Here is a 566,184-nt window from a genome sequence, read left to right as displayed (position 1 = left end):
GATCCATTTTGATTTAATTTTTGCGACGTGTGTAAGGTTTGTGTCTAGATTTATTTTTTTGCATGTTGATGTCCAGTTTTGGCACGATTTGCTGAAAAGACAATTTCTGCTGCATTATATTGTCCTTACTCCATTTTTAAAGATCAGTTGGCCATTTTTGTGTGGGTCTGTTTCAGGCCCTCGGTTCTGTTTCACTGATGTTATATTGATGTATTTGCCTTTTCCTTCACTAATTACCACCCTGTCTTATTGCTGTACCTTTATAGTAAGTCTTGAAGTCAGATAATACCATCAAGCTTTGTTCTTCACTGTTGTGTTGGCTGTTCTGGGCCTTTTGCCTCTCCACATAAACTTTAGAACTCATTTGTCAATATCTACAAACTAGCTGTGATTTTGATTGGGATTACTTTGAATCTATAAATTAACTTGAGAAGAACTGACATTAACAGGATATATTTTCATGATTGCATTTATCTGGCTAGTTTATTCACAGAATGATAATGGAATTAAGGGATGCTCAGAATCCCTGAGTATTTTTGTCTTATATGGATAATCAGAGTTTATCCAGGTGGATGGATGGACAGAATAATTACAACCACTCTTCCAGCCATTCAAATAAAATGATGTAAATGTAGGGTTGGTTTGTTTTCATTGTTTGAAGAGGTCCTCTTTTCTCCATTCCTGTTTTCAGGTTAAGGAAATATCATTGTTGTCTTATCATGTTATATAGTCCATTTTCCCTCAGTATTCTTCTGGGCATCATTGGAAATTAGGAGAGTCAGTTACTACACTGGCTCTGTAGGGGTCCACAATCTGGGAAGGGAAATGATGGTGTAAATACCTGCAATAAAAGTTTTCCTCTTTCCTCAGCTTGTCAGCTTAGGTCCAGCACTAGCAGCACCAGCTCCCATTCTCCACCCCAACCATAGACTGAATTTACTTGGTGCCCTAAACAAACAAACAAACAATGTCAAGAGTAGCATCCCACAACACTGACCCATTTGTTTTGTTTGGAAATATAGCTCACACTAAAAACCACCATCCAGCTTGTGGTGATCACCCAGCATTTCACTCTAGACAGGTTGTAACCTCATTTACTCTGTCCCTCCCCACACTCCCCATGTTGCCTTTCATGCCTTCCTGAGCACTTACCACTCATACAGCTCACATCACCTGGGGCCTCCTTGTCGTGTATTTCCTCATCTATCTCAGGACTCCTGGAGAGAAGGGGTTTTGACTCATATTTGTTCCCAAAGAGTACTAGTCATGCCTTTCTCTGCACCTCTTCCTGACACCCAACACCTAGTTGAAGAACTATGACCACTTTTCTTGTCCTACCATAGTGACACAGCTGCTCTTCAAATGCTAATCTGTAGTATCAGTAAGAAAGGCTCTTAAGTAAAACTGGAAATATTTGGTTCAAATAAAAAGCAAGGTCTTTTCCAACTTTTCAGAGCTTTTCATATACTTTTCCCAAATTTATTTGACCAAGACAGTTTTCTTTTGAGATGCCAGAATTAACATTTCCTTATCACTGAAATCTTTTCAGAAATGCAGGTCTAAATCACAGCATGGAAATGCCTTTTTTTAAAGCTAAGGAATTCCTCTTCTACGTATAATTAATGATAGTTTTAAAAAATGTAGAGTGACATCAGGAAAATGGTGGAGTAGACAGCTCCATACACTCACACCTCCAGATTTTCAGAAGTACCAGAAACTGTCAGAACTAACTTTGTCAGAACTGGGAAACGAGAGTTTACAGCAACCAAGTGAACACTGTATTAAGAAAAAAGAAATGTAAAAACAGTAAGAAAGCATTGTGGCATTTTACTTGCCCTTGCCAAATCCTTCTCCTAACTTGGCAGCAGTCTTAAAGACAGGAGCTCACATTCTGTGTGTGATCCTGGTCCCTAGTTCCAGGGGGAGAACAGAGTAGACTTAGTCACAAATTATCTGTTTGTCTGTCTGCCCTTACCTGTCTGTGGGCCATCCTGAAGGACTAATGTAAGGTGCTTATCTCTGGTTTGCCTATTTTGTAACTTAGGGTGGAGAAGCAGCAGGCATTGCTTGAAAACATGTTAAGGAAATAATTTTTAAAAAGTGAGACAACCTGGGGCAACAGATTACACTTGAGACCTACAATAGATTGCTTAAAACCTGCGAAGAAAAGTGAGGGAGAGGGTTTCTTTGGGATATTAGGGCATTCAAAAGCATGTGGAAAGCCACATGCATGCCTAGCACAGGAAATATCAGAAAAGATCTGAGAAGACCCCACACTTTCACCACTCGCTGATCTGTAGACTTGGGTGCAAGCAGGAAGTGAAGGCTGAGACAGAATTGTCAATAGTCTAAGTGTTAAGAGTGTCCCAGCACAGAGCCAGTCCGTAAAGACTGGGACAGGTGTTTTTTGTTTGTTTTTTAAAGATCCTGGCATTCAAAGAAATCTTTGTTAAAATACTGGCTGCAAACAGCGAAGTCTTCAATAATTAAGAAGTACAAACCTTGGGGAAGAGGGAGATTCTGATTTCCAGATTTATGCTGGAATATTCAAATGTTTAGTTTTCAACAACAAAAATCACAAAGCATACAAAGAAAGTGCAAAGTATGGCCCATTCAAAAGAAAGTTAAATTTATAGAAACCATCCCAAGAAAGTCCAGACACTGCACTTCTTAGAGACTCTAAACCAGCTGCCTTAAATATACTCGAGGTAAAGCAAACCAGTAAGACAACGAATAAAACAAAAATATCAGAAGATATTATTAAAAAGGAACCACATAAAAATTCTGGAGCTGAAGATTATAGTAACTGAAGTGCAAAATACACCAGAGGAATTCAACAGATTTGAGTAGGCAGGGGGAAAAAAAGGTGAACTTGAAGATAGAATAGTTGAAATCTAGTTTGAAGAGCAGAAAGAAAAGTGAACAGCCTAAAGGACTTGTGAGACCATCAAGCTCACCAGCATATGGATTATGGGAGTTCCAGAAGAAGAGAAAAAGGAACAGAATTGATATTTAAGCAATAATGGCTAAACTCCTTCCATATCTGAAATATATGAATCTACACATCCAAGAAGCTCAACAAATTCCAAACACAATAAAGGGATTCACACTGAGACACATAGTCAAGTTGTTTAACAGTAGAGACAATAATGAAAGCAGAAGAGAAGCAACTCCTCATGTAAAAGGGGCGCTTCAATAAAATTAACAGCTAATTTCTCATCACAAACCATGGAAGTGAGAGGCAGTGGGATGACCTATTTAAGGTACTGAAAGAAAAAACTCAATGAAGAATTACATATCCAGCAAAACTATCCCTTGAGAATGAAAGAGAAAGTAAGGTATTCCCTGATAATGGGAGTCCTTCAGGCTGAAATGAAAGGACAATAGACAATAACTTAAAGCCATATGAATAAAGAACACCAGTAAAGGTAACCACATTCAAAATAAAAGCCAGCATTATACTTTTGGTTTGTAACTCTTCTTTTTTTTGCATGAGTTAAAGGCAAATACGTACAAAGTAATTATAAATCCATATTAATGGGCACACAATGTATAGAGATGTAAGCTGTGACAATAACAATATAAAAAGGGACAAATATATTCAGAAGTGCAGTTTTTGTATACTATTGAAATGTAATAGGTATTATTCAAGCTAGATTGTTATGATCTAGTTTTTCAATCTAGTTTTAATCACAATTGTTATACTGTGATTGCAAAAATAACTACTAAGAATATACCTAATACAGAAAAATATAAAGGAAATAAAAATCATACAGTACAAAATTTCAGTTATGAAAAAAGGAATTGAACTACATATATAGAAAACATATAAACAGGAGAAGTCCATTATGAGTAATTAAATGTAAATTCTCCAACTAAAAGGCAGAAATTGGGAGGACAGATAAAAAACATCACCTGTATGCTGACTCGTTTTAGATACAAAGGCACAAAAGGTTGGAAGAAATGGAGGAGGTGCCAAGAAGATGGAGGATTCTAAGTGCAACCTATCCAAGTCAGTAAACCAGACAGCAATTTGAAGACTGGCAGAACAAACTCCATAACTAAATGTAGAGAAGAAGCTGCATTAGGCTAGGAAGGGCAGAAATGGTTGGGAGTTGCCGCCAGTGCAGAGGGAACTATAGTCATGGAGAGGAGAAAGCACCAGTGAGCCCACACAAGGAAAACAAATCCCCATAACATCCGGCCTTGAAAACCAGAGGGACTGAATTCCATGCGTTTGGAGTGTGACTTGGAACTTTAAAAGTCAGCCAACTCAGCCTGGGGCAAGCTGGGAGAGCGAATAATAGTTGGGTACCAGCCCTTAAAGACAGAACAGCCTGACAAGAGGCAACAGAGAAGCAATAGATTACACAATGAAGAGTGAGCTCTTTTATATTGATTTTGGAGTGTGTTAGATTTGACAAAATAGACTTTAAAAAGATGAAAGGCACCTGGTGACTCATTTGGTTAAGTGTATTAAGTGTATGACTCTAGATTTTGGCTCAGGTCATGATCTCACAGTTGTGGGATCAAGCCCCACATCAGGCTCCATGCTCAGCAAGGAGTCATACCATGCATCTTTTCTGACCACAATGCTATGAAATTAGAAATCACCACAAGAAAGAATCTAGAAAAACCACAAATACATGGATATTGAATAACATGCTACTAAACAATGACTGGATCAACTGAGAAATTGAAGAAGAAATCAGAAAGTACATGAAAACAAAAGTGAAAACACAATGGTCCAAAACCTTTGGGATGCAGCAAAAGTGGTTTTAGAGGGAAGTCTATAGTAATACAGGACTACCTCAAAAGCAGGAACAAAGCTCAAGTAAACAAACTTACCTTGCACCCAAAGGAGCTAGAAAAGAATAAACAAAGAATAAACACCCCAAATCAGCAGAAAGAAGGAAATAATAAAGATTAGAGCAGAAATAAGTGATACAGAAACTAAAAAGACAAGATCAATGAAACCAGGAGCTGGTTATTTGAAAAGATCAACAAAAAATGATAAACCTGAAGCCAGATTCATCCAAACAAAAAGAAAGGAGACTCGAATGAACAAAATCACCAATGAAAGAGGAGAAATAACAACCAACACTACAGAAATACAAACAATTGTAAAAGAATATTATGAAAACCTATATGCCAACAAATTAGACAACCTTGAAGGAATGGATAAATTTCTACAAACATAAAACCTCCCAAAACAGAAACAGGAAGAAATAGACGATTCAAACAGATCAGTTACAAACAATGAAGTTGATTCAGTAATCAAAAAACTCCCAACAAACAAAGCCAGGACCAGACAGCTTCATAGGCAAATAGTACCAAACATTTAAAGAAGAATTAATACCTATTCTACTCAAACTATTCCCCAAAATTGCCTCACTCTATGAGGCAAGTATTGCCCTGATACTAAAACCAGATGAAGACCCCACAGAAAAGGAGAACTACAGGCCAATAACCCTTATGAACACGAATGTGAAAATTCTCTGTAAAATGCTAGCAAACCAAATCCAGCAAAACATTTCACCACCATCAAGTGGGATTTATTCTCGGGATGCAAGAATGGTTCAATATTTGCAAATCAATGTGATACATCATGTCATTAAGAGGATAAAAACCATATGATCATTTCAATAGTTGGAGAAAAACAATTTGACAAAGTATAACATCCATTCATGATAAAAGCCCTCAACACAGTGGGGTATGAAAAACCCACAGCAAACATCATACTCAATGGGGACAAACAGAGCTTTCCCCCTAAGGTCAGGTACAAGACAAGAATGTCCACCCTCACCACTTTTACTGAAGATAGTGCTGGAAGTCCAAGCCACAGCAATTAGACAACAAAAAGCAATAAAATGTGTCTAAGTGGTAAGGAAAAAGTAAAATTTTCACTATTTGCAAATGACATGATACTATATATAGTAAAACCTAAAGACTCCACAAAAAAAACTACTAGAACTGATAAATGAATTTAGTAAAGTCACAGAATATAAAATTAATGTGCAGAAGTCTGTTGCATTTCTATAACAATGAGGCAGCAGAAAAAGAAATTGAGAAAACAATCCCATTTATAATTGCACCAAATGAGTGAAAGACTTGTACTCTGAAAATGATAAAACACTGATGAAAGAAACTGAAGATGACACAAAGAAATAGACAGTCCATGCTTATGGAATTGGAAGAACAAATATTGTTAAAATGTCTATACTACTGAAAGCAATCTACAGATTTAATGCAATCCTATCAAAATACCAACAGTGGGACACTGGGGTGGCTCAGTCAGTTGTGCATCTGACTCTTGACTCAGGTCATGATCGCAGGGTCATGGGATTGGATTTTGCATCAGGCTCTGTGCTGAGCATGGAGACTGCTTAAGATTCTCTCCCTCCCGTCCTCTTCCCCACCCCTCCCTCTCTCTCTTTCTCTCTAAAAGTAAGATAGAAATACTACCAGTATTTTTCAGAGACCCATAACAAAAAATCCTAAAATTTACATGGAACAACAAAAGACCATAAATAGCCAATTCCAGACTTCAAGTTATATTACAAAGCTGTGGTAATCAGAACAGTATGGTGCGGGCACAAAAACAGACACATAGATCAATGGAACTGAATAGAAAACCCAGAAATAAACCCACAATTATATGATCAGTCTTCAACAAAGGAGGAAAGAATATCCAATGGGGAAAAGACAATCTCTTCAACAAATGGTTTTGGGAAAACTGGACAGCTACATGCAAAACAATGAAACTGGATCACTTTCATTATACACAAAAATAAACTCAAAATTGATTAAAGAACTAAATGTGAAACCATAAAAATCCTAGAAGAGAGCATAGGCAGTAATTTCTCTGACATCAGACATAACATTTTTCTAGATGTATCTCCTGAGGGAAGGGAAATAAAAGCAAAAAATAAACTGTTGGGATAATATCAAGATAAAAAGCTTCTGCATAGTGAAGGAAACAAATCAACAGAACCAAAAGCAACCTACTGAATGGGAGACGATATTTGCAAATGACATATGTAATAAAGGGTTAGTATCCAAAATATATAAAGAGCTTATGCAACTCAGTACTCAAAAAAAATCCAATTAAAGAATGGGAAGACATGAACAGACATTTCTCCAAAGAAGACAACCATGCAGATGGCCAACCAAAACATGAAAAGATGCTCAACATCACTTATCAGGGAAATGCAAATCAAAACTATGAGTTATCACTCATACCTGTCACAATGGCTAAAATAAAAAAGAACATGAGAGACAACAAGTGTTGATGAAGATATGGAGAAAAAGACCCCTCTTGCACTGTTGGTGGCAATGCAAACCAGTGCAGCCATTCTGGAAAACAGCATGGACTTTCCTCAGAAAGTTAAAAATAGGACTACTTTATCCAGTAGTTAGTTGCACTACTAGGTATTTACCCCCAAAATACAAAAACACTAATTCAAAAGGATACATGCACCCCTATGTTTATAGCAGCATTATTTACAATAGCCAAATTATGGAAGCAGCCCAAGTGTCCATCGAGATAGATGAATGGATAAAGAAGATGTGGTATACATATACATTGGAATATTATTCACTATCAAAAAGAATGAAATCTTGGCATTGGTACCAACATGGGTGGAGCTAGAGAGTATAATGCTAAGTGAAATAAGTCAGTTAGAGGAAGACAAATACTATATGATTTCACCCGTATGCAGAATTTAAGAACAAAAAAGTGTACAAAGGAAAAAAGAGACAAACCAAGAATCAGATTCTTAGCTATTGAGAACTGATGGTTACCAGAGGGGAGTGGGTTGGGGATGGATGAAAGAGGTGATGAGGATTAAGAACTGCACTTGTCATGATGAGCACTGGGTGATGGATGCAATTACTGAGCCACTATAATGTACACCTGAAATTAATATAATACTGTATGTTAACTACAGTAGAATTAAAAAAAAAAAAACCAAAACTCAGTGACTTAAACAGTACAAATGGAAAAAAAAATGGAAAAAGATAATGCATATGAATAGTATATGTTACACACATATGGGGCACCTATATCATTATGAGACTAAAACAGATTTTAAGTTGGGGTGCCTAGCTGGCTCAGTCAGTGGAGCATGCGACTCTATCTTGGGGTTGTGAGTTTGAGACCCACATTGGGTATAGATCTTACAGAAGAAAAATCCAATAACAACAATAAAAAAAATACTAACAGGTGATGAAGAGTTTGAAAAATGAGTATATCAAAAATAGATTTTAAGTCAAAATAGATTATAAGAGATAAAGGACATGAAATATTGAAGAAAAAGGGTCAGCCATCAAGAAGATATAACAATTATAGGGGGCGCCTGGGTAGCTCAGTCAGTTAAATGTCCGACTTCAGCTCAGGCCACGATCTCACAGTTTGTGAGTTCGAGCCCCACATCAGGGTCTGTGCTGACAGCTCAGAGGCTAGGGCCTGCTTCAGATTCTGTGTCTCCCTCTCTGCCCCTCTCCTGCTCATGCTCTATCTCTCTCTCTCAAAAATAAACATTAAAAAAAAAAAAAAGGATATAACAATTACATGTGCACCTAACAATAGAGCCCCAAGATATATGAAGTAAAGGTTGCCAGAATTGAAGAAATAGTTCTATAATAATAGAACTTTCAGTAATAAAGCAGCCAAGCATACAATCAATACGTAAATAGAGGACATGGACACTATATATCAATTAGGCCAAATAGACATACACATAATACTACACCCAACAACAGTAAAAATACACATTATTCTAAATGGAATATTCTCCAGGATAAAGCATGTAAGGCCACAAAGTCTCTTGAAATGTAAAAAAGAATGAAACCATACTAAATATCTTTTCTGACCACAAATAAATGAAACTAGTACTCAGTAACAGGGAAACTGGAAAATCACATATATGTGGAAATTAACATTAAAGAGTCAAGGAAAAAAAATCACAATGGAAACTAGAAAATACCTTGAGATGAATGAAAATGTAAAGACAACATGCCAAGAGTTACTGCAAAAATAGTGCTTAGAGGGAGATTTATGACTTTAAATGCAAATATTTAAAAATGAAAAATACCTCAAATCTATAAACTGTCACCTTAAGGAACTAGAGAAAGAAAAGCAAAGTAACCCAAAAATAGCAGAAAGAAGAAACTAAAAAGATTAGAGTGGAAATCTAATTGGAAACAAAAATCAGAAAAATCAACAAAACCAAAGACAGTTTTATAAAGAGATCAGCAAAATTGATCTTTACCTAGACTAACTGTAAGAGGGAGGAGAAAGAGGACAGCAAGAAGATTCCAATTACTAACATCAGAGGGTGCATTACTATCAACGTTACACAAAAAAGGTTTATAAGAAAATAACATAAAGAGCTACATGCTAAAAAATTGGAAAAACCTAGGTAAAATGGGAAAAGCCTCAGTAACACAGAAACTGCTAAGACTGAGGAACTGAAAAACTGAAAATGTATATAGACCTGTAAAACAAGCAACAATCAGGAATCAAAAAACAAACAAAAAACCCCCAACAAAGAACACTTCAGGACCAGATTACTTCACTGGTGAATTTTACCAAATATTTAAAAAAGAATGGGCACCAATCATGAAACTGTCCCCCAAGAATGGAACAGGAGAGAACACTACATAACTCATACTATAAGGCCAGCAATACCCCAATACTAAAGCCAGACAAAGACACTACAAGAAGACTACAAGTATCCTCTATGGATATAGCTGCAAAAATCCTCAACAAAATACTGTGAAACTAAATCCAGTGGCATATTAAAAAGATTCTATACCATGATCAAGAGAGATTTATTCCAGGAATGCAATGGTGGTTCAACATAAGAAAATCAAGATAATACACCATATTAACAGAATGAAGGAAGAAAACCATGTGGTCATCTCAATCGACACCAAAAAGGCATTTTACAAAATCGAATACATTTTCAGAACAGAAAACATTCAATGAACTAGAAACATCATAAAGACCATATATGAAAAATGTACAGCTAACATCATACCGAACAGTAAAAAACAGCTTTCCCCTTAAAATCATAAAAAAGCCAAGAATATACAATGGGGAAAGGACAGTCTCTTTAATAAATGGTGTTATGAATACTGGACAGAATGAAACTGGCAAAAGGCAAAAGAAAGAAACTGAACAACTATCTTACACCAGACACAAAACCTAACTCAAAATGGATTAAAGATTTGAACATAAGACTAGAAGCCATAAAATGTTTAGAAGAGAACATAAGTAGTAAGCACCTCAGCATAGATTTTGCCAAGGATTCTTCTGAAACTGACCTCAAAAGTAAAAGGAACAAAAGCAAAAATAAACAAAACAAGTGATGAGGGACTTTTTAAAAACCTTGGTATTGATTTCACTCAACCCAGTTAGTATCTGAACTAGTATCTTAGTATCTTAACTAGGTTACTCACCTTGCATCTTCACACTTAAGTCATGAAACCTAGTTTTTCCTTTAGAGGAAGGAAAATAGAAAAAAATCCCAGTCTCAAGTCCTAGAGAAAGAAAAAGAAATCATTGTTGAACCAGACACTGAAAATAAAAAAAGATGGTAAAGAGGGAAACTGTAAGTCTGGGGTAAAAAAGAAGCCTGTCGGATTACAAAATTAAGTGCAAGAGGAGTCCAGAATTAATCCTCCAGGGGCAACAACCTTCCTAATTGTCTGAAATGGATAAGAAAGTGTGTCATGAAAATGCAGGGAAATGAGCAAGGGAAGAGCTGTTTGGATTTATTTTAATATACAAGCATGAGCAGGCAAGCAAAAAAAGATCACAGTCAAGACAAGGGTTCCTGCATTGAGGTATTTTTATTCAACATGGAACTGGAAGCTCTGACATGAGCAACTGGTAAGATTAAAAAAGTAAAGGTACCCAGATTGAAAAGGAAGATCTAAAATTATCTTTACTCATATGATCTTTCATGTAGAAAACTCTAAGTATTCTACACACACACACACACACACACACGCCTGTCAGAACTGATAAATTCGGCAAAATTGCAGGATACGGAATCATGCAAAAATTGGTTGAAAGAAAAATCAGTTGCATTTGTATATATCAGCAAGGAACAATCCAAGAAGAAAATTACAAAAACAATTCCCCTTTCAATAACATCAAACAGAATAAAATACTTAGGAATAAATTTAACGAAGGAGGCACGAGACTTGTACACTGAAAACTGGAAAACAGTGCTGAAAGAAATTGAAGACACCACTAGGTAATCACTTAGGAATATGTAAATTTATCAGATCAACACCTTGTACATCTTAAACTTAGACAATATATCAATTATGTCTCAATAAAGCTAGGAGGAGAAAAAAAGACACCAATAAATTGAAGGACTTCTCATGTTCATGAATTACAAAGCTTAACATTGTGAAGATACTACTACTCGAACCCATAAAGGTAGTTTCAGTGTAATCTCTTTCAAAACCCAGATGGGTTTTATTTTTTATAAACAGACCCAACTCAACACTCATGTGGAATTTAAAGGGACCCTGAATATTAAAAAAAAAAAAATCTTAACAAAGAACAACAAAGAGGGCTTATGGTTCTTGATTTTAAAACTTGCTACACAAAGCTACAAGAATCAAGAGTGCACCCCTGGCATAAGGACAGATATATAGTCTAATAGATTGGAAGTCTAGTTAGTAAATCCTCACATCTATAGTCAACTGTTTTCAATGGGGAAAGAACAATCTCTTCAACAAATGGTGTTAGAAAACTGAAATACCATATTCAAAAGAATGAATTTTGAACCTTACTTTACTCAAAATAGATCAAACCTAAATCCAAGAGTTAAACTATAAAACTCTTAGAAGAAATCATGAGACCTTGAATTTGGCAATGTTCTCCTAAATATAACACCAAAAGCACAGCCAAAGAAAGTAAAAAATAGGTAACTCAGACTACTAAAATTAAAAATTTAAGAATTTTTTTACAACATAGGACACTAGCAAGAGAGTGAAAAGACAACCCACAGAATGGGAGAAAATATGTACAAATATTATGTTAATGGCTTAATATCCAGAATATATAAAGAATTCATAACCACAAAAAGACAACCCAACCCAGTTTTAAAAAAAAATGGGCAAGGGACTTAAGTAGACATTTCTCCAAAGAAGATACTCAAGTGACCGATATGTATACCCAAAGATACCATCATTAGGGAGATGCAAATCAAACAATGGGATGACATTTTATACCTATGAAGATGGCTACACTTTGACAAAAATGGAAAACAGCACACGTTGGTGATGACATGGATGAATTGGAACTACGCCAAGCAGTGCTGGCAGGAATGTAAAGTGGTACCACCATTGTGGAATGTGGAAAACAGCTTGGTGATACCTCAAAAAGTTAAATATATGATTACCATTTGACTCAGAAATTACACTTTCAGGTTATAGTCTCCAAAGGATTGAGAACAGGGACTCAGATATTTGTACATAAGTGCTCATAGCAGCATTATTCACAGTAGCTAAAAGGTGGAAACAACTCAAGTATCCATCATCAAGTGAATGGATTAACACAATGTGTTATACACTGAAATATTATTCAGCCATAAAAAAGTATGAAGTTTGGAAACATGTTACAAATGGATGCATCTTGAAAGCATTACCCTGCAAGTTAAATAAGCTACACACAAAAGCATAGATATTTATAAGAAATATCTAAAATATACAAATTCATAAGAAATATCTAAAATATACAAATTCATAGATAGAAACTGATTAGAGGTTACCAAGGGCTGGAGGTAGGGAAGAAAATGGTTATTGCTTAATAGGTTCAGAGTTTCTGTTTGGGGTGATGAAATATTTTGGAAATGGATAATGGTGCTGGTTACAGAGATTTGTGAATGCCACTCACTTGTACACTTAAATATAAATCTATGTTGAATTTTACTACATGATTCTTTTGTATATTTGAGATGATCACATGGATTTTTGCCTTCTGTTAAAAGTGATGAGTTAATGTCTAAATATTCTGATATTAAACCAGATTTTTATTCCTTAATCTTTTCTTGGTAGTGACACACCATTTTTAATTCATACTAGATTTGAACTTGCCAGTAATTTATCTAGGATTTTTGCCAGTATGTTTATAAATAATATTGGCCTGTAATTTCCTTTTCTTGTCAGATTTTGGTATCAAGTATACTAGCCTTATAAAATCCACTAAATAGTTCTCTCTGTTATCTAGCCTCTTGGCTAATTTTGCATAAAATAAGGATTATTTTCTAACCTTGATACAAACTCACTTAAAAAACTGTCTATGCCTGCCGCCTTTTGGGGGTATGGATTGTGCAAAATTTTTAATTAACGATTTAGTTATTTTAATACTATTTATCCAGATTTTCAAGAGTCAATTTTGATAATTTTTCTAGAATACTGTCCAGATTTCATGTCTTAAATAAATTAACAATGATTCATTTAAAAAGATTTTTAAAATCTCTGCCATATTTGTAGTTACATTTTCATTTTCATTCTTAATATTATTCATTTGTACTTTTTCTTCATCAGTCTTGCCAGAAGTTTGTCTATTTTACTGATTTTTTCAGATTCAGCTTTAATTTTGTTGATCATTTCCATTTCATAAATTTCTTTTATTAATCTTTTCCTTTTGTGTACTGTGAGAGTACTTTATTTTTCTAGTTTTTTGAGTTAAATGTTTCTTTTTTCTGGTCTTTGTTTTCTCATAAATGCTTTTAAAGCTACAATTTTTCTTCTGTGTAATTCTTCAGGTGCATTCTACAAGTATCTTACTCTATGTACAAGCTAAAAAATTAGCCTGCCACATTTTCATGGATGCTAGTAAAGAATTTGAGACTCAATATTCACATATTTGGCCAGTGCCTCAAGCCCCAATTCCCACGGTGATGTCAAGAGGGCCAAATGATACTTCCATCTACAGAGGTTATATTATAGGAGAGGGATACTGGGCTCAGGGAACCCAAATGTTTGTAATGGGCAGTTTTCCTCCACAGGGATGCAGTATCTCTTATAAGATTGTTTACTATCAAACAGCTTTGAGAAGATAGTCCAAAACAAAGGGTAGTCAGTGCCTCACTCACAGTGTATGCAAAAACATGAAAGAACCAGAAAGAGTTGTTTTCTAACAATCTATAAATCTACATTGGGGAAACTTATCTGAACAATATTGAGCCTTCTAACCCAGGAGCATGGTGTACTTTTCCTTATATACACATCTTTCATTTTGCAGTTGTAGTTTTCAATGTAAAAGTCTTGCATGTCTTTCAATTAAATTTCCTCTGAGCAATTTTACTTTTTTTGCTATTGTAAATGTTATTTTAAAATTTCATTCTAAACTTGTTTATTGCTAATATTTAGAAATACAACTGATTTTTATATATTGTTATTGTGACCTTGCTAAATTAATTTATTCTGGTACTTCATAGATTCTTTTGGATTTTTCATGTACACAATCATACCATCCAGGAATAAAGACAATTTTACTTCTTACTTTCAAATATTTTTCTCCCCTCATTGAACTGGTTAGGGTCTTCAGTATAATGTTGAGTGGATGTGGTTAGAGTAAGAACATCATTGATTTGTTCCTGACCTTTAGGAGAAAGTACAAAATATTTTACCATTATGTATCATTTTAGCTGTAGCTTTTAATAAATGCCCTTTATCGTATCTAGTTTATTGAGAATTTTTATCAAAAAAGGCTGTTGAATTTTATCAAAAGCTTTTTCTGATCTACTGACAGTTCAGTTTTTCCTCTTTATTCTGTTAATGCACTGAAATACTTGGACTTATTTCTTTTACTTGTTTTAAGTTTTATTTATTTTGAGAGAGAGAGAGAGCAAAATTGTTGGCAGGGGAGGGGCAGAGAGAGAGAATCCCAAGCAGGCTCCATCTGTCAGCACAGGGTTCAAACTCACAAACTGTGAGATCAGGACCTGAGCTGAAATCAAGTCTGACATTTACCCATTTGAGCCACCCAGGCACCCCTTGGACTGATTTTCAAACATTAAACTAATCTTGCATTCTTGGAATAAATCATGGTCATATTGTCCTTTATATATATCTATATGTAACACACACATAGATTAGATATAATTAATATATGTTAGATTAATTATATAACTAGCACCTTATAAGATATAATAAAAATATTATAAGAGACAAAGAAGGACATTACATATTGATAAAGGGGTCAATCCAACAAGAGGATATACATTGGTAAATGTTTATGCACTCAACACAAAAGCAGCTAAATATATAAAGCAAATATTAACAGACCTAAAGGGAGAAATAGATGGCAATACAATTGTAGAAGGGGACCTCAATACCCAAGTTACACCAATAGACCCATATTAGACAAGATGTACTTAACAGACATATACCAGAAACTTTCCATCTAAAAGCAACAGAATATACATTCTTCTCCGTATACATGGAACATTCTCTAGAATAGATTATATGTCAGGCCACAAGTCTTAATAAATTTAAGGTAACTGAAATCATAAGCTGCTTTTCCAGTGACAATGCTATGAAACTAGAAATCAATTGCAAGAAAAAACCTAGAAAATTCACAAATATTTGGAGATTAAGCAACATGTTATGAACAAACAGTGGGTCAAAGAAGTAATCAAAGAGAAATCAAGAATTACCTTGGGACAAATGAAAATGGAAATAAAGCATACCAGAACTTGTGGGATGCAGCAACAGCAGTTCTTTTTATTAAAAAAAATTTTTTTTTAACACTTATTCATTCCTGAGAGAGACAGTGCACACGGGGGAGAGGCAGAGAGAGAGGGAGGCACAGAATCCAAAGCAGGCTCCAGGCTCTGAGCTGTCAGCACTGAGCCCAAGGTGGGGCTCAAACTCACGAACTGCGAGATCATGACCTGAGCCAAAGTCGGGTGCTTAACCGACTGAGTCACCAAGGTGCCCCAGCAATAGCAGTTCTAAGAGGGAAATTCCTAGCAAGAAATGCCTACATCAAGAAACAAGAAAAATCTCAACCTGACATGGCACCTTAAGGAACTAGAAAAAGAACAACAAATAAAGCCCAAAGTTAGCAGAAGGAAGGAAATAACAAAGATAAGTGAAACTCAATGAAATAGAGACTGAAAAGACAATAGAACAAAATCAATGAAACTGAAAGCTGGTTCTTTCAAAAGACAAGCAAAATTGGTAAACCTTTAGCTAGACTCACAAAGTAAAAAGAGAAGACTCAAATAAAAATCCAAAATGAAAGAGAAAATGTTACAACGGATACTACAGAAATACAGAGGATCATAAGAGACTGCTATGAACAACTATTCACCAACAAATTTTACAACCTAGAAGAAATGGATAAATTCCTAGAAACCTACAACCTACCAAGACTGAGTCATGAAGAAACAGGAAGAAACCCAAACAGACTGAATATTAGTAAGGAGATTGCGTTAGTAATCAAAAACCTCCCCCCCCCCCCCAAAAAAAAAGTCTAGGACCAGATGACTTCCCTGATAAATTCTACCAAATATTCAAATTAGAATTAGTAACTATCCTTTCCAAACTCTTCCAAAAAATAGAAGAGGGAACACTTCCAAATTCATTTCCAAAGGCCAGCATTACAGTGATGTCAACAACAGACAAGTCACCACAAAAAAATTATAAGCCAATATCCCCGATGAACACAGATGCAAAAATCTGAATAAAATATTAGCAAACTGAATTCAACAATACATTCAAAGAATCATACACCATAACCAAATGGATTTATCCTGAATACAAGGATGGTTCAGCCTCTGCAGATCAATGTGATATACCACATTAACAAAATGAAGCTTAAAAATCATATGATCGGGGCGCCTGGGTGGCTCAGTCAGTTAAGCGGCCGACTTCGGCTCAGGTCATGATCTCACGGTCCGTGAGTTCGAGCCCTGCGTCGGGCTCTGTGCTGACAGCTTGGAGCCTGGAGCCTGTATCAGATTCTGTGTCTCCCTCTCTCTGACCCTCCCCCGTTCATGCTCTGTCTCTCTGTCTCAAAAATAAATAAACGTTAAAAAAAAAATTAAAAAAAAAAATCATATGATCATGGGGTGCCTGGGTGGTTCAGTTAGTTAAGATCTGACTTTTGATTCCAGCTCAGGTCGTGATCTCATGGTTTGTGGGATCGAGCCCTGAATCAGGCTCTGTGCTGTCAGCAGAGAGATTCTCTGTCTCCCACTCTCTCTGCCCCTCCCCCACTCTCTCTCTCTTAAACTTAAAAACATGATCATGTCAATAGATGCAGGAAAAGCATGTGACAACATTCAACATCTATTTATGATAAAAACTCTCAACAAAGTGTATAGGGGGAATGTACCTCAACACAATAAAAGCCATATATGACAAGCCAATAGCTAAAATAAAATAAAATAAAATAATAAACTAGAAATATAAAATATGAAACCTGAATAGTCCTAGATCTGTTAAAGAAATTGAATCCATAGAAGTCTCTCTAGCCTATATTTTCACTAATGAAGGGCATCTATATAAATATTCAAGAAAGAAATATTAGTAGAGCTGATCTTTGCACAACACAGAGGTTAAGGGCACTGGCCTCCTATGAAGTAAAAAATCTGCATAAAACTTTTTACTCCCCCAAAACTTAATAGCTCACTGTTGACTGGAAGCCTTACAATAATGTAAAAAGTCAATTAACATATTTTGTATATGTCTTATATAATATATTCTTACAGTAAAGTAAGTCAGAGAAATGAAAATGTTGTTAGGAAAAATCATAAGGGAAAATACACCAGCAGTTCTGTAATGTATTTATCAATACCTTAAATTTACGTCGTCTGTTTACAAGATGAATCACTTGTCAGCACCTACGTCAGTATTGTCTTATGTGACATCAAACACTGTAGACATAACTCTAACTCTAGACATAAAAGATGGAAAGAATGTAAGAAAGAAATTCATATATATTTACAAGTATAATGATGTATGCACTGATAATGAAGCAGCAGCAACAGGATTGCTTTATGGTAGCCTAGTGCAATTGATCCAAATGCTTCACAGTAACCTAGCCTATGCACTAATGAATGAATCTCTATACAATTTTTATGACCTAGAGTTACAGTCATATTAATGTACTGGAAGTATTACATTAAAAAAAACCCACTTACCTGTGATGATGGGCTGATATGCAGTTTCTCAAATTATGAGAGGTATACTGTACAGTAAGAAAAAACTGTTTTCTGTTTGAAAGCAGAAAACAGTAAGAAAACTAACCCTTATTAATTTTATGTTAAAGATCACTCACCTTATAGCTATTCTTATTTGCCATTCTTGCCATGCAATTATATTTTCAAATATAGACACATACGTACACAACAGATCAGCTTATTAACTGTATGGCATGATTACTTACTATTGATAAAGTGGATCATCATAAATGTCTTCCTTTTCATCTTCATGTTGAGTTGTCTGAGGAAGAGGAGGGAGAGAAGGAGATGGTCTTGCTGTCTCAGGGATGGAGGTGGAGGTGGAAGGGGAGGCAGGAGAGGCCTCCTGCCTCAGTGTAACTTTATGGAAATACATCATAATGTCTGACTTGTCTTTTTATGTCTCTAAAGATGTTTCTATATGATACCAATCCCTCTTCCCCCATTTGCTTTAGTTCCAGTGCCTGTATCATAGAAGGGTCCATGTTACTTCTTTTATGAAAAGAAGTCAAAAGCAGTCTTGAATGATCGGGAACCCTTCTGCCAGATTGTCTAAGGGCAATTTGTCTTCTGGCACTGCTTTGCATCTTCTTCCTCATTGTCAGGCACCGTTAATTCCTATCAAGTCTTAATTTCTCTGATGCGGTGTCTGTTAGCTCTTGGATTTCTCCGATATCCATACCCTAACACTCTTCAACCCCCACCCTTTTGCCATATTCACCATCTCTTTCATGATTTCCTTGATTGGCTGTCATAAATCCTATTAAGTCATGCACAGTATCTGAACAGTTTTCTCCAGCAAGAATTTATTATTTGGGGCTTGGTAGCTTTCACAGCTTTTTTCTGTAACAATGGAGGGATCTTCAACAGTTTAACCCTTCATCAGGGCTCTCTTCCATAGCGTTTACAATCCTTTCCATAGAGTACCAGGTGTAATGAGCCGTAAAGGTTTTTATGACACCCCAGATCTAGAGACCTTGTGTTTGGGGGGCATGTAGACACTCCAGTGCCTTCAATGTTACACTCATGGAGTTCTGAGTGGCAAGGGGTATTTGTCCAATTTCAAAAGAACTTCAAAACACAGTCCCTTGCTGGCACAGTACTTCCTGACTTCGGGGGCATCAATGTAACCAACCCAGAAAAAGGTTCTCATTGTCCAGGGCTTCTTTGTGAGACCAAAAGTCTGGCAGTTGGTGTTTATCTTTTCCCTTCACCTTCCAGCTTGGAGGTTAGCAGCTTCAAAGATAAGGGCTGTCCTGATCAGAAACCCGACTGCATTTGCACTTAACAGTAAAGTTAGCCGATCTATCCCCTTCCCACCTTAAATCCTGGTACTTGCTTCTCTTCCTAATAAATGTTCTTTGAGACTTTTCCAGAATAGTGCTCTTTCATCTGCTCAGGCAGATATCCTTTCTCCTCAGTGATTTTCTTAATGGCTTCTGTGAACTTGTCTACTGCTTTTGGGTCAGTAGAAACGGCTTCTCTTGTTATCTTGTTATTTTTTAAGCCAAACCTTTCTAAAATTATCAAACTATCCTTTGCTGGCGTTACATTCTCCAGTTTTAGATTTTTTGCCTTTTAAGTTGTTGTCGAATGATATTAGTCTATAGATATGCCTTTCTAATAGCAATCCTGCACCCACATAAATGCTGCATTTTCAAGAAGATAAAATATTTCACAAAAAAATGTTTTGCACCTTCTGGTGCACCACAACCATGACTTCATGAATTTCCTTTTCTTTTTAACAAGAGTCCTTACACTTGGGTTCGTTTGTCTTGAAATGGTAGGCATCAGCAGCAGATCTCCATCAATGGTACTCACCAAGCAATTCAACTTTTCCTTATGCCATGACTTTTCTCTGCTTCTTAGAACCTCCAGCACCATTAGTGGCACTTCATGTGGGCCCCCTGTTGTAGTGTATATGGTACTGCACTAAACACAAAAATACATGGCAACTGAAAGAGGGCAGTTTGCACTACAACATGCAATTTACTGAAGATGTGAACTACTCATGCAGAGAGGACTAGTGTCACATTACGTGAGCTCACTTCAGCAGCAGGAGGTGGTCATGAAATTATTATGGTACCATATGTACAACTGATTTTATGCAGTTACTTCATACTGCATCTTTGTTCACTTTTCTTGACTGCAAATGGCACCATGTATATATATAGTCTGTTTCTGTTCCTAAATTTTATTAAGTTTTAACTTTTCATAATGGTACATTTTATGTAATAAATGAAAAAAGAGCCTAGTGCCTACATATATTTTATACATTTTTGACGTTCCTTTTTCAAATTTTGAGTATTTCCAGTCTACAGGGTTTATCTGTGAGTTTTCAAATTGTTGCAGATCTCCAAAAATGTTTCCAATTATTGAAGTAAACCCATGCATAAATGAACTTCTGCAGTTCCAACCCGTGTTGTTCAAGGATCAGCTATATAGATAGATAGATAGATAGATAGATAGATAGATATGTATCGATCTATCTATATATATATATATATATTTTTTTTTCCAGCAATTAGATGAAGAGAAAATACTTCCTGACTTGTTTTAGGTTATAACTTCAATATCATAACCCAACATTACAAGGACATTTCAAAATTTTAGATCAATATAAAAAAAAAGTTTTTTTTAGATCAATACCCTTCATTAACAAAAATGCAAAAATCTCCAAAATATATTCTATATTACTTATATACATACAGTTTAAACCTTTTTCTCATACATTGAAAATTATACGTTCCTCTCTAAGCACTATTGTAACTGAATCTATTTTTGAAATGTATTTTTATTATTCAGTTCCAATAATTTGATTTCAATTGATGTTTTCTTTGATCAGTAGGTTACTTAGAAGTATGCTGCCTAATTTCTCAACATTTGAGAATTTTGCAGTTATCTTTTTACTGATGTTTAAATTCCACTGTCATCACATCAAGAACATACCTTATACAATTTCAATTTACATAATCCATTGAAATGTACAGTCTATGGCCTTTCTCAGTGAACAATCAATACGCACTTGAAAGGAATGTGTGTTTTACAGTCATTGGCTTTAGTGTTCTAATAAATGCTGATTTGGTTGATAGGTTCAATTATTTTGTACTTATACTGGTTTTATGTCTGTTTATTGTATTAATTACAGAAAGAGGTAGAATCACCAACTATGACTGTGAATTTCTTTTCCCCTTTAATTCTGTCAAATTTTGCTTCATATTATTTTGAAGCTCTCCTAATTAGGTATGTAGCCAGTAAGATTATTATATCTTCCAAGTTAACCCTTTTATGACTGCTAAGTTTTTTTTAGCAAGAAAAAATACTTCATGATTTCACTCATATGTGAAGTCTAAAAAAACAAATGAATTAAGACACAAAAAGCAGAGCTAGACGTATAAACTGATGATCACCAGAGGGAAAGGGGGTGGAAGATGGGCAAAATGGGTGAAGGGGAGTGGGAGATATGCTTCCAGTGATAGAATAAGTCATAGGAATAAATGATACAGCATAGGAAATATGGCCAACGATATTGTAATAGCGTTGTATGGTGACAGATAGTAGGTACACTTGTAGTGAGTGTATTATGATGTATAGAGTTGTCCAATCACTATGCTGTACGCCTGAAACTAATGTAAAATTGTGTCAACTATAAGCAAATAAAAAATTTTTTCTAAAACAAACCAAAAAAAAAAAAACAAACAAAAACAAACGCTTTTTCTCTCCGGTAATACTCTTTATCTTAAAATCTTAAAATTGGTATCAATATAGCCATACTTACTTTCATCTGAGTAGTGTTTACATGGTATAATTCTTTTCTGTACTTTTATTTTTAATCTACAAACCATCTCTTTCATAAGCAGCATATAGTCAAGTCTTTTATTACAGTCAGACCATCTGTATCTGGCATTTGGAGTATTCAGAAAAGTCCCATTTGTTCCTTCTTTCCTGCCCATCTAATTGGTTTTTTAAAAATAAGAATGTTGTTTTTTTATTTTGGTAAAATATACATAAGAAAAAATTGAGTATTTTAACCATTTTTAAATGTGCAATTCTGTGGTAGCAAGTACATTTACAATGTTGTGCAACCATTACCACCATCCATCCCCAGAACTTCATCAGCCCAGAGAGAAACTCTGTACCCATCAAACAGTAACTCCCACTCCCTTCCATTCCCAGCATCATTCTACTCTGTCTCTATGAAATTTGACTTCTCGAAGATTATTATTGTTTTTAATATTTGTTTTTGAGAGAGTGAGCGAGTGAGCAAGCCAGAGAGGGGCAGGGAGGGAGACGCAGAATCCGAAGCAGGCTCCAGGCTCCAAGCTGTCAGCACAGAGCCCGACGGGGAGCTCGAACTCATGAACCGCGAGATCATGACCTGAGTCGAAGCCAAACGCCTAACCAAATGAGCCACCCTGGTGTCCCTGATTATTTCTCATAGACGTGAAATCATGTATCTCTCCTTCTGTGTCTGGCTTATCTCACTTAGCATGCTTTCCAGATTCATCCATGTTATAGCATGTGCCAGAATTTCTGTCATTTTTAAGACCAAAAAATATTCCATCGTATGTATTATGCCACATCTTGTTTATTCACTCATCTGTTGATGAACACCTGGGCTGTTTCCACCTTTTGGCTCTTGTGAATGATGATGCTAAGAACACGAGTGTATGGGTATCTGAATTTCAATTCTTTTAAGTAAGCCTAGGAGTGGAACTGCTGGATCATATATGTTAGTTCTGTTTAACTTTTTAAGGAAATTTATCCATACTTTAAAAAATGTTGCTTAACACTATTATTGTTTAAATTCATCCAGAAGTTTATAATTTCCCTTGTACTCCATTTTTTTCTTGCATGCTCTGGGTTTTCTTTCCTAAGGATATCCTTAAAAAGTTCCTTCAGCGAGGGCCTGAAAATAAACTCTGGTTTTCATCTGAAATTTTCCATAAAGAACAGGGGAAGAATTTTGCTGTGTCTGTACTTCTGTTTTTGGCTATGTTCTTCAGCACCGGAAGAATGGAATCTATTTTCTTCTGACCTCCACCGTTGCTGTTACGAAGTCAACTGTTCGTCTGTCACTTCCCTGAAGATAATATTTTCCCCACTCTGGCTGCTTTTAATATAAAACCTACTTGTTTGAGTAGCCTTTTAATTTATTAACATACAGGTGGAGTTTTAACTTATCTTGCTTGATTTAGGTGGGCTTCTCTAATCTGATGAGGTCATTAATACTGGAAAATTATCTCTGAACAGCATCTTTCTCCCCCCCCCCCCATTCTCTTGGCTTTCACTCACTCATTATCAAACATGTATTTTTCAGTGTCCTGCTTATCAGTTAACACTTCTTTATAGTTTCCTGTTATTCAATGCTGTATTCTATATTTTTACCAATCTCCCAGTTCATAAAAGAATTTTTTCTGTTTAACTCATCTGCTGAATTTCTAATTTTAACCATCATGTCTCATTTCTATAAATTCTATTTAGCTTCTTTCCATATTTGGTCATTTCTGGAAATCTCATTCTTTCATCATATTCCAATACTCTCATTTCTTTTAATGTATTAAACAGTTCAGAATATAAAATAATACTGGATCATTCCAATCTGTAAACCTTTGCAGGTTTAATACGGCAATTTGAAAGTTCTTATTGACTCTTGTTCATGGTGGCTTTCTGTTTTCACACTTGTTACAATCTATTTGATTATGAATAACAGTGGTGTAACTATCGGTGGGACTCCTTTGAGGCCTGGCTTGGAGAGAAGCCCAGGGAAATACAGAAAGGTGGCTTCCTGATGAATTCTCTTCCTTCAGAAAGGATTGTTTTAAGATCCTACTGTTCTAAAATTTCTAATAATTTCCTTTTCCTTCATAAACTCTTATATTATGAAAGACAAGACAAAGTATTTCAATCTCTTTGAAATATTTTTTTAGAACCATTTAACCAGTCATTATTTGATTTCTTGGTTAACTTCCACTTCCAAATTTAGTTAATTGGCAGTATTTCTTTGCAAAAGTGTGACAAGGCTTCCATTTGGCTAAGAAGAAACTTATTTCCATGTTAGCATTATAAATAATCACAAATCACTATAGCATCTAATTTCTTTGCTTTTAAGAGGCATTCCCGGAGCAACCTCTTATACCTAGAACATTGCAGAAAAGTGTGCTGAATCTATAACCAGAGGATAATAATGCCAATGAGTGGAGTCAAAATATTATATGAATACTTTAATGCAAAATGCTTAACACTTAAAATTAGCAAAGCTTCATTTAAATTAAAACTCCATTTAACTAAAGATGGTTAAACCCAAGAATTGTACAGTAGTTGATTTCTGCTATATAATGCCAGTCCTAATGTAATACAGTAGGAACTGCATCGTTAGCTGTCATTTCCTCCATCGCTCATCTGAACCCTAAGGGGTAGGGGAGAGGATACTCAGACAGACACAAAACAAAATACAGCCAAATAAACCGTGCAGTGATTCCTAAGAGTTATAAATCCATTTGACTAAGCTGTCAGACCAAACAGCTGGGAATAACTGCAGGTATTGTTCCAGAGCTGGTAAGAGGTTTTGTTTTTACAGCATGGTAGAAGGTCTGCACTAGGTGAAAAGTCACAGTTTAAGGATGCATGTTCTGTAAATAGTTCCTACATATACACATTTAGTGTGTGTAAACACTAGAAATATACATTAGACAGAGTACCCTTACCAGTTGGGTACAGTTTAAAAAAGAAGATGAGGTAACATGAATCTCAAAGTCCACAGGAATCCTGCCTGAAGAATTTGAACAGCTGCCAGTAATTCACGTCCAATGTACAGGGGTTAAGGCGTCTCTTGGACCCCTACGGTTTGCTGAAACTGGATTCGCTGGCTTTCAGCATAGCAATTGCATCTTTCACTGCATGGTAGATAACATTCTTCACCTAAAAGGACAGGAGAAAACATGGTCAGTTCACCAATAAATCTAAAATCTGTCCCTAAGAGTAAACTTTTCCCTTACCAATTTTACTACCATTCTCTCTAAATTAAAATTTTTTTTTAATTTTTAATATTTTTTTAAATTTAGAGTCAGAGAGAGAGAAAGAGAGAGAGAGAGAGAGGGAGAGAGAGAACACATGAGGAGGGGCAGAAGGAGAAAGAGAATCTCAAGCAGGCACCATGCTCAGCACAGAGCCTGACATGGGGCTTGATCCCATGAACCGTGAGATCATGACCTGGGCCGAAATCAAGAGTTGGACGCTCAACCAACTGAGGCGCTCAGGAAGCCCCTCTCTCCAAATTTAAAACTCAGTATTCAACATGTCAATGCCGAAAAGGCCCCTAGACTCCATTAGGCCAGTATTTCATACCTATTTTAAACCCATGCCTTTTCCCCCTCATGCAGGTTTTGATGCCACGTGGCACTGAGCCTGGTGAATACAGGGAGAGGCAAGTCCCAAGGTACAATTTTTCAAAACCTGTATGTTCCCCTAGTTTTCCAACTATGAAATTATATTTTACATAATTCACTATTAAGAGCATCTTTGAACCCACTCTCTGGATCCTCAAGATTCTGTTCTGCTCTATTCAGGGATAACAACACAGCATTAAGAGTCTTTGTTCAAGACCAATGTCTGGCAGTTGAGCCAGGATCAGATATCAGATCTATTCATTTTCAATACTAAAGCCTTTCTCTTGGGGTACAGTATTTACAATCTAAACAACAGCAAACCAAGGTAAGATTTCTTCTATGTTTGTTCCTCCTTGGCCTATGTAGACAGTGGAACTAGACATAAGCCAGTTCATCAACTCATGTGCCAACTGTGATATGGCCAAGTTCACAGACTCTCTTTATAAGGTCAATAATGGGTCATGAAGCCAGAGTCAGAGAACACCAGGAATCAGTAATATTTTTACCTGTAATTTATCTTCATGATTGGTGTGAGTCTGTGACAGATACCGGAATTCCTGAGTAAGCCAGAAACAGTGTTTAACATGCTCTGGAGAAACAAAATCTTCGGCCACTTTGATACAGCTATATAAGTTATGAACCTGGAAAATACAAGCTACATCAGTAACACATATGCAAAAGTTCTTAGTGTAAGGAGAATAAAGAACAAAGTAATGTTTCTTGCCTGATGTGGAGCTCCTGCTGGGATAAATACCACATCCCCAAGAAACTGTACAATAGCCCAGCCTTGAACTCCATACTCTTGGTGAAGACGCTTTCTTAGTGATCGGTCTAAATACCAGCTCTGATCATGAATGGGATCATGGTCTGCTGGGTTTTCTTGACCTTGCTCTTCTGAAACCTAGAATACATTTGAAGTATTATGAAACTGAGCAACATATTGAGGCCCAGCGAGGGCACTTCCCCCTCTGAATAGTGTGGGCAGTCAACAGATGTCAGGCCTTCCTTAACAGATACTCTGTTGGCAGAAAGAGACAAGTAATACTCAAAGACATTAATTGAACGAACCAAGAGAAAACTGAAAGAAAATGTGGCTTTCCTTCTGTTATTTCCAATAATCTCTGACTGGCAGTCTGCATATATTTGGAAATGCTATATTTGGACAATATTTTGGTCTAGACTTTTTTTTTTAACGTTTATTTTTTGAGAGAGAGAGAGAGAGAGAGAGAGACAGAGTGCAAGCAGAGGAGGGGCAAAGAGAGAGGGAGACACAGAATCTGAAGCAGGATCTAGGGTCTGAACTGTCAGCACAGAGCCCAACACGGGGCTTGAACCTACACAGTGCGAGATCATGACCTAAGCCAAAGTCGGATGCTTAACTGAGCCACCAGGCGTCCCTGGTCTAAACTTTTGAACATAAACAGGCTCAAGTTCCTTAGAAACAGACTTGCTGTATTGCAGTTATTAAAAATCTATATTCATTTAACAATCTGAAATACAGTGTTACAGACGAGTCCCAAAGATAGCTATAGAATAAATTTGTTTATTCTAGACACAGTTATTTGGCAGCCCAGACTCAGGTTGATACAATCAAAGGAACAATATGGTGACCAGCAGGTTTTGAAAGAGTCCAGTGATCCCAAGTAAGAAACAGCTTTGACTCAAACCAATACTGGTTAAGGACCTACCTGGTACCAGGCAACAGGCTAGGAGTATTCACATTCATTCCTCATGAACTGAAGAATGTCAGTCACAGATGCCTGGGCTGCAATCAGTAGCCTCAGTGGCAAACAGGTTTAAAGACTGAGTGTGTCCATTTTGCCTAGAACTTTCCACACACAGCCCTTGCTGAACAATCTGCCTACTACTAGAAACCTGAAATCTTAAAAACCCCTGCATCCCTTTCCAATGACCCTTCACAAGCTAATGGCCACAAGCAATGCCTGAGGCTTTCCTGACCTACTACTAGTGAGGAGACAAAACCTACAGGGACCTAAGTAACTCACTCTGAGCAAAGATATCAAGGGCCAAGGAATTTTATATGAACCTCTAAAGTACAGTACTTAGATTTTCAAGGCAATAAAAACAAACCGGTACTGGGGCGCCTGGGTGGCTCAGTCGGTTAAGTGTCCAGCTTTGGCTCAGATCATGATCTCGCGGTCCGGGAGTTCGAGCCCCGCGTCGGGCTCTGTGCTGACTGCTCAGAGCCTGGAGCCTGTTTCCGATTCTGTGTCTCCCTCTCTCTCTGACCCTCCCCCGTTCATGCTCTGTCTCTGTCTCAAAAATAAATAAACGTTAAAAAAAAAAAAATTAAAAACAAACCAGTACTAACAGATGATCAGAGGAACTAACCTGAAGGTAGAGCACAAAAATCTCCAAATCCACTATAATGTAAAACACAGTCATAAGGAAAAAGGCAAGGCCCCTCTCCTCTTTTCAAAGGTGTGAGCCTAATCACTTTGAAGTCTGTTCCTCAGCAACCAGCTTCAGCCACGTCAGTCTGACAGGCACAGGTCTAACTTTTGAGGCCGTGATGACTTCCTGGTAACCAGCTAGTCTCAACATGTGGTAATTTATAATACTGCTATTCTCCACGCCTCTCTCCTCACATGCCATAGGATAAAGGGCACACCTTTTTAAGGAATTCTCGTATTTTCTCTGTGTCCTTTGCAGCATATATATGCCAGAGGGCTCCCGGCTTCTCTTTTCCCTCAATAAATCGCTTTATTGTGAGTTCATCAGAATCTCCGTCTTGGATGGTTTTAAGGACTTCTGGAGCAAGAGAAAGCAAATATCACACCAAAGTCTCCAGCTCAGAGAGTAAGCCCCACTTCTATGCTCAGCAGCGCCCTACCTTCTTCTTGGTCACACTGTCCTTTGGGAATTCCCACATACACCATGACATTAGCTGCATCAGATACGTCTAAGTGAAGATTTGTTGTTCCATATTTCCTGTCTTCTGGAGTAATCAATCCTGCCAACAGAAAACACCTTAAATTTACTGAGATGTGAAGGCTGCCATTCTCTTTCCCACTCCCTGGGAGATACTTGGTCACAAACTTAAAACCTGCCTCTCTAAATCATGTACAAGACAACAGTATTTAATATTAAATTATCCTTTCAACTTTGAAAGAAAGCAATCTCATCAAATATTTAATCATTAAAACAAAACAAAACAACAACAACAAAAAGTTCTAACAGTAGGACTTCTGTTTCTGATGACAGGCAAAGTAGGTCCTTGACACACCCTCCTGTAAGAACTAAAACTACTGGATGAAATTATTGAAGAAAATTTTCTTCTAATGAAATCAGTGTGCTGGCAAAAAAAAAAAAAAAAAAAAAAAAAAAGAAAGAAAGAAAGAAACACTCATAATCCAAGAAATCAGAAAGCAGGACTCAGGAATGGTAAAGTGGCTCCTCCAAAAGGACATGTGCTTGACCAGGTGAATCCAAGCCCAGGTTGTCACAGCCTAGAGCACTGTGGGGTAAAACCTAAGGCCCAGGGTCCACTCAGGATGGAGAGTCTAACAGAAATCCCCTTCACATACACATAAAGCTGGGACCTCAAATGACTATACACTCAGAATGAAAGAAAACACTGCCTTGATTCCTTCAACTGTAAAAACAAAAACAAATAGGGAGGGTACGGTGAGCCACAGCACAAGCTCATAGTCTGAGACTTTAATCTCCTACCCCCTGGAAAAGATCTACTTTGCTCAGCACTCACCTTGAGGCTCACCAAGCCCTGTGGTCACCCTGGACAGCCCACCCTGACATGTGGACTCTGCTTCTGGAATGGGCAGTGAAGGGAAGCCTGGCTTGTACTGGGCAAGCGGAAGTCATTTTCTAACCTGCCAGCCCCCGAAACAGCCCTGTTTTGTCTGGAGGAGGCCAAGGACTTCCCTCTGATTTGTGAGAGCCTACGGTTCTAGGAGTCGCTCTCCACAGCAAAGGGCACCCCATAACGTCCACCTGGGACTGTGGCCCTAAAGCCCTGCTGTGCCTTCCTTTCTTTCCATTCAGTTGACCTATGAGCCCCAAGAGAGAACATTAGGTATTAGGGCAAAATCAAAGGATGTGCTTTAAAGGCGACACATAAAAGGAGATTTGTTTTAACATGGTAAGGGACAAACATAATGGGATTGAAAACTCATGGTAAAAAACTGATAGCGACTGTGACTGGGTAGTAAGTATATGGGGAGTCACTGTATTAGACTCTGAAGTTCTGAGTGCATTTGGGACATTTTTCTATAATAAAGAGTAAAATTAAAATTTAAGAAGAAAAAGCAATTAATAGGACACAAGAAAAATGAATGAAATGGACAGTAATAAATGATAGCATGGATGAATATCCAAAAGCCTGATTCTATTTCTATAAAGCTCAAACACAGGTTAAATCTCAAAGAATATTCCGCGGGAATACAAATATATATGGTAGCATCACAAATATGTGGGAACAACAAACACAAATTGCAGGGCGACAGTTAACACTGTGGAAGAAAGCGTGAACAGGTAGGTCTCAGAGCTTCATCAGGCTGCTTGCTCTTGGATCAGTGCCAAATAGGGGAAAACAGCTGTGCCAACAAGGAAGGAGGTGACACCTACCCAGCCATCAGCACAAAGCCCATCCCAATGTGGCCACAGCAACTGCACACTGATGAAACAGTCTCTAAAAGGAGCCTGAACTCCAACAGACTAAGATCATAAAAACATAAAGGTCCCAGGGAAAGGATTCCCAGAAAATAGAAAATCCTGAAACACAGCACCATGGACTGTTACGAAAAGCACGTGAGCGGACACAATCCGGGCTGCTGGGGGTTGGAGGCAGAGTAGAATGGCTCTAGCCTGGAAATCAGGAGACTTGACGTCCTAGGCTCAGACCCAAGAAGGTCACTGTCCCTGCTACTGTCCTGAAGACCTGGACATCTGTAAAACTGCTGGTGGTACTGGAGCTGGAGAGATATTGACTCTCACTCTCTCCAAAGAACCTTTTCACTCTACTCTGACTGAGGAGTCACAGCTCGATCACTGGACGTTTGAAAATGACCGCTCTTTAATTTTATGAGAAGGTACAAGGTGTTTGAAAGCGAATGCATTTTCATTATTTTCAATCCCTCACTGCTTATTTTGTCACAGGTAAAAAGCTTTTAAAGAGTAACACTGCCATCTATCTATGGGTGTCCATGCTGCCATGCCATTCAAACCAAGCAGACAATTTATTCTGAAAACTTCTCAGATAACCACTTCTACCCCATAAAGCTTCAGGATGTCTACAAAGCAAGGATAATCACTATGCGACATTATACCACTTCCACCATTTCCTTTTGTGGAAAAATACCTTCATTTATGTAAGTTCACCGTAAACCCCCACTGTAAACAGAGTATGCGCTGAGACTCCAACCAACTAACTGCTCCGACGGGCTTGCAGAAAGGCAACTCAACTAGGGAACATGCAACAGCCCCACAGCATATGCAGGGTTCTCTAAACTGAGATCTGGAAAGCAAAGGGAATAGGCCAGGGGACCCCTGCCTGCTGTGTCCTCTCTACCACAGACCATTTCTCACCATCTCGGGCATCTACACCGTGGGAGCTTCCCAACATAAGCTTCCTTCTCGAAATGTTCCCTGACTCCAGTCCAGGTGGATTCCTGAGCTGACTCCATCCTAATGGAAGAACTGTGGGGCTGAGATCCAAGCCCCTGCTCTTCTCCTCCCCCGACAATCTAGGGAAAACACAGCAAAGGTGCTAAAGGACTCTGTCTTATCTTCAGGAGGGCTGTCACCCTCAGGCCTGAGAGACTGGAGTTGAGAGTAATTATAGAAGGAAAGAATAAAATCAAAGAAGTAATTTCTAGAAGGACTGGAAAAATGGGATCCAAATAGTATAAAAGACTAAAGCAAATTCAATAAATGATCCAAAAAACTGAAACTTCATTCAACAATCAATGGGTAAATAATTCCTTCAAAACAGCCAACTATCACCAAGACCTAAATAAAGACCCAACATAAAACTATTCAAGATCAGGGGCACACAGGTGGCTCAGCTGGTTAAGCATCCGACTTCAGCTCAGGTCATGATCTCACGGTTTGTGGGTTCAAGCCCCATATTGGGCTCGGTGCAGAGCCCAGAGCCTGCTTCAGATCCTATGTCTCCCTCTCTCTCTGGCCTTCCCCCGCTCGCATTCTGTGTGTGTCTCTCTCAAAAATAAAACATTAAAAAATTAAAAAAAAAAAACACAAAAAACTAGTTGGTGACCAAGGAAATCAATCTCTATCTTGTACAGTCTTCCTCGTTGGATAGCTTATGGAGTCATGTCTAAACAATGAAAATCCAATTCAAAAGGTGCTTCCAGGGGGCCCGGGTGGCTCAGTCAGTTGAGCAGCGACTTCGGCTCAGGTCATGATCTCACAGTTCGTGGGTTTGAGCCCTGCATCAGGCTCTGGGCTGACAGCTCAGAGCCTGGAGCCTGCTTCAGGTTCTGTGTGTGTGTCTCTCTCTCTGCTCCTCCCTCACTTGCACTCCTCTCTCTCTCTCTCTCAAAAATAAACATAAAACAACAAAGTGTGCTTCCAATACTAACTTAAGCAACAAACTACTACTCACCAACATGGATTACTTGCATTTAAGTACAGCTGGTTTTAAAACAGCTGCAATGCTAGCAGACTGATTTTAAAATGAGTAACAGAATTGATTTGATGATACACCATACAATCATTTAAAAAATATCACACTAAAAACAATTAAGCACCACAAAGATTTTAAGATATAATATTAGATATAAAAAAAAGAAAAAGTAAAAACTGCATATGTCTTACAACTATAACTACGAAAAGGAAATACACACAGGGAAAGGAATGAAAGGAAATACACAAAAATGAAGCTAAATGCAGTGTTCTTATTAGGATTATGAATGTTGTCCATCTCCATCTCCCCCAAAAGCAATTTTCCAAACATTCTGACTTAACTCTATTTCCATTATAAGGTTTTCAACTTAGCCGTTTCTTCCTTACCGTAGGCATTATACATCTTGGGACCAAGATCTGGCCTCACAAAGTAGTTTGGCAGCCTGGAAGCCAAGTTTAGTTTGCCATCTCTCCTTGTGTACTCGGGCAGTGGGATATTGGCCATCAGATCATCAAACCTAGGACAAGAGAACCAAGCGTTAGCAAAATAAGTCTGCCTTTCTAATCCAACATTGTTTGATCTGTTTTGTTCCTTCTTACCAATAGGAAGATAAAGATGGAGATAGCTTTCCTTACAATATTTAAGATGAGACTTACAGTAGTTAGGAACAAAAATGTCTTCCTCCTCTCCTACAGCACACATCTTTAACAAAATGATCTGGAATATTTCAGACAGATGATTTGAGTGATAACTTTCTGACGGTAAGAAGTGACACTCAGGGATGTATTATTAGTTCTAAGCATTCTTTTCAAAGTCCAAGCTCCAATCAGGAAAATGGACCTACCAATTCAGCAGTCTTGCTGTCTAATGCAACGGTATCATTGCACTGAACCCTGATGTGTCTGATCCCAGCACTGCCTCCAGCCCAGAGGCTGCACACCTCAGCTGGCCTCTTTCTAGCAGAGCACTACAGTTGAAACTAGTGGACCTTTCATTAGTCAGCCAGATCTCAGAGTCAGGAACTTCTTCATCTCATTTAAAACACACTTCTCCAAGACTAGAAATGAAATATCAGCACCAGTGGAACTATTCCATATTTCATCTTTCCCTTCTGAAAACTGTTTTCTCACCACCTCAAAAAGAATTTATCCTATCAAGTCAAGGACAGATTCATCCCTCACCCCACCAATAATCATACCTAGAAGGCATCATATCTCTAAAATCTTCTCCTGGTGGCCAGTCCTTAAGTTTCAACACCATTGGTTCTTTTTCATTCTTCAAACGGTCTGAAAAGTAGCCAGAATTACTGAGTTGTTATTATTCATAACTCAGAAACAGACCAAAATAAATGGCAAATTAGCATTTTATGCTTAACAATTCAATAAAATTTACCTCTGCAAAATCTTCACAATCCGATATTCAGTACACAAATATTTTTCTTTAATATTCCCCTCCTGCCAATTGCAATAAAATTGCCTATTTTATTTCCATAGGGCCAAGAAATGCATTCGTACCCAGGAGGTAACACAGGAGTAGCAAAATAAAAATTACGAACTAAGCTTTTCTAGATGCTTATTAAACTGCTGCACACTTACAGACTTCAACCACCCCCTTTTGCCCTTTACACATAGTTGGTGTTTTGACAGCTGTCTGTTTCAGATCCAGTCTCTTCCTCCTATACAGTGTTCTGGAAGAAGTGAGAAGCTCTCCAACTAATAAACAGCAGTGCACTTTAAAAATCAGAGGCCACAGATGTTAGGTAGACCAGATTTTCTGAGGCCACCATGAAATATAAATGACTTGTTTTGTCCAGCAAGACTGAAACTACCTGATGTTCTGTCCAGGGATAACTAGGGTCAACAGCACCACAGGGTTTAGTCAGCACTATTACCCATTGTAATGCCAAGGAACCAAGAACCAAGCTCTACTTGAAAAAGATGCTGATAATTACGATTAACAGCAATGACAACTATTATGTCATTTCTTGCTGTGTTCTAGTCTCTGCTAAGTGTTTTAACCATTTAATCCTTACAACTAAAGCCAACATCCCAGTGAGTTTAGGCACTATTTAATATTCCCATTTTGGGATGAGGAAACTGGCAGATGCCCAAGATCAACCAGTTACTAAGTGGCAGAACTGGAACTGGAGCCCAGGTTTGACTTCAGACCCTGTACTCTTGAGGACTAACATTTGTAATAATGTTTTGTAGTCAACCAAGTACTGTCCCATAACCTAGCTTAATTAAGTGCACACTACAGGAGGAAACAAAGAAAAACACAGGGTACAGCGTATGTTCAGAATACCAGCAGTATGTCAGTGTGGGTGGTGAGCTGGGGGTGTGCGCAGCAGAAACGTCAGTAAAGAAAAGGCAAGCTATAGTTGACTCTTAGCTGTTTTTACCATCTGCCGGCATGAGGAAGTTTGAGTCCCAGAAAAATGAAGTTACCAAGCTCATATGCACAAGTACATATCAAGAGTCAGGCTTTGAACTCAGGCCTAACTGGAAAGCTTCATAAGGTCTGCCCCAGCTGCACAGGGCTGCCTCGCCAGATCGTGTCCGTCCTGGGACACCAGCATTTAGAGAATAAGGGAGGCAGGGGAATAAAGACCCTGACAATTTCCAACTGCAGCCTAATCAGAGACAATGGAGGGCAATACTTGCTTCAGAACTCCCTGCAAGATTCGCTGAGGCTTTGTTGAGTCTGCATTGCAACTGACTCCTTTGCCTGCTCAGTCCTGCTTCCTCTTCCTTTATTTCGCAGATGTTGATCCCTAAGTAACCATCTTATGTCTGAAACTCCATCTTAGGATGTACTTGTAGAAAACCCCATCGTGCCTTGTATTAAATACTTTGTTACAAATAAAGTATGAGCCATAATCTGTAAATATGGACAAAAGGAAATAAGGAAGCAGATTCAAAGATGGAAGTGTGTCTATAAAAGTGAGGGTGATGAATGAGTGACCTTGAGCTGCTGAGAGTCTAAAGAATGAACTGGCCAAACCCTCCAGCAGGGATGGAGGCCTGGTGACAGATGCCTGTGATGTGAATCCCCAGGGTCAAAGATGAACTTGATGTTCTTGGAAACAGTTTACTACTGATTGGCCAATACATAGAAAGGGCCAAGCCTTAGCACCAGACACACAAGCTGCCTTACTGCCTCAATGCCCCCCTAGCCCAGTTGCAGTAGGCAGTGACCAGGACACCCGGTGTTAAATGAATTCACATTCCCTGGCATCTTCAGGTCTTATTTTATTAATCAATAATTAAAATTTTTAAACGTAGAAAGGATGTATAAAAGTGAGATACACATAACACCACCAGCCTTGAGTCCCACGCCCTGGCTTTGTGCTCCCCTCCCGCCAGGCACAGGTGGAGGCACAGAATGTCTGTTACAGGACAGACATGGAGCCACCGTAAGTACAGGTAACTAAAACCTCACCTCTTTAAGGAACTACAAAGTGAATGGGCCTCAAGTCAAAAGCATAACCTTTGCTAAAAGAAAGGGGAGGAAGAGAGAACACACTAATTTTAAACTCCAAGATCACAGACAATGCTGTCATTGCCGCTGAAGGGCTTCAGACCCCTGCTACTCCTGTGCTCTCCCTTCACATTCTAACCCCCTTAGAAGGTCTTTAATACATACTTGGAACATCTTCAAATCCATCCCAGAAGTCTCCTACTGTGGCTCCCGTGATGATTTCATTGGTCCTACAGTTAACTAGGTCGACTTCCTGATTCCCAAACTCTTTCCTGAAGGATTCAGGTTTCCAAAGGTCACTGTTCAATTTATGATGCACTCCTGACACCATCACTGGCTAAAAGAGAACAAAGACTTTAGTTTGAACTCCCCCAGCTCTGTCCCCAACCCAGTGGCAGCCCCTTGTTTCTCTGTGGCTGGTCCTCAGTGTTAGATCCCAAAGTGACAGCTTAGCGCTCTGAGCTCCCGAAGCATTTGTCTTCACACAGTCCTTGCTCTAACTACATTAGTAACTGTCTACAAGCAAGAATCACATCTTCGACTCAGATCCATTACTCACAGAATATGCTTGCTACCAGGCAGGAACAGGCACCCGAAGAGGCCAAGACAAGCCCAATTTTTTTAATGTTTTGTTTTTTTTTTTAATTTATTTTTGATAGCAAGAGACTGAGAGAGTGAAGGGGGGGAGGGGCAGAGAGAGGAGAGAGAATCCCAAGCAGTCAGCACAGAACCTGATGCGGGGCTTGAATTCACGAACTGCGAGGTCATGACCTGAGCTGAAAAATCCGTCACCTAATGGACTGAGCCACTCAGGCACCCCCAGGAATCCCGATCTTTATGTGAAACGGTCTGACTAAAATACTGGTGAGTTCAATTTTTTTTTTAAAAATTATGTAATCTAAACAAAACATGGGTGGTAGATCGTATTCAGCCTGTCACTGCCATCATGAACAAATCTTATTAGTTGGTATATGGGGCTGAATTAAAAAATTCTTAAGTTTTTTTTTTGGTTAAATACATAACTCTATTTGCCAATTCCCCAAGCCCTGGCCTTGTCCAAGAACATAGCGTTCCTGTAGTGAGGACTCCATTTGGCCTAGAAGAGAAGCCAAAGATCCCAAATACAAAAACCAAAACAAAAACACTGAGGAGTAGGTCTACAAAGCCATGTATCTCCTAAACCATCAACCAAAACCTAAGATTGAACAAGACTGCCCTTTAAAAACAGGCCCCTGGGAGACTACACACCAATTCCAAGATGATACCACATGGCTCTGGCCCACCTAAAATTGCCTTCAGCATAAGGGTTTTAACTCTGGGAAGAGGGACACATGATTTGCATAGTATTTTGTCTAATCTCCTAAACCCCATCAGCCTATTAGTCATGCTCTCACTTCTTCTGTTGAGAATCAACACCCAAGAATCACTGAACCCAGAAAGCACTCATCAAAAACCCAGTGATAACTGGTTTGGAAGCAAGCAAAACCTCACTAGTAGAGAGCTCAGGAATATCCACTGCAAAAAATAAGACTCACAGCTACAGTGCCCTAATTATATTCACCCCAAACAATAAAGTACAAAAGTAGTAGATAAAGTATATACCACTCACAATTGAGAGGTAGAGGCCAGGGGAGGGGGGGGGGGGGGAGCAGGGCTGTCAGAAGCCTGCCAAAAGACCTCCAAAAGGGGGTCTGAACTGAGTTGGAGGAGCAGAGACCTCTCTTACCTGTCCTTGTTTCCAGCACTCCCTAAACACATTCCAGTTGCTCTTGTTGTTGGGATCCTGGAGGCATAGCAAGCGATTATCACACAGCCAATAGTGAGGAGTGTCAAAGCCCAGAATGCTAGGCTTAATAGTCAGTCCTTGAGGCCTCTTAGATAAATCAGTGGAAGTCTTATTTTGCACCAAAGAGGCAAAGATGTCATCAAGGATTTTTGGTGTATTCTTGAGTCCATTTTCTGTCTGAATTTGAGAAAGAACACAAGTCTTAAATATTCCCTACCATCAAAAGACCCATTCCTATAATAGTAGGATGGCCATTACATATCCAGAAAAGATTCCAAGTCAGGACCCTAAGATAAACAGGTAAGTCCCCTTCCCTCACTTGACATTACAACTCACAGGAAGCAGGTATAGAAAAAAGTTTACCAGGAGAAAATGGCCCAGCCCAGTACTACAACCCTGTGAAGCCTGCCTGCCAATGAAACCTGCACCCATGAAGGAAAGCCTAAGATTCAAATCCTTCTTTCTACTTTCTGTTTCAATTTCTCTAGTCTCTTCCTGCTCTGACTGTATTCATCTTTGTAAGGTGGAATACAAACAATAAAACAAATGCATACCTTTCCTGTAGAGGAATTCAAGAGATTTCGGAGGAAACCAGAATTGTTGTTGCTTACAGGTGTTAAAATTGTGCTGTTAAAGGTGTGGAGGACTGTGCTGGATTTGCTCAAAGGGGGGAGGGGTGGAAGGCATTTGATTTCGTTCTTTAGAATTGGCATTGTTGGTTGTTTTTCTAGAAACAAAACGAAAAACATCCATATGAAAAAGCATTCCAAAAGGCAAATCCCTTATTTGTCTTCTATTAGAATTACTTTCGAACTTGGCTTTCATTTACTTTAGAACCAAAAAACTTAAGAGGATAAATACTAATGAAATTACTGATTTAGACAAGGATTTCCAACTTGTATTAAAATAATAAATATCCAACATTCAAGGTGATGTTAAAAAAAATTTTTTTTTTTAGTATAGTTGACACACAGTACTACTTTAGTTTCAGATGTAGCTACCATCTGTCACCATACAACAGTATTACAACATCAATGACTATATTCCCTATTGCTGTGCCTTTTAGTCCTGTGACTTATCCATTCCATAAATGGAAGCCTGTATCTCCTACTCCCCTTCACCCATTTTGCCCACCCCCTCTCCCCTCTTGCAATTATAGATCTGATTCTACTTTTTGTTTATTCATTTGTTTTTTTAGATTCCACATGAGTGAGGGACGCCTGGGTGGCTCAGTCGGTTCAGCGTATGACTTCAGCTCAGGTCATGATCTCATGGTGTGTGGGTTCGAGCCCTACATTGGGCTCTGTGCTGGCAGCTCAAAGCCTAGAGCCTGCTTTGGATTCTGTGTCTCCCTCTCTCTCTGCACCCCCTCCCCCAACCCCACCGCTCACACCGTCTCTCAAAAATAAATAAATGTAAAAAAAAACCACTCAGATTCCACATGAGTGAACTCACATGGCGCAAATGGTATTTTTTAGACTTCCCTCTTCTATTTGTGTGCTCCTGATATACAAAATATAATGGATTTATGTAAATTAACACTGTAACTAGCAATCTTGGTAGGTATGTTTATTAAATATGGATACTTTTAGATTTTTCACACATATAATCAGATTGTCTAAAATATCGACAACTTTAAAAAAATATATACCGACAGCTTTATCTTTCTTTCCAATCCTTATATCTTTTTGTTTGCCTTTGCAATAGCCAGGACTTCCAGTACAATGTTTAATAAAATAGTGATGGCAGGTATTCTCTTATTCCTGAGCAGAGGAAAACTGTTAAAAATATATCAATTAAAAAAACCAATCATTATATTTGCTGTCAGTTTTATTATAGAAACTCATTTGAGGATATTCCCTTTGTTCCTATTTAAGAGTTGTTTTAATCATGAATAGCTATTGAATTATACTACTTTGTGTCTTGTCACATGACTTTTCTCCCACATTTTCAATGTTAAACTACAGCTGCATTTCTGAAGCCCTACTTGGTCATGCTGTAGAATTCCTTTATTCATAGTGTTGAATTTTTTTTTTTAATGTTTATTTACTTATTTTTGCAAGAGATAGATAGCAAGCAGGGGAAGGGCAGAGAGAGAGAGAGAGAGAGAGAGAGACAGAGAATCCCAAGCAGGCTCTGCATTGTGAGCACAAAGCCCAATGTGGGGCTTGAACCCACGAACCATGAGATAATGACCTGAGCCGAAATCAAGAATCAGACACTTAACCAACTGAGCCACCCAGGCGCCCCAGTGTTGAATTCTATTCACTGAAATTTTGATTAGGATCTTTGCACAAAAGAAATTAACCTGCAATTTTTCTTTCTTAAAACATGGCTAAAAAGCATAATCGCCTAAACCTAACGAACTACCTGAATCCAAAGCCCATGTTTTTTATACCGTCGTCAAGCATCCTGAGACAAAGCACAGATGAGAAAAATAAAACTGAAGCCAGAACATTCTAATTAGACAAAACAGAAAAAACACACAGGGTAAGGATAGAAAGATGGAAAATCGCCTATTAAAACAAACAAGTCTCAGCCCCCTCCTTTCTTGCCAAACACAATCTCAACCTAGAGTTCTACAGTCAGCAAAAGTTCTCCCCTTTGGGGTTGCATTTTAAATTTTTTTTTTCAACGTTTTTTATTTATTTTTGGGACAGAGAGAGACAGAGCATGAACGGGGGAGGGGCAGAGAGAGAGGAAGACACAGAATCGGAAACAGGCTCCAGGCTCCGAGCCATCAGCCCAGAGCCTGACGCAGGGCTCGAACTCACGGACCGCGAGATCAGGACCTGGCTGAAGTCGGACGCTTAACCGACTGCGCCACCCAGGCGCCCCTGGGGTTGCATTTTAAAAATACTTGCATTTGTACCAGGACTCAGGAGAACTACAGGGAACCAATACTTTCCATTCCACACACTTCTAATTACTCTGTTCTCACAACAACTGAGGTTGCCAATTCCTCCCGTGAATGGACTAAAGTTCTCAGGAACCCACAGGAAAGCAGAAAACACTCACCCTTGTTTTCCTTGTTGACATTCCCGCTGGTCAGGTCTGCCAGCCAGTTTAAAGGAGATGTGCTGGCTGGACAGGTGGGCTTCATGCTGCTGGCTGGCTTGGAAGCAGCTTCCCCAGCCACAGGCACTGGCTCCAACACCAAGGGATTCTGCTGGAACCCGGCACCAAGAGTAGGTTTTTCTCCAGCAAAGGAAGTCTGTGTTGAGTATAAAAGAATTTTCCACAAGCTAAAACATTACATTTCCTTTTTCTTATCCTCTTCCCTAACAGCTCACCAGTAAGAGATAAATACCCCAAACAAAACCACCTAATAGTCCTGGACATCACCACAGCTGCAGTAACCTTGCAATAATAGGGCAGAACTATACAAGATAAAAGAGATTTTAATTTTCTTATAGCTTCTAAGTATTACTGGTGAAAACAAAAGACATGTTTCCCTCTCTACCCCTTTACCACCCATCTCTTGCTCATACAAATCCTTATCACTCCCCTTACCACACTGCTTTAAAATGACTAGTTTGTGTCTATCTTCCCTGTGAGCTCATAATATCTTGAATAGGCACTCACAGCATGGCTGATGAATGAATGAGTGAATGAATGAATGAGTGAATGAATGAAGCAGGGTAGGAAAGGTACAGCTGTGATTTCAGAAGGAAATGGGATGCAGAATACAAAATGCTCTTTTGTTTTAGCATAGCATAGTAGGCTTTAAAATGTGATCAACAGCTCTTAAAAGAACTCAAACATTTAAAAAACTGGACAGAGCACACCACTTATTTTTCTGTTACTTAAAAACTGCCTTGACTCAGCTAATGAGTTTATACAAACATAAGGAGGGAAACAACAAATTCCTGCTGTGGTCCTGATCTTTCTTTTACGTGTGATGGATTTCTGTGATACCCAATTATCAGTATTATTCTTCTTCTGCTATTGATGAGGAAGTGGAACTCCTCATGTGAAACCGTCCATGTGAGCCAAAGTCATGCAACTAGAAAGTGGCAGAAAAAGATTTCAAATTCAGTTCTGAATCTAAGGGGCACAGCTCTTCTAGCTGTACTGCCTCTGACACCAAAGCTTTATGAAAATGTGAAAGAACTTCTGATTATCAAACACAATGTGAGAGAATGATACACTGGGGTAAAGGGGAAGAAGAGAGAGTGGGGTAGAGGTGATGGTGGAGACGAAAGGGATGCTACCAGGAAAAGTCACATGGGCACCACAGAAATGTACATTTTTTGAGGTGAGAAATGGGGATATAAAGGTTCATTTCAATATTATTTCTTTCAACCCCTCAAATATATAGGTAAAACATATTCAGTAATTTTAAAAGATTGTAAAGAATATCTAAATAATCTTAACTCTATAAAGCACAAAGTTTTTTTAAAAACCCACATAAAATTCAATAGCAACTCATTAAGTAGACTACAACAGATAGACGCTTTTGCTTTTTCAAGGAACAAAAATTAAAACCTACTAAAAGAGACTACAGATGAGGTCCACAAAAATAATGTGGAAAGGGAGAATGGGTGTATGAAGTGTCACATGAAATATATGACTTGCCTCTTTCCACGGACCACTGTCCCCATGTTCCTTTCAAATACACTATAGGAATCCTTGGGTTATTTGAAAAGACAGACAACAATCTCAAGGTTGGTGAATCTAGCATAAACAGTAATACCTGTTTTATGTCTTCCTTTGACGCTGGCTTTGAAAAGAGTTTGAATTGCCTGTTTGAACAGGGACAATTTGCTTTTATTCCCCATTTTGCTCTCACTGAATGAACAATGTCTCCAACATCATAGAGGGCTACAAAAAAAGGGGGGGGGCAGAGACAAACATCTGAACAAGGGTATTAGGTACTATCAACCTCAATATTACAAAGTAGAAACTTCAACAGAATTACTTTTTCCTTTCTTCCTTTTTTTTTTTTTTTTAGCAGCATGATGCTTATATTTCCTCCTTTTCATCCTAAGTATGCCTTCCCCCACAAAAGCATTATTTTCCTTCCTTCTACAAAATGATTCACAAGACCTTAATCAAAACGTTTTGGGGGCATTACTTAACACATTTTTGGACAATTTACGATACACACTAAAGTGAGTTAGCAGGTAATTATACTACAGAAAGTAAAACCAATCACCAGCCCCTGAGTTAACCAGAACAAGGGGAAAAGAAAACCACGGCACTGCACGAAATACCTTTTCCAGGAATGATCTGTGTAGGCATCAGGTTCTCTGGTTCATGTATCTGACTCTTCACACATCTTAGCCAAGAGAAAGTCTTGTAGGCAGCACCTACAAAGAAATGATTTGTAGTAATTGCTCCCCATGGACTCTGGCCCTAAATGCTTCAGAAATCCATCAATCACAAATCAATAAACGGCTTAATTTGTGTAAGGGGGGCTTGAAGGAGAGAATCAAGTCATTTCTAACCTTGTTGGCAATTCTTCCTCTTCATCCGGTAGCAATCCACACACACTCCAAACCCACACCTAGGACACACCCAGTGCAGGTTGAAGATGGTGGTGTCACATACGTCACACATTTCCCGAACACCTTTGACAGCTCGCTTCCAAGCAACCTGTCCTACAAAAATCAATAAATCACTTAGTCCTGGGGAGGAGAGTGGTTCTGAAGTAAAACATGAAAGGGGAGAGAAGTTGACATCATTCCTCCCTCTCACTGGAGTTCTCATCAACTTTGTTTAGCCTTCAAACACCATCTCAAATGCCCCCCCAACCTCTCCACCCTCCACCATGATGCTCTCCTGGATTCCTTCAGCACTCCCATCAACTTGTATTTGTATTTCAGACTCAAGCTTCTTCACACTGTATACAGTCAAGTGTAGTTTTACCTCCTCCTAGGAGACTAAACTCTGTCCATGCAGAATCCCTGCTTGGACTGTGCCTTATACCAAACCCACTCTGCATACCGCTAGCACATAAGTACTGCTGAATAAATCAATGGAAAAAGCATGAGTAATTACAGAAGCTGCAATAAGACACAGGTATTACAGAGCAGTGGTTCTTTCACCTTTTGTTTGGATCATGAGCCCCTTTCTGAATCTGAAGACAGCGTGGACAATACTTTCTCCAAAGGAAACAAGAATGACTCAGATCCGCCAGCCCAACATAGATTGTCAGGTTATTCACACAGGCCCTGAATCCACTCATACAGCCTAGAAAAAGCCCCAAGGTCTTAGGGTACCTGTTCCTTAGGGAACATTAACTTGAAGGGGGCACAACAGTACACAGTTGGTTCCTTCATTGGCCAGAATCAGAAACTTGATGTTTTTAGTGCCAGTAGTGATGCAGGCATCCAGGTCTGACTCACACTAACCAAATATCCAACAGGTTGAAGCATAATCCAAGATTCTACAAACTAGTATTTTCTGTTGCAGTGGCCAAGCCCTGATAACTGGATGGGGCAGCCTTACCGGACTGAGCAGACCATCATTCCCCTCCCCTAGTAAGGAGGAGTGCCAAATCAGGTATCAGAAAGCTTCAGGAGTATATGCAAAAGGAGGACATTTTCCTGGATCACACAAAAGCCCAATGTCTGTTAATCAGAAAACTTTTCTGTCTGTCTCTCTTCTGAATAAGACTGGATCAATACTGCCATGTTCTTATTTTATGGAAAATATCTTTTTCCTAATCCAATCTGTGGTTTATTCATTCTTGCTTCCGATGGGCCAAAACATAAATGATCAACTTCAGCTTTTACCAAATTAATCCAATTGCTAAGTGAACTTCTGCCATTTCATTATAACGTCATAGTTCAGTGCACGATACACAGAGCCTTAGGCGTTTTACAAATGAGGTTTTATGAACTTCACCTTGGTCGTTCAGGTAGACTGTTTTATTACAGAGTATTCTTACATTTCTCAGCCACCCATTTAATGATTATTTGTCATTGAAGAGACAGGATTAAATGTATAAAGGTTGAGACCTGCTTCCCAATCTCAGGATCAGAGGGTAACCCTTTTTGGAACACCTTGTGGTCCATCTGTCAGTATCACTCACAGTGAGTTCCTCTCTCCAACTGACCAACTTGTCACAGAGAAGAACAGGATGATCAAAAAGGCAAGGAGGAAAGGTTAATCATATTTAAATCTTCAAGGACAGAGATTCTTAGTTATGCTCTTAAAAGAAAACTATCTGTACCTTTTTCTATACATTGTTCAAATGACTTCTCTTGAGCAAAGAAAAAAACATCAGTTGCTTATAACAGTCCTGCTAATTCATGAGTGAAGCTACTAATATATTGCAAAAAAGTGTTTCTATATTCCAGTCGTTTATATAATACTTCTAGACTACTAACAATTTTTCTTGGGGCACCTGGGTGGCTCAGTTGGTTAAATGACTGACTCTCGATTTCGGCTCACATCATGATCTCACAATTTGTGGGATTAGAGCCCCATTTCAGGCTCTGTGTTGACAGCCCGGACCCTGCTTTGGATTTGCTCTCACCCTCTCTCTCTCTCTCTACCTGTCCCCGTGCATGCACACTCTCTCTCTCAAAATAAACATTTTAAAATAAAATAAAACATGTAAAAAAAAAAAAAAAGACTTTTTCTTTAACCCCACTTTTACTTAAATGTATTTAATAAGGAAACTTCGTTATCTCTACTAAAAATGGAAACCAGTGTCACTTGTCCTAAATAGAAGATTATAGGAAAAACAACTTTAATAAGATCCTTGACTCCTAAGAGTCTCTATTATTTCAACAGAACGGAGTCTACAGCTCTCTTTAGTGTGACTTTGGCTTCCTCCTGGAACCCACAATCCTATTCTCCTTCTAGCTCTGAATTCCTCCTGCTTCTTGGAATGCCTCAGTTCCATTCCTTGGACTTGACAATTTAACAGCATCTGTACCTATCCAACAAACTACTTTGGTGCTGAAACCAGTAGCTTTAGTTTCTGGTAGCTAGAACCAAAATTCTTAAGGCTGGTATATGTGGATGCCAGTACTGAAACATATTTGGTTATGCAAAGTTTGAAAAGATATCTACAGAGAAACAGAAAGTCTTCACTTTTAAACTGCAACCATTTGGGGAAGACAAAATGATGGAAGAAAGTGTGAGACTTAAATAAAATAGCTGCTTCTTGGTGTTTCTGGCGGGATGTCTCACTTCTACAGAGGCATAAAAAAGGGAGGATGTGCTGCTGTTCTCCCAGACATTATATCTTGAGACATCATGAGGGAGGTCTGGCTCTCATGTCACCCACACTGATCCCTGTGATTTATTGGGCCGCCAGATCAGTGTGAGAGTGCTCTCAGAGTGGAAGACACTGGCACTCATCCAGCTGGAACCTCCATATATTCTGTTAAAACCCTGACTCTAACAGAATCCTTTTCATCTGAACTTGTTCCCATTCTCATGCCTGGGACCCAGCTCCCCAGACTCTGATTTTTCAGTTAAGTCTATTTTCTTTGAAATGAATTCCTGATTAAGAACCTTTGCCTTAGGGACGCTTCGGCGGCTCAGTCAGTTAAGTGCCCGACTCGATTTCAGCTCAGGTCATGATCCCACAGTTACGATCGAGCCTCATGCTGGGCTCTGCATTTACTGTGTGGATCCCGCTTGGAATTCTCGCTCTCTCTCATCCTCTACCCCTCCCTGCCCTTGTGCACGTGCACTCTATCTCAAAACAAACTTAAAAACAAAGAAGAGCCTTCGTCTGAAAAATAACCCAACCAGAGAGGCCTCATCACCTTTTGATGAGCCCACACTGCTGATAAGGCTGTGCAAATTCCACCACTACTTCACCTTCCTTAACAAAGAGTTCCACTCCTTTGGTAACTACTCCAAAACCAACCCCAACGACAAGTGACTAACTCTGACCAACAGGCAGAACCTTATAAAAATTATAAAAGGGAAAACGCAACCTCACTATACCAAAGTCATCTAAACCTCTGGATGAAAATGAAACCCATGCAAATTAGAACTTAGGTGTCATTTAGGAACAAATCAAGTTGGACTCAAAAATCCTACCCCCTAAGAGATGCTCTTACTGTGTGGCTCAATAGTTGACATAGCTTCCTTTTCAGAAATCACCATTTGACAGAAGTGGTCTCCAATGTTGGCCAGGATATACTTTGCAGTGTCCAAATCAGTCCCCACAACGTTTTTGGTTAAAGGCAACCACAAGCCAATTGCTTCACTGTCGTACTTGTTTGGTGTTAAGAACCCTTCCACCCGCAATACACCATGTTTGTTGAATTGTAACCTGGAGGAAGTGGAGGGGGGAAAAGCATGTTACACACATACAAAGAAATGATTTACGCCTTATAGTTACTATTTAAATCAAATTCCTTCCCAGTTTTCTATAATCTCCATGGCTAATTACAGCCAATTGTTACTTAGCAACATCAGTGGAAAGATTTAAAAAATTTTTAAATTTCTAAGTTTTCCCTCAGAAGATGCGGAGAGGGAGGTGGGGGAGAAGTGCTATTTACTTCAACCAAGATACGATCATACTGCCTCCAGAGGCAGGTGTTGAACCTTCCAGACTTGGGACTTAATAGCAAGGACCATCACAAGTCACCACAGAAGAAAACGGAAACCAAACAGCAGGTGATAGATAATCTGATCAGATTTGAATACAAACACTGCTTCAAGAATAATGCTCAGCAAAGGAAGGCTAACTCTAGACAGTCACTGAAGCCATGCCCACATAGATCCTTGAGGAATTCAGCACCCATATGAATACGAGCTACAAATTATTATGTAAGCTTCCGGAATGAGAGGCAGTGTTAAGACAGACCTAAGTACCTGAAGGTGAAGCAAAAGGCAGAATACATTCCCAGGATTTTCTTTCAATATCTTTAGCACCCGAGTGTGTTTCCTAAGTGTTAGTTTTGAATTTTTTCAAAATTTATTCAAAATGACATTCTACGTCAATTGAGTTGGAGACACAGAAGTAGACATAATATACACAGAGAAGTAGGATATGTTAGGTATCATAACAATCATTAAATCTTATAGGAGCCAGGGAAGGAAGTACTGACTGGGAGTTTTGTGGGGCTAATATTAAGACTTTGTGGTAGGGATAGTGATTAACATTGGCCTTTAAGAACAGGTGGATATTAGGTAAGAGAAAGCACGTCAAAGAAACTATATTTCATACAAAAGAAAAAAAAAATGAAGGATCTTGATTTCTCCACTGATCACTCGGCACCTATCAAAAATCTCTGAGTCCATGATACATACCTAATGTTGTATTTTAGAAAAACCATTTGTCCAGAAGAGTGTAGAATGAACTGGAAGGACACTGAGAGTCGCTTAACAGAGGCAAATTTATTTCAAGCAGTCCAAAGGAGAGATGCAAATTTTTAATTGATCGCCCAAATTACAGATAGTCATAATACTACAAAATGAATCTGAAAAGCTCTTCAAAGGGGGAGATGGCAAACAGGATTTGGCAACTGGGCCTTACTACTGTAACTCTAACCCTCCTATTTTATCTGCAGGAAACTTTAATGAGAAACAAACTTGATGAGGAAGCTAATGACAGCCTTAACTTCTCTCTAAACATCAGGGGGGGAAAAAGACTCTGTTCTCTAAAGTATGATATTCTTTCTAGCAAAGAGGTGGGTTTGTTCTAATTTCTACTAGACTGGCTTCTACCATGCAACATTAAGCAAAGGCACTTTCCCCTTCAAAGAGGTCAAAAATAGGAAAACAGCTAAGTCATAAAATGAGTGATTTCTAGATGGTTACAAAACAGTGGTTACAAAAAAGCTCCAGGGGCACCTGAGTGGATCAGTCTGTTAAACATCCGACTTTGGCTCAGGACGTGATCTCATAGTTCGTGGGTTCGAGCTCCGCATAGGGCTCTGTGCTGACAGCTCACAGCCTGGAGCCTGCTTCAGATTCTGTGTCTCCCTCTCTCTCTTGCCCCTACCCTGCTAGCATTCTGTCTCTCTCTCTCTCTCTCTCAAAAAATAAACAAACATTGAAAAAAAAAAAAAAGCTCCAGTAATATTCAAAAGAAAAAACTATCTCCTCCCTATAAGGCCTCTGCAACTTATACCAAAACCTGGGGAGCTTGGGTGGCTCAGTCGGTTAAGTGTCCAACTTCGGCACGGTCATGATCTCATGGTTTGTGAGTTCGAGCCCTGCTTGGGGCTCTGTGCTGACAGCTCACAGCCTGGAGCCTGCTTCAGACTCTGTGTCTCCCCCTCTCCCTCTGCCCCTCCCCTGCTCACACTCTGTCTCTCTCTTAAAAGTAAACAAAAAAAAAAAAAAAAAAAAAAAGGAAATACAAAGATCTGTACAATGCATATTTTGTGTTCTCTAAAAAACATATATCAGAACCCACTGCATATGCATCTTCACACACTTACTTGTATAAAAAAACTCTCCAGACAGGAAGTAGAATACAGCTAATCTGTATTAAGAACTTATTCTGGGCCAGGTGTTATTTAAAATATACACTAATATATGGGTATGGTAACATGCTAACAGTTATTACAGTCCTAAATACTAGACACACACTTTATCATGGTGCTTTTGCAATTTACTCAGGAACAAATGGGGCAAACTACCACCTAAAAAACGCTAGAGTTCATTAAATAAGACTGAATCTGAAAGTTACCAGAACAGATATAGTCAATGACCTGAAATATCTGTGCATTTAATTCAGTTATTCATCACTCTTTAATCTTGATAAAACTAAAGAGGAGGGGGTGAATAGGAAGAAATACAAGTCAACACCTGTTTAGTAAGATCAGAACTAGTTGAGCCTAAGAGCGTCTACATTTCTGAGAAAGTGAATCCTACCTAAAGTGAATCTACATCCAGAACAACACTGCTCACTGATATATCAAGAAGAAACAGCCTTTTTCTTCACTAAGGATAGAAAAATTTAGAGAAAATTAATTTGACTTAAAAATACAATGTCAAAATAAAAGATTTTTGCCTATACAATTAGAAAAGATTTTTTAAAAAGATACACCTCTTCCTGCTGGCAAAACTGCACAAAGATAGGAAATCTCAACTAATGCCATGGGGCATGGACACAGGTGCAGCCCTCTTGTAGGGCAATTTGGCAGAACATACGTATCAAAGTCTTAAAACACACACTGCTTCTGACCCAGTAATGCCACTTCCAGTAATCCTTCCAAAGTAAACAGTGAGAAATGGGGCCAAGGAGATGATTGTTACTGTATTATTTTCAGTGGCAAAAACCACAAAATGATCTTAATGCCAATAAGAAAATTGGTTAAGTGAATTTTCAAACACTGTCACACCCACCTATTTTTTCAAAGATTTTGTAAAAAAAAAAGCTAACACAATCAAGTGGTTCCTACTACATGCTGGAAAACTAAGATTCAAAACAGTATCTGCAATATACCCAAGTAGATAAGCTCAAACATATTTTATGACCATATCAAATACTAAATTGCACTGAAAAGTAACAGTGGTTACTTGTACTGGTTTTTTTTAAAAAAACTTCAGCACTTTTCTATAATGTTATTGTTAGAATAAGAATTTTTTTTTTAAGTTTCTCTACTTTAAAAAAAATGGAAAGGGAGATTGAGAAGGAAATAACATTCAGTAAGATCTAGATGCTCAAACCCAAAGACTAAAAATACAATCTGCACTCTTTTTAGTTCTAGATTTACTGTATGCTATCGGGCCCAGATTATCTGAGCTTTTCTCCAAATGCCTCACCTCCTGAAGTGAAAGAAGCGACAAAACACAGGTGAGTCTTTCTGTTGCTCCTTATCCTTGCGGAGACTGTCCAAGCGACACTCCCGGCACTTAGGCAGTTGTGCAACAATGTTCACGCAGGAGTCATCCTGTACAAAGGCCTCACCACTCTGCTGCAGCTTCTTGACTTTGGCTGGGTCTGTCAAAACCGACTTCCGGGATGGGGCTAGGAAAACACAAGATTAAAAAAATGAGCCCTCAAATTTTTAAAAGTCACCACCATTTGACTGAAATCTATTCCAAAGACCAGTTTCCCCAAATGGAGAACTCCTTAAGTTCTGGTTCAACTGTAATTTCTAAAAATGGCTTAACATAAGATAACTATCAGAATAACTGGGAAGTTTTACTATCTTTATAAAACAATCCTCAGGGCTCCAGGATGGCTCAGTCAGTTAAGCCTCCAAATCTTGGTTTCAGCTCAAGTCATGATCTCACAGTTGTGAGATCAAGCCCCACAATGGGCTCCACGCTGAGTGTGGAGCCTGTCTGAGATTCTCTCTCTCCCTCTGTCCCTCCCCCACTTACACTCTCATTCTCTCAAATGAAATAATTCTCATTTGGTAAATCAATTTGGCAAGGCAACTTAAAACCCCAAATTCACCAACTAGACTCATAATTCCAAGTTAGTGTGTACTTCTATTCACAACCCTAGATAAGAAAACTATTTACGAAGACTCTTCCAAATCAGATACTTAAACTCATTCCATTAGCAATGCACAGAGACAGGTTCACCTCAACAGAGGGGTCTGTGTGCAAGTCAAGTTTGTCACTTTTCACACTCAAAGACTGGTTTAAGTGTGTTTTCCAAAGCACCATGCAAAAGCTAACCATTCTAAATATAATAACCAAACAGCTTTCCCACACAGGTCCCTCTGGGTCTATAAAATAGGAGCTACCTTCTAAATGCTTCCCAGGGGTGTCACTTGACCTTTGATAGGTCTTCAATTTCCTTCACGTGTATGTTCCACTCAGGATTAAGAGCAGTGACTGCAGACAGGATGATGATTTTAAGTAAAAGCATTTTTTAAATTTTAACTTGCAGTGGGCAGGATAACTTAAAGGAAATGTTAACACAGTTTCTAAAGAAAAGGGGAGAGGGGCACTTGGCTGGCTCACTTGATAGAGCATGCAACTCTTGATCTTGGGGTTGTGAGCTCAAGCCCTGCGTTGGATATAAAGGTTACTTAAATAAATAACCACCATAAAGAAAAAAGGGAGAAAAAGTAGAGATTTGACAGGAAAGAGTGATCTTTGTGTCCACTGCATCAGCCCAAACAGCACAGAAATGAACCTATTTATAAATCAAGAGCCTTGAGGAGTATTTTATATGAAACTGACAGACATGACCTTTCTGAGGGCGCCTGGGTAGCTCAGTCAGTTAAGTAAGCATCCGACTTCAGCTCAAGTCATGATTTCAAGGTTTGTGGGTTCGAGGCCCTTGTCGGTCTCTGTGCTGACAGCTCAGAGCCTGGAGTCTGCTTCGGATTTTGGGTCTCCCTCTCTCTGCCCCTCCCCTGCTCACACTCTAAAAAATTAAAATAAAATAAAATAAAATAAAAAAAGAAAGAAAAGACCTTTCCTCAGGATCCAAGGGAGCAGGGAAGTAGATTCTTTGGCAAACAAACAAAAAACAAAAACCAAGAAACAACTTTTGGGGAGCCAGTTGAGAGACAGCTGGGAGAAGTTAGTAGTTGTGGGAACAAACCGTAAGATCTCAAAGCAAAGATGGTTTTAAATAAAATAAGCATCTCTAATAACGATCATAGAGGTGTTCCAATCTCACCTCTCTTAAAGCCGAACCAAAGCACACTGTAAAATGCTAAATGGATGCTGTCAAGCCATGATCCCTTAAGCATTCTTATTCAGTTATAGTAAAGAGAAGGTACAGCAAGGAAGGACAGAAAATAAAGAGATCAATAGTTCAAGGATGGAGTTTTAATTACTCAGATACTGAAAAAACATCATCCTTTAAATTGGGCCAGTTTTTCACAGATCATGGGCAAAGAGTCCAAAGGTTATCTGTTCTTCGCTGGCTTATGAGAGGAAATACGTAGAAATAAGCAAGCTGAACTATCTATATCTAGCTCTTTAGTGAGGAGAGCAATAATAGTTGACCCAATAACTGATTCCCTCAATTCAGAGCAGAGCTAAGGGAAAAAGGCAATGCCAACTTCTGAGGAGGCATATATCTATCTAACGGAAAAAAGGGAACTGTTCTTGCACTCAAGAACAGCTTTTGTTTTCTAGTTTTTGTTTTCTAGTCCCTAAGCGGAGAAGGAACGCAGGGGACAGAAGAACTTCCAGTCAAGTTTTTCCATACCCACAAGCAGTATCAGTGGACACAGTGGAGAGATCCTGATCACAGCCTCTCGTTCTTCAACCAAGAGTTCCAGTAGACAGTATGCACTGGGACACTTAACTAGGTTTTTCATTTCTCTTAAAATCACTTTAGCTGGTGCACAGTTGTACAACATACTAAGACAAAGTGAGACTCCATAACTCATTAATATACTTACAATGTGCTTATCGATCTAGAATTGTTACTATTTCTTCACATAATATTAAAATAATTTGCTTCAAAAACTAGCTGAATGTAAGGCCTGATGACTCAAAGAATAAAAAAAATAGAACAGAAATATGGTTATGAATATTCACTTTCTTTGGGGAGTTACATAACTCAAGAAGAAAAGTATAATATTATGCAATTAATTTTATGCAAATCAACAGTTCTATCAACTTAAACCTCAAGAACGTGGAAGCCGGGCTAGAAGTATCATTAGTCAAAGACAGGTTTTCCCACTCCTCCAACTCTGCATCCAAAGCCCAAGTCAAATCCACCCATTTTCTCTCTAGCTTCACAGACCTGAAGTAAAAACTAAATTGTGGATATATTCATGTCTTACTTATCCAAGTGAATAGTGTTTCTCATTAAGTTTTTTTAAAGCTATCAAAAATTCATGCTCATTTTCCCACACAGCTGACAATTATCAAAGGTATTTTTAAATTGTAATAGCTCTGAACTTTCTGACATACTGAAGCCATTTAGTTCTACTAATTCTAATAAGGGAACTTCTGCTAACTACCGTCAGTGGAATGCATCCTCCAACTTAACAGAAGCTGTATGAAATACAGTGTACCATTTTCTCTAAAAAGTATAGGCATACCTTGGAGACACAGTGGGTGTGGTTCCAGACTACCTCAATAAAGCAAATTATTGCAGCAAAGCAAATCAAATGAATTTTGTTTTCCCAGTGCACATGAAAGTTATATTTACACTATACCGTAGTCTACTAAGCATGCAACAGCCTGGATCCATTAAAAAAAAAAAACAAAAAAAAAACAAAAAAAAACATTATCTATGGCAGCTATAGCCTTACAAAATATATTACTTAAGTAAGACTTGCAAGCCAAAATTATTCCTTGATCCATGGGCTGCAGAATGGATGCTGTGTTAGCAGGCATGGAAACAACATTAATCTCATACATCTCCCATCAGAGCTCTTGGGTGAACAGGTGCATTGTCCATGAGCAGTAATATTTTGAAAGGAATCTTTTTTTTTGGAGCTGTAGGTCTCAACAATGGGCTTAAAATATTCAGTAAACCATGTTGTAAACAAATGTGCTGTCATCCAGGCTTTGTTGTTCCATTTATAGAGCACAGAGTAGATTTAGCATAATCTAAGGGCCCCAGGATTTTCAGAATGGTAAATGAGCACTGGCTTCAACTTGAAGTCATCAGCTACATTAGCCCCTGTCCTTTAAAGCTTTCAAATCAGGCATTGATTTCTCCTCCCTAGGTCTCAAAGTCCTAGATGGCATCTTCTTCCAATCTGTTTAGTCTAGCCACCTTCATTAATTATCTTAGCTAGATTTTTTGGCTAACTTGCTGCAGCTTCTACATCAGCATTTGCTGCTTCATTTTGCACTTTTATGTTATGGAAATGACTTCTTTCCTTAAGCCTCACAAACCAACCTATGATAGCTTCAAACTTTTCTGCAGCTTCCTCACACCTCTTAGCCTTCAGAGAATTGAAGAGAATAATGACCTTGCTCTGGACTTAAAGGAATGTCGTGGTTGGTTTGCTCTTCCATCCAGACCACTAAAACGGTCTCCAAGTCAGCAATAAGGTTGTTTTACTTTCTTATCATTTGTGTTCACTGTAGTAGTACTTTTCATCGCCTTCAAGAATTTTTACTTTGCGTTCCGCAGCTTGCCTGTCTGGCACAACAGGCCTAGCTTTATCTTGGCTTTGAGCATGCCTTCCACACTAAGCCTAACCATTTCTAGCTTTTGATTTAAATGAGAGACGTGTGACTCTTCCTTTCCCTTTAACGCTGAAGAGGCCACTGTAGGGTTATTATTGGGCCTCATTTCACTAATTTTGTGTCTCAAAGAATATGCAGGTCTGAAGAGAGGAAGAGAGATGAGGAAATGGTTGGCTGGTGGAGCAGTCAGAACAAACGCAACATGCTGTCAACTAAATTCGCCATCTCATATGGGTGCAGTTTGAGGTGCCCCCAAACAATTACAACAGTAACATAAAGATTACTCATCACAATCATAACAAATATGGTAATAATGAAAACGTCGGAAATACCACAAGAATTACCAAAACGTGACATATAGACTAGAAGCGAGCAAATATTGTTGGGAAAATGGTGCCAACAGATTTCTTGACACAGGGTTGCCACAAACCTTCAATAAGTTAAAACTGCAGTATCTGCAAAGTGCAATAAAGCAAAGTACAAAAAAAATAAATAAATAAAAAATAAGGTATGCTAGCACATAGTTTTAAATTGTAGGTGCAGCAGGATTTCCCCTTAGGCAAGGAGACTGCCCAGTGTTATAGCCCTGTCCTTAAAATCTTTAACCAAAAGTCCCTTTTCTAGAGGTGCTGGTATAAATTCTGTCTTTAAAAATACATTGCAGATCTGAATTACCTGCATAAGCATAAAGTGCCGATCATCTCTAACACTCCATGTGGATGCTACCAAAAAATCAGTGATAAGCTTAAGATAAAATAATCATCAGATTACTTTGGGTTGTGTTTCAAAATTATTTTCTTACAACCAGAAATTGGGAACTGCCTAATTACCCATCTAGTAGGAACCAGTTAAGTCATCTAATAAATGCATATATAATGGAACCCTTACAGCCTCTGAAAGTTGATAGACACACTAATTCACAGGATAAAATTGTTGGTATAAACCCATTTGTGTTATAGTTTATCTGTACTTCTAATACACATGGAACCAGGTACACTAAAATATTAATAGTAATCATTTCTAAGAAGATTTTAGGATGCTACTTTTCTCCTTTAACTTTCCCAATTATATGAACTTTTGCTATAGTCACTTTCATATTATCTTCTCATAAAGTAAGGAGACATATATGTACCCACTACCATCTCTCAGCTTCTACCAATAAAGACATGTAGAAACACTCACCATTCTGGATTTTACTGTTGTTTCTTGTGCAACAGCTTTCATTATCTATTTTTACTGAAGATTCCTTCAAATTCTGTGACCGGCATCCTAAAGTTGAAGATTCTATCTTTTTTTCCACACAACTATTAAAGCTATTACTATTGACACCTGCTTTCTCCTCTGGCTTATCTGAAAGGACATCAGATGTGGAAGGCGTATATTCTAGGTGCTTCTGCAGTTCAGGAGTGCTGGCAATTTCCAATTCTGCCGTAGAAGAAGGCTTTGTAGGTGAGCACTCCTTAGGAAGGCCAGTCGATGACTGAGAAACAGATTCCGACTGGTTTTCCTGATCAGTGCTAGTCTTCAGCTGGGTACAACTACCTTTTGGTTCACTAAGGGGTTTTAAGTCTCCAGTTCCAATCTGAGAGAACTTTGAAGACAGCAATCCTACTTTGCAGACAACATCTGGTTTTGGTCTCAGTATTTCAGGCTTTGTATTTAGACAGGAAGAAAGTTCTTCTGGTAAAATCTGTTTATGACATCTGAAAAAGAGAATACAAAAAACTAGCATCTAGGTCTCTTTTATCACTCCTCTACTGCCCAAAAACAATTGTTTGGTACCTTAAGGCAACCACTATTGAGAGAGAAAAGAAACTGCTTATTTTAGAGAATGAAGGATAGGTTTCTGTGAGCTGGAGTTAAAGGTAATCAGTCAATGGCTCTGCAAAAATATCCTAAACACTTAGAAAAATACAATCCTAAATCCTATCTGTACGTGCTCATAAATCTCCAACTATTTCAGGTTAGTTCTATTTATCACAGTATAACGAAACTTAGCTTTCCCTTAAAGCACACAGTAGCTCATGGAACCAAAACCACCAGCAGCACAAAACCCAGTCCAGCTACAAACAACATGTCACTGGCTCTGACACTGGATAATTCCATTCCTGTTTGGTTAGTGATCAAGATCCAAAGCAACTGAAAAGCCAACTAATTACGTGCTTGCTCACAAAATGATGGGGTATTTCTCCTATCCCCTACCTTAATAGGAAGCATCCTTAAAGAACTTTTGTTTCTCTGAAATTCATCTTAAAGTTTTTTCCCCAGCAAAACATAAAGTGCTTTTTTTCCTATTATACTTTTTTTTCTCTGTCTCTAACACAGGATTTCCTCCTTGAGAAGATTTTCTTTTCTTTAAGTAAGCTTTACGCCCAACGTGGGAATTGAACTCACGATCCTGAGATCAAGAGCCACAGGCACTACTGACTGAGCCAGCCAGGTGCCCCAAGAACTTCTTCATTTAAGTACTCACATGAGACATTTGGCTTGGGTAGCACCGAACTTCTTACTGTTCCCTTTTTCTACCCAAAGACTGTTCCTCCTTCCATCTGACTGCTCTGTGGCCACCTTCCAAGCTCATCCCAGGCAGCCCACTTTCCTCCCAAGGAAGCAATGTGCTCAACCAGTCTTCCACCTTATTGCAACAGTCTTCCAAACCCACCTTTCTACATCGTTGTCTCTCTGACCTGTATCTTAGGTCTTTATCAGCTGCCTGCACAGCCCTCCACCCCTTCTAAGAGTCTTCCTTTAAAACTCTTTTCTCCGTAACCTTGTAGCCACTTCCAACTCTCTGATTACACTTTACATTTCTTATTCATTTTTTTCACCTATAAACTAGTTACCTATTCCTCCTACAGCTAGCACATCCTCATTTCTATGACTTAATATTTTATCTGCCGCCGCCTATACTTGAGGTCTGGACTGGTAAGAACTACTCTCTATCACCATGTCTCCGTGTTCTGCACACTCCCACTGACCTCAGTCTTCCACATACAACCACTCCGCCCCCTTTTCGTCACAGCAGACATTTATTCTGCAACTGTCTACAGTATTTCAATTGACCATTCTCACTGTATCAAGTGAAGAAAGTTGCCCTTTCCTCACATCTTCACTTTTTAAAAACATTTTCCACATTGTTCTACATGCCTATTTCCCTTTTCACCTCCAAAAAGGCACCTGACCGATTTGAAAACTCTAATGAAAAACCTCTGTGGATAACCTGAGATGTGAGGAACGGCAGGTCATGACACCGAAAGTAGCTGTACTAACACCCTATGAACCACGGAATGCAGGTTAAGTCTTGCCACCAGAGCAATGGTTAAGCTCAGACACGGCGAACTACGGCTGAAATCATTTTTCTCCTACTATGACTAAACATCTTTAACAAATATCCCTACTTACCCTTGAGGAATTTTTGCTCCAAGATTGGGTGGCGAGTTGGCAGCCTGAGGAGTGCTCTGCTGCCTCGGGTCCTTACTAGGTGGGGTTGCTGCCGTACAGCCAAGCAGGATCTCCTTAAAAACCGTTGTGGGCACAGACTGTACAGGACACATACTAGGAGAGGCCTAAAAAGATAGCAAACCAACAGACATTAAAAGGAAAGTACCTAGTTGGAGAATTGTGAAGTCCTAGCAAGATTCACATTTATTTGCCTGGTTTAGTACTAAACAAGCACAACACCATTTCCAAACAAAAAGCACAAAGCAGCAAAACAACTGAAAAGTCACAAAATTAAGGACTTGTATCTGAAGGCTGTTAAATCATCCCAGCTTTTCATAAAGCTAGAGTCTTCCTATAAAAGATCACCGGCTGATCTTTTACAGACCTCTGAATCATTATGTCAGGAAAATGCAGCCATGTGGCAATTACTTTAAAAATGCGATGCACAAAAGTGAGCTTTCAAGTGACAGTCTTTAAACGGTGGCAGCTTCACATGCATTCAGTTTCGCATGACTCAAGTGCCTACCACGCACTTACTGCACAGGCTGGCAGGGGACCAGACCACTAGGACTCCTGTAGGCAGTGGTGCCTACTGGGTACCAGGGTAAGCCTCTACAACGCAATAAAGGTTGAGAACATGGTTCTTGCTCTTATGTGGCTCTTCAAGTCACAAAGGCAACCGTAAGCTGCAAAAAATATCAAGTCGTGACAAGCCTGTGGGACAAAGTTGGGACACCTTCTCTTTTCAAGAAGTCTTATCTTCACAAAAATATAATAATGGACCCTCTTCTTTCCAGTTTCTACTATCCACACACGTCAACTTCCCACCAGGGAAAAAGGAAGGGATTAAACTCAACTCCCCGTGACCAGTCTTCAGTAAAACCAGGGGAAATTATTCCGCTTACTCACCAGCCTCTTTGCATGGGCTTTAAACTTTAAGTCCTGTGCCCTTCCCCAGCACAGCTCCTTCATTCCACAATGACCTCTACATTTATCTTACCACCAAATCTAAACCATAGGAATCTTCAAAGTTTCTTCATCTTCTAGAGATTAGCTTCTAACCTCCCTTAGTTTTTAAAACTTCACAATTCTGAATATATTGATTTACATTCAGTCTACTCATGAATCTTTTTCAGACATTTAACTCTGGCAGCCTCAAAAAAACTGTCTAATATATGCTAAACAGAAATATCTGAAAAATAAAAATCTACTGAATCACTGTCAAAGTTTTGGCACAGTTTCAAACTATATGAAAATATAAAATTATCTGCTCGTATATTATACTACTTCAGTCAACTCAATTTTGGTTAAGTATTAACTTAGTGTTCCCCAGAAAAATTTCTTTGGAGGTGGGGAGGCTTTGGCTATTCTAAGAATATTCTTGGGATGGTCAACTTCGGCTCTCTGAGCCTCAGTTTCCTAATCATTAAGCTGAGGAAGTTAGAGAAGTCCTGAAAGTCCTTTTTGACTCAGTTTCATAATTCTCTAGTAATCACCTATAAAACAATTACCCTCCCAAAGTTTAATTGCCAAGTCATTTCAAAATGCTTACTTGAGGCTCACTTTTACCAAGGATCTTCCCTCATACCGCCTTCCTTGTTCTGAATTATGTTTAGAGTTGATATGCTAATACATACCTTTTTTTAAACTACTTTCTTGAGAGAAATTTTGATTGCAAACCTAGAGTAACACACTGAAGAAATTTAGATTGCATAAATTTTTATTCTGTACAACAGCCATTGAGCTGCTTAAGTAAAACAAAAACAAAAACCCTCCATCTCATTTCCTAAATCCAATCAATGGACCAGTAAATCCTGCCTCTATTTCCAAAATATTTACAGAATCTAACCAATATCTTTACATTCCACCACTACCACCATTTTCCCCCCACATGGGATTACAATGGGTCTTCTAACTGGCCTGACTTCCCTCCATGTTTGTCCAAATGGTCTGCCTCCTACCCAAAATGTATTCTACCACAGACCAATCTGTAACATATAAATCAATCAGATCATGGCACTCCAATGCCTAGAAGAGTTCTGTGAGGTCTGGTCTCTACCAACCTTCCCGATCCTCTCATTCTACTTGTTCACAGTGTTCCAAATACATTGGCTTCCTTTCCGGTCTAAACTCTTTCTTGCCTGCACCTTCTTACTTGCCATTCATTCCCTCTGCATAGTTTTCATGTGGCTGACTGGTTCCATCCCTTTACCCTCAAATCTGTTCTATTGTCACCTCCTCAGAACCTCTGATTACTCTTTCCAAAGCAGTGCCCCAAAAAGCATCCCGCTGTGCTTCATCATATTTCTATGTTTGTTTGTACCCGCCATTGCTTTAGGACACTGCACTGTCAAAGTTCATTTAAGATACTTTTTTATTGTCAGTCTTCTCACAAGGAATCATACACACCTACAGGCAGACCCTGATCTTGTGTCCACTGTTAAGCCTTATAAAACAAGGCACACAGCAGATGCTCAAATAAGACTGGTGGAATGCATGAATGAATGATGCCGTTAGGACTTAATATTTCAAAACAGCTAGGTCTGTCCTATGACTGACAGTAATACTCACCAATGTCTAGCACATATTTAGTATTCAGTAAATATCTGTTGGAAAGACGGAGGGAAGGACAGAGGGAATGAAGCAGGAATCTGCTGTTTTACAGTGGTGACTCACCATACCAAGGAAAAGATTTGGAGAGGAATGGCAACACCAGCACAGTGCCTAAGGGTACTGGGCTTTGGTGGCAGACCTTGGTCTGAATCTGGTCTCTGACACTTCCTAGCACATTATTTAAGCTCTTCGAGTTCAGTTTCCTCAACTGTAAATGAGAATAATGAAGCCTATTTTACAGGGCTGTCCTTCACCATGATGCCTGGCACACACATTAGCTGACTGAAAGCAGAAAGATGAAAATTTTCTCAGTGCAGTCACCATGTATTACAAATACGTAACTTAGGAAGCTTTTCCTTTTAGAAACTGAAATACGCTCAACAGGGATAGGACTCCAATTTCAAAACCCATCTTCACGTGCACATCACTGCACTGGCCTCTGACTTGACAAGGGTCAAGGTTTCTTCTTACCTGAAGAGTTTTCCCTGAAGGTCTTCTATACCAGTCATGGCAATAGTTCCTCCCTGCCAGCAGACGGAGATAATATAATTGAGTGTATGATGGTATTCTAAAAAGGACACTGCTGGCTCACACTACTCAGCAGACTCTCTCAATTAACCAAGCAATGTCCTAACTCTGAGGAATAGTCTGCTAGGCAGAGAAGACCTTCAAGGAGCCAGCTGTTACTGGCAAACAGGTTTATTCTATCCAAAAGTATTCACCAACGCAATCCAGAGTCTCGTCTACCTAATCCCAAACTCCTGTTTTCCAAAGACCACCCTAAAAGTAAATTCTGTGCCAGTCCAACACATCTGGAAAGTGCAAACATGGTGAGATGTGTGCCAAGTATGTTACTATACTCACCTTTCACTCTCACATTTAAGTGAACTCTTTCTTTCCTCACTTCTTCCTATACCTCTCTAGCGCTCTTAAAATCTAGCCCCAGCCACTGTTTCCAAAATTTGCCTGATTACAAGAACCACCCAGAACAAAAAAGAAATATTTACAGATACGGAAAAATATTCACAACACACTGGAAAGGAATCAAGGAGGCTACAAAACGCTATGGTTTTTAGTTTGTTTTGTTTTGTTTAAAGGCCTCCATGATTATACAGGAAAAAATGAAAAACAGTAGAAGGACAGATATTCCAAAATGTGAATAAGTGACATTTCTTTAGCGTTTTTCTGGGCTAACTAAATATTTTTAAATAACTTTTTTTTTAATGTGAGAATCTTCATTTGACAAATAAATGCAGTATGAGGGGGAGAAAAAGTGTTACAATAAAAATAATAAAAAGCCAATACCCATCTCCAGCCAAATCTACCATCCCAATTTCCTTTAAAATGAGAATTTGACTAGTACAAAGTTTAAGAGCTGAAACATTTTTAAAACATCAAATTTAGTTTTTCAATTTAGATGCAGAAATTAAGCTCAAATAGGTTATGGGAACTTATCTCCTAGCCAACGTTCAGGCTTTTTTCAAAAATAGCCTGTACTGTGCCCAACAATCAGTTCAGCAGCACACAAACCTACTGAGCTGGACAAAATGCTAACAGAGATCAAAAAAACATGCTTCCTGCCCTTGAACAGTAGGAGTCAGGCAGACAGGATCACTTATAGACATATATGTTACCACATTTTACAGGTGTCTCCTTGAAGGCTATACATCTACTTGCTCACCTATCTGTCCCATCACTGATAAACCTGACATTGTTCAGAACTGGCACCTTCTTCCACAGGAGTTCCCTACTGACCCCAGTCCTCTGCCTGCACCCCAGGCTGATTCTTCAATGATCTGTCAGGATGCCATTTCCTATTCTCTGGCCTCTCCTCAACACAACATCATGTGGTTCTCCTTTTCATCTCACCAACTATTTATACTGATGTATTCTCCATGTCAGGCTACACCCAATCAACTTCTCCAAACTGGCCTTTATTACCTCTGGGACCCAAGACTGCTAATAACCTCACAGGTTCTACTCTGTTTCTCTCTCAGCTGCTGATACTGTGCATTACTCGACAATATCCTCTGTGAGCTTAACTCTAAGATATAATAATCACTCCCTACTATATTACTTCCCCCTTGTAAACTTAAAAGCAAAAATGAAAGTAGTAATACTAATTTCCAATAATTACCTCTTCATTGTTTCCCGAACAACCTAAAGTCAGGCCTACACACTTGGAAGGAAGACAGTATTATATACCTTGGTTTACAAAGTTTTTGGTCAAGTGTCAAAGTTCCTATTGCCTGCTCACAGGCTTAAGACTCAGGAAAGGCAATCATCCTAGCCACTCAGATTCTTAAATTTTTTTGTGTAGCACAGCACTTGCTTTGGTTCTACTTGATGTTGTTGTAGTCCACTGGGCCCCGATACAGAACCCTGGATGCATTAACTGACTCTGGCCCAGTACCATGCCATTTCTTCTTGCCTTACTCCTGCAGACCCCAAAGTTCCCTCTAAAGTGCTGCCAACAATCTTAATACCAACTTGGTCCATTTTCAAAATCTAAGCTCCAGCCTGGAGCAGAGCATCACAAAGGTGTTTTTGTCCCTGTAACATGAGTGCATTTGGATACACAGCTGTGTAAGCTTTTACCTAAGCTGTAAAAAAGTTATGTGTATTGTAATAGGTCCTAAGGATTCAACTCACCTCAAAGACAAACAGTCTTAAGTTTCTTGATCTAAATCCTTACTATTTCAGAATAGAATTAAATCCAGTACTTGAACTCAGAGTGGCATTCATACAAGCCTATACTTTTCTGGGCACAAATTTGTTATGGCAAACCAACACTTCCTTTAAAAATCTAGCATGTCTGTTTAACCAATCATAAATTACCAATCAAACCTATTATCGAGGAGGGAGGAGTCCTATTTCAACACCTACTCAGAATTCTAAGGTTCCTCCCCTTCTCTCGTGCCAGGCCTTCTTCCGATTTGATACACACAACTCAGCTTACCCTCAAAAACACTCCTTATGGATGAAAACTGTCAAATCTATTGAGCATTTTCAGCAAATATCAAAAAATAATACACGTTTTACACAAAAAATAGTTAACCAGAAACTTATATTATCTCCATCTGCTTGAGTGTAGAAATTATGGCCAAGATCTGGAACCAGCAAAGAAGAGCAGACAACACGGTGCAGAACAGCACAGAAGAAAGCTTTATAACCACCAAACAAACTAGCCACGCACCATTAGAGTTCAGGAAACTTTGACACAAGTGACAAACATAAGGTTACCTCAGAGCAAGATTTTGCTTGTTTGGAAACTAGGCTTCCATTATTCTCAGAAGACTTGCGTTTTACGGCTCCAATTTTTGTGGAATTACCTAAAATATTTAAAAATTAAGTAAGTTGGCTTCCCTGTTTCTCTTAACATGGAGAGGAGAAAGAGGAAAGGTCAGAAGGAGAATAAAGGCTTTAATCAAACAGTATCTTACCACATGTCCCAAAGTTATCATGCACAACTTCAACATGAATCAGTGATGGATCAACAATTTTCAGTGCTGGAATCTTAAAAATAAATAAAACAAAGATACTGGGAAACTTAAAAACGCTCAGAAACAAACCAGAAATTAGTTCTGTTAACATACAAGAAGAGCTTCTTACAAATAATTTCTTTTAAAAACAATCATGATATTTCTCTTTCTACTCTAATATTTTAATACAAAGATAATAAAACTATTTAACTCCTATAAGATATTATAATTCTTTTTTAGAATTATCTTTCTCTGTCAGGTTATCTTACATGCAATTAGCATCCTCTTTTACCTCCTCACAGTTGACTTGCAGAGTTTTTGATGCTGGGTTTCCGTTTACAATTGTTGCAGAAAACCACTGAGTCGATGGGTCCAAGCTATAAATTTTTACTTCTGAACCAACTAAGTTTTTGTCACCTGAAAAAAAAAAAAAATCCTTAGAGCAATCTGCATTATCTCCCAACACACCAACATCCAAGATAATCTTTTCTCAAGTCTTTAAAAAAAGCAGTAGACAAAAATAAACAGTAAAAGATACTGCTATAAACACGAGAAGACAGACATTTCAGAAAAGCTAGGAGAAATTTTTAATTTTATTTTAAACTTTTTATTCCATTTTCCTATTAATTTACCTAAAAGTGGCAATATATTTATTCTACCATTTGTATGAGACCAAGCAGAATCCAGGTAGCTCACTGAACCCAAACTTACTTTCCTGTGCAGAGTTTCAGGGGATCCAAATTCAGGAACCCCAACAGAACTGCCTAAACAGAACTTAAAAAACTGTAAAATTGACCAGGAAACTCAGTAACAGTATATGGGAAGATCAGGATTACCACATTCATGTTTCATCAATTTTATAAGACTGAAATTTCAAACATATCAAATTCCATGTCAAAATACACCTGAGCTTTTTTAATACCTACTTTACTAGTTTTCACATAAGCCCTGAGCTTTCCAAATTTCAGAGGCTTTTGGATACATAAAGTCCTTCAATCATCTAGTTGATGAAGAAAGCAATTACTAAAAAATTAGAAATTTCAATGAATGAAGACTAAAATGTAGCTTCTTACAAACTAATTATTTGTCAACTCATGAACTGTCATCAACAGATACTCTATATACCTTGTAAAAGATGGCTTTCATCCAAATGTTTCACAATCAAAGCTTGAAATTCTTTACTGACATTCTGATTATCCATAAGGGAAAGTCGAAGATTGTTTACATCCTGAAAAATGGAAGATTTTAATGTAACAAACAAGAAGCGTTAAATTCCAGTGGATATTTCAATCAGCTTGATGTTTAAGTACTGTCAGTAGCCATTTGATGGCACCACACCACTGCAACTCCAATGAACTGAAAAGGTCAAATAGTAGGAATCCATCAAATGATCACAGGTATAGGGAGACTAAAGTGAAGTCACCCCAAGCTAAGAGCATGACAAATACTAAGGAGTGGCTCAAAGCATAATTTTAAGTATGACACAACTTTGACTACGGAAAATATAATAAACTAGATAGTCAATCCAAGGATTTCCCAGGAGCAAAAGACACACACATAGAAACACACGGATATGTAGAGTCAATTTGCTGAAATTGTTTTTAACAAATCACCACACAGACTGATTTAACCCAACTAAAATTCCAAATGCATTTTTGTTTACAAATGGTAAAGGGAGGTATGGGAGAGACAAAACCTGAATGAATAGCATTAAGTTTTCAGCAAGCCAGTTTTGAAACACTCAATTCTTGGCAGCAGCTCCATTTTGGGCGCTATTCCACAGTCTTCTGGCTTTGTGTGCACACTAAGTTATGATAAATGTATACAGAAAATGTCAATACAAATAACCTGCTGAACACAAACTATACAGCACAGAAGCTCTTCTAATATCAGGGCTTCACACTTTTCTGACACTAAAATGGATACACAGTGGCCAAAATTAGTTCATCCATTCCTCCCACTGGGAAAACTAACTAGTCTTTTAGAGAGGCCATGCTGGAAAAATGCATTTCTTAAGCCAAATAACATTAGACTTAACCTAGGGTCTTCAGAAGAGCTCAACATTAATTATCAGAATGAACCATTTACGGTTGTTTTTTTTTTCCCCTCATGCTGCTGCAGTTTCAAAAAAAAAATGTAAATGTGTGCTCCAATTCTTATTAAGAGATAAAATGCACATTACTAGGGACAGTCACAAATGGCTCTTAAACAAGGTAGAATAATTCTACTCTGCCCAGGAAAGTTTTAGTGCCAGATGACTAATCTGGGTATTTTGTCTTCTTACCCACAGATAAATAAGTCAAATTCAATCCAAAAAACAGACCTTAAGTTTCAATTCCAACTTCTATATATGCCAAATGATTTTCAGGTTCTCTGTGTATTATATAGGGCAAGCATTCTACTGCAGTAATCACATCTCCCAACACAGTTTCATACAGTAGCAACTGGATGTAACTACCCACATCTACAAGAGAATGCCCTGAAGCACTAAGCTTGGGCCACTATTATCACCAGTAAAAGTCAAGAGCACACATCATAATCTACCTCAATTAATATTACTAGTAATATTCACAATGATAGCCATGGTGCACCTTCCTGAGAATAAAAACTTACTGATCTAGATTTTGCTTTTTCCATCTTAAGAAACAAAATTATGAGTTCTGCTTTGACTAAAAAGCTTGGATATACAAAAGATGCAAAACACAACTGTCCAGAAAACAATGCTGAGAAGTAAAAACTACTCTATCACTAAGTAAAGCAAGATACCCAAAGCCCCTCCTGTATGTTCCTTGGTCCTTAAGAGCAAGGCATTCTTCCTTTTAAGGCAGATAAAACATCAACATGGCTATCTGAACATCACGAAGGTAACCTGCATCTGAAATTAACTTAAGCAAAAGCACCTTTTTTTGTTCTGTTTAATCACTGTAAAATAAGGTTCAGAATGTGGACCTTGTTTTCACTCACCTTCAGGATACAGAAATGAGACTTTAGTGAGAAAGCCCGTGCTTTGGGTTTTCCAACACAGGCACATCAATGGCAATGACCATTGACCCTAAACTGTCTTTTAACAACAGTTCACAGAAACAAGTCAGGTCACCAAATGGATGTGGATAAAGGGGATTAAGTTTCATAAATGACCTCTAAAAGACAAATGATATGACATGACCAACTCTATTCCCAAGGTAGTAATCTGGAAATAATCTGTATGTTCTTTCCCCCTCTCTGCGAACATTTTCATGAGGAAAATAATCACATATAAGCAAGACCCAAGAGCCTAAATGTTGTGAAGAAAAGGGTGGGGGTTTTGCAAGCTAGTTGGAAAGAACACACATGCATGCGCTCTCAATTCTCATTATTCATTGTAATTATGTTTATTAAGTCCACACAAACACTGGAATAGTGAATAGTGAACCACTGCTCCTAGTGGAAAGATAAGGTTAGGTTCCTCTGAGCCTCTGGGTCACAATTTCATCAACCAACCTATATATATAACCTTGTTTTATGTGTGTGTGTGTGCGTGTATGTGTGCTCACATGCGCGTGCTAGAAAACACATTATTTAATATGTTACTGCATTATTAACTTAGAAATCACAGCCAACAGCATTATAACTCATGGCTGAATAAAACTTCTCTAACAAATGTATTTCTTCCCTAAGACACATCACAGCCTTCTTGCACTTAGGAAGACTAGACGGTACTTCAGCACTATAGTTGGTGTAGTAAAACCACCAAAAAAAAAAAAAAAAAAAAAGCATAAAAATTCAGCACTAATTAGACCTCAGAAAGGATACTTGTTTACAGTATAAGAGATGAAACAAGAAGGCAGAACATCACTTTATTCAACCTCAGTTGGGAACATTTGTCAGGCAACTCAAATTTTTTGCCACCCTGCCAATGTCTGATGACCATGAAAGTGCCGAAGTACTGATCTGAATGTTACAAATATATTTTAGCAAGTAGGCAACTTCCCAAATAATACAGGATACATAAAATAACAACTGCCATATATGGATATATACTCATGTATGTGTATATATATATTATGAATGAGAGCCAATCTTTTTAAAATTATTTTTGTATCACCTAGGTGTTTCCATACATATGCGCACATGTGCGCACACACATGCGCACACACACACACACACTCCAACCATAGTTTCTCTGTCCTTCCAAGACCAAATGGATAGCACCAACTGAATGGCTAACACTGAGGGATGATGTCTAACAACTAACTGCTGGGATGGGTCCTTTTCTGTTAGATAGGTGTTCGAATTAGAGCAATCAACATCAATATTTTAGTTCTCGTCTTAAAAGACTCTGTATTTCTATCTTGAGAGTTTAATATTGTTTTTATGTTTTACCTGTATAGGCTTCAGGAGGTCTTTAGAAAGAAATACTCTTTGTTGATCTCCCAGAAAGCGAATAGAGGTTATGGATCCCAAACCAGCTTTGTCCAACAGAGACTTGTACACCTATAGCAAAACAAAAGAAAATGTTTTGGCATCATAACTGCTATCAGCATAACTCTGAAAATGGGGACTAGCAATTTTCCACACATAAAGAAATAAAACCATTAAGTTTTTTTTTATTTACTGCCAGTATCCCATTAACGACTATTTATGCAACCATAATATCACATAATTTTTATCCAAAAGTCAATCATTTAAACCAGATACACATTTGGGACTCATTAACATAGAAGTCTGGGTCCAAAGATATACAGCTTCTCTAAAATTTATGCAAAAAATTGTGTGTATACATTTTTCTGAGGATACAGAACCATGTTTTTAGCCAATTCTTAATAGCTGGGGTGGAAAAATACAAAGACAAAATATAACTTTAACCAAAACCCTACATTACTCAAAAACCTCCAGTAGCTAGCTGTTCTCACCTACAGACAAAATCTTAACTTTGCTAACACAGCATACTTGGCTCTTCACAATCTGGTCAGCCTTTCAGTCACCTTCCTGGCCTCTCCAACTGTCTAAATCTGACCCTTCCACCATTAAGCCCTATGTCTCACAAAACCTGAACTGTCTTCTCCAGACCCTGTGATCACTCTCGTATTCCAACTACACCAGACTTATGATATGGAAATGGTACTGACTACCAGTACCTTCAGAGCCAAAGAATATTATGACTCAGAGAGAACCTTAGGGATCATGAGGCCAAGACTGGCAACTCTCTACAGGAGCCAGGCAACAGCCAGATTTTAAGGTATACTCTCCCCATTTCATAAGCAGACAACTAATTCAAATTTTCTTAAAACACTATGAGGGTCAAGCCAAACAGATCTGTATGTCCATATACAACTGCTGATTTCTGACTTCTGACCTAGACATTACCCATATGACCATCCCCATTTTTCAAGTGAAGAAATAGAGCTGAGAAAGTCAAGGGCCTAGACTTCCAGAATTCCTCGCAGTGGGGCTGACAGGAGATCCCAGATGCTCTTCTAACTCCCCTACACTGTCATGTTTCTGTACTATTATTCTCCAGACGCCAAATATAGGCACTACATATCCATTTCCCTTGTTTCACACATAACCAACACCCTCTTCTCATAAGCCCAAGTTCTACTCACTATTGCAGGCCACTGAACAACTCGTTCAGAAATTTCAGGAGACTTTCGTTCAGCCAAAACCAAGTTATGTTCTACTAAAAATGCTCTCCTTAGAAGGCTGTAGACTTCTATCCATCTTCTCTTCCTCCAAGATTCCCCGTCAAACTCTACGCACACCTAGACAAACAGAAGTAAAAAAAAAAAAAAATCAGATTTGATTAACAAAAATAAACACGAAAAATGCCGACTTTGAATTATGCCATTATTCTACTTGAATCTTTAATCTGAATATCTGAGTGTTTGCTGTCCTTCTTTCCCACTCTTACTTCCCTTCGCAGTCCACATAAACCAGTCCGACATGTTAATCTAACCATCAAGCTCTAGCTCCCAAATCACTTTGGGAAGCAGCAGCCAAGGGTTTTGGAGGCCAATCTCTGCCCCCCAAAGTAACTTCTAGGAAGCCCATACATACAACAAAAACCCCCCATGTGGAAAGTTTTTACACATGTTAGACATCAGAACTTTAAGAACCAAAAGAAAGAAATTTGAAACCCTAAAAAAAGTACTTACTGCAGGTCATTGTAATTCTAAATTGACGCTGCTTGTGGGCCTAAGATGAGCCCCCCCCCCCCCCCCACCCATTCACCATAATCCACAACTTGCTTTTCAATCCCTTTGGTATTCACAGGATTTAACACTAGGCCTAGTAGAGAGCATATCCTCAATATCCCTTTCAGTTGAATAAACTGGGAGTTTGGAGTCAAAGACTACTTTGCTAAATATAGAAGCAAATAGTTGATAAATTGACCCCAGAGTTAAACTTCCTCAATATGTGGTGTAAAAATCACTTTTTTAAATTTGATTTAAAATCCCCTCTCCTACTAAAGCAGCCTCTCGTTTTTGGTTTCAAAGAACTAGTTAATAAACATGCCAACTCTGTTCATAAGTTCACAGATAATCATATCTCCCTTTTCAACTTTTAATTAAAAAAAAAATTTAGTTAACTTCCATTCATCTGTCAGAACCTGATTAAAAAAATCCTTTCCTCCAAGAAGCCTTACCTTACCTTCAAAGAGCCTCCTCCACCCCTCAGAAGAGAGTTCCCTTGTTCATTGCACTCAAAGCCCTATACTTTTCCTTCCTAACACTTACCCACACTTTGAATTATTTACTTGTGGCTGACTGATTGACATAAATTCTAATATGTCAAAGTCTGCATCTGTTTTTACTTAACTGTTGTATTTCACTGGTATCCAGTCCCCAGTCAGTACTCAAATACTTGTTGAATGAATAAATGTCTCTCTGAATTGGGCTCTTACCTTCTGTTTACTCTAAACCACTTAGGAGGCAGGACATTCCCAACTGGTATACCTCTATAGCCCCAATCCTAAACCTTCTCCAGTTTCATAGCCTTAGAATATCAATCTTTAAAAATCAATGAAATTTAAAATCCATCCTATCCTCCTCCCCCAACAGTAAAATCTGCATCCCTAACTTCCCAGGCAACTTCTCCTGAGAAGATGCATATCTTCTTGGCATGGCAGACTTTTAATCTTGCAGTTATCACAGAATACATCCAAATGTGTAAACACCTAACTATGTGCCAAGGCCCTGTGTGTGTACTCTCTCTTTGGTTCTACCCACCCCATCCATCACTATACCCAATCAAATGGTCCTTCACAGAGCTGTTCAGAGACTGCTCATCTTCCTGCCTCCCCAGCCACCAGAATCCAGGTCCTCTGATAGCTCCCCTAAGTTGGATAGTCTTTCTGCCCCACATCACATCAACTCCAAACCCAAACTAGCTTTAGATGGCAGAGTTTTCCCATCAATGTGTAAGAGGAATGAGCATATATAAACTACAGCGCCAGAGAAATCTGGGTTTGAATCCCAGCTATGTTGAAGCTTTCTTAGAATGATTTTACTTGCATAAAATAAGATACATAGTATTACAAAGAAAACCAATTAACCTGCCTGGCAGGTTAAGAACCCTTACTAAAATCTAAGCTCTTTGAAACTGGTTTTGCTAGCTTCAAAATGAAAGTACTAACATCTACCCATCACTGAACTTTAATATAGATTTTTAAGACAATGTATGTAAAGCATCTGCCACGGAGACTAGGTAGCCTTAAAAGCTCCATGGGAATTCAAATCTTAATTTATCAAGGTATCAGTTCACTTAGCAGTGGTGGAAAGATCTTAAATATGATTATCCAGTATCTATTCAGCAAAAAACTAAGAAACAAAGACAAAAAAAAGTAAAGGATTAAGATATTCAGTGGCTTCCCAAAACTTAAGCAACATCACAATTCTTATCCAACCACCACCTATAAAGCTTACAATCAAACTTAACCCAAAATTTAGACAGGGCCCCTCCTAATTTTTGACTAATTAAAAAATTAAGTTTAGCTCCTTAAAAAATAACTTACTTTGTGATTTTGGAGTGTTAGGTTACATGGTCAAAAATTCATATTAACTTTAGTTTAAAAGGTGACTTAAAATATAATGAAACCAATAAGTTGTGAGCTCTTTTCAACATTTTTTCAAAAGTTTCTTCTTATAACCACATATACCTTTCATTTGTGCCTTGAAGCTTGAGGTTCTCTACATAAGGGACCTTCTACCACCAAAGCCTCCTAAGCAAAAATTTATATAAAAAGACATACCAATAAAAATTCAAATTCGGGGGGAACTAAAGTGACTTGACCAAGCTTCTGCAAACTTATCGATATAACTAGTTATTTATATTGTTATTCTCCCATGTTCTTTTGGTCCACAAAGGAGATGTTATTTATGCTATCTGATTCCAAAAGCCAAAAAGAGGCCTATCAGTACTCACAACAAATCATTAACAAATTTGCTCTTCTTTTAATTACGACATTTTGTAAATGTGTGCCTTATTCGTCTATTAAATATCTGGACCAGAAACTGGACTATTTCAAACTAATTATTTCAAACTAATTATTTCAAGTTAATTTTTCCCCAACAGAAAATCTCTTTATATCTAATCAAGCTAATCTCACCTGAGTATATGATTAAGAAAACCATCAGAAAGGCCAAGTGAAATATTTCTAAGTTAACGGTAGGTACTTACAGAATGGCATGGTTTATAGGCAAGGTTTGATATATCTATTCTATGCCCAGCACTACAATGCAGAATACCACTTATTTCACTACTCCACAAATTAGAAAATTATTTCATTACGCTTCTGATTAGGTCTTCTTACACCTAAATATAATACTTGTCTAAAATCTCAGAGTCTAGGGGCACCTCGGTGGTTCAGTCAGTTAAGCGTCTGACTTCGGCTCAGGTCACGAACTCACAGTTCATGAGTTTGAGCCCTGTGTCCAGCTCTGCACTGACAGCTCAGAGCCTGGAGCCTGCTTCAGATTCAGTGTCTTCTTCTCTCTCTGCTCCTCCCCTGCTGGTGTTCTCTCTCAAAAATAAATAAATAAATAAGCGTTTAAAATCCCAGTCTAGCGCTCAATTATGGGGGATAAACAGATTTTATTACACTGCTAGGACTTTCTCATTTTACATGGTTTGACTGGCAGCAGAATCTATCAACATGCAAATTCTAACTGTATGTAAGGATGAAAAGGCTAGACACTGGTCAAAGCACCCAACTGCCAAAAAGGTTTAACAGCAGGAAATAGTATATGGAGATGGCAAGTACTACTCATCTGCTAAGGATATCCCGAAGGACTAAGAGCAGAAGACTCAAGGATAAGGTAAGTTCAAAGGAAGGAAAAGACCTAGACAGACAAGTTGGGGAAGGAGGCCATTCCCAACATGCATAATGAACAAACCCAAAGCCACCTGTAGAAAGAGTAGTATAAAAAGAGGTTCTTATAACCACACCTAATAAAGATTTGTTGTTATTCCAGAGAAAGAGAATGCCACTGCTCCATTAGTACATTTCTAAAGCTGCTTTTCAGTGTAGAATAGTTTTGATTCCTTCCATATATTCAAATATTTCAGCAAATATTACATGCCAAGCGAGCTAAGTGCTAAGGATAGCAAAATAAAAGTGCTTTAATCTCACTCTATTAACTGCCTAGTGTTTAAGATCTAGAGACAAACTTGGTCAAGTTATTTAACTTCTTCAAGCCTCAATTTCTAACACTAAAAAATGTGGTTTACCATCTAGGATATTTGTGAGGATTCAATTAGGTGCCACATACTAAATATTTACTCCTTGTTATGTCTTCACTTTGACTCTATATAATCAACAACTAGACATAATGTACCCAAGTGACTTTGTTATAAAGTCTCTCTCTAGGTGAAACAAAGTTAACAAGCCTTGGCTTTATCATCATCCTCAACTAACAGCAAATCAGTCTAGACAAACTATTTCTACCGATGCCAAAACAGTTGCATACTACTTGAATCTTATTCATTTATATACATTTTAGCCCCCAGTCCCATTCCACCGCCCCCCCCCCCCCCCACCAAAACCCAGGATCCTTAAGCCCAAGTGTAAGCATGGTCATAGCTACTTACTAGTTCCTGCCTGTATTTCCCCAGCACAATTTGGTTCCAGTGTTCTGAAATTCTGTGTTTGCTAATACAATATGCCCTTAAACTTAAGCCATCTGCTACTCAATTAAGGAACATAATGATGAATTATGACTAGATAAAAAAAATCACAGAATTTGTACCTTACATTAAAGCTGAATTACGAAGTCTGCAGGTAAAGCAAAAATCAAATATAGTTAAAACTGTTCTTGAAATTAAAATCCCTGTTTATCCTCAGGTGAGGCACTTTAGTGCAATGGAAAAGACACAGCCAACCCTAGATTCAAATCCTCCCTCCATCATTTAGTAGCTAACTATGCAAATCTGGACAAGACTCCTTTCCCCAATCTACTTTCTCATTCTGAAAATGAAGATATTACCACCACCTCAAAGATTTGGGGTGGCAGGAAGGTGGGAGATTAAAAAGAACACATAAAAATGACCTCCTGGATTGCCTTCTTAATCCAACAGGTCTATAATTGGGTCCTGTGGGGGAAGGGAACACCTAGTCTGTCATCATCTGCCAAAAAACTAAGGACTTAAATCAAATCTTGCTTCCATTCAAATCAGATAAAAACAAATGCACTAGAGAACATTTTACTTGGCAAGTGAAATAAACCACAACAACTATGACTGAAATCTGGTACACAAAGCCCACTTTATGGAAAAAGGTTATTAGCCTAAAGCAAATAGGTTGGCCATCCTTGTGCCACTTTACTTTCTTTCTATAAACAGCAAAACCCAGTTTGCTAGGAGTAATGAAAAGGAGGAGAAAAAACAAACTCCACAGTGTCTGAAAGAGTCCTTTGGTGGCACAGGGAACATAATGGTAAAGAGGGTGGGCTCAGGTATCAAAACTTCCTGGGTTAGAACACAGGCTATGCCAATTTCTATGTGACCTCTGTGACTTAATCTTCCCCAGCCCTGATATTTTTGTCTGTAAAATGGGGCAATATTAGTACCTACTCCCACAGAGCTGCTGTAAGGATTAATCAGATCACGGCTATGAAGTGTTCAGCATGATGCCTGGCACGTGGCTAAGTGCTCAACAGTCATCCATTTCAACATGAAGCCAAGGCACCCTGGAAGCTTTAAAAATACAGAACCACACATCCAACAACCCTCTGCAGACTAAAACTGGCTTGCACAGGTACGGTCGCCTTAAAGTGTTCAAATGAACGGTGTGTCCGAAATCAACATGTATTCAGCTGCTGATGCTAAAACCTGCTTCCCAATTTGAACATCGTTCTCAAGAAAAAGCAGTGATGACCAAGTGAAGATATTGAAACATATCCACTACCCAGGGTGGAAATCTCTCCTCTTCTAACAAGCTTCCTTCAAGTTGCCACCACTTTGGAGTCTTTGTTAGGGACCTTTCTCCAGTTATTTTTGCACAAAGGAGTCTTTGTTGGTGGAATGGCTTCTTTACTGGTTGTTCCCAGACAATCCTTTGCCACCAATACTTCTACAAGGGAGTATAATCAAAATTCAACTCTTTTTGAAATGATCTAACTGAAAAAGATTCTCAGCGTCGTTCTGATTAAAAGTCACTGTCCACACTTGTTCTCATTTCTCTCCCTCCCCGTGAACACCGAAGTGTGCTTCAAAGCCATTCCTCTAACACACCATATAAGGGGTGGCTCCACCCCCGCCCTCCATATACGGTCATAGCCCACACCTACCTACAAACTCATCAGAGGACCAGGAACCCACTTCCACTCTGACCCGCCATATACGGACAAGTACCCACCCTAATATGCCAAACAGAACTAAGCTCCTCCCTCTTCACTCACACTTCATTTCCAACACGGCTAAAAGTTTAGCAAGTTGGGTGAAGAAATTAAGAGGAGCACACCAAAAAATCCACCCGAAAACACTAGCCCTCAATTCCTAATGATTCCTAACATCACCTACCTGACGAATCCAATATTACCCATGCTCCCCCTTCGGAGAAACACTCCTACGGTCCTAGTAGGGCACGGCGCGGGCAATAACGAAGCATGTCTGAGCAACCCCAAGGCCGTCATTAAACACGGGCAACTGGAGGCCAAACACACCTCGGCTCTACACTACCAATTTCAAAGACTTTCAAGGTCTAGTCTTCTGCACCTTCAGATCAGATGCCAACTTTCTGGTCGCCCTTTTCTGAAAAGGGGAGTGGGGCCGCTGGCTGTCTCGTTACCAAGGTAACTACAAAACGTCCGACAGCTGAGGCCCGGGAGCTGGTTTTACCTTCAGATCCTTCTTGGTAACGTCGGTGTGGGAGACGGCTCGAATGGTCCCAGAGAGCCAGGGCCACTCGGCGACGCGCTCCACGTCCCAGCTGTCGTGGCCGCCGTCGCTGCCGTCGGCGGCGGACAGACTGAGGAATCGCTTCCCCACCAATACTGGCCAACTTTCTCCGAGCGTGAGCACCATGGTTTCCACGCCTGCAGGAAGGGCTCCTCCCTGCAAAAATACAAAAACAAAATGCAACGGGGGCTGTCGGTGGGAGGGGGCCGGGAAGAGAGGACGCGGGGGAAGCGAGGGCGGAGGGAGGGAGCCTAACCGCGCTCGAAAAGACGAGACCCCAGACGGCGGCGGCCGGTACCAGGCAAGACCCCAACACCCGGTCTCTACACCCGCGTCCTCCCCCGCCCCCCGGATCCCTCCCCCACCGCAAACACGGGCCCAAGCGCCGCATGACCCTCATTCTCCCAAGTTTCGCTTTTCCAAAACCTTAAACCTAAACGCAGACAGAGTGAGGGGAGAATTATTTGCAGCTTACGCGGATTTTAAAGTGTTCGCCCCCCCACCCCGGGGAAGAAAAGGCCCGAAGCAAGGGCCCGTCCCGGGCGGCCGTGTCCCCGCCCCGGGCGGCCCCGCGGGAGGGGCGAGCCCGCGGTTCCGCACTTGCCCCGCCGCCCCGCCCCGACACCGCGCTTTCCCGGCCGCGGACCCCCGGGCGTCCGTTGTCCCGGCGTGCGCCGCGGCGCGGGGGCGACAGGGCCGCGGGCTCCGCGCCTTCATCTTTCTTCCTCCTCTCCCCTCAGCCGAGGCCGCGGCGCTCTTACCCCGCCTCCTGCCTCCCTGAGTCACCAGCGGCGGCCGCCGTTTCCAGCCGCCCAGCTCTAGCTCTGACTTGGTTCAAGAGCTCTCACAAGACACGCACAGCCTCTCGGAGCCGCCCCCTCGGAGCCGCTGCCGCCGCTCATTGGCCTAGTTCGAGGAGCTGGGCGAGGCTCGTGGGTAAACAGCCCGCCGCCATTGGCCGGCCTGGCGCAGGCGGGGCGAGAGAAAAAAACAATTCCTTGGCTGCCCCCTCCCTCTCCCCTCCCCCTTCCGACTCCCGGACGACCCCCATTAGGTTAAAGTACACAGAGCGTAAGCGAGAGATCCCTCCGCCACAGCCATTCTTTCCATTTGTTGCCCACGGGATGCAAAAAAGTCCCGCGAAATCGCTTATCAACTTTAGGGGCCAGAGAAAAATTGCAGTGGTGCATTGATAAGACTGAATGACAAGCCCCAGGGCTGTAGGTGCCTATTGGATTGCTCTTCAATTGCGTAGGCTGTCGACGGAAGGTGGACTTTCCACTTGGCGGAAGAATCTCACAGGAAAGGGGTGAGGGCGGTGCAGAGTCAGCGGGGGAGGGAAGGGACGGGAACGTGCGGTTTCAAGCGTACTCAGCTAGAGGGAGGAGCCACTGTGCTCTGAAGGCTCTCGCGCAGGCGCTTCGTGGAGCAGGGCTGGAGTTTGGGCTGCTGGGCGAAATGGCCGCGGGAGGCGCAGGCGCACGTGGTGCTATTCGTGGAACGTCTAAAGTCCGCCATTTTGAAGGAAAAATGAAGAAAGGCATAGAATCATTGGGAAATGAGGTTCGTTAAACTAGAGCAAAAGAGTCCATTCAGTACAATGCAGAATGGGATTTTTTTTTTCTGTAGAGGGAGGGTGAGATGATATTCTGAGTCTTATAAAGCAATTGAAAGACTAGAGGAAGGCCATAAAGGTGCAAGAAATATGAAGAGGTGACTTTGAAGGACAAAGGAGATGAAAGGTGATTGTGTCTTTTGGACCTGAAGTTTTTTGGTTGAATGAAAAGAAATGAATGAAGGAATTGAAGACCTCTTACTTAATAAAGGATGGTGCTTGACATGGCATCACATTTAATCTTTAAATGAAGATTAAGTGAAGAACTCAGACTCCCAATTTTACAAGTGTGAAAACTGAAAATCAGAAAAAGTTTAGAAATGTATTCAAAGAAGTATAGATACAGGTTAATTCCAGATGTTAATTTTTAATATAGATGTTCTGAATATATGACATTAAGTTTTTAAATTTAAGTATAAACACTGAAGAATTAAATTGGGTTTGTAATTTGCAGACCATTAAAAAGGGGGGAAATGGAACAAAGAAAACTTATCCAGTCCAACAAAAGTCAGAAATGAGAACAAGAAAAGAAAAGGAAGCAAGATGAAAGTATAGTAAATAGAAAAAAAAAAGACGAGAGAAGTAAACCCAACATCAGTATTTACAATAAATATAAATGGGCTAATTTTTAAAAGAAACACTGGATTAAAAACAAAATCCAGCTATAACTTCACCTCAAGCAGACTCAATAATGACGCAAAAAGCTTCAAAATATAAAGTGAAAAGGTTTACAAATCAAATAGTGATAGAAGGAAAGCAATATAGAAATGTTAATGTAATTGGAAACAAAAGCTTCAAAAGAGAAAAGGATTTTATATTAATAAAGGATAAAGTCCACAAAGATAATAAACACTCTTGAACTAGTATCACTCTGAGAACATTGGTAAGACTAAATATCAGAACTATGGGAAAATTTTGACAATTTGTAATAGAAGCAGAAGATACAAATATATCTACCCCAGAAATAGGCATTTCAGAGTTTTGAAGTAAGTGGGGGTATAGAGGACCTTTATCACACAGTTAGCTATTAATCTGGAAAACAATCCCTAGGGATAACTTAGTTGTACCAATTTTCAGAGAACATATAATTCCTATGTTATATTCGTGGTTCCAGAACTCAGGAAAAATGGAAAAATATCTGAAGCATTTTATAAAACTTGCAAAAACCTATTATCATATCTGAACCAAGAGAATACAAGAAAGGGAAAGTATACATAAATGAGGCTCATGAACATAGATGGAAAATTCTTATATAAAATATCAACAAATTAAAGTTAGTATCTTTAGAAAATAATCACCAGGATTAATTAGATTATCATATAAATACAAGGCTATTTCAATGTCAGAAAATTACTATAATTCACCAAAACAGGTTAAGAGAGAAAAATCATATGTTAATTTAAGTAGAGGCTAAAAAGACTGTGCATTTACACTGAACGCTGAACCACCTAGAATGTTAGGAATGTAAAGATACACTGATACTCATGTTTTGTTTTGTTTTGTTTTGTTTTGTTTTGTTTTGTTTTTTAAAGTTAAACTTCCTAGGAACCTTTGAATATAATACCCACATATTGAACTAGGAGACATCAACAAATTTGTTCATTTCAGCATTGTTTGTGGTTGTGAAAATTTCATAATAATCTAAATGCATTTCAGTTGGGAAATGAATACATAAAATTAATAAATGGAATATGATACATCTAATAGAAAGCTGTAAATCATTTGAAAATAAATGAGATATATTTAAATGTACCAATAAGGGTATTTTAGCAAAACACATTTTGGATGAAAAAGAAAGTTGCAGTTGGTAGTATTTGAAAATACACACAAATAACACCATATATGTTCTATGAAACATATATACTTAAACTCATAATTATAGTGACTGGTTTGGGGGTGTGCGCAGTAGAACTGGGGGTATTGGTCAAAGGTGATTTTGCATCATTTGTAATTCTCTCGTTTTTATAGGGCAAATGTATTCTTATGTTACTGAAAGTTAATTTTAAAATCCTATGAATGGAATCTACTACATTAACACCCAGGAGCATTTGTGACAAATTGTTAGAGCTAATATGTGTCAAAAAGGTGGTGAAATAAAAGATCAAATGAAAATCAAAAGAATTCTTATTCCTTAGCAAGCATCAGTTAGAACATACAATAGAAAAAAAGAAACCGTCTAGGATCCTAAAAACTCAGAATCCTAAGAAAAGAGCATAATGTGAAATCAACAAAATGTATGTGAAGAAAACCGTGAGACTTTGCTGACAGGAATAAAAGAAGATTTGAAAAGTTCTGTCTCCTTATATGACATGATAAAAATGTTTCTTCTTAAACTATAACATCAATGAATGAAAGAATCAAAATAGGAATATAAAATTGTTGAGAATACAGAAACAAATCCATGTATATATGAAAAAATAGTTTATAATTAACAGCATTTCAAGTGAGTGTAAATAATAAACTATTCAATATATACTTTATGGTCTTTTGGTTGTATGGATCAAAGAGCTAAACAAAAATCTACTAATTAAGATTCCTTTCCCTTTTCTTTCTCCTTCTCTTTCCCTTCCTCTTCCTGAACATTTTAGTCCTGAAGGCAGTAGGAATGCAGAGCAAAGGATAGGCTGCCTGGCATGGAATGATTGAACTAGAAAAAGTAAGGAGTAGTAGCCTGGCATGGGGAGGGAGAGCCCAAGTGGGGTGAGAAGGGTAGACACACAGAAGATGAACCCAACAAGGAATATCTAGAGCCCAAGTGAGGTGAGAAGGGCATCCATGAATGGGAGTTACCTAGTGTGGTATATTAAAAGTCCAACAAGGTGAAGAGACTGCTCATTTGGGGGGAAGCCTGGCACAGGGTATTAGAACGTAAGGAAGGTGACCTGCAAAGGACACTGAAAAGGCCAAGAGAGATGTTTCAAGCAGGAGGAGAACCAGGAGAGAGGTGCATTCTGGAAAGAAGGCAGGGGAGAATTCCAATTTGGAGAACCATTCAGAGAGATCAAGGTATGCTGAGGTCAAGGCAGATAAAGAACTGAGCATCAGGTTATTGACACTTCCAACAAATATATTTTAGCTTGAAAGTATTGTTAGACATCACTTCTACTGGTTAATAAGCTCCAGCATATGCATTCCTGTCAAAATCCTGCCACTAACTAATCAGTTGAGTTGACTTTTACCCCAAAGGACATCAGAAGTTTCTAAAAGACTTTAGGAAAGTTAACAACTAGTAATTTGGAATTTGTTTGGACCTTGGTTTCTCAACTGCAAGACAATTAGAATACAGTCTTTTCTGTCTAAATCTCCTTTCCTTAAATAGCACAAGAATGGTGTCTTTGTGTGAAAATGTAAATATCTTATGCTATTTCTGTTAATGCAGTGCACCTGTAACAATTAGTGAAGCAAGCAGAGCATCAGTACTAAGTAAGCTCCTTGCAATTTTTAAGGGCATTTTCTGTTAACTTACATCTAGAGAAATGCACAGATCTTAAGTGAACAGTTTCATCAGTTTTACAAAGGCCTACATACATATAACCCACACCCTATCAAGATATAGAATAGGGGTCAGACAACTACCGCCCATCGGCTAAATCTGGCCCACCACCTAATTTTCTACAGCCTTTGAAAAATGGTTTTTAACATTTTTTTCAATGTTTGGAAAAAATTCAAGAACAATAATAGTATTTTATGACCATAAAAATTATGCAGAATTCAAGTTTTAGGTCTATAAATAAAACGATAACACAACCATACCCATTTGATTATGTTTTATCTATGGCTAATTTCAATGGTAAAGTTGAACAGAGTCACTAGAGACCCTACGTGCCTCAAAGCCTAAAGTATTTCCTCTCCATCTCCTTACACCCCCTGACAGAGAATATTCCATCACCCCTGAATGTTTCTAAGTGCTTTTTTCTGGTCAATACTACTGCCCATAGTAAACTTTGTTCCAATTTCTATCAATATAAATTGGCTTCGCCTGTCCTTGAATTTTATTTAAGTGACACAAACAGTATGTACTCTTGTGCCTAGCTTCCTTTACTCAACATGTTTTTTGAGGTCCATCCATGTGATTACATCTACAACATGTTTATTCCCTTTCATCGCTAGTTACTATTCCATTGTCTGAATATGCCGTAGTTTTTATATCCATACCCTGTTGATGGACACCTGAACAGTTTTCAGTTCTTGGCCATTATGAATAATATGATTATAAATATGTTTGACTTTAAGGCTACTAAGTTTTATTTTTATTTATCTTATCTGATCTGCCTTTTTATTTTCTAATATTTTAACTCTGCTATTCCTCATTCCTTCTTCAAAGCCAGCTTTCCATCCAATATAATTTCCCTTCGGCCTAATGGACTTTTAAAATGGATTAACAATTTATTTGGGAATTTAGGTAGCATAAGGACCAATCAAAGAGATTATCTAATAAAGCTCACTGTGCAATTCTGCACCTATAATATTAAGTCAAGACTGATAATATATACTCCACTTAGCTTTATTACACGTTTCCATGTGCGTGATTTGATCAACAGAAAGAAAATACATACACAATGTCAAGCTGTTTTTCTTTTTTGTTTTTAAGAACAGCTCAGTGATTTGGGGAATATGTACATTATAGAGAACATAAGGGGGAAAGTACAAAAAGGTACTTAGCACTGATGTCAGGACTCATCTCATGGTTATAATTAGTAGTATTAATTTTTGCATTATTCACTTTGCTTTAGAGCATAGTTAAAGCCATCAGCTTAACTTGAGGTATGTAAGCAATACATACACAATTGTATGAGAAATACTTTTCATCAGTATTCGATACATTTTAAAATACTGGAAACTGAGTATCAGTCTTGGTTTGTATTTTGACTTAAAGGAACAAGAGGAGAACAGCATTCAACTAATAGTAAAGCTGATAGTAAAGCTCTTAAATATGTCTTCCTCTCCCTTTGTGCTTACTACAAGCTAAGCAATGTTCTGTGAGGATTCATTATGAGAAAAATGTCACTCATAGCTTTAAGATCTTACTTTGGAAGGACTTACTAATAAAGCAAATTGGAAGGTGAGGCTTCATGTTTGTTTTCAAATAAGTGATCTTAATTTTTCTTCTTACAGAGAAAACTTAATTCAGTTTATCATAAATATATCCAAACCATTAATTTTGAAGTCTTCAGGTAGAGTCTGGCACTTCTTTTATACTAATGAACTTCTTTTAGTAGATCTCATAGTACAGATTTGCTATAGATAAATTATCTCAGCTTTTGTTCAAAAACTCTTAATTTCACCTTCATTTTTGAAGGATGTTTTTGCTAGATATAGAATTCAGGATTGACAGGATTTTTTTTCTTTCACCTTTGAAGATGGCAATATATTATCTCTTGGTCTCTATTATTCCTGATGAGAAGCCAGACATTATTCTTATCATTGTTTCCCACTATGCAATGTGTCTTTTGGTCTCTGCTCTCAATACATTCTGTTCACCTTTGGATTTTAGCAATTTAACTCTGAGGTGCCTGGGTGCAGGTTTCTTTGTAAATAACTCACTGTAGATTTACTGAGCTTCCTAGATCTGTGAGTTAATGTCTTTAATTAATTTTAGAAAAATTCTCAGTCATTATCTCTTCAAATGTTTTCTGTCCATTCTATCTCTCTCTTCTCTGTGGGACTCCCCACACACATGTATTAAACTATTCAATATTGCTCTACACAACTCAGATGCTTCTTATTTTTTTTTACTCTTTCTCCTTTTTGTATTTTATTTCAAATAATTTCTAAGGACTTTCTTCAAGTTGGCTGATACGTATGTCTAACCTGCCCTTTAAAAGAATTATCTCTTATATTTTTCATTTCTTGCATTTCCACTTGGTTCTTCATCTTTTTTAAAAATGTTTATTTATTTTTGAGAGAGAGAGAAAGAGAGAGCATGAGCAAGGGAGGGGCAGAGAGAGAGGAAGACACAGAATCCAAAGCAGGCTCCGGGCTCTGAGCTGTCAGCACAGAGCCTGATGCAGGGTTCAAACTCACGAACCGTGAGATCATGACCTGAGCCCAAGTCAGAGGCTTAACCGACTAAGCCACTCAGGTGCCCCTCCACTTCTTTTTTCTTTATAGTTTTCCTCTCTCTAGGGAAAAGTCCCCATATGTTAATATATGTTGTCTACTTTTACCACTAAATATTTTACATATTTATCACAGTTATTTTAAAACATGGAGCTGATTATGCCAACATACAGGACAGCTCTATGTTTGGTTCTACTGTGTACTTTATCACTTGACAATGGATTTGTTTTTATTTCTCTTTAAAAATTTTTTTAAATTAAATAACAGATATTATATGTCAAATAACAGAAGATCCTGGGATACATAATATTCATGCTCAGAAAAAGGCATATCTCTTCTGTCAAGCTGTAGTGTGTGGTATTGGGACAATCTAGTTGGTCCCAAATTATCTGGCACTGGGTTTTATGTTTATTAATTGGATTCAGCTTATTGTACTTTGAATTATGTGAGAGGAAGTCAAGGCCAGGACTAAGATAAGGTAAGTGAGGCATTTGCTGAGGTAAAAAATGAGACAGGGTCCATAAAAGCTACGCTGAGCTATTTTGGAGCCTGAGGCAGAAGGATAAATCAGTAATGCCATTTCTGTATTTAAAATTTTTAGATTTTGCTCATCATAGATGTTTTTGCATAACTTTGAGTTTTTGTAAATATTGCATTAAAATATTATTTATCGTAAGTACTGTGTTTGGGGGGGTACCCTTTTTTTTGTGCCATGGGCAAGTTCCTCATTTGCTACATTTGCCTCACACTAGCCCTGATCCTACAGTATCAGAACATTTCTTTTAGCAGGACTTGGTATCTGAATATCTGGAAGATTTGTCTTCCTTTTCTTCCTCTACCCACAGATGTCAGCAGATCCCATGCGACTGTATTTCAGGGGTCTTGCTGAGCTTTTCTATCTCCTCCAAGCAGCAGATACTGCCCGATTCTCAGTGTAAGGCCTGGAGTGCTTGGGGGAGTTTCTCCAGGGGGGCTCTCAGCTTACCTGTCTCTCCCCAGTGGTAGGCAACTGCTCCCTCACATTCAGTGTAAGACCCAGAGCGATTCTCCATGCTCGTTTCACCCTCAGACATCAACAGGCCTAACACTTCTGTGCCTCAGAAGGTGTCTCTCAAATGGCCCGTCTTAACCTTTTCTTCTGAGAAGTTAGTGATAAGGTCTATGGAAAAGAGTTGGCAGTTTGGTTCAGACTCACCTGTTTCTTCACATTCCAGGAATTCTAAACTGCCATAGACCACATCCTGCCTTTAGAAATTCATATAAAATTCAGCTGTTTTCTTCTTGCCTGCATCCACAGATTTTTCCTTCTGCTGTTTCTGCTGCTCTACCATGAATGAAATCAGCCATGGGTTCCTTTTCTCCTAAGAAGGTTTTCCACTTCATGGCTTTTCATTTATTAGATTTCTTTGGAGCTTCTAATGGACTTAACCATGATTCTGTAGATTACTCAGCTCATTTTCATCATTACAGTGAGAACAAAATTCTCTTGAAGTTTTCTACATCCAAAGTAGAAGGCAAAAGGCAAATTTGTTTGCTTATATTACTCTTTTGATAAAAACTGGTCTGACTCTGATGTACTGTTTGAAACTTTTGACCCTTAGATGACCATGATCCTGGATACACTTGCCTTTGACTCAGTCTTAACCCCAACGTTTATGCATTCCCTGCATCTAAACTAGGCTTGCCTACCTTCTCATTCAAAGCTTCTGCCTGGGATTTTTCTATCCTGTCTTATTTTCTTTGAATCTATTCTTAGTAGCACTGGTTAATAGCAGTTCCTCAATAAATATTGAACTGACCCTTGACAGTTTGAATCTATTGCTCCCATGTTCCTTGCTGATTCCCCTTTCATGTATATTCTGAACCAACTTCCTTCTTTACACAGTTCTCTCCAAATTATCTGTATCCTTGCCTTTGTCTCTGTTATGCCCAGGATCCATTTTCAGCTTACTGGACATGACCAGGCATGGCTGAAAGGAACCAGAGATACCAGGCAGATCCGTGAGATCAGCAGATGCGCCAGGCAGATTTCTCTGGTAAACACAGCATTACCACGGAAAAGTCTGGGCACATACACACAGCTGGAAAAACCAGAAAGGCTTGGCATTCAAAGACAGGGCACAAACACCTGGAAAGAAAAAAGGGAAAAGGCAGGACAATATGCCTAAATGAACCAGGTAGAATTTACCAGTGAAGTCATCTAGTCCTGGGGTTTTCTTTACTGGGAGGATTTTGATTACTGATTTGATCTCTTTACTTATTATAGGTATGTTCAGGTTGTATATTTCTTCTTCAGTCAATTTTGGTGCTTTGTGTGTTTCTGGGAACTTGTCCATTTCACATGTGTTATCTAATTTGTTGGTGTATAATTGTTCATAGTATTTTCTCATAATTCTTTTTATTTTTATAAGGTTGGTAATATCCCCACTTTCACTTCTAATTCTATTGAGTCCTTTTTTTTTTTTTGTTAGTATAGCTAAAGGTTTGTCATATTTGTTGCTGTTTTTCAAAGAAACAATATTTGGTGTCATTAATTCTCCTTATTGTTTTCTAACCTTTATTTCAACGATTTCAAATCTTTATTATTTTCTTTCTTCTGCTAGCTTGGGATTTAGTTTTTTCTCCTCTTCCTAGTTTTTTAAAGTGTACAGTTATTGACTTGAGATCTTTTATTTCCCTCTGTGCACGGTTTTTGCTGCATGCCCTAAGTTTTGGTATGTTGTGTTCTTGTTTTTACTTGTCTCAAGATATTTTCTAATTTCTCTTATGATTCTTCTTTGACCCAGTGATCATTTAAGAGTGTTATTCAATTTCTACTTCATCAATTTTCTTGTTTTTCTTTCATTAATGATTTATAATTTTATTCTGTTGTTGTCAATGAATATGCTTTGTATGATTTCAATTCTTCTAAATTTATTGAGACTTATTTTGTGGCTGCTGCTGATCTGAGAGGTGGGGGATGGTAAGCAGGTAAGGAAAAATGCCAAACAATGCTCTATTAAAAAAGTTTGGCAGCTTCTTTCTGCATTTAGCATTCCCTGGTTGTTATAAGTTTTTATTATGTTCTAAAGTTCTGTAAAGTTCATTCAGATGGCTTTTACAAACTTAATCATTGCTTTAAAAGAGGAGCAGAGTTTGGGGTGCCTGGGTGGCTCGGTTGGTTAAGCCCCTGACTTTGGCTCAGGTCATGATCTCATGGTTCATGAGTTCAAGCCCCACACAGGGCTCTCTGCTGTCAGTGTGGAGATGGGAACCTAAGATCTTCTACCCCTCCCCTGTTCTCTTTCTCTCAGAAATAAACATCTAAAAAAGTAAAAGAGGAACAGAGTTTTAAACCTCCCTACTCTGCCATTTTCAGTCCTTTATGATTTTTGATTTTCATGCATTTTACCTTTACATATGTCATAAGGCCCAAAATGCATTTTTATTATTTTGTTTTCAATTTTCTATTAAAGAGATAATAAGAAAAATCTTAATTGTTTACCCATGCAGTTGCCATTTCTGGGGGTTTTCACTCCTTGATGTAGATACAGGTTCCCATTTGATATCTTTTTTTTTTTTTTTTTTAATCTGTAGAACTTCCTTTAACATTTCCTGTATTGTGGCTATGCTGGTGAGTTTCATTTGATTATCATGTGACTTGAGATATTTTTCTTCATGTTCTTATGCTTGAAGGTGTTGAAAGTCTTAGATCTGTAGATTGACAAATTTTCAAATAATTTGAAAAAACTGGTTATTACTTCAGATATTTTTGTTTTGTTTTGTTTTCCTCTCTATCTTCTTTCTCCTACTCCAGTTGTACGTATTTTGGGCCAACCTGAAGTTGTCCTACAGCTGATGCCCTGTTAAGTTTTATTTTAGATCATTTTTATTGCTATGATCTCACCTTACTCATTTTCCTTCTGCAGTATCTAATCTGCTGCTAATCTCTCCCATTTTTCACCTTCTTGATCATATGGGATACATTAATAATAATTGCTTTAGTGTTCTTGTCTACTGATTCTATTATCCATGACGTGTGGGTCTGTTTCAATGGATTGATTTTTCTTCTCATCATGGATGGTATGTCTCTCTCTCTCTCTTTCTCTCTCTCTCCTGGTGGTTTTTTGATCAGATGCCAGATATTGTGAATTTTGCTTTCCTAGATGCCAGATACTTTTTGTATTCCTATAAATAGTACTAAGCTTTGTTATGGTGTTTTATCAAATGACACTGGGTGGTTACAAATATGACAAATGATCCCACAGAAAAAATTGGATAGTCATCTGAAAAAAAGGTAAAATTGAATTTCTACATCATACTTTACACCTGAAGTTCAAAAATTCAAGCAGGAAAAAATAAAACTGCAACAGTGCTAAAAGAAAACTAAGAAAACTTTTAAATAATTATTTTTTTTGCATCTGTATCTTCTAATCAACTATCTAAGAGTTTACAGATTTAAAATAAACAACATTAGGGGCACCTGGGTTGCTCAGTTGGTTAAGCGTCCAGCTTCAGCTCAGGTCATGATCTTGCAGCTCATGGGTTCGAGCCTGGTGTCAGGCTCTGTGCTGACAGCTCAGAGCCTGGAGCCTGCTTCAGATTCTGTGTCTCCTTGTCTTTCTCTGCCCCTCCCCCACTCATGCAAGCACACGTGCTCTCCCTTTCTCTCTCAAAAAAAAATTAAAAATATTTAAAAAAATAAAACATTAAAATAGACCAATGAAATGCTGATGACCTATAAAATGAACATAAATCCAACCGAATGGCTCTGCCTTAAGAGTAAGCTGTATGAATAGCATCTGGGAGGTATTCCAAAGACTCTACAAAACTTTCCCATCTGTATGACAAAGTATCCACAACCAATCTACTGTCTTTCTAGGTCCTACCCCCTCAGGTCTCTACTTTTGTCATCATGCACATCTCCCACAGAGCCCTTTTAGCCTCTAAGAGCTTTCTGGGGGTGAAGCGGTCTTTCTTGTGGTATTATTAACAGTGTTGCTGAAAGCTCTTAATTGCATTGTGAAACAACAGACACAAGGAGAGGTACTTGTACAGTGGAAAGAACAAGGGCTTTGAGTCACGCATGGGTCCTGAGTCATGCCCTGGCTCCATCATTTACTGTTTGATTTGGCACATTATCTAATCTCTATGGGTCTCAGTTTACTCACAGATAAGATAGCCCCAGTAATACTTATCACACAGTTTTATAGATAGATCAATCGATTGATAGATGGATAGATAGATAAAATAATTAATAACATATTCACATATATGTTGTTTTCATTAATTAATGAAAATTACATTATTCATTATTATTCATCATTCATTATTAATGAAAATAACATGATAAATACTATTTTCATGAAAGAAGAGATGTTTAGCTATACATATTTTAAAGCATACATATGCCACAACAGTATTTATAAAATTAATTTTGAAATAGCAAATTATCATAGCACTTTCCTTTGGAAATGAAGAAAATTATCCTTCTAATATGTCAAGGAAGACAGAGTTTGCATTGTGAGAAACATTTCTATAAAGCACAAAGAGTCATACATTTTAAACTCTCCAGGGCTCACAGTTGAACTGATGAGATCAAGAGGTTAAGAAAATTAAGATGTATAAGGTTTTCACTGTCAGTGATTTTTAAGAGTGATAGCCTTTCAGAACTCCATTTTATTTGCCTGAAGTGAGAGGGGCATTCCCCCCATAACACAAAAGCTCTGGAAAGTAAAACTGGTTTATCTCTTCCATATTTGGAGAAACACAGGTTTAATCCTTGCAGTTCCTGGTTTAACAAGAGCCATAGAGAAGTAATACGTAATATTGGAAAGTTGAAGAAGTATTCATGAAAAAAGCAAACCATTGAATAGACCACCTTAAATATTTTTTCTGTTTAAATGTCTTCTTACTTCCAAAAAAAAGCATATCTTGACTTATTTCATTTAACTGAACTTGGCTATTAGAACCAGTAATAAAGTATAACTGAGGACATAGTTGATGTGATGAGAGGCTTTAGAAAAGTAAAATCCTCTCATTGGTCCATTTACTTGCCATGTGGCATCCTCAAAACCATTTTTCACATCACTGTATACCTGCCAGAATGGCCAAAATCCAAAACACTGACAACATCAAGTGCTGGTGAGGATGTGAAACAATAGGAACTCTCATTCATTGCCAGTGGGAATGAAAAATGGTATGGCCACGTCAGAAGACAGTTTGACAATTTCTTAAGAAACTAAGCATATTCTTACCATGGGATCCAGCAATTGTGCTCCTTGATACTTCCCAAAGGAGTTGAAAACTTATGTTCACTCAGAAACCTGCACACAAATGGTTATATTAGCTTTATTGCTTTATTATATCAGCAGTTGCCCAAACTTGAAAGCCACCAAGATATTCTTTAGCAGATAAATGGATAAACTGTAATACATCTAGACAATCAGTACTTAAAAAGGAATGAGCTCTCAAGCCATGAAAAGACAGGGAAGATTCTTTTCTTATTTTATTTTTAAAATTTTATTTATTAAAAAATTGTTTTAATATTTATTTATTTTTGAGAGAGAGAGAGAGAAAGAGAGAGAGGGACAGAGTCTGAGTGGGGGAGGGACAGAGAGAGAGAGGGAGACACAGAATCTAAAATAGGCTCCAGGCTCTGAGCTGTCAGCACAGAGCTGACACAGGGCTTGGATTCACAGACCACAAGATCGTGACCTGAGCCAAAGTCAGATGGTTAACCAACGGAGACACCCAGGTGCCCCTAGATGCATACTACTTAAGTGCATACTACTAAGTAAAAAATGCTGATCCAAAAAAGTTACATACTGTATGATTCGATTTGTATGACATTCTGGAAAAGGCAAAACTATGGAGACAGTAAAAAGATCAGTGGCTGCTGGGGACTGGAAGCTCAGGGAGAGAGGGATGAATGGGCAGAGCACATAGGATTTTTAAGGCAGTGAAATTACTCTGTGTGATACTATAATGATGGATACATGTCATTTTACAGTATCCTACACATTATACATAAAATGTACAACACCAATAGTGAATGTAATGTAAGTTATGGACTTTGGGTGATTACGATGTGTCAATGTAGACTAATCAGTTGTAACAAATGTACCACTGTGGTGGGGAATGTTGATAAAGGCGGATAATAATTCCTGCTCACGTTTGAAACACAGCTCCAGTGCCACTTCTCTGATGCTTCCAGGGTAGGCTGAGCATCAAACCTTCATTCTCCTGCTCTTGGGGCTCAGAGATTAGGGTGGGTGTGTGAGGTGGGAGGTTAGTCAGCAGAGAAGGTGATGAATGCCATGATAGGAAGTACAGGGTTCTGTCTGAGCTGCAGGTTTGTGGAAGAAGTGACACTGCAGCTGTTAGCCAAGCAACGAGGGGATAGAGAGACAGTTTTATGCCAAGGGAAGAATAAGTGTAAAGGCCCAGAGAAATAAGGCTAAACAGTTATACTGGCCCAGATGAAAAGGAGCTTTTAAGCCCTGTCAGGGAGTTTGGATTTTCTCCTGAGAGCATACACCAGCCATTGACTGGTTGAAGCAAGTTTAAGGAAATCATGAATTAGGAGGAGATGAGAGCAGACGCAGGGAGATGAGTCAGGAGACTGTTCTCTTAATCAAGAGGAGAGAAGATAGTGGCTTGGTCCAGATTAGTGACAGAAGAGATGGAGGAAGTGGAAGGGTTTGGGAAACAATAAGGAATATACAGTAGGACTTGGTGATGCTTAAAAGGGGCTGAAAGTATAGGAGGAATCCAGGATATTTCCAGGTTTTCTGGCTTGAACCATGGGTGGATGGTGACCTTAGCCATGAAACGGGAGACAGGTAGGAAACCTGGTTTACTGCAGATGTGAATTGATCTAAGGACACTTACAGCTTAATTTTTTATTTCTCAGCTACAGTGGAGTCATTTAATATCTAACAAAGATTAACTGAGCATCTGCTATGTGCCAGGCTCTACTCTAGGCACTGGGGTACAGCAATAAACAATGCAGAAAAAATTCTTGACCCCCGGGAGCTCACATGCCAGTGGGGAGATAGGGAAAAATAAATTTGGGTATTACATGGAATATCAGAGAACAGTAAGTGCTATGAATGGGGTTCTAAGTGAGAAGGTGACATCTGGACAAAGACCTGAGGATGTGTGTGAACATGCATGTGGGTACCTGGGGAAAGAGTGTTCCCAGCAGAGGGATCAACAAGTGCCATGAGGCAGGGTGTACCTGTCATGTCCCAGGAAGGTCTGAGTGACCGCAGCAGAGTGAGTGAAGAGGGGTAAGGTCTAACAGGTAACAGAAGGCCAGTGTTAGTCCTTACAGGTGCTACAAGCACTTTGGATTTTCGTCTGAGTGAAATGGAAAGCCACTGGAAGATTTTCAGACTCAGAGAGAGATGACCTGACATATGTTTGGTCAGGATGCTCCGTGGGGCAAGAGCAGAAGTTTGGAGTCCAATTAGGAGGCTATTGCTATGGTCCAGGTGGGAGATGAGGGTAGCAGTGGAGCTGGCGGGAGGCAGTCAGATGACACATACATTTTGAAGTCTTTGCTGACAGAGTGGATGTGAAGCGTGAGAGAAAGAGAAAGAGTAGAGTCACAGACACAATCCAGGCCAACATCCTGCCCCATTTTCACACAGTGGCCTTACTCACAGATGCTCTTCATGAATGGCATTCCCTTCATGGCTGTACTCACTTTTGTGGTTCACCACAAAGCCTATTTTAATATCACCATGAAATAATTCATCCATGTTCTGTATCCCCTTAACATGACCCTCAAGAAACAGGTAATTTCTGTTCTTAGGTGCTGCATAATATCTTGAAATACTTAAATCCTTTATTCTCCCCGCACTTTCCCCTTTCTCTTTCTTCTATGAAAGTCCCCAATCCCACACTGTTAAACTCAGCAGTAACATCATGTTGGCAGAAGTGAAGTGGATCGCTTTGAAGTAGAAGCTTTAAGAACTAGCCCATGATTCTCGACATTTCCTTCCTCTCTGCCGCAGTGGCCTACAATACCCCATATACAGTCTGCTCCATCAGCATGGGTCCTGAAGTGAAAACAACATGGAGTAGAGACATAGCCTAGTCCTCAAAACACATGTAGCATGTGGGGCACCTGAGTGGTTCAGTCAGTTAAGCATCTAACTCCTGATCTCAGCTCAGGTCTTGAACTCAGGGTCGTGAGTTCAAGCCCCACATTGGGTTCCACCCTGGGCGTGGAACCTACTTAAAAATTAAAACAACCAAACAAACAAACACATAGCACAAGAGAGAAATACCCTTTGCTGCTATAGCTATCAAGACTTGGGAGTCATTTGTTACTGTAGTATAATCTAGCCTATCCGGACTGATACACTAACTTCTTAGTGATACATATCTAGCCACTAAGTAGGGTTGCTGAGATTCTGGGGCTCAAGCCTGGGCATTCTGGCTGCAGTTATTGGACCCATAGCAATATGTAACACTTCCTCTTTATTTATCATCATCATCATCATCATCATCATCATCTTAAACCAAAATAGGTATTGTGACTAATCATTGAAATCCTTAAGATGAACTGAATGTTGCAACACCTGCTCTCTTGGGTTTAGATGTTATTCCTCCGTGGAATCCATGCCTAAATCTGCAGCATACAATCTTTAGGTGCCTCATTTGACTGGCCCCAGTGGTGTTTCATCTTTCAACCTTCGAATTGCCATTATACTTTCTCTTCTACTTGGCAGGGAAGCCACACTTGCCACAGGTCAACTTCTGAAGATGGTAGGCCTTAATGACACAGCAGCAGCACAACATGTGCATCTTATGGCCATGCTTTCCCACTGATCACCTTCTCTTCATCACCTTGCTTCTGGAGCTGAGACAAAGAGGCCCGAAGAGTCACACTGCCTCTTTATATAAACACAGAAGTCATAGCACACTGCAACTCAGACATGCAACATAGACAACTTTTTTGATAACTTGACCTCATTTCTGTTGCAAGCCCGTACTCCATCAGAGTGCTATAAACTCCAGGGCAGGGTTGGATCTAAAATATTACATCCTGGACATACTTCTAAGTTAGTAGATACAGATTTACAGAGTGATCTTCCTGATTCCCACCGCTCCCCAGTTTAGACTTCTCCAGTGACTTCCATCATATTCAGAGTAACTGGCTCCTCCTACTCATGTAGGTCTCAACTTAGCATTTGTTTCTTGAAAAGTGACTTCCCTGACAAGCCCCTCTCTATACTGCCTCCCCCGAACTTCCCTAACAAGCCCCGCTTTCCCCCGCCTTCCACGAACACGTTTATTTTATTTGTGGAATGTATCATTACCCGAATTTATCCTGTTGTTTATTTACTTGTTTATTATCCATTGCCACGCCCCTTCACACACCAGACAGAGAAGAAATGTGTGTTTTGTTAACTATAGAAAACTTGGTGAAAATGCTGCAAGAAAAGGGCCTGACACATGGCAAATGCTCAGTTTTGGAAATATTATTAATATTGTAAAGAGTCTTGATGCATATTTTCAAAATGCTTCCAAAAAATTGGACAAGTGACATTGTTTCTCTGCACCCGTGATAGTACTAGGTAAGATTTACAAATTCTGATTTTGCTTATTTGCTGGTAACCAAATTTGAATCTGGTTATTTAAAATCTGCTTTTCTTTGATCACTAGTAAAACTGAATATTTCTTATCCTCTTTCTAAAAATCGTTTATTCATATCCTTTGTCTGTTGCTTAGTTAGGGAATTAGTGCTTGTTGTACTCATTTACATGTTTTCTTTATAACTGAAGGTAGAATTTTAAAGATCACTGACTTTCCAGAAGCTTCAATCTCTTTTAAAACATATCACTGGAATCCCAGGATGAACACATGCCCACAAAGATGGTTTGGTTTGTTTGTTTTTATTATGGGGGATGCATTCATAGTCATGCATCCATAGTTAATAAGCCATGTCAAGGGGATAATTACAGGTGTAAATAAAATACTTTTCATAACATGGTAAAATACCCTGTTGAAAACAGAGACAGGAATCTACAAAGTAAGTCTGGTGGGTAAGCACAAGTCTTAGAATAGTCTTCAAAATAAGATTGAAGATGAGTTCCAAAGGGAATTGCAAATCAAGGTCTCTATATGAGACTAGCATTAGATGAAGTTACAATTAATAATAGTAAGGCTAATTTAAAAGGTAAAGTAACCATTACTTCTTTTTATTATTTATTAATTCATTTAAATCATGCTTATTAACTCTGTACACTTGAGCTGTTTTAATGAAAAGTGGATTTGTTTGGTATTTTGTATCTGCCCCTCTGGATTTGCCTCCTCCCATTTCTGCGCCCCAGGATGCTGACCCTTGTATTGGGGGGGAGATTGGAGGGTAAGAGGAGAGAATGGTTGGAGTGTTTATTCCCCAGGCTCTCCTTTCCCTACTGGACCCTGAGTTAACTACATTCCTTCAGGGGAAGTTATAACTCCTGCTGGGTGGCAGTCTCCTATAACCACAGCTGCTCCTTCCAGGCCCCAGTAACCCCTTCTTCCTCTTGCCCTTGAGAGGAGGAGCATGATGGCTTTACATAGTTGCTAGCCTTAGAGTACTGCACCATCCTTGTGATTATCCTCACCCCCTAGACAATCCCTTCATTACATTCTCCTCAGTTGTCTCACTTGAACCTACCATTTGCTGCCAGGAGCTTGACTGATAAAGGATGTTCCTTATTAAAAAGAAGGAAGAGGGGCTCTTGAGTGGCTCAGTCAGTTAAGCGTCTGATGCTTGATTTAAGCTCAGGTCATGATCTCATGGTTCGTGAGATTGGACCCCCCCATGAGGCTCCATGCTGACAGCATGGAGCCAGCTTGGGATTCTCTCTCTTCCTCTCTCTCTGCCCCTCCTCCACTCTCTCTCTCAAAATAAATCAATAAACTTAAAAAAAAAAGGAAGGAAGAAGGAAGGAAGGAAGAAAGGAGGGAAAAGGACAAATTTAATGATCACCTATTGGTTGTACTACTACCAGTTGGTGGAATCGCTAAGTATTCAAAGAGGAAATAATCTCTTAACAATTAGACTTACAAACCTCAGCAGTGACAAACCTAATGACATATCTCCCTGTCTTCCTTGCACAGTTCTCTCTGCTTCCATTGTGTCCCATACCTCTCTTTGTCATGTATATTGGCAGAGACAGCTGGTTGTCTCTGTATACCCATTATTCTATTTTAGTAATGAATCCCTAAGTTTTAGCTGGGTCCGTAGCTGTCCAGATCAAGGTCAAATTTCTGAGCCTTCCCTATAACTAGATGTGGCCATGTGACCAATTGTTGGCTAGTAGGATATGAACAAAAACAATAAGTGTACCTCCAGGTCATACCTTTAAAGGGAAAGCATGACCTGTGCTTCCTCCCCTATGCCTCCTACTGGATGGAATATTATAGGGTGACCAACAATCCCTGTTTGTACAGGTTTCTGAGGCTGAGGACCTTCTGAGCTAAAACTAGAAAGGTCTCTGGAAAACTGGGATAAGTTGGCCACCTTAAGTGCAGATGTGATGGTAGAGATTGGAGTTGCCATTTGGGAAACTGTTGCAACCCTGGCCCCATGACTCTAACATCATTAAAAAATACACTTATTTTGTCCAGGCTATTGTCATTTTGGTTTCTTTTACAGGACTGAATCTATACCCCAACTAATTCATGGTTTTTTCTTTAATTTTTTTTCTCTTTCCTTTCATCTTCCCCTCCTTCTCTCCTCTTTTGTCCCTCTCTCTTTTGCCATCTTTTCCTTGAGAGCGTTTATTCCCTACTGGAATATGGTAATGTTTTTTTTGCTGAATTTACTTAAGTTTTATTTATGTTGTATTTTTAAAAGATGGCCCATTAAATATTTTTTTTAAATAAAAGATGGCCTATTAAACACATAATTATCATATGACTCTCCAATCCCACTCTTAGGTGTGTACCCCAAACTGAAAACAGATGTTAAAAAAAACAAACCTCATAGATGAATGCTTATAGCAGCATTACTCACAAGAGCCAAAAGTTGGAAACAATCCAAATATCCATCAACTGATGAACAGATAAACAAAGGTGGTATATCTATAAAACGGAATATTATTTGGCCACAAAAAATAATGAACTACTGATACATACTACAGTATGGATGGACTTTGAAAACATTGTTCTAGGTGAAAGAAGCCAGATGCAAAAGACCACATTTTGTATGTCTCCATTTGTATGAACTATCTGAATATGACATTCTACATGGGCAGAAGTAGAGGAGTGGTTGCCAAAGGTTGGAGACAAGGGAAATGGGGAGTGACTATTTAGTGGGTACAGGGTTTCCTTTTGCAGTGATGAAAACGTTCTCTAACTAGACAGTGGTGATGGTTAAATAACATTATAAATGTACTAATGCCACTGAATTGTACACTTTAAGATGGTTGAGATGGTGAATTTTATTGTGTGAATTTTACCACACACACACACACACACGAGTCTGTATAAGTGCAGCTAAGAAAGTTGAGGAAGCTGGTTGAGTTTCCTTCCTCCTTCCAACAAGTTCTCACTGTTTTACCTTTCTTATGAATTCCTAGATAGCTAGGACAGTAACATGCCCAGAGTACAGTGTTCCCTTGACTTTCACCACAAACCGCTGGGCTCCACTCCTCCATACCCTTTTTGGGAAGGGCTCTCTGTTTGCCCCTGGACTGAGCACTGGGCCCCATTTGCATACGTAAAAAGTCAGGGGAATATTCTCAACTGCAGAGGTCTGATACGGTAGAAGTTCCTCTGAGGTAGATGTGAATAATCCTCCCCTAATACGAGCTAGGGCTTAAAGAGTTAGGGCACCTTAAGACGGATACTAGGTTAATCCTCATAGGGGATATGGTAGACAGAATAATGGTCCCCTAAAGACATCCATGTCCTAATCCCCATAACCTGTAAATACATCATTTTACATGGCAAGAGGACTTTGTTAATATGATTAAGTTAAGGATCTTGAGATGGAGAGAATATCCTAGATGGCCCAGGTGGCCATGATGTAATCAGGATTCCTTGGTGGTGGGAAGGGGGGAAGGGAAGGTCCAGGAGAGTCAGAGAAGGAGATCGTGACTATAGAAATGAGTGATAGATGGGGGGCGGGGGAGAGAGGGGGAGGGAGGGGGAAAGAGAGAGAGAGAGCACACACATCACACACATGCCTCTAGAGGCTAGAAAGGGCAAGGAAATAGATTCTCTACATCTGCAGAAAGAATTTAGCTCCGCTGATAACTTGATTTTAGGATTTTGAGCTCCAGAAATGTAAGATAATAAATTTGTGTTATTTTAAGTTAAAAAAAAAAAAAGATGGCATGGTTCAACCTTTTCTGGTTCTTCAAAAAATCTTAACACCTTAAAAAAATTTTTTTCCCTGTATAGCTTCAAGGCAAATGGACTTTCTTCCTCCTAGTGAATTAAGGATAAATACTATCCTTTGTTGATTACTTGTAACAGAATTTGTAAGCTTTAGCTGTAGAATCTTCCAAAAGGCATCATAAGGTAGGTATACTATTCGCACTTTTCTCATGAGAAGCCTGAGCCTTAGAGAACTTAGGAAATTTACCTAAGAACATGTAGCTAAGAAGGGTGAGTTAATTTGTATTCAAAACTGGTGTGTTCATTTACTCCTGTCCTATGCTGTCTGTGACCCTGAGTGTAAAAAGGTGCCCAACGCCACCACAGACCTTTATCGACTGCTGCAGCTGTGACTGGCACATATAAGGGGGAGAAGGGGCCTCCTGGAAGCCCAGTTGGCTTGACAGATTTGGCTGTCAGCTGCTTATTCCTGCAGTGTGGCTTCTCCTGCAGCATCCTTCAAGGGGCTTCCGCAAGGGCACGAGCCCTGCCCGTTTTCGCTGCTCCCACCCTGGACCCCCTTTCACCTCCCTGTAGGGCTGCTTCAGCCCAAAACTCATGCTTAGACACTCACCTTTGACCATTTGTCATGAGTATATTTTTCCTTAATAAGGATTTAGTCTGAAATAATTTTATCTTTGTACTTTAGAATTCTCTGGTTTTTGTTCTAATTTAGGATGCTTTGAATTATTTCAAATGGTGTTATTTTTTCAGCTTTTAAAGTCTTTATCCGTTTTCTAGTTTTATCTTTCTAATCTTTTCGTATTTGTTTGCTTTTAATCTTTTTAAACTTTTTAGACTTTTATTTTGTAGGCATTTTAAATAATATTTTATTTTTCTCGCATGGTGTTTGATTTTTAATCTTTTTATTACTGGTGTTTTTCCCTTTAATATTTTTCTTTTTTAATCCTGCTATGCTTTAGCAGTTACTATTTTATCTTCAACATTTTTGATCTTTTGGTTTTACTTATTTCAATGTTCTTTAAGAAATTCTTTACATTTTAAATTAATCAGCTTTCATATATCTAAGAAGGAGCTAATATTCAAAATATATCTAAAAAAAGTATAAAACTCAACACTAAAAACCAAAACAATTCAATTGAAAAAAATGGGCAAGGACCTGAATAGGCATTTTTCCAAAGAAGACATACAGATGGACAGCAGACACATGAAAAGATGCTAAACATCACTCATCATCAGGGAAATGCAAATCAAAACCACGATGAGATAACACCTCACACCGATCAAAATGGCTAGTATCAAAAAGATAAGAAATAACAAGTGTTAGAGAGGATGTGGAGAAAAGGGAACCCTTGTGCACTGTTGGTGGGAATCCAAATTGGTGCAGCCACTGTGGAGAAGAGTATGGAGGTTCCTCAAAAATGTAAAAATAGAACTACCATACAACCCAGAAATTCCACTTCTGGGTATTTACCCAAAGAATACAAAAACACTAATTTGAGAAGATACATGCACTCCTATGTTTACTGCAGCATTATTTACAATAGGTAAGATAAAAACGCAACCCAAGTGCCCATCAATAGAACAGATAAAGAAGATGTGGTAACATGCAATGGAATATTACTCAGCCATAAAAAAGGAAGGAATTCTTGCCATTTGTGACACATGGATAGACCTTAAATGAAAGAAGTCAGGTAGAGAAAGGTAAATACCATATGATTTGACTTCTGTGTGGAATCTAAAAAACAAAACAAACAAAAAAACAGAAATAGACCCATAAATACAGAGTTAGTACTAGTGTTTGCCAGAGGGGAGGGCAGTGAGAGAATGAGTGACATAGGGAAAGGGGGTTAAGAGCTACAAATTTAGGCGTATAAAAGAACTAAGTCACAGGGATGAAAAGCACAACGTAGGAAATACAGTCAATAATATCGTAATAACGTTGCACGGTGACAGTAGCAACACTTACAGTGGTGAGCATAGTGTAATGTAGATAAATGTTGAATCACTATGTTGAACACCTGAAACTAATATAACATTGTATATCAACTATAGTTCAATAAAAACTTAATTTATAAATTAGCTTCCTTATTTTTGTTTCATGATTTCTATTCTTTTAGTCTCTTTTGCTATTGGAACACACTATATTGGCTTAAGATTTATTTCTTGAATATTAAAGGTCATTTGGTCCTTTAAAAATTTTTTTTAATGTTTATTTTTGAGAGAGAGAGAGAGAGAGCACGAGTGGGGGAGTGGCGGAAAGAGAGGGAGACAGAGAATCCAAAGCAGGTTCCACACTGTCAGTGCAGAGCCAGACTCGGGGCTCGATCCCACAAACTATGAGATCACGACCTGAGCTGAAATCAAGAGTCCGACGCTTAACTGACTGAGCCACCCAGGGGCCCCCAAAGTCATTTGGTCCTTTTTTGTCGATATTCTTCCTCATATTTACATTATTTTAAATTCCTTAAAAATAATTTTATATTTAAATCATGCCATTACGGTTACCACATGAGTTCTTAAGCTCTGGTTTTGTCTGGTTCGAGTTTGTTTCAGGCATTTGAACCATAACTCTTTTCCTCCCCTTTCATTTGATTCCTTTACCTGCTTGAAAAGATGACTTCATCTTAATAGCTTTACCTACTTATTCTTAACCTCTACTTTTCACTGTTTTCATAATTAGGAAACTGGTGAGGAGTTGAAGACTACATTAAAAACTCTTAACATAAACTGGGAAGACTTCTTTTTTGGCTATGGCTACAGCTGTCTCTCTGGTTTCTCTTAATAGATTTCACATGCCCTTTGACACTGGCCTAGAGACTTAAAAAATAGCAATCAGAGAAACAAATCACCCCTCCAAATGCCTTTCTGCCATGGACAGCTTGCTGGGGGGCACGGATTTAACAGACCCTGTCACTGAGTTTGGGGAGCAGCGTGTCAGGATGAAGCCAGGGAGGCAGTGCCAGAACCACACATTGAGGCTGATGGTGGGAGTGCACCAGGGATCATTCTGTGCTGATATTCACATCCTGGGCCCCATCCTCCTGAGAAACATGTCTTCAGCAAGCAAAGAGCTGTGACATTCAATCCATAAACACAGGTATGTGAGAAACCTAAGTCCGTTCACTTCCTCTAGCTTACCTTAAATTCCGTCTCTGGCCTCGCAAAAGACTCTAACTGGAGTCGTGGCTGGGGTCCCCACCCATAAGTTGTGTCCAAGAGATGGCTGTGCAGGGTGACTATCTGGTCATCGGTCATCTGAGCCGGGGCTCTGCTATGCTCCTGCTCTGTGCCTGCTAAAGACACGGGCATCTTTTTTGAGGCTGACAAGAAGACAAGGTACCTATGCCTTCAAGACCTAAAGATCCACTCCCTTCCTGGCCATTTCTTCCCTTTCCTCTGCTTCCTTTCCCGCAGGCTTTTTGGGCTTAGGGATGATCCTTCCGTCATTTGAAATTTCTTCAAGGCCCCATGTTTATGCCTGTGAATTTCTCCTTCCTGTTAGAATCCATGGCAGACTTGTGGGATAATTCTGGTTCTACTCCAGAACAAGACAAAGAAGTGAGTGATTCAATATCTCTATACCTAAGTTTTCTCATTTGTAGAACAAGAATAGCAATGGTGTCTATCTGAAAGCATTGTTGCGAGAACAAACATGAAGTGCAAAGACAGTGCCTGGTTACACGTGCAGTAAGCACGTGGCCCATGAGCTAAGAGTGGCTTGTACATTTTTAAATGGTTGGAACAAATCAAAAGAAGGATAACCGTTTATGACATGTGAAAATTACATGAAATTCAAATTTCAGTGTCCATAAGTAAAGTTTTACTGGAATATGGCCATGTGCATTTGCTTATGAACTATCTGTTGCTGCCATTGTACTACACTGGCAGAGTTGAGTCGTTGTGACAGAGGGAGGTGTGGGTCACAAAGCCTGAAGATGTACCAGCTGGCTTTTTATAGAAATTACTTGCTGACCTCTGCATAGACTGAGGCCAGAGAAGGACTATCTTGGGGCAGGTCGGATGAAGCTTACCTCATGTCAGTGACAGGAGCTAGACCAAAAGGTCCTCCTTTCTGTGGGGTCTGGGTCGGAGAGGGTGATCAGGAGCACACATTCCATTCCAGTGTCAGACCATGAAACAAATTCTGAGAATGGAGGAGACAGAAACATAATACCTACCCGTACCCACCCATGCTGGGGGTCCAGGAATATTGGCTCAGCATGTTATCCAGTACCTGGTTTGAGGCACCAAAAAAAGATACGGGGCTAACTGTGCTGCCAAATCCATCTTTAGCTACATATTAAAGCAAGGTCAGAAATAAGCATTCAGGAGATTTAGTATTGTTTTCCTCAATACAACTGACTCTTTGAGTGGGATAATTCTTTGATGCATAGGACTATTCCTGCCCATTAAATGCCAGTAGCCTTCCCAGCCATGCTGATAAGCAAAACAAAAACAAAAACAAAAAAAGTATTAGAGAATTGGCTCCCTCTCATAATTCTCAGTGCCTGCTAAGAGTCGAGAATAAGAGAGGGATTGGGTCCTCGTGTCTCAACCTGCACCTTATGCTGGTGTCAGGATGACTGGATGCTTCCAGAGCCCAGGAAGAGCTTGAGCTGCTGGAATATGTACCCAGAAGGGAAAGCACTTCTCTGGCTCTGTGACTCGTTTAGACTTTGAATGCTTTGAACTCAGTGGAAGGGACACAGCATGTCCTCCATGGCCAGGTTTCATTCTCCTTGACTTACCTCTCCTGGCAAGAAATCACTGTCTTGCTTACAAGCAGGGACAAGAGCAATTGGGATCTCCCACCCAAAGCAAAACTTCCTCCTCAGGAGTGCAGGCTGGGTGGAAGATGGCAGCCCCCACCAGATAGCCACACTTACCTGCGACAAATAGCTGGGGGCCAGATGACAAATTCTGAGCTCTCTCAGGAAGGCAGCTCTCTACCCAGGAGCTGGAAAAGAGGGGTAGGAGCCAGCGTTCTTGGCTAAACCAGTCTGGAGTGGGGTTTCCACCTCCCTGACTTGGGAAGATGGAGGCAGGGAGCGCACCTAGGTTCAAATACTACTGACTCTTGCTATTCATACTGAATTCTAGTAGGTTTTCTTGCATAAACATTTCTTCAGTTGCTATCTGCCCTTGGGACCATTTCCAGAGGCTTTCCATGGTTTTGGGGTTTTTTTAAATAATTTTCACCACTTCAGTTGGAAATGGGTCCACTCCAGAAGTCCCTCTTTCAGGTTCTCTTTTTTTGTATCTCAAGCCCGTAAGTGTTAATTGTGGGGGGCACTTGGGTGGGGAGTGGGAAAGAGGCATAATATCGCAAGTGATATAACCTCCATTTGGCTGAAGGTAATTCTCTGGAGAGAGGGTCTGCCATGAGCTGTTAGTCGCTGACTCCACAGCAGCTAGGGGATGGATGTCCTGCTCAAACAAAGGGGATCTGGGGAGGCCACAGAGAATTCCACCATATAACTTGGGCCAGGCCTAGGGTGAGGTGACTGAAGCAACTAGGATGCAAAATTCAAAGAGGCACCCCCTCTCAGGGTCATCGTGCAAATGTAGACTCAACACCTGAGCATGGGAGCCTTAAGTCTTGTCCCCTGAGTGCCTCATCCTAGTGACCCTGACACCACTCATCCTTTGCTCCCCCTGGTAGACCTACCTGTGACTTTCATCCCAACAATGACTTCTTCTTGAAACACAAGCAATTCCTCACCTTCTGTGCGTCACTAAACACTGTAAATGTTGCGGTGCACAGGTCACTGTATCGTTTTATTTTTATGGTACCTTTTTTCCTCACATCTTGCTCACTTAACAGACCATTGCTCCACAAAGTCAGGAATAGAGTCTGTTATTTTCTGGCATCTGTAGCCCCAAGCCATACTAGGCACTCAATTAACATTGGGTAATGAAACAAAAGACTGAGTGAATAGATGGTGAGTGAATCTAACCAGTCACTCAACTCCTACTTCCCAGTAAATCTATAAAATAGATGTTAGAGCCAGAGTCTCCCTTTGAAAGCATCTGATGCAGTATTTCTCAAACTTGAATACTATTTACAACTGCTTTAAACACAAAAAATATCTCATGAAACCCCTGACACTATTTTTGTGGACCCACAGATTCCTTGTTCCAGTTTGAGAAAAACACATAAAAAGTCTTACTCTATGAACACTTCAGTGATTTTTCACAGAAAATAGGAAGATTTGTCATTAGAAATGGTTTAGGAATTTTTTTTGAGATTGTCATCAAAAAGAAAGCAGCAAATTAAAGATTGCTCTTGGAACTCAGCCTCGCACACGTACCCCCAGATCTCACCCAAGCCCCTCATTTTAACTAAGCTTCATAGGGCAGGGGAACCAGGGTCTGCATTTTAGCTCTGATAATTTTTAGCTTTTTGGAGATGGGCAAGTCACTTGACCTATAAAAGCCTCCTTTTCTCCATCCATATAGTAGTAATAATGACATTGATATTATAAGGTTGTCATGGGCATTGAGTTAGAAAACCTAGGAAAGTGTTTTGGAATACACACTGGGCCATACACACTGTGTAGTTTGTTAGTGTGTAGAAAAATCTCACTCTTCCTCCTGTGTGTCTCCTTTGCTCTCCCAGAACTACCATACTCACAGCACTTCTGACACTGGACGTGTGTAAAAGTTTGTCCCCTCCAAGCAGTACTCTGTGACACCAGCTGTGTCCTTTAATTCAACTCCATTCTGACACTATCTGCCTGGAGATAGTGTTGAGTCCCACAGGTTGAGGGCTCAGTCCCACAAAACTGCCCTCACCCCACTTCAGATGCCAACCTCTAGTCCAAGTTCTCACCTGTGCTTCTCACCAATGGGCTGTAAACCAGAGATTCCCATGACCCCCTTTTGGGGATCCATTAGTCTGTTAGAGCAGCTCACAGAACTGGGGAAATAGTTTACTTACTGTTTACCAGCTTATTATAAAAGGGTATGATAAAGGATACAGATGAACGTCCAGATGGGACAGATGCATAGGGCCAGGAAAGGAGTGTGGAGCTCCCATGCCCTCTCCAGGCACACTATTCTCCTGTCACCTCCATGTGTTCACCAATCTGGAAGCAACCCGAATGCTGTATTTTTGAGATTTTATGGAGGCTTAATCAGATAGGCATGATCAATCATTACCTCCATTTCCAGCCCCTCTCTCTCTCTGGAAGATGGAGAATGGGGCTGAAAATTCCAAACTTCTTTTTTTAAATTTTTAAAAAATGTTTATTTTATTTTTGAGACAGAGAGAGACAGAACATGAGCAGGAGAGGGGCAGAGAAAGAGGGAGACACAGAATCTGAAGCAGGCTCCAGGCTCTGAGCTGTCAGCACAGAGCCTGAAGTGGGGCTCAAACCCACAAACCATGAGATCATAACAGGCTCAACCGAATGAGCCACTCAGGTGCCCCCAAAATTCCAAGCTTCTAACTGTGGCTTGGTCTTTCTGGTGACCCTAACAAGTCCCTAACAAGGAGTCCATCAAGAGTCATCGCATTAGAACAAAAGACATTCCTATCACCCAGGAATCCCAAGAAATTTTGGAGAAACCAGGGTCAAAGACCAAATATTGGAACAAATGATGCTCCTAGTGTTCTTATCACTTAGGCAATTAAAAGGGTTTTAGGAGCCCTGTGCCAGAAAGCAGGGGCAGAGACTAATATACATATTTTCTATTGTCTCAGAGTTAGTATTGCTCATGGGCCAAGCATGTCACAGAAAGCTTCTGACCTTTCTGTGAACATTTTGCCAGACACTATGGAGGTGGGGGTAGGGTTTGCCACATGATCTGAACAGGATGGAGGACCTGCTGTCCCTGTGTCATGTTGCTGGCAGGTCGAGATGCTACTGCTTCTTCAGACAGGAAGGAGGCTTCCTCAAGGTGATGTTCTCTTCTCTGCTTTGTTCACTGCCTTTTGAACACATACCTGGACTTCATGGGGGCAGCATGTGCCCATGTGGCTGGAGGGCCACAACACTTGCAAAGCACAGCATGCATTTACCTCCAGACCTCATTGTGAGCCTGGCCCCAGCTCATAGTGTAGCTTTCTTGGACAGGGATTCCAAACCTCAGTTGTCCCACAGACCAGAAAACTCTTTTCCAGGAGAACCGGACCCTTATGGGTAGGGAAAGAAGAGCCAGGCTATCCCAGACCCTCCTGCTCATGTTGGCTGCCCTTGACTAGTCTAACATCTTTTTTAGCAGCAAACTATAGCTGTCATTGTCTCCTACTCCTAATACCCCAGCCTCTGGGCCACAGTCACAGCTGCTGCAGGACTCTGAAAAAGTTGCAAACTAATTCAACCTTTAACCCCTCAGCAGGGAAATGCTGTTCTAAGTTAGGGGATCTCAAAAATTGCCTGTCAGCCACATGCTCAATTTGAAAGTCTCTCCAGGGTCTAGACTCGAGGGGAGGGGCGTTCTGTCTGATCTCAAGGTGAGTTGCACGGTGTGTTTTCCAAAAAGACCTCACTCACACTCAAATAACTCAACATCACCAATAGTGGAGCCCATTGCCATGATGTGTGCTATAGATTGAATGTTGGTATGCACCTACCCCATCCCCAATTCATACATTTAAGCCTAATCCCCATTGTGATAGTATTTGGAAGTGAGGCTTTTGGGAGGCAATTAGGTCCTGAGAGTGAACCCTCATGAATGAGAGTAGTGCTCTCGTATAAGAAAAGGCCCCAGGGAGCTCCCTCTACCTTCCTGCAATGTAAGGTTATAAGGAGAATAAGGCCATCTATGAACCACGAAGAAGTTCTCACCAGACACTGAATCCTCCCGTTACCTTGATCTTAGACTTCCTAGCCTCCAGGTTACTCTCCTTCCCACAACTCTTCTTTAATGCCTATGTCATGGTTTCTCCAGTTTCTGCTTCTTCTCTAACTCCCTCTTTGCTTCTTTCTCTAGCTTCAATTGCTTGCTCCACCCATGAAGGGAATGTCCTGCAGAGTTCTTTTGTCTTCTCTTCCATCTATACTTTTTCACTTGACAATCTCACATAATATTGGGAATTATAGGCATTTGTGGCCACAGAAAGAAAGAGTACCATAGAGTAGGCAAGAAGGGCAATTTAAATCTTGTTCACCCTAAGCCAGGGCTTAATAAGTCCTTTTATAAAGGTTACTATAAAGTAAATGACAAACATTCATCTCATGGACATGAACTGAGTTGTAAAATCACAGTAATTTGCTGAAAATAACAGGATCAAATACTTTGTTTCTGAAACTTTGAATTAAGTTATTTGCTAATTTATATTAAAAGGCAAATACCTTGTTCTGAGTAAAAGACAATATATTGGTGACACCATGAAAATAGAATTTAAAAAATACTAATTATTTCACAAGCATGTATTGCCTCCATAGCAAAATTAAGTATGTATCTGTGTGGTATATAATTATTTATATCATCTGCCCATAACAGCAACCTCCTTCATCTAGGAAACTATCCTTGCACCCCAGCCATGAGTCTGCTTCTGGCCACTAATGAGGGTAGGTGGCACAAGTTGGGAATTGATTTCTAAGGCATTGTGATTGGGCCAGCAATGGGCACATGATCTGGACAGAGTGTTTCTGTGGGATTTTTCTCATTAGAACTTGGAAAACAGCCCTATTTCCTCTCTGGTTGCATTCTCCCAAGATGTAAAGCTGGGACTGCCCACAGTTACATCCCCTCAACCAATGAGCAGCCAGTCCAAGAGAACAAAGCCAACTTAATTATTATTATTATTATTATTATTATTATTATTTTGCTTAAAATATATGTAGTTTATTGTATGTCAGTTACACCCTTTTTTAATTAATGTGTTTTCAAGTTAGTTAACATACAGTGTAGTCTTGGCTTCAGGAGTGGAACCCAGTGATTCATCTCTTACATATGATACCCAGTGCTTATCCTGAAAAGTGCTGTCGTTAATGCCTGTCACCCATTTAAACCCCACCACCCCCCTTCCAGCAATGCTCAGTTTGTTCTCTGTATTTAAGAGTCTTTTACAGTTTGCCTTCCTCTCTGATGGTATCTTATTTTTTCCTTGCCTTCCCCCATGTTCATCTGAGTTTCCCAAATTCCACATATGAGTGAAATCACGTATCTGTCTTTCTCTGACTTATTTAGCTTAGCATAATTCTCTCCAGTTCCATCCATGTTGTTGAAAAAACAAATTTCATTTTTTTCATCACCGAGTAGTATTCCATTGTATATATATACCACATCTTCTTTATCCATTCATCAGTTGATGGACATTGGGCTTTTTCCACAATTTGACTATTGTTGATATCACAGCTATGAACATTGGGGTGCATGTGCCCCTTTGAATTAGTCTTTTTGTATTCTTTGGATAAATTCCTAGTAGTGTATTTCTGGGTCAATGAGTAGTTCTATTTTTAATTATTTGAGGAACCTCCATACTGTTTTCCAGAGTGGCTGCACCAGCTTGCATTCCCACCAACAGTGCAAAAGAGTTCCTCTTTTTCCACATCCTCACCAACATCTGTTGTTTCTTGAGTTGTTCATTTTAGCCATTCTGACAGGTGTGAGGTGATATCTCATTGTGGTTTTGATTTGTATTTCCCTGATGATGAGTGACGTTGAACATCTTTTCATGTGTCTGTTTGCCATCTGGATATCTTCACAAAGCCAACTTTATGACTCAGTGGATCAGATAATACCTCAATTCATGATGGATAGTTTGGGTTGCCTAGTATCTCGTGTTTAAGACTCAGTCTCTACCAGGGTCTAAATTCAACCTTGTTCTGAGAATTAGTGTCCTGGGAGCTTGTGGTTTCATGGAGGGTGGGGGTGGGGGTTGGGGGTGTTTTGGACTCTCTTCTCTAAAGAGGCACAGGCTGTCCTGTGTACAAAAGAGGTTCTTGTACCAAAGGCTAATTGAAAATCTTCCCTAACATGGTTTTGTTGCCATATAAACCAGGATAATAATGACTAACATGGTTTTCACTTCTACTATCTCAGTTAAGCTTCACGACAATTCGGTGAAGTAGGTCTTATGATCTCCATTTAATCAGAGAGGAAAACTAAGACACTGTTTTAAAGTTAAATGCCTTGCTCTAGTTTACATGGCTCACAGGTGGTGACAGCTGGACTCAGACTCCCAACTGCAACACTGTCCCTCACCCACCCAAAATAGCTACCTAAAGGCATGTTTACATCACCAGCCTCTGGCATCTTCTCAATGCACAGAGCCAAATTAGATTTATCTAGCTTTGGCCAAGGGTAAGGGCATGGAGTGGGGTGGGTAAAAGCAGGATACCAATAGGTCTCAGTATGGGCTGATTTTGTTGAACTCCAAAGGATCACATTCACAAAGGTGATGACTACATTATAATATATATGGAAGTATATATGGATAAACTTACATCATGTCTAAAATTTGCTTTAAAATGGCCGGGTGGGGGTGAGGGGTGCACCTGACTGGCTCAGTTTGTAGAGCATGCAACTCTTGATCTTGGTCATGAATTCAAGTCCCATGTTGAGCATGGAGCCTACTTTAAAAATTAAATTAAACACTTAGATCAAATCAAATCAAATCAAATTAAACAGCCAGAAAGTGAGAAATCAGTAACGTAATAAGATTGGCCATGTGTTGATAATTGTTGAAGTTGAGTGATGAAAATATAACTTATTATACTATGTTCGCCACATAATAAAAAGTAAAAAGTGTGCTAAAGTTACCAAGATAGACATTCTGGGCCAAAACACACCTTAACAAGTTTAAAAAATAGAATCTATACAATGCTCTCAGATCACAATGGAATTGAATTAGAAATCAGTAACAGAAAGATAGCTGGAAAATCACAAAATACTTGGAGATTAAACAACACACTTTTAAATAACACATGGATCAACTGATGGGCATTGAAGAGGGCACTTGCTGGGATGAACACTGGGTATTGTATGTAAGCGATGAATCATGGGAATCTACTCCTGAAGTCAAGAGCACACTGTATACACTGTATGTTAGCTAACTTGACAATAAGTTACATTTAAAAAAAATAAAGAAAAAATAACACATAGGTCAAAAAAGGACTCTCAAGATACATTAAAACTAATTTGAACTAATTGAAATAATAAGCTGGACTTCATCAAAATTGAAAATGTTCTGTTCTTATGTTCTGTGAAAGACAATGTCAAGGGATGAGAAGACAGCCAGACTGAAGAAAATATTTGCAAAAGATATTTCAGGTAAATAAATATACAAAGAACTCTTAAAAATTCAACATTAAGAAAATGAACCCAATTAAAAAATGGGCCAAAGACCTGAATAGACACATCATCAATGAAATACAGATGACAAATAAGCATATGAAAGGTTCAACATCATGTCATGACGGAATTGCAAATTAAAACAACAATGAGATACCACTATGCACCTATCAGAATGAACAAAATCCAGAACACTGACAATGCCAAATGTTGACAAGGATGTGGAGTAGCCAGAACTCTCATTCATTGCTGGTGGGAATGCAAACTGGTACAGCCACTTTGGAAGACAGTTTGGAAGCTTCTTACAAAACTAAACCTACTCTTACCATACAATCCAGCAATAGCACCCCTAGGTTTCTACCCAAAGGAACTGAAAACTTACATTCACACAAAACCCTGCATGTAGATGTGTATAACAGCTTTATACACAGTTGCCAAAACCTGGAAGCAACCGAGATGTCTTTCAGTGGTAAATGGATAAATAAAGTGTGGTTCATTCAGACAATGAAATTATTTAGCACTAAAATAGATGAGCTATCAAACCGTGAAAAGATATGGAAGAACCTTAAATGCAGATTACTAAGTGAAGGAAGCCAGTCTGAGAAGGCTGCATTCTGTACAGTTCCAAGTATATGATGTTCCAGGAAAGGCCAAATTAGGGGAAGAGTAAAAAGATCAGGGGTTGCAATGCGATGCAGGGGAGCAGTGTGAGAGAGATGAACAGGCAGAGGACAGAGGACTTTTAGGGCAATGAGGCTATTCTGTATGATACTACAACAGTGGATACATGTCACTATACATTTGTCAAAACCTATAGAATGGACAACATCAAGGGTGAATTCTGATATAAGCTATGGACTTTGGGTGATAGTAATGAGTCAATATAGTTTCTTTAATTGCTACAAATGTACCACTCTGGTGCAGGATACGGAGAGTAGGGGGTGCTGTGGGTGTGTGGGGATGGGTTTATATGGAAACCTTGTGTGTGTGTGTGTGTGTGTTTACACATACATTAGCTTATGCAAGTGATAATCCACTTTTAAGAGGGCTGAGGTAGGAAAGAGGAAGCTACATAATCAAACAAATGTAATGGTGTGTATAAGTCTCAGTTGGCTAAATTTCTTTTCTTTTTTTTTTTAAGGCCTAGGTTTTTTCTTTTAATGTTTATTTTATTTATTTGTTTGTTTGTTTGTTTGTTTGTTATCGAGAGAGAGAGAGAGAAAGAGTGAGCTGGGAAGGGGCAGAAAGAGTTGGAGAGAATCCCAAGCAGGCTCTGCACTGTCAGCACAGAACCCTGAGGCAGGGCTTGAGCTCACAAACCATGAGATTATGACCTGAGCTGAAATCAAGAGTCAGATGCTCGGCCAGCTGAGCCACCCAGGTGCCCCTAAATTTATTTTCTTTAAGTCAATTTAATTCTGGCTCCAAGACCTAGTCCTTTCTACAAGATCCCTTGGGGCACTGTTGAGCTCCCCGCACAGGGGTGTTCTGGCACTCCAGAATGCTGGTACGGAGCCCTGAGAATCAGAGAAGGGTCCTTACTCTCCAGTTTAGAACAGTTGCCACTATCCTCATTGTTCAGGCCTGCAGTGTTTCCAGATATGGTACCTTTTGGTTTGAAGGTCACTTGTGGGATCTTTTCTGAGGTTGGGAATGCCCTACTGGAGTCTCAGCCTCCCTCTTTCCCATACTCAGTCATCCTCCTGAGGCCTGGCTACCACCTCATGGAATGTGGAGCAGAGTGAGAGTGACCAAAGCTCAAGGCTCCCAGACCTCTTCCTTCCTGTTCAGTTTGGGGGGTTGGGGAGGGGTCCCCTGCCTGATTCCCAGAGGCCCTGCCCCTCGTGCATCCTCATCATAGTCCCTTGGTGACCTCTGCTGTGACAGCAAATAGGCCTCTCTTAAGACTGTCTCTGCCTCAAGAACAGCCAAGTCCGGCAGGACCCCTCAGCTTGGTCGCCTGGGCAAACCAGGAAGGGACAAGATGGAAAGGGGTGTGGTCGAAGGGGAAGAAGGAAACAATTGCTTCCACTTTTGCAGGAGACAACAGGCCAGAGGAGAGCCAGGTTGGTCCTGCAGGTGCTGCTGAGTTCCTTTAGCCCCTCCTCCCGCTGTTCTCTGGATCTCGCTGTGTCAATTCTGGCAAGGCCCTCACCTCACAGGCCTGCCTCCCAACGATGGCACTTGTGTCTGGTCCTTCCCCCTGCCCCGGGGCCTCTGTTCTTCTTCCTTTGCCTTAAGGTGTAATTGTGACTCATCTGCTGTCTCCACCGCTAGATCGCACTCTCCTATGGGCATCTCAGGGAGCCAGGGAGCCAAGTCTCGTAGCCTGCATGTAGAGGATGATGTAACAGTGTGTGGGGAGGGCATCCTGCCTCTTTTTGCCCAGCTCTGCCACGAGAGAGCGGAGGGGGGGAGCAAACCCAATCTTCTCTTCTCAAATTTCCTCACCTTGCAGCTGCCCAGGAGGCCCCGGGCGCCGAGAGCAGAGATGAGTGGTCCCCCTGCCACTGCCGCCCTGCCAGCCTCTCCCCACTAGACCCACTCTGTGAAATTCCCTATCCCCACCCCTCCCCCACACACCAAGAGCAGCAGGAGCCATGGGCTGCAGAGAAAGAGGTGTCCTCAGGCTACTGAAACTCCAGCCTTCCAGAGCTTTCTGCGGCCATACCTACCTGCAGATGCACTTCTGCAGATGGCCTACCTGGGGTTGCCAGCCAAATGTGGCCCCATCAGCGCTCAGGGAGTGATGATACCTGAGACCTTACCTGCTCTTCTGCAGAATTCCTGCACCTGGTATTCCTGAAGGCCTCCTGAGTGTGTGGCTCCAGGCCCGCAGCCAAGGAGACATAGACAGAGAGAGGTATGTGTTCTGCCCTCAGGGAGACTTCACTCAGATTCTGGGGGCCAGGCCTGATGGGAAACAGTTACAGACACATTAACTGCATGGGTTGTTAATTCCTGGGTCAGTGGGACCAGCCTGATCTGCCCCTTCCATCCCACCCGACGCACCCTTATAGCTTCCAACAGGATGCTCCAGGGCAGCTCTCCCACCATGAGTCCCCAGATTCACCTGCTCCTTTACCTCTTTGCTCTTTCGCTTGTCCCCAGTGATTACGCGCGTGTTTGAAATCAATGCAGTGTTTCTCACGCTTGCACCACTGCAGTGATTTTTCCCATACGTGCCTTCCTATGATGTGCTAATTTTTCCTGACCACGTCTGGCTTTTATTTCTTGTTCCCCATCACAAACAGAGGAGCGGTACAAATAAATACATAGGTATCCAGCAGCCAAAGTCACCAAGGGTAGAGAAGAGAAAGTTGAGATGGCACGGAGGTGGTATTTTAGGCCGGGCAGGCAGCTCTGAAAGTGGCAATAGTCTATAGTCCATTGTCGAGAACTCAGTCACAAGGCGCCAACCCAAGGGCAAATGGCCTGGGACGTGTAGTGTCGTTGCAGAAGCAACTGTATTGGTGGCCACTTAGCCTGACTCTGCCTTCCTCACGAGAAAAACACTAGAGTAGGTGTCAGAGTCCCAGATTAGAGTCATTCTTCCAATCTCTTACTCCGAACCTCGATCCCCTCCTTTGAAGGATGGGAGAAATAATACCAGCCTTGCCCATCTCATTGGGTATTTTCAGGGACAAGTAGCATCGGGATGTTGTTCGTGAAAATTCTTGCTCAACTGAACTCTAAAGGGCTAAGCCAAAGTTCACTGCTACTTCTGCAAAGCATTTGGGGGAATCCGAGCATTCGAAGTTCTCAGCTGCATCTACCCAGATATCCCCATCATGAGTCTCAGAATCCGATACTGCCCTGGCAGGCCCCTCACTGTGGGAGGCCATACAGAAGGCCATGGGGGCTGAGAATCCAGTATCCTCTGATGCTCCGTGACTACAATTAAGTCCACAGCTGGAGTCTGGTCTTCTGTTCTGTCTGCCTTCTGGCTGCAGGAGATTAGAGTCTCCTTAAATACTGCCAAGGAGGCGCCCTGGCTTTCACATTTCACCTTGAGTTGGTGAGTGACCCCCTGTGCTGGCCATTTTCTCTCTTCAATAACTTCAATGCTCTCGGCAACAGTCATCCAATTCCATAGTCCTTCCAGTCACCCTCTCCCTCCAGTGCTGGGTTCGTTGGATCTGCTGGTGTATTCCCTTCTACTGGCCTTGCATCCCAGATCACCACTGGTGAAAATTTTAACAGTTGCGTGGCTACAGCATGCCAGGGACTATCTGTATTCCACCAACCACTAGTACTGAGGTCCTCGCTGCCAGCTAGCCAACAAATGATTCACTTCCCAGATTCCTTTTTCTTTTTTTTAAATGTTTATTTTTGAGAGAGAGAACGTGCACAAACGCATGAGCAGGGGAGGGGGAGAGAGAGAGAGGGAGACACAGAATTCAAAGCAGGCTCCAGGCTCTGAGTTGTCAGTGCAGGGCCCGATGTAGGGCTTGAACCCTCAAACTGAGAGATCATGGCCTGAGCTGAAGTCGGATGCGTAACCAATGGAGCCATCCAGGCACCCACCCCTGCCAGATTCCTTTTTAGAGTTAGCTTCCTAGGACCACCCCCAGCACCAATTACCCGAGAATAAATTCCCATTCTGACATGGAGAGCTGCAACTGTCTACCCACACAAAGGGTTTTTTGGAAAGTTTTTGTGGGAAGTGCAACTGTGAAAGAATGGGGAAGGTAGGACAGACAGACAAAGAAGCCAGCCTGTAATGTGGTTGCAGCTGAGGCCTTAGCACATCCTAGGAGGAGTTCTGGAGCTGGAATGATCCTTCAGAATTGTTCCAAATTGAAGCAAGGGAGTCTGACCTTTGGATTCCTGCATCAGCCGGTCTCTCGCTACGGTCTGCTCCTGCACAGAGGGCAGTTTCCCACAGCCAGGGAAATTCCCATTGCAGAATGACCAGCCACCAGTATCCCCAGCACTTGGGAGGGAGGTGCATCCCGTAGAGAGGAAATATGGGGAAGCACCACAGTATCCACTAAAGCGAGGCTCTTGGCCCGGTCTTCATACGGCTGTAGCCATAGAGCTCACACCACTTTCTACAGCAACATTCCCTTCTTATGACCAAAAGGCCATGCAGGTTAGCATTTCTCTCTTTTTATTTAACTTCTGTACTCTCTGGAGGAGAGGGGCTCAGGAAGATGTGGCTGGCTGTTCCCCCATACCCCTTTGAACCATGGGAAGTTAGGTGAGGTTGTCCCAGGACCTCTATGTCCCTGGCATCCCAATGCCCCATTTTTACTCTATGGCTCCCACTGCATGAGAGCATGAGAAATTCCTGTGAGGTATTTGGAGGGAAAGGTAGAACAGAGCTCCTCTGCTCTCAGATCTCCCCTGGACAGTTAGACTATTATTTTCCACTCATTTGGATCTAACCTTGGTGGGAAATGATACCCTCTCCTCTGAGACTCCCACCAGTCTCAGTTCTCTTGCTTCTCTCCCAGTGCCTCTGTTCCATAGCCAAAGGAAATCTCCATCTCCCCTTGAGTGTGTGCACGGGTGGGGAGCATATTGGTTAATAGTTTAAAACATCTCTCTCCATGGCTTTCCCGTTATTTCCTAAGTGGTATCGGTCATTAAATTGCTGGACTTTCTTCAGACTCACAAGAAGAGGAAGGCGCTGGCCACACAGTGATTTATTGAAGCATCCTATGAAAATGCAATTCCTTTTATTATACAGGAAGCTATGCAAATGGATATTGATTAATATACCTTTTTATTTGAAATGAACATTAGATTTTATTGTTATGTAGCATGCATTTCTTTACCATAACTGAGTTCTATTTAAAAAACAATTACAACAACACTCAGGATTCTGGAATGTGGATCTGGCAAGTGAAAATCTAAGAAAAAGTCATTTCATCTTATTCCAGTGATTGCTTCAGAGGAAACAGAGACAAGTGAACTGGTACATAACCAGGACAGAAAGAGGGGTTTGGGGGGAGGACAGAAGGGGGTTCTACAGTCTGTAAACAAACTGTGGGATGCCCTGCTGCCTGCTGTCAGAGGCAGAGTTTACTAAGGCCATGTTATCACACTGCTGCATGTTTTTGTTCTCTCTCTCCTCTTGCACAAAGAGAGGAAATATTCAAGAGAGAGACAAAGAGGAAATGAGAAAGGCGGTAGTGGACCCCTAGCTGCATCCCCACTGGAGCTGTAAATAGGCAGTTAAATGTCTGTGCTCCTGGAGAGGAATCAGATCTTGAAGTTAAGCTCCCAGAAGGAATTGTGAAGCTTCCCTCCAGCTACTGAAAGCTGGAAAGATGTATATTCCTCAAAATTTATCGTACATTTTATTTTTATGCTTTCTTTTTTTAAGCTTATTTATTTATTTTAAGAGAGAGAGAGAGAGAGAGAGAGAGAGCTGATGAGGGGCAGAGAGGGAGGGAGGGAGAGAATCCCAAGCAGGCTCCACATTGTCAGCAGAGTCAGACTCGGGGCTTGAACTCACAAACCATGAGATGATGACCTGAGCTGAAATCAAGAGTCGGACGCTTAACCAATTGAGCCACCCAGGTGCCTCCATATATTTTATTTTAATTATAAAAGTGACACATGTTCAGTCTAGGAAACATGGAAAGTATAGATAAATATGAAGAAGAAAAGAAAAATTAATAACTATTCAGAGATAAACACTATTATAATTTCCTTCTGTTTCATTACATACACACACACACTCTTTTTATCTTAACATAATTGAGAATATTCTATAGATACATTATTTTGGTCTTTTCCCCTTTGTACATTATATCCTGAGAATTTTACAATTCCTTGTTTTGTTTTGTTTTGACTTTAGAGAGAGAGAGAGAGAACACGTTCATGAGTGGGGAGGGGCAGAAGGAGAGAGAGAGAATCCCAAGCAGGTTCCACACTCAGCACAGAGCCCAACACAGGGCTAGATCCCACAACCTCGGGACCATGACCTAAGCCAAAATCAAGAGTCAGAGGCTGAACTGACTGAGACAACCAGGCACCCTGTTAATTGCTTTAAAATAGCATTTTTCATGACCATATGATATTCCATCTTGTAAAGTCACCATAATTTATTTAACCATCCTCTTGTCGGACTTTTAAGCACTTTTTTCTCCTGTTATAAACAGCACAGCAGTGATCATTTGTTTGCATCCACTTATCATGGGTCTTTAGGAGTAGAAATCCTACCGCAAAGAGCAGGACTTTCTAAACAGTTTTTGATGCACGCGTGGCCAGGGGCCCATCAGGCAAGTCTCCACCCGCCATCACTCCAATTGTAGACAGTTTAGATTGTTTCCTACATGTAATGTGAGCCCCATTCAAATCAAAGGATGCCATTTTTCAGTATCTTGAATATTCTGAAATAGTTCTAGAGTGTGCTGGTTATCAATTTCTTGCTTTTCAGCTCCAGATTCACCCTTTTTGACTGCTCTATGAAAATGGGGGTGAGACTTTGAAACATTTTTCCCTTCCCAACTGGCATTAAAGCTTGATCAGTAGAGGGCTCTAGAGAGACATCGCAGAAGGAAAGAATTTTGCTTCTGGGTCCCGTGTTCTTGTTCGACAGGTTCCCGCAGCAGAACAGCCTCTCCAGCCCCAGGCTCTTGTAGCACCCGGAGCCTGGCACCTTCTGCTGGCCCCACACTGCTGGCAGTTTTGTAGCAGAGCACCTCCGGTGACACCTCCCCCATGTGCAGGTTCAAGATCTGCTTCCTTCAAGATCAGCTTCAAGATCTGATTCCTCTCCAGGAGCTTTCCCCAGCATACTAGGGGGTTGATTCCTGGCAAGTTCTGCTGCTACAGCATCTCAGCAACCCTGCCATCCTGTGCACCAGGCAGCCCTAGGGCCAGCAGCTGCTCCCTGTATCCACTGTTTCCACATTCTTTAGAGATCCTTTGCTTCCCTCCAGCCAACCCCTTGTTACTCCAATCCACTATTGCAGTTAATAATTCGTTATATTAAACCTTCCCTGTTCAACTTGCTGTGTGGTTTCTCTTTTCTGATTGGACCCTGACTGATCCAGGGGCGAGACTGTCCTCATCTCTCTCATGGGTGATGCAGCCTAATCCCTCAAGCCAACTCGGATCTCAGCTCTGCCAGCCCCAAATAGCCTATGTTGCAGTATTAAGTAATTGAAACTCTGACTTAAATTTCCTTTGGAGCTTTCAGGTTGAAAGCCTTATTGACATTGAATTCAGTGTAGCCACTACTGAACTATTGCTTATCTTTTCTGATGGCGTCTATGCAGCAGCCACCAGTTCAGTCAATTACTTCTCCATTTCTTCTCTCCTTCTCTCTGTTGATGTCTCTCCATTCCCCTCTCTCCATTTCAGGCATCTAATCCTCTTTGCACAACGATGCATTCTGGCTGTCACCAAGTAATTATCTCTGCATATTGCTTCTCTACACAAAACCAGTGGCATCTGGGTTAACAGTCCCCAGCCATGACCCTGCGTGATTACTAACCTTGTAAACTAATGAAGATCATTTATTTTCCCTTTCCTGTTCGAATGCAGAGCTACCAGCAAATGAGGCTCCCTGACTTGTTGGGTATACAAGAGACACCAAGGATAATAGCTATTCTGCTCTGTTGAGCATTAAAAACAAAAACAAAAACTCAGTTGAAGGGTATCTGAACTGCTATTGAGTCATAAGAAATTCCTCCTCCTCTGCTTGCTGGAAATCACACACATCCTTCAAGATCCAAATCACATGTCTCAGTAATGCTTTCTCTGAATTTATCGGTAGGAATGAATCCCCTCTCTCCTCTGTGCCCCTATCATGTTTATCCCTTGGCTGCAGAGCAGATCACAGTTTGTCTGGGTTACAGTCAAGTTTCCCATTAGATTGTGCATCCTACTAAGAAGGTACCATGTTTTCTTCATTTTTGTGTTAAATCACTAGTGCCTCATTAACCAATGCTGCATTGTTACAGTGCCAGTAACAGAACTGATACTAAGTGATAAACAGGCAGAGGACAAAAACAACCAGAAAAAGATGAACTCAGACAAGTGGTTCTCAAACTTAAGGTTACATCGGAATCCCAAGGTGGGGGTAGAGAGGGTGGAGGTAAGGGGTGCTGGGAGAGAAGGGCTTGTTAAAATGCAGATTCCTGGGCCCCACCCATAGACTTTCTAATGCCATGGGTCTGGGGGGGGGGGGATCCTAAATCTGCATTTATAACACGTTTCCAGGTGATGTTACAGCAGCTGGTCAGGGACCACATTTTGAGAACCACTAATCTAGCTCGCACCCATCTTTCGCACTATTCCCTCCAAATGTGCTTCTGTAATGCTCAGATTAGCCCCAGGTGTGGGAAGACTTCCAAGGTGCACTTTTCCCTAGGGAGGTACCTGTCACAGAACCACGGATTCTTGACACAGAAGCTTTAATCAGAGAAACTTCAGAGTTTTCTCTTAATTCCAACTTTGTGTCCCAAACAGGAATCCTCTTCCCCATCCAAGTGGTCCTTTGCACTTGAAACTTCTCCCTCTGTAATAGTCCACTGTCCTAGTCCCCTCATTGACTACCTCTGAGTTGGACATGAACAGCTTTCACCTCCCCCGGCTGCCTCTGACCAGCCCAGGACCGAAGATGATGTCCGCTGGCCGTCACCAGGGACTGTCGCCTGTGAAGGGGGCTTTTCTGGGAACCTCTCTTGTTTTGAAAATTCTCACCCACCTGTTCCTGATTCATGCTACCCCACCCCCTTCATAGGTCCTAAGCATTCGAACAGTCCGGGTTTGAACTTGGGTTTAACTTGGGGACCTCACTTAATTCTCATCCCTAGCAAAGAGCCAAAACCTACTGAAGGCAGAGGGGGCTTCCAAACCTCCTGCTTCCTCCCCACCTGCAGCTGTGGCTTTCCTCGGGCTCTCTCCGCCCGCTCCCCCAGGGGGCGCACCCGCCCCAGGCCGATCCCGGGGGAGTCCCCTTCCCTGGGCCGCGCACCGCAAGCCCCTTTTCGCCTGGACCGCCCTAGCTGGGAGAGAAATTGGGTCGCCCAGGCTTGCTTCTCAGTGGGACGGACCGTGGGGCGCAGGCACTGGGGGCGGGGCCTCTGCCTGGGTTGGGGGTCGGATTGCTGGGTCCCCGCTCGGACGCTAAATTCCTGCGCGACCTCGGGCAAGGTACTCACCGTCCCTAAAACCTCAGGAAATTGCAGGATTAGTGTGACGATTTAACAAGAAGCTGCATTTAAAGCACTTACCACCAGCTTGGTACATAACAGTGTTCTAAATGGAAGTTGCTATTATTAAGTTTGGATCCATTAACTTCCATCTGAGTTGAGTATTTTCTCATCTGATGGAGGGATGTTTGCAGGAAAGAGCCAGGGCACAGGATTCTGCAATTAGAGGGAAGGTGTGGGTAGATGAGGAGGGGCTTAGCAGGGTGGGGGTGAGGGAGGAAGCAAGAAGAATTCTGGGAATACTATGCCACTTGCTTTATAGACGCTGTGAATGTAATTCTCCCAGTAAAGCAAAGAAAATACAAGAAAACCATCCCCACTGTAGAGATAGTGAGTGGGGTGTAGGTAGGTTACATAACCTGCCCACAGTTAGCACGACAAAGAGCTGGGGTTTGAACCCCGGAGTTGAAAAGCTTTTTTTTAATCCAGTGGAAGCCAGGGCACCTGGGGAAGGGCAAAGGAGACTCAGCAAGAGCACTTGGGTCTTGGAGGACACGGTCCCCAGAGGGCTGCTTCCCAAAGGCAGCCCGCGTTGGCCTGTCCCACAATCAGCCCAGCAAGCCACTTGTACTCTGCCCCTGAATTTGTATTTCAGCCCTCCTAATTACAAACAGTTAAGTCATTTGAGGCAAAATTTAAGTCTGGTACCAGCCTGCCTTGGTTTGCATCCCAGCCCAGCCACTGACCAGCTCTGACGCTTCAGGCAAGTGACTCAACTGTTCTGGGCCTCAGTGCCCTTATCTGTAAAATGGGAGAATAATAATACTTGCCTCCTACGGCTGTCAGGAGCTTAAGTGGGTTATATTTGTGAGGCCCTTAGCACCGTGTCTGGCATAGAGGTAGCACGGGTCGGGGTTATGGAGTGGATCTGACTTGTCAAAGATTGCTTTGGCTTGGCTTTGCTGCTAGTCAGCCTGGCAACTCAAGGAGTCATCTCCCGTCTCTGATCAGCAGTTTCCTCCTCTGTGAGGTGGTGGCAGTCGTTTCCTCCTCTGTAAGGTAGTGTTCTACCCTCTTGACATGTTGAATCAAGCACTGCTCATGACCACCCTGGGAGAGAAGGGCTAATATTATCACAATGGGGACACTGAGGCTCAGAGAGGTGCAGCGATGTGCCCAACATCGTGGAGCTAGGAGGGGCAAAGCTGGGAATCAGAATCCCTTTTTTCAGACGTAATCCCATAATGAAGTCCTGTGGGTGAAGCAGCTCAGTGCAGTTTGGCTCAGGGTGGGGGAGGTAGGGAAGGGCCTAGAACATCTGCCTCCTGCTCACTCCTCCCACAGCAACTCTGTGGGCCCTCTGGATCAGGAGATCACCGATCACTTTCCCACTGCCTGTTATTTTATTAGCCACACATGTGTGCCTTCCTCATCTCCCTGCTCATTGTAGACATCTGCCTCCAGGACGGAATACCCACTCCAGAATCTCTACTTTTCTTGAGATAATCTTTCCATCTGGAGGGCTCTGGCTCTCTGCCCCACCCATTTGACTAATAATTAGATTCCCTAATATTGAGAGCTTACTCTCTGCTAGACACTTTAGAAAAAAATCCTTTGAAACATTAGCTCATTTAGGCTTCGGGACAACCCTATGAGGTTGGAATTATTTTTGTCTCTATTTTACAGATTTTTCTACACCGCATGCTGTTTCTGGTGCTAAGTTGTATCCTAAGCACATCCTATCTTCGGCTCTGTTGTTTCTTCTTTCTTTTAATGTACACATGTCTTATCTGCCCTTCTCTGTTACTGCCTAGCTTTTTGACCTTGGACATGTTATTTATGTCAACAGGCCCAATGGGAGGCTAAACTGAGACAACGCTTATATAGTCTTAGCATGGTGCCTGGCATGCTAAGTGCCCAATAAATGGTAGGTCTTATCATTACATAATTAATAAGAACTGGATCATAACCTCCAAATGCTTTTGACTCCTTGTTCTTTCCCTAGCACCAGCCTTGCCTATTTTTAGCAAAATTCTTCTCATTCACTAACACTACCTGCACACTGGGGCCATATTATCATCTCTACCGTAGACAGGGGGCAACTGAGGTGAGCAGTGCATCCTGTCCCCGGACCCATGATTGGACTTTGCAGAGTTATTTTCAAGGAGGTTGCCCTGTGGCTGGCTGTCACAAACCCATGGCCTTGTATGCTTGCCTAATATGACTGTGATTCCCACCTTGGGCCCTGCAGGTGATGCAGAAAGAGCCCAGACCACAGAGAATATGGAGACACAAAGGCAGGTCCCCGAGGATTCTGAAGGCAGCCACTCGTATTAGTTTCCTCGAGCTGCTATAACAAATTAGCACAAACTGGGTAGCTTAAAACAACGGACACTTATTCTCTCACAGTTCTGGAGACCAGAAGTCCGAAATCAAGGTGTTGGTCGAGCTGGTTCCTTCTGGGGACTCTGAGGAGAATGTGTCCTGTGCCTCTTTCCTAGCTTCTGGTGGTGGTTGGCTGCCCTTGGTCTTCCTTGGCTTCTGGATGCCTCACTCCAATCCCTGTCTCCATCATCACGTGACCTTCCTGTGTGACTCTGTGTATCCTGTCCTCTTCTTCTAAGGACAGCAGTCATTGGTCCTAAGTCCTAGGACTGGCCTAATCTAGTATGACCTCATCTTAGCTACTTATATCTACAAGACTCTGTGTCCAAATAAAATCTCATTCTGAGGTCTGGATAGATATGAATTCCGGGGGACATTGTTCATGCCACTACACTCCCTCACCTCCCATCCCACCGGTGGGGTTGTTACTGCTCCTAGAAGGTGGTCCTGGTCCCTCAGAGAGAGAGAGAGATACATGGTCTACAAAGGTGAGACTATGCTTAGGTTCAAAGAAACACACATAGATGCTCTTTTAATTGAGGAATCTTTGCTAGCTTGAATATCATGTTTGGATTGCTCTAATTCTATCATTCACTGATGGATGGGAGAGTGGTGTTAGGGATGAAATAGAAAAAAAAAAAAACAGTACAGTGTGACAAATTTGACCCTCACTTCAGATATTTCTGCACAAATCTCACAGTGCTGAGAGGAAGGCCTTCTAATGATCTTTGAGAAAATGCCAGATAGTGTTTAGGGATATTTGTAGAAGTTCACCAAAGCCAGAGATTGAGGGAATTTGGATAAGATGTAAAGAGAGCTGTCTTGGCTTGAAAAATTTTTAAATCCTGGGTGTTTGAGATGCAGCCTAAATGTTTGAGGTTTATAGCTCAGGCCTCTCTGCCTTCTGTATTCTCAGAAACAATCCCCTTTTTAAATATTCTTCCTGTTATCCAAAGCTACACACACACACACACACACACATTTGTCAGACTGCTGTCCCAATTTGGGGGCAAAAAAAAAAAAAAAACTTTACCCAGTCCTTAACACATAGTATTTTTTTAAGAAATAATTTTTTTTTTTTTTTGAGAGAGAGAGAACACAAGCAGGGGAGAGGGGCAGAGAGGGAGAGACAGGATCTTAAGCAGGCTCCACACTCTTCAGTGCAGAGCGCCATGGGATCATGGGATCCTGGGATCATGACCTGAGCTGAAATTAAGAGTTGACGTTCAACCAACTGAGCCACCCCGGTTCCCCCATAGTCAGTCTTTCATTCAACAACTGGGCACCTACTATGTGCAGGTACCAGGGCGCCAATGGGGCTGTTTAGAATACATATTGTTCCCATCCCAGGTTGCTCATCAATATCACAAAGCATAATCATCAGTGAGGGTACTAGGCAATGAAGGAGCCTTCTGGGAATTCAGAGGGCATATGAGCGACAGGAGCACCGCTCCCGTCTGGAGGTCAGGAGAAGCTTTCCTTAAGAGAGAATGTTCTGTCCAGGAAGAAGAAGCATGAATGGACATAGTATGTGCACAGTCTCTCAGACTAACACAGAGCTGGCAGGGGTGAGGCAGTGCTGACTCCAGGTTAACCATGGCTAACTTGCAGCTGAATCTAAGGCTGAGCATCCCCCACTGCCACCCCCACCCCACCCCTTCCAGTGGTAGGGAAACCAAGAACCAAGTTTTCAGGCAGGGCCATGGGTGAGGTTTGGGGGCCAAGACAACAGGTTGGCTGCCTTCCAGGCCCAGGAAGCCTGGCTTTGCCACATGCATCCCCCAACCCTACCCCTACCCCCCACTTCTATCCAAAGAGTAGGGCCCCAAATCTGCGTTCTTTTTTGGAGGGGGGGGGGAGGGTGTGAGCAGAGGAAGGGCAGAGAAAGAGGGAGAGAGAGAGAAAATATCAAGCAGGCTCAGCACTGTCAGTGGGGAGCCCAATGTGGGGCTCAAACTCACAAATTCAAGAGTCGGACACTTAACCAACTGAGCCACCCAGGCACCCCCCCCCCCAAATCTTCATTCTAACCAGCCCTGCCAAAGGATTATGTTCTGCCAATGAACCACAGTTTTGCCACCCTAGTTCAGGTGGCAGTGGCTGCGGGGAGCAGAATGGGGATCTGAGAGGGATGAGGTATTAGAGGAGAATCTGGACAGACAGATATGACCAGACTGTGGCTCATTTTGGAGTGTGGCACAGTTAACTCTAACATTCCAGGATGGGGGTGGGAGTGGGGGAGATAGGGCAGACGGAGTTGTCAATGACATCTCTGAGTCACAAGTAAACTTTGAATCCACTCCCTGGAACAGTGCCCATATGCACACATAAACCAATGTTTACAAAAACTTTTTGGGGTCAACAAAGGGTCTGTGGGCCCCAGGTTAACACCCTCTGTTCCAGAGTGGCAACATATACTCTGGAAAAGAACAGCAGTGCCCCAGGACCATCTCCCTCCCACACCATAGACTCCCTTGCTCCTGGCATTCAGGCTGGAAACACGCAGCAGCTTTGTGCGTTAATCAGAAAGCAGTGCTGATCCGGACCTAACCGCTTACTGGGCAACACAGTTTCCAAGGGGAAATGCAAGCTTGCTTCCACAACAGACTCTAAAGGGCTCTTGCAGCACAACAGAGTTTGTGATTTGGGGGTTGGTTGTCCTGATGGTAATCCACTTTAATGAGCTCAACAGTAAGAAGAGACAAAGCAGCCTTTTCTGGGCCTTTTCTGTGGCCCTGGCTCTGAGTTGAAATGCTTCCCACCTCCAAATCCGAGTGTTCTGCAAGCATTGCTCTCCTGTGTCATGGCTAGCCAGCGCTCGTCACAATAACTGGACTCCGGGTGGATTAATTAGAGTTTATGGTTAGTAATTCACCCAGCTTCCAGAGAACCTGCTTCTGCCTAGAGAGAAAAAGAAATGGCTTTAATTAATTCTGAATTAAAATAACTAGGAAAAAAAAATCTCTCCAGGCTACCAATCAGAGTAAGCAAACTGAAATTTAAGCTAGCTGTAGACGTCAGAATTTCAAGTTTTACACACTCAGCAGACTCAAATGATTAATGTTGATCTCATTTTTAACTAACTCAATTAAAATATAGAAGCAAAAGATTATTATGTTAAAATAATAGTACCTGATCATTGAATGAAAAGAATATAAATACCCAGAATAAATGTGTGTGTATATTCATTTAAGCTATTGTTCATGAATTTTTATTCCCAACTGCAGTGGGATAGAGGCCGATTGTGGCAGAGAAGTAGCTGAAATTTAGGGAGTGCTTCTTTTGTGTCACCCTGATACTTGCTACCTGCTTTGTATGTATTATTTCATTTAATTTTATTTTGTAAACAACCCCGTGGGAGATACTTACTTGTGGGTGAGAAACTAAGGTTCTGAGAGCTGTGGTTTATTATGATGATAATGACGATGGTTATGATTCTGATTTCTACTGAGACCCTTGTTTCTTGCATAGCCTAAACTGTACTGTCTCCTGAAGATGGGACATGAGCCAGGTTTATTTTGCTCTAGCAATATTCTACTTGTACAATCCACATTAATTCTCCCATTTGGAGGGAGAGCTACTTGTTTTTCCAGACTGGTCAGCCAGGTCTTCTAGAACAATGGCATTGCGGGGAAGCATGAACTTCCTTCACATTTCTCAGTGGGATGTTATCCTGAAATCTAACCAGCTCTCTCTAGGCCCTCACCCAGAGGACCCCGGACCTATGGGAAAGGAAGTGTGTGCAGTCAGCTCTGCTCAGCATTTGTCCAGCCCAGCTGTCTTCGTCTGCTCCAGCTGCCATAACAAAATATCATAGACTGAATGGCTTAAAAAACAAAACTTTATTTCTCACTGTTCTGGAGGCTGGGAAGTCCAAGATCAAGGGGCCGGCAGATTCCACATCTAGTAGGAACTCACTTCCTGGTTCATAGTAAGCTGTCTTCTTTGCTGTGCCCTCACGTGGCAGACGGGGTGGAGGATCTCTCTGGGGTCTCATTTATAAGGGTGATAATCCTATTCATGAGGGCTCCTCTCTCTTGACCTAGTTACCTCCCAAAGATCCCATTACTACTGTCGCATCAGGGATTAGGTTTCAACAGGAATCGGGGGGGGGGGGGTCAGGGGGAACACATTCAGTCTATAGCATCAGCTCTGTGGAGTAATAAATGAATCCCTTATAGGTGATCACCAATGAGAAGACATCCATCGGTAAGTAAAAAGAGGTTGGGTAGAAAGTGGGGATGGGGAGAGAGGACCAATCAGCTTCTTCTCTGGGTTTGATATGTGTACCTGGGGGAATTGAGCTTCTTTTTTTTTTTAAGTGTTTTTTTTAAAGTTTAGTTATCATTTATTTTGGAAGAGAAAGAGACAGAGAGAGAGAGAGAGAGAGAGAGAGAGAGAAAGAGCTCACACTAGTGGGTGAGGGACAGAGAGAGAGGGAGAGAGAGAGAATCCCAAGCAAGCTCCATGCTGTCGGCCCAGAGCCAGATGTGGAGCTTAGTCTCATGAAACGTGAGATCATGACCTGAGCCGAAATCCAGAGTCAGATGCTTAACAGACTGAGCCACCCAGGCGCCCCTCAGAGGCTCATTCTTCTGGGTCTGTCTACCACGGGGGATAAAAGTCGGGCCGCTGGGCCATCTGTCTTTGGCTGTCTTTGTGGCCACCCCTTCCATTCAGACACAAATATCAGCGAGGCAGAGTGAGACAGAGCTCAATGGGGGTGATATGAGTAAAGTAGGCAGTTTGGGAGTTTGTATTTTTCATTTATTCATTAATTAATTCATACAACAAATTTACACGTAACAACTGCCACATGTTTACCTTAAGTCCATGAGCCAAGGAGCCCGAAATTATAGATGAATAAGCCAGGCCCATGCTCTCTTGGATCTCCCAGTCTACTGGGTTTGAATGATACATAATCAAATACAAGCCATTTCACCACCACCTGTTAGGTGTGCAAAGTAGAGAGTAATTAGATTTGCTCCAGACCAGATCGTACAAGATGTACAAGAGAACAGAGAGATCAGGAAAGGGTCTTGCTGACGCTGAGTGCAGCCAGGATAAGTACAAGGCCGATGCTGCTGTTCTGTGTGTCATGGGAGAAAGCCAGTAATAGGGGAAGCGGTAACAAAATCTACTTATAGGAGGGCCTGTGCTGTGGACTTGAGCCCCATTCCTCCCTTCCCACCCACTCATTCCATATGATAGGCCATATGACAGGATTGCACTTCATTCACCGAGTGCTTGCTCTGTGCTTGGCACAGGTACCACGGAAGCAGCAAGGAACACAGCAGATTGAATAAAAAAAAAAAAGACAAAAATCTCTGTCCTCATGAGCTTACACTTAGTGGGGGAGACAGACAGCAAATAAGATAAATTAACAAAGTATAGTCTATTTTCAGGGTGCCTGCGTGGCTCAGTTGGTTAAGCGTCTGGCTCTCGATTTCGGTTCGGGTCGTGATCTCATGGCAGTGAGACCAAGCTCCGTGTCAGGCTCCACCCAGAGGGTGGAGCCTGCTTGGGATCCTCTCTCACACATTCTCTCTGCCTCTCTCCTCTCAAAATAAATAAATAAGCATTAAAAAAAAGTATAGTCTATTTTCTTTGTTCACGGTAGTTCTATAAATTCTCCACTAGCACTGAATTAGCAAACACTGAACAGCTGTTTCTATGGGAAATCTAGGGTTAGGTTCTTGGGAGCCCTGTCACAACATTTCCATCACCCAATCAACATTAACCCTGTTTTATGTGTTTTTATGTTGAAAGACACCCTATTTAATATATACCACTGATTCATTGACATTGAGCTCACGGCCAACAGCATTATGTTTTATGCCTGAATGAAGCTTATCCAACACACATATTTTCTGTGTAAGGCTCATCACATCTCTTGCACTTAGGAACACCAGTCAACCCTTCAACGCTGCTCTTGGGGCCACTTTAAACAATGAAATCGCCACAAAAAGCACAAACTCTGGGTAAGTAAAATAGCACTAAAGAGATCACAGAAAGGACACTTGTCTATAGGAGAATGAAAACGGGAAGGCAAAGCATTGCTTTGTTTGACCTCAATTGGGAATGTGTGCTCTGGGTGACTCAATTTTTCAGAACTCTGGGCATGTCCACAAGTGACCGTGAAAGTGCTGCATGTATTGATTTGGAGGTTACAGATAAATTTTAGCAATTAGGTGAATTCACAAATATGGAATAAAATAATGAGATTGAACAATGTGTAGTATACCAAAAGATGATAAATAATAAAGGTAAATAAAGCTCTCTTAAGGGCCTGTCTGAGCTGGGGGGTGGCTTGAGGGGTTTGGGCTGTGGGTGGGGGCATTACGGTTCCCACCCTCAGAGAGCTGGTACTATGGGCTTGCTATGCTTGTTGTTCGCTGTTGGTGAATATCCCTTAGCCTTCAGGGGTCCCCAATGGTCAGAAAGCCTTTGATGGGAATAGTTGGCCCTTTACACGTCTACCTGTGATCCTGTTTATGTCCACCTTTCCACTCCCAGAATGTTACACATCTCATGAGAATAATGGGGTTGTATTATGGACTTTTCAGAGCATCTCATTTGAGCCTCACAACAGCCTCGCAGGTAGGCAGGACAAAAGTAATTTTCCCTGCTTTACAGGTGGGAAATAAAAACCTGAAACTCAGACAGGTTGTGATTTGCTCCCAGGTCAACAGCTCATTTGTGGCAGAGGCAGAAATCTGGAAATTCTGATTCCCAAGACAGTCTCTATTGCTGAATCCATATTGTTTCTTTGGTGTATACCTTCTCATGCATGTTTAGTAGCTAACCTTGTGTGTGATGAGTTCAGAGGCCCCAGAGGACCCATAGATCCTGAACTGCTATCCCCAAAGAGCTTTCCTCCATGCCTGAGTTGAAGATTTTTGTCTCCAGATAGCCCTTCTTTAAATGCAGGGTTCCTACCTTGCAGACCCTAAAGCTTGGGCTGCTATAATAAAAGTACCATAGACCAGGGGCTTAAACAACAAGAATTTATTTCTCACAGTTCTGGGCTGGGAAGTCCAAAATTGAGGTGCTGGCCCATTTGGTTCCCAGTGAGGACTCTTTTCTTGGTTTGCACTGGCCACCTTTTCATTGTGTCCTCACAATGTGGAGAGAAAAAGGGAGCAAGCTCTCTGGTGTCTCTTCTTACTAATCCCATATGAGGACCTTGTCTAAACCTAATTATGTCCTAGATACTCCATCTCCAAATACCATCACATTGGGGGTTAGGACTTCAACATATTAATTTTGGGGGAGCACAGTTCAGTCCACAGCAACCTAATCTGTGAAATATTAGCACTATTCACACAATCTGAGTTAGCGGATCAATTTAGCCAGATGTCACCATGGAGAGTAGAGCACAGGATCCTGAAAGAATGGGGACTAGACAGGTCAGTTTTGCCTTTTAATAGATAAGAGAGTAGGAGAAGCCTGGGCATCATCAGGGAAGGGGAAATACAGTAGGTTATGGCAGGTGGAGAGTCCTGATATGGTAGTGATTGTTATGTCTAGCTTCTTGCTTTGGGCCATATGATAGGATTGCACTTCTTAGCTTCTTTGTGGTAAGGTAGAACTATATGAGGGGGTCTGGTCAATGGGGTATGAACTCAATGGTCACCGGTGTGAGACTCTCCAGAGTACTCTTTCCTGAACAGTATTCCAGTGGTGGCTGTTCTGTCAGCCTCAGTCCCGGAGTGAAGAGACATGGAGTAGAGCCCCCAGTCAAACTGTAATTGTCACATAGTGACAACTGAGAAGTAAATTTGTGTAACAACCTTGGGGAGTTTGGGGTTGTTTGTTACTGTGGCAAAATCTGGCCTCTCTTGATTGATACACCTGAACCCATAAAACAGTAGAGACTGCCCTAGGAATCCTGGTGCAAGGAGATAATAGGGGCTGTATCTTCATGCTCAGTAGTTGAGCACCATTGGAATCACACCATTCAGGCACAGAACTCAGTCCCACTGACTTGGTCTTCAGGATGTAGCACCCTTCTCAACAATGCTAGTGAATTCCTTAGGATCTGTTCTTCTCTTATGATTATAGGCCACAATTCAATGCTATGTGATAATCATAATGTCTCTGGAACACTGGCTGGTATTTAGAAGCTTTAGGCTAGAGGCAGAATGTGGAACATGTCCCACTTCAGACTCCCTGCAATGTCTTGTTAGGTTAAACAAGCATGTATCCAAAGCTCTCATGTGATGTAAGGAATATAATCCTTTTCTGATTCCTCTTGGAACATTTATTCATTCATTCAACAAATACTGACTGTATATCTGCTGTGTGCCAGTCGCTGTTCTAGGTTCTGAGGACACCACAATGAACAAATGAACAAATATCCTTGTTTTCATAGAGCTTGCATTTTGGTTACAAGACAAATGAGAAACAAGAAAATTAAATTAAAAAGACAGTATGCATTAGCAGCTGCCTCTTTAGATCACCTCTAACTCAAGTTTGTTGTAGGTAGCCTAGAATAGAAGAAGAGCATGGAAAGTTGTCCTGGCCTCAGTGCTGCCCTTTGCTGGCTGGGTGGCCTTGAGTCCCAGTTGCCCCAGCTATGATTCTAAATGCGTGTAGGCCATACAAAAAGGGAGTGGCAGGAAATATTCAATGTGCTGAATAGGAAAAATATGCAGCCAAGAATTCTTTATCCAGCAAGGCTGTCATTCAGAACAGAAGGAGAGATAAAGACTTTCCCAGACAAACAAAACCTAAAGGAGTTGATGACCACTAAACCAGCCCTGCAAGAGATTCTAAGGGGGACTCTATGAGTGGAAAGCAGCAAAGATGACAAAGGACCAGAGACATAACCACAAGCACAAAACCTACAGATAACACAATGACACTAAATCAATCTTTCAATAATCACTCTGAATGTAAATGGACTAAATGCCACAATCAAAAGACATAGGGTATCAGAATGGATTAAAAAAACAAGACCCATCTATATACTGCCTACTCATTTTAGACCTGGGGACACCGCAAATTGCAAGTGAGAGATTGGAGAACCATCTCTCATGCCGCTGGACGGCAAAAGGAAGCCATAGTAGCCATACTTATATCAGATAAATTAGATTTTAAAACATCTCTTGTTGTAACAAGAGATGAAGAAGGGCATTATATCGTAATTAAGGGGTCTATCCATCAAGAAGGGCTAACAATTGTAAATGTTTATGCCCCCAATATTCCTACATTCCCAAATATGTAAATCAGTTGATCACAAACATAAATAAATGTATAGATAATAATGCCATGATTGTAGGGGACTTTAATACTCCACTTACAACAATGTACAGATCATCTAGGCAGAAAATCCATAAGGAAACAATGGCTTTGGATGACACACTGGACTAGATGGACTTAACAGATATATTCAGAACTTTTCATTCAAAAGCAGCAGAATACACATTCTTCTCTAGTGCACATGGAACATTCTCCAAAATAGATCACATACTGGGTCACAAAACATCCCTCAACAAATATAAAAGAACTGAGATCATACCGTGCATATTTTCAGATCACAACACTATGAAATATGAAATCAACTACACACAAAAAATTGGAAAGCCCCCAAATACATGGAGGTTAAAGAACATCCTACTAAAGAATGAATGGGTCAACCAGGAAATTAAAGAGGAAATTTAAAAACATATGGAAGCAAATGAGAATGAAAACACAACAGTCCAAACCCTTTGGGATGCAGCAAAGACAATCCTAAGAGGAAAATACACTGCAATTCAGGCCTATGTAAAGAAGCAAGGAAGGTCCTAAATACATAATCTAACCTCACACCTAAAGGAACTAGAAAGGCAGCAGCAAAGAAAGCCCAAAGCCAGAAGATGAAGAGAAATAATAAATATTAGAGCAGAGATAAACAGTATAGAATAAAAAAAAAAACAGTAGAATAGAATCAATGAATCTAAGAGCTGGTTTGTTTTTTTTTTTTATGAGCTGGTTTTTTGAAAGAATAAGCAAAGTTGACAAATCCCTAGACAGACTTTCAAAAATAAAAGGGAGAGGACCCAAATAGATAAAATCACAAATGAAAGAGGAGAGATCATAACCAACACCCCAGAAATACAAACAATTATTAGATAATACTATGAAAAATTATATGCCAACAAACTGGACAATCTGGAAGAAATGGAAAAATTCCTAGACACTCACACACTACCAAAACTCAAAAGGGAAGAAATAAAAATTTTGAACAGACCTATAACCAGTGAAGAAATTGAATCAGTTACAAAAATCTTGCAACAAATAAGAGTCCGAGGCCAGATGGCTTCCCAGGGAAATTCTACTAGACATTTAAAGCAGAGTTAATACCTATTGTTCTCAAGCTGTTTCAAAAAACAGAAATGGAAGGAAAGCTTCTGGACTCATTCTATGAAGCCAGCATTACCTTTATTCCCAAACCAGACAAAGACCCCACTAAAAAGGAGAATTATAGGCCAATTTCCCTGATGAACACGGATGCAAAAATTCTCAACAAGTTACTAGCAAATCAAATTCAGCAGTGTATTAAAAGAATTATTCACCATGATCAAGTGGGATTCATTCCTGGGCTGCAGGGCTGGTTCAATATTTGCAAATCAATCAGTGTGATACATCACATTAATAGAAGAAAGGATAGGAACCACATGATCCTGTAAATAGATGCAGAAAAGCACTTGACAAAATACAGCATCCATTCTTTTTTTTTTTTTTAACGTTGATATATTTTTGAGACAGAGAGAGACAGAGCATGAACAGGGGAGGGGCAGAGAGAGAGGGAGACACAGAATCTGAAACAGGCTCCAGGCTCTGAGCGGTCAGCACAGAGCCCGACGCGGGGCTCGAACTCACTGACTGCGAGATCATGACCTGAGCCGAAGTCAGACGCTTAACCGACCAAGCCACCCAGGCGCCCCAATACAGCATCCATTCTTAATAAAAACCCTCAAGAAAGTCGGGATTGAAGGAACATACCTTAATGTCATAAAAGCCATATATGAAAAGCCAACAGCTAATATCACCCTCAATGGGGGAAAAACTGAGAGCTTTCCCCCTAAGGTCAGGAACACGACAGGTATGTCCACTCTCACCACATATTTGACATAGTGTTGGAAGTCTTAGCCTCAACACTCAAACAACAAAACCAAATAAAAAGCATCCAAATTGGCAAAGAAGAAGTCACACTTCCACTCTTCGCAGATAACAGGATACTGTACATGGAAGACCCAAAGACTCCACCAAAAAACTGCTAGAGCCTGATACATGAATTCAGCAAAGTCACAGGATATAAAATCAATGTACAGAAATCAGTTGCTTTTCTACACACAAATAATGAAACAACAGAAAGAGATCAAGGAATCAATCCTACTTACAATTGCACCAGGAACTATAAAATACCTAGGAATAAACCTAACCAAAGAGGTAAAAGATCTGTATGCCAAAAACTATAGAAAGCTTATGAAAAATATTGAAGAAGGCACAAAGAAATGGAAAAACATTCCATGCTCATGGATTGAAAGAACAAATATTGTTAAAATGTTGATACTACTCAAGGCGATCTACACATTCAATGCAATCCCAATCAACATAACACCAGCATTCTTCACAAAGCTAGAACAAACAATCCTAAAATTTGTATGGAACCAGAAAAGACCCTGAATAGCCAAAGCAATCCTGTAAAAGAAAACCAAAGCTGGAAGCATCACAATTCCAGACTTCAAGCTGTATTACAAAGCTGTAATCATCAAGACAGTATGGTATTGTCACAAAAACAGACACATAGACGAATGGAATAGAATAGATAGCCCAGAAATGGACCCACAAATATATGGCCAACTAATCTTTGACAAAGCAGGAAAGAGTATCCAATGGAAAAAAGACAGTCTCTTTAGCAAATGGTGCTGGGAGAACTGGACAGCAACATGCAGAAGAATGAACCTGGACCACGTTCTTACACCATATACAAAAGTAAATTCAAAATGGATGAAAGACCTAAATATGAGACAGGAAGTCATAAAAATCCTACAGGAGAAAACAGTCAGCACCCTCTTTGACTTCAGCAACAGCAACTTCTTACTTGACACGTGTCCAAAGGCAAGGGACATAAAAGCAAAAATGGACTGAGACCTCATCAAGATAAAAAGATTCTGCACAGCAAAGGAAACAATCAACAAAACTAAAAGACAATGGATGGAATGGGAGAAGATATTTACAAATGACACATCATATAAAGGGTTAGTATACAAAATCTATAAAGAATTTACCAAACACCCAAAAAACAAATAATCCAGTGAAGAAATGGGCAGAAGACATAAATAAACACTTTCCCAAAGAAGACCTCCAAATGGCAAATAGACACATGAAAAGATGCTCAACATCACTCATCATCAGGGAAATACAAATCAAAACCACAGGGAGATACCATCTCACACCTGTCAGAGTGGCTAAAATGAACAACTCAGGCAACAACAGATGTTGGTGAGGATGTGGAGAAAGAAGAACCCTCTTGCACTGTTGGTGGGAATGCAAACTGGCACAGCCACTCTGGAAAACAGTATGGAGGTCCCTCAAAAAATTAAAAATAGAATTACCCTATGACCCAGCAATTGCACTACTAGGAATTTATCCAAAGGATACCAGAGTGCTTATTCGAAGGGGCACATGCACCCCAATGTTTATAGCAGCACTATCAACAATAGCCAAATTGTGGGAAAAGCCCAAATGTCCATCAACTGATGAATGGACAAAGAAGATGTGGTTTATATATACAATGGAATACTACTTGGTGATGAGAAAGAATAAAATCATGCCATTTGCAACAACGTGGATGGAACTGGAGGGTATTATGCTAAGCAAAATAAGTCAGGCAGAGAAAGACAGATATCGTATGAATTCGCTCATGTGGAAGTTGAGAAACTTAACAGATGACCATAGGGGAAGGGAAGGAAGAATAAGATACAAACAGAGAGGAAAGCAAACCATGAGAGACTCTTAAATACAGAGAACAAACGGAGGGTTGATGGGGGTGGGGAAAAATGGGTGATGGACACTGAGGAAGGCACTTGTTGGGATGAGCACTGGGTGTTGTATGTAAGTGGTGAATTACGGGAATCTACTCCTGAAGCCAAGACTACACTGTATGTGAGCTAACTAGACAATTAAAAAAAAAAAAAGAACTCAGAAGTAAAATTAAAAAAAATAATGAAATGAATTATAGATGAAATCTAATTTTTTCATTTTAAAAATGATACAAAAACAGACATATATTAATCTTTTCTTTTTTTAAATTTTAATGTTTATTTATTTTTGAGAGAGAGAGACAGAGACAGAGACAGAGCACAAGCAGGGAAAGGGCAGAGAGAGAATGAGACACAGAATCCGAAGCAGGCTCCAGGCTCTGAGCTGTCGGCACAGAGCCCAACACGGGGTTCAAACCCACGAACTGTGAGATCATGACCTGAGCCGAAGTCGGATGCTTCACTGACTGAGCCACCCAGGAGCCCCTAAATTAATCTTTTCCATAGCATGCATTATCAAATTTTCTTTCACAAATATTAAAAAAATAAATGATCAATTATTTTGGAAAATAAAGTAAAATAAATGTGTACAGGCCATACAGATCAGGGACAAGTGTAATCCACCTCTTTATAATTCCCCAGCTGTGAGGTACATTGTTAAATATTATCAAGCATTTCAGAGGTACGAAAAATACAAAGAACAACATAATGAATATTAAAATACCTACCTACCAGCTTTAAGACATGAAACTTCAAATTCAAGGTTGCTTTGTATTGTGTCTTGGCTGGGCTGAATTTCATTTCCTGAACTCCCTTTCCTATATCTTTTTGCTTAAGGTGGGCCACAAGAGACTTTTTCTGAGATCAGAGGACAGAGCTGAAGCAGGGGTTGTATTATTCTTTACACACAGAAGGTCAGAGCAGGTGTTTTATTGCACATTGCTTCTTCTCTGCTCACCTTGTTAGCAGGGGCGGCATCCAGCCTTGTAATGCTCCATCTTGCCCCCCTCTCTCTTTGGTTTCTTTCTCTGGCTGCTGAGCCAGGTGTGCTCTTCGTTCCACAACAAAGGATGCCAACCTCTCCTGCAGGAACTCTTCACCAAGGCTGGCGGTGGTGAGTGACTGACAAAACTTCCTGTCCATTCTTGTGGGTTTCAGTCCATGCTTGTGGGTTTCACCTTTTTCTCATTTTTCTCCGCTTTACCTCAATTTTCTCCTCCTGGCCCCCTGAACTGTGGACTTCTAGCTGCAGCATCAGAGAAGAAATAGCCTTCAGAAACTATTTAACCTGCCCCCACAATTGTATAAGGTTAAATCCTGTAACAAAGAACATATAGAGATAGATAGGTGTAAGTAGACAGGTGGATAGTTAGGGATGGGTAGATATCTTCTTGAAATTTTGCCTCTCTGATGGATATACCTATGTACTTCTACCTGATTACATCCCCTGCCATCCTCTGCCCAGAAAGAATCAGGATTTCAAATTTAGTATTTTTCATTTCTTTTTTTAAATGTGTAATATTTGAAAATGTTTAATGTTTATTTTTGAGAGAGAGAGAAAGAGAAAGAGATAGAGACACAGACAGAGAGAGAGAGAGAGAGAGAGCAAGTAGGGGAGGGGCAGAGAGAGAGGAGACACAGATTCTGAAGCAGGCTCCAGGCTCTGAGCTGTCAGCACAGAACCTGATGCAGGGTTCGAACTCACCAACCATGAGATCATGACTTGAGCCAAGGTTGAATGCTTACCCAACTGAGCCACCCAGGCGCCCCAGTATTTTTTCATTTCTATTTTTACTTTATATGTGTGTGTTTATAAATACTACACAGTATTGGTTGTTAGATTCTCATTAACTTTAGTACTGAATAAACAAGAGTTCAAGCCCTCTACTGATTTGATTTTCGATTCTGATTCTCTTCGCCCTGTAAAGTGTCTCCCCATTGTCTATCGGGTCCCCAACAGGGCACTTCATATGAGCTCACAAGTTTCTCAGATCACAAAGGTTTCCATAGAGCATCTGCCATGTCCTTCACTTCCTATTCCAAACACCTGAGGGAGTATCCCCATGGGTGCTGCAAATAGTGCCCTGAGAGACCATGAGCATCCTACCAAAATAAGCTGCCTCCCTGGCTCCCTGCCTATTCATCCACATGCCAAAGCAGATTTGGGTTCTGTCTGAAGAGGTCAAGGATGCCTTTTCCTCCCTCCTAACACCACACATCTTTACTTCTGTTCCAAACAGCCCAGCTTGTGTCTGGGGTCCCACATAGTCTCTTATTAAATCAGGCCCTTCCTCTTGTCCCACCCACCTCTCAGATCCTGCAAGCAACACCCTTCCCCTCACAAAACCAAAACTGGACTCCACCCTCATCGCCACAGCAAGAGGCAACCCTCTCGAAGACATTCATTCACAGTCAAATAACATTCGCTCACACCCATGCCTTAAAATAAAAGATATACAGAGAGACAGGTTACAGGGTACAAGAGAATACAGTTTCACATTCCCAACCAGCAATCTCAAAGCCTGGATCCATATGACAGTAATGCCTGCATCTTCCCCAAGAAATGTACATTTTACAATAGGAAATGTAAAAGCCTGTCCCAGTCTTTCATCAAGTCAAAGAAACAGTATGCCCCCAAAGGTACATTCACTCAATACATGTTAACAGAGTTCCAACCAAGTTTCAGGTACTAATTGGTGGGTGTTTGGGATCCATCGCAGAGAAAAACCAACCGGGAGCCCTGCCCTTGTGTGGTTTCCATTCCAGAACAGAGCTCTAGAGACAGACAACTTCTTGCAAATGTTAAGTGGTAGTTTGTTTTTCCATCTACATTTGTGTTTTCCCTTCAGAATTCCAAAGATATTTTTTAGCATAGAGTTTTTTGAGATTCATGCATGTTGTTGCAGGTATCAGTAATTCAGTCCTTCTTACTGCTGAGCAGTATTCCATTGCATGGATCTACCACATTTTGCTTATCCGTTCACCTGTTGATGGCTATTTGAGTTGTTTACTTTTTCGCTGTTACAAATAATACTATTATAAACATTTGTGAACCAGTCTTTTGTGATGATCTATTTTTATTACTCTTAGGTAGTAAGGTTGTTGGGCTATGCAGTAAATATACATTTCTTTTTTTGTAAAGACATACATTTTCATATTTATACATTTTGTATATATATTTCATTCTGTAAGAAACTGCCAGCCTATTTTTCAAAGTGGTTATATCATTCTACATTCCCATCAACAATGTAGAAGAGTTCCACTTGTTCCTCATGCTTGTCTTCTTCGGTAGGGTCAGTCTTCTAAAATTTAGCCATCCTCATGGGTGGGAATATCTCATCATGGTTTTATTTATTTTTTATTTAAAAAAAATTAATGTTTATTTATTTTTGAGAGAGAGAGCGAGCAGGGGAGGGGCAGAGAGGCAGGGAGATACAGAATCTGAAGCAGGTGCTGGGCTCTGAGCTGTCAGCATAGAACCCAACCTAGGGCTCAAACTCATGAACCACCAGACCATAACCTGAGCCAAAGTTGGACACTTAACAAACTGAATCACCCAGGCACCCCTATCTCATTGTGGTTTTATTTTTTAATTTTTAATTCTTTTTTAAAATTTAAATCTAAGTTAGTTAATATATAGTGTAATATTAATTTCAGGAATAGAATTTAGTGATTCATCACTTATGTATAATACCCAGTGCTCATCCCAACAAGTGTCCTCCTTAATGCCCCTCACCCTTTGAGCCCTTTCCCCTACCCAACACCCTGCCAGAAACCTTCAGTTTGTTCTCTGTATTTAAGAATCTCCTATGGTTTGCTCCCTCTCTGTTTCTATATTATTTTAACTTCCCTTCTCTTATGTTCATCTGTTTTGTATCTGAAATTCCACATAAGTAAAATCATATGACGTTTGTCTTTCTCTGACTGACTTATTTTGCTTAGCATAATACACTGTAGTTCCATCCACATTGTTGCAAATGGTAAGATTTTATTCTTTTTTTTTTAATTTTTAAAGTTTATTTTTGAGAGAGAGAGAGAGAGAGCAAGTGGGGGAGGAGCAGAGAGAGAGGGAGACACCGAATCCTTAGCAGGCTCCAAGTTATCAGCAAAGAGCCTGATGTGGGGCTCGAACTCATGAACCATGACATCATGACCTGAGCTGAAGTTGGCTGCTTAACCAACTGAGCCAACCCAGGTGCCCCAAGATTTAATTCTTTTTGACTGCCTAGTAATATTCCAGCGTGTGTGTGTGTGTGTGTGTGTGTGTGTGTGTGTGTGTATGTATATATATATATATATATATATATATATATATATATATGACACATCTTCTTAATCCATTCTTCAGTTGATGGACATTTGGGCTCTTTCCATACTTTGGCTATTGTCAATAATGTCACTATAAACATTGGGGTGCATGTGCCCCTTCGAATCAGCACTCCTGTATCCTTTGCATGAATACCCAGTAGTGCAATTGCTGGGTCTGAAGGTAGTTCTATCTTTAATTTTTTTGAGGAACCTCCATACTGTTTTCCAGAGTGGCTGCACCATTTTGCATTCCTGCCAACAGTGCAAAAGGGTTCCTTCTTTCTCCACATCCTCACCAACATCTGTTGTTGCCTGAGTTGTTCATTTTAGCCATTCTGACAGGTGTGAGGTGGTATCTCCTTGTGGTTTTGATTTGTATTTCCTTGATGATGAGTGATGTTGAGCATTTTTTCATGTATCTGTTAGCCACCTGGATGTCTTCTTTGGAGAAGTGTCTATTCATGTCTTATTTGTTTTTTGGGTGTTGAGTTTGATAACTTCCTTATAGATTTTGTATACTAACCCTTTATCTAATATGTCATTTGCAAATATCTTCTGCCATTCTGTCAGTTGCCTTTTAGTTTTGCTGATTATTTTCCTTTGCTGTGCAGAATCTTTTCATCTTGATGAGGTCCCCGTAGTTCATTTTTGCTTTTCTTTCCCTTGCCTCCGGAGACATGGCAAGTAAGAAGTTGCTGTGGCTAAGGTCAAAGAGGTTGTTGCCTGTTTTCTCCTCTAGGATTTTGATGGCTTCCTTTCTTACATTTAGGTCTTTTATTCATTTTGAGTTTATTTTTGTGTATGGTGTGGGAAAGTGGTCCAGGTGCATTCATCTGCATGTTGCTGTCCAGCTGAAGAGACTGTCTTTTTTTCCACTGGATATTTTTTTCTGCTTTGTCAAAGATTAGTTGGCCATACATTTGTGGGTCCATTTCTGGTTCTCTATTCTGTTCCATTGATCTGTGTGTCTGTTTTTGTGCATGTACTGTCTTGATAATTACAGCTTTATAATACAGCTTGAAGTCTGGAATTGTGATGCCTCCAGCTTTGGTTTTCTTTCTCAGGATTGTTTTGGCTATTCGGGGTCTTTTCTGGTTCCATAAAAATTTTACGATTGTTTGTTCTAGTTTTGTGAAGAATGCTGGTGTTATTTTGATAGGGATTGCATCTCATCATGGTTTTTAATTGGCTTTCCCAGGCACTGTTTTAAGTGCTTCATTAACTTACTTATCACAATAACCTTATGAAATACGTGCTATTGTTATTACTATCCCCATTTTACATATGCAGAGACAGAGACACAGAAAGGTGAAATAGTTTGCCCAAGGTCATGACATACCTAGTAAGTGGAAGAGCCAGGGTTCAATCTAGGCATTCTGGTTCCAGAAGTCAAATTCTTAACCTCTCTGCTGCACTAACCTCCCCAAGAAGTTCTTGGTTTCTACCTCTGTATAAGGAGGGTTGGAAACGGCAGCCAGTCACCTGAAGAAAAGAAGTGTTGCCTAAGATAAAGCTTTACAGGGTAAAAGATAGATGTCTGAAGAGCCACACACCAGGAAACAGAAGAAGTTGCCCCTACTAGCCCACATGTGGAGTTTGGCCAGGATGAGGGTCAAGGGCCCCCAGTCTCCATCTCTGTTTTTCCCTGCTGAGCCCTGCCACAGGGCAACATGGGAGCTCTGCTTTCAACAGATAATGCAGTGTTGTCCCCCATCCACCCCCTTCTGCTGTTTGAATCCTGTTGGCGCCTGGGGAAGGGCGCTGTCTGACTCAGTAACTATTAGAGGAATCTGGGGTGTGACAGGGGAAAGACTATCCTACTGCTTTGAATCCTTTTTGGAAACAGGTGGGGGTATAAATTATAAGTGAACACTAAGTACTAAGTGTGCTAGTCCTATAAGGGAATAGGGAAGAGCCAAAGAAAATACAAAATTCTACAACGATGTCAAGTTTCCAGTGTATCCATTCTGATTCTGTGACACTCAAAGAATAGGACAGAGCAGTGGCTCCTGGACATTTGGATTTCAAACACCAATAAGACTTAAACAAATGAACACACAAACAGACAAACAAACTGAAAAGAGTGACGTAAGTTTAGTAGCTTTTTACTTTGCCAAGAAGGACATTAATAAAGCAACAATCACTAATCACTATCACCATTATGTCATAAAAGAAAGGACATATTAATAACCCCAAAGGTAGAAATGAGGATCTTAGCATAAGAGATGGTCTTGTAAATGGGGTACAGTAGCTTTATGAAAAATTCACTACATTATCCTGATTTTTCTTAGTGAAAACACTATCATTGCCAGGTTTTTGTTCTCAGAATCTACTAGTGAAGTAGAAAGTTCATGGTCTGAAGAAATCAGAGAGATACCTTCAAATCGAACTCTCTTACTCTACCCCTTTACATGGCATTCTGGCTAGCTATCTATTGCTGTGTAACAAAATACCCCAAAACTTAGTGGCAAAAGCAACCACCATTTTATTACACTTATATATTTTGTGGGTCAGGAATTTAGACACGGCACAGGATGGCTTACCTCTGCTCCAGTATATATGGAAGCTCAGCTGGGATGACTCAAATAGATGGGGTGACTCTAATGACTAGGGGCTAGAATCATCTGGGGGTTTCTTCCCTCACATCTCTGGTGACTGGGTTGGTACTGCCAATGGGAGTGCCCACATGTAGCCTCTTCACGTGACTTGGGCTTCCTCATAGCATGGCGGAAACTACATGGCCTTTTATGACCTGGCCTTGGAAGTCATATGGTGTCACTTCCTCTGTAAAATATTGGAGAAATCATTCACATCCTCACCCAGATCCAACAGGATGGGACATGGACCCCACCTCTTGGTGGTAGACATGCCAAAGAATTTGTAACCATTTTTTGAAGCCACCTTATGGAGGTTGTTGTGTTTAATTTTCACAACAAAACTAGTTACGTATCATTATCCCCATTTTATGGGTGAAAAAATGAGGATCATAAGGGCCAAGAAACTCACCGCAAACTAGTAAAGTACTGAGACAATATCTGACTGCCGGATCTTTCTTATGCTAATGGCCTCTCAACCTGAGCTGTTAAACCAACAGACTACACCCTCTCACCTAGTGGGTGAAGGAGCTACAGGTGTCTAATACGGCTTGAAGGAAGACCAGGTACCCAACTTCCACCTTGGCTGATCTACTCCCTCCCATAAATTGGCTTTCCAGGTTACCAGCTCTGCCTCCCATTCTTGGGCTCTAATGCTTCCCTTCGGACTTCATGTTGGGTTTTGCTTATCTGAGTTTTAACTATTCGTTTGCCTTCAAGGACTTTGCCCTGACTTGTCCCTCTGCCTTCAGCAGGTTGATGCATGGGATTGACCCACTTGGCTGGCACCCGGATCTATGCTGGCCTGGCATATGGCCAGGAGATTTGAATAACTTGAAACATTCAACAGTAATGACACAGGTATGATAAGAGTTAGCAGTGACTGCTGGCCCATTCATCACTGAGGTCCCTGAGGAGGTGGGCTGGCGAGGGGCCCAGGGCCTTATAGTCAAGGTAAGACAATTATATCTCAGGACTCTTGTTTGCAAGTGCCAGAAGCCACCCTATGCCCAAGGTAAGATGTGTGGTATGGATACTTGTGTAATATGTGAAGGGTAGGGATAAAGCTGGGCTCAGAGCTCTAGAGCCAAGTTTTTTTTTTCTTTTATAAGTTTATTTGTTTTGAGAGAGAGACAGAGAGACAGAGAGACAGAGCAAGTGCACTAGTGCAAACAGGGAGAAGGTCAGAGAGAGAGAGAGAGAGAGAGAGAGAGAGAGAATCTCAAGCAGACTCCTAGTTGTCAGCTCAGAACCCAACATGGGACTAGATCTCATGAACTGTGAGATCATGACCTGAGCTAAAACCAAGAGCCAGACACTTAACTGAATGAGTCACCCAGGTGCCCCTAAAACCAAGGTTTTGAATGCGACTGACATTTCTTCCTTGCTCTTGTTTCTGTATGTCAGCTTAAATTCCTCATAATTCTGATGGTCTTTTTCCATACGAAGAGAAAAATGAGGAGAACAGCTTCTGATGCATCCTTCACCAGAGTGGGATTATTACATTTCCCTAATCCTAGCTTGAAAAATCTGAAGTAAGTGTTCTGATTGGCCTGGCTTGAGTCAGGTATCTACCTTTGGACCAATCAACTATAACCAGGGAGGAGGTGTCAACAGCCCAGAGTTGACTTCTTGGACTCTACCCTCCCATATCTGAGTATTTCCATATGAGTCAGGTAGCCACCCCAGGTATTGTGTACTTCAATATGACATGACCAAAATCTATGGGTGCCAGGCAGAGACCACTGGCCTTGCCTTAGATATCAGACTGAGCATTAGAGAAATGTTGACCATTTCTCAATTTATACTACAGTCATCTTCTTGGTGTCCAGGCTCCTGGATAAACCTCAGAACAGTGTGAATGGGATGTGAATGGAGTTAGTGTCCCTACAGTCTACACCTTACATGGACTTCTGTTCTATTCAGTAATTTCAGCAGGAATCCATTAACAGAATGAGGAGAGAAAGTCCCACATTTAGTTTGATGTGGTACAGATAGCCCCATCTATTGACTGCTTTGAGATATTCCCACTTTCTAACCAATTAGGCAGATACTCCAAATTGTATGCTCTCTTAGTTCCAAAGTGCAGAGAGGAACTTGCTGCCCATAGTCACAAGGGTGACCTGTGAGCAACTGTTTTGTTGTTGTGGCTACCTCATTCTCTGAGCTCAGTATCAAGGAAGGTCGTGTGGAAGATGGTGCTGAACTTGCCACAGTCTTTAAGCTCAAGTGGGTGCAGAGTTGCCCTGTTAGAGCCTGAGAACAAAGGCCAGTGTTGACTCTGGGGGTACCGAGGGCACATTCAAGTAGATGACTGAGCTCTTTATATGCTCAGTATACTGGGAAGATGAGATGTGGGTCAAGCAGGCCAGGTGGATTTCAGAGATGTTTCAGCCAGGGGTAGGGCTCAGGATTAAGTTTGTTCCATCTTTCCTTTCCCCACCACAGCCCCAGAATTACCCTTGTGGTCAGTGCCTTGGTGTGGGTCTTTCTAAGTATAGCCAAGAATCCAATGAGTAGCTGAGACCATTGTTGGAGACCACTGACCATCTCCCTCGGCACCACTTCCTTTCTATTATATAATTCTTCCATTCCTTTCTCTAATTCCCTTTCTTTCTTTCTTTCTTCCTTTCTTCCTTTCTTCCTTTCCTTCTTGCTTTTGTATGTTCACCCAGACCATTTAATTTTCCTTGTTGTCTCTTCCTCCTTTCCCTCCTAACCTCCCTTCTTCCTTTCTCCTGTCTAAAGATGATAGTAGCCTTAAAGAAGTTATTTTGATGTAGTAGGTGTTCTGAACCTGGAGGCAAGATTTGGTAATAGAGTGGGGTTATTTGAAGGAAGGTTCAGAATTGCCATTGGATAAGGAAGTTGACAGGAGCTAAGCCATGTAACACATGATGAGTCAAATAAATGCTCTAGAGTAGACTCTAGGAGATGCTGCAGGCTGGGAGACTGGCAATAACAGAACTTGTTTCAGGAAAGCAGGGAGAGTTTTTAGAACATGAATTATCAAGGCTGCCATAATGTGGCACCTGACTGTTACAGCTGAGGTCACTGGCAGTGTGTGCTGAGGTCTATCTTAGGCTCTATTCTCTCAACATTGCATCAGAGATTTGGATATAGGTATAGATGGTGATTGTTGGGGGTTGAATTGTGTTCCCCAAAAGATGTGTTAAAGTTCTAACCCTCAGTTCCTATGAATGTGACCTAATTTGAAAATAGAGTCTTTGCAGATAAAATTAGTTAAGTTAAAATGAGGTCATATTGGATTAGGGTGGGCCCTAAATTCAATGACAGGTATCCTTATGAGAAGGCCATATGAAGATACACAGACAGACATGAAGGGAAGTTGGTCATATGAAGATAGAAGCAGAAATTGGAGTGATCCAGCTACAAAGAGGAACACCAAGGACTGACAGCAACCATCAGGAGCTAGGAAGAGGTAAGAAAGGATTCTTCCCTGGAGACTTCAGAAGGTGTATGGCCTTGCAAATACCGTGGTTTTGGACTTGCAGCTTCCATAACTATGAGAGAGTGAATTTTTGCTGTTTTAAGCCATCTAGCTTATGGTAATTTGTTGTGGCAGCTCAAACAAACTAATACAGTGACCTCATCAATCTTGTCAATAAGACACTGTTGGTTGCGCACCCGACTGCTGTTCACCATTCTTTCTGACTCTCCCAACCCCGATTTTGTTCAATATCAGACAGCAACGTGCTCAGGGAAGATGGCAGAGCTCTTGAGGAAAAAAAATTAAATGAGTCAAACCAGAAAACATTCATTCCCTTTTTACTGGGGATTAGATGGAGTGACCTTTTGGCCCTGTTCTGGTCTCTGAAATGTAAGGAGAATTCAGGGCTGGTGGGGGGCTGCTTCTGGGAAATATCTCCTCTTTATTATAAATGAGAGAGTCTTCTGCACTTTCCTTCCTGCCTTTGGACATGGTTGTGTGAGGGCCTATTGCTTGATGCGGCTGCAGCCTTCTGGCCATGAGAGAAAGACCAAGTGTATTGCAGAGGGGCTGACCCAAGGCCCTAATGCCAATGAGCTGTCAACCCCCCAACCTCTGCTGTACTTCTTGTTACGTGAGAAAAATAAACTCCTGTTGTTTGGTTGGGTGTCCTACTTGCAGCTGAAAACAATCTAACAGATACACTGGGTATAATAGTTAATACCACTGGTAACAGGATTAAATATAATTTGATTCAACTGGAACACTAGTCCTAAATAAAGAAGACAAAATAGAACAGAGATGAATATAAAGTTTCTGCAGTAGAGATAAAGATTAATTTCTGTATTGGCATAAAATATAAATGAATATAGATATTAAAAATTACGTCTGTCAAAAATACAATAGACAAATTTAAAAGGCAACTGGCAGAGTGGGAAAATTCTAGCATATATAACAGACAAGAGGTTGGTATCCTTATACAAAGAACTTTTGCCAACCAGTAAGAAAATGGCAAAAGCACTCCAACAGAGAAATGGTAAGGAATAAGAAAAGGCAGTTCTCAAAAGAAGAAACATAAATAGCTAACTAACAGATAAAATTCAACCTCACTGACCACGGTAGGGAATGCAAATTAAATACAATAAAACATGCAGGGGCATATGCAGGCCTAAAACTTAAAGAATTGGGGAGCTTGATCCTCAAAACCATACATGCAAAATTATGTATGTGAATTATAAATAAAACTACAGTGGACAATTCTTTATAAGGACAGGCGTATTCACTACTCTTGGCTGAATAAAAAGTGGAATTTCTAAGTCATGTATAAGTATATATTTAACTTTAAAAGAAAATGCCAAACCATTTTTGGAGAAATCATTTTACATTCTCACCGGCAGTGTATGGGAGTTCTAGATGCTTCACATCCTTGTCAGGACTGGGTATGGTCAGTCTTTAATTTTAGCCATTTTTATAGACATGCAGTGGTATCTCATTGTGGCATCAAGTTATACTTCCCTCATGATGTTGAGCATCTTTTCATGTACTTTTTTTTTCTTTTTCTGTCATTTCTATATTTTCTTTAGTGAAATGTCTGTTTGAATATTATATATTTTAAGATCTTGGCTAATTCCATCATTTCTTTCATTTCTTGGTCTGTTTCTATCAATCATTTTTCTTTCTCCCACTTATGAGTCATGTTCTTTTTCATGCCTGATAATTTTTGTTTGCATGTTGGGCATTATAAAATTTACTTTATTGAGTATTGGATTTTCCTGTTTTTTTTTTTTAAGTTTATTTATTTAGTTTTGAGCGAGAGAGAGTGGGTGAGCACACAAGTTGGGGAAGGGCAGAGAGAGAGAGAGAGAGAGAGAGAATCCCAAGCAGGCTGTGCACTGTCAGCATAGAGCCCCATGTGGGGCTTGAACTCACAAACCATGAGATTATGACCCGAGCCGAAATCAAGAGTCAGACACTTAACTGACTGGGCCACCCAGGTGCCTCATTTTCCTGTTTTTCTTTAAAAACAATATTGAACTGTTTATTTGTTTTTCTGGAGCACAGTTAAGTTACTTGGGATAAATTTGATCTTTTGGGGTCTTCCTTTTAAGCTGTTTTAAGGAAGGTTCAGCCTAGAACTAATTTTTCTCCAATACTAAGTACCCTCTTGAGAACTCTAGCCAGTGCGTCATATATTGACAGGTCTCTCCATTTTGTCTGTGTGAAGACACAATATTCCCAGCTCCATGTGAGCTCTAGCAATTGTTGGGCACACTGTTTTCTGGTGTTTCTTCCCCTGGTCTCCTGCAATTTCACCCATGCATGCTCTGAACAGTACTCAGCTGAAGACTTGGGGAGCTCCTTCTGCAGATCTCTCTCTCTCTCTCTCTCTCTCTCTCTCTCTCTCTTTATGCAGCTCCCTCCTCTCTGAACCTCTGCTCCACAAATTCCAGCTGCTGCAGTCTTCCTGAACTCAGATCTCTGTCTCCTGAACTCTTTGAGATTGCTGGGCTCTGTTTGGGTTCCCCCTTCTGCAGTAATACCTGAAAATTTCCTTGAGACAGCAAGCACCTTTGGCAATTACAGGACTCATTCCCTTTTCATAGCTATCACAGTCCGGGGCTGCCTGTTGTCCAATGCTTACAAACAGTTGCTTGGTATGTATTTTTCTAGTTTTCTAGCTACTTACAGTATGAGGACCATTCCCATGGCAGTTAATGCTTCATGGATGAGAGCAAAAGTCTCTTTTTCCTATTTACAACTTTAATAATCCTGAGGGAGAACTTTGATCCAGCTTACATCCAGTGATCACCCTTGAACCAAAGTGGTAAGGACATGTGAGAAAATGACACTTTTTAAGACTGGAGTGTGGGAAGAATCATTCTTCAATACAAAATGGGGAGGTCTTCTCAGACGAAAGGGGAAGGATGTAGGGCAAAAACAGAATAATCATGTCTTATAATAGCAGTTCATGTGAGAAAGAACTTAAAGCCAACCAACTGATAAGGTTGTAAGGGTTCCATTGTCAAGAAGACTGTGTCCATCCCCTGGCCTCATGTTTTCCAGGGTCAGGGACAAACTGGAAGTGGCCCAGGGTAGAGAGATGTAATATGTGTAACACTGAGATAGAATGGAGTAAAGATGCAACTTTCTTCTCTCTCTAATCTTTCCCCTCCTCTGCCTGTTGACATTTTCTGTGTGGAACATGTTTTTTTCCCAACCCTCCACTGAAATCTGGGGTTCATCCAGTTAGATTTCTGGTCTTCTTCAGACGCCAGAGAAACCTCCAGATATTTTAATGCCATGGATCATCTCATTTCATTAATTAAACTGTCCAGTTCTACATAATAGTAAAATTCCATTTATAGGAGAATTCCATTTATTGCAACAGGGGACATGATCCAACAGAGAAACAGCATGTGTTGAGATTCTTCTGTTTTTTCACCAAAAAGATATATTTGAACCATAATATTCTACTCCCCAAGATTGCTAACAGCATATTCTGACCTCTCCAGGGAGTGGGGGTAAGGGGCAGAAGGGCATGGAGGGAGGGAAGGGGAAGTCTCAGGAGGGCCTATTTGTTTGGTACTGTCCTGATCTACCTAGTAGGTATTCCAAGGTTTTTCTTGTGGGGTGTTGTTTTAACTATGTTACCCTGGGTAAGGAGGGTGTGGTGAAGCTAGACACAGATCAGGAGAGAGAAAGTTTTACAGTTTTGTTACACTAACAGTTCCCTGGACAGAGCACAGCATGCCATGCATGGTCACTCAGGGTAAACACCGATGTAGGGTACAATGCAGAGAGAGACAGGGGCACTGTGGTTTCTGCAGGATGGAAAGGGCAAGGCAGAACAAGCAGAGTTAGGACTGGCTCGTTTGTATAATTTCAGGGGGCTCTAGGGCATAGGAGCTGTCTCTGGTTGTATGGTACCTGACCCTGCAGTGTTAGGGCAGGTACAGCAGCCTGAAGTGTAAGAACTTGATAAGGGAGTTGGTTGGGGGTGTGGACTTAATTGGCTGCCCAAGAAAGAGAAATGCCTGGCTTCTAGCTAGGGCCTCAAAACTGGGTCAAGACAGCATTAAACAACAACAACAACAACAACAAAACTAAACTAAATTACAGGTATTTTATGGGTCCTTTGAAGACCCTTGTTATAATGTCTCACCTCACCTCATCTTGCCCTTATTGTGGGCAAGGTCTTTCTTCTGCCCTATCTCTATCTCTGTCTCTGTCTCTATCTCTTTCTCTTTCTCCCTCCACCTCTCTCTCTCTCTCTCTCTCTCTCTCTCACACACACACACACACACACACACACACACACACACACTGCTGGAATATTTCCAGTCTCTTTCTGTCAAGGTCAGAGGTCTCCTTGCCTCTGCTAGGAAGCTGTGTTGGGCAGGGTTCCTTTAAAGAAAGCTTCAAGCTAGCTCTCTCTGGTGCCTCTCACATCTGACACTGAATTATACATGACATGAGCATCAGTAAAGGAGAAGAGTGCTCTAGAAGAGCACCATGGGTGGGGGTGGGGGGGAGGAAGGCAGTAGCAGAGCAGAGGAACAGTGGACAAAGGTTTTCCAAGCATAAGGGAATAATGTACTAGAACTGATATAATAAGGGCCAGGATTAGGGTGAAGAAAGTGAGGCATTTGCCTCAGGGGCAAAATTTAAGGGGGTGCCATAAAATGCAGTTATGAAGATAAGTAATATTTAATGCAAATTAAAAAATACATAAGGACCTGTATATAGTGTATACATTTTCCCTTTTGCGTAAGGCTCAAAAATGGCTCAGCAGGGCACTGGTCCTACTCCGTAGCAGCTTCCAGCTTCTTCCAGGTCAGATTGTACCCCTGAGCCAATTCCACACTGAAATGCTGGAGCAGTCCCCTAGGAAAGGCCTTCCTCAGGAAATAACCTTTTATCTGAGCCTGGAGGAAGGTGAGGCTTGGAGTGTATGAACAGGAGACAGGGAACAAAACACATGTAAATCCAAAATGCCTGAGTTGGAAAGAGCTAGAGGGCTATTTGGGGAATGGTGGTGGCAATGAGTTTGCAGGCTGGGACCAGATGATGTAGAAACTTGAGTATTTTAACTAGGAGAGATACATGCCCAGATTTGTTTCTTATGCAGATAATGCCTTGTTGGGGACAGACTGGAGGGGTCAGGTCCGGATACAGTAAGTCCCTTAGGAGGCTAGCGGAGTGTCCAAGTGAGGGATGACCAGATCCCCAATCAGAACAGGTGTAGAGATACTCCCAAAGTCCCGCTCCAGGCCTCGGTTTCCCCACCATCACACTGAGGGTGGGGCGGCACGCGGGTCTCTCTCGGCCCTGCCAACTGAGCCACCTCGGGGTTCCATTTGAGCGGCCGGTGCACCAGGGCGCGCGGAGGAACCGCCCCAATTCAGCCGCGGGCCGCGGCGATAGGAACGGGGCGGGTCCCGCGGGTGCCCGACCGGCTCACCGCCCAATCGCCGCGGGCCCGCCGAGCCCCGGGGGGCTGGGGCCGCCGCCGCCGCCGCCGCCGCCGCCGCCGGAACGTGCCGCGGCTGCGCTGACGCGCGAGCGCCGGGCAGGGCGGCGGGAGCGCTCAGTCTGGTGGCGGCGGCTGCCGTGCGCGGACAGACGTGCCCGGAGCGTCGCAGCCGTCCGCGCCGCCCGCAGCCGAGCCGCGCCGCGCCGCGCTGCCCCGGCCGCGCCCGCCCGCCCGCCCGCCATGGTGTCATGGATCATCTCCAGGCTGGTGGTGTAAGTGGCCTTCCCCGCGCCCCTTCCTTTCCCTCCTTCTCCGCCCCCGACCCCCGGGCTGCGCGCGCCCCTGCAGCACCCGGCCCGGTTCGCTCCGGCTATTAATACCCGGCGGCCGCTAAATTTAGCAGGTACAGTAGCTGCCGAGGACGCCTGCAAGCGGGAGACACAGGACGCGGCTGCTGCCCAGCGGGGCCAGGCCCGGGCGCGGGGGACCGGCGGGCGGGGCGGCGAGGGCCGGGGCGCACAGGGGCTGCGCTGGGGGCTGCGTCCCGCCGCGCGCCCCGACCGCTTTGTTTCTCGGGTGGGTGGGATTTGCAGAGGCCCGGAATCGGCGCGCCGCGGGGACACGCGTCTGTCTCCTTTGGGAGAAATGCTGGCGGGGTCTCCCTTCGCCGCGCCCCGCCGCCACGCTTTTGTCAGGTGAAAATGACAGAGCCCAGATGAGCCTGGGGCGCTGCCTGGAGGGGTCAGCGTGCGCAAGGGTGGAGAGATGAAGGCGGGGCTCCTAATGGGATTGAAAGAATACTCCTTTTTAGGTTTCTCAAATTGACAGCGGCCAAGGCAAGTGGGACAGAGCAGGACGTGTATGAATCTTGGGGTAGACGCCTCGCGTCCCCTGTGTCTGATTCCTTTGGCGGGGTTTTGTGGGAGAGAGAGAGGCAGGCATCTCCAGGAATTCACGGGAAATTTCTAAGTGACAGACAGCTACTTGGGTGGTGGCGGTGACACCTCCCAGGCCTTGTAGGAGAGCGCAGAGTCATCTGGGGTGAGGCCTGTGTGAAGTCATTGGGAGGGTGGGCGCGGGGGGCGTTTTTCTCCCTCCAGCCCCAGAGCTGAGTACACATTTGAAGAGCTCCTTCCCTCGTGGATTCGTTTCCCTTTGGAGATATACATGGCTGTTCCTATTCCTTTCCTTCCCTAACTATTTTTGCCTGAGTCAGGACAGATTTGCCACCTGCTCAGGGGACCAGGGGGCTGAAATTGGCCTGCACAGTGAGGGCCGGAGGTGCACCTCAGGCTTTTTCTTTGTCTGGGAAAGAGAGGCTCCAGACTCTGGTTGATTGTGCGCTATCACTCCCAGCGTTGTGAAACCTCTCCCATCTCCTACCCTTCTTCACTGATTTTCAAAGAAGCAGCCAGGGGCAGCTTTCTGAAGTCATTCTCAGCATTGTATCCCCGCCACCATTCTGGGCTTTCTTCCCAAAGCCAGAGTGTATGTGCCTCTTGGCCCCCAAGTCATTCATTCCATGCAGGCCTCCCCACAGCTGTTGCGGACTGCCGAGGGTTTGTGCTGTACCTCGAGGTGGCATGTTAAATATTTAGAAGATTTCTGAAGGCAGAGTTGGCATGAATAATACAGGGAAGTGGCTGGAACGCCTTGTCCCACCTCATGCCTGACCAAGGCCTATCTTGCCTTCAGGGTGGTATATTCTTTCCTGAACTAGTGTGTGATCTTCATATTTGGCAGTGGCTTCTGGAGGGACGTCAGGGTGTGGCCGGAGACTTTCCTTGGCCTGACTGGAGGGCTCATTTTCTATAGGTTCTACTGGGCTGGGGCTGGCCCACTGGAGAGTAAGGGCTTCTAGTTGGGGTCTGTGTGACCATCTTTAATTTCATTAGCATTCCCCCTCTTCTGCTACCCAAGGGAGCTGAGGCGGGTGGAGAAGAGAGGCATATATTTGGGAGGGGGCTCAGGGTTGCTGTTACATTCTAAAACCACACTCCCCAGAAGCTTCAGAGAACTTCAATGACCATGAGCGCTGCCCCTCAGGTCAGCCCAGGACCCTCTGCCCCAAGGAAGAATTTGTGGGATTTGGGGATGTTATCCCCACTGTCAACTCCAGAAGGTCAGAGATACCACCTATCCCCCCAGTCACCATCTTTATAGAAACCCAATGTGGAAGTGTCCGTTGTGAATTATTAAAACCAATTTAATAAGCAGTACCTATTCCACATAAATAATACCTGTTCATTATAGGGAAATTAGAAAGTATAGATAAATAGATTGAAAATCACATTATTACCACATAGAGATAGCTAATGGTAATTTTGAGAGGTATATTCTTCTAGATGTTTTCCCCTATGCATACAGACTTCATCTCCTCCTGTGTTTTTTTCTTTCCTTCCTCCCTCCCTCCGTTCCTCCCTCCCTCCCCCTCCCCCTCCCTCCTTCCCTTCCTTCCTTTCTTCCTTCATTCCTTCCTCCCTCCCCCTCCCTCCTTTCCTTCCTTCCTTTCTTCCTTCCTTCCTTCCTTCCTCCCTCCCCCCTCCCTCTTTCCCTTCCTTCCTTCCTCTCTCCCTCCTTCCCTCCTTTCCTTCCTTCCTTCCTTCCTTCCTTCCTTCCTTCCTTCCTTCCTTCCTTCTTAATTTGAGAGAGAAAGAGAACATGGGGGGAAGAGGCAGAGAGAGGGAGAGAGAATCCCAAGCCCTGACATGGGGCTCGATCTCACAAACTGCAAAATCATGACCTGAGTTGAAATCAGGAATCAGGCACTTAAATGACTGAGCAACCCAGGTACCCCTACTCCTGTGTTTTTCAAACTGGCTTCCCTGAGGGCCACCCAGCCTGAGTGGGTGGGCTCTGGGCTCCCAGCCCTGATCAATGGGAACAACTCCCTTTTTGTTTGGTTTGTATATTTGGGTTCTAAATAAAAAATAATTTGGAAAATACATGGGTTTTAGTGTTAATAAAAAGCCACACATCAGTTCTCCCCTATCCTTTCTAAAACTGCAGAGGGAATGGGCCTTGCCCAAGGACACCAGGTAAGCTGGTAAAGAAAACAGGCTCCAGAATTTTGGTCCAGTGCCCTTTCCACCTCTGCCTGTCCTTGACATTTGCCCAAAATTGATCTCTTTCAAGCTCCCAAGACCTCTTCTATGCCATCCTGTGATTTTATCCATCAGTCCCATTTCCTGTAAGAAACTTTTTCAAGGCATTGTAAACTTCTGTGACATCAGAGAACATTTAAGGAAGACCTATGACTGTGTTCTGAGGATGGAGAGGGAGTATCTTCCTTCCAACCAGAGGCCTCAGGACAAGAGGGTGGCATCCAGGCACAGCCAGACCGTGCCTTTAGATATCTGTCTTGCCTTTGGCTATGAGGGGTTTTAGGACCGTAACCATGGTTTATTTCCCTCTCTGACCCCTTGCCTCCTCCCAAGCCTCTTTTTTTGAAGTACCTGGCCCTTGCATGCACTCAGTAAAGGCTGGTTATGTTGAAGGAGATCAGAGTTCCTGGGGTAAGCAGGAGAGCCAGCAAATGTTATCCCCTGGAGATGGAGGTTAGTGGGTATCGGGACTTGCTTGTACCCACTGGGCAAAGCTCTTGAAGTGAGGACCAGTTTGAGAAGCTGCTGTTTTGCGAGTTCTCTTCCTCCTAACTCCATTGGCTGGGCCTAGGAAAAATTAAAGAATATTCAATGTAGTAGCAAGGTTGGCCCTGTTAAAACCTGGTTGATATCTGGATGGAACACAGGGGCTCATTTATGACTGGTCTGCTTGCCTCCTTTAAAATACTTTGTTTTCATTACAGAGAACTGAAGTCTTGGGCACCAATGAAATTCAAACTGGGGAAAGTATGTTTATGTGCACTGGGGGATTCACACAGAGGTTGCTCTCTGCCTTCTTGGGAGAATGCACTATCTTGAAGCATTTATTCCAAGGAGAGGGTGTTGCCTCATTGTCTTTGGATAGAATTTTGGCTAAGGCCCAAAATGTTGGCTAAATGAATCCAAAGGTTCCCCTTTGGTTATGAGACCAAAAGTCCAATTCACTGTGTGGGGAAAAGAGAGTTCTAATTTTAAAAATTCTCGAGGTAACTGAAAGCTATGCAGAAGAAACCTTTATTTCCACATTGCACATCTTAAAAAAAAACAACAACAAAAAACAAAAACTAGTTTTTAGAAGGTACCGTCTGATGTTTAAGACAAGAGTCTTAGTTTAATGGCTGCAGATCTGGCTCTGTCCCAGGACTGTGATTTAGAGCATGAAGTCTAGTTGTCCTGGTCAGGGATATACAAGTAGAGAAGACTGGAAGGAATGTGAGTTGCCCTCAAGATATTCCCCAACTGTTGCAAAACAAATGGAAATCAAGAAAAAAGGCCATAAGTCCTTAAACATGGGCTTGCCTTTCTCTGGGGCTTCCTTTAAAAAGTGGAATGCAGAAAAATGATCCTATTAATTATGGGTTCAGGTTGGTTGAGGATTTATTTCCTGGCACCCTGGTATGGTATAGGGTAGGATCTGGGGAAGTATTTCAATTGGATTGTGAGAGAGAAAATGTTGAGCTGGAAGTTGAAGGATTTGGGTTCTAGTCCCAGCACTGGACCGACTCACTGTTACAGTCCTAAGGCCAACTTGCACCGACGCTGGGGCCCTGCTTCTGGTTTGTGAGACACGGGTGTTGGCCAGCATCACCTTGGAGGTCCTAATTGTTCTAGGCCTCCTCCCATTCCCCTCCTCCCCCAGCTAGTCAACATGCACCATATTTATTTATAAACAAGAGGAACATCCTCAAGGAAGTGAAAAATACCAGCTTAGATATCATTGCTTTTCTGCTGCCTTGTTCTTTGTTTATTAATCCTGTCTGCCTGCTGGGAAGTAGCTTTTGTGCACTTTCCCCGCATTGTGTCTTATTTGAAGGGTAGCTGGCAAGTGAGAGTCTTACCTAGTTATTACTGGGTCAGTTTCCCTTCCCTTCTGAAGTGAGCTATCTTCTTTGGAGTGTGTATTCTTTGAGGGAGGAAGAGCTCTGGGAAGAATGACAGAAGAGAGAGTCAGGCCCTCAGTGGCCACCTAGTGAGACTGCCATTTTGTAGTGTGTGTGTGTGTGTGTGTGTGTGTGTGTGTGTGTGTGTGTGTGTGTATGTGTGTGTGTTTTCCAAGGAGGTTCAAGAGGCTGGGGCGGGGGGGGGATGGGAAGACAATAGTCACAGCATATGGCACCTTTGGATTTTTATTGTCAGGGATGAGCCGCACACATGCCCAGTTGGTGTCTCTGAGAATTTTTCCAAGAACCAACAAGAACTTAAGGGGTTTGCATTTCGGCTATGAGGACATTTTCCTCTCACTCCTGGGACTTGGGTGGATTGGCCCTGATGGATTGGAAGATGGATAGTTCTATTATATTTGGTTTGAACTTTCAAATCCATCCATCTCCACAAAGAAGCACATTGTTTTCCTTTTAGGTTTTTTGTTTGTTTGTTTGTTTGTTTGTTTGTTTGTTTTTAGTTGCACCCAGAAGCTTTTCTGGGATTACAGGGGTTTTTTTGTTTGTTTTGTTTTTTGTTTTTTGTTTTTTTAAAGGAAATATAAAGGACCAAGTATTTGGGACACAATCTGAAGGAGTCTTGACAGGTAACCTGGTTTAGGCTTTCAAAAATGACATGTGTACCTAGACCAGGGATTGCAAATGAGTGGCATCTCATGACTGATAGGAGGTTGCCTGGAACACTATCTTGAGAAGTATGAATCTGGTTTGGGCTCCATGGGGAAGGAGTCCTGTGAATGTTTCATTCAGGGAAGATGATAATGGGGGCACACCTAATGGTACAAGCATTTGCTCTCCCAGATTTAGCCCATTCCTGATCAAATGGGAGAATCCCAGTGTCAGAATTGTATACACTTCCCTACCTAAGTTAACATCCCCCCCTTCCCCGCAGCATCCCACCTCTAGTAGGCCTTGTCAGCCACCAGGCAGCTCTAGGGCAATGGCACCTCCTTCTTGCCAGTATAGGGGCTGTCCAGCCTAGTGGCTCTCTGGTCTGCCTTATTCCTCTTAGGACGATCACTCATATACTACATTCCCCTCTTTTTTTCTCTTTTCCTTTCACCAGTCACAGCTCAGTTAAATTCTACCTTGGTCTTCTCTTGTGTACTTATGCGTTCACATCCTTTCTGCCTCCTTTTAGGGTCTATGTATGAAACTCTGGGCTTCAGAATGAATTTCCTCTTCCCATCTGGCAACATATTTCCTGGCCATCCTATTTCCGACTCTCGATCTCAGCTCAGGTCCAATGGGAACTTGTCTAAGATTCTCATTATTGGCTACAGAACCAGGATTCAACCCCCAATGAGCCATTTGTGCTGGACTGTGACCCATCCTTCCTGGTTCTGAGAGATCACAGCTATGACTTTTCATGAGTTCTGAATGGCATCCTTGGACTTCCCTAACCCAGTGCCCAACCACGAACCTTTCACAGATGGGCTGCCTAATTGTAATCTGTGTAGAATTTAGTTTTGCCCAACTTGGGGTTTAGACTGCCAAGACAATGCCTGTCAGACATAATATGCTGAGTGGATCACACTACTCGAAAGAGAGTGGGATACAGCCCACCTTGATAAAGGCATGATAAAACACAGCCAGCTGATGCTGATGGCTTACAGTTGACTTTCAGGAACATGCAGAGACCTTTTCTCATGAGCACAAGAGGCTGAGAACCGCTTGTCCCTATGCGTCCCTACTGAGGAAGTTGCAGGATCCAGTAGGATCTGTAACCTCTTCAGGCCAGGCTCTGTGTGCTCATATACCACAGTTTTATGAGGGAGACCTCTTCGCTCTGTCTTCAGAACATTTCCCCATCCAACTGACTTCTGTCTCTGCTGCCACCATCATGTTCCATGTTCCAGTACCCAATTATTTCTCTCCTGGATCATTCAAAAGCCTCCTAATTGTTTTCTTGCTTCTACTCATATGCCTCCAATGATTTGTTTAAAATATAAGATAGATCATAGCTTTCCCCTGCTGTTTAAAAATTGTCCAAAGAATTCCCGTAATATTAAGAATATAATTCAGGGGTGCCTGGGTGGCACCCTCAGTTGGTTGAGCATCAGACTATTGATTTTGGTTCAAGTCACAGTCCCAGGGTCATGGGATCATGTCCCGCATCAGGCAGGCTCTGTGCTGAGCATGGTGTCTGCTTAAGATTCCCTTTCTCTCTCTCCCTCCCTCCCTCCCTCCTTCCCCCTCTGCCCCTCTACCCTGCTTGTGCTTTCTCTTTCTCTAAAAAATAAAAATAAATAAATAAATAAGAATAAAATTCAGATTCATTACCATTCTTAATGAGATGCAGCAAAGCCTGGCCCCTGCTCACTGCCCTGACTTCACCTTGTACTGCTCTCTCCACACTCAGCTCCAGCTTCCTGACTGTCCCTGGAAGGCAGCAAGCTTGTGTCACTCAAGGGCCTTTATACTTGCACTTTGCCCTCTGTCCAGGATGCACTCCCCTAAGTGGTCCATGGTCCTCACTCTCTTTCCATTTAGATCTCTGCTCATATGTCACCTATCCAGGAGAGGCCTTTTCTGACCATCTTCTCCAAAAGACACCCCACATATTGCTCTATCCCCTGAAATTATGCTTTTAATTCATTTGTTTACTGGCTTATGGTCTGTCTCTTCACATAGAGTTTGATTTCCATGACTTTTGAGACTTTGATCTTGTTCATAGCTGTTCTCCCAGTACCTAGAGTAGTACTACGCTCATACTAGGTGTTTAAAAAATATTTGTTGAATGAGTGATGACTTAGTATTCCCTTTGAGTTTAGAGGATCCTTTTTAAACCTGCGTTTATAGAACCTTGATTTGTGACCATGGCAAGTGACTTGACTCAAGCTTCAAGTTTCTCATCTATAAAATAAAAGATGTGATTTCTCTCTTTCTGGAGATATGAAAAACTAAATAGTCTGGAGGTCTTCCCATAATAAAGCTGAATTTTAAAATTTCTACAAAATTTGGATAAAGTATAACTGATCCCCTCAAAAGCATAGCTGAGCTTTTAAGTAAGGATCCTTGCCAGGAGACAGAAGAGAGAGGGAATCATTTTGCAAGGGTGTAAAATAGTACTGTAGCAGGGACCTAATGGATTACCCTGAAATTTAGTTTAAATCAACAGTCATTTTGTTATCATCTCTCCTGGCTCTGTGGTTCAGGAATTTGGACAAGGCACAGGACACAAAACACATCTCCACTCCATGACGTCTGGATCTTTAGCTGGGACGGTACAATTGTCAGTGGCAGACTAGACATTTGTTCCAAGGCCTCTGCATGTGGTCTTCCTATGTGATTTCTCCAGCATGGAGACCTGAAGACAGTCATATTTCTTATGTGGTGGCTCAGGGCTCCAAGATTTAATGTCCAAGAAGCATCAGTAGAAACTGTAGGACTTCTTATGACCTTATAACAGAGGTCCTAGGATGACACTTCTACTACATTCTATTGGCCAAGCAAATACTAAGGCCATAATAGATTTGAAGGGGGGCAGATTAGACTCCATCTCTCAGTGGAGGGGTATCAAATAATTTACAGCCATTTTTAACATATCAACTCAGAGAATTGGCCAGCTTGGTTTTAATGTCTATATAGAGAAAACAGGGGCCTTGGGTCTGTGGAGGCTGAACATTTACATATAGCTGACACTTGAAGCATTAGGGTACAGTGTAGTCCTGAATAGAAGGACAGACCCATGAGCACAGGGAGATGACAGTGAAGCTTGTCTGTCTTGCTCTGTGTTCTTGGTGGGGGTGAAATCTCCCTTGGGACTTTGAAACCACCCATGGATCTGTCCTCATATGGGTTTGGAGTCTAAATGATTGCATCCTGCATGGTCTGAATACCCATAGCTGAGAAATAATTGGTCCTGGGCCAGTGTTGCCCCTGGGGTACCTTGTAAGAATTAATCAAGTCTCTTTAAGAACCTTCAATACACATTGTACAGAATTAGCTCAAAGAACATGAATTCACACCCCAAAATTACAAAACACCTGAAGTACTGACCACCCCTAACCTGGAGTTAAACACTACCAGCAGCAGGGTTAGCCCCACAGACATAAATAAATGAATAACACACATATATTAATTATGTATATTATTTATCTACAATTGCCACTACTTAGAGACTTTAGAATAAGCCTTCCTAAGTGAAAAAATAAATCAAGAATTGAAAATACAAGAAAACAACAGATCCTGGGGCAGAGTAGGGAGAGGAATGGGCCCATTGGAAAAGAAGCAATTCTAAACATAAAAAATAACGAATTGAAATAAAAACTCAGTGGATTGTTTAAATGATGAGCGATTGAGGGGCGCCTGGGTGGCTCGATCGGTTAAGAGTCCGACTTCAGCTCAGGTCATGATCTCGCGGTCCGTGAGTTCAAGCCCCGCATCGGGCTCTGTGCTGACAGCTCAGAGCCTGGAGCCTGTTTCAGATTCTGTGTCTCCCTCTCTCTCTGCTCCTCCCCTGTTCATGCTCTGTCTCTCTGCCTCAAAAATAAATAAACGTTAAAAAAAAATTAAAAAAGAACTAATAAAAAAAAATCTTTTAAAAAATACATGATGAGCGATTGAATACCAAGGGAGGAGTGTTTTCAACACTACTTATCTTGGAGCTAGAAGGCATTTTAGTGATCTCAGGTTTTTGTTTGACACTAGAAAGAAGATAGGACCGGAGGGCTTAGGTCATTCATCAAGGTCGGTAGCCTGATTGGCTAGGCCAAGATTTGAGGCCGGGTCTTAGTTTCTGAAGATGCTTAATTTTATGTTGTTAACAGGGGTTGGACGAGGACTGGTGGTGACTAGAAGACACACTTTTGGCTTGATAGAAGGGCAGGATTTCTAGTAATTGGTGCTCATGTGAGGCAATGAGTTCTTGGCTTCTAGCCCTAAGACCTTCCAGCTCTAAAACTATGATTTTAATATTTTCCCTTATAGTGGTAGAGGAAGAGAGGTAAGAGTTATTGGAAAGATTCTCTTTTTCAGTGGGTAGGCTTTCCATTGTCGTGCAAGATTGGCTGATTGATTCATTCGTTGACTCACTGCCTGCTTATTGACCATTTGTTTTGGACCACACACTGCTCTGGGCACCAGGAACGTAAAGATGAATGCATTTCAGTTCCATCTTTGAGAAGCTGATAAGGTCACACCGCCAGTCAGTGGGAAACTCGGACTTGGATTCAAATGTCCCTCCTGCCCAGCCAGTGCTCTTTCCGTCGAGTGGGTATGTGTAAATGACTTTTCTGGCTTTGGTTGGAAATTGTAGGGAGGAGCCCTTTCAGCAGGGGAAGTGGTGCATCTCACATATGAATGCGTGTAACCGCTGCCGCATCTCTCTGCCTGGGGAACACTGGGGCATCCAGTGTTGGGAGAGAACAGGCAGAGGAGAGGGTGTACTGAGTGAAAACAGTCTGGGACTGACAGAAGGGTGAGGTTGAGCATTCTCACCCACTGTATGAGTCTATAATTGCAGCTGTAAGAGCCACAAACATTGTGGCTTAACACAACAGAAATTAGTCTCTTAGGGTTTTGGAGGCCCGAAGTCTGAAGTCAGTCTTTTGGGGCTGAAATCCAGATGCCAGTAGGACTTCTGGAAGCGCCAGGGGAAAATCCATTCCTTGCTTCTTCCAGCTGCCGGTGGCTGTTGGCATTCCTCGTGACCACATCCCTTCAGTCCCTACTTCTGTAGTCACTTTTTCTTCTCTTCTGTCTTCATATCTGTCTTCAGTCACTCTTGTAATTACATTTAGGGCCCACCTGGGTAATCCTGGATACACTCCCCAGCTCAAAATCCTTAAGGTTACCACACCTATAATGTCTCTTTTGCCATATAGGGTAACATTCATAGGTTCTAGGGACTAGGCCCCAGCTATTTGGGGGGGATCACTGTTCAGCCTCCCATACCCATGGCTGCCGGTTCTGCTGCCATTAAGCTGAAGAAAGTTCACCTAAAAACAGACTTAAGAAAGGTGAAGATTCTGATGTTCTAACATCTTCTCTTGTCTCCATTTCCAGACTTTCCTTGATTTGTAGAAATCAACAGAAAAGACTGGAAATGGTGAGGGTATAATGGATAACAATGCAATGAACACTCCTTTACTCAGTGCCTGCTTAAGAAGTAGAACATTACCAGGGTGCGTGGGTGGCTCAGTCGGTTGAGTGTCCGACTTTGGCTCAGGTCATGATCTCATGGTTTGTGAGTTCGAGCCCCCCGTCGGGCTCTGTGCTGATATGATAGCTCGGAGCCTGGAGCCTGCTTCAGATTCTGTGTCTCCCTGTCTCTCTGTGCCTCCCCTGCTTGAGCTCTGTCTCCCTCTCTCTCTAAATAAAAACATTAAAAAAAAAAAAAGTAGAACATTACCTTCATTGTAGCAGTGTATCACCACTGTTAATGAACATTTGGATTTTTTCTAGGTTTTTGTTTTTCTTTTATTCTTGGAAAGAGCTCTGCAATGAACTTTCTTGTACGTGTTTCTGGGCACACCTGTGCACAGATTTCTTTAGGAATGGAATAGCTGAGACATAGGGTCTATGCTTTTTTCACTTACTTGCCTAAATAACATAAATTAAATGTTCATAGATGTGTAGGTCCATTTCTGGGCTCTTTGTTATGTTCAGTTAATCAGTTTGTCTGACCCTGCATTAGGACCTCACTGTATTAATTATAATAACTTTTTGAGAATTCTTGCTCTCTGGCATGGCAAGGCTCATCCATATCTTACTCTTTATAAATTATTTTCCAAAATGGTTTTCCTTCAGCGATGCATATAAATAACTTCAGTTGCACCATGGCTTTACCGTCACTTGATATTGTCACAGTTTAGAATTTTTGCCAGTCTGGTGGGTACAAAATGGAATCTCATTATGGTTTTAATTTGCATTTCCCTGAATACTAATGAGATTGAACATCTTTTCATATGTTTATTGCCCATTCATGTTCTCTCTTCTGTGAAGGGCCCCTTCAAGTCTTGCCAAATTTTCTCTTGTCTTACCTTATTAGTTAGAAGGAGTTCTTTAAATATTCTGGACTCTAATCCTCTGTCACTTATGTGTTACAAATGTCTTCTCCAAGTCTGTGGTTTATTTTTCCATTTTCCTTTACGGTGTATTTTGATGAACAGAAGTTCTTAATATTAATGCAATGGATTTGTCAATTTTTTCATTTTATAGTTTATACTTCTTGTGTCCCCCGAAAACCTTACCTACCTGAAATAATGAAGATATTCTCCTACAGTGCTCCTCACAGTTTCATTGTTTTGCCATTCATATTTAATTTCTTTCTCCATCTGGAGATGATTTTTATATATGATGTGAAATAGGACTCCAGAATTTTTTCTTTTTTTTTTTTTTATAAGGAAAACATTGCCCTAGCACCATTTATTATAAAGCTCATTCCTTCTTTTCAGATCTGCAATGCTTAGCCCTATCGTAAATTAAGTTTCCATAGATGTGTGTTTGTTTCTGGGCTGTTTATTCTGTTGAACAGTTTGGCTCTGCAGCAGTAACACTGTCTTAATGACCATAGCTTTGTGAAAAGTCTCGATGTCTGGAGGGGCAAGTTCCCCACCTTCAAGAGTGCCTTAGCACTCTCCTCTTTCGTATATATGTTTAGAATTATTTTTTTTTAATGTTTATTCATTTTTTGAGAGAGAGAGAGAGAGAGACAGAGCACAAGCAGGGGAGGGGCAGAGAGAGAGGGAGACACAGAATCTGAAGCAGGCTCCAGGCTTTGAGCTGTCAGCATAGAGCCCGATGTGGGGCTTGAACTCACGAAATGCGAGATCATGACCTGAGCTGAATTCAGATACTTAAGCAACTGAACCACCCAGGCGCCCCTAGAATTATCTTAGAATTATGTTTTACAACACACACATGCTTGCACTCACTGAGAAATCTGTTGGGAGTTTGACTGGAATAGCGTTGAATGTATGGGCCAATGGAAAGTTGATGTTCTTAAGGATAATGAGTGTTCCAATCCATAAACATGGTTATCTATCTCTTTATTTATTTAGGTCTTTAATGATTTTCAATAAAATGTGATTTTTGCTGTGTCTTGCATGTCATTTGTTAAATTTATTCCCAGGTACTTGGTATTTTTTGATGCCAGTATATTTAGTATACTAATAAAATTTTCATCTTCCAGCTCTTTGTTAGAAGAATGAAAGCTTGCTAAACTGTACATTCTTTTGGGGTTTCCAGATAAATAGTCATGTCATCTGAGACCATAGCACAATGTTGTGTCTTTCCAGAAAATTATGCCTTTTTTTTAACCCTTTTACTGCAAGGTGATCACTAATGCAAGGAGACTTAAAGTTGTGAAGGCAAGCATGCTTTCTTTGTTCCTGATCTTAAAAGGAATGCTTCAACATTTTCCCATAAATTATTGTGCTTGCTATAGGGTTTTCAGAAATAAACTTTATCACTCTAAGTTTCTTTGTATTCTTAGTTTGCTAAGACTTTTTATAATGAGTGATACTGTATTTTCTCTAATGCTCCCTTTAAGATGACAGTATATTTTTTCTGGCCCTTTATCTGTTAAATGGCAAGTTGTATTAATTATTTTTGCCATTAAGCTAACCTTGCCTTCCAAATAAACTGAATTTAGTCACACAACTTTTCTTTTTTGTGTTGTTACAACAATCCTTGATTCAATTTGTTAATATTTAGTTTAGCTTTTTTTTTTTTAAGTTATGTATTGACTATATTGTCCTTGTCTGGTCTTGCTATTAAGATTATGCTAACCTGGGTGGCTCAGTCAGTTAAGCACCTGACTCCTGATTTCGACTCAGGTCATGATCTCATGGTTCAGAATTTAAGCCCCATATTGGGCTCCACACCTGACAGTGTGGAGGCTGTTTGAGATTCTCTCTCTCTCTGCCCCTCCCCTGCTCACATGCACATGCACACATGTGCACGCTCTCTCTCTCAAATAAACTTAAAAAAAAAAAAAGATTATGCTAACCTCATAAATGAAGCTGAGAGTGTATCCTCTTTTTCTATGCTCTGGACTAGTTTCTCTAAGATTGGATTTCTTTCTGGAATGATCAGTGGAAACTGCCAGTGAAATCATCAGGGCCAGATGCTTTTACGTAGGAAGATTTTAAACTGGTTATTCCATTTCTTTCATGATTATAGATTTTCTCTATTTTTTTGAATCAATTTTAGTTGACGATTTCATTCATTTAAAATTTTTTCCATGTTATCGATAGTTAACATTGCTTAAGTTTATTTATTTTGAGAGAGAGGGAGAGAGAGTGCAAGCAGGGGAGGGGCAGAGGGAGAGAGAACCCCAAGCAGGGCCCATGCTGTCAGCACAGAGCCCAATGCGGGGCTTGAACCCATGAACCATGAGATCAAGACCTGAGCTGATATCAAGAGTCAGATGCTTAACTGAGCCACCCAGGTGCCCCCATCCCATTATTTTTTCCCTCTCCTTCTAGCACACCCATTAGATATGTTAGATACTGTTACTTGATCCCCATAACTCTTCATCTCTTTTTTCTGATTCCTTTTTCTGTCTTTGAAGGAATAATTTCCTTCACATTGATCTCCTCAGGCATTTCTACTCAGCTACTGAACATACTCATTAATTGTTAAATTTCATTTATTGTATCTCCAAAATTTTATTTAGTTGTTTCAGAACTGTTTGGACATGTTTCGTGGTCTCTTTTCCTTCCACATATTTTAAAATCAAGTTTATTCCTTTAAACACATTAAACATATTTTATATTCCGAGTCTGATAATTCTGACATCTAAATTATTTTCAAAGGTCTAACTCAGCTATCTTTTGTTTCTGTTGGCTACATTGTGTAAGGTACATTGTGTGTTTTCCAATCAAAAATGCTTCTTGGGGTGCCTGGGTGGCTCAGTTGGTTAAGCGTCTGACTTCAGCTCAGGTCATGATCTCCCAGTCCATGAGTTCGGGCCCAGCGTCAGCTCTGTGCTGACAGCTCAGAGCCTGCAGCCTGCTTCTGATTCTGTATCTCTCACTCTCTCTGCCCCTCCCCTACTCACACTCTGTCTTTCTCACTCTCAAAAATGAATACATGTTAAAAAAAATTTTTTTTAAATGTTTGTTTATTTCTTCCTTCCTCCCTCCCTCCTGCTTGCTTGCTTGCTTGCTTGCTTGCTTTTCTGTCTGTCTGTGTAAAGCTTATATTCTCTGGGACTTTATCTGTAGGAATACTTTGAGGCCTGGGTTAAAGGTAGTTTCCTCCAAGTTTGCATTTGCTTCTTTTGGGGGTCTAGGGACAGCACCAATATTAGACCCCTAGAAAATAAATTGTTGAGATTTTTTATTTGTCCACTTGGTTGGTATAAATTTGAGCCACAAATGGGTGAGGGCAGGCTGTGATTACAGATTCCCTGGGGGAAATACCGTTTTTTGTCCACCTACTATCATGGCTAAACAATGGGCATTTTCCTTGTGTGTACCCTCAGGCATGGTAGCAGGCTGTCTCTGGTTCACCCTTTTACTTCTTTGGGATCTCTTTTTTTTTTTTTTTTTTTGGTTAATTTTTTTAATAGCCATTTATTTTTTAGAGAGAAACAGTGTGGGGGGGGTGGGGGGGAGGGGCAGAGAGAGAGAGAGGGAGACACAGAATCCGAAGCAGGCTCCAGGCTCTGAGCTGTTAGCACAGAGCCTGATGTGGGACTCGAACTCACAAACCATGAGATCAAGACCTGACCCAAAGTCGGAAGTTTAACTGACTGAGCCACCCAGGCACCCCTGGGGTCTCTTTTTATTTCCCAGGGCTACTGTACCAAAGTACCACAAACTGGATAGCTTAAAACACCAGCAATTTATTCTTTCATAGTAGTGGAGGCTAGAAATCTGACAGTGCAATGTCAGGGCCATGTTGTCACTGAAGGCTCCACAGGAGAATCTGTTCCATGCCTTTCTTGGCGTTGGTGGTTGTTAGCAGTCCTTAGCCTTCCTCTGCATCAGCTGTCACATGATTTTCTTTCTCTTTGTGTGTCTTCTTTTCTTTTCTTATAAGGACACTAGTCATTGCATAGGGCCCACCCTGATGATCTCATCTTAACTTGATTTCATCTGCAAAGGCTATTTCCAAGTAAGGTCACATACACAGGTACTGGGGTTAGAGCTTCTTTATATCTTCTTCAGGGACACAGTTCAGTTCATAACAGAGTCCAAACTTTATAGCAGGGTGCCCTGGGGCAGGGTTACTCCAAGTGCACTCTGAGGATCCGAGCATCAACTCATCTGGGAATTTATTAGAACTATATACATTTTTGGGCCCCCGCCCCAGACCTACTGAATGAGAATGCCTGAGGGTGGGGCCTGGGAATCTGTGTATTAATAAGCTCCCCAAACTTTCTTATGCAGGCTGGATTTTCACAAGCACTGCCCTAGAGTTTGTCTTCTGTAGTTGACATCTGGCCAAGCCTTATAATCTAAAGTTCAATGCCTCAGTTCAGCAAGTGCCCTTAATTTACCTTTCTGGGGCACTCATTTCACTTGGTGTTTGGCCTGTAAGACATCCATACATTGATATAGTATGTCAATATGTCTTAAAAGATTCTTTAAATTGTGACACCTGGGTGGCTCAGTCAGTTAAGCATCTTGATTTTGGCTCAGGTCATGATCTCATGGTTCATGGGCTCCAAGCTGACAGTGTGGAGCCTGCTTGGGATTCTGCCTCTCCCTCTCTCTCTGCCCTTCCTCCCCGCCCCCCTTCCCTTGCCCCTGCACACCATGCTGTCTCTTTCAAAATAAATAAACTTAGGAAGATTCTTTAAATTTATTACTTTTTTATTTCAAAAACTCTAAACCACAGAAAAGTTGAAAGAACAACGCAGTGAATAGCTGTTACTTTAAAAAAAAAATGTTTATTTTGGACAGAGAGAGAGTGAGAGAACAGGGGAGAGGCAGAGAGAGAGGGAGACAGAGAATCCCAAGCAGGCTCCGCACTGTCAGCCCATGAACTGTGAGATCGTGACCCGAGCTGAAATCAAGAGTCAGGTACTTAACCAACTGAGCCACCCAGGTGCCCCAAATATGTGTGTTACTTTAACCTGGGCATACCCATTCCATCTCGTTCTCCATAAATACCCACATTTCCCTCCTGCTTAACCATCTGAAAGTAGGCTGCAGATATCACCCCTCTTTGCTCCCTAATACTTCAGTGTGTCACTCAAGGACTAGATTATTCTTCTACACTAGTGGTTCTCAAACTTGTTGGTTTCACCCTTTATACTCTTTTTTTTTTTTAATGTTTATTCATTTTTGAGAGAGAGAGAGAGAGAGAGAGAGAGAGAGCATAAGCGGGGAAGGGGCAGAGAAAGAGGGAGACACAGAACCTGAAGAAGGCTCCAGGCACTGAGCTGTCAATACAGAGACTGATGCTGGGCTCCATCTCACAAGCTGCAAGATCATGACCTGAGCCAAAGTCAAATGCTCAATCAACTGAGCCACCCAGACACCCCTCACCCTTTATACTCTTAAAACTGGGGATACCAAAAATTTTTCTGTGGCTTATATTTTTCAATACTTACTATATTAAAAATTAAAATAGAGACATTTTGAAATACGTATTTATCAATTAATTTTAAAATAAAAAGCCATTACATGGCTTTTTAATGTTAAATAACATTTTTTTCTACCAAAAATAACTACATTTTCCAGAACAAAAACAAATGGTGAGAAGAGGGAATTGTACATTTTTGTAAGTCTCTTTCATGTCAAACTTAATCACAATCTGGAAGTTGAAGCCTTATTATAAAGGTTGATCTGACTTACACTTTGTTTTTTGTTTTTAAAGTTTGTTTATTTTGAGAGAGAGTGTGCAAGTACATGAGCAGGGGAGGGGCAGAGAGATAGGGAGAGAGAGAATTCCAAGCAGGCTCCACACTGCTAGCGCAGAGCCTGATGTGGGGCTTGATCCTATGACCTGGAGGTCATGACCTGAGCCCATACTGAGTCAGAAGCTTAACCTACGGAGACATCCAGGCGCCCCTGATCTGTCTTACACTTTGAAGAGATTTTATCCATGCATGATTTGTAACATCATGCATTTGTCATTTGAAAACTATTGGTTTACCAAATTAAATGCATATCTTCTAAATGATGACACATTGCATTTATACAGTATTCAAAAATCACATTAACTAGTAACACCATCCCAAGTGTTGGGATGCTCATGGTAGTGAATGCAAATTTTCCAAAATTCAAATTTTAGCTTGAAATTTCAAACTTTTTCATTGGCAACAAATACTATTTGTTTTTCTTGAAAAAATGGGCTCATGTTGTTCATTTTCTAGAAAACACTTGCCAGATACCCAAGTTTGAATAACCATAGTTTGTTAGTCATTCATATAACAGTGGTGTTCCATGAACAAAAGGGGACAATCAGCATACAACTCAGTGATGAGGGTGCTTTTCCTCAAGGCAGTTGTCATACTTTGGGATGCAGCGGGACTTCATGTGTACTTATCATTTTATTGTAGAATATTAAAAATGCCTGTATTCAAGAGTCAAAATTTAATAAAATTGATGATTTTCATGACATTCCTAAATGAAATGAGCATTTCCCCCTCTACTGTGTGTCATGGTAGAGAATATGGTAACTGCTGGCAGAGATTAGTGTCACTGCCTGGACTCATGCAAAGATCCCACAGCAGTTTTAACCTTCACTGTTTCTGTACCGTCAGTGTAAGTTCAACACAGTAAAAAAGGCAAATGTGTTAGTATTATTGTTAAAACTGCTCTGACCCCATGAACCCTCTGAAAGGGCCCTGGGAACCCCCTCAAAGGGTTCTGAGGTCTCCTAGGAGTCTGGATCGCACTTGGAGTACCACTCACTATTCTGTATAGCCAAAAACCATTACCATACCTAAGAAAATCAACTCTAATTGTGCAGCAGCATCTAACATGTGGTCAATTTATTCAAATTAATTCCAATTTTTAAAAGTCCTTTATTTTTTTCTTGCTTGTATTTGGATCCAGTTAAAGTTCACTCTTTGAACTTGGCTATATGTCTTTTGACCAATCTGGAACAGTTCTCTCCACCCGTCTCCAGTTCATGCTGGCTTACAGCACTTAAGGTCTAGAATGGCACTGACTTCAAGTGAGGCCTCATTCAGTAGCACAAGATTTTCTTGGTCTCTCCCCTGCATCCGTGGTTAAGGTTGGCTCCCCTTGTAGACCCAAGGCGGTTGCCAGAAGCTTTCAGGGGTTTGAGTTTCTCACTGATGTCCGGCAGAGGAGAGCATCTTCTGTGGGACCCAAGGAGGTTTCTTCCCTCAGAAACTCCTATCAAGCATCTTGGTCTCCTGATTTTGGCCACACATCTGTCCCAGAGCCAATCCTTGTGTCAGGAGGATGGGATGTCCTGACTTACATAAACCCGCCAAGACCCACCCAAGATCTGGGGCCATGATCAGCTTCTCCAAATTACAGGGGCTGCATGGGGCTGGGGGAAGGACCCAGAAAACATCCACATCCTGTTACTAAGACACAGGCAAATATCCACCAAGGTTTAGTTTCCATAATAATGTCAAAGACTTTACTGAGCACCTGCCAAGCCATTCTTTATTCCCTCAGCAAGTCCACTCGGGCACCTGGTATTTAGTGAGGTGCTACTGTAGGCTGAGGGCTGGGCCACCACGAGGGAGAATGGAGTCCATCTCCATCAACTGCCATCATAGCAGTTTTTGTGTAAGGTTCTGTGATATCATCAATATGGCAGTCATACAAGGTGGGCATTACTCCCTCTTTCCTAAACGATAAAACTGGAGCCCAGAGAGCTAAGTCGCTAGCCCCAGGTTCCCCAGCAAGTTAGTGGTGGAGCCGTGTCCAGAGAAACATAATGTGGCCAGCAGCACCGCCTGGCCCAGGCCTGGGTGGGACTCGGGGTTTAGATTCTTGTCCCAGCTCTACCTGGATGGGCTGTATGATCTTGGGCGTCCCTTCCTCTTTGTGGAGTTGGGCTGAACCTCTGGCCATGCAGGTTCTCTGGTTCACACCACCCCGCCATCTGTATCTCCTAGAAGTGTTGACTGCTCCGGGCACCCTAGGATCTCACCCACTGAGCCTCGCCCCAGAGTCTCAGGAGTCCTGCAGGGTCTTTGATGTTATGATGAGAAGTTGTTGAGAACAAGCGGTGTAAGGAGGAAAGAGGCAGGGCCTTCAGGAACTGCCTCCTTCCACTCCTGTGGGGGGAATAAAGTGGAGGTGAGGAGCACTGGAGTGGCTGGTGAGTTGTTGGTGTGGCTTTTGCCCACCCAGACCCAAGAGAATCAGTTTAAGGAGCTGCTGGATATGCTTTTATCCTTCTTTGGTAGCAGGTTAGCCGGCTTGCTGGGTTTCCTGTCCTGGCTGGCTCAGCCCCGCCCGCCACCTCACCGCACCTGTGCCTGCCTCATCTCAGGACAGGCTGGGATCCAAACTTTGAGGTCAGCCTGGGCCCGTCCAGCCCCGCAGTGTTCTCTCAGGCGTGACTGAAGCTCAGCACTTCCCCGGAGGCAGCTTATCCAGCTTAATGAGGCTCTGGGCGGGGAGGTGGTTTCCCTGCAGGACGTGGGCAGATCCCCTGGCTGTCGCGGATGCCTAGGTAGCCGAGCTGCCGCCGCTGGGCTGGCAGGCTAGCAGCAGGATGAGGTCAGCTGTGGTTGCCGCATGCCTGGCACCAGGCAAGGGGCTCTGGGGCTGGCTGAAGTCACTCAGAGTGGGAGCTCTGATCTCAGGGGGAGAACGTGAAGACAGCTTCCTGGGTAGATGAGCTATACTAGTCACTGAAGGTCAGCCCTTCCTTTACATGAGTGTGCACCTTGATGGTTTTCATAGGCTTTTTAAAAAAAGTTTATTTATTTTGAGAGAAAGAGAGCATGAGCAGGGAAGGAGAAGAGAGAGATAGAGAATCCCAAGCAGGCTCCCCACTGACAGCGCAGAGCCCAGTGTGGGGCTCAAACTCACGAAACCCTGAGATCATGACCTGAGCCGAAACCAAGAGTCGGACACTTAACCGACTGAGCCACCCTGGTGCCTCTGATGGTTTTCAGACTGCTTTCATGTCTGTTATTGAATACAGGGTCACAAATGTGGTGGCTTCCAGGCTGAGAACAGCCTGGAAGTGGTGCTTAACAGATTTGGATCTGTCACCAACGTCTAACATTTGAGAGATGTGGCCCTTAAATGCAGATTTCTGTCTTCTGATGAAGAATCAGAACATCTGGCACGAGGATTCCAGAGAGGCAGCAGCTGAGCGGAGCTGTGGTTGCCCACGGGGTACATGCTCCCAGACCTGCTCAGCATCTGCCTGGCCCAGGTACTGCGGGCTGCTCGTGGTTACCATTTCTCATCTTACACCTGGGCATTCGCAGCACCAGCCTGACACAGATCTGTACCTTGTTATCCTAACCTACAAGCAAAACTTAGATCCGTTCTACCAAAATACAAATACGTGCTTTTACTGACACATGTCTATACTCTGTGGCAGATGTCGCCTTTGCAGTGTGCACGCATTGTTTCACTGAATCCCGACAGAGGTTCTACGGGGTAGGTAGTAGTATTTCCATTTTCCAGATAACCCATCTGAGGTTTTGAAAGGCTAAGGAATTTGCCTGGCTCTTGAATGTTAGAGCCTTGGATCTGTCCTATATCACAGCCTTTGCTTTGTCTTTGCCTGAGTGTTGCCGCATCACCTGTGTGTGTGAAAGGAGCATTAATAGTAGAAGACGGTGAGAGTAAGGGTCCAAGCAGCGAGACTCAGGGAAATTCTGAGGTGCTGTGGGCTGGACTGGCTGGTCTGGGGAGGCTGCACGAAAGAGGGGTAAGTGGTCGTCCAAACGCACTTTGGGTATCCTTCTGCAGGGTAGGAGGCATGTTCCAGTTGCTATGAGGTTAGGTGTAGTGGTGAGAATGTGCCAGTGGTGCTGGCTTGAGATGAGAATTAGTGTAGTGACATCTTGAGAGTTCAGATGGGAAAGGTAGATTTGAGGTCAAAATACAGAACTTTGCTTTTAGGCAGGGGTGAGCCAGGGAAGGATTTTGTGAGGGGGAGTGACGTGAGAGCAGTGTATTGATGTCAAATTGAAGCAATCAGGGTTGAACCAGAGTCTTGGCAGTTGGAAAGGAAAGAAGAGGGCTGAATCGGTGAATCAGCAGAAAAGAAGTAATTGACAGGACCTTGAACCACACATGTGTAGAATCAGAAGGGGTTTTGGAAGTCAGTCCTATTTTGTTCTGGCATAAGGACCACTTTGGTGACATCTGTGACAGCTGGGCAGCAAGTCACTTCCAGTGGCCCTCCTTATGGCCATTCCCTCCCTTTGGCTCTATGTCTATGTCCCCGTTTAGACTTAGGAGCCCTGGAGCTGTCAGTCACTCAGCCGGTGCCCAGGGATAGATAGTGGAACAGTTTCTTACATGGCTGTTAGCTTCTAAAGCTAGCACATAAGGGTGACAGTTACTCATGTCTGCCCTGGGGTAAATAGTGTCCCTCCCCAAATTCATGCCCACCTGAGACCTCAGAATATGACTTTATTTGGGAATAGGGTCTTTGCCAATGTAATCAAGTTCGGATGAGTTCATACTGGGTTAGGGTTGGCTCTAATCCAATGACTGGTGTCCTTATAAGGAGAAGGAAATTTGGATGCAGACTGAGACACGCAGGCAGAATACCATGTGACAATTGAAGCATTTGGAGTGATGCCTCCACAGGCTGAAGAACACAAAGGACTGCAGACAGTCGCTAGAAATTAGGAGAAGGCAAGGGAAGACTCTCCCTCAGAGCCCTTGGAGGGAATGTGGCTGTACCAACACCTTGGTTTTAGACTTCTAGCCTCCAGAACTTTGAGAGAATAAATTTCTGTTGTTGTAAGCCACCAAGTTTGGGGCGCTTTGTTACAACAGCTCTAAGAAATGAATGCAGTGGCCATTACCTTGGAGAACCCATAGTCCCTTGCTGGCCTCCCTATCATAAGAGGAAACAATGGCTACCTGGCATGACTTGTCCTTAGAGAACCCATGCAGTCCCCAGTTTCTAGACTCTTGTTTGTAGTACTCACATTTTAATAATCTAGTGTAGAATTTTGCTCTGATGTTCAGGCCCTCCATAATATACTTCTAAATGACCTTATTTTTCACTGTTCCCCATGACCATCCCTACATATGCCATGAGCTTTCCATGCTCCAACTTGAGTCGTTACTACCTCTCTTCTAGAATGGCATCCCTCCCAGCCCCCCAACTATATCCTTCCATGTTTAAGGCCCATTTTTTCTTCCTAGACCATTCTAAATTGGATTTGGTCCTATAAGCTCAAAGCACACACTGCTAGCTATCACCAATCATTGGGCAATATCCTACCCAGCTGTCCTGAGGCATCTCCCATGTTTTTGTATTTATTAACTCATAAATTTGTTTTTTGTTTTTTGTTTTTTGTTTTTTTTAACTTCACTGGTATCGATGGCTTGTGTCTTAGTCTCAGGTCTAGTCATTTAAAGGTAGACAGCCTGTCTTTTGCTTCCTTTTCTCCTCTATACACTTTGTACGTTTTTTAAAAACTCGACATACATATAGAGGAGTTTCTAAACAATGATAGATGACAATTTTTATTTGTTTGGGAAAGATTAAAAAGAAGAAAGTTTGACTTGAAGAGACATCTTCTTGACCTTTAGGGTAGAAAGCATAGTCTGGCTCCTAGAAGGTGATGATATGTCTGTACATATCCTTGGGGCACAAATTCTTTATCCTTCTCTCAGCAAGTCCAACCTCATATATCCAAAAAACAACAACGGAGTCATTGAACATCTCCTGTGTGCCTGGGTCTGTGATGGGCCATGGGAAGGTGGTAGAGAATAAGACAGATATAACCTTATCCTCAATGAGTGTTTAGTTTTGTGGGAATACTGGCAAAAAGGAAATGAATACTTCTTGACCTGCTGCCAATGGCTTTTCATTCAGGTGACAAGGTACAGTTAGGCCTGGAGGTCATACTAGGCTCTGGCAGCCATGTTTGTACTGCATGACCTGCCTTCTCTACTCAACTATGACTGATTGGATCAAAATGTGCATCTGACTCACACTGAGCCAGTTACATTTCTCCTCTCCAGGCACCACGGAAGTGAGATTTTGAAGTAGCCAGTTGCTGTGGACTGAGTTGTGCTCTCCCCAAATTCATATGTTGAAGCACTAACCCAATGTGATGATATTTGGACGTGGGGCCCTTGGGAGGTAATTAGGTTCAGATGCGGTCATGAGGGTGGAGCCTCCCATGATGGGAGGTGTGCTTATAAGAAGAGACACCAGAGAGCTCTCTTTCTGTCATGTGAGGACACAGGGAGAAGGAGGATGTTAGTAAGTCCTCAGCAGAACTGGGCCATTCCAGTACTCTAATCTTGACTTCCAGCTCTAGAATTGTGGGAGAATACATTTCTGGGGCACCTGGGTGGCTCAGTCAGTTGATTGTCTGACTCTTGATTTTGGCTCTGCTTGTGGTCCCAGGGTTGTGGGATCGAGCCCCATATCTGTGTTGAGAATGGAGCCTGCTTGGGATTTTCTCTGTCTCCCTCTGCCCCTCTCCCCTGCTTACATGCTCTCTCTCTCTCTCTCTCAAATAAAAAAAAAAAAAAAAGAATAAATTTCTGTTGTTTAAGTCACCCAATCTGTGGTATTTGGTTATGGTTGCCTGAGCTAAGACACCAGTTTATCAAGAGGCAGGAACAGCAAGTGTAAGAATGAGGAGGTGTGGAGGCTGTGTTCTGCCACGAAGAGCATGTAGAAGGTGGGCCAGCAGAGCAGGAAGAAGACACAGATGTTCAGAGAACTGAGGTGGCTGAGATGCTGCATGGTTTCCCCAGGACTCGTCAGTCCCTGGTTCCAGACACTCGCAAGGCCCAGCTGCCCTGGGGGTCTTGCACTACCCCCGAGTCCTCCCCACAAATTCCCATTATTGCTTATGCCAGCTTGAGTCAGTTCCTGTTAGTTACAACCAAAAGAACGTCTGCCCTCCCATTTTACAAATGAGGGAAACAGGAGCTGAGAGGCTCAGGGCTACCATGGTGAGTGACAGAGTTCAGGCTGCAGTTCAGGTCTTTAGACCAGCAGTCTCCCTTTCTTGCCCTCCAGGTTATCACAGTGAACTTGTTAAACAGACCCGGGGAGGTTCTAAAACTATGAGGAGAGATGCTGTTATTCCTCTGCTACCAACCTTTTAAAACAAGACCTGTGTTCTGTCGTACTGGAGCGTGTCTTTCCAACATCACATGCGTTGGCCCCTTTCTTCTGTAATCCCACACGGCTGTCACCACTTGCATCCTTGCCTTTGAACTTTGCATCTAGGAGATTCTTAGCACTGCGCACTGGCTGACAGCCAAGGTCTTCCTAGACCTTCATATTTTCTTTGCATTTGTCTTCCTTTGTTCTTATAATCTGATACACATTTCTATCACGAGCCAGGGATCTTCTCTGAGCTATATGACAGGGAATGCCTGGCACCTGTGCCCTGTTAGGTTTTCATATTTGTTTTATGATATAGTTTATTTTTATTTTAAATGTTTGTAATGTTTATTTTTGAGAGAGAGAGAGAGAGAGAGACAGAGCATGAGCAGGGGTGGGGCAGAGAGAGAGGGAGACACAGAATCCGAAGCAGGCTGCAGGCACTGAGCTGTCAGCACAGAGCCTGATGCAGGGCTCGAACTCATGGACTGTGAGATCACGACCTGAGCCGAAGTCAGACGCTTAATCAACTGAGCCACCCAGGCGCCCCTATTTTTATTTAAATGGTTTATTATTATTATTACTATTTTAATGTTTATTCATTTTTGAGAGAGAGAGACACACACACACAGAGTGTGAGCAGGAGACGGGCAGAAAGAGAGGGAGACACAGAATCCGAAGCAGCTGACAGCACAGAGCCCGATGCGGGGCTGGAACTCATGAACCGTGAGATCATGACCTGTGCCAAAGTCAGCCGCTTAACCGACTGGGCCACCCAGGTGCCCCATATTTTTATTTTAATTTTAGAGACAAAGAGAGGACAGGAGAGGGGTTGAGATAGAGAGAAAGAATCCCAAGCAGCTTTCACAGAGCCAGACACAACCTTGGGACTGTGACCCGAGCTGAAATCAACAGTCAGACGCTCAACAGACAAAGCCACCCAGGTGTCTCATTTTTATGATATAGCTTTAAAATGAGTTCATCATCAATTGGAAAATATATAACATAGAAAGGAAAAGTTATTACTATCTCCACCATTTCAGCACAACTGCCAATAACTAGTAGTTTTCTACTTGTGAACTTAATTCATAAAACTGTGTAGCTGTAACTGTAGATATTAACAACTTTGAGTTCCACTTTCCCCCTAAACATGATGATATAAACAGTTTTGTTCCGTTCCACACATTTCGTAAGTGTCATTTTTAGGGCTGTATGCATTCTAATACATTGAGCACAATAAAGTGTATAGTGAGTCCTTTTTGACATGAACGGACGATAAATGTGAGATGCCTCTTTGCGAGACATTTCATTCATTTCTGGTTTTGTGTATGTGTGTGACTACAGGTAATAGTACAGTCTTTGCTTTTGTTTTTCAGATGTTTTCCCTATGCTAGATTTCATAAAGGGGAATCACGTATAACCAGGTAGGACTCCTGGAAAGGCAATCTTGGGAGTGTCTCGGTGAGACTCCTCTGGTTTCCAGTAACAGAAATCTGCTTCAGATCAGCTTCCGCAAGAGAGGACATTTACAGGAAGGATGCTGGGGCAGCTTCTGGAATATGAGGGTAGAGTCCATTGGGACCTCATGAAGGACTGAAACGTGGGAACAATAGTGAGAATGTAGACAGCTCCTGTCTCTCTCCCTCTTTTAATTCATGGAACCAGGATCTATCTGTTCAACCCCTGTGTGACAGTTTTAGCTAACAGTGACGAGCTAAAAAGAAAAAAAAAAACAAAAAAACAAAGACTCAGCTCATGCCCTCATAGGGCATGTCTGTCTGTCTCTCTTAGCATGAAATGTTGTCTCTGCTTCTCTATTCTTCTTTCTGTCTCTGCAGACATCCATTTTTGCTTTGGTGAGCAAAATGCTTAGGTGTGGCCACCGTAAACTGCTAGTTTGCAGTCTTCCTTTTACATAGCCTGCAGACCTCTCAGCCCCAGTTTTAAATCCTCGGGGGAGAAAATCTGAGAGGCACAGTTTAGGCCCAGTGTTGGTTGAATCAGCTCTGGCTGGAGGCAGGGTCCTTGGTACATGCCCTGGGGGTGGGGGTGGGGGTCCTTATAAGAGGGGAACCGAGCGGCATGGCTGTGCCAAACAGTATCTATTCCACAGTGCACTGTTTTCCCCTTTACTAATGTGACCTGTGGGGGAGAAACGGTTTTTGTTTTTCTTTCATAATGAACTTCTTAACAGAGTACTCCAGCAATGATGTGGCTGCTTCTGGAGGTGGGGGGGGGGGGGTGGGAAGGCCCACTGTGGATTTGTTTGCACTAATTATCAGAAACCTTTGTTGGGAAGGAGCTTATTGGTACAGAGGACATTGATGCATTGCTTTTTTCCTTCTGGGAGTGGGTAGATAGTCAGTGTCTGACTCAGTAGGTCTGAGGTAGGGCCTGGGAGTCTGCATTTCTAGCAATTCCTCAGATGGTGCTGTTGTTGCTGCTGGCCCAGGCACCGTGCTTTGACGACCACTGCCCTGTTTCCATCCGCGACGCCACCATCTGCCACTCGTCCAGATTTCTCTCTCGGCACCTACACTGAGCAGGCTCCAAGTTGTGGCCTTCTCTGTGGGGACTGTCCTGCTCAGTCCTTTCTTATTCCTCTGGCCACCCTGACTCTTCTCATCATGTCTGGGGGACTTCGAGAACCTTCCAACCATCTCTCCCTCCCTTTGCTCTGACCAAAAGTGGCCCACTTTGCACATCACAGCCAGACGCATCTGCCGGGGGCCCGGTTCTCCTCAGGCACTCTCCTGCTCGTACCCTCTGGCTGTTAAGAATAAAGCTGCTGTGAATGTTCAAGTAAAGTCTGTGTACACTTATGTTTTTGCTTCTCTTGGCTACATGCTTAGGAATGGAACTGCTGTGGGGGTGGGTATATAGCCTTCAGTTGCTCCCCGACCCTGAGGTCTGTGATGACAAATGAAACAACAGAGTTTGGGAGTCCAAGCCTGAAGGACGGGTTCTTGGCTCAGAGGGGAGAGAAGGGCATCACAGCGGCTTCCGTGTGCCTTCCTCTTGGCTAGAGTAGACGTATCTTTCATCCAGTTAGTGCTACCTGTGGTGAGTTTGGATGCATTCATCTTTCTTTGCTGTAAAATCTAGGGCTTGATTGCTAATGGTTTTACAGGGATCATTTCTTTGTTATATTGGAATCTATTGGTATATTTACACCACAGGGCGTATGTGTGAATGGATCTTTACCCACCTTCCTTAGAAGGGGAACTTCAACTCACTGGTTTCCTTCAGTCTTATAAACTGCTTCTCTAACCTCTCTGCTTCTGAGCCATTCAACCATTCATTCACTCATTCATATTTAGTGCATGTGCACTGCGTGCCAAGCACTGTGCTAGGAGGTGGAGTTCTTCCTACTTCACATCAGTCACTTGGGCTTGCCTCTGCCCTCTTTAGTTTTCCCTCCCCCCCAACCCATAGCCTTTAGATGGATGCCGGCAGAATGTGCTCTGGGAAGAGATGGCTCCCCTCAGCTGCACTGAGACATTTATAGCCCCCAATCCACGATGCTGTCTCCTGTTTTTGGGTTTGCTCATGCTGTTCTCCCATTTCTGGAATGCTTCCCCACCCCCACCTGCCTTCCCAGTCTACCAGAGGGCTGATTCACCCCCCCCCCCCCCCCCCCCCCCCCCCCGCCAGCTTACTTTTCGGGATCTGCTGGAACATCCCCTGCCTGGGGATGTTGCTGATTTAGAAGCTTAGCCTTGGCTCACAGAGCATAATTATGGATATGATGGTATGCTTGAGTGTCATCCAGCTAGACTTGAACTTAGGACTGTCATCTTTATCTCATGACGCTGATGGATAAGGGATCAAACGCTACCGTGGGCAGCAGGATCAGGGAGAAAAGGAAAGTGTAAAGAAGAAAATAAAAACTGCTCATAATTCTCTGTACCCAGAGATACATTCTGGAGGGATCCTTAAGATTTTTTGAACACAAGAATTTTATATGAGGTTACTGTGTCTCTTGCTTATTAATCATTAATAAATTAATATTGTCTTTGTGTCCAGAAGATTTCTAAACAGGATTTTAGCGATCTTTTAAAATATTATAATCAATTCCTTTTTTTTTAATTGTTAGATGTTTATATTATTTTCATTTTCTTTGACATAATAAAAAAGCCATGTAATAAGGTATTTGTGCCTTAATCTTTGTTTGCCTCTGATGATTTCTTTTGGATGGATTCCCAGGAGTACGATTACTAGGTCAGAGGGTAGCAACAGCTGTTACAATTTGAGAAATAATGGCAACTTGCCTCCCAGAAAGATTGTAGCAATCTCTGCTCCCATCCACAGTTTTTTGATGGCTAGGCTTTAAATGCTTAAAGAAGATGGAGGCAAAAAACGAAGCACCAATGGCCTCGTAATTGGCTATGGCTCCAATTTGGAGGATGTGGCAGCTTTTCCTGTGTCAGGAGCCACGCGGGTGGAGAAAGGCCTGTTGCTCTGCAGCCCTTGGCTGGGAGCTTGGCCGTTAATGACAAGGGCCAATGCTGTCAGCACAGCGGCTCCTTTCCAGGCAGGATGCTGGGACTCAGGAGCCCCCTGGAGGGACTGCACAGGTCTCTGAAGCAGCAGGGGGGAAGAAGCTGCTTGCTGACCTTTGGGCATGAGGTTCCAGGCAGCACTCCATTAGCCACACATCCATTAATGAAGAACTCAAGGTTTGGGGAGCATGTCTGGTTTTAAAAAGCCTATCAGGAATTACAGGAAAATGGAGCCTGGATGAAGCATTTATTGCTGTCATAGTGCAGGGAGGGAGGTCACTATAGTGCATTCATCTGCAGGGGCCCCCTGGTCAGCTAAGCTCAGGAGCAAATACTGGTTTTAAGAGGTTATTTGCCTGATAGGAATTGGACCTGCCTGGAAAGTGAACTTGCTGCCTCTTGTACATCTGTGAAAGTGTTACGTGTGCTCTGTTGGTATTGCTTATTTTTGTTGACATAATTCTGGCATTGGTGCCATTTAAGGGACACCTAGAAAATAAAGTCAAACGAACCCTAATCAAGTTTTTATTTTCCAGCCGATTGTATATAATGAGGACCATCTCTCTTAAGTTATGTCTTGTAATTATGTGTTGTAAAACTAAGTGATGTTATATTGTCACTTAGTAAATTGAAAAATATGAATGAAGATATTTAATATGAACAGGATAGACAATAAACTAGTACCTGGTGAGTGTAAAACTCTTGCGTTAATACTCTGGTCCCTTTAAAACTCTCTTGTTCATTTAATCCTTAAAATGGGAATGGTTGTTGTTTCTTATTTTTGTAGACGAGGAAACTGAAAACTTAGAGAAGTAACTTGATCAAAGCCATAAAGTCAGTAAGTGGTAGAAATGAGACGAGAATCTATATCTGTCTGTTGCAGAACCCCTGTCCTTCTCAGTATTTCGGGGGGGGGGTTCTTTTACGCCTGGCTGTGGCAGGAGCTGGAGGAGAGGGCGGTGTAAGCCAGCTACTGTTATTTGCAGCTCAGGAGGATAGGGCTGTGCACCCCTGGGAAAGTCTGTGTGGCCTCTGCTGGGGCCGGACTGAGCTCTGAGAGGTGCTTCTCTGGCTTTAGACCCGCCCCATGGGTGTTTGTGTTTACTGGGGCTGATGAGAGTTTTTGCACAAACATACACTTTTGGTGGCCACTTTATTCAATCCTGGGTACTGTTGGCCTGGATTTCCAGCCCCCTCAACTCAGGAATGAGATCCTCACCTTTTGGTACTGGTGTATAAGTCGGGTTCATTGGCGGTACCGAGGTTGAAGTAGATTAGATGCATAATCTACTGTCAGAGAGGCGGTTGTGCGTTCAGATTGGAAAGGAGATGACTGAGGGGGGCCTGAGCTTTCAGGTGTCAGTTGTCAGAGGTCCAAGGGGCTGTGTCTTAGTCAAGACCTCTTTTTCTTTCTGTTTTTGTTGCATGAACCAGGGTAGATAAAACCAGCTGGACTAAGGGACTCATTATGAAGAATCAGAGAGTTGCAGCTGGACTCTGTGGTGTACTAGACCCCAGGCTTGGAAGCTATTGGGAAACTTCTCCCACCCCCTGGCCTCACCACTCTGCCTCTCTAGCCACATCTGCTTTATTTTTCTGTGTGCCTGTGTGTGCCTGTGTGTGTGCCTGTGTGTGTGTGTGTGTGTGTGTGTGTGTATCTGTTGCTTTCTCTGACTTCGTCTCCCTCTCCAGACTTCTATTTTTCATGGACACCTACCATGGCAGTTCTGCCTCCAAACATCCAGCAACTATGAACTCCAGTTTCTCAACTCTGATACCAACCCCTGAGAGATGAGACCTTACTGCTCAGGATCAGGGGGAGGCCCTGTAGTATAAATGTGGCTGCTGGAGCCCACCCCATTGGTTGGGTGGGGGGAGTGTTCAGAGGGGAAGAAGGAGGGCTGGATTGACACCCTGTCAGTGGGAAATAGACTGGAGTGGACCAGTTTGGCTAACGAGGTAGAATTTGAATTGGACCAAGGAACGGAAGCTCCCAGAATAACAGATTTCAGGTCAGTAGATGCAAGAACTCTAGAACGGTCCAAGGGGGGCCAAGCTGCTTTGTTTGGGTGATAGCAAGTTCCTGCATGTGCAGTGGTTCAGAGTCAGGAGTAGCCTCCTGAAGGGGATCCAGGCATGTACTAGGGTTGGGCCAGATGGCTCTCAAGGTCCCCCGGGGCCATGACAGTCTGGCTGTGAGCTGCCACCTCTGCTGCAGGTACTTCCCCTGGACTCTGTGCATGGAAAAGTTTGGAGGGACATATACAAGTATTTTATCCATATGCCAGCACTGGGGGGGGTATAGCTAGTATAGCAGTATTTTGGCTACTGTTATTGCTAGTGGTAGGTTTGTGGGTGGTTTTGATTGTTGTTTTATTCTTTTCTGTAATTAATCTTTTTCTGCAGTAGACATAGACAAGTTGCATGAACGAGTTGTGTTTATGTTAACAGTAAGCACGTGAAACCCAACAATTGAATTTCACTAGACCAGTAGGTATTATCTACTCTGGATGGTGTTCTGGCTTGTGTAAGATGAACAAAATGTGGTCTTTGCCCTCAAGAAACTTGGGAGGGGGTGATATAACCACACATAAATCAAAGTGAAAGGAGACCACGTTAAGTGCTAGTAGAATATTACAAAGTGTGTGGAAGGCACATATGTATGATATAACCTTCCTTCTTTTTTTAAAAAAAAAGTTTATATATTTTGAGAGAGAGAAAGAGAGAGAGTGCACACAGTGGGGGAGGGACAGAGAGAGAGAGAGAATCCCCAGCAGGCTCTGAGCTCTCAGCACAGAGCCCAATGCAAGGCTCGATCTCACTGTGAGACCATGACTAAGCTGAAATCAAGAGTCAGATGCTTAACCAACTGAACCGCCCAGGTGCCCTGATGATATAACTCTCCTTCTAAGAAGCTCAGAGAAGGGTTTCCTGAAAAGAGTATCACCGGGTCTGGGTGTAGAACAATGGTTCTCAAACAGAGGCTATTTTGCCCCCAGGAGACATTTGGAAGTATCTAGAAACATTTTTTTTTTTAAGTTTATTTATTCTTTTGAGAGAGAGAATGAGAGAGCATGAGCAGGGGAGGGACACAGAAAGAGAGAATCCCAAACAGGCTCTGTGCTGTTAGCGCAGAGCCTCACATGGGGCCCAAATCCATGAACTGCGAGATCGTGATCTGAGCTGAAACTAAGAGTCAGATGCTCAACCAACTGAGCAACCCAGGCAGGCGCCCCGAAATACTTTTTTTTTTCATGGTTATTTTCGAGAGAGCTCAAGCAGGGGAGGAGCAGAGTGAGGGGGACAGAGGATCCGAAGCAGGCTCTGCACGGACAGCAGAGAGCCAGATGCGGGGCTCGAACCCATAAACCGAGAGATCATGAGCTGAGCCGAAGTCAGATGCTCAACCAACTGAGCCACCCAGGTGCCCCCCTAGAGACATTTCTGGCTGTCACACCTGGGATGGAGGGAATGTTACTGACATCTGGAGTTCCTGGCATTCAGAGCCTGGGGATATTGCTGAACACTTCACATTGCTCAGGACAGCCCCCCACCCAACAAAGAAGTATCTGGCCCCCAAAGTCGGCAGTTCTAAGGCTTCTTATCCAGTGCACTAGAAACATAGGATTTTGGCCGACAGAGATAGGGGAAGAACATTCCAGGCAAAGAGAATGATGGTGGAGCACAGTGGCAAGAAGTGCATGGGGTGCACACAGGAATTGGTGGAGGGCGCATGAAACTGGTGGGGTGGGCCGTGGCTAGATGGTGGAAGCCCTCAATTCCAAGGCAAGCAGGGTGGATGTTTTCCTGAGGGCAGCAGGGAGCCATGGAATGTTTTTGAGTGGTGGAATTGCTTTTTCAAGAATGGTGTCATTTCTTGGCACCCCCACTTTGCTTCATTGCTTGCTCATCTGCACATCCACGGAAACTAAAACACACCTGTATTTTCCTGTTTTCCACCCCAGTCCATCCATTCTTTGTTGTTTTCCTCAATCTGAAGGAAAGCTCTGTCAGCACTCTGCCTTTCTGACCAATGATTCCCATCTGCTGGTGACAAAGGGATACAGAAAAAAAAAAAAATCTCCCTTTGATGACACTACTTGCTGCCAGGAATATACCACGGTACTACAGTGGCAGGTGACTGTCCAGGTCTGCCCTGATGGCCTTGTAGCGGCTTTGGTTTTTGGCTTATCACCATGATTCGGGTTTTTGCTAACATCCTCACACTATCTCAGGGTGCAGAGTTGGGGGTGGGGGATAGTTCATGCTCAGTGGTGTCCGTCCTGTGCAAGCAGCCGAGCAGACACCAGGGCTGGGCCTGGGTAGGACTGCAGTCATTGCAGGAAAGAATGCCTGAGCTGATGTGGGGTGGGGTGCCCCAGGACTCAACAGTGTGCTCACCCCATCTGTTCACTGCTGGCTAGCCAGCAATAGAACAGTGCTGGACACCTACTGTGCTAGGTCAGTACAATATGTACCAGGGCAGTAGGTCAGGGTTTTCTGAGTGCAAGAGTGAGGAGACCGAGGTCTGGGAGAAAGGAGTGTGGAGTTGCAAAAGCTCAGGATCACCCTGCCAGTTGGGCTCAGAGCTGAACCTGACCCTCAGTTGGGAGCCCCTCTCCTATGCCACTTCCCCCCTTCTGAGCCCAGGGTCCCAGAGGTGTCATCCTGAGGCCTAGTGGACATGGATCTTCCCCCAGACCAGGCACCTTTACCCAGCGGTGTATGTTCCAAAGCCCTCCTGGTCCTTGATTTCCGCAGCTCCCTAAACCAACCAACTAACTAACCAACCCACCCTAAGAAACAACTTGCTCTCTCTACCAGCTGCCATGGCAAATGAGCTGGAGAGCTACTCCATCTATAGTGAAATGTCAGAGACTGCCAGTTACTCCGTTATACACGTCAGGGGTATCTCCAGGGATGCCTCAGCCCAGGCATTTCTTAGCAGACCGGTTGGGGTGGGGTGGGAGGTAATAACCAGTAAGTGCTGAAGTTGTGGCCATCTATACCATTTATAGTAAAGCCTTCTTGGGTCTCCATTGGTAAAGGGAATCGTGTCCGTTTTTTCTCTTTTTATTCTGGGAGGGACCCAGACTGGGGGTCCTCTGAGGTCCCCCAGAACCTTTTGGGAAGAGGCATTTCCCTGATGTCAGCCACCTAGAACCAAGCAATCAGGCACTTTGATGATTCTACTGAGACAGTGGGACCTTTCCCCAAAGGTGGAGTGGGACCTCCAAAAAATATCTGCATTGAAATGTCAGTGTTCTCTTCCCCACACCAACCCCCAGGGAGAATCTGCCTTGTGGGCAATGGCTACCCTTGGTCTCCCAGATGCAGAACCTTCCCGGGTCTTATAGGCCTAAAGGCTTGACCCAGCGTCACTCTTGGACTGGTTAAATAACTCCCATGAGGGCTCCCACATCAGCCCTCTTGGTAGGGGGATACTACAGTCCATGGTCCTCTGCTCAGAGCTTCCCCCATAGGGAAAATAATTTTGCAGATCTGAGCAGCATTTCTGTTTTCAAAGTATTTTCATGTGTATCATCCCATTTGACCATTGAGGATAGACCATCATGCAAAGGAGATAAAACAAGTGAGGTTCCCTGGGCACTTGTCCAAGGACCCTTATCTGGCAGGCGTGGAGTGCATCAGCGCCTAGGTCCTCAGCCTCTGAAGTTGTTCCTGCGTCTGTGGGCAGCTTAGGGTGCAGGCAGATTTACAGCCAGGCACATCCCCCATTCACAGATGCTGACCAGCTCTGGGGTCAGGGAAAGCCGCTGGGCTCTGTGAGTATGGAAGATCAAGTGGGTGGTTTGTGTAGCACAGTGCACAGCCCAGAGTGGGTACTGGGTCTGCATGTGCACCAAACTTGTGGCACATACTCCCATGGGAGTGAGGAAGAAGTGGCAGTCCCTGACACAGTCCCTCACTCTCGTTTGCCTTCGGCAGAAACCAAGTTGTGTTACAGATGGCATGAGCCTTGGTGTGTGGGCCTCTGTATTGGACAATCTCATTTAAAAAATTTTTTTTAACGTTTATTTATTTTTGAGACAGAGAGAGACAGCATGAACAGGGGAGGAGCAGAGAGAGGGAGACACAGAATCTGAAACAGGCTCCAGGCTCTGAGCTGTCAGCACAGAGCCCGATGTGGGGCTCGAACTCACGGACCGCAAGATCATGACCTGAGCCGAAGTCGAATGCTTAACCGACTGAGCCACCCAGGCGCCCCATCATTTTAAATTAATAACCCTGATGAGGGGCACCTGGATGGCTTGGTTAAGCATCTGACTTTGGCTCAGGCCATGATCTCACAGTTCGCTTGTTTGAGCCCCGCATTGGGCTCTGTGCTGACAACTCAGAGTCTGGTGCCTGCTTTGGATTCTGTGTCCCCTCTCTCTCTCTACCTCTCCCCCACTTGCACTCTGTCTCTCTCTCTCTCTCTCAAAAATAAATACACATTTAAAAAATTAATTAATAACCCTGATGATAAGTTAAAAGGATTTCCTCAGCAAAGCCCACAAATAATGTGATGATACAAGGAATGTGTGACCTAAATATTTTACTGACTTGTGTGCTATCAAAAAAGTGCGGTGGGTGCCTTGGTGGCTCAGTAGGTAGAGTATCTGACTTTTGATTTCTGCTCAGACTGTGATCATGGGATCCAGCCATGAGTCGGGCTCTGTGCTGAGCATGGACTCTGCTTAGGATTCTCTCTCTCTCTCTCTCTCTCTCTCTCTCTCTCTCTCTCTCTCTCTCACTCTCTGTCTCTCTCCCTCTCTCTCTCTCTGTCTCTCTGTCTCTCTCTCTGTCTCTCTCCCTCTCTCTCTCTATCTCTCTCTGTCTCTCTCTCTGTCTCTCTCTCTCTCACTCTCTGTCTCTCTCCCTCTCTCTCTCTCTGTCTCTCTCTGTCTCTCTCTCTGTCTCTCTCCCTCTCTCTCTCTCTATCTCTCTCTGTCTCTCTCTCTGTCTCTCTCTCTCTCACTCTCTGTCTCTCTCCCTCTCTCTCTCTCTCTGTCTCTCTCCCTCTCTCTCTCTGTCTCTCTCTGTCTCTCTCTCTGTCTCTCTCTCTCTGTCTCTCTCCTCTCTCTCTCTCTATCTCTCTCTGTCTCTCTCTCTCTCTCTATCTCTCTCTGTCTCTCTCTGTCTCTCTCTCTCTCTCTCACTCTCTGTCTCTCTCCCTCTCTCTCTCTGTCTCTCTCCCTCTCTCTCTCTCTGTCTCTCTCTGTCTCTCTCCCTCTCTCTCTCTCTATCTCTCTCTGTCTCTCTCTCTCTGTCTCTCTCTCTCTCTCTATATATATATATGTATCTGCCACTGCCCCTCTCCCTGGCTTATGCTTGTGCTCTCTCTCGCTCTCTCTCTTAAAAAAAAAAAAAAAAAGTGGGGACATCAGTGGTTTTAGTATCGAGGGTTTGAAATCTCACATTCTAGTTCCAGCCCTGCCACAGACTCGTTGTGTGATTGTAGCCCAGTTATTTAACTTCTCTGATTCTTATTTCCAGTCCATGGAGATTGTAAACATGCCTCCTTCGCACAGTTTTTGTACATGCAAATGCATGTACAGTGAGTGCTTAAAACCACGCCCAGCAAGCATTCAGTACAGCCACTGGTTATTATGTGATGTTAACTTTTTTCTTCTATTTTGTTTTGTTTTGTTTTCTTTTTGAGAGAGACAGAGCATGAGCAGGGGAGGGGGAGGGGCAGAGAGAGGAGACACAATCCAAAGCAGGCTCCAGGCTCCCAGCTGTCAGCACAGAGCCCAATTCGGGGCTCAAACTCCTGAACCTCAAGATCATGACCTTAGCCAAAGCTGGGCGTTTAACCGACTAAGCCACCCAGGTGCCCCTAACTTCTTTCTTCTGTGAAGCTTTCCTTCTTGGTGTTGGTCCTCTGGAGAATAGAATTTCCCTCACTAGACACTCCCTTATGCCCTCCCTGTAATCGTGGCCACTGGAGACTCACAAATGGAAAGAATGCATATTGTTTTCATCCTGAAGCAAACCAAATTTCTTATATCTCCAGCCTCAAAGCCGATTCTTTCTGTCTTGGAATTTTTCTCTCCTTCTCAGTGACCTAGTTTTATCCATTCTTTTCAAATCTGCAGAAACAAATGGCATACTTGTTAAAGAGTGGTTCTTGGGGCACCTGGCTGGCTCAGTTAGTGGAGCATGCGCCTCTTGATCTCAGTGTTGTGGGTTTGGGCCCCACATTGAGCATGGATCATACTTTAAAAAAAAAAAGTAATTCCCATTCTGTGATTGGGAGGAATATCTTTATTTTCTAAACAAAGCAAACTGTGTTATATTCCTCCTTCTTAACTATGAAGCAGTATTCCCCCATACCTTTTAGAGCAGTACCAAGGATTACCTTTATAAGCATCAAAAACAAACATTATTTCCCAGCCTGGGGCCTCACCTTCCTTACTCAAGGCCTGTTTGCACTGGTGTCCAGAGCCCCTGGAGCGGTGCAGCTAGCAAAGTGGAGAGGTCCACACTCGCTGGCCGTCTCCCAGGGAAGCTGTGGACTTGCTTTACATCATCTGCAGGGCAGGTGTTCCCTGTGGGGGGTACAGGCTGGCCAGCCCTGGAGCTGCCTCAGGAGAACACCCAGCAGGACCGTTCTTACGCAGCCATCAGCTGTGTTTGTGCCTTCCCTGTCTCTCATAATTAGCGTAACTCCCTCATAATGAAGACATGTGCTGGAGATTCTTCTCTCAAAACTTAAACTTCTCTCTCCAAAGGAAACGTGGCTGTTGGCCAGCTTGCTTTCTTTTCTCCAGCTCTTATGGTCTAATCAGGGAGGCATTCTGGGCATGAGCCAGACATCCCTGTTTTAGACCATCTTTGTTCTTCCATGAGCACGTGGGTCAGGTGTAGACAAGGTTTGCCTTCCTCTAGCTCCTTCCTCCCCTTCGAGTGGGATGACAGCAGCGATTGTGTTAGCTGCCCCGAGCCTTTCTGCGGACAAGCCCAGTGGCCTGGAATCATGGTAGTTTCTTATGAATCACACGACTATTTATAACCGAGCCCCCTCAGATCCTTTCTGGAACAAATCAAGGTGTAAAAAAATATTTAAAATATCAATAGAGGGAACATATTTAGTAGTGTGACTTCTGGATAGAACATAACATACAGCATTTTCTTTCTTTCTCTACAACCAAAACCATTTAAAAAATGGATATTTGCATCACTTGTTAATTTTCACTCATTTTCCGTCATGATATCCTCTGTAATGAATTGAGATGACAGTGCCTTCTAAAGTTGGTAAATTTTCTTTTGTTTGAAAATTTCAGTAAATTAAATAAATTAAATTAATTTTAATTAATTTATTTATTAATTTATTATAAATTGTTCCACTTTTTTAAAATTTGCTAGAATTTGTTAGAATTTTTGTTAGAATTTGTGAGGATGAACCATTTGTGGATTAAATGAGCTGATGGCTTATATGAAGTAAATTGTGTTCTTTTAAGTTTTCAAATATGGATGATTTTAACAAATATTCATGTCAAGATTTTTTTTTTTTTTAAAAGAGAGAGAGTGAGCAGAGAAGGGGCAGTGAGAGAGGGAGAGAGAAGATCCCAAGCAGGCTGTCAGCACAGAGCCCAATGCGGGGCTCGAACTGATAAACCGTGAGATCATGACCTGAGCCAAACCCAGGAGTCAGACGCTTAACCGACTGAGCCGCCCAGGTGCTCCATGTTAAAAAAATTTTTTTTGGTTCATAAACATCATACATTTATTTTATTTTACTTTAATTGTGGCAAAAAAAAAAAGATATAACAAAATTTACCATCTTAACCACCCTTAAATGTACAGTTCAGTAGTGTTAAGTATATTTGTGTTATTGTACAACCAATCTCTGGGACTTTCTCATCTTGCAAAATTAAAAATTGAAGCTCTATGCCTGTTAAACAACAACTCCCTATTTCTTGTCCCCCCACCAGCCCCTGGCAACTATCATTTATATTCTGTTCCTATGAATTTGGCCTATCTAGAGTAGTATCTACATGAGTAGTAGATTTATCTGAGGTTGTCTATTCATGTAAATGGAATCATACAATATTTGTCTTTTTTGTGTCTGGCTTATTTCACTTAGCATAATGTCCACAAAGTCTATTTGTGTTGCAGCAGGTGTCAGGATTTCTTTATTTTTAAGGCTGAATAGTATTCCATTATATTCCATTATATTTATATTTATAACTTATCTCACCCATTTTATATATATAAAATATATATATTAACTGGCTTATTTTAACCATCAAGAACTCAGTGACTTGACATTCAACACCAGCCTCTTTGGCAATGTGTGTTCATGTGGCATCATGGGATTGTAAGCCTGAGGAGTGTAGCCTCCTTATGGCTGAGTGAGAGGTTGGAAGGACCTGGGTTCATACGTGGGCGGGTGTGTCTGCCACAAGCCCACATTCCTGCTGCCAGGGAAGCGGGAGCATTAACCATTCTCAGCTTCAGGTATGTAAGGTGAAAACCTCCCTGCACAGGGCGGTTGTTGGGGTGGGGCGTGTCTTTGCTATTCAGGGAGCCAGAAGGATGATAAATGCTTGTTAGACCAGCTTAGCGGCATCTAGAATTTTCACATCACATTGGGTCACAGCTTTCCTACTTGCCTAGAACGGCTTGGTGTGGCTTCGGAGATCACGCCATGACAACCGGTCTGGGATAGGGAACCTGTAGTGTAGAACCACTGAATTCCTGGTGCTCGTGCCATCACTGGAAATCCTGGAAGGCTTCTGCACTTTGGTCCATGCTGGTTCCTCTCTGTGGATTGTCTTTTGTACCTCTGTCTGTGAGAACCAGGTCTTCCCTTTCTCTAGGGTTCCACTTGAGTCCACAACTCCTTGGGAGCCTGCCATTTTTACTCTCTTGTGCTTGTTTCAGGGATGGACCTACTTTTCCTGGGGCCTGAAGCTTTTAGGGTGGAGAGAAGGAGCTTTTTCAGAAAAAATCATACAAAATTTGATGAACACATAGCTGGGACCCCTCCCGGGACCCATGCAGTTGAGGAGCCCTGAAGCTCTAACTTCATTAGCTTCACTGCAAATCTACTTCTGCTTGTATTCATTCTTTTTCTCACTCCCCCTCTCTTTTTTCCCCCCATTTTAAAAATTAGAGGAGACATCTGGCCAGCTCAGCGGGTGGACCATGTGGCTCTTGATCTCAGGGTTGTGAGTTTGAGCCCCGCTTTGGGGTAGAGATTGCTTAAGTAAATAAACTTAAAAAAAAATTAAGGTATAATTTGCATACAGTGAAATTCACTATTTCTATTGTGTATTGCTACAAGCTTTGACAAATGCTTATAGTTGTGTAACCACTGTCAAAATATATAGAACAGTTCCATTACCTCCAAAATTTTCCTTTTTGGAAAAGGTTATCTTTTGTAGTCATCTCCTCCCACCCCAGCCTCTGGCAACTCACCTGTTTTCTGTCTTCATAGTTTTATTGTTTCCAGGGTGGCATAATTGGAGTCATGTAGCATATAGCCTTTTGAACCTGACTTCTTTCACTTAGGCTAGTGCATTTGAATTTCATCACCGTCATTGTATGCATTACTTACTCTATGCTCAACCTTGGAGATGCTGAGATGGAGAAGGCCCAGTCCTTGGCCTCAGAGAGCTCACAGTCTAATGGAGGAGGTACTTGGCCCCATCATCGTAGAGTTTTCCTTTGATACTTAGTATGCACAGCTTTGTCCTTCTACCTATCTTGTTCTGGTATACTGGCACCCCTGCCACTTTGTGATCACCCTGAGGATAAAATCTCTGACCTTCTTGAGGCATCATATTGGATGGGGAAGAGTAAAGGGTTTGAAACCAGACCCCATTCGGAGTCTTCCAAATCCACCTCACCCACTTAGTAGTTCCGTGACCTTGTGTTGGACTCAGAATTTGGCACAGAATGTATTGAGTAAATGTCTGTTGAATAAATGAATGAAGGAAGCCTCCTTAAGTCCCAGGTCCCTCCTGTGTAAAAAGGGAATAATAGTCGCAACTTCACCTGACTGCTGGGGGGATACAGTACCTGGTGGGTATCAGTAAAGGTTTGTTCCCCTCTCCTTCCCGAGAGCCCTGTGATACCCTCCCCCAGACAGGCACATTCACGCTGTGCAGACCTCCAAGTGGGCTAGGCAGGATGATACCAGCACTTGCTGTATGGGAGGCAGGAAGGGCATGAGCTGAGCAGACACGTCCCCAGGAAACCCCACAGGTACCAGCCCACAAGTACAGCTCAAAGAGCCCCTCCCACTAATTCTCAGACTCTGTCAGTCCATTCCTCTCACGAAATACATTCCTTGTAGGGGGCTTCACGGGAAGTTCACTGGGAGGAGAAAACCATAACCCCTTTACCAGGGGACCCTCTGGCTGAGTGTCAGGTCTCAGGCTCTCAGACCCAGGGTAGGGGGAGGAGCATGAGCTGGGAGATGGTCATTGTAAAGAAATCTGTTCTTCCCTTCAAAACACACTCAGCAGGGTGCCTGAGTGGCTTAGCTGGTTAAGGAGTCCAACAATATTTGGGCTCCTGTCATTACCTTACAGTTTGTGAGTTCGAGCCCCGCATCAGGCTCTGTGATGATAATGCAGAGCCTGCTTGAGATTCTCTCTCTCCTTCTCTCTCTGCCCTTCCCCCTGCTCACACGCACACACACTCTCTTTCAAAATAAACAAATAAACATTAAAAAAAATACTCAGCAACACTCAACACAGGATTGTTATTAATCAATTATTTGTATAATTACCTGTGTGCTGGCTGCCTTCCCTACCAGACAACACAGGGCACATACTAAGTGCTCAACAGATATTTAATATTGAACAAAAAATATTTTGTGTTTAATAATTGGCATTTGAAGTTATTATTTCTACAGAAAGGAAGGGAATTAATATTTGTCATTCATCTATGGGGTTTCTGGTATGTTAAATCTTTACCTCCAGTCTCATTTCATCTGCATAGCAGCTGTTGAAAGTATTTTGGTTTGTACAATCAAGGACACTGGCTGAGAGTTGTTAAGAAATGTGCCCACAGTCCCGTAGGTAGTCAGTGATGGAGCTGGATTCAGTCTCCGGTCTGATACCAAAACTCAGCCTCTAGATTTCTTAAGAATAGAAATCTCTACAATTTAGGGGCACCTGGGTGGCTCAGTCGGTTGAGTGTCCGACTTCGGCTCAGGTCATGATCTCTCCGTTCGTGAGTTCGAGCTCTTGCGTCAGGCTCTGTGCTGACAGCTCGGAGCCTGGAGCCTGCTTCAGATTCTGTGTCTCCCTCTTTCTGCCCCTTCGCTGCTCATGCTGTGTCTCTCTCTGTCTCTCAAGAATGAATAAACGTTAAAAAAAAATAAAAAAAAATCTCTACAAGTTAGACTTAAAAAGTATCCAGACTGATACTTGAGCAGGATTTGAGTGGGTTGGATTGCAGAGTTTCAAGCTTAACAGCATGAATTGAAAATTTGCAGAATGTTTGTTCCGTTTTGTGCTTTTCTAAATTGGGTTTGGGACTATTTCTGTAATCCAATCTGAATCATGCTTTTTATAGCACCAATTACAGACAGCTCTAAGTAAGCAATAAAAACCCCCCTCTCTGTGCTAAGAGAGGCAGTGTGGGCTGGACAATGGTTGTGGACTTGGAGGCAGGAGGCCTGAGTTTGCATCTGGTTGGATGGGGAGGGCCTTTGGCAGACCCATGAACCGCTCTAAGCCTCAGGTTTTCATTGTTCCGTGGTTTTCCTTCTTTGATTTTCATGCACACCGGGAAGGTAACCCCAGTGATCTCAAACACTTGTGGTGTGGATCAAATGAGCAAATAAGCAAATGAGATATTTGTGAGGGGCATAACCCCAGGAGGAGTTTTGTGTGTGTTAGTTCCAAATCTGGAGAGGAGGGGGGGCGGGGTGGAACACACTGGGAAAGAAAGACTGCAGAGAGAGGTCAGCAGAATCACATGCTGTGGTCCAAAAGATGTGGCTTGTTTGTGTTCTGATCTTGGCAGAGGTTGAGGGAGAGAACCTCGTTTGTGTGAAAAGTTTGTGCATTTGGAACCCTGTAAGTTATACTGTCACCTGTGTCAATAAATATATAATACAGTGCCAGGGTCGAATTGTCTTGGGCAAGAAATCAGGCAATATTTTCTCTCTCTTTCTCTCTCTCTCTCCGATCCTCATTCATTCATTCATTCATTCAGGGATCATGGCAGCCTCTGAGCCATGCATTGCAGTCAAGTTAATAAAGCAGCAAATCTTGGGCAGTGGAGTCAGATAGACCTGGGTTCGAGTCTGGCCTCCTCCCCTAACTAATGTTAAACTCAGTTACTTAATTTCCCTAAACCCCAGGTTCCCCATCTGCAATACAAGGACAATGATAATAGTTGTCTCGCAGGGATATATAAAATTAAAGTAATAATGCTTATAATGAGGTTTGCACAGTTCTTGGCACATAATGGGCATTTAATAAATAAATAGTTGTTTATACATCTTAATCATATACCTGTCAAGGAGCCAAAATGCAAATGGGCCGGTTCTGCTGTTTTCATAGTTTCTCCTCTATCCTTTTAGAAGGTCACAGTGGGTAAGCAGAAGCAGAGGCCCAAGGGTTAGGACTCATGGCAACCATTTCCCAGGTGGTTCACTGTGCCGTTGGGAACCCAACGCACTGAGGGAACCCAGAGCTGTGTGCCCAGCCTGAGCAACTTTGCCCAGGTAAGCTTCTGGATTACTGCTGTGAGGATGTTCCCTGCAGCAGCATGGTAAAGATCAGGCTGGCTCAGCTGTATTTAGAACCCAGGTCCATGGCGCATCTTTCAGGACTAGAGTATTAACAGGCCCTGGAGGTGCATTATGGTTTTTGCGAGTCCTTGTTTCATTACATATGGACCCTCTGCTGTCAGGAAGTTGTCTCAGAGCTTGGAGGCATCAATTGATTTTATCCATTTTTGGAGACACCACATACACTTACACTCACACTTAAGAGTGTGGATTCCTCCCAATGCTTGTTTTAAAGGTCGTGTTTATTGAGCTATAATTAGTAAAGGTCACTCTTTTTAGTGTGATTTTTCTTTTAATCTTGAGTTTGAATTCCAAGTTTAAATAAATGCAGTTTGTAACCACCACCACAATCAACATGCAGGATGGTTCCATCATTTCCCCAAATTCCTTCACTCTCCTTTGTAGTCAGTCCCTCCCACCCTTAGCCCCAGCAACCACTGATCTATTATTTTTTTTTTGTCTCTATAAATTTCCCTTTTTCAGAATAGCATGTAAATGGAATCATACAGCATGTCGACTCTTTAGTCTGGCCTTTTCATATAATGTAATGCATTTGAGACTCCAAGTGCTTTTGATTGCAGAAGGATTAGCAGTTCTGAGATCAGTGTGGAAAATCAATAACATTCCTGTATGCCATTAGTAACCAAAAGAAAATCTAACTTAAAAATTGACAATACCACCTAAAATCCCTGAAGTGCTTAGCAGTAAATAAAACAAAACATGTCCAAGATATTTATGGAAAAATGTATAACATATCATGAAAAGACGTTGAAGAAAGCATGAGTAGATGGAAAGGATAATGTTCAAAAGGAGATACCCAGTTAACACAAAGATGGTGTTTCTTCCTGAGTAAACCTACAAGTTCAGTGCAATTCCAACCAAAATCCAAATTAAGTTTTTCATGGAACTTGACAAGCTGTCAGGAAATTCATATAGAAAAAAGCTGAGAATAGGCAAGACCATTTTAATAATATCAGAATTTATTATAAAGCTATGAGAATTAAGATACTGTGGTATAGGTGTATGCTTAGATGGCAGACCAGTAGAATGGAACAGAGAGCTGACATAATACCTCTACACATTGGAAGACTTTATATGTGATGGATAGAACTCAAAACCAATGGGAAAGGATTTGGTAAATATTACTGGGACAATTGAAATCCATACAGAAAAGAATAAAATTGGATCCTGAACTTGCAGCATACATAAAGATAAATCCACATGAATTCAAACCAATAGTGAGGAAGCAAAAGTTAAACATATTTTGGGAAAAAATATGTGACCAGGATTTCCTTAGCATGATACAAAAACAAACTACAAAAGATTGATATATTTGTCCATGTAAAATGTACTAATTTTTTTAAAGAGACTTTTAAAAAAATGCTTATTTTTGAGAGAGAGAGAGAGAGCAGGAGTGGGGGAGGAAAAGAGAGAAGGGTGGGGAGAGAGAACCCCAAGCAGGCTCCACACTGAGCCTGCTCAATCCCATGACTGTGAGATCATGACCTAAGCTGAAATCAAGAGTCTGATGCTTAACCGGCTGAGCCACGCAGGCATCCCTGTCCATGTAAAATTTAAAACTTCTACAACAGAAGGTACTACAAACAAAGTTAATTGGAGAAAGGTGTTTGTAATGAACACGTTCAAGGAAAGATTTATACTCAGAATTCACAAAGAAGTCCTAAATATCAGTAAGAAAAACATAACCTAATGAGGGATGTAAATAGGCCAGTTAAGCAGGCCAAATGGCCAATGGGCATAAGAGGCTGCTCACCCTCACTTGTAATTAGGGAAATACAAATTAAAACAAGCATGAGATACCATTTCACATCTATCAGACTGGCAAACAATTTTTTTAAGTTTGTTTGTTTGTTTATTTTGAGAGAGAGAGCAGGTGCAGGGAAGGGGCCGAGAGAGAGGGAGAGAGAGGGAATCTCAAGCAGGCTCCACACTGTCAGTGCAGAGACCAACATGGGGCTCAAACCCACAAACCGCGAGATCATGACCTGAGCTGAAACCAAGAGTCAGGCACTTAATCGACTGAGCCACCCAGGCACCCCCAGACTGGCAAAAAGTTTTAAATCTATATCAGTTTGGCAAGAATGGCTAGCATGGGAAGTCTTCTCCACTGCAGGGAGGAGTTGAAACTGGCAGAACCTCTCTGGTGAGTGGATTTGCATTGTATGGTAGAAGGTGCTGTACCCCATGACTCACACTGCACAGGAGACGTGTATTAGAATGTTCATTACAGCCCTGTTTGAAATAGTAAAAAATTGGAAAGAACCTAAATATGCATAAATAAATGCATATTTATATATAGATAAACAAATTGTGATATATTCACATGGTGAAATACCATTTGGTGGTTTCAGATGGTCTAGAAAGACATGTATCAACATAGATCAAATTTCAAAAGCACAAAGTTGAATTTAAAAACTTATTTCACGGGCACCTGGGTGGCTCAGTAAGTTGAGCGTCTGACTCTTGATTTCTGCTCAGGTCATGATCCCAGAGTTGTGGGATTGAGCCCCTTGCTGAGCATGGACCATGCTTGAGATTCTCTCTCTCTCCTTCTGTCCCTATCCCCTGCTTGTGCTGTCTTTCTCTCTCTCTCAAAAATAAATAAATAACGTATTTCAGTGGGATACATGGGGTGTAATTCCATATATATAATGTTTAAGCAGTTATAATTTTTTTTTTTGCATGCCTTATGTAGTTAATAAAAACATAGTGAGACCAAATTCAGGATAGTGGTTATTTTGGGGAGGGAGGGAATGGAATGCATCAGGAAAGAATATATAGGAAACTTCAAATATATGCCATGTCTTAAAGTTTTTTCGTATTAAGAATTATGGTATACTTACTCAAATGCCAATAGGAACTCAAAAACCAAGGAGCATCCTTCTATTAGCATAGACAGCAAAGTGGTCTTGGGGATTAATCCTCATAGAGAGTAATAAAAATTGATTCATAAGCTTTTAGGAAAAAACCTTCTGAGTAAAACTATTAGAAATTATTTATTTTTTATTTTATTAAGAACAGAAAGCACAAAATGTAATCAATGTAAAATTTAATAGCAGGGTGCCTGGGTGGCTCAGTCGATTAAGCTGTGGACTTTGGCTCAGGTCATGATCACACAGTCAGTGAGTTTAAGCCCCACATTGGGCTCTCTGCTGACAGCTCAGAGCCTGGAACCTGCTTCGGATTCTGTGTGTGTCTCTCTCTCTCAAAAGCTGAATAAACATTAAAAAGATTAAAAAAAAAATTTAATAGCCTTTTGATGTCCAAAAGAAACAGTGTACCTTCATGATTTGGAAGACCTTTTGTGCAAATTCATTTTTTTGGATATGGGACACTGCTTTTAAAAATTATAAAATATCCACATATAAAAAGTGCATAGAATATATGTGTACATTTTCATATACATTTGTAATTACAAAGCAGAACTCTGCATAACTACTGTGCAGGTCTAGAAATTCAGCATTCCAGAAGCCTGTGTGTGGTATACTATTCCTTAAATTCAATTTGTTTTATCATAATATGAACAACCATATACTAGGCCTGTTATGTTTCTTATATTGAGAAATTAATTTTAGAAGAAAATGTCCTTAACATTGATTTTTAAATTTTCAACATAATTTGGGATTGGGAAATGTCAGTCCAACACTAGGATGTCTGAGAAGACTGTAGAAAATACTGTTTCGTGGTTTGCAGAAGTCTTGGCCAAGGTTAGCAACCGCCTGTCCCACAGCGTGTACTTGAGCTCCAGGCCAGCAATTGCTCCCCTGCAGGCTTCCGGAATGGTAGGCACTCCTCCTTGGTAACTGTAACTGGCATCATAGTTACGGTTTATGCATGTGAGCAATACCTCTGTTCTCCTGGCCAGAGCTCCAGGAAGTTGATAAGTAGCTTCAGAGTTGTGTTTTCCCTGACACTGACCGATGGGATAGGTATGTGGTCTTTGCCATTTTGGGTAGCCCCTTCCTATCTGAGCATCTGCTGTCTTGCCTGGGATGCTGGGCTTCCCCCGCTTACCCCCCAATCTTGGCACACACACACAAAAAAACAAACGACAAAACAAAAATCAAACTCGGGCAGATTGTCCTTGATGACTGAGTGAAGAATCCATGGCCAAGGACTGGGAAACAACACACCAGACCAGGGTTTCTCCACTTTGGCACTTTGGACTTTTTGAGCTGGATCATTATTTGTTGGGGGGAGGGGTGTCCTTTGCATTGGAAGATATTTCGCAGCATCCCTGGCCTCCACCTGCTAGATACCAGTAGCACTCTCTCAGTGTGACAACCAGAGGATTTCCAGACATTGTCCAGATGTCTGAGGAAACTAAATCACCTCTGGTGGGGAACCACTGCCTTGGAAGATGAGACTCATGGTCCCTTCTAGATACTACAGCTGTGGAAGTGGTGGGAGAGGCAGCCCTTGGATGAAGGCCCTTAACTTGGAGCAAGAGAAAGAATGCAAGGCAAGGCAAGATAGGAGAAATCAGTCAAGCAGATAAATAAATAGAGCCATTAAGTTAGGGGTAGGGGCTTCAGGGTAGCAGTAAATGACAGCGGCGAGAAGAGAGGGTAGGTGCAGGGCTCTGAGGCTGTGGGGTGTGGCGTGAGGTTCTGTTCAGTAACAACAGGAACGAAGGTGTTAGCCAGAACCTGGTCTCCTCTCCAGAGGGAGGCGCTGAAGCCCCCCCACCTTCCCTCTGCTGGGGCCAGCCTTGAATACCTGGAGCACTTTAAATCCTCCTAAGTATTTTACTGCTTTCCTCCTGACCTTGTGGGGAGAGTAACATGAAGCTATCAAGTGGGTTAAGCTCCTTGGAGCAAGATCGCAATTCTTTTATCTTTATTCACTCAACAGACATTTATCAAGCACCCACTTGGGCAGGGGCTGCACCAGGCAATAGGAACCCCACTAATCAGACCAGACCTGCATATTCTGGTTGGGGAGACAACTCAGCCAGGACAGGCAACCCGGGGAGAAGAAATAAGGCGGGCCCCATAGTCAGGCTTTCCAGGTCCACATCCCACCTCTGCTCCTGGCTGTTCTGTCTCCTTAGGTCTCAGTGTCCTTGTCTGTAAAATGGAGTAGTGAGAATTCTTGACCCAAATGGGTGTTGAGAGGATGAAGTGAGAGAATGTGTACAGCCTGTAGAGCAGTGCCTGGCATTAGTGAGCACTCAGCAATATTAATATCATTATTAACATTGATTTACTATATTTATTATTATTTATTATATTGATTTGTTATTGTTCTTATTATACTACAGCATAAAAGGCTGTAATAGAGTGCCAAGAACGTCTGAGAGGCAAGTGACCAAAGGTACACAGAAGTGGCTTTTTTGAGATGGGTCTTAAAGGATTAGTCGGACTTTATCAGGAAAAAAGAAGTTGGGGAGTTGTGGAAAGGTCACGCACTGAGATGCGGGCAGGAAGTCACAGATTGGGAGCAAGTGAGCATGGCTTATAGGGTAGAGCTGCTGGCTGTGACATCCGGAGGCTGAGGCTGGGAAGGAAGGTGGGGGGCGGGGGGAGTGTTGCACTGGAGAAGGGACTTGATCCGAATGGACATTAAGTGCCAAAACCCTTTGGCTTGGATCTGCCTCATTTGCTTATTTCTTTTCTCCAGAACAGATTTGGTAGAAGTTGCCATTTTTTAAATAATTTTTTTAAATTTATTTATTTTGGGGTGGGGGACAAGTGGGGGGACAGGCAGAGAGAGAGGGAGAGAGAATCCCAAGCACTGTCAGCACAGAGCCCAACGCAGGGCTCGAACTCACGAACCGTTGAGATCATGACCTCAGCTACAATTCAGAGTTGGATGCTTAACTGACTGAGCCACCCAGGCACCCCAGAACTTGCCGTTTTAATCTCATTCTTCTGTCCTGAGCAGTGAAGAGCTAGGTGTTTCCCACTACCTGCTGGCCTAATTGAAGCTTTAGATTCTGGAAAACAAATTTGTCTTGTGGTCCCTGTGCAGTCAAACATGGGGTGGGGTGGCACGCAGGGGAACACTGGCCACCATGTCACAGCAGGGGTCCAGCAGACGGAGCACAGCCTCTCTTGTCTGGGTGTCCTTGAGGCTTTCCGGTTTTGTGACCACTCAGATGGTGTCAGTGTCTCCACTCTACTTGCTGGGGTTCACAGAGGAAAAAATCAATAAGCTGGCCCTGGGTCATGATGTGTTTTCCACCTCTCTCATTTCTGAAGCTCACATGCTGCCTCAAGGCAGGGGCTGGAAGCCATCCTGGCAGACGTGGCTAATAACCAGGGCATCTGTGCCAAAGAAGCGGTGTGTTTATTTCTCCGGAACCTGTGGCACTGTGCCTGAGGCTTTGCTGAATCAGCCTGGTGCCGTCTGGCTTCCCCGCTGGATGCTGAGACCTCAGTCCCAAGGTCACAATTGTTCCCTGGATGGCTCTGGCTTTCACTTCCCCACTCTTGAAACTTCACACAGTGAATGGGTACTTATTGAGCACCTGCCAGGCCCCGGGTGGGCGGGGGGTGCATTATGAATGAGACAGATACCATCCTGGGCTTTGGAAAACGTATAGTCTTTTAGGAGAGACAGACATCGAAGAAACCATTATGGGTGGTTTGGATAAGGGGAAAGGCCTCACAAGAAACTGAGACTCCCTGACATCTGAGGATGCTTGGGAGGAGTGGTTGGGGAGACCTCCCTCACCAAGCTGGCTCATTATTCAGCCCAGGGGACTCCCACAAGAGATATCCCCCTTGGCCTGCCCAGTGCCTTTGAAACTGTTGCCTTCTTTCTCTTTCTTAAAATTCCTTTCCTGCCTCCCCCAGTCCTTCATTCTCCCCTTCCTTTCAGACTACTCTGTTGTCCCCTTTGCTGGCTTCTCTTGCTCCCCACACATAATTCTGGCCTTCCCAAAGGATGGCCTGGCTCTCCAAAGCAGTAGGCAGTGATGGTCAGAAGCCAGGCTTGGAGGAGGCCAACCTGGCTGGGTTCTAGCCCCTGATTTACTTCTTATGGTCCCACAACCTTAGAGAAGCAAGTGACTGCCTACTCCATGTGTTGGTATCCTGTCTGTAGAAGACGTTTTGTTTTTTGTTTTTTGTTTTTTAATCAAGGCAAGTCTGAAGCCTGAGGTAATGCGTATAAAGCACTTAGTGCAAGGCCTGTATGAGTCAAGGTTACAAAGCCCTTTCTCTTTCAGCATCAGAAATGGACTCAGTTCCACTCACTTTCCGTTTTTCCCCGGAAACCTGATGAATGTGAAATGTGAAGGTGTTACCTGGCCACAGAGCTTTTAGTAAAACTGACCCCTGCTTGGTACATTGAATCTGGACTGGAATTTCTCTGTATGGCCTCTAAATACCTGATGAGGAAGCCATGGCTTTGGGCTTCCTGAGTGTGGTGTCTCCTTGCAGGGACCCTAGAGGCTCTCTATCTGTGGGGTTGTTAGAGGAGATGTTGGCTCATGTGGGGCCTGGGACCACCAGAGTGCCTCTGTTCCCAATCAGCTTACACCTGAATTGACACTTGGAGGTGTCTCAATATCCATTGAGAGCCATTGAGGTGCTGAGAACACATTGTGGAATAAAACAGATTCATTCTGTGGTCTGCAGGCACTTAGAGTTCGGGAGATGTTGTCCATCAAAGTGAGCATTTTGATGTTGTGTACCTCATGTAGTAGGAGATTTGACCTAGTCGGTAAAGTTGGGGATATCTTCCATGAGGAAGTCATGATAGAGCCAGGATCTGATAGATGAACAGGCATTAACAAGCAAAGAAGGGAAAGGGAAGATTCCAGAAAGCGAGAACAGCACAGGCAGAGGCTTTGAGAGGGGATGCTGCAAGGTGGTGGAGCTATGCCATGCAGGTCCTTAGGGGCAGGGGTGGGAGGGTGAGAGTCAAATTATTCAATGACCCCCTGCAGCCCTGGGCAGGGATCAGTGGGAGCTGATACCCAAGCGGTTGTGCTGGTCTCACTTTTCCTTCCTCTTATTAAGAGCAGTGAGAAGCAGGTTAATGCAGGGTGGGGATGTGTGTATTGGGAAAGAGGGGTTGGCTTGATTGGATTTACGATTTGAAAAGCTGATTCTGGCTGCAGGATGTGGGAATCAAGCATGAGGGGAGTGAAATTTGAAGGAACTTTAAGTGAAAAGTTTATTTTAGAGGAGGAAGCCCAAGGTATGGGTGGGCTTTATAGAGCAGCAGTGGGGATTAGCAGGAGAGGAGAGTTTGACCTTTAATTTCAGGGGTCATGGCTGCTCAACTTGGCTTCCCACACCCACTCTCACCCCCAGTTTTGGCTTCCATGACCCTGGATCACTCTTTCATGTTGCCAAATCACAGACTGAAGGAAGGTGGATGTGCCACTGAAATAGAAGACAGAGGTTCCAAGCACATCCCAGCTAGGGGAGGAAGCCTTTAGGGCATTCATAAAACTAGATCAAGCCTCTCAGCAGCATTTTCTGGAGCATGGAGAAGTGTTTTTGGCATTGTAGACAGACCTTTTCCATCAAATAGGATGAATGAAAATGACATTTCTCTTTTCTCTCTCTCTCTCTCTCTCTCTCTCTCTCTCTATGTCTTCCCTCCAGGCTTATATTTGGCACCCTTTACCCTGCGTATTATTCCTACAAGGCTGTGAAATCAAAGGACATTAAAGAATATGTAAGTAGCTCTTATTGGTGGGGGCCTGATGGTTGTGGGGAAACTGGATGTGAAGTGTTGAGAGAAGCAGGATGCCCTATGCCCTCCTTGGTGCAGGCGCTGAGAAGGGAATCCAGAATACTTAGAGGTTGGAGGACCATATTATTGCTGGGTGGCACCATCACAGCTCTAGATGTGCGGGGTACCTCTAGGCAGGAGAATCATCAGACCGCCCCTGCTCGACAAAGACCTACATGGGTGGGTGATGAGGAAAGGGTACCCCATCCCATGGTAGCACAGAAACCCAGGTCAAAGTACAAAGCATGTGGATTTGGGCATCAGGAGTCTGAAGTCAAGTTCTGGCTCTGTCATTTGATTGATGCAATGCTGGACAGGAAACCTAACTTCCAAGAGCCTTGGACCCTAATCTGAGGGGTGGATATCAACAATCCCGGCCCCTAGCGTTGCGAGGGACAAAGGGTCTTTGTTCTCCCTCTTTTACTCAGCTGTCATTTTGGAAGTTTGGCACAGGTAAAGAAATAAAGCCTATTTGAAAGTCACTTTCTTTCTCAGATTTTCCAGGGTGCCTTTATGATGAAATCAGCCACCTCCAGATCAACTGCTACCAGAACTTCCCCCCCCACCCCTGCCTCGTTCCCTCAGTTTCCCAGAACTGCTGGCTTGGGCTTGCATCTGCTATGAAGCAGGGGGTCTAGATAGGGGTGTGTTCTCTGGAGGCTAGGTCCCTGGTATATTCGAGGGAATCTCGGAGTGTGAACTATAAATAGGTGTCAGGTTGCAAGCACAGAACCTCATGATTCGAGATTGGCTTGGCACAGGGGTAAAATACAAGGCAGCCTTTCCAAGGTGTCTCTCTCTTCCTTTCAGCCTGGGGTACGGGAAAGCTGAGCCTGGTAAGGAGGCGTAATCAGGGCCACCGTGGTGCGGGGTCTGATCCTCTACTTTGCAGGGGCAGAAACTCAATTCTGTCAACTCATCTGGGGGAAGCTCAGACGCGGGTAAATTGTTTTGCTCTGACCAAACTCACAGGAGCCTGGTTTATGACTAAAATGGCAATTCATTAATTTGGAGTGAAAAATATCACTGACGAGCTGAGCAGCTGTTTGCGTTGGCTGGCGAGCACGAGCTTTTCCCAGGAGGGAAAACCTGAGAGTTAAGATTAGAAAGTTTCTTGGTAAAAATGGCATCGAGACAGAGGAGCCGCGTGGTATTAGGAGAGACCCGTCTGCTTTCCCTGCACTCGTTCACACGCACTCACACTCTCACTCCCTCTCACTTGCTCTCACATGTGCTCTCACTCACACTCACACACACTTACATGCTCCCCAACATGTTCCCGCGTTCTCATGTGCTCTCACATACGCTCATGTGCTCTCGCACATGTTCTCTCACTCTCACACACCCACACACACCCCTCATACCCCACACTCTCACATGCACTCTCACACACATTCACACTCACCATTACACTCACCTCTTTTCCTCCTTTTGACCACTAAGCCCATTTATCCAAGAAAGAAACCTGGAATTGCTTCCAACTTCTGCCTCCCCCTCACCACCCAGCCCTGTACACACACCTGGTTCGAGACGGCATCCCTCGTCCCTGCCCCCCTAATGATCCTTCAACTAGGCCTCTCCTCCTGTGCTGCCACTCTCTTAAATGCACTTCTCTTCGTGTTTTCCCTGGCATGTTACAGTAGCCCACTGTATTAGTTTTTTATTGCCACTGTAACAAATTACCGGAATGCAGGGCCCTAGAACAACACAAAGGTATTGTCTCCCACTGCTAGAAGTCAGAAGTGTCATGGGTCTCACTGTGTTCAAATCAAGCAGGGCTACCTTCCTTCTGGAGACTTTTTTTTTTTTTTAACATTTTTATTTTTATTTTTGAGACAGGGAGAGACAGAGCATGAACAGGGGAGGGTCAGAGAGAGGGACACACAGAATCCGAAACAGGCTTCGGGCTCTGAGCTGTCAGCACAGAGCCCGACGCGGGGCTCGAACTCACGCACCACGAGATCATGACCTGAGCCGAAGTCGGCTGCTTAACCAACTGAGCCACCCAGGCGCCGCAGGAGACTTTAGGGGAGAGTCCATTTCCTCGTCTGTCCCAGTTCCTAGAGGCCAGCCGTGTCCCTTGGCTCGTGCCCCTTCCTCCATCTTCAGAGCCAACGAGTAGCATCTCTGACCGTTCTTCCATAGTCACATCTCACTGAGATGACAGCCAAGCTCACGTCACAGGAAGGCTCTGGTGAGGAATCTGCTGCCAATGTCACCACCAGGGACACTGGCTGCCAGCTATCTGTGCCTTGGGAACATTCCCTGAAGATTCAAAAATCCTAAATGCAAGTGTTTGATTTTTTTTTCCTAAGCCTATATAACAGGCCTTGCCTCCCACAAACATCCTCGTACTGGGAGACTTTCCCCAAATTAGAAGGCATTGGATGTTGGTAGAAAAAAACAAATATACATCTCCATGTCAGTTACCACTTTGGCTGATCAACACCCACATTCACTCCTTTGCCCATATTTTGGCTTTAAAAAAAACTTCCCAACAAGAATGCTATATAATTTATGTCCTTGGCAAATCCAGATTTTTTTTTTTTTTTTTTTTTTTTTTTTTACCTGAGTCCAGCACCAGATCCAGTATTTCTGGCAAAGACTTCTCCTCAGACTCTGACCTTAATGTGCAGAACTCTAAAAATTAAATTAGCAAGTGAACCATCATTGACATACCCCATATACTATATGAGGGAGAGAAAGAGAATGCATAAGAATAAAACTAGTTAAAATATTTAAGTCTATACATAACACAGAAAGGAAGAAAATATGGATAGAAGCTATCATCCTTAGTCATGCAAGTAGTCATGAGTTCATAGGTGATATTATGTATTCTGCTAAAAGATAATTTTTTTAAAGGCAAACTCATGACTCTTGTACAAAAATAAAGTTGACACACGTTGAAAGTTTTACTTAACTTATTAATTAATAAGGAAACCAGTAAGGTGTTAAAAAAATAAAAACAATTCAAAGGAGATGCCAAAGAACAGACGTTATATAAGCAGGCAGGAATGATTAAATGAATTTGTTAATAGATATTCAGCTGACTTTGGGGGAGTGTGGGGAGATCAGTTGTACCTCTATGGACAAAATCATTTGCGCTGTAGTCAGTTTTCTATAACTTACAATATTTTAAATTAAAAAACAATTTTTATGTTTATTTATTTTTGAGAGAGAGACAGGGCATGAGCGGGGAAGGGGCAGAGAGAGGGAGACACAGAATCTGAAGCAGGTTCCAGGCTCTGAGCTGTCAGCACAGAGCCCAACACAGGGCTCAAACCCACAAACTGTGAGATCATGACCTGAGCTGAAGTCAGACACTTAACCGACTGAGGCACCCAGGCGCCCCTACAACATTTTAAAATAGCTCAAAGATACTGAAAAACAAGACATGTAGAATCAACATAATTCAGAAGGGGGCTCTGGACAGCATCTAGCATTCTACAGGGTACCCATTCCAAAATCTTTCACCATTTTTCCTATTACTTCCTTTTTCTACCATTTAATCCATGTTCCCTTTGTCTTCAGTTAGAGCATTAGTGAGTGGGGTTCCTTATCCAGGGTGTGGCCTAAATTTTCATTCTTAGGGAATCTGAGGCCTTAGTAATCTTGCCTCTGTAAGGCCGTGGTAATGATCCACTGACTTTTACCTCTGAACAAGGCTGTGCTCGCTTATATGAATGATCACACTCAGATTCCCCCCCAAGGTTCCTTAACTTCCACGCACCCTCCTTCCTGCCATGTTGTTTAGCGGCAACTCTGGTTCCCCTTGATGATCAGGATCAGTCACCCATGAAAGCCCATGAGTCGCTTTACTGTCTATTTCCTAGGGCCATCGCGGTCCTGAAATGGCCAGGTAACAGTATAGTTTCTGCTTTCACTTTATTGGAAGCATTTGGTATCCCCAATGAAAGCATTCATCCCTCAGGTACCGTTAAGTATTAAAAAACAGAACTCAGGGGCGCCTGGGTGGCTCAGTCGGTTGAGCGTCCGACTTCAGCTCAGGTCATGATCTCGCAGTCTGTGAGTTCGAGCCCCGCATCGGGCTCTGTGCTGAGGCTCAGAGCCTGTGCTCAGAGCCTGGAGCCTGTTTCAGATTCTGTGTCTCCCTCGCTCTCTGACCCTCCCCCGTTCATGCTCTGTCTCTCTCTGTCTCAAAAATAAATAAACATTAAAAAAAATTAAAAAAAAAAAAGCAGAACTCAGAGGTTTGAGGGCAAAGAGAAAAATGTTGTGAATCCATTAGACCAGTGATTCTCAAACTTCAGTGTGCATATGGAACAAACAGAGGGTTTTACTAAAATGCCGACGCTGATCCATTAGGTCTGGGGTGTGTCCTGAGATTCTGCATCTCTAATAAGTTCCTAGGTGATTCCAGTGGTCCTGGTCCATGAGCCACAAATTGAGTTGCAAGGAGCTGGCAAAAGGCCCAATCATAAGAAACACCACTCTCATTTCCTTGGTCCCTGAACCTTTAGATTCTGGCTCAGCTGGGGAAGCCTGTGTTGGTTACCGGTTCATGGAAGAAACTGCATCTTCCTGGGCAGTGCATCAACCACACAGAATGCTCACTGTTCCTACCTAGTTCTCTTCCTGAACTCTCCCAAAGCTGTTGCAACACAATTTAAGGCCAGCTGCCTCAGGGCAATGGAGGCAGAGGGGTGGGGGGTCGGGGGGGCATGGTAAGACTTCAAAAAGCATCACCCTATTAACAGTCTTGGATTTCTTTTGCTATAAAAGAAGGCTCTTGGTTAGAAAGAGTGTGGGGTGGCACGCATCAAAATGAAAAGGACACTGAGTCCACAGCTTACTCTGTGGCTGCCAGAAACATGGGGGGGAAAGCAAGTCCACATGCAGAATAAATGAATGTTCCAGAAAAGACTCTCCTACTTTTTCTGTGAGGGAAGATGTCTGGTACGATGAGCCTGCTCCCAGGAGTCTGGCTGAGGCCATGAGATAGGGTACCATCATAGAGGTTTTTGCTGCTGCTGGCAGCTTGGTCTCTGAGCAGTGGTTGTGGTCAGGTCGGCCTTGGTGAGAGGGATTCCACATTGCTAAGCCCATCTGCTACCTCTGTCACTTCCCCATGGCCACTGGTTTATGAGCACATTGAACATGCCCTATCACCCTGAAGAAAGTGTCTTGCTGACATCCACAGGGCTTGTCATCTATCCTCTTGATTACCAAAAGCATCCTCTGCCATGGGGACCTTTTGGTGAGCATAAGCAAGAACCACAAATATCTAAATTCTGTGGGCCGATTCACATCATTCCTAAACCACTTCGACACCAGTCGCTCAGTCTTGTTCCTTCCAGGTACCTTACTATTTAGTTGATCCTTATCTGGTGTTTTAAAATGTACCTGGGATTTGTTGGGGCACCTGGATGGCTCAGTCGGATAAGCATCCGACTTCGGCTCAGGTCATGATCTTGAGGTCTGTGAGTTCGAGCCCCATGTCAGGCTCTGCTAACAGCCTGCTAACAGCTAACAGCGAATTCTGTGACTCCTTCTCTCTCTGCCCCTCCCCTGCTCATGCTCTGTCTCTCTCTGTCTCAAAAATAAATAAAGATTTTTTTTAAAAATTAAAAAAATAATAAAAAAATAAAACGTACCTGGGATTTGTTTTCATCGAGTTAGGTGAGGCATGCAGACACAGAAATGACTGTCATGAAGGAAGAAGTTCTTACCATTTCCCAGATATAGGAGGCCCAGCGTGCCATGGAGGGCCACATGGGGGAACACCAGGGTCTGTCAGGAGTCAGAGGGAGCCACACTCTTTATTGTGGTGTCTTTGGGAAAGCCAAGGCTAAGCAGTGTAAGCAGGTTTAAGATTGGCTAGTTTGAGTAATTTCAGTGGGTTCTGGAGTGATTAGGGCTGGGGAATATTGGCTCAATCTGTGAGAGCTCTGTGAAAGAGGGAGTTTGGAGTATGGGGTCTGGACTGGTCAGTTTGCATATGAAAGATGTGCTCCAGGGCAAGTCCTTTGCTATCTCCAAGTCTTGGCTAGTCCTGGGAGGGGCGGTCTTTCCCCAGCCAGTCAAACTTCAGATGCCAGAGGATCAGAAATACAGAAAATAAGAAAATACAGTTAATATACCTGGTGGCAGTGTAAAGGCATCACCTCAGGACATTTCTCCTTCCAGGCTAAGTGCACTGTTCAAAGTTCTGCCTGCAGGGGACTGTCACTTTTGCTACTCTCTCCAGGTCACCCCTGACTGTACAGCTGTCTGCTGTGAGCTCATGCTAACAGATGGTGCAGAGTGATCTGTAAACCAGGCTCATATTTTTTCTTTCTCAGTCACAGGCATAGGTAATTCTCTGTGGGGCTGAAGCAAGGCTCGGATATGAAAGAGCGTGTGAAAGGCTCAAGAAATATTAGTGTGGCTGGCTGGTGTAGGGGAAGGTCCAAAGATGAGGTGAGGCAAAAGTGGTGACTAAGCCTACTACCTCCCCAGCCCATGGGGGAGGCCTTTTGAAGGCTGCCAGGAGTCCCAAGAGGTAGGGTCCGATGAGCTGTGCGATCTCAGCCTGCATTTGTGGTTCATGAAAAGTGTCTAGGCTCTGCTTCCTACCCTCTTGCTATGGTCTAGAGTCTCAGCTACCCACCTATCTCCTCACTCCTGAATCCTGCCCCTGACCAGTTGAGAGGGACTTCCCAGTCATGCTGTCAACGATCTATTCCTGAGTTGCTCCTGGACATTCCTTCTCAAATCAGCCTAGCTTCCTCTCTCTATTCTGGTGCTGTCTATTCTGGATGCTGGCCCACTCAGGCTTCCCCTCATCTTATAGTAAGTATTACATAGAATCCCTCAAACTTGGCAAGTTCTATTTCAAACCTTGGGGAAAAACAGCCATTACTTGGTTTCTCCATGGCATGATGGGGAAAACCATTTCCTGGTAATTTATTTATGGTTTCCATCTCTGAGTCACATATTCCATTTACCCTGTTAGTCTCACTCAGCAAATCATTCTCAGACCCTTCTTTCTGCATGACAATATTTAAAGTGAAGGAGTGCATGATGGAAACTTCTTTAGGTTAACACTTCAAGCCTCCTCTTTGCCATGGCTCCCTCGTCTTTGTCCATAGTTTCAACCTCCCTTCTGAGATTTGGTCTTATCCTTTTATCAGGAGCCTGTTAGGCATTCTTCTTGAATGTCCTCTCAGACTCTCCTCAACATTATGCGGCTCAACTTCCTCCCTAAATTGCCTTTTTCTTTACTTTCTTGCTGGTGTGAGTGCTCCATATCACACTATGCCTTAGCTTCAGTAAGCCCCTTTCCCCCTATGTATACCCAGCCATCCATTCAACAGGCACTCATGGGGAACATCTATTGCCTTGCAAGCTGTCTAATTTTGTCTCTTCTCCTCAAAAAGCCACCTAAACCAGTATTTACCAAAGTATATTCTTTCTCAACATATAAAAACCATCCTTTCTTGGGGCATCTGGGTGGCTTAGTCAGTTAAGCATCTGACTTTGGCTCAGGTCATGATCTCACAGTTCTTGAGTTCGAGCCCCACATTGGGTGAGCTTGAATCCTGCTTCCAGTGAGCACAAGCCCTGCTTCAGGTGAGCCCCACTTCTCTCTGTATCCCTCCTCTCTCTCTGCCCCTAATGGGATTCTCTCTCTCCCTCTTCCTCTGCCCCTCAATCACTTGTACCCTCTCTCTCTCTCTCGAAACAAACAAACCAACAAAACCCATCGTTTCTTTCCCATTCACAAAGCCAACATTCTAATCAAGTCATTCAAAACATATCCCTGTAGTATCTACTATGTGCCAATAATGGTTTTAAGTACTAGAGATATACTGATGTACAAGAATAACTTGTCTCCACTCTTAGGGAGCTTACAATCTAGTAATAAAATCATAGAAATAAATAGGTACTTTCAAAGCAGACTGGTAAGTGTATGACAGGGAGCATGTATGACAGCGTAGGAGGAAGAAAGGAGGGGGTACTTACCCAAACTTTGGACGCTTCCTTGAGAAAATGATATTTAGGCTGAGATCTGAGGGCTGAAATCTGTAGGCAAAAGAAAGTGCACTGTTCAGAGAACTGAAAGAGGTTCATTATAATTGGAGTGAAAATTTCAAGAAAGTATTGGGGTGGAAGGGAGCTTTTTATGGAAATAATGAGGGTTTCATTTATGCAAGGACTTGTAAACCAATTTAAGGAATTTGGGCTTTATCTTGACAACAGTATGGCACTGTTGAAGACTTTAAAGTAGGAAGGAGAATCTCAAATTTGGATTTAAGAAGATCATTCTCACTGGAATATGGAGGATAGATTAGTAGATTTGATTAAAGGTCAGATTAGGTCAGGGGTTTAGAGACCAAGAAAAAGGCTGTAGTTCTATTCTAGATAGGAGATATTAGTCGTCTGAAATAAGCAAACGGCAAAGGGGATGGAGAGAAGATAGATTCAACAGAAATAAGAGACAGGAAGTGACAGAACTTGATGATTGATTGGCTGTATTAGGTGAGGAATGCAGAGTTTTCCCAGGGAGATTGTCTTATCTAGAGTTAGAAGAGAATGTTTAGGACAAAGCCTTGTGGATGAACTGGTGAACCTGAGAAGTAGCCAGAAAGTCAAGAGGGAAACCAGGACAGTTGTGGTGTTGGGGGAGCTTTTCAGGAAATGATAGCTTTGTATGCATCTGAAAGTCAAGCAAATTTAGTAAACACACTGAAAAAGGGTCAGCTATACTCCCTTGAAGTATGTTACAAAGTGGGAACCCCAGTGAGAGCAGTATTAATTTAATGAATGTAGTGCACTAAGTAAGTGGAGGATGAGGAAGTAGACACTGCAAGTATAGATGACTCACTAGAGAAGTTTATAGCTAAGGGTTGTTTCAAGGAAAGGGATTTTTTATTGTTGTTATCATTGTCCTTTTTTTAAAAGTTTATTTATTTTGAGAGAAAAAGAGAAATGGGGGCTGGGCAGAGAGAGATGGGGAGAGACAATCCCAAGCAGGCTCTGTGCTGCCAGGGCAGAGCCTGATCCAGGGCTTGAACTCACAAGGGGTGAGATCATGACTTGGGCTGAAATAAAGAGTTGGATGCTTAATCAACTGAGCCACCCAGGTGCCCCTCATTGACCTTTGTTTTTAATTGAAGATATTAAAGCATGGTTTGAGTGCTAAGAAGAAAAAGACAATAGAGGGGGAAATCAGGCTCCTGGTTGTGTATCTGGATACCATTGTTGGGAATTCCTGGATCCTGGGCCCTAGCATGCCTTGAAATGTACAGTTGGAAAGACCTTCTTTGCCCCCTACTGACAGTCCTGTTCTGCTGCAGGTACTCTTGATAACATGTAGTCTCTGAGACAGTAGTTACTTTTGATGGATTAAACCAGGGTGGTTACCAGGGGACAGTCATATTTCTGAATAAAGAAGACCTCTAAATAATCTCTTGAGCCACATGTTTCAGAATCACAACAACACTGTGCATTCACCAGAACTGCCTTTATTTTTGAAAGATATTTTTGCTGGGTATAGAATTCTAGGTTGATTTATTTTCTTTCAGCACTTTAAATATGTTATTTTATTTCTTCTGGTATTCATCATTTCCTATGAAAAGTCATCTATTGTTGTTCCCCTGTAGGTAGTATGTCTTTCCCCCCACCTCTTAAGATTTTCTTTCTTTTTCAGCAATTTTACTGTGATGTGCCTGGTTGTGGTTTTCTTTGTATTTATCTTGTTTGAGGCTTTCTGAGCTCCCTGGTTCTTTGGATTTGCTATTTTTGACTGATTCTGGAGAATTCAGTCATTATTTCTTAAAATAATTTTTATGTCCCATTCTCTTTTTCCTCTGAAAATTCCTATTTCATATATGTTAGTTCTAGATGCTGTTCCATAGGTATTGAGCCTCTCTGTTTTTTCCAATCTATATTTTTGTCTTATTGACTTATTGTCTTGTCCTCAAGTTCACAGATCCTTTCTTTTGTTGCATCCAGTCTGCTCTTGATTCTGTTCAGTAATTTAAAAAATTTCAAATATTCTGTTTTTCAGTTTTAGGGTATCATTTGGTTCTTTTTAAAGAGTTTCCTTCTTTCTCTTGAAATTCCTCATCTCTTCACTCATTATATCTACTTTTTCCTATAGATTCTTTAACATATTTATATTTTTCAAGAAAAATAATATTGAATCCTACCTTGTCCTCCTAGGATAAGTGTCTTGTTAAGTGGTGACAGAAGAAAAATTTAGGTTTCATAAAAAAAGATTTGTTAATGAGTTGTTATGTATTTGTATATCTTTTTTGGTGATGTGTTCAGATGTTTTGCCCAGTTTTTAATTGGGTTGTTTATTTTTTATGAGATTTTTATGAGTTTAAGAGTTCTTTGTATTTTTGGATATGGGTTCTTTATCAGATATATGTATTGAAAATATTTTCTCCCATTTTGTGGCTTATCTTTTAATTATCTTAACAGTGTCTTGCAGAGCAGAAGTTTTTAATTTTAATGAAGTCCAAATTATGAATTTTTTTCTTCCATGGTTCATGCTATTGCTGTTGTATTTGAAACCTCATTGCCAAGCCCAAGGTCACCTAGGTTTTCTTCTGTGTTATCTTCTAGAAGTTTTATAGTTTTGCATCTTCCTTTAGGCCTATGATACATTTGGAGTTAATTTTTGTGAAAGTTGTAAGACCAGTGCCTAGATTCATTAATTTATTTATTTACTCATTTTCTTATTCACTTACTAATTTACTTATCTTTGTATTTCATGTGATGTCCAGTTGTTCTAGCACCATTTGGGGGAAAAAAACCCCTCTATTCTTTCTCCATTGAATTGCCTGTGCTGCTATGTCAAAGATCGATTAACTATACTTATAGGGTCTATTTCTGGGCTCTCTATTATATTTCTCTATTCTAAAAATAGATCTATTTATCTATTCCTTTAGCAATAACACTGTCTTGATCATTGTAGCTTTATAGTAAGTCTTGACGTCAGATAGTGTCAGGCCTACAACTTTGTTCTTCTTTAGTATTATGTTGGCTATTCTTGGTCTTTCACCTTTCCAGATAAACTTTAGAAACAGTTTGTTCACATCCACAAAAGGATTTGCTGGCATTTTGATTTAGATTCATTGAATCTATAGATTAATTGGGGAGGAACTGACATTTTGACAATATTGAGTCTTCCTGTCCCTGAACATAGAATATGTCTCCATTTATTTAGCTCTCCTTTGATTTCTTTCTTCAGAGTTTGTAGTTTTCTTCATATAGATCTTTTATATATTTTGTTAGTTATATTCCTGAGAAATTCATTTTTTTTGCTGCTAATGTAAATGATACTGTTTTTTTAACTTTCAAGTTCCATTTGTCCAGATGTTTAGAAATGCAATTGACTTTTATATATTAACCTTATATCCTGTAATCTTGCTATAAGGTTATGTTACATTCTTGTAAAGAATGTTGAGTTTTGTTCTAGTAGGTAGTTAAACTCATCTTGATCTTATGGCAGCTAAATTTTACATTTTATTGGGGCAAGGGTATTTCAGTTTTGTCCATAGTCTTAGAGCTGATCTCTTAGTCCTGGGATGTAATGTTTCTTCCTAAGGTATGGCCTTTTAGATGTTTCAGTGGAAATTCTCAAATGTTTACCAAGTTCCTCTAACTTGGCAGGACTTGAACTCCAAACTCTGTTTCTACTACAGTGGGGTGAAATTAAATTTCTGCTCAACTTTTTCAGCTTTCCATCTTTGTTTTTTCTCAGAAACCTTGGAGTATTACCTGATTCTGTGCAATTCATGGGCCAGGCAAATATTTAAAGGGAATTTATATGTGGATTTTGTGTCCTGCCCCCTTATAGCATCCCTGTCTATGATTTTTTCCCTCTTAATTTCCAACATTTCTAGGGTCTCAAATTTCATTCTGCAGCTCCTCAGGCAAAAAGATAATGAGTTTCTTCCTGGGGCACCTGGATGACTCAGTCAGTTAAGCATCCACCTCTTGATTTTGGCTCAGCTGATGATTTCATGGTCATGGGAACTAGCCCTGTGTTCAGCTCTGCACTGGGTATGGAGCCTGCTTAAGATTCTCTCTCTTCCTCTCCTTTTGCCCCTCCCCTGTTCATGCACATGTGCATGTCACTCTCTTTAAAAAAAAAAAAAAGAAAGAAAAGAAAAAGAAAAGGACTATGGGTTTCTTCTTGAGTTCTATCTGCCCCATGATTTGCCAGCTGGGGATTGTTCCCAGCCACATTAACATGGATCTATCCTGGTGTGGTTTCCTTATTTTAAGAGTTGAATCCCTTCCAGTTTCTGCCAGCTTTTGATAGTTTTTTAGTACCTTCAAACAGTTGTTTTTAAATATTTTGTTTAGGGGTGCCTGGGTGACTCATTCAGTTAAATACCCGACTTTGGTTCAGGTCATGATCTCACAGTTCGTGAGTTTGAGCCCCACATCGGGCTCACTGGTATCAGCACAGAGACTGCTTCAGATCCTCTGTTCCCTTCATTCTCTGCCCCTCCTACACTTGTGCTCTCTCTCTCTTTCTTTCAAAAATAAGCAAACATTAAAAAAATTAAATATTTTGTTTAGAGTTTGTTATCATTGTTGGCAGGAAAGCTAGTCAAATACCTCACTCCACCATGACCAGAAACTAGAAGGAGAAGACTAAGGAATTTGGACTTTATTCTTCAGTCTGGAAGATTTTAAGTTAGGGAGTAGTCTGATAAGTTTTTGGTTTTGGGAGATTAGTATAGAGGTTGTTTATAGGATGGGTTGGTGGGAGCGGGGGGAAGCCCTAAGACAAAGGAAGCAGTTAGAAGACTCTTGCAGTAGTTCAGGAGATAGGTGACAAAGACTCTACTGGGGAAGAGAGGCAGTTGAAATGGATAGAGATGTTCACGTGGGAGAGACTTTTTTAAAAAGATCCAGTTTCTGTGAGGAGTTGTGAGACTTTTCCACAGGAAAGCTTTCTTAAGTGACCACCATTACATTCCAGAAAGTCTCATCTGGTTAAAGTTCTTTCCAAAGTGTGTCTCTCCAGTGTAAACTCCGGAGAGTTTACTAACCTGGTGTTAGTCTTGGAAAAAATGGCCTAACTGAATCCTGAGTCACTCCTGGTCTGCAGGTCCCCCTAGCTTACCTGAGGGCTACTGAAGGTCACCCAGAGACTACTTGGACCTGGAGCCCGGATCACTTGTGGAAAAAGTGTGTTTGCCTCCAGACCCAAGGCCTGGAGTGGAACTGGACACAGGCTATGGAAGAATAGGGAGAAGGGGTTACAAATGCTGGATACACTACCGGAACATGCCTCCTTGTCCACTTTTTCTTCTTCTTCTTGATGTTGGGCAGCTGGCCATTTAGCCCTGACGTTTTCTACTAGCTTTGTTGCTTTCTCTTTCAACAGGTCAAATGGATGATGTACTGGATTATATTTGCACTTTTCACCACAGCAGAGACATTTACCGACATCTTCCTCTGTTGGTAAGTTACTCCAGGAACTGGGACTTTTCAAGGGAAGATGTTGCCTTGTGTCAGTGGAGAGATGGGAAAGGTCTGAAAGCAGTCTCAAACCTTACTTCAGAACAGAAAAGCAAGTGCAGGATGTTAACTGAGATATTTTTAATAAATTAGTCTATAAAGTCTTCAAGTAAATATTTATTCAGTGACCTTATAAGAGCAGGTATTTTTCTTAAAATACAATGATATAATGATGGACAGAATAAGGAGTTCCTCAGTTAATGGAGTTAGTAAAGAAGCATTCAGATGTCAAAAAAAGGCAAAAAAAGCAGTATACAAAAGTTTCTCCTTAACTAATAAAACTGGGTTTCTCTCAAACACCATTCACTCTCACCATAACTATTTACAGCTGTATATACTCTTTAAATATTTATTTAAATATTTCTTTCTTTTTTAAACAATGATATAGTATATGTAACGGTTCTCACTTTGCTTATTAAATTTATTTTTTAAACACTTTCATATAAGCATAAATAGATCTACATATTTTTTCAATGGCCACATGGAATTTCATGGTATAGACGGACCATAATTTATTTAATCAATCCCCTTTGGATGAAAAAAATTTTCCCTTTATAAACAATGCAGCTATTACAGCAATGGAGCAAGTAAAAATTGTAAACTAGGTCTATGTATTGATATATTGCATCTTCTTAGGTGAGAGAGACTATGAATAATATATAGTATCTTATTTACATTGAAAGGGCCTGGGTTTCTCTGTACATATGTGAATATATACTAAAAGTAGTTTGGGAATACCCATCAGTTAACCAGAGGTAGTTTTGCAACTTGGAATCATGGGGTTGGTTTTGTATTAGCTGTTTTGCATGAATGTTATACCATGATCAGTTATCGTCGGAGAAGATAGTAAAAATATTTCCATTTTGGAGAAAGTCCATACCCAAAAAGGAGCAGTATGAATTTATTCTCCAGGTTGTCACAGGCCAAGGGCCAGACCTGAACACCATTTCTGTGAATCCTATTTGGTTTTGTTTTTTTAAGTTTATTTATTTATTCTCCAGCACAAGCTGGAGAAGGGCAGAGAGAGAGAGAGAGAGAGAGAGAGAGAGAGAGAGAGAGAGAGAGAATTCACACAGCACAGAGCCTGATGCAGAGCTCAAACCTGAGAACCATGAGATCATGACCTGAGCCAAAACCGAGAGTCAGATGCTTAACCAACTAAGCCACCCAGGCGTCCCCTGTGAATCCTATTTTGAATCAGTGGTCTTAATGACCTTAGTATATAGTTTCTTCCCTGAGGGATCCCAGCTTTCACTTCCACTGGGAGAAATAGATGTCTTAACCATTGTGGCCTCAAGCTGTAGGGAAGAAATGTGGATTACCTAATTTAACAAGTTTGTGCCATCCTGCACTGCCCTGCACCCAGATAAATAACAGACTCAGGATGGGGCTGAGTCTCTGGGAGTGAAGAAAGAGCTCTGCTGAGCTATTTTTCATCTTCCCCAGGTCCAGGGGCTGGCAGTACGAGTCAGACCCCATATTGTTCAGAGCTGCACTGGGGAGGCTCCTGTGTCCCGTGGAGATGAGAACAACAGGCTAGGCCCAGTGAAGGACTGTATAGTCATTTAAGCATCATGGCTAGCACCTCATGGCTAAGTCTTCCCTGTTAACAATGTCCTGTGCCTGGTGCTGAGCGGCCTCCTGTCCTCCTATCCCTCCTCATGAACTTCAAGGGGAATAGTGTTAGTCTTACGAGCTCTTTCTCAGGGACATTGGCATTTCAGTCTCACTGCTTTTGACTAAGTGAAAATCCAGTCTAATGATGGATGTGCCCCTCCCTGGTAGCTGGACTATGTTTTTACCCATGGCCCCGGAACTTTAGAGTTTCATACCTAATAAATGCTTAGCAACTATTTCTGGAGTTGATTTTGATTTTGGGAAGTATATTAGCTTTCCATTGCTGCTGTAACAAACTGTCACAAATTTAGGAGCTTAAAGCCACAGAAATGTATCATTTCAGTTTCTATGAGTCAGAAGTCCAGGTAGAATCAACTAAGTCCTCTGCTTAGGGACTCACAAGGCCAAAATCGGTGTAGGCCAGTCTGGGCTCTTATCTGGAGACTTGGGGGGAGAGTCTACTTCAGGCTCATTTTGCTTGTTGGCAGAATTCAGTTCCTTGTGGCTGTAAGACTGAGGTCCCCATTTCCTTGGCGTGCCTCCTTTCGTCTTCAAGCCAACAATGGCGTGTCAATCCTTTTCATGCTTCAAATTTCTGCCTTCTGCTACCAGCCAGAGAAAGGTCTCTGCTTTTGCTTTTAAGGGATCATGTTATTAGATTAGACCTACCCCAATAACCCAATATAATTTCCTATTTTAAAGTCAGCTGATTAATAATCTCAGTTACATCTTCAGAATCCCTTTTACCATGTTAAGGGAACAAAGTCTGGGAGTAACATCAGAATGAGAAAGTCATAGGACCAAAATTCTGCCTACCACAGGAGGGCCTCTGATACCCGGTGTATTGGGCATGTGTGCACAGGTATGGGTAGAATCCCTCTCTTCCTGATCCACGTGGAGGCCTCATCTGGCCCATCTTAGTGGTAGCTGCCCAGGAGGCTTATGGGTGGGAAGTGAAGGTGTTGCCCATCTCCTGGCCCCCCTAGTGCTGCTTCTGCAGGGAAGAGGTTGGGAACCTTCCCTGCCGGCTTTATCCTACAGCCTGGTCATGCCCTCAGACTGCTTTCTCTTTTTCTGCCAACCTCCAGCCATTATAGGTCATAGTTGTCTTCTGGCAGAATCTTCGTAATCCTTCCTCCTGCTTGCTCTGGGAATGGCGCAGAACAGGCTGATCACACAGACAGAGCCCTATTTCCCTTTCAGGGATATGGACACCAGCTGAGCAGCTCTGACCTCTCTTTATAATGAGAGAGAAAGAGAGAGATTGCTGTTTTTCCTGGAAGCACCTTCTGGCTTCCTGGGGAGCATCGTTAACTTTGGTTCACTTCCAGGACTGGAGATGGCCCCTCACTCCTCACTCATCCTCACTCCTCTCTCTCCGCCCCTCCCCTGGGGCAGTTTTCTCTTCATAGTTCAGACTTTCTATCTTGATGTAAACAGCAATTATATATGGTCACAGAACAGATAGATGGTGGCTTGCTTCATAATTTCTACAGGTGATTTAATTTAGTTTTTTTTTTTTTAGTTTTTTTTTTTTTTAATTTTTTTTAACGTTTATTTATTTTTGAGACAGAGAGAGACAGAGCATGAACGGGGAGGGTCAGAGAGAGGGAGACACAGAATCCGAAACAGGCTCCAGGCTCTGAGCTGTCAGCACAGAGCCTGACGCGGGGCTCGAACTCACGGACCGCGAGATCATGACCTGAGCTGAAGTCGGCCGCTTAACCGACTGAGCCACCCAGGCGCCCCTAGTTTTTTTTTTAACAATTATAAAATACTATGTCACATGGCAAAATGAAATTGGAACAGTACACCAAAAAGTAAGTCCCTCCTCTCTCCAGGCCTTCAGTCTGTCTCCCCAGGGGCACCCCTGTTAAAAGTTACTTGTGTTCTCTTCCAGAAATTTTCTGTATTCATTAATTGCATGTAGTTTGACAATTCCATCACTTGTCCAACCCTCTTAGAAAATAGCTATGGGAATGCAAGCTGGTGCAGCTGCTCTGGAAAACAGTATGGAGGTTCCTCAAAAAACTAAAAATGGAACTACCCTACAACCCAGCAATTGCACTACTAGGCATTTATCCACGGGATACAGGTGTGCTGTTTCAAAGGGACACGTGCACCCCCATGTTTATAGCAGCACTATCAACAGTAGCCAAAGTATGGAAAGAGCCCAAGTGTCCATCAATGGATGAATGGATAAAGAAGATGTGGTATATATATACAATGGAGTATTACTTGGCAATCAAAAAGAATGAAATCTTGCCATTTGGAACTACGTGGATGGAACTGGAGGGTATTATGCTAAGTGAAATTAGTCAGAGAAAGACAAAAATCATATGACTTCACTCATATGAGGACTTTAAGAGACAAAACAGATGAACATAAGGGAAGGGAAACAAAAATAATATAAAAACAGGGAGGGGGACAAAACAGAAGAGACTCATAGATATGGAAAACAAACTGAGGGTTACTGGAGGGGTTGTGGGAGGGGGGATGGGCTAAATGGGTAAGGGGCATTAAGGAATCTACTCCTGAAATCATTGTTTCACTATATGCTAACTAATTTGGATGTAAATTTTAAAAAATAAAAAATAAAATTAAAAAAAAAGCAAAGGGACAGAAATCTTTTGGAGGTGATGGACATATGTACTTCCTGTGGTGATGGTATCATGGGTATATGCCTATGTCCAAACTCATCAAAATGTATACATTAAATATGTGCAACTTTCTGTATATTGAGGATAAAAGGTTGGAAAAAATAACAGCGATAAAATAAAATAAAATTGAAAAAAAATAGTTAGCCCTCAGGAGTGTGAAAGCGTAACATCAGAAGTGTGGAAGTCTGTACCTCCCACATACACCCAAGAGCTATGCACCTGCATCTAGGGGAGACAGTACATCCTAGAGTTCTGGACAGTTCAAGGGTTAATCATTAAGGAATGATCAGAGTCCTTCTCCACTTCTTGGTGAAGGCTGGGACTGTGGTAGATCAGTTGGAAAGTGACCTGGTTGGTGGTGATTGCATTGGTGGAACCAAGTGGGCCCAAGGTGTCTGCGAAACACAGGGTCTGAGTGGCTCAACTGGGAGCCCCTTATGATACCTGATGAGGGCCTGGTGCGATAATTCCAGAGGCAGTTTGAGATAATCCCCAAAGTATACTGTTAATTGCGTGTTGGGGTGGGGGGTGGGGGGGGAAGGGATTATAGAATGTTAATGTGTATATTTGGGGGGGTGATAAAGGAGCCATATATACCCACACGATTTTATATCTTAGGCATCTGAAGTTTACTACTGATAATGATTTTGCTTTTGGAAAAGGGACTAAGGGTCTGGGATGGGAAGGAGATTCTTTGTTGTATACTCTTCTGGATATTTGGATTTTTAAAACTATATATGCATGCATTACCTGTTTTGAAAAAAACACATCTTTTACGTAAACAACAAAAGCACTGCCGTGTGACGGATCCTTTGGGATTATGTGTGTATCTTGTGTTGATGCCTGAGCTTGCTAGATTCATTTGCTTTCCCCTTGGGGTTGGCAAGTACTTGTTTCCAAGACAAAATTTCCTCCATTATTAATCACTAGAGTGTTCAAGTGTGGGAGAATCATGCCTCTGTTCCTTCAGCCTCTTGTCTGTGATGGCTGTGAAACATTCAACAATCTCGACATGACAGTGTTCTCAAGTTGCTGAGGGAATATCCAGGAAGAGCCTGCCAGAGGCAGAAGAAGACAGACCAGAGACCTGGATGAGGAAAGCTGAGTGGGTGGAGCTGCTGATTTGGGGGTCCTGTGTGAGACTTGAAGGCTCGGAACTGACTTGCCAGAAATTGCTCTTTATTTTCAGCTCCCTTGGTGGGGGAAGGGGGGCTGGGAAAGAAGGTACATGGGAGGAACTTACTTTTCTGATTCTTCAGACTAGCACAGGTGTCCTTTTCCCTCAGAGTATCATGTTTTAAGGGTACCCAGGATTTGTTTTAATCAGGTATGGTAAAACGCATAGATGCAGAAATGACTGTCATGAAGGAAGAAGTTTGTTAAAATCACAGATCCCTAGAAACTGGAGGCACAGCACACCATGAGGTCAGTCAAGAGGCAGAAGTAGGAAGTGTGGGCAAGAACCTTTATTGTGGTTTCCATGGAAGGAGCACGCAAGGCAGAGTAAACATGTTTAGGATTAGCTGGACTGAATAATTTCAGTGGGCTCTGGGGTGAAGGGGCTGTCCTTTGGTGGCTGGGACCTGGCCCTGGGATGGTGAGAGCAGCTGGAGAGTGGCCCAGAGTGTGAGCTCACAAAAGAGGTGGTAGGGGTAAGGGCTCTGGATTGGTCAGTTTGCATATGAAAGGCTTGCTTGTGGGCGAGTTGTTTCCTATCTTTGGGAATTGGCTAATCCCAGGAGGGGCACCCTCTCCAGAGTCAGCAAGGGCCCAAGATGTCAAAGCATCAGAATATAGAAAACAAAAAAGACATGGTATCAGTACACATCAGGACAGCCAAGTGTTGTTGCACAGGTTGTTCATAGAACAAGATACCTGGCCAATGTGGCAAGTGGGGCTAAAGTTCAAATGAAGGCTCGTTCACTAGTCGTGTGCTCACAGGTCTGCATCCAGTTGAGGGGTGGCTTTTTCTTATATATACAAAGGCACCATGTGAGCTGGCAGAGACCCATTATAGCACTTGTCTCAGGTTGCTATTCTATATTATTTGTGATTATTTGATCAAACTGTTTTCCCGACTGGACTGTCAGTTCCAAGGGTGCAAGAAAGTCTTGTCTGTTTCCCGCTAGACTAAAAGCTCCAAGAGAGCAGGGATCAGGTCTTCTTTATTCACCATTGTCTACACAGCGCTCAGCACAAGCTGACACTTGTTGGTGCTGGTCAGTGTTTCTGTGATGCATAAATGAATAGTGTGCAGGACTTCAGACTCTGGAGTTGTATGTCACCTGCACCCTGAACCCTTCTTTCTTTTGGCACCAAAAAGATCAAGCCCTTTTTGCCTGCCGTCGACTTACGCAGGGTGAGTAGCATCCTTTTTGCTGTCAAGAATTTGGCTCCTGTCCCAGCCAAGAAGGGGAGGCTTTTATTCTCAGTCTGAAGATTCTTTGTCAGCTCCTCCCTGTTATAAAGCCTTCAGGTGCTTGTGCTTTCTTGGCCACAAGTGAAGAGTGAGTGACTGGATGTAGGGCACAGAGGAACATGGCCTTCCGAACCTACAGGCTGTGGCTGGAGCCCCAGCTCCAACCTAAACAAGCAGAACCCTGCAAGAAACACGAGCAGTTGCCAGGCATAGCCCGCAGGGTGATGGCTGGAGACAACCTGGATCCCTGTCTGGCTTTGACAAAAAATGAAAACAAGAACAGACTTTCCAAAGAAGCCTTGAGGGGCGCCTGGCTGCCTCAGTCAGTAGAACATGTGGCTCTTGATCTTGGGGTTGTGAGTTTGAGTTCCATGTTGGGTATAGAGAGTACTTAAAAAAATTAAATCTTTAGGGGCGCCTGGGTGGCTCGGTCAGTTAAGTGTCCAGCTTCGGCTCAGGTCATGATCTCACGGTATGTGAGTTCGAGCCCTGTGTTGGGCTCTGTGCTGACAGCTCAGAGCCTGGAGCCTGCTTCGGATTCTGTGTCTCTCTCTCTCTGTCCCCTCCCCTGCTCACATTCTGTCTCTCTTTCTCCTTCAAAAATAAATAGACGTTAAAAAAATTAAAAATAAATAAAAATAAAATATTAAAAAAAAAAAATAGAGGCCTTGGGCTTTTGCTCTGTGTTTGCAAGTGTACGCGTATAGCTTCATGGGTGGAGAAAGGAGGAATCTGGGAGCCTTGCAGCCTTGGGCAGGCACGAGAGGTGCTGGGCTCGTCCTTCATAGGCCCAGGCAGTGTTGCTGAGAACCTAACAGAACGTGTATTTTCTCATCTCTCTCCAGGTTTCCATTCTATTATGAACTAAAAATAGCATTTGTCGCCTGGCTGCTGTCTCCCTACACAAAAGGCTCCAGCCTCCTATACAGGAAGTTTGTACATCCCACGCTGTCTTCAAAAGAAAAGGTAATTTATGCTGCTAAGCCTTTGTCACTCCTTCCAGCGAGTAAAAAATTTACAAGTGATAAGTAAAAAGGACAGAGTGTTTTATTGTAGGGGACCCTAGATTGTGCCGTATTTGCCCCCAACAATTTGTTCCTTCTAATCTTCTTTTTAATCTATTTTTTGACATGTTTAGAAATAGTGGTGAAATCCTCAAAAAGAAACATCTTTTTTTCTTTATCATTACTTGCTAAAAAACATTTGTGTACCTTGCAGCAAAAAACAACAAAAGATTTGCTCATAATTCAACTCCCTAAACTGAATTTCCTTCCTTTTATCATGCTCAGCTCCTGTCCTTCTATAGATCTGATTTTTACATAGACTATTAAAAATCACTTTTAAAACTTAACATAGAAAAGTGGAGGCATAAAGAGATTAAATGCCTTGAGTGTGTACCCAGGCAGCTACCAACAGAGACTGGAAGATAATAAATTTCTTGTGCAGGGTTGCTTTATTGTTCAGTGATACAATATGTGTTACCAGTGGAATCCCTGCTGTTTTTGTAATTATCGGTTGGTAAGTACTAATGAGAACAGTCATAATAATTTGTTCATGCTGTTTACCTTTTGTGTTTATTTTGCATCAGAGTACTTCACAAACATCTTGGCAATGAAAATATAGATTTGTCTAATGTCAGAGATGGGAAAAATAAGACGGGGAAAATTGCAGGAAAGGGTCAGTAATAAGTAAGAATTCAAGTAAGAATTACAACTTATATCTCTTGAAAAGAAATTTAATTCTAAGCTTCTTATAAGACAATGTCACTGTCTGTAAAATGATTTTTTTGTTTAACATCTCCGCTGAACTTAATCTGCTGGATTTGCTTTCAGTGACTTGTTCTATAGTTTTTTGGTTTTTGTTTTTTTTTAAGGTTTCATACAATAATGAATGCAAAGTCCATTATCCATTACCTCTGCCTCACTAATTTGTTTTGGTAACTTCTTTTTTATGGATAGCAGTCTATTAAACCTTTCTTTAAAATAAAATTTTAAGTGAACCAAAAAAAAAAAAAACCCCAAATACCTAAAAACAACAAAAACACTTAATATACATATAATATTTGTGTCTGAGATCTTAAACATGTTTGCACATAAGCCGTTTGTACTTGATCTTGATTCATGATTCATGAACACCACAATACATAGAGATGGATTTCTTCTTTTGACTTCTTGTCTTAGAATAAATTGCCAAGGGTGGGATTATTGAGCCCAATATTATATCATTCATTAATTATATTACATGACCTTCTAAACTGATTGGGATATGATTCTTAACATAAAATAGGAGCACTGTAGGTGGCTTTGTATATCAATTTCTGTTGTCTCTGAAAGTTGAGTACTTTGGACTTCTCAGGGGAAGCTTTGAGGGAACATGTTAATTGCATGAGCAGACTACTATAGACATTTCTGAGAACCCTTTTAGGAACTAGGATACAGCACTGCCTGTCTCAGAAGTGTGGGTTTTGAGGAATAGGATCTCCTTCTTCCCCTGGTTGTCAAATCCCTACTCTTTCCGTTTCCCTTTCCCCAGATGCTGGGCTCACCCTGAAGCCACCAATCTAATTTCCATTGAAGTGAAGGTGGCTGACTTAAGAGCTGCCAAGAATCCCTACCAGAGTCAGTCAGGGGTCACAATGAAAACTTAGTGTGGTGACTTCCTGGGGAAGCCTTAAACCAGGAATGCACAGGGGTTGACTCACCCACGATATGCCTCAAAGCAAAGGAAATGCACTAATGTGCTGAACTTCAAATGAGCCTGAGGCCAGGTGTCGTTGTGTTACTGAACTCCAAAATGAGCTACTGTAAGTTACAAAACAGCTGTTCTCCTACAATAGTGATAACAACCCAAACATAACAAACAGAAAGAAAAAGCCAGCGTTGAAGCAGATCTAAAGTAAACCATTATTTTTGCCCCTTAAGGAGAGAGACTTCAATCCTTTTTCCAACCTCCCTCTTACCCTGGGGATGATGCTGCATGACTTCTCATCTCTGCTTTTATTTCATTATCTGTAAAATCTCCCTTATCAACAAAAATAGCACTAGTATCTCTTTCTGTGTCCTAATATCTCCCCTCAATATCTTACATGGAGAGGTATTTGGATATAGTATTTAGTAGTTACAGAATAGTAGAATTTTATTTTATTAAAGTTTATTTATTTTGAGAGAGAGAGAGAGAGAGAGAACACGTGCAGGGGAGGGGCAGAGAGAGAGAGGGAGAGAGAGAATCCCAAGCAGGTTCCATGCTGGCAGTGCAAAGCCCAATGCGGGGCTCGATCTCACAAACCATGAGATCATGACCTGAGCCGAAATCAAGAGTCAGACTGACTGAAGTACCCAGGCACTTCTTAAGAATTGTAGAATATTAGAACTGCAAGGGCTTGATCCCCTTGAGATAGAAAGATGACAGTGGTTCTCACTCCATTGAAACCAGCCACTGTGTTAAATACTTTACTGGAATGATCTCATGTAATCCTCCCCGTGCTCCACCAATTAGGTACTATCACTGTCCTCATTTTTCAGAAGGCTAAATAAACACTTGCCAAAGCCTGACAACCAGTTAGTGGCAGGTCTCAGGTTAGAGGCTTCATTCTTGGCATTCTCTCCACCCTCAGTTCCTTCAGTGTCAGATAGGATGGCTGTGTGTGGAATGGCACGCCTGTCTACATCCAGGACCCCTGGAGCCTCCCTGGGAGGTTAGAGGGCTTCAGGAACAATCGTAGGGTGTTGCTAGAAGGAAACCTTCCTGGGTCGGTAAATGGCTGTTTTTTCAAAATTCCTTTTTTACTTCCCTGTACCTCTTTTGTTTCCTTCCTTTCTCCCGTCTACCTTCCCCTCTCTGAACGCACGCCCCAAAGTGCCAGTGACTTTTCAGTCCCAGTGAGAATCCGTGATTGGGCAAGCTGCCAAGCCCAGTGTTCACGAGAAGGGAGAAAGAACAGAGATTTGTTTGAACCTTCCAACTCAGTGTGCCTCCGTTTTTCCTACAACAGGAAATCGATGATTGCCTGGTCCAAGCAAAAGACCGAAGTTATGATGCCCTTGTGCACTTTGGGAAGCGGGGCTTGAATGTGGCGGCCACAGCAGCCGTGATGGCTGCTTCCAAGGTACTGTGTGGGGCCCTGAGCACTACAACCATGGGAGGATCTCGACCCTGTCAGCATGCCCTGCTTCACCCACACAAATGGGACAGGGCAGGCTCAGGACCAATCAGGGATTCCTCATCTTTTTTGGGGGTCCCTTTGAAAATCTGATGGAAAAAATAGTGAATCTCGCCCCCAGAAAATTGTGTGTGCGTGCACACACATGCACAAATGATGTATGCGATGTTAAGAGTTTCCCAGAGCTCCTGAAACTCATTGTGGGTCCCAGATTAAGAACCTCTGACTGAGTTGGAGTAAAGCCTGGGAGAAAGAGAAAATGAAAAGGGAGGGAGTGAGTTCTTCTCTACAATTTCCCAGGGTGCACTGGGAGAGTCACCTACACTCAAAATAGCCAGGTGGGGAGACTACCTGAGTGAGTGGGTGGGCTCCAAGCTCATGTGGCCCACCTGACCTGAGGGAAGGAACCCAGGGTCCCAGAGGAGGTGAGTGGTACAGACATGGAGGAGGAGGATGCCTGTAGCAGCCACAATTAACACTGAAGGAGGTTCAGAGTAAACTCTGGTCTGTGATGTAAGCATCACTTCTCTTTTCCATCCAGCCCCATTCACGTCCTCTGTGTTCCTTCTAGCTTCTTCTCACGTCACGTTCTCCTTGTCATTATGTCCATTTCTCATTGTGTGCTCAGCCCTGAAAAATTTGATTGGTAGACATCTTCCCTCAGAGTAAATTCAGGAGATGGCCTTGTGTTTCCTGGTGACAGTCCCTTACCCCCAGTCCAAATGTGGAGTAGGGGTCTACAGTCGGCTGGGGATGGAGGAGAGGCAGTTATGCTAATGTATAGTGAGTTGTATGAGCAAAGGGAAGCTATATGTCCTAGGTGGTGGCGTGAGGGTTGTAGGCAAGGGGGCAGACTTGTGAAAGGCTTTGGAAGAGGTCAGTTGATACCGACCTTGGTGCTCCATGGGCTCTGAGTGGATGGTGAGATGGAGCATGCTGACAGCCAGGATCAGGGGCCCAAGCTGGGTTTTCTATGTCCTGACCCAAGAGAAGCACAGTAGGAAGAAAGACTTACCCACTGGGGCTGAGCATTTGTTTGAAAAGTACTGTCTACCTGAAGTCAAGGAGTTCTACAGACAAAGGCTGGGAGAAAGAGAAGGGACACCAAAACGGAATGATTCCTATTCAGAGAAGGACCAGCTCCTTCTATAACACAGAACTGTAGTGAGGTGTCCCTCTTAGTCCAATCGTTGCTGGCAAGGTGATGGATCCCAGTGAGTATCTTTGGAGGGGACATTCTGCTGTGGTATCCCAAGGAGATGTGTCAGGATTTACAAAGAGCAGCGAATGCCAAGATCCTTCTATTTGAGATGTAACCATTTTGTGCTTTCCTTTCTTAAGCTGAAAGATAAGAGAACTCTGACTTGCTAAATTCTTAAGTCATCAGGGCAACTTTGCAACATAAAGCTCCAGAAACCTTCTGTCAGTTCCTCTCTCCACCCCATCTCCTCTGCTTCTGAAGCCTGAAGAAAGATGGGTGCTGCTGTTTCCTCAGCTCAGTCATAGAGCATAAGTGCGGTATATTTATCAGGTTGGCTCAGTGTGGCTCAGCCATACAACTGCGTGTGTGTTAATTTTATTCCGATGGTAATTCTGTAGGGCCATCCTTTTCCAGGTCTGCCTCAAGCTGGAGCCTCCAGAGTCTTGATACCATCTTGGCGAGCCGCCACCAGCCCCTCACACCATGCGGGGAACCCCGTGAGCCCAAGCCTCCAGCCGGGCACCTTACAACAACTAAACGTGAAGGAAGCTCCAGACAATCTGAAACTTGCCTCAGGAAATAACCGCTCACTAGTTCTTTCTAGTTGTGCTCAAGTTGTGAGGATGCCCGCTTCCTGTTGAGTTTGTTTCAGATGAGAAAGTTTTCTGCCTTTTGGGGGCTTTGCTTTTCCTCTCTAAATATAAATACCTTAAGGGAGAAAACACATCTTGTCTTCTAAAAATAATGCCCTCTATTTTTGAAACAGATGTGGAATCCAGTCTGGCTGAGGAGTAAATCAGTGGTTTCCACAGCAACAATGGATCGCTCTAGGCAGGGGTCAAAGGATGATGACTCACCAGTGAGTCCAAATCTGGCTTTCATGTCCAAACCACCTGGGAAGCTTTGTTTTTATTTTTTTAATAGATTCTCAGATGTGCTGATTCAGAATCTCAGGCAGTAGGCTCAATCTGTATTTTTAACAACTTGCCCGGATGATTGTTAAACAGCCAGTTCTGAACAGGTCACTGCCTGAGGCCCCATCCAGAACCAGAAATGCACAGGTGATTAGGGTTAAAACACTTAACTTCTTTAACATTCCTGGGATGCAGATTTGGCTTCTTAGAAGCATTAACCTTGAGAATGAGAAAGTGAGGTGTGTGTGTGTGTGTGTGTGTGTGTGTGTGTGTGTGTGTGTGTGAATGTTTCATTTCCTCAAGACTTCATGCCACTTGAGAAATATTATGGTGGGAATACAAATTCTTCTCCCTCTTTGTAATGCTACAAAGAGCCCAGCACAGTGCATTGCACCCAGCTGAGCCCTGAACCACCTTGGTGATAACAGGAATAGAGCAATTTTATGAAAAAAAGATACTTTGCCAAATCACCCGTGACTAGGGTGACCATAAATTTTAATGTCCAAACCAGTCCAGTACGCCTTTCTGGAATAATTACACCAGGAACCCATATACACGAACCCAAGCCCAAGCAAACAGGGACCCATGGTCACCCTACTCATGGCTCCATTTTACGACTCCTGGGCCCTACCTTTCTCCTCCCAGAAAACACCCTCAACTCACAAATCAGTTCTCACTCTAAACATCTACTGCCTTTAGGCAGATGGACATGCAAGAGAGTGTGAGGTAACCGAAAGACTGTCTCTTACTTCAGAATAAAAGGAGGCTGGGATCAGGTGACTAGATGAAGGGTCATTTCTCCTCTGTCTTCTGCTTTTTTTTCCCCATCCTTTGAGGGCTCCCCAGGAGGAAAGTGTGGAGCTTAAAAGATCTTTTGGTTACTCTTTCTTTCTTTCTTTCTTTCTTTCTTTCTTTCTTTCTTTCTTTCTAATTAAAGTATAATTGACATGTAAGATTATGTTAGCTTAAGGTGTACATGTGGCCACACTTTTAGTTAATACTTATTTTCTTGTAATTTTTCTTGTATTTGAGCCCTTTCCTTAAAAAAAAAAAAAAAAGAAACAGATGTTTACAGGGTTTTTGCATCATCAGGAGTGAAGAAATTTTGTAAGCAGTATTGTACACATATAAGTTGTTATTAACGTTGATATTTTATTTTAGAACTGGAAAAATGAAAACAACACAATTACAAATGGGAAGTTTCTCCTCCAGGACTACTAATCCCCCTCCCACCCCCAGTTTTCCCCAGGGTTTCTGTCCCTGGGAAATGTTGATGCATCTTTTCTTTCTATGAAACTGCTCTGTCTCCTTCCTGAGGACACCCTTCTCTAGGACCATCGGCCTAAACGTCCCTGGTCTCTGAGTGCGCTCTGAGCCTCAAAACTGGGTGTTTCCCAGCCAGTCATTTCACCCAGAGGGAAAATTGAGCCCCAGGTTTTTTAAAGACTAGAATTGGAAATCTTTCTCTCTTTTTAAAAATAATGCCCTAGAGGGGCGCCTGGGTGGCTCAGTCGGTTAAGTGTCTGAGTTTTGTTTTTTGGCTCCGGTCATGATCACAAGGTCCGTGGGTTTGAGCCCTGCGTGGGGCTCTGTGTTGACAGCATGAAGCCTGCTTGGGATTCTACTCTCCCTCTCTCTCACCCTCCCTTTCTTGTGCTCTCCCTCTCTGTCAAAATAAATAAATCTAAGAAAAATAAAAATAATTCTCTAAAATAAACAAAACACATTCTCACAAGAAAGAGAAACCATGAGGAGAAAAACCAATTGATAAAAAGTTTTAAAACTGTGAGGTGTCCAAGGCCACCTTATAGCTCTTGAACTAGGAAGCACGTATTAGGTCTCTTCCATCTGCCCCGTTCTTAGACCTAGTAAACAAACCTTGCTTTTTACTTGTCCCATAACTTGAAAAATAATGTTGTTTTACTCCCCCTGGAGATCCGATCCTTAGAACAGCTCCTCCAGTACCACTTCTGTTGTTAAAGTCACCTGTTAAGACACTGCTCCAAGTAGTGCAGTGGATTCTGAGTGCTGTGGATTTGGGGTTCTGCTTCCCCAGATTGTGTGTGGGTTTTTCTCCCTAGAATCTAATATTTCCTATTATATTGTTAGCTTCTGGAGATGAGGGACTCTAGATTCTTTTCTTTTCTTTTCTTTGTTTCTTGCCTAGAAAAAAACAAAATAAAGAACCAGTGCCTGCTTGTTTAGCATTCTGCATTCATAGCTACTCATCAAACCTTGTTGATCTGAAGAATAAACGTTTTTGATTCTCTAGTCCCGCTCTGTCCAGTGCGGCTACTTACGTTTGAATTAATTACAGTTACGTAAATTTAAAATTCAATTTCTCAGTTATATTAGTCCCATTTCCAATCCTCAGCAGCTGTGGTAGCAGGTGGCTGGCACAGATATAGACGGTTTCCAACATCACGGAAGGTTCTCTTGGGCAGCACTGCCCCAAGCCCTCTATGAAACGTCTTGGGTTCTCTTTGCCTTTATTTCCCCCCTTCACCTGCAGTGCCCTGGCTTTGACAGGACCCCTCTCTTACCCACTCAGCACTGTGGGGCCTCCTTAAATGAGGTTCACCAGCAAAATAGGGAGATGGAAACTCAACCTATGGCATCACCCATGGTGTTGCTTTTATTTCTTCTTCCTTGGCCCAGTGCTGCTTTCATGCCAAGACCTCCATTTCCCCAATCTGCCAGCCAAAACTCAGGCACTTTGCCTGCAGTTATGGTCAACAGCTGCCAAGGGATAGCCAAGCCTCGGTTACAGGATGGCACCTGAACATGGGTACTAGAGCCACAGAGAGACAACTTGTGGTGTTTCCCTGCTCATTTTTAAAGTCCCACTCAATTTTGCCTTAAGAATAAAACAAACTCTACGAGATAGTTTTTGGCATAAACAAAAAAAGTCCCCTCCCTATTATCCTTATCTTTTATCCATCACTGCCTTATCTAAACTTCTTGCTTGAAAAAATACTGCTTTCAAACCACCATGAAACTTTATTTTTGGAACCAGAAGCTCATTCCCAGAGGCTCATAAAACCAGTGATTTGCAGCTTCTGGCCAGACTGGAGTCATTTTTCCTTGCCTTTGTTTTTTGTTTTTTGTTTCTGGCTATCTATTGAATACTAATTAGGTGCAAACCACCTGTTTACAATTAATCAGAGGGCAGGTATTGATTTTCCTTCTATAAAACTTCCCTGTGTCAGCTCATTCTCAGAAAGCATTTCCAAGGAAGAAGAAAAGACTGCCATCCCCTCCATGTCTCTGTGTCTCACCTCACTGTCACACCCTCGTGTCTGCTCCATCCAGTAGCTGAGGAACACTTTGAAGCCATTGCGCTGGGTTACATCAAGTTGGCCTTCTCTCTTCTGTTTTAGCTAAGGACAGTGTGACATAAAATTAATATTTACACTTCACCATGGCAACCAGTTTTAAACCCCAAGATTATCTAAACTGCTGAACAACCTGCTGAAAAAGTTGGGAAGTATTGCCTGCCATCTAAGTCTCTCAAGCAAATCAGCTTGCACCCGAGCTAAGCTCTCTGCAACTTGTTGAATCAGAACCAAGCAAGACTTCTTGCCAGTGTGGTTCTACCATGTTCGCCTTCATTATTCAACACCCCATCATCATCCTGGATCCCTTCTCTCCCGTGTTTCTGCTGGGACGACTATGGCACCTCACTCCACCTGGTAGATGGCTAGGGAGAGTAAAACAACAGAAGACACAGTGCCACCAGTCAGCTAAAGAGGGAGGGCCAGGAACTCACACGGATGTCTCCTGCCCCCTCTCTGTTCCAAGTTTACCTGTGGAGGTTGTGTATAGCTGGATGCATCAAGGGTCCAGGTGGGAAGAGAGAAGCCTACCTGCTTACCTGGTCTTGGAGAGGAGCCTGGTTGAACATACGAGGTCTGAGAAAGCGTTTTCAAGATCACTTGTGAGCAGGAAGAGCTTCTTCTTGGCTGTGGTGATGTGGCGCCTTCTTAGTCACCTCCTCCTTCCAGACTCTTGTCTCCTGCTAGCTCCCTTCCTCCTCCCCTTGCTCAGCAGTGTTGGGTGGGATTTCTCCAGGGCCTCACCTCGCTCTCTTCTCCCTCCCAGGACCATCTCACCTTCAGCTGTCCCCTGATGCCTGGTTCCCAGATTAGCTTCTCTGCCTGGGACTCCAGTACTGCATTTCTGATTCTCTGCTGAACTCCTCACCTTGTCTCCTTGGTATCTTTACTTAGTATTTTTCTAACTCTGAGTCCACCCCTCCTCTTGTGTCCCATCTTTCTGATGACAATGAAATCACCACCCCCTCCAGAACTCCAGGCTCCAGATCTCAGTCATCTTTGATGCTCTTCCTTCTTCCTACTTACTCTTCAAGTCCTGCCCATTTTACATCTCTTCCCTTTCTCTAGGCCTTCTTCCCCACACCCTTCCTTTTGGCTTGGACTATTGCAGTAGCCACCCAGATAGTCACTGCTGCTCTCCTCCTTTGCCATTTGAGCTCTGATCCTAGCCTTTCTGTCTTGTCCCTCCTTACCTTTCTGGCTCCTCTTGTACTGCACTCACAGCACCACCTTCTGTGCTATTCTAGAAATAGCACACAGAGTTGCTATTTCTAGACTTTTCTCTTTCCTGCCTCTGCTCTTGTTGGTCCTTCATCTGCCCCTGTCACCCCCTGTTTGAAATCCTTTCCACCCTTCAAGGTCAAATGCCACTGTCTCCATGGAAACCTCTTCTGATTCCAGGTGGAACTTGTTCTCTTGCTTCTTGGTCCCCACATGGCACTCTGTTGTCATCATTAGAATTCATATCTTTTTTTTTTTTTATGTTTATGAGAGAGAGAGAGAGACAGAGCATGAGCAAGGGAGGGGCAGAGAGAGAGGGAGACACAGAATCCAAAGCAGGCCACAGGCTCCGAGCTGTCAGCACAGAGCCTGATGTGGGGCTTGAACCCATGAACCGTGATATCGTGACCTGAGCTGAAGTCGTACTGAGCCATTCAGGTGCCCCTAGAATTCATATCTTATCAGCATCCCTAGTAGGTGCTCAGTAAATATTAAAGGAATGAAGTACTGTTGTACATATTTATAGCTGTCACAGCTTATAGAGCAGTACTCCGCAATACACATGGACTTTGGGGGTAAGCAGGGCCCGATTAAACACCCCAGCTCCCACATTACTGCTGCACCTCTCTGAGCCTCAGCCTCTTCACCTGAAAAATAGGCATGATGCCACAAAACACTCATGAGATGATGGAGATAAAGATTTCAAAGAATGCAGAGCTCATACTAAATGCTTAATAAAGGTTGCCTGTTACTCACTTCTGTATGCTGGTTTGATCTCTGAGGTTGATCGTTATTCTGTTGAGCAGAATAAAAGGAACAAGTCAGATGCTGGTGTTGGGAAGCTCTTTACAGTTCAGACTCTTCTGAGAGGAAACTGAATTTCCCTGTCCTGTGGATCTAGGCTCTCTTCCCGTCTTTTCTCTGTGGTGCGGTAGCGTGAGCACAGGATCTGGTGTTACTTGCACTCTTGTCCCCGGCCCGCCTTGCTGGTGCTGTGTCTCCCTGGGCAAGCCACCCTCCAGCCCTGGGCTTCAGGTCCCTCGTGGCTCTCGGCCCCATTTTCCATACAGTTGTTTCCTCCTCCTCTTCAGCCTCGGGGTGAGTGGGTCCCTGGGGTCAGCTTACAACAGTGAGCATCTGCCCTCCCCCAAGAGAGAAGGAATGTCAAACCCATAGGTTGCTAGAGCAGGCAGGAGCCTTAGATGCCGTTTTTGTAACCCCACCACCACCACTTCTCAGGGGTGGACACTGAGACCCGGATGTTGAATGGCTCACTCAGGGTCATACAGCTGTTAGTGGCCAAGCTGGGCTCAGAGTGAGACTTTCTAGTTCCCAGTCCCATTTTCCCTGAATCTCTCCAAGCACCCCCGGGCCCCCTCCCAGCCCCACCCCCCCAACAAATTGGGCTAACATTTCCTGACCTTTATTTACTTGGGTTACATCACCAGCCCCTGAGAACACATGGCTGAGTACCTGAGAGATGACTGTCTTGCCACTGAGAATTTTAGAATTGGTCACAGCCCTGGAGACAGTCAAGGTTGTCTGCCTCCTCTCATGACCATTTTATATCAAACATCTCTGGGAATTAAGAAGGTGCATTAATATACAAGAGGCGGCCAGCAAATGCCACCAAAGCAGGCTCCCTCTTTGCCCTGAGGCAAGGTTGGGGCAACACTCAAATGCAGGATATAGTACATTCTAGGTGAAGGAATTTGGGTTACAAATACATGTTACCTTAAGATAGAGTTTCTTTAGAGCTTCATCATTTTTATGATAATATGGGCACATTTGCAAATACAACCGTAGCTCCTCTTTTCACCAACAGCTGAACAAATTTGTCTTGTGGATGCGCCCCCCCCCGCCCCCGCTCCAGTCCTTTCTCCCCCTCATTGTCCTTTAGCAACGTCTCTCCTGTCTTCCACCTGCACCACCACCCCCACCCCAGCCCAGGAAGTGGGATCGCTACCACATCAACCTCCCTTCAGGGCCTTTGCCTTTCCAAGGAGGAAGCTTGGACAAGGCAAAGCTTCCAGCTGAGGCTCTGTGGTGGACGTCTATGTGCGAGGACAGGGACGTCAGCTGTGTGTGGAGAGTCCTTCCTGGTGACCCCGAAGCCCTATCACCAGAGTGCAGGCCTGGCTCAGATGACCAGGCTGCAGTATTGTTCCCCTTTCGTTCAGGTGCCGCAGCCCTGGCTCCACTCGAGTGTGAGCTCTCGTGTGAGACCTCCGCCGGTGTCAGCCAGCTGCGCTGTCTCCCTCCCTGGAACTTCTGCCTCACGTTTTGTCATCTTTGTCATTTGCTGCCTTGTGTGCATTTGTGTCTTGATGCCCTAGCTAGACTGTGAGCTCCTTGGGAGTAGGGATTGCATCATGTTTCACGTTCATCTTTGTTCCTTTGTGAACACTCCCTCTGCCTTCGCTCGAATGAGGGAAGGAGGAAGTGAGTGAGTGAGTGAGTGAGTGAGTGAGTGAGTGAGGTGGTGAAGACAGCATGGCTCCCTTCAATCCTGTTTTGTAGGCTTGGTGCCCATGGCTTTTTTCTTTTCCCATTTGTCAGGTGGCTCGACTCTTTCATTTTGTCTCCTCTTTGGACCTCAGAGAAGGGCAGGTAACCCCGTTGAGAGGTGTGACTAACTCCAAACTGATCCAGTCGGGTAGAGAGGCCAGCAGCGACCTCTGCCCACCAACACATGGTCTGGATCGGAACCAGGTGTTTCTCCTACCGACACCTGCGTGTGTTCGTGTGTGTTAATCCAGAACCAGTCCCACTTCAGCATCCTTCCAGAGCCTCTTTTTCGTGTCAGTTTGGTAGCATCTAACCTGTGATTAACTTACTTGGATTTTTTTTTCTTTGCTTAATGCCTGGAGAACGAGTTGAATTTGATGACTGATGCTATTGGGGGAGAAATCCTCTTTCTTTCTCCTTTGTTAATCTAATTTTATGTCACAATCAAGGCGGCCCATTTTCATCAGCATGTTGATAAGGAGTCTGCTTGGCATTGATGTAGAGCATGTGTAGCTATAGAGGTTAACTGTCAGCGAGGTGGGTACGGAGAAGGAAATACTAACTCTTTCTGAATTACCAGTGGGGAATGTGGTTATGCTGGTGGCTTTGTTATCCATTGCCTGACTCACTAAAACCTGTTGTCTTTATTCTTGTTGTCATTAGTTACAGGCATTCGATATCCATGAAGGCTCTGCTAGAGCCTTCCCCTGTGACTTGGTGTGTCCCCCGGGAAAAGAGGACCTCATCAGGGGCTTGCAGCCAAGCTTAGTTGCTGTGTTGCATCTGGGCTCTGTGGGCCCTCATGGCAGGCATCCTATTAGTGGTAAATTATTTTACTCGGAATACCAGATTAGTAAAGGTCTGGGTTTTCCCAGGAACGCACCCGTTCCCCTTACTAAGAAAAACATCAAAATGGGTACTTGGCTGGCTCCGTTGGTAGAGCATGTAATTCTTGGTCTCAGAGTTGTGAGTTTGAGCCCCATGTTGGGGGTAGAGTTTACTTAAAATACACACACACACACACACACACACACACACACTTCTTTTTTAAAAAAGAAGAAAAACATCAAAGCATACAGAATTCGGCAGTGTGTTAGCTAAGTGGCTTCCTCATCCCTTACCAACTGGGGGAAAGATTAGAAATTAAAGATCTCAGAAAGTTCAGTGACACGGTTTACCTCATGAAGTCTAATTTTCTAAGAGTTTTAGCCAGAAAAAAAAAAAAAAAGATTGAATAATCAGGAATGGATTATCCTCCCTTGCCTCAAGGCACTTCTGTGGGATTTCTGGGGATTCTAGGAGCACCCTGAAAGAATCACCAGGCCCTGTGTTGACCTGCCCAGAAAGCAGCGAGGTGGGTCTGTTAAAACAAACAACATGTAAATAAGCAACAATAACAAAACTGGGTAGACATGCTTATAACATCTAGGGAATGAAGAGGTCAAGAGTACAACAGATTATATGGTGGTAGGCTGAGAGGTGGGCTGGTAAGGACAGTGCTGACTTGTGACATGACAGCCCTAGGGACAGACTCAGATGTACTTGAAGTAGGCTGACCTTGGTTCATGAAAGGGCCCCCACATCCTTAGCTTTTCCTATGGCTCATATTCTAAACTGAGTGTTGGCTGGGGAGGAAATTGATATAGGACTTTCAAGACACAGACACATGGGGTGCCTAGGTGGCTCAGTCAGTTGAGCATCTGACTCTTGCTTTTTGTTCAGGTCAAGATCTCACAGTTTGTAAGTTCGAGCCCCACGTTGGGCTCTGTGCTGGCAGTGTGGAGCCTGCTTGGGATTCTCTCTCTCTACCACTGTCTCTCTGTGCCCCTCCTGCCCTCTCTCTCAATCTTTCAAAATAAATAAATAAACATTAAAAAAAATTTTAAACACACACACATGTTAAACACACAGAGTTACTGTGGGAGACCCAACAATTATTCTAGAGATTTTCAACTAATTCTAAAAACCCTTATTTTGGAATTGCAGTCAGAGCCAGATAATGAGCCACCAAAGAGGGTCACAGATTCTTGAACTTAGAATTTTCCAGTTGGAAGGGAATCTTGTTCAATGCTTTAATTTCCCAATGAGGTTGCAAAGCTGGCAAAGACCAAGGTGACTTGGTCAAGGCCCCTCATAACAGAGTTGAGACAAGGCTCTTGGGGCTGGACAGCTACTATATTGCAGTTTCTGGAGGCACCACTTCTTCCTTCTCTGTTCTAATCTTGTTTTTTGTTTTTTGTTTTTGTTTTTGTTTTTTTTTTAAGTAGTCTCATGTCATTCTGTTTTGGTCTAGATGGCACTTGTCAGCATCATGCAAGCCCTATATTTACAAAATAGGATCCTCAAGGTGATCTTGGGAAAGTGCTATGAGTGTTTCTAAAAATGAAGTGGTAATGATTCTTAAAGGTAATGTATGTTTATGGTATAAAATTCCAAAAGCACAAAAGAGGGCATGCAGTGAAGAGTATGTGTCACTCCTGCCCCCGCCCCCCACTGGTCCAGCTGTTTTAAAAGAAACCCTGTGACCTTTCAGCAGGCACTTTCACAAATGCATTCATTTGGCCATTAACACAGTATAACTGACCCCCATCCCCTTAGCAGACAAAACTACAAAGACCTCATTTGTCATTGAATGGGCAGCTCTGAGTGCTGGATGACCAAGAAATATACTTCTCTTTCCACCTGGTCCCCATCTTCACCTACCCAAGTCCTCTAAGGCCAGGTCAAGCATAGCCTCCTCTGGTATGTCTGGCTGCTCCAATGCACACTGTCTGTCCTTTGCACCCTCCAGCCCTCTGGCCTTTCTCATATACTCCTTGTGGACAGAGCACATGTCCCTATTCAACAGAATGCTCCTTGAGATCTGGGACCCTGGCCGATGCACTGGGGTAGGGGTGGGGATTTCCTGTTACTGCTCTTTACTGAGGAAATTGCTCAATACATGGCCGTATGTTCACTCATTCAACTCCTTGAGCCCTAATGTATGTCAGGTAACATGGCAGACACCAATAAATGAAACAGTCTGGAGGGGAAGACAAACCAACAAACAATGCCAATAGTTTAATGTAATTGTGTGAGGTGCTACAAAGAAGTACAGACTTCACTGAAAGCATACGACAGGGAGCGGAGGTGGTCAGACAAAACTTCTCTGAGAAGTGCAACCATATTGTATTGAATGTAAAACGCAGTGGTTTGGGGGCACCTGGGTGACTCAGTTGGTTAAGTGTCTGACTCTTGGTCTCAGCTCAGGTCTTGATCTTGGGGTTGTCTGTTCAGGACCCACGTTAGACCCCATGTTGGGCTCTGCATTGGGCATGAAGCCTATTTAAAAAAAGAATGGGATAGTTTCTAAGACTATGTAAGATAACATTGTTATCTACCCCTAAAGGAGGAAAATATTGCCAATCAAATTAGGGCTTAATCCTTTTCCACTTAGAATTTTTACTTCTACTTATCAAAAGGACCCTTTTAGACTTGTTTAGACATAGATTTTTGTGTGTATCACTTTGCACATACATTAAAAGGAACACATAAGCACAATAAATTGATTGAATTTCTTCCTAACCTCGATTTTTCAGTTTCTGAGTCTCACTCTTCTGAATCACTTTTCAACTGAGCTCGTCAGTGTCTGTTTATGACCATGCTGTATCACGCTCCACCTTCCAGAGCGTTGGTAATACACAGCTGGCTGCTGTCTCTGGGATTTTCATCCATGCCGCTGATAACCATTCTGCCAGTGTGGATGCTGCCACTTTCTTGATCTTACCAGAGGTGTCAATGGAGTGTGTTTTAGACAACCTGGACTCATATTTCTTCTGTGGGTGGTTCTGAATGGTTTCAATTCAGTTCAGTTGTCCATTCATGCCATGGGGATGACAACCAAATGCATTCATGTGTAGGCAATGACAATGATGTCAAGGCAACAACAATTTTAAGACCCACCTCAATTTCAGAGATGAAAAAATATATGTCTTGAAATAGATGAAGATCATTCACAAGAAGTCTAGGAGTAAGCGGGTACTGTCATTATTCCGGTGAGTCAGAGATGTCAGGGCTCTAAATGGATGTCTCTGTGAGTCACCTAGTCACAAGATGGCAGTTCCACCACAGTCAAAGGCAGGAGACAGGGAGCAGGTTCAGGCCTTTCTCCTGCATATTGGGAAAAGAAATGCCTTTCCCAGAAATCCCTTAGCAAATTTCCCTTACCTCCCATTGGCCAGAATTGAACCACATAGCCATCCATAGCTACAAGGGAGATTGGGAAATCTGTTTTTTTTTTTCTTTCTTTTTTTCATCGTGTCAAGAATGGGGTTGGGAGTGACTTTTGGATGGTCAACTAACAGTATATTCCAGTGTGGTCAAATTCGTTGGAGATACAGTGAGTTAACCTGAAACAGTATAGGACTCTTTAAAGGCTTTAATGTGGCGATGTGGCTCATTGAATTATGGAGAATGTGGTTTTAAGCTTTAACAAACTTAGGGGATCCATATTTATATTCCCAAATAAGGAACCCAGTTTTGCAGAGTACCAGTGAACAATTCTTGATTGTTCCCAGAATAATAAAATGGACGTTCTCCAGAGCAGAGCCAAAGTGGCAGGGTGGATTGGGGTTTGTGGAAAATGAATGGAAATGAGGTTTTGAGAGGAGACGGAGACGGGCTGAGAGGTTTACAAATGAGAGAGCCATATGAATTCTAACCACCTCAGAATGTTTTGACAGATAAAGACTAATTTGTTTTCAAGATCCTTGTGCCCATGCTGCTATGATTTCGTCTGAGTCAGGACTGTGTTGATACAGAGCTATTATTATCCCCTTTTCTTTGCTAACCTCTGCCACTTCCAGTCTTCATGATGTTAGTGATATTGGGGCTAGGCTGGCTTGGCTTCTGGGAGTGGACTCGAGTGCCTTGCTGAAAAGGACATGTATGGTGCCTGTTGCTGCTTGCTCTCGGATACATTGCTGAACATTGGCAGGAGCTGGCAGGCACATTGATGGACTTAGTCCCTGACCATTTATTTGGGCTTGGGCTCGTGAAGCCCCTCCTTGTCCTTTTGGCCGATGTGGTCTTTTTATTTTTTATTTCAACAGCAACTCGTGTGTCTCAGGCAGCATATCATCCTCATGCTCATCGTCACCACCATCATCACCATCATCATAGTTGGCATCTTTTGAACGCTTACCATGCAATGGGCTTTATACTATCGTATGGACATAGTTCATATAATCCTCACTATATCTTGCCATGTGGATGCTCCTTAGCAGAGGAGAATATTGAGGTGGAGAGAGGTTAAGGTCACCCAGCTCTTAGTGATAGGACTGTGATTTGACTCTAGGTCTGACTCCAGAACCATTGCTCTTACTTGTCACTTTGTGGAGCTTCAGGTGTGGCACAAGCTGTGTGGTTATTTGTACATTTGCCTTTTTACATTTTGTCAGAAATCGAACTCTATTTTTGGTATTTCCTAATAACACCTAGCATAGTGTCTTGCCCAGAGAACATCCTTGATAAATAATTGTTGAACAAAAGTGACTGAATGGGAGGATGACTGAAAGTGAACCACTGGGTAGCCTTTCTGAATGTGAACCTGACACTGAATTACTCCATTGTCATTGTCAATATTTCCTGCCTCTTTTCAGAACTCATTTTTGTTCCTTAGCCCTCTCATTTCTAAAAAAAATTTTTTAATTTTTATTTATTTTTTAGATTGGGGGAAGGGGCAGACAGAGCAGGAGATACAGAATTTGAAGCAGGCTCCAGGCTCTGAGCTGTCAGCACAGAGCCCAACGTGGGGCTTGAACTCATGGATCACGAAATCACGACCTGAGCTGAAGTCAGACACTTTAACCATCTGAGCCACCCAGGCGCCTCTCTAAATTCTAGATGTCACCTTAAGTGCTTCTGAGTTAAATAATCATAGATCATTGGCTGATAGCTTTGGAGGGGATTATACTGGGCAGCTAGTCTTACCTCATTTTCATGGCACAGACCACCCAGCTGTTAATGTCTAGAAGGTGAGGCCTCAGACCCCGTGGCCACCATCAGACACCAGAGGGGTGTCTGGGGGTGATTTCCATCTCTTTTTTTTTTTTTAAACATAAAACACTCCTTTGTCTGGATTTATAATTCTGATCGTATATATCTGATTATTTAAATAGTTTTCTTTTTGCTCTTAGTTTCCTAGAGACGGTTTTAGATCTTTGGTATGTTGAGAACTTATCTTTTTCATATTTTAATGCATCTTTGTTTTATTCTGACATTTCTTCTAGACCTGTCTGCAAGCTCCTTTTGTTTTCCCCCTTCCCTCTAACTAACTCATTCTGCATTTGCATTTGCTTCTTTATCTAACTGGCCCTTTGACTAGTCACTTCTATGAACTGCGGTGCTTTGCTGGCCATTTTCATTGTTTTTTTTTGTTTTTTTTTTTTTTCCTTAAGTAAAATGAAAAAAGTCCTCCAACCCCTTTGCCATGTTGTGGCCCTTGTTTGTTTTATTAAACCCACCCCCAACCCAGAGCCCTCTTGTTGGCTGTTCCCACCTATTTTGTGCTGATTTGTTGGTTCTATTATATCTGTTGTGTCTTACTGTTCCCAAGTAGTCCAGCCCTCTAGCACCACTTTCCCTTCATTATCCTAATAAAATACCTCCTCCGCTGTCCTCTGCTGTCCCGTGTACCTGTGGGAAGTCTGCACGCCCTCCGGTATTTCTGAAGATGCCCAACTTCATTGATTTGCTTGGTGGTTACTTGCCTGTCACCTTTTGCTCAAATCCCAACCCAATTCTCAATTAACCCCAGTCTCCTACCAGCCCCCAGCCCCCTCTCAAGTTCCTTCTCCTCCAAACACAAGGTCCCTCTCCAGCTCCCGAGGCACCCCTAAGGCGATGCCCCCTCCCTGAGCCTTCATTATGATCCTTTTCACTGTGACACAGATTCTCTCATCCAGACAGCAAGGACCTTCCCTTTCATAAGTATAATGGATTGATCTCCCGCTTTCCTAAACAAAAGAACAGTTTTCCCCTGAGATGAATTCTGTGACTCTCTCAGAATATTAAATGGTTACAGTCAGCAGGTTTTTTTTTTAATGTCATGTTTTTTCTTTCCTGATTCATTACCTTTTGGGTATTTTATGAAGCTCAAATGCAAGAGTGGAAACAAATGTGCCTCATAAACAGTAACATGAACAGATAAAAGAAGTTGCTGTTGTCATACATTTTTTTAAAAATACTGGCTGATTTTTATTTCCTTTGAAAAGTGTAAGGACTGAGCACATCGATTATTAGGTTTTGATTTTTCTGACCAGATTCTTGTGTACCGGAAACTGAGCAAAAATGAGGCTATGTAGGGACTTTTATTTATGTAAAGCCAGAGAAGCAGCAGACAGCCCCTCAAGAGTAGGAACTGTAGCGCAGTCATTTCCTCCGCCCTGGGTCTGTTTGTGGCTCTAGCTCATCATGCGATGTGGGCATCTGAAGGAGAAGGAGGGGCGCCTGGGTGGCTCAGTCGGTTAAGCGTCTGACTTTGGCTCAGGTCATGATCCCGTGGTCCATGAGTTCGAGCCCCCCATCGAGCTCTGTGCTGACAGCTCAGAGCCTGGAGCCTGCTTTGGCTTCTGTGTCTCCCTCTCTCTGCCCTTCTCCCCTCACCCCCCTCCCACCCCCCGCCATGCTCTGTCTCTCTCTCCTTCAAAAATAAACATTAAAAAAAAATTTAAAAATGAAGGAGAAGGAGCCGGGAGCCAGAGGCACGATGGCTGAGACCCACAGGAGGCCCTGGAATATTCCAGGCCTTGCTCCTCTCAGTGTTTCCAGCCAGTACACCAGGCACCTGCCCCTCTGCAGAGTCCTTCCAGGTCTTGAGTTTCACTTTGCCGACTGTCAGAACTTCCTCTTGGCCTTTGTTGTGTCTGCACTCCCCCCACCCCCACTACTGCCTGTGGTCTGTGGGGCAGGCCTCTGACGTGTGCCCCCTTCCTGTGTTGTATCCAGGGACAGGGTGCCTTATCGGAGAGACTCCGGAGCTTCAGCATGCAGGACCTCACCACCATCCGGGGTGACGGTGCCCCTGCCCCCTCCAGCCCCCCACCACAGGGGTCTGGGCGAGCCAGCGGCAAACATGGCCAGCCTAAGATGTCCAGGAGTGCTTCTGAGAGCGCTGGCAGCTCAGGTAGGTATCATTTCACTTTTCATCTTTTCCAGTTCACAGGCCTTGCTTTCATGGAGAGAGGCCCCGTCCACCATGTGGCACGTAACCCAGAGTAGCCATCAACACAGATGTCCATCAGATCGTGCCAGGACAGCCAAGAGGCAGAGCACCATTCTGGCCAGGATGCGAGGCTGGCCTGGGGACTCTGACAGGGGCCAGGGTTAGGCCTCCTGCATCAAAGGGTTCTGCCTCTCCATCTGATTATCGAAGGGCTGGGGGTGGGTGGAGAATAGTGTGTGAACCAAGCCTGGAGGCAACGGGCACAGCTGGACGTGGGCCAAGACAGCTTTCTCTGTTCTCTTCCTCTCCGACCTTATACTCCTAGGAGGGCTTACCTGTCTTGACTTCCTGAGTGTCTCCTCCTGCCCAACCAGGGCTTGTGGCTCCTGTGGTTCCTTTTCCCTGCATGAATGTTTCCTGTCACTCTACCATCTGCTCCCATCCCTGTGCCCCCATTCACCATGCACACCCTCAGTCCCTACATGCCAAAGACCACACTAGCTCTGAGATCTAACTCCTGCAGAGGCCACAGCTTTATGGAAACCATACCTCTGTCCCCGATGTCTACCTCTGGTTGTCAAGTGCCTGGCATCAGGTTCCCTGTATTAGGCTTGACCTGGGGACCTTGTTAGACATGCAGAGTCCTGGGCCCATCCCCAGAGGATTCAATAAATCTGGGATGAGACCCATATATGGTGGTGTTGAGGTGCAGCCCCCTTTGGGACCCACTGATGTCTGATCCATTAGTGGGTTTCAGGCTTATGGAGGGCAGGGGCATGGATTAGGGGCGAGGGAGCTGGGCCAGGACTCATATTTTCCCAGGCCATTCCTTGGAGAGATTCCAGGGACCTTGGCTCTCAGGAGCTGAACACTGCTGCTGCCAGCGGAGGGTTAACGGTTAAAGGGATATAGGGCACAGTTCTGGATCGCCACCTCTACTCCTCACCCTTGGCGGAACATTGAGCCTCGAGGATGGGAACTGGACCACCCTTTTGGAATCTCTGGCTGTGACATGTGCCTGGTGGCTGCCCTGCTCTTAAACACAGAAACAGGGACATATGAGTCCCCTGGACCCTGATCCTGTGCTGTGAGGTGCACCCTGCAGGGGGCATCTTGACCCTGAGCCTCGAAGACCCCACCTGGCTTTTAGGGGTCTTGGACAGGGATGGGAAAGAAGGAGTCCTGTGGCCGCCCTGGGAATAATGGCTCATATTCCCTGCCAGAGAAGGGAGACCAGCTTAGAAGCAGGCCAGGTGTCCATCAGTTTCCTCCTGGGTGTTCCCGTTCATCAGAACACCCCACTTCACCCTGGCCCCGGGTTTGAACATTGTGGCTTCTCTCTGAGGGGAGATGTTTTAACTCTGGCAAGGTTGGAAATGTAAACGCTTGGCTGTAAGGGTGAGGATCACCTCACGGAGGGGCTATCTCCTGAGTGAACTCTCCCTCAGGAGAATTTAGAATGCAATCCCAAAAGTCCAGGCAGGAAGAGACCTCAGGGATCATTCAGTCTAATCCTCAGATGTTACCAATAAAGAGACCAAGGCCCAGGGAAGGGAACTGTCACCGGGTCACCCATGGACTGGCATTCTCCTGTGGCCTCCTTACTCCTGGGATGGTGCTCTCTGTTTGCACACCCCAATTCTGTGAGGCTTAAAGGGTAGAGCAAGAACAATCAGATAAAATTGGGTAAAGTTCTAAGAGGGTAGCTGCTTACTAGCTGTGTGACCTGGGCATGCTCTTGCCCTCTCTGAACCTCAGATTCCTTATCTGTTCACAAGGAATGACAATACCTACTTGTAGGACTGTTGTGAGGATTTGAATAAAATAATCCACGTAAACGTGCTTAGGATCATGCCCGCAGTCTACGTAGTAGCTGGTACTGTTGTTCCTGTTGTTATCTAACTCACCTATGAAAGCACTTTCTCATATGAAAGTGTCCAAGAGAGAAGTAGGCTGCCTTGTGAGGTAGTAAGGTCCCTGACATTGGAAGGGCCCGAACCAAAGTTGAATGGTCATACACCGGGGCTCTAGGGAGGTCTTCCTGCTTTGGCCAGCAAGTGGGGCCCAGGTGGCTCCACAGTCCCTTTCCCTCTGAGATTCTGTGTTGTCATTATAAAGTGAACCAAGTGGAAGAAGTAGGCTCAGAGAGGTCATGCACTGTGCCAAGGCCACACAGGACCAGAGTCCAGGCCTCCTGCCCAGACCTCCTCCTGGTGGATTATTTAGGGCAGCCTCAGAACTGGGAAAGTGAGAAGTCTGGTGAGGTCTGAAGGCGGTGGGAAGTGTCTCCTGGGCTTTGAACATTTTCCCAGACCAGCACTAAGTAGAAACGGTTTGGGATGCTTTGTTTTGGCGCTGGCCCTGCAGCCTTCCATTGGCAGTGATGCCCTCTGCCGGTGGAGCAGCGAGCCTGTGGGGTCACCCTGGATGCAGGTGAGCAGGTAGAGTTCATGGAGAACCAGAGAACCTGCTGTGCTGCAACATGACCCTGCACTGCCCCCTGCTCACCCTGGGCCACAGCTCCTGTGATTCCAGGGGGCAGAGAAGGGAGGTGCTGACCCAGCAGGGAGGGCGGGGACCATGTGGCGCTCACTCCAGCTGTTCTGGGACCTAAAATAAAAGTCCTCTCAGAACGAAAGACGGGTGAAAGATGACCCAGGACCTGGGCGTGGGTGGGGCAAAAGCACCCAGATCAGAGGCTCTGGGGCAGTTGGGGGTCCATGTGCCTGGCAGAAAGTCTGACAAAGGAGACCCAGCTGCAAGGGTTTGTATGCCCTCCCTACCCGCTATGTGGGCCTTGGACACTGGGCGCGGTGAGGTAGGGCCTGAGTCTGGGCTTCCATCCTGGCAGGGCGACAGCAGGCCTGTGCAGAGCAGTGCAGGTGAGGCACATGTTGCCAAGCAGCTACCACGTTTGTCCCCACTGAGCCTATGTTCGGCCTCCGAACCTTTCTCAGAATGACACCCCAGGTGGTCACTACCGGGGAATTTGACCTTGGCATGGAAGATGAGCCCTGTTCCCTTCAGCTTTCTCCTCTGGAAAATGGGTACCATAGTCCCTACTCAGCCTGTGTCTTGGGCTTGTGAGGAGAGCAAACAAGAGAATTTGCAAACCCTGGACAGGTGGCAGTTGTTGAAGGCAGTCTGGGGGTGGACAGGTCAGAGGTGGTGGCTGGACCCCAGGGAGCGGTATGGCAGCAGTGGTTAAAATGTACATACAATGCACAATACGTTCTTGAAACCATGATGCCAGTGAAAAAATGTACAAAACAGTGAGATATAATGTAACAATATATGTAAAATAAAAATACATGCCCATGGTGTAAAATAACAATATGGAATTTGCAGAAACATATCGCCCTCCCTACAGAATCTTAGACACCATTTATTGGAAGTCTGGCATTGAACCCCAGGAAGAATTTGCAGAAACATATCGCCCTCCCTACAGAATCTTAGACACCATTTATTGGAAGTCTGGCATTGAACCCCAGGAAGAGTGGAGGTGGTGTTAAAAGAATGATCCATGCGTCCCATGAACTTGGAGACACTCAGTCAACTTGTCTTTAGTAAGCACCTACTGTATACCAAGGCCCACAAGGCAACAGTCACTTAGGCCTTTGACCGAATGACTGATACCAAGCAATCTGGGGAGTCAGAGGTCAGTCTGAGAAGGGTTTCTGGAAATCCTTCTGAACTGGAAGGCATAGAGTGGAGGGGTGTGTGAGCAGGTGCGGTTAGAATTATTTCTCAGAGGATATAAGGACTGACCTGTGTGGGCCGGGCAAGGGCATTTTCTAGCACCCGAGGGGAAGCTGAGTCTAGAATGATCTCCTCCCCCACCTTGGTGTCTCTACAGAGACCCGCATTCCCAGGGCCCTTATATTGAACATACTGGAATCCCCACACCTCACTGGGGCCTCCCTGTTTGCTGGGGCTGGTTCCCATTGAGCAAGGGGTGTCACTGATGATGTCCCCCATCCCCACAGTGTGTACCTGCTGCTCTACCTGCAGGACCCGGAAAGGTGAGTAAGCAGCCAGCCTCTGTGCAGCGTGCTGGACTCTCGCCTCAGGAGGAGGTTCTAACCATAAGCTGGCGCCTGACCTTGGGGCTCCCTTTCAGCTGCATAGTCTTGGGCGGCGGCGGCGGGGGGGTGGGGGCAGGAGTCAGGAGGTCAACCCCCTGAAATGACAAACCTGTGTTATCTTACAGTGTCTGCAGGCTAGGAATTCAGGAGCCTCTTAACCTGGTGGTTTGGCTCAGGGTCTGTGAACAGGCGTAGTCAAGATGTCGGCCGGAACTGCAGTCACATAAAGGCTTGACTGAGCCTGGAGGATCCACTTCTAAGATAGCTGTCTTGTGGCTACTGGCTGCAGACTCAGATCCTCTTACCACATGAGTCTCTCTGGGGCTGCTTGAGTGTCCTTACGACATGGCAGCTGGCTTCACCCAAAGTGAGTGATCCAACAGAGAGAGGGCATGCAGGAAGCCCCAGTATCTTTTAGGACCTAGTCTTTGAAGTCACCTCTGCCTTCTTCTGTTTGTTGGAAGTGAGTCATTAGGTCCAGCCCGTGCTCAAAGGGAGGGGAATTAATCTCCACCTCACGAAGGGAGGAGTATCAAAAAATGTGTGGAGATATTTTAAAACTGCCACAGAGTCATATTTCCTTGTGCTGTGGGTGATGAGGACACAGGAACTTACCCAGGTCCTCTGAAGCGATGAAGGCTTGTAGTTCCAGGGGTTTTGGTCCAGGTGCAGCCAAGGGAGCCCTGGTCCTGCTTTGCCACTTACTAGCTCTGTAACTGTGCGTGAACCACCTAACCAACCTGAGCCTCGGTTTCCACAACTTAAAGTAGAGATAAAGGTCCTGCTTCCCCACCTCACTGCGTGGTTGTGAAACTGTCTGTGAAAAGGCTTTTTATTATAGCTGGGAGCAGCCAGAAAGCCTCCGGGAGAGGGGATGAGCCTGGGGTCTCCCAGTGCGGCTGCCCTCCCTGTGAGCGAACGATGGTTTGGTGCAGCCATGGCCGCCTGAACGATGGTTTGGTGCAGCCATGGCCGCCTGCCCGCGGTTGGCCGTGTTGTCTCCTGCCCTGCTCCTGCTGCTTCCCTAACCTTGACTAGATACGTGAGGGACTGGGGATGGTGCTGGACAGACCCAGCTCCCCCTTCACCTGCCATGGAGGGCGCCCCTCCACGGAGAATCTGCCTTTGGCTCTGAAGGCAAAAGGCCACCCCATCTGCAGCTGCTGGCTGGCATGGGGGGGGGGGGTGCGGTAGGGGGGAGGAGGCAGGCACGGCACACACCACTGCCTGTGCAACTAGCACTGGGGCTGCAGAGGCATGGCCGTCCCTCCTGCAGTGGTGGGAATAGAGGACATGAGCTGCATTTAAGAAGTGTCCTCTTTCCCCTTCATTTCTTCACTTGTAAGGCTTCTCGACACTAAGGCTTTTAAAAGTCTATATAAGACCTGGGGGTTTTGGAGACCATAAACCCAACGTGAACCGACTGTCAAAGGAGTTCTGAGCAGGGCGACAGTGGAGACCAGTGTGCTAACGTGGCTCTAACTCTGACCAGCTCTGTGTCCCTCAGGGGCCTCCTGGTCCACATCAGATACAGAGGGATGTATATGTATATGTATATGTATATGTGTATGTATATATACATATGTATATGGCTCAAATGATTATGTCGTACACCTAAACCTAACACGATGTCATGTTATATCTCAGTTTTCAAAAGGAAGAAACAAACGGAGGGGCTGCATTCCAGTGCTAGAGGCTAATGCTTGGACCTGGTGGACCTACTGGTTGTTGGGGAACCACCTCGAGCGGGGTCCCAGAGGCTTCAGGCGACTGTGGTTATTTCTAACTATTGACCAGTTTTGAGTTTGTAAATTCCTCGAGGCATTCTGAAAGCCTCTAGTTCTGGGATATTACCACCTGGAGGACCAGGGAGACTACAGCTGCCTTCCCCTCCACTCTTTCCTCATGGGACTGCTCTGCGCTGTTCCCTGGGAAGCCCTCACCTCTTGTGACCCCTGACGGTTTCCAAATCAGAGGCTGTGTTTCCAGTGCATTTAAATAGAATTGCAGTTGACTGTAGGCATTTGAGTTTGCTCTCCCCAGGAGCTGTGAGGATGGGGGTGTTGGGGAGTGGGCAGCAGGCGGGGCTGGGGGGGGGGCCCTCGGGCTGGGGTGGCCCTGCTCAGAGCTGTGATCTGGGAGCCTTTGCCCCAGCCCTCCCTTTCTCAGGCCCTCCTAACACCCAGTGCCCCAGAGTTGTCCCCCACTTCCCAGTCTCCCTAAGGTCTGCTTGCAAGACCAGCTTCGTCCGTCTGTGAGAGTGGGAAAGTCCCTAAGCTCTTCAGGGCTCGGTCCCCTCCTCCATAAAGTGTGGCCATCTCTGCAAGTGATGGGTGCCCGGTGTGAGGTGTCAGCAAATGGTGTTGGGGGACTGGAGGCCAGCTCTCCGGCAATGATGCCGTGGGAGAGGGTTTCAGGGGGTCACAGACACTTTGGTCACAGAGCCCCTCCTGGTTCCTTGAGATGATTTTCATCTGTGCATCTCAGAGCCCACAAGAACATTCTCTCCCCACTTCAGCTCCATTCCTGCCCTTCTGTCAGCCATTTCCCTGTTGTTTCCTGCACGGGTCTCTTTCTATTAATCTCTCTCCTTCCCGCCCGACAGCTCTTTCCTGTCCCTTTTCTCCCTACCTGCCCTGATGTAATGTAGAACTGAAGTTTTTATTACTGCTTGGAGTTAGTCATAAAGATGGGTTTTTTTTTTTTCCCTTTAAAATAGAAAAATCAAGTGTGTGGGGCCTCATTTTAAAAAAGCAAAGTCATGCCTTGTATTCCTCCTACTGAAAGAGAGAGAGAATTGCATTTTCCCAGAGTAGCCCCAGGCAGCGTGTTTCCTCAGACAGCAGCAGTGGCTGTGTGAGGTTTAGAGTGTGGGAAACGAGTGAGTGTATGTCTGTGCGTGGATCTGTGCGTATGCACGCATGCTCGCACGTGTGTGTGTCTCCTCCCCAGAGACCCTTCCCTAACAGAATATTGTTTTCTTTCTCCTCGGTGGCTGTCGGGGACGCGGATGTAAGTGTTCCAGACGGGTGTGCCCTCCTTCAACACGTTTGCGGACTTCCATTAATGGCTCCCACTAACGTGTGCTGTGTGGGATGTGTTTGCTAACCTGGTGGTTAACAATCTGGGGGTGTTTTGGCACTATGGGGGTGGGGAAGCCTTGGGCTCTGTGCATACACATCTACTCAGGCCTCCAAGGGCTCTGAGACTCAGCCAGTTTCTTCCTCGCCCCCTTCCCCTCCCCCCCCCCAGCAGAGAGCAGATGTGGAGCTGCGTGCCAGCCCGTTGTGGTCCTGCTGACACGTTCACTCTTATCGAACGTCAGGCAAGGCCGCAGAAGGCAGCAGGGACTCCTGTCCTTTCCTAGAGGCTGCCCAGCCTTGGGAACCAGGGTGGCAGCTTTGCAGGCTCAAGGACTTGGCTGCCATCACCTAAGGTTTAGAGGTGGTTACTGTGGCCATGAACTTCAGTGAGAGTCACTCCCCACACAGGTTGTCTCTGGGTCTTAAGGAGTGGATAGCAACAGCACGGGGAAAGCCTGGACCAAAATTTGGAGGGAACCCCATGTGCAGAGGCACAGACTCCAACCAGTCCCCAGGCCCACACCCAGGATGCAGTTTTGTGTCGAGGCAGACCTGGCCAGGCTGCTTCTGCGGTTTCTGTCCTGGTCTGAGGCCTTTTGGCCCTGGGCAGGCCTGTTTCTTTTTCCTCCTGTCAGCCAAGAGGTATCTGTGTCCTGAAGGAATTTCTCTGTGGATGGGTGTCAAGGTCTGACTGGGGATGAGACCTAAGCTCTCAGATGATGCCTGTATTCCACCTGCTTTAGTGGATGGGCAGCCACTGGGTGCCCAGCCCTGCATCTGTGTTCAGAGGCACCGAGGATCAGCCACGGTCCCCAAAGCTCAAGATGCTTTCTGTCAGGCTGAGGCAGACAGAATGAGGCCCATATGAGAACCCGGGCACGCACTGCAAGTCACGTGGTACAGATGCCACGTGCAGTTGTGGTCCTAGGGTGAGGAGGCCAGGGAGGGCTCCCTGGAGTTGCCAGCCTTCATGTTCAACAGAGTCCTGAGGGTGCAGCTGATTTGGGCAAGGGAAGAAGGGCCCAGAGGACAACCTGACCCCACCCCACCCCCCAGGCTGGGGGATGCACAGAGCAAAAGAATCAAAGGAAGGTTAACAACCTCCATCTTGGCCCTTACCAAGGAGCTGTCAGAGCAGGGCATTCCCAGCCTACAATTCTGCTTTGCAATTTGTGGTGAAGACAAACGAGCAATCGAGCTCTCATGCTGCCTCCTGCTGGCTGTTGGGGATACAGCAGCAGTACCTGGAAAAGCTGCCGGAGATTAAGGTCTGTTGTTAGTTTTGCTTCACCCACACCTGGTGCTCATATAGTCGAGTGAGTTGTGTGTTGATGGAGAGAACACATTGATGGCTATGTTTTTAGGAGTAGGAGCAGGGTGTTCCAGAAAGAGGTATGTTTTTTTTGTTTTTTTCCTGCAGGCCTTAGGGCTGTTGACCGGATGATCTGAGGGCCCCATACATCTGCAGTCTGTGATTCTAGGTAAAAACAATATATGAAACCTAGAAAGATATGTCTTTGAGTGTCAGATAAGCCAGGTATGGGCAGGAAATATTTTATATCTCGGCTTAAATAGGAGGACGTGGAATATGCTTAAGGATTGAACATTTAAAAAAAAACCTGTGCATTCCATGACATGAATTAATTCTGGAGTTTTTCCTGTGGATTTAGCCAAGGCAGATTAAAACAGGAATCTTGCTGTCATTCTGGAGGGAAGGGTATTCCTAGATTCTCTTCCCACTAGGCTTCTTTGTTTCTTTAGGACTTGGCCTTTGAAATGAACCATCTACATAACTTCACTTAAGGTTCTCTGTTAAGGCTTCCTGGCATTTGACATCCTGTCTTGAAGAACACATGAGCTGAGTATGCAGTTGTAATGCACTGTCAACATGGCTCGTCTGTGTAAGAGAGGGAGCTCTAGTCCCCTCTTCAGATCACCGCACTGATCCGTTCTAGAGGGGATTCTTCCCCTGAGCACTCTTTGGTGTGGCGTCACATGTCCAAGCTGTAGGGTTTGACACCTCTCAGTTAAGGTAGCATCTTCCTTGTCCCAGGGCAGCGGTGCCCCCACCTCCCTTGGCAGCTTATCGGTTCTGCTCACCAGCTTATCAGGTTCCGGAGCCTGTGCTTGTTCCTGTGCACAGTGCCTGCCAGTCTCCAGTTGGAACCTCACAGTCCTGGACCAGCCTGCAGGGAGGCCCGGGGGATACTGGCTGCTTCTTCAGACACGGGGACCTCGGCTGTCCTAACAGGCATGGCTCGTCATGCTGTGTGCCTAACCTTGCCCTTGCCTGCCCTTCCTGGCTCCTTTCTCTGCTGATCCCTCCCTGCTGTACTTTGTCTCCTTTGTATAGATTGTAAATGGACATTAAGTGGTTGAGGGAGATGTGAATGAGGGTGGTGTGAAGGCCTGGGAGCCCCACGAGGTCCAAAACCCGTTGGCATTTTCGGACGAGGAGGAGGAAGATCTGCTGGATTTCATGTACAAGTATAAGGCGCCTCGAAAGACGGAGTTCCCCCTGGAGGTACACGGTGTCTGGGGCTGTGTGGTGGAGCATGTGTTTGCACAAGGGCCTTGCCCTGGAGACCTGGGGGGCCCAGGAGTGGCATCCCTTGGGGCACCCAGCACCTCCCGAGCGCCTGGGGTAGGAAGATCTCTCCCCATCAAACAAACAGGACAGACCACTAGGTAGCATCCAGAGACTGGCCGAGGGGTGAAAAAGACTCTGCTCATTTTATTTAGAAATAGGAGAGGTGATCTAGCATTTAGAATAAGATTTAAAAATTTACAACTACTGGGACTCCTGGGTGGCTCAGTCGGTTGGGCATCCCACTTCGGCTCAGGTCATGATCTCGCAGTTCGTGGGTTCAGCCCCATGTCGGGCTCCGTGCTGACAGCTCAGAGCCTGGAGCCTGCTTCAGATTCCCTCTCTCTCTCCCTGCCCGGCTCCTACTGTGTGTGTGTGTCTCTCTCTCTCTTGAAAATAAATAAACATTAAAAAGCTTTTTAATAAAAATTTTAAGAAATCAAAAATTTACAACTACTAACATAAGATGATGTGGAAATGAAAAGCAACCCCAATGTGTGTTTTAGGGGAAGAAAATGTGTTATTTGACAAGTTTTTGTAAATAAAGCATGTTTGTCATCGTATCTTCAAGACACAGCAATAGTGCCTAGTATAAAGCCAATATCGATAAAATGTTACTGAAAGGGCACAGCCCTCTAAAGCGACCTAAATCAAATATACTTAACAGATGTACTGTGGCCAGTTGTAGGTGTGGATGGAGTTTTGGCAGCAGGCGGGCTAAGTCTAGAGCCTTGGGGCCTTGCTTTGTGATGTGGGTAGGGAGTCACCAGTCTTAGACTCAGGTGTGGAGCTGGCAGAATTGGGGACCCCCTAGCCTTCCTCTCTGCCCCTCACATCTCCTCTCCCATGCCACATCTGCTAAATACTGTGGCCTGAAAGTCCATCTGAGGCAAGTTGGGAGTCCCCCTGTCCTCAGCGTAGGGACCCCATGAGACTTAGTTGAGGGGATGCATTGAAATGTTCTCCCACTCAAGCACCATGACCTATCGATCCCATTCAGACTAGGACCGTGGTTATTACCACTGAGTGTACGCAGAGTTCATCAGATTCCTTTCCAAGGGTGGGGCACATACGGATCAATTTTGAAGTTAGAGGTTTTGGTAAACGATGTTCTGGGCTCCAACACAGCCTGAGCCAACCCATGATAGGGAGAGGGGCTCAGCTCTCACATGGAAGGTGCCCAAAACATCGTAGGGTCTAAGGGTTTTGCCATTTTGGTTTCGTTGTGTTAAAACGGCACAAGCTGCTTTACTGTTTAAACAGCCTAAGGCAGGTTTCTAAAGGTGGGTTTCCCTGATTCCTCTTTTACTCTGAGTCCAGAGGTGGCTGGTAAACATTTCCTAGTCAAAATGGTGATGTGAGGGACTGGGGATGTGGAAGACCAGACCTTCCTATTTCCTGTTTTGTTCTCTCCCTTTCTCCCTCCTTCCCTTCTGTGTGCCTTCCAGGCACTGAGCTACTTACTGGGAAATGGCGAATGTGGACCTGCCCTCCAGAAGTTCACAGTGTGGAGGGGGAGACAGGGACCAGAGCAAACACACTCTGCCAAGGATGCAAAGTCCCCTGATGTCCTCTTGTGTGCAAAACACTAGGAGAACAAAGGTCACCCTGGTTGTGCGTCACTGGGCTGTGAGGAGAGGGGCTCAGGAGTGACTTTTGAGCTGGGTGCTAGAGAGGACAATAAACAGCAAGACAGAGAAGGATGGGAAGGGCTTCAGGTCAGAAGGAACAGAGGTGTGGAAGGATGCCACAGCAAAAGTTAGTAGAGAGAAGTGGACAGAGACAAGGGTTGAGGGTAGCTTGGAGCCAATTGTGTGACTGCACTCCCTCCTCCCCTCCCCAACCCCCCCTCCGGCCTTGAGTGCTCTGCCAGGAGAAAAATTTCTTTTTCTTTCATTGTAGAAGGAATTTCTGTGATCTGTGTGTCCCATGGTAGGAGGGTTCCCTTGATAGTCATTTGTAGGGGAGATGAGGTGGAAACCTTTATACTTAAGGACAGTGTTTCCTTTTGCTGTGTGGCTTGCTGTGCATTGAAAGATTTCACATCCAGAAAGAACACCGGAAACTTGGTGATGGAAATTTTTAGCACGTACCTAGAAATATGAGGCTGGTTCCCAAAGGAAATAACAAAGACAAGGGAAGAGTTAAGGAGGCATTTCTCTGTGCTGAGTCACTTGTTAGGGTCATTTTGCTCCCAAGACTCAGGGACTTAGGGAGCATGAAGAGGGAGGGAGGTGCTCAGCTTCAGGATGCTGGGGTGTGACCCTGATTCCTGCTTAGGAGTGAGCCCTCCACCCAGCCAACTGTGTCACACAAGTGTTCGTGTACCAAAGGAGTTGTGTGTCTCAACACAAAACGCACACAGGTACTTGCCTCAAAAGGTTCCACGCACGGGCACCTGGGTGGCTCAGTCGGTTAAGCGTCCGACTTTGGCTCAGGTCATGATCTCATGGCTTGTGAGTTTGAGCCCCGCGTCAGGCTCTGTGCTGACAGCTCAGAGCCTGGAGCCTGCTTCAGATTCTGTGTCTCCTCCTCTCTCTGCCCTTCATCCACTTGTGCTCTGTCTCCCAAAAATAAATGTTCAAAAAAAATTTTTTTAAAGGTTCAATGCATACACCAAATTGAGGGATGCCTTTTTGTGTTTTCTCTGCCAGGCACCGCCTAGAGTCCTTCGATCCCGCTTTAGGAAGAAAAGTACCTCATCCTCAGCCACTGAAACCACGTGAGTGAGATGAGCCAACAGCACCGGACCCACAGAATGTTTCTTCTCTGCCTTAAAGAGCTAGTCACTAATAACATAGAAATCCGCAAGCTGGCGTGCTTTGAGTGTGCAGCCTCGCAGACACAGCCTTTTCTCTCTCTCCTCTTACACTTTTAAGATTTTTATTTTCCTTTTCTTTATTTTGCTGGGGAGAGGCTAAAGGGAAAGGTAGCTTGTGTGTGTGTGGGGGGGGGTGTGACCTTTAAGTCTTGAGGTTAGTAATTTTCTGCAATTGGATTGTCAGCAGTGTGGTTTTAGAAATATAAGAGATCACCCTCACACTGCTGAGATGTACATTTGTAATTTATTTGTTGCATACTTCGTTTTTAGTCCTGTAAATGCAAACAAAGCAATTTTTTTAAACTTTTTTTTGTTCTTGGTACTAATACTTTGGACTACGGTGTACATATTTATGGCTTTTGGCTTAATGTAATGGACTCACAAGGGCTGCCAGAGGTTCTGATATGTAAGAAAACTACGAGATATGTAAAAAATTATTTTGATTCTAGAGAATGTCTCAGATGTGCTTATAAAGCTTCCAAATACAACTCCAGTAAAACAGCCCTTTTCCTGTAGGACGATGCGATGGTCCATATTCTTCAGATAGATGTTAAGTCAATAGACCAGAGACGTTTAGAATGAAGAGACAATATTGTAATGACAGACACGAGTGTAATGAGGCCAGGGGAACAGCCCAGAATAAGAGAGGTCACAAGAAGCTTGTCTCCCCCTGGATTCTGGGTTAAGAGCTTCTGAATTTTGTCGAGGGATGTACCAATGGCTTAGGCAGGTGGCTCACCTTTGGTAAAACCTCCTGGGGATGTGAACTCACAGGGCTGTTTTGAGGAATCATTTTGAGTGTTCCATCAGTGCTTGACAAATGATTGTTTCTCCTTCATAGTAACCAGTTCTGTGACTTATTTCCCCAGGTAGAGGAGCCTATAATCTGAGCACTTGATCAAGAGAACAGTAAGCAAAAACCGACCAATCAACCCAAAACAAACCTAAAACTATGTTTCAGATATGTTGTCAAATACGTCTGAGACACCTGTCAAAATGCTGGGTTCTAGAAAGGTTTCAGAGGTTGAGATCTTTATGGACTGACTTGCTGCTCAGCTCCCTGGGCAGCTGTGGCTCACACCCTTCCCGGCTTGTGCAGAATGTGAACGAGAGAAGTCGCACTCATGGGCACTCCGCGTCTTACTAGACGTCTCATGCAAGCCGAGATCGCTTAGTATAATAGAGCACTAGCTAAGGGGACTCTCTACTTAGACTGAGAACTTTATCTGAAAAGAAGAATCTGGTTTACATAGCATTTCAGTCCGAGGTAGCTGCTCCCCACCCCCTTGGAGAGCTGAGCCTAAAATGTAGGACTTGTATATTTGTGCTTAGAGTTGGTGTTTTCTTTCAGTGTAATGCATGCAGTGGTCACAAACCAGTCACTTATAATACTTGGATTGTGTTTGTTCATAGATATGCCCTGAAGACTAGAGAATTAGTGTTATGTACCACATAGAACTTGCTGTCAACCGGCTATAAACAGGCCCAGTTAAAGACCGTCTCATTACTGAGCTACATACACCAACATATATCAGTAGTCTTTGCTGATGGCACACTGGCTGGATCTTAGCCACCCGAGAAAGGGTTTTACCTGAAGTTGATTGTTGCCAGATATGCACATTTAAATCCCTTCTTCCCACAATTCCTTTGAAGGTGAGTTTGTAATTTACAATGGGATTTAGGAAAACAAACCTAAAAGCAAATTTGTGGTTCAGAGAGCAAACATAGGCTCTTTATGATCTTTCCCCCACACCCAACAATCCCTAAACCCATTAGGGAAGACAGAAAATCTAATTTCTTAAAGCTCACTGAATAGTTTCAGAGGAAAAATATATGCTTTAAATGTATTTGCCTGTTAGTTGGGAGTACCCAGAATTATCAGAAACAGCTTAAGCAGCTTTTTAGCAGTGTTTTTTTCTTTTCTTTGCCAAAATAATAAATGCCTTTAGCAGCAGAGATCCTTCGTGAACAAACTATATTTTCACCATTTTACAATGTAAAGTTTTAACAAGTACAAGCTATCAAGTTTGCACTCAACTATGCCAAAAACAAGTTTGAAGCACTCTACTCTCAGACATGCTGTATTACTGCTCATTCAAGATTTAAAAAATTTAAAGGTATCCAAACTGCTGTCTTAATGTAAATGTAACTATTTTTCCTTCAAGTGTTGATTAGGGAGTTGGTTTCTCTCTTAAAAACACTCACTGTACAAATGAGAGCAGCTGTCATATTTCTGGCAAAATGTGTTTACTTATCCAACAAGCTGTATATTTGTGTATGGACTGACATAAAATGTGAATGCCTCCAAGTGTACATGTAGTGCTGTGGTGTTCTGTCTAGAGGATATAACTGAACGTTTTTAATTTCCTCATTTACAGACATAGGCTGTTTACAAAATGCTAGCTTGAAAGTCTGTAATTTTCATGTAATAACTTTTAGTTATTTGCCGTTGAGCACCTGTTCTGTTTCTGAGGAGGTAAGATGGGGTGGTGTACTTATACACTAGGAAATGGAGTCATAATCCCTCCTGGCTTTGTGTGAATAGCTTGCTCACTTCACTGGCCTCTGAAATGTGTGTAAACTGTCCGTGTGTTTGTGATAACAGTGCTTGTCCACCATGACCACAGCTGAGTATCTTCCTAGTCCTCGCCTTGCACAGTATTTGAAACGGCAAAGGATGTGCTTCATTCTCAAACGGCACACACTCAAAGAGCTGACGTTCTCGGTTGTGACTGTGCAGTTTCCCTAGTTTATTCCTGTAGTCCCTATAGAATGATCTGTGATAAAATAGTATACTGGACTGTGCATCAAAGGGATGTAAAATTACAGTATTCCAAAGGTTGAAGTTCTGCTGTTTTGTTACAATGCCTGATATATACCTTGAATAAAGTCTTAACGTTTTTCTTTTAAAAAACATCTTTGTAATGTCGAGCTTATGAGGAAAGAGAAAATACTTTAGAATGTTTATTTTTATTTTTATTTTTTTTTAAAGAGAGAAAGCTTGAGTGGGGGGAGGGGCAGGGAGAGAGGGAGAGAGAGAATCTCAAGCAGTTTCCATGCTCAGCGCAGAGCCCAACATGGGGCTTGATCCCATCATCATGAGATCACGGCCTATGCCAAAATCAAGAGTTGGGACGCTTAACCAACAGAGGCACCCAGGAGCCCCAGAAAGGGAAAATACTTTTTTAAAATGTGGAAGGTAGCAAGGATTTAGAAGCTGAGTGCTCAGTCATTAACTGGTCCGGTGCCTCGGCCCCATGCCTACTGCATAGAATTGTGGTGGGAAAAAAATTAAAATGGGTGTTTTGAAAAACAGTTGATCATGTAAATATAAACCTGGTAGTATGTTTTACATTTTTAAAAGTCACTAGTGGAATCTGTGTGGCTATGAAAATACAGCAGCTCATCTGGTAAACAGTTTTAATTGTGCAAGCAGAAATTTGGTCTATCGTTTTCCTTCTTGGTACCTGTTCCCTCGTCTGCAAGTGAGGGAGTACATGTGCAGGTCAGAAGAGGGTAGAATGTGCAGAGGAGCACTGAGTGACATGGGTGCTCTTAATACTGCTGCAGCCCTTGTCTTTAAAATATGAACAGGCTGGGGCACCTGGGGGGCTCAGTTGGTTAAGCATCCAACTCTTGATTTCAGCCCAGGTCATGATCTCACAGTTCACGAGTTTGAGCCCCACATTAGGCTCTCCACTGTCAGTGCAGAGCCCACTTTGGATCCTCTGTCTCCCTCTCTCTGCCCTTCCCCAACTTGCATTCTCCCTCTCTCAAAAACAAACCATTTTTAAAAATCTTAAAAAAAAAAAAAAAAAAGGAACAGGTGGAGTACCTGGCTGGCTCAGTCGGTAGAACATAGGACTCTTGATCCTGGGGTCCTGAGTTTGGGCCCCATGCTGGGTGCAAAGTTTACTTAAAAATATGAACAGGGTGCCTGGATGGCTCAGTTGGTTAAGCGTTCAACTCTTGATTTCGGCTCAGATCACGATCTCACAGTTCGTGGGTTCGAGCCCCATGTCAAGCTCTGTGATGACAGCATAGAGCCTGCTTGGGATTCTCTCTCCCCATCTCTCCCTCTCCCCCTCCCCTGCTCACATAGGCACGTGCACACGTTTTCTCTCTCTCAAAATAAACATTAAAAAAAATATGAACAGGCACATATAAGCTTTACTGGGTGGTCACAAAGACTTGAACACAAAATTTGAAGCATCAAAATGCAACACTCATTTTCTTTGCCTTTATAGTCTTATATGCTGTATGGTTGGCATGAGGGCTATAAAAGAAAGCAGCAGCAGATAAAGGACCACATTCAGAAGGCTGAAAGGAAGACAAAGAGGTGGAAAGAAAGGCTAAAACTCCATTCATTTATTCATTTATTGAGCCAAGTCCAATGGCAACAGAACTGAGATTAACCAGGTGAAGAACTGACAAATAACAGAAAAGCAAAGGCTGGCTTGGTACAGTGTCATGAATAAGTATTTAGTATTTATAGTACTAGGTCACAGTCACTTAATTTAGATATGAATTTTCACGTTAAAAGACTCCAGGAAATGCATAGGATTCCAGGAAGTTAGACCTAGGTTCTGTGACTTATTAGCTGTATTTTGGGTAATTTATTTAACCTTCTATAAGCTGGAGTTTCCTCAAATCTAAACCAGGGATTAAAAAGTATCTCCCTTGGTCACCTGGCTGGCTCAGTTGGAAGAGTGTGAGACTCTTGATCTGATGGTTGTGGGTTCTAGTCCCACAACAGGTGCAGAGATTACTAAAAAAATAAATAAACTTAAAGAAAAAACCTCCCCTGCAAAGTTGGAATGAGGATTCAGTTTTGTATTTATATGCCCATCCCTATGCTGGAACGCAATTGGTATTCAATAAATTATACCTTCACATAAAGTTCGGTGCCATTTCAGTAGGCTCTTTAATGAAAGATGTTTGGTTGTCAGAGTATAAAATCAGTGTGGATGATAAGCCCTGCTACCCATAAAACAAAAGCCATATACACGAAAATTCCCTTTCTCCGAAATCACATGTGTGGCAGCCCTTACACCTCAATCCGTGTCTGGATGCTGAGGTCTGGTTGCCGGTTCTGGTCTCTACCCCTCCTACCCTGGGTCTACGGGAAAAACCAAGGTGCTCTGAGGCCCCTATAACTGAGAGCTTTGTTGTCTGTGTTTGCACTAGCGAAGTCACAGAGGCAGTGGGAAAGCGGCCTCCTCCTCAACTTCTTCAGGTACCAGTTCCATCCTGCTACCAGGGGTGAGTGGAGGCAGGAGCTGGATGGGTGAGAAGTGATGTGGAAACCCTGAAGTGCTTAGATTCTGCCATCTCAGAAGTTACAAGAAAATGAAAACCCATCAAAACAGAATGCCACTGCATGCTGCAGTCTTGCCTCATCTCCAATCAAATGTCTGCTCTTTATTAATTGGTCACATAAATAGACATACAGGTGGTCTTCTAGTTTTGGAACACTCTATTGTCACCCCTTTTCCTTTTAAGGAACATGCACTGGTTTCAAGAAGTTCCTCTCCTGACTTGCCACAGAATTTCAACTTGGTTATCTTTAACCTTATTCTATTAACAATAGAGAAACTTCATCTTATCATCAACTATTAAAGGATTTGAAGTAGTAATTGAGGCAGAATTCTAATTAATAGACACAGTCCGTGACTCACGATGGTCTTAGATTTTTCGACTTTATGATGGTGTGAAACAACACACATTCAGTAGAAACCGTACTTTTAAAAATTCTGATTTTGATCTTTTCCTGGCCTAGTGATATGTGGTAAGATATTCTCTCGTGATGCTGGGCAGTGGGAACGAGCCGAGGCTCCCAGTCAGCCACGTGATCAGAAGGGTAAACAACGGATAGACTTACAACCATCCTCACCCACACACAACCTTTCTGTTTTTCACTTTTGGTACAGTATTCAATAAACACAAGACAGTCAACACTTCAGTATAAAATAGGCTTTGTGTTAGGTGATTTTGCTCAACTGTAAGCTAATGCAAGTATTCTGAGCACATGTAAGGTAGGTTAGGCCAAGCTACGATGTTTGGTAGCTTAGGTGTATTAAATGCATTTTTGACTTAACAATATTTCCAATTTACAATAGGTTTACTGGGGTGTAACCCCATCGTAAGTTGGTTAAGATCTACAGTGGTTTTTCAAGCAGGCCAAGTGCTCTCTTGTTGGAAAATGCTTCCCAGATGACTCTGATGGGACAGCTCAGAACCACTGCCCTAGCTTTAACCACATGGTGAAGAGAATTTTCCTTAATGCCTCTTACCCAGCCCTCTTCAAATGAACAATGCTTAACTCTTGCTTAGTGTCTACAATGTGCCTTTGGAAAATGTTTATCCTCACAATTAAAAACATGAAATCTCTGGTAGATAAGTCATCTTTTAGAAAATACAGTACCTTTCAACTCTTGAATAAGAAGTTTTTGTCCTCACGTGTAAAGCCTCTTCTGTTTCATGAATGGGCATACAGAAAGGCTGTTTGATTTACTCTTCTCCCTATAAAAATCCTGTTCCAATAAACTGAGAACTGTTATGAACCAATAAGCCTAGCATACTAGATGTGTGCTACAACCCCAAGCTCACCTCTAAGCGAAACTGCTCCATGTGAACCTGCTAACACAACCAACTGAGGCAGGGTAGGCTCCTGACACCGGTCAATGACCCCTGAGAAGACCTGGTGTAAAGAGATAAGCTGGCCCAGTTAGAGACTCTTGGCAACTGGAGCCTGGAGATGGGAGCTGAGGGTTAGGACGCAGAAAACAACCCGAAAGGTATGAGCTAGGATTATGATGGGGGCAGAAACTGAGTCACATGCATGGCAGACCCCCAACCCTAAAAATCTAGCATCTTTTGCTCCTGAGGCCCTTAGAGGTGCCTTGGATCTTGGAACACCCTACAATTTCTGTTCGTTCCTGAGACCTGGGGGTTATTTCTGGGAGGGGGATGGAGCTGGTGAGATGGTTCCTGAGTTCCCAGGCACACATCCTTCAAATAATGTCACACTGCTTGAGGTAACTTGTTGGCTTTCAGTCTTCTTATGCCTGCTCTAACTTCAAATTCCTTGCAACTAGATAAGCCTAAGTAGAAATAGTTAAGCCATTACCATTTATTAAAAATAATCAACAATTTTAAACTCTCATTTCCCTGAACAAATTTTGAAATGTTTAATCCATTAAGTTTTAAAACTTTAATAAGTTTAATGTTGGAACTGTATGTTTCCATACCAATTGGCACAATTTACATCAGGTTTTACACTTATTCATTTTTGCAAAGACATCATTTACACAAAGATACATATTCAGTAACTGGGAGGTCCTAAAACTTCTGATCTAGACTTTCAGGTTTGTCCGATCATGATACTTCTGATAAGGATCGTCAGCATACCAGTTTCGCCTCTTCCAAAAAGACGTTGTCATTTTATCTAAGAGCTTACTCTGGGTTTTATTGCAGAACACGAATTCCCTCAAGCGCCTTTTTCTTGCAGTCGTCTTTTTCCATAATTTTTTCTTATAACCAGCCTGTGAGATAATATTATAAAGACATTTAAAACAAGACGTTATGTAGGAAACAACACATATCTTCACTATTCATGGTTTATAGGCCCAATGAGAACAAGGATGAGACTTTCATTGGGGCTGGTAATGTTTTTCAGAAAGATGTGATTCTCAATGAGGGGGAGATACAGAAAAAGTATATGCAGTTTGAAAAAGAAATATTAGTAATTTAATACTTTGATGAATCTTTGTGGTGGGGAAAGTACAGGGTAATGATGTATAATTATAATCGCTAACTTTATATGCGTTACCTTATGATCTCTTCAACAACATACCATTATTCTCATTTTACAGATTCAAGAAAAACCACCACTGGTTATAGAAGTAAAGTAGCCAACTGAGGTCACGGAACTAGTAAGAGTTCTTAACCACTACTCTACTATTTTTCCCAGTGTAAGGCTGAGGAAGGACATCACTGGCTAGGCTGATAAGATTTATGTTCATTTAAGGGGACTAGGTATTACAAGGGCCGATGAGCACAGCACCTAAATGTATAGCTTCATTTCCTCCTTTCACAGCAGGGACTGATTTCTGTAGTGTAAGTACTTTTCTAAGGAATACTGAATACAATAAAATTGCTATTGGGAGTGGTGTTAGCCTGTGTGTTTAACTCAGAACTGCCAGATACAGCATCCAAGCATTATTAATTTTGAAAGAAAATAATTAATTTTCGTAGAAAAATTAGATTCGATTGAATGTAAAAACTACAAGGATAGTCTGTTTAGACCAGAAGAGACTTTAGGTGCCACCCAGGTTAATACGTGGCTAAAACCACACAGAAAGTGAGTGGGGACGGGAGACTAGAACTCAAGCTTTTGCTAAGAGCCCTTGAGTCCTTTCAAGCCAAGGGCTCTTTAGTCTTTAGGGCACTACACTAACTGAACAAAACCTTAGCCCTGGGCTGAGAAATCATCTTGGGTTTCTGACATGTCTTGATATCATCACTCTGACCAGCAACTTCTACAGTACAGTTAATACTCAGAAATAAGAAAACAGTACTTAAGAGTTCTGATTTTAAAATGCCAGAGATTAGATTTTTACTACTCAGTGCTTACAATTTCAATGGAAAGATTCAAATCCAAATCCCCCTATTTGTGTAATAATTTTCTAGTTTGTAAGCCAAGCTGGGTCCCTGTGGATTTCTGACTTACAGACAGTTAATTTTTTGTCCTATTACCACGAGTATCTTTGATCATTATTCTATGGAATGCAACCACTGTGAAAGTGCTTGAAACTTTTCAGACAATGTCTAGGTTCAGAAATGAGAGGAAATAAAACTGTGCTGCAGAAAGTATTTTCAGTTTTTAAACATGAATATAAATTAACCCATCCAGCTTTTTTGTTTTCCCCTAAAAATTGCATTTTGGTGAAGCAGGCCATTCTGCATACAGAATAACTTTTGGGACCTTGAGTGGGGACTAGGCATTATGATTAGAGAATGTGACCAGGTCCTTTACAATAACATGATGGTTTCAGAGCCCAATAAAAGGGGCATAGAAAGGAAGGCAAAGAAAACCACCCATCTTCTTTTATCTAGGGCTAGATGAAGACCTGGTTATAATCAATATGACAACAAAGGGGAGGAAATTTTCCAATGGTCCAAAATTCACAAAATTCAGAACTATTAACTGAACTAAATTTATTTAGTTTGGCTACTTACAGATTACATGAGCTTCTAATTACAAGTGTAGCAAAGGAACTACCACAGTATTGTTCCAAAGGAGGAATGAGCGGAGAGTTCCAATCAACATATTTACCTATAAATTTAGGATTATTTATATAATAGGAGATAATCCTTTCAACTAGTGAAAATCCCATCAATTAAGTATTTTATTTTTATGGAGAAACAAATTTCGATCTTTAAGAATCATTCATTAACTTCCAAGTAGTGAAAAGGAATTAGAATTTGAATAGTTATTAAAACTCAAAGGTAGTTTTACAAAGCTCTAGTCTTCAACTGCTTTCTAATCATCAGCTACTCTGTTTCCATGAATAAAGATGTGAACGAAAAAGCCCAAATTCACGCTTATGACATGCTGTGAGAGAGGACAGAGCAGTAATAATTTGTCAGAATTCCCCCTCACAGGCTATGGTCCCAGGTCAGAGTAAGTGTTAGGGCTCTGTCTGATATGGAGCCCAATCATACATACCAACAGACAGAAAAACATAAAGTTAAAAAAAGTTCACGTGGGGTCAATGTTCTGTCATAAAGACTAAGCCACAGAGAATCCAATCCAAAATTGGCTGAAAGCTCTTCAGTCCCCAATCTGAGCCATGAGACTAAGTCCTTGTTGAAGGCAACTCTGTTGCTCTAACACTCTAGGCTTAAACAGAGCTTCCCCACAGGTTATTACACATTGGGGGTTTCAAAGGGCTTCTGGTGATCATTAGATGCACAGACATATAAAAGACCTGAGATGGACCCATCCTACAGTGAAGACGTTAGCTATTGTGAAGAGTGTTTTGTTTTATGCATGCTTAAATGTGTTTTCTTCACATGAATTCATTTACATTAAGAGATGCCTGCGAAATTGGTACTTAAGCACAGCACTGTAAAAGCTGCTGGTAAATGAAAGGAAGGTACATCAGTGAATAGGCTCACTGAATTCTGCTTCTTTTTAATCTCCTCCCAATCCTTTTTCAATCTAATAGTGTGAAGACTCACCTTCCTCCTTAGCCACAGGCCAGAATGAAGTCGAAGAAACCTGTAGATGACAGCTTTCACAGTCTTTCTCTTCCCTTTCCGTGAACTGAAGTATGTTATGGTTCTGACTGGTAGCTTCAGGACATTTGGAAGCAAGGGGGCCACTCTAAAATATATTTTTAAAAATATAACTCAGCAGTAAGACTCATTAAAGGATAAAATCCATTTCTATACTTAGAAATGAGTGGGGGCGCTTGGGTGGCTCAGTCGGTTAAGCATCCGACTCTTGATTTCAGCTCAGGCCATGATCTCACAGTTCATGATTCAAGCCCCTCGTCAAGACTCTGCACTGACAGTGTGGAGCCTGCTTGGGACTCCCTCTCTCTATCCCAAAATAAATAAACTTAAAGGTGTGCCTGGGTGGCTCAGTCAGTTAAGCATCTGACTTCGGCTCAGGTCATGATCTTACAGTTCATGAGTTCAAGCCCTACGTCCGGCTCTGTGCTGACAGCTCAGAGCCTGCAGCCTGCTTCGGATTCTGTGTCTCCTTCTCTCTCTGTCCCTCCCCTGCTTGCTCTCTGTCTCTCTGTCAAAATAAACACTAAAAAAATTTTTTTTAGTTCAAAGTAAATAAACTTAAAAAAAAAAAATGAGTGGAGCAGCGCCACTGGAATACAGCTGACTTTAATATACATTGTTACTTCAAATGATCCTGGACACTAAGTATAAATAAGAATAACAACCATCGCCAAACATGCAAGCCTTCCATAATCTGCCCCCTCAATCCCCATGAGAGAATTTATCCTATTATATTTTAATCATCTGACTTCTTATCTATTCAGAGTTATCTCTAACTCCTTGAGGACTTCACTTTATCTTCGTATCCTTTCTGCCAAGTACTGGGTACCCCGGAGTCCTTAACTAAGTATTTGTTGACTAAATGGATAGCAGTCTTGCCCGCTGAGCATCTCGTTCACCCTCCGCTTTGGCTGACAGCTTCCATCCAGGAAACGATATCTAGAACATCAGAAGTGTGCTCTGTCGGGCAGGTAGGCACATGGCTATCAATCATATTCTCCCCTCCACCAGGCAAAGTCTATATAATAAGTCTGCTTCTAGATATTAGAAGTCTGCTTCTAAAACATCTTTGCAGGCATGAGTATTTCAGAATTTTTGTCTCAGCATCATGTTTACTGAAATATACTCTACCTATTGAGGATTGCTGCAGTATGTCCACACGTCAGGTTTCTGACAGACGTGGCAAGTCTGGGAGCAGAGGCAACAACTGGTGTCTGCAGAGAACTAAAATGCCGGGTGGACAGTGCAGAACTAAGACAGGCATTCTTGACACCGTTTTGACAGGCTGAAGACACCAAAATATTCAGGGGCCGTAAGACTCCTGTAAAGAGAGAGAAACATATTTAATATGATATGCCAAATTCTGCATCCAGATGTTCAAGATTAAGTAATGTACCAAAGCAAGGTGAGTATAAGACTCACCTGTGGAGCTTTTTACCAACTTTATTTAAAAAAAATTTTTTTTTAATGTGTATTCATTTTGGAGAGACACAGTGCAAACAGGAGTGGGGCAGAGAGAGAGGGAGGCACAGAATCTAAAGCAGGCTTCAGGCTCTGAACTGTCAGCACAGAGCCTAACGTGGGGCTCGAACTCAGGAACCGTGAGATCATGACCTGAGCCGAAGTCAGACACTTAACTGACTGAGACACCCAGGTGCCCCTTTACCAACTTTATTGAGGTATAACATAAATACCACAAAACTACCCAACTGTGTGTGAATTCGATACTTTTTAAATAAACATAGAAAGCTGTATAACCATCACCACAATCCATTCTGATGTGTCCTAGTTCTGTGTTCAACAGTAGGGAACAAAACAGTTGTAACATTAAGTCCCACCCACCAGATCTTACAATCTGATGAAGCAGGGCTCCATAGCACATAGGGCAATGGCAGGGCAGGGATGCAAAAACCTGGCCGTTCCCTGCAGATGCAACAGAGTAGCAAGAGAAGGTTTTGTAAAGAACAAAAAAGGTACTTGAGCTCTCCTCTAGAAAATGAACAGGCCACAAGAGGAGGTAGAGAGTCCGGATAGGATAAACATACATGAAGGCAAGGGGGCTGAAGCAAACATATACCTGGAGCGGGGACGGGACCTGCGCAAGGCTGAGCACTGCCTGCCTGAAGCTATGTGTGGAGATGCCTGGGGACAGATCAGAAGGTGCATCACAGAGTGGGGGTGGAGGGGCCCTAGATGCATGCACTGAATGCATAATCTTCACATTACTGCCAAAGTTAAGAGTCCAGGGCTGCAAAGCCAGTGGAGCACTGACTCCACTCAGGCTGTGGGTCTAGTGTGGGACTCAAGAATGTGAACACTAAAAAGCTCCACAGGATGATGGAAATGCCCCCAAACTGGATTGTAGTTATGGTTGCACAACCCATTAAATTTACTAAAAATCGTCAAATTGTACACATAAGACAGGAATTTTATGGTATGTAAATTACACCTCAATAGTTGGTTTAAAAAAAAAAAAAGCTCTGGGGCACCTGGGTGGCTCAGTCAGCTGAGCGTCTGACTCTTGATTTCGGCTCAGGTCATGATCTCAGTTTGAGTTCAGGCCCCCATGGGGCTCTGAGCTGATAACATGGAACTGGCTTGGGATTCTCTCTCTCCCTCTCTCTGCCCCTCCCCTACACTCTCTTTCTCAAAATAAACTTAAAAAAACAAAAAACACAACTCCACAGGGAGTCTGATGTTCAGCCAGGGCTTAGAACCACTGCCTTATTGTCCACTGCACTGACTTCACATAACAAATGAGAGGCAGTGTGGTGTAGAACTGAAGAACTGGTATTTGAGTCAGACTGTCTAGGTTCATAATCTAGCTCTACTACTCACTAGCTGTGTGACCACGGGCAAGTTACTTAACCCCTTTCTGCCCCAGTTTCCTCAAATTTAAATAAGGTTAATCATGAGGAGGTAACAAGAATTAAATGAGACAACATGAAAAGTGCTAGGAAGAAGGGTTGGCACAGGGAAAACATTTAATGAATGCTAATGGCAGATAATAAAGAGCAGAGAAATGCTTAGTAAAAATGTTATAATGTTACCTGGGGGCAGGAGAAAGATTGAATACTTAAAACCCATATTTTTGCTTTTCTGTTCTCCATCTAAGATAACAATTTTCAAACTAAAAAGGGTAGCATAAACATTAATAAGTTAGCTGAAATCCATGATTCAGGAGACATTTGAGAGAGCCCTTTTGGGGAGGGAACTTAGAAGTGAAATTCTCTACTCAGTACAAGGCATTCAAGTCTCCAGGTATAAATATATTTCAAAGAACTGAAAATATTTGCAGACATGATAAGCTAGGAAATAATTTTTGAAAGATTAAGTGAATTGAAGAGGAGGACTGTAGACAAGAAAATGTCCCAATTTTCACAAGGTCATCCAAACTTGGTGTTTTGGTTAAAACAAAACAAAAAAACCCTCAGAAATTCTTAGAAACCACTCCTGAAGGAAGTGAGCAGGTAAGGGTCTAGAATATATAAATAGGTAAACTACAGGCTCATCTGTCAAAACAAAACAAAACAAAACAAAACAAAACAAAACAAAACAAAACAAAACAAAATGTTAGAATGGATACAGAGAATTCACCACAGGAGAAAAATCTACATTGTCAATTGGGAGTGAATTGTTCCTTAAAAAGTACCTCATTTCATTTTTTATTGCAGTCCTAGCCTGGGAAATCATGGAAATGTCTAGACACAGCATATCCTGATTTTAGAAAGGCATGTGAAAAGATTTCTTTATATTCTAAAGAGATAAATGTGGACAGGATAACAGTATAGTTAGGTAAATCCCAAGTTGACTAGAAACTATCCCCAAATTAGTTGACTGCCATTCTCCTGATGAAAGTCTTTTCCTGGCTCCCTAATTGACTATTTTCCCCAATTTTTATGAAGGTCCTGAAGCTGCGTAAAGCATGTTTGTCACATCTGCATAAAAGCAAAGTCCAAAGACTATCTGCACTGAAAGTGATCTTGGTAAAATGGATCAAAATTAATTAAGACAGAATTTGGGATAAATACATTAAATGAAGGATGAACCTTGCTTGAGAGCAGTTCCTGGGAAAATGACTTGGGGGCCCTTGTCCACCATACTCGCAGGTGGACCAACCACGCGATTTACCTTGTAAAAACTGAACACAGTCTAACTCAGAATGTGTTAACAAAAGGGTAGCACACAAATCAAGGGCAGTAATTTAACTGCTCCTTTGGTCTTGTACCCTGTTTAGGCATTTCAATACATACTAGCTTTCTCTCAACACATTCTGGTATGGAGAACATGGATATCTTAACAAAGAAGGTGACACAGAACCAGGATTTTGAAGGAATGAGGAAGCAGAGAGAACGGAGTACACAGGTGAAGCGGCAAAAATGGCATAGTATGTTTGGGGAATTACAAATAGTCCCATGTGGCAGGAATCGAAAGAATGGTAGGGAGTGGGAAGAGAAGGGAGTATGACTGTCTAAAGCAGTGCTCTTCAAGCTTCTTTGATCCCATACCCTCTAGAAGAATTCTGAAAAATTATTTACCCTTTCACAAAATTTTAAGTAACATCTAAATTTTTAAATAGTTTAACTTGTTAAAAAGGATATAATGTCCAGTATATTTAAAATACTGACATTTAAAAGTAAGCTGTCACATCACTCTTTCAAATGTTTACAATGAAATCTAACTATCATAGTGAGTTGATACCCACCTACATCATCTATTTAAAAAATGCAAGAACAACAGGGGCACCTGAGTGGCTCAGTCAGTTAAATGGCTGCCTATTGATTTCAGCTCAGGTCATGAGCTCACAAACTATGGGCACAAACTATGAGCCCTGCCTTGGGCTCCTAGCTTAGAGCACGGAGCTTGCTTGGGATTCTTTCTTTCTCTCTCTCTCTCCCTCTGCTCCTCCCTGAGCTCTCTCTCTCTCTCAAAATAAATTAAAAAAAAAAAAAAAGCAAGGAAAATAAATTCAAGTCAATGAAAATAAGAACTTCTTTTCATCAAAAGATACTTTAAATAAACTAAAAGGGCTAGCCAGAATGGGAGAAGATCCTGGGAACACACTTATATGAGAAAGGATGCACATTCGTAATATATAAAGAACTACTATGAACCCATAAGACAACTCAACAGAAAAATGGGCACAATATTTAGATATTTCATCAAAAATTCAAGTCGCCAATATACATGTGTAAAGGTATTCAAACTCATTAGTAAGCAGGGGAATGATATTTAAACCACAATGAGACGCCACTAAATACCCATAAGACTCACAGAAATTTGCTGGTCTAACAATACCAACTGTTGGTGAGGATGTGGCACATACAGTGCTGGGGTGACTTTAAAGAAGCACATCGCTTTTACAGTATCAGGCAATGCAATACACACACACACACACACACACACATTCTGATTCAGCAATTTCCACGGCCAGTTTTACAAGTATACACACATGCACATCTTAGAGAAACTTGCACTCAGGTACCAGGACACAAGGTCAATCAGCTTTTGACCTAATTGCCCCAAACTGGAAACACTCAAATGCCCAGTATCCTAAAATGGAGAACTGTGGAGTGGTCACATAAGAGACTATTATATAGCAACTACAGCCACACCCAAAATGAATGAATTTCACAAATTAAAAGACATAGGGTTACCTGTGTAATTCCATTCACGTAAAGTACAAAAACAGGCAAAACTAAACGCTATATTACTTAGAGATGCATATATAGATATTAAAACTAGTACAGAAATAAAGGCAAGGTAACAATAAAAATGAGGATAGTGTTTATATTTGGCAGAAAGATGGAATTTTGACTGGGAGAAACACACAGAGAAGAGGCTCCTGGTAGTGTTCTAAGTCCTGCCTTGGGTGTTACATGGTGTTTGCTTTAGACTTATTTGTTAAGCCATTCACGTGTTACATATTTTTCTATATGTTGTATTTTCACAATCAAAAATTACTCCACGTAAAAACGCTCTTCTGTAATAGTTGGAAAATTTACACTGTAGTTTTTTTTTTAAATTTCTATTGTTTCCACAGAGTTTTATCCTAATTTACTTTGTGCTTAACTAATTTACTCATAATTTTATCATTTAAATATTTTTGCAAAAGTCCTTCGAGTGAAGGCAGCTTAACTTAATTGCCTTCACTCCTGTCATCTCTCTCGGTCAAGAAATCCTTAGGACTGCCCCTGTGCCCGGGACTGAGTGTGCAAAAGAGATTCCCTGCACGTTGTGGGAATCTCATACATACAAGCTTACTGTGAGCCAGGCACTAAGCAGGGCGCTTTACGTGCACGAGGTCATTCAGTCCTCAGGTAGATGGTGTCAATCCTCGTTTGAGAGCTGTAGAATCTGAGGTTCAGAGAAATTACTTTTTCAAGCCCAACGGTCAGGAGTGGCGAATCCTAGCCTCTAAATCAGAAGGTTAGCGGGGACTTCGCTGCCTCCTCTGTCCCTCTTCCGTCCCGTCCTTTTAGTCTGTTTTCAAAGTAAGGCGGAACGACCAGGAGCCGGTAAGGAAGCAGAAACCGGGGACACCCAGGTCCGCGAGGATCCAAGAGTGTCGGGAATGTCCAATGCGAGGGGCCGAACACAGGCAGCCCCGGAGAAAATTTGGAACAATCCTCTGGCCTTTTTTTTCCTGTTCACCTCCATGCTAAATGCCTACTCCATCCCGCGCCATTCCCGCTTTCTGTGAAGGGATAAATCGAGCGCGTCGGTTTCCACTGACCTGATGCAGCTCTGAAAGCACGGGCAAAGGCAGAGGCCGCCATCTTGCCATCCCGCCCTACGGCAGTCGCATTGGGTCTAAATGCTCCAGGTCAAAAGGGAATTTAAAGAAAAAACAAAACTTGGGTGGAGTCGAGGAAGGAGAAAAAAATGAATAAAGGAACGATCAAGGGAACATTCCCTGTATTGAATGTCTTCTATACGCCAGGCTGCTCTTCACCGCTGGAAAAGAAGTGCCTATAAAGAGTGTCTGGCATATAGTAAGCTCTCAAATTTTTACGGCATTTGATTGACAGATCTATTTAAAGTACACAATTTGAAACACAATTTCTTTATGCTCAATTTTATTCAATTTCAGAAAAGAACCTATTTTCCATTCAAAGCTGGTGAATGTCAGGCTAAATGACTGGGAAATATCAATGTTATTAAAATTATTTTTTTTAATTAAATGCCAAACATAATTAAATGAATGTAAATATCCTAAGGATTCTCTCTCTCTCTCTCTCTCTCTCTCTCTCTCACACTCACACACACACACACACACACACACACACCACACACTTTTCTAATCATTAGCACTGATTGTTATTTGGTAGACTAGTATCTCTACTCTTCCTACCTAAACAATTCTACATTCCTTACTTTATTCTTCATAATTAGTGATCATACACTTTTTCTAATGTCATTCAAACACAAAACAACAAATCTTTCTCCCATCCTTGTTGGCTAGGATATTCCATGCATATACAATCCATGACACCATATACTAGTTGAAATGGGTAAGGATTAAACACAGGTCTCAATGAGTTCACATTTAATAAGGAGACAAGCATAGACCATCAATACAAGGCAAATGATAGAGGATGTGGTAGGTAGAATATAACATGAGTCTTAAAGAAAGGTGAAGATTTTAACAAGAGGAAGATCATTCGTGGCAATACAAACACAAAGTGGTAAGATGAGACAAGAGGGAGCCAGAGAGAAAGACACAGGATTTATTGACAGCAGTGGTTCTAACTTTTAGGTCTTAGAACCTCCTTACATGCTTAAAAGTTGAGGACCCCAGAGAGCTTTTAATTATATTTCCAATTGCTGCTGAAATGAATTACCTCAAACTTAGTGGCATAACACAATACAAATTATCTTGTAATTCTGTAGGTCGTAAGTCTAAATTTTTTTTCACATTTATTTATTTATTTTCACATTTATTTATTTTTGATAGAAGGAGATGCAGAATCCGAAGCAGGCTCCAGGCTCCGAGCTGTCAGCACAGAGTCCGATGTAGGGCTCAAACTCACGAACCGTGAGATCATGACCTGAGCCAAAGTTGGATGCTTAACCAACTGAGCCACCCAGGCACCCCTGTAGGTCATAAGTCTAAAATGGGTTTCACAAGGCTAATATCAAAACATCTAGGGCTATGTTCCTTCTGGAGGGTCTAGGGGAGAATATGTTTCCTTGCCTTTTCCAGCTTCTAGAAGCTGCCTGCCTTCCCCGCCTTGTGCCTCCTTCCGTCTTCAAAGCCAGTAATCACATCTCTCTGACTTCTGCTTCCATTGTCACATCTCCTTTTCAGACTCTGGCCCTCCTCTCCCCATCTGTTACTCATAAAGGCCCTTGTCATTACATTGGGCCTATGCAGATAATTCAGGATAGTCTCCCCATCTCAAGAGTTTTCATTTAATCACACCTGCAGATCTTTCTTGTCGTGTAAATGAACGTATTCATAGGTTCCAGGAATTAGGAAAATGTACATATATTTGGGAATAATTATCCTGCCTATCATACTGAGTAATTCATTTTAAAACAATTATTTTTATAACAAAATATACTCAGGAAAAATAACTATTCCAAGATAAAAAAAAATTAGTGAGAAGAGTGGCATTGTTTAACCTCTTTTGCAAATCTCTTTTAAGATCTGGTTTAATAGAAAGCTGGATTCTGAAATTTGCTTATGCATTCAATCTATTGTGATATCACTTGTCACCTAGCTTCTGGAAAAAATCTACTTTAAAATTACGAGATGATTGAAAACAGCAAATATCTTAATGTTATGAAGGTAGTGTTGATTTTATGCGTCTTCTGAAAGGGTCTCAAACTCCCTAGTTCACACTTTGAGAACTACTGAGATGGTTATCCTTTAGTTCTTCTGGGTTTTAGAGTATGTAAATGGGTGATCAGCTTTGACCACTATCATTGCTATATTACTCTCCCACCTAAGATGGCCATGTTGAGCCTTAAAAACATTCCCCTATGCTGGAAAAGTACGGAGACATTTCATAAATGTTCCTTGAATTGGCGATGGGAGTTATTGCACATTTTTGAGCAGAGAAGTGACTTAAAAGTTGTGTATTTAGGGGAGTCTGTTTTAAGGCAAAAAAGTTTTCATAAATTGCATGTAGAGGTTATGAAGATTAAGGATTTGGTTAAATGAGACATCAGGAAACAAATTAATTTTGAAGCTTGAGATCCTGAGGCTGGAAAAGTTGGTAGGGATGTTCAGGTCCAAGAATTAGCTGGGCCACAAATGGTTCGAACAGAAATTCCTGATTGGAATTGACAGGTTTATGGCCAAGGTGTTAGAAAAGTCATCACACTGGCATCACCCAGCATGACAGCAGTGGGCAGGGATAGGATGGGCAGATTGCAATTTAATTGCTAAAATTACTTTTAAAAAATGGGCGACTACCCTGTAGGCCGTTAGGTGATAGGTGATACAAAATAGTGTAATGTGATTACTAAAGTACTCTGAAAAGCATCGAACATACACAAACATGATTATTTTAGGTAATTTTCAAATTACTTCTCCATTTTACAAGTGGGGTCAGTACCATACTGTAATAAACCCTAACTCTAACAACACCAGACTGTAATAAATTACCTAGTTAAGACCTGAAAGTACTTTGTAAATACAATATTTATGCAAGTTAGTTTCTTTGATACTGTGCTGATAAGATCATTATTAATGCTAATAGTATAGAATACTATGTTCAGGATTTAACATGCCAAACCTTGGGTATAGACTTAGTGGAATACTTTGAACAGTTCTTCTGCACTGACCTCCTTAACTTCCAACCCATTCCACAGAAGCGGCCAAAATTATTTTTGTAAAATGAAAACGTGGTGGAAAAATCAGTGTGGTTTAATCTAGGAGTAGAAGCGATGGAACCCGAAGAATCTGGGTTTCTATCTCTGCGCTACCACTTATTAGATACGTGAACAACAAACACGCCGCACAAAGGTCTCTCCACTGTTCCTTCAGTGTCCCGTAATCAGGATGACTTCCTCAAGAAAGGCTACCAAATGAAGCGAACACGCAAACCAAGACAACACCATTGTTTACGTTAACTTTCGCCAGATCGACTGCTTTCTACGAAGTATCCAGGTGAAAGAGGCGGCTGAGATGTTTTCTGGCTTGAATTGTTCGAAGAATCACAGCTGTTTTCCGCACTGATGTTTCCGACTCCCTTTCACCCTCCCGATTCCCCAGCTAACTCCTTCTTGGGGCTACAAGGAATTCCGAGAGAGAACCGGAAGGAGAAATCGCCTTTTCCGCCAGAGGAGAGCCCACCCTCTCCGAGCCGCCTAGGCGGGGTCGAGAGAGGGAGCTGCGCGTGCGCAGCGACGTTGGTTGCCCTTCCGGTACGGCCGCCCGGCGCGGAGAGGAGGCACGGACGCAGGCACGCACTCACGCACGCTCTCCCTTACTAGCGCCGCCGCGGTAGCTCCCGCGTACGCCAGCAGTGCGGTCCCCCGGCCGAGATGCTGCGGGTCTGTCAGTTATCGGGTGTGACTGCCGCCGCCCAGGTGAGCGCGGGGGCGCGAGGAGAGGGAGCGCGTGGTCAGGCTGACTTCATGCAACCAAAGGAAAATGGGGGAGGCTTTCTCTCTGTCTAGGCCCCAGGAGAGAGGCGTGTGTCAGGGTCGCCCTCATCTGCGAGAGTCCCGGGCGGACCCGTGAGGCAGTTAGTTGGGGATTTAGCCCAACAGGATGACTTGAGGGTTATTGCTGAAGCGGGATGGGGTGTAGAAAGGAGTCGGTGGCGGGTAGGCGGGCGCAGGAAGGTAGGCACGGCTTCGGGGACCTGTCATCCAATCAGCCCCACGCTGCCCCAGTCAGGGACCAATCGTGGCTGCCGGCGCTCGGGTCGCCGGTTGGGCTCGTGATAGGTTTCGCGCAGCCAGTGGTTGAAGGTCGAGGGGAGAACTACAGTTCCCAGCAGGAAATGCATAGCCTTGGCTTTTTGAATCTTTAATAAGATGTTTAGACTGTTAGAGTCCGCGCTCTAGGGGTCAAGGTTGTAATTATTAGGGAGGGACTTTCTTTTTTGTAGCTGAGAGCTCCTCTGAGCTATTCTTACTCTAAACAAAAATGAAAGGTTGTGGTTTATGGAGTAAAAACTCTTGGTACTAAGGAAGGACAGGAGCCATGACCTTGGCTCATTTCTGAGATTAGCCTAGGAATATATCTCTCCAGGTGCTGGCACAACTTTGGCAGACATCCAAGAAGCCTAGACACCCAGTGACTTTTATTCCTGCATGGTTATCAAAGTAATTTTCTAAAATTGGAAATAAAAAAGTAAACCTGTTAACATTGCTCACAATTTGCAGAACATTGATATTTTGTAAAAATGTATTGCAAAACAGGTACTGTTACTCAGGTAGTAATTGAACAAAATCCCTGGTCATAGTGAGTTAGAAATAGTAAAAGTCAGCTTTTTTTTTTTATCCCTTTAAGTTTGCTTGTATCCCTACTTGTTGCCGGGATAGAAGCAGCCTCCTCTTTAGGAAAGTAGGGTCTGTATTAGTTCTTTATTGATGCATAACAAATACCACAAATTTGGCAGGTTAAAAACACCCATTTATTATTTTACAGTTTCCAGTCATGGATGGTCCGGGTTCTTTGTTCATTGCTACACAAGGTTGCAATCAAGGTGTTGACGGTGCTGTGGTTCTCATCTGGAGTTCAGGGTGCTCTTCCAAGTTCATTTTATTGGCAGAATTCAGGCCCTTGCTGTTGAAGGACTGAAGTTCCTCTTTTCTTGCCTGCTCTCACCTAGCTCTCTTAGAGGCTGTTAGAAGTGTCTTGCCACAAGGTCCTCAGCGCCAATTTATAACATGGGTGTTTGCTTTCTTGCAGGCTACGAGGAGCTTGTCTCTTAGACTTCAAAAGTCTCCCTTAACTTTCCTGCTTCTTATCTCTAGACCAACATGTAAAGGGCTTATATGATTAGGGTAGGCCCACCTGAAAAACCTCCCTTCTGATGAACTCAGTCAACTGATTAGTAACCTGAATTACACCTGCAAAATCCCTTTTGCCATACAACCCTAATCATCATGGCTTAACAGGGGGTGAGGATTTGCAGGACCATCTTAGTGTCTCTCCTAATACAGTACCCAAATGAGACTAGAAGAATGGAGGAAGTTGAGCTGCCTTTCAGGGCAGAACTGTTGGTTTGTCTTTGGAGCTCTCCTTTCCTGGCACAATCTTCTTATTCTGCCCTCAGGTTGTGTCATGGTTGTCATGAGCTCATGGCACAGCCTGAGACACTTACAAAGCAATCATCTCATTGCCACAATGACAGTATAGGTAGATGTCACCATCAGCAAAAGCAGTGGAGATGGGAGCCAGGATGGAGGGGATTTAGAGATGATGGTGTACAGACACACTCGAAAGAGAATGATAGCAACAGGATCATGAAGGAGGAGAAACACAAGTCCTGTTGCGGGGACAGTGACCAGATGAGCCTGGCCACAATACACACTTCATGTCAAGGGCCCACAGATAATGAGAATGGGAAGCTACCTTGGCTCAAATTGTGAAGGCCTTGAATGTGGATGCCAGTCAAGGACTTTGGGTTTCTTCTCAAGCTACAGGGAGTCAGTGAAGGTTTTCAGAGGAAGGAAGTAACATAAAAATGTTTTAGGAAATTGATCCAAGCACAAAAGACAGATCTAAGAGACTAAGGAGGCAGGAGTATAGACTATTCTAGAACAGCCTATTCTGTATATGCGTATATGGTCTATAGGCTAGTATACACTAGGCCCATTAGTTTCTTTAAAACATTTTTTAAGTTTATTTATTTTGAGAGGGAGTGTGAGTGGGCGAGGGGCAGAGAGAGAGGGAGAGAGAGAATCCCAAGCAGTATCCGTGCTGTCAGTGCAGAGCCTGATGCGGGGCTTGAACCCACCAAACTGCAAGACCATGACCAGAGCTGAAACAGAGTCGGATACTTAACCGACTGAGCCACCCAGGCGCCCCTATACTAATCTCTTTACATACTCCAGGCCTGAAGATGTAATTATGAGCTTATACAGGGAGGCTGTAGTAATGGGGGAAAAATGCATGAAAATCACTGACATGTCTGTGTTCTGGGCATTCCCTTCAAACGACCAAGTTACACAGCTGATACCTGTCACCCAGGACCCTGGGAAGCTACCCAGCTCCCCTATCAGACCCTTGCTGAATTGCTGAATGACCATGCAACACTCCAGCCTGGGAAGGCACACACAGCTCTCCCCCAGATCTCATAGGCTCTGTCTCCTGTTTCTGCATAAAGTCCAAAATTATTTTTTCTTCCTTGTCTTCATCGAAACATTTTCCACTTACTGGGCTCCCAAGTAGGAAGTTAGAAGAAAACAGACTAAAGCTTCATACTAAAATATGAACCCTTTTCTGGCTTGCATTCACATTTTCTTTTCTCTTTTTAAATGTTTATCTTTGAAGGAGAGATAGAGTGTGAGCAGGGGAGGGGCAGAAGAGAGGGAGACACAGAATCTGAAACAGGCTCCAGGCTCTGAGCTGTCAGCACAGAGCCCTACGTGGGGCTCGAACTCACAAGCTGTGAGATCATGACCTAAGCTGAAGTCAGACACTTAACTGACTGAACCACCCAGGCGCCCCAACATTCACATTTTCTTGTGGTCTTAAAATTGGTATTTTGTAAAATTCATTGGTTTATTCTTTTTGTTTTGTTTTGTTTTTAAGTTTATTTGTAGAGGGAGACAGAGCATGTTTGCGAACAGGAGTAGAGCGGGGGAGAGAGAGAATCCTAAGCAGGCTCCATACTATCAGTGTGGAGCCCCCTGCACAGCTCGATCTCCCCAACCGTGAGACCATGACCTGAACCAAAATCAAGAGTTGGAGGCTTAACCGACTGAGCCACCCAGGCACCTCCATTGGTTTATTCTTAACTATCTCCTCAATCGTTCTGTAGCATTTGATATTGTTGCTTTGTGAAACTTTTTTTTACTCTTTTGGCTTTTCTCATGTATCTTGGGGCTCATTTTACCCTTCATTTCTTTCTTTTTTCCTGTCGAATCTGTTTCTTCCTTGTACCTCTGAATATATCCCCAAGGCCCTCTTTTCCCATCTCTCTTCCTTTTTATTTTAATTAAGACTTAAAAAAAAAATGTGTTTTATTTATTTTTGAGAGAGAGACAGAGTGGGAATGAGGAAGGTACAGAGACAGGGAGACACAGAATCCAAAGCAGGCTTCAGGCTCTGAGCTGTCAGCACAGAGCCTGACATGGGGATTGAACCCATGAACTGGGAGGTCATGACCTGAGCCGAAGTCAGATGCTTAACCAACTGAGCGAGCCACCCAGGTGCCCCAGTACTTAACTTTTTAAAAAAAATTTTTTTTTTTCCAACGTTTATTTATTTTTGGGACAAAGAGAGACAGAGCATGAACGGGGGAGGGGCAGAGAGAGAGGGAGACACAGAATCGGAAACAGGCTCCAGGCTCTGAGCCATCAGCCCAGAGCCTGACGCGGGGTCGAACTCACGGACCGCGAGATCGTGACCTGGCTGAAGTCGGACGCCCAACCGACTGCGCCGCCCAGGCGCCCCAGTACTTAACTTTTTTAAGAGCGGTTTTAGCTTTACACATGCATAGCTTCTTCCATTATCAGTATCCCCCATCAGAGTAGAACGTTTATTACAATTGATGAACTTAACATGGGCATATTATAATCACCCAAAGTGCATAGTTTACATTGGGTTTCACTTTTGGTGTTGTACATTGTCTGGGTTTGGGCAGATATATGATGACATGTATCAGTCATTATGGTATTGTACAGAACATTTTCACTGTCTTAAAAATTTTCTATTTTCCACTTATCACTTTCTTTCCTCACCTCCTGGCAACCACTGATCTTTTTATTATCCATAGTTTTGCCTTTCCAGAATGTCCTATAGATGGAATCATACACTATGTAGCCTTTTCACATTGGCTTATTTCACTTAGTAATATGCATTTAACTTTCTTCCATGTCTTTTCAGGGCTTGATAGTTTTTTTTTTTTTAATTTTTTAAGCACTGAATAATAATGTACCACAGTTTATTTATCCATTCACCTGCTGAAGGATATCTTGGTTGCTTCCAAGTTTTAGCAATTACAAATAAACCTGCTCTAAACATTCATGTGCAGGGTTTTGTGTGGACAGAAGTTTTCAGCTTTTTTTCGGTAAATACCAAGGTGCATGATTGCTTTATTATCTGTTTAGTTTTGTAAGAAACTGCCAAACTATCTTTCAAAGTGGCTGAACCGTTTTTGCATTCCCAGGAGTGTTGAATGGGAGTTTGTGTTCCACATCCTCATCAGCATTTGGTATTGTCAGTGTTACGGACTTGGGCCATTCTAATACATGTGTAGTGAGATCTCATTGTTCCATCTCTCTATATACTCTTACTTGGGATTATATCAATTCTCAGAATTTTAATTCCGAAGCAGATGACTAGCTTCTTTTGAGCTTTGTACTCAGATTTTCTTTTCCTTGTTTGATGTGTCAACTTTATCCAGAATATTCTATTTGTCACAGTCCTTTCCACTCCATCAAACTTCATCTTCTTTAATGTTTTCCTGCTTTTACCATTGCCCTTCTAGAGTCAATTCTTTATGTAGTAGTTAATGAAGTCTTTTTTTAAAAGCGTACGGATCATGGCATGCCCTTCATTCACATCCTATCACATTGAGAATAAAATATAAACTCTTTACCACACCCACCGGGCCCTTCATGATCTACTCTTTGCCTATTTCATTTTTCTACTCTGCCTTGTTCTGTCTTGATATCTCTAGCGCATACCTCATTACCTTTTGTTCCTATTTTATTTTAGTCTCATTGCCTTTTCATTTACTGTTTCTTTTGCCCTGAAGTCTTCCCACACATTTTTGCTTAGCTTCTTTCATTTTGATATTTTCTCAAATATCACCTTCCCTTCAGAGAGGCCTCTCCTATCTAATATAGAACTTTGACCACTCTCTCCTTCCTTGCATGCCTCTGAACTTACCCCTACCCTACATTTACTTTATAGCTCTTACCAAAAGCTGACATAATGTATATTTATTGCGTCTTTGCCACATTAAAATGTAAGCTCCACAACGGGATTGTGTCCTTTACTGCTCTATTTCTAGTACTGACCCTAGTCCTTGGCTCCTAATAATGCTCAGTAAATATTTATGACATGTTTGAATTAAAAAATAAATTATTTTCTGTTAATTTTTCTTAATCTCCATGAGTACATGTGACCTCACTTAAAGCCCCATAGGTTTTAGAATCTCTGATCATGTGTTAGGGTTCTCCAGAGTAACAGAACCAATAGGATACGTATATAAATAAAAGGATTTATTGTGTGGAATTGGCTTACGCAGTTTTGGAAGCTGGCAAGTCCAACATCTGCAATGGAGCTAGAAGGCTTGATATGCAGAGACCCAGGCGAGCCTGTGGTGCAGTTTTAGTCTGAAGGCCAGTGACCTGGGGAGCTGATGTGCAGTTCCAGAATGAAAGCAGTCTGCTGGAGAATTCTCCCTCTTTTGGGGGAGGCTGGTCTTTTTGTTCTGGTTAGACCTTCAACTGATTGGATGAGGCCCACCTACATTGTTGAAGGCAATCTGCTTTATGGCACAATTCACTGATTTAAATGTTAGTCTCCTCCAAAAACACCCTCTAAGTTGACATAAAATTAACCATCACATGGCATCTGTCTTATTCTTTGTGTCTGGACTTATCATCCCTAAATTCCTTACGTGTAGATATTCAATAGAAATGAATTATTCTGTTTTGTGTCCTCTTTCTTTCCAGAAATGTGCTTCAGAGCTGTAATTTTTCCTCAGTTTATTTCTCAGACTTAACACCATTTGTCATCTTAATCTCAGTACTGACTGCATCACCAGGCCCAACCTTTGTTGAGTTGGGGGTGTTTGGAGGACCTGGGTTTTCAGCCTAGCCTAGCCCTCTCCGAAACTATCCATTTGGTAGTGGTCATCTGCATATACAGAATCTTATCTGTGTATCACTTAAGAGAAAGAAACATTGTTCTTGAGGGTTGACAAAGCCAGTTTGTTTATGACCAGTTTGATAGCAGGACTGGTTTCAGATTGAATTTGTGTGTGGACATTTTTAGCTGTCATCTTCTAGAATTCTTTTTTTTTTATTAGGACTGTGAAACAATATGTTAGTAGTAATGTCTGCCAAGCACACACGGTAGAAAGTGGTTTAATATATCATGAAGCTTGCTGTTTGCTTTTACCCATACTAGAGTCGTTTTTATTTTTCCTTATTTTCATTTCTTTAGGCCAGTGGCTTTCAAACCATTTTGGAATAAATTTTACACCATAACTTAAGACATGCGAGTGAGAATATATGAATCATATACATACATATATGCAGGGAAAATTAAAGTGTTAAGTTATTTATTTTGCCGTATTGATTAATATCTGCCATTTCCTTGTTGTAACTGAAGGGTACTTAGATACAGAATGTGTCTATGCTGAGAGATAATGCTGCTTAGTGCCAAACTTATTGCATTTTTTTGGTGTGATATATTTTTAACCTTAATTCATGATTCTTTAAGAAAAATTTTTTTTTGTAATGTTTGTTTGTTTTTGAGAGACAGAGACAGAGCACTACTGGGGAAGGAGCAGAGAGTGGGGGGGAGACACAGAATCTGAAGCAGGCTCCAGGTTCTGAGATGTCAGCACAGAACCCGATGCGGGGCTCGAACTCACGAACTGTGAGATCATGACCTGAGCCGAAGTCGGGGCTTAACCGACACCCAGGCGCCCCTTCATGATTCTTATAAAATATTTTAAGTTAACGTAGAAAAACTTAAGTTGTCACATACTAATCTGCATTTCAAATGTAGAACTGGGCATTAACTTCTGGATGTCTTGTTTGTGTGGGAGGAATCCTTATGACAAAACCCACCAAAACATCATCAGTTATAGCAACCAGCAATATCTAGAGGGAAAACCTGGAACCTCCAGATAGGGTTCATGTGAGGGGATTATTTATTATAGTTACTTGTTTCCAGGTTGTGGTTTCTTTTTGTATGTTCATGTTAGTTTGGAGCTAAGGAATAGAGGGTTTGTGCAAGAACATAATATGGGAGTTGTATGTTTTATCATATCAGCTTTTAAAAATCATGTTTCTGTAGGTTAGAAATAGCAATGCTAACCTTATAATATTACAAAGTTATGTGTCAAGGCAGATTGCTTTGAAACAGCATAGGTTTTTCTACATCATAAGTTTAGATGTTATTATTATCATCTAGTATTATTAGTAAAAGGAATTCCAGAACTCAGAAAGTGTGTTAAAGTAGGATATTTAGTTTATATAGAGAGATTAACTTGCTGCTTAAGAAAGAGAGCTCTAGAGGTCAAAGTGGATGTGGCAATGGTTTCTTAGATATGACTCCAAAAGATAAATTGGATTTCATCAGAATTAAAAATTTTTACTCATCAAAGGAGTGAGAAGAGTGGGAGAAAATATTTTCAAACCACGTATCTGATAAGGATCTAATATCCGGAATATGTAAAGAACTCCTACAGGTCAACAACTAAAAGACAACCCAAATAAAACATGGGGCAAGGGACTTGAATAGACATTAATCCAAACAAGATATTTAGAAGCACATGAGGGGCGCCTGGGTGGCTCAGTCGGTTAAGCGTTTGACCGCGGCTCAGGTCATATCTCACGGTTTGTGAGTTCAAGCGCCACATCAGGCTTGATACTGTCAGCACACAGCCCACTTTGGATCCTCTGTCTCCCCCCCCCCCCCGCCCCTCCCCTGTGTGAGTTCTCTCTCTCAAAAATAAACATTAAAAAAAGCACATGAAAAGATGTTAAAAATCTGTCGACGTTAGGGAAATGCAAATCAGGTCCACAATGAAATAGCCATTTCATGCTCTCTAGAATGCCTATAATAAAAACAGAAAATAACAGGTGTCAGGATGTAGAGAAATTGAACCCTCCTACATTGCTGGTGGAAATGTAAAAACGATGCAGAGTTAGACATAGAATTACCATATGACCCTGCAATTGCACCTCAACAAAAAATTGAAAACAGGTGTTCAAACTAACTTTCAGAGGAATATAGCGGTATTTACATACAGCACGTGTTGCTGATTTCTTAATTTGTACTGGTTGGTAATGATCCTTCGTAGCCCTTGGTTCTACTCTGGGCTCTTGGTTTCATCCCTTGAATTATCCTTCCTTTTCCAGAAAATATTATTATCTTAACTTTGGGTTTCCTGTGGGTCTTTCTGGGGTTTTCTCCATGAGACAAAAGCTACACCTACAAATATTAAGATTAAGCCCTTTGCCGTTTGGGACTCCCTGTGAGGCCGCTATGGAGTAAAACCCTTGAGATTCTCTGTAGCCCTGTTGTTTAACAAAAAGACTGTGGAACTATTCCCTTAGGATTCCCAAGGGGCCTTTTCTGTGTGTGAAAAGATTCTGTGAAGAGCACCTCCTTAGAACTTTGAGGTCTTCAAGTATTTTTGCAGACTGGAAAGGCTGAGAATGAGAAACAGTTTTATTTTTGAACTTATCAAGTCCTAGCTCCTTAATGTTTCCTTTAAATTGTACTTGAAAGCTAGACAGGTTTTGTGGCTTGTTTGAAGCTCATTTTTACCCTTCTACTCTGCTAAAAGAAACTAGTTGGTACTCTTGAGCATTCTGCTTGAAACTCTCTAGCTAAATCTTATCAGTTCATTAGGTATAGCCCCTAATTTTCTGTTTGTCATGCCTTACCACAGGTGACAACTTTAACAAACTTCAGACACCACACACAGAGATCCTTTTTCCTCCAGGTTTCCAAAACATTTTTCTCACTTTTCTGAAGCCCTCACCAGTGGTTTCCATGAAGACCATTAGGCTTCTGCTAAGTCTCTTCAAGGTCCTTCCAACTCTCACCCTCCATGCACCCCACATGCTTGATGTTTTACTGCAGCAGCCCGTTGCTTCTAGGTACAAGTATCCATTTGGTTATGGTTATATAACAGATTACCCCAAACTTAGTGGTATTGAATAACATCATTTATCTTATAATAATGAATAATATGTATTATATGGGTAAAAATTATACAAACGAAAACATTGATTATATAAATAACATATTACATTTTAGTTCTGAAGATTTCTGGGCTGTGTTAGGAGATTTTTGAGGTCTTATGAAGTTGCAAGGTTCCGGGGAAAATGGCAAGGTTCTGGAAAACCAGGTCAGATGGGAAATGTAATAATTTTTGGAAAATACAATTTGTCACAATGAATAAATGAACAAAAACCCCTAAAACTCACAATTGGTGATTATCAGAGTATAAGTGGATAAAAATGGATAATAAATGGATAAAAAGATAAAAAGAAGCATTTATCCTGCCTTATGAACTGTACTTTGGGTAACCAAACTGTAGATGAGGAAAAATATCTCTTTGAAAAATATGTCAAATAATAAATGAAAAATAGTAGAATTACCACTTTTTGCAACTTCCAGTAAATTAATGGATCTAGACATTGTACATCAACACAGTTGATAACGTCATAAAAAGAGAGATAACCAGCCTTTGAGTGCCTCCTGCTGAGAGAACACGACACCACCTAAAGTTTTGCCAGAGAGAATAAACCCGAGTCTGAGCAGGTGTCTGGCTCTAACTCTGGTTTGCGGGAAATGCAGAAGACAGGATCATGTTAAATCGTATCTTAAGCAACATCTAGTCTGTGGAAAATTCTACAGATCAAGTAACCCAGGTTCTTCAATAAATTAATTATTGGAAGGAAAACTCATAGATTAAAAGAGACTTAGAAGAGATTTTTTTTTTTTTAATATAGGTAAAACTGCATATGGTATATGGGCTCATACTCATACTTGGGTGGTAAAACCATAAATTTCTGACTTTTACAAATGCTTTAGGATATTACATGCTACATATTGTTGGCTAATGAGTAGGATACTTAATTTTTTTAAAATCAAGAGCCACTGGTTTAGATAAACACCCTATAAATTTGAGTCATGATACAGTCATCATTTCTACTTTTTTCTCATACAGAAGTAGGAAACTTGATTGGTATCAATTTTTGGCCATAAAAGATAATTTTTTTTCACATTTAATACACTCTTAAGTCAGGGTTCATTTTATAATGGTATGTTTAATTGAAAGCACTTTGATAGCTCAGCTTTCAAAAAAAAAAAAAAGGAATATCCAGAAAAATTCTGAAAAATAATAGTACTTAAGAGAGGACAAGCCCTACCAGATTAAAAGCTAATTCTTTCTTTTAAAAAAATTTTTTTTAATGTTTATTTATTTTTTGAGAGAGAGCGAACAAGCCTGAGTGCAAACTGGGGAGGGGCAGAGAGAAAGGGAGACACAGAATCCGAAGCAGGCCGCAGGCTCTGAGCTGTCAGCACAGAGTCCGACGTGGGGTTCAAAGCCACAACTGAGAGATCATGACTTGAGCTGAAGTTGGATGCTCAACTGACTGAGCTCCCCAGGTGCCCCAAAAGCTAATTCTAAGATGCAGTAGTTAAAACATTGTAGAATTAGTGTAGATCAGTGGAACAAAATAAGAAATCTAAATGCAGCAAGGCATTTGGTGTGTTTTAAAGGTGGCATTTCAAATTATTGGAAAAAAACTGATTGTTCAGTCTATGATTTAGGGATGACTGAATAGACATTTGGAAAAAATAAACTTGAATCCATATTTTACACTAATTTCAAAGATTTATATATTTAAAAAAATGAAACTATGAGAGTAGAAGAAATATTGAAGAATTACTTTATAATCTGAGGGTGGCTTTCTAAGAATATGAGAAAACCTAGAAGCCATATAAGAAAAGATTGACAGTTTTGCCTATATTAAAGTAGTTTTTTGCATGGCATAAACTACCATGAACAAAGAAAAAATCAGATCACAAACTGGATAAAAACATTTGGAATTAGCAGACACATGGCTAATTTCTCTTTATATATAAAGAGAAAAGAATATGAAGAAGTTCAGTCTTATTTAAAAGTGGTCAAAACAGAGAAAGACAGATACCATGATTTCACTTGTGTGTGGAATCTAAACAAATGAGGGGTGCTTGGGTGGCTCGGTTGAGCGGCCGACTTTGGCTCAGGTCATGATCTCACTGTTCGGTTCATGGGTTTGAGCCCCATGTCGGGCTCTGTGCTGACAGCTCAGAGCCTGGAGCCTGCTTCAGATTCTGTGTCTCCCTCTCTCTCGGCCCTTCCCCTGCTCACGCTCTGTCTCTGTCTCTCAAAAATAAACATAAAAAAATTTTTTTTAAAAAGGAATCTAAACAAATGAATAGATAGCAGAATCAGACCTATAAATACAGAGAATAACAGTTGCCAGAGGGGAGGGGATGTGCGATGGGGAAAGGACAAAATGGGTAAAGAGAACTGAGAGGCACAGAGTTCCAGTTATAGAATGAACAAGTCAAAGAAATAAAAGGTGTAGTATAGGGAATGTAGTCATTGATATTATAAAAGTGTTGTATGGTGACATGATAGCTACACTTGGGGTGAGCATAGCATAACAGAGTTGTTAAATCACTATGTTGTATACCTGAAACTAACGTAACATTGTGTGTCAGCTATACTTAAAAAAAAGAAAAAGTGAAATGGTATATGGAAATGTTCACTGAACACTTTTATTTTAGGGAAAAAGTCCATATAAACAGCAATAATAAAAAAAATAATAAAAGTCAAAGGATACAATCTGATCATTCATAGAAAAGTAAATAAAAATATCATAAATACATGAAAAGATATACAGTCATAAAGGAAATGGTGATTAAAACTACACTGAAAGTGTGTTTGGAAGGCTGTGAGAAAACATACTCTCTCACTACTAGGGGACAGTTGGGCTACTCAGGCAATATTTATCAACATTGCAAATTTTACTTAAAGAATTGACCCAAAATGATGTAGATTTCCCAGGCAACATTATTTATTATAACAAAAATTTAGAGTAACCTCACTGTCCATCAAAGGGGTTCTGGTTAAATACATTAAATAACATCCATACAATGGAATAATGAATTACACCCACTAGGAAGAGTGCATTTACTGATACGATCTCAAATACATATTGTTGAATGAACTTTAGTTCAGAACTAGGTATGTATTATGGTATCTTCTGTAAAGGGGGTGTTTCAGGAATTCTCTGTCACAGAATATCTCTGGATATACAAGAAGCTGATAGCATTTGTTGCTTACAGAGAGATCTGAGTGGCTGGGGGGGACAGAAGTTGTGAGAGAGACCACCTTATATGCAACTAAATCTTTGGAATTTTTATTTAAAAATTTACATTTGAAGTTAATACTAGGAACTATAAACTTACAGTCACATCAGATAACATTCTATCAGCGGAGGGAAGAGGGTCAAAAGTAGAAGGTAGATAAAGAAACAGGTTAAAAAACAAATTGATGTGAAATAGGGTATTCTTGAGTTTTAGCGTTCATTTGGTTTTGTACTTGGATTCACTTTTCCACTATTATGTTTGCTGCTTGATGCTTCAGTTATCTAATTACTCACCGTTAACAGTGTCTTAACTTTTGGGGCGCCAGGGTGGCTCAGTTACTTAAGTGTCCAACCTCAGCTCAGGTCATGATCTTGTGGTTCGGGAGTTTGAGCCCAGTGTTGGGCTGTGCTGACAGCTCAGAGCCTGGAGCCTGCTTCAGATTCTGTCTCCCTCTTTCTGCTCCTTCCCCGCTTATGCGCTCTCTCTCAAAAAATTAAAAAAAAAAAAAAGTGTCTTAACTTTTGAATACTTTTTTGTACCACTGAAAGTAAAGAATAGAACCTTAAATAAATACAACTTTAGTGGTTTCCTAATATTTCTTTTCTAAGTCAACAAGATGGAGTTGTTGACCTATCAAAGTAGATGCAGTTCTGTTTAAACTTCCACATAACCCACTTTTTAAAAAAATTTTTTTTAATGTTTATTTTTATTTTTGACAGAGACAGAGCATGAGCGGGGGAGGGGCAGAGAGAGAGGGAGACACAGAATCTGAAGCAGGCTCCAGGCTCTGAGTTGTCAGCACAGAGCCCGACGATGTGGGGCTTGAACTCACACTGCAAGATCATGACCTGAGCCATCCAGGCGCCCCTACGTAACCCACTTTATAGAATAGTAGGAAAACATGCCTTTCTATTAAATGCAATAGAAAGATGTTGAGAATTCTCGATGTTAGGTAGCAATTGAAATACTTTAAAAATACCGACTATAACTGCTTTACATGTTGTAAAACATCTAGCTGCTTGTTTTGTTTTTTTTTCCTAAACGTGTTGTGACATTAATGTTTACCTTTAGGCTTTGGCAAATAGAGTGTAAATTGCAACTGTAATTCTAGAGTAATTTTATGTGTCCTTTGATCAATACTTCTAAAAGAAAGTTTGTGTTTTTCTGACATTCTTTGAATGCAATTTCATCAAGAAACCTAGAGAACACATTCTTCCCCTTTGACTTGTTGCAGTTTGATTTTCTACTTGGTATAAAGAAAGATTTTGTTGATGCAATAAATTTGAAATTTCAGATTGATTGCTATGAATAGCTTTAAATTTATCAAAACCTTCCCCAATGTTATTTAGATACGTGTTCATTTGTTTTATTTGAGGGATCTGCATATTGTTAAGAAACATTTGCATTTATGTGCTTTACTTTGATTAAAACAAATTTCAAAGTGTTGGTCTGATCATTTGCTTTCGGGTAAAAATAGATTAGTAGTTACATGGAGGTAATTACTGAGCATTTACAACATTGACATTTTTTTCTTAAAATTATTGGCTTTTAGTTTAATTATACACTATGCAAAAACCAAGATGTACTTTTAGATTTAAATGAGTGTCTGTAGGAATTGACTGGCCCCATAGTTATCGTATAGACGGGATAAGATAAATTTTTCTAGATAAATTAACCTAAGATTGGATCTCTCCCCTGAATGGATTTGTATACATCCTACAATGTGGTGTTTTGTATGGGTGATTTTTCAGATGTCTAAAGCTTACAAAGTAAAAATAGATATTTTATGCTATTGTTTTACTTTTTATTGCCAACTAGAAAAGCATGTGGCAAATTCCAGTTGTATCCAAGAAATAATTAGCATACATAACACTTGAAAGTGCTAATTGATCATAATCTGATAATTTTTTTAATCTTAAAAATTATCTAACCTGAACCTTGGGGTACTGGAAGCATCACTCTTGTTAAGGGTCTATAAGTTAATTTCTCAAAGTAAAATAATTTTTTGTTTAACAAAGACATTTGTAATAAAAATTCTTCATCTGAGTTACCACCCTAAAAGCATCCCAGATTCCTTGTGCATTGGTTGTGACGTTTTCTCTTTCCTCTCTAGAGCTGTCTCTGTGGGAAGTTTGTCCTACGTCCATTACGACCATGCCGTAGATATTCTACTTCAGGCAGTTCTAGGTATGTGGTCTCCCTGTCAACAGACTTTTAACTGTTGTTGAGGGATGTGTGTGCATATGTGTTTTCCATGAATATGGGAATAGCTGCTTAAAATTTTTTTGTTAAGGGGTGTAGACACTGGAGGTTTGCTGTAATATTTTTGGAGCATTATTTATTTGTAGGTGAAAATTTGTTATGATCCTCCTTTTAGTTCTTTTGTAGTTAGGTGACATCCAAGGTAGACAGCCTCCCTCCCTCATGTGCTGTCTTCCGTTCTGTGGCAAATAGATGTCTATTTAGTACTTAGCACATTGTAACTTCAAAAGTGTTTGTTTTATTTAATATTTATATTGTCTTTCTTTTGTAAAGGGTTTATTTTACTGTATTTACAGAAATGTTATTAAGGAGAGAGGAGCTTTGAAAGTATTTCTTTTCTGGATTCAGAGGAAATCTTGTGATTGTGGACATCTTGAAAATTTTTTAACGTCTTGAATTTTAAGGTTACTTAATTCTTCCTACTCTAGATATTACTGTACTTAAAAAAATGTAGTTATCCATAAATGTTATTTTCTATTGCAGATATGTTTTAAAGCAAATCAGTGAAAGATGATGTGCAGCTATAGAAATAAACTTGGCTGCTGAAATCTGAATCAGCAGTGGAGAGGTAGAGGTTAGGGGTCTTTAAGACCCTTACCATTGGTCTAAGGAAGTTGGTGTGGGAGAGCCAAGGAATATAAATGTGTTTCCTATTTCTCTCACTTAGGTTGTCTCCTGGCAAAATTGCGGGAGCTGGCCTTTTGTTTGTTGGTGGAGGTATTGGTGGCACTATCCTGTATGCAAAATGGGATTCCCATTTTCGGGAAAGTGTAGAGAAAACCATACCTTACTCAGACAAACTCTTTGAGATGGTTCTTGGTTCCCCACCTTATCCTGTTCCATTGCCAAAGAAGCCGGTAAGAGTCATAAAAATATTTCAGTTTATCCTACGGAATACTTGTAAAAGCATGTTGTTTTCATCTTGAAAATATATGTATAATTAAGTAGAATTTTCCAGATGTGTGTTTGTTAGTTTTCTTTAACATTAATCTGTAGAGTTGGATTTTTATCCCTTTGGAGTTAAGGGTTCTCATTAAGTACCCACCACATAGAAAATAATTGCATGGCACACAAGGGTAAATGGAAGAGGCCGATTGGGCAGAGGTAACTGTGTCTGCCCTGTGGACGGAGAGTGTTCTCTGACAGCCTTCACTGTTGCAGCTATCAAGCTGTGACTTAGAACACTAAAAACATAAACATAGAATGGTCATGACACAGAACCCAAGTGGTTCTAGTTAGTACTGGCTCTTTTTAGACCACAAAACAAGAGTCACAGAATTTTGAGCTACTTACTGATTGGTTGATAGGAATACCTTCTGGTATTTCTGGGACTTGGTGCATATTCAGAGTGTCACCTCCCCCCACCCGCCCCAAATCAGGCCTATAATTTTTTTAAACATCTTAAATATTCTTCATTCAAACAACTGCTTTGAATAAAAATTTACAAAAGAGATTGTGGATTTTTGCTGATTTAACCTTGGGTGTTTATGCTGTGAGGCTGGACATAGCTGACTCCTTCCTTAGAAATTGGGTGGATTTCTTTTCTCTAGGGTAGCCTACAGACCAGTCCTGTAACAAAGTTAATATTTGGAAAAGCAAATGTCCTCTCACACCCTCCCCCAGCCCTATCATGCTTTTTCAAAACAGTCTTCCACATCATTTATTCTTCCATATGAACTTTAAAACTGCTGTGTTTGCTGGCCAAGAGAGGCAGTTTTGCAGCTTTAGTAGTCAAGGAACAGAATTCTGTGGATTCATTCTAAAATGTTGGGTCTATTTGAACTTACATGACCCAGGAGAAACGGTTGGGCGTAATTCTAGGAGCATGGAGACAGGCTGAACAGTTCAGAGTAGTGTTCTTTTCTTGCTTGACATGACTTCAAGTGTCATTTTTTGTAGATGATTTGTCTGTCTCTCTCGTCATGGCCTCCCCTTATTCCACTCTAGCTATCTTGCTGAACATTTCTACTTGGATTACTTGGCAGGTCCATACTGTACTACCTCAAGAGTTACACACTTCCTGATTTGCTTTTTTTGTGTTAAAGATAGTGCCATGCTGTCACATAGTTAGGATTCTTGGCTTCATCTTCATAGTTGCCTATATTTTGTTAGCTATCCTATCTTGTTTAATCTCTGATATTAATTTTTTTCTTGCATTACTACTGTCCTTATCCCATTTCTGACCTTTATCATCTCCAAGCTAGACCTGTTTCTTTGTGCCCCAACCCTTTCTTTCCAGTCTCCACCCCTGAGATCTCTCCCCACCCCACATCATAGCCTAGGCCATTCTCTTGACCAGTATCAGAGAATCTTCTAAAATAAGTGCTATCACATTTTCATGATATTTTCATGATATCACTTAATCAAGTTTTATACATTTCTTATCGTTTGAAAGACAGAGACTGTAGAATGTAGAGAGACTTTCGAGATTGTTTCATGTTCTAAGGAGAGTAGAACCAGGAGTGGTTAAAAGTGAGCCTAGGAGCTGCCTATTTGTTCCTTTATTTTCTGTAGTTTATGGTTTTTGATGGTGTTCAGGTTGATATTTAACACACTTAGCAGTCTGGCTCTTACTTACCTTTCCAGCCTTGTCTCCAAATCGTCCTGCACATAAGTCCTTGGCTTTGTGCCAGTTTACGTTGCAAGTATGCCTTGTGCTTTCCATTCATTTATTCAGCAAATGTCCATCAAGTGATTATTATGCACCAGGCAGTGTTTCAAAGGCCTGTGTTAAAGCAGAGAACAAAGCTGCTTTCCATTTGCACAGTTTTTCCGTTAGTGGTCTTGTACCCATAGTGACTTCCTTTCTTTTGCCTACTAATATTCTCTTTAAGACCTGCATCCTTCACTGCATACACCAAAGTGTATTTTCTCACCTCTGAAGTACAGTAGCAGGTAGTGTTTTTATTTTTTAATTTTTACTGTTTATTCATTCTCTACTCACATATTATTACCAACTTGTTGCTTTTAGAAACTGCATTTTACATTTTATTTCACGATAATCCTTTTTGTGCCGAAGTGATTATTTATGCATAGATCATAAATATTGAGAGAAGATAAACTTAAAATCTTTTTGATGGACATGGAATAAGATCTGCCTAAATGGAGACAAATGTTACTTTCCTGGATGGGACTTAATACCATAAAAAATGTCATTTTTCTCTAATATATGCATTTCTCTCAAGTTTCCCTTAAATTTGATTAGAAATTTAAGAGAGAGAGAAATTTAATTTTGAGAGAAATGATGTTTGTATAGCTGTATATACATACCACATACACATACATCTAATAAGAATTCTAATGAATTTTTCTACATGTTGAAGAATCAGATAAGATGATTTTAATGTTCACATGAAAGGATTAAGTAATGTACAAAACTAGCTAAGAACATTTCAGAACAGTGTTGGGGTGGGGAGGGGTCAGAGGACACTTGCTTTTCCAGGTAATTGGACTTTGTTATAATCCTACTTTAATACAACAGTAAGGTTTTGACACAGGATTGGAAATAAGAGGAATGGAACGACTTAGTGTGGAAATAGATCTTATTTATACACAGATACACGTACATACACTTTTATTTTGAAAGTGTGAATTGCTAGATCCTTCTGTGAAAGTGATCTGTTAATATCTTCTAAAAATATACAACCTTTTTGACCCAGCACTTCCTCTTTTTTGGCAAACTGTCCCACAGAGACCACACTATAGTACTCTTCAGTTACATGGACATGGATGTTTCACAACAACAACAACAAAAAAAAGCAGAAAACAACTTGAATGTTCCAAAATAGAATGGTTGACCAAATTGTGGGGTTTACAACTACATTAAGATATGCAATTAAATTAGAATATTATGCAACTAAAAATAATTTCTTGACCTGGAAGAGACTGTCCACGATACATTATTAAATGAGAACAAAAACAAGAACTGAGTTATGTGGTAATTTGTGTAATATAACCCTACTTTAGTTTGTTTAAAAAATGAAAAATTGTATATGTGTATACATACCTGAGCTTATGCTCAGGGGTGGAAAGATAGATTTCAGGCTATTGGCAATGGCTACCTGAGAGTGCTGGAAGGGAAGGGAGCAGTAAAGGCATGTCTCGGTATTAGTTTGCTTGTTACAGTGATCATGTATTTCATGATTTAAATGATAAAAATTTAATAAAAGAAAATGCATATATTTCCAATTTCTGGTAGTGACAGAGATCAGAACTATTTCTATTATATTTGAGTAGTCCTGTTAGAGATATCTGAGTCCCCTTGTCAAGTTCTGGCAAAATATTTTGGTACTCAGTAACTTTTGCCAGTATATCATCTGTCAGTCTTGTTAATGAATAAGGCCTTAAATTTGAGGCAGATGGTAACTGAGAAAGAGAAAAGTGGATATTAAAATTGGGTTGTGTATTTTAGTGTGCAATTGCATGAATCTGGGAGATTAAAGAAACAAACTTTCAGTTTTACTCAGACCCTCTGAAAATTACTTGTTTCTAACTGAATGTATACACAACGCAACAACATTTGATTTAGAAAGCAGATGGAAATGGTCTTCTCAGCGTTGTATGTGGAAAAGAAATGGTGTTTAAAGGGAAGGTTCTACATCATGTACTTTATTGGTTGCCCTAAGAAAAGCCTTTGTTACTACTAAAATGTGGGCTAGTCATTTGGAATGAAGTTTTGGGACTGCATTTTTCTAGGATGATGACTTCTCTTCCCTTACTGTGGTTAATAAAATACATTATATTGTAAAGTGTTAACTTTGTATGAAAAGCCTGAAAGACTTTTGTAATAATACAAGTTACAGTATGCTGCCTTAAAAAAAAAATAATATTGTATCTGAAATGTTACCTGTGTTTTATTTCCAAGAGTGAGTCTGGTCCACTAAAAATCTCTAGTGTATCAGAGGTAATGAAAGAGTCTAAACAGCCTGCCTCTCAAGTACAAAAACAGAAGGGAGACATTCCAGCTTCAACAGCAGGTACTTACATTTAGAATTCTTTTTTTTAAATTATAGGTAAATGAACTGTTTTAATGTATTTGTACTCAGAGTCAAGAGGGGGCCCCCACCCCACGTTCACTCTTCTGGTCCCTAGTTCTTACCCTGGGAAAGGAGTGTTCATTCACACCTGTCATTTTGGCACTCATTTTAGAGGAGTTGAATGGGATATGGAATTGGACCTCATTCTGAATAGCTACTGAGTGAGGATAACAGCAAGAATTGTCTTGCCTGCAACACTTTCTTTCTTCTTAATATTTATTTTGAGAGAGAGAGAGAAAGAGAGAATCCTATGCAGGTTCCATGTTCAGCATGGAGCCCGACGAAGGGCTCAATCTCACGACTGAGATCATGACTTGAGCCAAAATCAAGAGTCAGGTGCTTAACCAACTGCACCACCCAGGTGCCCCAACATTTTTCCTTTTATGTTTTTCCCCTCTGACTCCTAGTCTTTTCTCCTCTTTGAATTTTAAGATTTATTCTCTTTTCTTACCTCTTTACCGTTTCTTTCTCCTCTCAGTGATGAAAGTGTCTTGGTCTAGCTGTGGTCTGGGGATTTTTTTTTCCTTCATGAGTTACCAATAATTTATGGCACTTACCTAACTAACCTGCTCAGTATACATTTGAACTTCTATGTTCCTCCTTAGTCACTTTTGTCCTTGATTAAACCTCTTTGTTTTATTCATATATTCACTAATTGTCTACTATATGCCAAATATGCTTTTAGGCACTGGGGCTATAGCAATGAACAAAACAATAAAAACAAACACAAACTCTGCAAATATTCCTTAGTGGGATGAGGAGAAGAAAATCATATAAATACATGTGAAGCATATAGGATGTCAGAAGTGATGTGTTGGGGGCAATATTGCAATTTAAAATGGAGTGGGCAAAGACTAGAAAGAGATAAGGGAATAAGACATGTATAAAAGGCTGGTGGGAGAAAAGCATCCCACACAGAGGGATTAGCTAGCGCAAAGGGTTGGTATATTTACCTAGTAAGGAGCATATGAAGCTGGAGTGGAGAAGAGAACAGTAGCAAATGAGGTCGAGAGGAAGCAGAAAGCCTATTGTGGTACTCTTTGGAGGCCGTTACAAGAATTTTGCTTCATATTCTGAGTGTGATGGGAAGGTGTTAGGGGGGTTCTGAGCCAGGGTATTGATTGATACCTGACTTTTAATAAGATCAGTGGCTTTGGTGGAGAATAGATAAAGGGATCAAGAGCAGAGCAGAGAGACCAGTTAATAGGCTTTGTGATAATCCAGCTTTATCTCTTAAATGAGGCTTTCGGTTTAATTTTTTTTTCTCTCTATTCTGTTGCTCTTTTTTCCCCCCTGCCTTTCACCTCTAGAATTACTCATTTTCTCTTCCCACACTTGTTTATAAGCTCTTGAATTTCTTCAGCCTTCCTTTCTTCTTTTTGTGTTTAGAACTGTCATCCTGTTCTTGCTCACACCTCTTCTCTCTTCTCTACCACTCTTAGAAAATATTTTTTGGTTATCTGCTTTGTTACTACTTTTCCGTGTTATGTAAATCTTATGCGTGTCTTATATTTTAAGATTTAATGCCACTTAATACTGTTACTGGAAGCCTTGCCTGGTGCTAGTAGTAGTAGATTCCTATATGCTTCTTTGTTAACCCAGGAAACTATAAATACCATGAGTAACGTATATTTGTAGGACCTACAGCGGCAGCTCAAATTATTTCTGCAGCAGGTGATACACTGTCAGTCCCAGCCCCTGCAGTTCAACACGAGGAATCTGTAAAAACTGATCACCCTGGAATTGAAGGAAAATCGAAGCCTACAGCTTCAGGTAGTTTATTTATATTTGTGGTTTTATAACGATTTGCTCATCAGGACTATTTAATGCCTAGGCAACCTCTAGACAGTATGTATGTACCCATATATACTGGTTTTATTTACAGTCTTGCTTAGGGAATTTTTTAAATTTCGGAGTCTGTGTAAATCTTTTAAAGCAACAGGTTTAGAGCTGACGCCCTGTTTCTTCATGTTGGAATCATTGATGATGTAGTTTTAGAATCCTGATGACAAAAATGCCCTCAGTTGATAGAGCTGGCAAGTACAGTGGTGTTTTTATGCCCCTGTGAGCTCTTGAAATTCTGTGCTGAAATTTGATTTCCTCTTATTTACTTTTGCTGCAAGAGGAAGCATCCTCAACTTCTGTACGGGAGCGACCACCCGAAGAAGTTGCAGCTCGCCTTGCACAGCAGGAAAAGCAAGAACAAGTTAAGATTGAGTGTATGTAAACCAGATGGTTTCTTAAGTACTTTGGGTCATCTCCATCAGTTGCTGTCTTCTTCAGTCATTGGCACACATTCCCTCTGTCAGCTAGTTTGGTTTCTTTAGTGGCATTTCTCCATGCACCACCTTTATTTCATCATTTGTATTCTTTCCATTTAAACTTCTTTACCCAGGTGGCAAAGGCATTCTTAGTGTACATCTGGAGAAAATTCCAAATAACAACTTTCTCCGTTTGTGTTTATTAGGGTTAGTGCTAAAGAGTCTGTATTCTGGGGAACAGAAATTGTTTATGTTTTAGCAACTTGCTGAAGAGTCTTTCAGTTGTTTAACTCCAGTATTTGTGCAGGTCAGAATGGCTCCTGCTCTGCTTTATTACCAATCTCTGGACTCTCTCTGTAGTAGCCCCCTTATCTGAAATTGGTGGAGGATGGAATATTGTATATATGGCTGGTTTCCAGCTAACTGAAGCATATTCCTTTTTAAGTTTCGACTTTATGGTAAACTTTTTGATGGTTCTAGAAAAAGATGTTAGATACCTAAAAACATATTTTCCTCTCTCAAAGAAGGCATAGGTAACATAATTTATTGCACTGTGCTGCAATTTATTGCACTGTGCTGCACAGTGATCTCTGTAGGTAGGGGATATGTAGTTGTTGCCGGATTGAGAGAGGTTTGTTTTAAAGTCTTATGGCAGCTGTTTATAGTTTTTATTTGTCTCTCTCCATCACGTATTTCTGCTTGTCTGTCCTGAGTGGTTCCTGTTTCCCTTCTAATACATTGGTTCTGACCTATGCTGAGGAGGCAGGTTTGTTAGAATTGTGTCAAGAGTGGAAGGGACAGAAGGAGCATAGGTGTAGGGCTTCAGTTTGGCTGCTTGGATTTTGGTCGTGTTTTTGTGTTCTTCTGAGTTCTTGGCCATGGTTACAAATAATTGAGAATGTTGAATAAAGACTTGTAAATAAGTGAAATATTTCTGTACTCCCACTTCCTGGGAGAATTTTTCCTGAATTCAAGTCAAGATTATTTTTTTCTTTTATTCATATTTTTATACTTTTCACTTTTCCCCTTTTATTATATGGACACCTTGGAGTAAGTTGTAAATCCAAGATGGCGATGTCTGTTTCATTGTGCTCTTTGTTGTTGTTCAGTTCTTATATTTCATTTTGGGCAAAGTGGAAATTTTAAGGATTTTGTCTATCACCTCTTAGTTTTCTCCCAAGCTTTCCTTTAAGAACGTATGCGTTTGTAATTTTTGTCAAGAATCAAAGCACACAAAATCAAGTGGAACTACATCGAACTAAAAATAAAAAAGCTTTTGTATGGCAGAAGAAACAACTAACAAAATGAAAAGGCAACCTATGGAATAGGAGAAAAGTTGATACACAAAATATATATGGAACTCCTACAACTCAATAGCAAAAAAAAACCGCACAAAATAACAACAATAACAAGGAATCAAAGTACAGTGAATAGACTCTTAAAGAAGACTTCGAGCCTGTGGGCCGCTGTGAAGTAGTATACTGTTGTTTGTCACACCGCTTCGATGTGACCCCATTAATTCATGCATGTTCTCTCCCTGCCTCTTTGCCTCTTTATAACCCTCTCTTCACATCCCGTGTCTTCAGAACCTCAACTTCACATCCGTAGCTTTGTATTTTCTTGTCAGCACCTTGCTCCTTCTGTCTTTGTTGCAGAGGTACCACAAGTGGTTCCTAGGTTCCGCTTGTTCTAGTTTACACTGCTTTTGCCAGAATCACCTTCTGTTTTTGTCTCAACTGCCAAATATTTTTGCCTTTTTTAAAAATCATCTGTTATCTGATATAAATTACTGTTCTCACTGGCTTTCTTCAAATTAATCATTTTGCCATTTTAGCATTATATCTAATATCCCTTGCTTTATTTATTTTATTTTCTTAATTAGGTTTCTTTTTGATTCCTGAAGCAGCAAATAGAAATATGATCTTAATAGGTCGTAGCCTCTTGAACACCAGTGTCTGGCTGTTTCCTGAGTTCTTTTGTAGCAAAACACTTTCCATTCCCAAACCAACTTTTCTTTTTTATTTGCATGTTTTCTTGTCTTTTTCTTTTTCTTTTTCTTGTGTGTCTGTCATGTGTATGTGTGTACGTGTGTGTATATATACATAACTTGCTAGGGGTATCCTTTCCTCCTGAGTAGATGAAGTGGGTACCTCTTTTTCCCTGTGGTTCTATAAGATCATTATTTAAACTTAAAAATGCTGGTGGTTATGCTAAATTTATAGCCTCTGATAGCTAAAAGGGGCTATAGTGTCCTAAACTTTGTTCCTCCTTTTTGAAGTATATGCTAGCTGCGTTTAAGCATTTTTTTTCTTAAAAAATCCCCAAACACTTTTTATTTTGAAAAAATTCAGTTCTACATAAAAGTAAAAATAGTATAATGAACCCCCATAGGTGTTTCCACCAGATTTGGTAATTACTAGTATTTTACCATACTTTCAAATGAAACTGGTTCTCTCAGTCTGTATGTTTTTTTGTTTTTTACATTTTTGGGGAAAGCAATGGAAGGCTCAGTAGGATAGGCAGGGAAGTTTAAAATAAAGTTATTTAGGAAGGAGGGATTTGTTTTCTAACGGTTTTTGTATTTCAGCGGTAGCTAAGAGCTTAGAAGATGCTCTGAGCCAAACTGCTCGCATCACTCAACAGGCCATCATAGCCCAGAATGCTGCAGTGCAGGCCGTCAGTGCACACGCCAGCATATTGAAGGCAGCCATGGACAATTCTGAGGTGAGCCAGAGAATGAGTAGACTTGTAGTATTTAAGACTGATTTTTCTACCATGGGCTTTCTCTCACTAAGTGAAGACTGTCTGGGGTAATTGTTACTTTTAAATAAACAAGGCAGGAAACAACCTTTAAGTGTTGTTTTTAATGAATTTTATATAATGCTTTACATCACGACAGTGATATGGTACAAGAATTAGGTCAGATTTTTTGCTTTCATACATTAATAGTGCTTGAATTTGTTGTGTTTTTTGCTTTAAAATTGCCAACCACTTTCTAAAATAAACTTTTTATTTTGAGATACTTTTAGATGGATGCATAGTTGTAAGAAATAGTACAGAGATCTCATGTACCCCAAGATACCAGCTATTTTATTTATTATTATTTTTTTTTTATTAAAAAAAATTTTTTTTTAAGTTTATTTATTTTGAGAGACAGAGCACAAGCGGGGGAGGGGCTGAGGGAGAGACAGAATCTCAAGCAGACTCCGCACCATCAGCACAGAGCCCGATGCGGGGCCTGAACCCACAAACTATGAGATCATGACCTGAGCCGAGATCAAGAGTCGGACATTTAACCGACTGCCACCGAGGCACCCCTATATCAGCTATTTTAAATGCTTATGCTGATTATTTAATTTACACTGAACACTTCAGAGAATAATTACATTAATTTAAAAATATAATACTGGGACTTAATAAATTTCTTTTATAATTATATTCAGTATATAAAAAACATATCCTGACACCAGGTTATTTAAAGAGTAAAAATAAATATATAAGCTGTGAATCTCAGGGATCAGGATCATGTATGATCAGTGAAATTTCTTTGCCACTAGAACTGTGTGCTTAAAGAATTTAAACAGACTTCGTGTTATTTTATTCCTATGTACATACATAACAAAAAGTTAAATTAGAGCTCTGATGTAAACAGCCAGAAATTACAACCTTTAAAACTTAAAAGAAAATTCTGGTTTATTCAAAGTCCAAGAAAAAAATGTAAATTTCAGTCCGAATTCAGTCAGGAAAGTGGAAACCACACAGAGAATGCCTAATATTTTGGTTATACAGGTGTGGGAAGGCTGGATGTTGTATGATAATCCAGAAGTTGGGTTTGATCCCAAGTGTACTGGTATCTTTCAGAAGGACACTTATTGGAAGTTTTAAATGCCCATGGTATTTACTTAGGTGGAAGGCTACATAAGAGAGTATTTCCTCCTCCCAGTGAACACATAATATATAGTGCATGTGAATTAGATAATATGAAATCTATTGAAATCAAGATTTTACAACTAAAGGACATTTTATATTAGTGGTTAACTAGATTAGGGAGTATTAGCTGGTGTTAACAAAATAATCAGAAACATGTATGAACGCAAGTTTTGAAATGTTAATAGATTCCAACTTCTGTTTCGTCCAATAAAAAACCTGCAAGTGCACAAGGACTCTTAGTGAATTGCTTTCTTAAAGCAGTGTTTGGAAACCGTTGGACTTGGCTTGATGGTAGGGGAGTCTGGTATCTATTCTACAGAGCAGCTTATGCTTGGACCTCTAGACGGGTTTTTAAGACTTTTGTGTGTTTGTGTATGTGTGTGTGTATATATACACTTATATATATATTTAATTTCATAAAATGTTAATAACATATACATATGTAATTACATTATATACATAATTACATTATATATATGTAATTAACATTTTATGAAATTCAGCCTAAGGGGGAGTGGGTTTGATAATAATTTTCACTTTACAAATTACAGAGGGTATTTAGGATAATGTTTTAGAGGAATAAGGACTCCACTAGTGTGTAAACTTTCTACTTAAACTGATTTTGGTAGACCTGCAGTGAAGGAAATTTTAAGTATTGGTGCTTCGTTGCAGAATAATTTAATCAGCAAATAATTTATGAAGTTACTGTTCTTATTAACCTTTTCTGCTTCATTTCTCCTTTGGAGAATCTAATAAAAATATCATCTCTTCTTAGAAAATGCGTATATGCATGAGAACACAGTCTTTTTCAGTTTTGGTGGTTGCTGTTGATAAGGGTCTTGGACTTCTTTGATCCTAACCATGAACTTTAGATTAAGAGATCCTGCTCTGATGAAATATTATATATAGGTTTTTACCATTGAATTTAATATCCTTGTTTCTAAATTTAGCCACATTGGCCTATCCTAGGTCAGTAAAAGCAGTTATTCACATTTTATACGTTTTGTTTAGGTTGCAGGTGAGAAGAAGGCGGCTCAGTGGCGCACGGTGGAGGGTGCATTGAAAGAGCGCAGAAAGGCAGTCGACGAGGCTGCTGATGCCCTTCTCAAAGCCAAGTAATTACTCATGGACTTTAACAAGTAATTAGGGCCTCCTGGTGGCTTTCTTTGGGCTGGGTTTTCTTTGTACTGTCTGTATAGAAAGAGGAGGCAGAGAGACCCTTCCCTCCCTTCACCTGTCCTTGATCTGTATTGGTATCAGGAACACAGCCTGAAAAAGGAAAGAGGGAATAAAATATAATTAGGCCAAAGTAAATTTAGCCATGACCTATATAAAGGATCTTGTATAAAAAGCAGTTTTTCTTTAGATTATTGCTTGGGTGATGTAGCTCTACAGATTTCCTGAGAGTCTACCATAATTTCAAGATTTTTCAGGGGTGGTTTGGACGGTTTTATCAGAATCTTGACAGTATGTTACAATCTCTTTGCCTTATCTAAAGTAGGAAGCAGTAGGTCTATAATAGGTCTAGTTTTATGCCACCTCGGGCTTGATTCCTGGAAGTTGGCTAAAACTAGGTCAAGCATTCCAAGTATACGATCCACCTCTTATTATGGAAACTTACATTTGACAAAAAGTTCTTAACATTTTGGGATCGTGGTCATTCAAAATGATGCTGTCATTTTTAACAAAATATTATCGATGGAGAAAGAGAAGCCTAGTAAAGCCAGAATATCTTTTAGGAGACTTAAGACGTTATGCTCACATCACTCGACCATGAGTCGGGGCTCTTGAGTTCTGTGTTTTGTGGTGGGTAGGCCACAGTTCATCCAGTTTGTGGAACATTTTGAATCATGATAGCTCCCTGAGACCCAGCTTTTGCTCAGTGAGCTCTTTGGCCTCCTCCCTTGCTGTTGTCTTCCTTAAGCTCTCATTGTCAGGGGAATCAGCCTAATCCCTGAAAAAGCTGCTGTTTATTGAGTGCACTTGAAGTGGCAGGCACTGTGCCAGGTTCTTCTCATCAGTTAGTTTTAATTCCTTCAGAAAGATGAGCAACAGAGGAGAGGCTGATCTGGAGTGGAATCCAGGTTTGTCTGGTTCTGAAGCCTGTGTGTTTCCCTCTATACCACGCTGCTTCTCTGGTTCACCTTAGTAAATCTGGCTTCTGACCAAGCTGTTTTCAGTTGTTTTGTAAGGAAAGCTTCTTTGCGTGTATTTATTATGAAAACGCATTCAGTAATTTCTTTCAAATTGTATTTGTTTCATAGACTTTTAACAGTTATGTGTTATATTGACATCACAGTCTTTGATAAAGTTGGTAAGAAATAATACTAGATCTTTGTTTTGCTTTATTGATTTCCAGAGAAGAGCTAGAGAAGATGAAAGGTGTAATTGAAAATGCAAAGAAAGAAGAGGTTGCTGGGGCCAAATCTCATATCACTGCTGCAGAGGGGAAACTTCACAACATGATAGTTAATCTGGATAATGTGGTCCAAAAGGTGGGTTTCTTCGGTCTTTCACAGCATTTCAGCATTTTTAAATATAATCCTTTAGTCAAAGGATTTGAAGAATTCAGGAAAATAATAAGATTCCTATCTCTCTCCCTTTTCCCCTGTGAAGAATATTGTTACTGGTTTTAAAAACTTACTTGGAATGTCCATTATAGTGATACTTTTTATAATAGGCAGCATTTTTGGTCATGGTTATTAAATGAAAATTTTCAGATCTTCTGTCTTCATTTATGTAGTCTGTATGGGTAGTTTCCTGCGACCCAGAGAAGGAGGGACAGGGGGATAGTAAGTTGGAAAGGCGCCTGTCCATAGTATTTGAATAGAATTACAAGGCTTATGTTCCTTTGAGCTTCAGCGTTCTCTCTGTTATTTATATATTCCCAGCCATTGTGTAAATAATGTAAATATACTTTGTCTTTCTTTGGATGCTTATGGTATTTTGTCTTCACTTTAACCACATACATCTTGTATTTATTTAGGTCCAAGCAGCTCAGTCTGAGGCTAAGGTTGTGTCTCAGTATCATGAGCTCGTGGTCCAAGCCCGGGATGACTTTAAACGAGAACTGGACAGTATTACTCCAGAAGTCTTGCCAGGGTGGAAAGGGATGAGTAAGTACAACTGAACTGTTGTTGATACTTTTCTGTGTTTGTTTTATTTTTTTATAGTTTTTTTAAAAGTTTATTCATTTTGAGAGTGAGCAGGGGAGGGGTAGAGAGAGAGGGAATCTCAAGCAGGCCCCACACTGTTGCACGGAGCCCAATGCAGGGCTCAAACTCATAAACCGTGAGATCATGACTCGAGCCAAAACCGAGTGTTGGATGTTCAACCGACTGAGCCATTCATGTGCCTCACTGTTTTTGTTTTTTAATAGCTGTTTGACTAAACTTGCTTCAGCCCCATTCGTCTAATCCAAACCCCTGTGGTATGCATATCTCGTGCGGTGTACAGTATGGTGTTTGCCACATTTTATTTCATTCACAGCCGTGGTAGGTGACACACTTGTGACAGTATTCCCATGGTTTTAGTCATGGTAGACACAAGTTCCAGCCAGCGTGTAATCCTGTAACCCATGATTCTGCTCCTCAGGAAAAAGGAAAAAAAAGTTTAGGACCCAAGTAAGTGAGAGTGGCATTATAACCTTAAATCTGTTAAATATTATATATATGTAAAATTATTCAAAGCCTTTGGTACTTTACAAATATTAGTAATGAATAACTCATGGCACACCTTATGACTGCTTGTATGACAACGTTATGGTTGAAAATTCACATGGTGAAAAAGAAATCATCTGTATGACTGTCCACTTACAAATAGACTGCAGGGAAGTGTGATGGTTAAGCAGTTATACAGTGTGACTGCAAAGAATAGTCAGGTGTCCCTGAAGTGCTCTAAGAGTACTAATCACAGAATTTAGCAGTCTCAACCAGATCAAAATACTCTTTAAATGCTAGCGTCTGTTAGAAGCTAAACATCCGGTAGGAACCGAACTGGTAGGTAGGCCTCTCAGGGCTGAAGGTGACCAGCTTGCATCAGCTGGTCTGTGGAGCTAAGGTAATCAAGACCGTTGTGGGAGTTTCAGCTGCGTAACGCCCAGCCAGGGAGATGTAAGGGCAAGAAGCAGAGTCAAAGCTGTTAACAAATAACTCAGACAGTTAAGTGTTTTGAATGCAGTTGACACATTTAAGAGGGAGATTCAGACTCTTGTCAAAGAAAATCAAAAAAGATTTGTAAGAGGATGAAATGGAGAAACACAGTTCATTCTGGGGACAGTGAATCTTATTTGTACATGGTTGTTTAATCTGATTAGCAGCTGGCAAAATGGGCAGTGTGGGCAGTCTGTCCTTGAGCAGGCTTGGTTAAGCCACGTCTGCACCATTTCCTTCATCGGAATTTCCCAAGGGCTGTGCTTTATTGAGGTTACAGCTGAAATAGTTGTCACCACCCCAGAGACCTTTCCTGACCATCTTCCTCCAGAAGTCACCCTACCACATCACCTTATTTTATCTTTTTTTTAAGATTTTATTTTTATGTACTCTCCATGCCCAACATGGGGTTCAGACTCACAGTTCGAAGATGAAGATGAAGAGTCACATACTCCATGGACTGAGCCAGCCAGACACCCCAATTATCCTTTTGAAATTCTTTTCATTGTTTTTGGTGTTTGTTGCATATCTCTGTCCATGAGGTGTGAGCTGCTTGGCAAAAAATGGGACATTGGTGGCTAGTTGGGGAGCTAGTTGGGTGGGCTGCAGATGAAATCAGGTTGGAAGGAGGGACAGGGTTTGCCTGTGGAGAGTTAGTAGTGAGTGCATTCTCTCATCTAAAGTACTTGTCTGTGCACTTCCCACTAGGTTAAAGGCTACTGATTTTTCCATGATAACCTCTAGAGTTGCTAACTATAAAAATTCTTTTGCTCATTTTGAAAATGCCCATTATAAAACATGAAAACAGTAAAGCAGTCGTTCTCAACCCGGGGCATTTTTGCCTGCCATAGGACATTTGGCAGTGTCTCAAGACATTTTTGTTTGTAATATTAGGGAGGTGCTACTGACATCCAGTAGGTAGAGGGCAGAGATGCTGCGGATCATCCTGCAATGCACAGAATAGCCCCTCGAAACAAACAGTCGTTTGGTCTGGAATGTCAGTAGTACCAAAGTTGAGAAACTTGGCATTAAGGAAAATATCCTATAAAAAGTGAAAGACCCCTGCAGTGCAGTTTCCGACCGTGTGTGTGTGCACGTAATCTCAATCTCGTTCTCTTACTAATCTTAAAAATAGATTACACATTCACATGATACAAAATTTGAAAAGTACAAATGGCATCTGGTGACATTTCCCTTACCCCCCATTCCCATAGCCACAGTTTTCTTCCCAGTGTAACTGATTTCTTGTGTAGTCCTGGAGATAGTTTATTATTTCACAGTTATCCCAGCTATTAATAAATATCCTCACCTCTGAAATCTGAATTCATTTAAGACTTATACACCAGGCTCCTTAGTAATGGTTTATGTTGTCACTTATTTTGCTCTTAATTTGTGTTATTTCACTAAGTTATAAATGTCCTGTTGATACTCTTTATTTATTTTTCTTCTCTGTAGCTGAGCACAGTGTTAAACATAAAATAACTAACATTATTGAGCATTATTTTATATATAGCACTGTGTTCTAAGTGCTTCACATGTATTTAAAATTCATAACAGCCCTGGGGTGCCTGGGTGGCTCAGTTGGTTAAGCATCCAACTATTGATTTTGGCTCAGGTCAGGATCCCAGTGTTGTGGGATCAAGCCCCGTGTCTGGCTGAGCATGAAGCCTGCTTGAGATTCTCTCCTCCTCTGCCCCTCTCCTGTATCTTGTGTGTGCTCTCTCTAAAAATAAAAAATAAAAAAAAAGTAAAACTTATAACACCCCTATGAGGTAAAGTTGTGTTGCTATGCCATATTTATAGATGGGAAAGCCAAGACACAGGTTAAAGTAATTTGCCCAAGGTTGGGAATAGAGCCAAGATTTCACTCTTACCATTAGCCTCCCTGTTCTCTGCCTGACTGATTTGTACTGGTAGTATAGGACCCCCTTTTAGGCTTTTGAGAAGAGAAATGATCTGATTGTAATGAAGAAAATTAACTTGTATGAGATTGAGGTGTAGGAAGGGACGTCTAAGGGCAAGGAAACTAGTTAAAAACTGCTGGAGTTATCTTAAGGGCAGAGTGATAGGGGTTGCCTGTTGTGTGTACCAGGGGCACTGAAGATGAAGAATAGGAAGAAACTTAGAAGTCACCATTTAGCATTTGATTTGTTGAACCATAATTTACAGTATCTAGTGAAATTCAGAATGTATATTCTCCCTGATCCAGCTGGTCAACTCCTAGGTATGTGCTCGGGAAGACACATGGGTGCATAAGGAGACTCATAAAAATTTTCATAGGAGCCCTGTTTGAAGAGCAGAAAAATCAGAAACTGCTAAATGTGCCTTCCATGTGGCAGTATAAATGAATAAACCAAAACTCTCTCACACATAAACGTTAAGAAAACAAGTTGCAGAAGAATATGTAGAGTAGGACACCACTTACATGAAGCTTGAGAACATGCAAAACAACACTACGCATTGTTTTAGGATGCATACATCTGTGAAGTATGACAAAATGAACGATACACACCATATTCAGTTAGTGGATACCACGGTGTGGGGAGGGAGGAGGAGCCTTTAGGAGGAGGGTGGGTGGATGTTGTCAGGATGGGAAGATTGAGTGCAGGTTGTAGATTGTATCCCAGGGACATTTCCTTTATTGCTGTGGACTAGTATATATTGTCATACTCATGTGCCTTCTTGGGACTGACAGCTTTTTCCATCCTTGCCAGTTTTTCCTCCTACAACATTGGGACAGATTGGTTTTGGTTTAATACCAGACTAAGTAGTTGCCTTTTAGAGCCATTTTGGATGAAAAAATACCTGTTTTTGAACTTTTTGAATCCAGGGGTCATACCCATGATGTTAAGAAGCTCATGCTGAGAAGCAGGAGACTGGCTGCAGCTCCCCTTTCCTGTCACGTGTCCTCAAGGTGGGGCCTGTGATCCTGGTGGGGAGCATCATCCAAATTATTTAGAATGTTATCTTTTTCTTCCTTACCATCAAATCAGTCAGTCATAGTTCTTAGCTTAATTTGCACAGGCTAAATGCATATTTAATGTGAATTCACTGCTTTTAAGCTTCCAAAGAAGAAACAGTAGCTTTGTAAGTATTTGAAATGTTAGGGGAGGCCTGGTATTGAGAACAGAGTCTGGGCTGGGACATAGTGAAATACTCTATGAACTAGTGTAAATGAGGAGAATAAATAAGAATTGTAGTCTCTGTGTAAAAACTAAGTTTTAGATTGCTCTAGCAAAACTAGAGATGACCCTGAAAACCAAAGCTACTTTTAATATGAATGACTCCTATTTTATAAAATGTTAGAATTTACCTTGATTTATATTGTTCTATATCCTTTTAGGTTTTAGGAAATAAACTCTATTGTTTTGCTTTCTAATATTAAAATACGCTTTTTTTGGGACGCCTGGGTGGCTCAGTCGGTTAAGCATCTGTTGATTTAGCTCAGGTCATGATCTCATGGTTCGTGAGTTCGAGCCCTGTCTTGGGCTCCGCACTGTGAGTGTGGAGCCTGCTTGGGATTCTCTCTCTCTCCTTCTCTCTCTGCCCTTCCCCCACTCATGCCCTCTTTCTCTCTCAAAATAAGTAAATAAATAAAAAGATGCCTATCCCTACACTTTAATGTTGCATGGTAGGTTTGATGGGAATCTTTCTTAGACTAGAATAGAATAAAAATAAAATAGACTTTTTGTACTACTAGTTCCTGGTTCCTTGTTTCTTTTTTGCAGCTTCCTACTTAATAACTGAAACGTGTACATTCTTTTTTCAAACTGTTCTTCTTTTCCTTTGTAGGTATTTCTGACCTAGGTGAGTAATTATGCGTGTTTTATGTTTAAAGTCTTTTGGCTCTTAAAATACTGAAGTTTTTTTTGTTTGCTTATGATTCTTTATACTAAAGCATCTAAATTTATAATGTAGAATTACGTTGCAAGTGATAAATCTGATTTGGATATATTTTTGGCATCCGTGTGCTCTCAGGAACAAAAATGTTTCACCAAGTAATTGGAAACCTGTTGTATGTATGTGTGTGTATATATATGTGTGTGTATTTTTTTTTAAGTTTTCATTTTGTAAAATTTCAAACATTAAAAAGTAGGAAGAAAGCTAGAATAAACTCCCAATAGATCCACCTTCAGTAATTATCAGCACTTGGCTAGTTTTTGTCATTTATTTCCCCAACTTATGTTGAAGCAGATCCCAAATCTATCCTTTTCAGTTGTAAACACTTTCTGTATGTTTTAAAAAAAACAATCACTGTACCATTATCACACCTAAAACAATAATTCCTTAACATCATCAAATATTTAGTGTTCAAATATCCCCATTTTGTAGAATGAATTTTTGTAGCTGTTTTATTTGAATCCGTACCCAAAGGAGCTATACATGTTGAATTTAGTCAATAAATCTCTGAACCCTCACTTTGTTTTTTGCCTCTCTGTTGCTCTTATTGTGGAGTCATTTATTATGTAGTATTTCCCTCATTCTGTATTTTGCTGTTAAAGTTGTAACTCTAAACCCATAGTAACATATCAGAATACTTGTGGAAGGTGAGATTTGAAAACAAAACAAAACACATGCTTAAGCCTAAATGAGGATCTCTGGGCGTGTGTACTTTTGAGAAAGCTCTACAAGGGATTCTAGTGGACAGTCTGGCTGCTGATCACTGTCCTAGGTAATGCCTCTGTTTAGGAAGAGGCACAAAAACTCTTACTAGGGAAGAGTCAGAATTCAAATCTGAATTTTAGCAGAAAAAAATATTAGGATGCGTATTATGACTGATCATAGTTATGCATGAATGAAAGTATAGAACTGATTGTATATGTAAACTGTCTTTAGAGGCAAAATTATAATGAATTGTAGAGCCTATTTATAATTAGTTCAATTAATTTGGGTTCCTGGAAAAGATTATATACATGAAGGCTCAACTAAATTACTTTGCTCGGGATTGAAGATGCCTTAGTTGGACACAAGCTATGAATTTCTGATGGCAGTGGAGAATCTAAATCTGTCTTCAAATGTTAGCTACCCTTTGGTTTCTTTACAGCTGTTAAATTGTTATCAGTTGAAGCAAGTTACCTTGTAGATGTGTAATTTTGGTGAAATCATTAACATTTTAATGTCGTTTTCTATTTAGCCGACAAGCTGTCTACCGATGATCTGAACTCCCTGATTGCTCATGCACATCGCCGCATTGACCAACTAAACAGAGAGCTAGCAGAACAGAAGGCCACAGAGAAGCAGCACATTGCATTAGCCCTGGAAAAACAAAAGCTGGAAGAAAAGCGGGCATTTGACTCTGCGGTGGCAAAAGCGTTAGAACATCACAGAAGTGAGATACAGGCTGAACAGGACAGAAAGGTAGAGGAAATGAGAAATTTAAAGTGAATCTACTTGATTATCCGCTTCTAGAGATAATACCAACAGTCCCGACATTAAAATATTAGATGTAAGTCATGCCAGCCGCCTCTTGAATGGAGCTTTGGCCCTTGTTCTAGCCTGAACTTCTAGAGAAGGATTGTTGGAGCAGCGTTCCTTTATGTTGAGCAGATGCAGAAGTGTAAGAAAGTAACAAGCCCTTGGTATCCAGGATTATCTACTTTATCTTTCCCCCTGTGGAGCCTGTCCCCTAAAGCACCACGGAAAGACTCTCTGTTGGGTTCTGAAGGTATTTTTTCCCCGCCAGTGTTTTGGTTAAGAAAGGATGCAACAGCTCCTCTAGTTTTCTGTCTGGGTACATCATGTGTTAGATAGGTGTCTGCGGGTTGATTCGGGAACCTAGGTACCCATCCTCCCTTCCTGTCCTCTCAGCTGCACAGTTGAGCACTGCTTCCTCTGTGAAGTGCTTTCTTCCCTAGTCTGTTAGGATACCACAAGCTCCTGGCCTTTCTCCCACCTTGTTGGCCATTGCTTGGACCCCTTCTTTGCTCAGCTTCCCCAATATTGGCATGTGCTGGCCTTGGTTCTGAAACCTTTTATCCATCTAAACTATCTCCAAGTGCTCTTATCTAGTCCTGTGACTTGGAAGTTTAAATCCTGTCACTTAGTTCTAAGCTTGGATGTCACGCTGTCAGCAAGGCTTCTCCTATTTCTTCAATGTAGAGTCTCTGTATTACTTTTTCTCATACTGCCTTATTTTTAAAAAAGAAGTATCACAGTCTGATGTCCATTTTGTTTACTTATTACTGTCTGATTACTTCATTGAAACGTACATTGTAGGAGAACAAAAAGTTTGTGTGTCTTGAGCACCATCGTATCCAAGGATATAGTAGGCACTGCCTGGCACAGGGTTGGCACTTTATAAATATCTATGCACTGATTGGATTTACTTAATGTTGTGTCTAGGAAAAAGTAAGTTATGAATTTCAGGTAATCAGTACTAAATAATTTGTAATATGGCCAATTGTTAGGCAAGACATGATAGGCTTTTCATATTTTTGTTTTGATCTGGGCTCTCTTGTGAATCTAAATTCATAGTAAAGTAAGCAGTTTCAGAGCAGTGTTCTTTGCTTAGGAGAAATTGTAGAGTAAGTACCAGATATTAATCAATTTATTAATTTTCTTAATACTTCACTCTAGGCATTATTCCTAGATAAAAAAATGGACACTTGAGAAGATGAATTCCCCAATTATTGTGATGAAGCTGTGTTTGATCCCAAGTCTTTGTAGTTATTTTTTCCAAAAAAACTTTGAGGATTTGTTAATCCTTAAAGGAGTGTGTGATTCAGGAAATGACAGTGTTTACCTTGCATAAGAGGCAGCTTGATCAGTTGGGAGAAACAGATTTTGGGGCAGAAAGACACCTGTTTGGAATCTGATTTTTGCCATAGCTGAGTGAGTCCCCTTCCAGCATTCAGCCCTGATCGATGTCAGAGAAGTCAAGGACGTTAGCCGCATGCTTGGTACGTTGTAGAGGTTCAGGGCATGGAAGCTGCCATCATCATTGCTACTAGTCTTTTTTTCTAAGAGCAAATGTGGAGAAATGAGAAGTAATCATTCTTGTGGTTTCACAGGTAGAGGAAGTCAGAGATGCCATGGAGAATGAAATGAGAACCCAGCTTCGCCGACAGGCTGCTGCCCACACTGATCACTTACGCGATGTCCTTAGGGTACAAGAACAGGAACTCAAATATGAATATGAACAGGTGGGGACCTGTTACAGCGCATCAGCTCCCTTCAGCCTCCTCTCCTCTTCATGTCCTCTGTGTGTCCTTCCCTCTGAGAATATGGAAGAATGGGGAAAGAATGCGAATGGTTGGTGCAGTGGGGCTTTTGTATTTTGCAACACTGCTCCTTTTTACATAAAGATGTACCTGTGTGTAATTGAGCAGATGTGTTTTGTATCTATGTCCTAGTCATTTGGAGCCTTCAAGTTTTAGGGAGGGTTGGTACAGTGAGTTTCAAAAATGCAGATAATACTTGACACACAGATCTCCTGCTTTATTTCCACAATCTCCTGTGGGTTATGTAGCAGCACTCAGATGTTTATTTCTGAGGAAACTTCCCAGAGAGGTTAAGTTTGGAAATCACAGCAAATCTATTACATTGGGGGGCAGTGCAGTTACTTTACTTTCTAAAGTTAGTATTTTCTGTTTTTAATTGCTTTCTTCTCCTGGTCTACTTCCTCTGATACAAAGTTCTGTCAGTAAATTTGTAGGGAATTACATACATCAACTATGAGTTTTAGGAAATTTTTGAAATCTTACACATAATATAGGAGTTTCATGAGAAATGTTTTGAGATTTTTAAAGGCCCTCTTTGCTTTTGGAGGTAGCATTTGGTGGTAGACTTTAGGGTCCCAGTGACTGACATGCATTGAAGTAGCATCACTTTCTTCTGTACACTGTTTATGTTTTATTTCAGGACCTGTCTGAGAAACTCGCTGAACAGGAATTACAGTTTCGTCGCCTCAGTCAAGAGCAAATTGACAACTTTACTCTGGATATAAACACTGCCTATGCTAGACTAAGAGGAATCGAACAGGCTGTTCAGAGTGAGCACACGGGCCTCTTACATTTTATTCAGTCCAACTTCTTCGTTAGGATAATGGGTTACATGCGTCAGCATTAGGACATAAAGATGCTGTGAAGTCATTCTATTAAATTTTATTCATTTCTGAGAAAATCAGCCCAGATTTGGTAAGTTTGGAACATAGGGTGTTTATGAGAGGAAATTAAAAAGAATCTAAAAATTAAATCTAAATACTTGAAGATTTACTGTGTGTGTGTCAGACTGGAGATCGCCGTTTACGAGGCAGGTTACCCAGCACACTTTGGTTATGTCTTGTGTGCCCTGAGTGGAGCAAAAGGTCAGCGTATCCCCACGCTTGCTGTCCAGCCCTGTCTGGAAGTGGTTATTTGCTGATTCCACCCACCAAACGGACAGTAGTTATTCTGAGGCTTCAGCGTGGCACACTGAAAGGGAAATGTTCTGACAGAATGTTGATAAAATGGGTTTTTTTTGGGGGGTGTTATAGAGCCATTTTTGTCAGATAAGTATAAAAGTAAACACCTAGGAAGTTGCAAGATTCAAGATCACGTAGTCCATTAGGTTTACTCGAAGTCTTCCATTCTTTGCAGGAAGTTTCTGATGGCCTTAGCATAAGTCTTAGCCTAATTTAAATGTTTTTTTCCCTCAAACATTCTAAAATAATTATCCTTGAATCAGATACTGTGTGTTTTTCTGGATGTCACAGTAAGAGGGGAAAGAGACTCTCTTGTGCTTGTGCACATACATCCTTCCAGTTTTCTCCATGGCTTGACTAAAAAGTTAGGTTTACCATGTTGCCTCATGAAGAGGCCGACTTCCTCGGAAAGAACATGCCAGAAATAAGTGTCAGGTGGGGTTGGAAAAGGCTCTCTCTGGCCCTATCATTTACCGTGTGGATTTAGCCTGTTGAGGGTGCAGGTACATCTACATCAGTTCTCTGCAGGTATGGGAAGGACATTTAGTCAGATGGAGAGAAAAATGTGTTTCTTTGCTTGTTTTTTCTTTGTAGGTCATGCAGTTGCTGAGGAGGAGGCCAGAAAAGCCCACCAACTGTGGCTCTCGGTGGAGGCATTAAAGTACAGCATGAAGACTGCGTCTGCAGACCTGCCCACTGTTCCACTGGGTAGTGCAGTTGAGGCCATCAGAGTCAACTGTTCTGATAGTGAATTTGCCCAAGCTTTAACTGCAGCTATCCCTCCAGAGTCCCTGACCCGTGGGGTGTACAGCGAAGAGACCCTTAGAGTCCGTTTCTATGCTGTTCAAAAACTGGCCCAAAGGGTAGCAATGATTGATGAAACCAGAAATAGCTTATACCAGTACTTCCTCTCCTACTTGCAGTCCTTGCTCTTATTCCCACCTCAGCAACTGAAGCCACCAGCGGAGCTCTGCCCTGAGGACATAAACACATTTAAATTACTGTCCTATGCCTCCTATTGCATTGAGCATGGTGATCTGGAGCTGGCAGCAAAGTTTGTCAACCAGCTGAAAGGGGAGTCCCGACGAGTGGCCCAGGACTGGCTGAAGGAGGCCCGAATGACCCTAGAAACCAAACAGATAGTGGAAATCCTGACAGCATACGCCAGCGCCGTAGGAATAGGAACCACTCAAGTGCAGCAAGAGTAAGGTCTAGGAAGAGTTTTGTAAAGTCTTATTTTACGTGAATGGGAATCAGCGATATATGAAGGGTTTGCAACAGGGTCCCAGAATTGTCTAGAAAGGAGCAGGTTATAAGTACTGTTCTAAATGTTAACACCTGTTGCATTTATATTATTTCCACTTGCTATCATGTCAGTGAACTCCAGGAGTAATTTCTTTGCAACTTGTGTAACATTTTCCGTTTTTCAGGTTTTACTGATCAGGCTCGTGAGCCATTCAAAAATAATGTTTGTGATCCCTATTACTATTGATTTTGCCCTTGGAGCAAACTGAATAAAACAAAAAGATGAAAACTGAGCAGCTTCTCCCTTTTCAAGAAGTGCCATTTCTTGTTTGTTGTATGGAAAACTTTTTTGAGAAGCGGCAACAGCAGAAGTAGGAAGTCCTGGGCAGTTTCCAGGCCGTGAATTGGGTTCCAAAAGTGCAAGGTCTGTTTTTGGCTTTGAAGGTTCTGGTGAACTGAGTCCTACTCAAACTCAAGTTTGGTCAAACTCAAGACTGACGTACAAGCCAAAATGCCAATATATTTACAATGGGAGACATGGCATTCTGGTGATTACAAGGCACCAGAAATAGTATGTACCTGAAACTTTTAAGTTGCTACAAGAAAAAGTTGTCTTTTCTCTTGGGACCCAATATATACACACCCGTGTATGTACATGAAAGACTTTTCAAACCACTGCTTATTAGCCCCTTTCTACAGGTGATGTACTGTTTTCTGGTCTGTTCCCTATTAATAAGTCAGTTTCTTTTCTACTCACAAATTAATTTCAGCAGTCCTCAAAACAGGTCACAGCTCTCAGTTCTGAAACACTGGTAATTGACCTTGTTCCTTTCTGGTACTTGGACTGAATATGTCTTTTTTGAAGTGGGGGTGGTGAGTCTGGAATCTTAAAAAGGATTGAATAATTTTGTGGTATATTTAAACTGGATTGCCGTAAAACCCAGAGAACTTAGTTCACATCTCTGAAGCTTAAGACGACTGCCATACTGGGTAAACATTAACCCCTACCTTTTGATTTTTTATTTCGACAACACTGTCAAAAATTTTTTCGTATTTTTTGTTGGGGTTTATGTGTTCACAGACTGAGGAGGCACTTTTATTCTGAGCAAAGTATCTGCAAATCATCGAGGAGGAAGGAGATGAATTTTTATATTTCTGTGGGTGAATGCCAGACCCTGAATTTGGACTGTTACTTACATTAAGTTTGCATGGCACTTGCCCTTTGGTTTGTGGATATTTTGGTCCCATTTTGGCCTTCGTTGATAATGCTATTCATTATGTTCCTCCTAAGCAGATTCTTAATTTCTGCAGTTACAGTGAGCTGATTTTTACCAGAGGATAATGAGGCTGTTCTCAAATTCAGCCTTCCTTCCCCTTTGGAATGGCATGAAATTGCAAAATACATTAACTTGTAAAGCTGACTTACCTGTTTGTCATAGTAAAGGTGTTTGTAATTTATACAGTAGGTAAAATACTACCAATTACAAGGAAATCTAAATTTCTCTAGGAGCCCAGAAATAACTCTCATCAGATGGGATTATCTGAACTCCTAGGAATACTGATTGGTTTATTTTAGGTCTGCAAATCAAAATAAGACCACTGGCTTTCAAATTTTAGTAGTTCCATTAGCAAACCTCCTTACCTCCACTGCATATTGGAAAACCAGTATGTTGAAAGGGGACTCTTGGCCTGGCCTGGATTTTCTTCTTGTGCCTAGTAAAACTCGGCAATGCTTCAAGTGAAAAGGGCCTTTACTTGGGTTCTCAGTTCTTCAAGGAGGTAGAATCCAAAGGAACAAGATTGGGAGAAGGTGGATATAGCCCTGGGCAGAGGGCAGGGCCACTCACTTTAGCATGTTTCATTTAAACTCTAAATCTCTGCCACTTTGGACTTGATCATGTGAAGCAAATCATTATTTGTCTTCCATTATCAATTTTTAGCCTTATATTGGGTTACCTTATTGCCTCCCTCTTGAGTGTGATAGGATAGCATCCCTCAGCATTTTAAACTCCTTTCTCCAGGTACATTAAAACTCTGGTCTTTGCTTTAAAATTGTTTTTTAGTTTCAAAATAATGTAACAAATTAAAATGCAGTTTTAGACCATCTTTTTTAGGCACATGGTCTACTGCTTAGCATTAATATAAATCCTCTGCTCTCTTAACAGGTTCTGGAAAAAAGCAGCCTCCAAGTCCCAAATGAGTTGTCCCACCAATTTTAAAGTAACTTGCTTGAACTCAGTGCAGAAGAACAGATAATTTGAGTTATACATAAATGGGAAATAAAAAGGATTATCAGGCAAATCACTCTTCATCAGGTCCAGTGGTCACCATTTCCCCGAACCAAAGCTCAGCTTCCCTACTTTGGCCCCCCTGATGCATTTAGGGGTCCTGAGGTCAGCAGGAGAACCTAAGAATGGATGGGGAATGGAGAGAAAGAGGGTTTACTTGGCCACTCTACCATGGCGTATGGGTAGGTGATGTGGTTTCACTGCCTTGTAAGTTCAAGCTAGCTGTATGGACACTGCCCCAGATCTTTAGGAAGAGGAAGGAGTTCTGGAGGGGTTATGAGGCAAGAGCCAGCGGAGAAGTGCCATTGTTGTAAGAACAAATCCCACTGTCACTGGTGGCAAAGTTTAGGTTTCCCTGGGAATAAATTCTATCAAGACCTTGATTCCTCTTGGACATTCTTGGTTTAAGAGGTTGAAATCCTGCTGATCTCTGTAAATTCTTGGGCTTGATCTGTAGTCCCAAATTGTCTAAGTCCATAGCTGTGTGGATCAGATGGACAGTGTTTTTACAGTTAGGCTGCTTCCTGGGCCTGGCTGGACATTCCTTCACTACCCAGACCCTGTGCACCTCATATTTTGGCCATTCTATTAACACATTGTCTCTCATCAACCAAATCAAAAACTTTCCTTTGGTAAACTGCCACTCTGCCTCTAAAGACCTGATCTAAAGGAGTCTATAAACTTGCCCCGAACTTCCTTGCTCCTACTGACAGCTATCTCAGAAATATCCTATTTCAAGGTTTTTAAACTTTATTACCAGCAGGAAAATAATTTACATCATGACCAGATAGACTTCTACATGTGTATCTACACGTCTACTGCACTGTAAAATTTATCACAAAACAACTACTGCAGTGGTGTACTGTGATTTTCTAATCCATTTCAGCATTCTAATCACCCGCAAAATCAAACCCTGCAGTTTTAAAACCAACATAAGAGTACATCTTATCGCTAGTCTTCAGATGTTTTGAACCCCCTAATCTGCATTTCTAGTCTGCACACATTGGTGATACGAGGCAAAGTGGACAAGTTTATTCAGAAGTAACAGGACTCCTCCTTTGACCCTTGCCATTCCATGGGTCTTGATCCTAGTTTGTTCTTCTGATGTTTTGGTTTCTTTTTTTTTTTTTGTTAGGTTACTGAAAAATAAACTGTCCTCAGTTCCCAATTTCCAAAAGGCTGTTTTCTGACCAACTTGGTTGCTTTATATGCCACTAATGCTCCAGCGCTTTTTAAAACTTGGTTCTGGTCTTCACTGGATTGATTTATAACCCAAATCTTACATCTTATACCATTTTGTTTAAAATGTTGAATTGAATTTTAGGTTATAATTTTTCCTATATAAAATGTCAACATCAGGGAAATGTTAAGACCTAGAAGAGTGGTCTTAAAAATAAGTTGTAGCATGTGACCAAGACACTACTCATTTTACTCAATGCCTTTTAGGAATGCAGTATTTGAGTTGTATTACAAGTTTAGAGACCATCATAAGGAAGAACAGACTGCAAGTTGAAATGGAGAGCCAGGACCAAAAGCAAAAATTGCTAGGTTATTTACTTCAGCATGGGGAAACATCTTTTACTATTAGAGGCTAATATTTCACTAGTGGGTGAATAAACATCTAAAAATGAGAGAATGGAGGGGCACCTGAGTGGCTCAGTTGGATAAGCGTCTGACTGGCTCAGGGCATAATCTCATAGCTCATGAGTTTGAGTCCCACACTGGGCTCTGTGCTGACAGCTCAGAGCCTGGAGCCTACTTCAAATTCTGTGTCTCCATCTTTCTCTGCCCCTTCTGTGCTCATGCTCTCTTTCAAAAATAAACATTAAAAAAAAAAATTAAAAAAAAAAATGGATACCAATCCTATAGGCCCAATTTTCTGAAAGTCTGAAGCAATTAAAACCACTGAAGTACACTGAAATCCATTACAAATTCAGATGACATCAGTCCAGATGGGACACTGTCCCACCAACTCTAGCTGCCAAGCACTATGCTAAAGATTCAGCTGGGGCCTGGCAAGGGGAGAAGTATCACATTTATAAGGATTGTGATGAGTGAGCATTTGGCCATGCAGAGAGCGAGGCATTTGTAGGTGAGATGGGAAGGAGTTAACAGAAGCTTCCAGGAAGCCAGGTCTCCCTTGAAGTTGTAAACCAAGATCAAAGGCTAATCTGCTTTAATTGTCCTTTTGTTCATTTGCCTTGGTTTATCAAGAGTCTAATGGGACAATGCACATGAATGCTTAAGTAGCTAATCTGTGTCATTCCCCTGCCTTCGTTTTCCCTCGATTAAATGTCTTAAACTGAACATTCTAGGAGAACACATGAAACCATGCTTAGGTTTCTGAGAATGCAGGAGTAGGTCCAGGCTAGAGAGGATGCAGAATGGAGCTGGGAACAGACCTATATACACACAATATTGTAGCCCATCAGTGCCAACTCTGGCAGGGTAAGGATGAGGCTGTTCATCAGTGGGGAACTCATGGGGTCCCTCAGTAAATCTGGGACCAGGTATGAGCAAAGCAGCCTGTGGAAGCAGCCCTGGTGAAGATAAGGATGCTCTTGCAAACCAGGGTCCTGGCTGCTTCTGATACTGTTTCAAAGTCCCAGTGGTGACACAAATGCTAAAAGTAGAGGTTTTTGACCAGCAATAATCACCAGCAATACAATCACATCAAGAAAACCTTCATTTCAGTCCTTTTTCATCACAAGTCCTCACTTTCGATGACTTTGAGTAGAGCCCAACTAAAGGTGCCAGCACACAGGGAAGAAAGGGAGATGAAGCACTCTTGTGCAAGTCCTATGGCTGGGGGAAAACAAAAGCCATGTAAGAGTAATGGAAATACGTGCAAATACATTACTGGAGTTTATTTACAGCCTTCATCTCCCCATTTGTGCAGCCCTTTGCCATTGTTTAATCGTTTTGAAGATGCACGATTTTGCATCTCTTTGTATCCCTGATATTGGGATACTGACCCAGTATCAATGGTAATACGTACGCAAACCACCTTCAGACACGTCCTCTAAGACTGAGGAAGCACCAACATCACAGCATCAGCCAATGGAGGCCAAGTCCACACCTGGGGAGGGCGAACCACACTGGAGAACAGTGTCAAGTTGGCTGACAAACACTGCAGGGACACAGAGCTTGCGCTGAAACCAGGAACTGTGTCCTCACAATGTGTCCGAAGAAATGAAAATGGTAGTGATGCTTTCGTTTAAGTGGTAGTAAACCTTGAATGGGTGGTATAGTAAGTATCAAATTAGGAATTTAAATCAGGCCATCCATGTTGTATTGATTGTTATTCAAAGTTCACCATCCGTACTCTCTTTACAATATGGTCAGTTCAGCTATGCTAGGTCACAGCTGCGGATTTGCCACTTTCATTTGCCTTCACCAATGTCACTGTCGCTGTCACTGTCACTGGTCAGTGAAGTTAGGTCTCCCAGGGCTTCTCTGTGAGGAAAATAAACTGGAAGGTTACAACTGCAATTCAGTCTTGGGGGAGAGGGACTCTGCAGCTGCATTCAACTATAAGGACAAGGGAAAAGGTTCCAAGAGCCACATCTATAGGCCTCTGACTCTTATGACAAATAAAATAGCAGCTAAATTTAACACACATTGACTTTGCAAAGAAGAAAATTCAGGAGGCAGAAAGCTATAAGCAGTGAACGGGTAGATGGACAAACAGTCTGGTCTGTATCACTTTCCTTTATGGTATTGGTGCAGGACTTACTTTTGTTCCTGGCTGATTACAAAGTCAGCCATCACTCTCTGGGCGAGGCCTTCACAGACAGGCAAGCTGAAGGCACTGGCCAGCTTCACTATCTCAATGGCCTGGGCAGGGTTGTTGGATGCTTTTGCACTGTCCATAAACTCATCCAGCAACTCATTTCTGTAAAAGAAAGGCAAAATGTCAACACTCCCCAACGAAACCCCTCGAAGATTTATGTGCAAAATCTACCATTTTATAAAGTTGAGTCATGAAATCCTCAACAGTAGTTCTGGAGGTAAAGTTACATGAAGTCTAACTTTAAAGAGCCAAAGGGATCATGAACATTGGTCCAGTATGCCATCATTGAGGATCTATTCGGTGTCTTGCCAGTGTGTTACAATCACTGAGCACAGACTAAAAACAGTGCTTGTTTCAGGATGCCCTAGATGGTGGGAGCAATTGTGCATTTTCTTGTCTATCAGAATGCTAAGGCAGGTGAAAAAATTCCAATTACCCCATGGTAAGAGTTAAGACCCTGCAGTTAATTCTAGGATGTACCCAGGCAGGCCTGTTAACTTCAACTTACCCAGGGATCTTATTATGCTTCCTGAAAAGCCCCAACATTTTCCTATTCAAGAGGAGACAGGAGCAAGATTATAAATGCAAGTAGAACACATGGCGATCAGATGACCATAGCTCTTCTCCTCCCAGTGCTAGCCCCTGAAGATGTATGTCTGTGAGTTCTGCTCGCTCCCAGCCCTGTCTTCACATCAAAATCACCTTGGGTGCTTCAACTCCCTCCTCCAAACTTCACATATGTACATGTCAAGTTTCCCAGGCAAATGTGATCTGCCAGTGTTCAGAATTGCTAGGGTCTATCCTCTTCTAGAGGATCACTCCAGTCCACCCAGGGAAGGAATACATCCCGTGGGCAGTTGGAAGAGAGGGATGCAAGAGAGAATGATCTCTTTCCTCTCTTAAAATCCAGAATGAGATCAGTGTCCTAGAATTATGTTGTGAAGAGCAGGCTCAGATTGAGGCATCAGTCTCCTGTAAGTGCTCACCAGCATCCTGCCACATGCAGGACAAAGGAGAAACACATACATTCAGCTCCCATGACTCAGCTGAGGTCCGTACCCCTGCGCCAATCATCATAGCCTGATTCGTAACGAGTGTCAACCTGAGTTAACAAACTTGAGCGCCAAATGTTTTGGTCACTAGCAGTGTAGTAGGCCGCGTGTGTGATTCACACTCCCAAGACCAGCGTAGGCAGTAAAGCCTTCCTTCACCAGCTTTTCCTGAACATAGTGAACGGCCACATTTTGGGCTGGCAATCCTATGTTCAAATTAAGTTACTCTCCCGTGTTGAAAAAGCCATACACATGTACTCCACTTACTGTTAGAATACACATTTCTCTCCAGAACAAAATGTAGCAACACCACCTAACTATGACCACTCCTACAAAGTATTCTTTTGTTGACTTCTCTGCTTTTGGAAAAAGGAACGCATGTAAAGTTTCCATCCACAAATACTAAAAATGAGTATGTGAATGAAGTGCTGATGAACACACAGAAGTGACACAGACCAAAGATGGTTCTTGTTAAGGCCATGTTTATAAATGCCAGTTTCCTGAAGTCCAAATGCACAACCAGCATTTAAGCAGGGAGGTAGGGCCACTACACCCAAGTGAAACACTTGGATAAACCAAATGCCTAAAACGTTTTCAAAAATATTCTTTGATCACTCTATTTAAGTGAACAGACAAGTGACTTACTTGCCCGTGAATACAGAAAACAGGTCAGAAAGAGAAAATTAGCCCATTAAACCGTGTCCTTTCTTAAATACACTGTATACACTTACACTGGTCTTCTTCCTAAAGTTCCCTTTTCAGTTGGTATTTGCAGTTCCCAGAGAAAACACAGTATGTAGAAAACTCATTTGTCTTCTGATTACACATCATACAGATGAGAAAAACTCTAGTGACCAGGGCAAATGTTCTCTGAGATCCAAGTACAAATGGCTTCTTATGCTTTTGGTATTGTACTCACCAGGCTTCCTGGGTCCTCCCTCCCCTTAAAAAGAGGACAGCTATATAGTTCAGAGGGTTGGCTGGCCAATCAGGAGCAGTCTGTCTGGCATCCTGGCTCTCATAAGTAGATCTGATATCGGCAGCACAGTCAGCAAACGCCACCTGAAGCTGAGAGGCTCTAGGAATCAGCAGAATTGCCTAACTGGTTTTATGAGAATCTAAGTTCAGGAGACTCCACTGAAGCGTTAACATTTTTGAGCAATCCATTTTACCACTGGACCACATCACATGTATGGTACACAAGTAACAAAGTGAAGAAAAAAGAACGCACCCTGCCCTGCTCTGGGGTAAATAATTTGCAAATTGGCCACATCTTTCAAAAAGAACATGTGTTTTCTTTTCAGAGAGAAACTTAAAAAAAAAAAAAAAAGCTATTGTCAGGGCAGAAAGAAACTATTTTCATGTTGTTTACTTTGGACCAGAGAAATGAGATGACTTTAGAAGAGATTCTGCTAATGGTTGGGTATGTTTAGATGTAGACTTTAAATCTGGGTTTAGGTGGCAGAACTCTCCAGGTTTCCCTAGATGAGACCAAGGAAATTACCTTTACAGGGTCCTCTGAGAATATACTGGTCAGTACACATCTGATTACTGTAAACTAACTTGAATTTGGACATACCCTACCTCTGGTGGGTGCCGATCCCTTGCCATGAGCATCAGAATCTCTTCTTTCAGGGCATTGCGAAAACTGTGACCATATTCTTTACTGTCTGGAAACAGAAAGGAACATAATGAGAAGTGATTACTGTCATATAATACCAAAACTCTTTGGCAGACGTTTGTCCACCGTTGTAGTTTTTGGTGGGTAAAAAAAAGTTGCTGACACTCTTTCCTCCAGGACACCACTAGGATAATTCATGGTAAGAACAGAAGGAGCAGTGGAAGCCAGTAACCTGCTCCCAAGTCAAGTGTGAACCACAGCATATGCACTACTCTTGAGCAGCTACCAACTCCGTGTGATATAAGACACTTTTTTTTACAGCACTTGGTGATCAGTGATATTTTATAACAGGTAACAACCACTTAAGCAATCCTGTGAAGTAGGGCAGGGCTCTACTTCATGGAAGTAGACATGGAAACTTGAAGCTGACAGGAACTCATGCCGCAATCACAGTCCCCTAACAGAGGACACACAGCACCTTCTGCAGCCAATTTATACACAGAAACCCACAACCATGCCTACTTCTTAGAAATTCAAGTGGCTTCGTAACAACTGAGTCACAACGATGCAGCATGATACAGAGGAGTAACACAGAACCTAGGCTTTGTGGATTTCGTTTGTGGACCTGAATTTAAATCTAGGGCGTGCCATGTAATCAGCAATCATCTTCCGTCATGTCACACGACAAATGCACAGCTCTACCATTCCTGTCACGAAGGAATGGATTTAAGTCACTTTCAGTACATTTTTACTTGTGCAGTGCAACATGAGCCAGTGGACCATGAAGCAGACTTCGACTTACATATATATTCAATTTAGTGACAAATGGAAGTTTCCGTCCCTAACAATATTAACACGTTTGTTAATCAAAATGTAGGACGATGAAATGAGATGGGCCTGGACATACAAGCTGAAACCAACCTTTCCAAATCTGAGGAATCACTTCTAGCCGGTTGGCCACATCCAGTGCTTGGAGAAGATCTATCAACGTTTGGGAACGGGGCAAGAATACCTGATTAAGAGAAATACAAATGTATTTTTAAAGTATTAACCAGCAAAGATACCCACAAGCACATCCACAGTGATAAGTAATGAATCATCTTACTGAAGGTATCAGGTCCTTATACCACTTCAAAGTGACATCAATTTGTTCCATTAGACAAAGCAAACTGAAGAACTTGGAACTGTAATGGTGAGAAAAGGTGTGTTTTAGTCTCAGAGCGTTAACAGCAGAAGATTAAATTACAGCATTGTTACGTGATGACATCTTACACAGAATTTAAAATCAACTTGTAAGTAACAAACAATTTCAAGTTACATGGGACAATACTTGAGCCAGGGGGTGCTAACTATGCTTTCTGGACTTCCTGATCAACACCTTCTTCTGCACAACTAGCCATTCATGACTGCCTCCTCAGCGTGCTCAGCTCCCAGGGAGTGGTCTGCCACATTCACTTTCAAAGCACGCAGTGTGAAGCAAGGAGATGGACACACAGAAGACAATCACCACACAACTATTAACAGGCTGCCTCCTTCAGTTCTTGTTTTTATCTACCTGAAGTCAAACTCCTTTAAGGAGTCTCTTTGGGCTTCATCTCTGTATCTTCGTCTTTAAACAAGAGGCTGCGCTGAAATGTTTAGGGACCTACCCTGCCAGATATTCAAAAACATAAAACAGGCCATGGAGGAAAAAGACACGTGGGTTTGAAGCGTTACAAAGAAAAATATCCTAAAAGATCCACACCAGACATCTCAGTCTGGCAAATCAGTTTTACCACTGCTTCAATTTCCAAGTGCTCAATTAACATGTACCATTAAGTTAGGGGCATGCTGCCTGCAGACATGACATAGGAGGGCTACCAAGAGTCTCCTACTTGCAGAAATGACTGATGGTTGCTTTTTAAAGAGGCTCCAATAATGCAAAGGGATACATTTCTAACACACTTACTAATAGAAATTACGCCGGTGATCTGGTCCAATGAATTTCCAGTTGTCTCCAGTGTTTAAAAGGCCATGTACTTGGTAAGCAAGTTCTAGATCTCTGAGAACTGAGCACTGAAAATTTGCAAGCAGTAAGCATCACTGAGATTTATCAACCAAATAGTGGCTCATTACATTAAAAAGTGTAGTTACTTATGGAAATATTTATGCTGATTCAATTTATTACTGGTTGACAGCAAATGAGTTGTAAGACTGAAGGGAAAAAATAAAAGCAAAGTCCCCAATTCCATGAAAGTTAAAAATTTTTTTAATGTTCATATGTTATATTATATAGCATATACACGTATACATACAATATTATTATGCAAAAAGGGAAGAGGCAGAGAGAGGGAGAATAAGAATCCCAAGCAGGCTCTGAGCTATCAGTGCAGAGCCCAACACGGGGCTCATTCTCACAAACTGTGAGATCATGACCTAAGTCAAAACCAGGAGTCAGATGCTTAACTGAAGGAGCTACCCAGGCGCCTCACAAAATGATTTTGTCTAGTGATTACACCTTTAGAAATCAATCCTATGAAAACACTTGATCATGTGCATAAAAACAGATGGAGTGCTCACTCCAGCATCACTGTATTTGCAAAAAACCCATGAAGTAACTCCAAAACCCACTCATAGGAGAAGAGTTAAGTAAACTGTAGTCCCTCCCGCCTAGAAATACTATGTTGCTATCAGCAAACAAAATACCACGGAAATGTATCTGGCTGTGTATGTCTGAACACCTAACGAAAAAACCTGCAAGGATACACACTAAACTTTTAGAAAGCATTATCCTTAGGGAACAGGATGTGCTAATCCACGTCCGCTGATTAGCATAAAATGAAAAACCAGAATTCAAAACAACCGTCATCAATTTAAAAGGCCATCAATAGGGGCGCCTGGGTGGCGCAGTCGGTTAAGCGTCCAACTTCAGCCAGGTCACGATCTCGCGGTCCGTGAGTTCGAGCCCCGCGTCAGGCTCTGGGCTGATGGCTCAGAGCCTGGAGCCTGTTTCCGATTCTGTGTCTCCCTCTCTCTCTGCCCCTCCCCCGTTCATGCTGTCTCTCTCTGTCCCAAAAATAAATAAACGTTGAAAAAAAAAAAAAATTAAAAATTAAAAGGCCATCAATAGGAAAATATGAAATACCCTGAAACCTTATCTGAACAGAGGTGTGAAAAAAAAACAATGTATACAACAAAGGGTAGAGGTGCTATGTGAGTTAGTATAGAATTTAAGAAGAAAAAAAATCAGAATCTAAGACATAAACAGAAAACTCAGGAAGTGAAAATAATCAGGGAAAAGCCCCTCCCCCTCACCTTCCAACCCGTTACAGATGAATTTAAGAAGTGGATAAAGGAAAGCAAAAAATAAGAAGCGGTACTTACAACTCTCATGGCTGACTGAAAAAACATATCTGAAAATCAAAGTTCACAAAGTCTTGGTTACAATGGATAAAATATATTTTTAAGTGAGCAGCATTAATAAAAACCCTAGTGACACAACTGTCAATGTGTAAGTTAAACCTGAAGGAATAAAAACCATAGGGGGAAGTATACAGCAACGTGCCACACGTTTTGGCTTCCTCAGAATAACCACCCGTAAGGTAACTAAGCTAAGTTAAACCTGTCCTCTGGGACGCATGGGGGGCTCAGATGGTTAAGTGTCAGACTGGCTCAGTCATGATGCTGAGTCTGAGCCCAGCACTGGGCTCCTCACTGACAGTGTGAAGCCTACTTGGGAGTCTCTCTTTCTCTCTCTCTCTCTCTCTGCCTCCCCCCAAAATAAATAAACACACTTTAAATTAAACCCTGTCCTCATCACAAGGCCTCTAAATCACTGACAAGAAAATAGGCTGTCTCACACAAGCAATTCTGTGCATACCGTCATCTGGGTCCTTCGGGGAAAATTTCTTTCCTTTTAATTCATTCATAATATCGTAGATTATGAGGGATGATCCTTTTGAAGGGTTTTCTGCAGAATACAAAAGCACACAGGTCTTATTAGGACTCTCCTTCTGTACCACTAGCAACCACACAGCACCTGGCACAAAGGGCCACACTTGCTCCTCTGCCCCAGCACATGGCACGGTGTACAGCTGGCAGGGGCACGTGCTTGCTAAAGGAGAGGTTCATAGTACAGGGTGCAACTCTCCGATCTGGGACAGTCACAGGTCTTTGTCTATGTGCTCCCAGCAGAGACTTTCCCTTCTTCCTCAGTCTTGTCTCAAACTTGACTTTCACTGAAACGGGAAACATACAACCTCACCAAGACTGCCTACTTAGAAAAACAAACATGTTTTTTTTTTGCCAGTAATCATTTGTGCTTTTAAGTATAATCAAGATGAAAAAGCCAAGAAAAAACAGTAGAAATAACGGACATAGGCAATCCTTTTACAATCACATGAACTGAGTGGTACTAATAGGTCAGAAAACGCATCTACACAATTCCCAAACATATCCCACTATTCATCCAAATCTGTTCCCTACCTTATCCACACACAAGTGAATATGTAGTTTCAATGGTGGTACAGGCGTATTTCTACAATTTCCTCAAGCATGTTTCCATTTGCTAGCATTCCTAACCATTTTATTGGTTACATAATAATTTTATATGTATCCTTTAATTTTTTAGGCTTTCTCCTTTGAACAAACAGCGAAAAATTATTCCTGCAAGTAGCCAGTTTACGTACGTGTAAGACAAGCTGGCCCCCTTCCCCTGTGTCTGCCCCTCTGTTCCCAGGTGTTCCACCACAGACTCTGGTTAGCAACTGAACCCCAAGTGATGTGTGATGGTACAGACAAATCCGACAGGGTCTGGGGTCAGAAATACTAGTTTCACTACAGTGTCGCCAAGGTTGAGTAAAATTTTAGAAGATACGATTATTGTGGAAACTACCTATTTCCAAGATAAAGTCAATTACTCTTCCTCTCACCCTAAAAGATAAAAATCTTCCCCACAGGTGGTGTGGATCTTGTAAAATTAGCCCACCAAAACACAATCAAGTTTTCCTCTGTTGTTTTATAAAGTCCATCTCAGGAGAGAAAGACTGGAATGGTCATTTCTGAACCCAGGGGTTCTTTCTCAAGTTGGGGCGGGGCAAACGAGAACCCACAGCCTGTGATGGCCTATTATGTGCCTTCCAGTACAAGACCCTGTGCACAGTTTACTTAATCATCACAGCCTGACAGCATTTATCAGGATAGGTATCCAGGCCCTTCTGGCATTGCTGGGAGACGACAGGTAAAATTTCAACTCAGGTATGGAACAGCAATGGCCAACAACTCTCCGTAAAAACGGACATGTTCTCTTGCTGCATCACTGAATACAGGAGCCAGCAGTCACATGGGGCTACCTAGTACTAATGCAAGAAAGGAATCTTAATTTTAATGAAATAAACAAGTGTGGCTACTGGCTATTTTACTGGAAAGCACAGCTCTACAGAGGGAAAAAAACTCCAGACTAACACACCTTCTGACCATTTTTAATTGCACATCAACACTGTTAGTACATGTAATGTACTAATAACATTTCCCCTCCAGCTCAAGTTTTATGTAACAAACAAGGTTACTTCCTTCAAGAATAACTTTTTGCTAAGGCTATAGGATACTATAATTTGTGAGTTCTCTATTCTTAAATCATATGCAGTGAAGGTAGCCCACAACAATTAATCGCATAAACATAAAGGAGCTGGGTCAACTTTCTACAAAAGTTAATACATACCATGTATAACGTCATACATACCATGTTGATAAAACAGCTGAATAATATAGTGGTATGTTGCAAGTGAGGGTTCTCAAATTACCAGGTGGATAGAAAAAAGTAAGAAATAAGTCAAACACAAATATCCAAAATACAGCTTCCTGAGGCACAGTTAACTAAAAACACACTGATTTTGGTATTTAAATAAAAGGTAATGCATTTCAAACAAACAAAAAGATGCATTTCTATTCCTCTGAAGATATTTCCTAGCTCATTTGATTAACGTTAACGTTTGATTAGCGTCATTTGATTAAAGTGAGAAACACTTTTAGAAAGTCTTGACACATATTAACTAAAATGTTATAGCTAATGTACTTTGTACTAGGATTCTTTATTCAAGAGCACTAAAGCATACTAAAGTGAACAGGTCCCCAGCAACCTTTCATAATTACTGAAAACTAGGGTTGCCTAGGTGGCTCAGTCAGTTAAGAGTCTTGACTCTTGATTCCAGCTCAGGTCATGATGTCAAGGTTGTGAGATCAAAACCTGCATTGGGCTCCATGATGACAGCATGGAGCATGCAAGCATGGAGGCTGCTTGGGATTCTCTCTCTCTGCTCTCCCATTCTCAAAATAAATAAATTAATTTAAAAAAATTTTATTGAAAACTACATAATACAATAGCACATTTGGGTTCAAATACCTAATTATGCTAGCAAGTGTCATGGGATTTAAAACTAGTTAACTCAAGCGAACAATTCTCCCCAGAGTAAAGAAATCCACAGAAAACTACCTAAAATATTAAAAGAATACTGTAGTTTGCTATAAAGAACATGAAGATAACGGAGCTCCCGCGTTAATAAATACATGTAATTAAATGTACCAAATGGGGGAACGGAAATTCTCAACATATTACGCACACAGCAAAAAGAGTTTAGTGTCTATTTTTGCTTGTTTGGATCTAAGATCTCTGGTCAGCATCGTCCCAGTCTCCAGAGGAGGACATGAGGGCACATACTCACCTATTCCGATGGCTTTCATTTCACGAAAGGTCTGTAAGGCCGGCAATCTTCCAAATGAATAAAATCTTCGGAGGCATTTCAGAATGGTATTAAATGTCTGTAGATTTGGTTTCACCTTCTGGGCAGCCATTTCTTTCAGCAGCTCCTAGATAAATCCAAGTGTTAAGTCTTGTTTATGCCTGGGTAGGTAATTTGTCCAATAAACCAATATTACACACTAAAAAATAATTTGATTCTCTGCCTAGATCTAAAGTAATTTAATAAATATATTCCTAATTTAATTATCTATTAGCTAGCAGGGCCAGTGACTGTGCCTTTTAGAGAACTCACTCTATTCAGTCACCGCACCTCGCTTGATCAAGGTGTCCAACTGTCTTCGCCCCCTGCCTCATAAAGCAAAAGCGTAGACTAGAATGAACCGGGCTGTTTTCCTTTTTTAAATGAACAGTATGGTATAAAAACAAAAATATTCTTATGCCTAATACAACCCAAGTAAGTTTTTTCAAACTTACCAGATACAAATGTTTCAGGAAATATGCATTGTTTGTAATAAAAAACACTACATACTATGAGAAATAAAGCAACAGAGGTGTTTGTGAATTCTAGCCATCGACTCTGCGTCTAATATCTTTTTCTTCTCACATATAAGACACAGTTATTTAAACTACAGGGTTGCTAGGAGGGCATAAACAAGTAACCGCTGAGTACCCAGCAGAGCAGTATCTGCCATGAAAATGCTCAATCTCTACCCCCTGTATTTCTAGGAAAGGATACTTTAGGCGTATTAGGAGACAAAATGACGGTTTCCCCTTACCAGTATCTTATTCCATTTGTCCTCCAATTTCTCATTCATGCTCAATGCTGTTGCCTCAATCAATGCATTGAAGGTGTACACATCAGCTGTAAAACAGGAAAACCACCTTAACAAAATTTGGGTTCAAGACTTATCCCTAAATAGCTTAGTTTAAGGCAAAGCAGTAATGCACATATGGCTCCTGGCTTGTTACCATGTGCTCACAAAACGAGACACTCTCTCCCTTCTCTGGAACTCTCCTCCTGCTTTTACCACCAATACCACAAGGTTAAAAGTGAGCCCATGATTGAGGCAAGATGCAAAAATTTCATGGATTCAAAGATCTACAGACTCCTAAGGGAAGAAAAGGAAGGAGGGAGGGAAATTCTCCAAACACACTTACCATGGAGTCTGTTGTTTAGTAATTCAGTGTACAAGTTTAATGCCTGCACAAGAGCTCGGTGCTGGAAGACAGTAAGGATAAAACTTAAATATCATCCAACTTGTTTACTTAAGAAACAGTTGCAATGTCTACTGTTTTAGGGCTTGGGATACAGTAATAAACAAAACAAACAAAGTCTCAGTTCTCATGAAGTTCATACTCTACTGCCTGGCAATTTTGCTTCCCAGGTGACATTTGGTAATTCTTGGAGATACTTCTAGTTATCACAACTGGGGGCTGGGGAGGATGCAGTATTGACATGCACTGGGTAGAGAACAGGGAAGTATTAAACATTCTACAATGCACAGGAGAGCCCCCAAGACAACAAATTTTCTGGCCCAGTGAACAATAGTTCTGAGAGTAAAAATTCCTGACTCAGTGGAAATTAAAGACAATAGTACAGAAATAAATACATGTTACCTTCACCATTCCTCGGATCATTGTGCAGTAGGAATGTGAGTTTTTCTCTAGCATTAGAGCAAAGATTCTCTCAGCATTGTTTTTTGCCCTAGACACAGGAAGAATAGTCAACCAGGGAAACTGGAAAAACCAACAGCTACCACAATTTACTGAGTTTACAATGTTCCAAGCACTGTGCCAAGCACTTTATACACATAAAATTCTTACCACCACGTGCATGAAAGACATGGTTATCATTCTGAAAAATGGGAAAAACTGAGGCTCCAAAACCTCAAGTTGTCCACGGCTTGGCAGGTTAAGTGACAGAACCAGAACTTTTACAAAAAAGTAATATATACTCACAACACTAAACAAAAAAGCCAACTGTGCAAAGAGTACACAGTGAAGTTTCCCCACACTCCTTCAACCATATACAATTCCCCAGAGGCAACCACAGGCAAGTAGTTTCTCCAGAATCTATTGTATTCTAGCATGTGTACATGTCACACTCTGGCGTATCTACGCTCCTTCTTCCTTTAAAAAAACAAATAGGGGTGCCTGGGTGGCTCAGTCGGTTAAGCGTCCGACTTCGGCTCAGGTCATGATCTCGCAGTCCGTGGGTTCGAGCCCTGCATCGGGCTCTGTGCTGACAGCTCAGAGCCTGGAGCCTGTTTCAGATTCTGTGTCTCCCTCTCTCTCTGACCCTCCCCCGTTCATGCTCTGTCTCTGTCTCAAAAATAAATAAACGTTAAAAAAAAATTTTTTTTTTAAAACAAATAAATGAATAAAGATAATCCATGTTATACAGACTATGCTGTACCTTGATTCTGTCTCTTACAAATAGGTCCTGGAAATCAGAACCAGGATGATATACCAAGGTCCATGCTCTTAACTACTATGGAAAATTATTAAAATACCGGATTCTATTTAACACTTCCAAAAAGACTTTTGATATTAATAGTAACTTTCCTCCTCCAGATGTCCCTGTGAAATACTTTTCTTTTACTCAAACATTCCTACTCACTTAAATTTCTCAAATGTTAAATGTTACTCACCTTTTGTTTGGAAATGTTGAGTATTTCTGCTTGCTGACCAGCAATCTTCATTTAGAACTACACTGTTGTGTTATGGGTATTCTTACGTAAACAAATTATCCAATCTTTCAGAGTGACAGGTATATATTGCACAGAAGGACACTGATGAAACTACCCAAGGAACCAATACCATGTAAAGGGGACATGAAGTTAAATGGGTGGGGTGGAGAATGAAGTGTCAACCTCATACTGCTGGTTAGAAGTAAAGATCTTATGAAATGAGGTCTAAACACATAGGAGTACCAATTGTGATATTTATATTGTATGCTAAAAACAAATATCTTAGAAAACCATAGGAGCGTATCTTGAGGGGATGACAGGAAACATTCCATGCACAAATGGAAACCCCACTACAAGGTTTAACGGTGGGTAACATACCTCCACGTAACTCCAAATTGATGGCCAGCCTTCTTAGATTTTTCATTATTTTCCTCTATGGCCTCTTCCTGAAATGAACCATCATCAACAGAAATAAAACAAAATATGACAGCAGAATGCATTCTCCTAGCCTAGAATACTTAAAAACAGAAAGGCGAAGGAAACTTTAGAAAAATAAAAGAAATACTGATCCAACAGAAGGTGAAGGAAAACTCCACTAAATGTTCATTTAAAAAACTGATAATTCCTAAAGCGTAAATCAGTTCACTTAGAGATGCAAAGTAAAGCTGGCCCTTAAAGCAAGAAATGACAGCCTGGAGAAAAGATAAAGTCATTACCCTGTACAGCCTAGCCCAGAGAGAGAAACTGGAAAGCCAAACAACAGAGCCTGGCTTGATCTGGCTGTATCTGGCTTGGCCCACATAGAAATATTGTTCATTAGGTAAAAGCAAGAAAGGACATGTCCGGGTATGGGATCTAATGTCTAACACTAATTCAACGCACAATACCACAGTTCAGTCACATGCTATTGGACATCCAGCCTGTGTTCCACATTTTTGCAATTTTAAGTATGAATACATTATAAAAATGAGGTATATAATCTCTGTGCACAGGACCCAGGGGTGCCCTTGGGATCTTTTTCCAGAAGTAAAACTCTTGGGTTGAGAAGTCAGATAGGACTCACTATCAACAGGCCAGCCCTTGGCACAATCCTGTTCTATATACCCCCAGCATATATGCTCACTATATGCCCACATATGTTTGCATTTTTGAGGGGACTGGGATCAAGGGGTCTTTCCCTGTTCCTTACACATCATGTGGTCACTGTACGTAACAGTAAAAGAGGGGCTTCCTAAACATTTCTGGTCAAAGCTTTAGCTGCATGCGGAAGGCAAGGTCAAAATATTTTTAAGAAGGGAACCGAAATTAAAATAATTGTTTAAATATTTCTTCCTCCATACCACTTTTTATCAAAACTAGTATACCACATCACATCTCAGAACAAATCTCTACTATCCTAACACATAAGGCATAAGAACTTGCCTCACTTTGACATGAAATTACTACCAAAAGAAATTTTAAGAATCACTGCCAAAAGCCATTACCAATTCTTCTGATTTTTCACTTTGATGAAAATGATTATCAGCTGAAGGCTCTTGGTCACCATAATAACACAACAAATCCAAGAGACTATTACTTGTTTCCAGAGATACAGCAGTTCCTGTGGGTAGAAGAAAAAGGGGGAAAAAAACTTTAAAACATCAAAGAACTAAAGTTCACTGGATTAAAATTCTTCACTTTCTATAACCTGTGACTTTCTTACCTACGTATATAGTGGCAACCACCATCCTAAGAATGCATAAGTATGCACTCCACATCAACTCAAACACCTGGAGTGATGCAGACAGGGACACCATCCCTACTGTGTGATCTGACATGAGAGACTAAAACACAAGACAAAGCCTGACCTTTGTGTGTGCTCACTTATTTTACATACTCGTCTCTCCAGAGAAACTAGTTCATGGTTTTAACTACGGTCTCCAAACTGAACACTCTGCAAATTACTGCCACTTCGTTCCCCTGGTTCAGTTCCATTTTTACAAATGCAAGCAAAACTATTCCGCTTGGATCCAGGCCCTCACTGGAATACCTGCCTAGAAATACTAGCCTAAATGTTCAATAACAGCTTTCAAAAAAACTAAAAAACATGCTTTCATCTTGACACTAAGAAAAAAAGGGAAAAAGTATGAAATAGAGTATTTTAAAAGTACCCTCATTTTCCTAAAGAAAATATACTGATATAAAAATGCCCATTAGGAATTTAAAAGTGTAGAAAATAGCAGAGTGGACAGAACCGAGGCTATGAAGGGTAAATGGATTGGATTTTACTATCTCAGAACTGTATATCCCTGAAAAGTTACCTAATAATGTTTCCTTTATAGAATTATTATAAAACCCAGCAACTCCTAAGATGTTATAGAATTAAATTAAGCATGTGAAATGCCCAGCAAAGTGTTTGGTACTTATTAGGGGCTTGATAGTAAAACTTCATCTAATCCATCCCATGGCATATTGGCTTGTTCTGTTACTCTGAGCTGTGGGTCTGACACACTGTCTTTACTGAATGTCTGCATGTGTCCATTCCACAGTGTATAAAACTAGAGGAAAACAGGCCTGGGCACCAAGAACTTCACTTACCAGACATTTATCATATTCAACAAGCAGAGGGAAAAGGCTCCCTAAATTATAACGTGCATCAGCAATTCATCCGTACATCCAATGCCACAGCAGGCTACACACCAGAACTCTCAAACACAGTTTTCTGCAAATGTTTCTTGTTGTGTTCAAGAATGTACTGAGCAATTCAACTCAGTTTCGATCTCTTCTATGTCTGGTTGGTTTTTATCCTCAATCACTAAACAACATCCTGAAGCCCATGAACTTACAATGCTGCTGCCTTTGATGTTATTATAGGTACATTCTCCTGGTAGTTTACAAGTCATGCATTCTGGATCTATACCACCAGAGGTTCATCCAGATCAAATTCAGAGAGCCAAAATTTTAGAGACAGAAGTTCTGAGGAACTAAGTGACTTTTCCAAAGCCACAGGGCTAATTAGTGTCAGAGCTAGAATCAATATCCCAATTTAGCGCTTCCTTTTTAAATATTCCTTCCTTGTCTGTTTTATGCCTCCATACATAAAGAGTACAAGAAACCCGAATATGTACATGCCAGAAGTTAAAAACAGAAGCCAAGGAAGAATGGCTATACAATTTCCCTACTTGCCAACACAATATAGCCGAAGAGCACAATAAACTAAGTTACAGCTCCATCTCACTTATAATTCAAAAAATAAAGCTAAAGCAGGACTGGAAATATCATTAAACTCTTAAAAACATAAACATCATCAGAGATACTTGTAACTTGTACTCAAAACCAGCACGATCACATAAACCACAGCCCACTTTCAAGCCCATGTTCCTAGAGGTGTTTTAAATGAACTGAGTCACCTGCTTGTAATAGCTGATCGAACATGTCCACCGAAGCTCTGACTTTTTTGAGCTTGATTCTTTCCTTTAAGGCAGCTTCGCTTATACCTTCAATCTGAGGTTCAAAGTACTCAGGCATTAAACACTAGGAAAAGAAGATGGCTAATGTTACCACAAACAGCTAAAGGGGAAAGAACTTAGCAGGACTGAACTTTTATCACCAAAACACCAAAATAAAACTTCACCATCCCAATTCATGTTTCATGGACCAGCTACACGTGTACACCTTGTAGGGAATATAACTGAATATATATAGGGAATATAGGGAATTATATAACTGGGAATATAACTGAAAAAAAGTATCAAAGCCCTCCAATACATAAAACAAGATCATTTAGCTATCTCCCAGCTCAGGGAGAATTTTTAAAAGCACCCCAAAATAAATATTTAATCCATATCTGAAGAATCCTGTTTCCAACTTCCCCAACTTCAAATTGAACCTCTGTCCTCTACTAAAATCACCCTTTCTTCTTTCTTCCCGACCTTGTTTAAAAGTGTCAGAGTACTGAGGTGCCTGGGTCGCTCAGTCAGTTGAGTGCCCAACTCTGATTTTGGTTCAGGTCATGATCTCAGGGTCATGGGATCGAGCCCCGTGCTGGACTCCATGCTGAGCAACAGGTCTGCTTAAGATTCTCTTTCCCCCTCTCCCCCACTCGCGGTCTCTCTCTAAAAAAGTAAGTGTCACAGTACACCTGGTTTGCAGAGGCAGAAATCTTTCATCCCTGATGCTTCTTCTACTCTATAAACATTCACTATCACCAAAGTATGTTGGTTGTACCTCACTCACTAGCTTAATACTTCTTGAATGCTGACGATTTCATGCCAGGCATGAAGCTAGGCATTGGAGACACAGAGATGAAAGTAATTCTCTGCCTTTAAGGTTCTCCCAATCTAATGAAGAAAGAAATAATTACAGTGCAATGTGATGGTAAATGATGGGAGATCTCAGAGATATGAGAGTGCTGCCTGCCAGGGAGGCAGGGACCCATGGAAGGCTTCAAGTCAAAGTGAGCTAATAAGCACAGAAACGTTAACTGCTAGTTAAACACACAGGGGAAAGGTTGGGCCAGGATTTCAGCATTTTTACCTATACAATCGCAATGACCTCCTAATTTGTCACTAGGAGTTGCTGCTGGAGAAGCAGGAGGGTTGTGTGTGGGTGCATGTGTTTAGGGAAGAAAGCTGTTTGGGACAGGAGTCTGAGGTTACTATTTCCACTAATAAACCCAGGAGGGCAGAGGCACATCTGCTCCCCTCACCACTGTGACAACAGCACACAACACACCCTCCACAATGCTCACTCTTTAGGACTACAGAATAAAGAGGTAGTTGGAAATACAATTTGGAGTTCAAAGAAAAAGGCAGAAGGTTTACTCTGAAGAGGAACCAGGACACTACAGTATCAAAGTGGAGGGATCTGGGCCAGATATACAAGAATGGGATGTAAGGGCCACTGAAGCAGGAAGACTGCAGACAGGAATAAGAAAATGGCTGAGCATGGAAACCGAAGACGACTTCAGCGCTTAAGGCGGGGGGGGGGGGAGGGGGGGGCATAAAAAAGCTACTGAAGGAAACTGAAAAGGAACAGTCACAGAGATAAAGATCTAAGATTCTGGTGTCACAGTAGCCAAACAGGGAAAACAGGATGGGGAACAAACACATACAGGAGCTTAAAAAAAAAAAAAAAGATTATTGTGAGCAAAGATAACTGTACTCATCACAGGGGCACCTGGGTGTCTCAGTCTGTTGAGAGTCCAACTCTTGGTTTCGGCTCAGGTCACAACCTCACTGTTTGTGAGTTCAAACTCCCTGTCAGGCTCTGCACTAACAATGTCAAGCCTGCTTAGGATTCTTTACTTCTCTCTCTGCCTCTCCCCTGCCTCTCTCTCTTTCAAAATACATAAAAACATAATTAACTAACTAAATACTTCACCTGAATACTGAGGACATTCAAATGGCTACTCAAAAGCAGCTATGAAAACTTGGTTTAACTTATATCTACATAGTATTAACTGAAAAATCACAATTACCTCTCCTTACCGGTATATGAGGTTCAGCTGTGTCCTTCTGAAAATATTTGGGATATGAATTAATAATAAACTTTGCTGCATTCGCTCCAGATTTCTTTGCCAATAAAAATGAACGCTATAAAAAAAAAAAAAGAATCAGATAGAAATAGGCATTTACATGTAACTTAGACTCAAGATCAAAATTACACCCTCAGGAAGAATTATCTACCCCCTCAAAAAAGAATGCAACAATACAAAGAAACCCAAATACAAGTTAAATCACGTACTATTTCTCTGCTACTGAGTGTGACATTTTAGGTCACATCTTATATACAGTTTGCGGAACATAAAACCAGTGTACTGAAACCAAGTGGACTGTTCCAATGCAAAAGAGCCCTGATTATTAAAACCCAAAACCTTTCCACAGCCCATTTCTAAAACTTTTTAAAAAAGTAGTAAGGGATTCAGAAAGTCTACTGAATTACCTATCAGCATCTGTTAACTTTTCAAAAATTTTTACAAATAAGGTAAATTACATACGCGTGCTTCAACCCAAACAAGCAAGATAAAACATAATGCTAGAAAAGCTACATGGAATTACTCACAGATTCCACGGAGGACGTTGGTATGAGATAAGGATCATCCTGAAATGCATAAGGGGCAGCTGTGGAATCCTGTGAAGACACAGAAGTCTCTTTAGCTAGATTTTCATAAAGATCTGGAGGTTTGATGACCACAAACTCTGTAAAAAACAAGTTTTAATTATATATATAACACATGCAGAAGTTTACCTGTGTGTATACAGTGAGAGAAACACTAACACCTATACTGCACTCTCAGCTCTCTAAGACTCGGTTACAATTACATACAACTTGAAGCAAACAATGGCTCAGCCCCCCAGCCCCCCATGACCCCTTAAGATCTGAGGGTGGTCCCAGGAACTACTGCTGTTGTAAACTACAGGTCCTCTGAATTAACTAGCCCGGGCACCAGAGTCAGGCACCAGTTTCCTTCCAAGCACGGCCACTGCCCATCACAGAGTCTGCCCTCCACACAGAAGACGCCTCCACGCCCTCTTGGAAGGTGCAGCTTCTGTGCGCTGCCATCCAAGCTCTGTACGCTTCTTTAAACTGCTCTAGGTAGAACCTGGAGCAAAATAATCTCTTCAGTACCACTCACTGAAAACTGCCCCCAAAGTACTTTCTCTATTCTCTCTTCTCCCCTGCAGTCTCCTTTCCTGGGCCTTCTGGGACCTCTGTTCCACAGGAAAACCCTATATCCAGAATCTCTCCTCACGGTGTCCTTGAGGTACTGTCTTACTGACTTGGCCTCTCCAAGGGTGACCCTCCCTGCAGCTCTCAGGGCAAGGCTGCTCACAGCTAGGGCACGGAGGCTATATCTTTTTGGCGTCTCAGCTTCCCGCTGCCCCTTTCAAAACCCATATCGCTTCATACTCATTAGAGGCTCATTTCATCTGGTTACACCACTCTACTAACATGAGGCAGTCACATGAGGGTAAACCAGCGGTAGCAGTTCCAGGTTAGCTGCCCTGATTATACTCAAACTGGTGCCTAGCTCTGGTTCTGATCCTCCACACCACCCTTCTTAGATTCCTATTTAGGGCCTCTAGTTTTGGTGACACGCTCTAGTTGTTCTAACTTTTACTAGACTTATCCTTCCTATTTACTTCCCAATCTTCCTCCCTCAACAATTTCCAAGTCCTTCACAATCCGTGAAAAACAACTCCACTCTGGCCTTGTAGTTCAGATGACTGGAACCAAATTTAACCCCACACTGCACTTGCCTGAAGCTACCCCCTCCTGTCACCTCTATCTCAGTGAACAGTACTGACCATGCTTAAGTTCAACCTGTAGACCCTGTCCCATTACTTCCATTCAACTAACCTATCATCAGATCCAACCAACGCTAGTTCTTTAACATCCCCTTACCTGTCCCTTTATCAACATCCCCTTATCATCCCCTCTAACTGTCCCTTATCCCAACTGTCATGGCCACAGTTCAGTGCTCTCACTCTCTCCCTGTCTAGGAGCTGTGCGAGGAAAGGGTCTCTATTCTTCACCCGGCACAGCACCTGGTCAGCATCACAAGGGTAGAACAGGTGGTTACTGAATGAATACCCTGGACTTCAAGGGCCCAAATGCAGACAAATCAGAAAGCTGCACACATAATTCTACAACTTCTTTGACTTGAAGGCCATTTTCATTAAAAAACTGAGAACAGTTGGGAATGCAAGCTGGTGCAGCCACTCTGGAGAACAGTATGGAGGTTCCTCAAAAAATTAAAACTAGAACTACCCTACAACCCAGCAATTGCACTGCTAGGTATTTACCCAAAGGATACAGGTGTGCTGTTTTGAAGTGGCACATGCACCCCAATGTTTATAGCAGCGCTATTGACAATAACCAAAGTATGGAAAGAGCCCAAATGTCCACCGAGGGATGAATCAATAAAGAAGATGTGGTACACATATACAATGGAGTATTACTCGGCAATCAAAAAGAATGAAATCTTGCCATTTGCAACTACGTGGATAGAACGGGAGGATATTATGCTAAGTGAAATTAGTCAGAGAAAGACAAAAATCATGACTTCACTCATATGAGGACTTTAAGAGACAAAACAGATGAACATAAGCGAAGGGAAACAAAAGTAATATAAAAACAGGGAACGGGACAAAACAGAAGAGACTCATAGATATGGAGAACAAACTGAGGGTTGCTGGAGGGGTTGTGGGAAGGGGGATGGGCTAAATGGTAAGGGGCACTAAGGAATCTATTCCTGAAATCATTGTTCCACTATATGCTAACTAGTTTGGATGTAAATTTTAAAAATTAAAAAATTAAATAAAAGAAAAAGAAAAAAATACACATAATTACAAAAAAAAAAAACAAAACAAAATTGAGAACAGTCTCAAAGGACCATTTCTCTAGTTCACATTTCAAGTGCCTACTTAGGGATAAATGATGCTAGTATGGAGATACAGTAGTATTTTAAAAATTTTTTAATGTTTATTTTTGAGAGAGAGACACAGAGCACAAGTGAGGGAAGGGAAGAGAGAGAGAGGTAGACACAGAATCTGAAACAGGCTCCAGGCTCTGAGCTATTAGCACACAGCCCAATGGGAGCTTAAACTCATGAACTGTGAGATCATGACCTGAGCTGAAGTTGGATGCTTAACCAACTGAGCCACTCAGACACCCCTGGAGATGCAGTATTTTAAGAATCCCTTCTGAGAAACTGCTAGGATATATTAGTGCATATTTAGCCCAATACTCCTTAAGTTTAACATCTACAATGGAAAACAATCCCGGAAGTCTGTGATAACGGCCTTAAAGAGGATCAGTATCCTCACAGGTATCGTGGTAGCTAATTAATTATTTCAGACATTGTCCCCATAGTTGAAATTAAAAGTATAGTTTCCTGCTAATGAAAAATACAATCAGAAAGTTTCTCAGGGTTGGCAAATTTGAGTCCCAAGTTGGGTACACAGATTATGTTCTGAGGCATTTACCAAGGTTTCAGTTTATCTATCAGACTACAAACTCTATTCTTGAATTGTCAAGAGAAAGTTATTGAAAAATATTTCACTAATAACAGCTAGCATTTACTGAGTACTCCTTTGTGCTAGGCACTGTCCTAAATCCTGTCACATGTACTAGCTTATTTCTCACTAAAACCTTGAGGTTTGATGCTATCATTAATCCCCATTTTATAGATATGCATGTGGAAACATCAAGAGATAAAGTAACTTTTTAGTGCAGATCACAAAGCTAACTGCTCAGCTCTGAAACTCCAGGATGCACACGGTCAATCCCTGCATTATTTCTAGCATAGTAGATACACTACTGCTCAAAACTGGTCGCCAGATCACTTGCGTTACAGTATCCCACCCAAACCATCCCCCAGGACCATGCATTATAGCAAACTCTTCAGGGGATTCAGTTTAAACATTATCGGTCTAAGATAAAAACACGGAATTTGGAGATAAAAGACATGGAACTAGGTCAAGTACTTAACTTCCTAACCAATGTGTAGCCAGTCCCTTTAAGACCTTTAGTTTTGGGGTGACTAGGTGGCTCAGTCAGTTAAGTGTCCAATTCTTAATCTCAGCTCAGGTCATATCTCATGGTTCACGGGATTTAGCCCCTCATCAGGCTCTACACTGACAGCATGGAGTCTGCTTGGGATTCCCTCTCCTTCTTTCTCTGCCTCTCCCACACACGTGCTCTCTCTAAATAAACTTAAAAACACACACAAAAAAAACAAAACGAAACCATCCCAAACCTTTAGTTTCCACACCTGTCACATGAAGGGAGTGGATTAGATTATTTCCAATAAACTTTCAAGATTCACAACAGTTTAATCATAAATAATGAAGAGGTATGAATACTAAATGTATAATTAACTGAGTTGGGTACAAAAACCTAAAACTCCTACTTACCCTATTCACTGTGGATGCAAGTGCTTGAAGAACAGCCACTTTATCCCTAAGGACAAGAATCACAAGTTAACCCATGTCAGGATTTTCACACCTACAAAGTGAACAAGTGATTCAATTCTCAGAATGGATTGGCCAGTAAAAAAAGTTCAGATCTCAACTAAAGCCAGTTCTTATTTCTTAAGATCACTAGAACAACAAGTTAGAAAATGAGAAAACTGGAGCGCCTGGGTGGCTCAGTCGGTTAAGTGTCAGACTTCGGCTCAGGTCATGATCTCATGGTTCAAGAGTTCAAGCCCCAGGTAGGGCTCCGTGCTGACAGCTCAGAGCCTGGAGCCTGCTTCACATTCTGTGTCTCCCTCTCTCTCTGCCCACTCGCAGTCCGTCTCTCTCTCAAAATAAATAAACATGAAAAAAAAAAAAGAAAACTGCCTAGTTCTTTTGTCTAAAGGTGATTAGTACATGTTCCTACTGTACTTTGCCTACCCTCTCTGGCATGGTCCCCCCTACCATCACCAAGGGCTAGCAATCTCCACCCTCATCTCAAAAAATTCTCTATATCTATCGTGAACCTTGCCTCCTATCCATTTTCTTTCTTTTTTTTTTTTTTTTGGATTTTATTTTTAAGTTATCTCTACACCCAATGTGTGGCTCAAAATTATATCTATCCTGAACCGTGCCTCCTGCTATCCGTTCTCCTATGTATGTGTGTGTCTGTGTGTGTTTTTAAAGATTTTAAAGTAATCTCTACACCCAGTGTGGGGCTCAAACTCACAATTCCAAGATAGGGTCAAACGCTCTACTGACTGAGTGAGCCAGGAGCCCCATTTTCCTATGCATTCTTATTGTAGTTTTCTGGGCTACTCTTGCCTCTTTTATCTCAATTAGTGGCTCTTAACCCAAGTATATATGAGAATAAATCACAAACTATACTCTGGACTTCCTAAACCAAATTCTCCAAGTTCCATGGAGAACTGTCACATGCAGTCTTGCTGAATTCCCAGATGTTTCTGATGTACTCTTCTGATTTAGAAACTCTCAACTATACAGCCTTTATAAAAATTTCAGGCTAGCTGTCTGCTGTTCTATGGGTAGAGACTCTAACTACTGGAAGAGATTTCAGTGGAATAGACAAACCTAGATAATTTAATTTCAAATTTATTTTTACTCCTGTTACATTTTACATGTTTTATTTCCAAAAAGGAAGAGTAAATTTAGTAAACCAAAAGTTACCTTTCAAAACAAAGTTTAACCTAACATTCATTACAAGTTAGCTATAAAACAACATACAGGAAATTTTATATTACATCAAGACTGAATAATTCCTTGACATATACGATATCACTGGGGTTCTATCCATTTTTTAACATCACATTTATGTAATCTCATGGAGACAAAGACATTCTCTCATGTCTTAGCATTCTCTAACTAAAGCTTTCATTAGACTATATGGCTTACCAAGTGAATACATCGTCATAGCATACTGAACAGTCAAAAAAAAACCAAACAAACAAAAATGACATTCAGATTACTCATTAGTTCTCTTTTCAAAAAAGGGTTATTTAAAAAAGCAACCTTAATGAATACATTATCCCTAAAAAATAAATTAAAACATTACAGATTATGATATCAACTTGTGACTCCCTCTTACTCCACTGTGAGTCTGGTATTTGTTTTTTGTTTTTTTTATAAGATTTTATTTTTAAGAAATCTCTACACCCAATGTGGAGTTCGAACTTAGAAGCCTGAGATCAAGGATCTTTCTAGTGAGGTAAAAAAAAAAAAAAAAAAAAAGCTAAATTCTGCAGTCCACACTATTTTATTTTCCTTCCTTAAAGACCGTAAGAGTAATACTTCTGTCCAGTCTCCCAAACATGTAAAACTTTCGTAAAAGAGAAAGAAAAAAAAAAGGAAAGAAATTATTCTAATAACGATGCTCATAATTAACTATTATGTAACTATTAACCCAACTTAGTTCAGGTCTTTCAACCCTATTTAAATTTCATGCCCCATTCATTCACTACCCTCCACCTTCCTCTTTAAGTTCTTTCCAACTCCCAAGTTTTCCTCCCATCAGCTGTTCTGTCCCCCAAAATGCTCTCCCTACTCTCTGTCATTGGCTCCTTACCTTCAAATGTTTTGCACTCAACTCCTTGCTGAATGAACACTGACTGAATACTCACCAAGTTTTCTTTTTTGGAATGACCACTTCTTCGATCCCTTAATTTGAAAAATAAAACAAATCAATTTCCCAATACTACTACTACTATTACTACTACAAATTAGTGCAATAATTTAACATAGAATGAAATTATTTCAATATATTTTTGTATACCTGTTACATTAGCTCCTTCAATCTTTGGGAGGGTTGCACTTCCAGAATAAAATCTACAAAAAATAAAAGCCCTGTAACTGGTACTCATTAATGAAGTTCCCACCTCCTTCCACCAATGTGCATTTTGAACCCAAATTTTCCAATTGTCATGGGTCCAAATGACTGCATAATTCATGTCAATGCACACTGAGAAGATATGGCCTGAAGAACATGTTCAAAACCATTACAAAATAGACATATGGACGCAATAATGGTCAACATTTTTAAATCAGGCAATCTTATTAAATAGAATCAGGAAAAAAAAAATCTCAATAACACCTGAACTGAAGCAGCAAATGTGAAATATAAGGGACTTTTTAAAAAAACATTTATTTTATTTTGAGAGAAAGAGCGAGCGAGAGCACATGCTCAAGCTGGGGAGAGGCAGAGAGAGAATCCCAAGCAGTCTCTGTGCTAATAGCAGAGTCTGATGTGGGGCTGGATGCCACGAACTGTGAGATCATGACCTGAGCCAAACTCAAGGGTTGAACGCTTAACCAACTTAGCCACCCAGGCGCCCCTGAAATATAAGGGACTTTCAACTTTGGGAATCTGAAACACTGAGGTTAAGAGGAACAATTTAACGAGTCCCTGATTTTATACGAATAACACCCTAATAAGACTATCCCACTTGAAGCAATTATGATAAATTATTAAACTAAGATCACCATGGCCTTTCATCCTACTTCATCCAACAATCAAGAATTTGCCAAATATGTATGTCCTAAACTAAACTTGAAACTATTATGTTTTACACAAAATTTAGAATTACTGACCCATGAGTATTAAAATGTTCTCATCACACTAAGAAATAGTCAAATATCACACAGTAATGGGCACTATTATTGTGTATTCCCTTCCTACATGGGATTGGTACCATTCACAAAATTGCCAAAATGTGATTAAACACAAAGCTACTTCCTCTACTGGAATCTGGTCTCAGGTATCATTCGAAAACAATACTTCTCTGCTGGGGATCAACTTCAGAGGGGTAAACTCTCAGAGAGAGTTGGCTATTGCTTTTTCATGAAATTAGGATCTAAGACCACTGTTGTCTTGTGGGTGAATAAAGAGGGAGAGATGCTGCTGTCAGACAAAGGAAATGAGTAGAAAAATGTCAACAGTGGCACTATGAAGAAAAGGACTGCGATTGAGTACGAAGGCTTCCACAGTATCAGGTGGGGCGTTTTCTCTTTTTTGAGCAGAGTTGAGTGAAGGTATAGCATATAAAACGTACACTATAGATTACACATCTCACTTATCTCTCACCGTTTTTCAGTTATTACGAGGTCCACTCTACAAAAAACTTGTCTATTATCCCACTCAAGAAATGGCAAACACGGAATCCAAAATTGGGCTTTTCCCAACTTTCCATTACAAGTTACTCTATTTCCACTACACCACTACTTGTATTTAGTGAAAAGTATTAAATACGTATTCCAAGGTATAACAATCACAGCAACCCAAAGGCTGTACTCAAATCTTTTAGATTTCCCTGCGTTTTTGAAGACCTGGATAATTTCTTAGGCCAATCATCCCCATAACATCCAGCACACAGTGGCCCTCATAAACTGCTTTAATTTGGGAAAAATCTTCAGAGTTCCCCTATTTGGTGAAAATAAAGAAGGACGCGTAATTTCCTATTTTTAAAACTTGGGAGGGGTTGCTATAGCACATTCAAACGTAAGCTCCACGACAACAGGGTAAGCCAACCAACCAAGAAGTAACATCGTACCAAAGTAGTCTGGGGCCCTTTTCCAGGACTCCAGCTACCCGCACCTGGTTAAGCACATGGCCGCGAAACCGCGCATGCGCAACCCACTCCATCGTCCCTAGCTCCACAGCTCTTAGGGAAAAGCTGATACACAGGACGAGGTTGGCCGGGGCGAGGGCGGGGGGGGCGGTCTTTCTCTTGGGTTTCCCAAGCGTCTCTTACCTGCTGGGGGCTTTTCCACACAGACCCGTCCACTGGCCCGTCAGCATCAGGCAAAGCCTGCAGCGGACACCAACACAGCGACCCGACGCTACCGCCGCCATCTTTAGTTTTTTTCGCGTAGCATTCTGGGAAAGCGTGACCTTCAGGATCACCCCATGGCGGGGCGGGGAATAGCTCGGCTATTGGCTGAGACGGAACAAGACAAAATCAATCAAGAAATAGGTTAAAAGCTCGTGGTTTGAAAGAATTTGTTACGGAAGTTAAAAGATCAAAATGCCTCGCTTTCCTCGGAGAAACTTTCCAAAACGATTATTTTAGTGACCTATTTCTTCGCTATTTTCAAAATAAGAGGGTGAGTAAATGAGCGAAAGTCGTCAAATTACTTCCCCCCCTACCGTGAAAGTGGTCTCGTCCACGTAAATCTCATTCCAGCGAGCTTTTCTCGCGCGTAAGCGGAATGTAAATCACATGGTGGCTGCGGGCTTTAGGCTGAGTTAAGTTGCCCGTGGTCATTAGAATCTCTCTCTGGGTGTCAGAACTCGCAGCTTACGTGAAGGATGTTGGGCTCGAAGACCATGCCCTGGCGGAGGCTGCAGGGCATTTCCTTCGGGATGTATTCGGCCGACGAGCTCAAGTAAGGAGATGGTGGGGAGGAAGCATGCAGAGCCTGCTTGTTGAGGTTGGCGCCATGAACTACTGTTCCCAAAAGGTCTTGCGCCCAGTTTATCCTCCGAGTCAGTGGTTGTGTGGCGCTTGGCCTTTTGGGACCCGTAGTTCCGGGAACGTCGTGGATTGGCGTGGACTGCCTAGAACCCGGTGGGGCTAGGTTAGAGTTTGCGCTGGCGGGGGGGGGGGGGGATGAAGGTTCCCACATTGCAATGTTCCCATCCATCAGTTTCCTTGGTAATTAGCGTTTGCAGAGTTGCTGTAATGTCCCTGACGTGGTTAAGAACGCAATTTGTCAAAATGATTATCCTTCAAGACTCAGTTTAAGTGACATATTCTCTTTGCTAGGACCCCCTATATTGTCTGCCCAGTTGCTAAATCAAGGGACTCTGTTAAGTCCTCATTTTGATCACCGTAGCATTTGTTGGCCACACCCTCGAAACTTTATTTGCAGGACCTTATTGTTTTTAGGTTCTTTTATTTCTGTGACAAGGAGAATGGCTTCTAATGGATACAGGGTTTGTTTTACTACGGATGAAAATGTTCTAAATAGACTAATGGTGATGATTGTACAACTCTGTAGATAAGCTAAAAACCACTGAGCGAACGGTTTAAGAGTTGTGTAGTATGTGAGCTATATCTCAAGGAAACTGTTAAAGAATTTTTAAAACTTTAATGTGAGGGGCGCCAGGGTGGTTCAATTGGTTGAGCCTCCAATTTTGGCTTGGGTCATGATCTCTCAGTTCTTGAGTTCGGCCCACTGTTGGGCTCTGTGCTGACAGCTGGGAGCCTGGAGTCTTCTTTGAATTCTGTGTGTCCCTCTCTCTCTCTGACCGTTCCCTGCTCACGCTGTGTCTCTCTCTTTCAAAAAAAATTTTTTTTTTTTTACTTTTAAAAAAAGCTTTAATGTGAAAAATGACAAAAGGTAAATTGTAAACTGAGAAAAATATTTGCCACCATTATAGTAAAAGATTAAGGTCCTCGTGTAAGGAGCTCATGACAATAATGAAACCATTAAGATTTTAATTAAAAGTAAAGGACTAAAGCAGTTTAAAAGAAATATTGTAATAAAAAATTAAAATGGAGCACCTGGGTGGCTCGGCTGGTTAAGCATCTGACTCTTGGTTTCTGCTCAGGTCCTGATCTCATGGGTCATGGGTTCAAGCCCTGAGTTGGGCTCCACAGTGTGGATCCTGTTTGGGATTCACTCTCCCTCTATGCCCCTCCCCTGCTCGTGCTCTCTCTGTCTCAAAATAAATATATAAGCTTTAATGTATGGTGGAGTAGCATTTTTTCACCTGAAATTTGGAAAGATTTTTTTTTTTTTTTTTTTTTAAGTAGATTCCACGCCCAATGTGGGCCTCGAATTCAGGACCCTGCGATCAGGAGTTCATGCTCTACTGACTGAGCCAGCCAGGTGCCCCTGGAAAGATTAAGTGCTAAGATTCAGTGCTAGTTAAGACTGGCAATCTACGATTAACCCACCTTTTCTAGAATGCAAGGTAGCAGAATATGTCAGTAGTTTCAAACATTTTGTACCCTTCGATTCAGGGATTCCAGTTCACTGAGGAAATAATTATATTCCTAGGACATGATTAGAAGTTTGAAGTATCCTGTGTAAATCTTTATGCAGATAGGTTTTGTAAGCCTACTTACAATAGAGCTTGGTTAAATGAATTATTAATTGCTACATAATGAAAGATTTTATAGCCCTTAAGAATTATGTTTCCAAAGAATTTTATTGATCTAAAAATACTCATTTAATGCTAAATAATAACAGTGTTTTTTTGTTTTTTGGTTTTTTTTTTAGGTTGTGAGATTTGGATAACTGTCTTTATTTCCAAAGTCAAAAAAAATTTATAAAGCAAACTTGGCATAAATGTACTTTGGTAAAAGTAGTTAGGAGTTCTGTGGGAGCCCCCTTTAAACCAAACACAAAATACTGTGATGAAACTTTTAGTGAACTTAGTATAACTTTTAGGCTGACTTAAGTGAACTTTTAGTATAACTTAGGTTATACTTCTCAAGGGTCTGCATATTTGTGTTTAATTTCAATTTACTACTTCTGCATATGGGAATTATCGGGTTATCTTCTCTTTACTGAACTGTGTGGGCTTTGGAGTTAGTTGTGGTCAATATCCTGCCTCTTTCCACCGTGCTCCCCCCCCCCCCAATCCTGGCTGTGTCACCTGGATTAAATCACCTAACTGTTCTGAACTGCAGTTTCCTCCTCTGAAAAATGCATATAGTGATGCTCATCTCACAGGGGTGAAGTCAGACTAAATGCTGCTTGTAAAGCATTTAGCATGTGGTAAGGCACTTAACTACTTTCTGTAAATATTCCCCATTGTACTCCGCAAGATTTGCACTAAATCTGTTTTTTACATATTTTACCACTCTTACCTATTCAGCACGTAGTTATTGAGCACATGCAGCGTGCAGGCTCTGTGCTAAGTGCTGAGCTACAGTGGTGAGCAAGGCATACACAGATTCTGCCCTCTGAAGCTGTCAGCATGTCTGAGGAAATAAATGTGGAATCATCATTTAGCTATGAAGTGCCAAAAAAAAAAAAAAAAAACATTTGAGAAGTTGGGTAACCTTCATTTTCCCTTGGTCTTTTTATTTCCTTAGGAAATTAAGCGTTAAGTCCATTACGAACCCTCGTTACCTGGACAGCCTGGGAAACCCATCAGTGAACGGCCTGTACGATTTAGCTTTGGGCCCTGCGGATTCCAAAGAGGTGTGCTCCACCTGTGTGCAGGACTTCAACAGCTGCCCTGGCCACCTGGGCCACATTGAGCTTCCGCTTACAGTGTATAACCCTCTCCTCTTTGATGTACGTTCTGCCCTGGGCTGCCCTGTACACGTGGGTCTCAGAGCTGCTGGTGGGATTTGTGAGGGGCACTCCTGGACTCACAAGAGGTGCCTAAAGAGGTTAGCTCCAGACACAGAGTTAAAGTGCTTTTTACCATGAGATTTAAAACCTTAAAGTGCCAAATCCAGTAAATTCAACTTGGCTTGTAGCCCTAACTAAATGAATTTCAGTTTGATTCCAGTTGAAAAGAGCCATAGTCTGTCTCTGTTCACGTAGGAGGAAAAAGCATTTGAATTCATCCCCTACACTTTGTTTCAGGGGCTTCATGCCCTTCAGAAATCCAGGCAGAATCTCCCTGGCAGTAGGAAAACTTTGGAGTTCTCCAGGCCTCCCTGAGCTCTTCTGATGGATTTGTAAGCTCTTGCTTGGTTGCAAGGTGAGCAAAGCCCAGAAGACCAGACAGTGAGTTAAGAATGAAGCTCTTGTCTAGAGTCCTATTTGTGTATTTTCAGCTTTTTATGTCAGTTAGCCTAGCCTCCAGGATTTGTTTCAAACTCTACAGATGACAGTATACGTGTTGTTTTTTTGGTCTGTTAGTTGTATTGAGGAAAGAGAATCGTCTTAGTTAAATGCAGTATTTAGTTAAATGCCAAATATTTAACTAAACTTCTAGTAACTAAACTATTAAATATTTTATTTATTTTTTTAAAGATTTTATTTTTAAGTAATCTCTACACCCAACATGGGGCTTGAACTCGCATCCCCAAGATTGAGAGTCGCACGCTCCACATACTGAGCCAGCCAGGCATCCTGCAAATGTTAAATATTTTAAGTTAAATATTTAAATACTGAAATTAGAATTTGGTACTTAGTTAAATAATATGAAGGTAGCTCTCTAACTCAGACCCAAACTAAATTTCAACTTTTAAGGAATTAAAATGAAACCATGAAACAAGAAATAGAGGGGAATATTTATCTAGTTCATAGGGCCACGGAGGCCTTTCCAGGTACATTAGGTGAAGTGGAATTCTCAAAGGAGTAAACTGGCTACCTAACAAAAACTTTAAGTACGTTGAATATTACCTTGTCGAACTGTGTCTCTAATTATCCTGCTTCTTCTTATTCCCTCTCTTCAGAAACTCTACCTGCTGCTCCGGGGCTCCTGTTTAAACTGTCACATGCTGACCTGCCCCCGGGCTGTGATTCACCTCTTAGTCTGCCAGCTGCGAGTTCTGGAAGTCGGGGCCCTACAAGCAGTCTACGAGCTTGAGAGAATTCTGAACAGGGTAGGTGGGGTGGTGGCTGTGGTGGCAGTCAGGCAAGCCGAAGCAGTTCAGAGCATAGCTGTTTGTGTGTTGTCCCTGAGATTCGTCACCATAAGTCACCAGAACGTTTGATCTTTACGTCTTCTCACTAGATACCAACAGCTCAGCGTGAAAACGTGAAGCCGTGAGAGAAATTGACGAAATGTTCATGAAAACAACATCTTAATACCACTTTAGCCATCAGTGAGTTTCATTTCTGGACCTTGGAGCCAGTGGAGGCTTATGCATTGCTTTGGATTATTATGTTTCTTTGGTCTGTTTTAATGTAGGATGTTTTAATGTGGAAAATTGTTTTTCATGGTATTGACTTTTTTTGAAGACTTCAGACCCATTGTCTTGTAGGATTTCTTACTCTCTGGATTTGTCTGACTTTTTCCTTACTAGATTCACATTTTGGTGAGAATACAACCTACACCATATGGGGATGCTTTGTGTCATTTCAGGAGGCACATACTGTCAGGTTGTTGGTAATTACCAGTATTACCATTATCGGTAATGCTGAGTTTGATTACTTGGATAACAGGGGGACCACCAAATCTATCACAGAGACATTTTTCTCTTCATTAGAAAAAAATCCTTCAGATTTTCTGGTGCTATTATAAGTATCTTATGTAAAATTCATTTTCTGTCTCTAGATCAAAAATACTAGATTTTTTTTTTTTTATGAAACCACCTGGCAGAAGTGTATCATTCTAAATGATTTACCTATAAATTCTTGTTGGTTTTCAACATAATCCTATCATCTGGGAATCTTGGCAGTTTTGTTTCTTTCTAGTCCTTACATGTTCTATTTCTTTTTCTTTATTTTGGTGGCTAGGAGCCACACTGCTGTGTTGAAGGGATAGCAGCCATCCTTGTCTTGTTTCTTGTCACAAGGGAAACCTTTTACCTTTCCTTTCGACTTCCCTTTCCCGAATAATTCAGTCTTAAAGACGTTAGGTGGGCAGAGCTTCTACACAGACCTGTGGCATTATGTCAGAGCCCAACCTTGATGAGACAGGCATTCAAGGGGAAAACATACCTGCATGTGTGGGCAGCCCGACATGGAATATCAGAGGTCACATAGGGTGAGGAAGATGTTCATTTAAGGATAAAAGCTCAGCATAGTATGCAAGTGTGCAAGTCAAGTCAGAAGGTACCCATCCTGGATGGCCCAGTGAGGGATGTGAGCACCTACATAGGATGAGGAGGGTTCCACAAGGAGGGGGGCTTAGAGTGGGGTGCTCTCGAGTGAGAGCCATACATGGGAGGGGTGGCAGCCTTGTTGGGAGAGGGTTTACATACAGGGAGATTGATCCAGTAAGTACATATTTTAAGGATAAGGTAGGCCAGACTTCATACTATTAGAGAAGGGAGTTACGGATACATGAAAGAGAAAAGACCCAGAATTAATCCTGTGGTATTGGACTGGAATTGGAAGTTTGATTTGATTCAGTACATAATGCATACATGTGCACACGTAAGCACACATGACTTCCAGGGAACAAAGCCAAAAAAGTTAATCCAAAGTCACATATGTCCTAGAGAGAGAAGGATTTTCTTAAAACTTTACTCAGAGTGAGTTCTATTTTTTCTAGATATTTGTCCATTTCATCGAAAATTTCAGATCTGTTGGCATAAAATTATTCATGATGATTACTATCTTAAAAAATTTTCTTTAGTAAACCATACACACAGAAATGCATTAATCACACAGTCTAACAAATAGTTACAAAGTACCATCACCCATATAGTCACCTTCATTGTCAAGTTACCCCACTTGGACATTGTCCAAGTCCCCCACCTCATCTCTTTCCTCTGTCCTTGTGTGCTTGTTTTTGAAAGGTTTTTCTTTTTCTTCGTCTTTTTTTTCTTTTCTTTTCTTTTTTTTTTAATAATTAGAAAATTATTGGTGGGAATAATTTGAAGCCTAGGATAGGACTGCCTTTCTCCAGAGAGGATGCCTATTGCTTCTGCCATGTGCACGGTGGCCTGGGACCATCGTAGGCCTCAAAGCTGAAGGCTCCCTAGGCTGCCCAGACATTTGGAATCCAGGCTGCAGTACTGTATCAGGCCCAGTCTGGTTCCTAAGGGTGTTACCCTTTGGGTTCCCAGCTTCCTGTGTTTGTGTGGTGGAATTCTGTCCTTGAACTAACTCCAGGCTTTGATTTCTGTCCTCTTCATCCTTTGAGGCCTTCAGAATAAGAAGTTCAAAATGAGTGAGTTGGAAAATGCTCCCAAGGTTAGGACTGCCATGTTGTACAGCTCCAGGGAGCATCGCAGAAGTGTGTCATTGCCTTCCACAGGGGTCACAACTGCACTGAGGGCCACCCTGGAGCTGGGCAGTGCTGCAGCCCTGCACCAGAGCAAACATGGCCCTGTGCTGTGCGACCTCTTAGATTCCTGGCTTTGCTTCAGTCTGGCAGGTTCCTCACTGTCCTCTCAGCTTTTCAGAGCTTTAAATTTTTTTGGAGTATCGTGTCCTATCTTGGTTCTTTTCAGTTTTCGGTTTGTCTGAATAACCTAGCCTACATTCTCAGAGCCAGATATTCTTTGATTTTTTTATTATTTACTTATTTTAATAGCAGTGTTGCCTTACTGTTTTGTAAATACAACACGGTGTGAAATTTCCTTCCCTTCTCTTCAACTAAACTCTCCCACCCTAGGAGAGGCTGGCCCCATGATGCTGCAATCAGACGCTTGCTTATTTCAATAGTATGGTTTTCCGCTTTGTTTTTTAGTTTCTAGAAGAAAACGCTGATCCTACTGCCTTCGAAATTCAGGAAGAGTTAGAACGATATACAACCCATATTGTACAGAACAATCTGTTGGGATCCCATGGTGCACATGTAAGTTACCTCTCTCTTTTCCTATAACACTTGGTCTTTGGTATAATTATCATAGTTCTCTCTGCGCTGTAATTTGTATATACTTTTTGCTTCTCAGAGCAGACCTGGATTTGAATCCCAGCTCTGCCTCTTAGAGGCCTGTGACATTGTAAGTTACATTGCTGTCCCTGAGCCTCTGTGTACTCTTGTTTAATGACTGCCTGCAGGAGTAATGAGAGGATTAGATGAAATTAGGTGGTTTAGGTACAATGTCCAGCAAGGTTGTGAAATACTGTCTCATTTTGAGAGTGGTGTCTGTGTTCTTTTCTTTTTTCTCTCTCTCAAACACTAAACTGTTGCTACCTCCTCACCCACCCCCCGCCCCTACAGCACCTGGGTAAGTATTAATTTGTTCAACAGTTGAACGAATGGCATAGGTAATCAACCTGTACTAATCTTTGAAGTACTAATCTTAGAATCTAGCTCACCTTATGCCCAAATTTCACACCCGAGATTCTGAATAATTGGTCTGGGGTAGAATCCTAGCGAAGTTACAGAAGCTCCCAGGAAAAAGTTTCATTTGCAGCCAGGCTCAGTCCCCTTTATGTAGCTGAACTGTGGATGTGCCTTTTTTAGGACCCTGATGTCCATCTGAGGGAGGCAGCAGGGGTGGTATACTAGCTGCATGCAGAGAGGTTTGTTTTAAATTAACTGGCATTTATTGAGGACTTACTGTATTCCACGGCTCCTCCCCCCCGCCATGATCTCTTAGTAACAGCTTGGTGAGGTAACAGTCTTAATCCCACATACGGATGAGGAAATTTAAGCCTTAAAGAAGTCACTCAGTAATTGGTAGAGTTTGGCTATATTAGGGTTCTGTGGAAAATGTTTAAGAGGGTAGCTTACTCCTTTTTTAAAAAAAGGTAAGAATCATAAAATGAATATGTGGTGTAGTGAAATGAAATAGTAAAATGAATCTAGTGAATGAATGAATGAATGTAGTAAAATGAAATAGTACTGCAACGTTTTTTTGCCCTTTCTCAACAGGTGAAAAATGTTTGTGAGAGCAGGAGCAAACTCATTGCTTCCTTCTGGAAGGCACACATGAGTGCTAAGCGATGTCCCCACTGCAAGTGAGTACTGGGCTCTTGTCTCTCCCTTTCCCCAGAAGCCTCTGGCCCGTCACTCACAGCTGTTACTCAGTGTCTTGTTGAGGTTTTTCTCTCCTCAATCACAACCGTTCTCATACATAGGACTGGACGGTCAGTTGTCCGAAAGGAGCACAACAGCAAACTGACCATCACATATCCAGCCATGGTGCACAGGAAAGCTGACCAGAAGGACACAGAGCCCCTGGGTAAGCAGGCTGGGCCCTGGGAGGTCCTTGGACACGTTTCACATGTGGCCATCAGGTGTGTCTCAAACTTTGGGAATACCTGCTCATTACCACGTGTTTCTCACCTGCGTGTTTGTGGCGGGCCAGCAGAAGTGCTGTCCAGGCCTCTTAATGGTTGGAGGGGACCCTGGTTAGTGCTCATCCCTCGCCTCTCGTGCAGAACTGACAGGCTGACCTACATTTTGAGGCAGCGCCCCATGGGCTGAATGAGGTTGTCTTGCCTCAGGCGGTCACTTTTCTGGAAGATTTTTGAGGAAGAAGGAATCCACTTGGCAGATATTTAGAATCATTTTATTGTCAACGAAGTGTGGATTTATTTTGAAGTAAAGTGTAAAAAATGTAGGTGAGTTGTACAGGAAAACTGAGCATTCACAGAACATTAATGCCTCCTACAGGCTGCTTCTGGCTGTGTACTCAGATTCTAGGAGTAGAGTGTCTCCTACTCAGCTCTGATCTGCCATTGGGGTACTTGGGAAAACATCTGAGAGACTAGTACTTCTACTGTTAACGTTGTTTATTTATATAGAAAAGTTTTACTTGAGCATAGTTGACACAATGTTGCATTACTTTCAAGTGTTAACTAGTGCTTTGATAAATTTATACATTATGCCATGTTCATGGCAAGTATAGCTACCATCTGTCCCTATACAATGCTGTTACAGTATCATTGGCTGTATGCCCTATGTATGCTGTCCCTTTTATTACTGTGACTAAACTCATTCCGTAATTGGAAACCTGTATCCTCTTCACCTATTTTGCTCAATCCGCCCCTCCCTTTTGGCAACCATCAGTTCTCCGTATTTATAGTTCTGGTACTTCTTGTTTATTCATTTTTGTCTAGATGCCACCTATAAGAAACATATGGTATTTACCTTCCTCACTCTGACTTATTTCACTTAGCCTAATACCCTCTCGGTCTGTTCATGTTGTTGCAAATGGTTCGATCTCCTTTTTATGGCTTCATGATATTCCATTGTATATGTCTTCATCCCATCTTCCTTATCCATTCATCTATAGATGGATACTTCCGTTACTATTGTATCTTGGCTATTGTAAATGATGTAATAAACATGGGGGTGAGTATATCTTTTCAAATTTTCTTTTCTTTTTTTTTGTTAAATACCTGATAGTGGAATTACTGAGTCATGTGGTATTTTTGTTTTTATTTTTTATTTTTTAAGAGAGGGAGAGAGTGCACACAAGTCTGCCTGCTTGCAAGCAGGGGAGGGACAGAGGAAGAGGGAGGGAGAGAGTCTTAAGCAAGCTCCACGCTCAGCACAGAGCCTGACACGGGGCCCAGTCTCACAACCATGAGATCGTGACCTGAGCCGAAATCAGAAGTCAACCAACTGAACCACCGAAGCGCCTGATATTTTTATTTTTAATTTTTAAAGGAACCTCCGTGCTCTTTACCACAGTGATTATAACAATTTACATTTCCACCACCAGTGTACAAGGATTCTTTTTTCTCTACATCCTTGCCAATACTTGTTATTTCTTGTCTTTTTGTTTTAGCCATTCTGACAGGTGTGAGGTGATAGCTCATTTGTGCTTTCAATTTGCATTTCCCTGATGAGTGATGTCAAGCATCTTTTATGTATCTGTGGTATCTGTATGTCTTCTGGGTTTTTTTGTAGCCACAGGATTGTTTACATGTGTTTTTTGTTTTTTCTTTTGAGGTGGTGAAGATTAGATAAGATCTTCCATTTTAAGAACCAAGACCAGTGCTTGCCCCCTGTAGTCGTATAGTTTGTGCTTTATAGATGTTAACTGCTCATTTTTGTGATGCAATCCGTGTGCCTGGATGGAAAAAGCCTAACCTGTGACTGATACTCTGCTATTTATGCTGAGTGGCTTAGAGAAGGTCACTTCCTGGAGCTTTGTTTTCAACTCTATACGTGGCAATAACAAAACTTCTTGTCCACAGTTGAGATTTCATAAGTGAAAGGCCATAGCATATTGTTACTAAACCTTATTCCAGAGCTCAAGAATACGGAATAGGCAGGGAAATAAGTTCTGTTCTTAGAGATGCATAATCTTTTACATTGAGGACTCTCTGGCAAGGCTTGGAGTAAATAACTATCTTGTCCATTTGGCTGCCATAACAAAAATATCATAGACTGGGTGGCATATAAACAATAAATGTTTATTTTTCATGGGTTTCGAGGCTAGGAAGTCCAAGATTTTGGTGCTGGCAAATTTGGTGACTGGTGAGGGCCTGTTTCCTCATTGACAGCTGCCTTCTCTCTGTAGCCTCACATGGCAGAAAGGGCCAAGGGAGCTTTCTGGGGTCTTTTCATAAGGTCACCAATCCCAGGCGCCTGGGTGGCTGTCGTTAAGCATCTGACTTCAACTCAGGTCATGAGTTCAAGTCCCACATGGGGTGAGCTCAGGCCCTGCTTTGGGTGAGGACAAGCCCCAGGTGAGCCCCACTTCTCTCTCTCTCTCTCTCTCTCTCTCTGTCTCTCCCCCCCCCCCCCCCTTGTGGGATTCTCGCTCTCTCTCTGCCCTCACTTACGCCCTCTCTCTCTCTAAAAAAAAAAAAAAAAAATGGCACCAATCCCAATCATGAGAATTCTGCTTTCATGACCTAATCACCTCCCAAAAGCTCCATCTCCAATACCATCATATGGGAGCAATTAGGATTTTAACACATGAGACTTGAGAGGACACAGATTTTTATCTGTGTCCTTTTATTTTAGGCTAATTTTAGGCTAAAGGAAGAGTTGCAAAGATAGTATAGAGAGTTCCTATGTACTCTTTTAAAAAAAAAAAAATTTTTTTAATGTTTATTTATTTTTGAGAGAGAGACAGAGTGTGAGCAGGAGAGGGGCAGAGAGACGGAAACACAGAATCTGAAGCAGGATCCAGGCTCTGACCTATCAGCACAGAGCCCAATGTAGGGCTCGAACTCACGAGCTGTGAGATCATGACCTGAGCCGAAGTCGTCTGCCCAACCGACTGAGCCACCTAGGTGCCCCTCCTGTGTACTTTTTATTCAGTGTGCCCTAATGTAACATCTCAGATCACCAGGGTATACTTGTCCAAACCAAGAAATTAACATTGGTACACTACCATTAACTGAACTACAGACAATTTGCATTTCTCCAGTTTTTCCAGTAACATCCTTTTTATGTTCCAGGATCCAATCCAAGGTACCACACTGCATTTAAAAGCCTGTTTAATTTTGTTTAATGGTTAACAGTTAACCACAAAGGTGGATTTTCCTATCTTTTCTATAAACAGCCCTTGAAACCATTTTTAAGGTTGGGAATTGCTGTTCTAGCCCTTAGGACGCGTTAGAAAATGTTCATAGATTAAAAATGAAAATAGTTGGCATTCCAGAAGATAACTGTTTCTTGGGAGCAAATGTCTAGCAGTTAAGGAGCCTTCCGCTGCCGTTACCAAATGCATTCTTCTGAAGTAATCTTTCACTGCGGCCATGAGAATGTGGTGGTGCCTCCTAAAATTCTATGCATTAGAAACAAGTTGACTGTAGTTTTCAGTGGTTCCAGGATTGGGATTTCAGTACTTAGCAAACATTTACTTGTTGGGCACACAGCCTCATGCCAAAGACCGTGCCTATGGCTGAGCATAGTGCCAAGGTGGAGACCACGTGCCCTCTGCTCTCAGAGAAGGCTGCAGGTGACACAGGTCAGTAACTTCCAGGGAGCAGGTGATACGGAGGCAGGTGAGCATTCCGAACAACGGTTCCTGGCCAAAGGGAACCATCCTGTGAGACCTGTGCCTCTATGGTTGCTATGTAGTAGTGATCCCATGAGGAGCACCATAGCTTATAAAATTCTGCTTATGCTCATGAATGCTCCTCAAGCCCCACGATGCATATGAGCATTTTAAAATGAGAATCCTTACAGCCAAGACACTCCACCATGATCCAGTCTTCCTCGAGTTACTTGACCTTCCAACCCCTTTGTCACATAGCAGCCCTTACAGCTGAAGGAAACCCATGGTAGGGATGTTCTGAAACCCCATCCAGGCAGAAATCATTTTGTACAAGTGTCATGTTAGGGTGGTTCAGCCCATGTGAGGAGATAAGATCCCACAGATTTCTTCTGACTCTAAGATCCTCTGAACGAGCAACCCTAGTTCTAGTCAGCCTTCCCAGCAATGAAACTGCAGTGGAGTGTGTCATGTACTGGTAGCTACTGGGACAGGAGCTGGGGAGTACTGCCAAGTTCAACTGATCTTCCTCAGCCCTTCAAACCTGTTTAGTAGGAGAGGAAGTTCAGATAGTCATTTTCAGAAATGCCCACAAATTGTTTAGCTTAATGGAATCTGTGTTTTCCCGCTGAATATACATAGCTTTCTAATGCTGTGGTTACCCCTGAAGGTCAAAAGCTCTCTTCATTGCACACCCACACTTCCCTTCAGTTGCATTAATTGATTGAAATGTTTTGCTGTTACAGGAATCAAAATTTTAAATGTGTGGACTCCTCGACCTAGCAGTTCCACTTTCACACTTTCTTTTAAGAATTAGACATACCCACAGTATTAAATAGTTTAAAGTAGGAAATGGCTTAAATGCCTATTAAGAGAGACTAGTTAAATTATGCTGCGTCTACTAATTGTTATCCAAGTTTCATATTGCTCTAAAAACTTGGGATGACATATCCTCTGCAGATCATAAACTTAATTGGGGAATTGGAGGTGGAATGAAGCTGGATCTTAAAAGTGTAGAAAAGGCAAAAGAGTGGGGTTTATAAGTATAGATTATTGTAGGATGTTTCGAATATATTTGAGCCAGTGACTATTTAGTATCTGCTGTATGCTAGATAATTGGTCAGATGCTAGGAACACAGACAAGACACAGTGTCTGTGCTGATAAGTACATAAAGAGGGAAAATTGAATAATGCCTAATTTCGGTCATTGTATCCCAGAAGAGGTTGATAGTTTTGAAACTAAAGGGTCACGTTGCTTTTCTCTGTTAATTGTCTAAGTGCCTAGAGCCCTAGTTCCTGAATGGCAGCCTCAAGTTTGATTTTCTGACTTACTCTGAGTATAGCTGATAGACCGTATCCCAGGCTACTCTTGTGTAATCTGAGAAACCCAAATCAATCTACTCCATGTACCTACATATTTGTAGGAAGGAATTGAATACACTTTTACCCATAAAAATGATGATACTAACTTATCTCTAATTTTACTTCTGTGAATCTTTCTGGTAAAGCCATGTGCATAAAGTTCTTTAGCATAGTATAACTTACAATAGTACAAAACTGGGATCAACTCAGATGTCTAACTGTAAGAGTATGGTTGGGTCATTCGGAAGCATCCTCTCAGTGGAATATCATGCAGTCATTAAAAACAATATGTGACAACATGCAGAAATGCTCACAAGATGGCAGTAACTGAGCAAAGCAGGGTACAGAGTAAGTTCACACTTAAGATTATAGTTACCTTAGACACTATGTAAACCAAAGGACTGGAAAAAATATATAGTAGTGATAATGTGATGGAGTGGTATGTGGTTTATTTTTCTTTTCCTTTATTGTTTTTATGCAATAGTTATATTGTTTATATTACTTTAGAAATTAGGTTAAGGGGGAAAATATCCAGAGCTGAGAGTAAACTCAGCTTGATTGATTTCTGTGGTCAAATTGCAGGCTTGGCAGGGTGGGGAAAAAGCATTGATAAATCCCATTATAGAAGGAGTGCCTGTTATTGATTTATTGTGCTTTGATTTCCCCTCCTGGCTCCAGGAATTGAGGATGCTCAGATGGGAAAACGAGGGTACCTGACACCGACCAGCGCCCGAGAACATCTTATTGCCCTTTGGAAGAATGAAGGTGCTGTACCAACCTAAAGAAATAGAAATAAGTCTTTGGGCTCATTTATCCAGCCTTATTATTTTTATTTTTTCTATGTTGTGATCACTGTAATCTCTCCTGAATTCATAGGTTTGGAGCTGGCTTCAGGGTACATTGTCATTGATGCATTAGAGACTAAGCAAGAATCATGAACTTGACAATTACCATACCTGAACCTGGTCATTAAATAACAGCTGTGGGTAGGCCTTGCTTAATACAGTTTGACAGATTTCTGGGAGGTACAGCATAATTCACTTTATTTTAAAAGCCTATAAATAACTTTTCAAAAAAAGAATTCTGAGGGAATTCTTCCTGTGATTCAACAAGTGAATCCTAACATGTCTTTTCTTAGGATTTTTCAACATTTTAATTTCCTACAAAAAGGAAAGTCTTCCCTTCCTTTTGCGTGTACAACAAAAGCTAGGCAGTATATTCAAGCCCTTGTGTCACCACCCTCTGAGAGTGCTCTTGTTTTGGAACACTGAATGCAAACTGCTGTGTAATGGTAAACACTTAAAAACGAAAATGTTGCTGAAAGGATAAGTGATGTCAGGGAAAAAAAAGCACTCCTTTAGTTACTATGATTATTTCTGAGGTAGGCCCCAACACTTTTATTCACTCTGGATTTTGCTTTTTTTTTTTTTTAATCTTTTTTTAATATTTATTTTTGAGGGAGAGAGAGACAGAGCATGAGCAGGGAAGGGGCAGAGAGAGAGGGAGACAGAATCCAAAGCAGGTTCTAGGCTCTGAGCCGTCAGCACAGAGCCCGATGTGGGGCTTGAACCCACGAACCGTGAGATCATGACCTGAGCCAAAGTCAGATGCTCCAACAACTGAGCCACGCAGGTGCCCCACAGTTTTTTTTTTTGTTTTGTTTTGTTTTTAAAGTAAGCTTCATGCCTAGCATGGACCCCAACACAAGGTTTGAGATCAAGGTCTGAGCCAGTCACTTAACCAACAGGGCCACCCAGGCACTCTGATGTAGCTTTTTTTTTTTTTTTTAAGTTTTTTTTTAAGTTTACTGGAAACTTAAAACATAGCTTTGATCCACAAAAATGATCCCCTCTTGGTAGCATACGAATGGTGTTTTGTTTTGTTTTTGAGAAGGCTAACTTTTTAAAATTTGATTCCCCCCGTGTTTTAGATATAGTTTTTATAAAAGCCAAAGCCGTGTGTGTGTGTGTGTGTGTTGTTAAGTCTGATAGTCCAGGAAGGTAGTGAGAAACAAGGTAAAGATATTTACCATCCTTGTCCGTCTCAGTCCCCGGGCTGAGCACTGGGGTCCCCGCAGTGCCCGTCCTCAAGCTACCATCTCACCTGCGTGCACGTTCTCAACATGCAGACACTATTTTTTGCTTGTTTTTAGAAAGAAAAATGTGATTTAACTCCACATGTTGTCTCATATTCTGGGTTTTTTTTCACCCAGTAGAATTTTGTGGTCATCCATCCCTGCCCTTACACATAGATTTAAATGATCATTTTGGTTTATTTCAAATACAGGATTCTTTCTGAATTACCTTTTTTTGGGACTGGAAGATGTTGGCATGGAGTCCAGATTCAATCCCAGTATGTTCTTTTTGGATTTCTTGGTGGTGCCCCCCTCAAGGTAATGCCCTTTAATTGACTTTATTTCACCTGGAAAAGGTTTCTTGAGCGATTCATTGAATAATGACCTCTGGGAGAGGCTTGAAGGGCCAGGGCACCGAGAAGTAAATCAGCAGTTCCACACCCAAGTTGCGGGTAGTTGGGAGTATTGTCTTGAATGTAATAGAAATGTTGGTTGGTTTCTGAGTGTGGTGGGTTGTGAGTTGCTCATAGCAGGGACAGGCAAGAGTCTGAAGAACGTGACCCTTCCCTCACACTAAACAGTTCCATGTGTCCCCCTACAGGTATCGCCCTGTCAATCGGCTAGGGGACCAGATGTTTACTAATGGCCAGACGGTGAACTTGCAGGCTGTCATGAAGGACATGGTCCTGATCCGAAAACTTCTGGCGTTGATGGCCCAAGAACAGGAACTGCCATGTGAGGTGGCAGCACCTGCCAAGGATGAGGTCAGGGCTGCTTTGGAGCTGACGTCATAAGCATATATGTTTAGTTCTAATGCCCACAGTGCAGATGCAGAATGCTGGGGGTGCGGGGAGATGCTGTTTGGGAATTCTGTACAGCTGTGTGTGAGCTCTCATTTGGGGTACCTAGGTAATGTCAGGGGGAAAGCATGGTATGAGCATGGAAAGATCTAGGTTCTGCCCCAGTAACCTTTGTTGAGTTGCTTTAATTTCCTGGGCCCATTTCCACTATAAAATGTGTATGGTTTGTGGTAAGAGTTTATATAGAGGCTGTTCTGGGCCACCTAGCCTCTGTAGCAGTGATTGGCAGCTCCAGAAAGAAGAGTCTGTCGGCTCTAAGAATGTTTCTTTTGGGTTATGGTGCCAGAGCCTGAGTCATCCAGCTCTGTTTTTGGCTCATTAAGACCTCTAGCATTGGGTTCAGGAGGGCAGTGTTGTTGATTCTAGGAATTTCCCAGAATAGGACTGTCAGGTTTGAGGCTTCAGCTTCGTTCTCCGTAAACAGTAGAGCTGGATTCAGTTTTCCCATTTCAGCCGACTTTCTGAGCCTACTTCAGTATGCCAGGTCTTCCATGGGTATAAAGATGAATCAGGCACTCAGAAAGCTTGCTGAGATCATGGAGATCCTTCCCCATTCCGAGATGCCGTCTGGATGGAAGCAGGAAGGCTGTCTCAGCCTTGAGTGGACAGGGCTCTCAGGCTGCTTCCAGCTGCCGGCAACAGTTCGCTGTGAGCCAGTCCCATCACCAGGTGGCGCCGCTGTCTGCCTGGACACTTGTGCTGTGGGTTATCCATACTCTCCTCTGGACTGTCTTTGGTTTTAAGTTTTCTGACCTGTCAGCATAGGTGTGCTTTCAAAAACCTTCAGTCTAAGAGGAACATGCCATCTGCAGGCCCTAGTCCAGTTTAGGGGGAAGACCGTTAAGATAGCCAAGACCAGGGCTAAGAACTTTTACTTCAGTGTCCCTTGAAATTAGAGCAGCGCTTTGTCAAAAAAAAGAAAATAGGAACAAAAAGGCCGAGTGTCTGCAGAAATAAACAACATCCTTTCTGATTCTTAAAGTCCTTGCTACCTGAAGTCGCAGTGCCTCCTTTCTGTGTGATTAACAGGACATGTTCTTATTTCTTTCCCTATTTGCTCCCTGCATTCCTTTTCTGTGGCAGCCCTCTCCTGAATTATGAATGCCTGATGGGGGCCAGGGGCTACACTAGGCACCGAGTATATGCTCGTGAGACAGGGTCTCCTTGCATGAGTCATCACATAGCCCTGAATCAGGTAATATCATAAGCAGTAAGTTAGGCTGACATCGCCCCTGTCGTCATACAGGTGACCATCTCTCCCTGTGAGGCTTCCTCAGAGCAGAAAATACATCTGTCCTCCCTATATCTAAAGAAGATGCCTTTATTTCTTAGGGTGGAGGACAAACCCACTTCAGTAATGGTTTTCTTGGCAGTCTTATTTACTAGAGCTTCGCCCCTCCCCTCATACCTCTCCCAACACACTAACAGATTTCTTCTCACCATCTCACTCACACTGGGGGACATCGGTCTCCAGTGTCATACCTAGCCAGTTGGGGCTAGTAGGTGGCCAGACAGTGTCAGTAGGTGGTGCTGTCAGGCAGCTTAAGGGCCTGTCTCCTGGGCAGGTAGGGAGAGAAGAGAAGGAGGCAGAGCCAGGGACAGAAATATTAAGAAGGATTGGTTCAGATATTCCAGTGAGGCTTGGAGATCAGCCAGTCACTTGACATATCTCAGTTGGGGACCCACATTTTAATTGATAAAATAGAAAATAACATAGCAAACATTTTTACTTTTAAGAAATTCTTCCACTTATATTTTCGTAAGTGCTTCAAATCAAGATTTTCCAAAACCATAAACAAAGGTGAAATTCCATATGAGAATCAGTTATCTGGCAGGATAACAGAGTTTCATGAAGAGTATTGAAGGGGCAAGAATTTATACGGTGGTCTGAAGGATTAGGTAGTAAGGGACTACAACAGCTGCTGGTAGCAGACCCCTCCATTACTTTCTTGGGTTTCACAGTTCAGTGAAACAACCTATTGTGTTGGAGAAGCCTACAAGGCACATAATTGTAAGTGGCCTCTGGCCAATAGCCAACTAGGAACTGAGGCCCCCAGTCCAGCCACTCTCTGGGAATTGCATCCTGCCAACAGCCGTGTCAGCTTAGAGATGGATCCTTCCCCAGTTGAACCTTCAGATGAGACCATGGCTCTGACTGACTCCTTTATTGCAGCCTAGGGGAGGCTCTGAAGCAGAGAACCTAGTTGGGCTGTGCCCAGATTCCTGACTTACAGAAACTGTGAGATAATAAATACATGTTAGTTTAAAAAAAAAAAAGAGAGAGAAAGCTCGCATGTAAACTTGAGTTCATTTTACTATCAGAAAAACACAGACTGGTAAATGTATATGATGGGGCTGATGTTATGTTGATACAAACTGACAAGATAGATTTATCAGGACTTTGTCACTGATCCATCAGTGGCAAAAAAGACATAGGCATAAGACAAAAGACATAAAGGCAAACTCCAGAGCTCATCATTTGTCAGAGCTAGAGGAAGAAAGAAAAACAAAACAAAGCCTGGCCTTTGTGAGGTTTTTCCATCATGCCTCTTTTCTTGATTGTGTCTTGCCAGGAAAAAGACTCTTCGATTGCCCTGGACCGATCCTTTTTGAGTACACTTCCTGGCCAGTCCCTCACAGACAAACTTTACAACATTTGGATTCGTCTTCAGAGCCACGTCAATATCGTGTTTGATAGTGAAATGGATAAATTAATGATGGAAAAGTACCCTGGCATTAGACAGGTGAGCAGGAAGTTGGATCCCCATTGCTAACCGAAGGGGTTAAATAATAACTGTATTTGTTTTGAAACAAGAAAATAATAAGTATACTTTTTTTTTTCTTTAAACTGCTTTCTGTGGACTTTTTTCCTGCATAAAGATCCTGGAGAAGAAGGATGGCTTATTCCGAAAGCACATGATGGGAAAGCGAGTGGACTATGCGGCCCGCTCTGTCATCTGCCCAGACATGTACATTAACACCAACGAAATTGGAATTCCTATGGTGTGTGTGGTGGGGCCTCTCTGCTACTGTTGGGTGTGGTACATGGGAGTGCTGAGGGCTGGGGGGGAAGGTGTGCAGCACACTGGTTGTGGCTTGGGTGGGGACAGCTTTTGCTTCTTCCTGAACAAGCCATTTGGCAGGGACGTGAGGCTGTGTGATGGTATTGCTTTCACTCTTTACCAGGTCTCCAAACACCTTGTACCTACAAGGAAGACCCTTCCTGGGCAAGCAGGGAGCCAACTGCCACATCCCCGCCTGCGTATCTTCCTCCTGCCTCTCAAAGCCTAGTCTCTAAACCTTCCTAGTCAGATTGAATGCAGGACAGAGACGAGGAAGAGGGAAAGGGGGGGTTTCCGTCCCATGCACTTGCCAGGCATTAGGAGACAGGAATGTGTACACTTAGTTGCCAGGCTCAGGAAGGGAGAAAACCTCCAGAGAGGGCTCTGTGTGTGTGTCATCCATCCTCCCAGCTCCTTGGGGGTGAGCAGTGTGCCCCATCCACCCATTAGTGTTTCCTCAGGGAGCCAGCCTCCTTTTCTCACTTCCCCACCCATTCGGGCTGTGGTGTGCATTAGCAGTAGCGCTTTAATTGGCTTCCTCCTTAATGGGCCTTGAGGTCAGTAATATGAAGGTGGTTTATTTCCCTTTGTGGAGAGTCTCATTTCCTCACACACTGCCCCCTCTGCTGCTCTCTGGGGAGCGCTGGTAATGAGCAGAGCTCAAGTGTTCTGATGGTCCCCTGTATGCCCGCTGCCTCGTCTCTCTGGGGTACACTCGGCTTCCTGGGCAAAGGCACACATATGAGAGGCCAGGAGTCAGAGAAAGCTTAGTCCTGGGCCCACTGCCTCCTAGAGCCATAGATCTTTATGTCTGGAAGCTGGGTCAGGTGGCAGAGAAAGGTATTATGAAGCCCAGTTGTGACCTTCCTGAGTCTGAGGCCCATTTCGTTGCTATTTGTTGCTTTCTTTGGACAGAAGGCATGGACTACCCCTATAGCCTTTGGCCTCACAATGCATAGAGCATCCCAGCTTTAGGAGAGACCTGTAGTGCTGCCTCTTGTTTCCACCTTCAGAGGTGCCGGTTCTCGGATGTGGGTTCATTTCATAATGACTTGTCCTAAGGAGGGACTCCCCCTCTGCCTACCTCCAGCCTGTTCAGGTCTCAGGGCCATGGTAGCCTGGGGGTGTTACTCACAGGATGGCTGTGAGGAGCTGACTGTGCGAGATTGCCTCTTGGTCCCTTGTGGCACACCCTTCCCGTAAAGCACCGTGGAGAGGTGTCATGGGAGCAGAGGAACTGAAATAAGTTTGGGGAATGAGCTAGAGATGAGCAGTGAACCAGACCGACTAGAGTGTCCCCTGAGAGGCTTACATTCCAGTGGTGGAGACAAATAAAGGAATATATAGGAGCATAAACACTGTCAGGTGGTGGTCAGTGCATTGGAAAAAACAGAATAGGCCATGGGGAAAGGGAGCACTGGCTGGGGTGGCAGGTAAGGCTTTTCGCAAAGTGTTGTTTAAGCAGAGACGTGGACAAAGAACCTGGACCGAGTTCAACCAGGTTCTTTATGAAGGACTCTGCATAGTCTCTGATACGGTTGTGTGCCATGTAGGAGCATCAGTGTTTATAACATTCAGCCACTTAGAAACTTACTTAACCACATAACTCCTCTTGGAGTATATTGCAGGTTAAGCGTTAAGTGGTAACGCTGCACTTTCTCATATATCAGGAGACTGAATTGGTTTCATCCCAAGTGCCACCTTGATTGCAGTGGCAGCCAAAACTGCTGGGTAGAGGCTCCAACGCCATGTCTGGGTTAGTGATGTCTACTGGAGTGGAGGGGGCTGTGGTGGTACTTGAGGGCGGGTATTTGCCGCCTCTCTCAAGTTAGTGTCCCATTCTGTGTTGCCTTTGGGGACTGAATTGATTGGTGGGTGAGGAAATGATGAAGTTTTAGAATGGGTGACAAAAATTTTAATGTGTAAATGCAACACTCAAATTTTTCTCTCCAGACAGACTGCTAGGAAAGGAGGCCTGATCTCTATTCCCTTGGGGCCTCAAGTCTAGATAAATGGCTTTGTGGAGAAGACAGACAGGATGTTGCATACTCCCTGAAGGACCTTTGTGGCTAAGATAGCACCTCCACGTCATGGGGAAGAAGTCTCACAGCCTGTTGAGTCAGATTTTGAATCTCTATACAATCTTTCCTGCCTACCCCGAATTTTCATATCCACTCCCTGTTTCCAGGTGTTTGCCACAAAACTGACCTACCCTCAGCCAGTCACCCCCTGGAATGTTCAGGAACTGAGGCAAGCGGTCATCAATGGCCCCAGTGTGCACCCGGGAGCCTCCATGGTCATCAACGAGGATGGCAGTCGTACGGCCCTGAGTGCTGTGGACCTGACACAGCGGGAAGCCGTGGCCAAACAGCTCCTGACACCAGCCACGGGGGCACCTAAGCCCCAGGGGACAAAAATTGTGAGTAGTGGACAGATTTGCTCAGGGGCTTGGCCAGCTCCTGTCTGGCTGCCCTGTGACTGCCAGCCATGAGTGCTGACACAGGAATCCATGAGCTGTTCTGCCTTCACAAGATGAAGCTTCCCCTGCATGTGGGTGTTCCTTAGGGGTTTCATGGGGCTTACTTTATCTTCCCAGCTCGAGCTGGCATTCCTAGGATCTTGACACCATGATTCAAGCTTCATTTGGCTGTCCCATGACATGCAGCATGGTGCTGGGCACACATCAAAGACTCGAGAAGTACTCTCTAATGATGACTCAGTTGTGATCCTGGAGCAGGAGAGTTTGCTGTCCTTAAGCAGGGCTCCTCAAAGGGTGGTTCTGAGGTTAGCAGCAGCAGCGTCCCTAGGGCTTGTGAGAAATGCACATTCACCCTCTTCTCCCCAACCCCCCGCAAAATGAATTAGAATCTCTGGGAATGGGGCCCAGGAATCTGTGTTTTAGCAAGTGCTCTGGAGGGTTCCTCTGCCTGCTAATGTTTGAGAACTGACCTAAAGGAAGGAAATGTGCTGTGCCCGTGATAACTGGTAACCCACAGGTTTCATCTGATGCCTCATTTCCTGGCAGTTGCCGATGGCTGCTTATAGTTCTGTGTTAAGGGATCCCAAAGCTTACCTCGGCTCCACTGGAAAGAGTACGTAATTGATTAGCTGGGGGTATGAAATTGGTGAGTGACATTTGTGTCCTGCTAAATAGTAGCCATTTATGCTGGGGGGAGCATAACAGATGACCCCTAGCCAGGCAGTAGCGGCAGAAGTTATTGAGGTGAAATGGATCTTTATTTGGGTTTAACTTAGGGGACTGATAGAGTGAGTGTTCGTCTGCGTGGTTCTCTGACATGTACAGACCTAGTGGCTGACCCAGGTCTTTAGTAATGAGGTGGAGCTCTACAAAGTTTCCATCAGCCTTGAGGGAACTTTGGAGGAGGAACAAAAAGGATTAGGGAAGCGCTGTGGCCTTGTTGTGGTGACTGTTGGTTCTTCACCACAGCCTCTCCTCTCACTTCCTGTCTCACTGCTTTGCCAAGGTACAGCAGTAGCATGCTACCCATTTTCTGCTTTGGCCGTAGGGGACACAGGCAGACACAGATCAGGTCACCTGTTTTGTTCTTTTCTAGTGCATGAAGTAAGGTTTATGTTGAGGCTCATGGGATTATTCTGCCTTTCTGAAGCGCCTGGTGTTTTGGTAGGAGCTGTGTAAGGGATGCAGGAGATCTCGAGGTGTACTTCACGTAACTTGTGGGTGAAGCAAGACAAACATGAGGTAGTCTTCCAGTTAACTCAAGCCAAACACGTGAAAGAGTCTCATGGTTGGAAAATTGGGGAGAAAAATGGAGAGTGGAGTGGGGGTCGGCGGTACAGAGGACCCACTGCTCTCTGTGCCGCGCTTTGCCAGTCACTGTAGACAAGGCCGCGCTACTTTGGAGTTTACAGCGTGGTGGGGGCATCACCAGGGAATGTGTGGCATCACTGCTCGGTGGTGTGGCAGACACAACAGGGACTAGCAACAGAGACTTCTGGCTTTAGTGCTTGATGCTCAGCAAGAAAGGCATATGGGAGTCAAAGAACTTTAAAGATAAAAAAGAAATTATGTGTGTTTGATCAAAAAAGTTATAGTTGGTTTTCAGGTGTGTAGATTAAGATGCCCAGTAAGGACGGAAACATACTCTTGGTTTTGGCTTGAATATGCATGATGCACTTACATGCTTTATCGGTATTTATCTTTGTATCTCGATGGTGACTGAGATGCAGTTCTTATTAGAAATAATGTGATGCAAACTCAACAACAACAACAACAAAAGGGCTCCTGAGGGTGGGAGGGCACGGAGGATTCAGTCATCAGGAGGCAGGTGAGGGCCAGCCTGAAGGCTGCAGGAAAGTGAAGGTTATGGCAGGGATGTTTGGGGGGAGGGGGTGACTTGGATAGCGTGGGGGTCAAGGCTGTGGAAGAGACAGGAGGTGAGAACCAAGTTGTGGTTCCCAGCACAGGAGAGTGGCAGTGCCCTGACAGGAGGTACATCGGGCCCCTGTAAAGTGAGGTGATGGTGGGGAATCTAAAGGCCCATCTCCTGTGAGAGGTGGATGTGTGGGACTTAAATTAAGGGCCATAAGAGTTAATTTTCAGAGTATGAACTCTGAGCACAAAGTACAGTGGAGAGAGAAAATGGGGGACTCACGGGCTGAAATGTGGAAGCTGGAGGAAGGCAGGGAGGACCGGGGAAGCTGAGGGAGAGTGGTTGGGGGGTGGGGGAGCTGGGCCTCTTCATTTGGTATCTGCATCTGTTTCCCACATGTGGTTGTGGGAAAGAGCAGCCCTGGGTATCTTCATATCTCCCAGGGATACCTGTTAGATGCTCATGAAGTTCCATGTGAAGTCTGAGTAGAGTGCAGAAACAGAGAGGGTGCATCCGATTTGTCCAAATGAAGGTCACTTGTGACGCAGGAGAGCAGTTCGAAGAGTGGGAGCAGTCAGGTTTCAGAGCTCTCATGAGGCAGCGGGGCCAGTAGCTAAGGGCATCTGAAAGACCAGCAGAAGGTTACAGGGTTTCTGACGTGATTGGGATGCAAGGATGAGGCAGTTGCACAGAGAACTTGACACGGCCTTGGTTACGTCTGTGGGGTCGGAGGTGAGCGGTATCCAGAGCTTCAGAGAGGGAAGGTTGGCCTGCTGCCACAGGCCGGTCAGTTCCTGGGAAGTGACTGAAGTGCGTTCCGAGCAGTGGTGAGGTTGAATGGGGCGGGCCCGTTCGCTGGTCTTCTGACTTCAGTTCCAGTCCTGAGCACACTGTCCCTGTTTTCCCCTCCAGCCTCACCTCTCAGCTTGCCTCCATGTTCCAGCTGGCCCCCATCATTGCAGAGTCCCTTCCCTTCAGGCCTTGCCCTCGTGTATTTGTGTCCCCGCCTGGATCACTGCCCTCCCCCACGCTCCCGGGCCAATTCCTGCTAGTCCTTCGGGTCTCAGCAAAGCCCTCATCCTCTGGGGCAGGGGTCTGCAAACTTTTCCAGCCAAGGGCCCGGTTGTAAATATATTAGGCTCTGGGGACCACATGGTCTCTGGTGCAGCTAATCAACCCTGCCTTGGGAGTGTCAGAGCCAGCGCAGGCAGCACATAAATGAATGGGCCTGGCCACGTGCCCGGAAGACTCTGTTTACAAAAGCAGGTGTCCTGGGGGCGCCTGGGTGGCTCAGTCAGTTAAGCGTCCGACTTCAGCCAGGTCACGATCTCGCGGTCCGTGAGTTCGAGCCCCGCGTCGGGCTCTGGGCTGATGGCTCAGAGCCTGGAGCCTGTTTCCGATTCTGTGTCTCCCTCTGTCCCAAAAATAAATAAACGTTGAAAAAAAAAAAAATTAAAAAAAAAACCAAACAAAAGCAGGTGTCCTGCTTGTGTTCTGTAGTTTGACACTCTCAAAACTGTGGGAGGTGTGCCCCGTGGTGTTCCCACCACACACTCATCACCCCCACCCCTCCCCTTGTTCTCATTGTGTGGTGTTGTCACCATGCGTGCACCCATTCACATTCATCCTCCCTCCAATGCCTAAATTCTGTGAGGACACGGGCAGGGTGTTCTCAGCACCCAGCATCCAAGAGGTGCTCAGGAAACTCGTGCGGAGTAGACAGACCCAGGCTGAGATGAGGGAGGCACTGAGGTGGGAGGGCCATGTTGGACCTGTAACCAGGGGCGAAGACAGGAAGGGACTTTATGAGGGAAAAGTGGCTCTTAACATCAGGACGTGGGGATGAAGGATGATTATTTTTATTTTCCAAAATCTCTCTTTTTTTAGATCTTTATTTATTTTTGAGAGATAGCAACAGCAGCAGGGGAAGGGCAGAGAGAAAGGGAGACACAGAATCGTAAGCAGACTCCAGGCACTGAGCTGTCAGCACAGAGCCCGATACGGGGCTCAAACCCACGAACCATGAGATCATGACCCGAGCTGAAGTCAGACACTCAACCACTTAGCCACCCAGGCACCCCTATTTTCCCAAATCTCAGTAACATTATAAACGATGCTAACTTGTATAATTACGTACGTGTGTACTTAAAACATATTTGTAATGTTTCGCAGATTTTGGTTAACGCGTTACACGTAGATCAGGACTAGACTAAAGAGCTGGGGTCATGACTGGGAAGCAGGGAGCCTTGTCCGGGGAAGGACGGACCGCAGGTTAGGTGAGAAGGAAAAGGGTGACTGACAGGACCCATTTCCCTTGGGAGGTGTGAAATCTCTGTCCCTTCCTCTGGGCCTTGTAAGTTGGGAGGAGGTGGCCAGGACGGCTGAGGCTCATTTCCCAGCCCAGCAGCCTGCCAGAAGCCGCTCTTTGGCTCTGGGTCTGCTTCTGAAAACTCTGACCCGGGCACTGGGGCATGCTAATTTTCACTGCAGTATTTATTTAGATACAAGAGAAAGGAAGGGCCTCAGGTTTGGGTTGGCGAGGGGAACTCCCTTTGCTCCAGGGCTTCTGTTTGGATTGGCTGGTGCCTGCCAGACTGGCCTGCTTGCCTTCCCAGCTGTGGGGTTTGCTTATACTAGAGGATGTCTCAAATTTACGAGACTCAAATCTGAGGCCCATCCTGGGGTTTTGCCCACAGGTCTGGGCAGTTTCTCCCTGGAGAAGCTAAAGAAATAAGACCTTGAAAGTCAGCTCAGTCTCTATGACGTGCCCTGGACAGACCCTCATGAGAATTCTCAGAGTTCAGGTCTCCTTGGAAACATGGATGTGGGGGCAGAGAGGGGAATGTTCGAACTCCTTGGAGCGCGGAAAGACTGCCTCCTTGCTAAGTGATTTTAGGACTGCCATTTAGAATTTCAGGGTTTTGCTCCTTGCTTCCCTGACCTGGAGGAAACTTTCAGCTCAGCTGAAAATTTGGGGTGAGGTGGGGTGGATGGGGACAGGATCTTTTGTCTACTTCTAGACTCTCTGGAGTCACCTTTCTGGTTCAGCTTCATAAATGTGGGCAACATAAAGAGACTAGACTTGGAGGAATTTGTTACCCCCAACCTGTTACCTGCTATAATTGAGGGAAACTTGGGTAGGAGGGGTCTGACCAAGTCCATTTGGGACCAAGTCCATTTGGGTGGGAAGGGTCTGACCAAGACTGATTTGAGCTGCTCAGTGGGCCTGCAGAATGGCTGGGGCAGCTGCCTTCATACATTTCTCTTTTAAAATAGCTTTTGGGTTCATCATTTAGGAAGCCCAGTAGTTAACATAAGGTAAGATAAAGGGCAGTATAAAGCTCAGTGAGCCCTCCACTAGAGTCAGCTTTGTGGGAACTGGTGTTCTGTCAGGAGGACATGACCAGTGGCGTATTGGTAAGGGGGAAAAAAGTGTGAATGGTGGCTATCTTTTAAGGAGTAAAATTACTTGTGGTCTTTTATTCTGTTCTCTGAGTTTTCTGCCCCACAATGAGCATACCACTTGGGCAGTACTTGTTGCTTTTCTTAAAAATAGTTGGAGATCTTTTAAGAAAAAAAAAATGAATAGGAGTAATACACACGCATTGTTGCAGGAACAGGACTAAGATGTGTAGAGGTAAAGATGTACTCTGTGCCTTACTTTTCCCATGTGCCCTTGTACCTGCGGAGTCCATAGGGACAGCTGGGTAGGGAGCCAAGAAACCTTTCCCTTGTACGTATAAATACATAAAGAATTGTCTTGGGTTTTAAGTCGCCTCATCCTGTCACCTTATATGGCACCTGGATTTTCTTTTTCTTTTCCTTTTTTTTTTTTTTTACTTGAATATATCATCGCCATCATGGAAGGATGAATATTTAACTCCGTTTTTTTCATCACTGCATAGTATTCCATAGTGTATATCATGGTTTACATACCCATGCCGCTTCTGTGGAGCAGCCCAAGTTATTTCATGTTTGTCCGCTGTGAGCACTGCTGCTTAAACATATGTGTTTATGTAACCTGACATTGGCACTTTTTTCCTTCTGAAATGCCAAAAGGAAAGGAGTTTTAAACGTTCTTAAATCTGTTGTCAGATTGCTTTCCCAAAAGACTATGGCAATTTAAATTTCTTTTTAATGTTTCAAGTGCAACAGAATGTTTTCAGAAGGCATTGAACTGGGACTCAAAACTCTGTGTTCCAGAGATTGGGTGAGATAGTTCTAAAACCTAGGATTCATGTTTAAAACAACCTATTCTCATGTGCCTGGGGCAGGGGGCAGTGCGGGGAATCCCAGAGGTCTGCTAGGTCCTTTCAAGCCAGGGGTTTCACAGCTCCATGCAGACATGCTGTCGTCAGATGTGTTCATTTCTTTCCCTAGACCGTTTTTCAGAGGAATCCAAGACTCTGGAAAGGCCATACCTCTCTGAAGAAGACAAAGGTTACTGAACAGGGGCCTGGGGCCTTATCTGTCACTTGCATCTCTGAGCCCAGAGCCGGGATCAGGGCTACACTGGGCTAGTAGCTATTTCTCAAAGATTTCTAGGGTTTCAGGGGTGCCTGGGTGGCTCAGTCGGTTGAGCGTCCGACTTCGGCTCAGGTCATGATCTCGTGGTTCGTGAGTTCGAGCCCTCTGTCGGGCTCTGTGCTGACAGCATAGAGCCTGGAGTCTGCTTTGAGTTCTGTGTCTCCCTCTCTCTGCTCCTCCCCACTCATGCTCTGTCTCCCTCTTCCCTTCAAGAGTAAGTAAACATTAAAAAAATTTTTTTGAAAAGTTTCTTTCTTAAAAAAAGGGACCAATTCCCCTTTCGTTTGGTTGAATAAAACAGGAGATGGACGGAAGCCATATGCAGACCAGGCTGAGGAGAGCCCTGGGAACAATAGTGATGATGCTGAAGTTGTCACCGACCTCCCCCCTTTGCTCTGCTCTGCCCCCAGGTGTGCCGGCATGTGAAGAATGGGGACATCCTCCTGCTGAACCGACAGCCCACCCTGCACAGACCCTCCATCCAGGCACACCACGCCCGCATCCTGCCCGAAGAGAAAGTCCTGCGGCTCCATTATGCCAACTGCAAGGCGTATAATGCCGACTTTGATGGAGACGAGATGAATGCCCACTTCCCCCAGAGTGAACTGGGCCGGGCTGAGGCCTACGTCCTGGCCTGTACAGATCAGCAGTACCTTGTTCCCAAGGTAGGTCTGACCTTGAGGCGGTTCCATGGTCTTCGCTGACACAACTTGGCATTCCAGGTCTGGGCTCTTTGTCTTCTGGTGTCAGTGGGTAGCTCTAGGGCAGAGGCCTATGGAATAGAGGGTCCTGGCTTCTTCCAGGTGGGGTTTTCAGCCCTGTAGTTGCTTAGAGGGTATTAACTATTAGCTCTGTAAGAGGTCTTTTCTTCCAGACTTATGTTTGCATTGTACAAGTTAGTAGCCTTCAGCAAGCATTAGCATCCTAACTATGATGGTCCTTATGATCCCCAGATGACTTTGATCCTTTGAGCTCTGACAGGCATGAGTTTTTAGAGACAGCTTAACCCAAGGGTCCAGATGAGATCCCTCTAGCCCATGAAGGTGTCTCCTCTTTGAATCCCTGACTTCGTCACTGAGGTTGGTCCTTAAAAGCAGAGCCACGTAGGGGCACCTGGGTGGCTCAGTCAGTTGAGCGTCCAACTCTTGATTTCGGCTCACGTCATGATCTCACAGTCGTGGGATCGAGCCCCGCATCGGGCTCCATGCTGAGCGTGGAGCCTGCTTACGATTCTCTCTCCCTCTTTCTCGGCCCCTCTCCCCGACTAGTACTCTCTCTCAAAATAAATAAACATTGAAAAACATTTTTAAAGCAGCGCCATGTGGTCATGGCTGTCCAGTGGGGTACAAGAGAAGGATTCAGTTTCCTTCCCCCTTGCCCGGCCAGCTGACCCATTCCATTAAGTGGCAGGGGCCTGAGTCAGTGAGTGTTCATGAGAGCAAGAGGGTGGGGAAAGAGCCAGGCTGAAGGAAAGAGAGCAGAGTATGTTCCAGACTCCATTTACCCCTCACCACCCATCCTGGGGCCTGACGCCTTTTAAATTATCAGTGGTTTGTGTCACAGTGATTCACAATTCTACGTCGTTCAGTTGGATTGTGGTGGAGTATGAAAGAATCAGTAGTAATAGTAACATGGAATTATGGCTACCATTTGCCAAGCCCTTTTTCAATGGTAGACACTGTGCAAAGCACTTCAGAGCCTTCCCCTTTCACCCTTGGCAGAGCCCTTAGAATAGGTACTGTTAGTGTCCACGTTTACATGAAGTGCTTGGACCAGCACACTGCTGAGAAGGTGGAGGAAGTTACAGGGAGCTCCTGGGTCCTGGGGGCTTTGCTTCTTTCCCCCTCTGGGGGTCTTGCCAACCTTCTGCAGGAGAAGACGTCTGCAGCCAGGGGAGCACGGGAGGCTGCTCAGAGACGTCCAGCATTGGTCAGTGCTTTCTCCACCTGGGAACTTCTCTTCTCAGCAGTCATCTGCCACCCAGAGAATCCGGCAGTGGCCAGGGGCCCAGCATCCCAGCCTCCTGGCCATCAGACACGCTGGGATGGCTCCGTGCTGGACCCAGCTGTTTGAGTTTCACTCTTTCCCTTCTCTGCCTGCTGCAGCCAGCTGTTGATTAGTAAAGAGGCTAAAAGTGGGAAAGAGGAGTTAAAGGCCCACTGGGGTCCCTCAGAAGTTAGAATAATAAGTTGACTAACTTGAAATTTGGCTTTTTGTCTTTTCACATAAATAACAGTTGTGAGTGTCATTGTGTGACAACAAAAGCCACCACCTATTGAGCACTCCCTGTGCCTCAGACACTGCTCTGAGTGACCTGCAAACATTTTCTTGTTTAGTCCTCAAAACAAGCTTAAGAAGTAGTGATTTTCAGATGAGGAAACACAAGTGAGCAGCTCGCCAGCCAGTGACGATGTAAGACTCGAACCCAGCACCGTTGACTCCCAAGCTCAGGTGCTCGGCACCATGTGTTATTAGCCTCCCTTTACAGGCAAGGCTGGGGATGGAAGAGGTACTATGGCAGTAAGTGGATCCCAGGACTAAAGTGGTTCTCTGAGTCTGGAGGCAGGGTCACATTTTACCACAGGGGACACTACCAGGGAGCAGCCAGATGGTTCTCTGTACATGTCCAGTGACCTCTGGACATTAGAGGAGTTGGAATGGGGGGTGCTTTGAAGTTCTCAGGCCAACGAACTTGAATGGTCTATACTTCATTTTGATTGAGTAAGGTTATACAGAAGCTTCATGCTTACACTGCATCCTTCAAAGGACTGACCTGTTTAAATCCAGATGTGCCTCAACACGTGCTCGCATGCCCACGAGTTGCAGGTCAGGAGACAGGCAGAACAGAGTACAGAGGTTGTGATTCTTGATAAATTTCAGTTAGTCTGTAGTGTAAATGCCAAGAAATGGAATCCTTATTTTGCTAACGGTTACAAAAATGCAGCATGTCTTGAACTACTTTGGGGGCAGAGTCCTAGGAGAGCAGGAGCTAGTTTTGTTAAACCAGAAAAGGCCTTTTTGGGGGAAGGGGGGGCAGTGAGAGGGCTAATTTTTCTTGGTGTGTCTTTATTTCCCTTGCTTCCATTTCCCTTTGTTCATTATTCCACGTCTTTGTTTCAGGTTCTCTTCCTTGATTAATCATAGGACCTGATTAAAGTACATTTCATTGTTGCTTGAATGTATTTAATGGAGTTGTGTTTCTTACTTAAAATAGGAGGTGAATGGAACTTCAGCTGTTTCTCTCCTAAGAAAACAGCTGAACTTTTCATTGATGTGTTTCTTTGTGGAGTTTTGTTTTTCTTCTCTTTGTTGTATTTTTTGAGGGCCAGTGCCTTGTGGAAAGGTTTTTTAACAAGGATTGAGCGTTTCCCCGACTCTGTCAACTTAGCCAGAAAATTTAGGTCACAGAATACCCTAATTCTCCAAGCATCCTGACCAAAGGCACTAATTGTAATGTCATTTTGCTGTGATATTAGATGGAATAGGATAGCTGACAATTATCTGGGTTTCTGATTTAGAGATGGTCTTTCTGATGCTAAGCAGGATTTGGGAAATCTAGAATTATAAGTAGGCCCTCAGTAAGTTGCTTTAATCAGCATTTCTCCCTACAATTCATGATTATTGCATTGAAAGCAATTTAGCCATTAAGGCAATTTTCTAGTCATGGAAAAATCTGGATGGAGAGAGGAGAAGGCACTGAATAGATCACATAACTTGTAATTATGTTCTTTAAAGGAAGAAAACAAAAGGAAAACTCTATATCTGCCCCCAAAGACTTGCGGGATGAGGCAAATTGTGTAATACTGGTTTGGGTTTTTCCCCCAAGCAAAATAAGATCTTGTCTTTGGAACAAGATGCAGAGTATAAGTTTTTATTCATGTTCTTAACCCAGAGCCTTCGTAAGAAGGGCCGTGTGCACCATCTGACCTTGCCTTCTATCTACAGCAGCTATTCAGCCCATCTATAATAATTGTCTTTGAGTTTATGTAGAGCCCATTGCCACAGTATTTAGGCTATTTGACAAGCATCCTTTTTATCCTTTGAATTAGTACATGTGGTTAAATTCCAGGCCCTTCTCCATGGCTGCATTCGTGAGTTCCTTTGGCCTTAGTTATGAAGCCTTGCCATAATATTGGATAGTGTTTAACAAGCAATCAAATGATAACAATCTTTAGATTCAAGGCACAGATTTTTCTCAAGTTCCCATAAACATTAAAAAGTTTGCAAAAACCACCTCTTAAAAAATGTCAGTGGGCACAGCTATTTTTACTCTAGTGTGTCTTATGTTGCCATGAACACAGACCTACAGATAAGTTGCAGGAGACTAGGGATCAGAAAGTCTGAAAGATTTCAAATGAGATGAATGTACTGGGGCTTACATAATAGCCCTTGTTTGGGCATCTGGTAGACAACAGCCTTTATTAAAGGCCCACCATGAACATGTGCTACATTGTGAAGAGACACTTGTAAACGTACATTTTTTCTTTTACAGTCATGCACATCAAGGCCCTCTCAAATCTCTTGAATCCCTACCCCTTAGAGAGAGCTGACTCTTAAGTCAGTAATGCTCATTGCTCTGTAGTAGTGCCCCTGAGAGATTGTTTCTGACCATCCCCCTACTTCTAATCTAAATGATGACCCATCTGTTATTTTTCTCCATGTTATTTAAAACCCTTTGTGGTAACATATTTATCCAATCATTCGTTCACTATGTAGCTCTTCCTCACCGTAAAGGATCATGTCTGTTTGGCTCACTAGAGTAGATTGGAGGGCTAACCCACTGCCTGGGCATATAGTAGGCTCTCAATAAATATTTGTTGAATGGATCGCTGATTTAGAGGAGAGCCAGCCCAGAAATGTGTGAAAAAATACTAAAGCATAAAACCAAAATAATAAAAGCAACAACACAGCAAAGTGCAAGCTAGACCAAATTTATGCAGAGATGCCAAAACTTTTGCCTGAGTAACTAGAACCAGATGGGATTATGGACAGAAGGCGTGGGGAGCTGGACGAGTTTGGAGCTGTTTTGCTCTAGAACAGTCAGCAAATGGTCACGGTGGAAGCCGGTCGGGAAGGCCTGGTCATGTGCTTTGGGAGGCAGTTTGCTCTCCAGATGGGAGGCCCAAGCATCAGCCTAGGAAGGCTGTGGGGCAGGACAGTACAGGGGTGTAAGGGAGGGCTGTTGCTAGTACATGGCTTCCAAGCAGATGATTAGGAATTAGAATGTGACTTCCTATTTGTCTTCTTACTGTTTTGGTTTGTAGGATGGCCAGCCCTTGGCGGGGTTGATTCAAGATCACATGGTTTCAGGTGCAAACATGACCACTCGAGGTTGCTTTTTCACTCGGGAGCAATATATGGAGCTGCTGTACCGAGGACTCACAGACAAAGTGGGGCGTGTGAAGCTCTTTCCTCCTGCCATCCTGAAGCCCTTTCCACTGTGGACGGGAAAGCAGGTAATTGGGAGAAAATCAAAAAAAGGAAACAGGCCACTCAAATAAAAGATTTCATTCTCGGTAGAGCCCAGGCCAGAAGTAGAGAAATGACAAATCAAATGGTATGGGACTTGAGGCATCTGGGCGTCTCAGTTGGTTAAGCGCCTGACTTCAGCTCGGGTCATGATCTCGCGGTTTGTGAGTTCGAGCCCCACCTTGGGCTCTGTGCTGACAGTGTGGAGCCTGGAGCCTGCTCCGCGTTCTGTGTCTCCCTTTCTGCCCCTCTCCCTCTCATGCGCGCACGCTCTCTCTCTCTCTTTCTCAAAAATAAATGAACATTAAAAAAAAATCGGTCTGGGACTGAACATGCAGTATCTTCAAGGTATGCCTGTATGATCTGTATGATTTTCTCTTTGGTGGGGTTCCTGGGTCTGAGTGTTTTCAAGGGAGTGTCAGTACTACAGGTGGACTGCACAGTGTCTGTCCTTGATGTCCTCATAATGCAAATGTGGTGGTAATAGGCAATGGTATTGGTAGTGGTGGTAATAGTAATATTTTTGTTGGGAGGGGCCAAGTGCTTTACTGAGTGCTTTGGGTACGTTTTTTTAATCCTTACAACCAACCTGTGATACAGAGACTGTTATTATCACCGTTTATCAGATGAGGATACTGAGGCTTAGAGAACTTCAATTACATGCCCAGGTCTATAGGAGACAGAGTTGGAATTCAAACCCAGCACTTCCTAACCCCGAAGACATCACACCATGCTTACTTACTGTCAAAGTAATAAAATAATGGTATATGTGCTAATCAAATAATGAAGTACAGCCAAGTTTGTGTTTCTACTATGTGCTGGGTCCCCAAGTTCAACCTTGAGGCCTGACTCCTAATCAGCTGTGTGGTCTTGGCTTTGTGGGCCTCCTTTCTTTCTATAATACAAAGGGTTCAGGTTGGTGATCTCTAAGGTCTCTTCTAGCTCAGCAATTCTTTTAAGTCTGTGGACCTGCGACCCGACTGGTTTTTGGTTGTTAAACCAACCTTGCATTCAGGGGTAACCCTTGTTTATCATGAGGTATTCCCCTGTCTATATATATTTTTAATTAAGTTTGCTAAAATTTTGTTCAGCGGTTTTTTACATTTGTGTTTGTGAGGGATACAGACATACCTTATTTTATTGCGTGTTGTTTCATTATACTTGGAAGATACTGTGTTTTTTACTAATTGGAGGTTTGTGGCAACGCTATATTCAAGCAATTTTGTATGCTATTTTCCACTTCATTTATTGGTGTCATTTTTCCAACAGCATTTGCTTATTACTTCATGTCTCTGTGTCACATATTGGTAATTCTCACAATATTTCAAACTGGTCCATTATTATTTATATTTGTTATGGTGATCAGTGATTAGTGATTATAACTTAAAGCTCAGGTGATGGTCAGCATTTTAAGCAATAAAGTACTTTTTAATTAAGGTATGTGAATTGGCTTTTTAGACATGATGCTATTGCACACTTAATAAACTACGAGATAGTGTAAATGTAACTTCTGTATGCACTGGGAAACCAGAAACTCATTTGACTCACTTTATTGTTACATTTGCTTCATTGTGGTGGTCTGTAATTCAACCCACAATCTCAAAGATGTATCTGTATTGATGTGTAAGGTTCTTGTAATATCTTTCCCTGTTTTTGGTGTCAGGGTAATGCAGACTTCATAGAATGAGTTCAGAAATATTTTCTCTTCTTCAGTTTTCTCTGAGTTTGTGTAGTACTGGTATTATTTTTTCTTAAATGTTTGGCAGAATTAACAATGACTCCATCTTGAACTGACCTTTTCTTTGTAGGAAGGTTTTTTAACTAAAATTTCTATTACATGTAGGGCTCTTCAAGTTATCTGTTCTTGAATGAGCTTCAGTACTGTGTTTATTTAAGGAATTTGTCATAAGTTGCTGAATTTACAAGCATAAAGCAATTCATAATATTTGTTTACTATTCTATTTATAGAATCAGTAGGTGGGTCACTTCACTCATTTCTGATACTGGTGATTTGTATCTTTTTTTTTTTTTTTTTAAAATAAACTCTACCCCCAGTGTGGGACTCAAACTCACTCAACTTGATCCTGAGATCAAGAGTTGTATTTAAAAATAAAAACCCCAGGGGTGCCTGGGTGGCTCAGTCAGTTACGCATCCGACTTTGGCTCAGGTCATTATCTCACAGTTCGTGAGTTCAAGCCCCCCGTCAGCCTCTATGCTGACAGCTCAGTGCCTGGAGACTGCTTTGGATTCTGTATCTCCCTCTCTCTCTGCCCCTTCCCCCACTCATGTTCTGTCTCTCTCTCAAAAATAAGTAAAAACATTAAAAAAGTTTCATGCTCTACAAACTGAACCAGCCAGGCGCCCTAATTTGTGTCATCTTTCTTTTTTCCTGATCAGTTTGCTTAGAGGTTTATTCGTTTTGCTGTCCAAGAACCAGTTTTCATTGACTTTGTGTATTTTTTTTTTTTTTTGCTATTTCATTGATTTCACTTTGATCTATATTATTTCCTTTCTTCTGTTTACTTTGGGTTTGATTTGCTCTTTTCTCATCATTTGAGGTTAAAGGTGAAATCATTTGATGGGGGCCTTTTTTCCTTTTTTTGTGTGTGTAGGCATTTTAGATATAAATTTTCCCCTTAAATTCTGCTTAAGTAGCATCATATAAGTTATTATGTTGTATTTTCTTTCATTTCAAAATAGTTTCTAATTTTCCTTTTGGCTTCTTTTTGACTCATGAGTTAATTAGAAGTCCATTATTTAGTGTCCACATATTTAGAGATTTTCCAGATAATCTGTTATGGATTTCCAATCTAATTCCACTGTGGCAAGAGAACATACATTGGGTGACTGGAATCCTTTTAAATTTATTGACATTTGTGTATGAGATTATGTTTACTATGGTGTATCTTGGTAAATATTCTGTGTGTCCTTAAAAATAATGTATAATCTGGGACACCTGGGTAGCTAGTTGGTTAAGCGTCCAACTCTTGGTTTCACCCAGGTCATGATCTCATGGTTTGTGGGTTCAGACCCTGTATCAGGCTCTATGCTGACAGCATGGAGCCTGTTTTGGATTCTCTCTCTCACCTCTCTCTGCTCCTTCTCTGCTCTCTCTCTCAAAATAAATAAATAAACATTAAAAAAAATAATAATCTATGATCTGCTCTTGAATGGTGTGCTCCAAAAATGTCAGTTAGGTTCAGTTAGTACATAGTTCAAGTCTGCTGTATCTTTCCTGATCACTGTCCTTCATTGCCTGGTGTCCATTGTCTTGAAAACCAATGTTTCATATTCATGTCTGCTTTTATTGTTGTTTTTAGTGGAAGAGTCCTCAGGTCACTGTTGCCCTATCCTGGCCAGAAATGGAAGTCGGTTTAACAGAATGGATGGGGAATTTTGCAATTTAAGATTAAAATCCATAAGTATGGATAGTGTAGTTCAAGGAGTGGTATGCTTTTTCTATGAAAGCCAGATAGTGAATATTTTAGGCTTTGCAGGTCATACATTCTCTGTTGCAAGTAGGGCAACAACTGAGCTCTGCCATGGTAACTTGAAAGCAGCCATACACAACACGTAAATGAATGAGCATGGCTGTGATCTGATTGACTTTATTTACAAAAACAGGTAGTAGACCAGATTAGGCCTATAGGCTATAGTTTGCTGGCCCTTGGTATAGTTTGCTATATGTATTTGTCTACTTTATTATTTACATTGATATTATTTTTATTATTTCTATGTCTTTCTTTTGTAAGCCATCTCAAGTTATCTTGGAAGTGAGGGATTATATTTTAAGTCATGAAGTGTCCAGAATTCATTAGAATTTTGTGGAAACGTAAGCAGTTTCAAAATAGAACTAAATAGTACACAAAGAATATATATCTAGAGCCATAAATACGTTGATTCCCTTCAATCTGGGAAGCCAGCCAAAGGAAATAATCTGAAATGTAGAAAAAGCTACTTGAAAAAAAATAGTCCATTATACACCATGGTGTGCCATGGTGGAAAATTAGAAAAACCTGGATACTTAACATTGGTGCTTGGTAAATTGTGGAACATCCATTTGTTAAGATATTATGTAGTTGTTTAAAAGAGTGGTTTTAAAAGACCATGTAGCAGGCTGGGTAGTTTTCTGACACGATGTTGGGAGAAGTAGACTACAGGATTCTATGCAGTCACATTTGCAACTGTATTAAGCATGTGTATGAGAAAACGTGTTGCATAAAAAGATCAAAATGATAGAATAATTTGGTTCATGTTAGGAATAATTTCTTTTTCATTTTATAATGTTTCTGAGCAGATTATTACGTTTTAACTAAAGAAAACTAGAAAGTAGGCCCTGGTTTTATTTGTGTCGCAGTTGAGATTTTTCAGTGTTTCTTGTGAGGTTCCAATGGGCTGTTATTTCTTTGCAAATAGGTGTAAAAGAGGAGAGTGACTACCCTGCACCAGAATTTGTTAGTGGCTCAGTCTGATTCTGCAGAGAAAAGTCATGTTCAGAATCAGGAGATAAGGAGCTTAGCTTAGGCGGTTTATTTGTACTGCCTCAGAAAATGAAGTCTTAGGCTCTTTCTCCAGGGCATTTCATGCAGCCTGTTAAGTGCTTCTCTTTCCGTTTAAGAATCTGAGGTCTCTCAACATTTGTTGAAAGGACATATGAAGAAAACGGATTTGACTGTCATTGCAGATCTCAAGTGTATATAGCTCAGTGAGTGTTTGCAAAGTGAATATAACTTTGTAAAGTGTCACCCAGATCAGAAAGTAGACTCTCAGCCAGCACTCCCTTCCAGACCCCTGTCAGTTTTTACCCCTCCCCAAAGATAGCCACTGACCTACTTCTAACACTAAAGGTAAGTTTTGTCTTTTCTTGAACTTTATATAAGTAGCATCCTTTGGTAGATCATATCTCTGTGTAAGTCACTCATGATATCACATATAGCAATAGTTAGTTCATTTTCAGTGTTGTATGGTATTCCATTATGTGATTACACCATCATATGTTTATCCATTTTACTGTTGATGGACATGTGGCTTGTCTTCATTTGGCTATTATAAAAAGGGCTACTATAACATTCTTGTATATATTTTTTGTTGAGCGTGTGTGTGTGTGTGTGTGTGTGTGTGTGTGTGTATTTTGGTGACTAAATACCAAGGAATCAAACTGCTGAGTCATAAGATCTATGTTCAGCATTAATAGATTTATTAATAAACAGCAACCTGGAAGAATAGCACAGGGCATGAGAATTCTGGTTGCTCCTTAGCCTCAGCAGAACTTGGTATTATTGTCCCATTTTGTTTATTTCTATTTAATTTTAGCCATTCAGATGGGTTTGTAGTGGCACCTTATTGTGGTTTTAATTTACATTTTCTTAATGACAAGTGAGCTTGAGCACCTCTTCATATGCTTATTGGCTATTAGGGTATCATCTTTGGTGAAGTGCCTGTTCAAGTCTTTTGCTTGTTTTGTATTCTATGCCATTTTCTTATTAGTAGGTAAAAGTTTTTTGTATATATTCTTGTGTTAGTCCGTTGCCAAATCTTTATGTTTTAACCTAATGCTGTTTTCTAATGATCAGAGCTCTTTCATTAATATAACTCACCAGCATTTGCCTTTTATGGCTAGTCCTGTATAAGTATGCTTGCCCTGAAGGTACAATGGTATTCTCCTGTGTTATTGTCTAGTGTTTATTGTTTTACCTTCACACTAGGTCTTAGGTTTAATTGTCTGCATGAAGTTGATATTTATGGGTGTGTGTGATATAAGGTAGGGGATTCCTTTTTTCTCCATATGGCTGTCCAGTTGATACAACGTCATCTGTTGTAAAGACCAACATTTTCCCACTGCTCTTTAGTATCTCCTGTCATAAATCAACTAGTCATATACATGTGGGTCTGTTCCTGGACTCTGTTCAGTTCCATTAATTTGTTTGAGTCCATTGTACCAGTACCACACTATCTTAGTTATTGTAGCTTTATCATACTGACTTCTGATAGTAAAAGTCTTCAGTTTTGTTCTTCTTCAAGACTGTCTTGAATATACTTGGCCCTGTGTATTTCCATATAAATTTTAAAGTCAGCTTATAAATTTCTACAAAAAAAATACCTGCTAGGATTTTTATTGGGTTTACATTGTGCCTCTGGATCACTTAAGGGGGAATCAACATATTTACAGTATTGAATTTTTCAAGTTATGAACCTAGTATGTTCTTCAATTAATGTAAGTCTTATATATCTATCATTAGACCCATTTCCTGGAATTGCTATTATAGATGCTATCGTTTATTAAATTTAATTGTTTATGATTGCAATGTAGAAATGCCATTAATTTATGTATATTATCCCTGTATTCAGCAACCTTGCTGAGTTCAGTTACTAGATCTCTGTCCTTCAAATTCTTTTTAACTATAGAAGTAACTGAAGTTTGTTGTTAAACAAAAATCAGTAATGTGAAAGGAGAAAGGAAAAATTCCCTCCCTCCCCAACCCCATTCTCTGTGTCCACACATACTCTCATAAAAAATAATTAAGAATGAGATATTATACTTGCTCAGAGGAACCATGAATCATGATTAAATCTGGCATTCAGTTTTGAGCTTATATTTTAAATTTCTTTATCCATGACATCCTGGTCCTGAGGTATGAGTTTTCCTGACCACCAGGCACCTGGAACTTTTTTGACTGATTTGTAAGCTGATTTTGACTGATTTACAAATCTGGAAGCCGCCAGGGCTTCCAGAGGGAATTCCATTATTTCAAGCTGTCTGTATTTTTAATTTGGACCACCCTAACAAACTCTGAATGTGGCAAGAAATTCATTTCACTGTTTTCATGTGCTAGGGGTTAACAGAACCTTTCTTGTGATTGCTTTGGGATATATTTAGTTCACTTAATGATATATTGTAGGTCTCATTCTGTGTTCGTACATGTAGATCTATCTCATTCCTTTTAACCCATTCTGTGTTGTATCCAATGATACAGATACCATAGTTGATTTAACTGGCTCTCTGTTGGCAGACATTTAGATTGTTATCTGGTTTTTTACGATTTTACCTAGTGCTGTGGTGAGCACCACTTCTGTTTATACTAGTGGGCTTGCATTGGTATGTATTTTATTTTATTTATTTTTTTAATGTTTAGTTTTGAGAGACTGGCGGGGGGGGGGGGGGTGGGTAGAGAGAGAGAGAGAGGCAGACACAGAATCCAAAGCAGGCTCCAAGCTCTGAGCTGTCAGCACAGAGCCCGATGCGGGGCCTGAACTCACAAGCCGTGAGATCATGACCTGAGCCGAGGTCGGATGCTTAACCGACTGAGCTACCCAGGGGCCCCCGTTGGTGTGTATTTTAGATGAGTTCCCAGCGATGTGATTGCTGAGTCAAAGGGTGTCAAATGTAAATACACATTACAAACTTCTTTTTTAAAGAAATCTTTTTAACTTTTAAAACACGTTTTAAAGTTTAATAACAGTCTTAGTCTAAAAAAATGCCATTATTATTCTCATAGATACTGCTACCTCTCACAGTTTAAAAGAATGTTGCGGATAGTCTTTTCTCCTTAGCATCATAGTTTATGACCAGAAAGTAAATGAAACACTGCTGGGATGTTATTACAGAAGGAAGCTTAAAATCATCTTGTCTGACTCCCTTGTTTTTCTTATTGAGATATAATTCATATTTAACACAAAATTTACCATTGTTAAAAACAGTCTAATTCAATGACTTTTAGTTTGTCTGCTGTGTTGTACGGCAATTACCACTAGCTAATTCCAGAACATTTTCATCATCACCAAAAGAAACCCTGTACCTATTATCATCATTGGCAATTCTTCCTTCATTCCCAACCATCACTTCTGTCTCTATGGATTTGTCTGTGTCAGACATTTCATGTAAAAGGTGTTATACAACGTGGGGCCTTTTGTGACTTGCTTCTTTTACTTAATATAATATTTTCAAGATTCATTCACATTGTAGCATAAACAGTACTCCGTTCTTTTTTATGACTGGATGATATTCCATTGTATGGATATACCTCTTTCTGTTTATCTGTCAGTTGACAAATGGATATTTTGGCTCATTCACCTCTGTGACTGTTATAAATAGAGCCACAGGGTGTATTCATGTGCCAGTTTTTATGTGAATATGTATTTTTAGTTCTCTTGGCTGTATAGCTAAGAGCGGAATTGCTGGATCATATGGTAATGCTATTTTTAACTTTTTTCAGGAACTACCAAACTGTTCTCCAAAACACCTGTACCATTTTACATTTCTGTCAGCAATGCATGAGAATTCTCATTGCTCCACATTCATACCAACACTTACTTCCTCTTTCTTTGTTTCATCTTAGTGGGTATGAAGTGGTATCTCGCTGTGGTTTTGATTTGTATTTACCTAATGACTAATGATACTGAACATCTTTTCATGTGCTTACTGGCCATTTGTAGTATCTTTGGAGAAGTGTTTATTCAAGCCCTTTGCCCATTTGGTGATTGACCTGTTTGTCTTTTTATCGTTGAATTCTAAGAGTTCTTTATATATCCTAGCTGTTAGATCTAGATTAGATATATATGTTGCAAATATTTTTTTTCATTCTGTGGGTTGTCTTTTCACTTTCTTAATGTGTCCTTTGACATACAAAGATTTTAATTTTGAGAAATTTATCTACTTTTTCTTCTGTTGCTTGTGCTTTTGGTGTCACAGCTAAGAAACTGTTGCCCAATCTCAGGTCACACAGATTTACAGCTATTTTTCCATCTAAGAATTTCAGGGCTTTAACCCTTATGTTTAGGTCTTAGATTCACTTTGAATTTTTGTATATGGTGTGAGGTAAGGGTTCAGCTTCATTTTTTTTACATGTGGATATGCAGTTGTCTTGACACCATTTGTTGAGCATTCTTAGCACCCTTGTCAAAAATTAATTAACTGTAGATGTATAGGTTTATTTATGGACTCTTCCATTGATCCACATATCTATCTTTATGCCACTATTATGTCCTAATAATTGTAGTTTTGTTGTATTAAAATCTGGAAGTGTGAGTCTTTTAGCTTTGTTTTTTTTCAAGATTGTTTTGACTATTCAGGGTCTGTTGCGTTTCCTTATGAATTTTAGGATTAACTTGTTCGTTTATGCAAAACTGGCACTTGGAATTTCAGTAAAGATTGCCTTAAACCTGTAGATCAATTTGGGGACTCTTGCCATGTTAACAGTCTTCTGATCCATGATGCCTTTCCATTTATTTAGATTTCCTTTAATTTCTTTCAACATTGTGTTATAGTTTTCAGCATATGACTTTTATTACATTTCTTTGGTTAAATTTATTCCTGAGTATTTTATTTTTTGGTGCCTTTATAAATAGAATTGCTTTATTAAATTCATTTTCAAATTGTTATTGTTAGTGTTACTGTGTTACTGTGTTACTGTGTTATTGTTACTGTCAGCAGTTGTCAGTTTTTCTATGTTGGTCTGTCCTTCAGCTTTGTTTGAAGTCATTTACTAGCTCTGATAATTTTTTTGTGGATTTAGCGTTTTCCATATATATCACATCATCTGCAAACAGAGGTGGTTTGGCTTCTTCCTCTCCAATCTGGATGCCTTTTATTTCTTTTCTTGCCCAGTTGCCCTGGCCAGTACCAGACAGGTCCAATGCTCTAGTACATTGTTGAATAGAAGTGGTGAGAGCAGGCATCTTTTCTTATTCTCGATCTTAAGCAGGAAGTGTCTAGTCTTGGATTATTGAGTATATTAGCTGTGGGTTTTTCATAATGCCTCCCCTTTTACTATTTTTTTTAAGTCTATTTATTTTGAGAGAGAACACAAGCAGAGGGGAGGAACAGAGAGAGAGGGAGAGAGAGAGAGTCCCAAACAGGACCTGCACTGTCAGCTCAGAGTCCAGTGCGGGCCTCAAACTCACAAATCGTGAGATCATGATGAGAGCCGAAATCAAGAGTCAGATGCTTAACTGACAGCCACCCAGGTGCCCCAAATGCCTCCCCTTTGTTAGGTCAGTGCCATTCCCTTCTATTCCTATTCTGTTAAGTGTTTTTATCATGAAAGGGTGTTGGAGTTTGTCAAATGCTTTGCTTGTTCTGCCCTCGTGACTTTATAGATGAGATGGTAGGTCCTGTTTCCCTGTCCTCGGTTGGTTGGATGTGTGTGCCTCTATTACCTTGCGCAGAGACTTGCTTTCCTGACTGTGCCCAGCCTGGCAGTCCCTGCTCTACATACGGTGATTTGATTGAAGTGCAGCTAGTGCAACTAGTGGTTGGCATGACAAGGAAGCCTCACGCTCCTGCCTTAACTTCCTCACCCTCTCCTGGCAGTGCCAGCCTTGTGGAGAGTGTGTCATGACCCTGCTGGTCGTCTTCTGCTGAGATCACATGTTGTCTGCTTCTTTAAAGACACACTTGCCAGTTGTCCTCCCACTTCTGATGCACATGCATTAAAAGTCAACCACTGTGGCCCCATTGTACACATATAAAGACACTACTTTGTGGGGCCTGGTACAGGCGTAGAGAGAGCTGTTGATGCCAGCTGATGGCTTCCAGCCCCTCCTTAGCCGTCATGCCTGTTGCACTGGCCTGTTTGCTCCTGGCCTGCTGCATCTTTGGGAATGCGTGCTTTTGGCCCCTCTGGAGTCATGGTTATCCCCAGGTACTGCTGCCCTCCCTTGGGTTCTCAGTAGAGCAGCTGCTTGAGAAATTGCCTCTCCTAGCCTGCAGTTAGCAGCCACTTGTTGAGCGGATGGCCGCTGTGATGCACCCAACTGGGGCAAAGGAAGGGTGCCCTAGCCTCTCAGTAGCCTTAATTAATTCCAGGCAATGAATTTATTCCTGGTGTTAGCCAGTAAAAGCTTATTGGGCGGGAGCCATCAGGTTGCTAGTCACATAACCAGTGGGTCTGGTGATGTGCCTCACTCAACTTTAGTGACTGCTTCTAAAGTACTCGTCCTTCTTGTCAGCACCACTTACGGGGCTTATTCTCTAAGGCATTTATGTAGCCTCAGTTGTCTAGACCAGGAATGTATTTGGAACGAGTGAGCCTGTTAAAAGTAAAATCAGAGCATGTCACTCCTGTGGTCAAAACCTCCCAAGTAGGTTTCCTTCACACTCACACTAAAAGCCTTCTGCCTGAAATGCATGGTCTGATGTCTGCATGGCTCCTTTCCTCACTACCTTGTAAGTGAAGCCTTCCCTTCCCGTCTTATTTAAAATCCTAAATATTCCCTCCCTCCTCCCACCACTCTACCCGGGGTCCTTCCCTGTTTTATTTTCCTCCAGGGATAATCCCCTTTGGGAATGAAGGTTCCACCAAAGACAGACTGATTTATACATGACTTTTCCCAGCACCTGGCCCATTGTAAGCACTCAATATATAATTGCTGTGTGAATGGGTGGATTTTATCCATTCTGCAAATGACCAGTGCTCAACCTAAGAGCATAGTCATTTTGCCCCACAGTACATGACCAGTCAATGGTGGACCAGACACTGGAGCACTCATCCCTGAAGCTTCTCAGTCAGATGCCTCAGCCTCCTGTGTGAATCTCTTCAGAAGGAGAGCTCTCCATTCTTTCTCTGTATCTTTTCCTTCCTTGGCACCCGCCGGAAAGTCAAAGCTGTTCTGTGGGAGGATGTTATTGACTATATGTAATGACTGCACGTAATAATCGTCTATTTTGATGTGGCCTGAAGATGAGAGAAGGATGCCTTTGAAGAGCGTTCTTTGACCTTTGCCTCAGTCCTGGGCCTGTCCTCTGGGAGACGGCAGCTGCACCTCCACTGCTGTTGTTTGTTTATTTTTTTTACCTTTTTTTTTTTTAAACCATATACTCAAATCTTTCTCTGCTATGACCCCACAGAAATTTGTTTCTTCTCCTTGCTTTGGTCTATTCAGGGACTTAATCCTCAGGTCTAGAAGATTGTTCACTTAAAGAATCATTTTAGGAAATAATCCCATTGACGTTCTTAATGGTGTATGTTTGTTCCTGTTCCTAAGCCCCCTCCTAAGCCATGTGAGTGAAAAAGAACTGAGATCAATTTGTCCTACAGAAGTGGAAGTGTCTGTTTTTCTTGCTCCGCCTACAGATCATCAGAACGGAGTTGTCTGGCTTTTCAAGGTGCATAGGGACAGGAGGTCCTAAAAGGGAGCTCCTCACCTTTTCTCCCTACAATCAGCATTATCTTCTTTTTCTCTCCAGGTTGTGTCAACGCTGCTCATAAACATAATCCCAGAGGACCACATCCCACTGAGCTTATCGGGAAAGGCAAAGATCAGCGGCAAAGCCTGGGTGCAGGAGTCTCCTCGGCCTGTTCCCGGCTTTAACCCTGACTCAATGTGCGAGTCCCAGGTCTGGCTGCCTAGCTGTGTGGGTTGGAGACATCTAGTCCCAGTTTTAGGCAAATTGACTTAAAATGGAGACAGAGAAAGGGAGACACGCCCATAGAAGTGGGCGTCATGGTTCATAAGAGAGGGCCTTGTGTCTGAGTCGGTGTCAGTTTTTAGTTTTAGAAAGAAAGGGTCAGAGTTCATCACTAGCATTTGACCCTCAATATAAACCTCACAACCCACTTGAGGAGCAGAAGGCCTCCAGACTCAACTCTGCAAAACTTGGAATTGCAGAGCCTGAGCTTTCCCTTGAGGCTCCTGAGTGGCTCGAGATCACAGACTGACCGGCTGTGAGGTTGCACACTTGCCAGTTCTGTGGCTCGGGAGCCAGGCCTTGGAGAGGAGGCCCAGGGCAGTGGAACCTGGGCACAGTGCTCCTGCAACAAGCAATAGTGGCCCCACACTAAAGAGTTCCAAGCCTTAAGTCCCCGGCTCACAAGTGCTTTGTCACAGGGTCTAGCAGACATTCCATTTCAAAGTGAAGCTGCCACTTTGCTTTCCTTTTATAGATCGTATGCTTAATGCATACTCCATTATGTACCTAGCAGTCCTTCCTTTAATTAGCTTCTAATGCTTTATCCCAACTTTATAGAAGTGCAGAAGTCTTAAAAGATGTTAGAAAGGTTATGTTGTTCTTACTTCTAGGGTTCAAGGGAGGGAGTACCTAGGCCAAGGTCATGGTTATGAAGTTTACGCTCTGGATGCTCTCATTTGTAGTCACAAGGGTACTTGACCTCAAGTCAGTATGGGCAGGGTTGTGGTGTAAGAGGACATGTAAACACTGAAATGTCTGCACATGCGTGTGTGTATATAGTATAGTCTCTGGAAAAAAGTAATTTAAAAATATTGGTCTATATGTCCTCATCTCCTTTATTTGGAAAAAATACATTAGGGACACCTGGGTGGCTCAGTCAGTTAAACATCTGACTTTGGCTCAGGTCATGATCTCACAGTTTGTGGGTTCGAGCCCCACATCAGGCTATGTGCTGACAGCTCAGAGCCTGGAGCCTGCTTCAGATTCTGTGTCTCCCCTCTCTCTCTGCCTCCTCCCCACTCACAGTCGGTCTCTCTCTCTCTCTCTCTCTCTCTCTCTCAAAAGTAAAAACTAAATTAAAAGAAAAAATATATTAGTTCCGTTTGTACCCTACATCTTTCCATCAAGGACTTGAGGCAGGTTACAGTGGAGGTACATACACAATAAGGTTAATAAAACACAGAGAAGGGAGGGGGTGGCTTACATAGGAAGTGTCACCTCCACTCCAGCGTTGGTGTTGTCCCCTGCACAGGTGATCATCAGAGAAGGGGAGCTGCTCTGTGGGGTGCTGGACAAGGCACACTATGGGAGCTCCGCCTATGGCCTGGTCCACTGCTGCTACGAGATCTATGGTGGGGAGACCAGCGGCAAGGTTCTCACCTGCCTGGCCCGCCTCTTCACCGCCTACCTGCAGCTCTACAGAGGTTTCACCTTGGGTGAGTGCTGGGCGTTTGGCCCCGTGGCTCCCTCTCCTAACCAGCACGCCCATTGGGATGTCTCCCTGACTCTATTAGCAGCCTCCAAGGGAATGGCCAGTCTCCTTCTACAACTATGTCTTCACTTGACTGCCAGCAGCATGACACAGACATGCTCCTTCTTGGTGCTTTCTACCACTCCCTGATGGCCAGCATTTCTTCACCCTCCTTGGTCCTTATTTCCATTCTGTCCTTTTCTCCACCCAGCCTTCATGGTTGTCTATCCCTGACACTGATTTTTCACACTCGAACCCACCTCCATTCTTTCCTGTAAGCGTCCTTCCAGAATTCCTTGGGCACTCCACGTTCCAGAGACCACCTTCTTCCCTACTGTCAGAACTGCCCACACTTCCCAACACAGCTGAGGCATCGGTGCTGTTGGAAACACCATGTTGGGGCAGACCTGCTGGGGTGAACCTAAGATAGGAGGAAGAACTCCCTTGTCTCCTCCCTGGAAATGAGCACACACCATTTGAGGAAGTTGGCTCTGATAAAGACAGCAAGCATGCTGTTACTGTCTATGCCTTGGGCTTACTCAGGGTGGTGCGTCTCCCAAGGACACAGAGTGGAGTCTGAGCCCTTCTGCTTTGTTCCTGTGAGGAACACGTGACATGCTGTGTGTTGAGCCTGAGCCACAGTGAGTGTTAGCATTGTCTAGTTGGTGATTAAAGTAAGACTCTGTGCTTTGCAGACTTGCTTGTGTGCAGACATGGTGGGAATCCCATTGTGGGGCCCATGGGCCACCTCAGCTGGAGCCTGTTCACTTGCCTGCAGTGGGGCTCGCGTGGTTATATGATACATGTTCATTGTGGCAGAGTAGAAATAAATACAGACATGATAATGACCGAAAGTCATCCAGCATTCAAGCCATAAGCAATAACCACACATTTTATGTGTGTCTTTCTAGACTTTCCAATATAAACACATTCAGAGAAAAATGGGATCCTACACTACACAGTTTTTGTAACCTTTTACTCCCCATTTTGGAATGTATTTATATACGTTCTTTTGGACAGGTCCTACATCCTCAGGTCTGTGGCTACAGATTATTCTAGTTGTATAGATGTACCATAGTTTATTTAACCAGTCCTGTAATTAGACATTTAGGCTCTTTTCCTGGTTTTCACTTTATTGCTGGGAATCCCGTCTTTAAAAATGAAAAGTAGCGGAAGATGCCACACCCAGCTCACGATGAGGACCACACCTAACAAGCCGTGCCCACAGCACTGCGTAGCACATGGCACAAAGAGAATTCAGCCCCCAGATACAAAAGCCTCTCAGAGACCACAAGACAGAAAGGGACCAGGGCCAAGCTGGGCCCAGCTCTGAGGGAAGGGCGAGCTAGAGACATTGCCTTCCGCTCCCGCCTTCGTAGCCAGAGGTCAGTGAAGGGACAGCAAAGTGGCCCGGAGCTGACCCCATGAAAGACCCACTTTTGTGGTTACGGCTTCCTCACAGAGGGACTTTCTTTCCTCCCTTATTTGTACGTGTTCTTCTGAGCCCCTCAAGCTTCCAGAATGTTGCATTGGAAATTCCAGCTGTTTTAGCTCAGCTTCTGAACAGTGTAGCCATTGTTTGTCTTCCCATTCAGACCTTGGCTGAGGGACTTTTGAGCCCAGTAGCACTCGACAGATAACAGGCAGCAAGTGGTTAAAAGATGAAGTAGGGGGAGGTCCCGCCCAAGGTGAGGAATTCCTCAGCCCTTTGGGGCCAGAATGACAGGTTTACTGAAGCGACCCAGGCTCCCATCCCCAGGAGCAGCCTGCAGTGATGGGCCCTGTCACCCGGGCACAGGTGTGTGCCTGCACACACACACAACCATGCAGGGTGGGCCCTGTGATGTGTGCCTGCTGGGAATCAAAACCAGGATGTTCTTTCCCTTCCTGTCTTCTTCCTCACTTTTCATCCAAAACCTCATCTTCACCCCAGCCCATCCATTCATTCAACATGTATGTATTGAGTGGAGTGCAGTCTAGCTGGTGGCTAAGAGCACAGGTTTGTGACTTGGCCCTGGGTTTACTTTTCTGCCTATGGAACATTGGGCAGGTAGCTCAGGTTTGAGCCTTAGTTTGACTATTTGTAAAATGGGGCTTCGAATGCTTAGCTTCTGGGAAGCACTTGGGAGATGGTGGCAATCTCTTCTTAATAACAATGTTAATATCGTCATCGTTATTCTGGTGCTTCCCGTGTTTGTGGAACCGTGTGCCGTGCCCTGACCTCCCCAGGCTTACAGCCTGGTGAGAAGTTAGGCCCGGTCCCCCGAGAGTTTGTCTGTCTCACTTCACAGGCGTGGAAGACATTCTGGTTAAGCCGAAGGCGGATGTTAAGAGACACAGAGTCATTGAAGAGTCCACCCACTGCGGGCCACGGGTGAGGAGGGCCTGGGAGGCTACAGCCTACTGCAGAGGGTCGGGTCTCCCATGGAACAAAAGCCACACCTTCCTCCCTTGGCTGCTGCCTGTGACGTGTTCCTTTTCTCATCCTAGGCTGTCAGGGCTGCATTAAACCTGCCAGAAGCTGCGTCATGTGACGAGGTCCGAGGGAAATGGCAGGATGCCCATCTGGGCAAAGACCAGAGGGATTTTAACATGATTGATCTGAAGTTCAAGGAGGAAGTGAACCATTACAACAATGAGATTAACAAGGTTAGTCCAGCAGCGTGTGCACTTATCACCACCATTTTGAATGCTGGTTTTTAAAAAAATCACATTTTGCTTCTCACTTAGGGCCCTGTGGAGCACTTTGGCTCTTTAACAGCTGACTGGGTGAGATGTGAGGTGGGATGTATAGAATTCATCATTTTGAAGAGCCAAGGGCTTTGTGCTCTTACTCGGTTAATGCTGAGAGGGCATGCTTTGCACTTCTTTTTCGTTTTAAATGTTTGTGTTTTGGGGTGACTGCATCCATGGGGACTGAAGAATTCCTCTGGGGCCACTGTGGTGGAGGAGCAGAATGAAGGACCAAAAATACTATTGCCACTTAACATGGCGGCTGGGGGTGAAAGCCTGGGTTCAAACCCTGTCTGCCATGTACTTGGTGTGTGACTTAAAGGCAAGTGATGTAAGCAATCTGTATCTTGGTTTACTAGCCTGGAAGGAGGGATATGAGGAACACTTACCTCACAGCGTTGCTGAGAGGATTAAGGAGCTAATCTACACTATGCTCTTGACACGGTGGGAGCACTCTGGAAATTCTCCAGAGCCCCTGTCTGCTTTTCCACCAAGCCAGTTCTTCTACATCGGAGAAAGGAGAGGGAAGTCCCTGCACAGGCCAAGACCACAGCCGGGGCTCTCCACCATCTTGCCTCAGAGCTGGGGCTTCCAGTCCTGCAGCTTGAAGGAGCCAGCCTGGCCCTCATCCTGCCTTCTGGACCACAAGGCCCAGCCTGAGGGGGAGAGGGAGAAGCAAGGCCATTGCTCAACAGCAGTCGGTGTTTGCCTGGTGCCCTCTGAACTGGCTTCCAGGATCCCTTAGCCTGCCAGGAATGCAGACCTCTCGGTACAAGTGCTGTCCCTGAGAAGTTTTCTTCGGAGGAGCCTTCCCAGCACCGCTCCGAGAATCTGGAGGCCCAGCTTCCAGGCTTGACTAAGAATGCTGGGGTGTGGTCTCAGAAGCACCTCAGAATCGCTTCTTGTCCCACCAGCAACTCTCTTCCCATTGCACACCCCCCACTCCCCCCACCCCATCTCTCCTACGTGGGTCTGGGTCTCTGCAATCCTAGTAGAAGCTTAAATAGACTCTGAGCCCCTCCCAGCGCCTCTTCAGGCTCCACCTAGAGGGTTTTGCTCATGTCTGCTGGCCCTGGAGCCAAGGCCAGACTCCCACGTGGTACTAGGGCAGCATGTTTGTAAATGTGAGTGTGTCACGGGCATTGGTCCTCACTGCCAAGTGTGCAGGAACTGAGGCTGTGCTCTGCTGGGCAGATCCACAAGGGTATCACCTCAAATTTTCTTATTAGCTCCTTTTTAGACTCACCAACTGGATATGCTGGCCCCTCTAGTTCTCCCTTTTTATTCCCATTTGCCAGTGGCAAGAGCCTTGAGCTTCTTGGCAGAGGGTGTCAGGAGGGTGCAGCACGTGGGGGCCCTCATCATTAGACTTGTATCTAGGAGTTCTAGCAAAAAGGATGGTTGCCAAATGAGACTTCTTACCTTGAGTGGGATTTGGCCCTTATCTCTAGATAAATAGTCTGAATTTATTGCTTCCGCATCCCAGGTTTACCTTGTGATTTGGGATTTCAGATGGGAGTGAAGTCACTGACTTGATGTCTTTATTTAATCTGCAGGCATGCATGCCATTTGGCCTGCACAGACAGTTCCCAGAGAACAACTTGCAGATGATGGTGCAATCTGGAGCCAAAGGTTCAACTGTAAACACCATGCAGGTGTGAGCAAAGGCGGACTGGCTGGTTTGCCAGAGGGATGGGGTGATTGCAGGAGGCAATTTTCAGATTTCTTTCTGATTTTAAAAGGGTCCATGTACCATATAAAATGTGGCAAGTACTAAAAAATATAAAAGCATATAGAAATTAGTACCGTTAGCACATCAGTGTTAGAAACAAACACAGATATAAATGTGTGTGTGTGTGTAATCAGTCTTATCTGAGGTCCTGTCATGGTCTGCTTTCTTCATTTTTTAGTATATTGTAAGCACTGTCCTAGAGGTTTCTTTACCCTTAATTTGAGGCCCGTTACCTCCTCGGGGTCCTGCAGTACTTTTGTAGCATGTTTGCAAATGTTAACATTTCTTTTCGAAGTCTTAATGACAGTGTAGAGCAGTGTAGGAATGGGTTTAAAAGGCTGAAGGCCTCAGCAAGTCCCTTGACTAGAGTGAAATCCAGACACATTGCCCTCCTCCCCACCCCCCACCAAGAATATTAATAGGTGGTTTTTATTTTCTTTTGTCCTTAGAGTCTAAGGATTACAATAAGTTACTTTTTCTCGTGGGCCTCAGTTTCTCCATTAAGGCCCTTAGGTCCCTTCTGGGTATAACACCAAATGGTTCTGAGACATGTCTTCTTTTGCAAACACCGCCCATTTACAACTGACCCCAAATACTAAAATCTTGATCAGTCAGCAATAGGAATGCACAGTTCTCTTCTTGAAACATGAGCGCCTTTGGTTAGTTGGAAAATCTAGTTTGGCCTTCAAAATCCAGTTTTCACGCAGCTTTTTTCTGAGAGCAAGCCCTCCCTCCCTCTGCTAGGAAGCAGCATTAACACATGTGTCGATCTCTCCTTTGGGTTTCCTTTCCTCCAGATCTCATGCCTGCTGGGCCAGATTGAATTGGAAGGTCGGAGACCCCCCCTGATGGCATCTGGCAAGTCACTGCCCTGCTTTGAGCCTTATGAATTCACCCCCAGGGCTGGCGGCTTCGTCACTGGCAGATTCCTAACTGGTATCAAGCCTCCTGTATGTATTTTGGTTTTTCCTCTTGCCTCTTCTCATTGCTAGGCTCAGTGGTAGGAGGCTTGTGACCTCTACCAACAACTTGGAGCAAGGACAATCGACTAATAAATGCCAAGCCATTTGTTGCTTTCTCACTAGACCCTGTGGCCCACAGGGACAGTAAGGATGCCACCCTGTCATGTTCAGCATTATAACACCAGAGCTTTCACAGCACCTGGAACATCATGAGTGCTAAGTGTTTGCTGAAAAATGAAAAGATGGGTAAGACCGATCCTAGGTCCGCCTTTTCCTGCCATATGCCCTCTCTATGCTGTCTTCCCTACTTTGAAGGCAGCTAGAGAGGGGATGCCCCTCACCAGGGTGCCCTCTGTTGCCAAAAGGAACATCACAGAGATTTATTTCACACTCCACCCCCACCAAGAGTACCTCCCATGGCTCCTCCACGGTGGGAAAATTGACTAGCTGTGGCAAATGTCTAGTTCTTGGTCAGCAACAGACTTCTCCCCTAAGAAAAGGTTTTCTCCTCACACTTGTCAGAAATGGCTTTTTGAATGTTAGTACCTTTTGTTCCTTGGTTAGTGCATCTCTGCAAGATCAGACAACTAAATCCAGGTCGTGAAGAGGACCGGCCTTTCGTTTCAAGGCCACCAGCTGCTCCAAGGGCTCATCAGTCCCACATGGGTTCTCCAGTGACCACCAATGGCCTCTGACAAAGGATGGAGGAGAGATGATACAGACCAGAACTTTTTAAACTCTGGTTGTGACCCCTTAGTGAATCATGAAATCACTGTAATAGATAGTGACTGTCATTTCTTTATAATAAAACAGAACAGGGTAGTGAAGAAAACATCCAAGTAAGGGATAGGACAGTTTCCTAAAGTTTTCCTTTGAGTTTTCTATCTGTATGTCCATGTTTGCTGATTACTATCATAAGTGTATTTCTTGTGGTGAGTTAGTTAAAACGTTTGGAAAAGACTGTGTACCTCTGATAACACTGTTGGAAGCAGAATTCAGGGATGTGGACCGAATGGAAGAGTGATAAAGCCCAAGTGCCATTTCAATTTGGAAAGTGGGGTGTGCGGTGTGGGATAAAATACTGAGGGTGGAATGCATGGGTGCAGGTGGAGCTCCTGGCAAGGTAGCGCAAAAGGTAAGCCACAGGGGAGGGCAGAAGCCACTGGGGCCATCGGACCTGTCCGGGCCGAGAGCCACAGGAGATCTGACTAGGCTGCCGGTGGTGTTGTTGGCCTGCACCACCCTTCAGGAAGCATCCTTCCTCACGGCCACCTCTGGGGCCCGGCCCCGCATCTCCCACAGGAGTTCTTCTTTCACTGCATGGCAGGGCGAGAGGGTCTGGTGGACACCGCCGTGAAAACCAGCCGCTCCGGCTATCTCCAAAGGTAAAAAGCACCTGCTCTGCCTCTATCAGACGGGGTCTGTGTCCCAGGACTAGTCACCTCAACGTTGTCATCTTTCACATTGTCGGTGATGGTTCACTTATAGTCCCTTTGGGTGAAAAAACTTTTTAAAAATGGCCATGGGTGGCCTGGGACAGAAAATGCAGATAAGCTTCCCCTTCTAAAAGATTGGTAGAGAGTGAGCTCAGAGGTTTATACGGAGGGCCCCTGTGTTCTGCGGACGCACACTATTCCCCCCCACCCCCTCAGGCCTGGCTCTAAGTCCTGTTCTCTGGGAACTTGGGTGACTACCCCACAGGGAGGCAGAACTCCTTTTATCCTGCCCTCAGAGGTTTTCCTGTCTCTGCTCCAGCCTTGTCCTCTCTCCTGCTGCTATGTTCCAGATTCCCCAAAGCTGCAGTCCTTACTATGGTCCCCTCCCCCTTGACTGCCAAGGCTGCAGCCATGGGGTTGGGCCAGGAAAGGGAAGGGTGGGTTTGGGGTGGACAACCCTGGGTGGTGGGGCAGCAAGGAAGCCATCTGCCGAGCTGGCGGCACCATGTGGAGAGCTGGCATTCAGCACCGCTGGGCGAGTTCCCCTCTCGGGCATGGATCACACGGCCGTTTCCTTCCGTGAGCAGGGGTTACGCCCCACTTCCCATTTCTTAAATCGTTCAACAATACGTGTATAACATAGAAAAAGCTAGAAAACAAATGATCAAATAAGTCTGGGGTGAGGGGATCCTTGTGTGGGGTGGGAGTCCCTGAGGCCGATTAGATAACGCTGGGGGGAAGATGTGGAGGGTCTTTGTTCAAACAGAGGAGCAGCCACCATCGGAGTAAAGTACATAAGCCTCCGCGAGCTCCATCTGCCAGTGGAGGGTTGTGGTGGGGAGGTCCCATGCAGGGCTTCAGACAGGATGGATCGGAGGAGGCCAGCCCGGCTATGGTGGAGTTCTAGCCGGACGTCGGAAGGCTGCGCCCCAAGAGTGGCCATGGAAAGGAAGAAGCCGTTGTGAAGACGTAGAGCAGCTGGCTGAAACGCAGGAGGAAGAAGCAGAGAGGCAGCAGATAAACCTAGTTGAGTTTTCAGGCCTGAGTGGCAGCTCAGAGACACAGTTGACAGAGAAGAGAAAGAAAGTATGTGTGGCGTGAGGAGTCAGCAGGAGGTTATTCAAGCAGCCATGTCCCGTGGACCTTTAAAGACAAGGCCTGATGGTTAGAAGAGGCCTGGACGCACAGCCTTGTGGGGCCGTTGCTGGTGCTGAGAGCAGGGCCCTGCGGGCAAGCAGAGCAGAGCAGAGCAGAGGGCTCCAGGCAGCACCTGCAGCATTTGCAGCAGAGGGGAAGTGGTGCTCAGCACCAGCCTCACCAGGCCCTGGGCTGGATGCCAAGAAGACAGTGGTGACTGACACTGAATTCTGTCCTTGGAGCTTAAGGGAACAGTGGCTCCTAGAAAACCTCCTGTTAAGGTGGCAGGAAGAGACAGGGGCTGAGTGGCCAGAGGTAAGCTAAGGAGCCAGTACCAGGTGGTAGGAAGAGAGGTTGAGGGAGACAGCTGACTACTGGGAGCACTGAGGAAAAAAGGCACCAGGTTAGGGTTAGCACATCAGCATTTAGTTCCTAATGTGTCCTTAGTTTCCCTGGAAAATATCTGGACTAACCACACTGGAGAGGCATTGGGTGGGTAGCAAGCCCTCCTGCCTTACCTGCCTTATGGACCTACTGATGCTGGTCCTTGGGGAGCTCTTCAGTGCAGGGGAGTGAAAGGCAGGCAGCAGTCCCGGCTGCTGGGGCTGGATATGGGAGCCAGGGCCAAGCAATGGCAGCTAGCCTCTCGCACACGCGGCTGCAACTTCCTCCTCCCAGAAAACTGTCAGGAAGCTCCCTGGTCAGGAGCTGCTGTAGCACAGAGCCTGGGGCATCGGACCCTTGCCCAGCTGCCCTTTCCACCGTCCACTGCCCTGGTCTCCTTGCAGGTGCATCATCAAGCACTTGGAGGGGCTGGTCGTCCAGTATGATCTGACAGTCCGCGACAGTGACGGCAGCGTGGTACAGTTCCTGTATGGGGAGGACGGCCTGGACATCCCCAAGACACAGTTCCTGCAGCCCAAGCAGTTCCCCTTCCTCGCCAGCAACTATGAGGTAGTTGGCCTGACCAGACCTGGCGCCTGGAGGTGGTGGGGCCCGGAGCTGCATGGTGGGCCTTGCACCCTGAGCTTTGCCATGCAGTGAGGTGGCTGTTGAAAAGCAGAGTGGAAAAGGTTTACAAAGCACCGGTCGATGCCTTAAAACATTTGACATTTTCATAGCCCCTCAGGGGACTTTCATCACATGAGATAGCAGAAAGACACGTGTACCTCTGGAACAACAGCTACCATCTGGGGGCATTTGCCACGTGCTGGGCCCTAAGCTAAAGTGCACTGTGGGCAGCGTGTGCTTTTATCCTCACCACAATGTGGGGAAGTAGGTATTCTTGTCCATTTTACAGCCGAGACCAGGAGTATCGGAGCTGAAGTGACTAGCTGCTGTGTGGCAGGGCCAGTGTCTGGACCTAGGTGTGTCTGACACACAGGCTGGTGATCTTCATACCATGCCTTGCCACTCCCAAGAATGACCATCACCATTAACTGAGTAGTCACCTATTTTGCAGTCCGATACTGAAACCACTGGGACCTGCCTGTGGTCATGCAGCAGATGGCAGTGTTGAAGGTTGCACTCTGGTGCCAGCTCCTTTCTCTCCTGGTGCCTGTCCCACAGCTTTGGCTATCACTTTCTCTCCTCCTTTCTCCCTAGAAACTCCCCTGGGTTCTGCAGGGGCTCTGAACATGCTGGGATGCCCCCTGTTATCCCTGTAGCTCCTGAAGCACCAGCTCCCAAGTCCAGGATACACAGTGAGGGCCCTGTTTAGCAGCAGGTGCTCAGCACCTATGAGAGGCATTGTGAAGCCTCCACACGTCTTGGGCCTGTGAAGTTGTATGACCTGGCCCTGTGTCATGCCCTTATCTCTTTGGTCTTATGTCTGTGGTTTGTTTGTTTGTCTGTTTGTTTAGGTGATAATGAAATCGAAGCATCTCCATGAAGTTTTATCCAGAGCAGATCCCCAAAAAGCTCTCCGCCACTTCAGAGCCATCAAAAAATGGCAAAGCAGGCATCCCAACACCATGTTGAGAAATGGTGCCTTCTTGAATTATTCACAGAAGATTCAGGCAGCCGTGAAAGCCTTGAACCTTGAGGGTGGGAACCAGAATGGCCGCAGCCCTGGGACTCACCAGGTGACTTGGGGGGGGGGGGGTGACTGTGTCCCCGGTGCCTGGAGCATATAGGCCTCAGGGATTGAAGAAATGGGTTGTTTTCTTAATAGAAGGTATAATCGTGTAATATGGCGTTCTTCACTGTTAGGAAACAAATGGCCCTCAAATAGGAACTGAAGGAGGGTACTCTTCACAAGGGTGTGGGCCAGATTTGGGGAAACCGATTGGGGCTGGTAACTTGGGTTCTCACCACCCCAGGTGGGCAGGAACAGGGAGAGTAGCCACTAGGAGTGGAGAGGGTAGCTGTGGGCAGTAGGAAGGCATGGCCTACTCAGAGGCCCCTTAGAGAGGGTGGGGTATAAATGCCCAGCATTGCTCTCCTCCCACATTCCCCTCTGCTGCTGGAGCCTCCCATTAGGCAAACACAGCTGGGAGCCAGGAGGCAGGGGAACACTTTTAAGCAGTTGCTGTGGGGTAGCTTTGGGGCATCAAGTGTGTGAAAGCCTGAAAGAGGGACAGCCGTGTCCTGGTTTGCCCTAGGATGGTCCTGGCTTTGCCTTTCAGCCTAACATTATTAATGATAGTTCCCCATTCTACTCTAAAAAAATTCCGGTTTGGACAGTAACTTTCCTGGTCACCCTGCCTGTGTTCCAGTGGGCTGGGATGAAGACCTCGGAGAGTCATGGTCAGGCTCGTGCATGCCAGGATGGATTCTGTTTTATCCCTGTCCTAAATGTTGGGGTGGATTTCTCATTGTCGTCTGGTTCTGTCTCCTTCCCCTACTCTCATTTGGAGCCAGTGCCTTTGATCCTCCTTATCCCACTGGATGTCCCAGGAAAGACAGGCCCATTCCTGGTTTCCCCCCACGTGGCTGAGGCCTTTCCTTCCTTTCAGATATTGAGAATGTGGGGTGAGTTAGATGAGCAGAGTCGAAGGAAATACCAGAAGAAGGCGGCTCCTTGTCCAGACCCCAGTCTGTCCGTCTGGCGCCCAGACATCTACTTTGCATCAGTGTCGGAAACATTTGAAAAAAAGGTGGATGACTATAGTCTCGAGTGGGCATCTCAAGCAGAGAAGAGTTATGAGAAATCAGAGCTTTCTCTTGACAGGTAATGGCATTGATTTGTCACAGGGCACGTGCAGAGGGAGAGTCTACGTCTCGGGCCCCTTCCTTACCTACTCTGGAAGGGAGGGCAGCCTCCTGAGTTCGAGCCTCCAGGAGGAGGGAGGGAAGTAAAATAGAAAGGACACCTTGCAGGCCCAGAGGGCTCCAAGACAGGCAAGGGTAAATAGGCAGGAATGGACACCCCTGCCTGGCCCAGGACAGAGAAAAATGCTCTCCTGGGTGGAAGCTTGCAGAAATGACTCTCTCTTGAGTTTGGTGTGGTGGCCATGGCTAATTGAGAGTCAGGGAATCTGCTCGCCATTCAGCAGCTTCTAACTCTGACCCAAGGCAAATCATTCTCTGCCCTGTGACCCTATGGCTCAGCCTTTCATGAGGGGTTGGATCTGATTTACTCTAATACTCCTTTGAGCCTTGGATTCTGAAGTCTTAAGAAAGAAGGAGCATGTGCAGTCCTCAGCTTAGACTCGTTCACCAATAAATAAATAAATAGACAAACAAACCAACCCTGGGGTCTAGGCAGGTACCAGCACCGAGCCACATCAGGTTACAACATCAGAAGCACCCCCAGGGAGGCCTGCTGCAAGGTTGGTATTGGAGCGGTTGTCAGGGGATCCTTTGCACTCAGCTCGCCGAGCCTGGCTGGCAAAGCTGGAAGACCTCCAAGGTGTAGGCCCTGGCCCAGCTGCTCGGGGAGACTAGCCGAGTCCAGGAGTGGGCCTGCAGGCGGAAGTTGGGAATCGGTAAAGGCAAATGAGCAAAGGCAAATGCATGAGTGGAGGAACCAGAGGGGAGGAGCAGGGCTCTCTCTCTGCCCTTTAATGTGACTTCTCTAGTCAGGCCTCAGAGAGGCCCGGTCAGAATAAATTATGCTGGGTTACCACAGCTGCCGGCAGGGCTTTCCCTGAAAGAGTGAGACCCTGATGCCCTTGTCCCCTTCACCCTTCTCCCTGTAGCTCAGGACACTGGCTGTGTACCTTCAGAAGGACAGGCAGTGCCGTATTGGGAGTGGGGAGAGATGAACCCTGGAGGGGGAGGGGGGCATCATTTGGGTTTGTAGGACCAAGATGGGGAGGTGATTCCGCCTCAGTGGCATTCACAGGGGACCTGTTAGCAGGCAGCAAGCTCTGGGTGAATCTCTAAAGTTCTGGAGGTATTTGAAGGCTCTTTTCTGTCAGGAAGACTGATAGGTACTCAGACCTCACTGGTTTGAAGTAACTGGGAGAGACGACATGGCGGGTTAGAGGGAAGTCTCACTTTTAAAAGGAACTTGCTTTGAAATGTAGCGTTACTACTTTTTCTACATTCACATGTACGTCCAGTTAGTCTTCCTGTGTCAAACCCCTTCCTGGTTCCATGTGCTGGGGAAATACAATGTTCCTGTGACTGTTCTAAAAGGAAGAATGGTTAATACATCACAAAACTGTATAGCGTGCGCACTTCCCATGTGGCCTGGAGTCATTTGCACCGAATAAGATAGCAATCCCCCCCTTCTTCCCCCACCCCATACACCCATAATAGTTCAGTGACCGCCTTCCTAGTTCATACAGGGGGAGGTGGGGAGAAAAGAATGGAAGGAAAATGTGAAGAGCGAGCTCAGAAATACTCACTGCTTTGGGGACTCACGGTAACTGGTGCAGAGTGGGAACTTGGTGTTCTCGGAGCAAACACGAACGGTCCGAGCATGGATGTCTAGCACTTCAGCCACCCAGCTGAGATCTGTACTGCATAATTTAGGACATCCCAGGGTCACTAGCAGGATTTGAAGGATTAGGAGGATCATTTGCCTAGGGAAAACAAGCCCAGAAAGAGGGAGAGCTAATACTCCATGCACCCTGGCTTTGGGTGGTGTTGACAGCTCCTAACAGACAGGTGGTGTCTGTGCTCCTAGCCGTGCCCCCCTCTCTACCCCATTCCAGGCTGAGGACCCTGCTGCAGCTCAAGTGGCAGCGCTCACTATGTGATCCGGGTGAGGCCGTGGGCCTACTGGCTGCCCAGAGCATTGGGGAGCCCTCCACACAGATGACCCTGAACACTTTCCACTTTGCTGGCAGAGGCGAGATGAATGTCACTCTGGGCATTCCGAGGTACGGGGCTACATGGGTGCATAGCGTGGGATCTTTCCTAAGCCCACTCCTGGGGAGGAAGTCATTCAGTGGGGGGCAGGGCGGGGGGCGTCTTCTCCAAAATGGCGATTAGAGTTGGACTTCCTGGGGCCCAACTGGTTTCTATGGTTGGATCAGTGCCCAAGCCTCTTGGAATCTCTCTTTGTCCCTCTGCCAACTCCTGTATCCGTGACCTGGGACACTTGTGAAGCTACACTTCTGGGGTCGGGACTCGGGAGCAGAGGTTGTTAATAAGCCACATGCACTTGGCTGCCTAACTCTGGGGGCACCAATCACCTAGAACGTAACCCACAGTGGCCCTTCCGGTACATGTACACATCTGTAGGGTAATGGCCACTGGACAAGAGGAAAGAGTGGGAGACTCACTTGCATTGAATGCCTGACCTTGCCACTTTTTAGCAGAGAGACTGGGGTTCTTCAACTTCCCTAACCTCAGGATCCTTGACCTGTGGAAGGGCGGAGGCCAGGGCCCACCATGCAGTTGGACCATGTGGGCTGACAACTCAGGGGCAAGGCCAGGAGCATCATGGTGCCTGCATCCAGTAGGAGCACTATAGGTGATAACTTTATCATCCTTGCATTTCTCATTTGTTCCATAAGCTCTTAGTAAGCACCCACTGTATGTAAGGCACAGGTGATAGGAAACAAGAATAATACTAGCCTGTCCTTGAGGAGCCCGTGCTCCTATGGAGAAAATTGATAGGAGGGTCACTTGCTGTCACTCACTGGGCCAGAGCTGGGACTTTCTGATCCAGCGTACTTCCTTGCAATATCCCAAAGCTTCTCAGATCCCAGAAGAGCCGTAATATCTTGATAAGAAAGGCCTCGCAAAAATAGGGAATCTAGGTACCTCTTACGATTACACGTGCCCATGCTCTGTGACAGGTTGAGGGAGATTCTCATGGTGGCCAGTGCCAACATCAAGACGCCCATGATGAGCGTGCCCGTGTTCAACACCAAGAAAGCACTGAAGAGAGTAAAAAGCCTGAAGAAGCAGCTCACCAGAGTGTGCTTAGGGGAGGTAATGGTCTCTTGGACCTGGCTAGGAGTGGGTGGAGGCATTTTCCTGCATCTTCCATCTCTGAAGAACAGATTTGCTGACCATCGAGACCCTGGGTTCAGACTCCCATGAATGAGGGAGAAGCTGTCTCTGCCAGGTGCTGAGCAGGGAGGGATGAACCAGTAAGCTTTAGAAGTAATCCATCAGTTTATAGCTTTTTCGCATGCCTTAAAAATAAAAATGCTTTCTGCGGTAACTTATTAGCCCCGCTGGAGTCTGCTCCCTGCAGCCTTGGGCCATCCTCTGGAGATGACCCACCAGCCGTGGGCACCTGTCCCCCGAGGATTCACACTGGCAGAACTCAGTGGGGTTCCTTTGGGGTTTGGGCCTGTGGTCCCTCCCCCTCTCCCCCTAAACCCTTGGATTTCCCAAAACCATGACTGTCATGCACAGTCCCCTGGGACTCAGGCAAGTTAGGTTCTCTCTGTCCCTCTGGTTCAAGGTGTTGGAGAAAATTGATGTCCAGGAATCCTTCTGTATCGGAGAAAAACGGGACAAGTTTCAGGTGTATCAGTTGCGGTTTCAGTTCCTGCCACGTGCACATTACCAGCAGGAGAAGTGCCTGAGACCTGAGGACATCCTGCACTTCATGGAAACGAGGTTAGCACTCAGGCCACATTTGTTGTTTGACTTTGTCATTGCCCTTGAGTGCTCCAGGCTGTAGGACCCCTGGAGATTGGCTGCATTTCTCTAAATGGATCCTTCAAGGGCAGTGTTTGGGAAAACAGCAGGCCCTGTAGCCTAATTTGGAAACCTCACTGCTAATCTGGCCTGTGGGTGTGATTGCATTAACCACGCACCACTCCGTGAGAACTTGCCTTCTCTCTGGTTGATGAGTCTTGTCGTCTTGGGTTTGGAGGCTTTAAGACGTGGAAGTATAGGTACCGGAAGGAGGAGGGAGCCCCATCACAGGGTACCACTGTAAGGTCAGACTAGCACATGGTGTTGGTTTTTGACATGATGTTCCAGGCAGCATAATGTTGTTCCTGATACATTTCTAGTCTGTGTAATAATGAGCAGTATACTGATAGCATGCTGCTTTTAAACCCCAATTCTAAGCTGGGGTTACCTGCAACTTCTTACAGAGAAATTCTGGTTCCCTTCTGGTAGGGAGAATGAACATTCTTTTTTTCTCAAGTGCAAGTTAGTGCTGGACACTTGAAAAGCACAGGCTACCACACTGAGTACCCAGGAGTAGGATGGTCGACACATTGGGGCTGGGGTAGGCCAGGAAGAGCCAGCGAAGCACTTTTGACTCACCAGCGGACCCTAGATCATGCCGTGCAAACTCAAATGGTTGCAGGGCCCAGCAGGAAACAGGCCAGTGAAGAAGGCCGGGAGGTCTCTGGCAGGCTGGAGAGTACAGAACCTGCCTCAGGACAGGCATGTGGGCCACAGTGGCCCGATCTCCTAATTAAAAAAAACAAAAAGCCTCTTTCCCTGCTTTTTTTCTGTCTTTGGCTGTTTAGTTGCTTGTTGATGCTTTTATAAATAAGCCTCTTAGTTTTTAAATATCAGCAACTAATTCATACATTTTCAAAAGCTTGGTGACGCCCAAATAGATCCCATCTGTCAGCAGGATTTGGTCACAGACCACCAACCACTGCCTCTAATCTAGACCAGTTCTCAGATCTTCCTGGAGCCTCCCCAAAATGGAGAATCAATGGGGCAGAGTGGAAGCAGAGTTCACTGCTTTCAGTCATCCCACCAACCTTTACTGAGCAACGCCCACACTGGATGTAGTGTGGCCAGGAGAGAGCGGCTGTTCTGCCACTGGCCCTCTTCTCTCTGACCTGAAGATGTGAGCTGGCCTCAGGCCAGCCCTCTAAACATGTGGTGTTCAGGACAGTGGGTATCGTGATAGATGGGCTTGGATGTGAAGTCATCCCCTTGGAAAGGGGCCACCACTGGGCAAATCCTGACCCAATCTACATGAGCCCGGATGAAATTGTTGCAATTTACATGAGCCCGGGTGAAGTTGTCACAATTTACATGAGCCCAAGTGAAGTTGTCGCTGTCTGGGCCTTGGGGAATACGTGCATCACCATCCACATGGGTGGAGAAGGTTCCTTTTACCAGGCAGACCCAGTGCTCTCAAGACTCTGGGCCATGTCACAAGAGACGTGTCTCCAGCCTGCCGGCTCATTAATTAACAGGGAGGAACAGAACTCCCAAGTGCGCCACATGTTTGTGCTGGCCAGGCAGCCCTTTTCTGAGAAATGGGAATTAGGATCACATGGCCTCTTGAGACTTGTCAAGAGCAGGCGAAGCTGGATAGTGTGCCCTGTTTTTATTCACCTAGGGCTTTGCCTGCTGAGCAGGTAGGTCAGCATGAGGCATGTACCAGGCTGTGCTTAGAGTTCTTTCTACTTCTGTTATCTTGGAGAATTGAAAAATTCATCGCCTTTAAACAATTTTTTTCTTGATGAGGGCCAGCCCTGGCTTCTTACCAGCAGCCAAGTACTTTTTCAGCTCCTAGTTTGTATTTTGCTTGTGCACTTGAAAAGCTGTGATAAACAAAGCCATGTGCAGTAGCTCTTGGTGGAGCTACTCTGACTCGAGCACATCGGGCCAAAAATAAGAGAAGGAGCAATGTGTGAACTGGGGTGTGCTTTGGACAGTGCTTGACAGGCTTGGGCAGCGTAGCAAGCACAATGAGACCTCTTACGGACCACGAGGCAGCGGGAGTGTGTGCTCTCAAAGAGTGACACCCCCACCCCTGCAGGAAACCTTTCTCCTTCCTTTCTCCCTTCCCTCCCCCACCTCCTCCACCTCTGTTTCTCTCTTCTCCCCTACCCTCCCTCCCATCCCATCTCTTCTCCCAACTATTAGCTCATGAGACTATTTGATAATAGATTGGAGAAGAGAAAGAGACACAGAGGCATTTGTCTAGATGGCAGTGTGTATGCATTGAAGGTTCTGTAAATATTTTTACTGACACCTGTCACTTTGGATGTTTGTATAAGCTATCTGGGCAGTCGGCCGGGGGCGGTGAAGTCACAAGAGCACCAAGCCTGGAGTCGGGTGGAAGTTCTGGCCTCCTGTCCCCAGCCATGAAACGACCAAGCTAGAGTGTGCAATTACAGCTTCTGGGAGTCAGACTTTGCAAGCAGCAGGTGGCGGAGCAGTTGCCAGGCACTCCTGGAAACAGCCAAGGGTCATATTCTCTGTTTGCAATTATTTATGTGGGATGGGCGGTGTCTCTGAAGCCTACCCATCCTGTTCCCTTTTGGTCGCCACATTCTGACAAATAGCAAAACTTTCACAGGACAGTCATTGTGCACCTTCAGTTCCCTAGCTCGTGGCAAAATCACAGAAGGGCAAACTTGTTTGTGCCCACATGAGAACTCTGGCGTACTGGTAACATGTCTACCACTTGTCAGGGTGCATTCAGCTTTCTCAATTTCTCACCTGTTCTCCCGCAGTCTTGTTCACTGGAAGAGGCAGTTTAGGCAGAAACGATGCCCAGCGAGGGGGGATTAAGGAAGGTCTCCGTGGGGACTTTCATCTGCACTTAGACCCAGCCTTGAGGGGTGGATGCAACTCCAGCAGGTAGCAAAGGGGTTGGAGAAATTGCTGGCAGAGCGAGCCCAGAGGATGCACCGGGGGGGGGGGCAGATGGGTAGTTGGGGTTGGGGCCAATTATGGAGGACTGGAGGGAGGAGCCTCGGAGGGGCGACATGGCTGCAAAGCCACTGGTCTAGAGAGTCTGAGGAGTCAGAGCAGCAGCCCCGAAGCAGCGGGAGGCGACGAGCAGTGGTCATAGCGCTTTCCACACCCCCATCCCATCTCGTTTCCTCTCCTCTCTGCAGTGGGCTCAGGTCGCAGCGGACATGTCCCACCATGCAGACGAGATCAAGGCCTTCCTCCTGGGTCTCTGGCTGGATCCAGATTTGAACCAGAGCCTGGCATTCCAGAAACTTCTCTTTTGCCCCCTCTTCTCAGTTAGATTGTATCTTCTCAAGTCAAGCCTGGCCTTCCCTCATCAGGCCCTGGTCCCCATCCCCAGCACCTGGCAACCAGGTTCTTCCCTGGATTGGTGGGTGAGGAGCCTTTTTTCTGCCAAGGGCAGAAACCTCAGCAAAACCATAAACTTTAAAAAGTTAAAAAAAAAAAAAATGAGGAGGGAGAACAATAGTCTTTTGCTCTTAATAAGAAAGATAGTAAAGGGGCACCTGGGTGACTCAGTCGGTTAAGCGTCCAACTTCAGCTCAGGTCATGATCTCACGGTTTGTGAGTTTGAGCCCCACATCAGGCTGTGTGCTGACAGCTCGGAACCTGGAGCCTGCTTCGGGTTGTGTCTCCCTCTCTCTGTTCCTCCCCTGCTCACTCTCTGTCTCTGTCTCTCTCTCTCTCAAAAATAAAGATTAAAAAAAAAAGTTAAAAAAAAAAAGAAGAATAGTAAATATTTGCCTGCTTCTTAAGACCCCACTCCTGTATTTTCACCCTTGCTTTGCTCCCAGGGCACATGATACGCACATTATAGGTGCTGAGACAGTACAGGATGCTGGCTGGCTGGCTGAGGGACCTGATCCTTAATATAATTAAAAGCAGTCCATTTTGGCATGCTGTTCTGGCCTGAAGAGGAAGAAAGGCAAGAAGGAGATAATGTGAAAAAAGAAGAGCAGGGTTGGGGGAGGGAGGGGTGCAGGGAGGCAGGGCAAGGCCTTAAGGGAGCTTAAAAATAGAAAACTCAGGAGGAAGAGGCAAAGGGCCAAGAAAGGCCCCCAGGCTCTGCTTCAAGTTGGTTCTTTTAAATTGGTCTGGTTCCAACTTGTCGACATGATTTATTGCCACAAAGTAAGTTATCAGTGCCTTTAAAACTCTGATGAACTCTTGCACATCTTAGCTCTTCCATCAAATTGTTGGGGCTCATACCCCAAGGAGACAGGAGCTGTCAGGCCTGTGCTGCACCACTTTCTGGAGATGCTGCAGGGGCAGGCAGGGGATGGTTCTAGTCCTGGCCGGACTCCCCTCCTGCTGGAGAGTCTGCTGTCCCTTTCAGACTCTGGCCACAGCAGCGCTAACAACTTTGACTTACGGAACACCCACTCTGCCAGGCCTCATGACAGTTATTGGACAGGGGGTTGTTTCTAATCCTTAAAACAAGACTGCACGATGCATATTCATAGCCACATTTTACAGATAAGGGAGTTAAGGCTCCAGAGACTGTCATGCTTAAAGTCACGCACCTGAGGAGTGGCAGGACATGTGTGCAGACCAGGCCTGGTGGGCTGTGGAGCAGTGCTCTGTCTGTGCCCTTTAGAAACCGCAAGAGGGGGATAGGAGACGCTGTATCTCTGTCTCATGTGTAAATCCCCGATGCCCCCTTAGATGGCTGTGAGATCCTTGGGCAGAACATCCTACACCCGCAAGGAGGGGAGAGTAGAGATGCTCGTATTGAATGGGGCTGTGTGGCTTTCTTCTCATTTTAGATTCTTTAAAATTCTGATGGAATCCATCAGAAAGAAGAACAATAAAGCCTCAGCTTTCAGAAGCGTAAACACTCGGAGAGCTACCCAGCGGGATCTAGACAACACTGGGGACTCAGAGAGGAACCGGGTGAGTGAGTCCCCCAGGGGCCCCTCTAGGACCAGCACAGGGAGGGTCCCAGGCTGAGAAGCCCATAGGGTGGCTGTTGGCTTAGTCTTCTCCCCTGAAAAAGCTCTGGGGTTGTTTTCAGCACTCCTCAAGCCCCTTCCTGGATTTGGCCCATATCTCCCTGTACCTCTCCATTTACCTGCTGTGCCGATAGGGTCACGGGGGTGCTGCCAGACAGCGGGTCTGGCTGGCACTGGGTGAAGGCACATGGTCATCTATCTGTCTCCTCTCAAGACCACTCTGTGAGTGGTTTTTATCCTGAGGACAGGCTGAAAGTATTGGTACCTGCTGGGCTTTGGAATTCTTTTTCTGGTTTCATGTTGCTCTGCCTTTGACTTCCCTGGGCCAGATAAACCGAGGCCCACAGAGCACTGGCAGGAATTAGAAGAGGCGTTTTGAAGCAGGAAAGTTGGGCTGCTGTAATAAAAAAAGGAAGGAGTCAGGGAAAAGCTACTAGGGGCAAAATAGTCCAGGAATGGTGACAACCTCATCTGCAAGGAGACCCAGGGGTAGTGTGGGGACAGGTCCCCTACTGTCATCTGAGCCAACAGCAGCTTGTAGGGCTATATGGCAATAGCTGTGTCAATGCAGCCAACCTGTGGGGGCGCTGGCGGCAGAGGGTCGCAGTGAAGACTTAGTACGGCCTTAAGGTAGACCAGAGAGAATGCTAGGTCTCTGGCCCGGGAAGTCTACCAGTTGGCTAACTCAAGCACAGATGGGTATAGGTGGTCTTTGAAAGGTTACTCCGTTTATCCTTAAGTCACCCAGAAGAAGACTATAAGAAACTAGGAGCCAAGGTCAGTAGAGAAAGGTGTAAATGTTTGGTTTTTAAAATGCTTAATAGCCCACCAAGATAATCCTTTCTCTTCATCTCCATCTAGAACAAAAATATTTGGAACAATATTTTATACCATTTTCTTTTAATGACTTGGAAAGCCTGGTCCCTTTTCTGAAATTTTTTCTTTCTTTTTTTTTTTTTTTAATTTTTTTTTTTAATGTTTTTATTTATTTTTGAGAGAGAGAGAGAGCATACAGGGAAAGGGCAGAGAAGGAGACACAGAATCTGAAGCAGGCTCCAAGCTCTGAGCTGTCAGCACAGAGCCCGACGTGGGGCCGGAACTCACAAACCATGAGATCATGACCTGAGCTGAAGTCGGAAGCTCAACTGACTGACTCACCCAGGCGCCCCCCTTTTCTGAAATTTTTTTAAATGCAAGGTTTTGCAGGTGGTACATGTGACAATGAAGCTTGAAGAGAAGGAGACAGGGAGTGCAGGGCTGTCCCAGAGCAGGGACTGGATGGACAGGGTGGCCAGGTGGAAGGGTAGGTAGGTAGATGGGTGGTTGGGAGGGTGCCAGGTGGAGGTATAATGAATGGATGCATAGATAGGCAGGTGGGTGGCTGGGTGGGTGAGTGAGCTGAAAAGGAGGATGGGTGGGTAGATAGATGGATTCACCAAGCACTCGGTTTTGGAGCCAGTCTTTTTTCCTCCTTGTCCCCAAACCACAGGGAGAACAGGAGGGTGATGAGGAAGAGGAGGGGCACATTGTGGATGCTGAAGCCGAGGAGGGAGACGCTGATGCCTCTGATACCAAGCGCAAGAAGAAACAAGAGGAGGAGGTGAGGGGACTGGCCAAGGTGAAGGGGCTATGGTCACATCCGTCCTGTGTCACACCTGCAGGATTATTGCTCACCACATATGGCCACACCTTGGCTATCCTGCTGGAACCCATTAGGAACCCTGGGACAAGTCTGGCCTGCCCAGCACACTTGTCGATGAAGAAGATGAAGTTCACAGGGCAGGATTGGGCAGAGGCCATCCCAGGACTGTCCTTCGGCTCTGGATGGAATCAGATTCAGGGACCCAGAGGCTTTTGCAAGGAGCTGAAGTCAGGCTGCCTCTTGTTTTTTACAGTGAAAATATACCAAAACCAGTCTTGCCATGACTGCTGCTGGGACAAAGGGCAGATTAGAGGGGCTGAGGAAATTGACGGACAAGAGAGAGCCCAAGGAGGGTGGAAGAGTGTTGGGAGTTGGGACTGAGAGGCCACCATTCCCAGGGGAAGGGCCAGCGGGAGAGAGGAGGAGGCAGCCCAGGGCAGGCCTGGTGGGCCTCTACAGGGATGCTTGTTTTGCAGGCACAGTCCAGACAGATGGGAGGGAGGGGCCAGGTGACACAGACTGCACTCTATCCCCTGCCAGGTCGATTATGAGAGCGAGGAGGACGAGGTTGGGGAGGAGAACGACGACGAGGACGTGCAGGAGGAAGGGCATGGCCCCGGGGAAGGTGCCGAGAAGGCCCAGGAGCAGGATGGAGAGGTGGGCTCAGGCGCCGAGGAGGACTCGGCCCCTGCCGCCCCCCTCACACAGCCCCGGAAATCCACCCGCGTCAGGGAGCCCCAGGGAGCCGAGGCCGTGGAGCGCCGTGCACAGGCCGTGCGCGAGTCCCACCCGTTCATAGAGGACTACCATTACGACACCGAGGAGAACTTGTGGTGCCAGGTCAGTGCCCGCTGCCCAGCCCCTCCCCACGCGGGCCGGGTGGCGTGCGGGGCCTGTGGCAGTCAGTTGCAATCTCCTTATGATCTCAGATCCCTTAAAGAATCTGGTGACCACCGTGGCCCCACTGCCTCAAATCACTGCCCCACACATTTGACTCAAACCCCTAGCGGGCCAGTACTTTCGGACTCGTCAAGAACAGTGTGTGTCTGCGGGTCTGATGGGCCAGGCCCTGGAGTGGAGGCACTTCTAAGCATCCCCCCATTCTGTCTTCAGTCCTACCGAGTGGACGGATGTCAGAGTTGCAGAGGCAGGCAGGAGCGCGCCGCTTCCCCACCCCCGTGGCCTGTGGTCTGCAACGGCAGGGTGCACCGTTCCCTGCAAGGCTGCGTGGTCAGGATGCCTTCGCTCCTACACATGGGCTGACGTTTTTGACCTTCACTTTGACCCAGTCCAGTGGCTCCCAAACGGCAATGTAGATAAGAGTCATTGAGCAGGTTACACACGAAACGATGAGTGTGACACTTTGTGGTGATCGAAAGTCTATCAAGGGCACTGTTGAGCAGACACGATTTTTACCAGCATCTGTGAAGGTGTCGCTCTACTGCTGTCATCTTCGCCTGGGTGACTGGAGATGGCTGCTCTGTGTGGTTGGTTAAGGCACCCAGTGTTCGCCTGTGCAGACCCAGCCAATCTGCCCCAGCAGGACCGCCTGTCCCCAGCCAAGGTGTTTACTACACAGGCTTTGAAGGCCTCACCCAGGGAGCCAGTTGGGGGCCCTCTGCCTCCTTCTCAGGGCTGGGGGCAGCCCCTTCTCTGATGCAACCCTCCTTCCTCTTGCAGGTGACAGTGAAGCTCCCTCTGATGAAGATCAACTTTGACATGAGCTCCCTGGTAGTGTCCTTGGCCCAGGGCACCGTCGTCTACACGACAAAGGGCATCACGAGGTGCCTCCTGAATGAAACCACCAATAAGAAGAATGAGAAGGAGCTTGTCTTAAACACAGAAGGAATCAACTTGCCAGAGCTGTTCAAGTATGCCGAGGTGTGCGCCCTCTCCAGGTTGTCTGCTGGCCGGGACAAGGTCCTCACACTGACTCAGGGGCTGGCCACGGGGAGGCGAGGCTCCAACCATGTTACCCGGGGCCTCTTCTTGGGATGCACTGTGCATATTAGCCTAGTTAAGACTTCCGGTAACTTTATCTCACCCACACTTTCTTGGAGTAGTTTGGCTAGAATTTTTTTCTTCTTGAAATTAATATGTCTCCAAAGTAAATTTGTAAGATGTAGTTTGTGGAGTCGCTGGCCTGAGAGCTGCTCATTTTATCTGGGGAAGGTGGCCCTGGGAGCAGAGGTGGCTCAGACCAGCCTGCCGGTGCCTGGTGCTGGCAAACGCCTGTGTGCTGTGCCCACCTGCTCCACCAGCACGTCTGTCATCCTTCTGGGCTGTTTCTTCATTCTTCTGCTTCATTGTGTCTCCGAGAACCTTCTGAGGTGCTCTCAACCCCTGGGCACAAGTGTTTCCCCAAAGAATACTGAGGTGTCGGGACCCCTGTAGCCCACCACCCTCCCCAGTGTGCACCCAGCTCACAAATCTCTCCCTACCTGGAACACTTCTCCCACAGCAGCTGCCTTGCAGAGGCCCGCCTCCAGGCCCGCCTGGAGCCTTTCACTGGGTGCCTCCCAAGGACAGGGCAGGGTGGGCTCGTACCTCCTGAGAGCCAGCCACCAACAGGGCAGATTCTGTCATGCCTGGGAGGGTTGTTTAAACAAGGCCAAAGTCTCCACCATCTCCTGTGGGGACGAGCTGCCATAGTGCAGAGCCACCTTGGGCCCCTGACGAGCTGGGCCCCCGTGGAGCTGCCCTGTCACTGCCCCATGTGCCCTGGAGACAAGTTTAAGTGTCACTGCTGGAGAACGTCCCTCACCTACCAAGGGAAGCCTCCATCCTAGGAGACAAGTCTATCTGTTAAATAAACAAATAAGAAAATAGCTTCTTCTGGCCAACCTGCACCTCTGCTTACACTCTGTCCTTTTGCTACTCCTGGGCCACCTTTCAGTCACTTCGTTGTCGGCTCTGCTTGACTGCCAGACAAGGAGCGAGCTCGGCCAGTGTGGGTCTTGCCTGAAGAAGGGAGCAGAAAGCCAGGCCCCCGCACTCAGTCTCTACCCCCTTTCTAGGTTCTGGACTTAAGCCGCCTCTATTCCAACGACATCCACGCCATGGCTAACACGTATGGCATCGAGGCCGCGCTGCGGGTGATTGAGAAGGAAATCAAGGACGTGTTTGCTGTGTATGGTAAGAGGAGCCACGGACAACACTCAGAAGATCCCAGCATGTTGGGCCTGCTCTGTAGGAGACCAACACATGGGTGCAGTGAGCATGTGGCCTGTGGGAGACCCCGAGAGTGACCAGGGAGGACAGGTTTCAGTACTGTCATTGGGGCCTCTCTACCTGTTTCTCCTCTGGCCTCTGAGGAAACTCCTGTCTGATGAATGGACCCCAGCCTGCCTGCCTTCAGGGTTTTAGGTCCCAAGTGAAATAGTGCTGTGAGGTTCTCATGTCCTGCAAGTCTGGAGTCTGTTTCCTGGGCTACTGGACAGACGTGGAGAGTGGGCTGGACTGATTGTGGTCTGGGATGGGGAGGGGGCTGAGTGAGTAGATGACCGAGCTTGAAATGGAGCCCTGGGGTCTACATCTGAGCCTATGTGCTGGCTCATGTCAGGTGATGCTGCTGCAACTGTCCTCTTGTCATTGTGTAATCTTTCCTGATGTTACTGCCAATGTGACAGGCATTGAGGTTGATCCCCGCCATCTCTCCCTGGTTGCCGACTATATGTGCTTCGAGGGTGTGTACAAGCCATTGAATCGCTTTGGGATCCGGTCAAACTCCTCCCCTCTGCAGCAAATGACATTTGAAACCAGCTTCCAGTTTCTGAAGCAGGCCACCATGATGGGTCAGTGCATGGGCAGGTGCCCTTGGTCTTCCCTCTCCTAAATCTGCTCTGGGCAAATAGGCTTGCTCCCCGGGCACCTTTCCACATGCCTCCCACACAAGTGAGATGTTGGAATCTCACTGAGGAAGCAACTGGGGAGGGTGGGCAGCAGATGGGGATGCTGCCTCTGCCTTTTGAAGGAAAGGGAGAAGGCTCTGCCTGTCTTTCTGTAAGCAGTGCTCCCTCATGTAACCTCATCAGCTTCCAGAACTCGGCTTCCTGCTGGCCTCTGAGGTGGCTCATCTGCCCAGCCTCCATGTTGATTGCCCCCCACCCCCAGACCCCTTACATCACCCCCAGCTTCCCTCTCAACCACCTAACAAGATCTCTTGTGTCTCCCAGGATCGCATGATGAGCTGAGGTCCCCTTCAGCCTGCATCGTGGTTGGGAAAGTTGTCAGAGGCGGGACAGGCCTATTCGAGCTCAAGCAGCCCCTGAGATAGTAGCCACCGCAACACCATCTGCCCAGCCTACAGGATGGCCAGGAAGACCCAGGTGAGGGCCTGGCCTGCCCTTCACTTGAGAGGCCTGGGAGAACCAGAGTCCAGGGTGGTTCAAAGTGACCATGTAGGGCACAGCAGAGATGTAGGGGGTGCAAAAAGCAGCTGGCCTCCGCTCGACCAGCTTCACCTGGAAAGTGGTAGCCTTCCTTGTCCTTGCCCTTCCCCATCTCACACCATGAATAAGGTTCACCGAGTCCCCTCAATCCTTCTGAGGTGGCCAGGCCTTCCCCTGCGTGGCACCTCCAGAGCAGGGAGGTGAAGTCCTGTTGCTGGGAGCTCACCTAACTGCAGGCAGGACTTCTGAGGGCTCTGGAGGACCAGGAACTGGGAGCCTGCCACCCTATGGCCTGCCCCTCCCAGCTGCACCGGTTCCTAGGGGCACGGTTCCCGTAGAGTGTCCACCCAAGACCTTTTGCCTGGGCCAAGCCCACACCTCTGCCCACCCAACTTCTGTACCCGGGGCAGGGCCCCAACAGCTCAGCCCCACACGTAGAGCCCCAGGTCGCCAGCCAAGCTGTTTGGACAAGTTGCCTGGCTTATCTTTCCTGGCTCTGCTCTCGGCCCATCGTTAAGGTCTGCATCCCTCTCTGCGGGCTCTGCTTCATCTGGGCCGTCCAGCCTCCCCTGACCTCTGGCACCACAGCAAGGGGCCCTGGCATGAACAGAAAAGTCAGAGGACTTGTACAAAGGCTTTGTAAATCCAGAGGCTATTTCTATTTTTGTCTAATGTTATTCCAACTCAGGCTGAGTAATAAACATCACTGGAACTAGCTGTTGGGAGGGGAAAAAATTAAAAAGACTTGTTTGTTTGTTTGTTTTGTTTTTTCCCTTGGTTTGTGGTTTCTACATTTGTGATTTGAGAGCCCAGGACTGGGATTTCTCAGCACAGTCACATCTTGGTCCCTTCTGTTCTTGTTGGAGGATGTGGGGGAGAGCTCAGCCCCTGCAGCCTCCCACTCTGACCCCAGCCAGCCCTTGCTCTGTCCCCCTTTCCGGAGCCAGCTTCTGGCCCTGCAACCAGAAGAGTGGAAGCCAGTGAGAAGGACCTTTGTGTGGCAGGTGGGAAAGGATGCCTTGCTCGGGGAGCGTGACCATGCCGCTCCTCCAGACACGTGACAGGCCCACCCTTTGCCTCCTGCGCCCACACTAGGGAAAGTGGCAGAAGCAGTTTACTAGGGCTTGGGTACAGAGGAATAAGCACAGCTTCTGAGGGACACAGGAAAAACGGCCACAGTGGAATCCTGTGCCACAGGTTACGGCATGTGTTCTTGGCGTTGTGGGTCAATTCACTACTTGGTGATTTCCACTCGTACTAGAATTGTGGGAGAGGGTCCTCAGGGCTCAAGATGACCCGTTGGACAAATGAGCACATGTTGTGTGGCCCCACGGCTCAGCTTAAGCCGGTAGGTTCCGTGGCTCAGCCCCACCCAGGTGCTGAAGATACAAAAGTGAAGGAGCAAGCCCAGAATATAGACAGGGCATAGACCATGCACACTGAAGTTAGACTCTTGGCTTGTGTTGGGAGGTGAGGTGATGGCCCCCTGCCCTTCCTGCCCCATCCATCCATCCATACAATTCCTGGACACCTGTGTTTTCTATGTGTTTCTTTTCCAGGATACACCTGCTTTGTAAGCAGACATTCCAGAGTTTGCACATCATGGTGGGCCAGGAATCCTCTGGCTCCCCTTATGGCATCACACGCTCACTGGTTCTGTCAGAAGCCTCCTCGAGGGGGGCTCCTTTGCTGTTTAAGATGGCATATTCTTTTGGGCTGGAGGAGAGAGGGCGCAAATGAGCAAGGGGCAGAGAGAGAGAGAGAGAATTATGTGTCTGAGTCAGGAAGAAAACGTGTGGGTGAAGCACCTAATCCCATTCCCAGCGTGGATCTTAACTGTCCTTTCTCTCCATGGTCCTCGTCCCAAAATATATGTACAAAACATAGGTAGGCTTCTTCCAGGCCTCACTGGTCCTTGTCAGGGCTCTTCCAGCCCATAACTCTGATAAACCACTCCGAGAAAGGTTGTCTCCTTCATGTGTGCCCCTCCCAGACAAGGCTCTGGGTTGTTTTGTTTTAATCTGGGAAAAATAACATAAAATTCACCCTCTTAACCATTTTTAAGCATGTAATTCAATGGCATTAAGGAGTTAACATTGTTAACAGGACCATCCTCCATCCACACAGGGCTTCACTCTTGCAAAACTGAAACTCTGTCACCATTAAACATGAACTCCCTATTCCTTTGGTGACCACTTGCCCCTCACAGCCACCATTCTGTTTGCTGTCGTGTTTGACTACTACCTCATATAGGTGCATGATACAGTATTTGCCCTTTTGTGGTTGGCTTATTTGACTTACCGTAATGTCATCAGTGTTGTAGCACGTGTCAGAATTTTCTTCCTTTTCAAGGCTGAATGACAATACTCCATTGTATGTATATTTTGTTTATCCATTCATCCATCAGCAGACACTTAGATTGCTTCTACTTTTTGGCTCTTGTAAATAATGCTGCTATGAACATAGATGTACATGTCTCATAGAGTTCCTGCTTCTAGTTTGAGGGTTTAGACCCAGAAGTGGAATTGTTGGATCAGATGGCAGTTCTGTTTTTAAGGTTTTAAGAAGCTGCCGTCCTATTTTCCACAGCATCTCTACCATTCTACATTCCCACCAACAGCTCACAAGGGTTCAGACTTCTCCACAGCCCTGTTGATGTTTGTTCTTTCCTCTTTTGTTATATATGGTAGTTGTTGTGAACTGATTTAATCAGATGTTGCAGGACGCCTGGGTGGCTCAGTATGTTAGGTGTCCAACTCTTGATTTTGGCTCAGGTCATGATCTCACAGTCATGGCATCCAGCCCTGCATAGGGCTCTGCACTCAGCATGCAGCATGCTTGGGATTCTCTCTCTCCCTCTTCCTCTGCCCCTCCCCTGCCTGTGCATGTGTATGTGTGCGCGCACTCTCTAAATCAGTGGATCTGATGTTGGGGCCCTTAGGTGGTCTGCATCTACACAGACTTAGGTTAACACTTAAGTGTTTCTCCATTGCTTGCCAGTCTTAAAATTTTAGTTTACGATTAAATGGGGGCTGTACGAGTGTAGAAAATACTCCTGAAATAGAAAAGACTGGTCCTTCGGCCCAGTTAGGTAACAAGTTGTCCTCCAGACTTCTCAGTGGGACAGGATGGGTAAGGCAGTCACCGCTTGTGCTTGAGGTCACACAGTTCAGGTGATGGAATTGATAGGCCTTCCACAAGGTCTCCCAGCCCTGGGGCAGTTTTCTCTCCCCTGCTCTGTTTACACAGGGTTCTTCAATCACAACCACCAGAATAGCTATAGTCAAAAATTTTAAATTTCTACACCATCAAGTACGCCTTTTTGCCAGGGTCCATTTAGAGCAGAGGTTCTCAATTCTGCACATTCAGACCATGTGGGAAGCTTTTTTCTTCTTCTTCTTTTTCTTCCAATATTTTACTTAAATTCAAGTTAGCCAACAGATAGTGTAGTATCAGGAGTAGAACACCTGGGAAGCTTTGTAAAAACTGATTCCAGGGGCACCCTGCAAGAGATTCTGGTTTAATGAGTCCCAGAGGGTGGCCTGCACATTGAAAGATCTCCAGGAGAGTCCTCTGTGCAGCAGGTTGAGAACAACTGACTTAGAATAAGCCCTATATTGTGCAAGTCACAGTCATTCACTTTCTGTGTCATGACATCTCAAGGAGTGAATCACTAATACCAGGTTTCACTACTTAGATCTTAAGATCTGATCCCTGCCCTCAAAAAGTAGGAGTGTGTGTGTGTGTGTGTGTGTGTGTGTGTGTGTGTGTGTGTGTGTGTGTGTGAGTGAGAGAGAGAGAGAGAGAGAGACAGAGAGAAAGCTGTCATGGAGCCATGGTAGATGTCTGCAACGATAGAATGGAGGCCAAAGGTGCCTCACTCTGCTCTACCTGTGGTTCAGCACAGAAAAGGCATGATGTTTCTAGGCAGAAAGCAAGAGGCCCACAGCTCCCTCCCAGCCCAGCATATTAGGGAGGCTGCTTATTCAACTTAGAAGTTCCTGCCCGCAGCGCACCTACAGGGGCAGGAGGAGGGGACACTTGCCCAGCAAGTATTTCTTAGAAGAAACATCTTTGAGAAGTTGCCACGTAGAAGTCAAGGCCATCAGTGAGGACTGTACCCCAAGCTCTAAGCAGCACACCCTCCTCACTCCATGATGGTAATCAGGGAGCTCCATTCAGTTCAGGACGCCATACAGCTCTGGTTTGTTCCCAGGCCTGGTTGAAAGGCCAGAACCCTATGACGGAACAGGGCTGAGCTCCTCAGCTCACGCTGGCTGCTCAGGTGACTCCACTTGAGCAAGTCTAGGCATGAAGGCCTGGAAGACATGTGCCAACATAAATGTCCTGACCATGCCCTTCCTTTTCCTCCCCAAGCCTAGATACAGATAGTCTTGTCATCTGCATTAAATACTTTCTCCCCAAAATGAAATCAACAGGATACTGTAGGCCCAGAGTTTAGTGCAGAACCCACACTGTGGTTAAGCAGGTTGGCTACAGGCCACACTGGGCCATGCTCACCCCTAGATTTTAGTTCGGGCAGCTGGGGCATCTTCTGAGGTACATAGATTGAAAGGGGGGCTAACAAGAAGACTTACACCCATGACCGTGTCTCCACGGTACTGAAGGGACAGCAGTAACAAAGTTACCAGAAGTCGGGAGCGGTGCACAGAGAGCCCTGGGCTTCTGCACAGCATCTCCAGCCCTGTTACAGGTGTGGACATCTCCCTCACCTTCAAGAACTAAGAACCCCAATCTATGGCCTAAATAAAAGTAGAAGTAAATTTTGAAGAGTTTGAGAAAACATTGTGAGGGCCCGACCTAGTATGCATTACCAGAAGGACTCTCGGAACCTCGCCGGCACCAGTTACAAAGGACTTCTGTGATGTTATCTCCTCTAATTTCCTGCGGTGGGTGTCCCCTTGGCCCCATTTCATGGTTGAAGAAGTAGACCTAGAGAACGTGAAAGCGTTGCCCCAGAGCCAGATCCAGTCCTGATGAAGCTCCCGGGACTGATGTCCTTCTTGGAGCTGTGCCTTTGCACAGTGCACCTCCTGGCATTTTCATCAGGTTCTGATGGCACGGGGTGGCAAGGCTTAGATTCCATTGATCAGGTAGGTTAGTGACCTCCCTGAAAATAGAAATGGGGCCCCTGAGAAATGAGACCCAGGTTAGGGAGGGGAGGGAAAGGTCCACACAAGTCTGGTGGATGAGCCCATGGGAAGGTGGACTGCAGGGTTCACCAGGGATCACGGGTGGGACACATGGACTTTGGAGCATTCAAAGGGGCAAATTTAACGGCTTGGCCATCTAAGGGCTGAGGGCTGGCTGCTCCCAATGCCCACAGGACTTCTGCCCCTACTCACTGGGCTTCCCAGCCTGCTCTCCAGTCCTGCCTCTGAAGGCCTAGCCTGGGTAAGCACCTTGGGGTCGGGCTCGTGGGCCTGGCACAGCACTATAGCAGCTGCCTGTCCCAGTGTTCTGCTGCCTGGGGACCACCCGACCCCAGGGGAAGGCTGTCTGGGCTTTGCACAATGCCCTGAGCTCTTACAGAGCCTGGAAGGTCGCCCTGGCCCCTCGCCTGGAACATGGTATTTTCCCTCTGCTGGCGATCTGACTCACTCTGACTCCTCCACATCCGGTCACACCACAGCCTGGGTCCCTCAGCAGCCAACAGCCATCTGGTCAGCCCAGCCCAGACTCTGCACTCTAATATTAAATGTTGGACCAGGAAGGAAGGAAACGAGAAAGGGAGGGAAGAGGCTGGGAAGGGTGGAGGGACTTATGTGTCCATGGTCCTCCAAATGAGCAGCTTTTTCTCTTCCATTTTCTAGAGCAGTCCCAGACCAACAGTATCAGCATCCCCGAGAACTTGTAGAGATGCAGATTCTTGGACCCCACCCTAGACTTCCTGAATCAGAATCTTGGGGGTGCCCTCCCCCCCCCCCCCGTGTGTTAATGAGCCCTCTGGGGCTTCTCCGACCTGCCCCAGTTTGAGAACCACTGCCCTGGAACTGTCGCCAGGGAGCGTATTGCCTCTGCTGTCCTCTTTTTAGCTATCTCAGCCGTAGGGCTCTCCTGACCTTATTGAAACGGCCCCAGAGGCCCCTCTGCCCTCCCAGACACCACTCCTGCAGCGCCCCTGTTTGACCCAGCACTAGTGGAGCCTGGAGGGCAGCCCGGGCAGGGGTGGTGGGTCTAGAGCAGGCTGTGGCCCCTCCCTGTCTCTCACGTTCTTGTGTTCGTTGGAACCTCCCGACAATCTGCAAGGTAGGCAAGAGAATACCACTGCCTTGGTTTGATAGATGAGGGAAAGGGAGTCTCAGGGGTTAGTGGCTGTTCTCCCTCCAGAGCATCCCGACTCCCAACGTGGGGGCAAGATCACTTCTATGCCTGCAAGACCGTTAAATAACAAGGCAGCCTTCCTGTGCCTGGGTGGTGTGGTAGTAGGGGGCTCTCCCACCCGTGGGGGTGCAGTGAGTGGGCTGAGGTTGCCTGGTGAGGCTTGGCATCCTCTACGGTGCTGGTGTGTTGCATTTTCTCTGGACCCCAACAAAGCCTGCCAGCACCTCTGACCCATATAGAGTCCTTTATGTTAAAAATTCCTCTGGATCCAACTGCCCCACTTCTGGGTACATACACAAAAGAATTCAAAAGCAGGGACTCAGAGATATTTGCACACCCATATGTATAGCAGCATTTGTCACGATACCCAGAAAAAAGGTGGAAACAACCCAAACATCCATCAGCAGGTGAACGGATAAAAATGGGGTACCTACATAAAATGGAATATTATTCAGCCATATAAAGGAATAAGGTTTCAATAGTACTGTCACAAGGTGAACAGTGTAGCACTATGCTAAGTGAGATAAGCTGTGCACACAAGAACAAGTTCTTAGAGTCCTCAAATTCATAGAGACAAAGTAGAATGGTGGTTGGTTGCCAGGGGCTAGGATGGACGTTAGTGCTCAATGGGCACAATTTCAACTTTGCAAGATTAAAAAGTTCTGCAGATGGACAGTGGCGGTCATTGCACAACAATGGGAATGTACTTAATGCCACTGAACTGTAGACTTACAAATGGTTAACATGGTAAGTTTTATGTATATTTTACCATAATAAAAATTACAATCTGTGATCCCTCCTCCTCGAAAAACAAAAACAAAATGCTTGGGGTGCCTGGATGGTTCAGCTGGTTGAGTGTCTGACACTTGATTTCAGCTCAGGTTCATGATACCAGGGTCGTGGGATCAAGCCCCGCATCGAGCTCTACACTGGGTATGGAGCCTGCTTGGGATTCTCTCTCTCACTTCACACCCCCTCCCCCGGCTTCTCTCTCTCTCTCTCTCTAAAATAAAAGAAAAAGTTTTTTAAAAATCCTCTAGGGGTGCCTGGGTGGTTCAGTTGGTTAAGCGTCCGACTTCAGCTCAGGTCATGGTCTTGGAGGTTTGTGAGTTCAAGCCCTGCAGTGAACTTTGTGCTGACAGCTCAGAGCCTGGAGCCTGCTTTGGGTTGTTTGTCCCCCTCTTTCTCTGCCCCTCCCCTGCTCACACTCTGTCTCTCTTTCTCTCAAAAATAAACATTAAAAAAATTAAAAATGAAAACATCCTCTAGATGCTGGGACCATTTCCAGGGAAACAGCAGCATACAGACCATTCTGCAAACACCCTACGCAGCCACATGCCTCCACTTGTCCACTGTGGCATGGGAGGGAAAGTCCCAGACATTGGGTTTGATTTCCTGGACTCCTGTTTTCTGGCCCTGTGACCGTCAGCAAGCAACTTAGCTGATGTCGGACCCTCAGTCTCCTCTTTTATAAAAATGACTAAAAATATCTCAGGTTCTTGTGAGGGCCAATTAGGAAACAATCTGAAAGCTGGCACATAACAGGTGTTCAGTCAATGGTAGTTATTTATGGTGTTCCCTCAGTCTGGAATGTTCTCCCCACCTGCTCTATAGGATAAGCCTTTGTTCATCCCTCAAAGCCCCATCAGGTCAAATCCCACTGCTTTGGTGAAGGCTGTGGTAATCTTCAGTATTATTCTCCCAGTACAGCTTCTCCCCGCCTGATGTTGGTCATGGCCATTCAACTGGAATGCCTATAAGAGCCAGGTGGTGCTATGCCACGACTTCTTTCCCTCCAAACTGGTCACCAGCGCAGCAAAGCCCCAGAAACACAGTGAACATGCGGCATGAGTACGGAACAAGCCTTTGCCATTTAACCCTCTGAGATTTGGGGGTTGCTTGTTTCCTCGGTGTACCTCGGTTCTGGGCCGCTCAAACTGTGGTTTTCCTTCCGCAGTCTCAGCATCCCCAGAACACTTGTTAGAGATGCACGTTCAGGCCTCGCCCCTGACCTGCAAAACCAGATTCTCCATTTTCTTCTGAGGTAACATGTCAAAGGTGCTGAGTGTGGTTTCTCTGCCATAAAGGGGCTCAGCAGCCATTATTTCCTCCCTACCCCTCCAAGGCTTCTACAGAACATTCTGCCTGTTACCGCCCTCAAGTGCCATTCTCCCCTTCTTCCTTATCAGGTTTTGTAGAAGATTGCAATGTGCTCGTTAAAATACTCAGGTTCCCAGAATTCCTTGAAGCTAAGGGGAGTCACATGACCCAGTTCTATCTCTGGCTCAGAGGAACTCCCCGGGCTGCAGAGAAACTCATCAGAGGTGAAAGGCTCAAGTGACCAGTGCATCTATCTGGCTTTGGGCCTTGCTCTTCCCCTTGCTTCTTGCCTGTTACTTGCATGACAAAGTGGTCCCAGTGACTCATGCTTCCCTATATTCATGTAGTCCCCAGCCACATGGAATCTGGGCTGGCTGGTGCCTCACTCTGACCAATAGAATGGGCCTGACTTGAGCTTCAGGACTTCTGCCGGGCTTGGAACCTAACGTCTGTACAGGCTGAGAAATTGCTCTCCCTACAGGAGATCACGTTCCTGTCAAAGTGAGGACCATCCATCCCACTGTCCAGGCCAGAAATCAGGAAATCACCTCACCTTTTCCTCTTATCTGCAGCCAGGCCATTCCCCTCACAGGGCGCACATCCACCCCAGGATTGATGTATGGAGAAGACACCCACTGATCTCCTACCTCGCCACCGTGCCTGCCCCACACAAGCCTGACTGTAGCTGTCAGATCGATCTTTCTAAACACAGATCTGAAGGGCATTCCCCAGTGCTGTTAGACTAACTCACAAGGCCCTGACGTGGCCTACACATCCATACGTGATCCAGTGTCTGCCTTACTCTCTAATCCCATCTCTGTCCACTCCCCTCTCTAAATATCAGGGCCCTGGACATATCATGCTGCTCCCTGTTTCTGATGCAAGTTATGCCTGTTAACACCTCCGTGCCTTTGCCCCAGGGCCGACAAACTTCATCCTTCATGTTAATTCAAAGTCTTAGTTTGCTTTGGCTACTCTAACAGAATCCCACAGACCGGATGGTTTAAATACCAATTTATTTCTCACAGTCTGAAGGCCAGAAGTCCAAGATCAAGGTGCTGGCAAGGGAGGTTTCATTCTGAGACTTCTTACGTTGGCTTGTAGGTGGCTGCCACCTTGCCATGTGCTTACATGATGTGTGTGCCTGAGGAACGAGAGGGCCAGCTCTCTGAGGTCCATACTCGGAAGGACCTAATCCCATTTGATCAGGGTCCCACCAGTTCCTTTGTTAGAGGCCCATCTTCAAATACAACCACATTTGGAGGTTAGGGCTTTAATATATGAATTTTGTGGGTAGGGGGGAACACAAACATTTGGTCCATAGGATCCAACTAGGAGTGGCTGCCTGGAGAAAGGTGTTGATAAGAAGTCTGAGGTCCTTCCTGGACTCCATGATAAAAAAAAAACACTATGCTTGATTCATGATGTCTGCCTTGGACTTGGCAGGAGATATTGGGGTGGCTTACATACCATATGTTTTCTTCCCTTGTTTTATGTGCTCATCTTTGCTAGCCTCTCTTGGCCCCAGCACAATCTCTGACACATACCAGGCCCCTGACACATTTTCAATGAATGAATCAACAAGTGAGTAATGGTCTCAAAGCACATTGCAAATGGACGGTTTCACTGAAGCTTCACAGAGGCTGTGAGGTAAAGCCGAACGGGCAGGTGGTTGGAAATCTTTAAGGTGTTCGCCCTTCTCTCCCCTCACCCTGGGCTGGAGATGCTGCAATTGTCTTAGCAACTGCACGGATGCCTCGACGGATGTCTGTCAGGATCACAGGTGACTTTTGCTGACACTGTCTCCCAGAGCCACTGAGACCTTTGCCCTTCTCACTTCCTTCTGCCCCTGCACCCCCATTCACCCCAGTGCTGCACCCCCACCCTCTGGCCGCTGTCACTTTGAGAAGCACATTGATTCTGTGGTCACTCAGCCTGGTAGCAAGGGAGGGCCTCGCCTGCCTTCCTATGGGACACATGTTAACTGGTGCTGTGATGCAGGAGTCACAAGCAGGCGTGGGCGTGTGTGATGGGGAGAGAGGTGTCGTGATTAAAGGGGAAATGTACTCATGTCTCAAGTGCTCCTGTTGGAATGCAGCTCATGAAGACGAGTGTGTGTCTAAATGTATATACCTGGGCCCGCTTCTTCCCCTGCTCTCGCGCTCAGCCACACTGCCTCGACCAGCCATTGGGTCTGTCTCTGCCAACCCAGCCATGTGCCCTGTGGCCGAACCTCTTGTAGAGCACTGTAGATGGACATCCTGCCCCAGCCCCCCTCCTGCTCTGGGCCTGCTGTAGCCTCCCCCACCGGGCCCTCATTCTCAGCCAGTGCAGTGCCTACCTGTGTAAGATGTGATCCTGCTTTAAGGAGCTCGTGGCCCATATCAGTGGCAGGACGCTTGGGACCAGCTGTGTGTTGGGAGGAGCGGAGGCCATGTCCAGTCTGCTGGACAGGGAGGGCAGGTGAGCAGGCCTAGGGCCGTGTGGCTGGGTATCCCCCTGTTCGCCTGCAGTGGAGGGAGGGAGCAGGGGGCAGAGGGAAGGAGACCAGCCTGGGAGGGGTCGTTTGGATTATACAGGACAGCAGAGATGGCACCAAGAGCCTGCTCTCTGGAGCTTGCAACCTGGAGAACAGAGCAAGGACTTCCTGCCGCTGGTTCACTTGGGGTTCTGTCTCCTCAGCTGTGGACACTGTCTCACATAGTAACTGCTGAGAGAAAAAGGACCCAAGGGGCCCAGGGCTCAGCACTCAACCTGGCCTCGCCTCCACAGAGTTTCCCAAGGTTGGATAATGCCTGTGATCATTTCCCAGGACTCTGGCAAGCCTTCCCAGGAGAACCATCTGAAGGGCACTGGCCTTTCCACTTCCTCTCTGTCATCCTGGAGGCCCCACTAGTCCAGCCAAAAAGGCCATTGAGCCCCGGGAGTGGAGTCACAGAGAGGTGAGGGTGTCCTTGGCTCTGCCTATGCTCTGAGCCCAGTGCTCTCTGAAGTACCCTGGGAAGTAGCCAGTCTCTACTCCCACCCTTTGGCCAGCCCTAGTTCCATGAGAAGAATCCTAGGTGGTTCACTCTCTATGGGGCTCCTTCCTCCCCAGCAAAGTTGTTGAATATTTATTGCACAGTAAATTGAGTCTTTGTATCTCCACTGCTGCCCATTATGTGCAGTCCACAGTGGGCTCTCTGCACGATCTGACCTCTACGTCTCTCCCACTCTGACCTGATTCATATCATAGTCCTCACCGTGCCCTCCTTTGGCCATACTAACTTCATTGTGCCTGTAGTTCCAACCTCTTTCTTACCTCTAGGCTTGGCCAGTGTAATTTCCTTTTCCCCAGCTCTTCACCTGAGTGATTTCTGCTCATTTCTCAGGTCTTTGCATAAAATACTCTCTTTCAGGGAAAGCTTCCCGGAAATTTGATAGTGAGCTGCAGAACAGACTAGGCTAGAGAGACCAGAGACTGGGAAGTCTGTCCTAGGCTAAGACCTCATGGTCAAAGCCCAAAGTGGGATGTGCATAAGCCAAACTGGAAAAGGAAAGGAAAAGACAGATTCTCGTGACCAATCCAACAAATTTGGGAGTGAAAAATACAGAGAAGTTGACAATATAAAAATATGCTGTGTCCACAACCTGTGTGAAGCTTACTTTTAGGCGTTTGTGTCCTAGGAAAGAGAGAGGCCCTAACTGATTTGGCAGCAAATTTCTAACTAACACTTTTATGTGGGTCCCATCCTCCCAAGAAAATGGAGAGTCTCTTGCAAGAGAAGTATCTCTTCTCATTGCACATGCATTCCTTTTTACTTCTAGCAGAATTCTGGCTGTCTTCTCAGTTCTGGGCCTCAAATTTATAATGCTTATCTCAAAGAGCTTCTAGTTCTTCAACCGTTTTCTGCAGGAGCCAGAGTGGGGGGTGGGGACAAGGAGACAAAGCCATCTTTTCCCCCTTGATCTTACTGTATCATGAGTCCCAGCAGGAGAGAGATGGCATTTCAGTGTTACCTTACTGCTCTGTTACTGGAGAGAATATAATGAATGGACTGTTTATAAAGATGTGGGCAGGATGGAAGGCATCAGGCAAGGGAATGGTGCAGCACCTCCAGGACCTAACTGTGCAGTGCCATCAGCTCAGGAAGCTTGAAAACACAAGAGAGGAAGTGATTATAAGAACCCAACGAGGGCTGTAGATGAAGGAGGGGGTTGCTGTGGCCTACCTGCAGGAAACAACCAGCCACACCATGGCCCACCCATCCCCCACGGGCAAGGAACTAGAATAATAAACACCCTGCCGCTCTTTCCTCCTGCCCTCCTGTTTCCTGCTGGCGTCCACTGTGGCCTCAGGTCGACCAGAACTGAGAAGGCGAGGAAGCTCCATTGGCACAGTTTATACAGCTTTGGCCCCAGGGACAGGGCATGGTGGAAGAGAAAGAGGAGCAGAACTGGAGAGACCAACAGAACATCCAGCACGCAAGTATTTCATACACAGGATAAAGCCACACACTAGAAAATGGCGCCAACTGTGGACCTAGCATGAGGAAATGATGTCAAGCTAAGGCAGGGCTTTGAGTAAACGGGAAAGAGAAAGCTGGTCCACAGGGACAGGAGGCTGGCCTCCAGGTCCGGAAAGAAGCAGGAAACCCAGGGCCAGTGGAGACAGAGCAGGAGAGAAACTGCAAATGCCCCTTCAGGTTCCTGGTTCCAGTTCTCTGGAAAGGCCTGGTGACCTGTTTTTGTGAAAGTCCCTTGATTCCACACAAAACATTACCCTTTTACGTAAGACAGCATGAGGAAATTTTCAGTTTGACAACCAAAGAACTTTGGGTAATCTTCATTTGAAACAAAAGAACCTTGAGCACACCAAATTTCATTTAATCCCCATAACAACCCTGAAAGGTGGGCACCTTCACCCCCATTTTAAAGATGAAGATATTGAAGGTCCCGGTAAGATTAGATAATCTTCACTGAGGAAGCTGGGACTCACTCACTCTTGGCTTGGCCTGGCTCCAACACTTCAGAATTTTCTAGGACTCCACAAGCTGACAAAGCTGGCTGAAAGCAATTTCCAAAACCAGAAGAGAACCCCACCCTTGACCAGGTCACCCCTGTGGGGAAACGACTTGTTGTCTCAGCTTGCTAGCTAAGGCTCTTTGGGGTCCTGCTGAGGAGCTGGCAGGCATGGCCACCCAGCACAGAAATGTTTGACAGGGTCAAGGAAGGGACCAACTCTGGATTTGTAAAACTACAGCCAAGTTTTGTTTTGTTTTGTGTTTTTTCCAAGAACTCCTAGAAGAGCAATGTATTTGCAAAAGCTGGAATTCCTTAGCTAAATACCAAGGACAGAGTTGACTGCACATGGGAACAACCCTCCACCCTGTATCCCCAAATACCCAGTAAGTACCCTAGCCCCAGAGGTAGACTGAGTTGTCAGAGGAGGAGGGCCTGCTCACCTCTGGCCACCCCTAGGAGCCCAGGGTGGGGCTCTCGGGCTCCCCGGAGAGCCCATCTCATCCCATCCCCAGGCGCACACCCTGTTAGCTTCCCCACCTCAGAGCAGGAAGGTGAGGTGAGGTAATGTCTCCACTAACCGACAGTGGCCAGGAGATGAAAAGAATCTCAGAAATGCTGTGTTTAATTTAAAGCAGACCGAGCCTGCCTTAGCCAGGCTGCAATTTCACTCAGAATAACCAGTTTGTTTTTCTTGGACATTCCAGGAACTAACTGGCCACCCCCTGTTAAGTCCCAACAGGAATGTTAGGGGCGGGGGCCCTTGCTGGGGGCACATGCTGCCTGCAGTTCTGCCCTTTTCCTGCCTCTGGGACTCCCTCAGTAGTGGGGGGGGGGGGGGGAAGGGGTGCATCCTGCTGCAGAGAGGAGCTCTCTCCCTTTCTCCCCCTATAACTTCTTCACCCCCTGCACCTCATGTGGTATCCAGAATTCTGGGGATAAAAGGTTGTCATAAAAATAGCAACATGATCTATCATCTATCAACATGATCTGTTTATTGAGTGCTCTCTAAGCGTTCTGCTAAATACTTTCTAGTTATCATCTTGTCGAGTCCTTACAACATCCCAGTAAGGTGTGTAGAAATTTCTATTGCGCTTTTTACAGATGGTGAAGCCGAGGCTAAAAGAGGTTATATAACTCGTCCCAAATCCCCCAGCTGGGATTGGAGCCCTCCCCCACAGCTCTGGGTCCAAAGCCCAGGCTCCTCTCAGGCGCCTGTCCAGACCAGTCCCTCCCTGAGGGAGCCTGAGGGGCTCCGGGTGCTTTGCTTCAAGGCAGGTGCGCTTGTTAGCCACACTGGTGTCTCTACAGGGAGTGCTCTGGGGACACGCAGGTGACTGCTTGCGGGAGGCAGCGCTGTGATCACAAGCCCTTCCTTCCAGTAGTTGGCACCTCTCCTTTGCTTTGGGTTGGGCTGGGGGTTTCCAATCCCTGTGAGTCGCTGCTCCTGGGATCTGTGGGACTCCTGGCCTGTGATTATCAAGTCTGGGCTCAAAGCAGGGTGAAGCAGCCCATGTGAAGAGGCAGGCTCCCAGCTCTGGGCTGAGCCTGTGACCTCCGGCAGCCCTTCCCTGCCTGGGCCTCAGCTCCTGCTCTGTGAAATTGTAAATGGAGATGGGGATGGGGAGGGGCACCAGGCTCAGATTCCTCTACCCCTTCGGTCCCTTTCGTGTTCTGATGTTACTTGGCAACAGGATTTGTGCAGCAAGGCCTTGGCTCCAGGAGACATGAGAGGGAGGTTGCGGGAGGGGGGACACTGGAGAGCGGCTTGGCTTCCGGGGAAGCTTCCAGGACTTGGAAGAGGAGAAAAGAATGGGTGGGGCCTGCAGCAAAACCAGGGACTGGGTGGCCCAGATGGGTTTATTCTAGGGCCCTAAGGCCAGTTCCAGAGCCATTTTCCAGAACCTGGCCTTCTCCTCTGGGCCAGGAGACATGGCAGATGGCATGGGCATAAGGCCGTGCCAACCAGACAACAGATTTTAACTTTGAAAGAGAAGCGGCCGTGGTCCTGTGAGCTGACTGCCTCCGGGGCTTCTCTCTGCCTGGTGTCCTCTGTTCCCAGGGCTCAAGGTGACTGAAAACTGAGCTCTCTGGCCTCGCTACTGGGCTGCCTTTGATTTCCCTGGGAGTGGGGCGGATGGGGAGGGTGGTGGGTCCTGAAGCAGGTGAGACACCCCCCCCCAATGGTTCCCCAGGCTGGGCCAGCAAGAGTGGAAAGCTGGTGCAGCTGGTGGGTGGAGAGCCAGGGAGCTGCAGGCCTAGGAAGGGCTGATAAGGGGCCTCTCATGAAGGGGCTGGCTCAGGGGACAATGGGCTCAGTGTGGGTGGCCTGCACTGTTGCTTCGGTCTCTTCTCTCAAGAGAGGTTTCCATGGCACCCAGACACTGACTTGGCTACAAGTGTCAGTTGAGACAGTGTGTGGGAGTCCTTGAGTCCCAGCCTCCCCCACAGGGGGTGGGGGAACCACCCCCTCTGGCCCTGCCAATACCCACTAGCACTGTGCTATGGGACAGTCTCCAGGGACCTCACAAGCCCACTCGCCCTCCTCTTCCCCTCCAGGAAAGGGTAGAGCCTTGGGGCTTTTCTGGCTGGACCTCATATGAGGTCCCCACTTAGACCTTCATTCTTCAGGAGTTGTTCATCTAGGGCACGGGGACAGGCAGGGGACATACCCCTTTTGTGCATTTTCCCAAACCTAAGCCAATAAATGAACTCTCCCCTTCCCTGACTCATCTGTAGGAATGGTGTGTTTTAGTGCTAAGTTTGGAAAAATGGGAGCCACTTTATAAATTATCAAGTCATGAGGACATGCAACTCTTTTGTTTTTGTTTTTTAATGAGCGTTGTGGCTAGTTAACCTAGTTAACCCTTAACACAAGTAAACTAATGGCAAACGTTACCATCCGTGTACCAACAAAATGCTTCTGACCTGGGGGTTCTCGGAAGGCTTTGTAGAAGAGCTGCTGTATGAGCCACGCCTCAACAGGAGGGTCAGCACGGGCATAGGCACAGAGGTAGGAATGTCTAGGGAGTCGTGGGGCTGGGGGCCTAGTACCATGTAATAGGAGATGAGGTTCTGATGGATGACAGGACCCTGGATGAGGCTTACAGATCTAGAGTCTAGTGGTGTAGACCTCTTGAGGTTTTATTGGGGCAGAGGGAGCACTATTTAATTAAAGTGGGGCTTCAGAGGGGCACCTGTAGTGGCTCAGTCGGGTAGGCGTCCGACTCTTGGTTTCGGCTCGGGTCGTGATCTCACGGTTCACGAGATCGAGCCCTGCATCAGGCTCTGTGTATTGACAGCATGGGACCCACTTGGGATTCTCTCTCTCCCTCTTTCTCTCTGCCCCTCCCTTGCTCACACTCTCTTTCAAAAATAAATGAACTTAAAACATAAAAATGGGGCTTCAGAAAGCCCCATGCTAAAGTGCTCCAAACAGCAACAACGATCTCACACTCACAAAATGGCTAATTGTGAAACCTGTTGTTGATCCTGTTTTCCTCAGTAAAACATCAACCCTATATGAAGTCTGTGCCCTGCTGTATCACCCCCAGGGCACTGGGGAATGCTCTGGGTGAAGTGTGGAGGTTGGACTGGGGTGGGGGAGAAGACCCACTAAGGGGTGGTGGAAGTGGGGGCTGTGGAGGGAAATGGAGGCTGGCAGAAAGACACAGGGGCTGGAGTGGCCCTGGCAAAGGCCCATGTTACAGATGAAGAAACTAAGGCTCAGCTAGGCGATACTAGATCTGGCCTTTCCTTTTTCCAAAACTTACCTTTTTTCCTTTGGAGACACGGAGTGCCAGGTGAACAATTCTCCAGGAGGACAGAAATCCGGCAATGTGGATGTGAAGACGCAGGATCCAGCCAGGGCAGGAGAGAAGGACCCATTCCAGACATGCCTGATTCCACGCATCATCCCTTCTGTCTACCTTGTGGCGGGTTGGTCCCCCAGGACACAGACTCTGAGGTGATTAGTGAGCAGAAAGTTTATGATGTGCCTTGGGGTGAATGTCCGTGGGGTGTGGCGGTGAAGAGACAAGGGGGAGTGGACAGTGGGAGCAATTGGCCAGCGGCGCAGCCTCAACTGGGCGGTCAGTCGGCCGACCTCACGCGGAGCTCTGGAGCTGTGCTGGCCTCGGAGTTGTCCTTAGGTGGGATGAGAAGGGTGGAGCTGGGGAGTAGGCCCTGCAGTCCCAGAGGAGAGTCGCGGCGGCACCACCCATAGTCCAAGTGGGACCAATGTCTCTACTCTACCAAAGGCAACTTCCCTCTGAGTTCTAACACTGACAGGGAGAACGTGTCTGAGCCAAATCATTTTTCTCAGCCAGGCTACACGGATCAAAGGCCACTGACCAGCCCAGGGACTGGCTGTGTTTGGGTGAGTCAAGCAACATTCTCAAAGCTAGAATTTCTTCCTCCATGCCTCCCTTCCTTCCTTCCTTCTTCCTTCCTTCTGTCCTTCAACCTCTCTGTCTCCCCCTTCACCTCCCCCTCCTCCTCCTCCTTTTCTTCTTCTTCTTCTTCTTCTTCTTCTTCTTCTTCTTCTCCCCTTCCCCCTCCCTGTGTCCCTTCCTCTCCCCCTTTTCCCCCTCCCCTTCCTCCTCCCCCTCCTTCTCCTTCTCCTCCTTTTCCTCCTCCTTCTCCTTCTCCTTCTTTTCCTTCTCTTTCTCCTCCTTCCCCTTCTCCTTCCCCTCCTCTCCTTCTTCTTCTCCTTCTCCTTCTCCTCCCCATTCCCCTCTTCTTTCTTCTCCTTCTTGTTCACATATGTAAGTTTTATACCTGGGGTGTGGGGAATCACATTCAACTGGTAAAAAATTGCGACGTTTATTTGTCCATTTATACAGCTGTGTGTTGTGAGGGAAGAAGGTGAGAGATGGTGATTGCCTGGTACAGAAAAGGACTGTGGGACCAGCGATAATAGACATCTCTGGCCATATGCAAATCCATCGTTACTAACACCCTAAAGAGCTATTTTTACTCTTAGCAACAGGGATAAATCTCACAGATGCAATATTGAAAAAGACACTAGACACAAAAGAGTACATCCTGTATGATTCCATTTATATGAAGTTCAAAAACAGGCAAAACTAATGTATGGTGACCAAAATCTGAATGGTGGTTGCCTCAGAGGAGGATTTTACCTGGGAGGAAGCAGAGGGAGCCTTCAGGGGTGATGGAAATATTCCATGCACTGATCTGAATGGTGCTAACCTGGAGGTTATATATGTAAAAAATCACTAGGCCATACTCTTTTTTTAAAATATATTTTTAAAGAATATTTATTTATTTTGAGGGAGAGAGAGCACAAGGGAGGGGCAGAGACGGGGGCGGGGGGGTAGAGAGAGAATCCCAAACAGGCTCTGCACTGTCAGCTTGGAGACCAATGTGGGGCTCAAACCCACAAACTGCAACATCATGACCTGAGCTGAAATCAAGAGTCAGAAGCTTAATCTACTGAGTCACCAGGCGCCCTAGGCCATACTCTTAAGATGTGTGCTCTTTATCATATATGTTACACTTTTGTTATTCTCTTTGTTTTTAAGGAAGAGAAAAAGCACTTCAGTAGGGGATCTAGGCTAATAAAGGCATTGGCTCTAATGATAGAACTTTATGTTTTTCTAGAAAGCCAGGGGAGCCTTGAAGACACCTGTTAGGCGGTGGGTTTCCCCTTGTCAGCTCTCTAAATTCTGCCTCTGATTCTCCCAGTTCCCAGACCACTAATATCCTGCCCTCATGCTAGGGACTAATTTTAGAAATTATTCTTCAAGAAGAACTTCCTTTTGGCTCAGCATGACTCCTATCTCATGCTTACAGAAGGGGGTCCTGGCTGAGCGCACAGCTACTTGGGGTCTTGTGCAGTGCTGGACCTTCTTACTCTTAAAGACTCTGGCCTAACAGTGCATCAGAAATGTTAAGCACAGCCCTCAGTGGCTGTTATATATTTATGTATATATGCAAACACATAGATACATACGTATATTCGTGCATATATATTTTTATTACAAAATATTTTTAGATGGTTTTAACAATTTTGCTTTTAATCAGGTCTTTTTTTTTTTTTTTAAGTAATCTGTATACCCAGCATGGGGCTTAAACTCACGACCCCAAGATCAAGAGTTGCATCTCTATCGACTGAGCCAGCTAGGCCCCCCTTTGATAATATCGCTTTTCAAAATAAGGATATGAGGAACACATGTTATTTCTTAGCAGTCTCCATGCTTTCCTCAAGAATTATTGCAAATGGGCAAATGTTACTTCCAATTCATTTTTCAAATGTAATGAAATTATTATAAATACTAAATTTACCAAGTAATGAAGTTGACATAATGGGTCGCTTTGAAGGCATTTAATTAAACATGTATTCATTTTGATTATGCAGTTTTTCTTTGCATACTTTGCAGTAAATGAATTTCTTCCCTAGAACTCAGACTTTTCCTCTGAGGTTAGTGTTCAGTTGATAATAAATTATTTCTCCCTGGGGAATCACCTTCTGGGCCAAGTGGGTGGGCCTGGCCAGGACGGTGGGGATCCCCAACGGCTCTGCTGTGCAAGACAAGTTGTGGGTTGAGAGTGGTGAGCACAGGACGGTCTCAGAAAAGAGTCAGACATTTCCCAAGAGTTGGTGAGTGTCATCCCTTCTGGCCTGTGGTGATGGGGAGAAAGTCAAGTTCAGCAGATCTTAGGAATCATGGTGCTCTATTGAGTCTGACCGTAAATACATGTCTGATGAGTCATGATTGCACGTGGCAGATCTTGATGAACTGATGTGAAAAGATGTCTAAGGCAGAGTCAAGTGAAAGAGGAGCTTTTAGACAGCACAAAAAGTAATAGCATCCTGCATTGTGTGTGTGTGTGGGGGGGTGTGGGTGTGGGTGTGTGTGTACACACAAGCACAGACAAAATCTGGAGGAGTGTACCAAGGACTAGAAACACTGATTATATACAGAAAGCATAACTGTAGGGGAACTCTCACTTTCTAAGTCACCCATATCTGTAATGCTTGAGTTTTTTCAGTGAGCATGTACACCCTCATATAAATCCTCAGTTTACGTGATGGGTAAGTCCTGAAGTGTGTCAGCTCATTCAAAATACTTACCTCAAAACTTCAAAATAAAGTGGCTCATAAATAACGAAAGAAAACACTGGTGATAGGTTCCAGTAGTTAGAAAAGTATCATGCCATGAACCTTCTTTTTTGTCATTCATTAAATATCAACAGCTGGGTCACCTGAGTGGCTCAGCCGGTTGGGCGTCTGAATCTTGGTTTCGGCTCAGGTTACGATCTCATGGTTTGTGGGTTCGAGCCCTACACTGGGCTCTGCGCTGGCAGTAAGGAGCTTGCTTGGGATTCTGTCTCTCTCCCTCTCTCTCTGCCCCTCCTTCTCTCTCTCTCAAAATAAATAACTAAAAACTTAAAAAAATATATTGATTGTGAACAACCCGTATAAATGTATATGAATGGTTATTTGAGAAACAAAGGCCACCTGACAAACACACCAGTGAGACTCCAGGTGGTGGTTTTGGCCTATAACCATCAAATCTGAGTTTCTCCTTTTCCTCCATTTTAGTGAAACTTGCTTCCAACATGTTTGTCATGGGTAACATTACAGTCTTTGACCTTTTCAAAATTGTGTCGCTCTGTTGTTTAATAAGGTGAAATGTGATGGAAAGATGAAACTGGAAACCATTTCTCTAAGGGGCTGGCTACTTTTTGATGAAAAACCTGTGGTCGCTTGTTCGTCCAGGACCCTTCAAGAGTATCAGCTAGTCTCTTCGAGTCATGATCTCCCTACAAGGTGAACCATTGGGGAAATACATGTCACAAAGTGTCATCTCAGACCACCTGCAGGACACGGCCTCCAGGCTAACTGGGAGCCACGCTGGATGGGAGGAACTTTGCATCCTGCTGTGAGCATCACCGGGTGAGTTTCTGAACTTGGTGGTCAGGGAGAGGCCCTGAAAAAGAGGGTCAGGCAGTTTATCCCAAAATAAGCTCTGTATATTTTAAAGGAATTGATTTCTTTAGCAGTTTTCTTCTGAAATGTGTAGAAATGAATCCTGAATGAGTCGATTAATCAGAAAAAGTCCTACAAATGAAATTTGCAAAAGAGAGTCTCAGGTTCCAGGTGTCCCAGGTTTTCATTGGTCGATTTGCTTATTCATTCAGTCAGCATTGGCTGCCCCCCTCAAGGAGGGGTGAGGGGAGGCCAAGGAGCAAGTAGCGGGATATGTAGACAAGCTATAGGTGACTGTAACGAACTCACAGTCTGGTGTGGTATTTCTCAAATTCTGAGGAATGTCTTCTTTTTTGCCATATCTGAGTACCATTTGTGCGATTGTTCACTTAACATTTTTCTTTAGGGGCTCCTGGGTGGCTCAGTTGGTTAAGTGTCCAGTTTAGGCTCAGTTGGTTAAGTGTCCAGTTTAGGCTCAGATCATGATCTCACAGTTCGTGGATTTGAGCCCCACATCGGGCTCTGTGCTGACAGCTCGGAGCCTGGAGCCTGGTTCAGATTCTATGCCTTCCTCTCTCTCTGCCCCTCCCCCATTTGTGCACATGTGCTCTCTCTCTCTCTCTGTCTCAAAAATAAATATTTTAAAATATTTTTTTTCTTTAGAGCAACTGATTTTTTCCTTCCATAAATTTGTTTCTAAGAGAGTCTATGTATCTATTATGGACTGAGTGCGTGTGTCCCTCCAAAATTCCTAGGTTGAAACCTGACCCCCAAGTGATGGTATGAGGAGGTGGGGCCTTTGGGAGGTGATCAGGTCATAAGAGTGGACCTCTCATGAATGGGATTAGTGCTCCCATAAAAGGGATTCCCAGGGAGCTCTCTTCTCTCTTTTCACCCCAAGAGCATACCATGAGGGGCACCTGGGTGGCTCAGTCAGTTAAGTGTCCAAATTTGGCTCAGGTCATGATTTCATGGGTTCATGGGTTGAAGCCCTGCATCGGGCTCTGTGCTGACAGTGCAGAGCCTGGAGCCTGCTTCGGATTCTGTGTCTCCCTTTCTCTGCCCCTCCCCTGCTAATGCTCTCTCTCTCTCTCTCTCTCTCTCTCTCTCTCTCAAAAATACATAAACATTAAAAAAAAAAAGAGCGTACAATGAGAAGTGGGCAGTCTGCACCCAGGAAGTGGTTTCTCACCACAGTCTGGCCATGCCGGCACCTTGACCTCAGACTTCTAGCCTCCAGAACTGTGAGAGATAAATTTATGTTGTTAATAAGCCATCCAGTTTACAATGTTTTGTTATAACAGCTCAAACTAAGACGGTATCGCTGTGAAATTATAGATTGTGATAGTCATGATTTTTTTCTAATACACATTAAAATAAACTATTAAAATGTTTTAAAGGCCCATCCACCTGTCACCTCAAGACATCTCATATACCAACAGGGCTGTATCCTTGGGCATGAGATCAGTGCAGTCCCATTGGCCCTGTGGGCTTCATGCTCTGTGTACATTGTCTTGATTTGTTTTTTTTTTTTTTTAAGTTTATTTTCATTTAGTTTTGTTTTTTGTTTTTTAATTTTTTAAATTAAGTTTATTTATCTATTTTGAGAGACACAGAGAGAGCACAAGCAGGAAAGGGGCAGAGAGAGGGAGAGACAGAATCCCAAGCAGACTGCACCATCAGCGCAGAGCCCCATGTGGGACTCGAACTCACGAACTGTGAGATCATGATCCGGGCCGAGATCAAGAGTCAGACGCTTTACCCACTGCACCACCCAGGCGTCCCTGTTTTGTTTTGTTTTGTTTTTTTAATGTTTTCATTTATTTTGGAAAGAGAGAGCACGTGTGAGCTGGGGAGGGGCAGAGAGAGAGTGAGAGAGAAAATCCCAAGCAGGCTCTGCCCTGTCAGCACGAAGCGTGAGGCAGGGCTTGAATTCACAAAACATGAGATCATGACCTGAACCAAAATCAACAGTTGGGAGCTTAACTGACTGAGTCACCCAGGTGCCCCTGTTGTTATTTTTCGATTCCACAGATAAATGAGATCATATGGTATTTGTCTTTCTCTGACTTATTTATCTTAGCATAATGGCCTCCAGACCCATCCATGTTGTCACAAATGGCAAGAATTCTTTCTTTTTTATAGCTGGATGATATTCTATTGTGTATATATATACACCACACGTTCTTGATCCTTTCATCCATTGATGAATACTTAGCTTCTTTCCATATTTTGGCTGTTGTAAATAATGCTGTAATGAACGTGGCAGTGCATGAGGTTTTTAATCAATTTATCTTCGAGTCTGTATTATGTAAGTAAAGGCCAATAAGACAATGAAGCATGTGCTGGTAGCCAGGGGCCTCGGTCCATGCACTATCCTATCTTCTGCCATCTCTTTGGGATGTGGCCTTAGCTGCCCCGTCCCCTCACTCCTAGTGTCCTAGTCTCTCCCAGTTTCCCCTCCCTGCCCGTGTCCAGCAGGCACCGCCATTCCCTGCCCTGGCTGGAGGGGTCTGGGCATGTGGGCCCTGCTGTCTCTCGTGATAAGGCATGATGGCAGCTGTCTCTGTGCTGGGCTGGCAATGTGGCCCATTCAGCAGAGACAAACCTCTTGCCCTGCCCTGCTCCAGGTACCTAGAGCATCCCAGTGTGCAGCTTGCAATCTCCTCAGGAGGCAGAGATGCCCGACTCACCATGCCAGTCCAGCAGCCAATGATGTGTCAGCACTGAGTTGTGGAGGGCAAAGGGTGGCCTGGTGCCTTTGAGGGTCTGCCATCGCATCCCCTTGCCTGAGGGAGCACAACACTAAATAGAAACAAAAAAACAATACCATGACAGGTCAAGAGAGAGATTTCGGAAGAAAGGAAAAAGCTTTATATTTTCATACACTTAATGGCAGCTTTTCTTTTTTTTTACCTTTTAAATTTTTATTTATTTTTGACAGAGAGAGAGTGCGTGAGCTGGGGAGGGGCAGAGAGAGAGAGAGACAGAGTATCTGAAGCGGGCTCTGCGCTGAGAGCTGAGGGCCTCATGTGGGGTTCAAATTCACGAACCATGAGATCATAACCTGAGCCAAAACCAAGAGTCAGATGATTAACTGAATGAACCACCCAAGGGCCCCAATTTTTCTTCTTTTTTGAACAAGGGGCCTTGTATTTTTGTTTTGTAGTGAGCACACAAATTATGTAGCCGACCCTGACCCGAAGCAGCACCTGAGAAGTGTCACTGGGACCAGGCAGGTACAGTTTCTAGGAGGCACTGGAAGATGTCACATGGTGGCCCAGTGCTCCATATGCCTGCTGCATTGGGCCTGGGAATTGGATGGAATTTAGATCTGTGGGGCTGGGGAGAGGCACACCTTGAGGAAAGGAGCTGAGGTGGAACTTAGGGTCTGCCCAGGGACTGCAAAGGCATGGAGCACGGGTGGGGGACCAGGAACACTGGGAGATGGCCCAGGAAGTGGGCAAGTTGAGGGCAACTGACACAGAAACTGATCATGGTCTGCGGCCCACAGGAAGACTGATTGCTCCTGACTAGGGAAACAACAGCTGTGAGGGACAGTGGTGGTGGTGTGGTGAGAGGTCTAGGAAAGGGGTTAGGTTGGGCCTCTTGTGGTGATCATACAAGTAACAAGAGACACTTTCCTTTATGAACCTTACGAGACCAGGGACTGACTGCAAGATGTAATTCTAGGAGGAAAGAATCAGACTAAAGGCAGGGCAGGCTGTGGGAAGAGGCCTGAGCAGGACAGAGACCAGACGTGTGTTATCCAGGACAAGAAAGAAGGATCCATGGTAGTCATCTCCAAACTATTCGGATTATATACCCATGAGATATTTTTGAGCACACACCCTAATATTTGTACCTTTATTTACGCATAAATCATGTACTTACACAATTCTATTATGGCTGTTCTAGAACAAAAGCAAAACCAGAACTTTTAAAAGGATAACTAAAAACGAGGATAAAAGAAAGTTGTAATAACTTCTTCCTACCCTCCCAGTGGGCTGCCATCTTGTGATGTTAGAGATCTGGAACCTAATCTTATGCCCAGACAGGGGCCGAGCTTCTGGGCAGTTTGTGCTTTCTATGTGTGTGGAGGCAGCTGTGGGGCAAGTTGGGAATGGGGGTAGCAAATGCTGACTTGTGTGTCAGGGGAGTATATGGGAGGGGAGCCTCAGGGGATCCTCACAACACCCCATGGGCAGGAGCTGTTACTTCTAGGTTATTATGAGAATGCTGAGAAGTCCTGTAACTCATCTGAGGTCACAGCTTGTGCCAGGATTTGGACCCACGTTTGGCTGACTCCAGAGCCTATATCTGTCCCACTGGGCCACACTGCCTCTCTAGTTAACTTTGGGTCTGGCCTGCTTTTCTGGAGGAGCAAGCTGTTGGGGCTGAGCTCCATTGTCAGAGCAAGGCTAGTCATCCCAGAATGGGGCACTGGGGCAGACTCTGTCAGCACCCTGTCCAGAAGGGCCAAGGGCATCTGCCTGCATTGTGACCTCCACCTCAGGGCTTCATCCTTGGGTGTACTGGAAGCTGAAGGGAGAACAAATTCTCCCCTCAGGTCGGACTACTCTGAGATGTGTTCTCCACCTTCTCCCAGAGGTGCCGCACCTGAGCCTCAGGTACTCTTAGAGGTGACCTACTTATCAAGATATTCTGCTTTGGCTTTCTTCCCTTCCCTTTTCTATCCTTTCTCTGTCTCACTCCCCACTCCTGGGATCACTTCTTGAATAAAGTGCCTGCCCACAGATCCTTGTCTCTGGGGAACCCAGTCTAAGCAGGCCCACTGGGGAGAGGAATCTTGTCTCCGGCCATGTGACTCTGTGGCCCTCACATCCTGCTCCCTCTGCCTAGGCCTTGGCACACATTGCCAAACAGTCATGGCATTCTTTACTACAAGCCAAGAGTTCTCCACAGGGCACCTCAGGCAACTGTTAGCAATCATTTAGAGTTGACAAGTTGGTTGAAATCTATTTTACTTCAATTTTAGAAAGTTTGCTCAGGTTGCTTTATGGAGAACAGATATCAAGAATGAGGGCAGAGGCAGAGAGACCAGTTAGGGGGCTACTGGAATAATCCAGGTGAGAGATGATAGTGGCTTGGTCCATATTAGCAGCAGTGGTAAGAAACACAGGGTTCTGGATGTATTTTGGGTTTTTTGTTTTTGTTTTTACTTCTTTAAAAAGTGTTTTATTAATTTATTTTTGAGATTGAGAGAGAGAGAGAGAGAGAGAGAGAGAGAGAGAGAGAGAGAGGAGTGCACGCACAAGCAGAGGAGGGGCAGAGAGAGAGAGGGGAAGACACAGAATCCGAGGCAGGCTCCAGGCTCCAAGCTGTCAGCACAGTGGCTGACATGGGGCATGAATCCACGAACCGTGAGATCATGACCTGAGCTGAAGTTGGTCGCTCAACCGACTGAGCCACCCTGGATGTATTTTGAATGTAAGCCAACATGATCTATCAATTGATTGTATACAGGACATTAGAGGAAGGAAGGAATCAAAGATGACACCCAGGTTATTTTGCCTGAACAGTTGAAGAAGTTGTCCTTTTCTGAGATGACGATCAGGAGGAACACAGCGAAGGGATAGAAGTTGTTAAGTTTAGGATGCCCATTAGACATCCAGGTAGAAAGGTCATATTGTAAGTTAAAGATAGAAATTTGGAGTTCAGGTTCAAGATCTGGGCTGAAGATCTAACTTTGGGAGTCATTCAGTCCTAGAGACTGGGTGAGGTCAGTAAAGAGTGATAGAAGAAAGGTGCAAAGCCTGAACCTTGGGAAACTCCCAATGATCAATGTCAGAGGGATGTGAGAAGGGAGGCCAGTGAGGTAGGAGGAGATCCAAGGGGAGTGCATATCCAAACCAGGAATGTGTCAGGAAGACAGAGTGTTCTGCTCCATCAAAGATGCTACTGATGAGTTTAGTAAGATGAGGTTTGAGACTTGCCCATTAGATTTGGCAACCAGAGAACCTCAGGAGTCTTGACACAAGCTATTTCAGTGGAGAGAGGTCACAGAAGTCAATGGGAGGGAGTTGCAGTGAGAAAGGGAAGAAAGGAATTATGACAGTAGCTGGACAGCTTTTAACGAGTTCTAAGGGGCAGCAGAGAAGTGGAGTGAGGTCAGAAGCTGGATGAGAGATAAAGGAAGAGACATTTGTTGTTTGCTTCTCCATCTTGTTATTGGTTAGGCCTTACAGGTGAGCCATGGATGAAGTTCTCTCAGGCAAATGCAATGGAGGGAGTTGGGGTGTATGCAACTGTAAACTATAACAGTGTAAACTGTGAAATATAAGCTGGGAAAGGATGGAAATGAGGCACTTAAGGGGCTAATTATTAGTGAAAACATGGTTGGAGCAGAGATTGCATATCTCAATTGGAAGACGAATTATTGGAGTCTGTGTAAGAGAAGGAGTGAGCTGGAGAAACAGGGCATAGTGGCTGCAGCATGGGTTACTAGAAACTGAGACACTGGAGGGCTCTCTAGTCAGTGGTAGTAATGGGTTCTAGGGTATGTCTGTGGAAGTGAGTGGTTGAGGTGGAGGTGACAAGGTCACTGGTTTCCATGTGTAGGTCGTAAAATTGGAGGCTGGGTGCTACACACTACATGTTTGTGTCCCCTCCAAATCCGTATGTTGAATCCTACTCCCTGATGTGATGGTGTTTGGAAGTGGGGCCTTTGGGAGGCAATCAGATGACAGTGAGGCACCCATGAATGGGATCATTGCCCTTATGAAAGAAACTCCAGAGAGACTCTTGCCCTCTCTGCCATGCAAGGACACGGTGAGAAGAAAGCAGTGTATGAACCAGGAAGTAGGTCATTACTAGACACCCAGTCTGCCTTGATCTTGGACCTCCCAGCCTCTAGAACTGTGAGAAATAAATTTCTGTTGTTTATAAACTGCCCAGTCTCTGGTAATCTGTTATAGCAATCCAAGTGGACTGACACTGGGACTTGGGGAGGATCTTCTATGTGGATATTGAAATCACCGTGAGATAAAGCTGGAGATAAAACAGTGCTGGAGAGCATGAGCGTGAATCAAAGTCCTTAAAAGGAACAAAAGGAAGTGCCCAATGGTCAGCAGGTGCAACAAGGAGGGCATCCATGGATAGTTTGAGGAGATTCCAAGGGAGAGTAAGCCAGCCGACTGGTGTTTTAGGAGGGAAGGAGGGAGAATGGTTTGGAAGCAGCAATGCAGAGCAAATGCGATCCTGACCCTCCCCAGGGCCTGAGTATGAGCTAGGAAGAAGGCAGCCTCGCTTCAGAGGCTGCAGGGGAAGTAACCCCTCTAATTTAGCTTCCCATGTCATTGTCACTTCACCTAAGAGGTTCAAGATACAATACTTTCTGAACCCACATGTGATGCTGACCTTGGAAATTTTACCCCAAACCACAATTACCCACCCACAAAATACTGGGCCAGTCTTTCTCCTCCATTTACCCAGTAGGTATATATTTGTCATCTCCAGAGCTTGTGTTTTAAACTGACCTTTAAAGTCCTTGTTTACAAAAACATGCAATTCTTTTCGTTGTGAGGTCATATCCCTAGGGAGACTTACTAACTCTGTGTTTAAATTTCTTTGCCTATTTTTTCCACCAGTGTCATCAGGTGACCTTTATAAACATACAAGTTAGCACTGATTGATGTCAATTCAGGCTAAGGCATCTTCCCCAGACAGCTGCCATTACTTAAGAAGAGGAAGGAAGGAAGGAAAGAAGAAGAAGGGAGGGAGGGTGGAAGGAAGGAAAGGAAGGAAGGAAGAAAAGAAGGAGAAAGAAAGAAAGAAAGAAAGAAAGAAAGAAAGAAAGAAAGAAAGAAAGAAAGAAAGAAAGGAAGGGTGGGAGGGAGGGACAAAGGAAGGGATGGGGAGGAAAGAAGGAAACAAGCATGCAAATGAGAAGGCTAAGAATTCCAGTATAAGAATACTTGGAATTAATCTTTTATGAAGGATAATTTTCCTGCCCCCCTCCCTGCACCTTGTATTCCACCATCTCTGGTGCTCATCTTTATAGCCCCAGCATCTGGAACAGTGCCAGTCATCACTGGTGGAATGAATGTGCTGGTGGCTGTTGTTGCTGACCCCCAGCAAAGATTCCTCCGGCCCTTAGGACTTTGGGCATCTGGTCCTCAGAGAAACATCAGCCCCATATCCAGCCCATGCTCTGTCTCTGCTCAGCTACAGAACTCTACCTTGCTTCTTTTCTCCTGCAACCTGTGTGTTCAGAAACTCCTTGGCAATTATGAAGTGCAACTCTATTGCTGATCTATTACATAACTTAATCTAGTGCCAACCACACCCTGGCACTGGACCCTGCTGGGCAAGGGGCCAGATTGGGAGGGGTTTTCCCTGCCAGGGCTCAAGTCTGGTTAAGAGGTGAGATATTCACTGCCGGATGCACAAGCTCCAAAAGCGATTTTTCAACTGCATTTAGGACTGCAGGTAGTTTCTGCCTCCGGTTGTGGAGGTTGGAGGCCATCTGAACTGGGAATGATAAGAAGCAGGAGATGTAATAACAAGGTGTAAATAAAACAGAGATGAGGGCAGTGAGGGGAGCTGGGTCTGGCCAGGAGTATGTGTTGTCAGAAGCCTCTCCAAGCCTCTTTCCCTCCCCTAAGCCCACCTCCCTCCAGCAAGCCATTGTCTGGACTAGACTTGGCTTTGAGAGTTCTACTGGTGTACATTTTGATAATACATGATGAGTGTTTAGACCACAGCATATGGAGGTGGTTGTTGTTGAGGAAATGGGTGGTTGATTTTGCAGCTTCCTGTGGGGTCAGAGAGCTTTATTTGGTTCCTCCAAGCACAGTCTCAGCCATGGTGGCTCACGGCTATGGTTGGAGATAAACCCTCACAAACCATCCCCCTGGCTTTTGAGTGTATGACAGAATCCTCATAAATGTCTCAATCCTTACGAGCTCCAGTGAAATGAAAAGGAAAAACTCCCAGGGCGAGACTCTGCAAGCACCTTTGAGGAGGTCCTAGATGAGACATCAGTCAGTGACAGCGTGGAGAGGTAAATGTTCTTCTGCCTTTTTGCTCCATTTCCTGGGGCCTGGGAACTATGGAGACCTTTGCAATGCAGCTCAAGGCTAGGAAAGAGACAAGCATAATGTTAGCACAAAAAAGACAAAGCAGAGGGGCGCCTGGGTGGCGCAGTCGGTTAAGCGTCCGACTTCAGCCAGGTCACGATCTTGCGGTCCGTGAGTTCGAGCCCCGCGTCGGGCTCTGGGCTGATGGCTCAGAGCCTGGAGCCTGTTTCCGATTCTGTGTCTCCCTCTCTCTCTGCCCCTCGCCCGTTCATGCTCTGTCTCTCTCTGTCCCAAAAATAAATAAACGTTGAAAAAAAAAAAAAGACAAAGCAGAATTGCTAGTAGGAGGTTTACTCTTCGTAGGTCGAACATTCCATGCTGTAGATGCGCCCCCCTGCACCTGATCGTTCACTCTCTCCACTAATCCTCATCTTATTGGTTCCTTAGAATAGCACTTCTCTACTTCCTAGAGCTTGCTGGAACAGATCCTAGGTCCCCACCTCCAGACACTGTTTCCGTAGCTCTGGGTAGGGGTGGGGGCAAAATCATCATTTCTGACAAGCTCCCAGATGATGCATATGATGGGGTTCAGGACATGCTACCCTGAACATGGCCCCCTGGCACCCTGAACATCTTAAGCTGAAGGAGTTTGAGAAAATGACAGATGAATGGCTGAATGGTCATTTTGCTGAGAACATATCTGCCAAGAGGATTATTAGAAAACAATATTTGTGTTTGATCCAGATCCGAAGACCTGAGGTTGGACATGCATGTCAATTTCCTTATTTGTAAAATATGGAAAAGACCACTCCCTTGGGGATTGTTGTGAGGATTACAGTCACAGCTAGTAAGCGTAGCACTGGAGTCAAAATCTGGTTTCACAGACTCACATAACGGCGCACTTACTAGTAACAGTAATAACACTGCTTCCAGTGGAATGAGCGCTTACTGGGTCCAGGCATTGTGCTAACTGCTCTAAAGACAATGTTCCATTTAAACCTCCAACACTCCAGAAGGAAGATACTATTATTCTTATGGTACCCATGAGGAAAGTCGAGCTAAGAGAGGAAGTAACCTGCCCAAGCTCGCAGAGCCGGGGTTGAACCCAGGCCTCCTCACAGCAAGGCTGCTACCACCTCATAAATCATGGGCCTCCTCCCATCAGTGCCTCTCAGGAAACCATCAGATTGGCTGTGGCCCCAATACGGCTGGGAGCAAGGAGGCTTGGGGCATCTGCTACCACAGCCCTGTGTGGGCTTAAGCAAGTCAGTTCCCCTCTCTGCACTTCTTTTCTTTTCTTTTCTTTTCTTTTCTTTTCTTTTCTTTTCTTTTCTTTTCTTTCCTCTCTCTCTCTCTCTTTCTTCCTTTCTTTCTCTCTTTCTTTCTTTTAATATAATTCATTGTCAAATTGGGTAACATACAGTGTGTAAAATGTGCTCTTGGTTTTGGGGGTAGATTCCCGTGATTCGTCGCTTACATACAACACCCAGTGCTCATCCCAACAAGTGCCCTCCTCAGTGCCCATCACCCATTTTACCCTCTCCCCCAAATCCCCATCAACCCTCAGTTTGTTCTCTGTATTTAAGAGTCTCTTATGGTTTGCCTCCCTCCCTCTCTGTTTGTAACTATTTTTTTCCCCTTCCTTTCCTCCATGGTCTTCTGTTAAGTTTCTCATATGAGTGAAAAGATAACTGTGAAGTGGTGACTAAGGCCCTTCCAGGGCTAACATATCAGAACTCTACTACTTTTCTATTAGGGCTTTGGCACCCAGTAAACTTCCAGAAGTTTCTCACACTGCCAGGGTTCCAGCAATAAACCAGATCCCAGGAGACTACTTAGACTCCTATAATCCTCTCAGGCTTAGAAAGGAAGAGACCCTACAGAATATCAACAGGGACGGCAGGGCCTCAAAAATAGGAAGGACCAGGTAAGCTGCTGGCTCAAACTAGGCAGGTATACAAGTCCCACCATGTCTTTTCCCTGGCTTTTGAAAAAGGAAAGATGAGCACAGTTAGTGCTCTAGATGAAAATATTTTAAAACTATTTCTTTATACACGAGATAATTTAAGACTGGGTCCAGATGTCTTGTACATGCAACACAAATGTCTTAAAAGGCAGAACAGGTACATATATTTTATCAAGAACACTCACCATCTATATTCTACCATTAATACTTTATTATACTTTACTATGCGTCTATCCATATAGCCATTCATTTATCCATCTTATTTTTTATACATTTGAAAGTAAGTTTACAGACATCTGTATACTTCCCCTTAAATGTTCAAGCATGCATATTGTTAACTACAGTTCAATATTTAATACATTTACTTTGATGTAGAATTTACATATAATGAAATGCATAAATCTCAAGCATACGATAACTGATTTTTGGCAAATGCATTAAATTGTGTAATGTAACCCTCCCCATCAAGATACAGAACATTACTCTCACCTCAAAAAGTTCCCACATGCTCCTTCTCATCATAGATTAGTTTTTTTCCCCCATCAAAGGGTAGTTTTGCCCAGAACAGGTTTTTTATTTTTTATTTATTTATTTGTCCAATTTTTAAAAATAAAGTTAATTAATTAATTAATTAATTAAAATAATTTATTGTCAAGTTAGCTAACATATAGTGTATACAGTGTAGTCTTGGCTTCGGGAGTAGACTCACATGATTCATCCCTTACACACAACACCCAGTGCTCATCTCAACAAATGCCCTCCTAATGCCTATCTCCCATTTTCCCTGTCCCTCCCAAACCTCAACCCCCATCAACCCTCAATTTGTTCTGTGTATTTAAGAGTCCGTTATGGTTTGCCTCCCTTTCTGGTTGTAACTTATTTCCCCTTCTCTTCCCGCATGGTCTTCTGTTAAGTTTCTCAAATTCCACATATGAGTGAAAACATATGATATCTGTCTTTCTCTGACTGACTTATCTCACTTAGCATAATACCCTCCAGTTCCATCCACATTGTTGCAAATGGCCAGATTTCATTCTTTTTCATCGCTGAGTAGTATTCCATTATATATACATTACTACATCTTCTTTATCCATTCATCAGTTGATGGACATTTGGGCTCTTTCCATAATTTGGCTATTGTTGATAGAGCTGCTATAAATTTTGGGGTACATGTGCCCTGTGAATCAGCATTCCTATATCCTTTGGATACATTCCTCATAGTGCTATTGCTGGGTCATAGGGTAATTCTATTTTTAATTTTTTTAGGAACCTCCACACTATTTTCCAGAGTGGCTGCACCCGTTTGCATTCCCACCAGCAGTGCAAGAGGGTTCTCGTTTCTCCATATCCTCGCCAACATCTGTTGTTTCCTGAGTTGTTCATTTTAGCCACTCTGACAGATGTGAGGTGGTAGGTATCTCCTTGTGGTTTTGATTTGTATTTCCCTGGTAATAAGTGCAGAACAGGCTTTTTATATTAGCTCTTTTGAGGTATATTTTATAGGCAATAAAACTCACCAATTTAAAGTATACAATTGGGTGAATTTTGACAAATGTATACAGTTGTGTAACCACCACCACAATCATGATAAAACATATTTCTATCACCCCAAAATGTTCTTTATGCTTCTTTGGAACCAATCACCATTCCCCTACTTTTGGCCCCTGGAAAGCACAGATCTGCTTTCTATCATTATAGTTTTGCCTTCTCTAGAATGTCACATAAATATTATCATACAGTACGTAGCCTTTGCATTTAGTTTCTTACACTTAGCATCACACACTTTCAGATGTGTATGTTTCAGTCATTCATTCTTTTTTTCTTTTATTGCTGAGTAGCATTCCATTGTATTGGTATACCACAATCTGCTTATCCACTCACCTACTGATGGACATTTGGGTTGTTTCCAGTTTCTAGAACTGAAATCCCAAATGCAACATAGGGGTGGCATGGAGTAAGATTTGGAGACTTGAAGGAAGCACTAATCTCTGTATTAATCCTTATCTTTTTTGGGGGGAAGACATATATCTACACCACAGATCAGCAAATGTATTCAATAAAGGGCCAATTGCAAATATTTTAGGCTTTGCCATTGTAGCTATAGACAATATGTAAGCAAAAAAATGTGGCTGTGTTCCAATAAAACTTCACTTAGGGATGCTGAAATTTGAATTATAGAAGTTCCATGTGTCACAAAATATTTTTCTTCTTTTGATTTTTTTTTCAGCTACTTAAAAACATAAAAATTATTCTTAGCCTGCAGGAGGTACAAAGGTGGATGGTGGGTTGGATTTGGCACACAGGCCACAGTTTGCGAACTTCTGATCTGAATTTATTCAAAATACTTTAGAAAATTATGTTTAAGTATGTCTTAAAAATTTAATGGTAACCACCAAAAAAGTAGAAATAAAATGTATAATTTCTAACCCACAATACAAAAAACAATGGAGGGGCGCCTGGGTGGTTCAGTCAGTTAAACGTCCCATTCGTGGTTTCAGCTCAGGTCATGATCTCATGGTTTGTGGGTTCGAGTCCCATTTTGGTCTCCATGCTGATGGTGCAGAACCTGCTCGGGATTCCCTCTCTCTCTCCTTCTCTCTCTGCCCCTCCCCTCCTCTCTCTCTCTCTCTCTCTCTCTCAAAATGAATAATAAAAAATTATTTAAAAATACAAATACAAATAAGGAAAAACAGTAGAATACAGAAAAACTGATCAACTGAAGAAAAGATGGAAACGAAAAAGAGAAGAAAGTATGCTGGAGAACATAAAAACAGCAGGACAAGGATAAGTCTGGTTTTATAAGTAATCAGAGTACCCACGAATAGGTTAAATTAGGCCATTACAAGACCTATATTTTCAGTTTAAGTTAATAAAAAGAAAAAAATTATGTTATATCTTATTTCCAAAAAGTATATCTAAAGAAAATTGTGCAGAAAGTTTGAAAACAAAGGTAGAGGGAAATAGACACCTCCTAAATAGGTATCATATGTTACATAATAGCTATAAAATCCAAAACAATAATTTAAAAAACATCACACCCATTAGGATGGCAACTATAAACAAAACACACAAAATAGAAACCAGCAAGTGTCAGCAAGGATGGGGAGAAATTGGAGCTCCTGTGCACTGTTAGTGGGAATGGAAAATGGTGTAGCCACTATGGAAAATAGGATGATGCTTTCTCAAAGAACTAAAAACAGAATTACCATATGATCTGGCAATTCCACCTCTAGGTACACACCCCAAAGAATTGAAAGCAGGGACTCAAGGAGATATTTGTACACCCATGTTCATAGCAGCATTATTCACGGCAATAGGAAATAGCTCAAAGGAAAGCAGCTCAAATGCCTATCAGCAGATGATAAGATAAACAACACAAGGTAGTCTGTACACACAGTGGAACGTGATTAAGCCTTGAAAAGAAGGAAATTCTGTCACCTGCAACAACACAGATGAAACTTGAGGACATTATGTGGGTGAAATAAACCAGTCACAAAAGGATGAATATTGTATGATTCCACTTACATGAGGATCGTAGAATAATCGGGTTCACAGAGACAGAAAGTTGAGGGGCAATTGCTGGGGCGGGCAGGGAGGAAAGAGGAATGGCGAGTTGTTACTTAATGTGTAGAGTTTCAGTTTTACAGAGAAGAGCTCTGTGGGCGGAAGGCAGGGATGGTTGCACCACAGTGTGATGTACTTAAGGCCATAGAACTGTACACTTAAAAATGGTTAAAGTGGCAAACTTTATGTTATGTGCATTTTACCAAAATTAAAAAAAAATAAAATAGAAAGCATTACAGTAAACATGGATTAGTTCATACTGATAAAAGCTACAGTCTACTAAAAAGATATACAGTCGTTTGCTTCAGTGCAAGGCACAATAGAGTTCTGAAATGTACCTAATATGTATAAATAACACATTGTCCCCAGTGGAGCGAGGACTCATTTCTTCCAGGCACCCATGGCCCTTTTACAAATTAGTCATGTATCTGACCACAAAGGGAATCCCAGTAAATTCCAAAAAGCACACAAATCTGATTATTTTGTCACTCTGCAATAAAGTTAGAAATTAAGATGCAAAACAAAACACAAGAAGTAGCAAAATAAAAATCTTCTCACTGGAAAATTTAAAGCCTCTTTTAAAGTAACTCCTGTGTTAAAAAGGAAATTATAAAGTTGAAATAAGCCAAAATGAGACTTTGTTTTATTTTTTTAATTTTTTTAATTTTTTAATTAAAAAAATTTTTTAAAAATGTTTGTTTATTTCTGAGCCAGAGACAGAGCATGAGCAGAGAAGGGGTAGAGAGAGACGGGGAGACACAGAATCTGAAGCAGGCTCCAGGCTCTGAGCTGTTAGCACATAGCCCGACACGGGGCTTGAACTCAGGAGCCGCGAGATCATGACCTGAGCGGAAGTCAGACACTTAACCGACTGAGCCGCCCAGGCGTCCTGGGACTTTGTTTTCAGGGACTACTGGGACCTGATCCAAGTGGAGTCAGGGGAAATTTATTAGAAACAAGAAGAATTCAGAATAAATGGAGGAAACATTAAAATCAAGAAGCTAGAATGAAAGATCAACAAAATAAATCCAAAGATATTAAATGGATGGAGTATAAAAGTTAGCAGAATTTAATTAGGTGGAATACTCACATACAAAAATAACCTTGATTAATAAAACACCATCTTGATCTTTGAAAGGACCATTACTATAGATAAACCTAATTACATGTTATAAATAAGATATATGAATAAAAATTTAAAGAATAATTAACATTTGAAATGAAAAAGGAAGGGTGCCTGGGTGGCTCAGTCGATTGAGTGTCTGACTCTTTGATTTCGGCTCAGGTCATGATCTCACAGTTGTGAGATCGAGCCCCATGTCAGGCTCAGTGCTGAGTGTGAAGCCCGCTTGGAATTCTCTCTCTCCCTCTCTCTCTCTGCCCCTCCCCCGCTCACACAGGCTCACAGTCTCTCTTTCTCTCTCTTTCTCAAAATAAATAAATAAACATGAAAAAAAAATGAAGCAGGAAACACACCTATTGAGATTTTAAAGCATTCAAAAAATTACTAAAAAGAAATTAATGTTAATAGAAAAATTTTTTTAATCTAGGTTAAAATGCAGAATTTTCTAGGAAGATGCAAATTACCAAAATTTGTCTAAGAGGAGACAGAAAACCTGAATGGGCCAATAAACACGGAAGAAATTCAAACTGTTGTCAAAGTTCTTTCCCTTTAACAAAAAACCAAAACCAGGCTCAGATGGTTTTTGTTGGTGAATTACATCTGACTTTCAAGGATCTGATTGTGGACATGGTACATAAATCCTTCCAGAGTGTAGGAAACCTAAGTCTACAAGTTTAATTTTTTTTAATGTCTGTTACTTATTTTTGAGAGAGGGACAGAGAGAGACAGAGCGCAAGCAGGGGAGGGGCAGAGAGAGAGGGAGACACAGAATCTGAAGCAGGCTCCAGGCTCTCAGCTGTCAGCACAGAGCCCAACGCGGGGCTCGAACCCCCAACCACAAGATCATGACCTGAGCCAAAGTTGGACAGTTGACCGACTGAGCCACCCAGGCACCCCAGCTCTAGAGGCCGAGCTGGAAAGATAACACCTGTGTCAAATGGGGGCTCTGGGAAGCCAACTAGAATTAGGAGCGCACAGGTTTTTGGGTGAAAACACTGGTGAAAGAGAAACAAAGGGTGGCATCCAGGTTGGGCAGAGGAAGCTGTCAGACCAGGATGCAGATCTGCTCAAATCTTTGCCAGCCCAGTGAGAAGTTCCAGAACAGTGACGGCCTATTAGAGGAGTCGCACACTGAGCACAAATCGCGGGGCTTTCCTCAGTACTTGGAAACTTGTACTTTCCTCAGTACTTGGAAACAACTTGAGAAAAACATGACCCTGGTTCATCACAACACAGTAAAAAAAAAGAAAGAAACCAAAAAAGAAGGAAGGAAAACTATGAGATAATTACACTAAAAAGTTAAAGGCCCAACATTCTAAATAGACTATCAGCAAATTGAATCCAATGGTGTTTTTAAAGGATTATGCATAGAGACGACAGAGATGGTTTTTTGTTTTGTTTTGTTTTTCTTTTTTCCTTTTAGAGAGAGAGAGAATGAGCCTGTGTAAGCTGGGGAGAGGGGCAGAGGAGAGAGAGAGAGAGAGAGAGAGAGAGAGAATCTCAGGCAGGTTCCCCTCTCAACATGGAACCTGAAGCAGGGCTCGATCTCACAACCCCGGGATCATGAACTGAGCCGAAATCAAGAGTTGGAATGCTCAACCAACTTAGGTGTCCCTGCAGAGATGGTTTTAAGCAGAGAATCTGTTAATGTACTACAGTAATAGATTTAAAGGAAGAAAAGATTATTCCCATCACAATAAATGCCTTGATAAATGGATTGGATAAAATGTGTGTCTATTTCTAAATAAGAAGATACAATTCTTGAAGCTAAAAGTGGAAGGAAACTTTCTTACCTTGATCAAGTCTAACTATCAAAAAACTGTTAGTAAACATCTTATTCAGTGGTGAAAAATCAGACATTCCAGAAACATCAGGAACAAGACAAAGTTGTCCATCATCACCATTACTATTAATCAGTCTACTGGTGATCCTAATCAATTCAATCAGGAAGAAAAAAAAAGAATTTTAAAATTTCCTTTTATTGTTTTAAAATTAATCATGATGATGGTTGCATAATTCTGTGAATATGCTAAGAAAAATTGAATTGTAGCCTTTAAATGGGTAAGTTGTATGGTATGTGAATTTTCTCTCTAAAAATTGTTAAAATATCATCATCTTGTCTGTTACAAGACTTACTACTTAAAGATATTGTCTACGTAGAAAATTTAAAGCTAACCAAAATTTTAAAAATGAAAGTTAAAAATTTAAAAAATAAAAAATGTGAGAAAGTTTGGAAAAATGGCCAAATACAAAATCAATACACAAAACTCATGTTCTTGTAAACAAACAACAGCCAACTTCCCAGCATCACAGAAAAAGAATCCCATTTATTCCACACAGAAAGATGAAACAGCCAAGGATAGACCCCATAAGAAATGTGGAAGACTTAAATTTTAAAGGCAATATTTGATTGATAAATAAAAGTCGAGGTATAAGGCACAGCAGCCAACTAGTTCCTGAACCCTACGTCTCCTTTGGGAATAGCCAGGGTGGAAATTCCCTGTAGAAGAGCCTGTGACATCAAAGGGACCATGAAGAATGCAACTAATGAAGTATTTAAAATGCCTAGCACAAAGTCTGGCAAATAGTGAGCACTCAACAAATGTTAATTATTTTTCCAGATTCCACGTGCAGTCCCAACTCAGGGTCACAGGAATGGAAAATTGAACTTGATCCTGCAGTGTTGGTGGATTGATTGGGATGGCAGAAATGCTCCAGGGAGAGTATGACATCTCCTTGAACAAATATGTTGCTTAGAGATGAAGGGATCTGACTGGACATAAGCGCTCACAGGAAAATAAGTCATTACAGTTCAGGGATGGAACTCAGTGTGTGCGGTTGTGGGTGGATTCCTGAAATCTGATGTTCTTGGGCATTTCTTTATTCAGGTTAACACTCACCCAACTACATGGCACCACTCAGAACTGAACAGGAAGGGTTTTCATTCACTCACTCATTCACTCATTCATTCAAAACATAATTATTGGGTTCCAAACTGTTCTTAGCAGCTGCAAGAAGCTAGGGGAAAAAGGGAGATGTATAAGGTAAAAACCCTTTTTCCAGTCTAGTACAGTGAGGACAGGATACAAGAAGACCAATGAAGTTGGATGAAGCACCAGGCAAGAGGTTTAGAAGCAAGGCCAGGGGTAGGTAACTTTAGGACAGGCATGTGGGAGCATGACCCAAAAAGAGAACCAAAACTGGGAATAGATTTCAACAGCTGTCTTTACTTTTCAGACCAGCAAATATTTAAAGATTGACAACACCAGGTGTTCCTGGGATGTGCAGAACCAACTCTCACATGTTGCTGGGATGGTATAAATTTGGGACAGCTTTTCTGGAGGGCAACCTCACAAAACATGCCAACATTGAAAATGCACACATATATGACGTGGCAATTTCAAGCCGGGCACTTATCCCATGGGAATAATTGGACAAATGAAAGAAGATGTCAGTCCCAATACACTGGGATTGATTCATTGCATCATTGCTTAAAGAAGAAAAACTTGTAATCATTGGACCAGGTCACACACTCATCCTTGAACCAATCACGGTGGTCAGAGGGATCGGGTCCTCTGATGGGCCAAATTTCAGTCACACATCTCTCCTTGGTTGCCAGGGGATGGAGGAGAACCAGATGGACAGTTGAGGATTACGACTAGGGGACAGGAAGTTCCCCAAAGGAAAAAAAAAAAAAAAAGGAAGAACAAATACTGCTACCAGAAAATTGGGGATGAGAAAACCTATTCAGTAAATAAAATCTATAGCTACTTCCATCTACTAGAGTAGGGATAGCTGGTATAGAGGGAGGAATGTTTGAGGCAGAGAGAATAGACTCTTCACAGAGCCTCACAGGGCCTTTATAGTCTGCAGTGAAACTCCTTGTCCCAGAGGTTCAGGAGGGACATTGGGGAAGGTCAGCCCTTAAAAAGGAGACCCGGACTGGTAAACCCAGCTGTATGGATAATTGAGTAACTTTAAAGGTGTGGTTGAGGCTGTGGGGTAGTTGTAAGAAAAACATAAACAAGACAATTGGTGCTTTGAGTGGGTTTGGAAAGCTTCTGACCCTGGATGGGTCCATACATCCTGTCCATACATGTCAGCACATGGCTAGCACTTTGGGTACCACTTGCTGACTGGTGACCTGGGACAAATGACCTAACCACTTGAAAACTCAGGTGCCTCATCACTGAAATTGAGAGAAGAAACCAATCTTATGGGCTAGCTGGAAGAATTTCATGAGACCATGTAGGTGAAAACCCCTAACACCGTGCCAGTGAATGTGAGTTGAATCTAAGCAAGGAGAAGGACATACCAGAAGTAGCCCTCAAATTTAGATACAAGGGGGAAAAATGCAGACAGAAGACATTAATTATGGTGGCCTCTGGAAGTCTGAAAGCCAGAACTTTGTTCCAGGGCTAAAGAAGCCATGGAATTTACCTGGGGGCAGTGATGAGAGTTACAATTGCACTTGACCTGAAACTATGTTGAAAAACCAGAACTTGCCCCTCTGCAAGTTCTTAGCTGTACAAATGGAACCACTGTTTACTTACAGGTTTTTTTTCTCCATGCGCACTTTTACCAGCACACTTCATAACAGGAGCTAATTAAACTACCCAAGGCAAGGATAGAGCTCCCCCACAGCTCCCCCCACACCTGCCTCCTGTACTCCACTTTTCCCTGTGCCAAGAATACCACAGGTTTTGGGTGCCTTCTTCAAGACCAAGGATGGATGACACTTATAACGGCTACCTTGAATCTCCTCACCTCAAACTCAAGCACAGTGAGCCTTATGCCAACAGGATAGCAGGCTCTGTCCAGGAGCAGGACTGTCCAGGACAGTTGCTCTGTCCAGGAGGGAAGGAGAGAAAGAGACGCCACTGGGAAGGCCTGTGTGTGCAGAGAGCATGAGACAGTTCCACCCCTCCTGACACTCACATGGTGCAGTCTATGTGGAAAGAGCATTGACCCAGAAGCACAAAGGCTTCTCTGTTTTGTGTGGCGTTGGGCAAGCCCCTGGCCTCTCCAGGTTGCTGTCCTCACATTTATTTATTTATTTATTTATTTATTTATTTATATTTTCAAAAAAAATTTTTTTTTTAATTTTGAGAGAGAGAGCATGAGCAGGGGAGGGGCAGAGAGAGAGAGACAGAGACTCCCAAGCAGGCTTGCATTGTCAGTGCAGAGCCCCATGTGGGGCTCGATCCTATGATTCTTGAGATCATGACCTGAGCTGAAATCAAGAGTCAGATGCTTAACCAACTGAGCCACCCAGGTGCCCCACTTTCCTCACTTTTAAAAATGGAGGCAATAATAACCTCAGATGACAGCAGGAAAACCTTGCAATGACAGAGCCTCCCAAGCAGCCATGCCCACTTGTAGGTGCATGTTATTACCCATGCACCCATGGGGTTTTACAGAATGTTGGAGCAGTGATCTGTGACCTGAGGTGGGAAGTGGACGGTCCACCTGGCTCAGGTTACTAGGCAGGAAATGTTTTCCATCTGGGATCCAAAGTGATCTGCCATGGACACTAGGAGTTCACTGCCTGTGTCTAGAGGGAGAACAGATTCATCGGCCAGGAGACCTCAGAGGTGTTTGTGTAACAGGAGGGAAGCCTCTCAAAAGGAGCATAGAAGAGAATAGAACAAGGGAACAAGGACGCGGAAGGACCTTTCTTTTCCTTCCTTGGCTCCTCACCACACGTCCTGGGACTCAACCCTCACAGCAGAGCACGGCCACCACCAAATGCCCCCCACTCCCAACAGAGGGCTCCCCCTACAAGTGAAGCGGAGACTACCAAAAAAAAAAAAAAAAAAAAAAAAAGATGGTAGGATTCTGTGGCCAACACTTCTATTCCAAACGGTATTGGTGAGACAAGTCCTGTGTGCTTGGCTCTGTGCTTGGTGCTTTGGAAAGAAAGAAAAGACACAAGAGAAAGGACCCTCTGCCACAAGCTGCTCATGATAAGCAGCTGTATTTGCAGAGCCAGCCCTAAAGAGGGACTTCCTCAGGTGTAAGCCACCAAGTAGCACAGGTGCCACTAGGCCCACCTTGAGGCCTGCTGCCACTGCTGCCCAGTGTCCAGAGGGACGAGCTGAATGACAAGAAGGTTAACTGGTGTGGTATGGACGCTGGCCAAAGTGAAAGGGGCACCCTGGAGGTCGGCTCAGTTTACTTGGCCGGAGAGAAGACACCAGATTGGGGCAGGGCAGATCCAGCAGAAGGAAAGCTGTGTCAGGAAGAGACTAGCCAGCAAAAGGTGGAAAAGATTCCTTCAGGATCAGAGAGGTCAGACCCAGTGGACCCGGAAGCTCCAAGGCCAGGCGTCAGGCTGGGGATGTGCTGAGGATGATGGGCACTGGTGCTGGCTGCCCACTTATGGCTCCTGAGGATGAAGTTTCTGTCTTTCCCTCCTTCTTTCTCTTCCTTTCTTTGATTTAGCAACTTTTTACCAGATTATTTCCCAACAGCAGGATTTATTGGAAACTTTACTACTTTACTGTGTACTGTAAGTCTGAAAGCTCCCCCAACCGTTCTCGCTCTTCTGTATTCCTCGGTTGTCACAAAACATTTCTGCCGAGGGAAAGGAAAACCTGCACATCGAGGCTCTTGTTGGTCTCGTGTTAGTTAACTTCTACCGGAGGGTCCGGTGAAACTTGGAGAGGACACATCCCAGCTGCCACGTAGGAAACTCGCTGATCTTATCAGCAACATGGCAGCCATTTCTTAGGTGGATTTTTTTCACTAAAGAGCTGCAAATTTAATTCAGCTCTCTTGAGTTGGGCTCCAAAGCTCAGGGCCAGATGATTTGATCCTTCTGCCACTTATGCCAGCCTCAGGACTCATAAGCCTCCAGGCTATCTCTTGAGGCATTACATCTCTCACAGGGTAAACTGAGGCAGATGGGACAAGCCCAGGAGCTTGTGCCTTTGCCGCCCAGGGTGGAACCTTCCCGCTCCTCCCCACAGCTTGGCACGCTCAGCCTATCTGAGTTTCCAGAGAACTCAAGCCCAAGCTTGTTGGGATCTGAATGGAATCTTTCTAGACAACAGATGCCTAGCAAGCCTCCCTTATCCTGCTGATCACCTTCCCACCTATGCTGGCCGGAACTATTTCAGACACCAGTCTGAGCCATCCCTCCAGTTGAAAAGCATCTCTGATCTCTGCCATTATACCCCAGCCCCAGCCCCAGTTCACTTCAATAAACTGCTCAGAATGGCCCTACCGTCCACCACCAGCTCCTGACGATGATGTCCCTCCTGGGATATCATTACTCATTCTCCTAGAGCCGGAGCAAATGTGTCTACTCTGTGATCTCCTCCCCTAGGCAGTTGGCTGTTCTGTTCTCTGAAGTCTGTTGCCACAGCCTCTGTTGTAGTACTCACCACCCACATTGGGGTTACAGTACCCCAGGTGTGGACTCGGCTGTCCCCCCACCTCCACTAGGGCAGCTTGAAGGCAGAGGCTGAGTTTTCGCATCAGAGGAGGTGCTTATTACATATCTATTGCTGAAGGTAAAACAGAGGTAAGAAGCTCTAACTAGAGAAGAAGAATAGTGCATCAATTACCTACTACATGACAGACCTCGTTCTAAGCTCAGTTAATATCACAGCAACCCTATGAGACAAATATTATTACAATCTTCACTTTACATTTGATGAAACTAAAGCACAGAATGGTTAAGTAACTAACACAAAATCTAATAAATAAAGCCAGGATTTGAAGCCAATCTCTGCTCTTACCCACACTATATATGCTTTTCAAACTAAGTAGGAATGAGATCAAGAACTAAACGTTAGAGGTTTTGAGTCTTCAGCATCAAATAGACCAGAGTATAAACTTTGACTCTGACCTTGACCTTACTCAACCACTCTGAGTATCAATTTCCCCCAGTGTAAAATGGGCATGATAATATCATTTTGCCCTATCAACAGTTTGGTTGATTTTAAAGTTATATAGAGCTGCTAAAATCTACAATAGTAATGCCAGTGTGCTGTGGCCTTGGGAGGTTTTTAGAACCCCTGCTGCCAACCTTAATCTTAACCCTTGAGAAATAATGTTTATAGAGGATTAACTGAAGAATATGCAGGATATCTCCTCCTTTAGATTTGACCGAGCCAGACTAACAAAGGCTATGCTCCTGAACTCCTTTTTTTTGAATACTGACTTTCCCTCAAAGTACACCACTTGCTTTCATTACCACTGCCCTTGGGTGCTAGGCCCTCGGCCATGTATTTGAGATGGTTGGGTTTATTGTGGGCATGTTGTAGCGGATGCCCTGATCGTGGCTCAGTTTCTTTGCATGAGGATCATAGGGACACTTGTCTAACACAGGGATTGTCTTCAACACAAGCACGGTGCTAAAATGAGGGGACCTATTTCGAAGTCAGATGCTTAACCCACTGAGCCATCCAGGCAACCCGAGGGGACCTATTTCGATCCTAATTGCTGGTAGTGGAGTTCTTCTTAGGAGGTGGTCCTTGTTTGGGAAAATATTTTGATAAGCTATGAGGCATGGGGTAGAAGTCCAAGAACTGGGTGTTTTAAAGGCCAAGCAACACAAGATAAGGCACAGGTTGAAACAAAGAGGGGAATTTGATTTCTGAGAAGGAGAGGAATGGGAAGAGGTGTCTGTGAGGTGGCGAGTAAGGTGACCACTAGTGGCACAGGGGCTATTTTAGTTTTCTGGGGCCACCACAACTAAGTCCATAGACTGGGTGGCTTCAACAACAGAGATTTATTTTCTTGCAGTCCTGGAGGCTAGAGGTCTAAAATCAAGGTGTCAGTGGGGTTGGTTTCTTCTAAAGCCTCTCTTGTTGGCTTGTAGATGGCTGTCTTCTCTCTGTCTTCACGTGCTCTTCCTTCTGTGTCCTAATCTCCTCTTCTCATAAAGACACCAGACATGTTGGATTAGGGCCCACTCGAATGACTTTATTTTAACTTTGTCTTTAAAAACCCTGTTTCCAAATACAGTCACATTCTGAGGTCCTGGGGGTTAGGACCTCAACTTTTAAGTTTTGAAGGGAGCACAGTTCAGCCCATCACAGGAGCCAAAGGACTTTTGAAGGCCACTCTCCAACCAACTTTGTTTTCCTGTAAAAATCTTCACTAGCTACTTTATGCAAGGCAAATCTTTTGTGGAAGTCAAAGAAAAGGTAAGCCTCACATCTGGAAGCCATATGGTGTGGGACAGATCCCCCTTGTGGGATCAAGAACCCTGAGAAAGTAAGCCTGCAGGGAAAAAGGAGGAAATTTGGGGCATGCTTTGGACCTCCCCAGGGCCTGGAGACCTCAGCTGGCATCTGGTTTGCATCACTGACCATGTTTCCCTCTTGGCTTTTATCATCAGGAAATTGAGTCAGATTTGAGTTCCCTTATAATACGTTCAGGAACTCTTGCAGAGTTACTTCCCATGCTTTCTTTTACTATTTGACCCTCATTTTCTCTTGCCCCTCTATGGTGGACCTTTCTTGTCTTTGTCTACCCAGTATCCCTTCCTTTGAGACATTTCATCCCACTCCACATAGTCCCTATAGAACTGCCAATCATAGTGCCCAGCCACATCTTTTACTCACATCACAATGATGTGGCCACCTGGCTCAAGCTGGCCGAGGTGCCCCACCTACATGACTACAGAGATGGCCACGTAACTCAAATGGGCCAGAGAATTGCCTGAGATCGATATGGGGAGAGAGATGATCTCTTAGCTATTTGCTAAGTTGAAAGGGTATGAATCTGAGGCTTCCAGAGGCTATCTTTCCCATTATATAAACACAGCCTCATTTAGCATGAGGCCATGCAGAGGCAAGTAAAGTGGAGAAGGAAGAAGAGACAGTGCCTTGAGAGTGTATTTGAGCCTCAAGATCTAGTTATGCCAGTAGCTGGATCCATCCCTAGATCTACCTATAATTGGAATTAACAAATTCTCTTTTCCCACCATGCACTGGGATGCAGACTGGAGGTAAGTGTCAGATTAACTCAGTTCCCCACTTCAGGTCTACAAGGGAGCCCTCAATTTGAATACAAGGCCAAAGGGCAGTGCTTACCTTTGAGTCAGAAACCACGAGGGCAAGTCCAGTTCAAGGACCATAACCAGGAATAGACTTCTGGGGCTAGTTACTAGTTAACAGAGTTTGTGTTCTCAAATAGAACAGCTTCCCACTATGATTGCAGGCATTTTATATTTCCAAAAACTCCCAAGCTTGGCAAACAGTGGTGTGTAATTGCTAAAACTCTAGGGAAGTCCCAGGCCCAACAATTATGCTGAAAGGAAGTGGCCACTAAAGTAGTCCCTCAATGGGAGTCTTCCCCTACACCCTACTCAGAAGTGGCCATGGAAATCCTGAGGCAAGGCAATTGGGTTGGCTGACCCAGAAGACTGCCTGGGGCTGTCTCTGTTCCTGCCCTGCAGAACATGGAGTGTACTAGGAGACAGTTTGGATGGTTTTTCCTTCTCCTCATTGCCAAATGGGAGACTTATTGCAGTATTTCTGCTGTCCCTTTGCCATTGGGTCTTGGGTATGCTGCGGGTGGTGGTGATGGTGGTTAAACTTATCTTTTGGATATAGGGTGCTAAATCCACAGAGGCTGCTTTGGAACTTCATGAAAGAGGAAAATGCACCACCCAGAAATCCTAAACTTTGGCCTGAGTGTGGTAACTAGCCATGGTTTTGGTTTTTAGTTTTTGTTTATAGAGTCATTGTATTATTCTACTCAGGAGTATTTATAGAATCGTATTTATGGCACGAAGGATGATTTTGTTTGTCAAGCTGCCTTCCCAGAAGGGACCTCTTTTCTGGCCCCATGTGGCCTTAGAGGGTCTAGGAGTCAAAACATTCCTCCCTGCTCATTTCCATCTTCACAAAGGTAGAACCTAGCCCAGGCTGACCAATCAGAAGATTCCATCCCTCTACCTGTAGTGATTGGTTCAGTTATGGACCTGTAATAAGCAAGGCCAATCATGATTGACATAATGAGCATTAGCTAAGAGAGGTCCTGTTAACACAGAGAATGCTGAATAAGTAAAAGCAGCTTTAAATTCATCATTGGACTCTCTTTTCTTAAAGGTTCTTCAAGCATTCTATCATCATATTTTTAATTAGCCATTTCACCTTATGGAAGTTTGGAGCCTCAGACCATCAGTTTTCCTTTGACCCATGACATGAGTTATTTAGATTTTATGTTTTAATTTCCATATCTATATATTTTTATTGTTACTAATTGTTTGTTAGAGAATGTGATCTCTATGAATCTGTATGTGATCTGTATGTCTAATTCTTTGAACTTAATTTAGACTTGCTTTATGTACCAGTATGTGGCCAATTTTTGTAAAACATATCATGGATTCTTGAAAAGAATGTTTTCCTAAATTGATTAGTGCAGAGTTCTGTGTAAGTCAAACATTATTTGTGTTGATCAAGTCATCAATATCATTACTGACTTTTATTTTGTTTGTTTGTTTTTAATCTACTTGGTCTGTAAATTACAGAAGATGTATTAAAATTTCCTATTATGATGGTGGATAAGTCAATTTCTCATTGTCATTCTAATTTTTGCTCTCTATTTTTTTAAAAAAACTACTGTGTTTTTTTTTTTAAGAAAACAACAGTTGCTTTAGAGGAGTTTTAAGTTCACAGCTAAATATTATTCTTTTAGATTTTCTACATAGAGAATTATCTCATCAGTGAACAAAGACAGTTTTATTTCTTCCTTCTCAACCTTTATTTCCTTTTCTTGTCTTATTGTACTAGTTAGGATTTCCTGTACAATGTTGAAAAAGGGTAGTGGAGAGGGACACCCTCCCTTGCTTCTGATTCTAGTGGGAAACCTTCTAGTTTCTCACCATTAAGTATGACATTACTGTAGGTTCCTTGTAGATATTTTTTAAATCAGGTTGAGGAAGTTTGCCTCTATTCCTAGTTTACTGAGAGTTTTTATCATGAGAGGATGTTGGATTTTGTCAGATGCTTTTTCTACATCTATTGATATACTCATATAATTTTTCTTCTTCAGTCTGTTGATGTGGTGGATTACATTGACTGCTTTTCAAATGTTGAACCAGCCTTTCTTTCATACCTGAGATAAATCCCACTTCGTTGTGTTCTATAATTCTTTTTACACATTGTTAAGGTCAATTTGCTAATATTTTGTTGAGGATTTTTACATTTGTATTCATGAGAGATATAGGCCTGTAGTCTTCTCTTCTTATAATGTCTTTGTCTGGTTTTGGTATTGGGGTGATCCTGGTCTCACAGAATGAGTTAAGGAAGTATTCCCTCTGCTTCTACAATCTGAAAGAGACTGTATAGAATTGATACAAGTTTTTCCTTAAATGTTTGGTAGAATTCACCAGTGAATCCATCCGAACCTGGTACCTTCTGTTAATTATTCTATTAATTATTGATTTAATTTATTTACTGTATATAGGCCTATTCAGACTATTTTTATACCACAGTATACTACAACACCAATATGGATATTGACATATTGTATCTTTCAAGGAAAGATATTTCATTTAGGTTTCCAAATTTGTAAGCATAGAGTTGTTCACAGTATTCCTTTATTATCCTTTTAATGTCTGAATGATCTGTGGTAATGTCAACTTTTTCATTTCTTTTTTTTTTAAATTTTTAAATGTACTTTTGAGAGAGCGAGAGAGCAGGGGAGGGGCAGAGAGAGAGGGAGACGCAGAATCTGAAGCAGGCTCCAGGCACCAAGCTGTCAGCACAGAGCCAGACGTGGGGCTCAAACCCAAGAACCATGAGATCATGATCTCAGCTGAAGTTGGACGTTTAACTGACTGAGCCACCAAGGCACCCCTCAACTCTTTAATTTATAATGTTAGTAATTTGCATCTTTTCTCTTTTTACCTTTGTTAGTCTGGTTAAAGGCTTATCAACTCTATTGATCTTTTCAAAAAAACAGCTTTTGGTTTCATTGATTTTTCTCTACTGATCTCCTGTTTTCAGTTTTATTGATTTTTTTTCTCTATTGTTTATTTCTTTTCTTCTGCTTATTTGGATGCAATTTGCTTTTTCTTCCAGGGTCCTAAGGTGGAAGCTTAGATTATTGATTTTAGATCTTTCTTCTTTTCTCATGTATGTATTCAACATTATAAATTTCCCTCAGCTTTTGCTGCATCTCACAAATTTTGAGAAGCTGTGTCTTCATTTTTGCTTAGTTCAAAATAATTTTAATTTCTCTTAAGATTTCTTTTTTGACCCATTGTTATTTAGAAGTGTGTTGTTTAGTCTTCATGTTTTTGGGGATTCTCCAATTATCTTTTTGTTCTTGATTTCTAGTTTAATTCCATGATGGTCCAAGAGCAGACTTTATATAATTTCTATTCTTTTAAATTCGTTAAGGTGTGTTTTGTGGCCCAGAATGTGGTCTATCTCAGTGAATGTTCCATGTGGGCTTTAAAAGAATGTGCATTCGGCTGTTATTGGATGAAGTAATCTATAGATGTCAATTCTATCCAGTTGATTGATAGTGTTGTTGAATTCAACTCTGTCCTTATTGATTTTCTGCCTACTGGTCCACTTCTGATAGATGGATGTTGAAGTCTCCAACTATAGTGGATTCATCTATTTCTCCTTGCAGTTCTAGCATTTGTTGCCTCACATATTTTGACACTCTGTTGTTAGGTGTATGGCCATTAACAATTGTTATATCTTTTGGGGGAATTGACTGTTTCGTCATTACGTAATGGCCATATATCTCTAAAAACTTTGCTTGCCCTGAAGTGTGCACTGAAATTAATACGGCTACTCTATCTTGCTTTTGACTAGTGTTAGCATGGTATATTTTTCTCCATGCATTCACTTGTAATTTATATATCTTTATAGTTAAAGTGGATTTCTTGTAGATAACATTTGTTGGGTCTTTTTTGATACAGTCTGATGTTCTCTGTCTTTTATTTTTTAATTTTTTAAATTTTTTTAGTGTAAGAATATATCATTTCATAAGTTTATAAACAATGTGACAGAATTGAACACAAATGATCAAACACATTGATCATATCAGTTACTGTAAATGTCTGCATTACCATGTAAAAGAAAAAAACATTTTCAAATTGCCTGTTTTTGTTTGTTTTTTTTCTGGGTCTTAAACTTTATTTTATTTATTTATGTTTTTAATATAATTTGTTGTCAATTTGGCTAACATACAGTGCATACAGTGTGCTTTTGGTTTTGGGGGTAGATTCCTGTGATTCATCACTTACATACAACACCCAGTGCGCATCCCAACAAGTGCCCTCCTCAGTGCCCATCACCCATTTTCCCCTCTCTCCCACCCCCCATCAACCCTCAGTTTGTTCTCTGTATTTAAGAGTCTCTTATGGTTTGCCTCCCTCCCTCTCTGTTTGTAACAGTTTTTTCCCCTCCTTACCCCATGGTCTTCTGTTAAGCTTCTCAAGTTCCACATATGAGTGAAAACATATATCTGTCTTCCTCTGGCTGACTTCACTTAGCATGATACCCTCCAGTTCCATCCATGTTGCTACAAATAGTAGGATTTCATTCTTTCTAATTGCCAAGTAGTATTCCATTGTATGTATAAACCACATCTTCTGTATCCATTCATCCGTTGATGGACATTTAGGCTCTTTCCATAATTTGGCTATTGTTGAAAGTGCTGCTATAAACATTGGAGTGCACATGCCCCTATGAATTGTTCTCTGTCTTTTAATTGGTGCATTGAGACCATTGACATCCAAAGTGATTATTGATATAGTCAGATCAATATTTGCCATATTTGCTATTGTTTTCTGTTTGCTGTCCTTGTTCTTTGTTCCTTTTTGTCTTTCAGTTTTTTCCTGTCTTTCGTGGTTTTAATTATACATTTTATATGACTCCATTTTCTCTCATTTCTTAAAATATCAGTTATATATTTTTAAACCATATATTTTATTTAAAAAAATTTTTTAAGGTTTATTCATTTTTCAGAGACAGAGACAGAGCATGAGTGGGGGAGGGGCAGAGAGAGGGGGGAGACAGAATCTGAAGCAGACTCCAGGCTCTGAGCTGTCGGCACAGAGCCGGATGTGGGGCTTGAACTCATGGACTGAGAGATCATGACCTGAGTGGAAGTCGGACATCCAACCAACTGAGTCACACAGGCACCCCTAAACTTTTTTTAGTGGTTGCCTTAGAGATTGCAATATACGTTTACAACTAACCCAAGCCCACTTTAAAATAACACTATACTTCACATACAATGTAAATACCTTATAATAATAAAATAACACTAGCTCTTCCTTTCCATCTCTGTATCATTGCTGTCATTTATTTCATATATATAAATATATATATATATATATATAATCAAGTACATTGTTGCTATTATTTTGAACAGCGATCTGTAAGATCAATTAAAAATAAAAAATAAAAGTTTTTATTTTACCTTCATTTATTCCTTCTTCAATATCATTTTTGTAGATCCAAGTTTCTGACTTATATTATTTTTGTTCTCTCTAAAGAAATTCTTTTAACATTTCTTGCAAGATAAATCTACTGGTTATAAATTCCCTCAATTTTATTTGCCTGAGAAAGTCTATTTTTCCTTCACTTTTGAAGGATAATTTTGCAGGGTACAGAATTCTAGGTTGGTGGTTTTCTTTCCTCTCAACACTTTAAATACAGTTGACCCTTGAACACCCCAGATTTGAACTATGTGAGTCTACTTACACGTGGCTTTTATATATATATAAATGCAGCACAGTACTGTAAATGTATTTTTCTTCCTTATAATTTTCTTAATAACATTTTTTTCTAGTTACTTTATTATAAGAATATAGTATGTAATACATATAACATACAAAATATGTTAACTATTTAAGTTATTGGTAAGTCTTCTTGTCAACAATTGGCTATTAGCAGTTTAGTTTTGGGGTAGTCAAAATTGATACACAGATTCTTTTTAAAGTTTGTTTATTTTGAGAGACAGAGAAAGCAAGCAGGGGAGAGACAGAGGGAGAGGGCAGGAGAGAATCCCAAGCAGGTTCCACACTGTCAGCATGGAGCCTGATGTGGGGCTTGAAACCACGAACCATGAGATCATGACCTGAGCCAAAATCAAGAGTCGGAGGCTTAACCGACTGACCCACCCAGGTGCCCCAGATACTCAGATTTTTGACTGTACAGAATGTCCATGCCCCTCACCCCATTGTTGTTCAAGGGCCAACTATACTTCACTCCACTCTCTTCTTACTTGCATTGTTTCTGAGGAGAAGTCAGGTGTAATTCTTATCTTTGCTTCTCTATAATTAAGGTGTTCTTTTTTTTCTTCTGGCTTCTTTAAGAACATTTTATCTTTGATCCTCTATAGTTTGAAAAATGAAATGCCTATATGTGGTTTTGGGGGTGGGGTGCGCATTTTCTTGCTTAGCGTTCTCTGAACTTCCTGGGTCTGTGGTTGGTGTCTGACATCAATTTGGGAGAAACTCTTGGTCATTAATGTTTCAAATATTTCTTCTATTCCTTTCTCTATTCTCCTTTGGGTATTCCCTTGTATGTGTTACACTCTTTGTAGGCATCCCACAATTCTTGGATATACTGTTCTGGTTTGTTGCTGTTGTTGTTATTCTCTTTGATTTTCATTTTTGGTGATATCTATTGATATATCCTCAAGCTCAGAGATTCTTTCCTCAGCTATATATCTAATCTACTAATAAGCTCATCAAAGGCATTCTTTATTTATGTTACAGTGTTTTTAATCTCTAGTGTCTCTTTTTGGTTCTTTCTTGGATTTCCATCTTTCTTCTTATACTGCTCATCTGTTCTTGCCTGCTGTCTCTTTTATCCATTAGAGACCTTAGCATATTAATCACAGACATTTCAAGTTCCCTGTCTGATAATTCCAATATCCAATGTCTGGTTCTAATGCTTGCTTTTTCTCTTCAAGCTGGTTTTTTTTTTCCTTTTAGTGTGCCTTGTAATTTCTTCTTGATAGCTGGATATGATGTACTGCATAAAAGGATCTGTTGTAAATAGGCCTTTAGTGATGTGCTGATGAGAATAGGGGGAGGGGAAGCCTTCTATAGTCCTAAGATTAGGTCTAAGTCTTTCAGTGAGCCCCCCAAAGATATCAGGTCCTAATTCCTGGAAGCTGTGAATATTTCCTCACGTAGTAAACTTTTACAGTTGTGATTAAGGATTTTGGGATAAGGGGATTATTTTGTATTATCTGGTGGGCCCTAAATGCCATAACAAGTGTCCTTATAAGAAAGAGGCAGAGAAAGATTAGACACAACAGAGGAGAAGGTAAGGGGAAAATGGAAGCAGAGATTGGAATGATGTAGCCACCAGCCAAGGAATGCCAGCAGCCACCAGAAACTAGAAAAGGCAAGGAATAGATATTTCACCAGAACCTCAAGAAGGAGGGTGACCTCACCAGTACCTTAATTTCAGACTTCTAGCCTCCAGAACTGTAAGAAAATAAATTTGTGTTGTTTTAAGCCACAGGGGTTGTGGGAATTGGTTATAGCAGTCCCAGGAAACTAATAAAGAACATTTTCATTTATTGGCCATTTGGATATTCTCTTTTGTGAAATGCCTATTTAAGTATATTGCCTGTTTTTCTACTGGGTTATCTGCCATTTTGTTTATTAATTATAGTGGTTCTTTCCAGATATAAGGTGAACTGATTTGAGTTCTCTGAGAAGTAGAGACTGAGGCAGAATTAGAAGTGTGAAAGGCTTGTTGTGGAACAACACCCATGAAAGAAAAGGAAAGAAAGCAGGACTGGGTAGGGAAAATATTAGACTACAGTGCAGACCTGAAGGTCTCTGACAACCCAACAGGGAGTCTGAAACAAAAGTTACCCATTATAGGAGTCCCACAGGGAGTAGGGGTGGAAATAGCTAGGCACTTGTACCAATACCTTGCTTATCATTGGCTGGGGAACACCACAAAGAACATGCTTGGTCATTATTGCCTTTCTTAATTATTGATCAAGAACCACTCCAAGAAGAGCATGACCTTTTCTTGAAAGTTGGTGTGGACCTAGCAGTGCCTGGGTGGCTCAGTTGGTTAAGTGTCTGCCTTTGGCTCAGGTCATGATCTCATGATTCGGGAGTTCAAGCTCCACATCGATCTCTCTGCTGTCAGCATGTAGCCTGCTTGGGATCCTCTGTCCCCCTTTCACTCTGCCCCTCCCCTGTTCATGTGCACATGCTCTCTGTCTCTCAAATAAACATTAAAAGAAATAGAAAGTTGGTGTGGCCCTACAGGGGTTAAGAGCAGGAGGTTATAAGCATTGGGACACTTCTCACAGCTGTACATTGGGTCCTTTCTTGAAGGGGGCTCTGAATGGTATATATGCCATGTGAGTCCTATATTTTAAATACCTTCTAGTTTGCGCTTGCCTTTCACACTTTTAATGGTGCCTTTTTATGAACAGAAGTTTTTGATGTTCATGTAGTCCAGCTTATAATTTTCCCCTTTGTGAATAGCTATTTTGATGTCACGGTAAGAAACATTTGTCTACCCCAAGTTCTAATTCTAAAAGATTTTTAAAAATCTTTTCCATTAACACCTACAGTCCACATGGAATTGATTTGTGAATGATGTGAGGTGGGGGTCAAGATTTATTTTGTCCCTTTGGCTATTCAATTGCCCTAGAAAAGAACATCTTTTCCTTCCCCCACTGTATTGCAGGTGTCACCTTTATCATCAGTTAGGTGAACATACCTGCTTTGATTTACATTTCCCAGATGGGCATAGAGTATCTTTTATGCGCTTATTGGCCATTTGTATATCTTCTCTGGAGAAATGTGTATTCAGATTATTTGCTCATTTAAAAAACTTGGGTCACATGTCATATTATTGAGTTGTAGAAACTCTTTATATATCCTAGATACAAGTCCTTTATCAAACATATTATTTGCAAAAATTTTCTCTTATTCTATCATTGTCTTTTTACTTTCTTGATTATGTTCTTTGAGGCACAAAAGTTTGAAATTTTGATGAAGTATAATTTGTGTATTTTTTCTTTTTCACTTGTTTTTAATGTCATATCTAATTCAAGGCCAGAAAGATTTACACCTATGTTTTCTTCTAAGAGGCTTCTAGTTTTAGCTCCAATATTTAGGTATTTGCTCCATTTTGAGTTATCTTTTGTATATGGTGTATATGGTCCAACTTGATTCTTTTCCATTCTTATCCAGATGTCCCAATGCAATTATCTGAAAGGATTATTGTTTCCCCCATTGAATTGTTTTGGTACCCTTGTTGAAAATCAATTGACACTAAATGTGAGAATTTATTTCGGGACTCTTCATTCTATTCCATTGATCTATATGTCCGTCCTTGTGTCAATAGCACAACTGACTTGACTACTGTAGCTTTGTGGTAAGTTTTTATTTATTTATTACAAAAAAATTTTTTTTTTACATTTATTTATTTTTGAGAGACAGAGAGAGACAGAGCACAAGTGGGGGAGGAGCAGAGAGAGAATGAGACACAGAATCTGAAGTAGGCTCCAGGCTCAGAGCTGTCAGCACAGAGACTGACGGGCTCAAACTCACGAACCGTGAGAGCATGACCTGAGCCAAAGTCAGACGCTCAACCGACTGAGCCACCCAGGCGCCCCTGTAGTAAGTTTTTAAATTGAGAAGTGTGAGCCTTCCAACTTTGTTCTTTTTCAAGATTATTTTGGCTATTAAATTGAGAAGAGTGAGCCTTCCAACTTTGTTCTTTTTCAAGATTATTTTGGCTATTCTGGGTACAATTGATTTTGGTATATTACCTTTGTATCACTCATGTTTGATAAATTTATTTAATTCTGATTGAAAATTCTTTTGGATTTTCTATGTACATAAATATGTTACCTACAAATAATAGCACTTTCTTTCTTTCTGCTTGGTCAATTTTGATAGATTCTTACTTCTTTGCGACATTTCCTAGTTTCTCTTTTTACTTCTTTAAACATAGTAAACATTTATTTTATGTTATACATCCAGTCATTCTGTATTTGTTGTCTTTGGGGGTCTAATTCTGCAGTTTGTTGTTTCTTCTGACTCTAACTGATGGTGAGCATATCCCTAAAGTATACTATGATTTACTTATTATTATCTCATATTTCTTGATGCTTTATATTTGGGGATGTTTTGAGATGTGGGGTTAGTTTTTGTTCTTAGGAGAATTTGCATTTCTTCTGCCAGGTGCCTATGGGGTACTACCAAATTGGTACAAAATTTACACTAAATCTTTAGCTTTGAGTTTGGAGTTACATAAGAAGTATAAATTTCAGCCCCTAAAATAAGTGTAAGCAGGCTTATTTATGATTAAGAATTAGCAAAGGAGATCTTTTTTTCCATTCCATTTAGAGTCAAGTCTTAGAACTTTGAGGGTTGGGGCTTTTTTTCTAGTTCACCCACCAAGAGTGTTACTTTTCTTAGTAAAACAGAGTTACTTTTCGGAGCTTGATGAAGGTGTCTCTAATCCTACCTCCCAGTCCCAGACTGGGACATTAGTCCCAGAGTTTGGCTCATGTTCCCAGTACACAAAACCTATCAAAACCCAGCCCCAGGCCCCCAGGGATTGGCAGATATCTTCAGGGTAAATCCTGATTTCAGCATTTGCTTCTCTGTATTTGGGCTTTTTTCATCTTGGGCCTCTGAAGATTTCTCTTACTTTTCCACTACTTTAACCCTACATTTAAAAAGATGTTTTTAAAAATATTACATCAAGCATTTCTGAGTATTCTGCATTGGCAGGGCTTCTCTGGCATCTCTGTTGGGAATGATCACTTCTGGATGACTGCCTGCTGACAAATTCAGCTCCAGGCTGACCCGAAATACCCAAACCTATCAGGTGACCAGAGCTGAACAAACAGGCCTATTTCATAACAGATTTCCTCCCTTATAAGACAGTTGTGGTTAACCACTAAATTTATTCTCTGTTACAGTTCATACAGAGGATTTGAAAATGATCACTTGGTCTCAGCTGTAGGAAGTTTTGCACCTTCTTTCCCCCCAGGGGACATTTGGCAATATCCGAGGACATTTTTGGTTGTCATAATTGAGAAAGGGGTGCTAATAGGCAACTGGTGGGTGGAGGCCAGGGATGCTGTCAAACATCCTACAATGCAAAGGACAGCACCCCCACCCCCATGCCACAGAATTATCCAGTCTAAAATGTCAAAAGTGCCAAGGTAGAGAATCCCTGGACAATAATTATTATTTATTTTAAAAATCTTCCTCTAGGAGTCTCGAGTGTGTGTAGCAGGTATGACCACTACTCATTTTTTTTCTAACGCTTTTGGTTTAGCTGCAAAATTTGAAAATGTTTATTTGTCAAAAATTAGTGAAGGAGAGTGAACATTGCTACAATCAATTGACTACTTTTTCTGCTCCAGGCACAGCGCTAAATGTGTTAATGAAGACAGTAACATTCATTTTATCATTTTTTCCAGAACTGTAGTGCTTTGGGTCAAAGGTTGACATAAAGCTTTCAGAGCAAATGATGGGTATGCTGCAAATAAATTATCTAATATAAAGCAGAAACTATTTATTTTTAATTTTTTTAACGTTTATTTATTTTTGAGAAAGAGAGCGTGAGTGGGGGAGGGACAGAGAGAGAGGGAGACACAGAATCCAAAGCAGGCTCCAGGCTCCGAGCTGTCAGCACAGAGCCCAACGCGGGGCTCGAACTCATGAACTGTGAGATCGCGACCTGAGCCGAAGTCGGACGCTTAACCAACTGAGCCACCTGGGCGTCCCAAAGCAGAAAAAATTTAGATTGAGTTTCTAGGCATGACAATACATAACATTTCAAAGTTGGATTTTAGTCAGATCAACATATCACAGTGTGGTTAATGGGACCACAGTAGCATTTCCTCTGACTTTCCAAAAAGCTGGACATGCAGACACAAGTCTGTCATTCACCCTCCAGCATTGTGACTCAGGCTGCAGGTGAGAAATACTCCTAGGATTACTCCTGGGGTTTCCATTACCTGTCTCAGCCTGTGATGTCTTCTCTGCAGGGCTTCCCTTTCAGTGAAGAGGGAATAGCATCACACAACTTGAAAACTTACTTGGCAGCATCCAGTCCACTTGACTCGTTAGAAAGAAAAAAAAAACAGATAATAAAAGTCCTCACAAACAGGGCCGTTTGACTTGAGGAATCCCACAAGACTGTTCAGGGATCAGGGCGGCAGACAGGAATGGGAGAAACAGCTATAAAGCAGAGATGGAACAGGGGTTTTATCTGGATTAGTATGTACAGAGTAGGATGTCAGCAATGATTCTGATGCAGTGTCCTAAGCCAATGGGAAAGAGTGCGGTTATCAACCAGTGGTAACTGGCATAGGCCACATTTGCTATATGTGCTCTAATGTCTTGCTTTCATTTGAGAAAGGTAGGATTAATCAGGAAAACTTATCAATAATGTCATTTAGAGGGGGCTAGGAGAGGGGTCATCCTACCACTGAGCAGCACATACTGTAGGAAGGGTACAAATCCAGCTGAGTGTTGGCCCGTGTCATCGAAGTCAACCATACTTCCCCATTGTCCCATGACCATTTGCAATTTTCTCATCTTCCCTGGTTCTACCATTCTTGTCAGTGTGGTAGATCAGCTCCTGATTCTCTCTTCTAGTGCCCTCTTTGGCTTTTCCAAACTCTTTGGTGTGCATGCCTCAGCAACTTGGACATAGCCCTTTGGATGTCCCCCCTGGCAGTGAGCTTCCGGTCCTGTGCTTGGGACTGAGGGTACATGACACAGTCAGTGTCCCTAATCCTGCCGCGGAGCAAATCAAATGCTGGCACTTCTGACTGCCTTTTGTCAGCTGGAGAAGTTTATGTTGTTTATTTTTAAGACTTCGGGCAAAAAATCTAGTTAAGAGATGACATGATCGGTGACTTAGGAAAGGATACTTGGGGGCACAATCCCCCACTGACCTTGCTCTGGCTTGAGACACTCCTTAGGCAGGTTTCTTCCCTAAGGCTGTCAGGTAAAATACAAGATACCTAGTTAAGGTTTAATTTCAGATAAACTAGGAATAATTTTTTTCAAGTACAATCATGTCCCACATAAGTATCCTATTTCTGAGTGCGGCAGCACTGAGTCCCCAAGCCAGATCTGCAAACGACACGCAGGTAGGCAGAGCTCAGCAGGCATCAGCTTGCACCCCTCCTCTGCACAGCCCCCAGACCCGATCCCCACCTGGCCAGGATGTGCATGCAAGCAAGCCTCCCAGGTCTCTGTGCTGGAAGCTTCTCCAAGGCTCCTGGGGCAGAATTTCCCCAAGTCTGGACAGGTCTGAAAGTGCTGCCTGGCAGCCAGAGGGTCACCAGTAGCCACCATGTACACAGGCCTGGACATCACCCCAAAGGTGTTGCCAAACAAGATCTGACCTGGGACATCAGAATGAGCAGGACCATGGGGGCTGTCAGGGCCTGAACATGATCACTCACAGTGGCACTGGAGTCTAGAGGGAAGGAGAGAGATTGATCCTTCCTCCTCCCCTAGCTCACTGGCCACTCAGAAGGAACCTTGAGATGGGGTCAGAGCAGGGCCAGGCTGACTGTCCTTGTTCTATAAGTTGCCTGTGACTGAGCCCCAGTGGGCCCTTCTCGGAGGGACAGTCCCTAGCCCTGCCCACCCTTCTCGTAGGGACCCGCATTCGGCCACTGGGCTTCATTGTCTGCCTACTTAGCTGCAGACCTCACCTTTACTTCGCCTTACCATGTGTACACTTCACCTGTGCACTTAGTGCATAGATCTTGGTTTCTGATACTGTTCTCCAATGAAAGCAATATGGCTCCTTGGAGGAAAGACTGACTGCAGGATTGGAGCAAGCAATACACAAGACGAACCTGGAACATCTTGTAGTGCCAGAAAGTAAGCAAGTGCTTTAAAAAGAAAGCCACGCATGCATAATACAAACCCACATTGATAGGAATATGTCAAAGAGGCTCTGGAGCCAACTCAAAGACTCCCAATGGTCAAAACTGGAACAAATTATTTTGAATAACAAATAATTAAAGTAATATGGGATTCTAACTCAAAGTATGCAAGGACTATTTATGAGTCCATACTGATGAAACTAAATGATTGAATAAATAAACAAATGGAGGACAAGAGACAAATCTCAAACGCAGAAGAGTCCTACGTTTATGCAGACAGTTTACCCTCAAGGAGGTGGAGCATTGGTAAAAACTAAGGGAATCTGCTTAAAGCATGGATTTTATGTAACGTAATGTGTCAGTATTGGTTCAGGGATGCTGACAAATGTACCATGCTAATGTAAAATGTCCATAATAGGGGATACTGGGTGCGAGGTGTATGGGAACATTGTACTAACTTTTCAGGTTTCTGTAAAACTATTCTAAAATTAAAAGTTTGTCTTAAAAAAAGACAAAGAGCCTAGCTTTATTGAATTTCTCATTATGAAAACAGATAATGTAGATTCAATCAATGTTTGATATATAATATATATGATACATGATATATGATACATATATAAAAGACAAAAGTAACAATCACCTTAACTCTCAGCCTTCCCTTAATACATTGGTAATTCCTTTCGGACTGTGCTTAATGTCCAGAGAGTTTTATATATTTTACATAAATCAGCTCTTATGTGAATGGCTATTTTTACCATGTGCCTTTCTCCCCCTACAACAGTACATCCGGGATATCATTCCACGCTAACACAGAGCTATATACCATTGTTTTAATTGTTTTAATGGTATCCTATTATGCTATAAGTTACCTAAGCAATGTGTACCATTTAAATTTGTTTTTTTCCCCTTTGTTTCCTCCTCAGAACACTTAACAGCAACACCACATGCAAACATGCTTGAACTCTTGTCCAATTATTGACATAAGGTAAATTCCTGAGCCTAGAATTGGTGGTTACAAGAGATACACATTTACCATCTTGGCAGAGATCGTCAGATACTCTATAGCAGTACTGTTCCATTTCTTTGCTACCATCAGTAGTCGATAACAGTGCCTGTTTCCTCATGTCCAGTCTGGGCGTTGTCATTCTTTTTAATATTTGTCAATCTGATAGTTGAAGATAGCGGCTGATATGGATCCTCTCTTGTTGGCCCATCTTTGAAGCTTATGTTCCCACATTCCTGCCCACAAAATTATTGTACCTATTCCATATTCTAATTTCTGCCTAGCCCTTGGTCCCAATGGTTAAGCCCCTACCATGAGAAACACATCATGGAGGTCAGAATCCTTATATTTCAAATTTTCCTTTCCCTTTCCAGGGCCTAAAGTATTCTGAAATGGAACAGGACAGCCCAAGAGTGCTTACTAAAATAAATGGCCCTTGGTCAATGTCTCCGTGAAAGAAGAATGGATTGATAGTCCCTGTATAGTTGGAAATGGAGTGTGTTCAGCAGCTTTGGAAGGCATAACTCAGACCCTTTACTTGGGAAGTGCTCTGAACCCCTCCAGAAGAAGGGGCAGCCTGAGTGGCCGTGTTTCTGAGGAGGACCCGCCCCTTGGACACAACTGATTGGAGCAGAAGGAAGAACTGATCCAAGCTGAGCCAATTAGATTCTCTCTCAGGCATTCAAAGTAAGAGACACAGAAATCACTGTGGTATTGCTGGCCACTGGAGTTGTAAGATCTTGGAGAATTGGAGCTCTTTTTGGTAGCATGGTAACCTGAAACAATGAATTATTTCGAAGCAGGAGATGTCAAAAGCCTGCAGGAAGAGCTAAGAGAAGCAAAGGTGAAGAAACACGGGAGGGAGGGATTGAAAGAAATGAGTGGGGGAAGCCTGATTCTTCCACCAGGTCCTGTGAGTCCTGGCTCTGGTGGGTGTGTCCCTAGAGGTTGCTTTATATCCTTAGGATAAATTCTCCTTTTACTAACTCATCTTGACCAAGACTATGAAATACTTGCTCAAGCCCACGTCTTTTTGTTAATTTTTCACAGTTCCCAAACAACCTTCTGATGATTAACCAAATTCCCTTGACATCATATTATAGGGACACATACCCTACCCGTAAGTGTGTATTTACCTATTATAAATGTGTGATTAGCAGGTAGTTATTGAGTAACCATTATGCATCTGAGGCTATGAGGGAGCCCTTGTAACTGACAGAAAAATAGACATAACTCCTCACCCCCAGGAGCCTAAGGTGGGAGATAAAACTAATATACGAAAGAATTACACACCCATTTATCAGGCCAGCATGATAAGAGCTGAGCCAAGAGTATTGTTCCTTGAGAAGGCTGCTGAGATCAGAGAGTGACATGCCACAGATATAGGTGGGGGGAGTGCTGGAAAGCACCAGGGGCAGCTGTTGTGTCAGGGACACCCTTAAGTCAGAGAAGACATTGGTTGTAGCTGTCACACATCCCCCCCACACAGCAACTTGGGTACCTCCCAGGTGGCTGATGAGCCCTGAGGGCCAGTGTGTGTGTGTGCGTGGTGATGTGAGCATGCCTGGGAAGCTGTCCTCTGGAAGCGGGGAGGTGCCATCCTACTAAGCTTGCCACAGGGGGATGGGGGCAGGTGGAAGGAGTGGGGTTCCCAGGCTGTGTAGGATGGAGACGGAGAGGAGCTGGTCCACTCCGGGCCCCAGACTCTCCAGGCAAAAAAACCTGTTTCATTTTCTGTAAAAAGGAGGGCATTCTGTTTCCTTCACAGGGTAAGTTTTGTTTTTTGTTTTTGTTTTTTTAAGTTTATTTATTTTGAGAGAGAGAGTGAATAGAGGAGGGGTAGAGAGAGAATCTCAAGAAGACTCCACACTGTCAGTGCACAGCCCAGTGCAGGGTTCAAACCCACGAAACCATGCGATCGTGACCTAAGCTGAAACAGAAAGTCAGACGCTTAACCGACTGAACCACCCAGGCGCCCCCACAGGATAAGTTTTAAGAGTTCAACAAAGCAAATGTATGGAATTTACATTGAAACATTTATCTATCTATCTATCTATCTATCTATCTATCTATCTATTTTTTTAAAGATTAAAAAAAATTTTTAAGCAAACCCTACACCCAACATGGGGCTATGAACTCACGACCCCTAGATCAAGAGTCACACACTCCACTGACCGAACCAGCCAGGCGCCCCATGCGTTGCAACTTTTAAAATGCTATTTGAAAGAGAGCTGCGGTTATCCTGGTGATTAGAATGCTGGATGTAGTGTTTATTTGATACTGGGCATTTCTTTTAAGGGTAACAGCTGGTTGACCCACTGTAGTTACAGCCTGCCCCCTATTCTGGGATGGCTCCTGACTTGCTGGAGGGGTTTAGGAGCTCGACAATGGCTAATGTGAATGAACACATCACATGGCAGCCAGTTCTCGGGTACATGCAATATCTGTCTCCATCCTCCTTCAGACGTGAGCACTACAGTGATTCTACCAAGGCAGAGAGGCTAAATGACTTTCCCAAGGTCACATAGCTAGGAATGGTGGAGCCAAGATTCACCCCAGGCAACCTTATCCCACAGCCCTTGCTCTCGACTTACCCACTGTGCTGCTTTTGGAAACCTGCCTGCTGAGGTACTTCCCTCCCTGATCCATGCCACTCTCATGGTTCACCCTTCCCTCTTCTGCTCTAAGCATCCAGATATGAGAAATTCCTTTTCACTCTTTGAACCGATTTCTCTTTTGCCCCTGGGTCTTCACATGCTATTCCTTTTTCTAAAATACTTTCCTCCCATCCTTCATCACTCGAACAACTAACTTATTGTTAGTCTCAGCTTAGAGCACATGCCCCCTGGGAAAGCACTTCCTGAGTCCTTTGAGTCTGAATTAGCGTCCCACTCTGTCCTCTTTCAGCACTTCCTCCACTGTACTGGAATTGCCTTTTGACATCTGTGTCTGCCCATGAACACTGTGTTAGCAGTGAGCGCTGTGTACATTTCCCCCAGGTGTTAATCTTGCACCCTGCTGCATCCTGATGGTTGGCACAGTGTCAGGCACGTGGGGCTCCATATGTCCTTGTTGGAGAAGAAATGAATGAATGACTGCTCAATGCTGTGTGGCTGTGTGTACATACATATCTGTCTGAGTGCACGTGTTATGAAGGCGCTGAGGCAAGCATGCTGGATGAGATCGAGAAGACAGTGACCAGGAGAAAAGAATGAAGGCGACCCTCCCTCAGCCAATCCCCTGAAATGCACTGTACATGATTTTCCCAGGGGAGGGGGGGAATGAACAGGAGACTGGCTGGGACCACCCGGAGAAGCCGGCAGCATCCTGGATGCCCCTGTGTGGGAGGGCTCCCTGCCTCTGAAGAGGGGGAGAGAAGCACATTCCAAAGACAATTTGACAAATAGGAGAGAAGGGGCTCTTTGCATTGTTTTCTGTTTGGGTGTGTGTTACAGCTCTGTGTTTAAAAAGCTTGTCTAATTGAGCAAGTGGGGGGAAACTCATGGCCTGATTCAGTCCCAGGCCACATCAAACAAAGCAAGAGCTTCAGCACAAGGGAGGTTTTTGCCTTTCCTGGCAGGGACGGCAGCATGGGGATTATAAAGGATTTTGGTCAAGGGAGAATCATAATGAACATCCTGTTCTAGGAGTCCCGAGGCCCTGGATAGATTAGAGGAGAAGCAACAAATGCCTCCCCCAAGGTCATAGCACTCTCTCTCTGGTTGAATGTCAGCAGGTTCCCACATGGATTTACTGCTCAGGGCAGGTTACTGGAAGGGCAAAGTCTCACTCCAGGCCTGCTGGCCCCCAATCCAGAGCTCCTACCACCCCAGCTAATAGGATCCTCCAACTCTGACGCATCTTCAGAAAATCATGTTTCACCTTGGGCCGGAGAGGTGCTCTGTCTGACCCTTATGTCACAGGCTCTTCAGACCCAAGGTCTGAACAAACCCTGCTCCTCAGCAAGAGAGCATCATAGGACATTGACATAAAAAATGCCCATCATGACGTTTGGAGTTCACTAAGCAGAACCTGGGATCCACTCTCAAAATCATTTTAAGAACTTAATTCGATGGGCCTCATAATCCATTTTCAGAAATTATTTTTCATAAATGATTAAATGATGATACAAAACGAAAACGTTGCCACTTGGCTGCTGACTACATGTTACCAACTGCCTTTTCAGCTCTAAGGTCACCAGTGTCCCCATTAACATTTAGGACACAGAGCGCCTGGGTGGCTCAGACGGTTAAGCATCCGACTTTGGCTCAGGTCATGATCTCACAGTTTGTGAGTTCAAACCCTATATCGGGCTCTGTGCTGACAGCTCAGAGCCTGGAGCCTGCTTCGGATTCTGTGTCTCCCTCTCTCTCTGCCCCTCCCCAGTTTGCGCTCTGTCTCTCTCTCTCTCTCAAAAATAAATAAACACTAAAAAATAAAAAAATAACATTTAGGACATGGATCTCCTAAGTTTTCTCTGGGAACACTTGAGGAAATAGCCTGATTTTTAAAGAAATATCTTATATTGAGGTATAATTTACATACAGCAAAATGCTCAGGTCTAACCTACAGAATTTGATGGGTTTTAACAAATATATACACAGAACTACCACACTGATGAAGATATAAAACATTTCTATCACTTAGAAAGTTCCTTCTTGCCCTTTCCCAATAAATTCCAACTGTTCTGACTTCTATCATTGACTGTTTTTCTCTTTTCTGGAGTGTCTTTGAAGACTCAATGTTTGTGTCCCTCCAAAATTCATATGTTAAAATTTTAACCCAAATGTCAGGGTATTAGGAGACGGGGCCTTTGGGAAATGATTGGGTCAGGAGGGCATAGGCTTCATGAGTGGGATCAGCATCCCTATAAAATGAATCCTAGAGGAATCCACACTCCTTCCACTATGTAAGGATGCAGCGAGAAGATGACCGTCTCTGAATCAGATAAAGGCTCTCACCAGTCACCAAACCTGCTGGCGCTTTGGTCTTAGACTTCCCAGCCTCCAGAGCTGGGAGAAAGAAATTTCTGTTGTCTGTAAGTCACCCAGTCTGTAGTATTCTGCTATAGTAGCCCGAACCAAAACAGTATCATAATAAAGGAATCACACGGTAGATAGTCTTTTGTGCCTGGTTTCCTTCATGCGGCATAATATCTCTGAGATTCATCTGTCGTCACATATTTTGGCTGTCCTGCCTTTTTATTGCAACAGAGTTTTCCATTGTATGTATATTCCACAGTGTGTTTGTCCATTCATCTGTTGATGGACATTTGGGTTCTCCCAGTTTTTTCCTGTTAAGAATAAAGCTGCTATGAATATTGATGTACAAGTCTTTGTGTAAGGCAGGTAGAAGTTTCATTTGTCCGGAGTAAAAATACCCAGGACTGGAATTCCTGGGTTATAAGATAGGTGTATGTTTAACTTTATGAGGAACTTGTGGCTTGTTTTCTATGTCACCTTCTTGAAAGGATGTTTAGAAATCAGCCTGCAAAGACTACAGTAAAACAACCTCCATAGGGAGAAGGTGGTGACGGAGAGGCGGCAGGTCTCATTGAAGAAAGCCATGCTAACCAGCTCCTGAATTAACCAGCTTCTGCATAGTTTTCATAATTGCTGCTAACTTTGGGCTGTACCCAAGGAAATGCTTATTCACATTACTAATGGAAGCAGACTAAGCAGACTGGCAATACTGAAATACCCAGAAGGTTATTTACACCAGAATGTTGACCAAACCTTTCAGAAATTTGCTTTAAGCTCCATCCATTATAATTTAGCAGAGTAATTTATTGAGAATGTAAACTATGGAAAGGTCACCTTTGAAAAGCTAATCTGAGTTCTGAACATTCACTGTTGGAGACTCTGTCTTACCCCAGGAAAGATAAACAGGCCTTTCTGTGAATTGAGGGCCTGGTTATATGGGTCTTTGCTGTCTGCTAGATAGTATCATCAGGCCATATTGGACAGGAAAGCAGTGTGAGAAAGCTGTGCTTGGGAGACTGAACAGGGGAAAGGGGTCTGAACTTGGCTGGGCCCCTGGGTACAGGAGCAAAGGGGTCTGACCCCAGCCTGTTGCACATGAAGGAGATCTGAACCCCTTGGAAGGCTTGCTTCTCTTGGCAGGACCTCAGAGGAAACAGTGGCAGGATAGCTGGGAAGCCAGGAACTAGGAATTGTGGCCTAGAAAGCTTATGTGACAGGCTGGACTAGCACAGTCCCCCACCTGGAACATGGGACCCTCAGAAGCAGGAAGTTAGAGCAGAAGCTGGCCACTTACAAGCAAAGCAGCATTGGTAGGCTCCTGGGAGACCAAAACCACCCATACTGCATTCCTAGGCACATTTGTCGTCCCCTGTCCTAGGATGTGTCACTGTTCACCAGTCTTCAGATTCTTCCCATAGAATTCTACACTCGCACCCTTTGCCATGTGACTTTGTAGCCTTGCCCATTAGCCTGAGCATCATACGTCTCACCACTGATGTTGACATGGCCACATGACTTGCTTTGGTCAGTGGAGTGTGGCAGGAGTGACTTAAGAGGCTCAAGAGGCATCATGTGGTGTCTCTGTTCAACTTCCTAAGCTCCAGCCATTTGATGTCAAAAGAACATGCCCTAGTACTACTGGTCCAAAGAAAATATGGAGCCAGGTTGATGTGAATTCTGTGGTACGTGAAGTATATCTTAATAAATTGTTTAGAAAATCATTCGCCTGTTCATTGTTTCTACAATAGTGAGGCAAGTACTAGTATTTCCCCCTACATCGCAGGCATGAAGATAAGGCTCAGAGAGCTTCGGTGGCCCTCCCAGTTCATTCACCACATAAATGTTCGAGACAAGACTGGGACCCAGGTCCCAACACCAGCACCCACTGGGTCCACATGGTCCTTCCAGTGTGTTTGCCGCCCCACCTTAGGGCCACGGGGAAACTGGGCTCGAGGACTATTTAGACAACACTCAGTTAAGGGTCATGCTTGTTTTCAGCTCTTCTTTCTAGCACCTTCTCTTCTGGCACCCTTCTCCCTCCACTCACCCTCCCTCATCTGCCGACGATGCTGGTGGTTCAGGGATTTAACACAATTGCAAGTAGGTTTTACCACGTTTCTAGGTGCCCTAACTCTCAAATGCTCCTGCCCTCCCCCCACTGACTTTAAGTGGCTGGAGGTGTGGGCATCTTCCTTTTGGGCTCCATCATCGGGGGGACTTTCAACTGACAGGCACACACATCTATGGGATGTCTCCCATGAACCAGCGATTTTGATGAGTTCTTAAATGCATTCTTAATCTTCCAGCAACCCACAGAATATCTGCACTGATGAGGTCATTTTACAGACCATGAGACTGAAGCTTGGAGAGGTTAGGGAACCCACCCAACTTCTGGCAGACAGTGAGTGACCATGCCAGGGTTCCATCCCAGCTCTCCTACTCCAGGTCCAGTACTCTTTTTTTACATTTATGTACATGTATTTGTCCCCCAGTATTCCCCATGGGATCTACCACAGGCCCGGAGAAAAGGAGGAGTCCAAGAAGGGAATGAAAAAGAAATCAATGAAAACCAACCTTTGCCAGCTGGCCCAAAGGCCTTTTTTCCTTAAGAAAAATGTATGAATCAGCCCTCACCCCCAGCATATCTGTATGTGACAGAAAGACCCATTCTGGGGTTTTCATTTGGAAGAGGAAAAGAGTACCAATGGCCCTGAATTGGCATAGTTTGGGCATAAAATGGGCAGACAGGGGATGCGGGGGTGGGGGGTAGAAAATCTGAAGAGGTGTGGCTTCATCTTCTTGGAGGCAACAAGAGCTGCCTAAACATCTGCTGAGGAGATGGAGGGCAGGCATCCTGAGAGAGGAGTCCCTTGGGGGTGCCTGAAGTAGATTGAGTGTTAAGGAAACTCACAGACTCCAGAAGGAAAGAGAATTCTGGAAAGGCTGGCAAGATGTAGAAACTTCCTTGCAAAACTAACATCACATAATGTCATGTACAATACTTTTCCCCCTTTTAAAATGGATTGTAGGCCGCTGGGTACTGGGCCCTCTGCTGGCACCGTGGTCACTGCTGGCCCCAGTGCCACCAGGGCCACAGGCACTGGATGCCCTGTCAGCCCCACCAGAAGGAATTCCAACTACATTGTTCAGTCTGGATAGAAAAGTCTCAGGTGAGGATCCGATGGGCTGTCTTCAGTTCACATGTCCCTGCTCCTGCTGCCAGAGGTCAAGGGGAGCTTTTCACCTTCTCAGCATCCAGAGTGGGACCCTCTTGCAAAAGCAGACTCCTCAAGATCAGGAAGCAGGCTCAGATGCTATACAATTATGACAAAAATATGTCTACTATAATTGAGACAATGATACCTGTTTCTCAGGGTTGCTCGGAGCATTGAATAAGATCATTCGATTATTCTGCCATCATATATTGAGTGATCTGTAATATTCCCAGCACTGTGGTAGGTGTTGGGTAGTGTCTCTAAGTCCTGGCACATACTAAGAATTCTATAAGTGATAACTATGTTAAGAAGCTATGAAACGGAGCAGAGGGGGAGGGTGTATTACTTGGGAGGGTTTCTCAGCTAAGCTCTTAACTGAGCTCTGATCTCTGAGCTTCCTGAAAGCCAAGAGGAATAGTTCTAATAACAATAACCATAAAGAGCTGATTTACTGGATAGTTTCCATGTACCAGGAACTGTGCTAAACATCCCACATGTAGTATCTCACACTTAATCCTCCCAACAACTCTATAAAGGAGGCATTATTATTATTCTGATTTTACAGATTATGAAAAAAGGTTCAGCATGGTTAAGTAACTTGGCCAAGATCGATCAGTTAGTTAATGGCGGCACTGGGATTTGATCATATCCTTTTGACCCCAGAGCCCAAACTATCAATCGCTGCTCCACAATCCTCTCCAGCACCAAATGTCTGGGACAAACTACTGAGGGGCTGCCAGTTTCCACGGCCACCGGCCAAGCCTTTGCAAAAGCTCCCAAATTCAGTTTGTTAAAAATTCCCATGTTTTTCACATTTTTGTTCGCTGGGCTGGTTTGCATTTGATGCAACTGATTTAAAATGTGCCTTTGTTATCCTCGCCTGGGAATCGGGGCAGAAGTAAATGAGAAGTGAGGATGGGCGGGGGGAGCAAAACCATCCACCCAGTCGTGGTAGATTTGCTGTGGCAGAGACCTGGCAGGAGATGGGACTTTCTTTCTTTCTTCCTTTTAAGTTTATCTATTCTGGAGGGGACGGGGGGAGGAGGAGAAAGAGAGAATCCCAAGCAGGCTCTGCTCTGTCAGCATGAAGCCTGACACAGGGCTGGAACCCACAAACTGTAAGAGCATGACCTGAGCTAAGTCAAGAGTCAGACACTTAACCAACTGAGCCACCCAGGCACTCCAGAAGATGGGTCTTTCATCATTAGTTTTCCATTAATTCTTGGAACGAGACCCTCCCTGGCACAACGCTGAGGAAGACAAGGGTGATTTATGTTCAAAAATGTTGAGACTGGAAGGGATCTTAGAATCACCTAGCCCAGCTGTTTGCAAACACTTTTAAAGTGGTGGAATCATACTTTAAAAGAAGTCTTCACAAAAGCCCAATTTCTAAAAATAGATCAAATAGGAACTGTTCTGGCCAAAGTGAAGCTGGGGCCCCAGAGCAGTTCGAGAATCACCAAGCCCAACCCCGGTGACGCAGGAGGGGAAGTAGCCCTGAAAGCAAAGCGACTTGTCCAAGGTCACACAGCCTTTTAGTGGCAGAGCCAACTCCCAGCTCCAGCCCCCAGCCCTAAAGCGAGAGCGTGGCTCCTTGGCTCTTTCCAGCTCAACACCTCATACACTTGGGACTCCTCCTTCAGCCTCATGCATGGTAAAACAGAGGCACTATTTCACTCAAAATTCCAGAAGACACTGTGGGCACAAGCGGATACATCTCTGAGCCCCTCTCGCAGAGTGAAACCGAGCAGGGAGAGATGTCCCCGCCCGCATAGCACTGGCGTTATGGCAGCTGCGCTTCAATAGGACACAGTAGAATTATTGGTGATGTCCAGGGGGAGGCAGGGTGGCCTGAGGATGTGCATCCAGTGGAAACAGCAGTGATGTCTGTGTGGTCAGTGTCTCAAGGGGCATCTCAACGTGGCCATCTGAGGAGAGTTCGAAGAACGACGCTGTGGGCAGTGCCAGGGGAAGGCCACGAGGGGTGGTGAAGCATCACAGGGCTAGCAGCTGCAGGAAGCCCATCCTCCTCCCCCTCAGGGGACTCTTGTGGGAGTGGTCACAATATGGGTCACCCGGTAAGAGCTGTAGCCTTTCTTAGGGGAATCAGCCAACTCAGGACAGGGAGGGAGCAGGGAATAAATACTGACCTCCCTCTCCTCCCACCCCTGCCTCCAGTGCCTTCCACTGGCTGAACCCAACCAGAAGTCAGGACAAAATAGGCCAGATGATACAATTCATAAAGATCAGTGCTGCAGGACACCGAGCGTGGCTGAGGAGGGTGGGGAGAGAATCTGGACAGGCAAGCAGAATATATCTCAAATGGTATTATCCCATGGAAGCAGCAGTGTCCAGGAGACCTCAGAAAGAGATGACTATCTTTGTTCATGAGCAAACCTTAGCCACCCGGGGAACTCCCAGAAATTCTCATGGACACAGGCACTTTGCAGGGGTGGATGTGGGGAAGAAACTGAGAAGTAAGGTCATGAATACAGCCTCATTTGTACCTATGAGGCCTGGGGAAACTTGCAGACTTCATCACTCTGGGGTTGGCAGTGGAGGAAGAAGGCCCTGGTTATAAGGGCAGGTGAAGTCCAGAAAGCTTCACTTTGCCCTCTCTGTGATCTCTTCATCTCCAGCACTCCTGCTACCATGGCAGCCCCAGGGGAGTGGGGCTTCCTCGCGCCTTTTGTATCTGCAATACAGCAACGCGTTTCTGATACTAACTACCCTGGGTTAGCGCAGACTCCTCAGCTTAAGGACACAGTCTCCGACAAGACTGTCCTCACTTCGCATGCCAGACACAAGTTCGGGGGTCTCCGGGCCACCTAGGCTTCTGACCAACTGGCTACAGACTTGGGAGTTCCCACTACCCCCTTAGCATGTTTACTAGCATGATGTACAGAATTCAGAGAAGTGCTATAGTTAGAATTTCGGTTTTCTTATAAAGGTTCCAGATCAGGACTAGCCGAGTGAAGAGGCCCATAGGGCCTGGGACCCTGGGAGGGTCCCGGACTCAGGACGGGGAGGTGGCTGTACCGGGCCAGGTGGGTGGACAACTATCTCCATATGCACCAACATCCGTTAGCCCACTAACACAGTTGCAGTGATGTTTCCTAAGAAAGGATGTTATGAGGAAATAATAGCATTAACATTTTGGAAGCAGGAAGGCAAGCAGATGAGGAATAACTGACCAGGCAGACTTTTGAGCCCAACCCTAAGCCTGACTCGGAGAAAGCTAGAATGAATGTTTCATACCACAGGTTCCTCAAAGGGAGGAAGCGGGAGCCCCAGGAGCTTAGGACCAGCAGTCAGGGGCTGGGGTTAAGTGCAGAGAACTAGGAGAAGCAGGGTTTGAGGGGTAAATGTAAATATGTGAATACATAAACATATGTGAACTACTTTGAACACACAGCAAGCAGTGCTTGTGCTTGGTAAGCAATCTATGAGTGTCTGCAGTTATTGGCACTTTCTGGGTCCCTTGAGGCCTGCTCTGACTCCATTCTGCTGGGCGCCTGCCCCTCTTGCCCCAGCAGAAGTCTGCAGCTTTAGTCTCATGAAAGGGTCACAGAGTGGGTTTCTGGACCGGGGGGCTCCATAACAGTGGAGTGTGGGATGCAGAATGGAAAACAGAAGGATCAAGGACTGATGCCATTGATTTTTATTTTTTAAAAATTTTTAAAGGCTTCTTTAAAACTTTTAAAGTTTATTTATTTTTGAGAGACAGTACGCACACTAGCAGGAAAGGGGGGGGGGGGGGGAGGGAGAGAGAGAATCCCAAGCAGGCTCCACGTGGATGTGGATGCTTAACTGACTGAACCACCCAGGTGCCCAGATGCCATTAATTTTTTAAACTTAAGGACTCCTAGCACCTTTTGCCACTTGGGGCTTAAACACACTAGCAGCCTGACCCCACCCTCCAGGCAAGAGCCTGGAAGATTCCTCTCTGGGGAGTCTGAGTAGCCCAAGAGGAAAAATCTAAAGACATGGCCAGCAGCTTGAGGGTCCCTTGGTAAACAGCCTGCCCAGAACCCCTACCATATGAGCACATGCTTGCTTGGCTAATGAGGAAGTGCCACTGAGATGGGCTGTTAGGGGCGGTGCCTGTGAAGAGTAAATTAAAGAACTCTGGGTGGAAGGAACGGTATAACAAATGTGCAGAGACAGGCTATGGAGAGGTTTTGAAGAGTGGTGTGAGTAGGGCACGGGGCCAGGGAGTAGGGCAGGAAGAGATCAGGGAAAAATAGAGGAGGCTCAAAAAGGCTGTCTGGGCCCAACAGGTGTTTGAGAAAGGCACTGAGGAGAATGGGAACGAGGGAGCTAACCAAGGCCAGCTGTAGGGGATGGAAGTTAATTTGGTAGATAATGAGGAGTCTGAGGAGAGTCTGGAAACAGGAGAGTGACGTCTAGAACTGAGTTAGACTGAAGGAAGAATTCATTCAGGAGCCAGACACTGTGAGAGGTGATGGAAGGTCGCACCAAGACCAATTGGGAAACTCTCAGATGAACCCGTGTCCGTATGCACTGGAGGAGGGGGAGATGGAGGGTTAGAAAACGGAAATTGCTAGAAAAGGGGTGGAGCCCTTTGGATGGGAAACAAGAACTCTGATGGAACGCAGGAGGAAGAGTTGAGCAAGAGAGAAAGAAAGCAGCCACCAACCTATCCGGATGAAAACAAACACCTTAAACAGGACAGGGGCCTTCAAACGTTAGGAAGCTTTTTGGCACGTTTCTCCTCCTTAAGCAGCATAACATGGGAATTTGGCAAAGATTTCTTTCCCTTTCCCAATGCTGTGGTGTTTTCAGCTGAAAACAGTCTCATGGACGCATCAACTGGGTACCAAGCGACTGACAAACGAAGGAAGTTTGGGAAGTTGGTTTTCCCAGCAAGTGTTTGTCTTTGGAAATTCTTCTCCCTTCAGCCTTCTGCACAAAGACTTCCCTGACGTAGATGACAATGTCCAACCTCTCGTGAGGGGAGTTGGTGATGCCAGTAAAGTATCTGGTAAAGGAAGCAGGACATCCTGCTCAGAGGATGCTCTTCTCTTGCATGCCTGCGAACTTGGGATTTATTCCCTACTCTTTTCTCTGAATGTAGGCATGCAGCATCTTGGTTACAAGTGCAAATAGTTGTCTGGAAAGAGAAGCTAAAAGTTCATTACTAACCATTCATACTTTGGTTCACTTAGCAGGGCCCCAAGGAAGGAACAGGTTAATAATAATAAATAATAATAAATGCTAATCGCACTTCAGAATCCGTTGAAGACCTTCTTACCCATTATCTTAATCCTCCAAGTAACACTTGAGGGCCTTACAGGATTATTATATCTCTCTTACAGAGAGGTGAAGGGACTTGCCCAAGAATACATGGGTGCTTGTTGTTGGCAGAAGTGAAAGTTGCACTCAGGGCTCCCAATGTCCGGTTTGGGGCCCCTTCCTGGGTGTGCATGGTGGGGTGGGGGCTGTGACAGCCCAGGTGTGGGCAGTATGCCAGGGTAATGTGCAGAGGGGAGGGTATCCAGATGGCCTGAGAGAACAAGAACCAGGAAGCTCCTTTGGGTATACAACCACTGGCTAGGGTTGAAGCCATAATCAGGATCCCCTAACTTCTACCCATTGTCAAGGCCTCTTCCCTCAGCTCTGTGTGAGACAGAATAAAGAGGAGAAGAGAATAGTGTGCAACAAACACCAGGCTGATGGGTAGTACCCATCAATCCCAAACCCAGCCCTCCATCCTGATTCTTTGCTCCCCTGGAGAACCAGCTCTATGATCAGTACAACCTCCAGATTTCCCTGCAAGAGGGAAGATCGCTGTGTAAGAGCTTGGCCCCTTTGAGGAAGTCTGTCCTGACAACATGTGCCAACCCTAGCTCATGGTTCAAGGTCGCTGAGGTGCTCAAAGCTGGGAGTTGACTCACTTATCGGTGAGCCCATGGTCAGTGGTAAACATGGAGGCCCTTCTTGGTATAGGAGCTGGATGCTCTCCACAATAGACCTGCCTTGCAAGCTCAGGCCCTGGGAAGATGCTCATAGGAACTATGTCTGAAAGAAACAAGGACGTGGCCATAACTCTGGATTTGAACTCCTAGATCCAAGATAAGCTGCCTCTTGAAGCCAAAGCTACCCTCCCTAAAGCCTCCATGGGAGATCCACGCAGAGAGGAAAGACCCAGGAGAAGGGACAATTTATAATTAATAGGGGCTTTAACCTGACCTCGGGCGTGGACATCAGCAAGAACTCCTTTACATTCAAGGCCAAAGTGCTCTTTGGAGCTGGGCCCCTTTGGGGATTCAAAGAGCACTCTGAGGGCCCCCTTCCATTCTCTCTCATGCACACAGCGTATGCATACCCACTCAGCAGGATATAGGCCCAATGCCTCTTACCTAAGGACCTTCGCTGGAGAACCATGACCCATAATGAAACTGGATGGCCACTTCTTCATCCCTTTCCAGCATGCCTCAGAGGGGAAGAATAAGAGACTGCGAAGAGCCACCCCTGACCCCACCCTCAACTCAGACCACATCTCCAGCATATCATTTGAAAATAAATAACCATTAAAAATTAGTGAGACAGGAATTCATCTGTGACCCACTGGAACACCTTTCATGCTTTAATGTTCTTGATGGCCTAGTGAATGCAATTTAATTCAACACAGCACTGTGAGGGGCTGATCCGAGTCAGGCTCAGGGGTGGGTGCTGATGATACAAAGGGGTTCCACATGATCATTCAGAGAAGTGGTCACAGTGTGGTCAAAGAAACACACACACAACTTGTTACCACTTGGGCCAGTGCTAAGGTAGAGCTAGGGGAGAGTAGGGGAAGCATGATCATTTCTGGACAGAGGGGAAAAGTTTACACAGCAGGCTCACAGAGGAAGAGATGTGTGGGTCAGGCCTTTGGGCCTCTCCTGGGAAGGATTCATGACTGAAGGAGAGAAGTGAAATGCAGGTGTGTTTGAATAAAGATGCAGGCCTTGGGAGGGCTGATACATGGCATATGTCAGGAAATAAGCCAGCTGTGATCCAGTTAGATCCGGGGCCCATTAAAAAAAAAAAAAAAAAAAAAAAAAAGGATTAGGACAGGGAAGGGAAGAGAGAGAGGCTTAGAAAGAGGACTTACAATATTGAACACTTGGACACTGTTAGACCTGACTAGTTTCTTCCCTAGGAGTAGCATCCACGGTGAGAAATGCATTGAACCAGGGAGACCATTCCTAGCTCTGGCACTCACAGTAGGGGGGACCTTGGATAAGTGAGTCCCTTCCTGGGTCTCAGCTAATACCTGTATAGAACAGGAGTGGATGCTTGCCATTGGTGGTATTTGACACCACATCCCTCCTAGCAGGAAACATCATGGCCCCATGATGGGGGGGGGGGGGGGAGTTGAAGGAGGCTTAGTAAGGGATCGTTTATAAAGGGATAGGCACAAGGAAAGGAACCAAGGATTGGTAAAATGCCAGGGATTTGAAACATCTGGAGAGGCAAGGAGATAAGACTATTGGCTGTGAGAGAGGGCTGCCTGACCAGACCTGTAGCCTTCGATAGAGAATGGAGCCAACTGCCAGCTGGGATAGGGAGAAATACCCTGTCCTCTAGCCACCCTCCAGTGCCTCTCAGCCAGACACACGCAAAGGCAGAGGGCAAGAGAGCCGGCTGAGGCAGTGTGTGGAGGTCAGCTTCCCACACAGAGCAGGGCTGGGAAAGGAGCAGGAGGAGGCAATAGAGAATATCTCACATGGGTAGCCAACTGACCAATTTATTTGAAGAGTTATATGCATATTTTAATGCGTAACAAAAGCAAGGTAGCCACACATCAAAGCTATGAGTTCACAGCTGTCATTTTTTTAGAGTAAGGCTAAAGCGGACCTTTAAAAGTTACAAGTTAGACAGTTGAAAGAAAAATATTAAGTGGTAGTACGGGTGGTACAGGAATATGGCAAAAATCACAAAGATGGCATTCATGAAACTGAACTTCAGGAAATTCTGATTCTCACCACTCTGGGATCATGACCTGAGCTGAAATCATGGGTCAGATGCTCAACCGACTGAGCCACCCAGGCACCCCTCCATCAAGGGGATTTTAAAAACTGTGATATTTCCATACTATGCAGCAATGAAAATGAACACATCTAAGCCTCATGCAGCAAGATAGATGAAGTTCCCAAACCCAACGTGAGTGAAGGAAACCAGATACAAAGAATCCGTACTGTAGATTTCTTTTATGTAAAGTTCCAAGACTAGCTAAACAAATCTAAGGGGTGGAGGTCAGAAGAGTGGCTACCATCACAGAAGGAAGGTTCGGGTAGTGACCAGAAGGAACCACAAGGCAGGCTTCGGGAAGGTCAGCAATGTTCCATTTCTTGACCCGTTTTTGACATGGTATGTTCATTTAGAGATAATTCATTGAGTTTTGCATTTACGATTTTGGAACTTTTTGCTAGGTCTCTTATACTTTAGTAAAAAAAATATTATTTTAAGTGTATATAAAAGGGAAAAGCTATGATTTTTCCTTGTTGACTCTAGGGAAATGGTCATAAAGGATGCGTGTCACTTTGGGATAAGCAGAGGTGACGCGTTTCTAATGATCAAAGGCTTGGTCACTTCTCCCATTTCCACCAACTCCCTTCTCCTACCTCCCTCAACTTCCTTCCATTCTTGGTAGAGCTCCTGCCATCGATAAACATTTCACAGATGCCCATTGGACTGGCAATAATAGAGCCCTATTTTCTAAATCTGATTTGTCTGGTTGACCAGATGATTGACATTAGCCACTGTTGGAATTTCCCTCCTCCTTCCAGGTGATAGTAGAAGAACTCTAGACCTTATATGGTATAGGAAAATAGGTCAAGGGCCTCCTCCTCTGCCCATGTTGGTGCTGTTGTTACCATTTAGCTTTATGTCTGGTTCTAGACTCCAAGGCTCCAGGGCTCACAGAGATGCCCTCATCACATTCAGGCCAGCCATGGGCTTGACCACAGGACCTCTAGTTTCCTGCCCAGCTGTGGCATTTAGTGGTCAGTACATGGCCATCTTCAGGCATTTCTTTAGAAGGCTCTTTACCTCCTAGGGCATTTTAGGGGAACCGGGTAAAGGTCTCAGCTTTTCTAGGAGGCCATCCACTCCAGGTTGGGCAAGGGAAACCCAAATCCCTAGGGTACAGCAATCCTGAGGGGGTGCAGGGAGGAACGATACTTCTGATTCTTTTGAGAATGAGATTTGGGGGAGCGGGAAGAAGGACGCTAATTTCTTACCACGTTGTTTACCCTACCCTCTGAAAGCCAGGCCATGTGCTCTATCTTGTGGCATGTTCAGAGAAGATAAGGTCCCCACCTGTAAAAACTTCACAGCCTCATTGGTAATATGAGAGCATCCCTGAGTAAAGAAACAAAACCAAACCTGACAGGACAGGATAACTTTTGAAGAGGCGGCAGAGCTGGGACCAACTTCTCAAGTTGACCTTGCACATGCTTTGGTATTAGTGTTTCCACATCATCACTTTTATCAGTCCAGACGTCACAAACCCTCAGGCCCTCCATGTGGAAGTTTTGTGTCACCATACATTTTGTGAGGCAATTTTCTAAAGAACAAAAAAAACGAATTTGTAGCTAAATTTTAAAAACGTAGAAATACAAAACTAACCCAACCCCCAGATTTCTAGCTGCTCTGGAAGACTCTAACGATCTAGCAACACAGGCTGCTCGATTCCCACATGGCAGCAGTGGGAAAGAGCTGAGCAGTGACTGTCCCCTTTAGATAGGACTTTCCAGCTGCATAGTTCCCATAGACTTCTTATGTCTCACACCCAGCCTCCCTCACACATCTGTCTCACCTGCTTGGTCCTGCCCCCAGGCATCCCATCTTATCCTTTAATTAAAAAAAAAAAAAAAACCCTTCATATCTTCCTCCTGCTAGAAGAATAAAGTCCAAACACTTTTGGCTGGCAAATCTTACAAACTCTGGTCCCAATCTAATTTCCCATTGCTCCTCTACACACATTTTTCTCCCAATCATAGGGTACACATGAATGATTCTCATGGTTTTATGTATTCAGGTGGTTGTTTTCTCAGAATCAAGTTTCACTTTTAACTCTTTCACTCGTGTCTTTGATTCCTACTCTCCTTCCAGCATCTGAGATCTTCCAAGATCATTTGCCTTTTATTCAATGTACATCCCTCAGGAATTCCATTATGTAGGGGATGTCCATCAATTTCTGTTGTCAGAAAATGCTTTTATTGTGCCTCTGTTCTTGCAAGATTATATACTTCTAGGTGAACAGTTACTTTCCCCCAGAACTTTGCAGATATGCTTCCCCTGTCTTCTGGCGACTTTCAGCATCATTGCTATCTCTCTATAAAGAATCTGTCTTTTCTCTCTGACTGCTTAGGAGATTTTCTTTTTGTCTCTAGCATTCTGCAGCTTCACTGTAATGCATCTCGGATTTCTGTTAATGTTCCTGCTTATCGTATGTCGGGGTTCCTGAATTGTGGGACTATGTTTTTCATCAATTCTGAACATTTTTTAGCCATCATCTCTTCAGTGATTGCCCCTATATCATCTCCCCGATTTTTTCTTTCTTTCTGGAAATCTGACTAGGCATGTGCTAGACCTTTGATTTACCATTCTGTCCACCAGTCTCTTAATCTTATTTAGTTTTTCTAGATAGAACTTTTTTATCTTGGTGCTGTATTTTGACTAATTTCTTTGTATCCATCTTTCAATTGATGCTCATTATATCTTTACTTCTCTCTCATTGTGTTACCTGTTTCTGAGTTATTATTATCAATAATCTACTTCTTTTAGCTCTTAGTACTTTCAATACCTCCTTTTATTTCTGTAAACATTGGACAAACTTACTTGGTATTTTGAATCTTCAAATTCTACTTTGCCGGTGTGATGGGTCTGAGTCCTTATTTCATTTTTTCTGCTGACTTATGAATAGTGGCTTGTTTCTACATGTGGTATTTTAAGTTGCAAACTCATTTCATCAAATGCTGAAAAATCACAATAATATGGCATCATGCAAAGAAAATGATAATTCTCCAGCAACTGAACTCAATGGCATGGGATATTGCAAACTGAGAAAGAACTCAAAACATCTATTATGAAGAAAATCGATGAATACAAGAAAACTCAGAAAGGTATTTCAGGGAAATCAGAGATACAATGAATAAACAGAAGGAGTTCTTTACCAAATAGTTTGAGATTATAAAAAAAAAAAAAAAAAAAAAGAACTACGCAGAAGTTCTAGGGCTGAAGAACTCAACAAAAGAGATGAAGAAGGCCTTAGAAAGCAGATGTAAATTGCAAACTCAGGGGTGCCTGGGCGGCTCAGTCAGTTGAGCATCTGACTCTTGATTTCAGCTCAGGTCACGAGGACCCCAGTGTTGTGGGATCGAGCCTTATGTTGGGCTCCGTGCTGAGCATGGAGCCTGCTTAAGATTCTCTCTCTCTTTGTGCCCCTCTCCCCCACTCGGGCACTTGCTTGCTCGCTCTCTCTCAAAAAAAAAAAAAATTACAAACTCAAATTCCTTGGAACTTTGTGGTAACTGTCTTAGGCTTAGATTCAGGTCTAAGCTGGAAGTGATCTGCTGCTTATAGATGCCTAAGAGAACTACCAACCCAAGACCCTTTTAAAAGGATGTTGGTCACAAAGGTGGTATGAATTCTAGCCCCAAATTGGCATAAGGACAGGCTTTTGGTCAGAAATTCTCAGGGGGAACTTTTGTTTTTCTTTCGGCTTCACCCTGAACTAAAATCAGATATCTTCAGGCGAGTAACAAGTCTATGGCACATATGCCACTCTTTCCTTAGGGAGCAAGATCTGACAACATCCACTAAAATTTCCATCACTTGAAGGTTCTGAGTATTCATAAGGATTTCCAATGTACTCTGACGTCTTGCTTCAGTCTAACTTTGTCTGCTATCTCTGTGGCCCATTTGGCCAGAATTAATGGGGACTCCAAGGTAAAGTCTGGCTCTGACTCACTTCTCTGGATTCCCACTCTCTCATTGCTTCTGCCTCTGAGGGATGTCCTCCCATTCCTGCCATCTCAGCCTTGATGTAAAACATGCTTTTAATAGTTTCCCCAGCGTCTCAGGGATTTTTGACTTGGCAGATTTTGCCAGAATCCACCCTTCCATGTTGTTGCAAACATGGCGCTCACTTTCCTATCATTTTCCAACAGTCTCCCAGAATCCTCGCTCATCCTGTTACCTCTTTCTAGACTGATCTTCCTCACCTTCCCCATTTGCTAAATCTTATTATGGTAGGCAGAATTCCAAGATGGTTCCCCAAATCACTAGCCTCTGATGGATGCTACTTGAACACTATATTCAATTGAACACTAAGCTAATGTTGCTGTGAAGACATTTTTCAGATGTAATTAATGTCCTAAGCCAGTTGATCTTAAAATAAGGAAATTATCTGGGTGAGTGGGTCTGACTTAATCACATGAGGTTTTGGAAAGCAGAAAGTTTTGTCTATCGGTAGTAGAAGAGAAAGTCATACAGCCGTGCTCTGGCTGGCCTGGAAGAAAGCAAATATCTGTGTTAAGAACTTTCTACGGGGCCACATGGCAAGAAACCATGGGCAGCCCCTAGGAGCTGAGGGTGGTGATTTGGGGCCAACAGCTTGTAAAAAAACCCCAAGGACCTCAATCCTGTAACTGCAAGGAAAGAAATTCTGCCACAAACCGGTGAGCTTGAGTGAACACTCTGAGCCCACTTGAGAACCACAGCCCTGGCCCACAACTTGATTTCCGTCACGTGAGACCCTGAGCAGAGAATTCAGTTACACAGTAACTGGACTTAAACTGTGAGACAATTTGAGTTGTTTTAATCTGCTAAATTTGTGGTAAGTTTTTACACAGCAGTAGAAAATGAACACAGTCCTAAACTAATATACCCACCTTATATTTCAAAGCCAAATTCAATTTTCACCCCTCCAAGATGTGTCCTTGAGCTCTGAGGCCGGTCCAGCCGGTGGCCCTCCTCCTCACCCCCGCCCTCCATGCTCTCATGACTCTTAATAGTCCTTCTGTTATATCTCCTTGTGTTACTGGTTTTGCTTGTTCATCTGTTTTAAAGTGTCTTTCTCTCCAGTTAGACCATTTGACCTTCAGAGAAAGGACCGTTTCTTAGGTCAACTCCAGCGTCTGATGGCCAGGGTTCAATCCCAGCTTTGCTACTTCTTAGCCATGTGAACTTTGACTTTTTCATTTCCCTAAGTTTCTACAAGCCTCAACTTCCTTATGTAAGATATGGGGGTAAGAAGACCCTACCTCAAAGGGCTGTTATGAAGATAAAATGAAATCATTTTTGTACAGCACTTCACACAATACCTGGCACATAATAGGCCTTTGGCACATGTTTGTGCAATGAATATATGGGCGAAGGAAGGATGGAACGAGAGCCTGCACATGTGCCTGAATATGTGTCTGTGTGGAACTGTTTCCTCAACCTAAGCCACCCTGTCAACAGACAGCCTTCCCCTGATGTTTCCCTTGTTTGTTTTACTCCTGCTTTTCCCGTGTTTGCTCACAGGAAACATTCCTAGAAAAACCTCAAGGGATTGACTTCCTTTGTGCTTTAGGGCAGCAGCTGGTCTGTATTCTGTTGGCCGCAGCTGCGCTCCAGCCCCTGGGGACTGAGGGAGGGACAACGTCTCAGAAGGAAGAGGATGGGAGCCAAACAGCAGGTGAAGTTCACCAAGAGAAAAATACAAAGACAATACTTGGGAGGGAACCCCCCCAAACCAGCCGATGGTAGAGGAGTAGGGATCCCTAACCCCCACCCCCCTGGCCCCTGCCTCACACACAGCCTCAGTCTTGGCTGCTACAACTGCCCTCTCTCCTTTCCTTCTGGCCACCTACAAAATAGTCACATCGGCATCACCCCTAACAGCTTCGAAGATGCCAGGCCCTAGGGAAGGCACAGCTCCTGTCTTGGTGTCAGATGAGAGCCATTTGGCAGGCGAAAAGAAACAGGCCATCTGGAAAAGCCTCTGAGACCTCAGTAATTTGAACCAATGACTCCCTTCAGTTTTATTTATTGTAAAAAACAACATTATAACAACATGAAAGGACATCTCTTACAAAGGAAAAAAAGATTACTCATGATCCTGCTACCTTAATGCCACAACTGTTTTCTTTTTCCAAGCGCTCTTCTCGCCTTTTTTTTTTTTTTTGGCCGCATAATAGAAGTTTGCATGCAATCTGTGTCCCCTTTTTTGTTTTCACTTAATGTGATATCTCTCAAGCCTTTTCTAGTATTGACCTAAATCTAGTGTTGGTCTCTCTCAGTCTCTCTCTCTGAGCTGAATATATTCCAACGGCTTTGACGGAGGCATAATTAATGATTCCTTAACCCTTGGAGATTCTTGCTCATCCCCTTGAATCTTTGAGGTTGGCTGTTGGCAAAACTGTAAATGAAAGGAAGTTTGTTTTCCGGGCCCATCTGCCTCCCTGATCTTCCTTCCCTGCTAGCCCAATTTTAGCCCAAGACTTCTCTTGCCATATCCTGGTGCCAACCTGCTCTCTGAGCCTGTGCCCCTATTCAAGGGCTATTAAAAATAATATCGTTCTATTTTTTCCTTCAAAGAAGAGCAATACATGCTTGTGTTGTCCAATTTGAGAAATGCATAAAAGCAAAAGAAAGTTAAAACCTGCTACCACTTTGCTGTTCAAGATCAGATGCCTCTGTTCCTCATCGCTCTCCAAAGTATTGTTGGCACTTTTGACCCCACTTGTCTGTGTCAGGTCCCTTTTCCCCCAGACCCTGCTCTGCCTTCACTAACCTGTACTGATGACATGATGAAAAAGTTTATTCATGAATGAATAAACCCTAGAAAGTATGCTACCTTGAGGCCCTGGGCATCTATTTAGGTAAAAATATTCATAAACAGGTATACAATGCATCAAGGGGGCACCTGAGTCTGGCTAGTTTAACCCACTGGAGACTTCACTGGCTCATTAAACTGGAGCATATACAGGTAGGATGGGCTGCAGGGCTGGTTTGATCTAGTAGCTCAAAAATGTCATAAAGGCAATGGTTTCTTTCTAGCCTCTGTCTTTGCTTCCCTCAGCATGATTCTCTTCTAAGGTAAATTCTTCTTGTTGCCTAAAATGGCTGCCTTATCAGCGGCTACTAAGGCTACTTATTGCCTGACTCCTGTCTAGCAGGAGATGAGAGCATCTCTCTCCCACCATCCAATAAATACCTAAGGTTTTCTCTGACTGGATCAGTCTGGTTCTGATGGCCGCCCATGAATCAATCTTAGGGGCAAGGAGGATGGGATCTCTCTGGGTGGTTTGGACCAGCAGGTCTCAAACTCTGGTCTTAGGACCCTTTACACTTCTAAAAATTACTGAGGATCCTAAAGGATCTTTTTAATGGAGGTTTAATCTATTGATATTTGACAAATTAGAAATTAAATGTAATTTAATTTAAATTAATAAAATAAATCATAAAAATAAAATTACATGTTTTAACAAGTTAAAAAATAATTATGTTTTAAAAAGTACTAATAGTCCCAAAAAAACCACAAAAAAACAACTATGTTTTCCAAAACAAAAAGATGGTGAGAAAAATGGCTTTTTCCCCCCTTTATTTTTAATTTGCAAGTCCCTTTAAGTCTGGTTTAATAGAAGACAGCTGGATTTTCATATCTGCTTCTGTATTCAATCTGTTGCAAATTGTTCTGGTTAAAGTACATGAAGAAAATCTGCTTCACATCAATATGTAATTAGAAAAGGGAGGAGTATTTTGATAGATCTTTTTTGAAGTTTATTTTATTTATTTTGAGAGTGAGAGAGAGAGCACGCATGGGGGAGGGGCAGAGAGAGAAGAAGAGTGAGAATCCCAAGCAGGTTCCATGCTGTCAGTGCAGAGCCCCACACAGAGCTCAGTCTCACCAACTGCGAGATCATGACCTGAGCCGAAACCAAGAGGTTTCACACTTAACTGAGGTTGGACACTTAACTGAGCCACCCAGGTGCCCCGATAGCTTTTAAAGGGTGTCTTTTTTGGTACTATACCAAAATTCTACAAGAGGTAATTCCTTAAAGGTTTGTTGCATTGTGAAATTGAAAACCTTATCTATAAACTTTTCATACTGTGAAATTAAAATCCATTGTCTGCCTTGCATTTAGAATTCATCTTTTACCCATGTGTGATTTTGTAACATCATGCATTAGCGATTTGGAAAACACTGATTCACTGAGTAAATGCAGGTCTTATAAATGTTGGCACATTATACATGAGCCAATATCCCCAAGTCACATTTGTTAACATCACCATTCGTCACATCAGAAAAGTCCTTAAATATTGAGAAGCTGTCTCAGGGTGATAATAAGTTTTCCAAAATTCTAAATTTCTTTTGAAAGCTGGAATTTTTTCATCATTGGCCCAACAAATAGTCCATTGTTTTCCTTGAAGAGACAGGCTCACTTAACTGATTGTCAAGGAAATGTCTACCAAATAATCAAGTTGAAATAACCATAATTTGTCAGTTGCTTTCTCGAGTGAAAATGGTGTTGCGTGAAAAAAACAAAAACAAAAAAAAAACCCCAAAAAACCCAAACCAGCCAGTTCAGCTTGCGGCTGCACACGTGCTCTCCCTTAGACAACCACCAGGCTCTGGTTTGCAGTGGAAGGGTTTTATGTGCCTTTCCCATTTTGTTATATAAAATATTAAAAAGATATGTGCTCAAGGGTTGAGATTTTAATAAATTTAGTAATATGCATTGCTCCATCAAGACCATTCTTAAATGACACTGCATTGTTTTAATTAAAAGTTTTTGTGTTTTTGTTTTTGTTTTTGTTTTTTTACCATTAGTGCGGTAATGAAGGCTATTAGTACAGTTCGGTGCCACTACCCTGATTTGTGAAGACACCAGTAGTTTTGCACCATCAATGCGAAAGGCAAACTATGTATTAGATAATTATGAAATAACTTTGACTTCAGAGATTCCCTGAAAGGTCCTCAGGGACCCCTAGGGGTCCATGGACCATAGTTTGAGAACTGCTGACCTAGACCAGTCAGAGCCCGCTCATAGAGCTACCTAAACCACATGTTGCATCACAGAAGGGAAGGGTGGAATGAATGTTGGGGTAACACAATGGCTAAGTAATGAACATAAGGAACTAAAGAATTATAAAATCGTGGTAGCTGTCCCAGATTTACCAACAGTTTGGCCACTGTGCTAGTTAGGGTCCTGAGCTTTTCTGAGACCAGCCACTGACTTGAAGAGATTCCAGGTAAGGCTTTGAGGTCGAGGGGCTGATCCTAATTTACGGTTTGAGGATCTCTGTCTCTATCCAGAACAGTAGCAGAGGCTCTGCAGCTAGTAAAAAGGGTGTTTTAGGTCAGGGCTTGTCTTATCCCACAAGTCAGCTTCTCTTCCCACCAAATGTGAATGGGGTGAATGAGGCAGCAGGTGCAGGGTAAGCTTACCAGTGGTCCGGTTAGGCTGGAACAGGAGGCAGTTTTGAGCTCCTTTTCTTTGTCACACCCACCTTGCACCCAGTCCTCCAAGCCGGAAGGCTGATCCTTATGTCCAACCTTAATGCTCTCACAGCATTTTTCAGACAAGAAGTATCTGGGAGAAAGGGAAAGAGCAGCTAAGGCAAAGAGAGGTAAAGTGTCTGACCAAGCAGGCTGGCCTTGGGCAGGTCTCCAAGAGAGAAGTGGTGAGGTGCTCAGCATTCTCCCTGCAGCTGTCCCTGACCCCAGCAGCTGCTCTGCCTGGCCAGCCTTGGCCACTCCACTGGATTTAGATCTCCCAGTGACAGCTTTTCCTCTAATATTTTCAAAATGCTCCAGTATTCTCACCTTAGAATAACTTGGAAACATTTTTATGGCAAAATCCCTTTGGAAAGTATGACAACAGAGTCCCCCCCTCCCTTTCCAAGATTTCCCTCCTGACCTTTGTTACCCAGATATAACATTTTTTTCCAGCACCCCCTGCCCCCACTGGGGAAAGAACACAGACACTGCCAAACTCTGGTGCTTTGCAACCCCTGTACAAACTGTTGCAAAAAAGATCGACAAAATTCTAAGTTTTCACAAATATATTTGGCTTAGTTTCTAGGATCTTCCGTTTTAACCCAGAACCGGTATCACAGGCACATGACTGCAATGCACTGTATCTGTAACCTAAAAGGAAATTCTGAAAGCAGACCAATGAGTTCACTGAGGAGTCAACAAGTCCCAAGGCACAGAAATGTTGCAGACGCATTCATTATACACCCTTGGGTGTTCTAAAGAAATAACATATCAGCGCTTTAAACTCCTTTTAATTCTTGAATTTGGGGATTCACGAATATTTATGCTTTAAAAGTCTGTATGACATTTCTTTTCCAGATTCAAGGGAGACTCCTGAGATATGGAAAGGGGGACTCCAAGCGCAGGTTCTGATCCCTGCTCTGCCACCAGATGTCCCAATGAATTAGGTACCTCACCTATGCTTTCCGGGCCTCAATTACCCATCTGATACCAATAGGTAATCAGCACTACTAACCTTTTCTCGGACACGTGTAACAAAAATAAAGATGTTCTGCAAGTCCTCCCCGCTCCCCCACGCCCAGGCTGCCCTCCTGCAGCTCTCAAGGTCTCACGACCCAAGGAACTCTGAACAGTGGTCGCCCTGGGGGGGTTGTGCAGGCGTGACTACTAAAAGCCCCTTCATTCACCGACTCCGCATCTACCAGTCCTCTGCGCAGTAAAAGCCTGTAACAAGTCCAAATGCACCTTTTGTTCCCTCCACCGCCTAACTGCACGTAGAGTTCAAGAGGGCTGTGGGGGCCCACTGTCCCCGGTACGTCCTGCCGAAGGCGCCCGGCTCCCCGAACCACAGTGGGTGGAGGCGTTGCGCGTCCCGGGGGCGGGGCCGCCGCGGGACCCCCCCCTCGCGAGCTCTGATTGGTCTCTCTTGTCCTCGTGATGCTCGGCCCCGCCCGCGTCCCTCCTCCGCATCCGCGCGGGGGAGCGGACAGTCTGGTGCTGAATGGGCGCGAGCGCTGCGCCGGGGGCGGGCGGGGGCGCGGGGCCCTGGACTGGAGGCCGGCCGGCGCCCCCTCCCTAGCATGCGGACGAAGGCGGCCGGTGGCGCGGAGCGGCGTCCCCTGCAGCTGCGAACGGAGGCGGCGGCGGCGGCGGCACCTGCCGGCCGAGGTAAGTGGCGCAACCCCCTTCTCGGCGTAGCAGAGCCCGCGGGCTGGGGGCGGCAGTGGCCATCAGTCCCTAACCCTGCCTGGCTGGGGCTTGGCGGCTCCTCCCCGGCCCCGCGGGCGGCTCCCAGGGCACGGCGCCCCTGGACGCGCCTCGCGGGGGCGCGGGCTGGGAGTCGTGGCTCCGGGCCGCGTGGACCGGGCAGGGGGCGCCGCGGCCCACGCAAGTGTGGACGCGGTGGAGGCTCAGGGGTGAACCGCCAGGTTGTCGAGTCCAGCCGCAGTGGCCCTTTCTCCCCCGGTGTTCCGCAGCGGCTCGGGGTTTAATTCATTGCTGGAAGCTTCCGAGCCAGCAGAGCCGAGTCAACTCATTTCCCTGGGACGGGATTGGGGGACCCTCTGCAGTGTAACTAGCAGCTCCCAAAACTGCCCTTTGCATCCTTCCATAAGGCGGGTTGTGTGGCGTCTGTACGTAGAAATTAGCCAGTGACCTTCCTTGCCCCCCTCTGCAGCCAGCCCTACGAAAGAGACACGTTTTGGTGACCGTTTGCTTTCCTCTGAATTGTAAGCAGTGACTTGACAGAGGCATGCATTCATTATACGCCTTTAGTGTGTAAATAACTCAAGGATTTTGGAGAGCATCTCTCAGAGGTGCCGGGCTAATAGGGAGAGGCGGGGGCTTGTCTCTACCCCACACCAGCTGGGTGACCTTGGCCAATACATATCCCCTTGAGGGGCTGTTTCCTGGTCGCTACTGGGAAGCTTGAGCTGCTGCTGATGGCTGTGGTCCCTTTCAGGCCTCTGGTTCAGTGGTTCTGACCGAATAATGTGTTTACCCGTTAAAGGGGTCCTACAAATCAGCTGACTTGAAAGATGAATTTTATGTTCTCATGTCTTAATTCGTGTAGGTGGCCTTTGCTTAATTATGGATTGCTCTTTTAAAAGAGAAAATAGTTTTATGTGCTGCGTTTCGCATCCTTGACTTGCCTGCTTGTGGTGCCAAGCACCCAGCTCAGTCCTGGGGTTACAAAGAGGAAGAAGACTCATCTCCTGCCCTCTGGTGTTTAGCCTCACTCTCCTCTTGTTTTATAACTGCTAATCCTCTTCCACAGAGGGATGCGTTTCCTGAAACTGTGAGGAAGAGGAATTCATGTCTGTTGAGTGAAGGGGCACAGACTCAAAAACATGATGGGTTGTGGTTTCACTTGTGTAATCCGGAAAGCTGGACAGTTTAGAAGAATGTCTTACATTTCTAGTCTTAGAGCCAGGATCACCTAAATTCCAACACATGCTTAGACAGGAGAGAGTGCTGTGAACTGCCAGAGCACTATAACCAAGATGTCATGGTTCTTTTTCCATGTCTGTCCATTATGTGAGTGCTGCTGTTTCTGTAAGACGAAATGGACCTTATTTGTGATTTGCAGCCATTTCTTCCTCTAAGCCAGAAAAGAAATGAGTGAGATGGGAAGGTATGAGGGAGTTAATGGAAGTGTGAGAGGGCCAACAGGCGTATATTCTAAAAAGTCATTTTATGGTTACCTATTTTGAAAATGCTTATAATTTTGGCCCAGATGGCCAAGTTAGTCCCATGCTGTTTGGCAGCAGTGAGGGGAGTTTATCTAGCAAGTTGGCTCTTGGGAGGTGAACAGACTATAATAAAAAAGGTTTAGAGCTCTCTGTGGGAGTCCATCCAGGTGCTGGGGGCCGAAGGGGGATGTCTGGGAGCCAGGAGTTCCTGGGAGGATTAAAACTCACCTTCCACACCCTTCTAGTTCATGAGGAACAAATTAATCTGAACTGCCTGTGGAGGGTTGAGATCATTCCCAGAGGGCATGCTCCATGATTTTAAGTCTAGCTGGGCAGCCTTGGCAGAAATAAAACAGCTGGGAAGATATACAGTGATGGTACAAACTTCCTAACTGCAGAGAAAGGAGAAGCAAGGGCTGAATCAGTGTGAAAGGCCTAAATTAGCAAAGGCATCCAAAATGGGGAGGGGTTGCAAATCATCAGCCTGGTGTGGGAAGAAGCTAAATATGGATAGCAACGTGTGGGGCTCCTCAGGGAGAGAGAACCAGCTTAAGCACACCTGCAGAGGGGGAGCAAGGAAGAAGTGTAAGGGAGTGGGGGAACAATGAGGTTAGAGGGTACAAAGACACTTCCAGGCTTGTCTCACCTGGACAGCTTTTTCTTTCCTTCTTTCTTTTTAAAGTATAGCACACATACTAGAAAAGTAGACACGCTGTAAGTGTACTGTTCACAAGTTTTCCAAACTGAACACACCCACACAGATCAAGAAGCAGGAGCTCCCCATGTGCTCCCTTCCAGTTCCTACCTCCCTGGGGGCAACCCACCACACCTGACAGTTCCATGCGTGTATAAATGGATCCTGCAGTATCTGACATCTTTCCTAATGAGTTAGGTTTCTGAGATTCACTCGTAATGCTGCCTCTTGCTGTAGTGTGCTTCCTCTCAGTGCTGATTTGGCCTTTGGGTGATTAATATATCACATATTTGTGCACTGTTGATGGACATTTGGGCAGTTTCCAGCATTTGGCTATTGCACATAACGTTGCTGTGACTGTTCTCGTACCCATCTTTGGTATACATACGTATGCATTTCTGATGGTGGTATGGTAGGTGTGTGATTGCTGGGTAATGGGCGTGTGTATACTCAGCTTTGGGAGCTGCAGGCAAAGCCATGTTATTCCAATTTTTTAATAACTACGTTGTTATTAGTGTGGTCATCATATGATTATTATATGGTAATTAGTAGTTAATTTTTATTAGTGTAGTGTTAGTTTTATAATATTACCTCCTTACTACTAGCTGATGAGGGCAACACCAAGTTTTCACCAAGGAGACAGGCAGGAGTCTTACCAGGAGTCATGATCAGTTTCTATCTGGCTGTGCCCCATGCCCCATATTCTCTTGGCAAGTGCAGTCAGCTCCATGCCCTGGTCTCCCGAGTCACGCAGCAGCACAGGCCGAGCTGTGGGCAACCCAAGAGTTCTGTTGTCAGGGAAAAGTTTCTCTGGCCAAACTGCTTTAACTTATCTCAGCTCCCAGTTCCCTGCAAGCACTTCTGGGAACCTCTCCTCCCTTTTGCTTTCTAAACATTGTACTTTCTATATTTTTTAGCTCCTTTTTTTTTTTAATGTTTATTTATTTTTGAGAGAAAGAGAGAAAGAGAGTGAGCATGGGAGGGGCAGAGAGAGAGAGAGGGAAACAGAATCTGAAGCCAGCTTCAGGCTCTGAGCTGTCAGCACAGAGCCAGACACGGGGCTTGAACCCACCAATCGTGAGATCATGACCTGAGCTGAGGTCATGTGTTTGACTGAGCCACCCAGGTGCCTGGTACTTTCTATACTTGTTTCTACTTCTCTGATCTACCTTCTCTGTGCTTCCGCATTTCTGTTAAGAATTCTCTCATGTCATTGAGGAAAAGCACAAGTCTAGGTTAGTCCTTTAAGGCCGTACAAGATATTTTTGTTCTCTTCCTCTGGCATGGAAAAAACATCCAGGATTAAGTTAAGTATCTAAAATCATAATAGTTGAGTATCATATGGTATTAATTGATTAATTCAAAGAGGGAAAATTGATAAAAATAAATAAAAAAGGTCTGCTTTAATGGCATAGTGGTTCTATCTTTTGGACATTAAGGCTATTTTTAATACCAAGTGTCATTTTCATGATTAAAGGCTTAAATATATTGAGTTCACAGCGGAAGTCGTTGTTCTATGATATGTATAGAGTTCCTTCTTCCCTGGCCACCTTTTCTCAGCTTCTGCCTTTTTTTTTTTTATGTGTATTTATTTGTTTGTTTTTGAGAGTGAGAAAGAGAGCATAAGCTGGGGAGGGGAAGAGAATCCCAAGCAGGCTCCATTCATCGTGGCAACACAGGGTCTGCGACAGGGCTCAGTCTCACGAATCGTGAGATCATGACCTGAGCTGTAGAAATCAAGAGTTGGACATTAAACCGACTGAGCCACCCAGGCGCCCCTCAGCTTCTGCTTTTTTATCCTCTTCTATCTTGTTCTTCACCTCCTTTCTGCTTCTGACAAACATCTTGGTCTCATTTCCTATTTAGACTCTAGTGGCAAGAGAGGAAGAGAGTATGGTCCTTTAACAGGGCTCCCAATACTTTCCTCCCTTTGCTTGTTATTTTCTGCAGTCACATCCTTAGTTTTCCAGGACTTGGTGGTTGGTGTAGGCTTCTTGCTTATCCTTTCTCTAGTCCAGTGGAACTGTAACTCAAGCCACACATAATTTAAAATTTTCTAGTAGCTACATTTAAAAAGTTGAAAAGAAACAGTTGTATCGAAGTTGCAATTTCTGAGGAATATAAGAACTTCTAAACTGTTATGCACCTAATAACACAGCTTCAAACAATGTAAAGTAAAAAGTGACAGAAGAATAAAAAAAAAAAGTTGACAAATCTGCCACCAAAGTGAGAGAGATTTTATTATACATCTTTCAGTAACTGATAGAACAAGCTGACTGAAACCACTAAAGGGTTATTCCAGCAAACAATAAGCTTGATCCAACTGTTTATATAGAAAACATGGTCCCACAAATGAAGATTGTACTTTTACAAAAATTGAGTATACACCTGGTCATGAAATAAGTTCTAACATGTTTAAAATAACCAGTATCATACAGAACAAGTTCTCTGGCCACAGTGCAACTAAATTATATCAGTTTTAAATGCTATTTTGGAAAAAAAGTGAAAATTTGAATTTAAAAATATTTAGGCTTGAGAGATAAGTGATAATAATAAACATATATGTCAAAAGTTGTAGGATGACTTATACACTTAAACTATTAGGTACAGTCTTAATTGCTCATATTAATAAGAAAAATAGCAAAAATTAATGATTTAATTAGCTAAATTAAGACATTAGGAACATAGCAATTAAAATGAATCCAACAAATTAGAAGGAAGGGAACTTTAAAAAAAAGGTGAAATTAATTTTAATAATATATTTTAGTTAACCCAGTATGTCCAGTATATTCTGAAATTAATCTAAAAATTGTTAATGAGCAATTTAAATTTTCGTGTTCATACTCGGTCTTTAAAGCCTGGTGTGTATCTTACTTATATAGAGCACATCTCAATTTGGTTTGGCCACATTTGAAGTACTTAACAGCCACATGTGGCTAGTGGCAACTGTACTGGACAGCACAGGTCTGGATCTTAGCCTGTTTTAAACATTGAGCTGATTTGTCTTGATAAAGGGGACAGTCAGGGCTAACTGTGGTGGTGGGGTTCAGTTTTCTGCCAAGGAAATCTAGGATCGTAGGAATCTGGCAGTGTTCAGTGGCTGGCAAAAGAGGAGTGGGCTTTTTGTGAAAAGCTTGGTAAACCCACTCCCCTCCTAACAAACCCACATGCTACAACACATAGATAGGTCAGAAGAAAAGATAAATGCTATACTGACTCACTTTATTGTCACCTGCTCTAGACTAGACGACTAGACTAGACTAGAGCAGGTGACAATAAAGTGAGTCAGTATAGCATGCATATATATATATATATATGTATATATATATATGCATAAATATATATATGTATATATACATATATATATAGCCATTTTTTATGTATATGTCATTATACGTACAGCTCATTTAATTTTCACAAAAGCCATGTGAGTTTGGTATCGTTATTATCCCCATTTTATAAATGACGATGTTGAGGCTCAGAGGGGTTAAGAAACTAATAAAGCGTAGGGGACAGAGTCTGGGGAAAGTGTCTAAGGGACATTCTGACTCAGGCAGTCTGACCTGGAGGTGGCAAGGAGGCAAATGCATCCCTTCCTTTGCAGCACATAGTGTGTTCCTGCCGCATGCTTGAGAACAACTCCTGTGGAAATTCTTGGAAAGGTCATCCAAGGTGGCTGAGATGGCCGTGTTCCCTGTTCAGGTTGGCGTGTTCCCCTGCAGGCCATCGTCACTCCCCTGGGTCTCCACAGCAGGCTCCTAACTGGTCTCAGGGCACAAGAGGACTTCCCCATCTCCAGTGTGGCTCAAGAGAGGTCTCTCCAAAATCCAGTTCCAATTAACTTCCCACCCAGTTGCTCCTTTTATCCCAGGATAAAAAATTTCCCATTTCCAGCAGGCCATGGCATGGTCTGCTTCTTTTCTCTAGCTTCTTTTGGTACCTTATTCCCTCCTGGGCTAGACCTTCAGGCACTCCATGCAAAATTTTCCCCTCCGTGCCTGCTGTCACTGCTCAGGTGACACCTGCCTGCCCACGGAGTTCTACTCATTCCTTCCTGGGAGGACCTTTCCTAACCCCTTCCCAGACACACACACACACACACACACACACACACACACACACACACACACCCTCAAATCTAAAACATCTTGTAACAGAGCCCTCATGTCCAATGTAGAATAAATTTGAAAGAAATACTATGAAAATAATTACATTTGTGATAGATCTACTTGTCTGATTTTTAAAATAAGATCATGAGAGCCTTTTGAAAAAGAGACTGTGTCCGTCTGGCCATTGCTGTAGCCCCAGGCGCGTATTCCGTGCTTGATTAAAACTGCTTATATGAGGGGCGCCTGGTGGCTCAGTCGGTTGAGCCTCTGACTTCGGCTCAAGTCATGATCTCACATGATCAAATGTGAGTTCGAGCCCCATATCGGCCTGCTGCTGCTGTCAGCACGGAGCCTGCTTAGGATCCTCTGTCCCCTTCTCTTTCTGCTCCTCCCCCGCTCATGCTTTCTCTCTCTGAAAAATAAATAAAACATTAAAAAAAACCTAAAAACCTGCTTATATGAGGATTGCCTGGATGGCTCAGTCAGTTAAGTATCCAACTTCGGCTCAGGTCATGATCTCATGGTTTGAGCCCCATGTCAGGCGCTGTGCTGACAGCTCGGAGCCTGGAGCCTGCTTTGGATTCTGTGTCTCCCTATCTCTCTGCCCCTTCCCCATTCATGCCCTGTCTCTCTCCCTCTCTCAAAAAAATGAATAAACATTAAAAAAAAAAAACCCTGCTTATATGATTGGCAGCATGCTTCTTTGGGGCCTGCCCAAATAATGATTTCCCAAATATTTGGAGCAAAGAGGAAAAGGGATATGTGATTGGGTTATAAAAGGAAATTCTGTGTTTTAGCCATGCCTCTTATAGACCTAAATACCTGTTGTTGGTTTTAAGAGTTCAAACATATTTAACTTTCTCTGAGCTTAAAGTGCCCCAAACAAAACTTTCCTTTTTTCTTCTCTAAGACTGTTCCCACTCCTTCAGTCTCAAAACAGCCAGGGCCTGTCAAACTTCAGGTCCCAATTGTGGTCCCTCCAGTTCCTTTTCTAGGGCCATTTTAGGCTTTTCTTTTCTTTTCTTTTCTTTTCTTTTCTTTTCTTTTCTTTTCTTTCATATGTTTATGTATTTATTTTGAGAGGGGGAGAGAGAAACAGAGAGAGACCTTGCATGCTTGTGAGGGAGGGGCAGAGAGAGAGGGAGAAAGAGAATCCCAAGCAGGCTCTGCGCTGACAGCCCTGAAGCCAGGCTTGATTTTATGAACCGTGAGATCATGACCTGAGCTGAAATCAAGTGTCAGATGCTTAACCTACTGAGTCACACAGGCGCCCCTGGGGTCACTTTCTGATTTGAGTTTTATGTGACTAGCTTGCTGCTTCTAGGACGACGTGGCTTACTGAATACTGGATCATGACATAAACTACCTAGCAAATCCTTGACCTCTGTTTCCCTATCCACCTGGACAGCTGCTCCCTGAGAAATATTGCTGAGGTCTTGTTTGACGATGTCACTTCATAATTTCAAGACTTAGGAACCCATATCCCAACCTTTTCTTTTTGGGGGTGGGATCTTGGTAATTTCAGAATTTGCACACACACTTTCACATCGTCTCATCCGCTATGTTTCCCATTAGGAAGGTCCTCGTGTTGGAGCCTATTTACATTGGGTCCCACAGTTGATTTTGTTAACTATTATTTCTACTGACTTTCCCGTTCTGTTAAGTATTATTTCTTCATCCCTACTACTTATATCCTTTAGATCAAGAGGGAAATCTTCCATTAAAAAGGTACCTTCTATGAGCTCTGTGCTCACAGCTCAGAGCCTGGAGCCTGCTTCAGATTCTATGTTTCCCTCTCTCTCTGCCCATCCCCTGCTCATGCTCTCTCTCTTAAAAATAAATAAAAATTAAAAAAAAATTTTAAAGGTACCTTCTAGATTTTGCGCTATTTGTAGTATTCATGGGATTGCCACCGACTTGTTCTCCTTTACATATTCTGCACATATAATTTGCAATCACAGGGGCCCCCCACTGGAGAGCTCTTATGTAAGGTGTTTTCTTAGAGCTTAGACGGACCCAAAGAGGAGGGGCAGTTCTCTAAGCAGTCTTCCCCCATTTATTCCAGTGTCTGTCTTACCCCCTCTGGTCTCCTTCGCTGAGGGGTACCCCCACCTCTGCCATTAAGTCCCCTCAGAGAATGGTGGAGTGGTGGCACTGCGTGGAGCCCTCTTGCGTGCTCCTTGCTCTTTTTCCTTCCTGTTACTGGCCTGGATTTGTTATGCAGGCCAGACCTCAGCTGGCAGGGTGCTAGAATAACAGCCCCTGCCAGCTCAGTCACCACATTCTGTGTGGCATCTTTCTTCACGTCTCTTGAGCGGCCCCCTCCTCACGGGGTCTGCTCTGGCTCGGTTGCAGTGACCTCCGTGACCTCTCCTTAGCTGCCTTCAGCCCACTTCCCATCATGAGCTGGCCAGCCTGCTCCAGAGCCACGTAGGGCTGCCTGGCACCCCCTCCTTTGAGGCCAGTGTGGAGGTTGTGGTTCCGTCTTAGGCACATCTGCCGCTCTCGCCAGGTCCCCTGTGATCGGGCCAGAGCATGCCTCTGTGGGTATTTTCACATGGTATTTCTTCTGTCTGGATGCCTGTTCCTGTCTTCTGTCTCTGAAGTCTTGCCCATCCTTTAGGGACTCGTTTACACATTATCTCCTCAGGGAAGCCTCCCTGATGTCCTGTGACGGAGATGACGGTTCCTTGCTCGGGGTGCTCCAGGTGTATTGCTTCCCCTCTACCGTGGCGTTATTTGGTATTTTGGGTATGAAGGTATTTTGGCCTTCCCCGGCTGGATTATTCATTTAAAGAAGAACGGGGCTGTGTCTTTTTATCTTTATATTCCCAGCGCCTGGTATATGGAAAGTGCTTACTAAATGTTTATTTAGGCTCTTTCCTTGGTTTGGTTGTTGTTGATAGTGCTGCTGTAAACATCAGGGTGCATGTACCCCTTTGAATCTGTATTTGTGTGTCCTTTGGATAAAGACCTAGTAGTGCAGTTGCTGGGTCGCAGGGTTGTTCTATTTTTAACTTTTTGAGGAATCTCCGTACTGTTTTCCAGAGTGGCTGCACCAGTTTGCATTCCCACCAACAGTGCAGGAGAGTCCCTTTCTGTGCATCCTTGCCAACTTCTGTTGTTCCCTGAGTTGTTAATGTTAGCCATTCTGACAGGTGTGAGATGGTATCTCATCATGGTTTTGCTTTTTTTAATTATTTTTTTATTACAGAAAAATTTTTAAAAATGTTTATTTATTTTTGAGACAGAGAGAGACAGAGCACGAACAGGGGAGGGGCAGAGGTGGGGTGGGGAACACAGAATCCGAAGCAGGCTCCAGGCTCCGAGCTGTCAGCACAGAGCCCAATGTGGGGCTCGAACTCACAAACCGTGAGATCAGGACCTGAGCCGAAGTTGGACGCTTAACTGACTGAGCCACCCAGGCGCCCCCATCATGGTTTTTTTGATTTGTATTTCCCTGATGATGAGTGATGTTGAGCATCTTTTCATGTGTCTGTTAGCCATCTGGATGTCTTCCTTTTAAAAATGTCTATTCATGTCTTCCTCCCATTTCTTCACTGGATTATTTATTTTTCGGGTGTTGAGTTTGGTAAGTTCTTTGTAGATTTTAGATACTAACCCTTTATCAGATATGTCATTTGCAAATATCTTCTCCCATTCCATAGGCTGCCTTTTAATTTTGTTGATTGTTTCCTTTGGTGTTTATAGCAGCATTATCAACAATAGCCAAACTGTGGAAAGAGCCCAAATATCCATCAACTATGAATGCATAAAGAAGATGTGGTATCTGTATACAATGGAATATTACTCAGCCATCAGAAACAATGAAACCTTGCCATTTGCAGCTATGTGGATAGAGCTAGAGTGTATTATGCTAAGCAAAATAAGTCAGCCAGAGAAAGACAAGTACCATATGATTTCATTCATATGTGGAGTTTAGGAAACAAAACCAACAAACATTTGGGAAGGGGGGCAGAAAAAGAGAGGGAAGCAAACTATAAGAAACTCTTAACGACAAAGAACAAACTGAGGGTTGATGGAGGGAGGTGGGTGGGGGATGGGCTGAATGGGTGATGGGTGTTAAGGAGGGCACTTATTATGATGAACATTGGGTGTTATATGTAAGTTATGATCACTAAATTCTACTGAAACCAATATTACACTATATGCTAACTAGAACTTAAATGAAAATTTGGAAGAAAAAAATGTTTATTTAGAGGATTGTTAGGGGGAACAAAGCAAATTATATAACAATAGGGACCAGCCCTCTGCAACTGGGGGTTTACAAGAGAATTAAGCCCTGCTACTCTAGGGCAACCGTTGTAAGTTATGAATAAATTTCTCTCCCATGCTTCCGGAATGATTCTAGTTATAGACCATCCTTGGGAGAATTGGGAAAATAGGTATTCAGATCCTTTTGGGCTCAATTCTCTAGCCAAACCCAGCTTGAAGAGGCCTGGTATAGACACTTTGATCCCAATCCTGATAAAATATACATATACAAAGAGTAAAGACTGATGGAATTGTAGACCAGAATGTTAACAGTGGCTATTACTGGGTCGTAGTATGACAAGCAGTATGTGATTTCAGAATGTTTTTTCCACTCTTGTATAATTTCTGAAGTTTCTAACTTTTTGATAATAGACTTGTAAAAACTACTTTTTGAATAAGCCAAGCCAGAGTTCTTAAAGCTGACCGCCTCCTCTAAGGCAGTAGTGAGTTGGGGTTTTTGTTTTTAAACGTAACAACATGCCACACCAAGACCAGGAATCGTGGAGCTGAGCCCCTTGGCGTTGCCACTGGAGAATCGGGCCTCAGGTGTGAGGATGACTCTGGCTGTCAGCTCTCTGGACGTGGGTGTCTCTTTTTGATGGCACTGGACACCTTCGAATTGAAGGGCTGAGTTTCTAGCAGGCATGCTCACCATGAGAGGAACTAGCATGCACATGGATACTCACATATACTCTCAAAAGTAAATCTAGGGGCGCCTGGGAGGCTCAGTCGGTTAAGCATCCCACTTCGGCTCAGGTCCTGATCCCACAGTTTGTGAGTTCGAGCCCCACATCGAGCTCTGTGCTGACAGCTCAGAGCCTGGAGCCTGCTTTGGATTCTGTGTCTCCCTTTCTCTCTGCCCCTCCCCTACTAACTCTCTGTCTCTTTCTCTCTCTCAAAAATAAACATTTTAAAAAAAGGTAAATATAGAGGTGTTCTTCCCCCTTGATTGCTCAGAGTGAATGTAACCCAGCGTTATTTGAATTAAGTCTCACATGCTAATTCTTGCTCATGACTTACTGCTTCAACCAGCCCTATTTTTTCCCCTGAAGTTTGACCTTGTTTGTCCTCATACAGGATTTCATTCTTATTCCGGCAAGAATCCACCAGTGGCTGCTGAAATAAGTATTTAATGAGAACAGGGTATTTATTTAGTGCCTAAGTATCTTCCATCAAGTTACTTATTAATTACAAAGGAAAAATAGTAACTTGACAGCAGGGAAACCTGCCTCACGCTACTTTAACCAGTTGATCAAATTGAACATCACCAGGAGTGGGACAGTCAGCATCGTGTGGCTCCTGACAAAATGCATCGAGAAGAACACAGCATCAGTCTGTGATGTTTCTGCCAAAAATGTATAACTTGAATATAATCATGAAGAAATTGACAAACCCCAAATGAGGGACATTCTATAAAATAACTGGCCTGTGCTTGTCAAAAAATGCCAAGGTCATTAAAGATAAAGGAACTGTTTCAGCTTGAAGGAGGTTGAAAAGATATGACAGCTGAATGCCACATGTGCTCCTTTTTGCTCTAGGGCCATTATTGGGACTACTAGAGAAATTCGTATAAGTTCTTTAGATTAGATGGTATTGAAACAACAAAAGCTGCTTGATTTTTATCATTATGTTGTGGTTGTGTAAGGGAATATCTTTGTCTTTAGGAAATACTAAAATGTTAAAATATTTACAGGGGGAATATCATCATGTTTTCAACTACTTTCAAAGGGGTAAAAAAGTAATATGCATACTATATTGTATTATGTAGCAAGACAGAGCAAATGTGGTAGAATGTTACCAGTTGGGGAGTCTGGGTGAAAGGTATCCAGGAATTTTTTTTGTACTGTTCATGCAATCTTTCTGTAAGTTTGGGATTATGTCAAAAAATAGAGTTAATAGAGTTTAAAAACTCGGAAGTCTGCAGGTCATGGTGCTGTGGCAAGTCTAGCATCAGAAGCCACATGGGGCTTTTCAGGGTCTCCCCTTTCCGTGGTCATTAATGAAGTCATTACCCACAACGCTGAGCTCTCTTCAGCATTGGCTCTGCTCCCCCGGGCGTCAGCAGAAGACAGGGTGCAAGATCACCAAAAGTGCAGCTTCACCTGACAGGAAGGTTTCTTTCTTCCGCTGTCCACTGCTCCCTTTCCAGAGACTTGACTCCTGCTGGCTGTCTTCAGGTAGCCTGGTCAGCCAGCTCTGATCCACACATTTACCTGGTTTAGACTAGACCTACCACTGTCCTGTAACAGAGGCTTCCCAGGCAGAATGTAACTTCGGAAATATATTTAAACACAGTTGAGAGTGTTGATGCATGAGATCAGTGCACTTCACCAAGATGCTTTGGTTGAGCGCTTGCCAATAAGTAAGGCACAGGGCCCGCAGAGGGTATGCTTTGCTTAAAGCTTTGGCATCAGTCAGTTAAAGATGGTCCACCCTCCTGCTTGATGGAACCTCAGATTGTATGTTTTGGCAAAAATCCCGCATCTTTTGCGTTCTGCATAAGCAGGGGCGGGGTCTTGTCCAGCCCCCACTGCATTTCATACAGTTTAGGACAACGTTCTATGTTTTGGCTGGAGCCTCTCCTGTGGGGTGGGGTGACAGGGGCTGTTCTTGGATTCAGAAGGGGAGCTCTACGCTAGGGCCTGAGGTGGGTGTGTGGGTGGATCTGCTTATCAGAATTTGCAGAGAGGAGTTCCTCTGAAACTGTCCAGCCCTAGGGAACAGAATATGATAAGAACAGTGAAGCCTCTATACCTCCTTCCTGTCTTTCTTTCCCTTCCAGCTCTCCTTTCACAGAATTTCCTAACCCTCAGCCTCCACTCCATTTTCTCCACTCTGTGTCCCCCACTCCTCTATTTCCCCTTTAATTTTTTTAAACCCATCTCCCTCCACTTATTCCAGCTTCCTATTTCTCTCTCCTAAATGGCCATAATGTATGAGTGTCCATTGAATCAGCTAAGATTTATGTTTCCTGTTCTTACTTTGAAAAGTAGGTGAGACTCATAAATTTTAGTGGAAGAAGAGGCAGTGGAAATGTTCTCATCCAATCCTGCTTTTTACATCTTAGCAAACATCCTAAAGAATGACTTGGCCATTATCAAACAGCTAAACAGTGAGACTGTTTTAATCTCTTTTCCTCTTAAGAAACAATACAAAACAGACCCAGCTTCTCTTCTATTTCCCATGGTGGTGGGGGGGCCAATCATTTGACTTTGTTTGTCTCCTTTCCCCAGGGCCCTGCACATGCACGTGCACGTGCGCATGCACACACACACACACACACACACACACACACACACTGATTCTCATTTGAAAAATCCCATCCCTGTTCTCCATGATGTAGGCATGCTCTGGACAGTTCACAAATGCCCAGTAGTTGTGACATCTGGACACAGGGAAGGATCTGGTCCTCACGTCTGCACGTTAGGACGATGCTAACTCTGGGTTAGCTATTCTGCAGGAATCTGGGTACGGGCCTCTGATGAGTGTGTTCATTCATTTGTTGGTTCATTCCTTCAGCAAGTAGTTAAGTACTTCTTACATGCTAGGCACTGTTTTAGGTTCTGAGGTTATAGCAGAGAACACAATTACCAGAACCTCTTTTCTAGGAAGCTTATGTTTTAGTGGGGAGAGCAGACAACAGGCAAATATGTCTGAGTCCTAAAGAGTACTTTAAAGTAAAGCAGGGGTGAATAACAGGGCTTAGGGGTGGGGATGCTCTTTTACAAGGAAGGTGACTTTTGAATAAAGACCAGAATAAAGATGGTGAGGGAGAGAGCCACCTGGAGGCCTGGCAGAGACAAATGAAGACCCTGAGGTGGGGTGGGGGTGGAAACAAGAGACCTCTAGGCTGAAGGGGAGTGAGGAGGGAGGGGAGTATAAGAGAGAGGTAGGGAGGGGAAGAAGGTTCTGGATTTGACCCCGCAAGAGGTGCTGCTCTCTTGACATCTTTGTCATGTTAGTAAAATCTTGGAGAAACACCATGTGTAGTTCCTGGGCATGTTCGAGTTTTGGAGAATGTTTATGTATTCCAGGGACTCAGAATTAATTGCCTTAGCATCTTTAAACATGTAAAAAGCCAGCAACTGAGTGGAAAGTAATGGTGTATTCTCAGCCTTAGAGGAATGCTGGTTGATTAGCAGTAGATTAAAACGCACACCTCGGAATCATTGAAGTGCTTGCATTTAAAAAAAAAATTTTTTTTTTAACGTTTATTTTTGAGACAGCATGAACGGGGGAGGGTCAGAGAGAGAAGGAGACACAGAATCTGAAACAGGCTCCAGGCTCTGAGTTGTCATCACAGAACCCGATGCAGGGCTCGAACTCACGGACTGCGAGATCATGACCTGAGCCGAAGTCGGATGCTTAACTGACTGAGCCACCCAGGCACCCCTGAAGTGCTTGCATTTTGGTTGGTGGGCAAAACTAGTAGAGTGCGGATGCATTCATGGAGCAACGCTTTTATTTTTCATTTCAGTAGACAGGTCCTCGTAACTGCACAGTTTGTAGGAGGACCTGAAAATCTTTAGGCTGAAATCTGTTGTTAATTACAGCTTACCAGAGAGCAGAGTTTCTCAAAGTACCACACCCACATAACTCAGGGGAACTTGCTTAAAATGCACATTTGGCGTCCTTGCCTATTCCTAGCAGGTGGGAAATTCTGGAGATGAGGTCTGGGAATCTCCATACTTTACAGCCTTTTCCAGTGGTTCTTGTGCATGCTCAGGTTGGAGAACCATTGGCCAAGACAGTGGTGGAGGCACTGATTATTTATTTCTTCTTATTATTATTTACTTACACAATAGATGTTCATTACTCACAGTTCTGGAGGCTGGAAACCCAAGATCAAAACACTGACAGATCCTGTGTCTGGTGAGAGCCCTTTCCTGGTTCACAGATAACCATCTTTCCATATCCTTACCTGGTGGAAGGCACTGGTCATTTCAGTTGAATGAATCGTAGAAGACAGGAGATGATTGGGTGTGGTCTCAGCACCAGAGCTCTTCCAGCACTTCCTTTGTGGTCTTGATATCGTGGGTGAAATTTCACATTCCTAAAAGACAAGTAAGACACTGCCTACCCAGTAGAAACAGGGCAGGATGGTGTAGAGGGAGTTTTCCCCCTTGGGTGGAGGGAGTGGAATGGGATAAAGGTGCTTTGCTTTGATTGTATGGATCCAGGAATGAGTGTGGCCCTTCCATCCCCATGTACACCTGGAACTCGCATACCCTGCAGGCTGGTGCTCTGCCCTGGCTGCTGCGTGAATGCAGGCCTGTGCCTGTCTGTTGGCTTACACATTGCACAGGTGAGAACACGATCACCTACCTTGATGAATCCAGTTTCTTGAGACCATGCAATCCGAACCAAATATTAAAAATATTAGATCCTGAAACTCAAGTATCTTCGACTTTTAGTCCACAGTCTTTGGTTTTCCGTTTTTGCTGTGAGTTTAGTTACCCTCAATACTTTAGGAATATGGCAGTGTTGGAATGTTCATACAGACGGTGATTTTATTCCAATGGATAGAGTTTTGCCCCCCAGGGGACATTTGGCAATGTCTGGAGACAGTTTTGATTGTCACAGCTGGGAGAGATGAGCAGGACCAGAGATGCTAGTGGCATCTGGGGAGCAGAGGCCAGGGACGCTGCTACACATCGTACACAAGACAGCCTCCCACAACAAAGAATCACCCAGCCCCAAATGTCAGTAGTGCTGAGCTGAAGAAACCCCGCAAAAGATCAGTTGCATGCCTCTTATCTGTGTTGTGTCTTAGGATTCTTTTTTTTTTAAGTTTATTTATTTTGCATGTGTGTGTGTGTGTGTGTGAGAGAGAGAGAGAGAGAGAGAGAGAGAGAACACTCAACAAGTGGGGTGGGAGGGGGCGGGCAGAGAGAGGGAGAGACAGAATCCCAAGTAAGCTCTGGGACATCAGCACAGAGCCTGATGTGGGGCTTGAACTCAGTAACCGTGAGCTCATGACCTGAGCCAAGACCAAGAGACAGATGCTTAACCGACTGTGCCACCCATGCACCCCTATGTCTTAGGATTCCAAGTGAGCTTTCATACAAACAAAGTTCCACAGCTAAAACTGGTTTGGAATTACCTAGATTGTCTGCCTGGGTGGACAGGAGGACAGGTTGACTTCTGGAATCAGTAGGAGAAAAGTAACATGTCACGCAGAGCTCTGGAAGCCATAGGTAAGGCCCTGGACTAGAGTACTCTTGAGCTTTTCTGACAAAACCGCCATTCCCCTACCTGCAGCTGCCTTTCCCTGTGGGGTGGGGGTAGGAGCGAGTTTAGTGTAGAACTTCACTGGTCCCCGCTGCTGCCCTGGGCTCCCAGCCCTGCCGCTTTTGCCCTGTGCCCAGGTTTGGGCTTTGGCGAGACAGCCCAGGAGTCAGCTCTGTGACTCGACCCTGTCTGTGTGTGTGCTGAGTGGCAGGTGCCGTGCTTCTAAACAGCCTCCTTGCTCCCACGGCCCTCCCCACACCACTATGGATACATTCTTGTCATCACTTCCCTCCACCTTGGGTCTCTAGAAAGTGGGGACTCATTCCAGACTCCATCTGTCATGTCGTCTCTGCATGCCCACAGAATCGATGAAATGAACGTTTAGAAATCACCCCTTTTGTGTGTGGGCACCCATTATTACTTGTTTAGGATAAAGCAATATAAAATGCATTTTGTTCAGGACCTCTCAGGCTGCTTTCTTAAATATTTGGACTTCAGAGTGCTTTGAACCCAGGCTTGGAATTGTCATGTCAGGGTTACTGATTTTGCTCAATATTTCCTTTTGTGATTTCCAGCAGTACTTCCTGTGTTCCTTCCCTTCCTCCCTGACCCCTTGAAGGTGGGCTTACCAAGGTTAAGAAGGCTCTGCACTGTGTTCTTCCCCTCTGGGATCTTATCTCTTTAGAGCAGTCTTAACTCTACCTTTATCGAAATGTCCCCGGACCTTATCTGTTGTGGCACATCCTACTATTGACGGTTACAGATCCCCTGTTTCCTTCCTTACTAACAGAACCCTAATTTTGTTTGGGGAAGCCTGTGGCCCAGCTTGTAAAAGTTCCTGGCTAACTCCGCAGCCGGGGGTAGCCACGTGATGCCGTTCCCGTTCTGGCCAAAGAAATATGAATGAGAGACAAACAGATGTAAATGGAAGCCTGTCGGTTTCTAGTTTCCGGGGAAGGTTTCCCTCTCCTGATATAGGTGCTTCCCCTTCCTTTGCATCTCGTCCCTCTTCTCCTTCCTGCCTGGACTGTGGAATGGAGGCTGGCCACGTATGAATGCTGGAGGAACAGAAGCTTGGGGGGTGGGTAGGTGGGTGTGTGGCATTGCATCAGCCTGGCCTGCTTGCCCCTAGATTTCTGGTTCTGTGAGAGAACGAAACCTGACTTGGCTAAAAGCCATGATACCCAGGTTTCTGTTACATGCAGCCAAGGGCACCCTCTGACTGATATTCCAGGGCCCCAAGCCTGGGTTCTCCGTTGTAACAAGACATATCAGCCTGGTGGCCCACAGGCGTCTGAGACTCAGCAGGGCCAAACTGACCTTTGTGTCCCCATAGCTTCCATCCTTGTGACCTTTCTCTACAGAGAGCTCCACCATCCTCCCCATCACTTGAGCTGTCTTCCCTCCTGCCTGCTAAAGCACATCTGGTCTATCCCAAGCCTTGTCGGTGCTGCAGCCGAAGCCCTTCCTCTCCCCAGTGCTGCTGCCATCTTTGCTGAGGCACCCAGGATCTGCGGCTGGGAATGCTGGGCTGGCTCCCCACCAGCCTCTGGTCTCAGGCTCTCCACCCCTGCCCCTGCTATCCTTGCTGCTTCCCCATTGATTTTCCTCCACATTTCATGACGCTTCTTGAATAAAGTCCTCAAGGGCTTCTTGTGATTGTCCATGACCTTCTGCGGTCTTCCGTATGACCTCATGGCGTGTCTTAGGTTGGGTTCCATAGAAGCAGAGCCTGAAACAGGACTCAGGGGCCCCTGGTTCATTGAGGGGGCTGCCAGGAGAAAGGGGTGAGGTTGGGGTGGGGGGAGAGAGAGGGAAAGGAGCTGAGCACAGCCGTGGTCCCAGCTGATTCCAGGCGTTCTCCCGGAGGCACGAGGGCTAGTCTTTTGTACCTCCTCAATCAATTGGGTGGGGCTGTAGGACACATCTGCTGAGTGGGGGCAGATGCGTGCTGTTGGCAATGGGCATTCGCAGCTGATCTGTGGCCCCAGCCCTTGGGTGTCCAGCAGGACCACAATATTGCCTTAACTCCTGCCTGCACCCCACCCCCACCCCATGCCAGTCATTTGCTGTTCCCCAAACTAACCAGGCCTCTGCCCTTTGCTCATCCCCAAGAGGGAGTGTCTCTTCCCTCCCTGCCCAGCCCCTCTGCTGTGCCCCCTGCTCGTGCTGTGCATTCTCTGGGGCACCCCAAAGCTGTCTTTTCCCCAAGGACAGGCTTCCTGCCTCGTCTTCTGTTCTCGTTTATCAAGTAGAAGCCTTCATCTCAAACACAAAACCCAAACACGATCTAAGTGACTATTTTCTCAACTTTCCCTGGATGGTACATACCTTATACCAGTCTTGTTAAAGGAGAGGAGTTAATTTATTCCATACTGTGGATGCCTGAGGGTTTAACTGTCTCAGACCCGGTGGGCAGGACTGGCTGCCGGGGTGGATGTTGTGTTGAGCCTCCAGCCAAATTTCCAGCTGCCTCCAGGTCATCTTTGTCTAGTTGTTTATCATCTCACATTCACCACATCATCACAAAACTACAAAAATTGACTCCCGTCCCTGTCTTTCCATAACTGGGATGCAGCTTTACGTTTGCTCACTTATCGCGGCTGATTGCCTTCCTTTCAGTAGATCTCTGTCCTGTCCCTTCTTCCTGCTCCTCACCAGGGCAGGCCTCGGGCTCCCCTTTCATCTGGACAGCAGCAAGCACTCAGTATCCTGCCTCGCTGTCCCTCAATGGGCAACCTAGCATGCAGCTGTGAAGTCCTCTGCTCCCCGAATCCTCCCACCTTAAAAGGCATGTTCTTTCAGCTGCTGCCATATTAACATCTAAGCTGTACCTGTTCTCCTTTCCAGGCAGTGCACTCCAGCCATGTTGGCTTACTCACCTCAAGTTCACATTTTTGTTTATAACAGTCTGTGCCTTGGCATGCCTTCATTATTAAAATGAAAAACACTTCACATACTCGCATACGTTCCCTTCCTAAAGCACCCCAGGTGGAAGGGCATGGACTTGGAGGTGAATAGATGTAGGTTGGAATTCTTGGCCCCTTATCCACGTATGACCTTTGGCAGGTTAAATGCATCGCAGTCCAATGAAGGGGGTGTTTTTAGGATTTGGTGATATTGTGTGTAGGCTTTACCTCCCAATAAATATGAATGCCCTGTCCACTCTTGTACCAGTAGTTGTCTATATTGGCAATTTGGCAGTTCCTCGTGTCCTGCTTTGTGGTGTCTGTTCTAATCTTGTCTTGAATGGTTAATTTTTCATTCTGAAAATGTTAGTGCCATTTCTACAAATAGACCGAAAACCTGGGCCTGGCCCTTTATCCATCTGGGCCTGGCCCTTTATCCATCAGGGCCTTAATAAGAATTATTTCTTCACCAGGCATGTAAGCATTTGAGAAGGATATGTTATGTTTTTTATGTGTGAGTAGAAATACATAATTTTGAGAGCCAAGACTTTTCTGCATAAAGATGCTTAGCAAAGCCATGATATGGAGGCTCTTATCCCAGCAGTTTGGGCGGGAAGAGGGCCAGACTTATGAGTCCTGGACCCTAGCACTTAGGAGGAGGCAGTAGGGGAAGAGCTGCCCACGAAGGGGGCGGGGAAGGAGAGCAGGAGGGACAGAAGACAGGCAATCCATTGGTGATGGCCTGCCAACAGAAGTCCTTGGGCGAGTGCCTGAAACCACCATCACCTCTGAAACTCTCATAAGAAACCAAGTATTTGTTCAATAAGTACGTATTAGGTGCCTATTATGTGCCTCTTACCATTCTAGGCACTGTGAATTCAGTGGTGAGCAAAGTGAAGACCCCTGCTTCCTTGCAGTCTGTACTCTGGTGGGGGAGACAAGAGACAAATGTATATTAAAAGGGAAAAAAATGTATAAATAACATGTCTCCTGATAGTAAGTGTTCCAAAGACCAAATAAAGCATGCACATAGGAATCAACATAGGCAGTTTTGGTAAGTAGGGCATATCTGTAGTAGTTCCATTATTCTAGACTAAGCAGTCTTCGTGTTACGTAAATGAATTGACTTGAGCGGAGGGTTCCGATCACCAAAGTGAGTTCAGTCTGTGTGTGCACGTGCACAGGCTGGCAGGGGTGGCTTTCGTGTGGAGCATTGTTCGTGACACTCTGCTTCTCCAGCTGATGCTGGCGAGTGCAAGCCCTCGGAAGCTCTAGGAATACTGCGGTCATCCTTCATTCATCTGTTGATTTCACTCACCAGTTTTTTGAAGACCCCTGATGCTCAGGTAGAGCCAGGCATGCGGCTTCCACACAGTGGCAGCGGGAGCTCAGACCACCAGGACTTGCTGAGTGTCAATGTTCTTCATTTTGCTTCTGCATAAATATATTTTTTTCCCAACTCAGCAGACCCCCCCCACAAAATATAGTAACTTAGAAACTTACAGTTCCTACTACTTTTTTTTTTTTTGCCTTTAAGTGCTTCATTTATGATATAGTGTCCCCAACACACTAAGAGATGCTTCAGGGTTCCTAAAAATATTTTTCATTTGAGTGGTTTTCAAATTTCTTTTCATCCTAGGGGAAGGACCCTTCCTCCCGCCATGAAAATGTCTTTAAGTTTGCAGAGATGAAAACGGTAATGCACAGAATGCAAAATGAAAAATAAACTTATCCACAATTGTTGATTATGATCGAGAAGCCCTGGAGATCGATTGGGGCTGGGAATGAAAGAGAGAAGCCTAAGGGGAAGGTTTGCAGCTTGGGTGGCTGAGTGGATGGTGCACCTTCAAAATAATGTGAAGAATAGAGGCAATGCCAGGTTCTGCTCTGTACTGTTGTCTGAGATGAAGACCGTAGGCAGGTTGTTGGACACATAGTCTGAGCTTGGGTGACAGGTCTGCACAGGGAGTTGGGTCTAGGGGTTACTCCCTTGAGGACATGGGTTAAAGGCTGGTGGTGGAATCTGGTGGTATTCAGGGAGGAGATTGTGCTGGGGGTGGAGACCAGGACCCTGGAGGCATAAGATGTGCATGTGGGAGTTCAAGGGAAGATTTAAGAAGTTTTAAAGGAGGTGTGTTTCCAAGGTATCCGAGGCATGGTGTGTAGACTGGTTGAAGGGAGGTAGACAGGCTGGAAACAGCTTGGCCATCGCAGGGAGCAGTGACAGCAAGGGGCCAGTGACCAGTGAGCACTGAGCATTGAGAGGTTCTGCAGGTTGAGAAAGGGTTTGGAGGAGTATGTGAGGGGCTTCAAGAGGATGTTGTTTCTCCAGAGATACCAGGAAGGGCTGGAGTTTCTCCATGATAGGGCTGGAGCCAAAACTGTGGCTGGAAGTGAGGGTGACCAAAAGGCACAAGAGCCTTAAAGCCCCAACAGATGAAGCATATCAAATGAGACTGGGTGCCTGTAAGTTCCCTTTCTGTGGGATAATAGTAGCAACAGCCAGCAAGTACATGGTGCTTATGATGTGCAGTCACTTTCTCCATGTGAATTCTATGAAGTCAGTAATATTGCTACACCCATTTTACAGATGAGGAAATGGAGCTGCAGGAGTTACAGTGATTTGCCCAAAGTTTCCCCACTGGTAGGTGGAGGAGCTGAGCCCAGGTGACGGGCTGTAGATACTATGTTCTCATACTCCTTCTCATGAGGTCCTCTCCAGTATGATTAGAAAAAAACAAAACAGCTTTTTTTTTTTTTTTTTGAGCATATGAGCAGGACTAGACCTGCTGTCACCCCCAGAGTCCCTCCTTTCCTTGAACAATCCCACTTTCCTGAAAGTGGCACGAGAGCATCATCTGATATACTAGTCACTGTCCAGCAGGAAACCAGAAACGATGCTGATGCTTCTGGCAGGGAGGGTTTTCATGCAGGGGATTGATCACAAAGACATCGGCAGGCCTGGAGGTAGCAAAGTGAGAGAGAAGTGTCAGCCAGAGATCAGGAAGCTTCTGTCACCCGGGGCTGAGGCTTGTACTTGTCACAAAGCTTCTGGAGATGCCATCACTTCTCTCAAGTAGAAACCGCAGACACTGGATGCCCACTGATGCTGTGGAGTCACATGTAGTCGCCCTCCCTTGCCTGTGACTATCACCACCCCTGTCAGAACCTGCACTGCGTCAGGGGACCGGAAAGGTTGCTTCCTCCTCTTGTCTTCCAGTCTTCTATCAGGACATCCCCCAGTCACAGCTCAGCAGGAAGCCGGCTGGCCACAGTCTGAGGAAGGAAATTTCACAGGCTTACAGCCCGCGGGGCAGTGCTGTCCAGCACACCAGTGACAGGCAGAGGTGGAGACCTGCTTCTCTCTGACACTGCGGTCTCTGGGTTTGCTGGAGGTCCACCTCGGCGCAAATCATGTGTCATTCTGGTTGTAAAAACAGAGACATCTTAGAATGTCTGTTTTATATACATATAGGTTCCAGGCAGCCTGCTGGTTCCCACCACTTGGCTGGCCATGCATTTGAGTAACCTCAAGTTGTGGTGTTTAAAAATGTTCCAGGGTCTCAGTTGTTCTTCAGGAAGGGTTTACTAGTGAGGTCCTTGGCACTGTTTTTTGAAACTCTTCAGAAGGATACTTGTCTACAAAAATCCTGCACTGTAGTGCTACACAGTTAAAATTAGAACTGATGGAGAGATTGTTTCTAGGAGCAGAAAGATTAAATACTTGAATGTCAGTTTGATAAAAGATTTTGTTCAGAGGAAATGACACAACTTGAATGGAAATGAAGTGTATAATGAGATACAACTGTCTCTTGGCCAAATGACTATAATAAAGATATTATTTCTTAAATTAATTTATAAATTTATCATAATAGCAAAATATAATAGGTACCTATATTAGTTGAGATATGACTTCACTTTTAATTAACAATATCTTAAGCAAGACAGAAGTTTAGTTCTCCACCTTATAACAGCCCAGAGGCAGGCAGTCCTAGGTAGAATGCCCATGGAGTTGTCCAGGAACCCAGGCCCCTTCTCTGTTGTTGCTTCACCATCCCTTGGTGACGTGCTTTCTGTGTGGTCCAGAGTGGCTCATCATGTGTCAGTATTTCAGTCAGCAGGAAAAGAGATAAAGGTGTATTCCAAGGAATACACCCTGGAAGTTCTACAAGTCACTTTTGCTCATATCTCATTGGCTAGAACTTAGTCACAAGGCCATACCTAATTCCAAGGGAGGCTGGGAAATGTAGTCTTCATGTTGGGAGGCCATGCACCCTAGCTAAAAATCCAGAGTTCTACCAAGTTGTCAGGAAGGGGGAAACTGATATGGGGGGGGTGGGGAGAAGAATGTATTGATTTCTACTATAGTACCCCTTGGAATATTATTTAGAAATTGAAAATTTGAGAATAAAATTAATTCAAAAGAATAAGTAGGCAAGCATACCCAAGAACATATAACTTTTTAAGAAAAATGCCTTTTAAAATTGCCATATTTTCTTTTTTTTGTTAGTGTAACGCTTTTGTTGTTTTAAATATAACATTTCCTCTTTATATATATATATATATATATATATATATATATATATATATATATATATATAACACTTCCTCTTTGAACTTTTATTATAGAAAATTTCAGATGTACAAAAGCATTAGAGTATTGAGAAAGGTTTAATGAGCCCCATGTGTCTAGTACCCAGCTTTGACACTTAATCCGTTTAATTAATTAACTAAAAAAAATTTTTTTTGAGGGAGAAAGAGAGTGTGACGAGTGAGCGAGAGAAGGAGAGGGAGAGTGAGAGCGAGAGATAGGGAGGGAGGGAGAGAGAATCTTAAGCAGGCTCCACACCTGCTTAACCCCAAAGCAGGGCTCAATCTCATGACCCTGGAATTGTGACTTGAGCCAAAATCAAGAGTCGGTTCTCAACTGATTGAGCCATCCACACGCCCCAATACTTAATCAGTTTAAAGCTAGAGTTGCCTTATCTATCCCCCACCTCCATGCCTATCCCCTTCCTGATTTTTTTGAAGCAGATCTCATTTTGCCTGTTTCATCTGTAAATAGTTCTGTATGCACCTTTAAAAGGTAAAGGCTCTTTAAAAACTAATTAGACTTTTTATTTGGGGATAATTGTAGATTCGTGTGCAGTTGTAAAAAAATAATACAGAGAGATCCCATGTACCGCTTACCCAGTTTCCCCCACCAGTAGCCTCTCGCAAAACCATAGTATAATATCGCAGCTATGATATTGATAGGGATATAGTCAAGACACAGAATATTTACATCAACACAAGGATCCAACCACACCCACTACCCCTTTCCATAACTCCTGACAACTACCAATCTGTTCTTCGTTTCTGTAATTGTGACCTTTCAAGAATGTTATATACCTGGAATCATATAATGTGTAAACTTTTAGTATTAGCTCAGCATAGTTACCTCTAGATTCATTCAAGTTGTTGGCTGTATCATTAATTCATTCTTTTTTATTGCTGAGTAGTATTCCATGCTATAGATGTACCCCCTAAAGGTCTTTGTAAACACAATTTGCCTGACTCTCCCTCTTTTCCCTCCTCCTGGCTGCTTCTCTCTTCACAGCAATGCCCAGTGAGTATAACTGTGTGAAACTGAGAAGTGATTGTTCAAGACCCTCTCTGCAATGGTACACCCGAGCTCAAAACAAGATGAGAAGACCCAACCTGTTGTTAAAAGACATCCTCAAGTAAGTATGAGCCCTGGGACCTTACGATTGCCCTGACCAGGTCAGCTGTAGGGAGCTGGGAGAAAAATGCAACAGGCCCTGAAGGATGGCTCTCGTAATTGGTCAGAAGATCATACAAAGGCACATTTGAGTAAGGATTCAGTGCACAGATGTCTGGATTTATGCATCAGGCTTTACTTAATGATAGGACAGTGCCAGCCAGGGAGGCACCATCCCGAGAGAGCAGCTCTTAAGTGCACAGCTCTCCCTGCCATTACGTGACCAAACAGGGCTTTTCCTCTTAGCTATTTTAAGTTAATCTAAAAATATGGCTAATTAAAGTCCTCTACAAGCTTCTGAAGAGCCTTAAATATTGAATACTAAAAAAGATGACTGGTGTTTCAGCCAGGTCACCCTTATATCCTAATATGTGGTATAATTGTTAAAGGAGGGACCTGGCAGTTGCATTTGGTAGCAGCCAAACCAAGTTGAAAATCACCCTTTTGAAAATACCACTAATTTAGGAGGTGTAGAAGGAGGAAGGAAGGAAAGGGAAATGTACATTAGTATCTTCCAGCTACTTTTGACACCAACCGATATTTACTGAGGTCTTACATGCCTGGCACTGTGTTGGGTGCCGGCCTGTGGCTGCGAATGAGGTACACCTGGGCCAATGGCTGTTCACAGTGTGGGTGAGAGAGTCACGATGGGGAAGTACCGTGCAGTGCCCTCAGGGCTGTAGGCATTGGGCCTGCTTTTTTGTTTTTTAACATTTGTTTATTTATTGAAAGAGTGTGCAAGCAGGGGAGGGGCAGAGAAAGAGGGAGACACAGAATCCGAAGCAGGCTCCAGGCTCCAAGCTGTCAGCACAGAGTCCAACACGGGGCTCAAACTCACGAACTGTGAGATCATGACCTGAGCCCAAGTTGGACGCTTAACCAACTGGAGCCACCCAGGTGCCCATGGGCCTGCTTTTAACACACTGTTCTTTTCCCTTCCCTTTTTTCTTTTTTTCTTTTTTTTGGTAATCAAGAAAAGGGATTACTACATGCACTGAATGTAATTCCTTTTGGGGGGTGCTGGGGAGAGGAATAGGTAGGTAATACTGCATTCACAAGATTTAAAATTCAAAAGGTATTAAAAGTACTCAGTAAAATATCTTCTCATTTCTGCTCCCCACTTAAAGATAACCAATATTATCTTGTATATATAAGAAATTGTGTGTGTGTGTGTGTGTGTGTGTGTGTGTGACCCACCCCCCATTTTTACACAGATGGTAACATCCTATTCATGTAACATTGTCCTCGATTCCAGGGAGAAATTAGGATGCTTGTCCAGGTTTTCTTGGGGGATCCTGTTGAAATAAGAATCAAGAAGTCTTGAACACACTTTCTAGCAATACTGTCCTGCATTATCCTCCTCAAATATTAAGAAATATTTAGCATCTGGTGTATATAGTATACTGTGCTAGATGCTGTATTTTTAAAACTGCCCCTTTCTTTAGACGAGAGATCATTTTCCCCTTAAGGTTATTCTTTAACTTTGTTTTTTCAGTAACACAAATTATGTAAAACAGTGGTTCTTAAACTTTGGTTTAAACTTTTTTTTTTTTTTTACTGTTTATCAGTATCACTTGGGGAGCTTATTAAAAATGAGGTTTTGAGGGTGCCTGTGTGGCTTACTTAACCGTCTGACTCTTGATTTCAGCTCAGGTCATGATCTCAGTTTGTGAGATCTAGCCCCACTGTTAGTGCAGAGCCTGCTTGGGATTCATTCTCTCTCTCTCCTTCTCTCCCACCCCTCTTCTGTCTCAGCCCCTCCTCCCCTCAACCCTTCCCTCTCTCTCTCTCAGCCTCTCTCTCTCTCTCTCTCTCTCTCTCTCTCAGAAAATAAATAAACTTAAAAAAAAAAAAGAGGTCTCTAGAACCAGGACTAGCCTTAAATCTTTTATCCTAATCCTGTGTGTGTATGTATGTGCATGTGTGTATTTTAAACTATACAATAATGTGAGTTTATCAGATCTTTAAAAGCAGTTTTTTTGTAGATGGTCTTAAGGGTAGCTGGTGGTTCTGTCTCCCCTCAGTCAGCTTATCTCTGGGGGTAGAATCTTCGGAGCAATAATGAGGAGATTGTTCATTTTGCTTTCTTATTCTTTTAAGGGCTCCCAATATTTTCCGCCCATTTTTTATTGTGGTAAAATACACATAACATAGAATTTACTGTCTTAACCATTTCTAAGTATACGGTTCAGTGATGGTAAATACCTTCACACTGTTGTGCAGCCATCACACCATCCACCTGCAGAACCCTTTGCATCTTGTAAAACTGACACTCTCTACCCATTAAACACTAACCACCCCCCCTTCCTCCCTTCCCCCTGACCCGGCAGCCACCACTCTTTCATTCTCTGTGATTTTTGACTACTCTATGTACTTTATATAAGTGGAATCATACTGCATTTGGAAGACTGACAGTATTTTATTTTATTTATTTATTTTTTTCAACGTTTTTTATTTATTTTTGGGACAGAGAGAGACAGAGCATGAACGGGGGAGGGGCAGAGAGAGAGGGAGACACAGAATCGGAAACAGGCTCCAGGCTCCGAGCCATCAGCCCAGAGCCTGACGCGGGGCTCGAACTCACGGACCGTGAGATAGTGACCTGGCTGAAGTCGGACGCTTAACCGACTGCACCACCCAGGCGCCCCGCCTGACAGTATTTTAAAATGGCAAAAAATTGAAGCTGAGATTCTATAGCTCAGAAGATGTTACTTGTTTTTTTTAAGACCAGTGGTCTGCATCGTGATTCATATTTTATTATGACATCTTTGCAGAAACAAGTTTTCTCTACTTTCACTTATAACAGAGAGTCATAAATGACTATCTTGTCAGGAAAATAAGAAATGGTGGCCTAAGTTGACCACTAAGGTCACCTTAAAGACTACTTTCATGCTGCATGGCAGACAGACTCAACGTGGGGTAGGTTTTCACTTATTTCTTATGATTTCTCTTGATTATCACATAACCATGTCATGATGCCTAATTGATTTTTTTCCAGGTGTATATTGCTTGTGTTTGGCGTGTGGATCCTTTATATCCTCAAGTTAAATTATACTACCGAAGAATGTGACATGAAAAGAAGGCATTATGTAGACCCGGACCGTGTAAAGGTTAGATATTCCATTGGTGTGATTTAAATGAAAAGAGTTCCAGGCTTATACTTAAACAGAAATGTCATCTCTAAAGGGTTATAAATAAGTGGTCATGAAAGTTATAAACGGAGGGAAAATACTTCATCTTAGCACTCCAAAATCAGGGATGACCCTCTCCCCCACCACCACCAAAAAAAAATAAATCCAACCCACCCACCTACTCCCCCACCTACCCCCACACCTACCCCACAGTATTGTTCCTCCGTTTACCGAAGTCGTGGCAGGAGGTGGGTTGCATTTGACACACCCCAGGGCACCTGTCGTGGAGTTACTTTGCTGTGATGTTGCCAGTGTACATGTTCTTAGAACAGGGGGATGTTCTTTGGGTATCACCTGTCATTGCTGTGTTTTATTTTTCATTTTAATGATTTCACACTGTATTTCAAGATTTTTTCCCTTCAATTTATATTCATTTTTCTAGATCAATTGACCTATTAAATGCTAATTTCACTGCTTAGTTGAGTAGTTAAATGACCCAGTAATTTCACGTCCTGGACGAAAGAAGAGATGATTTTAAGTAAGGTAGCATGGCAGTAATGATAACCAACATGTATAGGTGCTTTACATATATTATTTAATTTCCATCACGTCTGGGAGCTACCCCAGTGTTCTCTCCCTCTTACAGATGATGGCTGGGAAGTTAAGCTGCTTGCCCAAGTTTACATGTAGTTTAGTTAACCAGTTTAGTTAATCTGGTTTAGTGTATACTGTGTAACTATTCTCAAAGTGCTTCAGCAACATAAACTCATTTTACCCGCATCGTAGGAACTGTCATTACCTCCGTCTCACAGCTGAGAGGAGGGGCACGGAGAGTAAGTAACCAGTTTAAGGTTACCTTCACTAGTAAGAGAGTAAGTAACCAGTTTAAGGTTACCTTCACTAGTAAGTGGTGGAGTTGGGGCTTGGACTCGGCCGTGTGGTCCTAGCTCCACGTGACTGCTGTCTACCTGGGTAGGGGATGTCCCCAGAAAGGAGCCAGAAGTTATAGGGAGGGTGAGGCAGAGAGTAGGAGGGAGCTTACATTTCTGACCTAGATTCAAGTCTAAATGCCACTTAGTCAAAAATGAGACCTTGGGCAAGTTACTTAATTGTTTTGAGTCCCAGTTTTCTCAGCTGTGAAGTGTAGACAATATCTGTATAATAGGGTAGTCCTTGAGGTTGAATAAGATAATATACGCAGAATTCCTTTTCTAGTCAGGGTATTTGTTCACATGTTTTTACCTCAATCTGTATGTCCTTCGAAGTGCCTCACACACTATGTGGGACAGGTGGGTATAAACAAGGAAATGAAAATTAATACTTAATAATTACACTTTATTATAAAATATTATTTTTATGAAATATTCTAAAATAATTAAATAAAAAAATAAACGGCACAGCTTGGCCGATGCAGAACCATTGTGTCTCACGGAGCCTGCCTTTTTGTGCTGTATCTGTCCCCAGAGGTTCGCTGACTCTGCTGATTTTTCCAGCATCAGCACGTCTGCCGTGGTGGAGCAGGATGTGTCTAGCGCCTCTGCTCAGGCTTTCCACCTCCCTGTCTGGCTGGCCTTGCGGTCGCCCCGGTATCTGTGCGCTCTTCCCTTTCCTTCTTTGCCATGCTTATCCACATTCTCTTTCTCCTGTCCATTTCGTCAATCATGCCGTTAGCCGTCTGACCAACTGCAAAGATAATCACTCTCGAGTCTCGTTTAATTGAGGAGAGATGGGAGCTCTCGCATACAAGGGTCCAGCACACCATTTCACAAGTACCAGGTGGGAAAGATGTGCTTTAGTATACCTGGGGTAAAATTAACTTGGCAGTTTTCGTGCCTGGCCAGCGCCATCTGTGTTGGCCTGTGCCGTGGCTGCCTACAGCTTGTCCTTAGCTACATTAATAGACCAGGGATGCGCTGCTTGTCCCTGCACAGCTCAGACAAGTGCTCTGATCATTATGGCTATTACTCTGTAAAGTTTACCAAGGAGTCCTAGTGACTCCGGAGGATGACCAGAGAAGAGACTTGAGACCATGTCCCTGAGGAACCTTTGAAGCAATGGGAACATTTGTGCGGCCCAAAGGAGAGAAGGACTGGTGGAGGGCATGTGGCAGCTACTGTCAGCAAGCCAGAGGCCTGGCCTATGGAAGGGTCTGCTCTGCCCAGGTGGCCTTAATGGCAGGGGTGCAGATCAGGGGATGGTGGCCAGGCTGAGAGGAGAAGCGTTTGATGGTCGGAGGCATCTACAGTTGGGATAAATGGGTGCCTTTGTGGCAAATCTCTGAAACTCTTTAAGCACAGCCAGGGCCTCCCAGGCGCCCCTCCTTACCTGCCTTTCTATAGCCAGGCATGCCCCACTGTGGCTGGAGTACTATTTCTGAAAATTGAATCTGATATATTGCTTCCCTGTTGCAAACTGTGCTTTGTTCCCATTACCTTTAGAATGTCCAGACTCCTTAGTCTGGCCTGTAGGGCTCTTGGTGGCTTGGTTCCTGCCAATCCCTTCAGCCTCCTTTAGCCACCCCATGTTCCAGCACTGCCTGAACCGGGGCCTAAATCTTAAATGTTTTCACTACTCCTTGGCTGAGCTGCTTTCTTTCTTCCTCATTTTGGTTTTGTTGTGCACTTCCCTGGTAACTAATGACGAACATCTCCTTGCATGTTCATTGGCCATTTATATATCTTCTAAGGAGAAATATCTGTTCAAATTCTTTGCCCAATTTTTCATTGGGTTGTCTTTCTATTATTGAGTTGTAAGAGTTTTCTATATATTCTGGAGACCAGTCCCTTATCAGATACATGGTTTACAAGTATTTTCTCCCATCTTGTGGATTGTCTTTCCACTTTCTTCATGGTGTCATTTTCAGCACGAAAAGTTTCTAATTTTGATTAAGTCCAGTTAATCTATTTTTTCTTTTGTTCTTTGTGCTTTTGATGCCAGACCTCTGAAATCACTGCCTAATCCTGTGTTTTCTTCTAAGAGTTTTATAGTTTTAGCTCTTAAATGTAGGTCTTTAATCTGTTTTGAGTTAGTTTTTGTATATGATGTGAGGCTGGGGGCCAACCTTTTTCCTTTGCATGCGGATATCCAGTTTCCCCGGCACCATTTGTTGAAACGATTTTTCCCTATGTTTGCTACAATCTTTCTAACTTCTCTGGCTGGAGCCCCTCCCTCCCTTTGCCCCTCTGCTACTCATCTTTTACATCAAATCTCAGCTCAAGAGTTAGGTTTTCTCAGATGACTTCTCTGATCATCCTTCTCTCTGTCTTCTAGAAGCCTCTTCATACCTTAATCCTAACATTTACACTGTAGTATTTTAACTGTCTTTCCACTTGTCCTTTAAGCAAGCCCTTGGGAAATGGGGATTGTGTGCTAACATTTTCTATTAATGAATATATACTTAGGTATATTAAAGTCCAGGGAGAGGGGAGATATTATTGAACCATGGTGTGGTGTCTCATCTCTCAACTCCAGATTGTATAGAACATCCACAGTTAAGTAACAGGGAACTCTTCGAGTATTTTTCAGTAACGTCCATTAAGTTTAATGTCCCTTTAAGGAATAGGTGACATACCTCCTCATATCCACCAGTAGACAGTAGACAGAAAACCAACAAACAAACAAAAACCATCTTGCCATCCCCTTCCCTCTAAACCATGGAATATGAGTTCTCCATTTAGGCTGATGGGGCCAAGTTTTAAAATCTAAGTTCACTGCAGGACCGATAACAGCCTCTCAGGGCTGCCAGTGCCCTACCATGATTGGCTCCAATGAGGATTCCTGACCAATCCCTGGCAAAGGGGATGGGAGTATCTAATGGGCGAGGTCAGCTTCCCAAGCCCCACTGCCTGCCTAGAGAAGGGGTGATAACTGCCTGAACAGAATTACGGCTCCCTAAGAAGAAGGAACAGGAAATGGAGACCCAGTAGGAGTCCACAGTGAACACCACATCGAACCAGTTCTAAAAGATTCTGAAAGATCATTATTTTTTCCAATGATAAAAATAACACCAAAAATTCAAATAATACAGAAATGAATAAAGCAGAAAGTCCCTTGTAGTTTGTGGAGAAAGAGGGGGGAATCAGCTGATGGTTTTATAAGTCAAACATGTTTGTGAAAATCGCGGTCAATTTCACAAATTAATAAAGTAGAAAGTGAAAGCTTGCTACAACCATGGTGGAATTAGGGATAGTTTTTATTTCATTACTTGAGACTTTTTAATAGCTTTTTAACATTGTCGACGCTGTCAGAATGCCCCACTTTTCACAGTGGTCCTGACAGCTTGTCCTCTGCATGTGCCTCTGAGAACTTGCCACATTAGACAGACAGCAAGAGTTGGAGATCAGTGAGGATTTGGGTGGGGAATAGCAGGAGAGAAGACTGAAAATGAGCCGGGACCAAAGAGGGAAAACCCTTGAATGCCACACTGAGCAGGTCCCCAATTTGATATCTGGTCACGTTTCGTTAAGGCAAAACCAGAAATCCTTTCTCAAGTCCCCGGAATGCAGGAAATGTCCAGGGAAGCTGGCCGGTGTGGTCCTGGTGTTCTCAATGGCTGTGAGGCGGTGTGCAGTATGAGCTCTCTGCAAAGAGAACCCTGTCTCCAGACTGTTGCTGGACATTGGTCCTTACCACCAAGAGCACTGGGGCAAATTTGAATTGTTGTGTGTATGTTAGCAGAAGGTGGTCTCAAAGCCATGAGGCCTTGTTAGCTCTGTTGATGATATTCAGCAGCTAGCAACGTTAGTGGGACCCTGCTGACCCTGTTGGACTCTGAGCATTGCCTAGTTGTGCTGGGCCTGGCCTGTGTTAACACAGCTGCAGAAGTGTGCCCGTGGCTTTTGTCCTTTCTATTTAAGACGCCCCTTAACGTACTGTTTCTTTAAAAAGACTCACAGTGGTCTCTGTGGGGACCCGGACACTTTGAAAGTGCATTTCAGATGTGAAATTGCACTTAAAAATGTTTAAGGAGAGACAAGGGCACATTCATGTCAGGTCACAGTCAGGTTTGGGCTGCGTGGTAGCAGCAGTTTGAACTTGGCCCTCTCTCTTCTCAGCTAAAAACCACATATCACCCTGAGGACTACACTTTGTGCTGTGTAGTTAATTATGGCCAAATGTGCTTCTCTCTGACTCTGCAGACCTGCGCTCACATAGCTAAGGTAGGCAGTATAACCTGGGCCGAGGTATTAGTCCAGGTGTCTGCACCTCTAGACCAATTCTTTTCCCCTCTTAGCACTGCCTCCTTGCCCCAGATCATCCTCAGATATCAGAGATGAGGAAAGTGAAGTCTTGACCGAGGGTTAGATCAAGGTTACACTGCTGGTTGACAGATCTAGAACCGGGTCCAGCATCGAGATCTTCTGATTGGTTTTTCTTAATGGTTTACTGTGCCAAAATACACACACCATAAAATTTACCCCTTTCAAGCATGCAGTTTTGTAGTGTCCGTGCACTTACACAGTTACACCACCATCACTCCAGTCCAATTTTAGAACATTCTGTCCATCACCCAACGGGTAAGTTACCTCACCTGTTGTAGTCTGTCCCCACCCTCAGCCACCAGTCCCAGGCTGCCACTGACTGTCTGAGTTTTTACTGTGGTACTCTTTCTGTGACTCGGTTATTCAGATTTTGCCCTACTTTTTTAGCTGGGTAGGAGTTACAGATGGTTGACTTCAATGTGAGTTACATGCGGCAGTAGCTTTGCTCACGGTTCTCCTGCGGCTGTTCTCACATGTTTCGGGCGGAGTGTGTAATGCTGTGGGCGTCAGAGCAGCCCCTGGGAGGAAGAGGCCAGCACCAGCCTGGTACACATCTGGCATTGAAAGCGTCATAAGGTAGCCCATGCCCTCAGCTCATGTGGTCTGTGGCTGCATTGGGCTCCTACCCAGGTGGGGTGAGCTCTAGCCCCAAAACCCTCCTCCAACCTCAGTGCTGTGCCCTGTCCTCGACGTAAAGGACTAAAAGAGAACATTGCCTTTTACTAAGAATTATGCCATTTACTTCTATTTGGAGGACCATTATCCTAAAAATTCTGCAGTAGAAATGAAAGCAGAGACTGCCGACGAAAATCACTTTGATTTTTTAAATACCCTTCAGTGAATTTTCACATTGTGGTTTTCCATGGCAAGTCGCCACCTCCCTGACAGTCGGAACTACCAGATGTCTGTTTATTCTTAGCTGTGGGCAGCCAGCAAGCTCAGCCTGGAAGACGGTTAAAACACCGAAGCCCTCATTTCCACGCCTTGATTTGAGAGAAGCGGGAGTTTCTGTATCTTTTCGACAGTCGCCAGTTCTCTGCTTCCCAGTGGTCCTCCCAGTGATCCTTCCCAGTGGATGAATGCCAGCCAGACCCCTCTGCGTCCGTCTGTCCTTGCCTACTCTGGCTTCCAGCTCTGGAGCTTTCTGCAGCAGGGCAGGGGAGGGTCACAGCCCCTTCTTTCATCACGGCTCTGGGAGGCGAGGTTCTCCTCCCCGGGCTTTTCTCATTCGAGCTGTGGAAGAGGTGGGGGAGAGGCTGGAACAGCTTCTGGTTAGAAGAAATGGTCCCAGGGGCTTTCTTGGGGCCTGTCCACACCTCTAAATGAGGTGAAACGAAAGGAGCAGAGGAACTGCTATCGCCATAGACATTGCCGGTGGCGTTCAGAGCATGTGCTCGCCCGGGACGGATGTAATCACACCCGCGGTGAGTGAGGGCAGGCGCAGTCCCCGTCACAAGGTGATGACTAGGCCTTGTCCTCTGCCCCCGGTCTAGACAATTAAGTCTGAAGCCTCAAGTGGAGCTCTTTGCCAGAACGGAAATGGAACGAAGTTTCGCTCCTTCCAAATGAAACTTTTAAAGAGAAAATTTGGCAGCTCAGGAGAGCCGAGCCCAGGTTTCTGGCTTGATCACCTACTTTTCTTTCCAGTCATGAGCCCATCACCAGTCTGCTCGGGGTTTTTTCGGGCACTTCTCAGAGGTCCATTTCTATCCTAGGAGATCTGCAAAACCAGACGCTTGACATGTCATTTTGGCCTTTTGTCCTCTAAAACTTGCTGTTCACAACCCTCAGGCCTGGGGTCTAGAGTCAGATGTGTGTGGTCTGTGTGGCTTGTCTGTTTGCCCTGCCCCCGCTGGTGGGGTGTTAAGTCCCTGCTGGGTGCAGAGTGACATGGGCTTGGCAGGCCTTCCTTCCGGTGCTACTCGGGGTCACGACTGGTCCTTGCCTGGCTTTCCTGCCGATTCCTCACGAAGATGCCAATTCGTCTTTAAACCCTTGTTCTCAGTGGTGGTGTTTATGTGCTGCTCTTTGTGGACAGAGGCTGTGGTTTTAGGAATTTGGGAAGTAATCGGACCAGGTTAGCACACCAGCCCAGCCCTCTTACTGGCCATGCCTCCTTGAGCCCACACAGTGAAGGTACTGACGGCCATTGTGTGAGGTGTCGGAGATCTAGCGACAGGCCGAGGCAGTGGCTGGCATAATGTATGCAGCAGCATCTGTGCTCAGAGAATGTCACTTCACCTTTTTAGAAACAGGGCCGCATCTCAAGATGTAGACAGTGTACTCTTCCCAGATGCTAATAACTTTTTGAAGCTGTAATTTAAAAAGGGGGGGGGGGGCTTTTGCTATAGTAAGATAGAAGTTTTCCTACAAAAAATTATTATACAAAAATTAGACAATAAAAATAACAAGCCTGAGGAAGAACATAGTTGAGGCAAACATTTAAAATTATATACAACAGGGGCGCCTGGGTGGCTCAGTCAGTTGGGTCTCTGACTTCGGCTCAGGTCATGATCTTGTACTCTCTGAGTTCGAGCCCCACGTTGGGCTCTGTGCTGACAGCTCAGAGCCTGGAGCCTGCTTCGGATTCTGCCCCTCCTCCTCTCATGCTCTCTCTCGCTCGCTCGCTCTCTCAAAAATAAATAAACATTAAAAAGTTTAAAAAATAAAATAAAATTATATACAACAATAATGATCCTCATAATAGTATGGACGCAGTTCAAAAGACATGTTCAGTCCTAAAAATAAATATCCCAGCAAATCTAGGACACCATACATGCATGCACATATGTGTTTGTATGTGCGTGTGAGTGAGAAGATAGCTTGGTGGGAGGAGGGGTAAGGCAGAGCCAAGGCTGCTGAATGTGGAGATAAGGACAAAAAAGTACAGCAATGAGGGAGAACTTCCTGCCAAACAGTTTGGAGGCAGAATTTGGCCAGACTGAGCCAAGAGGAAAGACTGGGACGAATGGCCCTTTGTCCCATGTCCTTCCGTGGGTTGCTGCATTCATCTGGGCTAGAGTATTTGGCATTCAACAGTCGTTCATTATTTAAAAAAAAAAAATTAATGTTTATTTCTGAGACAGAGACAGAGCATGAGTAGGGGAGGGGCAGACTGAGAGGGGGACACAGAATCCGAAGCAGGCTCCAGGCTCTGATCTGTCAGCACAGAGCCCGACGCCAGGCTCTAACTCACAAACCGCGAGATCATGACCTGAGCCAAAGTCAGACGCTCAACCAACTGAGCCACCCAGGTGCCCCAACAGTCGTTCCTTATTGAGGCAAAGCATTAATGTGCAAGGAAAATTGTATACAAAACCAAGGCCAGCTACTTCTATGTTGACGTGACATTATTCCCTGGTTACATGTAGAATAACTTGCATTTCAGACTGTATGAAGCTCATTGCCCCAACTGGTAGGTAAATAAGCCTGTTTCTCATCTCACTAGACAGGAACCTAAAATATGAGATTTTTTAAAAATGTGGTAAAAATCACATAAAATTTACCATCTCAGCCATTTTTAAATGTGCAATATGGTGCTGTTAAGTATATTCACACTGCTATGAAACAGATTTCTAGAACTTTTACATCTTGCAAAACCTAAACTCTGTACCCATTAAACAATAGCTTCCCACCCGCCCCTCTCTCAGCCTCCAATAACCAGCGTTCTACTTCCTGTTTCTATGAATTTTAGCACTATAGAGATCTTATGGAAGTGGAATCGAACAGTATTTGTCCTTTTGTGACTGGCTTATTTCACTTTGTATAGTGTTCTCAAGGTTCATCCATGTTGTAGCCTGTGTCGGGCTTTTATAAAACATGAAATACATCAGAGTATGTATTTCACCCCACATTTATTTTAGGAACAAGGGCAGGCTAGTGGCAGGAGGTGGGGGTATGAGGACATGCTTTCCTTGTATAATGAAGTAGATATTGTTGAGTTTATCTCCTTGTTATGTGATTCTCTCAGGTTTTTTTCTTTAAGTTTCTGACCACAAATTAACTCTAAAAGGGAGATGTTTTGTGCTGAAAGACAGTAACCTACGGGGAGCTTTATCAGACATCCCAGGACACAGTGTCATCTGTAAGAGGGTATTTCTGATGCCTGAGAGGTTTTTTTTTTTTTAAACTCAGCCTGGTGTGATTTCATTCCAGAGAGCTCAGAAATATGCTCAGCAAGTCTTGCAGAAGGAATGCCGACCGAAGTTTGCGAAGAAGTCCATGGCGCAGTTGTTTGAGCACAGGTACAGCATGGACTTACCGCCTTTCATGAAGGAGGCCCCCAAAGTGAATGAAGCCGAGTACAAGTACGATCCTCCTTTTGGATTCCGGAGGTTCTCCAGCCAAGTCCAGAGCCTCTTGGAGATATTGCCTGAGCACGACATGCCTGAACACTTAAAAGCAAAGAGCTGTAGGCGTTGTGTGGTTATCGGAAGCGGCGGGATACTGCACGGACTAGCACTGGGCCATGCCCTGAACCAGTTTGATGTTGTGATAAGGTACATGGGTTCACCTCTAAAGTTCAGTTCACTGCTGTTGGTGTAGTGCCAGCGACAGTGAGGGGTGCAGGAAGTGCTGCAGGGGATTTACTGCTTGAGGAGTTGAAACACAAACCTGAAATGATTGGATGCCCCCAAACTGCACCGTATCGACCCTAATATGGCAGAACCTTTACAGAGGAGGTGAGGTTTGGAAGACTGGGTAGATTCAGGAGGAAGCCTGGGTGAGGCAGAGCCAGGAAGTGGACGTGGTGTTGGGGGGTGAGCTAGTGAGATGCCTGGCTTCGGGGAGCAGGGCTTGGTGTAGTGCACCCCACGAGCAGTGCTGGAGGGATCGTGGGGAGCACACAGTCTGAACTCCGCTCATCCTAGATTCTCGCTGGTTTAGCCGGCTGAAAATTGTTTTCCTGATCGTAAAAGTAAAATGTGCTCATTCTTGAAGATTAAAAAAAATATATACAGGAAAATGTAAGAAAGAAAATAACCACTCATAGCACAAATAACCAACCACTATTAATTTGCTGTGTTTTTTCCACTTTTGTTCTATACACGTACTAATGAGTGCATTTATATTCTTATAAAGTATTTTGCTTTTTTAATCTAGTATTATGAACAGTTTCTGAGGTCATTAAATATTTCTTAGAAAATTAACTCTTCCAAGTACTTACTGTTCCTCTAAATGAGAGTATCAGAAGTTATTTAGCTGTTCTGTTGTGGACATTTAGAATTTTTCAGTTTCTTTGTTATTGTGAAAATGCCTTGCACATTCTCATACTTATGTCTTTATCTCTGATTATTTCCTTTCCAAGAATTCTCAGAATTGTTGACTTAAAGATACTCGAATATTTTTAAGGCTCTTGATACATTTTGATAAATTCTCCCCAGCTGAAGGATGTGTAGAACCAGGAGCACGATGCATGCTGGGCCTTCATCAGATTTGTTCAGCAGGAGCGTGTGGATTTGACCAAAGGCAGGGCAGGCGAGGGCTGGGGACTGGGTGTCGAGTTTGTAGTCCGTGCACGCAGTGTGCGGGCCTGGTGTGAGGCAGAAAAAGTGGAAATGGAGACTGAAGAATCAAATCCGGGAGATATATTGAGAAAGTAAATTGGGGGACTTCCTGACAGCTTGACAGTTAATGGTAAGGGATGCCAGGATTTCTAGTCTGGGGTCTCAGGTGTTAGCAGAACTGCTGTCAGAAGCAGAGTAGTTGGAGAAAAAAAATCTCTGGTTAGTGAGGGAGTGTAACAAGATCCATTTCAGATATTTTGAGTCTAAAAGTGATATGTTCACATAATGCCTTTGTCCCCAGTAGCTGTGATCTCAGGCAAGTTTCCTAACTGTCCTGTGCCTCTGTTTCCTCATCTATAGATGGAGGAAATAATAGTATGTACCTTATAGGCTTACATAAAGACAAAATGAGTTCACAGATATAAAGCACTTAGAACTTAGGGTAAAGCATTTAGTGTCGGGCTTGGGGTAAAGGCTCAATGGATGTTAGCAGCTCTGTTTGGAGAATTTGTAGGATAGACGGGGGCTCTGGAGGAGAGGACAGGGGGTGTAAAGTGTTTGTGGGAATGAATCAGACTTTTGTAAGAGCCAAGATAGAAGAAATAGTTAAAAATCTAGATTTTTTTTCTTAATGTTTTATTTATTTTTGAGAGACTGAGCACAAGCGGGGGAGGGGCATAGAGAGAGGAAGACACAGAATCTGAAGCAGGCTCCAGGCTCTGAGCTGTCAGCACAGAGCTGGACATGGACTTGAACTCATGAGCCGTGAGATTATGACCTGAGCTGAAGTTGGACGCTTAACCGACTGAGCCACCCAGGAGCCCCAAGAACGTAGTTTTAAGGCAGAAGAGGTGCCATGGGCCCCAGCAGCCAGAGAGCAGGAATGATGTGAGGTGAGGGGGCAGGAGGGGGGCCTCGAAGGTTATAAATGTTGGGTGAAGAAGGATATAGCCACTGCCTTTCATTGGATGCTTCTGTGTGCCAGACACTACCTTGTCTGCTTTAGATGTTCTTGTTCCTCAGTGGAGCCATCACTGTTGGCATCATAGATGAGCACCTTGAGGCACTGCAGGGCCCAGTGTCCGGGCCAGACACGAACAGTCCACATGCAGGGTATGAGGCTTCCAGAACCTAATCCCCAGTCCTGCGTGATCAGCTGAAAGATGTGTGCACAGGCAGCACTGGGGAGGCAGACAGGACCCCATGCCCATCTACTGGTCCGTGACTGGGATACAGGAAGAGAAGAAGAGAGAAGCCAGGAGTTGCAGGCAGTGCACACTCTGGGCCAGAGGAGAGGTGTGGCGGGAGTGAAGGGTGGCCCTGGGCTGGCCTTGCAGAGCAGTGGGATTTGGCTCTTCAGGGAGGAGGTAGGTGGGGAGATCTTACGTGTGGAGCCCCCCACCCTGGCAGGAGGAGGGAGAGGCTGGGAGAGTGGGAAAGGGGCTGGAAGGTGGCCCAATGCCCAGTGGTGGCCCACACATCACCAGACTGGGGAACAGGGACTTCGTGTGTGGGCATTGGGAGGCCACTGAGTGCTGGGGATAGAGAAGGGTTGCTTAGCCTGATGATGAGGGAGAATATCAGTGAAGAAGTCTTTGGAGGTTAACTTTTTGGTTTGAAACAATTTCAAATTTAACAGAAAAGTTGCAGGAATAGTACAAAGGACTCGCTTTCACCCTTCCCCCCAGATCTCCAACCTGTAATGCTTTATCACATTGCTTTATAATTCTCCCTCCCTCCCTCCCTCCCTCCCTCTCTCTCTCTCTCTCTCTCTCTCTCTCTCTCTCTCCCCCTCCCTCCCTCCCTCCCTCCCTCCCTCCCTCCCTCTCTCTCTCCCTCTCTCTCTCTCTCTCCCTCTCTCTCCCATTACTCTTCCGAACCCTTTGATAGTTGCAGGTATCAAGCCCCTTTACCCCTAAACAAGTCAGTGTGCATTTCCCAAACAAGGGCATTCATTCTATTATAGAACTGCAGAACCACGGAACAATGTTGAGAATCAGGAAATTAACATCGATAAAATTTAGACCCTGTCTACATCCTTATCCAGATTTCACCAGCCACACTGATAATGTCCTTTATTTTAAAATAAGAAATGGGAAAAAATAACCACTTCAGGGGCATGCCTTGCATTTAGTCATCGTGTCTAATAATATCTTATGATAATCCAGAGGTAGGTATCAGATCTAGAAGAAGTGGCAGTGGAATAGAGAAGGAAGTTGGGATACAGGTGTGATAATACAGGGGAAGAACCAGACAGACATTTTTTGAGATTACAAAACTCTTTAACTGGGTCAGTTTGCTTTCAGAAGAATTCTTACAATTTGCCCCCAAACAATGAGCCTGGTAAGAGCCTTTGTTGATCTGACAGTTGTAAGTGTCCCAAATCCTTGCTTTAAGGATGCACCTGGGCCTATTGCCCTCCTTGGTCCTGACCCTGTCAGTCTAAGTGTGGTTTGTGTCTGCCTTGCCCTGGTTTCTAGGTTTCCTTTCTGCTTATCTTTTTGAATTCCTAGCAAGAACCCCTCATATCTGAACACAGTGGGAAGCCTTCAAGGCAACATCACTGGTGCCCAGAGAAAGCCTAAAATATAATATGTTGGGTTAGCTTGAAAAGGCAGGACTACATGGGATTGCTTGACATTCAGAGTTGAGGTATGGGTGTCCCTCAGGGACGCAAGGCTGTTGGGAGGGATGCCTTCCTCCAGACCCACAGCTCACTCCCAGTCCTAAAAATGCAGGGGACGCAGTGCAGGGACTTTGTATGATATGATAAGAGGGTTGATGGCTTGCTTTGTCAATTTATCTTTTCCTTTTTATTTAAATAGGTTAAACAGTGCACCAGTTGAGGGATATTCAGAGCATGTTGGTAATAAAACTACCATAAGGATGACTTACCCAGAGGGTGCGCCACTGTCTGACCTTGACTATTATTCCCATGACTTGTTTGTTGCTGTTTTATTTAAGAGTGTTGACTTCAACTGGCTTCAAGCAATGGTGAAAAATGAAACCCTGGTAAGCACTAGAAACTCAGCCATCTAGTATTCTTTCATAAGAAGTGGAGGGGTCTCTAAGTGTAATTACAGACTTTTATTTTTTAAACAAACACAGTGGCATACATACAGTTGACCCCTGAACAGTGTGGGTTTGAACTGCGTGGGTGCACTTATGCACAGATTGTTTTCAGTAAATACAGTATAGTATTGTAAATATACTTTGTCTTCCTTAAGATTTTCTTAATAACATTTCCCTTTCTTTAGCTTACTTTACTGTAATAATATAACATATAATACATATAACATACAAAAGATGTGTTAATCGACTGTTTATATTATCAGTAAAGCTTCTGGTCAACAGTAAGCTCTCAGTAGTTAAGCTTTCGGAGAGTCCAAAGTTATCTGTGGGGGCACCTGGGTGGCTCAGTCGGTTAAGCGTCCGACTCTTGATCTCAGCTCAGGTCTTGATCTCAGGGTTGTGAGTTCAAGGCCCCCATTGGGCTCCACGCTGGGCATGGAGCCTACTTAAAAAAAAAAAGTTATATGTGGATTTCAACTATGCGGGGATAGGGTGGTGGTGCCCTAACCCCCACATCATTCAAGGATCAACTGTACTTTTGTGGTGTCTCTAAAATAACTACTCCCTTTGTAGAAACGCAGCAGTACTCCTTGTTGAGAATTACTTTCAGAATTTAAGGTTAAGTCACATGTAGAAACTGTGATCATTACTTAAATGGGAAAATCAAGTTTTGAACCAAAATTGTTACTAGTGATCACCTACCTTACTCACCAGACTTGAGTTTACATGCCTTTTGGCTAATCGAGAAATTAGACTTACTTGGATGAGTATAAACCACTGTGGAGGATTTTCAAAAGAATATATACAAAACCTTTGAGGAATATTCCCAAAGAGATTCTCTAAAAATGCTCTGATAGGTGGTCCCCTTGTTGGAGGAAATTCACAGAATTCTAAAGGGGCAGATGTTGAGGAAATGGCCCTCACTTGGTCATATTCCCTTTTGTTTGTTGTAATAATTGATCACATTACTTTATAGTCCTACCCATGATGCTGAAATAGATTCCAGGAGCCAACTATCTATATACACACAAACTAGCCATCTGCAAAATTAATAGGATATATTACACTTTTCACATAAGCTCCATGTGATGGAGAATTTGTATCTGCAAAGCCTGATTTTGCATAGGTTATGATCTGGACTTTCTGTTGTGTAGAAGTCGACCTAGTTGGAAGATGAAGCACCTATGAAATAACTTTCAGTTACCAGAAGACTTCACAGGACTAGACAGATAGAGCAAAGCCATGGAGAGGACGCAGGGTGAGGGCCTGGTCGGAGTGGGTCACTCGGACACTTAATACCCTTAAATAGGATCTGTTCACCTGGTCTTCCCAGGGACAAACGATGCCTTTCAATCCTAAAAAGGCTTACCATCTCAGGTCATTCCCTGCGGAATTTCCTCCCCATGGAAACCAGAGCCGACACTGCCCTTCGTCCTCTTGTCCAACACCACATTCGTAAATCAGGTCCTTCGGGGTGGCTACTTTGAGTTCGGTTCTTGGATTCGCATAGATCTCGGTGACTTTGCTGTCGAATGCAGCAGACAAGCCCACATGGGGTCACGCCATAACTCTGGGCTGATTAGCAGGGGTGTGTTCTCACCTGCTGCTGGTGGGATAACCTTATTAAATACCCCTAATGATTGCCTGCCTTCTTTCCTTAGCCATTTTGGGTGCGACTCTTCTTTTGGAAGCAGGTGGCGGAAAAAATCCCACTACAGCCAAAACATTTCAGGATTTTGAATCCAGTTATTATCAAAGAGACTGCCTTTGACATCCTTCAGTACTCAGAGCCCCAGTCAAGGTTCTGGGGCCGAGATAAGGTATTGTTGCAACTGAAAGTTAACTGTTCTTCTCTGTGTTGGAAGGGAGACAGCTGTACAACTTTCACTTGGGCTCAGCTGTATACCCAGAAGAGTCATCCAGTGTAGAAATGTAGTCACTGAGCAGATCGATGCTCTGTGTGTGTTTACTATTCTGCATCTTGACTTCAGGGCTCCTCATTGTTTACCTGGCCTTTCCCCTGGTGACTCCTGTCTTCAGTACAGTCAACACGTTAACACTTAGGTCCCTGGGATGTTATTTAAGGTATTCCTAGTCGGTGACTCCATATAACTAACTGCTGGAGGATACTGAAAGACACTTTGGTGGTCTGAAAAGTTCTTTACATTTTTAACTCTGTGCGCTGCTTAAGCGAAAATTGACATTTATCTTCACTTTACAGGTGATGGTAAATAAAGTTTGCCCCCCAGAGCAGTGCTTTTCAGTTGATGCTTGGGTCTCATCCCACACTTTCTGCTTAATTATTCTGTGTGGTGGTCTGTACACTGGGACTTTAAAAGCCCCCTGGGTGATATTATTTTGCAGCCTAATTTGAGAACCTTTGCACTATATTGGCTGTTCACTGCAGTAGGGATTCTTTACCCGCATTTAGCCTGTGCTGCCACCAGGGAGGTGGCAATGGCTTTATCACCTATTTCTTTATGATCCGAATAGCTAAGCCTGTGTCTTTAAAACACTTTTTTAAAAGCTGGAAATCACAGCTTTAAAAATCGTTTTGTCTTTTTTTTGAGAGTGAGAAAGAGTGCAAGTAGGGGAGAGGGGCAGAGAGAGGGAGAGGGAGAGAGAGAGAGAGAGAGAGAGAGAGAGAGAGAGAGAGAGAGAGAGAATCTCAAGCAGGCTCCACATTCAGTGCAGAGCCTGAATCAGGGCTTGATCCCACGACCCTGGGACCATGACCTGAGCCAAAAATCAAGAGTCAGACACTCAACCAGCTGAGCCACCCAGGCACCCCTTCCTTAAACAAACTTCCAAGCAAAATCTCCCTATATGAAGGAAAGCAAGGAATTTAGAAATGGGGGCCAGTGCCGCTGCTCACACTGAGAGCCTGAGATACTGCCCAGGAGATACTGGGGTTGGTCAGGGTCACAGTTTGCAAACATTGAGCTAGGCTCTTAGATGTGGTCAACCAATAGGCAGATGAGCAGACTCTTCTGTTTGCCCTATGAATCAAATTCTAATTAAAAATATTCTTTAAAACACCTATGTAAACTCTAAAGGAAGAATTCTGTGTTTCATAGGAAAAACAAATACCTAAATAGGCTCCTTCAAACAAAAACCCAGTTCTTTACTGTGATTGGTAACAGCTAACCCCAACTCTGGCTCCAGCCCCAGGCTTGAGCCATGAACACAGCTGAAGCTCTTCCCTTGGCAGGCTGCCATTTTTCTCAGGCGTCTGCCCTCTCGGGTGCTTTCCTGCCCTCCCATCCCTGGGGAGGACCACGTAGTTTCTGCCCACTGCAGGAGCATGGCCAGGACCAGTCTTTCTGGTCAGAAAATGGTTCCTTTTTCCCTCGCAGAGGATAGTGGCCCTGCCCCCTGGCAGCAGCTGTCAGGGTCCATGATCCGGTTCACTATAGAATAGGTTGCTTTAGCTGCTCTTGCCCACATGGGAGCACATTGGTTCCCCCGGAATGTGGACTTAAAACTTTTAGCCTGTTAGCATCAATTTTTTTTTAATTTTTTTAACGTTTATTTATTTTTTGACAGAGACAGAACATGAGTGGGGGAGGGGCAGAGAGAGAGGGAGACACAGAATCCGAAGCAGGCTCCAGGCTCTGAGCTGTCAGCACAGAGCCTGACGCGGGGCTCAAACTCACAGACCGAGAGATCATGACCTGAGCCGAAGTCGGATGCTCAACCGACTGAGCCACCCAGGTGCCCCCGTTAGCATCAATTTTAACAAAGCAGTTAAAAAAAAAAAAAAAGACTTACATAGACTTTGGCGAGATTCTTAAGTTATGAAGAGGTTTTACTATAAATATATTCAAGTATCTTTCAATACCTTTCGATTTCTCTATCTTCTCAACTGCCCTGTTTCTTTATTAAATTCCATCATATTTTTTAGACATAGGCAAATGCTCATTTGTGGTTTGTGTAGCTTTTTATTGAAGAAGTAACCTTTCAAAAATGAGCAGATTTACTTCCAATAAAATATGAAATTACTGAACATCAAATGGTATCAGAAACAAAGTTAGAACATAGAATAAGTGGGGGAAATTTTATCATATGTATGATAGTAAATACTCTCAAAGTACAGAATGATCTTATTACAGCAAAAAGAAAAGATGGGCCAATTTAAAAAATGAGGGAAAGATATGAACAGACATTTCACAAAGGAAGAAATTTATACTGCCAAGGAGTACATGATAAAATGTTCAATTTCACCAGTAATCAAATAAAAGTACATTAGAGCCACAATGACATTTTTTTCCTATTTTCTTAGCAAAGATTTAAAAGCTTGATAATGTCCTTGTTTGGCAGGAATACAGATAGAATTATAAGTTGGTACTTTTTCTGGATGGTATTTTGGCAGTAGATATCAGCTTTAAATGTGAATAGTCTTGACCCAGCAATTTTACTCTAAAAAATTTTATTATAAGAAAATTAGAGGGTTACGTGGCTGGCTCTGTCAGTTGAGCATCTGACTCTTGATTTTGGCTCAGGTCATGGATCTCATGGTTTGTGGGATTGAGCCCTGCATGGGGTTCTGCACTGGCAGCATGGAGCTTGCTTAGGATTCTCTCTCTCCCTCTCTCTCTCTGTCCCTCTGCTCGATCATGCATGCACTCTCACTCTCAAATAAATAAAAACTTTAAAAAATAAAAATAACAATGTGTGTACAGAGATACATAGGGAAAAGCTTGAAAATGGACAACAAACTGATTGCATTGTCAGGAACTTCCTCATACATAGGCCCTTCCAGCAGACAGGGAAGTCTGCTGGATTAAGAGGTATGATCTTAGGGGATATGTTCTGTAGGTAACATGCTCTGAGTGGTTTTTGCAGTCAAATGCTCTACCCCTCTGAGTGGTTTTTGATAGTTTCTGAGTTTCTCTCCATATGCTTGCCCCTATGAGCAGTTGACTTCATACACTCCTTCTGTAAACCCTGATTGAGTTTTCCCGACCTGCTAGGTGCCACACTGGCCACAGGGTAAGACAGGACACTGCCTTAGGGTCTTATGGCTAAACAGCAGAATGTCTTCCTTTGGGTTAATTTCTCTTGAATTCAGTGACTGTTGAGTTTCTTTTTAATGAGTGACATAGATGCAACACACCAAGGAGCAAGAGGTGGCTTTTGACAAATGATGAGCTTAGTAGAAGCTCCTTAATCCTGATTAAACTATGAACTCTGAAGGGTTCACTGTTGTTCCGGTTTACGGAAAAGGAGAGTTGTTTCTGGAAGCCACAGACTCAAGTAGGATGAACAAAGTAGGTATATTTATTTACATGAAAAACCATGCAACAGAATGTCACTTGCAGGTCAGCAGTGGCCTTCGGCTAGTGCTTAGATAGCTTAAGGCTTTCTGTATTTCTCTCTGCCCTGTGTACTGTCTTCACCCAAAACTGGGACAGAGATACAGAAAGCACGATTCCCGATTTGCAAGTGGAAAGATGGTGGACAGGAGGGTGGCAGAGTGGTGATTCAGTCGGAATCCAGAATGGTTCAGACATTTGGCACACTAGGCCAAAGTCCATAGAATAACGTTTTGGGAGGAACAAATGTGGAGACCCTTAACTGGGGCCTAAAAATTGCCCAAATCGAGGGCAGAACCTGGCTTAGCAGCTATACATGTGAAAAATGACCTGGAAGTGTTTTATTTGCCAGGAGTGTTGGCCTTGGGTGGGAGGCAGCTTCAGATAAGCAGTGAACTCAGTCTTCACTGGCAAGAACTGAGGCTGCTGTGTTCTCTGGCAGAGACTGTCCACAGGAGCCCGCAGGGAACGGCCCAACTCCAGAAACAGGTCCCAAGAAAGATTGTGGAAGGTCCTGTGACCACCGATTCCAGAGCGGACAGACCTTCTAGATACCTAGACCTTCTAGATACGTGTCGTGTAAGAAAAGAAATGAACTTGTTTTTGCAGTTCCGGTCAGTACCTGTAGGACCAGTAGGTAGAAGGCTTAGAAGGAACACTGTTTAGCTTGGTACAGTAACTGCCAAGCTACCTCTTGGTGGTGTGTGAAAAGTGTCCACATCACAGACCATGTTTTAGAGTGTAAATCCCTGACTTGGGCAGGAAGTCCGACTTCAGGATTCTGGGATCTGTAAAACCATGTCATGTCTAAACTTGCGGCCCCCAGAGCAGCCTGTGTTACTCTGCAGAGCATGGATAGCCCTTGGAAATCAATGAATTGTGCTCCTAAGCCTTGTTTTGTCTTTTCCTTTTTTTTCAGAACGTCCCCACCATTGGTGTAATTGCTGTTGTCTTAGCCACACATCTGTGTGATGAAGTCAGTTTGGCAGGCTTCGGATATGACCTCAATCAACCCAAAACACCTTTGCACTACTTTGACAATCTCTGCATGGCTGCCATGAACTTTCAGACCATGCATAATGTGACAACAGAGACCAGGTTCCTCCTAAAGCTGGTCAAAGAGGGCGTGGTGAAGGACCTCAGCGGAGGCATCCATTGTGAATTCTGAACACAGAGAAACCTCACTTGAAGATGCAGCTCTGACTCTGAAGGCTGTTTTTCCTAGCCTTCTTGATCCATTTCATCCTGCAAATACTTTGAAGTGCAGCTGGTGTTTTTAACTTTTAATTTAAAAAAAAAAAAAAAGTTTAGCTCTTCCCACTTTGCCCCCCCCCCACCTATTTATTTGAGGTCAGTGTTTTTGCACAAACTTTTGTAAGTTAATTTTGAGAATTGAATGGGAAAGACTTTTCAAAGAGACTTGTATGTAATGATGTTTTATTGAATTTTAAGAACGTTATTTAATTTGTAAAAACTCTGTCCATGTCTACTGCACACAGAATACCAGGTAATTAAGTGGAAGGAGAATGGAGGTCACTCCTTTGATGAGAGTCCTGAATGCCTGATTCTGGTTCCTTGTTACTGTTTGGTAGGACAGATGTGGGGGGCACTTCCAGGATGATGTGCTCAGTAGCTAAACCACTAGTCCTGGTTTGGCCATGCTGCTGCGTGAGGCCTGGGCCAGTTGGAGAAGTTCACGGTCCCTTTCTGTTGTCAGGTCTGCCTTCTGTCAGAAGACTTGCAGGAAACAACCAGGGGAAACAACGTCCGTGGTCGGGGAGGGACACAGAAGACATTTTCTAGGTCTCCTGCATTCTCTGAAGCCACCTTAGGCTACAGAAGCCACCGCCTTCCCTGAAATGATGACAACTGTTGAGTTTCTTGAGGCTTTTTTTTTTTTACTGCCCTTCCCAAGCACTTCAGCGTTAACCTGAGGTGTTCCACTGTCTGCCTGAGGTGGCTTATCAAAATTAGGGTATAATCTTTGTTATCCAGAGTTATAGAAGAATAAAC

General features: G+C 43.1%; 7 protein-coding genes, 4 long non-coding RNA genes and 1 other non-coding gene across 47 annotated transcripts; 6 read left to right on the top strand and 6 right to left on the bottom strand.

Annotated features, from left to right (window-relative positions):
* Positions 1-24,430: 24,430 nt before the first annotated feature.
* Positions 24,431-77,330, bottom strand: KDM3A (lysine demethylase 3A). 2 transcript variants are annotated; one of them, XM_027052684.2, is made up of 26 exons: positions 77,174-77,330; positions 76,353-76,568; positions 69,623-69,778; positions 68,400-68,510; positions 65,163-65,265; positions 64,330-64,454; positions 63,999-64,071; positions 63,799-63,887; positions 57,904-58,067; positions 55,684-56,204; positions 50,197-50,401; positions 46,533-46,747; positions 42,951-43,103; positions 42,717-42,812; positions 42,197-42,324; positions 40,519-40,714; positions 38,055-38,227; positions 37,441-37,677; positions 35,880-36,051; positions 33,433-33,520; positions 32,621-32,751; positions 28,464-28,583; positions 28,242-28,381; positions 26,334-26,510; positions 26,116-26,250; positions 24,431-25,142 (listed from the first exon to the last, which is right to left on the bottom strand). In XM_027052684.2, exons 2-26 carry the CDS (start codon positions 76,536-76,538, stop codon positions 25,062-25,064), a joined length of 3,975 nt encoding a protein of 1,324 aa, XP_026908485.1. In that variant the 5' UTR covers positions 76,539-76,568; positions 77,174-77,330; the 3' UTR covers positions 24,431-25,061. The 2 variants fall into 2 exon arrangements, with proteins under 2 accessions (XP_026908485.1, XP_026908486.1); XM_027052685.2 differs by having other exon boundaries at positions 28,242-28,378.
* Positions 77,331-151,997: 74,667 nt separating this feature from the next.
* On the top strand, positions 151,998-264,316 carry REEP1 (receptor accessory protein 1). Of its 7 annotated transcripts, none has more exons than XM_053200870.1 (10): positions 151,998-152,299; positions 205,098-205,170; positions 218,585-218,661; positions 226,260-226,380; positions 229,406-229,519; positions 238,804-238,854; positions 246,739-246,916; positions 250,942-250,977; positions 256,496-256,647; positions 259,365-264,316. In XM_053200870.1, the coding sequence occupies exons 1-10, from the start codon at positions 152,268-152,270 to the stop codon at positions 259,434-259,436; spliced, it is 906 nt and encodes a 301-aa protein (XP_053056845.1). In that variant the 5' UTR covers positions 151,998-152,267; the 3' UTR covers positions 259,437-264,316. The 7 variants fall into 7 exon arrangements, with proteins under 7 accessions (XP_053056845.1, XP_026908468.2, XP_053056848.1 ...); XM_027052667.2 differs by having other exon boundaries at positions 238,804-238,956; XM_053200871.1 differs by lacking the exon at positions 151,998-152,299 and adding an exon at positions 152,317-152,430 and having other exon boundaries at positions 238,804-238,956.
* A 110-nt stretch (positions 264,317-264,426) lies between these two features.
* On the bottom strand, positions 264,427-276,848 carry MRPL35 (mitochondrial ribosomal protein L35). Of its 2 annotated transcripts, none has more exons than XM_015075776.3 (4): positions 276,570-276,848; positions 270,965-271,154; positions 269,777-269,921; positions 264,427-267,075 (listed from the first exon to the last, which is right to left on the bottom strand). In XM_015075776.3, exons 1-4 carry the CDS (start codon positions 276,610-276,612, stop codon positions 266,887-266,889), a joined length of 567 nt encoding a protein of 188 aa, XP_014931262.2. In that variant the 5' UTR covers positions 276,613-276,848; the 3' UTR covers positions 264,427-266,886. The 2 variants fall into 2 exon arrangements, with proteins under 2 accessions (XP_014931262.2, XP_026908488.2); XM_027052687.2 differs by lacking the exon at positions 276,570-276,848 and adding an exon at positions 272,884-274,575.
* Positions 276,849-280,183: 3,335 nt separating this feature from the next.
* IMMT (inner membrane mitochondrial protein) lies at positions 280,184-320,679 on the top strand. 9 transcript variants are annotated; one of them, XM_015075772.3, is made up of 15 exons: positions 280,189-280,375; positions 295,207-295,280; positions 296,023-296,212; positions 300,220-300,331; positions 302,066-302,164; positions 302,515-302,610; positions 305,240-305,376; positions 307,594-307,697; positions 308,942-309,077; positions 309,569-309,698; positions 314,526-314,540; positions 315,868-316,091; positions 317,744-317,875; positions 318,594-318,723; positions 319,729-320,679. In XM_015075772.3, exons 1-15 carry the CDS (start codon positions 280,331-280,333, stop codon positions 320,340-320,342), a joined length of 2,238 nt encoding a protein of 745 aa, XP_014931258.1. In that variant the 5' UTR covers positions 280,189-280,330; the 3' UTR covers positions 320,343-320,679. The 9 variants fall into 9 exon arrangements, with proteins under 9 accessions (XP_053056844.1, XP_014931258.1, XP_014931257.1 ...); XM_015075771.3 differs by having other exon boundaries at positions 302,063-302,164; XM_015075770.3 differs by having other exon boundaries at positions 302,030-302,164.
* Positions 320,680-325,509: 4,830 nt separating this feature from the next.
* Positions 325,510-352,901, bottom strand: PTCD3 (pentatricopeptide repeat domain 3). 2 transcript variants are annotated; one of them, XM_015075767.3, is made up of 24 exons: positions 352,766-352,901; positions 350,791-350,843; positions 350,639-350,675; positions 348,459-348,504; positions 344,602-344,670; positions 344,028-344,132; positions 341,949-342,072; positions 340,044-340,159; positions 338,938-339,005; positions 337,487-337,574; positions 337,028-337,088; positions 336,646-336,731; positions 335,832-335,976; positions 334,853-334,903; positions 332,993-333,082; positions 332,497-332,525; positions 331,082-331,188; positions 330,239-330,317; positions 330,055-330,145; positions 329,097-329,182; positions 328,432-328,580; positions 326,969-327,010; positions 326,404-326,562; positions 325,510-326,123 (listed from the first exon to the last, which is right to left on the bottom strand). In XM_015075767.3, the coding sequence occupies exons 1-24, from the start codon at positions 352,864-352,866 to the stop codon at positions 326,051-326,053; spliced, it is 2,055 nt and encodes a 684-aa protein (XP_014931253.2). In that variant the 5' UTR covers positions 352,867-352,901; the 3' UTR covers positions 325,510-326,050. The 2 variants fall into 2 exon arrangements, with proteins under 2 accessions (XP_014931253.2, XP_014931254.2); XM_015075768.3 differs by lacking the exons at positions 325,510-326,123; positions 326,969-327,010 and having other exon boundaries at positions 326,424-326,562.
* Positions 327,407-327,543, bottom strand: LOC113597088 (small nucleolar RNA SNORD94). Its single transcript, XR_003417934.1, has one exon. It is a non-coding gene; the product is annotated as a small nucleolar RNA SNORD94 (small nucleolar RNA).
* Positions 352,902-352,977: 76 nt separating the features above from the next.
* POLR1A (RNA polymerase I subunit A) lies at positions 352,978-427,829 on the top strand. 2 transcript variants are annotated; one of them, XM_053200865.1, is made up of 34 exons: positions 352,978-353,117; positions 356,063-356,267; positions 357,383-357,532; positions 360,292-360,399; positions 361,426-361,511; positions 361,632-361,735; positions 367,496-367,582; positions 369,104-369,209; positions 369,493-369,655; positions 372,325-372,495; positions 372,632-372,754; positions 375,002-375,232; positions 382,103-382,357; positions 386,957-387,148; positions 399,347-399,496; positions 400,821-401,004; positions 403,331-403,413; positions 403,530-403,688; positions 405,329-405,427; positions 406,302-406,454; positions 407,769-407,851; positions 409,828-409,993; positions 410,902-411,123; positions 411,997-412,211; positions 414,145-414,312; positions 415,237-415,372; positions 415,854-416,011; positions 420,847-420,973; positions 422,522-422,632; positions 423,215-423,514; positions 424,355-424,555; positions 425,692-425,809; positions 426,304-426,468; positions 426,850-427,829. In XM_053200865.1, exons 3-34 carry the CDS (start codon positions 357,425-357,427, stop codon positions 426,948-426,950), a joined length of 4,833 nt encoding a protein of 1,610 aa, XP_053056840.1. In that variant the 5' UTR covers positions 352,978-353,117; positions 356,063-356,267; positions 357,383-357,424; the 3' UTR covers positions 426,951-427,829. The 2 variants fall into 2 exon arrangements, with proteins under 2 accessions (XP_053056840.1, XP_014931252.2); XM_015075766.3 differs by lacking the exon at positions 352,978-353,117 and adding an exon at positions 353,199-353,399.
* On the top strand, positions 375,239-380,732 carry LOC128311249 (uncharacterized). The gene is made up of 2 exons (XR_008289449.1): positions 375,239-378,431; positions 378,644-380,732. It is a non-coding gene; the product is annotated as an uncharacterized LOC128311249 (long non-coding RNA).
* Positions 427,830-436,123: 8,294 nt separating the features above from the next.
* Positions 436,124-491,052, top strand: LOC113597078 (uncharacterized). Of its 6 annotated transcripts, none has more exons than XR_003417921.2 (6): positions 436,124-439,978; positions 444,301-444,478; positions 444,836-444,889; positions 448,256-448,432; positions 451,635-451,704; positions 460,739-463,627. It is a non-coding gene; the product is annotated as an uncharacterized LOC113597078 (long non-coding RNA). The 6 variants fall into 6 exon arrangements; XR_008289446.1 differs by lacking the exon at positions 436,124-439,978 and adding an exon at positions 489,390-491,052 and having other exon boundaries at positions 442,694-444,478; positions 460,739-460,882; XR_008289445.1 differs by lacking the exon at positions 436,124-439,978 and adding an exon at positions 464,587-464,847 and having other exon boundaries at positions 442,694-444,478; positions 460,739-460,882.
* Positions 448,917-463,073, bottom strand: LOC113597079 (uncharacterized). Its single transcript, XR_003417922.2, has 3 exons — positions 462,998-463,073; positions 457,443-457,566; positions 448,917-451,270 (listed from the first exon to the last, which is right to left on the bottom strand). It is a non-coding gene; the product is annotated as an uncharacterized LOC113597079 (long non-coding RNA).
* Positions 485,674-516,117, bottom strand: LOC106978129 (uncharacterized). 6 transcript variants are annotated; one of them, XR_008289443.1, is made up of 6 exons: positions 515,961-516,117; positions 514,665-514,809; positions 508,067-508,203; positions 506,609-506,789; positions 487,061-487,110; positions 485,674-486,223 (listed from the first exon to the last, which is right to left on the bottom strand). It is a non-coding gene; the product is annotated as an uncharacterized LOC106978129 (long non-coding RNA). The 6 variants fall into 6 exon arrangements; XR_008289444.1 differs by lacking the exon at positions 487,061-487,110 and having other exon boundaries at positions 485,675-486,223; XR_001430748.3 differs by lacking the exon at positions 485,674-486,223 and having other exon boundaries at positions 486,521-487,110.
* Positions 516,118-516,175: 58 nt separating this feature from the next.
* On the top strand, positions 516,176-565,721 carry ST3GAL5 (ST3 beta-galactoside alpha-2,3-sialyltransferase 5). Of its 8 annotated transcripts, XM_053200863.1 has the most exons (9): positions 516,177-516,383; positions 531,790-531,856; positions 541,724-541,847; positions 544,884-544,995; positions 550,071-550,175; positions 554,433-554,521; positions 558,610-558,796; positions 560,518-560,676; positions 565,091-565,721. In XM_053200863.1, the coding sequence occupies exons 2-9, from the start codon at positions 531,790-531,792 to the stop codon at positions 565,337-565,339; spliced, it is 1,092 nt and encodes a 363-aa protein (XP_053056838.1). In that variant the 5' UTR covers positions 516,177-516,383; the 3' UTR covers positions 565,340-565,721. The 8 variants fall into 8 exon arrangements, with proteins under 8 accessions (XP_026908478.2, XP_053056838.1, XP_026908481.2 ...); XM_027052677.2 differs by lacking the exon at positions 560,518-560,676 and having other exon boundaries at positions 516,176-516,383; positions 554,433-554,776; XM_027052680.2 differs by lacking the exon at positions 531,790-531,856 and having other exon boundaries at positions 516,181-516,383; positions 554,433-554,776.
* Positions 565,722-566,184: the final 463 nt, after the last annotated feature.

This window comes from Acinonyx jubatus, chromosome A3 (genome assembly GCF_027475565.1).
Source record: "Acinonyx jubatus isolate Ajub_Pintada_27869175 chromosome A3, VMU_Ajub_asm_v1.0, whole genome shotgun sequence".
Lineage (NCBI taxonomy): Eukaryota > Metazoa > Chordata > Mammalia > Carnivora > Felidae > Acinonyx > Acinonyx jubatus.
This window is presented reverse-complemented; position numbering and strand designations above follow the sequence as displayed.

Excerpts from the sequence above, each read along its gene's own strand:
- KDM3A (XM_027052684.2), bottom strand. The coding sequence starts at position 76,538 with ATGGTGCTCACGCTCGGAGAAAGTTGGCCAGTATTGGTGGGGAAGCGA. Across the intron at positions 63,888-63,998 it reads TGATAACTTTGGGACATGTG|GTAATTCCACAAAAATTGGA; the intron begins GTAAGATACTGT and ends TAAATATTTTAG. Across the intron at positions 46,748-50,196 it reads CGCTTCTTTCACTTCAGGAG|GTTACAATTCAACAAACATG; the intron begins GTGAGGCATTTG and ends CACTTCCTCCAG.
- REEP1 (XM_027052667.2), top strand. The coding sequence starts at position 152,268 with ATGGTGTCATGGATCATCTCCAGGCTGGTGGT. Across the intron at positions 238,957-246,738 it reads ATGGTCTGGATCGGAACCAG|GGACAGGGTGCCTTATCGGA; the intron begins GTGTTTCTCCTA and ends TGTTGTATCCAG. Across the intron at positions 256,648-259,364 it reads AGACGGAGTTCCCCCTGGAG|GCACCGCCTAGAGTCCTTCG; the intron begins GTACACGGTGTC and ends TTTCTCTGCCAG.
- MRPL35 (XM_015075776.3), bottom strand. The coding sequence starts at position 276,612 with ATGGCGGCCTCTGCCTTTGCCCGTGCTTTCAGAGCTGCATCAG. Across the intron at positions 271,155-276,569 it reads TGCTTTCAGAGCTGCATCAG|GAGTCTTACGGCCCCTGAAT; the intron begins GTCAGTGGAAAC and ends CTCTCTTTACAG. Across the intron at positions 269,922-270,964 it reads ACTGCAGCAATCCTCAATAG|AGTGGCCCCCTTGCTTCCAA; the intron begins GTAGAGTATATT and ends AATATATTTTAG.
- IMMT (XM_015075770.3), top strand. The coding sequence starts at position 280,331 with ATGCTGCGGGTCTGTCAGTTATCGGGTGTGACTGCCGCCGCCCAG. Across the intron at positions 280,376-295,206 it reads GTGTGACTGCCGCCGCCCAG|AGCTGTCTCTGTGGGAAGTT; the intron begins GTGAGCGCGGGG and ends TTTCCTCTCTAG. Across the intron at positions 302,165-302,514 it reads ATCGAAGCCTACAGCTTCAG|AGGAAGCATCCTCAACTTCT; the intron begins GTAGTTTATTTA and ends TTTTGCTGCAAG.
- PTCD3 (XM_015075767.3), bottom strand. The coding sequence starts at position 352,866 with ATGGCGGCGGTAGCGTCGGGTCGCTGTGTTGGTGTCCGCTGCAGGCTT. Across the intron at positions 342,073-344,027 it reads CAGCTGAACCTCATATACCG|TGTTTAATGCCTGAGTACTT; the intron begins GTAAGGAGAGGT and ends TTCTTTTCCTAG. Across the intron at positions 337,089-337,486 it reads TGATCCGAGGAATGGTGAAG|CACCGAGCTCTTGTGCAGGC; the intron begins GTAACATGTATT and ends ACTGTCTTCCAG.
- POLR1A (XM_015075766.3), top strand. The coding sequence starts at position 353,323 with ATGTTGGGCTCGAAGACCATGCCCTGGCGGAGGCTGCAGGGCATTTCC. Across the intron at positions 353,400-356,062 it reads TATTCGGCCGACGAGCTCAA|GAAATTAAGCGTTAAGTCCA; the intron begins GTAAGGAGATGG and ends TTATTTCCTTAG. Across the intron at positions 423,515-424,354 it reads AGGAGAACTTGTGGTGCCAG|GTGACAGTGAAGCTCCCTCT; the intron begins GTCAGTGCCCGC and ends TTCCTCTTGCAG.
- ST3GAL5 (XM_027052680.2), top strand. The coding sequence starts at position 516,296 with ATGCGGACGAAGGCGGCCGGTGGCGCGGAGCGGCGTCCCCTGCAGCTG. Across the intron at positions 516,384-541,723 it reads GGCGGCACCTGCCGGCCGAG|CAATGCCCAGTGAGTATAAC; the intron begins GTAAGTGGCGCA and ends CTCTCTTCACAG. Across the intron at positions 544,996-550,070 it reads TAGACCCGGACCGTGTAAAG|CTAAAAACCACATATCACCC; the intron begins GTTAGATATTCC and ends CTCTCTTCTCAG.